The sequence below is a fragment of the Phaenicophaeus curvirostris genome, chromosome Z (assembly GCF_032191515.1).
Source record: "Phaenicophaeus curvirostris isolate KB17595 chromosome Z, BPBGC_Pcur_1.0, whole genome shotgun sequence".
In the NCBI taxonomy this organism is placed as follows: Eukaryota; Metazoa; Chordata; class Aves; order Cuculiformes; family Cuculidae; genus Phaenicophaeus; species Phaenicophaeus curvirostris.
This window is the reverse complement of record NC_091431.1, coordinates 71,749,134-72,236,720: the sequence shown is the minus strand read 5'-3', so window position 1 is coordinate 72,236,720 and position 487,587 is coordinate 71,749,134. Positions and strand designations below refer to the sequence as shown.

Genomic DNA, 487,587 nt, shown 5'->3' with positions numbered 1-487,587 from the left:
GAAAATGAAAACAGATCTTTTGCTCTTGCAAACTGCTTCAATGCACTTGAAATGGATAGTGCTTATCTGCATAAGATGAGAATGTGGGCCAATAAGGTTGTTTTGTGTTACACAGAAAGTCAGTTGTCATAATGAAATGACTTATTCTAACCTCTTAGGCACCAACATTCTGTTGAACTCCTTTTTACAAGTCCTGTGGTGCTTTCACACCCGTTATTCCTGCCACTTGTAGCAAAAAAACTTCACTGTGATTTCAGTACTTTCTGTTAGCTCTGAAACCTTTGTGTTAGCGCAATGATGTGGTTCATTAATTGCTCATACAGGGCCAAACAGGTTGAATCTATGCTTCCCTTTGCTTTCTAGAGTTTGCCAGATGGTATGTACTGAAGGGCTCTGAGTAGTGCCCTGGCACTGATCCCCTCAAAATCACTTGAAAATTTTTCTACTTAGTCAGTAACAGTAGAATTGTTCTAAAATTATGAGCATGGTTTGTGTCACAGAACAGCAATAATGTTATCATGAACTCACACAGCCCGTAAATGGTACCATGGGGGAGAGAAAGGCTGAGGCTGAGGTTTGTCTCTGCCAGCTGAGGATGAGTTAAGGTCACTGCAGTCAGACTTCATGTCCCAGAGGACATTAACAACCTCCACTATCAAAACTGAATGAAGATCATTGTTTGACCCAAGGGATAGTACTCATGGAATCATAGAATAGTTTGGGTTGGAAGGAACCTTAAAGATCATCCAGTTCCAACCACCTTCCCATAGGCAGGGACACCTCCCACTGGATCTGGTTGCTCAAAGTCTCATCTTTGATGGGAACGGTTGGACTCGATGATCTGGTGGGTCTCTTCCAACCTGCTTATTCTGTGATCTCACCAGGCCTTGAACACTCCAGGGATGGGGCATCCACAGCTTCTCTGGGCAACCTGTGCCAGCGCCTCACCACTCTCACAAGAAACCATTTCTTCCTAAGATTTCATCTCAGTCTCCCCTTTTCCAGCTTAAAATTGTTGCCCGTCATCTTATCCCTGCACTCCCTGATCAAGAGCCCCTCTCCAGCTTTCCTGAATCCTCCCTGTAAGTACTGAAAGGCTGCTACAAGTATTCCCCAGAGCTTTCTCTTCTTCAGGATGGATAAGACGAGTTCTCACCCTGTTCTCTTAAGGAGGGTTCTCCAGTCCTCAGGTCATCTTTATGGCCTCTGGACTCACTCCAACAGATCCATGTCCTTCCTCTGCTGATGGCTCCAGAACTGAATGCAGCACTCCAGGTGAAGTCTCATGAGAGCAGAGTAGAGGGGCAGAATTACCTCCCTTGATATGACATCACACTTCTTTTGATGTAGCCCAAGATACAGTTGGTTTCTGGGCTGCAAGCACATTGCTGGCTTATGTTGAGCTTCCCATCCACCAGCACCCCCAAGTCCTTCACTTCAGGCTTACTCTTAATCCATTTTGCCCAGCCTGTAATTGTGCTAGGGATTGCCCTGACCCAGGTGCACGACCTTGCACTTGGCCTTGTTGAATTTCATGAGATTAGCACAGGTCCAATTCTCAAATTTGTCATAGTCCCTCATCTCCTTATCCACGCCTTGAGGATGGAGTGCAAAATTACCTCCTAAAGTGGAAGTCCAATTATATGAAGGATGACCAAAGAAAGTTTGAATTGAGCTTCACTACTTCTAGAAGAAAATATACTCAGAAAAAAAGAAAGATAACCAGAAACAAACATTATTTCTGATGATAGTTATTTTGCACACATTTGCTGTTTTCATTATTTTTAATTATTACAGGGCAGAGATTAAGAATGAAAACATTCTAAATAAATTTGAAAAACACTGAACTCATATAAAATGAGAGAACATTATCACATTAAAAAAGAGATCTAAAAAACCGTTACAACCTGCTAGGCATTGTGCATTTCCTAAACCTTATTTCTAAGACTTTCAAAGAGTTTTCTCAGAATTGGTTTAATCCATAGGAATAGACATTGCTGGCACAGTTACCAGGGGTGAAAGTCACAGGTTGATCCTAGCAAGTACCTGACTTTACCCTGTGAAAGCATATGGGGATGCTGATCAAAGGCTTCTCCCTGTCCAGAAGACGACTGGTGGGGAGTATGATGCTCTGACACTGTACATGGTTGTCAATGGTTTGCTGAAAAAGAGATCAGAGGCAAAAAAGCAGGAAAACATCAGGGAGGGAGCCTCCCTCATCAACCCTGTCCCCAAATGACAGAAACCCAACATCCTCAACTCTTGTTCTAATGATGACTGCTCTCCGAGACTTGGTCCATCATGCCTGTAAGGCGACATCACAAAAGTACAGTAGAGCTCAATGACAGTGGGAGCTCATAGAAAATCACTGGCAGGAGGGGAGATCAGTCCTGAGATACGAAACTTGACAGTTCAAAGACACTTCTAAGGGAGTCTTAATGCAGGCCTTTTAGGAAAATGTGGTCAGGGTTGGAGACCAGTGGCTTATACATCACAGAGCCCAGTAAAAACAGTGAGCAAAGATGTTAGCACTTTTGCAAGCTGTTGTCAAAAGCTGGGGCTATGCATATGTTAAAGAAAGAAAGAGGAGAAAGAATAAAGTCTCATTACATTTGAGATCTTTGGAGCAGCTCTACTCCAGCAACATAAGGCAATAGCTATAAAAACAGTAGTCAGAGGGGTCATCTTTGTGGTTGTATGAGTCAGTTCTACTAAGCCAGACCATCCCACAAAGCTTTAGAAGGGAAGAATATGAGAAGACGTTGTCTGTCTCGCCTGAGCATCACTGCCTTGCCCAGGAAACAAGATTTAATTTCCATACGAAGGTAGCTAAGCCGTTGAGGAAGGCGATGGATCCTGTTTGAGGTGGAGAAAAAAGATGGAATCTGATGTCGCTGCAGAGGAACTTGTGGATGTTGAAGCTGGCTGTGTAATGGCAGCTGACCACGCTCAGCAGTAACTTGGAAGAGAAACTTAAACCCATACTACGAACACTTCCAAGTCCCATTGTCACAGCATGAGATTTTGCAAAATAGAAAATATCCCCTGGCCTACAGCCCTTCATCTCTGATACTCAGCAAGCACAGGGTTGGCTCATGCCACCCTATCATCCATAACCCAGCTCCTGGGACCCCCTGTTTTCTGCAGGGATAGTGGAGAAAGACGCTTCACTGGCTTTGGAATTAGGAATCCCACCTGGGTGGGAAGTACTACTGTACTGGTGCCTGGGGAGATGATTTGGACCAGAGATGTTTATGTTCTTTTGGTGATATGCACAGCCTCAAAGTGTGAATCCCCTCTTTGTCCATGGGGCCCTTGGCACAGTCCATTTCTGACTTTTAAGGATATTCTGGGAAAATAAGGAAAAAAAAGAAAAAAGAACAGAACCAAAGCATGTTTTTCTCCATTACCATAAAGAGGGCTTGCGAATGCATGGTATTAGCATCCCAAAAGCTATTAAACTCCTTAGTGATGGGAAACAGATGGAAAATAAGACAAAAGAATTCACAACTCATGTTAGACTGAATTGAATTCCTTTAATTTCACACAATGAATAACATATGAATAGGATTAACTTTTTTTTTCTTTTTTTTTTTTTAGTTAAGTGCTCTATACTGTGCTAACCTGATTTGGTAGCGAAAAGACTGAGCTTTGTTTTAGAAAAAAATGTTTAAAAACCAACATCTAAGATCATGAAGGAGCATGACATTAAAGCATGCCAGATGTATCTAAGCCTCAAAGAACATCAAGTCCATATCCATTTTTAAATGTACAAAAATGCTTCATGAATAAAAACTGTTACAAAAAGAACATTTCAAACAATGTACAAGTTTTTTTCTTGCCTCTATATTCAATAAAATACAAATACATTTTTTTGCTCTAAAATATGTTTACATACAATCAAAGTAGAACATGCAAATTACACTTTAAAAAAGGCTTTTAAAAACCACTTATGAATAGAAACTAAAAATTAGCCAGCACGACTTATAGAACAATCTTGTGCCCCATTCGTTTGATTTTTTTAATTTTTTTGAAATACAGTATATACATATTTAACACTTCATGTGCATTTATTATTTAAGAAATAGCTTAAAAAAATAAAGAAAAAGAAAAGTAAAACAAATCAACATGGGATTGAACTTCTTCCCCATGTTGTCCAATTGGCAGCTCTTTTCATGTTTCCAAATTTTTTTTCTTTTTCTTTTTCTTATACGTAGTGTTTTATATAACCTAGGCAGGCATCTTAAGGAGATCTCAAATATGTGTCTTGTCTTGAAATGTGCTTCTAATTATCTCAGAAGTGCTGCACCCCAGTTTTTGGATGATATGGAAAGAAGAGGCACTGCAAGGGCATGATGTATGTTTTCTCAATTCAGCAAACCATCTTTTCACTTTTTTTCTTTCTTGTCTTATTTTCCTTGTTCTTTTACTCTTCAGGATACTACATAAATGTGCTTAAGTGCAGTCCTGAATTAGGGCCTGTGAAAATAAGACTTGGGGAAATCCTTTTGTATGGAACAGTGACTCCTGTTTATTTTTCATATTGCTGTAGCACTCAGAAGCCCCAATGACAAACCAGTAACTCATGGTACCAGATAGTGCTAAACAAATACAACAACACAAATGGAATATTCTTCATGAATGGCCCAAAGCATTGCTGTCAAGTGAAGAGTCATGGGCTGTGCTGTAGGATGCCCTAGCAGCTGATGACTATTATAACTTACTATTTTTTTCTCATTTTTGTGGTTTTTCTTTTTGACAATTACCCAAAAACATGCAAGGTGCTTCACAGAAAATTTAATATTGATGGGCTTAAGAAACTAGGAGTATGAAGCTCTTAGAGACACAAGTTCTTTTATTTTTTTTTTTCTCCCTCTCACCCTACGCGCTTATGCCCGTTCCTGGTTTTATTCCGGATTGAGGAGTACAAGACCCCTGGAAAGGATGCAAACCTTTGGCCTCATTTCACATGGCTTGCAGCCATGTGATTTTGTTTCACATTTTTATAGAAGCATATTAAGATGTGTGTTAATCTGTGACACAGTGGAGGTGTTTGAAAGGCCTTTATGTTCTTAATAAGCAAAAGGGCTTTTCCCCCAGTTTTATACATTTCTTGGTAAAGTGTGGGGAGAATTTAGAGAGTTCCTCAGTAAATCTTCCTAGTGGTAGGGGGAAAAAAATTCAAAAAGCTCATTACCGGAATATTGTTGGGTAATAAACTGCAGGAGTGGGATTTTAGCCTTAAGCCCTAAAACTAAATCCTTTATGATCTGCATGTAGTACATCGCCTTATAATATTATTCTGTCAGCAACTTGCTTATCATATTTATAGACTATGCAACATGCAGAACACAAATTCTGAGTGCCATCTAACAATATTTTCAGCCTGCCTTCATACAAATTAACAAGCTAATCTTGCTGCCAGCCAGGACTGCCTTCACTAGGCAGTTGCCTGGACAAACAACCAAAGCTGTACTGCAGTACCATGTTCTACCAGCACCTTCTTGCCATGAAAATAAATCTTGGGTATCTGAAGTAAAGCCCATGTTACAATGACAGCTTGCATTTACCAAGTCTTGAGTATTTTCCTTGCTTTCCCTAGGACCAAGAGGGTCTCATAATTTTTTTCTTGCCCTGTGTGAAATGCTCAGTGAAGGGAATACAGGGTTGTGTCTTCTGAGCAGATGCTCTCCTTAAGCACTGTGCCTGTAGCAGCATTTTGGGTAATACTTTTTGGAAGAACAGGAGCACTTTTTTCTCCAAAAGTCAGGTGCGTGGGAGGCAGCAGCCATTCAGTGATATAGGGGGGCTGCATCCCAGCGCATCCAGAATGGAACAGCTCAAATCCAGCCCTTATTGGCACTCTGCAAGGTCTGACGTGTCTTGAAGCCGCAATGGACATTCAATGACAGAATTTGGTCCTTTCAGGCCTTTGCTCCAGTTGCTACACATCGAAATGTCCTTCAATGCTAGGAGATCACCGAAGATAAAACTAAGGATAAGCTTGTGTCTGGCTTAGTTTCATCTTATAGGCTACATGGAATACCAAACAGTTTTTCTTGCATTTTAAGCAAGACTATCACGTACTTTCAGGCCTAAAGGAAAGATGGAAAAACAGGATTTCTGAATCAACCAAACCTCAGTCCAATGCCTATTAAAGAATAAGGGAGGAGCTCAAGGTGGCTTAAGTGCTTTTTTTTCTGCAGGCCTAGAATTTCAGTAAATAACACTGTGCTAATTTAAGAGAACCGAAAAGCAAATTTTGTTGTAACACAATGAGCAACCAGCCAGTTTATTTCTAAGCTGCATTAATTGGAAAACAAAAAAAAATAACAAACACAAAGAGTAAATGAGTATGATGAAAGATACAAAACAATATGGAAACAAAATTCTGTGATCCCCTTTATCAGTTTTAAGGAGATAGGATCTCAAAATTTGTTTAAACTTTAAAAAAAAAAGAAAATATCCCCTGTTCCAGTCTCCCAGCCCCTATCCAAACCCCAAATGCATTCACTTTTAATAAGCTAAGGTGCTATCACAGAAGAAAAATCAGTCTTTAAAAATAATGAGCTGCATGTTTACAGTGTCCCTTTAACACTATAGTCTTGGTATGATTTTTGTAAATAAATAATAGAATAGAAACACAATATTTTTTGTGGGGACTTTTTTCGTTGAGTTTGTTAGGTTTTTTGGTGTTCTTTTTTCTTTTTTTTTTTAGTGTCATGCTATTTGATGTTTCCTTGGCAATAAGCCAGTTCAAAGATTTCTCAAAAAAGGGAATAGCAGTTGGCTTGTGAATCATTAATTCCAGTCCTCACTTCCTTGCTGGAATTTTCCCTCCCCCCTCCCATTTTAATATCCATCTTGCCATGCCAGGTGTTGACTGTACTGAAGTACTTTAAAAATAAATGAAATAAATTTGGAAGTATCTATTCAGATTTCAACAACTAACTTTTTTTTTTTTTTTTTTTCCTAAAAGCATTGCTACTGCAATGGAACAGCTTCATGTTCAGTCTTTGTTTTAGTTAAACATTTTAATTGGTCTGTGGAAATGGAGCTTGGGTATTTAACCCAAGTAAAATCAATGGCTAACGTACAACTTGAATGAGAAATGTACAATTTGAACTGACCATTTAAAGAGACGATTTGTCACACACAGTTTGCATTCATGCAGACTGAGAGCTTTATAATTACATTATGTACAAAAAAGAAAATTTTTTTTAGTTTATTAAGGCAACCACAACTTGGAGAACATGTCCAAAGTGGCATTAATACAATTGCAGTGGTGATACCCTTTGAACATGTTTATTTTTATTTTCAGATAAGAACACTTATTCCTTTTCTTTTTTAAGAAATAATTGCCAAGAAAGAACCTATTTTCCATAGGGTTTTGTTATCTATTTTTTAAAAACAATCTACTTTGTCTGTTTTCTTTAAAAGAACATATCAAGGCATTGCTACCCAATGCAAATTATTCCGATCCTGGGTTTCCCATCAATTTCACTGGGAATTGCAAGTGGTAAGAACTGGTTGGTTTGGGCCTTTTCTTTTTACTTTATTTTTTCAGCATTATATTTTTTTCTTTTATATTTTTTGTATTCTTTTTTTGGTGATTTTGTCCATGTTTACTATAACTCTATTCCCCAGAAGTGCCTTGCTGTCCTCTACTCATATGTACCAAGCACCAAAACAACTTGGTTGATGGATGACCCCTTTTTCACATGCTATTGAAAATGCCAAGTTGCTTCATTGAAACGTGCTATTATAACCGTGTACAACTTATTTAAATGTTGTGATATTCTGTTGTTTCTTGGGATACCATTCAGAATGAGTGTGCACGTGGCTCTACTTTTCTATTGCCTATATTGCAGTTAGTTGTAACTAGGCATGTAAATGAGAAAGTAATACATAGTTCTAGTAGGAGTCAGGCATTTTGGGTTATGCTGCCCCAAAGCCTATTAGGTATATAAAACTGGAAAAAAAAAAAATCAAACAGATTATAACCAAGATCACAGTTGAGAAAATTACACTATTTTTTTGTTCTTTTTTACTTTTGTTTCTTTTTTTTTTTTCTTTTTAACAGTGATTTCTACTATGGTATGGTTACACTTAGTTTCACCTGGCCTGCCAAACAGAATCAGAGTTGAGCATGCAGCCCTGAACGACAAAGCTCAGCTCTCTGCGAGGATGACCTCCCGTCTCCGGGTATGGTATGAGAACAGCAATGCTGAGATGCTAATTAGTTTTGGAAACACTGCAAAGTAGATGCTATCCCCAACAAAGTCACACCCCCCTCCCCCCATATCCCCATAATTCCAGCACCCTTTCCCCCTTTTTCTTGGGGGTCTGGGGCCAAAGTGATGAAGAGGAAGATGTGAAACCCGTCTGGCACAGTTCTCCATGGCAGGCTTCAGCCGCCGAAGAGACAAGTAAGTCTGGTACTGCCACAGGGGCGAAGTAGACTGCGTGCCTCCAGTCTCTTAGTCCTGGCATGCCCCGCTACTGGCACTTGACATCCAACAGTGTGTGCCAGCCTTAGGGAAGGCCATCGCTTTCGCTTCCTCTTCCTTTCCGGTGCCGCTTCACTTTCACATCCTCCTCTTCCTCTTGCAGGGACTTGCTTTTCCTTTTTCCAACCCGGGGCATCCGGGGTGGAGGAAGAGGAGGTGGAGGAGGAGGAGGAGGAAGAGGAGGTGGTGGAGGTGGCGTCTCTCGAGCCATGTGTATGACAGCTTCAATGGTGGCCATGATTGTATCTTGACTGTCTGCTTGCTCCAATATCAAAGGGTTGAGTGTCGGTCTCTGACCTCTTTTACTGGGAAGGTCAATGCATTTTTCCAGAACGGGCATTTGGTCTCTGGAGTCTTCATCGAAGGAGAGCGGTTGCTTTCGAGGACGCCCCCTCCGCTTCTTGACAAAGTTATTGCCTGTCTTTGATTGTCTCTGCAGCCGCTTGGCTTTCAGGATCTTGTTCACATGATCCAGGTTCTTCTTTGTGGACAGGATCTTGGTGTAGTTGCACATCTTTCGCACCTCACACTGGATTGCTTCAATTTCTCGGCGCTTGAACCTTTTTTTCAGTGGTGGGCCGGCTGTCGGGAGACAAGGACAGAAACAGCAGCGGTTTAAACAACTATGAATGGAAAACCTCCTTTGCCTGATTTCAGTGTCACAAAGTCTGGTTGCTTTCAAGCCCAGTAAGCAGAATATGACTGCTGAAAATGCAACGGATATGAGAAAGGGCTCTGCATAGGAAAGCAGCAAAAATAAAGTTAAAAGTTCATTTATTACAATCCCAGAGGAATTGCTATTACTTCCTTTTCACTGTCCTAGACTAAAACACAACTTTAGCTATTAAGCAGTCCTTAGAGACTTCTCTAGAGCTCTCCCATTTTCAAAAGAAATAAAGCTTTTCCACAGCAGTGTTTTACTGTGAATTTGCTTCATTCTCATTTCTAAATCCCTAGTGGGAGGGAAAGAAGGACTGTTTAGGACAGGTGTTGTATTCAACTTCTATAACTATTAAACATTCTGTGTCGCAAACGTGTACTCCTGATGTCTTTATCCTGGCCTTTAATATTTGCCAAGTGTGACAGTTAGCATGAGAAGTATTTTTTTACTGAAACTGGGGTGCACAGAAAAGGTGGGTGCATGACTTTACCTGTGGCAAATTCACTAATCTGGCCCTGAGTTTCATTACTATCATTTCCACAGATTCTAGCTGAAACTACTCAATCATATAATTGAATTTAATGACCACCAAAATAAGCTTACTCCTGGTTCAGATCACTTACTTAAGATCTGAATGAAGTCCAAAGCAGTGAAGTCTCTTGCCAAAGTCACGTTGTGAGTCACTGTCAGAGCTGGAAAAAGTACCCAGCCTTTATTGGCTTCTGGTCCTTTGCTTAGGACATGAGACCTTGCTCATTTTTCTTAAAATGTCTTGTTGTCCATTACTACATGTGGCAATTATTCAGAGTTCAGGATTTGCACATGGATTATAAATAACTACCCCTTTGTGAGACAAATGAAATATATTAATTCTGCTATTGGAATAACTGGTGTTTCCTTTCACTCCTAACATATCTATTCTGCACTGCTCAAAAAGAAATGATGGAGTTCGGAATATCATTTCAGTAAAGAATAAAACATCCCACTAAATTAACCTCAGCCCACACCTACTTGCAAACTTAATTTACACCTGACTGTCAAGCAGTCATTTGGGTTTAAAATCCTTGAAGTTTCCAGAGCAGCCGAGATTTTGAGAAAGGTTCATTTGGGGGTTATCACTCCTTTCCTGGCTAACAGGCTAATCTCCTAGTAGTAGTTTAAATGAAGTTGCTATTGCAGCATTTTCTGTAGATAACCAGGAGCTGTCAAGTGGTAGAATCTCCTCTTGCTCTCTATGGGCTATGACAGATTCAACATACAAACCTCACTCACTTTCTTCCTCTCTTGGAGAACATAAATTATTGGCTCTTATACCCCCATGTTGCTTGGATTCAGCAAAGAGCTTGCGTAAACAAACCCCAAGTTCCAATGCAAGAAGTAGGAGTGAGTCATAAACAAAACACAGACATATGCTCTCTTATAAATAAAGACCTGGATGGCCAACTTCCCAAAGTCTGGTTTTCATTAATTACAAAACAAAATACATTTTCCATATGTAACCCACTCCTTATACTAAAAAGAAAAATAAAATCTATTTGCAGTTTGTGATTCACAGAGGACAAACGAAAAGGAAAATGTAGTCATTTTGGTACAAAAAAAAAAGAGAAAGGAAATTAAATATCCAAATTGAATAGAGGAAGATAATTAGTTGGACAACATTCCTCTCAAGTAAGTCACCCCTAACAAGCATGGATGCAAAACCCCTAAGGGCAAGTAGCAGTGAACTATTTCTCAGTTATCTGATCAGAAAAAGGTTAGACCCCTGACACACAAAATGATTACCCTCATCTGGTCTCACTGGGTATTGACATATATAGTCCCGCTATTTCTAACCCTAAGCATTCGACTCCCTTGAGTCCTTCCCAGATCCTGGGAGCTGCTTCAGGTTAGAAGATTTAAGAAGATTTTTCCACACTCTTTGTATTCACTGTCCAACTTTTGCTTTTTCTTCTTGTTGTGAGAACACATTTTCAAGACTCCTTTTATACATTCCTATATTCAGGTTGCAATTATCTTTTTAGAAATACAGCTGAAATATTTCAGTTGATGAAATAAAGCTTGGAGATGGAAATTTTAGCAAAAATACAGGAAAAAATGCAAAGTTCAAGGTGAAATCAGGAGATTTGACAATACTCTCACCTTTCATTGAAAAAAGAGACTCAAAGGACAGGAAATAAACTTGAAATAAAAAATTAGTCAAGTATCTGCAAAGATTTTATGTCTTTACTATGATCTATCAGCTGTCAGTTTTTTCTGCAGCTCAGTATTACCACTTCATTGCAGTCAATGGATATCTGGTCCATACAGTCAGTAGAAGATGACCTCTGTTTCTAAAATGGAAACTCAATGCCATTTTAGGTGAGCATGGACACCCTTCTGACATCTTGATTAGGGAAAAGGAAGCTGCAGGTCTTTTGTCAATCTGACAAAATCCAATAGGTGTCTTAGGAACCCAAGAGGTCCAGGACATCGAGGCTTAGAAATCTGAGTGGAGTCAGATGGTGAGCAGACAGTGTCTGTGTGCAGTGAAGGTAAGTTTCTGCCGAACTGCCTGATACGCAGACACCCACATGTAAATCTGAAATCTGATCTAAAGTTATATATGAATCTATGAGCTCTTTCTTTTCATGTTGTTTAGACACTGTTTTGCGCTCCTGAAACTTTGCAAGCTGACAGTCCATTTCCTTTTGGATTAAAACTCATTTTCTCATATAGAAAAAAGCCCCAAACATATATATGCTGCTCTGTGCTGGCTTACTGCACTGATTTTTCTTTCATATATGCTTTAGGGAGTTTATAACTTTCTCAGGAAGCTTGTTAGAAGCTACTAATAATGCTTTTACTTTTCTCCTAAGCAAGACTCTAAACTTGCAAGCTTTAGAAAGTATTTGAGTTGCGTTACATTGTCCGCCAATAGTTGGAATGCATATATTGAATAAGTAATATGCTTTCAAGTCAAGCTTTTTTAAGGAGATCTTAGGAAACCCAATGTTATTTTGACTATTGAGAGTCAGGGACATCTGATTCTACATTTGGAGTATGGAGACTGCACAAAAGGGTCTGATGGGTCTGCAGGGGGAAGATTTGATGAGGTGTGCATATGACAAAATAGGAGGGAGATCTGCCAAAATAAACCACTACTGAAACAAGAACCATTAGGAGTTATCAACTCATCTGGAAGCTCTTCGTGAGCAATCTTTGATACAAAATATTTCTTTATATTGCCATGTGATATACTACTCTGCTGAAAACCAAAGCTAAGTACTAATCTTTTCCATTTTATCCAGACAGATCCTGCCCAACCTTGGACCCAAGTTGTTCTGCATTGATTTTAGGCTTTGTAGTTCTCTTCCTGCACATACTTTGCTGTTTCTACATGGAAATCTTGCTTTGGGTGGAATATTTGCATCCTGCTTTATCTGGTGGAATTAATCTAAACAGGGCTGAAAAGCATGTGGGGAATAACAACACCCTGTCTGCATGCAGGCATATAAGAAGGGGAATATGCATCCTACAGAGATGATAAAGCATGGTGGCAGCCACTAGGTGCTGCAGATGCAGGCAGGGAAACTTTGCTGCCTGTGGACAGTTATATCCCTACACCTCCCTAGGCTGCATGGCCACAAGCTGCCTGCACGAAAGCCTGAAGCTGTTTGGCACAATCCAGTCTAAAGTGAAAATAAGCAAGAAATACTTGAAGTAGCACAGGCTTTTGCACTTTTCTTCCAACCTTTTCTCACTCCGCAAACCTCACCTATTTGCCTCAAACAATCAAGGGCCAATGTTAGTCTTAAAAATCATCTGTGTACATTTAAAATAAGGCACACAGAGAGCCAGTGTTTCTCCCCTCTCAGCAGTACACAGATGCAGCGAGGCTCTGTCTCACAGACAGAGACAAATTGAAATGGCTGCTGGCCATGCCAGGAAGTCAGGGAGGATTGATATAACACTGGAAATAGCTTCCAAGGCAAAGCAAGAATTCTGTACCAAAACCATACATTTCCGAGGGCAGCTAAAAACACCTGGAGGGTCCACTCCAGCACAGCATTGTTGAACGAGGCAGTGAGCACAGGTAGGTGAGACCCCTTAGAAGTTCTCCATCGCTCCCCTAACTTTATTCTGGATGGCTTTGTTATGTCTGCAGTACTAAAGATCCTTCTTACTGCCTGTCATTCTCTATTCCTTTGTAGTTGCCTGAAACTGCTTGCAAGACCCTAGCACACAGCCGACTGTTTGCTCAACAGCTGGGCTCAGTTTGTTGATTTGGTTTGAATGAAGGAATTTTCAAAGGGCTCCCTATTAATTACGGAAAACCCATAGCACTGTCCTGCTTTCCCATTAATTCAGTTTCTTTCAGTTTTCACTAAATTATTTCAACATCTGGGCTACAGATAAACCAACAATTTAATTAGACTTCTGAAAATGGAAAGAATGAACTATGCAGTCAAGCATACACTTTCATCTTAAAACTGATCATAAAATATTTGTGTGCTTTCATTCTCTGCTGCATTAAAATTCTGTCCTTAGTTTATATTTAGGAGAGTATTAAGGACTGAACAGAGAATCCCGATTTTTTAATATTAAAGTTCAACATTGCAGAGGCTATTTTATAGCACGAATCTCTTGTTTTTACTATTTATTCATGAAATGAGAGTAAAATCAGATGAAGTGCACTGAAACAGAAATTTCAATTGCATAATTAATCATTTCATAACTCAGTGATACAAATACATTTTTTGTGAATGTGGAATCAAATATTTGACAAGACTATGAAACTCCTAATGGCTGAATATAGAGCAATGTACAGTAGTTTCCCTATTCACTGGAAATTAAGACACAATGCAAGATTAACTTCTCTACCCATGCCCAAGAAAAGGCATGCTGATGCCTGAATGGCTTGGCTCAATTTCTGACTTATGAAGCTATCACCTTTCCAATCTGATTCAAAATAGAAGTACAAAATATAAATTGATTGAAAAACATACTATTCTGACTTATTTATTCTGATGTGTTTTAAATCGCTGTTCATTGCCCCAGACAATTTTGCATTTGCAAGACAGAATATTATGCTAAAATCACTGAAGTATGCAGACAGAAATTTCAGCTGCTCCTTAGCTATTCACTGTGTATTTGGCATGTTCGTGTTGCAGTGATGGGAACATTCAAATAAACGAACAACGAAGATGAGAAAGGAACCCAAGAGTCTTGCTTCAGAGTCCCCTGCTAGGCCATACGGGCTGGTGCTACTTGTGTCCTCCTTATTGCAGAAGTGATGGTATGTGAATAAAAGAGATTGGATATGCCAAGATATGATCATGATAAGAAAGCGTTAGACAAATTACAGTCTGATTATCATATTAGATATGCATATTTGCAGCTACTTCTCCAATCACGAAGAGAAATACAAGCACATACTGTTCAGTGCAGTGTCAGAAGGAAGCAGACAGGGAAGAAATAGAGGGTGTGGAAGAAAACATTACCTGCTTCAGACATTGCTGATGATGAAGGTAGGAGAGATAATACTGGAGTCGGCATTGCAACACTGTCAACAGCTGCTGGTTTCCTTCTGGTCATCATGTTACAGGCAGAACTTTCCATTTTACCATGAAGTGAAGTCTGGTCTGCTTTTAAGTGGGGACCTGCAATTCCTGGGGATGAAAACAAAATTTGGATGAATACTGATAAAGCAACTAGTCTGGGAAATGCCTGCAAAAAAAGTAGCCAGTTGCTGACCTTGCTACCCTAGTATGTTTCCATATTTTCCTGTGTATGTGCCTGTAATATGGTATTTATACTATCAAAGATCATGATTGTTATTATGTTTTTTAATAATTTTGATTCAGGATGTACCATTACTTATCTCTATAAACAATGGTAAACTAACATAATAATTTCACATTGCTACTTTTTATTCTCCAAGGAATCCCACACTTTTGAATGCGTATCAAGACAGATAAGCTTCTTATCTGTATTTAGCTGGATTTTATATTTGTCATTCTCTGTATAGTGTATTCTCCACTCGCACACCTCTCTTCTGTAATAAGTTGGTCCGTGGGTGTTGCATTTGAGTAAGGAGCAGGCATCAGAAACCGTATCAGTCCATAATTCCCTGCCTAAAGCACATTACACACACTTATTTTTCAGGAAACCCCTTCCTAATGAAAATTTACCTTATGACTCATTAAAGAGGTAGTAGTTTAAAAGAAAGAACAATTTGTTATACATTTTTCTATCTAGAGATTACAAAACAGAACAAATGAGTGGTAGAAATAAGCCAAAGAGGTCAGATATTCCAGAATTTACGCACTCAGGACTGCTAGGTTCCTCCCTAAATGATGTTTCTCAAACTCTCTTATGATCTGAACTCATTTTATTTTCTCGTAAATCTGTCAGGTTTAAAATTCTGGGATTGAAATTTTACATATTTGATATCTGCCTAAAAAAACCTGAATCTGTACCCACCCATTTATCTGTAATATTTCTGTGAGTTCATGTGCCTGTATAAACACTGTATCTAGATATAAAATTTACCAAGCAGAAAGACCACTAAAATTCCTCGGTTACTTTTTACAATAAGACTGGGTGTTTTTTTCCCCATTTTGGAAAAATCCTCATGGTTATTGTTTTGTAGAAGCCAGGAGCCCCACTCTCCTGAGACTGGAGGAAAAGTTTGCTAGGATGAGAACATTGTGTTTTGTTTTTAACAAAACAGTGATTCTTTTTTACAGGTAATCCTTTATAAATTCCTTCTCTTTCCAAATCTCAGCCTGCACATGGGCTTCAAACAAAATGCATGAGATTTTGGCAAATAAATTGCATGAAGATTAAAAAATCACAGAACAGCTTAAAGATCAGAAGGTTCTTCTTGAGATCATTTAGTTCACCCACCCTGCTTAAGCTAAAAGAGGTTGCCTTGGACTATGTCTAGCCAGGTTTTGAATATCTCCAAGAAGGAAGACTCCATATCTCTCGAGGAAACTTTGTTCTCATGTTCAATCACTCACACAGTAAAAATGTGGTTTGTGATGTCTAGGTAAAACCTTCTGTGTTTTATTTTGTGCCCAGTGACTCTTGTCCTGTCACTGGACACCACTGACAAGAGTCCAGATCTGTCTTCTTTATTCCTCCCTATCAGACATTTATACACATAGATAAGAACCCCCTTAAACACTTTCTTCTCCTGAAAGAACAGGTCTGAACAGATTGTCTTAGCGTTTCCTCATAGAAGAGCTGCTCCAGACCCTCAGTCATCATTGCGGCCCTTCGTTGGACTATCTCCCACCTGTCTCTGCCTCCAGAACTGGGCACTGCTCTCCAGGTGTGACCTCACCAGAGCTGAATATATAGGAGAGATCATCCTTCTTTGATCAGCAGGCAGCACTTACAATGCAACCCAGGAAGGTGTTGGCCTTCTTTGATGCAAGAGCACATTGCTCGATCATGGTCAACATGGTGTCTATCAGGATCCCAAGGCCTTTTCTGCCAAGCTGCTTTCCAGCTGATCAGCCACCAGCAGGTACTGATGCATAGGCTTATTCCTCTCCAGGCACAGGACTTTGCACTTCTTGTTGAACTTCATGAGGTTCCTCTCAGCCCATTTCTCCAGCCTGTCAAAGTTCCTCTGGAAGGCCACCTGTCATATCAACCACTCCTCTCAGTCTTGTAAACTCTCCAAATTTTCTGAAGATAATCTTTACCCCATCACCTGGCTCATTATTTAACATGTTAAATAGTTTTGGCCTGAGTATCAACACCTTGGGTACACCATCAGTGACTGGCTTCTAGTTGGACTTCATGCCACTGATCCCTACCCTGTAAGCCCAGCAGTTCAGCCAGTTTTCTGTTCATCTCATCAACCATTTATCTAGTCTGCATTTCATCAGCTTATCCATAAGAAGATTATAAGAGACTGTTAAAAGTCTTGCAGAAGTTGAGGTAAGAAACATCAGGATGATAAGGCATAATTTTCCTTTCATAAATCTAAGCTGACTACTGCTGGTCACTTTCTTGTCCTTCATACGTTTGGAAAAGCTTTCCAGGCTTATTTGCTCCAACACTTTCCCAGGGTTTAGGACGAGACTGGTGAGCATATAGCTTTTTGGGTCTTCTCCTTATTGGAATATCATTTTCTTTCTTCTAGTCCTCAGGATCCTCTCCCATTCACAATGACCTTTCAAGAATAAATGAGGGTGGTCTCATAATGACATCAGACAGCACCCTCAGCACTTTTGGGTGCATCCTTTCAACTCCCATGGATTTATGAATGTTCTGTTTAACTGTTCCCTAACCAGATCCTCCTCCACACAGAGAAAGTTTCCTTTCCTCACCAGACTCAGGGGCCTGGGATTTCTAAAAGCCAGTATTACCAGTAAAGATATAGGCAAAGCAGACAATGGTCTTCTGATGCTCTTTTGCCACTAGGGCCACTGCTCCATTCAGTAAGGGCCCATATTTTCTCTAGGCCTCTTTTTTTATATACATGCAGTAATATTTCTTGTTGCCCTTCTGCCCTTGCTAGATTCACTTCCAGATGGGTTTTGGCTTCCTAAGCCCAACCCTGCATGCTTGGACAATGTATCCATCACTCTCTGGGTTATCTAGTCCTGCTTTCACTTCTTTTTTACTTCCTTTATGTCTGACATTACCCAGGAGCTTCTTAGTCAGTCGTGTAGATGTCCTACCACCTTTGCTTGATTTGCCACTCAGATTTGGATTGGTATGTCTCCACTATTTCCCTGATTCAAGTCCCAGGCCTTTGTCCCCTGTAGCAGTAAGGCTCTACTGCTCTCTCTGACTACCCCTGGATAGCACCTGGTAACTCCTCAAAAGTTCCCACAGGTAGCCTAATACCTCTTTCAGAAGATCAAGAAGATCTTAGAACAGAGACAGAAACTGCTCTTCTGACCCTCTCCAGACACCAATCAACAATTCCTTGTATTTTCATCTTACAGCTGCTATGAACAGTCCCTACATTTGCTCCTTGCACATGAAATATGAAGTATCAGGAGCCCTATGAGTTGTCTCAGAAACTGTGGAAGAGATCTACAGAACACTCAAGCACAGAAGAACTGCACCAGTGAGAAGAGTCTGAAAGATGGGGCTACAGATTGAGCCACCTGGAAATATGAGTCCTGATGGACTGGTGACCTAATATCAGCCTGGGACTTAACAGAGGAGAATGGATCTGAATGTAAAACTAATCAGGAGTGGGACAGAACTCCAGGTCACAGCTTGGTGGAGATATGAAGAGGAGTTTCTACCTATTAGACCACACATCCTTCCAGAGACTCAAATCAAGTATTAAGCATCTCAAATTGTATTTATTCAACTTCAGTCTCTCTCAGCTTCTCTATTGCAAATGAGAACAATAATACACCCCTTATCTCAAGAGCAGGGTTGTGAAAATAAAATTATCAACATTCATGAAACATTCATCTATTCATACCAAGGCTTAGAAATGTAGTATAAATGAGACATGATGTCACACATTGAATAGCAATAGGAAAATTCAGCTACCAGATAGCTGTTCATTAGGCGAGTGTAATACACCAAATGAAGTGGTGTCCCATAGAATAATAAGGATATTTAACAAGGCAATTACACCTATGGGATCACAGCATTATGGAACTGTGGATATGCAAAACTAGGGTTTCGCCACTCCATAGTGCTTGTTTGAGCCTTAGCATCATTTATTCATGAATGAAGTCTGTGCACATGATATGTGGAGATGCGGGTGTATGTATCAATACATACACATATATGGATGTGCATATGGTACATAGTAATGCTAACAACCTCATAAATTCAACATCTGCTTCTAATTAAACTGAAGGGCCTATATAAAGAGCTGTGTGAAAACATGCAGCTGTAACCTGTTGACCTCTATTGATAAAAAAAAGTCTCTGTGAAGCTGTGCTTCAACATATCAAGGGACAGTCATTCATTTTTTCAAAGGTAATCCCTCACAAACCACTTATCCTCTCAAATCTCTACCTGCACACAGTGTTTGCATTAGGGACCTTGATTTATGGATTCCCACTCCTTGGATGGAGAGGCCGACTTCCTGTTGCCGTGGTTACTTGGATCTTGGTTCAAGGTTAAACTACTCCCAAATCAAAATCAGTGGCAGGCACAGCATCTAACAGCCAGGTTATTGACTGCCCTAGGATGCTTAAAGGTCAAAGACCAAAGTGCTGCTTACTGCCTTTGGGGTGAGTCAATATTTTCAATATTTTTATTCTGTTTCTTCTGAAGAAGTAGTTGCTGCTCAATTACCACCTATCTGGGCTTAGCAAGGTCATACAAATCACTGAGGAAAACCCTCCCCCTACAGAAGAGAAACAAATGTAATGAATTACTTCAAAGTCTACATGGCCCAATTGCAGCGCATCACTGGTGGATCATGGGTTCAGCCATCTGTCTTGTGTTTTAGGCACTTGGTTTCTTCAGCTTGTATCACTCACCTCACTCAAATTCTCATCTAAATTGAGGAGCAGGAGTAATTTATGGATCTGGAGCCGCCAAAAAGGAAGACCGTCAGGTTTCTTTTACAGATACCCAAATGCAAACAGAGACTCAGAGGTATTGTTGGAAACCAACAGAGGTGCAGTGATTCTCTCACAAGGCTGTGATTCACACTGCAGTAGTGAGAGGTCTGTCCCTTGAGCAGATGGACCTGCTGTTACGGTGTCACCACCTTTTGCTGGACTTTTCATTTGGAATGCTCTGTTCAGAAGGCTTTACATAAGACAACCCAATTCAACCCATCTTTAAATCGGCTGAAAGGAAGTAATCTGCAACATCATCACAGGGAACTCAGAACTTAAAATTCACATGTGCACCTCCATTATTCTAGTGTATTTTGTCCTCTGCTGCTCCTTTAGAGAGAGATGATCTATTCTGGTGGGCCTGATCCGGACTTTATTTATTGCCTGTCTGTTGATCTTTGTACATTTGTTCCAAATTAGAGCCTGCTTCACCCAATGAAAGACCCACACCTTAATTGTCCTGAGTTCTACTAACAGGCCAGACAACACATGCAAGTGAGCAATGGGGAGAAAAGTAGGGATGAAAATAATTATTATTTGTTTAATGAGAAAAGACAGAAAGAAAGGACAGCTTCAAAAGCAAGGGCAGAAATGAAGATTATCAAGACCCTAAAACAATGATGGCATGATTGTAAATAAATAATCATAATGACCATAAATAAAAGGATAAACCAGCAGAAGCAGTATTCTAGGTCAGGGCAGACTGGCAGAAACAGTCTGAGGGAACAAAATACTGATGTAAAACTGGCCTTTATCTTAAAGATTTATGAGTCCTCTAATACTTTGGATAAAAATCTGGCATTCTTCATTCACTGGCTAAGAAACTTATGAGCTCTGACTGCTAATTAATAAATTAATTTTAAAGACCTACTCATTATTGTTGTTGTTATTAAGTACTTACATTGTGAATAATGTGGTCTAGCTCCATTGTGCTAGTCTCTGTACAAATGGATTAATTAACTGTGCTTGCTTTACTATTAAATCCTGTTCACTCTGCTTATTGCATTCATCTGTTTTCTCTCATCTTGTACTTATATGGAAAGGTTTTTGGACAACATCCACATTTTCTTCTTTAATTTACGTACAGAATCTAGCACAATGTGCACCCAGGCTGGAACTCTTAAGTGCTAGTTCAAAAGAGATAATAAATGTTAATATGTTATTGGAAAACAGAGAAAATCAGCTGATAAAAATTGATTTTAGTGAAGCTTCTGCTAGGGAAGATTTTTCTTTAGAGAGTTCATTGGATTGGATTTTGTACTCCCCACAGATTTCTGGATGTCCACAACCGTACTTAAATAGTTTCTACATCTGACCATTGTTATCAGGAAACTCTTACAGACAATTTTTCTCCCAGTTTCTTTCCGTAATGTAGTTATGCAATGCAGCTGTACAGGAATGCACATCTAAACATTAAGTTAGTCATAGTATTTGCATTTTGATAACTTCTCCACTTTGAATAAAGAACCAGAAGCAGCCTCATATCTGGGTGAATCTTTTCTTAAGGCTGGTTTTAAATGAATCAGTCAAAAGTTTGGCATTGCATCATATTCCTGAAGAGAGAACTGAATTACTATGTGATAAATGTAGTTAAGGAAAGTAATTATTCTTCTTAAAGTAATATTATTACCTTTTTAACTTATGGAATTCATTTCCCTGGCTTCTATTTGACGTGTATTATAATTTAAAAATAACTGTACTTTCAACGTACAACACTACTTTATGGCTTTAGGTCTTCTATCCTTTTCCATCACCACATTAGAATCTTCAAATTCCACCTATTCTATACGGGATTTTCTATTCTGCAGGATGTGTGCCCCTTGATAAAACCAAGTTTCTGTGGAATAACAAAAAAAAAAAAAATTACTTTTGTTGCCAACAGGCAAAATTTAAGGCATGGACACTGCTTTATTTCAGTCCAGACATTTTCCTAGTTTATTTATTTATTTTTAAATCAGGATATCTTTAGAGAAAGAAAGAAGGAGACTGAGAAAGCCATCATTAGATAGATCTTCTGATCTTTATCTGCAGTAGCACAGTCAGAAGAGCTAATGCTATGATGATAGCTTTGAAATCTCTTAGGAATTGGATAAAGAGAAGCGATAGTGATGAACTCCCAGCTAATAAACAGAGAGTGCTTATTTCTGCAGAATGATCAATTTCCAGATGTCCTGAGGCTTGTCTGATACAGTTGATTTACTCATTCTCCCTCACTTCACTAATAAAGCTCAAGTCCAACATCAGATTAGAGAAAAGCCAGATTTCTTAAAGGGGCAGGAGGAGGGCCAACATTATAGCACACAAATGCTGGGAGACAAACTAATCCCTTCTGCCTCCCTCTAACCACCAAGCTGTCTTAAACAGCTACCTTCCTCTGCTGAAATCATACACTTCATGCGCATTGGGTTAGTACAGTAATACAGACAATTAATTTGTTATCTTGTTAGTGGAAATTTAATGCAATGATCTAAAAGAAGTCTTACATATTGTGATAAACTTTAGTGCCTCCAGGGCACTTCTCTTCCATAGGACTCATTTCACATCCCATCCATTATGTAAATGAGATGTGGAAATAGTTTAGTTCCCCTAATGTATCTGTACACTGATGGATTGCACAAAGTCAGCCCTACTGAAACTAATGAGGTTAAATGCATCTTGCCATTCCTTTCTACTTGAGTGAATCTCTGTGCCCGAGTTCAAGAAATGTGGCGCAAGTCTTCCTCTTCACTTCTTTATGAAGATAATTGTGTTTCTTGATGGGGAGCACAGTGGCAAATGCTGAATACCTGAAGCTTCACAAGGCGTTACTTAAGCAAGCACAGCAGGCGCTGCTGCTTTGTACAGATGTGGAAGTGTCTGTAGAGGCTTCAGATCATCTTCCACTTTTGGGAGGCGGGTCCCAGGACTGCATGGAGCTAGGTGCAGGCTGCAGGAATCTGCAGCCCACGATGATATGAAATGTTTGTCAATGACATAGCTGTTAATGTTATCAATGAAAAAAATCCTAAACCCAAGGAAGAAAGGGTAAGGATGCCTTATTTTGCATATCATCCAGATGAGCCCCAAGCCCCCATTGCCCCCCTAGCTAAGAGGATGATTAACTGTAATTTACAATGTGACAAACTCCTGCCTGTTTTAAGCCTGTACTGCAGTGAATTAGACTTCCTAGGAGATGGAATATGGAGTTTTGCCTTTTTTGCTTTGGAATTGCTTTTTTCCTATATTGGTACACAAAGAATCATGAATCTTGCAACTCATTCCCTTATCTCCTCTTTTGCATATTCCCAGCATGAAAACAGATGGGGGCCAAGTCAAGAAATTGAGGAATAAAGCATGTACTGCTTTGGTCATGAGAGATAGTGATGTGTGTCTACAAGTGCAGTCTTTCGTGTACCCAACGAGAAAATTTAACGGAGTTGGAGCAAGTAGTTTATATTCCAGGGCAGTGTGAGACAGTAACCCAAGGGAGCTGTAAGTGTGCTCACACCCAGCCTCCTCCAGCTCCCCTGTGTGCACTTCCCAGTCCCCCAGCCCTTCTAATAGATTGGAACTGGGATTTGCAAATGTCCAAACCACCACATTTTATCTTGCCAGGGAGTGACAAACATGAAATAAGGATTTCCAGTAGAAGTTGGATCAAATTAGAAGAACATATTAGTTATATGCAAGTGGCAGCAAACAATAAATTTAATGAGAGAAATACCCAAGGGTTTGTAAGGCTAATTCACTGTCACACCTCCAGTACCTCAGGCCTTGTGAACATGGATTTAAGCTACAGGGGCTTGCTATCTTGCCCAGAAACTTTTAGTTGAGCAGAGTTAGTTTACAGTTGCTGGAATTGACAGAATCAAGAGAGACAAAGACTAATAACGCTGGAGAAATGAAATTTGCCATGAAATATGTCAGTAAATGAATCATTTAACACATGGTGATGAAGACCTAAATTCTCTCACAGAGGGGGAAGGAGAAAAATTTAAATCTCTGAAAGAACTGATATGAAAAAAGTGAGAGAGGATTGTTAGGTGGAAGAGCGTGTTAACAAGCTCTTTTTTAAAGGCATGAAAAGATACTAGGTATGCTAAGGGGCAGAAATAAAAAGACCTGCATCTAGAAGCAAGGAACTAACTAGAGATAAGTAGCCACACTGAGATGAGCTGTCATAGCGGATGAGGATATGTTCACGGGGGAGGAAGGAAATGGAAGGTAGTATTTCTTTTTCAAGAATACAGCTGAGGAAAGACAGATGGGGAAATTTCAGTCTGTAAGTAATGAGAAGAGTCAAGGGTGGTGTTTTGAATTGTTGTTTTTCTTAACAACAGGGATGATAACTTTAAAATGTGGCAGATAGAGCTGATATCCCCTAGGCAAATGGAGTTGGGAGGACTTCTTATTTATCACAGATTAAATGAGACACTGACAGCTTTGGTAGGAAAGTGCTGGCATGAAGCATGGGCAGAAGAGTCAAGTTGCTAGTGGGAGGAGGACAGATGAGGCACGGGGACTCAGTTGGTGTAATGATGGAGCAATTTTTCAGGCACACCCAGTGTAGAAAAAGTGATGGAATCTAAGAGAAGTTAGCAAAATAATTATCAAGAATCTTACTGAACAACTTCAACTAAGAGACCTCCACAGAGAAAAAGCAGTGCAGCAGCACCTCCAGAAATGATAAAAGGAAATATCTATACAATGCACGAGTTTAGTTAATATTTTTTCTTTCTAACTGAAATGTTACATTTGCATTACACCAATCAATTTAAGTAGTTGTGTCTGTGTTAGAAAAGTAAACAGTACCAGGGACGTTGCTCAAACCCAGCTGTCCATTTTACACAAATGGAAAACAAAAGAGTCATGTGGGCACCTCCACCATCTAACTTAGTCCAGTAATATCTGAACTGCTCCCTGGAGAGGTTCCCACCTTCCTACTCACTGCAGCTGCAAGTGAGGGTGGGCAAGCTATAGTGGTTGGCACGTAGGGAAAGGTGAGATGAGGATGGGCTGAAAGTCAAAGAGCTGATAAGAGCATCCAAAGCTGCTGACTTCTAAGTTAGTGTTGTCCCTACTGGGCAGACTAGTCATTTCATTTTTCTTTATCTGTAATAAGCTGTGCCCCAGTTCATACAATAAGAAATACTCTATGACTTGCATTTGAAGTAAAAACTCAGCACTTAATAGAAGTCCTCATATACGCTGCAATCTAGGAAACTATAACAGAGGAGTTTTTATTTTTAGAAGGTTTCGTGCTGGCTTTGTTTTAATATCTGAGTCAATTCATCCCACTTTAATGATGATTTATCACTAAAATGAGTGCTTGCTTTATCTGCACCTGGAGTGAAAAATAATACATACCAGGAGTGCATGTATCATTCTTCTTCTTTCTCCTTTTCTGTACTTCAGATCAATAGATATGGGGTATTTTTTAATTTTAATTCTCAAAACCACAATAATTGACTGAAATATGAAAAGATCTGTTTAAACAGATGCATAGGTAAGATCATAAGTGTTACTGTCAATTAACCTCAGCAAAAAAAGTAGTTTAACAATTTGCTAGCATTATAGTATGTAAAATTTTAATTGTTGCCCTACTTTAATGGCATTCTAAATAAAATCCCTAAAATATTTAAAAATGATCCAATTTTATTTCAACAGCTGATGGTTACAGTGAGTGGAGGGGAAAAAATAAAAAAGACAGATCTAGAAATCAGAATTTTTCCTGAAGTTCATCCTTTTCCTTGTATCCTATTAAAAACCTCAGTGATACTCTATTGCTTTGATATGAACTTTGTAAAATCTTCAGATTTTATCTTTTTTTTTTTAAAGGAAAATTCTGAAGGAAATGCTTTATTGAGAGTGGTTTTCATTAAAATTCTTTTTGGAGACTGCTTCCTATAGCAGTATAAGAAGAATGGCAGGGAGACCACATGTAATAAGGTCAGAAACTACCTTCATGAAGAATAGATGTGAGAAGGGATCTGAGTGATGAAGAAGAAGTTAAAGAGGTGAAAAGTGCAAAGCAGAATAATATAGGGAAATAGATGGAAATGGGAGACAAAGGATATATTGGAAAGAAGCTGGAGGAGGAAATTGCTTCTTACAGATGTGTGAAAAGCAGATTGACAAGAACCAGAATAAAGAGCATACTGGGAAAACCCTAAATGCTCTTAACTGCTGACATTTGGAGTTATGCTATCAACTTGAATGTTGCACATCTATGCCTGAGCCACGCTGGATTTCCAGAGTGGTTTTCTGTACAGTTTTTATGCAAGACTTTCTTCAGTTTTCACATCTACTGGAGCCAAAACAGGATATTTTAGGTTCTTCAATGAATGAAATTCTCTACCCATGGCCTTATATGCTTATTTTATAGCATGAGGTAGAAAAAGTAAAGAAAGGTGTATCAGGGTAGGACTATGTTCCCTTTCAGCATCTACTCTGAGAGCATCAAGAAAGAGCAACACAGAACTTTTCTTTAGTTCTGATATTTTCCTGGGGTGGCAGAATTTTACTATTACAATGGGAAGATTTAAACACTGGCTGAATCTGCTGAAATTCTGTCCCTGACTGAGATATTCGTCAGGCCATCAAGCTATGGGAAAAACAATGAACTTAAGTAAACTGCCAAACACAGGCTCTCCAATCTTTGTTTGAAATAAAGCTGGTACTTTATTTACTTAGCACTCCAGGTCCCTGTACAGATTTACCTAAGGATAGGTCCCAGTTTCAGCCAAATGTTTGCAAAAGCTGACCTTGGAAGTTTTGCACAAAAAACCTCCTGAGGATTCTGGGAGGAATAAGTCTAACATGGACTTTATTTAGTAGTCTGGGTGCAAAAAAGACACTTGGGCCTTGTTTTCTCCTACAGGGGTAACTACTCAGTAAAGCAGCTCAACCAAACTAAAGATTTTGAATTTTGTCATGTAAAAGAAATGTATAGGCTTTCACCTACACCCTACTGATTTTTTTCTTTCAATAACTAAGGGACTAGGGCGTTCATCTCTTCGAACTTTTGGCAGATGCTACACGAGAACATTGTGTCTAAGCTTTTGCAACAGTCAGCAGAGATCCAATTAATACAGTCAGAAAAGGTGAATGAGTTATTCATCTCAAAAAGTGGGTATCTACGTTAGTCCAAGATTAATTGCTTTCCAGGCTCTGTTGGCTAAACTTTCACTGACTATAATGAAAGCTAAGAAACCTAACTCACACAGTGATTTTGTGCTGTAAACTCCTCAGATTTGGGAAGGAGGATCCATCCTCCTGCTGAAACTCTGTGGCCAAATCACGTTTCAGGTTTAAATCCCTCCTACTAAAATGGAGAGGCTCAAATGTCTATGGTGCATCCCTGGGACAGGAGTTTAAGCTCTATATAGACACCTGGTTGTATTTGAAATGCTGTAAGGTATTCGAAACATCCAAGGGAGGCTGGCAGATATGATAAAGGGCTTCAGGCAAGACCTTTGCCCCTCTGCAGGAGCAGTTGGGGCCAGGCAGGATATCCTAGGCATCTCAAATGACAGCTGAGAACTACATGTAAGGCAAATGAATAGAGCCCTGAGCCTTCATTTTTTCTTGTCCCGAAGTCTGTTGTAGGTAGGGAAATATCTCATCACTGTAAATATCCTCTTGTCACCAGTGAGGGAACAGCACAAACATGCCCTGTCAATTCTTCCCTGAATGGGAAGCAAAACGGCTGCTATGCAAGGCATCAAAGTATAACAGTAGTAAATTTAAAACTGTGGAAATTTCCCGTGATACTTTAGGATGGATTTGTTACCCAAGGAGAAAATTAGAAATACTGTTTTCTGTCTCATGACAGGGTTTGTGTTTTCTTTTATTGACATTATAAAGAAGCGAGTACATTTTTTTGCTTCTTCTAGTAAATAAAACACTAAGATACATAATAACACCCCTCCACCCCCCAGAAACCCAGCAATTCAATATTGTAGGTGAGAGAAAACCACAGGAACTTAAGAGACATAGCTCTATAATTGCTAGTATGTAAGAAGGATTCAATGAAATAAATACAGTCTATCCAATAGATGCAAGAACAAGACATCCCCAGTGCGCCATTTGCTTTATCTACATTTGAAGCTAAGCAAAAAGGGCAAAATGTCTCAGAATGATTAGACAACCAAGTAAGCTTAACATTTCCTCTCCCATCTTGTTTATCCATTCTTCATTTTTTACTTGGTGATGGGAAAAAAGCTCTGGAAGCAAAACTGTCATGATGGTTTACACACATGATGGTTTACACACATGATGGTTTACACTTAAATCCAGCTTAACCTCTCAAAAAAGCCTCTAAAGGCATGCTAAGTTATGGTTAGGTCTTAAGCTGGTTTTCTCCACAGGAATTTCTCTCCTTCCCACAAACATAAGAGACTTTTCATCTAAAGATGGGACTCCTCAGAGATGGAAAAAAGCCCACAAAACACCAAAGACACATCAGTAAAATATCTTCATTGATGAAGATTAACTGTTTCAATGAAGAAAAAAATTGTTTTGCAACTGCTGGGTGTTTTCAGGGCTTCCTGTGCTATTTCTGTATAGCTGTGTGGCTGTTTCTCATTCCGGGAGCTAGAGGGGAAAAAAGAGTCTTCTGGTTTTCTAAATTATCTGGAACCACTTTGCATGTGACTTCTGAAGTGTTTAGCACAGTCTTACAAAAACAGCATGAAAATTTATCAGCCTAGGCCCCAGATCTACTTGCCTGCCTTGTATCATCAGTCATCACGCTAATGAAAATACTAATGACATTTCAATTGTGTTGCAAGAGAAATGAAGCTGCTTCAACTGAACTGAAATTAGAAAAAAAAATTAAATTTCTGTACAAAGACTGTATCACTCTCCCTTTTTATTCTTATTAATTAGATGAAGCGTTTGACTTCAATGAATTCTGGGGTCCCAGTCTACAAGTTAAAGTAGAAATAAAAAGTGTGAAAAGGGTCACATCACTAAACAGAGAAAGGAAACAACAAAAGTAAAACCCAGAAAATGGAATGGGAAACAGAAACATCAAAAATCTGTAAAGACATTCAATGAAGTCTAAGCTAAGTTATTTTAGGACTTTAGATGGTCAACAGAGAGAAGCAGACATCTCCAGTGGACAAGTCCTCCTGTCTGGGCTAGATGCCTGTGCTTGGGTACAGTTAACTCATCCTGAGTGTGCCTAGACTGGCTAGATTAGACACAGACATCGGACTCCCGTAAGTCAGGGTACAGCCACATGAATGGCAGGCAGAGAACCCTCTTGCCACCACACAATAAGTTAGAAGGATGTGGCTTGATGCTCCTGGTGCCCAGTTTCCTATCATAGCTGCTGCCCGTGGGTTATTGCTAGGACAGGCACAAGCATCTGTGGAGAATGGGGGGCTGGAGAGACTAATGGCTGAGCTCTTCAGGTGGTAGCACATATCCTGGCCTTGTATTGCCAGAGAGGAGCAGGACAGAGGACCTCAGCAGACGAAGGTGTCAGCAGGTGGTGCTGATGACCAAGAGGTGCAAGCCCTGGCTCCACTGCAGCAGTGCCCTTCAATCAAGTGCAGTAGCTCTTGCCTCCTGCAGCTCACATTTTTCCTAGAGATCATGCACATTCATTATGCTCTCTTCACAGACTGATAATTTCTAGTGCAAGTTTTGCCTTTTACATCTTTCAGCTACTGTGTTTATCTCAACCCACAAGTGTTTTTATCATGATTTCCTGCTTTGTCCTGTTGAAGAGCAGAGTGAGAAAGCAGCTGGGAGGGTGGTGGGGCAGCTTGCTAAGGTCAGACCACCACAGTAGGGGACAGGGAGCGTGTTCCTTTAGGGCATCTTGTGATGGTGCCACAGCCTTACAAAGAAGATGTTGTGGCAAGAGTCTGGGGCTGGTTTGGGACAGCAAGGAGGAACACTTGCTTCCAGGCACAGTCCTGCTGTGTAGCTTGGGAAACTACCAGGACTGACATAGCTGCCTGCACCAGTTGGTGCACATATTTGACAACCCAGGGAATGCTTGCCAGGTCTGATCCTAAATAAAACACTATATGTTTTGGGAATTCTGGAAACTTTCAAGCAAAAAGATGAAGAGGGGATGCAATGCCTTTTCCTAAAGATATTAAAAAAAAATAAAACCAAAAAAGTAACCCTGGAAAGCTGCGGCAGCCCCATGTTCCAATCTACTCTGCTGTGAAACCAGAACAAATAGGCTGCAGCATGGTTTTAAGAGTCGATTATAAAACACCCCATCAGAACATAAACATCCCACATCAACAAAGTAATCTCTGTGGATCTCAGTGGGCTTGACCTGCTGCTGCCCTCTTCCTTGTATAGTCATGAATACAAATGCAAGGTGAATGCCGACTGCCTTCTGATCTGGTGACATTTTACACCCATATTACCGATGTCAACAACTGCATGAGGGAGCAGAGAATCAAACTCAGGATAACCACTTGCAAAAAAAAAGAAGAGCAAGCTGAAGGCACGTTTCCAAGGAGTCTAGGTATTTCAGATTTGAAGCATACATGGCAAAGTCGATTCCTCCTGCACTCCCACATTTACTTAGGGAAAAGCCTTGTACTTTACATTGAACTAGAATTCATCATTTGAACAGACATGGCCCTATCTTGACAGGAAAGCCATCCTGCCATCTCACTTTGTGAGTATGAAATCAGTGAAGAGAAGTAACTCCCCAACACGACTATTCAGAAATCTTTGGAGATCAAAGCCCGCAACTTCTGTCTCCAATATGCAGTGGGAGAAAAATTATGACTTCTGTCACATTCTGTTCAAATGGTCTTTTCTCTTTTTAGGCAAACAAACAAATAAACAGCAAATGCCCTATTCCCACCTGGCCTTAGTGCAATGTTATGTTTGAGGCTTTAAAAGCGTAAAAGTCAAACCATTCAAAATGATGGGTCCCATAGCAAATGTAACATGGTCCCAAGGGTACTCACATAGTATATGGTATTGCTGCACACGGTATTAACTTTTATGCCTTCATCTATATATGCAGTGTGGCTCATTTATAGTTGCTCTGGGAACCACTATGTTTACATAAATTTTAATTTCCTGTCTTTTGTTTGCTCTCTTTATCATTTTTCTAAAACAAAATTTTCCTTGTGAATTTTAGTGCTTAACCAATTATCTGCAGATGGAGGCACAGGAGAACTAACATCCCCTGATTTTTCCGTGTGGCCCTGGCAATACGCCTCCAGTTTGGTTTGGACCCATCAGAAACAGCAGAGCTTCAGCGGTGGCACTGTATTTCTACCAGAGCTGGCCTGTTCCCACAGGTCATGGTGATTTTAGTCTGCTACGTCCTGGGATCTGGCCAAAACCTGCCTACTGAGTTGACATGGGATATATTACTATAGCATAATTCATTTTCCTGTTTTTATTTTTCTTTTAAACGCATACACCTTGTGAATGGGATTAATCTGGTGATCTACTTCATATAGCCATGTTTGAGATCTATGCCTTCAGATTTTGGTGCGAAAGTGCTTTTCCACCTGCTCTGATATCTAAAGCAAGGTGTTTTCAGCTGCTTGAAATACATTGTTTGCTCAAGCTTGCAAAACTAGTGCCTCGCTCAGAAGAGAACTGATGACATCTTGTTAGAAAACATTACTATAAAAGATTGAAACCTTAGAGTTGTGACTTGCACAGAAAAAAAATAATGAATCCACGATGGTCCAGCTACAGATTAATGCACTGATCTTCTTGAACTGTTAATTAAAATTCAGTGTTGACAGGACCAAGACTTGCTTTCACTTTTCAGGGAAACAAAGAATAACAGATAAAGCCAAATTACAATAGGTTGGTGCAGCAAATCCAAGAAAAATATGGCAGTTCTCAGCAGCTGTGATAGGAATCCTTCCTCTTCTTGAATAATAAAGGCTTTTGCTAATTTTAACCAGAGCTGAATCTGAAAAACCTGCAGTCGTGTGTGACTCAGAGAGCCCCAAGGGAATGGTAGGTGGGGGGAAGATATGTGTGTGTGTGTGTATGTCTGTGTGTATAATCTAACAGTGCCCAGAGCTTTTAAGATCCTGGACCACTTCAATCTCACAGGCCAGATTCATTAAAAAGCCTGGCTACATTCCAGCAGTTAAAATTGAAGCAGCATATTTATTGCATTTTGCTCAAATAAATCTGAAAATGCGTGAATCATATCCCTCGGAGAGCAGGAGGATGAAGTAAACAGTCTCGGGCTCACACTTAGAAGTGGGGAACGACGAAGAACAAAGATGCAGGAGGGTCAGCGTCGCAGGGCACCGCAAGATGCTTGTCAGAGGTTTTGGGAGGCTGAGGGCTCTGCCGCCATTTTCCCCAGTGCTGCTATTCTGGCCTCAGATCCTCTGTTTAGTTTTCCTATTTTATTTATACTCATGCGCGCACACACATGCATCTATATTTTAAAGAGCTTCTCAGCTTATGCAACTCCACTCTGCGGTTCTCTGTGGTTTTCCAGATGCTGTTCATGATGCTGGCACCTCACCCCAATTGCAGCTGCATTCAGCTGGGATTCAATTACAGGCTGTCTCGCAAAGGCAGATTGGTTTTTCAAAGATAACATATTTTGGGGAGGGATTTTATTTTTTTTTCATCCCTAAAAGCATTTTTTATTAAGAAAGGAGAGGAATGAATTGCAGCCTGCTCTTGCCAGGTGCTGACTGCCTCCAGACAGGTCCTTAGCACCCTTGATATTGTTTTACTTCAGCACTTTTTACAGAGCACACAGCACCCTGCAGGGCTCAATTCTGTAAGATTAAAGTGCTGGCAGAGCAGGCTCCAAGCCAGCTGCTCCTGTGGGGAAACTATCAGAAACAGTATGTCGATAACCAGTTTCTCATGACTGATTTTGCAAACAGTAATCAGCTTAAAATTAGCAAACCTAATCGCTGATTTTTTTTTTTTTTTGACAGATCCCTCTTTTTTCACCAGAAAATATTGGGAAAAGAGGGTAGATAGATGTTGCAAAGACAGGATGTGATTGAATACTGTTCCCACGGCTTTCACACATAGTACCTTCTTCTTCCTCAGGTCACGTGTAATTCTCCCTAAGGTGATGCTCTACTGAGATGAGTCCCATGACTTGGGTAGGCTGGATGCAAGAAGTCTAGGAGGTGAAAGGGGGGCTGCCACTGACCCTCAGCCACTCGCTGAGGCTGCACTATGGGAAGGATGGGAGGGAAGAGACAGATTTTCAGGACCACCAAGGACTCTGAGAGACTCGTGTTGGGATTAAGAGCAAAATCCATGAGCATAAGGGCTGAAGGAGTGGAGGGATGACAGGTTTCCAGCTTCCAGTCCTTGTTTTCCCTCAACCACATTTTTCTATTCAATTATCAGTTGTGCTAATGAACTCAAATCAACAATGTTATTGCTGCCTTCTGGCTTTGGATGAGGCTTACAGAGGTTGGACATAGTAGTGGGACTTGGGGCACAGACACCACTGCTTCTAAAGCATCTTGAGAAATCAAACAGAGCAATCATACATCGTCTGTTCCTGATAACGAAACAAGCAGCATGAATTTCGGGCATGCCAGTTGCCCGTGGTGTATGGTGAAAACCTCAGGAGCAGCAAATACCAGGGACTCTGGCAACCCAGGTGATAAAACGTGAAGTTTTGATGACTAATGTTGTATAGCCACTTTGGCAAGTGCTGGCCTACATTCTCCTGCCTCAGTTTCCCCTATCTGTAATAGGAGCAGAACAGTTCATATTTCAGCTGTGAACCTGGTAAAAATAGTAAGCAATATAAGGGTGGAAAAAAAAATTGCTTGTAAGGAAGAAGCTGCTTATTTAATAAAAGCATGCCAAAGCTGTTTGCTCTTTTTGGATTGAACAGGGAGACAATAACAGACAATAACAGCCTTATTTATTACTTGTGTACAGCTACAGCTTTCCTCAGCCCTTCTATATGTGATTTATTTGCATCCTATTAAATTCAACTGCTGTCTTCAGAGACTTACTGAAGTCTGTTAGTTGCAGGGGAAGTAGCTTCAGCACAAAGGAAGAGAGCAGACCTGAGAAATAGAATGGCATGGCTTTGATGGAGGAAGTTTTTTGAATTAATAAAGACCATAAAGGTAAGGCAGGCAGAGCAGCAAGGAGAGCAGTGCAGGCATGATGCAGCAGCAGAGAGCATCAGTATGTTTCCTCCTTGTGCCACTGAAGGGCTGACAGAGCACTGTGCTTTTACAGGTCTCTCACTGCCTTTTTGAAGTATTTAGTTGCAGTGGGAAAGCTTGCTTGGGCCGAGTAGACTGCGCTGCATTAAAGAGACACAGGAGTGGCTTACAGTTGAAAGAAGCTCAGTATATCTTCCCCAAGCCTGGTCAGAGAGTCTCTTTTGCCGAGGGGGTCTGTGGTCCTGGCCACAGGTAGTAAGATGAGAGATTGGGGATGGGTTTTGCTTTGCAAAACTCCACTGCTCGGGATTTGACTTTGGAAAACAGCATCCAGTTATGGTTCAGATGAAGCTCTCTTTTAATCTGAATTCAAGAGTTTAGAAATAGCTTCTCACATGTCTCATAGTGTCTTTTGCCTGAGCATTGCAAAACATTTTTATAGAAATTAACAAATGTGGTTACCCAGGACTCCCAAGGTGAGAAACATGATCCTTATTTCTAGTGAAACTAACCAATCCCCATTGATTTTTTTATCATTTCTCTTGAGTTTTAGTGGGAAGGCATACACTGTATCGAAAACCACTTTCTGTATTATACTAGGAGTTACTGTATAGGCATTTGAGATAGAGACACAGTGTTTAATTTCCCAAATAATCTTTCCTTTTCTAATTGGTGAATCTGAAAGCACAAAGAATGCTTCCTAGGGAAGCATCGCCATCATAGCAGGGGGATGCTGACGTAAGTTGGTGGCACAGGGAGCAGGGAATCAATGAGGGATTTGATCCAAAGAGGAGGACCACACTGCAGACCTTCACCCATTCTATGTTTAGATAGATAGATATATGTTTACATATCTCTATGTAGCAATTATTTAAATGGCCTGATCCTCAAATACACTAACTAAAATACAGTGCAAAATACTGAAAAGAAAGATATCCACCCTTCCTGTACTAGATACATAATGTAGGTGTGCAACTGACCTTGAAGAGTCCGTGTGTCTCTGTTGCTTCTAGCTGTATAATTCTTCCTACATATTGCTGATTACACAGTAGATGGCCAAAACTGTCTTGATTGTTGCAATGGATTTGACATCAGAACATTTACCTGGTCAGTTTTGTTATGTAAAAATAATTTTAATGACAACCAAAAGAAAAACCAAAACCCTGAAACAAACCACAAGTCCCTACTTGTGTTGACAGGGAGGTATTTAGGGTAGGTAAGGAAAACTAAAAAGTATATAAATATGTCTAAATATTGGCCCATCTGACTTCTGGAATTTTTTTAATAAAGACATTTTTCATGATGGCATCATCCAGTGTCTACTATAGCCTTGACTGGATTCCTCCTGACTTCAGCATGCTTTGGATTGGGCTATGTATTAATAAAACAAAATAAAATAAACATCTACTTCATCAGCTTGATACATGTATATTTAGTTGAAAGATTTCCACTAAGTGGAAGGAGAGTTATGAAGCTCAATCTTCAGGCATGACATCAAAAATTTGGCTAGAGAAACATTTGTTAGGGCTAAGATGGACTGTAGTGAATACAGTTTAAAAATAAAAGCATGGGTCTTGAAATTCAGTGGCAGCTCTCTGCTAATTCCCTCCTCCCTTATCACATACATTTTCCTTTAAGGAAAAACAACAGCTTGCAAACCACTTGTGTGGCATGCTATTTGCTGCCTGCAAATCGAAACAGGCATGTTATAGACCTCTGGAAAATGCAGATTGTAACTGTAAGACCAACTGACTCTCAACTGCAGTGACACTTTGTGCACCCCACATGCAAACAATCACCTATTGATTCCCAAGGCCTTCAGCTTCAAAATCATTCTTGTTTTCAAGAAGCTTCCAGTTGCAGGCAAGACCCTATGCTTGCTAATTCTCCCTGCCTGGAGGCTGTTTGGCATTTCTGTTGCTTTCTTCAAGTGTTATCAAAATAATGACGGCTTGCAAAGCAGAATTATTGAATGTTAGGTTTTCATTGTTTTGGAGTAGCAGCAATGAACTCCTAGTCATACAAATGGGCTTTTATTACTGCTCTCTTTGCACATCTGCCAGAGAGAATACTGAGGAATATGATGTGGGGAATATACAGAATCAAGAGGAAGGATGAAGTGGATCAGCCACCAATGTTTCCTAGGGTAAATTTCAGTGAATCAAAGGCCATCAAGGAAAGCTACTTAAGACTCCGTGCTCTCAATCAGCATATTACTATATACCCACCTCAAATAATTCTGCTTTACAGACTACAGGGAAGACAGAAAAAAATCCTGCAGAAGGAGACTTGGAAAAAGAAATGCTCTCAAAACGTCTCAGATCTAGAGCATGACAGCAAAAATTTATATTTTTACTTTCCTCTTCATTTCAAATGAAGTTTAGTTGGAAATACATGGATAACTTTGGTATACCATGAAAGCATCAGTGTGAATTGCACAACAGTTGTGCAGCACACACAGTTTCACTATGATAGCAGTTTGGGATGGGCTGCAATTGTAATATATTGGCTTGGAGAAGGTGACCTAGGCAGCAACTAATCTATTCCAAGCAGAAAGGATTTGTGCTTTTGCTAGTATATTTGGGCAATTTAATACTGAAAGGCCTTGAATGTTAGATGGGGACAGTCAGAGCTTGTGACTCAGGGTTTGGTGATATCTCAGGACAGAGATTCCATTGACTCCTCTCCATGTTCTGTAACTACTGACCTACCCACTCGTCATTAACCTCTTTCATCCCAAAGGAAACAGTCTTTTAGCTCCACTACTGAATGAGACCTGGATGGAAAATAACGCATTACTCCTAGTGTGAGTCACTGCAGTAACCTAGAACATTGGCTTGACGCAAACTTTGTGTCTTCCCTGCTTAGGGAACTTCCTAACTGCTTGGTGTCTCCCAACAGACACAATGAATGTTGTGGCAGAAAATGGCATCCCCTACTTTCCCCTCGAAGCAGAATCCAACAAAATCAAAGAACAACTAATAACACAGTCTAAAGCAGAGAAGCTGCGGTTTGGGTGAATGTTACTGTATTAAGCACCAAAGACTGCAAGGAAACTAAGGATGATAATCCGAGCATCTTATCATGACCAGCATGCAGATAGATGCTGGAAAAAGAAGCCTCCCAAACTAATGCTGCCAGCTACTGCAGTTTAAACATCTTGTAAATGTATTGTACTACAATTTTCTTAAAAGTGGCAACTGCCCAGATTGGTTGATAAGAGCTTATTAGATGTCTTTAAACAAACTAAATAGGTTACATTGTGCTGGAGATGAGAAAAAAAAAAAAAAGCAGTTACTGAATCTTGGAAACACATGAAACAACAAGTTAAATACAAGGGTAACTACCTTCTTTATACTGGTAAATACTGAAGAAAAAAAAAATAGTATTTCCCTAAATTGCTGATGCCTGAGAATATTTAGAAGCATTTGGGATGTTAAGGCTTTCTTTCGGCATTGGGATCAATGTCTTCAAGTGGTAGTTCATGAGAAGGAGGAAGCTTCAGTGAAGTATTTTACCAGGAGACTGTGGAAGAAATCATCTCTTCCTGCAGTAACATTGAAGGTTGATTTTTATGGGGTTCCAACAGTCCCTAGAGCTAGCTATAGAGGGGAACAGCCCAACCAAGCCTGCATTAAAGATCATCATCCTTACACGTCCAGTGTACTATGGGTATCAAGTGTGTCAGCAAGAGCCACGAAGAAAAGTCCTGTACTTCGGCACTCAGGAAAAAACAGAGAGCTTGGGAAGTATCAGTGTCAATAGTGCTGATGTAAAGAGATATTGTTGATTGCCCTTATAAATAAACACAATAAACACACTCCTAAAAATCAGCTTGCAAAGATTAGAAAGCTGGAAAAACTGACAGCACCGGTGACCTTAGCTAGACAAAATGGAAGTTGGGCTATTTAAGATATAAGGCCTTATAGAAAAGACACATATGTATCAATTTTTGAGCTCAGCTGCTCAAAGAGTTTTCACAGATTTTGGGTTATGTATAGGGTAGTCTTCTCCAACATGACAGGTACTTGAAATAAAATGTGGTTAAAAAACTCTTTGGTCAACAACATATTACTTTTGCCCAAAGACTTTTCAGAGACTATCCTTATACTCCAGCCTGGTTATTTTTTTCCCTTAAAATAAAATCACACTCTAGAAATTACCTGGTCTGTGCTCATCTTGAAAGGGAGAAATTACTGAAGCTTTCAGTTAATTTCCCACGTTTCACACGACCTTGCTATTCTGCTCTGTAGGACACGAAGCAGAGAAAGGAGGCTGCAACCAGTGTCACACATTGTTAAGGATAAATCTGTCTACAGAAACATTACTTTCCCCTAAGAACAGCTTTCTCACTCTGTATATTTCTCTAACATTAGCTGACTTGTGTTGAAGGGTTATTATGCCAAACCTCTGGCATTAGATCTCTGCTTAAGATGCAGGTTTTGATGGGAAGATGTCAATGTAATTTGTTGCTGGGTAATCCTAAAGAATTTTTTTTTTCTTTCTCAAAGGATCCCATCTCATCCTTGAAATTAACCTGACACAACTTGTGTAGCTTGTTTATTCTCAAGGCCCAGCTTTCAGAAGGGATGATGAAACTATTGCAACAGAGATTCCCCAAAGAATTTGGGTTAAAGAAACTGAATGCAAAAAGAAAATAAATGTAAATATATGAACTTAAGCTTAGAATTATTCACATACTCAAAAATTATCTTGAAAAGTAACTAATACTTTATTTACTTAGACTCTACAGACCATGGTAAGCGGGAGGTAAAAAACCAAGTTATGCCTGAAAATTAATATCTGTGTTTCCACCTCAAATTTCATTTTTGATGCTTTGAGTGGTATTCATCACTTACTTAAAACCTTTACCATAACAAGACATACATTGATCTTCCAGCCCTTTTCTCCTATACTCTCGTCTTTTATTTCTTTAACTGTTTCTCAAACAAGATGACATCAGTTCAGAAATACGAGGCCTGAGTCCTTGCTACTTTTGGAGAAGAAAGTGCCTTTGCACAGAGTTGGAGAGGAAAGAAGACAAAAAGCCACAACTGAATGTCCAGGGATCCTGTGGTTATGACTTGTCTGCCTATTAAAAACGCTGTTCCTCATTTTCTAGTGTGTTCCTTGAAAGCATATCTGCCTGCGTTGGTGGGTCTCAACAGTCCAAGTTTAGGTCAAATAATGGAAAAGCCATATTAGCTCATCTAGACCATCCATCTAGCCATCCCAGAATAGGTCAACGCATTTAGCCTTAAATGACTGGGCTTCCCCGGCTTCCCTGGAGGACACTATTTCAAAGTCTGATAGGTTTTCCTTGTACAAGCCTCTCCTGATGTTATATTAATTTAGTTTCAGTTACTGAAGGGAAGAGCTCAAAAACCGTCTTCTGATATGGGAAGGACGGATCTTCTGGTGCTTCATTTGAAAGAATAGATTTTCTCAAGCTGCCATTCATCTGCAGAAATGGGTTTTTAAAGGACCCTCAACTAAGTAAGAAAGGCACTAGGCACTTTTGAAAGGTTGTGTATATGTATATGTATATAAAAAATACAGATTATTAAAGCTGAAAAGAACTGAACCTGAAATGCTTGCCTCAAATGTCTCTGATGAATCATCTCCCCAGTCATTTTGCCACAGACTTGTCACTGCTTACAGGGGCAGATATACAAGTTCCCTAAGTAGGACTGAACATGACACTTTGCTGTAAGTAGATATGTTACATAGTCTTTTTTATGCTCTTTAACACTGTACAATAAGACTTAGCTGTGGAAAGAGCTCTCTACAGCTATGATAAGCACCCTTTCAGGCTCTACATACATGATGACCTAGATTATCTAACTACTGGCTGTGTATGAGAATAATAGCTTTAATTATAATGGCACAAAAACCTCTCCTCAAGCTGTGCAGCCTCTGCTGCAATGACAGCAGACTTGCTTCTGTGACTGGGAAGGTGCTGGAGGAATCTGGTGGAATGGACTGGCTCTAGCATTGCCCCAATTAGAGTGGCAGCCTTTTAGGAAGGTTTGTCGTGAAAACACTTCAGCAGTGTTGCCGTTTAGCCCTATTACCACTGCTGTTTATCTTCCTCTGCAGGCACTTGATGCCATTATTCCCTTGTCCTGGCTCCAATACACATTACTCACTGACCTCTTCTCAGTTTCTGTGGCTCTCTTCACCAATGCAAACTCTTCTGGCTTTAAGAAAACTGGCCCAATTTCCCCTACAGGCCATAACAAAGGAACTGGCAGCAGCTGAGCTCAATTTTTTAGCTGACCTTGATCTGATGTGGTACCTTCTCTCCAGAAATTTGCCCATTGCTACCCGCTTATTACATGGTTAATTTCTGCTGGGGATACAGTAATATTTAAAATTTAAAAAGTACTACAGCGCCCAAACAAATGTTACCTTCCTTTGATAGAGATAGATTAAAGGAGGTGGGTATAAATATTATGCCAGTAAGGTTTAAATAAAGACATCTGGGCTACAAGTAGGCTGAGAGGGAAGAGACTAAAGAGACAACAAATGCACAGCACCCTGACATATTTCATGGGTCTGAGGGCCAGAGCCCATAATTCATCCAGTGCAGCATGGCAAATGGGTCTACCAGCTGACCTGGTCAAGAAATATTTGCCAGAGGTGATGGGCACATGTTTGGAGATGGCTGCATTGGCATCATTCTGATAGCACTTGTTCAATAGAAGCCTTAAGATATGTAAGGACGACTAGTGCATCTTCCCTTTGACAAAGTGAGGGGCTTTCTTCTGTCAGATTTTCTTGACAGTCTTTTTTTCATCCTCTTGTCTTCAAAAGTTTGCATAATTTTAATAAAGGTCTGCATGAACTACATAAGACAGGCAGGAGGGAAATATTGCCCTTGGCCCCTGTGTAGCAGGGAAAAAAGTAGGTTTTAAGGAGCAACTTAGGTGCTGTTGTGTCCCCTTTTTATCCCTTGGGGATTCACTGAGGAATGAGTCAAGTAAGAGAAAGCATTCACCTCCCTGCAATGGGAGGCCAAAGCAAGGGCAAGTAGCATCTTCATCTAAATGAGCAGGTTTTGAGCTCCTGGAGTCGTGGAGCACTGAGTTTTCTCCTCTCTTCTAGCAAATGCAGATATAACTCCATTGAGCTGACAATAATGTGACATAGCCTGTGGCTGTGATATTATTGCAATTTATATACATCAAAAATAGACTGCCATGACTGCTGTGAACAGACAATGTGATAGATGTGGATGTGAGAACAGACAGGTGGATAAATGGGCAGAGAGACAGAGCAACAAATAATATCCTCTAATCCCAAACTGAAAATGAAAAGCCCCGAGGGTGGCTTTGCTCTCTCTTTGAGCTCTTCTCTCTTCCTGAAGTTCATCCAGAGGAAGTCATCAGGTTTCTCATTTCCCAGCACCAATGCAAGGGAAATCTGCAATGCTGTGCGCTTAGGCACTTGGCAATGTTATTCCTTGGAATCTATAAATGCTGAAACCTTTTTTTTCTCAGCCATATGATTTCTGTCAACCAGAGACCTACAAAGAAGTAGGCCAGTGCCAGAAGAAAGCCCAAGGCTGCTGCAGATGGCTAGGTCCCTCAAGATCACCCATAAACTGAAAACCAGACTAACAAACAGACTGTGGCACTCCAAAAAGTTCACAGCATCTCCATATCCTGAACCATACTGGTCTTAATATCAACCCTATCTCATCAGAAATACTCTCAGTACCTCAGGAATAGTTTAAATCCAACTATACACAGCTCTCTGTGTGATGTCTCCACAAACAAGTGTTAAAATTATATTAAGACCTCATGTGTTCAGCAGATTCCCTATTTGTGTGGATGAACAAAACCTGAAGCTGTTAATTTTACAGATGCTGCTAAACTAGGACCTGGGTTATGAGAATCTCTAGACCTTAACACAGCTGCATGCTTTTTGCCCAGTCTTTGCACATACTTCCTCTCTTTTTAATGGACTAGAAGATGGTTCAGAGCCCAAACTCAAGTCAGGAATCTCCGCAGGATTCCAGACTATTTTGTGTGTGAAGGACTTAAATGATACAATATGGATTTTTATTTTTTTTTTCTCTCACATAATTTCTTTCCAGCCTACATCCTCTGGTCTGGGTGGCACACAGATTTTCCCAGACAAGTTTGCTCTTACTTGAGAATTTACTTACATGTGTTTAGAATATACTACTAGATTTTGAGACAGAAAATGTAATCAAAACCAAGTATAACCCATGGCAGCAAAAATCAAGTGTCTCTAGCTTAAATATTTGCTTCCCCAGAAAAGCTGGAAAAAAACAGGTCTTGCACTTTCAAGTCACTGATGGAGAATTTCCACCTACTACAGCACAGGGAAAGAGTCATAACATATCTAATATATTATCCCCAGTCCAGCACATTAGGTCTAATTAGTTGGAACATAAACAGCTGAAGTTAAAATGCCAGAGACAGACTTGGACTGCATATCTGTGAGTTCAAACCACATTGCAATGTTTCAAAGAGCTTTGAAGCAATAAGGATTGAAGCAACACAAACATTTTGTTGCCCTACAGAGGAAGGGAGGGAAAAGAAAATGACCCAAGATTACAACCTTGCAGTAGACTTGTCAGAATTTTTAACATTTCAGGAAACCTCTTGATTTCAGTAAAGTTCTGCTCATTAAAGGATCAACAGATACATCAAAAGTGTGAGCCACTGGTTCATTAAACAGAAATTGAGTTCATCCAGACCTGTGTTTCAAAGGTAAGCTGTTTTCTCTCTGCTTAACAGCAAGGAGAGACTCCTTTATATGGAGAGACTAACAACTTTATGATAGCACTAAACAGATACCACTAGCATCTTATCTTATAGAAAAAGGGTGCCTGTTGAAATAACTACATTACTGGGTAGCTACTGTGTTTCCACAGAGCAGTAAACTCAAAGTCGATAGTAGTCATATGTGAACACAGATAATCAGGAGAGCAGGCAGTTATATAACACTAAACCTTTATGGCCTTCTTTGTTCAAATACAGCAGAAACTGTAATGATTACAAGGAATCAGACTAACTGCTAGTAAAAAGAATGGGAAGTCTCTAACTACTCCGGGGGTTTTGATACTGATCTGAAGTATTCCTGTAGTAAATTGATCTGTCCCTGTGCCTCAGTTTCCTTCCTGCAGTGAAGTTCTCCAAGTACAATGTTCTAGCGATGCTTGGCTCTTCCTGTAAAACTCTCCCTCGGGAGAAAACCTGAGGAAGGGTCAGAAAAACCATATCAACACAATGATGCTGATCCCATTACCCAGGGATGCTGAGTGGGATGCTCCCAGACCGGCTGATCACTTTGTGTTACCTGGCTAGATGCAGAGAAAAGCATTTCTAAAGTGCAGTCCCCTGATCCCAGTCAGTCAGGAGAAAATGGGTAACAAAAATGTCCATCTGGACTCAAACACATCCTCTTGCACCTTCATCCATCTCAAAACCTCTTTGGCACTGACACCAGCAGTGCCCATTTCTCTAGTTGATGTGGGGAAGCACCCTGATGGTGCATTACAGCATTTACCTAGAAAAATGGGAAATGTAAGTTTAACCTGTCCTCAGTCTCAGGGGGAAATAAACCTACCACCTCGGGACAGTGTCCAGCATGAAATGAGTTTTCTCTATGCTATGCCAGCACTCAGTGGCAGGCAGAGGGGGACCTTTAAAAGCTGTACTGGGGTGAGCTGCTTTTAGGGAATCCTACCAATGTTTATCACCCAGGCAGGACAAACCTGCCTTGAAAGCATCTCTTGTTGCCTCCTTCCCAGAAAATAGAATGGGGCTCGTCAGAATGACCATGGCTCCTTACCAAATGGAAAACAGTGATTCCAGAGGGGCAATGTGTATAAACTGGAGAGGGGCAGATTTAGACCAGACATAAGGAAGAATTTCTTCACTATGAGGGTGGTGAGGCACTGGAGCAGGTGGCCCAGGGAAGCTGTGGCTGCCCCATCCCTGGAGGTGTTCAAGGCCAGCTTGGATGGGGCTTTGGGCAGCCTGATCGACTGGGACGTCTCCCTGCCATGGGCAGGGGAGTTGGAACTGGATGATGTTTAAGGCCCCTTCACACCCAGACTGTTTTATGAGCCTATGATTCTATGATTTTATGATTCCATGTTTCTATGAGCTGGTCCTTCATAAGTAGCAGAAACCAATCATTACAATCAATAGAATTTAAGGGGCAACTGATTCCAACAGAAAATAGAGGCTTTTGGATGTATGACACCTGGATGCACGCTTTCATTGACCAACCTGCACTGCCCCCTTCCTCATCCACATTTCTCATGCCATGCTGGGCTGGTTGGACCAGTGGTTCTGGGTCTGAGTCCACTCAAACAGCACAGTATTTATGAGGGCTGCATTTTAGGTGCTGGAACTGTCCATTGCTCATGTGTGCTGTCAGCAGAAACATGCAATGCAAATGAATTAGCCAGAATCTTACATCCTCTCTTTTGCAACACAGCCCTATTAAATGGTGCATACAACATCCCGCTTCTTCACATCTGTGCTGCTGCAAATTTATGGCACTCGGGGGAGAATGACACTGTCTCTATTATCCCCTTCCCTATGCCTGTTGCAACGTGCGGTATTTGCTTCATGCTCCCTGTATGCAGCAGAAAAGACAGCAGGGCTTGGGATATGCAGTGGCAGCCTACAAAAATGTCTTTCTGTTTTAAATGCCATTGGAGGATAATGAGAGTCTGATTCTCACCTTCACCGTGGCAGCATGAAACAGGAGTAGTTTCCTTGCAACCAGGGGGATGAGATGAAAATGAGTCTGGGAGACAGGGGCTGCCAGCTTGATTGATTTATTGCATCAAAATTTAAGCTTTCAAAGCTTTTTTGTTCTCCCTTCATTTTTGGTTTTACCCGCTAAAGGGTAGTCACTCCAGACTAAAATAATCATAATCATAATCATCATAAAAGGAGTCAAGCTTCTTATCCCCTAAATGAGTTCACTTTCTTGCATTCCTCTCTTTTAGTAGGAGGATTGAAGCAGGGCAGATAAAAGCTGGAGGCTGCGAACAGAGAGGGTAAAGCCACCCACACATTGTAATAACAACCAGTACTTTAAATCTGGCACTACCTTTGGAAACATTTACAGTCTTAAACCATAATTATAAAGATACGGGGGTGGGAGGGCGGTGGGAAGAAAGACACACACGCTGAAAAGAAGAAAAATGAGTGAAACAACTGTTTAATTTCTTGCTGTCATTAATACCAGAGTATTAAATAAAATCTCCCTGATGAATAAAATTACTCTGCTGAGACAAAAACAAAATTCCACTGGACTGGCCCTGTTTTTTGCACACAGCAATATGTGTATGCAAAGGAATTCCTTGTCCCTGGAAGTGTTTACAACTCCAAAATAATTGAAATCAGAAGCCAATATTTTCCACAAAAAGGGGCCTTTTTCTTTTTTTTCTTTCTTTCTTTCTTGTTCTCTCCCTCTCCATTTCTAATGGTGAGACCCCCTGTACTTTTAACCCTTTCCAGCTCAGATAAAAGCAAAATGCAGAATTGCCAGATTTTCCTCAAGTAATTTCAACAATAACAAACCTCTTCGTCTAGGTCAATAACAGAAAAAAAATGGTGGCAATTTACTTCATTTTGGTTATTTCGTGTTTTTCAAATAAAGATCTCACAACATGTTACAGATTTTAGTGAATCAAACCTCAAAGGGCATCTGAAAGAGAGGCAAGTACCAACATTGCCCATGCAGCTCAATACAGTTGTTATAACCACTTCTTTACAAATTATAATTAGAAATGATAGAAAGGTATATGGAAAAAAAATCCTATTAGAAAAAAAAATCCTGATGACCCCTGTTTTGCTTTATTTTCCACAATACAAGGATTATACTGTCACATTCCCCTAATTTTCCCTTCCCTTTCCTTGTGCACCATTAGTTAAGTTATCTCTGCAGATTAAAAAGTACATTCATTCCCTGACTCATTTGGTCTTCAAACTGTGATCAGAGTATGGCTGTAAGCTCCTGTGAGTTACATCACTGGTGGTGGCCTGTGTCTGTAGGGAATCCAAGAGCAGGTCTTTCCAGCTAATTCTTACTAGGGTGCACTGTTCTAAGTACACAGAATCTGGGCAGTCTCACTTGTGCATTTTTGGGTTGCTCAGACAATGCAATTGATATTTTATTTTTCATTAAATTACAGAATCACAGAATCTCCAGATTTGAAAACACCTCCAGAATCATCATCTCCAATCATTCCTATCAACCACTAAACCATGCCCTTCAGCGCCTCATCCACCTGTCTTTTAAATACCTCCAGGAATGGTGACCCAACCACCTCCCTGGGCAGCCTGTTACAGTGCCCAATGACCCTTTCTGTGAATTTTTTTTTTCTGATGTCCAGCCTAAGCCTCCCTTGGTGGAGCTTAAGGCCATTCCCTCTTGTCCTGTCCCCTGTCACTTGGGACAAGAGCCCAGCTCCCTCCTCGCCACAACCTCCTTTCATGTAGTTGTAGAGAGCAATGAGGTCTCCCCTCAGCCTCCTCTTCTCAAGACTAAACAACTCCAGCTCTCTCAGCCGTTCCTCATAAGGCCTGTTCTCCAGCCCCTTCACTGGCTTTGTTGCTCTTCTCTGGACTCGCTCCAGAGCCTCAACATCCTTCTTGTGGTGAGGGGCCCAGAACTGAACACAGTATTCAGGGAGTAGACCTAGGAGACATCTCCCACTGTGTTCCTTCTCCAACATCCAGGAAATTACCGAAGGTTTTTCTAAAGATAGACTCCTCAGAAGACTGTAAAGATTAGCTCCTCATAAAAGGAAGCTCTTCAATTCACTGATGAGGTCAGAGGAACACATCAGTATCTACAACCTGCTTGGATGTAACATGTAACTGGGCAATGAGATATTGGTACCACTTATTCAACTTCATGAAGAAGCACTCGAACAGTTCAGTACTCAAGGTATGATCACTTATGGGTTAGTTGTCCAGGTGAACAACTGCATCTATCATTACTGGTAGAAGTCTTATTTTCTCATAGAACAGATCCCTATGCCCTCTGACGTACTCACACTAAAAACCCACAGGCCATATATAGAATCATAGAATCATAGAATCAAGAGGTTGGAAGAGACCCACCAGATCATCAAGTTCAACCATTCCTATTGAACACTAAACCATGCCCCTCAGAGCCTCGTTCACCCATCCCTTAAACACCTCCAGGGAAGGTGACTCGATCACCTCCCTGGTCAGCCTCTGCCAGTGCCATATGTCACATGTGTTGGTCGTTTCATCCACAGTAAAGGAAAAAAAAAAACACCCTAATTTTTGGACTAATTTTGTTAATATGTTTGTTCTGTCCTTGGAGTTATCTCTCTAATTTGCATAAGGGCGCTTCTTGCTCTGCCTAAAATAGGACCCATCTCTCATTTCCAGTTACCACTGGACCCTAAGCCTTTACTGCCCTCTCTGTAAGCTGCCAAGATACGGTCTTCACAGGCAGGACAAAAGCATGAGTAGTACTTTGGGAGGGTGATTCTGTGTCTGTGCATGTCTTCTACATCAGACTCACAGTCTCAAGAAGAGCAACTGGGGGTTGGTGGTGGGGTAAGAGAACTCTGGCAACCTGCACACACACAACTGGGAAATAAAAAAAACATCCAACAATTGCAAAATATCCTGAATGTCAGAGTTTTTGCACCACATTTAGTGTATTTTTATTAATTGGGCAATTAATTTATGCTCTCAAAGCAATATTAGCTGGAAAGGGATAGTATGTAAGCACAAAGTAGACTGTGATTTGTTCTGATTCACTCTGGTTTCAGGGCATGTGAGATTTTCCAATAAGATCAGGTCATGCGTGTCTTTGTCCATGAATACTGAGAGTGGCAGTACAGCAGCAAGTCTTACAACAGCAGCCTGTTGTAAGATCAGTGTGTGGCTCTGTCTCTCAAGATTGAACTGAAAACTGCTTAAGATGAGGTGAATTTGTAGTGAGAAGACACAAAACTATATGTTTGTGGATTTGTTTCACCCACCTTGAACTGTATTCAGTACTTACTGACTGCCTACCTTTAAATTACTACATACAGCTAAATGAAGATGGCACATGCCATCATATATATTCTTAGCATCATTAAACATCATGTAGCAATTTCAGTCTGTTAAATAAGGTTGAGATCTGCAAAGATGCTGGCATCTAGATTACTGCTTACTTCTGAAAGTAAAATGGTGCTAAAGATACCCAAAACAGCAGTGGAAAATGTATCCTATTTTATGACACAGTCACAAATAGACAGAAATGACCTTCAGATGTAATGGCTGTATATTTAAGCACCTACATTTCCTCAAATGCTTGCTCCAAATAACAACACACATTATAACTTGGTTGAAATTTCAAAAGTACCATATTTAGCGTACAGTCTTAGGGCAGATAGGTGACATTTCAGCCATATCTGATAATGCCTGGCTCAAATCTCTGTGTAGCCCCTTAGATCTGCAAAAATCCCTATCTAATGTCCTCTAGGTAGCATTTGCTGATGTACAGTCTCTTACTGCCTCCAAAATGTGGTGCTAATTAACGTGAACCAAGTTACAATATGTGCTAAAGATTCCAGCTTTGTTACTTATTTAATGAGCTTCTTGGGATTTGAACATGAGGCTCAAAGTAGCAGGGGAAACCTCATAATTAGTTTCAATTAGAAGAAGTTCCTACGCATTACAACTATTTGATAAACTGCAGAGGGAAAAAGAACTACTGAACAGATACAAATCACTAGCTTTGTTTCATCTATTATTATACTTATTTTCTTCTTAATTAGTGCTGATTGGCTTATGATCCTAATTAATGCAAAGGAATTTGGAATGGTATACAATGGTATGGCTTAGAAGATGCCAGAGTGTACAACTGCTAAATTATTGCTAATTGTTATTTACATGAGGACAGGAAGGCTAATCAATGTGCTGCCTAATTAGCATTAAAGATATGGTTTCCATTTCCAAATTAAATGAAGGGAAATGGGATAAAATCATTACGATTACCAAAAAAAATTCTCATCCTTCTCTCTGAAAGTCAATAGTTGCACTGCCAACAATTTCTTAAAAAGAAATGACCAAAACCAGCCAAGAAATAAAACACCTTCAAAAAAATGTAGACCCTTAATCCAAAGTGGACACTGTTAAAACCTTTTCAGCTGCCACTTCAAAATGTTTAATCCTATATCCATTACGGGGATATATTACTAACAGCAAACACTGTGCCAGTCTTAATTAAGGAAGACTGTAACGATTTTAGCAGTTAGTACAGGTGTGCCCAGCCTACAGAATTGCTTCGCTTCATTGGTTACAAAGAGCTTGTGTCTTCAGTTACTCCCTTCAGAGTTATGTGGGAAAGCTTCCAACCCTGAAATACCAGAAAACTTGGACAAAATTCCTGAATTTTTCCCTGGCTTGGCCACTGACTCACTGGCTGGCCTTCAGAGTCACTTCACCTCTGCTTCATCTTCCTTACAGACAAAGCAAGGTAGTAGTCTCTTTGATAAATCCATTGGCACTGATAAAATATTTGTCAGTACAGCAGATTTACATTCTCATTTCACAAGATCTCTAAAAGAATTACTTAATTCTTGGAAAACATAAAATGCTGTGTCAGTGTCATGGTAATTATCTCTCTTTTTATTTTTAATCACTCAACACTGGAAAAAAAGAAAAAATCTCAATATTAAGATTTATGGAAAACTTGTTATGTGAGAAAGGAAAAGCTCAAGGCATTTAAATAAAGCTCCAAATATTTTTTTCTTTCTGTATCTTGGTTTTGCTGGGTCTCAAACAACATAATATGCAGTAGCTATCACAGGACTTCTGTTTGCACTTTGATTTCTACAAAAATAGACATTTTATAGCTTTAATGCCTTTGTTTGTTTGTTCCTTTTCCTGTTTTCCTTTGCCTTGGTGCCAAAGAAATAGCCAGGATGATCTGTCAGGTCTTTTCTATCTCTAATTTCCATGATTCGATGAAAAACTATATTCTGCACACTTCTCAGCTCCATATACAAACATTATTCTTGGCCACTACTCTGTGTTTAAGGATGTCATTCACTTCTCAGGGTTTCTAAAGGTTACATTTTTATACATACATAAGCATGCATATATTCAGTCAGACTCTTTCTATGTCAATTTACTTTTTTGAAATAATTCAAAATGAAAAAAAAATCAACCCAATGTATCTTAAAGTCAGGGAGACTGTAGATATTGGATGTTTTCTGTATACTTGTATACACATCTATGTTATAAATATACACATGTATAGAACAGGACACTGCCTGTGCTTGTCTGAGTTGCCTTGTTCTAATTTGCTTCAGGGCTCAGCGAGTTCGTGCTTTACTGCCAGCAAGGGGCCTTTCATTTACCAGATCAATGCAGATAACTCAGCACAGCCCTGCAGTATTGCTGAATGAAGATGCAGGCTTGTGCATGAAAGATACATAGTTTTCCTGGAGAAAAACAAGCACTGAAATCTGAGCAACAGACATTTCTGTGACCAGCCTGCACTTAGGGCAGCAGCAGAGACTGAGTCCACTTGGATTTTGTTCTCATTTACTTGTAGTCCCCTTTTAAATTACAAAAGAGGTATTTTCCCCCATCAGGGTTTTAGCTTGCCAAACCCACCAAAACAGGATTTGCTGGATATGTGAATTCAGCCTGCCTTTACTGATTGCACTTACATGCCTGAAGTTGAGTTTGTGCTTAAGTTGCTCACTAAAGGCCTTTAAAATATTTCATATTTGTCTTGAATGGTGTTCACAGTCTTTCATCCTCACTGTAATTCACCCAATGCTTCCTACCCACATATGGTTCCTTCCTTATATGTGATCCACTCTTCCTCCTGAGCCACCTCCTCACCCTTTCACAGCCAGCATGGTGGCTGCATGTCATCCCAGACACAGCCACAGTGGCACTGCAGTGTTGGCTGAAACCAGGATCATGGATGTAGCTGAGGATCCATTCAGAAAGATGGCAGTATATTGCCTGCTGTACCTCTCCCTGGGATATCATCTCCCATTTCAATCACACTTTCTTCAGGAGAACCATTCCAATGTACTGCAAAACTGCACCGTGTCATAGAATCATAGAATCATAGAATCACCAGGTTGGAAGAGACCCACCAGATCATTGAGTAGAACCATTTCTATCAAATACTAAACCATGTCCTTCAGTGCCTCGTCCACCCATCCCTTAAACACCTCCAGAGAAGGTGACTCAACCACCTCCCTGGGCAGCCTCTGCCAGTGCCCAAGACCCTTTCTGTGAAAAATTTCTTCCTAATGTTCAGCCTGAGCCTCCTTTGGTGGAGCTTGAGGCCATTCCCTCTTGTCCTGTCCCCTGGCACTTGGGAGAAGAGCCCAGCTCCCTCCTCTCCACAACGTCCTTTCAGGTAGTTGTAGAGAGCAATGAGGTCTCCCCTCAGCCTCCTCTTCTCCAGGCTAAACAACCCCAGCTCTCTCAGCCGTTCCTCCAGCTTTCAGGGTTGGCTGCCTTCTACATATTCTCTCTGACTCATTTCTCCACTGGCATGCTCATATTTTTTAACCTTATTTACCTCTGGGTCCCTCCACATGCAACAGCTTCTGTTCTACATGTTGCAAGCACTACCTCAGAAACCTTCTTCAGCTGTTTTGTTGTGTACTCCCAGCCAGGCTCTGTTCTGCTATGAAAATTCACCAGTTTTCAGCTCCCACCTTGCACAATCTTGTGCTTCAACAGATCTCCATGCCTCCACCAAAGCCTCAAGGTCTTGCAAGAAAAGCAATGAGAGAGACATGCAAACATACAAAACCAGATTTGTCAGCTAAGCTAAACTCCAGCCCACCACAACAATGTTGGGGAAGGGGGAACAAGATTGGGCATGCCTGGACCCCAGTTGAAGCAGGGTGTCCCCAGCAATGAGCTTTCCAGCTTGGGTTTTTGGCACACAGAACCTCGCATTCTGGCTGTGCCTTGACACGGTCCCACATCTTGTCTCCTTCAGGAAACCATGGCAAAGGCGCAGCAGGAGGCAGCAGCAGGTCTCCACTTGCCAACGCCATATGTGAGATCCAGCACATTTTCAATTCCCATTTAATTGTCATTTTGGCCTGGCTACTGAAGAAAAAGGTTTTTTTTCATTTTTTTTCTCAATGGATTTTGGCAAGTTAGAATTTTTTTTGCTGTCTGGTTAGAAACATAATCTGGCTCTGCATAAAATTAATGGTTGTTGTATTTTTCATTTCACCTGGAGCAAGAATCAGTTTATAATTATATTTACTCAGGACCTGATACTAGCACTTACACAGAAGCAACTGAGAGGTATTGGAGTCCTATGCTTGTTATCTTTGGTTCAGACAATTGACTGGCATTCAGTAGAAAAAACACTCTATGGTCCTCATTCACTGGCTGGGAGAGAAAAAAAAGCCTCAGGAACAATGTGAATAAAAGGAGACATTCAAATTTGGAGAGCATTTCCTGAGCATTATAAGAAATTTAGATAAGGTCACATTCAAGGACTCCTTGAATATATATCTTTCAAATAATTTGTATCTCTCCACTGACACACTGACAACATTAATAAAAATCAGAGGCTGTGAACTAAAATCAGAGTCTGCCTCAAACTTAAAAATTTTCAATTCACAGAGCACTGCATGCTGATAGCTCTCTGGACTCAATGCCTTAAGCTAAAAATCAACTTCACAGTCCCCTTTCCAGGCTGCTGCAGTTATCATAAAGTTGTTTGCATCCAATGGCTACAAAGCAGCCTCTGGAAAATGAGAATATTGCCACTGCTGTTGCTAGTGGAGATGATCCTGTTACAAGAATAGCATGAAAGAGTCACTAATTCTTTGAACTCCTTTCTCAGACCTTGAAGTAAGGGTCTAGGCAGGCTGGCTGCAGAACAGTGTGGGTGCTTGCTCTGCTGTGCATTAACTGTCCTTGCTGAAGACAAAAAAAACCAACTTACTTTATTGAGAATATTGCATCCAGTGCTTCTCTTCTCATCATCAAGTTCAATTACCTTCTTACTAAACACACAGGAAAGACTTTTAGGGAGCTTCTTGAATTTACACTTAGGAATTTACCATGCATAGACTTGTAAATAAACTAAACCACTACATATTTTATCAAACACTGTGATTTTAAAAACAGGCATTATCAAAGTACTCAGTTTCCCCCTGTTTTTTATCAGAATTTGTTAACCTTGTGTGTGTAGCAAGGCTTGAGGACTCACTTCACCACTGTCAAAGTGTGGAACTGACTAAGCACAGTTTACTTTCCCGGTAAATAAAGCAAATATCTAAATTCAAGATTCTGGACCTGCTCAGCACATGCAACCTTGTTTCTCACATTATCAACTCTGATAAAGGCCAGCAAGTCTTGGCAAAGGATAGAGGCAGAAGAGGAGCATATGCAACAAGAGGCAAATTTCTGATAGTGAAGATTTACTGCAAGAACGGTAAATCCTTCACAGCCTGGTATTTTTGTCCCTTCCTAGACTCAATACCATGTTAAGAGGGTTCATTTAAACAGTAACCAAGAGTCACCCTTTCCAGTGCTTCAGTGTTTGGGTAGTGGGTTGGGTTTGTACTTTGCAGAAAGGTCATCACAGATGATCCTAACAACCAGATGCCCTGAGGAGAGTCCCAGCAGTAAATACTCAGCTTGATGACTCCTTATAAATAACATCAAAGCTAACTGAAGTTACATGTGTGAACAGTGAAACAGAAACCAAACACTGACATAAACAGCAAGTTCTTGATCAACAGTAATTATTAATTGTACCTACTGTCTGATAGGGATCTGGACCAGCTGTGACCAAGTCTGTATAGAAAGACCTTTCTGCCTCTCAGAAAACACAGTAAAACTCATAGTGGAAAAGCACAAGATAAGAACAGATTGTCTGGAAATTATCTTATTGCAAGATAAGATAATGATCTCTGTATATCCATTGACTAGACAAAACCTCACCATATCCTCAGAGAAAGTATCTCTGATAAAAACATTAGCCATCATATGAGCAAAAAGAATGTACTAACTTGGTCCCAGTACCTGATTAGAAGCAATAAGGCATGTAGGAATAAGGCTGTGGCAATGAAATAATATCTGCAATATACACAAAAAAGTGATACATGTAAGAGACACAGAAAAAAATCATGTAGAAATATGTAGAATGCATGCTACCCTTGACTCATAATGCACAAGGGCCTTGAGATCTTTGGAAGAAAAGTGCTACAGCAGAACAAAGTCTTGTTGTATTATCAAAATTATTGATCTAATGAGCGGGCTTTTTAAAGCAGCACTTGGATATTTTCCTCATATTTTTCTGGTTACCAAATCGCCCTCCTCCCTCCTACCCTCACTGTTCTGTTATTTGCTTTAAATTAAGTCAGCAAAACGATGGCATTTTTTTTGCAGTCTAACTGGTTAAATGCTGAAGCATAAGATGAACGGTGTCAAATCATATCCTCAAAGCTGATTAAAAGTAATCCTGCAGATGCTAAATATGGATTACCACAGCAATTACTGAAAATTCATAACCTTGCTAAAAAGGCATTCTAATGGAGTTCTGCACCATGCTGTAGTTAAGGGCTGTTTACTTTTTAAAAACAATTTGCAGTATAATGTGTGGAAATGTGGCCTTAAACAAGCTTCATCCAGTTCTGACTACAAAATTGTTTGTGGCTGTTGAGAGCTCTCTCCTGGTGTCTGACACCACCACAAACAATTGGCTCTATCTATCTGCTATTGGACCAAATCTGACTCACATTATGTCCTCATTATATCTCTTCTACAATCTAAAAATGTTTGAAATCTATTTAATTTCTAATTTTCAATCATTTCATACTACATGTCACTCTAGAGCAAAGGCATTGCATTGAAGCCTGTATGTTCAAGCCTGTCACTCCACAGGCTTTATTATAGCACTGTTACACCCTATCACAGGTGATAATCTAATGAGCAAGAATCTGGCTGTTTTAACACACAGCCACTAAATAATATATGTGAACACAGTAATTATGAAAAGCTTTTAATAAGCCCTCTTTACTATAGACTCAGCATTGTTTTCAGTGATGGTTAAATCTATGCTGAGCTTCAGCAAATTCTCGTACTGGCAATTCTGCTACAGCTATTGTTCTGACCGAACATCAATGGTTAAAGCTGTCTTTTCCATGGTTGAGCTCAGATGGAAAGAGAACATCATCTCACAGCTTCAATAAATCCAAAACAAAACCCCAAAACCACCAAAACAGAAGGGGAATGGATAAGTACTCCTCTTTAATTGCTGATGTTTTTCGCAATGAAACTCTGCTTACCACAGCAGAGAACTATGAATGTAACTACAGTTGACTCTTGCCATCTTACTGAAGTTCATTTTTTCTAGACTGAAGGTTTATGGGGTATTTTTCTGATAATAAATAACAGGGACTTCATTTTATTTGTTTAAGTGCATAAAGTTCTTAAAGACTTTTCTCAATACATGAGATGTTATAGCTGTGGACTTTTTTCTTTTTGACACTTAACATGGAGAAGCAGGAAAAATGAAAAAGAATAATTCATCCCTGAAAAAAAAACAGTGCTTCCATTCACCTTACAGTGTTTCTAAGTAAGGGCACTAGAGGATGGAGGGAGAGGGATTGGATAATTTGATCTAAAGTTTGGTTAAGATTAGCACATTTTAATACTCCTCCTACTACTGATTTGAAGGCGAATGGGATACGTTTTCAAGTTTTGAAATCAGATGTCTCGATTACTTTTCCATTCCTTGATAAGGGAAATGTTACTCTACATGTGGGGGAAACTGATTGCGAAGGTACAAATACTTTGACCTTATCTAACATCAGGCCATGGATGTCATACTGAAACGTGATCCCTCTATACAAGTCCGATAATATCAAAGCAAATAAGAAAGAAATATGTTTCAGCGGATAAAACTATCCTTCCTGTAACAAAAAATGAATTTCATGAATCATATACTTAAAAAAAAAAAAAAAAGAGAGCAAGGCTAAGTTTTCCTTTTCTCACTTGCTGCACTCTCCTATTGCCCACTGGCTGCAATTATGTGCTCCCAATGGACCAAGTTGTTGGTCCCAGTCACACAAGCAACCATGATGAAAAATAAGCTCTTTGCTTGCTTCCACCAGCTCAGTTTCCCAAGGAGATCTGTCACTAATGAGAGCTTGAAATACAGAATCTAGAGAGGGAAGACTCAAAACTGCCCTCCTTTAGCAATATCTGTGCTTCTTTCTACACTCTTCTAAAGGCAATAATCAGTTTGAGACCTGAGGACTTATTGTTGCCTCCTACCCTTTCAGCCTGTGCACAGTCTCCACTAAACAGAAGATGCAAAGCTAATGAAGTTAAAAAGTTAAGTCAGATTTTTTCCAGCCTGCTGATATATTGACTCAAAAGAGTTGTCTTTTGTGCATGTGCCTATTGAAGGAAGAGGAAAGGCTTTTAATTATAATTGAAAAGGATTATCCCCATCTCTGCAGAAGAGCTCTTGACGTTTCTTGAAGACTGGGCATCTTCTGTTGCACTGGCAATGGAGCGCGTATGACAGAACAGAGTGTGTTGCCTTTCCTAGTTGGTAAAATGACCCGTGCTGCTAATGGCAAAGCCCTCAAAATTTTCTGTTTAGAAGGATCCTACACAAATACAGATCAATAGCTTCAATTTCATTCTCACCAGTCCATCTGTAAAAACTGTATCATTCATATGTCTGCTGTCAACACAATTGCTCTCTCTGATCCAAACATTTTGTTGTTTGTTCCTATTCATTCAGAAAAAAACCCAACCCTCTGAACATTCAGATTAATCTGAAAAAGCTACTCTTTTTAAAAGTACTCTGTGCTTCATGACACTTTTGCCCTATGTTCTGTGTATTAGAGAGCAGTTATCACACAACACAGCTATTCACACTTCCAAGCATTTCTCACACATCTGTAAAACCAGGAAACAGTACTTCTCTTGCTAGTTCATTGTTAGTAAAACCTCAGAATGTCCTTGGCTGAATATAACTGAGGTGCAAACTATCAAGTCACTGTATCATGTCAGTTCACAGAATCAGAATCATAGAATGGTTTGGATTGGAAGGGACCATAAAGGTCACCTAGTTCCAAACCCCCCTGCCATGGGCAGGGACACCTCGTACTGGATCAGGCTGCTCAAAGCCCACTCCAACCTGGCCTTGAACACCTTCAGGAATGGGGCATCCACAACTTCCTTTGGCAACCTGTTCCAGTGTCTCACCACTCTCACAGTGAAGAATTTCTTCCTAATGTCTAGTCTAAATCTGACCCTCTCCAGTTTATATGTATGGGCCCTAGTCCTGTCACTACAAACCTTTGTAAACAGTCCCTCCCCATCTTTCTTGCAGGCCCCTTTCAGGTACTGGAAGGTCGCTATCAGATCTCCTCGTAGCCTTCTCTTCTCCAGGCTGAACAACCCCAACTCGCTCAGCCTGTCCTCATATGGGAGGTAGTCCCTTGGATCATCTTTGTAGCCCTCCTCTGGGGCTGTTACAACAGTTCCATATCCTTCTTATGTTGAGGACTCCAGACCTGGATGCAGGATTCCAGCTGAGGTCTCACAAGAGAGGAATAGAGGGCCAGAATCACTTCCCTCACCCTGCTGGCCACGCTCCTTTTGATGCAGCCCAGGGTATGGTTGGCCTTCTGGGCTGTGAGCACAAATTGCTGGTTCATGTCAGGCTTCTCACTAACCAGCACCCAGAGTCATTCTCTGCAGGGCAGTTCTCAATAACATTATCCTCCATCCATTACCTAAACCGGGGGTTGCCATGACCCAGATATAGGACTTCGCACTTGGCCCTGTTGAACCTCATGAGGTTCTCACAGTCCCACTTCTCCAGCCTGTCCAGATCCTTCTCGATGACATCCCATCCTTCCACTGTGGCAACTGCATCACTCAGCTTGGTGTCATCTGCAGACTTGCTGAGGGTGCACTCAATCTCGCTGTCAATATAATTGATGAAGATATTAAATAGCACCAGTCCCAGTACAGACCTCTGAAGGACACCAGTAGTCATGGATCTCCATCTGGACTTTGAGCCATTGACTACTACTCTCTGAATGTGACTATCCAACCTGTTTCTTATCCACCGTGTCGTCCACCCATCAAATCCATATCTCTCCAATTTAGAGAGAAGGATGTTGTGGGGGACTGTGTCAAAGGCCTTATAGAAGTGTAGATAGACCACATCTGTCAGTTTACCTGTGTCCACTGCTGCAACATCTTGTTGTCTTATGACCCAGGAGGGGTGAGGAGAGCAGTTATCAGTGAAGATTGAGGCAAAAAAGTTAAGTACCTCAGCCTTCTCTTCATCTGTTGATATGAGGTCAACATTTTCAACCATCAGTGGGGGTACATTCTCTTTGACCTTCCTCTTCTGATTTACATGCCTGTAGAAGCCCTTGTTGTTAGTCTTTACTTCACTTGCCACGTTCAGCTCCAGCTGTGCCTTGGCCTTCCTCACCTCATCCCTACACAAATAGGCAGCGTCCCTATACACGTCCCAGGTTACCCGTCCCTGCTTGCACTGCCTGTGCAGTTCCCTCTTCTTCTTGAGTTTGACCAGCAGGTCTCAACTCAGCCATGCTGGTCTCTTCCCTTCCCTGCCTGATTTCCCATATATGGGGACTAAGCACTCTTGTGCCTCATGGAAAGCATCCTTGAATAGTTGCCAGCTCTATTCCGCTCCCTTGTCTCCAAGGACCAGAGCCCAGCCGGTCCTACTGAATAACTCCTCAAAGCTTTCCTGAAATTTAGTGTCATGACTATATTCTTCACCTGTCCCACATCCCTCAGGACCTTGAATTCCACCAGTGCGTGATCACTGTAGCTCAAGCTACCTCCAATCCTGATATCACTGATGAGTTTGCTTGTATTGGAGACCATCAGGTCCAGTATTGCATCTCTTTGCACATGAGACTCTATTAGCTGGACTAAGAAATTCACAGTTCCATTTACTCCCAGGCATTTTGTCATTTTTCCTGGACCTTTAGCCAAGAAATAAACTGGAGATAGAGGTCTCTGTACAATTACCTTGTTCTAGAATTGTCTTGAAAACATCTCTTTAACAGACAGTTTCGTTTTGATAACTTTAAAAGCAAGAAGTAAAGTTAAAATTTGAAATAAAACAATTAATTGAATTCTTCTCAGAAGGAAATGAATAAAATACCACAAATGGATTTAAAATTTGACTTTGAGTTCCTTCTTTAAGATTAAATTATATGAAATCACTGCTTAAACATGTAATCCACGCACCTAAATCCCAGGACTTGGCTTTTGACATATAACTTTCCAATTCATATATATATATGAATTCATATAAGAATAAAATTGCATCCCTAAGTATGCTCCTTGACTTTGAAAATACCACTTTGTGTTTGAAAACCTAGCACATAAGAGATTGAAACCGTTTAGTCATAACTGTAAATTTAGAATAAATTACGTATATATTAAAGATTTGGGGAACAACTTTTGAAACATCTCCTACTATGTCTTCATATATAGCAATGAATATATATTAGGGGAGGAGGGTGAGTTGATCTCACCTTCAAATCAAAGAAATAAATATCCTGTTGCCATAATTTCCACCTGCAGTTTATTTTGCCAGCACTTAGCTTTGGGGGTGCGGCAGTAGTTACGTTACTTTCTGTAAATCACATGTTTTGTCTTTTTGAAATAATGAGAATAGTCCTCATGTCTGGAAAATGATGCTACAGTGGAAGGAGAATGGAATATATGATCTAATAAGTCCTGTGATTCTTTACTTGTGATCTAATTGCCAGCAAAATATAAATCCTTCTTTAAAATCAAATCAATTTACTTTTCATTACACCAAAAAATTGCTTGAAATGTGTTTCTTCAAGAGGAACAAAGTTTTATTTTTGCACTTCATTGATGCAGCCTCTGCCTGAGCACTGTTCTTGCAATAAATACACATAGCATTCCTGTTCAAAGGTTCTGAGGTTCTGTTATTGTCAAGGAGATGAATTATAAAACAACTTTATATTGTGCAATCTGCAGGTTTTATTGACAAAAGTGACAGGAGCAGAAGAAACGGGAGTCTCTCTGCTTGTCATTGGATAAATAAGAGGATCTTCAGAGCTCTTAGATTCATTCAGTTTGTTTAGATACAAGTTGACTGTAAGCATGGATTCGATGCGAGACCGGTTATGGATTTTTAGGTAGGTACATATACAGCGGGGAACAATAGACGGCTCTAAAGTGAGTACAAGGCTGCAATTCACTTGGGAGGCTGTGAAAATCATGCAAGTCCAGCTGTATAAGGATTCTGGATTAAGGCCAGATGGGTCTGATACTCCAACAGAAGTATTTTCTCATCCCACTCCAGCAACAAAATATTGCTTGATCTCTTCTCGCATTGGGTAACATCATGACAGGTCATATTTGTGTGATAGAGGGCCTCCATTCATGGCATGTCATTATTTAAAGCTTATTTTCTCACTCATACCCAGCAAAATCTAAGCTGCCAAGTCATGGAATCACAAAATACCAGCTAATTTACTGGATAAGACAGGCCTGAGCATAAGGCTAACACAACATTTTGCTCTTTAACTATCTGGTTTCTGCTACAACACAATGCTTTTTCCTCATTCATACGCCACCTAGCCAGTTTGCCATTTCCCCTGACACACCATCTTTTTCTTCATTTCTGCCTAAAAAGTGGAAGGCGTGCATCAAAGCTGGTGTAATTAATGGGAATGTCCAAGTGACAAACATGATCCTAAGCTCTCATCTCACATTATCATGATTAAACCTAGTCCTCAGTTGTCTTCCTTCCTTCAGGCAGAAACACCCTGGAGAGTAATCTCATTGGAAGCACAAACCCTGAGTGGGTATTCCTAGAAAAGTGAAAGTCAACATGAAAGCCAGTGGGAATACATTATTAGAATGGTGCATAAATGAGAAGATCAAACTCTAAACAATGATTCCACATCTTTTGCCCAGATAATAATGTTTTAGCAACAGTGGAAGCTTCCCCTACACTTACCTGCCAACTGAGCTTATAAAGTACTTCTTCTGGGTACTTCTAATGGTACTGACACAAAGATGGATGGGGCTCAGTGCAGAAGATGAGGATAGATGTAAAAGAGGGTGGGATTTATCTCACATTCCAGCCACCTAGAAGTTAAATATCTAATCTTAACCAGTCATCTAGTCTGCTGCTACAAAGGCAGGAAACTGTCATGTTGATTCAAATCTTTGGTCATATGTCCACGAGGATCTTAACTGCAACCAACCCATTTCAGTCTGAAAATCCATTACATTACAGTTTTCACTGAGTATCAAGCTGGATGGGATTTGGTCTGAAATCTCTGAAGGAAAGAATTGTTTCCTTAGCCTTCTGAGCTATGTAGGCACTACGAATTATATCAGTTATCAGGCTTTGACATTTCATAACCCATGCAAGATAGTTCAACTTATCCTTTGTTGCTCTGCATGCTGCTGAAGTAATTACATATGAAAAATGGTCTAAAGCCTTTTACGGGTAGTAATACTTAAAACATAGAAGTCTTCTTCATCTTTGTTAAAAGTCTTTGTATTTGCACTAGTATAAATTGCTTGTTTGGCATCAGTGGAATTTTTGGCTTGATATAGCACTGGAAAGAGAACAGTGTATTTAGGATGATTTTTTTTTTTTTCCCATAAAGATGGGAAAAGTTGCAAGATCTTTAACTAATTCTGTTTATTTTTCAATTCCCAGGTATGGTGAGAAACCTGTAATGTTTTGATCTTTCAAACATTCTTCCCAAAATTCTCCAAGGTCTTTATCTACAGATAAGTCTTTTCTTCCTTTTTATTATTTGTTCAGGCAGTTATTCCAAACTAAGAATTCAGAAACTGTGTTTATCACCACCTCTCTCAATAAAAGCTAGAACAGAAAAAGAATTAAAACTTATATGATCCACTGAATATAATTTCACTGGCTGTTTTCAAGTATTCTGACAATTTTCCAACATCATCCGGTATCAAAATAACAGATCATTAAAACAAAGCCATAAGAATGTTATCAGCTGATTGCTAAAGAATAAGGAATTAGGTGATCTGGCTCTTGCTGATAGATATAATCCAGGTTTGGGAAAGTCACTTCATGTTTTTGAATCTTGCCAGTATTTCATAGAAGGATGTTGAAGAACTCCAGGCTGTACCAGTGCCCACTTTCCAGCATCAGCAGCACTGAGTCACTGATGTCGGAAATGCTCATGGTCTACACACAGCAGATGGAAATACAGGACAGCAATAAATCATAATACAGAAATGGTCAGATTTTAAGGATGAGAATTGCATTTCCCTCAGTATCATTTTATCAAGCCAAGTTATTTGTCTGTGAATACATGCTAGAAGGCATTCAGTCTTGATCTGAAATCTTTAAGACCTAGAGTGCCTAGAGTGTGGTAATTGCCGTCATACCTCCCTTAGCACCTTGGCTTTCCTTTGCATTCCTCCCAAACTGCTCTTTAATCCCTCTGCCCACATTTAGGTGTCTGAATCTGGAGCTGAATCCCAGCTCTTTTCTTCGTATTGGAAATCCTTTTGCATTCCATCAGCAGGATAACATCTATCATTCTCTACATAAATGGTAGCTACTGTCAGCACACCATTTTCCATTGGCTTTGAATATATTTCTCATATTAATCACTTCTGTACTGTCTCCTGTGGCATTTTTTATACTCCTGTGAAGCTTCCCCTAATCACCCACAGAACTATATCAATGTTTGCCTTCCAACTCTCCTTTTCTGTGATATATACAAACCCCTACATGTGTCCTTCCTATCAAATTGAACAATACAATCTCATTGCTCATCCACCTGTACACTCTACCTTTCCTTTTATAATTAGATTACAAAGAGATCTGATCCCTGACTAGCCCTCCTTATTGCAAGGTAATAATGATAATAAACCCCACAGCTTACGCATGCAAGTTTTTGTGCTCACAAGTCTTTCCCATATCTTCATGGTGCTCTGCTCACCTTGCTTACAAACCACACATTGGGCTGTTTTTGCAAGGCAACCATGAGCAGTCAAGGCCAGGCTAGCACAGCCTTCCTATTGCAGCCACTGTTTGCTGGAGAGGGATACTAGGTGCCTGGGACAACCAACAAATCGAATGTACAAGAGGTGACCAGCACTCACTCATAAACAGAGAGTGTGCATTCAGGGTGGTAGCCTGGCCACTGGTACAGGAACTCCAGCAACAACATCTTGAGGCTTTCATTGCAAAAAAACCTCACAGTGTCTTTCAGTTGCAGTAATAGCACTAATACAGCTCTTCCAAGATACTGCACATCACTGGAGAGCTTCATTCTCTCTTCTTCTCTCACTTTTCTTTCACAGTAAGGAACTTAAAGTGTATTTGTAAGAAGAAAGGATTCATTTGGTTAAGGTCATATATTTAGTAAACTCCTCCCCTTATGAAAATACCCTATGTTTTCAACAACCATTAAAACACCAAAGATTCTGATTTCTTAGGATTTAACTCAAAGGACTTGTTCTGTCTTTAGTACATGGCCAAGTAGATCTGCATTAACTTGGTAATGATGCTGCCGACATTTGAAATTGTAGCTAGACTGATCTGAGGCATATGGCTTAAGCTGTTAAGCCATTGCCTGCTGTCTCTGTTTTTCGTTTGACTTGGTAGCTTCCTGAGGTCCTGAATTCATCCTTGAGCATAATGCAAAGTTTTCCTGGCAGTGAGTGAGCTGTCACGACTTGCCTATGTGACATTTAAGTAGGGTAAAGAAGGATTACTCTAAATGCCTGACTTAACCCAACTAAAATTTGACCCGACACATTATATTTCAGTGTCATTTTCGTGTGTGTGGTTCAGTTATTTACACTTTGCAGTCTGTTTTCTTTGGAAAGTTTCAGATATTGAACAAGGGCCAAGCTTTAGCCCAAGGTTAACATAAACAGCAAACAAGGATGTTCCCAGTACCTGTCTAGAGGTAGTTTACTGACATGCCCTGTTTCTGACAATAATTTTATAGGCTTTTGAAAAAATGAATTTAAGAAAGTGTTAACATGAGAAATGCCAAAATGCAGCCTTTTTACATACACAGACTGTCATATGACTCTTTAAAATAATCAGTCGAAATCAACTGCACTAAACTGGTGCAAAGGACAGGAAAAGTGTGTCTGGGCTTTGCCAAAATGGCTGACAGCAAATATAAAATACACTTTTCCTAAGAAGGAAGAAAGTAAAATGTAAGCCTGCTTTCAGCTCTGACATCCAAGTTTTTCCTTCTAGGCAGTGACACAATATTCCCAGTGGGCAAATGGTACTTGAGTCACAGGGTTGCAGCCTGCTGGCTGCACTGTCTTTTGGCATCACTTCAAGTTCCATGGGATGGAGAAGCAGCACCTTGAATCTTTCTTTCATGAACAGAGATGTTACTGAACTCGACAGAGGCTTGTGCAGAGCACCACAAAGATACGCTGTCAATCAGGGATTGCGGTTTCTTATGCATCCTTTCAAACTCCTCCATCTCTCTGGCACACTGTCCCTCTTCTGGTCAACCTCTGAGGCAGCCACTGGAGTGGATCAGTGCTTCCAATGCACTCATTTTCAGAGCTCATCACACTAGTGATAATTTCAGTAGAGATGCACCATTAATCACACCCCAGCGTCATGGCTGTAAATGAGGTACTCCTGCCCATGGTACTCCTTCATTTTCCCAGGAAAGGCACAGCATGATTCTCTCTCACATGCTGCAAAGCCTCCCTCTGGCAAAACAGTTCTAATCAATGCTGCTTAGCATGTGATGGTAGTCACTTAAGTTAAACTTAAGGAGTTATACATGGGACATGCTCATGGAAACAATGTTTGCTGAATATTGGGAGACAACGCCAACCAGACACTTGGCATCGAAACCCAATCTGGGAGATGAGGAGTTTTCTAGACTCATTCCTAACATTCATTATTTTTGTATTTAATCAGAACATTGACACAACACATTAGGAAGAATGGTCAGTCAGCTAGCATGGAAACTATTATTGCAGAAAAATTGATAGCCTGGCAGTTAGATGTCTGCAAAGCCCACACAGTCCTTGGAAGCAACTTAGAACCAGGGTTATTCATCTGAATTTATCTCATGGTCCCTGGCATTAACAGTGGCTGAAAGTAGCTGAAACACTTTGCACTGCTTGTTGCTGGATCTGGATACTCTGTGGTAAAGAGTGAGTGTTTTTAAGGCAGAGTTGTCCCAGGTCATAAAATCCAGCAGGCAGAGACCTGAAATTTTTCAGAAACACTTGTGTGATACCAGGGATTTTCCTAATGATGACTTCAAAGGGGATCTGTAGCGTGATAGGATTTAAAAAATCATTTAAGTGTAGTGGGTCCGGGAAATCTCTTTGTAAATACTGATTTTCACTGTCACTGTCAGTCACTCCCTAGCACCAGTACAGGCAAAGGGTGTCTTTAAAATTTTCTTGATAAGAAATGTCTCATTAACAGCAGCTTGTTTCTTGGGTTGCTGTCTGCACTTGACTCCCAGTTTAAGACAATGCAAATAAAAATTTCAAGTTCATCTTTCATTATCTTGCATTGCTTTCTTCACTGCTTACGCATCTTTGACTACACCAGTAAACAAAATGGGCCAGCATCTATATTCCAACCCTGAATAAAAGTGGATGGTATGGCTTGTACTGTGAGGGCTATGTTTCCTGCCCAGAACAAGGTAGTTTTATTTGTGTCATATTGACTGAAAACCATCTCTAGCTCACAATGCCCACTGAGTCACACTCAGGTGTTATTTGGAGAGATCTTAAAATGCACCAGAGAACAGGCAAACAGCAGCTCAGGAGAATCATCTCATGTCTCCATTCAATTCACCAGCACAGACATTGCCTTTGGGTCTGCAGCTCAGTTCATCAATTCAACACCATTAAGACAGTGGATATTGAAGCGATCTGAACTCATGTATGCAAAAATAATATTTCCTCCAACTCTTACCATAGGATACAATGAACCACCCTCTCAAATTTGCTTCCTCCCTCTAATGATTACAGGAGGAGCTCAAATGACTAGTTTCTACAGGCTGATAACTTTTTACGAGCTAAATTTAGATAAAAATCCAATGACAAAGGATTAAGGACTTCCTCCATTTTTAAATCTGAATGGTATTAAAACCAATCATGATTTTGCAGGGAATGAAGAAGTCCCACTTAGAACATATGCAGTTCAGTTCTTTCCTGTGAAGTTGCCATATGGCAGGGGAGTGATGGGAAGAAGAAAAATATTGACAGTGATGATATATCTTATTACAGAGCATACGGACCAAATTTTCCTCTCAGTTAACACTAGTGAAAATCTGGAGTGAACAGCCCTGTCTTGATAGGAAAATCAGATCAGTCAGTGGATATACAAAGCCAATTATGAGAGTGAAACAAAAGCAAACTTGAGAAACAGTATGGTATATTAAGGAAGACATGCGATAGGGTGCCAGAAGACAGGAAGTCATTGGACCCAGCACACTTACTCTTCCTTTGAAAAAATCATTCAAACTACAGTAACCACAAGTGGTCAGGATCTTTTCCATTCCTGAACTTGGCAAACTGATTGAAAGCTGCCCAAAACCATTTGTTCTGCATTCCAAGCTTACACAGCCCTTTGTTAGAGTACTAAAGATGGCATCACACCAACAGAAAGGAAGCATTGTAGAAGAAAGCAGTATAAGGATGCTAGTGGGCCAAGAAGTCAATGATTGACACAAGACCTGCAATGTTTTATGTACCAATAAATTCCATTTATTCCTTACTGAACCTTCAGCTGATCAAAACTTTACATTAAATTTGACTGATAAAACCAGCAAGTGCTTCAAGGAGAGAGTACATTCATACTTCTACACTATTTAGAAATGCACTATAGACAGCAGCAAAAGCTACAACCATGGCACTACCTGTCTAATATCTTGCAAGGACATAAAGGCAAACATGGAGCTCAGAACACTTGTGGAAATATGATGGTAAGTAGATTTACTCAATAATATCTGATTATGGTTTATTTGAAACTTACTCTTGCAACCAGCCAGCAAAGGACTACTGTCTATGCAGGATCCTTTTCAGTCCATGTAAGATAAACAGAAATGTACAGGTTTTTTTCACCTATATGTCAGGACTATGCCATTCATGTAAAATGGAAGAAGTAAAGAGCGGCAGAGAAATGAAACAACTGAAAAACCCAAATAGAATTACCCATCAGCTATTCTGCACACAAAACTGTTAAACTTCAACTTAATAAATAAACTATGTATATTTTTTTTCTTGGAGGCCTATAAAGACTGAGGTTTTTCAGATGAGTTCAAAGACAAACTATAGCCAACCCAGTGTCCACAGTTTCTTTGGAAGCAGCATGGAACATTTGGCCAGAAGAAATGGTGCCAAATATCCACTGTAAAGCCTATACTTTAATTTTGAAAAGCAAAAAGCTGTGATTTATACCTCTGAAAGGAAGAAGTTAAAAAAAAAAAAAGAAATCTAACAGTGCATTCTGTGTAGGTTTATTATTTTGCCAACAGCATGTGGGTTGGATGATGAGGTACGTTCCTGAAGATTAGACATCATCAGCAGGAAAAATCAAAATTCTCCTAAAGCAGAAGCAGTCCTTACAAAAGTTCAGAGCTGTTGTGGCTCCCTCTTAGCTCCTTGTTTTAAAACAGAAAATTCATCAACCAGTACTGTTAATCAGCTTTGGCTAACAGACGGCTTCTTTGCTCCCAGTTGAGCACAATTAGAGGCACAGTGTCAACTGGTCATTTATTAGATTGTGTAAAGCTCTGTGCGTGCACATTATTTTTAGGACGTGAAAAAAAACTCACGAAAAAATATGCTGTTAAATACAATATCTCTGGTTTCTTCCCCTTTTAAACGCAACAGATTCACTAGTTCCATAGAAACTAGGAAGTGCTTTTGTGAATAAATGCACACTGAAAGTGAGTAGTGTAGTTCCAGTGACAAAATCAACTGATTACTGAATATCAAGCTGAGTAGATGGTGAGCTATTAATCTGTATGTTCAAGGACAGTATCCTTTGTGGTATAGCAAAGGGAATGGGGTCTTGATCTACTTAAATATTAAGTGATGAAATTTAAGAAGATGAAGATCTTTATAATTACTGTGACAATTTTGCCATCACAGAATTGTCCAACGTGAATTCTTCTGGCCTCCTAAACTCTCATAACCCCCTTAATAGTAGGAGATTCACAAATACGTTCATGATAGAGCCTCAGGAAATTATTCAAAATTTGGGCAGATGTTATGGTTTAAAATCAAATATTGTTTCCTGAAGAGGAATCTTTTTTATTGGCATGACTTCTAGACACCCAAGGCCTATACTAAGACGGCAAATTAAATTTAAAAATAAATATATGATCAAAAAAAAAGAAAAGAGTACATGAAACCATAGAGGATGAAACAATGATATTCTGTGCCCTGAAAAATATCATTCATTGCTGAAAAAAAGCACTTAGAGGTTACACATTGCAAGATGGTCCTTCAGGGTTTATTGCCAGTCAGTTCAAAAATATATGTCTTTAAACTTGCCTTTAAATGATCTTTTATAATTCTAGTTGAAACAAGTAAAATTTAGGTAACAATAAACCACATTTAAGGCAATTCCAAGTACCTGCTGTGATGCTACTCACAGTCTTCAAATCCCTAAAATGCACCTAAATATCAGCACATCGCTGCACAGGTCTCACTGTCCTTCTTAAAGGTACTGTCCATTAATGGATAAATGAATTTTCTTTGTAAACTTCATCTCCTTAGACATTACCCAGGGCAGAAAGCATTCAGGCAGTGTAAAGAGATTTTTTTCCAGGTCCTACCTAGCATAAATCAGGATGTATCCTTATTGAAATCTCAGCCCTGCCCATAGTTTCTCTCCACTGAGCCTCATATTTTGTGAATCATTGCTATTACTCTGGAGCTGGTTTCCACAAGGGCTCTTATCTTTAATATTTTGTTCCTAATAGACTGGTCACATTTCAACTTTTGCTTCCTGTAGCAGGATTTATAGAAAGTATTATGAAGACAAAAACACCCCATGAGTTTCCAAAGTGTAGGTAGTAAGAGTATTTACTATTACTCCGGGAGAGAAATAGAAGGAATATATAAAGTGATTCATAAGGTCAAAAGCCAATTTGTTAATCAGGGGAAGGAGGAAAAGATGCCTTCCAGAGACACATCATGCCATTTTCTTCTTCTACGTGTCCTCTCTCTTGTATTCTTTGGGTGGCATACTGGATGTAGAAGATGTAGTACAGCAAGTATTACGTTATTCCAAAATGTGATAATGGAATAAAACATGGAAGTGCAGTACATCAACATGACACATGGTTATAGAAGTACATGTGGCTGTCTTCACAGTGACTAGATTTTTCTTATTAGTGTAAATTTCACAAACTGCATCTTCCTCCTCCTTTTATTTTATTCTTTCTTTCTTTTCTTTTTTTTTTCCTTTCCTGTTCAATTTTGTATTACTTTCCTAGGACAGTTTAAACCAAGATTATGCCCCACTGGCAAATCTCCGTATAGAAAAGTGATAGTCGTCAGGAGAACAATATCATTTGGATGAAATAAGACTCCCTAAGGAACACCTGAGGAGATGGAAAATCTATAAAGTTCTTACTGAAAGGTAAACCAACTTGTGATTTTGTCTTTTAAAGTAAAATGTTAGGGATATTCTACAGATTTGGAGCATTTCTCGTTATGGGAAAGAGAAGATCAATGGTTTCTTAGGCTATCAATACATATTTGTAATGCAGCAATAATTCTTTCAGTGATTTTCATGTTCCCATTGAAATGTCATTACTTGTTTTAAACAAAGCAAGAATTACAAAGTAATACTATGCTGACAAGATCTAAAAATAAAGTTGTTTGGCAATTGTGTTAAAATAAGCACTGCTGCTAGCTTCTATGTAAATAGAAGGGAAAGTATATCCTAAAAACGTCTTCCATTGCCTCTGGGCATAGTCACCCAGGTGGAGAAATGGCACCTGCTCTTCTTTAAGTCATTAATCAGTTCTGAGGAAAAAAAGAAATCTCTGGAGAGCACATCCTTATCAGTAGAGAAGAGGTCAGTACTGCTCTATTTCTGTCTTTGGTATCTCTGCATAGCTTTGTGGTTGATGCTGCAATAAGAATTTCTGACACACAGAATGATGCATTTAAGTCTGTTGCAATTAGCTGTTTCTTGCTCTGACACCAACCTTTTGGCATTAGACCTGCACGTTGGTTTACCCACCCGTGAAATGAGAGTAAAGATACTGACCTCTCTCGTAAAACCAGTCTGAGATTTACTGCTGAAAAGCACTTTGTGTAAATTAGGTACAAAACTTCATACCTGCTAGCATGTGCAAAAAGAGCCCAAACTCCACTGGCTTGTCAACTCTCACCAAGAGAGACAGACGTGTGACATTCTGTCTGAACTTGACTCAAAGTGGCCAGTGAGACTTCATTGACCACTGGATAGTTTATGTCAGCAAAATTTTACCTGGTCTTACAGGCATCTCTTTTGCTCTCAATTAAGAATTATCCCTAATGACAAACATACGTCTTTGATGAGGGCATAAGACATAAGGATGATAATAACAGAAGGGATGACATTTTCTAGTTTCAGTAAGAGGTTGGAAAAACTCATGTTCTTCTGTGGCAGAGGTCAATACAAAAAGATCATTCTTTCAATCCAATTTAGTGGGCTGAACATTACCGGGACAGTCCATGAGGGCTGTGGAGGGAATGGCCTCAAGCTCCGCCACGGGACGTTTAGGCTGAAAATTAGGAAAAAAAATTTCACAGAAAGGGTCATTGGACACTGGCAGAGGCTGCCCACGGAGGTGGTTGAGTCACCTTCCCTGGAGGTGTTTAAAGGACAGGTGGACAAGGTGCTGAGGGATATGGTTTAGTGCTTTATAGGAATGGTTGGACTCGATGATCCGGTGGGTCTTTTCCAACCTGGTGATTCTATGATTCTATGATCTACTCGGCCATCCAGCCACCTGCTCCTGAGGCCATCTCTTCCTGGTGACTTGCTGAATGGGCTTGGGTGTTCAGTGTCACCACCCAAACTTACGCTGTTTAGTGGCAGATGCTCCCCCTCTCTCCTGTGTTTACCCTGTTACATTTGCCTGTGTTTCACACAGCAGTGAAGGCAAAGTGCTTAGTTAGGGAGTTTACAGCATTCTTCATTAAGAATTCACATATAGAGAAAATTAAACCTGACTAGGAACCTAATGAGCTATTTTGTAATTTGATGAAACAGTGTGACCTGCCAAGGGACTTAGTCCAAGGAGTTTTGTGTGCTAATGTGATGCTAAGCACAAGAAGGACTTCAGGGACACCAACTTCTCTTCAGTGCCTTGATCACTATTGAAACTATGTGGAAATAATTAACACAAATCATACTAGAGAAATGGAAGACCAAAAGCTATCTGGGGGACTACAGTGCTCAGGATGAGAACCTGCAGTGTCCAACACTGTCACTGGCAACTGATTAGGTCTTTTGCAAATCTTAGTAGGATTCTCACAACTCCAGCTATCTTCCGGCACATCTTGCTTAAACACTAAGCACTGGGTGACTGACAAACACTGTATAGATGGGATAATACTGAGAAACAGGAAAAAAACAAGAGAAGGAGCTGGCAGAACTTTGGCTAGCATTTTTGGAATACAAAGCAATGTCTCTCCCCTGGAACTTTTTAACTAAGGCAAATATATTAGTACTATCCACATTTTAAGTGGATAGATTTCTTCATGATTCACTATTAATCAGAAGATGTAGTTGCCCTGTTCTCTTATCAGGTATGGTGTGAAAGTGAACTAGAAAGTGCCATCAAGTCATAATAGTATGCTTCATTTACAGATGTCTTTTCATTCCCAATGTTTCAAAGCCTTGCCAGTATGAATTAATTAAAATCGTGCAACAGCTATTTGAGTTGGGCAAGGACTATTATATTATCTTATCTGTCGGTAAACATGGAGAACCTGAAGGCTAAATTGAGACTGCCTGCTTTAGGCACTCAATTTATTTGTTGCAACATCTCAAAAAATTAGGTGCTTGGCTCCAGCAGAATGATTCAGATCACTTAAAGCAGGTGCCTACGCAAACTAGACAAGTAATGCAGAGACAGATGCCTCTGAAGTAGCACCCAAGTGATGTTTGCACGTTTCTCCATTATCTGAACGGTGAGCTGTGAGCCCTTCATGGGATGATTTAGTGTAGTTGCATACAGCTACTCCGGCGTAGGCACTAGGAAATATTATTCTCAGGAGTGTGACTGGATAGGTGCTTGATTCAAGGCTCAGCAGTGTGCAATCTTGCTTACACGGCACTCAAATTGCAAATTTCCCTCTGAAGGGCAAGCACTTGTATTGTGGATAAGTGGGAGGAGAAAGCACAAGATATTAATAGTTTGAGCACTTATCCAGAAAAACTAGAAAACTGGAAATCTAGGCTGTCCAGCTGGAGGGCGTCTGACTTCAGCATTTCCACTTGTCTGGACTATACCAGGCTACAGGTGAGGCTGGAGTGGAAGCTCATCTGCTCAAAAAACCAGAAGTGCAAGATGCAGAAGACAGAGAGTTTCAGCCCAGTGGAAGAGGAGGTCTTTTGTTTGTAAATTTTCTGGTTTAGAGCTCTCTATCAGATAAATGGCATGCATTGAGTTAGGCCAGGGAACAGGCATTCCCTCATGCCCCAGGCTTAGCTGGCACTTAGGAATTCCGAGGTGTTTTCACACTGCCAGACTGACTTGCCCCTCCCCTGCATCCTGGTATCCAGGTCCTCCACACTCTGCACTTATCAGGGAGCCATTTGTTCTGTCCAAGAGGAAAACTGGGCATGGCCAAGATGACAGTCTGTTCCAGGCTTTGCTCCAGGCATACTCTGGGCATGTACCACACAACTCTGGCTCTTTACCTGACGCGATATTGCCATGGTAGTCTGAAGCCCTCAAAATGCAGTATCCTTCCTGACACTTTACTTACCAGAGCACACAGGAAGCAGATGGCTGCAGAAAAGCCCCTATTTTGACATCTGTATTGGGAAAAATACTCATAAATAATTATAAGTGTACTCCAGGGCTATAGGGAGATGTTGCCCAGTGGAGATCAGGATCAAGGGCTCTGCAGTGTGGATCCATCTGTCTACTTCAGAAACTCCCAGCTCTCAGCTGTGTGAACACAAGCCAGCCTGTAACAAGCAGTCCAGAGACACAGGCTCTTCTTCTGGTTTGGCCCACAAAACCAGTATAAACATGCCCCAAATGTCTCTTCCTGAGGTGTTTCATGCTAGCTCAACATTGCCTAAAACCGGTGGATTTGGTCAGAATGTGACTTAACGGAATGGGACCTTTTCAATACCTGGGGAAACTTTAGCAGCTCCTCACGCACTTGTGAATCATGATGGACTGCCAGGAGCTGTCAGTCACTGAACACATGTGAAAACACATGCTTATGTGTTTAAGTTACTCTTAATTTCAACCTTCCAATGTAGGTTCTTCTTCAGATTAAATGGACTGAGTCATTCTCTGGGACTTAGACACATCTAGTTTGTTCTCACGGAGACTTAAGTTGACTCATGGGCAGCCTAAATCACATGCACTTATTTCTTCAGACTATGCAGTATCTCCGAAACAGAGTTGAGAAAAAGACTCAGAAGTCTTGGGCTTGAGGCTGATTTATTATATTTTTTTACCTGCTAGGGTTTTGCGTTTTTGTTTGATCTCACCAAGACTCTCTTCAGATTAACAATAGAGAAAAAGAATGTGGGTTAACACATCCTGCTCTACCCCACTCCTTAACATGAGTGGCTCCTATTAGCATTTTAGCAATCTGTCCTTTTATGCACGAACTTGTACAACTGACTTGGCTAAACTTCTAATGGGTATGCTTCTAGTGTGGGAGGAAATGTTAAAACGTGGCTTATTGCTTCTTAGAATTACACACCCAAATGCCATACTTCCATCCATAGTTCCCAGGCATCTAACATCTCTGCTATCTACCACACCACACTATATCACGAATAAGATCTTCCTTACTGCCTAAAGTAATGCCATGATGCACTGTAGGAGCCAAAAATGCTGGGTGTGCAGAACGCAAGCATTGCTTCAGATTGCAATGTATTCATTTAAGAGGAGATCAGGCAAAAACCATTAACTTTCGTGCAACAGATTTCTCTGCTCTTTTTATTTACGGAGATACTGTCTCACAAGATCAAATAAATGAAATTACGACAGATCACCCAGTATACTGAAAACAGCCAGTATCTGCCTAGCATCTTGGAAAAGCCTCCCTTCATCAAATGCCTCCACTTTCTGTCTGCCACATCTCTACCGTTCAGTCTGTTCTGCTGGAAATAGAAAAGTTAAAGTTTTCCAATGTACTTGGCTCATTCAGAAGCTCTCTTGGGCAGTCATGCACAGGCGCACGTATTAACTGTCCTGCTAGTCATAAATTTGGCACCACGATGCCAAAGGAGATGTGCCATTGTCCTTGGGTGCACTTCTGGAGGCCACGTGTGGGGCATAGACAACTCCACCCTCAGCTGAGGTGGGAAACTTGTTCTAAGTGGTTTTGAGGTTTTGTTAAGAAGCAAAACAGGAAATATGTATGAATCTGGAGTTTAACCATTATTTAAACTTCTTGCTCTCTCAGGGCTGTTGTTTTTGTTTTCTTTCAAAATCGAAAACAAGTAAATATCAGAATGACTGACAATTCTGCAACTGACCACGTCCCAGTTGTGGGATAAGTCCAAGGTTTTCTGGTTTAGACTAAACTTCAAGCAGCAAAGAGAACTTGGAGTAGTTCAGGGATTTATTTTTTTTTTTTATTTTTAAAGCAGACCAAGCAGCTCAAAGGCTGTGTCAACTCACTTAAGCGTTCTTTATGCCAGCTAATTGTAGCTGGCACAGGAAACAATGCTGAGTATTGCTCCCTTCCTTGCCTGCACTGGAGGCAGAGGAAGGACCACTGAGTTCCTCCTAAAAATCAGTGAAAATTAAAGTATACATGTCAGTGGGATGAGGACCATTGGCACAAGCACACCTGTCCAAACATGCTGACCCCCATGCTTAGTGCCACTATCACTGCCGAGGGTATCGAGTGCCCTTTTGTCACCAACCTTCCCTCTGGAGACCGTGAAAACCACAAAAGCTGGGTTTATAGCCTTAGTAATGAGAGCTCTCCCCAGCTCTGAGAAAGATATAGAGAAACCATCAAGTCATCTCTGGAGCATGGGAATAGGAAAACTGTCACTACTGGCCTAAATATAGGACCTAACAGCAAAATCTGCCATCACCAGAACAGCACACTGCTGTGTTTTGTGGTACATTGCTGATTCACATTACATGACACTGCTGAGCAACCTCTGCGAGATGTCTCCACGACTCTCCTTCTAGTGCTATATAACGCTGGGTTTGGGACAGATTCTGTGATGAGATATGTTGATGTCACACACACAAAAAAAAATGCCCTAAGAGAAGTGAGATACTGATAGGTATAATATAAGCAGGCTGAGCTATATCTTGCAAATGGGATCAATCAGACAAGTTTCGCACAGTTTGCTTGTGGTTTATTTATGCTGCCTGTGTGTGCTGCATAAAGTACCAGAAACGTTCTTCCTGCTGCTCCAGCATCACTCTGATGTCAGTACTTTGATTTGATTTTCTGTCACTGTACTTGCAGATTAAATTTCAGCCACTGACCCACAGCTTGATAGCTCATTAGCAAATCCCTCTGAGCCATCTAGTCCTGCCCTTGCTTGACAGTTAACTCTGCACTGCATGTACCCCCAGAGCCTCCTGAAATCAGCACCGCCCCATGTGAAAGCTTGGCCAGACTCAGTCCTGCTGCAAGCACCTATGGGGATCCATGCCCAGCTTCATCACTAATGATTCCTATTATGAGTCCTTGGGTCTTTTCAAATCTTTGAGGTTGTGTTAAAACTCCTCTGTAGACATTCAAAGCTTGCCTTTCCCACCCCTCCCTTCAGCCCTTGATCTATAGGGGAATTACTCTGACTTCCTTCTTCATGAAACCTTGAAACAGGGCATTCTTATTCCTTTTGTTGTTCAGCATCATTATTGCAATCAGGCAGACTAAGGCAGCTGGGATTATGCTCTGTCAGCTTTCTTTTGCTTGAGTACATGAATATAAACCTGTTGGTAGGCAGTGGAAATGGACAGGCTGCCTCAGATCATACTCTGCAGGTCACAGACCTCGACACTCACTTTTGCAGTTGGGTAGGATGGGACACAGGTTGCCCTGAGTGCTTTACAATCTCACTGGCAGATATCTTGAGCTCAGCTCTTCGTATTCCCAACTCTGAGTCTCAGTGACAAGCAGGTTAATATTGATTAATACAGCCATTGCTTTATTTTTTTTCTTCCATGCATGTGAGCAGATCTCTTGCCTTGTATCTAGATTATCAATGTTTTGAGCAAGAAATTATATTGTGTATAGTCCAGAGCTATAGCACACACTCTTCTTAAACTGCCACTTACACAAGTATCCAAGCTTGCACTGTCAAAATCTTCATCCACCCCTCTTCCTCCAAGCTAAAGAAATCTCTACAAATGCTGAACCAAGACTGCATTCAGCACCCAACAGGTAAAGCAAAGATGCAAGGATTCTGTTTCTGGTGCACTCTCACTAAAGCCATGGATGGGACTTCCCAGCCCCACAATCTCTTTTCGACTTAACAAAAACTTCACTCCAGAAGTCAACCTCACTGATTTTAATGTGAAGACACTTGATTTACACCAGGTGAAGATGAGAATCTGGCCATGATTCTTTACTGCCTTTTAAAGCCAAGAGCCCAGGAGAAGCCAATTGCCTCTGATGCAAAGCTGCTGCACACCCAATGTGCAATCTGCAGAACTCCATAAACCAGCAGTGGTCTAAATAAAAACTTCAAACAAGACATTCTGGTATTGGCCAGAGAGAGTGAAGATAAATAGCTCAGAGCCGCCAAGTTGTGAAGGAAGAACTGCTTGACTGTTGGACAGAGAGCAAAGTAAGAGGCAGAAATTAGGCAGGGTGCCGGGAGGCTTGTAACACTCCCAAACAGAAAAAGGGTCGCAGCATTTAATTTGATTAATTCATCACTGGTCCAAGAGACTTTGTATTGAGCCTCAGGCAGCACAATAAACATACAATCATTACGAAGGGAAGTACAAGATCGGTTGGGTGGTAAATACTCTAGCTCCCTCTCCTATTACAGCTTCCTTCTTGTTTCTTCTATCCTTGGTCAGTGCTAACACTGGAAATAACACAGGAGGTAAGTGGTAGCATTAAAGCAACAAAAGCCACTGTATTTCAAATGCCTTGGTCAAAACACTTTCAAGGAAAGCTTTAACTTGCTTTCCCCGTCATTTTTGTTTTCCCTTAACCATCCATTCCTCTAGAAAATGCTGTGGGCAGAATGGACTAGCAGTCATGCTAGCTTGGCCTCCTCTTCCCAAGAGTGGTGGAATACTTAGTGGAAAACAACAACAAGGACGTTTATTTTAAGGGGGCCAAATGCTGATTTTGGAGGTCATTACAGTAGTTTTGGTTGTACTCATCAGCATGGAGAGGCCTAAACAGCTGTTTTGATTAAATTAATTGTATTTACAAATAATGGTATTTTGTAAAGCTCTGGTGCTAACTTTTATGGGCCAGATGGTACAAACACTCACACCATAACTGTACAGTGCCTGTCCCTCATCACGGGACACAGGGGAATGGCAAAATTCCCAGACAAATATTGAGGCTTACTGAAATTTAGACACTTTTCTGCATTCACATGAGAAAACTATGAGAAGGAGGATTGGTCTCCAATCCCTGGACCACACATCAGCCTGTGCCTGCATCTGCACACACAATACCATATGACATCTAGGTCCTGTTGAGTGAAATGCCACTAACGAAGAATTCAAGTTGACTTATACGAGTATTTGAATTGATATCTAATGAACTTCATTTATTGCCTCATTGTCATTTCTCCTCCCTTGTATGCAAAGGTGCATCTGCAAGTATGTAGCCAACACCCAGTCAATACAGACAGTCATTTTATCTCTAAGCTGGTCAGATAAGAAAATGTTCATTGAATATAGAGTTGGACGACTGTTACTGTACCCTGTTACTGAAAGAATGAACAATGAATCAACTCTGTGATTCTGGAGCTGTAAATATCTATCTACCTACCTACCTACCTACCTACCTATCTATCTATCTATCTATCTATCTATCTATCTATCTATCTATCTATCTATCTATCTATGTGTGTGTGTATTAAGTACTATTATACTGAAATCAGAAAAAAATGATTAATAAGGCTGTCAGCAAACCTTATTTTCCTGCATTTTCAGTATACATTCAGAAGAACAAATATGCTTACCCACTACCAAAACACAAATCCAGCCTTGGTGTAAAACTTGTGGCTGACTAAAGGCTTTATGGTCATAGTCCAGAACTACATATGCTGTTTCTTTAGAAAAAAACAACTAAACAACACTCCCCTCAAACCAAAACAAAATTCATGGTGGATTTGCCAATATTCTAACATGTTTGGTTTTGCTTATAGTGAGTCCTGTTTTAAATCACAGTAATGTATTTGACTTCTGAGAGAGGACGAACCAGGGATTTATTCAGTGCTGTGTGGCAATGGACCATTCTGGCAGGAAACTAAGCCACGGAGGGGAGTTTTTTCAGGGAAGAACTCTCATCTGGATAAATGGCACTTCTCAGCAGATCATGTTTACTTATATGTGTGTTTGTACTGACATCAAATGAATGCTGTTCATTAACTTTGTTGTCACTTCTCCTCCCTTCCTCCAGTATTGCTCCTACTCTTCCTTTGGAAGGTTTAATCACCCAATGTAAGGCTTTTTAAAAGGAACGATGGCACTTTTAAGATAAAGACATTAGAAAATAGCTTTAAATAAATACAATATACAGTTGTGAATTCAATAAGCATGGTTTATATATGAATGCATGCACAGCATGGCCCCTTTTCTCTCCATTAAGCAAGAAAGTCATAGACACAAACACCACTCACTGTGTGATGCTCATCCTCTATCTAAAGCTGCTACTGATTCCATTAGAGTTAAACCAGCACCATACAGACTAGCTGAGGAGGAAAGCTTGAATCAGAAGAAATTCAGCTTGTAACACTGCTGGACATTGAGGGAGGAAGGCATGGAGGGGCTTGTAGGTAAGTTAAGCATTAATTTGTAAAGCATGTTTGTCATGCTAACTATCTAGCATTTGGAGACTGATGATTACTACCTTCTTAATAGCTGCATATGATTAACTTTCTATTCCTGTAAATTTACTGTGCAGGGTGTCTGTGTTATATCTGATGAAACCCATGTACTTATTAGCTGTTTTTTAAGCCATGATGTCCAATAAGTAAGCAAGGCAATCTGTGTATAATCATAGCTTTAAAAAATAGAAGCAGAAATACAGTGAGCATAAAGTAGCATAGACCTTGATTAGTCTCACTATAAAGAAAAATGGAAATACAGTCCTGCATACAGCGACTTTTAACCTCAGCTAAGTCCTGGCCTCAAATGATTGTAGCTGGGACATAATCAGGCAGGCTGTATACATAAATTGTCATCTTATCAATATACCTTAAAATGCTAAATGTGCTTTTTCTTATTCACCCACCTAAGGATACAGGGAAGAGGTAACTGTCCCTGCTCTTTTCCAAGGCATAAGCTATGACATTGAGACTGCTTATCAGCAATGGAAATCTCTTCTTCAGTATGGCTTACGAAAGAAAAGGAAGCAGCCACGTGGAGATGTGGAGCCTGCTATGAGGACTTCTTTAAAATGCAGCCCTGCTCTCAGTGTCCCCAGCCCAGCTGTGGCACCAATCTGTGGCCTCTCCTTGGGTCCCTCATTCGTGGCTTTAGTAACTACTGGGAAGCAGATGAAAGGATCAGCCACCCAGATATGCACAATGCCTCAGGTCACAGAGTGCCACAGGAGCACCAACAATGCTTTGCAAATGCATGAGATGCACCTTTGACTGTGGGGAGTGAAAGAAGGGAGTCAACTGAGTCAATGATTGGTGCACACAGCTTGAAAGCTCTGCTTAGGATGTGCTCAAGTGACAATGTGGCTGTGGCAAAGCAGGATTTGAAACTCTTCCTGTTGTATCTTTGCCTATAGGTCAAACTAATGTCACTGGACTAGTCATCTGCATTAGCCAAAGAGGAAAGTAGGTTTTAATCAGTTTTTATTAATTAATCTTGAGCCAGGACTGCAATCAACTTGTTCAGAAAGTAAGGACGATAACTCTTCTCTTGAAATCCTATTTTCCCATAGTTGTAAAATAATACTTAGACTTTAATGTTATATGGCAGGACTGTCTTCTACATGCATGGCCACTACATAGCACCAGGGAGCACTGGTCTTTACAGAAGCGGCTAATTGCTGCTGTTACAACACAGATGATAATAACAAAAATGACAAAAGCAAAGTGGTGCCTGCACCACCACACTACACTGAAGCAAACTGCAGTGCCTGAATGCCAAGGAGCACTAAACGGTTCTCTCATCACTCTCTTCAGAGATATCTCTACCGAGTGTGGGTGGGTTTTGCTCAGTATTTCATCTGCAGCAACATACATGAGGCTGTAAATGGCATTACTGAGCATGCCAAAGTGCCCATGCAGTAAAGATAACACTGAAACTGTGATATAAATCTATTTTCAGATTTCAGCTGAATATTCAGGATGCTTCCTCTTATTCCTGTTATGTGTTATATTTATATTGAGAAAAAACACAAATACCAAATAGCAAGAACAATCAGGCTATGGAAACTGCCTCCTGGGACAGAGCTATATGTTCTCACAGTGTTTTGTTTTTTTCTTTTGTCTTTTATTTTTATGATTAGTCAATCACTGTTTGGTCACCTCAGGGAAATGCAAGGTGAATTAGAAGAAAGCAGGTCAAGGTTATCATGGAAAAGTTTAATCCCTCCTCGGTGTGAACCAGTTAATATCTATGCCTAGACACAAGTATGGACCTCTGTTGGGAATCCCAGTGAAGGTCAAAGGCAGAGAGGAAAAAAAAAAAGCTGCACTGAGATATTAGACAGTCATAAGCAGACAGATGTTTCTAGGCTTTAATGAGCAGTCTTGGCTCCAGGCTTTTCTTGGCAGAGCTGTTTAGTTTTAGTATTTTTCCTTGTAGTGCAAGGTATGGCTCTGCTTAGCTGGCTCTGCTTAGCTAACCGCTGATGACTTTTCCATCTAAATAATAGCTTGACAATGAAGAAACCATCTCATAATCTGTGGCTTGATGGATTAGGTCATGGGGAATGATGTGCAGTTGCAATCATGAAAAATAAAAATAAATAAAAATAATGATTTTAGTTTAAATGAGAACCAGTTTCAAAAGTTTAAACAGCAAAGCTTATGGAGCGCCTGATGCAAGTTTTATCACTACATCTTATGTTTTTATTGTCAAGGACAAAAACCAAAGGGAAAATAACACAAAAAGGACTTTTTATTTACAGTTCCTTTTCCAAGTCAGCCTGGTGGGTATCATGCCCCTCCTTTAGAAATTCATTTGGGTTCAGTTGTCCTGAGAAATTTCTCTTGACAATTTGCTATGCCTAAGTGAAAAATATTAAATAGGAAACTACAGGTTTAGCAAACATCTGTTCAGAAAGCAAAAAGGCTACAAATCCAATGGTTATCAAACTGTGAAATCAGTAACTTCCAATAAAAATACCCTGAGAAACAGCCTTGTTAATAATTTTGAAGACTTTTAACCCTTATCGGCTAGGACAATAGTTACTGCAACCTCTGGGGGAGGCCAATTTTCTTCTTTGTCAGGCATGTAGTAAGCCTAATAAAACCAGTGACTGAATTCAGTCTCTTTTCCAGTGTTTCTGGGCGTCTCATTTCTGGGTGTCACAATTGACATGATATAATGCAATACAATGAGTAGGAATGTTTTCATGGGATAACGTCTCATTTTCAATTGCTTTTCATTGCTGTACTCCAGATTCAGTCGCAGTGAAAGAAATGGAAATATCTAGATGACTTAAACTTGAGCAGGCTTTGGATCTCAATCAATTACAAGTCAATAAAAAACTTAAAAGCCCTACATTGGCAGGTTATACAAATTCTCTCATCCCTCTGTGTCCTCAGCTGATGCTTTTTTCATTTTAGAGACTATGGATTATGTTTCTTTGAAGCTCTTATTTAGCATGTCAGATTCTCATCCACCACTGGCTGTTTCAGTAAAGACCATCCTTTTCCCAAACCAAGAGTGGAATCTGCTTCGTGATAAATATCTGATTCTGTAGGACCTCTGGGCTGACTCCCAAGATAAATACATTTATACTGCAGCAAAACACCTGCCTCTGTGTCACCACAAAAGCAGCTCCCTATTGTAAAGTACAATTCAGTCTCTTAGATGAGATTCAGATTCCTTTTTTTTTTCCCTTCTGCTAGAGAGGAACAGATGTACTTAGCAGCCAAAAGGAACTTCCTCCCTCCTCATCTACCCAGCTTGTACTTCCAAGTCATGAGTCCTAAAACTCTTCAGAGTCAATTGGCTAGGCTTTATTGTTTCTGTGACACCAATCCCTTCCCACAGTCACTCAATGCTTAGACTAATTACTTTACATGACACCTGCTGACTGCAAGTGACAGATTTACATTAGGATTGTACCCTGGGTCTCCATACATTCAGCCCAGCTATCACCATGATGGGTCCCTCTGGACCAGCAGTACACCACACAAGTAATAGGACACTGACCCAGCTCCACATCATCCCATGTGTTTGGTCTATCCCATCAAGAAATTGCTTTTGTATATTTTGTGGGCCAGTGAAGAGACTCTCTGCTGAGTATTGTGGCTGTTCTCCCAGAGGATGAGCAATGACTACCACCTCAAGACATTAAACACCAATAAGAGGTATGCCTACTTGCCAACGGGCATTATATTGCTGCTGAAGAATGCAATGATGAGATTTTTTGGAGGAAGCACAACAAGAGATAAGCAAAGACAGAACAAATGTTTATATACATGCTGTGTAAGAACTCAAATATTTTTAAAGGTTTTGCCTTAATCTGTGGCTGACTTTCTTGTTGATGTCTCCAACATTTGGATGGAGAGTGGAAGCTGATTACAAAAAGCCAGAAACTCATTAACCTATTTGCAGTAAATGTCAAGTCCGTCTTTCTTCAGCATTAAAATTTAAATGCAGTTAGGTAAAATAGGTTAAAGGAGAGCTTACCTGAAGAGACTGAAGAATCATAAGTACTTCTATCTTTCCTACTTGTCCTGAAGGGCTGAATGTCCTTTTCCCTGTAAGTTCCAAACCCTTCAAAGCTTCTTCTTTTATTTCCACTTGCATCACTGTCCCGCTTCTCACTTGAGGAATTTATTTCACCGAACATGTCCAAGGACTCTGACCTTCCATTACTCTCAGTATTACCAGAATATCTCTTTGCGCAAGAGTCAATGGGATCATTGCTTGAATCACTTTTATCCTTACTCTGTGTCCACTGCTGGGCATCAGAAAGTGATAACGTAGACAGTGTATCCACTTCAAAGTTACTCTTTGAGCCTTTGTGTCCGGTTTCACAATGCTGGTGCTTCTGCTTCTCCTTATGCTTGCTTTTCTCATTGAGCAAGGAAAGGTCTTTATCTGAGCTGCTTAGCCTTTCATTGATCGCATGGCTGGAGAAGCTAGCGGACTTGCTAGCAAAGAGACCACTCAGATCTTCATGTGTCCCCAATATCCGCTCATCCTTATGCTTGTGCTTATGTTTGTGTTTCCTCTTGTGAAGTCGGCCACTTGAAAGGCTTGTTCCTCCAACCTTTGGAGGAGCCAAAGAGGACTGTATGTCTCCAAGGCCCATTCCCACAGGTGTTTGTAGGTGCACTCCATGTTTTGCTTTATGCTTGGCAGTGGTGGACATCTTCATATGGGAGCTTGCATGGAACTGGGGCGGGGGCACGGTAGGTCTCATAAATGGGGAAGCCGCTCCGAGCGTGTGAGACAGGTACAAAGGAGCTGGATACTGACCATAGTAACCCAGATTCATCATAGGCATTGAAGTGTAAGGCATTCCATAGGGTGCATAGTAACTCCCACTGGGAATAGGGTAACCAAACCCTTGTAAAAAAGGCACCTTTGTCATGGTGTCATTGGTTTTGGCAGGTCTACCACGCTTCTTCTTAGACTTCATGTCAGAGGTCCTACGAAGATAGAGCAATGGGTCGTACTGGATATATGGCACAGGGTAGTAGTGATCAAAATTAATCCTGAAGATGCTGGGATATGGATTTTCATGATAAAATGTGTAACTTCTATGTGAAATCCTGAACACTTGAAACTTACTGATGAGTTCCTCAAGGTCTGCCAGAAACTGGAGGTCATCTCTGTTCTGCAGGCTTTTCCTTTTCCTCTTGTGCTTTGGCTTTTTAATACTCTCATGAGAGAGAAAGTTATCCACAATGAGATGCTTCTGCCGGTGACCATGCCTGTTCTTTGTGCTGGTGTCAGATGGGATAGCCTCTGGATTGTCCAGGGTGCAGAAATCAAAGGAGTATCTCCGGCGGGATTCTGAGCTTTTCTCGGCTTGGTCAGAAGTGCTGTTGTTATCTGTACCTATCCCACTGTCACTTGGTATGGTTTCCTCGCTGTGAGACTCACTTACTGGCGACAGAGTGACCTCTTTCAGAGAACCTATTTCACAGAGGTGGGAAGGTGAATTAGCCATTAACCTGGGTGGGGACAGCTTCCAAGTTCCACTGTGCATTCCTTTCTGGGTTTTTGTAGGAAGAGCACTGATAGGTTGAAGATTTGGCATAGTCTTTAACTCTGAAAAATTGGTTTCAGTGCTTGCAGGGCTAAGGTTGCCATTAATCCCCACTAACTGTGTCGAAAGCGAATGAATAGCTGCTGGTGACGATGCCACAAGTGACTGCAGGTTGGAAGGCACTGCTGGGTTTTCTGGCTGGCTGGAAACAGGCCTTGAGTGCTTGATGGCTGTCTTAGGTTCTTCTGGCTGAGGCTGCAGCTCTGCTCTTGGCTTTCTGCCTCGTTTTTTACCAATGTAGATAGTCCCCCTTTTGCTGACATTGATCTGCTTCCCTAGTCTGGCATCAATGGTGGTTGGCCCAGCATTAGACGGTGGCTGAACTTTTGTTTTCAGAGCTATGCTGCTGGAGCAGGAGGACAAGATCTGATTTAGAATATTCTTCCTCTTGAGGGTCTTCATTTTATTAATGGTCTTGATGGTCTTCTTATCCAAGACCCCAAGCTTCCCGACCTTTTTGTGAAACTTGAGTTCACTGATGGACTTGTCCTCTCCTGGGACCAGCTGGGCCAGCTTGGCCAGATTCCGTCTCCTCTTCCTTTTCTTTGTTCCTGGAAATTCACGACTGATTGGACTCACTGGGCTAGTGGAGGTTCCCTCATGAATGGTTTCAACAGTGAGCAAAGGCTGTTTCTTTGGTCGTCCTCTTTTTTTCTTGACAGGTGTAATCACAGTAAGACTGTCTGTATTGGTATACAGAGGGCTGGATGGTGTGATAGGATAGGCTGAAGGGGGCTCCACCATCAGCTTCTCAGATGTTGTCATGGAGGTCTCCCGAAGAATAGACTTAGGTTTGCTGCAGGTCCATCGCCGCTTAGCTGCGTGTTTGGGGTGCTGGACCTCAGATATTTTGCCAACTGCAGGAAGATCAGTGGGTAGGAGAGTGGGAGTCACAGCTACAGGTTTTCTGAGTCTGGTGGCACTGTTGGAGGAAGCTTTGTCAGTGAGCACACCACTGTCGATAGCTACTAAGGGGCACTCATTTTCAATAAGTTTCCCTGGCTTTGTGGCTCGAAGATCTTTTCTACACCCGTCTGGCTGAGAGCCAGTCCTATTTGCTACTTCACTGCTCATAGCAAGTCCAGAAGGCAAGCTTTTCTCCTGGATAGTTTTCTCTATGGAAGATTTTGTGGATTGCCTTTTTTTCCTTTTGTGGCCAGATGGATCTGTTGTCGGTGACTTTATTGGAATAGTAATTCGTACATGACTGGTGTCGCTTTCACAACTGCTAGCAGAGGTGGGATTCTGTTTTGAGGGTGATATATCCAACACACTGTCCATCGAGTAGGACTCCTTTTTCCCTTCCATGTTGTCATGTGATTTGCTGTCAAATGCTTTCTGAGCACTCTTCACCCACTCAATGTCTGCAGTTTGCATGGTTTGACTTATCAAATCCTTTTTGCTGGACTTCTTCTTCGTACTCCCAGCAAGCTGATCAGGACCCTCTAGCTGCATTCCTCCTTCTTGGTCACCAAGAGGCAAAAGCCCATTGCACTCAGAGACACTGCTCGGCTGTGCGGCTGTGCTGATGTTGTTGGGTGACGAGACTGCACTGCAAATGGCAAGCTCTTTACTACTGGCAGACAGTTGCCCCCATGTGCTGCTGGCACAGGACTTCTTTGCTTGGGATTTGCTGAAGGAAACTCCTGGATCTGGAGAGGAGACCTTGTTGGCACTAACTGTTTCTCGACTGGGTTCTGTGTTGATGAAGCAACTTTGAGAAGCAGATCCAGTATCGGAGCTTGCTGACCAGTCAAGATGATGCTGGGTGCTACTTTTCTGCTGGTGCTTTGATTTTAAGGTGTCGCCGGTGAAGTCTTGCTGGAGGCCTGTATCGTAGTGCAGAGCAGAATGTTTTTGTGGCCTGTCATAAACCTGGGAAGTAGCAGAAAATAAACAGAAAAAAAAAAATTAGTTTGTCAATGCATTCATAACCCTTTGTTGCAGCTTTCTGTTTGTACTGTGAATGACTCTTAACCAATGTCCTTTGTTAAGGACAATGTAAGGGTTAGGAGACGTTATAAGCCTTCATCTCTTGGAGCCAAATTTGCATTTAGCTTCATGCACTGTAAACAAGCTTTGTTTTGTTTTCCTACTCTAAAAACAATGGAAATATTTCTATAAATTCTTAATTGCTAAGGAAACATATTCTATTGATTTTTAATTCAAAACATAAGTAAAATATTCCCTCTCAATGGACGAATGGTGCAAGTCAGCCTCCTGGTGAGAATCCCTTTTTCCTGAAAAATAATCCCTCACAGAACTTGATGTGCAACAACAGCAATTAGGCTCATTGTTGTAAACAAGAAAAGCGCAAAATTATCTCGGAAGTTGTAACAAATGAGGAAAACCCATGAGTCCAGTTCATTGTGAAGCCATAATCTGCAAAGATTTACTTGCTTAAATTTCCACATAGAAGTCATTTCCACAAACTTAGTGCTTAAAGTCATATGCATAGCATCAAGCGTGTGAGGCACACTTGGCAGGTTCAAGATTTGCATTACTCCCTCTCCATTTTAATAATCTGCTATTTGCAATGTTAGTAAGAGATATTTTCAATATGATTTCTAATCTGACAGCAGCTCTTCAAGCTGCAGAGGTTAGAGTAAGGGCAGAATTATGCTGAAGACTGCTACAGAGCAGAGGAAAGTCTGCTTTTTTTTTCTTGGTGGGTCTTCTTCAGCTAAAGAAATTACATTTGCTGCAGCTGTAACCTTTTGAAAAGTCTCTTAAAGCAAAAGAAAAAAAGTTGGGTTTTTTCTTACTTTCATTAACTCTCCTCTTCTAGCCATTCATTTTATTCTATTACATTTAACATGGTTTTGGTTTTTTTTAAAGCTCTGGATCAAACCGTGCAACTGATTTTGTACCCCTACTACTGCAAACAACTGTTCTTAGCAAACTGTAATGACACCATTCCAAATGCCAAATAAATGATGAGAGTCTTAAAATAAATGTGTAACCAAGGAAAGAACAATAGGAAACAACTGCTAACTGTCTCATGTTTCTGCAAACACCCTGTTACAATTTAGTTTCTATCAATCAGTAGCGATACGTTATATTCCCATTTGGGGTGTTTGCAACAGAAGATTTGGGACAAGGAGGCTGTCAGCATAAAAGGGTTTTGAGCTGGGAAACAAAGCATCCTCAATCCTAAGCAACCTCAGAGGGATTTGAAAAGTGCTAAACATACCTAAGCCCACGATGCGTTATTTAGTGACCAGTAAACATACACGATATTGGGAAATTGATGTTGATATATCATTCATGGGCTCATAAAAATGAGCATGTGGCTTTTCTGGAAAAGGCAATAATGATGAAGCTGTTCTGGTCCATTGTCTGAGAAGCAATTAGGGACTCTTAAATCGTATGGATAGTTCAGCTGTTGTGCACATGAACGAGCCATGCTCAGGGAAAGCAGAGACTTCCAGGAATTGTGGAGTGAGAAAATGAAAGCATGCAGCTGTGGTGGAGCTGCAGATGTCGTGGGTGAGCGACGCCCAGCTTCTTCAGCCTGAGAAAAGAGCTGAAAGCATAAACAGACCTCGGGGAATGAATAAGTTCCTCCTTCTCCACCTCCTAGCGACCTCCCATGCAAAAGCCACATGCTGTGCAGCAGCCAAGACCCAAGATCCATGCTATTGATACTGTCCTTTGGAAAATGGAGCCTATTTGCATTTATGTCCTTGGGATGAGGCAGAAAATCAGCAGTACTCTTTGTTTTTATTATTTTTTTTTAAAAAAACCTGATTACAAAACTCCCGAGCTTCACATTGCCTTAGTTGTTTGGGGCTTCTCCTGTCCCTAGGCTGCCAGGCAAGGAGGGCTGTCAGCTGGGCATGAAGAGGTGTGTGGGAGGTGAGGAACCAGTGGGCTGGAGGTGGGTGCCCTCCACCCAAGCCTTACATGAAATATCATCCTCCCAAGGTACTGTGATTTGTGACTTGGAAAAGCTCTGGAAATGAGGACCTCCCCTGGACCCTGGGACTCATGCTTAGACAGCACCAGACTGCTTCTGCATAGATCCTGGCTTTATGGCTGCAGTCAAAGCAACACCTTACACTCACTTATTTCTGAAATGCAGAGCTGTGAAACTAAATTACTTGAAAAATTTCATTTGGAGATAAAAAAAGAAAAAAAAATAAAAAAAAAGGGTTACAGCAGTGAGTGAAAACACATGGGGTAACACCCTGGTCCCTTCAAGTCCACTCTAGACACAGAGATTTCTAGTTTAAAAGGAGCAATAATCTCCAATATATATTTTAGGGCTCCTAATAAGGACCCAGAACTGAGAGGTCAGCTATATGTCAGAGATGAATGTGGATACATTGCTTGGCTTCTCCAGCCTCGTTTGTTTGGCCTGCACTTTATAAACTGATGATGCAACTTCCAACATGTCCCTAATGATAGCCTTGTCACTTTTCCAGTGCTGCAGGCCACCAAAATATCTATCTCACAATTTATGAGAAAAATATGGCTATGTCATCAAAGTTGCCAATTCTGGAGGCATTTAAGCAGATGGATAAGCGGTCTGATTTCAACTGGCTTTCAAAAAAGGACCAGTCTGCAGGATGAGGGGACCCCATTTCCTAAGCGGGATGTCAGAACTATGTATATGCCCAAGCATGTAACAGTCCACTAGGTTTCCTCATGCAACTTTGTCCAACATAACATTTACTACTCACTCTCCCTTGCCAGGCACATTCATATCACCCCAAAATAATTCTTCTGTGGCACAGCTACCAGATAACATTTGGCTGTAAAAGAATGGATTTCACTAGGGACTGTTTGCCTAAAAGCATTGCTAAATCAGCTGAAGGTAATGCAGCCAACTGTATTTTACTACCTGTGTATCCATCTGGGTTGTCTGATCCCATTGCTCCTAATGTCTGGGTTTCAATTTTCCCTGCAGGGTGAGCATCACTCTAAGAAGCCAACAAGCCCCAGCAGAGCTAACTTGAGCCTCTGCTGTGCTAGCTGAGGACTCCAGAGCTGTCAGTAGGGAGAGGGGAAATGGGGCATTTCAGAAATGAATATCTTGATGCCTTTCACAGAAATTAATTACTTTATTCATCAGCAAACATGTAATATACTGCAGCTCCATAGGTCTTGGCAAGGACCAGCTGACTTGAAGGGAGTTCCTATGGCAGCACAGCCAAGACTGGCATCAAGAATAGTAGGCTTTTTCATGAAAACGGAAAGATTTACCTTTATTTACTTTTCGCTTTATGAGACCCTAAAAATACTTCAAACCTCAGCGCCTGCCTCTGTTTGTAGTTTACCGTTTCATTAAATGGGGTTTTCTTCAGCAGTTACCTATTCCACACTGGGAGTCTGCTTCTTCTTCTTTTGCAAAAGTAGAAGCATATTTTAACCCACGCATTTTTGTCATATCTCATTGAACTTGGTCAATACTTCTGTTGATACTAGGTTTACTGGATGTGCTTAGGGGGTGATAATCTCATGTTTCCCTTAAAGAAAAAAAATGCACGTTAAGAAGCTAATAGTTTTCATAATTGCTAAGAGGCTTGAGCAAAGTGATCTAGAATATCCTAAAACTTAGACTAAAAAAAATAATGAAGTTTTAAACTCCTTATTAGTAGTAATACGATTTTAGTGCCAAACGGTTGAGTTTCAGTTCTCATCTTTGGCAATCAGGTAGGACTATGAGCAGGATACATCTCACACACTGGTAAGAACACCAGCCAGAAAGCAGAGGAGGTGAGACTACGTGTTTATATCTGCCTTGCCAGAGCTGTGCAACCCTGCACCTGCACAGGTGATTACTCCTCTTAATCATTTTATTCTGGCATGCAGCCCTTGTAGCTAAGAGAACAAGACTGTATCAGTCCCATGATGAGCAGCACCCTACTCTGCAAGCAGCACTCAGCAGTAGAATCCATCCCTCTGGGAGTCTTTTCATTTGTCCACTGGCTATCTCTCTGCCTCCTGAATTCCTGCCTAAGCTTCTCTCTAAATCCACAGACTGCTTCCAGTTCCAAAGCAAAAAAATGGGAGGAGATGCCAGCAACCAAATCAAGAGCTTAGTCAAATAATAATTTAAAAAAAATCCAAATAAAACCAAATATAACTAAAAGTAACAATAATTATAAAATTCACAATTAGAGAAACCTATCATCTGAAAAAAATCTGATTGCTTACAGGAGACGATACCCCTCTGCTCCAAACACACCTTTTTGTGGAGGTAACACACATACAGCTTGTCAAAATCTGGCTTGCAAATCAAAGTTAATACTACAACGCCCCCTCTTTAAATCATTCGTAGATCCATCTGTGTAATGGCTCCTCAAGTGTAATTCCCTATTAAGAGGCTTTATCTGGAGAGATAAGCAGCTGGTTCCCATGTCACTAATTGCAGTCTGCTGTGATTTTAAAACATCTGCACAATTGTGCTCTTCATTTTCATATTCTAATCACCCTGAAACTTGAAAAAGGTAGATCATTGATTGTTTCTGTGGGTTAATTAGTACACAGTCTCCTTGTAGAGACAATTTAAAGGCAGTCAGAACCTCAATCAGCAAGTTTGTTTTAAAAATTAATAACATCAGGAGTGTCTGTGGGGATTGGCATACACAGTGACACATCAGAATCTGCTCTGGGGACATACCATCCTTTGTTATCTTCTTCATAGGCTGGAAATAAAATTTAAAGAAAAAAATAAGAATATAAAAGAAAAGAAAAAGCAGAAAGGCTTTCCTAAATGAATAATGTCACTTAGAATCAGAGTCTTAGGAAATGCTTGCCTTTATCTCAGGGCCACCCCTGCCTCTCCAGCAAAAACAAACCTCATCAAAACACTGTATAATACCTCTGTGTGGTCTAGGAACTTTCAAGCCATTTCTAGCAGCAATTTTGTCAACTGGGAACTCTTTGGAAATCCATGGGGTGAAGCTGTGACTGCTTGAAAGTGTGCGTGCATTTCCTCTGCTTACTATCAGGGCTGGCTAGATGCTTGGTCGCCAGGTGTTGTCTCCAAGCCATGAAATGAAGGATAGTTCAGGCAGAGCACTCGGCTACAGCAGCAATAGTGCATGCACACTGGAACCTTGTGAGCCAGCTCAGAGCAAAGTCAAGCCTGTATTCATACTCACTTTAACTCAAGCTTACACTTGAAAGTACTCCAGACAATGCTGATAACAGACCTTTGGTGCCTAGTGAAAGGTCAGCCTGAGATTTTGATACTGAATGAATATATCTAGTGGCAGTGAGATTAAGTGGAAAATGCAATGGGCATCCGCATTCTGAAAAATCAGACTCTCCTTCACAAGGAGCTCTTAAAAACTGGAAAAGATCCAGGTGATTTGTTCCTCTTGAAAAAGCTTTCTCTTCAGTTTCTGCTTCCTCAACATGCATGAAAACATGTTACTGGAGAAGAAAACCCTTCAAGAGGAAGAAAAAGCTGAGATTTCCATCTCCAACACATGAATAAATAATCCTGGCTCAGCTCATACTTTCACTCAGAATTGAGCATTTCCTCTTGGGTCCCAGTGGGACAGCTGCAAACTGCTCACTTGAAGGCTCTAATCAGAACTACAGGTTGAAGATATTTCATCTGTTTTGTTAAGTACATTGTGTCTTTCTGGGGTAGCATTGTTCTGTAAACAGAAGATGCCAAGAAAAGGAGACACCACTGTCAGAGGAACTTAACTGATGACTTACAGGTTGAGCAGTCATTGACATGAAATGGGATCAGATTATAAGAGGAGCCTCTGATCAAGTCAGGCTAGCTCATCACAGCATGTGTCTGAAATAGTTTCAGGAAGTCCTTTAGATCCTCAGTGGCTCTAACCAGGGAGGAGGGATCACAAACTGGCATATGACACTTCCTGAAATTTTGAACAGCAATAAGGTCTTCCGAGAAACCCCACTGAATCTGGTTCACAACTGATGCAGGTGCTTTAATTCCTATTAAAATACTAATGAAAAACATGCCAGCAGGCACTAAGATAAAATTCATCATTATCTTCCCAAACAAGGGTGATTTTCCAGAGCAGTTTGTCAAATCTATCACCCCTGGAATTTACTCCTTCACCAGCTCCCTGAGACTTCAATAGCACAGAGCCCAAACACCACCACACAGGAGCAAGGATCATTTGTTAGACATTGAAAGGAGCCAGGAATTAACACAAAGCTGCAGGGGGACTACTTGAGAGCAAGACACAGCATGGGGTGGGAGTGGGTTAATTAAAAGCAAAACATCATCTGTTTGTGTCCATTCACTGAGCGCAAACATCACAGACTCTAGTGCAAGTCTAGTGCAAATCAGGAAGATCTTCACTGAAGCTGCTAAAGGTCCTTCCAGATTTGCAGTCACATTACTATGTGCCTCTATCTTCCTGACATATTTGTGTAATCGTGTCAATACTGAGATACTGAAGTTCAAGCTTTTGCACTGTAATAGTTTTGAGAATACCTGTATAAAGCACATAGTCTTAAGTAAAATACAAAAAAATGCACAGACATTAACTAAAGGGTCCAAAGATGCTCACGTAGTTGCAAATCATAATTTTTCAGGCATTCCTGTTAAAGCATCATGATTTGCTGAACAATTAAGAAATTCCAAAGTTATTCAAAACAAATCTTCCTACTAGCTTTAAAGTAGGTGACTTGCACACTATTTCAGCCTTCTTCTATATTTCAGACATTGCCATCCTCCAGACATAGGAACTGGGGATTTTATTTGGGCAAATTGCAACAACACTGCCAGTTTATAAAGGTAGGATTTGATGCTGTGGCCTGATCTTCACCTTACTATTGGGACAGACCCATCTCTGCATGTCTTTCCTTTATGAAGTGTTTGAACAATCCTGCTCTTTTCAGGGCTTTGTATTAAACACTGAGTCCAGGAAAAGTCTAAACTATGGGATTTTTCTGTCATCTTCAACAAAGAGCCCATCACCATTGACATAACAATGCAATTTAAATATCGTGTTTAAGCATAACTTAGTTTGCCACCTTAGTTTAGATGGCAGGGAGAGAAAAATTGAGCACTAGCTAAGGTGGACTATAGTGAGAATCATACACTTCTATCCATTCATTTGGTGAGAAAACCCTGATTCGCTCCTTTTTTTGACTTCAAGCTATTTAAAAGATTTTTTTAAGCAAACATTTTAGACATTGTGTCTGTGAACCAGGGCTCATAGAGCAAGACTCCTTTTTTAAGTTCCATTCTTTCATTTGTCCAAAAGCCTTGTTTATGAGTCTAATAACAGCAGTGATATTACAACTTTATCATTCATATATAAAACATACTTCCTTCAGAAAGAGTACAGCCCCATGGAGCTCAACCTCCTCTTCCCACTGTATAACTATGATGTTACTTGTCCAGGTTTCTATCTCTTCTTGCTCTTCACTTTTGCTCTGTAATTTCACATTGCAGGGGGCAATATATACGTTTATATAGTGACTTGGCCAAAATCAAACAGCAGAGGATCCCAAGATGGACTGGGACATGCAGAAATGGAAGCAATACGGGATATTAATCTCTGGAAGGTCTGTAGTGTTGTCCATGGCATTTATGCTTCAGCACGTCTCAGATTACTAAATTGGATATAAGGATGTGAGCAGCTGTGCACTGTTTCTGCTATAATTTTTAAAAGCCTGCAGTGCTTAATTTGCATTGAAAGATTTCTTTTATCCTTCATTTAGTACAGGAATTGCAATGTTACCCTGAATACTCTATTTTTCCAAGGGGTGGGGGAAATATAAATGATTCTTTCCACTAGAGTTAAATAATTTGATTATAAATTGAGTCTTTAAATGTCAAGGAGATGCTGAATTCACCTGAAAACAGGCATTTAGAGAAGCTCATAAAAGCTGTGAGCTCCAGTCAGTTAGCTCATCATTCTTTTAGCATGCACTTCATTTAGCAGTTACTGACCGCCAGATTAATTCTTTCAAAGCACCCTGATTGCAGTCAAGGTCTTGCATGAAGTATTGCACGTGCAACAGCATTAGCAAAAAGTCCAGAAATCTGCTGGAACGTCTATTAGTCACAGCTGTGTTAAAGCTCATGAAAATTTCCAGGAGAGGTCAGATAACCAGCACCTTTCCACCTCCTTTCATTAAGATTTGAGCCCTGTATGATGAATTCAGAGAGAACATTGCTTGTGGCCTCAGCAAATTCACCCCAAAAAGATGAACATCAATGACCTGCAGCAAAATATGGGAGGCCTGTTCCCTTTGGAAAATCTGTGAAAAGAGGTTGCATGTAATGAAATTCTGTCTCCCGTGGTGATGTACTAAAAAGTCACTGCATTTTGTGCAAAGCTAGCAAACAGTGTGGGGTGTACCACCCAGAGATGGAACATGTTCTGGAGTCTCTCAAACTGCTGGTGCCAGATCAGACTCCCAAGTAGGATTCTTCTTTGTTTTTGCCAGTAAAATAATTATCTCCTAATGGAAGGGAGTAGGATCATGCTTATCTTTCCTTGCACTTCATGCAGTCCTTCTAACTGTCCAAGCAGACATGCAATGAAACTTGCTTCATTTGCAAAAGGCATGAGTAGAGTTTCAGATTTATCCTCCCACTTTACCTATAACCTGTACCTACTTTTTACCATGGGTTGGCAGATAGAAAGTGATCCATCCCTCTTCCCTTTTCCCTAGAACCAATTTTCCCTAGAGGACAATTCACTGCGTGTGTTGAAGACATCCAAAGCATGGCAAACATCTCTAGTTTTGGACTGGAATTGATGCCCCTGTGACATAGTTGTTGAGGATTTTGGTCCTTAGTTGGATAATTTTAGTTTGTACCCCTAAGGAAGGCAGGTTTGAAGAAAGACATCCAGCACTACATCAGGACACCTGAAGCATGGACATGTGCTATAAGGATGCTAATGCCTACCTGTAAGTCCTCTTTCAAGACTGCAACAGTGGTGATTTTATGTACCAGCACTCTGGTTAAACTTCAGTGCTCTCCTGTAAGAACCAATTTTACCATCCCCTGGATTTGGCTCCCTATGGATACCTCTTCCACCTAGGTGCTTCCTCAGGCTCATCACCACACTTATGCCAAAGGCTTTGCCAGTGTTGGAAAATGAACTAGGCTAGTAATAATGTTTCAGAGCAACAACACAACAACAATAAGTGATATAAAATATTTCTGTGGTGATGCTAGGAAGGTGATAATGAGTGACAACACATTTTTGGGGCCTTGGTGTGCTTTTCTGAACGACACACATCTCAGCTTTGATGTTCATCACTCATCTCTCCTTCCTAGCAATAGCATAATCACCTTTACTAATAAACCTCCAGCTCAAATAGCAGATTTTATTTAGTGTGCTATAAAAACAGTCATTTCTCAGATCATAAAAGGGGCTCAACTGGACTGCATCATTTTGCTGAAGTGAGTTTTCTGGCCAAGCAATTCTCTCTTTTAAATGCCACAGTCCCCCCTACCAATATTTATGTACCAAAATAAAATGCAATTTTCTGTATTTTATTAAGTGTGAATCTCCAGCGGAAACCCATTTGGGAGCTGAACCCAAGATTTAATTGTCCCTTGATTTTATACTTTCAAGACTTTCTCAACCATTTTCACAACAACACCAGGCTAACTACAGTTCTATTAAAGTACAGCAGCATTACTTAGAGGCCCTGACCAAGTTTAGGTTTGGCTTCTACACACATAAATCAACAGCAGCACAGATCGGAAAAAGGGAGAACAGGTGAACAGTGGTCTAGAAAAGAGAGTTGCAAAGCACCCTAAGCACAGCCTTGTGCTTAAATGACCTCCCAAACATCTCTAGCTTCTCACCTGAGAAAACAGAAATAAAATTCAGCTGAGTCCCTAGTCTTTCACCCATGAAGTTGAATAGACATGTGGTAAGCTTTTTAATATAAGTTGAGGCCTAGGATCAGCTCCCAAAACAGCAAAGTTTGTAGTACTCCTGACTCAGAATTTGGCTTATCCGGTGTGGAAATTCTGGTCTTGAGAAATCCTTGAATTCTTGATCTTGGGCAGAAATTCAGTTATTCCTATGTACATGCTTCCCTTAGGAGAGGAGATAACAAGACCAGAGAGAGTGATGCTATGGTTACTGCCAGCGCTTTAGAACATTGACCTTTTAATTCACTGTGTTCTAGCACTCACCAAAGTATATTTCTTTGCTCTACACTTGTTGACAAAGCAAATCCATTCCCAGTCCTGTTATTGCTTCCTCTTAAGTGCTGACTGTGTGCTTGAGTTGAGTAACTCTATAAAAATACTGACACCAAAGATACAGTCCCCCAACCAGGCAGCTTGGCACACCAGGTAAATCAGAAGCAGGCAGTACATATTTCAGACATCCAAACGTATTTGCCCATCACTAAGGGAGCAAAGTTACATCTCTTTCTTTTCAAAATGTAACTTGTGCTGAAGGACTGGCATTGGAAGACTTGGCAAAAGATAAATATTTCCAAAAGCTACTTAAGAAGAGAGAGAGGGAGATCAGCAAAAGCGCAGGTGAACCTGGTGTTACAAGCACCTGAGATACACATCAAAGGGACTAAAAATACACAGGGATGAGAGTGCCCCAGAACATCCTCCAAGTTAGCAGCAATACAGGTTTTGAAGCCAAAGCTAGAAAAACTGAGATGAGAAAAAAGGTCCACATTTTAAAGAGGGGGATAAATAATAATGACAACAGATTCTCTATCATTTCATTTTAATCGGGGCTAGGTGTTTATCTTATCTGATATGCATTAATGCACGACAGCTATTGGACTTGTAACAGGAATACATTTAGGCAAATCCCCTGGTATGAGTCATGCAGAAGGTTTGACTAAGTGATCACTATGGCTCTTTCTAGCTTCAAAAATCTGTGACTATATATTCTCCATGTATCCTCCAGTGTTTTGTCCAATCCGGTGTTAAGCAATTCCAGCCATGTGTCTTCAACCCCTTCCTCTGGGAGGCTAGATCCCACTGTAATAAATCTCACTATTCAGAGTCTCTTCCCTCTTCCCCTGGAATCATTTTCATCCCTAGACATACCTCAGTTCTGGATTCATCCCAAAATACGCTCCTCATCCTTGGCAGCAAAAAGAACATTTCCCATTATTTAACATTTCATTTCACTTGTCATATTCCCCTCTGCTGTAAAGTGATGTATCCCACTAGTTGATTTACTAGGAAGGGCTTTGCTACCTTGCTCCCTTGACAAGCCTGGAGAGATTTGGTTCCCACCAGAACAAAGGTGGGCAGTGTTGTACCACACATGGTTCTTCGAGTGCGAGCAAAGCCAGATGCCATTGACTCAACGCATTCAAGCTACCAACCTGGCAGAGGAGAAACTACTGCTATTCCTGTTGCTACTGCTCTGTGCTGGTTAAGTGTGGACTATAGAGAGGCAAATGTATGTAAAATACTCCTCCAGATTAACTCTGACCTCACCAAATACCAAGATTTGTCCCTGAACTATAGAAAGGGCACTAAGTACGATGCCCAATCCAGTTTTAAGTCCTACAGACATCTGTAAATCAGCATTAAATCAAAACATCCTGGATCCGAAGACATGAGGAACCCTGGGGTCAGTTTGAGTCATTGGCTGCTTTTTTTTTTATCTTGTTTAATCTTTCAAATATAGACAAATGTATTGATTTGGTCTTTTCTGGTTTACATTTCTCTGCTGTTCTGTATGCTGCCTCACAGTCTCAAAATAAGAATTCAGGTGCAACCCCCTGAACTGCTGGAGGCCTCTGAATCCAAATGTCACACTAGGTGTTCAGAAGGGGTTTGGGGATTTTGGGTGGGTCAGGAGGAAAGAAAAGAGCAAAAGCTGAATCTGAAACCACTGTACAAAAAGGTAGCATACGTTACAGTCACTGGTGCAGAGACTATTCAGTATCTGTTTAAAACATACTTCAAATAAGGAAAAAAAAATCAATTGCACTCCAGGTAAAATATTTACTTATTATTTCTTTTTTTTGTGTTTTTTTTTCCCTACCCTTTGTTCTGTTTTCTGCTAGACAATGCACACACTTCTGCACAGGCCCCCTTTAAGGATTTCTCTCAAGGATACACGCATATCTATTTTCTGCAACCAGACAGAAAAACCTTCTGAATCAGTGCAGATTCATCACCCACCCTGCACACGACCTTATCAGCAGTTGCGACGGGAGGCCCCCATGGAATACTATGGAAAGGGCAAAGCTGAAAATGTGCACTTTAAAGTGCCAGAGACTTTAGTTTAGTGTGCAGCACTTGTAATTCCTGCTGCTGCAAATGTTCAGCTTACTATGGATATCTTAGAATTTGGGCTTTCCTTGACTAGAGGTCATGAGATTTATTATAGTAATTTTTTTTTTGCAACTTTTTTTTCTCTTGTGGTAGGTGAGGCATAATTGAGAATACCAGATACCTGCGTGTATAACATCTCCAGAGATGAAGAGAGAAATAAAGCTTCCTGGCACTCTTTTTCCCCACATGTAACATATTTTGCATTTACTTTTACCATTGAGGGGAATATTTAAAGAGAAGCTAATGCTGTGCACAAAGGCTAGGATTCAGTATAAGACACATGATAAAATAATTGACTTAAATTTTTCCTGCCCCACGTAAGAAGACTTTTAGGTTTGTTAAACTTACAAGGATTCAGGTATCAAAAATTAAGTTTTCAGTCTTATCAACATTCATGATTCCATCTGGTGTCATCTCCTTGTAAACATGTCCAGAACAGGCAATTTTTGCTATCAGATTGCATGCCCTTCTGCACCAGAAGCCATGAACTTACATTTTGTATAAATACTGCTTCAGCGGGTAAAAACTGTATGTTTGTGTGTTTATGTGTGGCAGGGGGACATAAACCAATGAACAAACAATTAAAAAAGTTAACTAAACACATTTTCTGTCATGGTCTTCAGAATTGCATTTACCACACCATTCTCACAAAACAAAAAGTCCTTGCTGGTATCTAAAGCCTATCTTCAATAAATCTCACAGCATTCATGAAAGAAGTAGGAGTCATTATTCCTCACACTACAGATGGAAATACTAAGGCTCAGTGATCTGTCCAAAGCCTTTCCACATTTCTTCATCAGTGCCAGTAGAAGCCTTTAGGTTTTCTCACTCTCGTTTTTGCCAGTGCTTGTGGAAGTTCCCATGCTCAAAGTTGCAATTCAGTCTACACGAACATGATTTCAAATAAATGAACATCTGGCTGAAATGCTATCTTTTGCTGTATCAGTCTGCAGTGGTCACAGGTATCAGAGACGCATATGGAATTTCTGCTTGTCAAAGGAGGACAAACACGGGTCTGTGCCTCAGTGTAACAGGCACCTTTTGCAGCCAGCCAGCAGGGATTTGGAGAACTCTCAGACATACAGTACTATTATTCCTATGCTGCAAATCCACAAGCATGTGGTTTTAAAGACCTTTAGCTTCATGGTGATATTAAAGTGGACTATCTATGCAAACACAGTCACAGCACACCTGCAGTGCTCTACCTGCCCCTCTGAGTGCATGCATCTGTGTGTGAGCATGCTGCTGGGCATTTAAATTTAAAGACTGGCTTTGCTTTTTCTCACAGAAAGAAAACCTAGACTGTGGGGATGAGAATAAAGCAAGGCCTTTGCAATTTCAGCCTCTGTCATCCAGAAGCTGAGTCTTTAGTTAGGAACCACAGAAAGTAAATTCTAGGCAGATGTAAAAAAAAAAAAAAATCAACTCAGGATTCAAATCCAAGTTTCCTCTGCAGGACTGAGCTGTTTGTTACTAAGGGTATAGCACGGAGAAACCTGGTCAGGTATGAGATTAGGTTTGAAATGACACCTATTGAAATATTGCAGGAATTGGTCCTCCAGCTCCATCTGCAGAAAAGCTTGGTGGAGCTCACCAGGTGGAGCAGAGCATTCATAGAGCATGGCCGTGGCCACCAAACTCTGACAAACACCTTATTTAGGAACCTGGCTTTCCTATAGAATCCATAAGGCCTCCAGAGGAAATACCAGATCATGCTAAATCACTCTGCTGACTATACTGGGCACTTGGGCAGCTAATTCAAGCACATAAATTAGGCACCTAAAGGAAGGCAGGAGAAATATATCCCAATTTACATAGGTGTTCTGTAATACACATTCAGCCCCTTTCCTACTGCCCCATATCAGACTAGAAAGGACTGAAATGTACCCTCCAAAAATTCTTTCAGAAGCATTTCCTAACCAACACAATGTACAGAGGCCAAACATGTTCCTGACAAGCTTTCAAAATTTCTACTTTTTTTTTAAAAAAAAAAGAGAGAATCTTACAGTTATTTGAAAACACACTTTGAATACATAAAATGGTGAACATTTGAGGCTTGCGTAATGCCATTCCTCCTGCCCGAAGTGTAGCATTTTCCATTCCACACAATCAGAATCTTAACTTGAATTGTTCTTGAATGAAACACTTCTCTTTCGTCTTTGAGGATAAACTACAGAAGAGTAAAGAGATAATCTCAGATACAACACAGTCTCGATGCTTTTTCTTCACTATTCCCAGACAAATAAAAATATTTTGGAAACAGAATTGCACGCAATTCAAATGTAAAGCCAGGTTGTTGGTTTTTTTTGTAAATTAACAGAGGCTAAAGTTTCCTGATACTTTCCCTGAAAATGCCTCATTATACAAATGGACATTTGATAACTGAGAAAATCTGTTCACAGGCTGTTCACATGACCACACTTCTAGCTTCTTGTTCAAACTTTGATTTGGTCTTTTGAGGTTTGCTCAAAATCAGTAAAATCTTGAGTTATGGATTTTGTCTTAACCACAGGGTACAGCAGCTGACCACACCAAGAATGCGATTGAGACAGCTGCCTGCTGCTCAGAGAGAAGCCCCATCACATAGCTCTGGGAGTCCTTTGCTCCTGCTTCTTCTACAGGTTATTCTCCAACAAGACCATCTCTTCTCCATTTGTGGTGCTTCCAGAGAAGCTTTGTCTCATCATGACACCTTTAAAGGATGTTCTGGGGGATCATGTCAAAGGCTTTACAGAAATCTAGATAGATCACACCCGTTGGTTCACTCATGTCCACTGTTATGGTTACTCCATCATTGAAAGCCACTAAATTGGTCATAAAGGATTTGACCCTCATGAAGCCACGCTGGGTGCCATTAATCACTTCCATGTCCTCCATGTGCTTTAGCACAGCTTCTAGGAGGTTCTGTTCAATGATTTGGCAGAGGCTTCTAACAAATATTATTCTATAAATTGTTATCTTAGTAAAGTAGATGCTTCAGAACTTTTTCCAGTTCTAGGAGAGATTCTGCTGAAGTGAGCATGTCTGCACTATTTCCTAAATGGAATATGGGATGAAAACATTAATCTAAAAGAAAAAAAAAAAAAACAAAAACAAAACCCAAAAAAACAGTGGATGAGACTTTTTGACTGTCTCAGCTCATCACATTCTCTGAAGGCTCTGTCCCATCACAAAACTTGATGAGAATGTCTTTCTGAGAAAATAGGGAGAATGCATCATTTGGTCCAAACTCCAGCATTCTAGTTTCCATTCGCGCTAAGGCAGAAACACCAAAACCCCAACAAGATATCTTTCCCCACTGGCAGGTGGGTTTGCCTGACAGTGGCAACCCTGGCCAGTCGACAGACTGTGAAGTTTAGCTGAGGAGTGTGCTATGCCTGTTTGGTTGTTGGAAAAACAAGAGCTAATGTAGCAGTGCTTTTAATCGGTAAACTGGAAAAAAAAAATCTAAAATTTCTCCCTTTCAACCAAGGTATATTGATGGGGAGGAATTTAAATGTTTTATCTTTCAGGACAGGAAGGCTTAAAGCAGGAGTAAGTGAGGGGACCTAAGAAGCATCAGGGACTCACAAAACCTCTTCTGAGGGATGCAACAGGGGTCATAGATACCTGTTTAAACTTTCTGCCCACGCTACAGTAACACAGGCAGCAAAAAAAGCCAGGCTGCTGTCTAACAATCTTGTCTCAGAACCAGTGATGGTTTGGGGAAAATAACTGCAAAGCCACGGTGCAAGTCAAATGAAAACATGAAGGTTACTAGGGATACAGAGAAACTCATAGAGCAATTAAATAACCAACAGACACCCCCACACACACACAGAGCCCTCATTTACTCAAAACTCTGACAGTTGTTTATTGAGAAGTAGGTGTTGACGGTTCACTTGTCTTGGATGGATTTCTACTGGAATAAACACCAGTGCTTTCAAAATTCCTGATCCCATTTTCTTGCAGAAGAAAAAAAATAAAAAAAACACAGAGACACTATATACAGAGCGGGTATCATTACTGCTGTGTGCTGTGGAGAGGGGACTCCATGTATGGGAAAGATTAAGCTACAAGAGTGTTTTGGAAAATGAAGAGTTATTTCGCAATAGGTCATGACATCTCCCTTGGAGAAAACTTGTCCAGATTCTGCAGATTACTTTGCAGATGGAAAAGGGACAATGTCTGATTGCAATATGCTCTCAGATAAAATTTGACTTGATCTAGAAACTTTCCCTTCCCAGGAGGCCAACACTGAACTTTTAAGGCATCTGTCCTTCTTTAAGATAATCATTATATTAAAGAACAGGTGTAATTAATAACATCGGTGCAGCCTTCATTGTAAGACAGGACCCATTGAATGCCAAAAGGCTGAGTAAAACTCCCTTTCTACATCCTGACACTGTGCTATCAACAGTTGAAGAGATGGCTAGCTTTTCACAGCACAAATAGGAGGAAAGGGATGAAAGGAAAGGAAATTCAGGCTTAATATTAGAATGTGCTGATGGTGAAATATATCAAGTTATAGAACAGGCTAAAAATGCCACAGAAAGATCATTTTTTTAATATGTAGGGCTAGAAAAAAATAATAGGAAATAGAGAAAATGGTGGAACAATCATGCAATGACAGGATGTTGAGACCATCTTTTTATATCTTTCCCATTGTTCCTCTCAATATTTCTGTAGTAATTCTGGAGTTTCTGCTGTTCGGAGATGTTATCGCACATATAATTGCAAGGTTACTCTGACACCAGCCTGACCAATCTCTGATGGTCAGAGGGTCAAAACTAAGGATGTATAACATTGAACAAAGGTGGATTTCACTAACTACATCAAGCTGCTGGACCAGTGTGCATATAAGCCCATATTTATAAGTCCCTAAAAGAGGTAAGCTCCTTTCAGGTACCCCACTCCTGACTTTTCTGGCATTAGAAATGTAGGCATGTAAACCCTGCTCATGGTTTATGTTTGTGTCATCAAAACCTTCAGCAAGAATCAAACCTAGACAGCATATAACTTGTCAGCAACACTCTAAAATCCTGTGATCCTTCTCTCCTTCTTTTGCTTGGCTTAAAATGCTTTTAAAGCCACTTGTATCCATACATAATTTTCAGGAGTCATGCATTAGCAAACCTTACATATAGTAAAATTTTATTTTTGCACTGCTGGAACAACAGAGACTTAGAGAATTTATTAGCTGATATGAAAGACACAAAATTCATTCCAGCCTCCTACACTAAGGATAACCTATGTTTCTTTTGGTTTGCACATCAGGAAAAGCATCAGACTTTAACCGATTTGACCAAGACAAGTAATCAAATCTTCCTTACCACACAGCGACTAGGAATCCAAGCCTTAAATTCTATATTTTTTTTAAATAATTCAAACAAATAATTGTAATTAAATTTATTCGCAGAATCACATAGTTTGGAAGGGATACCCATAGCACATCTTTTCCAACTTCCTTTCCCAAGCAGGTCCACCTAGAGCAGTTTGCCCATTATTTGCACTATGATTACATGAACTTTCAAAATGCTTCATTGTAACTGTTGTACAAACCAAACATATCAAAAAATCTGACCCAAAGCCATTCCATTCAAGTCTTAAAGGAAGAATGGAGAAAAAGGGAGATGAAGAAACAAATGAGAAAGGCCAAAATACCACCACAACTTCTGATTTTCAGACTGGGTCTGAAACCATTTTGCCAGGATGCTTCTAGGTTTGCCACACTCTCTGACTTCACTTACCAAAGCAATCAGGCAAATAACCCATTTCACATGTTTTTATAGCAGTCCTTACACACTTGCTGTGTGCACGCCCCAGGGCACCTTTAGATGCTGTGTGTACACAGTGCAGTGTGGGCTTTCAGTGGTGTGAAATTCAATGGTTACTGCCACAGAAAAAGTTCCAAACACAGAAAATATTGCAGGATGCATAAATAATTAAACAACGTTCATTTTAAACATGAGCCATTAAAGGTAGCCTTTGTGACGAGAAAGAAAACAACTGTAGACTGCAAGTTAATCTTTCATAAAGGCAAACCTTCAGACGGTTGCTTCTTCATGGACACTTCACAGTGTTCTGTTCCCTTTTGAACCAAGCGTTAGTACAAAAAAGCATTTTGACAATCCCACTAGGATGCTTATCCTCTGTGTTCAGAGAGAGATTTATAAAGATCACAAAGCAGGATTGTGAATATAATGATCCCAGGGATTAGCCTTTCTTCTGAGTATGGTAGGGCAGTCCTTTGGACCTATCTGGAATCAGGGAGGGGGCTCTTGACTGTGGGACAGTGTACATCTTTCTTCTCACTACCATGACCCGTTCCCCACCTTCTCTCAAGTGCTTGCAATACCTTAAATACTTTAAAGTTTAAAGCAGCAGTATGTTAGCTATCACCCTCCCTGTCAAGGGAAAATGAAGGGATTTCCATTAAGAGTCGGTGAACTGTTACTCCCAGCCAGAGTGGATCTACTGTTAAAGTATTGATATGGAGCATATTTAAATCTACTGGAAAATCGAGTCCAAGGTGAAAGAAACAGCTTATTCAGAGGGAAGAAGGTTTTGTGATTAAGACACTGGATAGGTATTTGAAAGACCTTTATTTCCTTTTATTCTCTCATCCCTCTTTGACTTTGAGCAAGGAACTTGATTGTTACGAGCCAAAACACCAGAAGAGGTAAGCTCCTATTTAGGCATTTAGGATTGGATTTAACAGGAGCTGGACTCACTCTCTAGTTGAGATACCTGTTTTAGGAACATAGGCTGTCACCCAGAGGCATTTCTGTGGTCTGTCCAAGTGGTGCTTGGGCCAATGAAAAACCTAATTTGTGCTGTAGAGGACCCTGGGCTCTGTCTGGAGTCTAAAAATTAAAACAGCATTCTCGTAAGATTTTGAGACTTTGCAAAATATTGTCCCAAATGCTGTGGCTTTCTGTGCAAACAAAATGAGAGAAACAATAATCCTTCCCTCCTCTTGCCACATACCCTTGTTTTGGCTTTAGCCTATAAGCTCCAAGGCACAGAATCCATCTCTCACAGTGCCTATCACAACAGGGGTCTGGTTTAGTTCAGGTCTTCTCAGGCTATCTGAATAAAGACACACACATTTCACTGGATTAGATGCTTAAACCCTTTCCACCTGAGGTCTAAAATAAAGAGCCATGACATCTTAAAGTAGCTGAAATAGTATTACCCACGCAAGAAGGAAACTAGCATGCATAAGGAACTATGTACTACCTGTCAAGGTCTCCACAATTTTTTATATGTGTTAATTTTTAAGTAATTACACTGGTTTGTATAAGCTATATAATAAGTATATATAGAAAATGAGATAAAAGCTTGTCATAAAAACAAGATCTCATGACTGAATGAGTTCGTGAGTGTGACCTCAATTCAGTCCACTTCTGCAAACTCATTAATGGTACAGACTTTAATTACATGGTCACATACTATTCTTTTATGCAGGTCCCGTGTTTTACCAAGGGCCTTTGAGAGCTTTGCATTCCTGTAACTTTATAGCACATTAATCAGGGGTGATGAGACCATGAATCAGTTATGCAAGTCATCCCAAATACACACTGACGAAATCTGTAAACCACTACCCAGCACCCACATTCAGATTATCCACCTGTGTTACAGATGAACTATTTTTGGATTGTTTTAAACAGCTCTGAGGACATTTAGTGCTTTTTCAGTAGCACAGAGATACCTGACCCACCATCCCTATAACACCATGTGCCTCAGTAACCATGTTGTCATTTATGAAGGGCTCACTAAGGAAAAATATGGTAGTCAAATATTTAACGCCTTCAGTGGTGACCTAAGGAAACCTTCTGCATGGAAAGAAACTACTGTAGTATCTTTAAACACAAGCTTTATGGAACTAAGAAATGTAGATAAGTCTTTCTGTGGTGTTACAAAGTCTCTAAATTTGTGATCTATTTAAAAAACATAAGTGCTGTGACTGTTCAGTATGTTTTAAAAAATCTCATTTTTACAAGGCAGAAAATTGTTCACATTGCAATTTTAGATCTGTGTGTATACAAACAGGGTGGTAAAGATTTGGAGGGCATTTAAAAAAAAAGAAAATATTTGGTGCTTGGTAGGTAAAAGAAACTCTTTCCAGAAACATCAGATGAAGTCATAAAAATGCAAAGATAAGTAAATTTTCTGTATTTCATTCCTATTCATCATAGAGAGAGGTATACAGATCGTTGCAGCTATCAGTGTTATCCTTACTTTTTAATGTCTTGAAATCCACCATTCACTGAGTCATAAACTGAATATTTGGAAGGACATTTTAGGCCATTCTTGCAATAGGTACAACAATCCCTACTGAAAATTCACAAGCACAATTCAGCATTGGCATCAGAATGGTCATTTGCCATCTAATTACCATGGAAATAATGCAATGGACCACCAGTTCTTCACCACAACATGTATATTACTTTCCAGTATACTCCAATATATACAAACATAAACAGTACTTGCCTATTTAGCTCACTGTTAAAATATTTCCAGCCATCAGTATGTTGTCAAATGATCCCACTGCTGTCCTAAAATCTCAAACAGGAAACCTCTTCTATGCTGTATAGTCTAATTTGAAAATGCATGAAGAACTAAGAGCAGCTTTTCTTTGAAGAGTACTCATAGTTAAAATAATTTTCTTTCAAAAATTCTGCTTTACTAAGGTTTTAGAAGGGAAGGAAATAAGAAACAATGGCTTTCAAATAATTCATCTTAGAGAAAGAAATTAGATCAGGGTTCATATTTTACTGTGATTTACATCTTGTGCAACCCCATTACATTTAATGGGACTACTGAAGGTCTGTGTCAACATGGAATGTGACTCTTCCGGCTTAAGTGCTATGATTCATGGACTGGGTTACAGTGGTCACTGTTTTAGGATAAGACTCTATCTCCTGGGACTACTAATTGAGACTTCAGTTTTATTTCTTACAGATTTTGTTTTCCCTTTGTTTGCTTCTTTAGGGATATTCAAGGGGATTAGCCACTCTATCAGCTGCCCATTTCTTAAATCTTTGGCTGTCGTAGTCATTCTAAAGGGAATACATGGACTCTTGGCACGTACACTGTCACAGATTTTGATGGCAAACCACCTTATTATTGTTCACATAGAATATGTTGGACTTAGGAGTAAGCACTACCTGCAAGTGATAACTAAAGGCCAAGGACAAGAAAGGCAGTATTTTATAAATACATAGGGTGATATTCCTCTTTGTAACTTCTATTTCCTTCCCTGCCTTTTTTTCTTCATCATCCTAAAAGGACCTGAAATGAATATATGTGGGATTATATTTTTTTTCCTCTATAATAATAAATTGCTATCATGGATGAACTGGAGTTGTCACGTAGTCTTTGACATAGTTGAAACGAAATGATGCATGCATATATTTGAGATGTTATTGAATGAAATGTTTTGGTGCATTTTGCCATCTCTCCTGAGTGTTGTGAGAGAGTAATGTATATTTAACATTTCTATTCTTTTTTTTATTAGATTTTGCAGCACCTTATAAACTACAAGAAGCACTTACTGCTTTGTCCCACATATACTTTTCTTGGCTAGAACTGTAAACTGCTAGACACCATTTAGAAAATATTTTAAAAAGGGAAAGATACTCCAGCAAAATTACTTCAGATTACTAAACTACTCAAAAATATATGAATAATTCTGAGAAATATTTTGTAACTGCAGTTTCAAGGAGGACTACGAGCATGTTTCTCACCTGAAATGCAATACAGCTCCTTTCATCCAGATTTTCCATTTAGAAGGAAAAAGAAAGTCTATAAAGTCACTTCTGTTGTGTGCAGAAACTCATGTTTGTGCAAGAAATGGATATTTAACTCTCTCATCTGTTTATTCTGTTAGGGATGGTGAGTGTATAGTGGAATATTCCAAAGGAAACTATGGTCAGGTCACACCAGTGCAGAAGCAGTTTCTATTTGATACTATCCTGGCATCTGTTGCAAGTGCCATGTCCTTTCTCTAGGTGCAGTGACTACATGGGAGTGGGATGAAATCTGATCTGCAATACTCTAAATTAAGGCAGGCCTAAATTTTGTGCTTAGGCTAGGCTTTTAAATTCAGTTTTGCCTAATTCTGACTGGTATCATACAAAATCTTATATTATGAAAGCTTATTTGTACTTTGAATTTACAATTCCTTGCCCAGAAGAGGATATAAATACACATGTACATTTTTGGGGTAGCCCTGAGAAAGCCTCTGAAGTGGTACCCAAGAACTCGTTGCCTTTCACAACAAAAGGTAAGATATTACAGGCACGATGGAAAAGCTATTTTTCTCCCCCAAACTGGATGTCAGCTAATTAAAATCAGGGCAAAAGAAATCCCAAAACCGCCACAGAGGCCTGAAGCACTACTATGCACCTTCCCATTTCAAATGGAAAGTGGGTATTTTGGATTCTGTTGCAGCATTTATCCACTAGCTTCCTAAATGCACATAAAAAGATCTTCAAGGTTTAGCTTGAATCTCCTCCCCTCTGTCAGGGTGTAGAGCTAGAGTCTACTACTTTGCTATTTGCTTCACTCATCCTTTATTAATGGTTTACCTTTCTCTCTCCTGATACCACACATTGTGAACACAGAAACCCCAGCAGCTATTTGACCTTTGCAAAGGCAAGGAGGAGAAAAAGAAGAGAGTTTAGAGGTGGGTTTGATCTACTCTGCAAACACTGACCACACAGTGAAACAAACAGCTGCAAGAAAAGACAAAGAAGGTCTGAGAACGGAAACCAATACATTCTGAAAGCTGGGAGTGGTTAAACGTGATGAAGAGGCACAGCAGCTGACAGGGACGGAGATGGGAGAGGGAGGAGGGAGAGCTCTGTCACATGCATTAAGCATATTCTCATTTTTCAATACTCACATTAAGAACAACCAAACCACAAAGTTGCATAACTTGTCATTTAGCTTAAGGGAGCAAGAAGAAGATTAAAAAAAAAAAAAAAAAGAAAAAGAAAAAGAAGGTTAAGAGAGGAATAATAAAAACATCTCTGAACCACAGAGAACTGCAAAGTGACCTTCAAACAGAACCTGGGGTGAGCAACCCACTTCTGGTCTTCAGATGTCATTCATTTCCTAGCTTGCTCTCTGCAAAGGAAGGACGAAAGACAGTTTCTTGAGTCAGCTGCAGGAAGATGAACAGAACAAGGACTTCTGTTTGTACTTCTGTATTCCTCTGTTTAGAATAATAACAGTGAAAAGTATGATCAGAAGTGACTGCCTGGGGTATTTTTTCTTTCTGTTTCTAGTGCACTTCTGTGCCTGTTGAGTGAGGGATCCATGCAGACAAGCAGAGGGTTTGCACTGAAGAGACTGCATGAAGAGAACAGCCAAATTAATTGCACACCCATCAGTTTGCACACAAGAACTGCCAAGTGCCTTGAGTACACAATCCAAAAAAGCAAACAGCACATTGTGTTCTCTTGAACTTGTTTAACTTCTCACTATCTTAGGCACACGCTGTAATAATTGCTCAAATTTGATGCAAGTCTGATTTTTCATTTAACTTTCCTCTGCTCTTCCGTCACAGTATTAGTTCATAGATCACAGGAATCTCACGAGTGTCAAGAACTTGCATAGCATTTAGGTGGGGAAATGAAAGTACAGATAGTTGGGGAAAAGCAGGTACAGAAAGATGATGTAATTTGGGCTGTGTCTCTCATCTCATCAAGGGATAATCCTGCAATCTCATTCATACCTCCTGAATTCCAATCCTATCTTTTGCAAATTGCTGTCACTTTAAAATATGTATATGTAATAAGATATCATCTGCCATGTCTCAGGATATTAGCCAAACATCAAGCAGGGGCAGTGAAACAGAAGCTATTTTTCTCATGAGCAAATTTTAACTACTACTATTGCCTACTACGTGGTTTCTTGCATGCTCCTTTGAAGCATCTGGTGTTGGCTACAGGCAGTAATTGGAAGTTCATAATAAGGCAATAATAAGACTTTGACTGGAGTAACAGTTCCTGTGTTCCAATGTTTAATAAAAGTCAAGAGTTAAAACACAACAACTCCCTTACTCAGTATTAGTATCTAGGAAGCTTTCCTGACTGAATATAGGCTGACTTTTGCTGAATTCAAGCTTTCATTAACAATAACAGAAAAGGATTTAGATCCTTATATCTTCATTATAAATGTTATCTTTCTGAATGTAAAATTAATCATTTAGTGATGAAACAAAATCTTTCTCGGTTCGCTGCCACAGTTCCCATCTATGTCCTCCAGGTTCAGCAGAGGCTCTGGATTTAAGGCACTCAGCTGAGAATTATAAGACAGTGTTAAGTTCCTCCTGGATTATGGAAAATGCTTTGCATCTCCCAAGATGGGATTAGCTCCTCACTGGACATATGCACTATCACAGGATAAAAGCTATTATTATCTCTTAGTAAATATTTCCCACAGTACAGTGCCAATGATGCACTGGAGTAAGAAAAGCAGTAAACAATGAGAGTCTTGTGTCATAAAGAAGTCTGAATGGTGGTGTGTATCTCCATGAAAACGTTAGTATCTCAATTTGGTTGATGATTGAATCTCACTAACTTTTTTTCGAATTTTCTCTTTTTTGGAAGTAAGGTCCAATCTCAGTGACTAAAAACATGAACAAAACAAAATTAAAAAGTTTTCAGAAGGAAAAGAAATAATAACAGCAACAATAAAAAATGATTTTAGGATTGCAGATATAGAGAGATTTCTGCACTTCTCACAATCTATCAGACCACTGTGAGCTCTTGCAAAGTGGGAAAATCAAATGTCATTCAAATTCAAGGTTTCACAGGTCACCCTAAAAGCTTCAGCTGTTAATTTCCTGCTGGAGAGAGCCCTTAGGCATTTTCTGTCCCTGTTCTGGAAGTGAAGCTTCTGTTGACGTCAGTAGAGTGTGTTACACAGGACAGAAAAATGCATTATAAGGTCTCTGCTTAATGGGACAGTGAATTTTTACAAGTGGAAAGCACGTGTAATCCCCAAAAGTGCAAAATTTCATCTGTATCCACCGTACAGGTCAGTGTGCAGTGATTTTTCCCCAGACAGCCTTTTCATGGGATGCTCTGTCACAGCAAGATTTGTGCCTCTAAGGGAAGCAGCAGGTTAACGCTCACCTCAACAACCCATGGGCATCCTGGGAGGAACTGCTACTGACAGAAAATTCACCACTGGTTGAGGCAATGCACATATCATCATGTCAGAAACAGCTGGATGTGGCAAGAATATCATGTCCCCCATAATTGGAGAGGATCAGATTTCTCTGCAGCAGCCAGTGGGAACTGAGGAATGGCTAAACAGCCTGTGGTACAGTATCACAGGAGCCTGCAAACTGCATAGGCAAAGAACCAGAAAGAGCCACACAGTAATGACAATCCCATTCCTTCCCGCGCCATCTGGTTGCACCATTACTACTACACACATCAGGCTGCACATGAATAGTGATGTAGGCAACATATTGCTGCCTTCAGGATCAGTGGTGCAGAGACCCAGCCTGGGCATGGTGTCTGCAGCAACACATGTTTACTCAGCCCCTCTACTTCACTGAGCTTCTGAAATTCACATTTATCCAAACAAGTGAAATATGCCAGGATTGCTCTGCCGTTATTTAGGTGGACGGCAGCAGCTGTTGGACACTCAAGAGTAACTGCCCAGGAAGATGACAGACCAGGAGAATGTAGCTTGATAACGGGTAACTGGCAGGGACCTAGTCTTGCCGTATGGCCATACTCAACTTCTCTGCAATTATATAAAGAGTGATAAACTCACTTTGACTCGAGAATCCTCCAGTCACTGATGTACAAGCTACCACATGGTCCGATGTCAACCAACACTGCCAATCCAACCACCTTGCACTGTGAACATGACTGGGGCATCTAGGCCACATCTCCCTCCCTGAGGCCCATAGAAAGACAACAACAGACTTTCCTGTGCCGAGGAACCTGCAAGAGGCACACATTCCTTCTCTTGACAAGAGAGGGCATTTAAGGTGATAAAGCCCATATGTTGATTACTATAGCTGCCCTCTTCAGATGCGGATTAAGCATTGCTCCAGTCTGGCTAGAAGCACACCTCTAGTGCGATGGCAGGCTCATCATCTTGAGCAACAGGGCTAGACCCAAGGAATTCGGAGTTGTTACATAGAAGTCTGCTATTAACAGGATACGCAAGAGGCACAGGTCTAAACCAACACCAAGTGATGAAGTGAATTTGGAGTAGAGCCAGGAAGATCACAGGACAGGAAGAAATGAAAGACAGAAGTGTTTTGAACACTGTCTCCACATGCTCAATAAGGATTTTCTCAGGAGTCTTTGCTTTATAAATGTTCTGTGATGTATAGTGTTTTATCCAGACATGCCCTTCATCTGGAAGGGTACCACAAAATGCTTCACCAATATGCAGATACAACGTAAGCACTAACTGACTCATAAATGATGCAAAGGAAGAACTACCATGAAACAAGTCTCTGCCCTACAAATTGAGGGCTACTGTCCCATATCTCCTAGGTGTCCCACAGAGGAATGTGTTTTCCTTGGGCATCTAAAAATGAAACATTTGAATGTGAATGGGTTGCTGTAGGATTCCTTGATAGTCAATGGAGAGGAACAGGTACCCCAGAGGACAATTAGCTTCATACTAAAACAGGCATCTGAGGCACATCAAATGAATTGCTCCCTGGAGATGTCTGTTTCTTGCTGCTGACTAAAAGGGGAGCCTAGAATGACCAGTTCAGCCTTAGGCATCTAACTTTAGACATCTGAAGTTGTGTGAAATGAATCACACCTGTAGAAGGGCTAGTAGATCATCTATCATTTATGTGTCATAGAGCTTGAATTTGTACCCTGTTACTCTTTTGTTGAACCTAATAACTTCCTCCAGAGAGATCGTCAGTCTTAAAGACATCAAAAGATGAAGAATTCATCACTTTCCTTGGCCCCTTGTTTTAATGATTCAACACTATCAATGTGTAAAACACTGCTGGCTCCAATTTGCCCTTGGCTAATACTACGTTTTCCTCTGCTATTTTGAAGACATTGCTGTATTTCCTCTCTGGAAGCGCCGATGCAATTTCAGGTCACAAGGTCTGAAGACCAAGTGATCTAGCTTTTCTTCTCTTTCAAAAAAGAAACCTTTGTACAAACTTCTAACCACCTAGCAGAGAATCTGCTTAATTTTTCTTTTGAACTGGGACATTCTTCAATAAGACTGATGTCTTTTTCATACCCCAGCTTCCCAGGAACCTGAAAGAATGCTAGAAATATAAATAAATTATGTCTCTGTGTCTTTTTAAGTAAATATTGCTGCACACAACAGAGAAACTAGAGGACAGAGAGTACAAGTAACTGACTCAGCTCTAGAGCAGAGATGGGAGCAAATATCTTCTTTCCTGATTTATAACACTGCCATTTAAACATTGGATTTCAATTAGCACTATGCAACCTTTAGTCAAAACTCAGACTTTTTCTACTGAGAGATTTTATTTTTAGTGCTTCATTTCCAATAACCAAGGAGAAACTTTTTATTCTCTTTACACCAACTCCAAAAGAAAAGGTTTCTAGTTTGAGTTGGGCTCCACAGCTTTACAATATGTGTGTGTGGCAATAGTCAACAAGTTACAATCATCATCCATGATAAATTTTGATGGGCTTCACTTATTTTAACCTCTGCATCAGCAACCACACCAAATCTCAAATAGATATCTGAGTTTGATTAAATAGTCATTTGCAGATAGAAACTGGACAGGGAGGAAGGCATTTACCCAAACCAACAGCAAAAATGCAAATGGTGGTGTGAATACCAAGTGTGTGAGAAATGGCCCTTCATCATAAGTGTCTGTGATCTTCTTAATTGCCATTATTTATATTATCGTAGATGAGGATCTTATTGAACCTTGAACTGCACAATCAAATAACAGAAGTTCTATTCCAGGTTTATGTTTTCACAGGACTCCATCTACTACAGCCAAAGTGAGAGACTATCCTTGAAAATATCTCCATACAAAAAAAACCCACAGCTATATATAGATGTCAGATGGAGTTGATCATATCACACAGGTAACATGTTCCTATGATCAGCTTCCAGATACACCTAGTAAAAACACACTTCCTGCCAATTTTATGCCTTGCAAGCTATTTCATAACGGACATGAACAGGAGACCTTTTTAAGTATAAACACCTCTCCTGGTTTTAGGTTATCTTATATTTGTTTTACAGTACTCTCTCCACCTGATATTTATTGCAACTATGTGCTTTGGTTTTTCTACTTCAAATTGAATACTCCTCTTGAAAGAAGGACTCAGCAACTGTAACTTATCTTGTTATCACTACGTATGTCTAGAGCAGAATATGCTCTTATGAGCCGTCCCCACCTTCAGTTTGGATGATACATTGACCTCAGAACTCTGTGATCAGAATTAGCATAAGAAGATATTGTTGCATGTGCACATGTACATATACATACACACTTCCAAGTACTACTACTACTTCTACTTATTATTCTTACTGGATTTTTCCATAAATGTTCTTTAGCACATTTAGCATTTGAGGAACTGGCTTTGCAAGACAGATCTGGAACCTAGTTGAGTTTTGCATTTATACCAACCATGCCAAAGCTTGTCCATCACACCCACTGCAAATTACCTTACCAAATTGTGCAACCAAAACAGATTCAGAAACATCCACGTATCTTCCTAGAGTGTTTAGCATGCTTTAGATGAAGGTCATAATAAAAGTACTAGTTTTATTACTCCACAGTTTCAGCAGATGGTCTGAACTATTAAAAATCAATTTGAGCCTATTAAGAATGTCATCTATTCTATTTCCAGACAATATCACAGCAGTTCAACCTCATTACTTATCTGTCACTATGAAAAGTAGCTAAACCTTCATCCATCGCATGCAGCTACTTTTGGCGTACAATTCTCGACCTGTTTTTCCCATATTTTTTTTTCCTGCACAATTATTCCTCTTTGAATTCTGCAGTAACATGGGCAACCACGCCTTATTCTAACCAGCAAAGAAAACAAAAACAAACCCCAAAATCCCTATACTACATCTAGTCTTCATGTAGCATATCTTCTGAAGAATCTCAAAGAACATCACAAAGGACAGATAAAGCACTACACCAACTACTCAGATGAGATATCTAGGTTATGTGGTCATTTTTCTACACAAGTTAACAGATTTTGTGCTCTGAAGGTAAACAAAGAAATCAATGCTGACACAGCACAAGATTTATTTTAAAATCATACAGGCTCCTAAAATTTCCAGGACTACTGTCAGCTCTTTTTTTTCCAGTTGGTGCTCTAGCTTCTTAAGCCAATATTTTTTTCAAATTATTTCCAAATAACTGTTTCCAAATTTTGCTTTGGCTCAAAGCTATTTTTCCTTGGAAAATATGAATAGTATTTCTGCAACTACTGTTAACTGACTTTTAAGATCTACATGAGTAAATCTTTAGAGTATATATTTTATTTTGTTCAAGGAATGAGTGGTGCTTCACACTTCATCCTAATTATCAAAGTCGTTAGTAACTTATTCCTAAATTTTGAAAAAAACCCATCCAGTTTGATCTTTGGGAGCAGTGTTTTGGATGATTGAGATTTAGACCCATATTGCATAATCACATCTTTAATTTCTCTGTAAATATAGCTGCAAACTAAGTAGTTGCCATTTCACTATGAACAGGATTTAAGCTTCAAGGACTATCCAGATAATTCATTTTATCAGTCATGTTTATATGATGCTTAACGACATCTATTAAAACAAGACAATCACCAACATCCATGACTATTATAGCTATTTGACTCGATGATCTAAGAGGTCTTTTCCAACCTAGCGATTCTATGATTCTGCTTATGCTTATGGACAGACAAGATGCAATCACTAAAGGTACAGTCTTCCAATACGTCTTCATGTGACAGCAGCTGTGATATATGAGGTCCAACACAAACACCCCAAGATTGTGCCTGTAATTCTTTTAATTTGGTAAAGTAAGAAAAACAGCTATGATCACCTTCAAAATAGTTCTCTTCTTAACTGACACACAGCTGCATACAGTGCTTCCAACATTTAAAGCAATTCCATGGATCATTTTTTGAAAGGTTGCTGAGTATGTCCATAATTTTTGCTTGCACATCTACCATCAACAAAAAATGAGTTCCTCTGAGCACTGTCTTGATCTGTGGGATGTCTTCACCATAAGCTTCAGTCAATAATAGAAAAGTTTCCATTGCGGATTTCTTCAGTTTCACAAGAAACTTGATGTTGACTTATTGTTCACACTTGCACATTTATGTTTTCTGACCAGGGTTAAGGAAACATCTATATTTGAACACATCCACTAGCATTGAGTGAAGTGATCTAGTTGAGTCTTATCTTATTGTAACAGGTTAGAACATGTTCTACACCTGTTTCTTTGTCTCTTCGTTCCTACTTTTCATTCCCAAGCTACACGGTGAGTCTCAGGGGGTTTTTTGTGTCAGAATTCATACTTTATCGCATGAATTCAGAGGGGGAAAGGGAAATTTGCAATAACTCGACCAGATGAGGAGAGAAAAAAATCTAATATGTATCATCTATCTATTTTTATATGACAACATAGAAAGAGCCACTTAAAAAAAATGATGCTTTGAATTCACTAAAGAAATGTATTTACTGATATAACTGTCACTTTAGGAGAATATGTCTTTTTTTTCCATCACAGAGAATATCTGGAAACATGAGAAACATCAATCAATACTTCCAGTTGCTTGAGAGATTGAATTAAACAAGAGAAGACTGCTTCCTTTTCTGCTGTGTTCTACTGTGAGAGTCTACATAGAAGACCTATGTTCCAAGTAAAGCAATTAATAATTAATGCAAAGCAGACACAACTTGTTTAGAGAAAGCAGGAAGCCCGCAAAACTGATCACTGCATGATGGCTTTGTTAAAAAGAAAAAGGCTGACCATCATATTGGGTGAAAAGGAGGGAATCTGAAGCCTTTTCTTACACTCTCGAACTTTCATCCGGCAGGCTGCTGAGCTGTTTTCCTATGGTGTTTTATGGACCACATAGGAAGACAGACCTTCATCAGGTAGAGACTAGTCCTAGAATTGTCAGGTTATGGTGTTCCGTGCTTCTTCTCATCTCTGAGTCACCTGCGTGGGAGGTGACTTTGGACTCGATCATTTAATCCTCTCCTTGATGCTGCAGTTGCAGCCAGTCTCACCATTAGCATCCTTGACATACTGTGGCTGCTCTATATCATGCACTGAAGGAGATATCTCCCAACTTACCAGCTGCTTCTACTGCTTGTAAGATCTTAAGAGTTGTAAATGTTTAACTAATATTTACTCTATTTGAGCTTATGGGCTGGATTTTGTCTTTTGTAGCCAGCTGGAGGGGCAGTGCAGCAGTGGAAAACACAGGAGAAATTTGGGCTGGATTGGCCAGAATCCTGTCTGGGATCCCCTGAGGAGAAGATGTTGCCATGGCAGCTTTGCTGTTCTTTCAACTGGTGCAATAGCTGCTGTTGCTACATTAAGCCAGCTCTGCTGGTCTGTGAAGGTGAGCAGCCTTCTCCGGGTAATCAGAAAATCTCCTGCTTTCCTGTGTGCTTCTGTTACTCATCCCTCCATCTGCCTAAGATACACAAAGATTTTGTTATCCTTTCTGCAGGAGGTGACCTGCCACAGCTGTCATGCTGTTCATGCCTCAAGACTATAACAGCCAGCTCTGGCACATAATGGGCTGCAGCTTTTTCTGAGGGACTCAAGCTGGCCCAGTAAGGTACATCCTAGAAATGACAGAGTACTTTCATTTGAGATCTGAGCTCCACAGTGGCATTTATCCATTCCTAGGGACTTTGTGCTTTATCTAGCACCTATGTCATAAACATATACTACCAAAAATCCCTGATGAAGGGCTGAATCACTCAGGATTGACCCAGTTGAGATCTACAGCCTCAGATCTTCATCTAGTAAGATGATCTCAATCTTTTATTTGAAGAACTGGGTGAGGTTGTCCTCTTTGCAAACACAGCCAAAGTGCTAACACCCTTCTACCTCTTACACAAGGCCTGCTGGCTGGATCACACAGAGAGCCAGAGTAGAAGCTCTTTGTCTCTCAAATCCACATCTCATACCTCACTGGAGAAAACCCTAAGGCCACTGGTGACTCTGAGCAGCAAACATTCACCCGTCTAGCCTGCTGAAACTGTGCCAGATGAAATCAATGGGATCATAAGCATTTAAAAAGTAATTACTACTGCTCCACCAGCTAAAAATGTCCTTTATCATACACAGCCTCAGTCCCATCCCTTCACTTCAGCTATAAACAAAGTGCATCAAACTGGAGGTGGTATAAATTTATGTGCAGGTTGCAGCCTTTGCTCCTTTTCTTCTCGAGGTAACAATCATTACAGAATAAAGAAGGAAGAAGTATGGTCTGTTGCATACTGATTTTGCAGTCCTCAAAAAGATACAACCCGTCTTACAGGGTAGGACTGAAAAATGAACACATTATTATGAGCTTTGAGATTTCTGTGTTAAGAAGAGACATAGCGATGTTGCTGTGATTTAATTCATGCATGCATGCACTTCAACCCAGACTAATTCCCTGGGGTTAAAATGAAATACAGTTTAAATCTAACAAGGATAGAAACTCGTAACCAATTCCTAGGCTTCTCAAAGAGAATATCAAATGATGTGAAATCCTTAATTGCCCTGAATGAGACACAGACCTCTGAAATGGAGTTGTCTCTTATAGAAAAAAAAAAAAAAAAAAAAAGTTGATCCTTTACCTTCTTTTTACCACCCCTAAAAAAATAAAACTTGTTCAAGCATAAAAGTAGACTAAGCTTTACTAAAAGCAAGTGCAGATTTTAAGTGCCTACTTTAAAAGGACAAGTTGTTTGCACAACTGATATGATATTATGAAACTTTAGACATATCTTTCACAACTGACAAGGAACTGAATACATTAGACAGGCCTGTTTCACATCAGAAGCCACAAAGTCTCCCAAGTCAGTATTCCTCTGGATTTTTCTCTGAACTCCATTGTTTGTGGTTTAAAAACCCAAAAGAGTCTGACCCATTTTAAAAGAAGGAAATAATATTTCTTAGGCTGCAAATGATAGTCACTGCTAGCAGAAAAACAACTGGAGCTGAATCCTCCTGAAGAAAGGAAATGTCCCATGTCAAAGTCAAAACACATAATTCCCCACAGAAAGCAGGCAAAATATAAAATACACCAGGTCCAGGCTGGTGGTGCAGAACCACATAGCACTAGCAAAGGTTACAAATTGTTCTGTCAAACACAGCTGACTTCCATCTAACAACTAAAGAAGTGAGATATTTTTCATGAAAGGTTAGCACTGGGTTTTGGCAAAGCAGAATTGTACCTTTATTCTGAAGCATCGCTTCATGGTGGAAAGAGTTACACACAGTAATAAAAAACAATAATCTATCTTCAAAATCCTTTCAAAAGTTCTAGCTCATTCCAATTCCTCAGGGCAAGACAAAGCTAAGTGAAATTGTTTCCATTTCACAGATGGGAAAGATGAGGCAACAAAGCAAAGGATTAAATTGGGAAAGGGATGGAGTGATTGAGTTTTTGGATGTTCAGATTGCAGTCTCAGGCAACCTGTCTTTTTGCATTTGACTCCAGGGTAAACATTTCTGTGCTTTTTACCAATGTAGAATATGAGAACCCTACATCTGCAATTCATTGTGCAACATGAGTGCACCAATTGGCCTGAACATCAGGGAAGTAAGCCCACAAGTTTGGATGAATCTCTGGCTTTTTGCCAAGCATGCAGAGATCTTGTTACTTAGAATAATTACTAATTACTGAGTTAACCTCTTTGCAGGGAAAAGAGGAAATTACAGGAGCCAATTTTTTTTTGCCAAGCCTTAGCACAAGAACTCTGGACATCCTGGGTGTCTCTCCTGCTCAGATCACTGGGTTTCCTCTGTGTTCCAGCATTTCCCAATGCAAATGGATTTAGCAACAAGGAGGACACATATTCAAGCAGGGAGTTTGCTCCCCTTGAAGTAAAGAGAGACAAAGCCTCTTAGTATAACTACAGACAATCTAGTATTGAACTTGTGGACTGCTCATTTTCCCTTGGAAACTCAAGTTAATCACTTTCCCTTTTCCTGGCAGTCCGCAATGAGTTGCTCTCTAAGGCTCTGACCCTGTTACTGCTGACTACCAGGCCTAACACCTATAATCATGATAAGTCTCATTGGCTAATGCAGCCTTCTCTTAACGATTTTCACATACACTTTACAGCCTGGCATAATTCAACACTGCCTCATCTCAATACAATAGAACAGTGAAATCCTGACATCTTATTTGCATAATACGTGTGTATTTTCTGTAGCATCAATACTTCCAAGATGTAGGACCATGCCTGTTAGGATCCTAGTTTGTATTGGTCACACTGAAGATGAGAGGTTACTGAAATAAGTCTCTCCATTGATCAAAGATCAGAAGTAAACAAGATAGATTTTATCCAGTCTCACCACCTGCATATTACAGACCACGTAATTATGCTGTTTAGTGTTTGCATCATGTCCACTACAGTTTAACTAAATCACAGATTCTGCAAAAATCTCCTGTCATGTTACAAGGCAGCATATCTCCAGGAACCAACTTGGTTTATTCTGTTAAACATTCGCACCTTTACTGTAACTGGTACTCGTCTGGTTTCAACTTCTGGCCATGGGTTTTGTTCTGTTTTTCTCATTGTGATGGGTACTTTCCACGGGTAATTTCATTGTATACAGAACTCTGTGACTTGCATTTAATTGTATGACACTCTGAGTTGCCTGGCAAGTCAGTCTGTTTCAGTGTCTGCCATCATGAAAAAGCAATCTGTCTAGGAGAAGAAATTACAAAGAGGATGTGAAATCATGACAGCCAAGGTAATTTCCTTTCCAACTATAACCCTGTTGACATTAACTACAACACTAGCAGCTATGAATTACGTTTGTCATGTACACTCAACACAGAGAAAAAAACAAATGGAAAAGTTAAATATTTACTTTCTGACAGCTTATTTTTCTGCAAGTGTATTTTTTAACTAAAGAAGTTCTCCAAAACCATCCTAAACCATTTTGCCAAGGGAACTGCTGTTTGCACGATCAGGAGACTGTGTTTGCTTAAGCATGCCTATGGAACCAAAAGAAAATACAAAGAAAATAAATAATTTCTTTAAAAATCTTCTTTCACCCATTCCTCACCCATTGTTTTATTAACCACAATTGCAAGGTTAGGAAAATATCTACTCCATTAACCTCCAAGACATCAGACACAGGATTTCAAAGCTCATTTTGTACTTACTTCTGCTAACTTTCAGTGTTTACTGATGTCGCATGGCACCATGCAAAGTAGACCGGACTGTGATTTTCTTAAATGGCGAGTTGGTCAAATCATGCATTCAGTTATTAACAAATACCCTACCTCAGGGTCAGTTCAAACTTTCCACTACATGCTTGAGGTGACTGAATGATAAACAAATGATCAGTGGGAAATTTTGATGCTGGCATATGCCATCTGGTTAGCTTTAAGAAGGAGGAAGTGAGAAGATGTATGGTTGATTTGCCAAAGTAGTTTAAAGAAAAGAGAAATATTTTTGAAAAAGAAAAAAAGTACAGTCCTTCCATTTTCACTTTCTTATGCAGATACCTATAATCAGACTGTTACTTGTACAGAGAGGTGCCAAAATAAACAGTACTTACTCTCCGAGCATCCATTAACTTCAATTTGGGTACTCAGTGTGCTAAAGCTCTCTGTAAGAAAGTTTACTTCTAAGTGCCTAAAAAGGATTGAAATGGCTGGCTAGGAAACAGCCATCCTGATTTGGACATTTCTGGCAAGGCAAAAGTATGAGGATAATGGGATGTCTGAAATGGATTCATTTCCTGGCTAGATCAAATTCCAGACTGATTTAATATAAGTGGTGAAAGCATAGAGAAAGGAACTCATGTAGCACTGTTTGCTGTGGGTAGCAGAAGAAATAATGTAATTAAACTGGGGTGAAGGAAATATAGATGAGACATTAAAAGAAGCAAGTAAATGATAAGGATAGTTGCATGTCAGTGCAGATCACTTGAAGGATTCGCCATCACTGGATGCGCATAGGAGCAAATTAAATGAATGTGTGTTGAATAGTTTGAAGTAGAGTTGGTCCTGTTTTGAAAAGGATGTGTATGTTGATCTTTTGCTCTTTTAAGCCATCTGTCATGCATAGCTCTAGAGAGAAAGCATCCTCTAAACATGACAGGCAACATCACCAGACTGATATTTCACTCCTCAGATGGCCTTACCTTAGGAACTACTGTGACCAGGCTAGACAGGAGTGAGCCTGGACGTGGGGCAATGGTGATTGGGAGAGGGTGTGCTGGAGAGGACCACCAGTACATCACCACACAGAAAGTGGGGGAGAACACACCTCGGGGTGCTAAGGGAGATATGGTCACTCTGGCGCTAGCTACTCCAGTTACCAGGCAATTGGGAACGAACTCTGTTCCCTCTAAGAGGGCTGAAGGCTCAGCAGCTCAGCTGAAGTGCATTTACACCAATGCACACAGCATGGGGAATAAGAAGGAAGAGCTGGAAGCTGTCGTAGGGCAAGGAGCCTATGATGTCGTTGCCATCACGGAAACGTGGTGGGACGACTCATATAACTGGAGTGCAGCTATGGTGGGGTACAAACTCTTCAGGCGGGACAGGAAGGGTAGGAGGGGAGGCAAGGTAGCCCTCTTTGTAAGGGAGGACTTGGACACCGTTGAGATGGATTGTGGCGATGAGGAGATTGAGTGCCTGTGGGTTAAAATCAGAGGAGCCCACCACAAGGTAGATTTTGTGATGGGAGTCTGTTACAGACCACCCAACCAAGGAGAAGCAGCTGATGAGCTCTTCTATAAACAGCTGGGGTTAATCTCTAGATCAATGCCTCTTGTTCTTGTGGGAGACTTCAATCTTCCTGATATCTGCTGGAAGTAGAATAGAGCAGAAAGGAAGCAGTCTAGGAGGTTCCTGGAGTGCGTGGAAGACAACTTCCTTGCACAGCTGGTGAATGAACCAACAAGGGAGGGTGCCCTCCTGGACCTGCTGTTTGTGAACAGAGAAGGCCTTGTGGGGGATGTGGCAGAAGGGGGATGCCTAGGACAAAGTGATCATGAGATGACAGGGTTTTCTGTTCTAGGTGAAGTGAAGAGGGTGGTTAGCAGGACAGTAGCACTTAATTTCCAGAGGGCAGACTTTGAACTCTTCAGAAGGCTGGTTGGCAAAGTCTCATGGGAGACAGTCCTTAAGGGCAAGGGAGCCCATGAGGGCTGGGAGCTCTTCAAAAAGAAAATTGTAGCAGCTCAGGAGAAAGCCATCCCCATGTTCCAGAAAAAAAAGCTGGCAGGGGAGAAAACCAGCTTGGTTGAACAGAGAGATCTCAAGTGATATCAAGAAGAGAAATGTTTATGGGCTCTGGAAGAGAGGACAGGCCTCTTGGGTGGACTACAGGAGGGAAATGAAATTGTGTAGAGAAAAAATCAGAAGGGCTAAGGCTCAACTAGAAATCTGTCAGTCTCTGGCCTGGACAGGCGCACACTCTCCTGGGTGGAAAACTGGTTGGCTGGCCGGGCCCAGAGAGTGGTGGGAAATGGTGTGAAATCCAGCTGGAGACCAGTGACAAGTGGGGTTCCCCAGGGCTCAGTGCTGGGTCCAGCCCTGTTCAATGTCTTTATCAATGACCTGGATGAAGGCATCGAGTGCACCCTTAGTAAGTTTGTGGATGACACTAAGCTGGGTGGAAGTGTCGATCTGCTGGAGGATCGGGAGGCTCCAAAGGGATCTGAACAGGCTGGACCGCTGGGCTGAGACCAATGGCATGAAGCTTAACAAGGCCAAATGCCAGGTCCTGCACTTGGGGCACAACAACCCTGGGCAGCTACAGACTAGGAGAAGTCTGGCTGGAAACTGCCTGGAGGAGAGGGACCTGGGGATGTTGGTTAACAGCGACTGAACATGAGCCAGCAGTGGCCCAGGTGGCCAAGAAGGCCAATGGCATCTTGGCTTGGATCAGAAACAGTGTGACCAGCAGGTCCAGGGAGGTTATTCTCCCTCTGTACTCGGCACTGGTGAGACCGCTCCTCGAATACTGTGTTCAGTTCTGGGCCCCTCACCACAAGAAGGATGTTGAGGCTCTGGAGCGAGTCCAGAGAAGAGCAGCAAAGCTGGTGAGGGGGCTGGAGAACAGGCCTTATGAGGAACGGCTGAGAGAGCTGGGGGTGTTTAGCCTGGAGAAGAGGAGGCTGAGGGGAGACCTCATTGCTCTCTACAACTACCTGAAAGGAAGTTGTAGAGAGGAGGGTGCTGGCCTCTTGTCCCAAGTGACAGGGGACAGGACAAGGGGCAATGGCCTCAAGCTCTACCAGGGGAGATTTAGGCTGAACATTAGGAAAAAAATTCTTCACAGAAAGGGTCATTGGACACTGGCAGAGGCTGCCCAGAGAGGTGGTTGATTCACCTTCCCTGGAGGGGTTTAAGAGACGGGTGGACGAGGTGCTGAGGGGCATGGTTTAGTGTTTGATAGGAACGGTTGGACTCGATCCGGTGGGTCTCTTCCAACCTGGTTATTCTATGATTCTATTTTTAGTAAGGGAGGACAGGTAATGTTCTCCTTCAACTTTTTGAGAATGTCTTTATAAAAAGCAAATAATAGAGGAAGAAATATCATCTTTCTTTGTGCAGTTATATGGCAGTTTTCATATGAAGATCTCAAAGCACTTTTCAGCCATTAATTAAACGCAGGAACGGAGGGGATGTCATTAATCTGCTTATTTGTAAAATGCAAAGGAAGCTTATAGGGTGATGTGTGGCCCATAGGCTGTATGGCAGAGTAGGAGTAAAGATGGAGACATAATTTTGGGGCCAGGTTTTGCCTAAGGTCAGGAGGTTTCCTCCTCCATGACAACTGAAAACAGGATGTTAATGCGGAGAAATTGAATTCTCAGGAGTTTGATGCATAATGGCAAAAAAAATCCCATAGCCTCATGGTCTTCAAATACCATATAGGTCTCTTTCTCCACTAGACCATGCTGCTTATGTCCACTGTCAGCACTGAAACACACAAAGGAAAAGCCAAAATAAAGCAAAGACGTCTGGGTTGAGCAAACTTCCTGTCACATACATGGGCAAATACTCACAGGGCATGGAGGTGGTCATGGTGCCATGTAATGAACTGCAGAACACATTGGCTATTCTAGACACCAGGTGTCTAGGACATTATGACTTCTTAATTAACGTCTAAATAATGACCACTCACAATTAAGCTGTCAGAAGAGAGAGGAAAGAATAATGGTAAGCACGACTCCCTGTTTACAGTAGGAATCTCTCTCATTTCATAACCCCTGGTTCTGTTCTTAAACACCTTTCTTGTCTACAGGTTTTCCCTCTCCTATTTTGCTTGGATAAAGGAAAGAGAAACATAATTTGTCTCAAAGATGCCTTCCTCAGGAAATTTTGAGCATCTCTGTCTGCATTCAGGTTGGGGGGCAGAAAAAGAAGAAAAGCCTGCCTGGAACTTTAACAATTGGTGTGAAATACCCACATAGGAACTCCATACCCTTGGTTTTTCAGCTGTAGTAAAGCTTCCCTGCTGGGAAACCCTTGGGCCTGTCCATCTGCCGTACAGTACGGTGAATACTACCACAATGGCACGTTAACAATAAATGTGCTCTTTTCAACCTCCCCATTCAAGTCTCCCCATTGATTACGGAGAAGAATGCAGACTCTTGTGTTATTTGATCGGCACGTATACTCTGAGCATTTAATCCCCTCAAATATTTTTCAATAACTTCCTTTAATTACAAGGAAAACACATCGAGTGATACATGCATTGAAGAGCTTCCCCTCATGTCTCTCTTTTTTTTCCTGTTTAATGAAGAATTTGAATCACTTTTCAGCTTCTTAATCCTATAATCCTGGAAGGAATTTGTTCTCTTCCAACCCAGGGGGTGGTAGGCTTATGCTTAGTACAGTACACCCTGGAGATCTTTCAGTAGGGTCTTTCCAGAGGAGTCCCATATACCTTCATTCCTCAGCTGTGTGGCCAGCGTGTAACGCAGCCTCACTGAAAACACCTTGCTTAAGTGACTCAAGGAATGACTTCTCCATGGGATTTGGGGGGATAACAAAACACAGTAGCCACAAAGTGCTCAAAGGACAAAGCTTTGCCAGGAGGAATGGGTGCATGGCACCAAGCAGGACAATTTTACCTACACATTTAGTACATTCAATGAATCCATTCTTCTGGAGGAAAGAGAAAGGCAGGGAAAGGGTCACCTTGCTGATGCTGCATCTATACAATGTACTGCCTCCCATTCCCTGAGGAAGACAGAGGAATGACAGACAAGTCTGTACAACTGCTTTTGTTGGAAAGGTTGGCCTGAACCTGTTGGCTGTACAGTCTCTGCCTTAAAGGGACCTGGATGCATTCACAGCATGCGACGCTCTCGTCTGTGAACACAGTGTGCAACTTCAGACTTGCCTGATTTTGTTCAAAGAAGAACCTTTGTTGTGGCAATAGGACAGCTCTTTTTGTACTGAAACCAATGTTCATGATTTTCCTCCTCCTGGTTTTCATTTAGTATCAAGGAATTGCAATGATACATGAAGAAAAAAATTCCCCCTTTATCTTTCCAGGCTGTTGTTTCTCAAGGGGTAGCCTGTGGATCTTTAGGGATCCATAAATTGTCAAAAAATGGTGTATGGAACAACTGCAAATGAGTAAAACCACAGTAATAACCCCAAGACTTCCCTCATAATTCCATCCATGCCAGAAAAAGACGGGGGGGAAAAAGCTGTAAAAACACTTTCAAAGTTTTGCAGCACTTTTAGCACTGAGGGACAACTAGGAAACCTGAACAGCTCTAAGGGTATCTCTGTCTTGCTGAGACAAGGTGTCATCACAGGGCTCAGATGAAATATGGCTGGATAAGGAGAAGCACACGGAACATGTTGATGTTAATGTAGACACAGCATGGAAAGAGTAAGTACATGTGGGGCATGAGGTGTTGCTTGCACGTCAACTTCATCTGGTTGAGGGAACTGAAATTTAAAGGCCAATATTTCAGTGCTGGATCAGCCTGAAATCCTGGTCTGTTTCCAAAAGTTTCCACATCTTAGTGCAACTATGATGATCAGTTTTATGATCTGACAATTGACAAACTTGCTAACACCTTAATCATAGCTCAGCTGGCACAAGATGATGAAAAATTATGTCATACTGTGATGTTTCACTGCCACTTTCCATTGCTGTGGTAGACTCCAGTACCTATTTCAAATCCAAGTAGTCCATCTCATGCAGCTCCTTCTACAGCAGCAATGACTTCTTTGCTTGCTTGGCTGAAACACTTTATAATAAGCAGCAGTAAAAATTAAAGGTCTATTATTGATGCAAAGTAATCGTCTTATATTTCCCAAAATTCTTCACCTACTTTGCCATAAACATGCATTAAGTTTCATTATCAACAGAAAAGGACTCAAATAAAACTGACTGAAGGAATGAACGTCTAGGAATATTTTGCAGCGTATATGGCAAGCCTTGTAAATATGACAGTAGTGGATGGGATACATACTGATGTCCTCTCTAGAAGAAAAAAATCTCATTAGAGCAGACAGGACTGACAGTTGCTATCCAGTCTCTGCACATTCATAGTGCTGCTCTCACCTTGAGTTTGGAAGGTAGCTGGCCAAGTTTAATGAATGAAGCCCATTAAAAACACCACGTTTGCAGAAGGGTGAACCAAGTCACAAGGAAGTTGTCATTTGCTGCAGGTCACACATCAATTCAGGTAGTGACAGAAGCTAGGAAAGGAGCTTAAGGAGCAATGTATTTTTTTGGAAAAAAATCTATATAAGATAGCTCAGGAAGTGTGTTTTCTCATATTCTGGGTAAAAGAAAAGTCCATTTCTTTTTACTATCTCATTTAGGTTTCCTCTTTTTCATCCTTCCTCCCCTCTCCATTTTTGTCAATATAAAGTATGTCTTTCCAAAAGAAAATCTAAAATATTTCCATGGAAAGCAGCAGCACTTAATGTTTTTCCAGAGTTTCTATCTCCATTTTTGAGCAAAAATTATTGGGCGAATATAGTACCAATATATGAACCTTCTATTTGGACAGCACTATGGGTTTTTTTTTCACAAATTTTCTGGTAAAAACACAAAAAACTAAGAAATAACCACTAGTCCTCACTAGGAAACCACATACTCATGCCTTTCTCTTTCTTCTGCACTTACTGCCTTTGTCCTTGTAATAGTTGTACTGTCAGTGGTGACCCCAATGCTTACAAGGCACTTCAAAGCTACTTAAGCACTATTATTCCCTCTCAAAAAGTAGATGAAAGTGAAATTTACTGCACAGAGGAATTGGTGAGCTTGCGGTAGGACAAAATAAATGCTCTGGAAAGGCAGCTCTGGGTAGATGGTTCACCTGCAGCAGCACAGATCTAGGGCTTTTCTGTAGCAAGAGGAGGGTTTTTTTGCTTAAGGAGCCACTGGGATGAACTAGAGCCTTCAGCTCAAGGATTTGTTGCTCCTGGAGGGTGTTTGAAGATGCACAGATGTGTTCCCTCTAACATGGCTCTATTTGGAGCTAGTACTGTGCATGGGAGCACAGTGGTGAAGGGGTGAGGGATGACCCACACCACATCTCTGCTGTCTGCAGCACACAGACGGGTGATTTAATAAGAAGAAATGCGTCCAGCTGCCTAAAATGTCCTTCTCCATGCTTCTCATGGTTTTCATTAAAAGACTCCCTATTTATAAGAGTCCAGGTGTGAATATAATAAGAAAAATAAAATCCTAACCATCCTCATAAACACAGATTATCCCCCTATTTTTTTTAATCTAAGACAACAGCCAGGGACTACCCTGCCCACAGCAATCCCTCCTGTCAGCCCTGACTTCCCTCCAGGGACAGCAGGGCCACTGAGCAAGGGAGAAGGAGCAAAGCCTGAGGGCGATGGCAGGGCACAGCAGTCAGTGTGTCACTGTACTAATCTGCTTAAAGGAGAAGGCCAGGGCATAATTAAATATCCTGGCCTGAAGTCCTAATAGAGCAGCTGCAAGATCTGAATGGTTTCCCCATAATAAATTGTAGCTCATTTATTATTGCTTTGCATATGTATCTAGAAATTAGTTCAGCCCCAAGCCCTGACTCTCTCCATTCTCTGTCACCAGAGATACAGACCACTTCTTCTCAAATTATTGTTGCAATTGTAACACCTACTTTTACCTATATCTGAGAAGCCACAAAACTAAGCAAGCAGATTTTGTCACACATTTCCTCTAGTGGCCACAAAACCACATGTGGCAATATCTTCTTACAAAATAATTGTAAATTTGTAAAAAAACAGAGCTGGCCTTTTAGAGCACACATTTCTATGATTTTATGTTCACAGTATCAAAAGGATGCTTGAGCTTCCAAATATCCTTTTGCAATTCATGAGGATGAGGAGCAGCCAACTGGAAGTCACACAGCAGCTGGCCACTAGGCTCCTTAAAAGAGAAAAAAACCCAAAAACCAAAACTACCTTGGTTTGTATGAGTCGAACAAGACAGAGATGATGCACTTGCTGTGTACTGATACATAAGATATTTAATAAAACGGAGGTAAGGAAGCTACTTCAGTGAATTTGTACACTGTTGGCATTTGAGAAGAATATATGAATACTTTTGGGGTATTGAATGAAAGAAGCAGTGGGGACAACTAACCAAAGGAAGGTTAACACAGAAGTTAATAAATTTGTGTTGAGGGGATTACAGGACACATGAAATGCACTCACTGTGAGCCAGGTATGAGAGCCCAAGAGACTCTATCTGGCTTTACACTGACCTGATACAACCCTGTTCCATAAACATAGTTCAGATAGTGTAGAGATGACAGCAATAATGGAGGTTACAATACTGAGTGTGCATGGCTCTCTTCACTGCCCAGAACCCTGGGATCCTGGAAATCCAAGGAGGACTAGATATTCACCTTCCTAAGCCATTTAATGGTAGGATGATAGCTGCACTCTTCATCATTATGTTTCCTCCTCCATACGCTTTCTCATAGTGGCTTTCCTCATCCTCTGGCATGAGCTATTTTTGGTTTTTCCAGAAGTTGAAATCAAATTTTCAGCTGATATAGAGCATGATAACTCCACTTTCACCATGCAGTTAACACGAGTGTAAAACTGGCAGGAGATCAATCAGGCCTTCAGATACCACAGACATTAACAGCTGAAGTTCATTCAAATAATGTAGCTTCCACTTAGATTATCTCAATCTTTTGTCAGGTTAATCAAAATGGCCTGGCTGCCTTATCCCTGATGCTCAAAGAACATACTACAAGCTCTGACCTTTTGCAATGTGCAAGAAGTCAGTATTTCACATGCCAACTATTCATCAATAAGAATGGATAAGCCTAATGGCTTCCTGCAAGAATGCTATTTTTATAGAGATAAAGAGAAAAACAATCTAATAAAAACACTGTGTAAGAGAGTAGCCATCATTGCCTTCTAACAAAAAGTTAATTTTTGCTGGTGAGACGAATCACGTCAGCTGCACATACCTTTTATATTTTTTTTTTCCTTTCCAACTGAACAAAAGTAGCTGCAAGATAAATAAAGTGCTAATTGTCCATGGGCTGGAATTTGGGAAGGAGCAGACATTTTTCAGGACTCATTCTTGAGCAGAGGTAGTGGCATGCACCTTTAACGTTTGGATGCCAAGCTGTCAGCAAGTGACTTCCACACTGCCTTTATCTCTCCTCGTTTCTATTTATACATTACACAAAGCTATTTTTTCCTGAGTTTAATTGCACATCAAAGGACCAACTGAATGGATCGCTTTGGAAGGTTGCTGATAGCAACACTGGGGAATCCTGCAAATGCAGGTCTAAAATTTCAGATCTTTCCAGTGGTATATTAGCTAATATGGGGAGAGACAGTGAAACACTTAGCAAGCAAAAGCACCCTGGCTGTGCTTCTATTATCTGCAAGTTCAAGCAGGACATAGAGAAGATTAAATAACTATTTATTATGTTAACTCCTTCCTTCTAACAACACATTTCCTACCAAAAGAGACACCAATGACAATGCTCATTTCAGTCTTTCAGAGAGATACTGTCTGCTCTTTAAAGACATTCAGGTTTCTCAAAGTTCATGAGCATGTCCTTAAAGTGGAGTATAGCCTCCCATTAATTCAGGGATGCACAAAAGGAATCTCCTAGTTACCTTTACGCCAAATATATTTGTCTTGGCAAATATAGATTTTGAAGGACTGTCTCAGGATTACAAAAACAGGTAAATCACAGCAATAAAATTATATTGGACACAGGTATCAGGCTGAGTGGTTCACTAACTTGATAAGTGAATAGATATGCCTACACCTCAATATTCCCACTGCAACAGAGATGTGACTACCACAAATTACCTCAGCTGCCTTAAAACCATTTTCCTAGCACTGAGGCCATCTCCTCTGACATTTTATACACAAGAAAGGTAAACAAGCACAACTCCAGTCTTAGTTGCATAGCCTTTTTGGAACCATTGACATGATTATTTTTGTCTACATCCTCAAGCTTTCCAGCTCGTACTGGCTTAGCTCTCTCTCAGATGAAACCTCTGGCAAAGCTGCTGGTGTTCCAAGATCCTTAAAACTCACTCCTCTAAATGTCCTACTGTCAATTTTTGTTTATTTATGAAAGGAAAGGAAAAGCAAAACACATCGACCCAGACTCAGGAAATAATGAAGAGACAGAGTCCCACATTCATAAATAAAATAATATACTTCCTATAGCCCTCACAAAGGGTTGTTTTGTTTTAAAAAGTGCCATTTTAGTAGGTCTTTTTATGCTACTACTGTTAATTTAAGTGGGAGAGGGGTTTGACAAGTGAATCTTCAGTAATGACAAGTGCAGCTTTTATTTACTTTTCTGAAAATATTGATCTAACTCAGAATTACTGAGCTCAACAGCACTTGTAAGCATAAACTAAAACCAATATGTGACTGGTACACATTGCATGAGAATTTATTCAATGTTAAACCCAAGAGAAGCTGATGACCAAACCTAAAGACATTTAGATGCTGTTGGAAAATGTTTTCCCTCCCCGGATTGGACATAATCCATGTTTGGGCTTTCTTCCATTGCACACACACAAATATAATTTACCATAATAATTTGTAATGCTGCATAAAACTATAATAGAGCTGCTGCTTAAGTTCACTTGCAGAGGCGTGAGTTTCTGAAGACCACAGCCATACATGCAGATGGGCACAGGTTTGAGGTGAGGTAGAAAAGCTGGAGGATGGCTCAGCCCTGATTGTCGGTGCTTCCTCATGCCACAGAGCTCTGCATGGGCCAGTCCCATAAGGAATGCCTCCAAATATCTTGAGAGAACATATCTGTTTTGCAGATATAGCAAACTAATTACAAGGAGCCAAATCTCAATGGAAATAATAATAATAAAAATTAGAATGTTCCAAACAGTACTCATCTGGGAAACTCAATTAGCTACACAAACAGTAATTAATTTAGCTTCTTAACTCTCTGCAAGATAGAGAATTATTAATGTTCCCATTTTATGGATAGGGATATGCACATGCAGAAATGTCTACAAGACAGTAGCTGAAGTTAGACAGCATGTCTTCTCATGGCCTCTTCTCTGCCTTATGCTGTCTCCTATCATATCAGCTCACATTCTCCCATTTTTTTTGTAATGCATAACTCTATTATGCTGTTTTGGACTAAAAAAGAAAGTTCTCCAAAGTCTCCTAGGGTTTAACATAACCAAAGTCTGAAGTACTCAGAATAAGATGTGCATTAAATACTGTTGCTCAGCTTCCCCTGTGCTGTGATAGAAAACATGTCCAGACAGGAATCTATTAGATTTAACTTAGTAAGCCAATAGTGAAGTTTCCCTAATGAGGCCTATGATAAACCTGTCTTTATTTATTTGCTGAATACAGTTATTACCCAGCACATGATCCTACCAAAAAAAAAAAAAAAAAGTAAAATTAGACACCAGGAGAGAGACCTGCCTCCCTTTGACCTTAGATGCAGGACATGAAGCGTCAGGGCTCTGATGGCAGTGCTCCAACGTGTTGAGATAGTAGGACCTTCCCTAAAATAAACACCAAGCCAGTCATACCAACAAAGCCTCCTCTAGCTTTATAATCCTTTTGCCATTTTAAATCTCAATATGAGATATTATACTGCAACACACACACAATTGGCATGTCATGAACCCTCAATAGTACTCAGTAAATATATAAAGGATGGGGAGGAATAAAGAAAAGACTAATGGCCTTTATACCAGGCTTACCTGAACTCCATTTACTTACTTTCTGAAAAGGAAAAAGTTTGGGCATTCTCAAAATACTAAAGATGTTTGTTTGAGTTGAGGATTAACTGAACATAGAATGGACTTAGTGACTGCCAAATTACTAGCTGTTCTACAAATACTCATAAGCAAAAAATCCTTGAATATGAGATTGTCCTGCAGGTAAGTCAGGAGGTAGGATATGTTCGCATCTATTTTTAACTTGATTACAAAGTAAGTTTGTGACTTGGAAAAATATTTCTCTTTGTGTCTCAGTTTCCCTCAAAGAAAATAAGGTTTGCAGCTGATGCCTATGGCAGCTGTGCTGCAGTGAATACGAAGTGGATGAAAAATGTTACTACTGGACTGTGAAAGGGGACATTTCAGAACCACTCGCATTTTGTAGGATTTTGGAGGATGACACAGAATGCCAGGCCAAGGCGGAATAAGGTCCATTGCAGTGACACTCCTGGAAAAAGGAAACACATCCTGATGTGCTCCTCTCCTGAATCCAACCTCTGCTTTAATTTTCCCAATTTAGGGTTACTAGACAATTCCCCTGCAAATTGCCTTTGTCACATTTCTCTGACGTGAGAAAACAGCTCGTCTGCTCTGTGTCTATTTGTGGCCTGTATGAACTGTGAGGGCTGGAAACATGTCCAGAGGATCTTTTAAAATTCCTGGTGATGATGATGGCTGCGAGCAGCAAAGTGTGTCACTTATATATTTGTCAGCTGCAAAGCTGAAACCGATAGCAGGGTATGAATAGAGAGCTGATAGCTTCGCTTCTAGCTGATACTTCATGTGGCAGATCATGTGTCTGGGGGCTCCTTTGCTTGCCTCATGGATAGCTAGAAACAAGACCTGCTGCATCCCGGTGAGGGTGTCCACGTGTTATCATACCAGCTGCCTGGGACCAAAAGGTCAGGGTAAACCAGGTACAGAAAAAAGCCCTGCATGAATTATCTGCTGTTTGTTGGTGTTTAAATACAGTCCTGTGGTGGTCAGTTGGTACTATTATGGCTTTGCTATTTCCCCTGCTTGTGGTGTACTCCAGGCACCTGAGCCCAGGAGCTGACTGTGAAGACGTGCCAGGAGACAAAGAACAGCACAGGCCACCAGAACCACAGAAGGCAGCAAGGTTGGTACATGCAAATTGCACCATCATGAAGGAGCTAAAGATGACAGTGACTGCTAAAAGAGGATAAAAATTGGAAAGGAAGTGGTTATGCACCTCGGAGATTAAGCTCCCCCTTGTTGTCTCAAGTAGAAGAACAGAGGAAGAAATGTCAACCAACCCTCCCCAGCACAGACCTGAGCAGCAAGGGAAACGGTATTCAATCAGCTTCTAAAATCTTTGGAAGCTGTCACAATGATTTGCATTGAAGTTATCAGATAGGCAGATGCACTCTAAATGCCCATGATTAGCTTTCTTCCTCAATGCCTTAGAGAAGAATCACAATTCTTGTGCAAAGTGGCTACGGAGACACCCATTAGTTTCCGTGGACTTGAATGTACATAGAACAGACAAGCTGCTACTAACTTTCCAGGGAAACTCCCTTTGAGTGCGCATGTGTCCTCATGTGCCTTTGCCATCTGGAGAGACACAAGGTCCCTCTTTCTCACCCTGAGACGAAGGCTTCAGTGAGCCACCACCCCAGGAGATCCCATCTTCCCATTCCTTGACAAGCTGCTTGACTTTTTGGGTAGATTCTTTATTTTTTAAACTCAGTGGCAGAAAGGGAAAGGAAGAATCATCTTTGTATTCACAGAGCAGTTGGGAACAACAACAGCATATTTTGCTCCCAAGAAATTTGGGAAACACTGTCTAGAATAGAGCACAACAAGAGTGCCTATGAATTGAGCTCAGGAAAAAGAGAAAGCATGAGACAAAAACAGAGAGCGAAGCTCTGCAAATGAACAGTCAGCATAAACAAAGACTATCAGCCCAGGCAAGAGGCTGAAGCACTCCTGCACTAAACAAATCACAGTGGAATCAGCAATTGGCAAAGTAATTGGCGTGATTACAGCTGATGGAAAATTTCTGATGCCGCCCTTGTTCGCTTTCGAAACACTACTGAGGCATTTAATTGGCTTGGTTCTCATGTAGCTGATTGCTCCTTTTTTCCTTCTGGAGTGTATCAGGCCTGTATGTACAGACAGAAACTTTCAGATGTGCTTCCCTGGCACTGTCTACTGGCCATGAGACTTGAGAGCGATGCTTTGCACAAACTAAACAATGTGGAGAACAGTGGAAGTAAAAAGTTCTGACTGGGGAAGTAGAATCATTTCAGTCTCTGTGTTGCCCCAGTTCTTTGTGAGTTCAACTCTAGCATTACCAAACACCCTTATGACTGCAGCATCTAAAATACTGTGAGTTAAATACAGGGATGAAAATTGTGCCTGATGTTGTCATCAAAGAGTGGTTTGGGTGCTTTAGCCTCCATGCACATAAAATTGCTGCCTCTCTCACAGAAGAGCTCATGTGAGCACCCTCTGGCATATTTCTCACAGTATTTGATAAAAAATTAATAATGGCTGAGTGACTGTGCTCAGGAAATCCTGTTCCTTCAACTTACTAGACACCCCAGCCAAAGCATCCTCATCCTCTGATTTGAGCCTTCGTGTAGGAAATCAGCTGTTCCCCGTAGGTCGGGTCTGCATGGACAGGGAAATTTCAGCCAGAGGCTTCAAAATCTTTCCCCAGGGCTTTTTTTATAGCCTCATTGACCTCTTGGGAGCACCCAGGTTCTTGAGGTAGATGAAAGAGGAGAATGGTGCTTTTTCAAGCAGTTTGGCGTGGTGCTGGGACACAGGTTCTGCTCTGTTTTTACCTCTGCTCCACTCCCTAGTTCTAGTCTTTGCCTATTGATCTACCCTTTAGATAGCATCCAGGTATAGCAAGAAAAAGCTCTCTGCTTGGCCAGATGACTTGTCTGTAGGGCAGAAAAGCAGCGGAGGAAGAAAGCTATTGCCCACTTCCATCTTCCACTCCTTCAGGCTGCCTTAATGAGAAATGCCGTGGTGGCAGTACCTCTGCAGCCGTGTGGAGGGATGGTCCCTCCCTTACCACAGAGTCAGTTTTTTGAGTATGTCTTCTCACTGGAAGCAGCAAGAAGATTTCTTAACCCACCTGATTGATTCATTCATTGGCTGATTTCACTGGGATATGATCCATCTAGATTTAGAGCTCATTTCCAAGGAAGAGGGAGCACAGAGAGTCTCCTCTGTCATACCCTCTGCCGTTGAAAAGCAAAGGCATCTCTAATGCCATGAGACTCAAAATGTTGAAGGGAGAAGGCATTTGGCAGCGTGGCTCCCACAGATTTCTAGAATTACTGGACACCAACCACCTTATTTTCCATTAAAAAAGAACCCTAATTCTCTGCAAAATGATCTGGCACATTATGGCAAAGGGCACACCAAAGGATCAGAAGAGACAGAGTGGCCCTTCAACAGTTAGCATTGCGTTGCTGGAATGAATGATGACTCCTTAATGCTTGGAGAAAGGCTGGCCAGTATGGCCATCTGTAACACAGAAAAGCCATTCCAGGACTTTTAGGAGGACCCAGAAACACAGGGATGGTTAATAGGATCTTTTTGAACAAGCAAGCACCTTTCCACAACTGGCTTACTATGGGTAACCAGTGTGGGTAACCAGTGCCAGTTTGTTTCTTTGTTTTGTTTTTTTTTAAGGGAGTTGCTGCTACTGCAAGACAGCAGCACAGGACCGGCTGAGTCCTACAGAGCTCCAGAAGAAGACTGAACACAAGCTGCCTTCAAAGGAAATTTGAGACCTGAAGAAAACAAACAGGTAAGTTCAACACAGGCAAGGTCAGGTCTTCCCCTCTCCATGCCAAACGGGGTTTACAGAACAAGCCACTGGAAAGAGTTAACAAGCTATGGCCAGTGATAAAAATAGAAGGAAGACATAGACAGCCTCATGCTCTTTGTTTTATCTACCTGAATACTTTTCCTTCCAGTTACCACTTCTGAGTGCTTGACTGTGTCAGAAAACAGCAATCCAGTACCCCAAGAATCAAAAAGGGAGATGCCCTCTCCTTTCACCCCAGTCTGGTGCAAGCCTTTGATTCACACTCCATATGGGCCTGTCTACAAAGGAGTAAAGCTTTCTGTTGGAGATACACTCAGTTCCCACAATGGGATATAAGAAGATCGAGGTGTGCACCTAGCAGTGCTGCTCTGTGGCCACAATCGAATCATCACACTTAGTGGTTTTTTTCTGTTCTGTGAAACAGGAACAGCATCTTGCCCTGCTTTTTGAGATGCTGAGATTTATGCATGAAAAGCATGACATAAAAATTAAGTATTGTCACATAAAGCAAGATGAAGCCATAAAAAGAGCCAAGGTAATGTGGGTGTCATTAAAATCCTGACACTGAGAGCTAGAAGTGGCTTGAATTTCCTGCAGTACTCCTGCTGTTCCCTTTTATTAAGCACAGGGAAATACTGCCTTAAGATAAACATTGTGATGTGGTAAATGTCCAGAATTTAATGAAGTCCATTATAATTGATGAAAATATAGCTTTCATTAGTTTATGAATGCCTTATTCATACATTTTTTTTCGAAAACCCAGAAAGAATGTTTTCCTTAAGCAAATGCCAAGTAAGAGAGTAAACAACTTCTGTTAATACACCTTCATCTCTTCTCCAAGGCTGTTTCTCTTGCAAAGGAAAGGCTCTTGTTATGTACTCACAAGCCCTGTCCACAGCCCTCTTACAAACCTCTCCCAGCACAATGCACCCATTCCCAGTAACAGCTGGCCACAGCTGGGTATGTCGATAGGCACTGGGAAGCCTTTTCCCATTGCTGCCTGCCTGCTTCTGCCAACCCTTTGACTGTTGTCTTCATCTTTTGATGTCATATAGTCTTTAGAGTAAGAACAATAATATAGTTGCTTTATGATGCTCCAAACGCTGCAGAGATTTTTATAGACTGCCACAATATCATTTTCTTAACTGTGGACACACTGCTGGATAAAGGGGTCACACTGGCAGCAAAGGAATCTATAATGTCTTTATTTGTCCACAGGAAGGATACACCGGCAGTTCAAGTTTCTCTCCAGCCTCCATCTCTTGGTGCTTTGATCCTGACCACCTTTGAGAATAAAGGGGGAATTTAGCTCTTAAATGTGATTTGGTCACTGGTGTCTCGGTTAACACCATCCATAAAAGGATCAGTTTCTTTGTTACACAGGACAAGGCTGAAACCACAGAGCTGAAATAGGAGTAGCATGAAAAAAATGTATCTTTTTGTTAGCTAAAAAGACTGATCATTAACCATGTAAATAACTGAGTGGCTATTCAGTTTTAATAACACACTATTCTGCTGCTCATTCATGAAGACAGGTGAGGAGAAAATGTTTTGAGGCTTCAAAAAGATTTCTTCTCTGAATTAAAGAATTACACATTGTGGTATTTCAGTGCCACAAACACCTGCTGGCAGTATGATTGCAAAACAGGACATTCTTGGGGCTGCAAAAAAAATGGGCACAAAAAAGAGAAACCTGTTATCGAGTAAAATATCTGAAGACTGTGGTCAAGCATGTGTTTTTCCTCTGACTTTTAAAAGCGTCACATCCTCAAATTCAAACAAGCAGATGGCTGCCAGAAACACTCTGAAACTAGCAAGCTGCTTGTGTTGGACACATCACTTTCGTGTCTTGGCCTCTTGACTTTCACATTGATTTTTATTACATTTGGTTTTGATCCAAGGCAATTGGAGAGGATTTTAAAGTCACCAGTGACCTCTACACTTCAATGATGGCATTTTGGGGCACTTTATCTAAAAGAGGAGATAAAGGCAGAACTGGCCATTCACTCATGATCCAATGGAAAAAAAAAATACTGACATTATTTGTGGTTTCAGTTGAAGCAGCTGAAGTAAGCTGCTGAGGCTACAAAAAGAAGAGTTGATGCTGCCAGAGGGAGAAATGCTTTGAAGAGGGTTCAACCATGGCATCACCTCCTTTTGTTGATAATACACAGCCACAACTGATGACAACTTCAGCTATAACTCCATGTTCTTACAATGTAGTAAACTTACATTATAACTCACACCTGCTCCTGGCTGAGTATTCGAGATTTTGTCTCTCCCCTCTGAAAGAGTGCAGAACTATAATCTTTGATATGAAGTTGGATTTTACGAAATGCCAGTAGATCCAGGAATTTGCATTGAATCTCCCTGTAACTCAGACTGCTCTGAACATGTCAAACTTGACCTTGATTCCTCCCATTAAGAAATAATACATGTCTCTTTTTCCTCACATAGACTTCCCAAGACATTGTCTTGAGCTTCATCTCCCAGGTGCTAAATGGCATGCCATGCAGGAGATAAGCTGAAGCTCTCCAACGAAGGGTAAGGCTGATGGATTTGCTCCTTGGGAGGCAGGAGACCTTTCATGATGTGGGTAAAGGTCACCTACAAGAAAGAACTAAGCTGGTAACATCATAAAAAAGTATCCTGAGCTAGACACCCTGCAGCACGCGTCTGCTACTGAAGGGAGGACCCTTGTCATCATTAGTCATGGTCCTCCATATGCTGTAGGAAGTTTATCAGGGATTATGTGACTGTGTAAGCAGAGTGAGTCATCTAGGATTCAGATGGCTCACTGTCAGGAGCCACATAGGCTGAGGTACTGTTCCTCCTCCTGTCACAAAGCAAAGAAGGCTCCTATGGCAGGAGTTACCTGAAGTAAAAGGAGCTTCCAGATGTCTTCCAGATAATTTCAGTGGGCTTGGTTCAAAGTGCACTTTGTTACTACCAGTCTGCTCCACTTATACCTGTTCAAAACACAGTTGTTACCCTTCTACCTGATATTGTCTGCGAGCACAGTGGGTCCTGAATCAGAGATGAGGCCACCTTCCCATGGAGAAAACCCTCTGACACACTGCAGAGGGTACCATTTCTCCTGATTCCCTCTTCCTAAGACATGTAAGGAGAGATGTTTTTCTCTCCCACTTTGCTAGAGGTTTTTTTTAACTCCTTCCAGACATCTGAGGCTCCTACTTTTACCCTTCCATCACCATCCCAAATGCCTGCATCTCCTCACTTATACTCACAGTGAGACTATGCTCTGCTCACATCCAGGTTACTTTCTACTGAGCAGTCTTACTATTGAAAGAGAGCCACTTATTAAAGAAACCTTGTCAGTGATGGTATCATCCTATAGAATCATAGCATCATAGAATAACCAGGTTGGAAGAGACCCACCGGATCATCGAGTCCAACCATTCCTGTCAAACGCTAAATCATGCCCCTTAGCACCTCGTCCACCCGTCCCTTAAACACCTCCAGGGAAGGTGAATCAACCATTTCCCTGGGCAGCCTGTTCCAGTGCCCAATGACCCTTTCTGTGAAGAATTTTTTTCCTAATGTCCAGCCTAAATCTCCCCTGGCGGAGCTTGAGGCCATTCCCTCTTGTCCTGGCCCCTGACACTTGGGAAAAGAGCCCAGCTCCCTCCTCTCTACAACCTCCTTTCAGGTAGTTATAGAGAGCAGTGAGGTCTCCCCTCAGCCTCCTCTTCTCCAGGCTAAACAACCCCAGCTCCCTCAGCCGTTCCTCATAAGGCCTGTTCTCCAGCCCCTTCACCAGCTTTGTTGCTCTTCTCTGGACTCACTCCAGAGCCTCAACATCCTTCTTGTGGTGAGGGGCCCAGAACTGAACACAGGATTCGAGAAGCGGTCTCCCCAGTGCCGAGTACAGAGGGAGAATAACCTCCCTGGACCTGCTGGTCACGCTGTTTCTGATCCAAGCCAAGATGCCATTGGCCTTCTTGGCCACCTGGGCCACTGCTGGCTCATATTCAGTCGGGCTGTCAACCAACAACCAACATCCTATAGGGGAAATGCTAGTCACATACAAGAGATCAGAATGATATATTGCTATATGAAGAGCATTGTGCCAACTAATTTTGGTGGCACATAGATAAAATACTGATTTAAATTTTCTGGATCTAGTGAAACCTGAAAGGAGCTTACACTAAATCTTGCCTATATCTTAGCTAATGAAATTCTAGGCTACTTCTAGGAAGACTGAAAATTTTAAGATCAATCTTCCAAACTTCCATTCACAGCTTCATTGTGAAGCCATTACGGATACAGCAAAGACCACCAAACTCACAGGGTTGTGTGTGAATACACAAGTGGGAATAGGGAGAACCACATTTACTATCTCCCAAGGCAACCTGGCAGCCTGGGGAAACAAGATAGAAAAGAACGGATGCTTTTGAGGCTGCCAACATGCCTCAGTGTTGAAGGATGTGTCCCCCTCCCCAGCCAATAGCTTGAGCCTGAAAGTCATCTCTGCAAGAAAATTACACAAGCCTTCACTAACAATGTTACCATGCTTGGAGAAGGCTGCCAGAGATCTCAGGCTACCCATCCACAGCCCATCACACTCTTCCCATGAAAAAGAAAACACTGGACATTGATTAGTTTGACCAGCCAAGCTACTCCGCTGCACCATTGAAGGCAGATCCCAGAGCAGATGCAGCTTGGTTTTACTGGCACTCTTTGCAGCTGGTTTGCTGCACGCAGAAACCACAGAAGGCTGAAATGAAACTATATGCACCATATCTGCAGGTCGCGTGTGCACTGATACTCTTGTGTTTGTGCTTGTGATCTTTACAATACACAAGAGCAGGGTGTGCAGAAAACATTGGTCCCTGTACCTGTAGCAATTTTCAAGCTGGTTGCTCAGCAAGTAAAAGCCAGGGTGCAAGTAATTCCTGCAAAGTTTGATGCCTTGATTTCTGCTGTGTGGATCAATATTAACAGTAATATAGTATTTCCAGGGCATACTCTACTGACAGAACTATTGATTATTTGGTATGTAGCAGTGCATTGATACTTGATAGCAAACTGGGACACTGAAACAATAAATGTGAAGTTGTTAACAAGCAACACAGGGCATTGAGTTTCAGTGACACAACTGGGATATTGTTTTCTTTGTCAAAAATGGAATATCTTTAAAATGTCAAAAATATCATTTACTTAACTGGCTTAACCTTGGAAAATACCTTCATCACTGAAATCCTACAGATTAAGGTCATGTTTCCAAATATGTACCAAATTACATCAATGATTTCATCCCCACTGTGACCAAACACCTGAGTTATTCTTGAAGGGAAAATATTTTCTTTGATATGTTTAAACATACGCTATATCAGAGCACCTTGTGCATGAACAGATTTCAGCGAAAAAAAGATAATGAAGCACTTCACTTTGGTTGCAGTAGTTGAGCCAAAGTTATTCTTTCATCTAGGTTTTTGATTCAGTGTGAAAAAGGAGGTGTGTGTCTGTATATACATATATAGACAGGGTGACCTCAAAATTTTCCTTTTTATTTTTTAATAATATTATTTTTCGTATTTATTTTTTACTTACATTTGGAAGACATAACGCTATATCCTTCTAAAAGTTGTTTTATTCTACAGTTGCCTATAATTCTACAATTGCCTCTTATGTATGTATTTCATTATCAACCACCATATCACTAAAAGGGAATTATACAGAACATTAGCTTTTGGATGGAACCTATTGAAAAAAGGAATGTCTGTATAGTGAGGGACTAAAAAATAGTTTCTTTTAAGGAAAATAATGTGTGGCACTCACTGCTACAGGAAAGAACACTTCAGTGACTTGATACTTTTTATATCTGAGCTCAAAGAGGCAGGGCAGGTGACAAGTAAATATAAAGGAAATATGCCTGGACTACACACAGCCTTTTTATGGGATAGTATAGCCTTTTCTATGCTATCAATGTGTTGAACCCGGTAGGCTCAGATATGTTAGACACCATGCACAATTTGGAGAGGTCAGGACCAAGGGAGTCAGGATCAGGCTGCCATGGTGGCCCACCTCTTTCCTACTGCTGACAAATAGAGTTTGTCCACTAGTAAATTAAATGGGTGCAGAAATATTCCCAGGTATTGAGGCCAACTGGCACCGAATGGTTTATACGTCGGCTTACAAACATGTCTTAGCTTCTCTAATGCAACAGCTAAATGCAAACAGATCACTGGGATGAGCACTAATCCATGCTTACGAATGATTTAGGAGTTTGCTAGTTGTCATGGACCAAAAGCGTGCCAAGGACTCATCTAGATCATACCCAGCCACACTCCTGTGCTAAGCAACATTCCCAGACACTACTTAACTTGCTTAAGACAGATGCAGCCTAAGATAATTTTGACATATGTCCTTCTTTCCCTTTTCCTGCCCAACACAATTTCTTTCCAGTGAGGAGCAGGGAAGTGTATGGCTCTAAGTCTGGTTATAACAACAATCTTTTGCTGTTTTATGATATCACACTTAATCAGTGAGAAACTGGAGATTATTGCTCTCTGCAATCCTAGAACAATTGCAAGGGTGTTACGTATTTAAAACAATAAAGATATTATATGTGGGAAGCTTAACTTTGTAACCAAACCACTGTCCTTTCTTCCCATCCCAAAACACTGCCATCTGCCTGATACACATCTTCAATATTTAACATTTTAAATTGCATACCCCAAACTGCATACCCTCAAAAAGCATCCCACTATCCCATGCTCTAATCATGCTAAACCAGAGAAAGACAAGAACGTCTGTGCTGAGCTGCTCAAGGCACAGGTCCCTCTGAGCTACAAGAAGCTGAACGTAAGCTCCTTACTTTGAGAAGAATTGGCTGTATCAGAGCAGGGACATTCTGGCAGAAGGCATCTTGTTATGATGTCAACCAAACCCAGACACCTTCTTAAATCACGCAGGGATTCAAGCACTACCAGGCAGTGGAGGGGGGGCAGAAGAAACATTTTGTGCCTACATCCCATTTACCACACACATCACAAAGCTTTCTTAGTGGAAAGGTTTCAAAGCTGTCATCAGAAGCCGTTACTCTCAGACGGGAGTTCTTCAGAGGAACCCACCTCTTTGAGTAGTTTCACTCATGATGCTTGCAGTGTTCATCCATGGGCATCATCCATGCAGTAACCACTTCGTGGGTTGCAGATGGAGCATGGGAAGAAGCACCTTATCACAGTTTGCTAGCAGCACTTTTTGGTGAACAGACAGCACCAAGGCTGCCGCCCACCCTTTGCAGTGCCTGCTTTTCCCAAAGAAAAGGTGGCGAAGACTTGTGTAAGGCAGCTGATGCCTCCTCCCAGCTCCTACTTTGACACCTCTGTGGTCCTGGCAGCTGCAGCTACAATCACCATGTGGCTCACTGCCTTGACATTTCACAGCAGCTCCCTGAGTCCAGGAGCTATAATGCCAGGACGATGGCAGTTGACTTCATGCCAGTGGAGTCTAATACCTTATGATCCTACGATCTAGTGCAAAAGGCAGGAGGAGTGGGAAGCCCAGCAGGCACCTGATTGAAAAGGCTGGGGGAGATAACAGGAGACAGTGTCCTGCTGTGCATTTCCTCCACCTCCATAACCTTCTCATTTTCAAAGAGCTTCCACAGGGCTGTGGCAGCTATTGTTCTCCAAACCTGATGCATCAGCATTCTCACTGCACTGATACCAGTTTGGGATTCACATACTGCTAGCTCTTCTCCCTCTTCCCATCAGGAAAATGAGCAGCTCATTTGGCTTCAAGAGAAAACAAAATGTCTGCAACTCAAATTAACTTCTGTACATGTTAATGTGCACAGGACTATGCCACATATTCCACAACCAGCACAGGCTGCCTGGGCATGTACTTATGCTCAGACAGGCCTAAATGCATTTAGAGCAGACTTCACAAACACATGTCTGTCCTTCCTTCCTTCAAAAGTGGTCATAGCAGCCAGATTAAACTTTGGCACAACCATTACTGATGCACAGAGCCAGAAATGAATAAGAATTCCTTTAAGTTCAATTATCAAGAAGGCTGCAGATTCACACAGATAAAAAGGCTAATTTAAACCTCCAGCAAAGTTTAAGGAGTAATCCTGCACAGGCAGGCAAGTAAGATAAATGTAATAGTTGTTCTTGCTTCTGTCTGGCTCTGTGCAAAAGAAAAATACTATCAGGGCTAAGCATTTTATAAAACATGCATTTATTCCCCATAAAAAGGGTCAAAATAGGTTTAAGCATCACTGTTATTATCTCAAAAATGACACCCAGACATTTCCATGCAAATGTTTCCCTTCTCAGTCATATATCTGTATTTCCCATGTGTATACATTCAATTTGGGGGCTGCAGCTCCCCTGTGGTCCAAGCACTCAGGGTCAATTTTCTGTATTTCTTTCTGACAAAATGGGGTTATTAGTGATTGGAAATATTGCAAGGTCCACCAAAACATTGATAAAAACAAGAGGGTAGGAGAATATTAGGGAGAAACTGTAAACTGTAATATTCAGTGGTAGTTGGCAAAATTGAAAATATTTGGATTGTCCATAGCAGTTTTTCACATCATTGTTTTCAAGTGATTGTCTTCGCTCTAGTGATTAGACACCCGACTACATCGAAGAAGGATATTCACAGGAAGGATCTCATGATAAAAGTCTATTCCTAGCCCTCTTTCCATCACATCATAATCTGCCCACTAATATGGCTTGAGATCTCAGCTGATCAAAAGGTCATAAGATGCTGCCGCTACGTATCACTCTGTCTGCTCATCCAAAGGTTTTTTCATTCTATGTAGCAGGCTGAGGAATGCAACAGCAAAGCCTTCAAATGAAATTTTGCTACATGGCATTTATCTTCCTGTAGGGAGTGACACCTGATAAATAAATCTCTAGTTCCCAGTGAATTTAAATAAAATAAAGACAAATCATATCCCTGCCATCCTAAAATTTTACTAAAATCAAAGGACTTAAATCTCTGAGAAAAGCATGGTGGTAATATAGGAGGGACTGATTTACACTAATGAAATGTTAAAATTTACCGGGTTTTGGTTAGCAAAAATCAAAGAAAGAGGGCTTATTAGCATACCAGTAAGAATAACTAAGTGAAAATGGAGTGTGGACAACTGTCAAATAGCCAGCAATGGCTGAAACACCACTACACCCCACCCAACACCATCATATTGTCCAGTTGGCCACCACTATACTACGATGTGCTGATGGCAGTGGGATCATTAGTCCGGCACTATGCCCATGCCTGAATGCCAGCCATGACTTCACCACTGACCGCAGACACTTCTCTGACCATCCTGCATCCAAGCAGGAGCAAAAACAGACTGCTGCCCAAAACAGCAGGGAGAGAGGGTACTACTGCCAAAAACCACCTGCCACCTGAAGCCATTGTCTAGCAGGTCTGCAGAGATAGATTCTGTGACTGTTACTGTTGGAAAAAAGCACTGGTTTACATCTCCTGCACACCTGGAGAATTGTAAAAAACAGATTAGCTCCTCAGCATTTCCCAGACTATCCACTCACTCCCTGGTTCTCCAGATGCAGAGCTCTACACCAGAACCAACGGACAGTTTCTTTAACTGCAACTGGCAGTCATTTTGCTCCTCTCCATGCTTTAAAAGCTGAGAGCTATCATAGATTAGCAAAAAAAATCATGACTATTTTTCCCTAAGCAGCAGCACTGGTAATAGGCTTCAGGAAAAATCCTCCTAAATGCAAGTGATAAGCGTAGACTGTGTGAAGGCTGACACGTCTGATTATAATTATCACTGCGAAGGGACCAGCACTAACCTCCCTTCTGGAAGGCATTGACAATTCCTGGAAGGGAACATGCAAGTGAATTATAATAAACAAAATCATTGGAATAGTCTCTCACTGAGAAACTAAATAAGGCCCTGGTTTTTTTTTGTTGGGGGGAAGAACCCAAACCTTAAGCATTCATTAAATTTCACTGCTGGAAAATGGTACTCAATCATATGTTTTAAGTTTTGCTGACTTTGAGGTAAAGGGAGTAAAAGAATAAAGCAGGACACCTGAAGCATGGGATGGAGTCATGTATGCCTGGGACTAAAGGATATTTTCTCAAACCATATTTAAAGAACATGCTCTGTGATGTAGCCTGATCAGATAGCTCCAGAGAGTCCAAGGGAGACTGAGTTAAATATTCAAAAGTAAGCAAAAACTCAGGCAGCCTTGTACCAACTTTTCACCTTTCCTCCATACTAGCGGGAAGAAAGCCCAACAGAACCAACATAGTTCTCTTCAAATCGCATCTATACATTGACTGAAATACCACAACATTGCTTTTTAGTGGGGTTTTGAGGTAGATATGGTACATAGCATTCCTTCAAGATCATCCTATCCTAACCTTCTTTGTGCTTGCTCTGAAAGCACTAAATTTTTCTTTGGCTGCAGGTTGTTTTGGCATTTCTTGTTCTATTTCCATTGGAAAATCAGAAATAGAGAAACTTAAGCAACCTGGTGTAAGGGCAGTAGTACAGTAGTTTTTTCTTTCTGAACAAAGAGAAATAGATATTGTCATCTTAATAGCAGGCTCTAACTGCAGAGGAGATAAAGAGGAGAGCCTCAGAGTCAAAGGCAGTTCTAGGAGTTTCATTCTCATTATATCTCAATGGAGTGAAGCAAATAAATTGCACAAGGAGACATATGGAAGCTCACTACGCAAATGGCCTATTTAAGACTCTTACTTCCTAATTAGGTCCTGGTGTCAGGAGGTTGGTAACAATTATTCATACATATATCATTTGGATACAATACAAAGTGTTCTAAAACCCAAACCATAATAATGGCATGCATTAAAAAGGAGTCCTATTTAGCTTAATCTTTGCAGATTCTTTCACTTAGCTCTTGGAGTATCAGTTTCTGTGCGATGTACATCTTACATTTCATGTCTAACAGCGCAAGAAAGGATTTGGAAGGCAAAAAGAAAGAAACGAAAACTTGTCGTAACCTCTTATTCTTACCTTGTTCACAGATTTTGTCACTGGACTCTGCACAGGGAATCCACACTCTCTTCCCAGACTCTTCAGCTGACTCTGTGGTGTTTCCCAGAGCAAAAAGAAAAGAGAAAAACTTGATCGTGGGACTGTGCAAAAAAAGGTTACAAGCATTCAGTTTTTCTCTGCCCTTCTCCCTTTCAGTACACTGTTCTCCCTGGACAACAGCATCTACCAGCTAGAGCTTTCTGAGGTGAACCTGGTGGTAGGGTTCACCTTTGCCTCCACTCAGTTTTAAAAGGTACCCCAGGCTTCTCCCTAACCCATGCAAAAACACAGATTTCTCCTCCCAAGTAGCCCTGGAAAGCATGGCAGCACCATGAGGCCGTCACACCTTTCCCCAGGAGCTGTGGGGCACGCAATGAGCCATCATTGCAGAGAGTGGTGCCGTGGATTCCTATGACACCCCGCAGCAGAAAGGCTTGGGAAGAGTAGAAATGTGTTACAGGATGCCAGCCCTCCTGCTTTGTTTAAGGCTGCTGTGGTCTGAGCTACATTAGAGTCAGTTTTGTGACTAATTCAGTTGCTCTAAGTAACTTCATTCTCTGAAAGTTAACTGCATGGTTTTGAGACAGTGTTCTTCTGCTGTTGTTTAGCCTGGAGAAGAGGAGGCTGAAGGGAGACGTCATTGCTCTCTACAACTACCTGAAAGGAGGTTGTAGAGAGGAGGGTGCTGGCCTCTTCTCCCAAGTGACAGGCGACAGGACAAGAGGGAATGGCCTCAAGCTCCACCAGGGGAGGTTTAGGCTGGACGTTAGGAAAAGGTTTTTCATGGAAAGGGTCATTGGGCACTGGAACAGGCTGCCCAGGGAGGTAGTTGAGTCACCTTCCCTGGAGGTGTTTAAGGCACGGGTGGACGAGGTGCTAAGGGGAATGGTTTAGTGTTTGATAGGAATGGTTGGACTTGATAATCCCGTGAGTCTTTTCCAATCTGGTGGTGGTTCTATGATTCTGTGATTCTAAAAGTGATAACACAGGTCATCGGGATGCAAAAAGGCCAATGCTTATACTGAGACCTATAGCAACCAAGGCCATCACTGAGCTGATGGAAAAGGGCACCATGTATGAGGAGGGGTGGACAGGACAGGTAACCCTAAATTGATAAACAGACTCTTTCATCCCATATGGATCATACTTCGTATAAATTGAGAGATTATGAGGGTCTTGCCCTCTCCTCCCATGGCCAACACCCCATAAAGATGTCATTTGCTATTCCTCCTGATCCCAAATCCATGCATTCCTGAATCCAGTTCCTGAGGTCAGCTCCCTTCTAGACATGGATCCCTTCCCTTGTGTCTGCTCTAGCATATTTGCGGTGATGCAGTCATTGAAGGGTGGGGGCACGATCTCATATATTTGTATATATTTTATTGCATTATTATTATTGTTGTTCTTGTTGTTCTTGTTGTTGTTGTTAAAGCTGTAATTTTTGTTTCTAAACTGGCAAGTCTTTTTCCTCTCATTTCCCCTTCCTCTTTCCCTGGCAGTGGGGAGAAGGGATGTAGGAGCTAACTGCACAATTTTAGCTGCCAAAATTTAGCCAGGCCAGGGCTAAACCATGATAAATACTTAGAGCAGGGAGCTGAAGCCAATTACTACACTGCAAAACCATTTAGAACAGGGTAAGTGCTTTTGATTCAACATCGTGACTGAGGCAAACCTGTTCAGCCCTGTGCTTCTGCAGTTATGGTATGAAAATGAGATCTTCCTCTTCCCTTTTTCCCCTCCTGCCTCCTCTCCACTCTTTGTCCGCCTCTCAAGCCCTTCACACAAAGGTGAAATATTTTACATTTTCACCTGTGGTGATGGAGATCACAGAGTGTTTTCTTTGTTTTGCTTTTCACTGATTTTGCCCAAGGCATCCTTTTAAGCAGCAGCTTGTGCAAAGATAATAGGTGGCACGATTCTCTGTAACTGGAATCAGCAACAAATCAGCCATCTGCCACTCCAGGGGTCTGAGATTAACCCAGCTACTGGACCGTGACTGCAAAGCATTTGCACATTTAGATTACAGAAATGTGAGGTTACCAGTCCAAAAAAAATGAAAGACTGAGAGTAGGGAAGGAGTGAGGAGAAGGGGTGGAATATAGCCTTACTCTGGATTAACCCTTCTAGGCACAGGTCGTCTCCTAACAACTCCAAGCACACAATATTTCTCATTACAAAGAGTTAAAAGGATGAGGGATTTGAAGGAAGCAACTTGAGATTCATGAGACCTCCTGTTTCAGTGATACACATGCAAAGACATTTCTTTGATACAGGGAGAGATAAAAACAAAAGCATTCAGCTGCCTTATCAATGCCTTGCAATACTCTTTGGGAAGTATGACCAAGCTGCCCAGATGGCTTACTTGGACCACCTGGAAAGTATAAGGCTAACATTTTTGTCCCAAGATGGGCAAGTTCCCTTACTCCAGAGCATTGCCAAGATACTGAGGAACAGAAAGAGGTCTGCATTTTGAAATATAAAGGCTTAGGAATGGCTCTTCATTTGCTGTCCTCAGTTTACCTTCCTGAACAACAAACACCACATTACTGCTTTGCACACATGGATACTGTTGATCCACATCAATATTTGTCATCATCTCTATAAATCTGTTGGGAATTGTCATTTGGTAGCTGAAGTATTAGAAGGTTTAAGTCAGTTGTACGCATAAAATGGCTCCACATCTAAAAGTGTGAGCCATGCTCTGTGCAGGTGCATCGCTGTTCCTGACATTTGCTTTTGTAGGTTGGCATCCCATTGTTAGGGATCTCAGGTTAAAGAAAGGAGGTTGTAGCCAGAGGAAGAGTTGCAGCTGCAGTCAAAACGGTCAGCAAGGACTGGTGGGAAATTCATGCATGGCATGTGCCCTCGGTGAGGATGGTAGCTTAAATACACAGTTCACCTCATTGGTTGAAGGAGGCAACTGAAAAGCGAACAGCAAGCACATGTGTACATGCATACCCATGTATTTTTATGTATATATTTTATTAATGAAGAATAGATAGGATCTGGTGGAATATACAGTGGTGCACATCTTACTCCAAGTTACTTGGCCAACCCTCTTTCTTCATGCTGTTCAAGGTTTCCTGAGCCAAGCGCTACCTGCCCCTCTCTTGTGATAAAGAGAAAAGTGCAAGAAGAGACAGCAGCATCTCTTCTGTGAAATCTCAAGTTGAGCTACAGGAACTACACGGTCCAAGAAACAGCTCAGAGGAGGAGGAGTGAGAGATCATTTGCTGCAGACATCCTACTCAACACACCTGGTATCATCACATCAGGAATGAATGTACCTCCTATTACCACTAATTAGGACTGATCTTTTGATCATCTGCAAGGGAAAGACCATGTATCTGTGAGAAGCTGTGAGAAGAAGCGAGGAGAGCAGGCTGAAAACATATTTAAGTGTCCCTAAATTCCCCACTGTTTATGACAGTATTTCCAAAAGGTGTTGCTTGAGCAGAATTAAGTGTTCCAAAAGAAGCCCCACGTGTCTGAAATCAAAGCTGAGATTTGAAGTGGTTTGGATATATATACTAGGGCATGTTTTTCAGGTGAAAGACAGGTCACAGGGATCATCCCATGCCTGAGACTACAAACTGGGCTGAGCTAACAACCCAGCCACCCACAAGCTTCTGAGATGCAGCACGTTAATGAGCCTCTGCATGTGCTTTGGAAAGATATCCTTGAACTTGACCTGCTGGCTGGGTGAGTGCTAAAACGGCTGTTAAAACAGGATCTGGACTTGTTCTCAAACACAAAGGCAGGGGTTTTCTCTTTCTCCAATCTCAAATTTCTGTAAAGAAACTCAAAAAACAAATTTCTGCAAAGAAACCTAAAACTCCACATCCAAATGTGCACATGATCGAGGGAGAAGTATGTGTGTGTGATGATTGAATATCACAAGTATTGGACTACCATAAGAATGTTTGTGCTGGTAAAAAAATTTTCAAAGATTTTTTTAAAAAAATCAAACCCCCACATATATATTAAAAAAACCCACTTTCATGTACCTTCTCCTGATCTGTGAATGGAGGGATAAGGGGACCAACACAGTGAAAACCTTTTATTTCGGATAAAAATCAGAGCAAAACTCGAGCCCACCCCTTGCAAATTAATAAGCCTGAAAAATTGCTGTCAAAGTTTTAGCCCTACATGATTTTTTCTGTTTGTTTGTTTTATCCAGAGAGGCTTTACAGGAAGAGGCTTTTGCAACGGAAGCACTGACACTGCATTAACCAGCTCAGCTGAGCTGTGGAGCTGCCTGGAAGTTGCCTCATCCCCCAGCAAATGAGAAGCGAAGGGGAACACTGATGCAGGCAACACTGCACCTTGCAGAGATTTGTGTGTCCTACAAGTAACCTTGCATCAGGATATAGAGCAACGAGAGCAGACTTATGGGTACAGAGAGAGGGAGGAGGACAGCAAGGAGGAGGGGAAGGAGTGGCAAGATGAAAACAATCAGAAAACTCCCTAGGAATCGAGTCTTCTCTTCCTCCCTAGGAAAAAAAAAAAATCAAAATCCCTCCCCAATACGGAGATGGCAGGAGGGGACAAACACACTCACTTCTTCTGTGCTTGTAGTTTTTTCTGGTGACCGTTGTAACACACACAAATGGGCTAGAGACTGGCTTAGAAGCAAAGCCTTTCTGCCAGGACCTTGTCACAGTGCACCAGCCCTGGGCTTTAAGAAGCTGCCCTCCCTCTGTCCCCTTTCTGCCCCAGCTCCCCAGCAAGAGTTCCCCTCGTCTTTCTCAGAACCCCTAAATATCGCTGAGGGTGGATGGGGGAGAAAAGGACCACAGCTAAAAGGCAGAAGGGAAGCGGGGAGGCAGGAGAACACCCCCGAACCCGTCCAGTGGCCCCATGGCTGAGACATTCTCATTCTTGGCACGTTTCACTGCTCTCCAGCGCAGCTCAGATTCGAAATATTAGTGTGGCGCAGAGTGCCATTTTCGAGTCACTGCAGCTCCTTTTTGGCACCGTTTCAGCTTTTTGTCTTCCTTTCTCCTCCAAGCACCCAGCGGAGGGAGGAGGATAGAGAGGAAGAAAATAAAGCCCCACCGCTTCACTGCCGGGGCCATCAGACTCCAAACAGCATCCTCCGCCTCATCTGTGTCACCCTGCATCCTCCCAACCTGCTCCCATCTCTGAACCCACTCAGCAAACATAAATCTCTTCCCACCTCCACTGCAGACAGTTCACAGCCTCCCTTCCCCCTCCTGGCACCCCTTTTCATCACTCACTCCTTTGTACTCCTCGAAATTTTTCCAGCCAACCGTTACAACCTTCCACCTCCAGCCCCCCTTTCTCCTCCATCCCCAGCCTTCCCACCTCCTCCCCTCACATCAGCAAAACAAAATCACGCCGTGGTTGCCAATGCACTGGTATCTCCTCCAAGCAGAGAGCCGCTGCGCCCACAATATGCCTACCCAGTCTAACCCAGGTCGCAGCTGTCCAAGTGCAGGTGAGCTTTAGTACTCATGGGAGCACAGGCATATGCACTCACACACGCAAACACCTCTACACAAGGGTAGGACATACTCTGTCTGCATCCCTTGGCATTGCTACAAATACAAACTTCATGCAAGCCTGCATTTGGCAACCAAATTCCTCCTCCCGCTTGTGAGGCTGGGAGAAAAACAGAGGCTGAATAATGAGGGAGGGTGTATTTTTTTAAGCAACCCAAACATGGCACTAAGCGCTTCCACCAACAACTTCTCAGCCTGCTGTGCTGGCAACCAGCTGCCGGTTCCAGCCTGGCACCAGCTTTGATTTGTTTTTCTCTCCTTTTAAATGCCCTCCTTCCAAATATTTATTCCTTTTTTTTTTCTTTTTAGTTTTTAATTCCCTTTTTCCCTCTTAGATTGTCTGTAGAGGGGCTCCCTCTCTCACATGCATAAATCCAAAGCTGTATGTGCAGAAGGAGCACCAAAGGAAGCAAAACATGGTATGACACTCAGTGGATCAATAAAAGGGGAAAAAAACCCAAACAAGTACACACAACACATGTATGCCTTTCTCTGGGGAAGAAGGAGAGAGTGAAAGATGCCCTAAAAGCAGGCAACATGACCCTTGTTCATGCCAAGATGTGCAAGCCCCAATACCATCCACAAAGGAGGGAGGATGCAGGTTTTGTTAGGAGGAAGAGAAAAGATGAGGCAAAATACATGTTCTCTATTGAAAGGACCCAAGAGAGCTAACTTTCAGCCAGTGACTTCTCTCCAATTAAACTGGAGTTTGAAACACTGGCATATGCATGACGGAGATAAAGTGGTTTAAAATGCACCTCGACTGGTGCCTAGAGGAAAGAGATTTGGAGAAAAAAAGTAATCTTGATGCTGAAAATGGTATGAGAGAGGCATGGTTGCAGAACAGAAGATGCATTAAGGATTTTAGCACAGTGGCACAAAGGTATTAAGATGCAAGTCAAGTTGGAGACCCAGAGCAGGGAGTAGCCCCATAAGCAGCAGCTCCTCATGTCCATGGGGCTTCTTATAAGCCTGTTTGGACCCCTTTTTACCACTAAGACACATCAGGAGGGACTGCTGGGAAGCCATGGGAGTTAGAAAGTGGTGAAACAGATAGGCACTCACTGCGTCTCAGGTTCGATGCCACTGGTCCCTGCAGCGAGTCCCTCGAGAACCCTGGCAAAAGTGCCAGGAAGAGGCTGGTTCTTGCCAAACACACTCTGGCCACCGCAGAGAATAGCAAAGCAACCAGCTTGAAGCAGGGTTGCTGAGACAGATGAGGAGACAGACAAACAGCCAGCATGCTCGGGGTGGTACAGACAAAAAAGCAGTGTCCTGAGCAGCTGCCTGATATGTATCTTGGCAAAATCTCGTCTGGCTGTGGATGAAGCAGAAATCATAGGCTGGAATTGTGAACCCATCAGTTCATCTGACTTTTGCTTCCCTGGCCTGCAGATACAACACAGGATGGAAGTAGAGGGCTCAATGACCCTCTCTAGCTGCCAGGAGCCACATGGAGGAGCTGGTCCTTTGGCTGCCGCCAGCTGCTGCATGTGGAGCAGCTGATGAACAGGCGCTGAAGTGGACTTAAAATAAGCAGATGCCTTGCAGTGACTGCACTCATTAAGGGTTGTGTGCATTTGCATACTTAATCCGAGCCCCGGGACTGTGCCTTTAGGAGAACCTCTGTCACTGGGGATGTGTTCCGTGCACAAGGTCCATGTTGTTGATTTCTCCAGGCCCCTGCACCATGGCTGGGGATGGCTGAGTTGGATGAAACCTCCAGATCCCTTCTTCTGAGTTTTGGCTTCACTGTCCCAGGCCCTTTGCATAACAATGTCATCCAGCGCTGGCAATGATTCTTTCCAACCTCTGCTTTCAAAATCAGCTGGTGTCCATCTGAATCTTCTCTCCCAGCTGGTTTAAACATCTGTTTTCTCTCCTTGCTGTTTCTTAGGTTTAAGGTGGGTTTCTGTCTTTCCCTAAAGACATTAGGATCAAGTGCAAACTTGGCAAGACAGACTGGGTCCTTCACATGTGTCCATGGCAAAGCAGACCCTGAAACCTTGGTCAGAGGCTCCCACAGACAGCCATCCCCACCCAGAAGTATCATTGAATTAACTCGCAGATAGAAGCACTTTCAGAAACTTTCAGTCAAAAAGTGCTATAAATAAAAGATATTACAGACTAACAAGTTTTCAGTTGCAAACTGGAGTGGGAAAGAATATTTTAGCATCCTCTTTCTAAGGACAATAACTCTTGACAGACGTGATTGTTAGGTCATCAGAGCTGCAAACTTTACACACTAAGCAGCATATTGAGTCCACATGCTCCATCTCCAGTTTCAACAGCTCTAAAATCCACACTGGCCCAATGAGATATCCATCCAGTTGAGCTAGCATCTAAATATTATGTTGTCTTGAGGATTACAACAGAAAATACATACTCCACATTGATCTTTCCCAGGAAAAAAAACCCTCAAGACTTGGCCACTGTAACCTCACAATAGATGGTCCCTAAAGATTTTTATCAACTGGCTTCTGATTCTTCCCTTCCTGGAGTGAGCAAGCACTTTGTATCAATCTGTCTTGCTTTAGTGCAGTGACCCAGCTCTATTCTCTGCTGCTGAAAGCTCACATCCCAGCTGTGGGGTTAAACTTTTGCTGACGCTGTGCTGATTTCTGTCTCTGTCACTGCCAGGGAGGGCAGGGGGATGTTGTTTTTTTCCAGGGTGGAAAAAAAAGGAAACAATCATGAAGAACACAGAAGAGATGTGGCAAAGAAGAAGAGGGAGTAATGCCATCCTGAGGTGTGTGTTGAGGTTAAGGAGAGAAAATCCTTTGGGTATCATGGCACACTTCTCCATGTTCTTCCTTTCCTTCACAGAGGAGAAAATCTTGCTCAGGAGGAGATTAAGATGTTACAGGCAAGAAAAGCTTTTAGGATGCCTTAAAGATCTCGTTTGTGTGCACAAGTGCACAGGGAGAGATGCAGAGGAGGAAATCACTGTTAGGGTGAACTGCAAAAGGTTGGGTGTTTTGTTTTGGATAAAGATCCTTGCATGCAGATACTTATCTAAAGCCCTCAGCCTTTCAGCAGGGCTGGAAATGTCTTAAGAACATCCTCTTCTTGCATGATTTCCAGTATCTCTCAGAGCAGTCTCCCATGCCAAAACCACTATGAAAACAGCTTTTTCTTTTTTCTTCTTCTTCTTCTTCTATGCAGTGTCTTGGCTCTTCTGCTTCTGGTTCCAAACAAAACCTAAAACTGCAAAGTCTTTGACTTGAATTTTGAACTGTGCCTATTTAACTTCAGCACGCTCTGGTTCTCATGACTACATACATGTGAGGGATATCGGGAAAAATGAAGCTGTAATTCTATGGAAAACTTTAAAAGAAATGAAAATTCCCCAGAAATTGACAGAAAAAACAAGCTGGCTTCCCTAAGAGAGGTCTACAAGTCTTGATTTCTCACACGCTAAGCCAACTACTTATCTGAAATCTTACTTATAGATAATATGTAAGATAACAGCATGTCCTGTTCAAATGAGCCTGTTAGCCTTGGAGGTTCTTAGTGAAGAGTATTTAATCAATAAATGAAATCGGGACTTCTAAGAGAGTCTTGTTCCCTCACCCAATCTTGAAACTCAACAGATCTCCAGGAGCCTTAACTTGACAGAGAAGAAAGAAAGAAAACAGATTTAATATGACCCATTGCCTTCAAGGTTTTTTTTAAATCAGAGTGTAATTGAGGTAAAATAGCTTAGGGATAGTGATGTTGGGATGAAAGTAGTATGTTTAAGTGTACGCCACTCTTGTGAGACCTCATCTGGAGTACTGCACTCAGTTCTGGAGCCCTCAGTACACGAAGGACGTGGATCTGTAGGAGCAGGTCCAGAGGAGACTACAAAGATGATCTGAGGACTGGGGCAGCTCCCATATGAGGACAGGCTGACAGAGTTGGACTTGTCCAGCCTGAAGAAGAGAGGGCTCTGGGGAGATCTTATAGCAGCGTTCCAGTACTTATTGGGGACCTACAGGAAAGACAAAAAAGGGACTTTTGATCACGGAGTTTCCAGCAGTCCTGGCTGACTGGGGAAGTTCAACTGGACTGGAGGCTGATGTTGTGCCCATCTACAATAAGGGCCACAAGGAGGATCCAAGGAAAAACAGACCTGTCAGTCTGACCTCAGTGCCAGGGAAAGTCATGGAGCAGGTGATCTTGAGTGCTGTCATGAAGCACATGCAAGAGAACCGGGTGATCAGGCCCAGTCAACATGGGTTCACAAAAGGCAGGTCTTGCCAGACTAACCTGATCGCCTTCTATGACAAAGTGACTCGGCTGCTGGATGAGGGGAAGGCTGTGGATGTATCTTCTTGAACTTCAGTAAAGCCTTTGACACAGTTTCTCACAGCATTCTGCTTCGGAAACTGTCAGCCTCTGGCCTGGACAGGCGCACACTCTCCTGGGTGGAAAACTGGTTGGCTGGAGGGCCCAGAGAGTGGTGGGAAATAGTGTGAAATCCAGCTGGAGGCCAGTGACAAGTGAGGTTCCCCAGGGCTCGGTGCTGGGTCCAGCCCTGTTCAATGTCTTTATATATGACCTGGATAAAGGCATTGAGGGCACCCTTAGTAAGTTTGCAGATGACACTAAACTGAGTGGAAGCGTCGATGTGCTGGAGGGTAGGGAGGCTCTGCAAAGGGATCTGAACAGGCTGGATCCATGGGCTGAGACCAATGGCAGGAGGTTTACAAGGCCAAATGCCGGGTCCTGCACTTGGGGCACAACAACCCTATGCAGTGCTACAGACTAGGAGAAGTCTGCCTGGAGGAGAGGGACCTGGGGGTGTTGGTTAACAGCGACTGAACATGAGCCAGCAGTGGCCCAGGTGGCCAAGAAGGCCAATGGCATCTTGGCTTGGATCAGAAACGGCGTGGCCAGCAGGTCCAGGGAGGTTATTTTCTCTCTGTACTCGGCACTGGTGAGACCGCTCCTCGAATCCTGTGTTCAGTTCTGGGCCCCTCACCACAAGAAGGATGTTGAGGCTCTGGAGCGAGTCCAGAGAAGAGCAACAAAGCTGGTGAAGGGGCTGGAGAACAGGCCTTATGAGGAACGGCTGAGAGAGCTGGGGTTGTTTAGCGTAGAGAAGAGGAGGCTGAGGGGAGACCTCATTGCTCTCTATAACTACCTGAAAGGAGGTTGTAGAGAGGAGGGTGCTGGCCTCTTGTCCCAAGTGTCAGGGGACAGGACAAGAGGGAATGGCCTCAAGCTCCACCAGTGGTGGTTCAGGCTGGATATCAAAAAAAAAATTCTTCACAGAAAGGGTCATTGGGCACTGGCAGAGGCTGCCCAGGGAGGTGGTTGAGTTATCATCCCTGGAGGTGTTTAAAAGATGGGTGGATGAGTTGCTGAGGGACATGGTTTAGTGGCTGATAGGAACGGTTGGACTCGATGATCCTGGGGGTCTTTTCCAACCCAGTGATTCTGTGATTCTGAGTGTAGGTATAGGATGAGGGGCAATAGTTTTAAGAAGAAAGAGGGGAGATTTAGATCAGACATTCGGAAGAAATATTTTCATGAGGATGATGAGGCACTGGAACAAGATGCCCAGAGAAGTCTTGGAAGCCTCATTGCTGGAGGTGTTTTAGACCATGCTGGATAAGCAACCTGATCCAGTGAGAGGTGTCTTTGCCCATGGCAGAGGTGTTGGAACTGGATGATCTTTAAGGTCTCTTCCAAACGAAAGCCTTCTACGATTCAGTGGTCCTCTGAAAAACAAGGTGGCTGTAGGGCTAGTTTTGATCTCTGGCTATATTTACACCACGTTATCTCAAGTAACTTTGTGTAAGTGTGTAAGACAGATCAGAATCAGGCCAGTGTGTTTTTAAGAATGTTGCCAGGTAACCTATGTCCCTGAAATACCTTGTGAAAGTTAAAGCACATACATTCACTTAACGTGTATTGTAGTAAAGATTGAATATTTTGCTGTTAAAGATTGGATGATCTTAGAAAATTTCTAGTGGTAATTTTTTTGTGCCTTTCCTATAACTTATCAATTACACAAGCAATGACCTTCTAGTCATTCAAGAGGTTTGGAGCCCAAGATTCAGGTCTTTAGCTGGTACAAGTCAGAATAACTCAAACCACGTCAACAAAAAACAATGGAAAAAGAGAGTGGAAAAGATGTGAACTGTGAGTTTATAGTAAAAGGTTTCCAAAACAAAGGCACAGCATTCTATACAGCATAGTACATGCTGTCTAAGTAATTTCTCACTGAAGCTGATGGCACTTTGTGTGGGTGACCAATACAGGTACAGGAGGCCTAAGTCCATTTGCATCCTCATGTGTGGGTCAGGGGTAGCTCCATTACACCTGTCACATGCTGTGCTCTTTGCAAAATTTGTTCATTGTGTCCTGCTAAATGGTGCAGGAAGCTGATAATTTTTGTCAAAACTTGGCTCTTGTGCAGCTTCTTAGTTTAGATAATGGGAGGGAGGCACGACTTTAAGTTTTGGCTTGAAAGAAAGTAAAAAATCTGGACCCTTTCACAAGTACTGAATGGTTGAGAAATCTGGCTCTGAGCTTTTTTGAAAAAGTGACTCAATCTATCTAGTTATTTCACCATTCTCTGCTTATAACTAACATATGGATTGATATTTATTTGCAGGAAATGCTGGCGAGAAATGAGGGTTCCCATTCACTCGTATTGTTTACCGCTCCCCTGAGATCACAGGCTTCAGTGACAATGGAGCAGAACACTTCACAGGTGCACAGTTTAGAAGCCAAAACGGGTTGTAAATCAGAGCAGAGGAATAAAGAACTGGAACAATGCTTGTTTCTAGAAGCGACCATTGGAAAGGGATGTTGACCAAGTTCATTTCACAGGTCCAATCTCCTAACTATAAGCTTGCTTACGCTGTAAGGTCTCAAAGATAGTTTTCAGGTTGGAAATCCAAGGATCATATCAATAGTTTGCCAGAAATTGCACAGGGGGTGAACTTGTTCCTGGTATACATTATCAGTTCAAAACCAGGAATTCTGATACCCTTTCGGACAGATGGCTAGTCCTGTTACTTCTTATGTTAGATTTCCCATTGAGCCTGAAAGCAAATCCACATTCAAGCTGAAAGTAAACAACCTGCGAATTCAAAAGGCATTAACTCAAACTGCCAAATCGTTTGCTGTGTATGCTGCAGATGTCAAACAGACAGTTTCCCACAGCCCTGAGCCTAGACACATAACTAAGTTACACAGCAAAATCTTCCACTCAGACCAAAAATACATCCTGTGCAAAACTCACTCTTGTCGCTGGTGTTTCAAGGGCTGGAGCCTCAGCTGGAGTGAATTAATTTAGTTTCTCCAATTTGAATAGGGCTACATCAAGGATTGCACCCTTTGGAGGCCAAGTGAGAAATGGATAGCCACTACTCTTATAACAGTGTGGTCTGAGAAAAAAATAAAATGTGGCATATTTTGAAGACTGAAAGAGCACTAAGTAACTTTCTATTTCTATGATTAATTTCTGAAGAAACATATTAGAGAGATAGGTCCTAGACAATCAGGCTATGCAAAAGAATGCATGTAAACAATACAACTTATAAATCAAACAGCACAAGTTACCTGATTTATTTCAATTCCTGATACCTTTCCAAATTCCAGCAAGAAGTTAACTAGGAATCCAAGCACAGAATCACTGTGGTATTGCAGAAAGTTCAGAGAGGAAAAAGGACTGAATAAACCAGTCTGTTTTTCTCCAGCCAAGGCTGAATGAAGAGGACAAATCCCAAGAAACTAAACCATACAAACAAAAAAACCCACCCATACACTTTGAAATGCTCTGAATATTAATACCATGGTGTGCTCCTTGGCTGGAAAGATGTGCAAGACTTTTTTTCTAATATATTTTGATGTAAATAATACAGCATCAGTGAAGTCATATTCTGTAAATCAGGATTCATTCAACCTAAAGTAACGTAAATGCAAGGTATATATTCAGGAATGATTACACTAATTAAGTCTATGATTTATTCTTTTGTACAGGAGGCCCAGCTCACAGACTTGGACATGACTTGATTTTCCCCAAAGCAGACTGGAGCTAGATATTGTACAAATACAAAAGACTGGAGATTTTTAAGATAGCAATAGGAAATCAAATCAATAAACTGTTTCACTTAAAGCCACTAGACTAATGCAACATTAGAAAATTCACCTCCTTTCTTCTCCAGCTATCCTTATTTTCACTTTATAATACAGTGTAAGCTGACAATTAGTAATACTTTTTCTGTTTATAGAGTCTTCCATCTGAGGATCTAGAAACACTTTGTAAACACTAATGAATTAAGCTTCTTAACACCTCCTGTGAGACAGATACTACTATCTCATTTGCACAGCTCAAAGAAGAGGTGCAGGTTTGCTGATGGTCAGAGCCAGCCAGCAGCAGAACTGGGAAGGAAGCCTAGACTCTGAACCTCACCTTCAGCTCAATAACACAAGGCTTTCAATGAATGTGGAGGTGTGCCTGGTAACTTCTGAACCTTACAATTGTCTCTCAGGACTGTCAGTGTGCCCTGTTGCCTGACAGGCTGAAAACAGAGGGTTGAAATTCCACCCACAGAGAGAACTTAAGTCCCACTTACTGCTGGACAGAAACACCATGGATTTGCCATCCATCCCCACCTGAAACAACCACTCACAACTATGATTCTTTGACACTGCAAACAGGAGACAGAACTAAGAATCTAGTAGTCCTTACTCGGTTTTCAATAATAACATCAACTCTGGACAAAACAATGCAAATGTCCTGGAGGGATTTTTTGTTTGTTTGTTTTCTTTACATCTTTAATTGCCCTTATTTTTTTTCTCAAATAGAGGAAAGCTATAATATTCAAGCCTGCTTGCAAGCCAGGATGACAAGAGCAACTTAAAGGATCTTTAAAGAAAGCCTAAAGGTTTTGCTTCCAACACTATCAGGAATGCTTAGATCCTAGGCAAGCCTTAGAACAAGATAGGCTTTGACAAGACAAGTATTTTTTTTCCAAAGCACAGCCTTGTTGATTTAAGAGCAACTAATGTCTGGTACCTATTTGAAGCATTTTTCCACGTATCCCTTCTCCAAATGCATGGCAATCGGACAATTTCCATGATGACTCTTCTGTCTAAAAATACATGCCTCCCCCTCTTTCCAATTTATCACCAAGCCAGTCAGCCTGTTTATTGCTGAAGTTTTGCCCATTTAATAGTGCACTTAGGAAAGCTTAATACAAACATCGAACAATTCATCGCTGTCACAGAAATAAAAGCCTTAGAAATCATTCATCTAAGCAGGAGTCAAGAGCAAGAGTCTCTTATTTAGAGATCAGTCAATAAGAAGCAGTGTTATGGAAGCTATTCTAAACAGACCAGATTTTTAAATCTTTCTTTTTAAACACCTCTTTGGTTCCATGGATTGAAACTGAGGAGAATTGCAAACAAAATATTTGGTTTTGCTTTCAAAATTTCTTGGTGACCTTAAATCCCAGAAAATGGGCACTACAGAACAGACAGACATTTGACATATTCAGCGTGTTGATTTGTGAACTATTAGCAGATTGCTGTTTGCCTAAAAATATGTATTTGAAATTCTTTTCTGAAGACTCTTCTTGATCTCTTCCCAGTTCATAAGCTGTTAAATATCTGTACGACACAGTGATGTTTGTCTCCTGAACAGAAGGACATTACGATCCCTAGAAGCAGGTTTCCAGCGGGAATATTAAAGGCACTATTCAGGAATATTCTCCAGTATTTGAAACCTTCACAAGCACTCCCGTTTGCAAACATGTTTGCTGGAATATTTGTCAAGAGCAAATAAGATGGGATGGTGGGGGAAAGTGTACAAAGTCTAACCGAGCATATAAAAGCCCAACAGCTAATGAATACTTGTGGAAAATGGTATTTCCTCAGCTACAGATGCTAATTAGGTAAGCCTATAAAGCTAAAACTCTTTGCTGCCTACCTCCTCATGTAGACCAGAATTTAACACCACTTCTATGGCTCTTTTTATCATGTTCATCCCCATTACATCTGCTGGATCCAGAAACAGTTTTTAAAAAATTCTCTGTGTGTTTCAAATAAGTGAGGTTATGAACAACTTGACAGAGGCCCAGAAAAACACTTCATATAAGCAGCTTTATGGCTAACACCTTTCTACTGTCTCTGGTTATAAAAGACATAAAACAGACATGAATATATGTGCAGATTGGTTAATATATTTTATTGTTCAATACTGAATCATCATAGTATTACATAGTACTATGGAACCTCTCTCCTCCTTTTTCAGTGATAGAAGAGCTTTTGGATTGGGTCTTTTTCTATCAACAAGGCCAGCAGGTACCCAAAGAAACACAGCAAGCTCATGTTGCTGCAGGACATTGGCTCAAGAGCATATGGCCACGGAAGGGAGGAGAGGAGTTGCAAGGAAAGCCAGTGGACATCCTCAGTTCTACATGTCTGGGTGACTGAGGGTGGTGAATTAAGGATGCTGAGCCAAAGCAAAGGCACGCAGGTGAGTAGGGGTTCATGGTCGAGAAAATCAGCTCTTACTAAGTGCAAACTAAGGCATTGAAAGCCAACATTTTCAGTTAAAAACAACCAAAGGGACCATTTTCAGTGCACAGCAGCTGGACACAGCACGAGGTTAACATGACCTTGTCCACTGAAAAACCCATGTGGGGTGATAGTTTGTTTTTCTTCTCCAATGAGCTGTATTTTACACACTCTGGATTAAATTTCAGTCCTAAAGAGAAACTCTATTCTAAATGGGACTGCTCTGAACCTCCTTTGCTACACTATTGATGATAATTACAAGACAGGTTAGTCTGTGGTCAGAGCCAAGCTGAACCTGGACTCCTCAAAATGTTGTTGTAATGTCAAGGCTCACCATAGAATCACAGAATCATAGAACAGTCAGGGTGTGAAGGGATCTTAAAGATCATCTAGCTCCAACCCCCCTGCCACGGGCAGGAACCTCCTACTAGATCAGGCTGCCCAAGGCCCCATCCCACCTGGCCTTGAACACCTCTTGTAACTCACCACTGTATCTGTTCTCCATTGTCACCTGACTAACACTGAGCCTCTCCACATATTTTCTGAGCCGAACTTTACTGTACATTATCTTTGCTCTGCTCTGCATGCAGCAAGCTCACTCAGTAATGAAAAAGACTTGTTCTCTTTTCTTTAAACCTGCAAAACCTAGTTCACTACAAATAGCTTTTTATTTCACAAATTCTGATATTAACTGAATGTATCATTCCTTTAGTTTCTTTCTCCTGGAAGTTAAGGGAGAGCTATGGACCATCTTGAATTTTTACAGACTGTCCACCCTGGTCATGCATTGCTAAACTTGGTACTGTATAATGCATGACTTACCTGCAAAGACATTGCAGGAGTAATGAAATAAGCAGATGCTCCATCAGCAGGCTTTTAAAACATTGGTATTGCAATCTGAGATGCAGTCAGCCATTACATGCATATGCCCCTTATTTATGGAGCTGATAAAGGCTCTATGTCAGGAGCAGTCAAGCTGCTTTTTTATTTTCTGCCTTTCTTCACATTAAAGAAAGTTGCCGTTTGGTTATTTTATTCTCATGCAAGCTCCAGATTTGAGAGGAACAGCAGGGTTTACCTCCCGGCTCATTTATTAAAAATTAAAGTCTAGAAAAAAAACAGACAACTACATCCAAACAAATCACCAAGGAGTCCCTGTAGTGATTCCTCTCCTCCTAATACAGATGATGTCTGAAATAGGTGGATGTCACTGGGGTTACCTATCTCTCTTCACTAGAAATAGGGAGAAATGCTAGAAAGGGATTCCAGGACAACTAGCCCAGCTGCAGATGAGAAGACCACTCATGCCCACACCACCAGAGTCACACACATTCAGTCACACACAGTTTCAATTTTGTATACTTTTCTGTCATCGGTGTTGTTCTAGGTAATTTCATGACAGCAACGAGCACACTTTCCCCCGAACTCCATTCCAAGCACCAGTGGTAGATAAGAAAACATGGGAAGGCTGGTGTGGATCAAAGGGAAGAATGGTGTTAACAGCCACCATATGAGGAGCATTTTGCACTGTACATACAATAGCGTTGCTCAGCTGCATGAGCAGTGAAGCTCTGAAGTCACTGGCTCTGGCTCAGCGGAGGATTTTGGTTCACACTCAACTCTGTGTTTAATCATTAGTACACCACCCAAAGGTTCACAGCAAAACAGATGATGGGACATAGAGAAGCTCTTCTTCTTAATGCTGAAAAAGAAAACTGCTGCTTGCTGACTGACAGCTCCCCAGCCAGCTTATGTGCATCTAATTACAGAGCCACAACCCAAATCAAAATGCCCTGTTGCAGCTGGTGTCTCGCTTAATCCATTCATAACACGAGCTAATTAGCATTGATGTTTTTGGGCTAGTTTATTCTGAATGCGGTCAAGTCCCAGGCTTTCAGCTTAGTTGCTAGGACCCATTGAGGATCCTGGGAGAGGCTGTTTTTCTGCCTAGAAGGCATTTTCTGGCCTGCTGATGGCTCAGGAGTGAGTTCAGGGTAAGATTGCATGCTGGACTAAAAGGAACACAGGCATATAAGCAGTGCTGCTAAGCTGTACTTGCTACTATACCCTACCTCCATGCAAAAGAGTTTGTAGCAAAATAAAGGTATTTCATAGTTTTTTTCCTGTCTGAATTAAAATTCAGATGGGGAAGGGAGGTGGAAGAAGGAAAAAAAGAATAAGTAAAGAGGAAAAAAAACAAACATGAGAACAGAGAGAAGTCAAGGAATGATTCTGTACTTTATGTTATTCTTTGTGAGCAGAACTGAGAAAACAGGGCAGTTACAAGGGCTTTGAATTTCCTTTTCAACCTATGGGATTAGAGGATGAGAGCAAGTGCTAATAGGAATTTTGCCCATGGCAGAAAATCAGGATCCTAAATCTTCATTGCTGGAAATCACAAGAATCCCTAGCAATGATCTCTAACCGCTGCACTTGGAAATTGGTGATATAAGGAATTGCCACTTGGCAGCAAACCTACTTTCCACTCCTTCAGTGCACCACAATTTTGGTTTAATTTGTAACAGGATGCAAGGGTAAATGAACTGACAACAGAGCTATCAGCTATTCTGTTGGTAACACTTGGAGCAATAGTTTCGATTTGACTAGACACAGCTGTCCACTGCACGGAACGACCTTTAGCCCCATCCTTGGTGAAATTCAATTCTCTCCATGTCTGAGTCTGTCCACAGGGACTTGAGTAGTGGAGCTGCCAGAATAATCAGTGCATTGCTTAATGACAAGCACTTCAATGAGCAACGTGGTTGTGCATTGTCAGAAATGGAGCTCACAGCTCCAGAGAAAGGTGGGAGAGCCTCCTTGTTATTCAAAAGGAAATAAAGCGGTTGTATAGGAGCAAATGAGGATGCATGCCGCCACCTTTGCTTGATGAGCATCACCAATGTGTTTGGCACTGTGTGCGTGTATGTAAACACGGAGTTCTCTCATGTGTTTGTCAGCAAATATGCATTTTTATTAGATTTGCCTCTCAAAAAAAAGCCTGGGATTTTGCTGTTGCTCTGCATTATACCACTGTGAAATATAATTTCTGTTTATATGTCTGAATGTACATACATACCATATGGTGATGCTTATACAGCCATCCAGATGTATATCATCTAACATATGTATACATATGTATAGATATACACACTTTTGGTGTGTTTATTATATTGGCCACTGCAATAAGAAAGATGTTTGGACTGCAAGCGTCAAAAAAAATAGGAACTCAATTTTACAGCTATTTGTGCAAATGTATTTCTGTTTGAATGGATGTCTCTCTAGCAGCATGACCAAAGCACTCTCTTACACATGATAGGAAAGGCACATCACCACGTATCAGCACATATGTGCCCTAGCTCACATTATGGCTGGACCCACAGCGACGAACCCAATAATTTCTAAATCTTCCTCTGGTTGATTCAGCAACCAGAACACATAAAACAGAAATTATGTTGGGTCCAAAAGTGGATTAATTCTTTTCTTAATCAAGGATTATGGGAGATATGCACTGCTTTGACTAGTAAGACTTCCTACAACCACTGCTAGTAGGGGACTGCAAGGAGTAAGACACCAGCTCCACCTGCCCCACAAGTCCCCAAGGATTTGTCTCTTTGCTATTTCTGCTTTGACAAACAGTGGCTTCAGCTTTGTGGAAGATTCGTGTTCAGTTATTATTCTGACCTGCTGCCAACATTTTCCTGAGAAACACAAGCGAGAAATGGGGAATGGCAATCTTGCACAGCTAATAACTCAGCCAGAACAGAGGGGAGTTTCATGGGAGAAGGGAGAGGCATGTCTTCGGACACAAAGCTTTTGTCTCTGCCAAAATTCAAAGTGTCTCTTTCAAGCAAGAGAGATATTAAAGCTTCTTTTTAAAATAAATAAATAAGCAACAAGAACCTTTGATAACAGAAAACATTAGAAGTGTAAAACCATTGGTCTTCACAGATGAGAAAACAAGGTGGTCTCCAAAACTTGGTGAAATTATGCTACAGTGGAGCACAATAAATAACCCAAGTCAGTGCCACCAGCCCCTTCAGTTGCCCTTAATGGTAAGGTCCTCCCTTGCACTTGCCCTGTGCTGATGGGTTCACTGTCTTCATTGCTGACATCCATACTCCACTTGCTTTTCCTTCACTCTGTTTTTCATTTTTTAACCTGTAACTTCTGTTGGCTCCGTGTACTCACAGAAATATGCCCAGCTAACACATATTTTTTTTTTTTACTCTCTCCCATCTCTCCAAATACCTGAATAATTCAGAAGCCAATATTTAGGATGGCTGCATAGTAGCAACAGTAGGATAGTATCACCTCTTCAGCTAGTTCAGAAGAATACAGCACCTTGCTGGGAACTTGGATGAAGTTGTATGAAGGAGCTCAGTGTAGATTTTCTGGATGCTTGGCAGAAATGTTATTCCAGTTCTTAAGCATGTACTGCTTTATTTTAACATAAATCCAAGTATTGTTGGTTCAAAGTCCTCAGTTAGTAATGCAAAAATAAGACAAATTGAAACATCCATAAGAAATACACCCTCATTTGCAGCAAGAAGACAACAGGTACTCAACTCAAAATATATGGGTTTTTTTCCATATATAAGCAAAATTTTAATTTCCTTATTCCATTATCACTATTTTCCCTCTTTAGCTAAACCCAAAGAGGCAAAGTAGAAAATACAAAAATCTGAAAAATAACTGTCAGAGGTACATAAACCAAACTCCTCATGAACCACTTGTGTTTTTGTGCTCTGCTATCAAATCCATTTATGAAGCTTGAAATATTGTATTTCTGCAGATCCTGCTAAAACAACACATAACAGAATAAATAGAAAGTCCCTCAGTAATACAGAAAAAAAATCTTTTCTGCAGCACTGAGAACTAGAACATTAAACTGATCCCTAGATAAACAAGGCCTTCCTGGAACAGGCCATTGGAAAAAGCAAAGTAGTACTAAAACTGGAAGGTATTTACCATCACACCAAGATGGAAGGGCATTCCCCAAGTCTCCTGCCATTCTCAGTGGTCTAAAATTCTTCCTAGCAAGTCCACAATGTGCAACTGTACAGAGTGCCATGTCTGTATACCAGAAAAGTTTTACCAACAATGTAAAACATAGGAGACTCCAGAAAAATGGGTTAAGTAGGCAGGCATTGTTGTCTCTGTCACTACTGCAGAGGTAGCAAGAAAGGAAAAATAATGCTATTTAGATAGATGGATGGATAGATAGATGGATAGATAGATAGATAGACAGACAGAGAAAAAGACAGATAGCAGGGAAAAGATTAAACACGATTGCAGTGACAGCAGAGAAAGAACATGATGACAAGACATCAGCAACTCTGTTCCTCTCTAGACGCTCAAATCCAATAGGGCTGGTCTCTACCATCATCCAGTTCCTTAAACTCTGGCTCAAACTCAACAGTCATGGAAAGAATTCAAGGCCATGGTGACAGTCATGCTGCTTGGGGGGAAGCACTACTCTACTTTCCAGCTCATCACATTCACCAAAAGCCCACAACTCCAGCTAAACAATAGCTAAAGTTTTTCAGAAATGACTCTACCATTCTTGAGAGCTAGAAACCTGCACTCATTTACTCACAAGCAGGGAACTCTGCCAGCAGCCTCACAACCTGCAGATTTTGATTGCATTAATTTGTTCCGAAGTGGGTTTTCCTCTTGAGCCTGGAGTAGAAGGCAATTAATTAAGACCCATTTCTTCCCCCTTATTGGATTAAAACAAATTAGATGGCAGCAGTAGGACAATCTTGCCTGGGATAGGGATTCTTGGAGGAGCAGGGCTTTCTCTCTCCACTGCATGGGAAACTGATCCTATTACTTTATTCAGCTGAGCTTGGATTTTCTCTAAAAGAGACCATATGTGTTAGTCCACAAGCCTGGGAAGTCCCACTGCCATTTCCCAGGTGCAGAAGACCCACCGCAAACCGGTGTGAAGAAACACACCTTCTGCTCAGCCGCTTCCACTACAGCTAATGAACATTGTGCTGGGAATCAACTGAAAACAGCCTCACGTACAGAAAACTCATCCTCAGTCTGTGTTTGACTGCCACATTAAGTCATCAAAAGCAAGCAGCATTCGTTCAAAACCAATACCCTTCTCATCAGTGAAGAAGGGAAGACAGGGTATTATAGGACAGTCCTTTGGGATGCCACATCCTCCTCAAAATACCCCCAATATGTGGTCCCTGGCCCAGCGAGAAAGAGCCACAGCTTAGCAAATAAATGTTGAGAAATTTATAAGAAATTAGAGCTAGGCAAATCAATCAGTTAAGTAAGAACACCAATGTAAATTGAATTTGATCCACTCTTCAGAAGGATTAGAAGAAAGAAAAGGAGTTGTACATATTTCAGCCCCTCTGACAACATATTCTACTGTATTCTCATATTTCCCAGCTAGAAAGCAAACCAAAGACCTTCCAACTCATCTAGGTTCCTAATTCTGCCCAGATTATTACTTAATTAAAATAATACTTTAACCCAAATGCATTACACAGCTTCCAAACACCTTATGCATAATCTGGAAGTTCGGCTCTGTCCCCTCAGCAGCAATTTAACCTGCTTAAGGAAGAAACCAGAGGAAATCCTCTGCCAATGCCTACTACTTGCAGAGGTAACACACTAAGCTAGAGAACCATGTTCAAGATCAACCCATCAGTGCAAAGAGAGCCTTTACCCTGGCAGTGTCACAAATGCCTTTGCTGTAGAAGACTCTACCCTGGGGGAAACAGCTAAGACGGTGAAACGCTGCTCATCTGTTTAAAAGTGATGTATAGAAAAGTGAAAACAACAACAACAACAAAAATATCCTCCTTCTAATTGAAAACAGTACTAGTTAATGGTTTTTAAGGTAAGCGTGTGTATTTTTCTTAGGGAAGGGGAAGAAATGGATCACTGTAACCAACAACACCCCAAAGGACTATAAATCAAACAGCATCCAGCTGTTGGTATCAAATATAACTCCTTTTGTACTACATCAAAAAGCTTTAATTAACAATTAATTTATTCAAGTGAAAAAAAAAATTCCCTTGCACCAAATAATTGTATTATAACTTGGGGACTAGGCTGTATATTTCCCCACTCTCTAAAGCATGACAGGAGAGGAAATTGAGCCTTTAGAGAACAGCTAAGTAGAAAAATGGATCAAAGATTCAGAGGGCTTGTTGATTGGCTTTTTGAGTCAGCAGAGACCAAACCAACCCATTTAATGGAAAAAGCCACACTGCAAAGTCTGTTTGCTCTAGGATCTACTTTTAATAAGAATGCTTATAAAGATAAATGGCATCAGCTTGCACCAGGCATGGTGCAGACAGGTGTTGCACAAGCCTCCCTGTGTGGATGTGTCAATTCTGCTCCACACCTCTGCTTTGTCAGCCTTGGACAAGTCCTGCAGAGCAGATTGCCAAGTGAGGTTTCAGCCGCCCAGGGCTTATGGCAGAGCAGCCAGGTATATGCAAGGCAGCCAACAGCAACCTCTGAATATGCTTGATTGGGACCTAAACCACACTTGAACCCCAAATGGTTAGGCTGGTAAATCAATTCCTTCCTTCCCCTTGTGCTGAGAAGCGTGTACTGGAGCAGCACAGAGCTTGCATGCACCCAACATTACTATTCTTCCACAATGCAAGAGCCCAAACACAAGCATCCCAATACTCCAGAAATAGGATGGCGACTGAAGCCACATGGCACAACCTGAGTCCTGTCCTCAGCTGCTGCCAGCCTTACTAAGGCAGGAATTTGAGAAAGAGATGTTTCTTTTTTTTTTTTTTCCCCTTCCATAACTTTGTGCTAGCAATGACTAACTAATCTCTGGTGGGGCAAGGTAAGTGCCATTATCCTGCTTTAATGGCTAATGAAGCTGAGGCAGAGTAAGTAGTTTACTGGTTGTCTCGTCTTCAGGGCCCCATCACGCATGTTTTACTGTTCCTCCGAGTGCAGTGAAGTTTCCCATTAATGCTGCCATTGATTACAGTGTACAATCTTCGGGGCAGGGACTGTGATTTTCTTTTCATTTGCTTAATGAAAAGCACACTGCCTTTTAATTCCTCTGGATTCAGTTGCCTAGGTATTAGGCGGAAGCCCTGATGTGAACACAGAGGGGGACAGCCATGTAGTAGTGCCATGTGATGTGCATGAACCAGCTGAGACCAATGCAGAAGACCCAAGCTGCAGCTTCAGAGTCTTTCTCTGTATGAAACCCTGCCTCTGAATCTGAGCCTGGGTGATGCTGGTCCACCATCATGCCCAATGCTATCCTTAGAAGTCTTTAAGTATATGTAAAGCCTTTTTGGGTTGTGAAATTGATGATTTTTGGTAATAAAATTGTTTAAAGATCTCATTGGGCTTGCTGCTGGAAACATCAAATTTATCTGACAGAGCAACATAAACACTCTCCAAACAAGAGGGCAAAGATAACGGCAAACTGATGAATTGATTAGTTTACATATAAAATTAAATAATTTGGTGCGCCATTCTGTCTGCACATATCTGGCATCTAACGATATATTGCACTATGGGAATGATTTGAAAGGCAGGCAAGATCTATTTTGGCTTTATGATAACTTTATCCTGTTAGATCTCAGATATTAATAGTAATGTTCAAAAAACTAGTCACTATAAAGAACATTTCAAACAGCTATAAAAGGGCTTAAAAACTGATCAGTTTAAACCTCTTTGCTATATCCCATGCCTAAATGTGTCTGCTGTACAGATTTCAGAGGTAACTTTCACAAATGACATTGTTCAAACTTTTAAATCATGATCTAAAGCTTTCACATGTGTAAAACTCTGAATAGCTGTATTAGTGCTACAGGTAGATGTTGTTAAAGTCTCTGGTCAGTTTGGTACCCCACAGTCCTGAACATCAGACCCATAAGCCAGATAGAGCTACACACAATGTGAAGTATTCTTGTCGTCACCTCCCTGCAATAAATAATGATGCTGTTAAATATGAACACGTTGGGTAAGTTTCCCATCCACCAAAACCAGGTTCCAGTCATTCCTATTGACCTGCACTGGTTGTGGAAGAGAAAGGAAAACAGGAGAACAGGAGGAGTCACAGCTGCAGGAGGTAAACTCATTAGTGACCTGACGATCAAGAAATCCACCTAGGCTCAGATCCTGACTCTACTAGTGACTACAAAGATGAAAAATATGTCATTTCTTGAGTCTTCATTTATTAAAAGAAGATACTAATCTCTGTGTGAAATGCCATGGGCCACGATTCCTAGGTTCCTTTGGGCATTACAAATTATGAAACCACTATAATTCTCCAAGAACTATCTTTCTGCTTGCTTCCATCAACACAAAATCACAGAATGACTTGAGTTGGAAGTGACCCACAAGGATCATCGAGTCCAACTCCAGTTCCTGCATAGGACAACATCATCTGTCTGGGGGTGTTGGACAAATGCTTCTGGAATATTGTCAGGTTTGGTGCCGTGACTGCTTCTCTGAGAAGCCTGTTCCAGCGCTCTACCACCCTCTGAGTGAAGAACCTTTTCCTAATTTCCAACCTAAACCTTGCCTGGCACATCTTCCTGCCATTCCCTCAGATCCTATCATGGGTCACCAGAGAGAGAGATCAGCATCTGCCTCTCCATCTTCCCTTGTGAGGAAGCAGTAAACTCTGTTGAGGTCTCCCCTCAGTCTCCTCTTTTCCAGGCTGAACAGACCAACCCACTCCTCATACAGCTTCCCCTCTAAACCCTCCACCAACTTTGTGGCCTCCTCTGGACGCTCTCCAGTAGCTGATATCCTTTTTATACTGCAGCACCCAAACTTCACACAATTTTTGAGGTGGGGCTGCACCAGTGCGGAGTAGAGCGGGACCATCCCCTCCCTCGACTGGCTGGCGATGCCATGCTGGATGTACCCAAGGACGTGGTTGCCCTCTTGGCTGCCAGGGCTCACTGTGGCTCATTTTCAACTTGCCATCAGCCAGAATCCCCAGATTCCTTCCACAGGGCTGCTCTCCAGCCTGTAGCTCCCCAGTCTGTATGGACATCCACAGCTGTCATGTTCCAGGTGCAAAACCTGACACTTGCCCTTGTTAAACTTCATGTCTCTGGCAATTGCCCAGCTCCCCAGTTTGTCCAGATCCCGCAGCAGGGCCTCTTTGCCCTCAAGAGTGCTCAAGTGCTCCCCCCACTTTTGTGTCATCAACAAACTTGATTTACTAACTAAATTTTATTATTATTATTATTATTTTGGTTAGTAAACCGAGATTTTGTTTTGTTTTGTTTTGGTTGCTTATACACATTTTCAATTATTTTCATTGATGATCAATTTGAGTCTGGTACATAAAATCTGACAAGTCTATACTAGGCTTAAAGTGTTTTTTATCGTTGACCATAAATTGTCTACCTCCTTATAAATCTAGTTACAGAATATAAATACACTTGTGAAATGTCTTCTTGAAACTAAGTGAAAAATACAGTGCAAAATAGAAAGACCCAAGCTAACAGAAAACCTGATAGCATATGGAAACTTTTTTTTAAATTATTATTACTATGGAAAAAAAGTGCTAAATTTGTGGTTTCCCCAATCTGGACAATCCACTCCCCCGGCATGCTGACCTTCACGAGACAAGCAGAGCTTCACCTCACCCTGTGCCCAGGAGGAGACATGGAGAGGAGAGGGCATCACAGGTGTTTCAGACTAGCGATGCTCTAAGCACAGCAGCATCCTTCATCTCTCAAGGGCCCTTTTGCATTTCACACACACCTTCCATTTCCTGTTTTCTCTCACTCCTTCCCATTCTTACCCCCCAAACAATAAAAGCTCAATGGGAATGCAAATGTAGCTCTCCGTTTAAAATCCCAGCCAAGAAGGCAGTGTGTCACCCATATTTATGAGCTCTAAGTGGCTTTTATCAAAGTAAGGTCGCAGTAAATCACCCCCAAGCTGTCATAAATACAAATGACTCGACATAGTCTGCAACAAGCCTTCGGGGGAAAATTATATGATCTGCTGTTGCAGTTATGCTATATCACACAGCGAGCTCATATATTTCCACTGGCAAGGTAACCTGATCCTTCAAAGGACACTAATCAGTGAAAGGGGGAGGAGAGAAATAGTGAATCAAGTGCTGTGTGCCTGCATGTGTGCGTGCATGTACATGCATGCACCTCTGAGCTAAAACCCAGTCTCATCTCCCAAATGGAAGACGAGATTTTTGTGGATTGGTGTATGAGGTTTCTTTAGCTGTCTCAATGGAGCAGGGAAGCTGCCAGCCAAAAGAGAAAGATCCAGGGGCTCACCAGGGTATTTCCCATTTTAAAAATTCATGTGCAGGCATGAAAATTATTAAGATATGAACCAGAGCTATCCAGACTCCAAAGACTGGACCACTTCCAAGCAAATTAAAGGAGTCATTCCTCCATCTCAGCTGGCGATGCTCAGGATTACAGCAACATTTACCACAGGATAAAGAGGAAATCCTTATAAAGGAGGGATGAACTGGGCAGTGCAAAAAACCAGCATGAGTTCCCGAGATAACAGACACTAATTATTTTTTTTTCATTAACCTCTTTTCTCTCTATTAATAGCTGTTTATATGTGCATAAACATAAAACACACACATATATAAAGAAGAAGGAATTCCAATCAGATACCATCTAATCCACAGACAGTGGCAGTAATCTGGGGGAGCCTCCAGCAGTGGAGTTTCAGACACCTTATTGAGCACTACCCCTACCTGGCTCGTTGCAAAGAGCCTTGTAGGATTTGATGTGACAGTGTGGAGGCTTGCATTCAACAGCTCTTTCTACGGTCACACTATGCTGTTGCATCAGTTTACATATAAAATAAGTCAACTCCAGTGAGTGCTAGCTCATTTTTTCGTATCTGGGATGAAGACAGTGCCTCTGTCTGCTTGGCAAATTGTTACAATGATAAGCCAGTTTGGGTTTGCTATCTCTAATGCAATAGAGGCAATATGCCAATTTCAGTAATCCATGTTGGATGTGGGCATTTATAATGGCACCCTTCTCAGAGAATGAGGTCTCTAACATTAAATTATGTATCTTAATTAAAAGCTGAACTTACTGAGCTTGAGCTACTAAATTTGATTTTCAACTGCTGTGAGACTAGTGGAAAGCCAGTAGGCAGTGCTGCCATTTTCTGTTGCTGAACTTCTCACAGTCACTCCACTCAGAAAATCTGCTCACTTTGGTGTTGAAAAGACAGCCCACCAAAATGCACATTTGAACTTTTACTAAAAGCGCACCAAAGAGGATGATAGGAGCAAAGCTAACTGAAATCCTATACTGAATTCCTCCTGCATCGTACTGCTTCCCTCAGGTGGATCATCTTCTGCAAGTATCAGTGGACAGGCAGTCTTGCCTGGAACTGGGAGAGGAGAATTAAGAGCTTTGCCCTGCCTGCTGAAAAGCCTGCATTGACAAATGGGGATATTCTAAGGAGTAAGCAAGCTAAACACCCTGCCCGAACCAGCTCATTGTGCTTCAGGAAGAACTTCTCCAGCTTCTGCAGCTGGTGTCTTGGCACGAGCTAGCTCTGCTTGGCTTCACAGGCAGGGAAGCAAAAGAGACACAAGGTGTTCTTGCAAAACAATGAGGTGGTGGCAGGCTGACCTGTGTCAGCGGGTCAAGCAGCAATGCTCAGCATCTGAGAAACAGCACCTGGAAGCTGTCCAGTCATCTGTCTGATGTGATTAAAAGTAAAATATGAAATTCTTTTTTCAGAAGAAGAAATAGGATCACAGGTCTGTTGCATAATATCATACATTTGTGTAATCGGTCTAAACAGAGAGCGTGAGTCAACCAGATGTTTTTCATCTCAGTGTACAGCACTGCAGAGAAAATCAGAACCCTACAATTGCCAAATGCAATGGCAGCTTTGCCAGCACTGTTGTAATGAGAGCTTGAGAAAGGCCATTGTTAACCCCAGTCTCTGAGCAGGCAGGTCAACCTCCTGGTTAAAGAAACCAGTCTGTTCTTTATGCCAAATACCTATACCTAAGCCAAATATCAGTAGTAGCTGATAAACTGAGTCAGACATCACCAGAAAAAGTGCCAGCAAGCACTGATATGCGTATGGTTTGACCCATTCTAGGAGTAGGCCAGAATGTAATACACTTTTATTTAGATAGAGTCGGATACTGACTTTGTGATACAAAACCAGGCCATATGAAATCATGGAGGAAAAATGAATGTACATCCTCATCCATGATTATGGTACCACTCATATCTACTTAAGGGCCAATATTATTCCATCTTCCTGGACAGAGGAGGTGTATTGTTTGAGTCAATTCTCTGATGAAGTGACCAACTTCTCTATGCTAGGGGCCACTTTCAGACACTGGCCAGATGTCAATAGGTAGTATTTAAAAAGGCCAAAAATAGAACCTAAGCTTTTAAATGCTGAAAACTGGAGAAACTGTAGAAAAAGTTTTTTTCTGTTTACAGGAAGGACACTTAAGTCTAGTCCAGTCCAAAGGCTGGACTAGAAAACCTGGTAGAAGTGTGAGTCAAAGAAATGAGCAAAACACTTAAGTGAAGCCTTTGTATGAAAGCTGGGACTTAAGAAGGTTGCAATTTGAACTGTTGCTCCAAGGCAAATCAATTTTCCGTTTCTCACAGTGGTCATAGGGGAGTTTTTAGGAGCATTGCTTTCACTTTCATAAAGGTTATGAAAACTGTTCTGTTAGAATTTGCAGGTTTTATTATTTTTGCGGGTAAAATCAGGTTGGTGAAGGAAAGTTGGTATTAGAACATGGAAACTTGCTGTTGTGGTTGGAGTTAAAGCAGGATCAGTTTCTGACTAAGTCAGTCGCTCTAAGTAACTTCATTCTCTGCAAGCTAACTGGATGTTTTTGAGACAGCAGTTCTCTGTAGGAGTGATAACACAGGACATTGGTAGGCAAAAAGGCCAAAAATGCTTATACTTAGCCCTATAGCGACCAAAACCATCTTGAGCTGGAGAATAAAGGTTGCACCTGCAAGAAGGGGTGGACAGGGCAGGTGACCCTAAACTGACCAGGAGTATTCCATCCCGTATACACTGTACTTGGTATAAAACTGAGAGATCACAAGGGTCTCAATCTCTCCTGCAATGACCAACAGAGTGAGGACCTCATTGGTTTGATTGTTCCTGATTCCAGATCTGTGCATTCCTGAATCCAGTTCCTGAATCCAGCTCCTTCCTAGCCATGGACTCCTTCCCTTATGTCTCTTCTACAGTATTTGTAGAGATGTACAGTCATCGAGGAGTGAGGTGAGAGCACAATCTCATATATTTGCAAATATTCTATTACTTTCTAATTAATTTCATCATTATTATCATTATCGTTACGCTTCCATTAAAACTGTAGTTTTAGTTTCCAACCTGCAAGTCTTCCTCTTCTCTTGGGGCTGGGGGAACATATATGGGACTTTAATTGCACAGTTTTAGCTGCCAGAATTAGCCTGGTCAGAGCTAAACAATGACAGTTTCTTTTTGCTAAAATCTCAGAAGAAGAAAATTTCTCCCTCAAGCAGCCTTGTAGTAGTCTACTGCCTCATGGAACAACAACATGAAACTTTCAGTCAAGCCTTAGAAGCAGATGACTGGAGCACTTTTTTGGACCAAAAGAGAGCAGACAGCACCATGAACATAGAGGTGATAAAATATATCATAGCATATCAAACTTGTGTTTGCGATCTGGCCAAAATCAGCTACCAAGTAATCTGGATTTACAGTGAGTTAATTAGTCAGTGCATTCACTGAAGACTTATCATTGAAGAAATCTGGGTATTGCACTGCCATGAATGCCATTGCTATTGTGTGAAAGTAGAGTGATGTTAGAGAGAATATAGTTAGACTACTATACTGAAAAATCTGTGTAACCCAGGTGACTCCCCCAGGTCTACTCAGTAAGCCTGAACTTTTCATGTCTGGAGGGTTTCATCTACTGTTGCATAATTACATGTTGTGATGGCTAAGTGACCTTGCTCAAATCTGAAACTACAGCAGATGAAAAGAATACAGCTTTATGCGTGCAGGCTGTGAACAGACACAGGTTTTATCTTCAGGTACCTTGTTTAGCCCTAGCAATTCAAGCTCTGGGTAAGATTTGATAACACTAGGGACCTCTTAAAGTTTAAAAAAAAATCATACATTCATCAAAGCAACAAAATAGAGTGGTGGTACTACCAGAACAAGATATATCCTTCAGGTGTACAAAACTGTGATTGCGTCTCAGGTAGCGTTCAAGGAACAGGGCTCATAACCACAGACATTGGGTTTAGAAGGACATTCACAGAGGTAACTTGTGGCAATTTACCTGGGGTACACAAGATGCTATGCAGACTCCTTAGCAAATTCAGAGCAATTTACTGATTCGTATCCCTTAAGGCCAGCAGAGACCTAAGAGGAGGTCAGACAAACCTTCTGGCTGAAGGAGATACAAAGAAGGAGTTACAGCTGCCAATCCATGTCAGGCTGGCTCTTGTGGACAGGGATTGCTGTGCCTCTGTTTGGCTGGCTGGCTTGTCATCTGAATTGGTCCTAACACTCATCTGTACTCCAACAGGGCTAGAGATCTTTTGTATGAACAGCTAAACTGAGAGAGTCGAATGAGTGATATCCTGAACGCAAGAGGACTGAAAAGGTACAGGAACGAGCTGTCCAGAGTGTGACCTACGCATCCCAGGTCTGCTGCAGACAGAAAAAAATATCTGGCCTTTTGTCCAGGTTATCCAAGCTAACCACACAATTTTGCCCATCTACACACTGAATTAGACTCAGAAAATACCTGGCTCAATGAATCTTTTGGAAGGTCATGCAGCCTTGCCTGGAGACATCAAGAGATGGAGACACTCTACAAAAATTTTTGATCAAACAGTTGTATTGCCCTCACTGTTTATTAGCCCTGATGCAGCCTGTCTGGTTATAACTTCCATTTGCTCATGTACCTGTCTCTTCCAGGCAATACAGAAGATTCAAGAGACAACAAGCTGTGCAGCAGAGAGGTCTTACTGCTATGGCAATGCCATACAAGGAACAAATGTTTGAACTATCCATCAGGAAAAAGAAAAGGGAAAAAAAAGGATGCACACAGGCACACACACACACACACATGTTGTTGTTTTGGTCTCCTCCCACAGACCACCTTTTTCCCCATAGCTGCCATCGCCTCTCATAGCCCATACTCCCCTCTGTCCTCCCAACCCCTCCTCTCCCTCCATTCATTCTTCCAGAATTTATCCTGCTTCTTTAACTCGGCATGTGTCTGGGCAGATGTCCAAAAACACTCCCTTCAGTAACCAGGGGGGAGGAAATTCCTCCAATTCAGCCCAGGCTCTTTCCCCTCAGCCTGCTCCCCGCCTTCACTCTCCCTCTTTTTCTTGTTCCTTCTCTTAACATGCTGAATGATTGATAATGCTCGCCTTGACTCACTGCTGCCTGTTTGAGTTTTTTCTGCCTGGCATCTGCAGCCCTGTAGGGAAACCACCTCTTCTAGGCGATGGGATGTTGGGGACCCCCTTTGGTTCTTTTCACAAACTAAGTAAATAAAAGGAAAATGGAGAGAAACACAAGGGTGTCTGGAAAGTTTTGCAGTGTGGAGAGGAAGAAAGCAGCTCGGAAAAGCCCTTGATTAGGACAGGTCCAAAGCAAACAAACAAATTAAATACAACCCCTCTGCATGTCCCTGATTCTCTGTTTGCCATAAAGAAGTGTGTGAAAAGCTTTGTTCTACTGATTTGCATTTTGAGGCACAAGAAGTATGTTTGTGTAGAACTTCTAGCTTCTCCTGATGCTTTCATTATGAATAAGTTTGTTGTCTTAAATTCACACCTTCTGGGGCCATTCATTCATTTGAAAATCTTGGCCTCCATTTAAAAATAAATAAAACTATGTTTGTCTTTCCAACAGTGGAAAGAGGCTGGACAACATGAGTCTTAACACCTTAGGCTCAGGATCAAAAACCAAATCTAATTCTATGTGTCATGCCCTTGTGTATTATGTTTGTACATGTATTTAAATATCCTGCTTTCATATTTCTCAAAGTATCCACATGCTAAAGTCTGGATTCTGATTTGACTTTCACATTCACTTTATAATCTGGGTTTCAGGTATGAAACTCCTTAAGACTGATCTTCAGGTTAAGTTATTTTAGCAGTGTATATAGTACATTTCTACTATATATGTGTGATACACACATCCTATGCATAACAAACTTCCTTTACATAGTGACTCAAAACTTGATTGCCATTACAATTATCATCTCAGATACAAGTAGGACCTCATGGCCTCTTCCAAGATCACAGCATCATTACACTGGGCAGCATGTGCTGAGACAGAGGAGCCCTGTGAAATTTCCAGCACTGTGGGTAAAAAGGAAAGATTTTTACTCCCATTTGACAGAGGGAGTCTGGAGAAATACCAGATTATGAAGAGATGGGTTCATTTTAGCTAGTTTAGCCATCAAAGTCTCTATTATTTCCAAACTCTGTCAATAACCAACAAATCAGCATCTCCAGAGCTCTCTAAGAAAGACCTTTAGTGACTGTCTTGGATACGTTACGACTTCAGGATATACGAAGTTATGTTGTTTTAATCCAATCACCACCACTCAGAAAGTTTCTGAGGGAGTTCAGATTTCTGTTCATGTATCTCATTCCCTAGTCCAATGCTTTGGCAAAGAGAAAGTAAAAAAAACCAAACCCTATTTTTCATAGCTACCTGTCTTTTCGGTAACAGAAAAATTGCTCTTTCAAACCCAAAGAAACAGATAATATAAACTGTTCATATTTTATTAATCAAGATACTGAGGTTTGAGGTTCTGTTTGAAAAGCAAAGGTAGGTTTCCATGACATGATAATTCAAAGTAAAATAAGCATGTTACTGGCATTTACTATAGGTTACATTTAAACCTCAATAAGATGAAAAGAAAACCTAATATTCAGCAAGCTGATTTTTTTTCTCCCTTTTTTAAATTAAAGCAAAAGACCAATGTGTCAATAACACTGGAAAAACTCTGTATTGAATATTTATTCCTTGTTAGCTTGTAAACTCTCAGCAGCTTTGCAGTAAGTGATCTTCCTCTCCTGGGCCTGGAGGATACTTGTCATTTCTGTATAGGTAGCAATCTATCTATCCACTGCAAGCTGCTGACTACCTCATCAGTACCCAGGGAAGATAAGTCCTCATTTATTTACTTGAAACAACTATGAAGTGCTGTTGGGAGATCTCAAATGTATTTCCTTGTCAGATGTGTCCACACTAAAGGTCTCTTAATGCAAAGCTGGTAATTACCAGAGGTGAAATATTCAACACAAACATCTAGCCTACAAATACAGCACTCACCCCGCATCACCAAGTGACATGTCCCATGGAAATAATAGCAATAATAAACCGTTTTCCAAAGAAATTTCTTGACAGAAGGCTTGCTTCCCTTGGAGGCAAGCATTAATGTTGTCCCACAAATCCAACATGACCTTCACAAATAATTCATTGTTTCTGAAGCCTGATCATGTAAAGACTGGCAAATTCAATTGTTTTCAGAGAATATAGTAAGCTCTTGATTTGAGCTCCCCAGAGATCACTCAGGTACCTGAGGTGAAGGAATTATCATCAAGCTCCTCAAAATGTCCCTAACACATAACTGCTCATGTCCTGTTTTCAAACACTGGGTGCTCTCAGCTGCCAATTAATTTCGTAATTTTTTGCCCTACCTAACACTACATTTATAATACGGCCTTTTCAGTTCAAATATTGCAAAATGCCAGGTAAGAAAATGAAATGCAACCCTTTCCTGCCCCACAACCTGATGAAGCCTGCCTGGTGACGGTTGTCAGCTTTTGAACTTGGAAACATGCCCCGGAGCTGGCAGTTGCTCATCCCCGTTCAAGCAACCCCTCAGTGGGCAACCTGACACTTCGGGTTGAGAGGGAAGAAACCTCTTGGATCTGCTGGTGGTAGCAATGCTTATCTGGCATCTTCTTTACAGACCTCTCATTGCTTTTGATTGTGAGGCCACTACAAATGTTTTCAAGTCACATACTTGGAAACAGTATGGTTTCATAGTTTCCACAGATGTCTTTTTTTGTTGTTGTTGTCTTGTTTTACTCAAACACGATTTAAGTATCTGTTAAAGTACTCTTGTTCTCTTGCAGACAGGCACTGTTTTAGGGACTGAGCCTAGCTCTGCAATGAAGCCCAATCAATTCAATGTTTTCTTGAATGAAAGAGATATGACCTAAGCCTTACGAACCGTGTTAGGAGAGACGCCCACTTTGTCTTTATCCAAGCTTAAAGGTAAGTCCCCATCTTTGCCTTAGATTCTGGTATAAATTCAGCCAAAGAACCACTGGAGATTGGCCCCATACCTCTGATGTCATTTCCCCTGTGCACAGCATCCTTGTCCCATTAGAAGGACTTTAAGGGTCACCCGAAATCCCATTGCTATTGCTCTGCTCCACCCATCCATGGCAGAAGGAGCTAACCCAAGTCAGTAGTCAGTGGGCTGGGGGATGGTCTACAAGAAGAGCTGGGGAGGGTTGAAAGCAGTATATGGTCATATTAGCATCTGGTTGTGCTAAACTAATGGACACCACTTCTTTGATCAACTTAGGTTCTGTTCTGTGAAGATGTAGCCAATAGGGAATTAGGAGGCTCTCTAAACAGTATATACGTAAATGTTCCTCTGTGCTAGTGTTGGATGAAAGTGAAGTGACTGTAAACCATTGGTGTCAGCTCTCCTTCCTCTCCTCACAGTCATCTTACAGACCATTCTTCTTTACATCTGTGAGCTAATATTTCTGATTTTTTTTACCTGTGGAATCGTTGGAATCTCCCCCAGGAAAGAAAAAAAAATAGGCTTAATTTATCAAAATATATGAACACAGAAACAACTATAGGCTTTGCTCTGCATAGATCCAGTGGGTTTTAAATAATTTTGTAACCTCTGGTAGCTAAGGACCTATAACGCCAATCTCATTTGTCATCAGTGCAGGGGGAACAAATGCCCATTACAAATGATTCCACAAAGAATGAAATCGAGGATGAACAAAAATAATGGAGGGGAAAGTGGGAGGTATTAGTGTCTTCCCATTTATTGAATAGTTTGAGATACTTGGTTTCTAACAAAGTGTAATCATAGAATCATAGAATAATTTGGGTTCGAAAGGATTTTAAAGATCATGTAGTTCCAACCCCCCTGCCATGGGCAGGGACATCCCACTAGATCAGGGTGCCCAACTGAACATTGGTAGGTAGCAATGGAGCTATAAGGCAAAGGGAAGGCAAAATAGTGGTTGGTTGGAGGGGTTTACATAAGGAGAACATGATGGGGCAAAAGAGGGACTATAAGAAACATGGAAGGAAGAAAATCTTATTAATAATTAGTAACATGGCATCGTGTAGGCTTTGCTCTGACATGACAATAAAATTGGACTCCAAGATCTATGAACCTCGTGCCTCTGGCTTGTGGTTATACCTATGGTATGGGACACATTAAAATGAATAGAAATGTGCGTAACTTTACCTGCATTTATATATGTATCTATAACTATAGCTATATTTGCACCTATACATATACATATACCCATTTTTCTCTATCTCTAAATCTATCTCTCTATCTATCTTTACATCTGTAAACCATGATTTTCATTTAAAAGTTTAGAGAAGGCAAACAGAAAATGGCTGCCTGAAGAACGGTACAGAAATTTAGAGGGGATAAAATGTGAAGAAAAGAGACAAATGAAAGATTATGTAACCCTGCATTGTCCTTTTCAAACCCAGCTTTTAAATTATTGTTTATGACCAAAGTTGGTCAGCATTCCACTGCCCCTGAGTTTAGTGAAAGCTCCTGGTTTTCCCTATGTAATGTACGAATTTAACCTAAAGGACAACATTACCATTTGACCTGTGAGAGTGTAAGCCCCAAAGATCATCAATTCGCTTAAACTGGTGGCCCAGCCACTTATTTAACGCCTCCCCGTCAGCTCAAAATAAGACTTACAGTTTGACAGGTCAAAGTGAGAAGGGGAGGAAAAGAGGGGGGAAGGGAAATTAAAAAAAAATAAATAAAAAGACAGACTGATTGCCACAGCAATAAAATTAAAAAAAAAATTAAAAAAGAAACACTCTTCAGTGAAAGCATTGTCAAAAAAAAATATATATAGGGGGAGGAATAATTTTACAGCCACATGTAACTCACTGGTCCTGAAGCATTGCTTTTCAGTATCTACCCAGGAAAAGGCCTCTGAGAGGTTGCAAAAACACCATCTATTATTCTCAGAGACCAAGGAGTCATCTGGAGGGGTTCTCCTACACCAAGAGGCTTTGCTTTTGTTGCAGCATCTCACGCAGGTGGATGCCCGTGTGTGATGCTCATGCCAAGGTGAGGTGAGTGGGTCGGAGGAGAGTCCTTATCTGCCTCCAGCTTCTGCCCTAGGCTCCCTGCAGAGCCCTCCAGCACTTGCAGGGTACTGGCAGGGTGCTTTGTGGATGCAGCTGCAGGAGTCTCACAGGGATGCAGGGAAGATGAAAGCAAATTATGCATTTGGATGTAGAGCACCTTGGTCTCTCCTTCACCTCCTCTTGAGTCCATTGCCTTTACCAGAATATTTTGTCTTTGTTCCACATGCCTGACTGCTCTTTAGTCACTTTTTCTCCCCATTTCTAGTGAGTCCTCACCAGTCATTCCTCCTTGGAGATGGGGGGACCACAGCCATAGGATCTCAGCTGAAAAATGGGGGCCCAGAAGATGCCCCTGGCTCACCCTGGCTTTTCAGAAGTAGGATAGCAACAGATGGCATTTGCAATTTGTTTTGCTTTCTGCTTGCGTTGAGGTGTCTCCTGCAGCGCTGGTGTCCTCAGTTCCCTGGTTCCTGAGGAGGATTATGCCAGCTGGACCCACACCTTGGGGCAGAGGTCAGGAAAGAGAGAGGGAGCTGGCCCCCTACAAGCCCTGTTTACATGGTAATGAACACCTCAGCCATATCTATTGTAATAAGTACCACATTATCAAATGGAGCCTCAGCACTCTACCAGGTGCTCAAGTGTGACTAAGCAACCAGCCTCTTGCTACAGGAGATGGGTTAAATTTATATCCTGTCCTCCCCAGCCACAGAGAGAGCCTTTGGAGAAAAAGGCAGCTGTTCCTCCCTGGAGCACAAGGCACCTGCTATTTTCTCCCCTGATCAATGGCCAGAGATTCCTAGGCAGAACAAAGCCCAGCACAGTCCCCCGACCAGCACGCCAGCCACACAGCACCTATTCAACCACAGGTCCTACACTGAGTAAAGGGAGAGATAGGGAAAGGAGCGTGGGAGATGGAGGCTGCCAAGGGCCCCACTGATGGAGAGCAGCATCCCTCTGGCTCTTCCCTGCACTCCTTTTCAGTGACAGATTTGTTGTCACTTGTCAAGGTGGGCAGCAAAAGGATGCAGAATAAAAACCACCTCTGAACTCATGCTTTTTCCAAAGTGCCAGTGATCTGCAATAAGGTGCATGAACCACATGGCAGGATCACTTCCCCTTTTCCTTTTCACTGGAGAAGCACAGCAAATGCAACAGCCCCATCCAGCCCAGGGCTAGAGCAGATGAACTGATGCCCTTCCCTTCTCTTTATGATACATCCATTAAGATGCTGTATCTCACACATCCTGCAAAGTGCTCAATATACACCTCTGGCAACTTCATTTTCTTTGCTCTTCACAAAGGCTGTGTTCAGCATGAAATTATTTCAACACAGTTCCTTAATTTATTTGCATAGGCAACAACTTTTGTCTTTGTTATCTGAGAAGCACAACATTATCCAGCACTTTTCCAGTGCCATATAATCCTAACTTTCTTTTCCACCATTAATCCTAAATTTGAGCTGCACCACATGCCATAAAATCTATTGAAACAGATTTCTAAAGTTTGGTCAAATAATCAATTTCTCAATACATTCAGTACCTTTAATACTCAAGAAGGATATAATTATAGCAGCCAACTAGCTACTTGTGATCCACCTGGTTTGATTCTGATTTTCAACAAAAAAATATCATGTAAAACCACCAAGAGAGCTTTTTCCTGAAGCTCTTTGTATACAAACCAGTATCTACTGCCAGTCAAAGCATCATAACCTACATATGTTCACTAGCAGACTCCCCTTAACATACAAACATAAGAACAGCCATTTCATCATATTCACCTCTACAAAATCATAGAATCATAGAACCATAGAATAGTTAGCATTGGGAGGGACCATAAAGATCATCCAGTTCCTACCCCCCTGCCATAGGCAGGGACATGTCCCACTAGATCAGGTTGCCCAAAGCCCCATCCAATCTGGCCTTGAACACCTCCAGGGATGGGGCATCCACAATATCCCTTCGCAACCTGTTCCACTGTCTCACCCCTCTCATGGTGAGGAAATTCTTCCTGATGTCTAGTCTAAATCTGCCCCTCTCCAGTTTATACCCATTCCACTTCGTCCTATCACCACAAGCCTTTATGAATAGTCCCTCTCCAGCTTTCTTGTAGGCCCCTTTCAGGTACTGGAAGGTCACTATAAGGTCTCCTCAGATCCTTCTCTTCTCCAGGCTGAACAACCTCAACTTTCTCAGCCTGTCCTCATATGGAAAGTGCTCCAGCCCTCTGATCATCCCCATAGCCTCCTCTGGTCCCATTCCAACAGCTCCATATCCTTCTTATGTTGAGCATTCCAGAACTGGACACAGGACTCCAGATGAGGTCTCACAAGAGAGGAATAGAGTGGCAAAATCACCTCCCTCAACCTGCTGGCCATGCTTCTTTTGCTGCAGCCCAGGATATGGTTGGCCTTCTGGGCTGCGAGTGCAAAATACTCAATTCTAAAATTCTCGGTTAGAACCCATTTCAAAACCAGTAAATGATAATTACTGCATTAAAATTCAGGTTTCATTAGTACATCTGAAAATCCTTCTTTCTCCAGCTCCTATCTAGTCCAGATCTACAAGGTGATGGTGACCGGGAGCCATTCCCAGAAACTAAAATAAATCAAATGAAGAAAAACAAACAAGAAGATGACCTGGGACACTGAAACATAAGATAATTTATCTCAAGGAACTCTTTCTGTTCCCTAAAATAATTAAATCTCAAGGCACAGAAGTCCTTTCCACTTTAATTTTCCAGCTTGAACCACAGTGAATGAAGCATGGGGAAGCAATCAAAAGAATAATAGAGCATGCTAAGTATACAAGTTTAAGAATCTACCCTCGCGTCCCAGAAGAAAAAAATAGAAAAAAGAAACCCCATCGAAAGAAACTCTAAATGTCTAAGAGAATGAAAAAGCTAGAAATCTATAGGCCAAATGACATACCTGTGGAGCCAACTGCATGCACGACTCCCATATCTGAAGACAAAAGCACTATCTACTAGTAAAATCCATCTGCTTACTGATATACATTGCATTGTCCAGCCGTTTCTTGATTGTCCAATTATTAAGCAGTTCTATAAAGCACTCTTACGTTTTCACTCCACCCAGTAGCTTTCTCTGTAATTCATATTCATAAAAACGTAGCATGCACTGAAATATCCAAGTAAATCTTTTTACTCTGTATAGTCATATGGAATACTTTGGATGTGATCCTGCACTGAGAAGAGAAACAACACAGGATATCTGATAGCACAGAGAGACAATATGACTGTGCTATTATTATATGTAGTGTTCATTTCCTTTCTTATCTTTGACAAGTTCATGAAATCATTAGTTTGTTTATGGACACTGTCATTGGTTTGGTTCTAGCATATCAGATATGACCCCAACAGTCCAAACAATACCACACAAAGAGGAACCACAGATCTTGATTTAAGGAAATACCTTCCAGCTTGGGCCCATCTCAGATACTTCTGTGTCCAATTAGGCATCTCTGATATACAATGGCAGGTCTGCCAGCACCGTCACCAGGCCTAGGATTACTTTCCACTACAGCAGCAGTCTCTTTCTTCTGATGAAACTCACCTAAGTGTTGGGCACCTAGCATCAGAGTTGCCCCAGGCAAGCACAGCTTTCAGGAAAGCAAGAATTGGTGAACGCTATGAAGAGAAGGATCAGAGCCTGAATCATCAAACCTATTGATTCTGGAGACCTGTCTTTTCTCAGAGTGGATGTGACTCCAGGCAGGCAACTCACACAACCAAGATCATACCAGTCAATATTGCCCCATTAATGAGGAAGGCAGCAGGGCTAGTTTTAGATATTCACCTAAAAGATGATTTTGCAGGAGCAACTTTGCTTCAGAGAAACCATTTGCCTTCCAACAGTGTGCCAAGTAAAACACTTTCCGAGCTGGGCAGCCACTATATATGATCATTCACCTCCCTTTTTAGCTAATGGGGTGATACACAGCCTCCAGTGCCTACCAGAGGGCATTCAGCTTAGAAAACACTAATGCGTAAAAACGTCTGCAGACCGACTACGTGAATAGCAATATACATTTTTAATTTGAATAATATGTGGTGTTTACCATAATTAGACAGTGCATTAACATGATTAAAGCAGCACCGTGGATCAGAATGGCAAGGCACCCAACTCAAGTCTGAAGCCTTTATTGCCAGGAGAAGCGTGTTGTGCTTGTCCATTGAATGAATGCTTGCCCTGCCCTTTTGCAGCGTGAGTTTGAAGCTGTCATTGCAGGGGGCAAAATTTTCCTTGACAAGCAAACAAATCCATTAACATGTTAACAGGTTTTGCATGTACGTGTGGAAAATATTAAGCACGCCAACACAACATCATGGTTAGGAGGGTAATATTTGTTCTAAGACAACAAAATGCTCAAGTTTTACAATGGAAGAGCGGGCAATTTATTTTTACCTATCCTGAAAGGCAGGAAAGGAATTGATTTTCAACACTGGTCAAAACAAAAGAACTCAGAATCAGCAGAAAATACTGCTATTTATATCTGGTAGCTTGTTGATCTGTAACTTTAGCATCCATCCAATGGCCACAATTATATTGCTATGTATGATTGCTTTGTGTGTATCCTCCAAGTACTCCAAATCACAGGCTGCTCTCCTACTTGTCACTGGGAGCTTTGCCATTGATTTTAATCAGGCCAGAACTTCACCCTTGTTTCAGCCAGCAGAAATCTTGGCACCAGACCTTTTCACTGGTGCAAGCCAAATGTGATGGAAAATGGAAATGATAGAAAATGGACACAAAGGCTGCCCACACATTAAAAGTGAGAACACCCAGTTGTGGAGCTTTGGTGGGGTAGGGGGTAGCCTGCTGTGTTTATTGAATGCTGAGTGTAAGCATGGATTTCTTTAGAAAGATAGGAACTGGGCACATAGGAAAGAAAAAGTAATAATCAAACATTAAGTGAAAGTGCATGGTGATTCACCATCCTTTCATATTCATGCTTTCACTTGCAATATTTGGTTTTCCCCCATACATCAGATAAACATCCTTGTTTTTATTGATGAAGGAATCCAGCAACAAGAGCTATTCCAAAACACAACAGCTGCAGAACATTAAGGGTGCTCTAACCATTAAGGGGCATCTGGAACATCTCAAAATTAGTATTGCATGAGGCCACAGGCCACAGATATTTCCATACAATGGGCACACTTCAATTCATTCCAGCTTTAGATATGTTTCAGCACTATGCCCAGTGTTTAAGACTGGGAAAGCCCCTGCGAGCTGCACCAGTTTCATGATTGTCAGGGAATGATTTTCAGCATATAATCTGCAAAGCAAAGTGGGGCAACCCACAACACAGCAATGAGATCATATCTTAATTTTTACAAATGCTTTGCTTATGAAATAGATGCCTAAAGTCAATAAAATGTCCCTTTGAACACAGGGCAATAAAACTTCTAGGGTGTCTTAAGTGTGTGGGCTCTGAGTGTCTAAAGCAGACACGAGGTAGGACTGATATGCAATATATAAGTAGGACCAACACTGCAACAGCTGTAGATATTGGGTTATTCCCTGACGTCTTGTTTCCATTCAACTCAGTTTAACAGTGGGGTCATCTGAGGAGGGAACTACTGGGAAGAGAAGACAAAGACAGAAGAAGGCAATGGAGGACAGCACCAAACCACAGAAGTGTCCTTGTGATGCCCAGGGGTTCCTGCTCAAGCCACTTTCTTGTCCTAGTTCTTCTAGTGCAGCATCTATAACCAAATCATCCCTCTCTTTTTCTTTCCAAAAGAACATTTGGCCTGGGGCTGAGGAAGCCAGCCTGAATGGGTATAGGAGAGGAAAAGAAAAAGAGTGAGTATGTGTTGTTTGGTGTAACTACAAGGTTATACACAGTCATTGTTGTGGTGAAGGGTGTTAATGCAAGTTAAAAATCCTCTATTAGATAATCTTGCCCAAGGGTTAGGTTTTGAAGTAGAAAGACAGGAGCAGGATATTCAGCAGTGTCCTGCATTTTCCTGCTCCCACTGCCAGGGAACACTGGAGCTTCACCGAATTCATCAGCAGTGACAGACAATGCTAAGCCCTTCTGAAATCTCACTCTATGTATACAGAAAAAAACCTTAGAAGACCAGAAAAAAGAAACCCCTAGGGGTTTATTTCTGTCTTAAACCCTCTCCAGCATTCCTAGAAACCCAATTGTAACCCTTCCACTGAATTTCAAGGGGATACGAGCGCTGAGCTCTGCTGGTCTCTTTTGAAGTCCTTTGATAACGGAATGATAACAGCAACATAAGAGAGATGGGAAAAGAAATATAGATCACAGTATAAGCACAACTTCTGCAAGCAAAGGACTCTTTGTAATACTTTCTTGTGTCTCAGGACACCTGACAAGAGCAAGCAGAAAATTGCTCTGTATCTAGTAATACATCCAAACTTTCCATCTCTGGTTTTCTCCGATTCTATATCTAGCTAGTGTTTTCCTTGTTCAAGGAAGAAAAAAAAAAAATCAGTCCTGAGGCTGTCAGGGTTCTCCCACAATATACTGGGCTGAGACATGCAAGGGTCAGTCCTGGGGGAGCTTGTTTCTCACAAGGGATGGATGACTTCAGTAGGAACTGAAGACGCTCTTGATACCATGTGTTCAACGTGGTGAATGCTTTCAGGACTCAGAGGACTTGCTCATGGACCACAGAACTTGAAGGGTTCTCCCCGGTAGGGTACAGGGCTTGCTCACCCCTGGCAGTCTGACTGTAGAGTCACAGCAGGGTTTCCCCAAGTCTGACTTCAGCACTTGGATGAGGAGGAAAGGTGGAATTTTGCCTCTGAACTGAATGGCTCCAGCTCTAATTTTGTTGGTTCAAAGCGTGCCTCATTGTAGCTGACTGCGCAGATATGAAAAAAACTGGGTTAAGGAGTGAAGGCTTCACTTGTGAGGCTCAGCTGGGGGTCCAGCCTCTACGGTGGAGCTGGCAGCAACACTCTGCTGAGGCCACAGTGGAGTACGACGCAGCATCTCACATGGATGAAGCTCCTACTCCCACTTCGTGGCACTGAAATCTCATTAACTGATAGTAACACTGCTGGAGGAGGCTCACACAGAATCAAGCAAGTCTCCTTATTCTTGTAAAACTCATTAGAGAGAGGGAAGATATCCCTGATGGGATCAGCAGTGCCCCTGGGACTTGAAACCATCAATCCTCACTGTCAGCACAGTATCAGCTTCCAAGAGATGCTGCCCTTCCCCTTCATGCTCTCCCTACTCCATGGTGCAATGCTATTGCTTCATGGCTGGCTAAGACCAGCACACCATTCATAGTCCAGAGTGGCTCAAGACATACTAGGATATATACTCCAGGTTTGTCCCCCAAGGGTCCTGAAGTATAGATCACTTCTAGAGTAGCTAAGGGTTGTGACCTATCTCCTGGACTATAAATCTAAGAGGACAACGTATTCCCTCTGTTTCAGTCCTCATGCTCTAAACCAAAATATGATTGTCCAAAGAGCAAATGGGAATGGAACATGCATTTTTTATCTATGAACAATGAGAAGTGAGTATCAAAAATGTATGATCTGGAATGCTCAGAGGGGCTGTAACTAGAATTTACCTAATAGAATAACATGTGCAGTCCTTTTCCACAAAGAAAGTTTTTGCTTGGCTGTGTGCATACTCAGTGAATGTGGAAGGACTAGAGATAAGACAAAAAAGTGAAAAAACAATGTTCTAGATCTCTTACAGATGATAAAAGAGAAAGCAAATAGAGTCCTAGAAGCCAGACCATTCCTTGTCATGGGTTGCTACGGGCTTCATTATGACCCCAAAGTTTTAAAATCTTTTTTCATTAAAAATATTGGTTTGTGTTAACCACTGTATGTATGACTAGATAAGTCTCTGTAACTTGTGTGCTGGAGAAAGCACAGAGGATGAAAAGCCTGGCCTTAATGGTTTGCGCATCCATAAATCATTTGGGATACCACAAATGTCATGTCTGTGCACATTAGCTAGATTTAAATCTGCAGGAGCACACAGAGACAAGGGGAGGTGCACACTCCTTTCTCCCAAAGAATCACAAATCTGGTGCATTTGGATTATCATGCCTGCTTCACTTCAAAACTGTCACTCCCTATGATATAAGAACCTTGGGTTTTCCTTCCCAGGAATGAAAATAAAAAAAGCTGTCTGAACTTGGGGAACCTTCGGCATTGCCTTCAGCATGCTCGTGGCTTGCCAAGTCTTCAGAGCTCCTTAACGCCTGAGATGCTGAGATGAGCTGTAACCCCGTGATGATCCTCCATAGAGCCTGTCAGGATGAACACATCCCTTTCAACACCAGTACACTCCCAGCATAAAAATTGTAGTCAAGGATGGGAAGGAGAAAGCAAAAAAAAAATTTATCAAATCTAATTACTTTGAAACGCTTCACCCTCATTCACAGTAAGAGAAAGAACAGGCTCCTGTCTAGATTTTTCAGCCTCAAAGAATCAAGATAACATCTCAGAGGCAATCGTTTCTTCTCTGTCAAGCTGAGCAGGGGGACAGACCCTCCTGTTGAGGGCACAGTTATGGCACATATGGACCATCTTCTTTTGGTTCAAGCTGGGAAATGGCTTTGGAAAATGCTGCTGGAAATGCAGGTTTTGTCTTCAAAAGCACAACAGGGCGGTGGAAGCAGAACATAAGAAAGTGCAACTGGGAACGAGTGAAGGAGGCAGGGCAGGGGGTGGCAACAGAGGAACGTTGGGGCAACATATCTAAAGCACAACTATCCCTTGCAGTTTTGACTATAAACTCCTGGGATCAACCTTTCCCCAGGTATAAATCCATACGACACCACTGACACTGGGTAGCTGTGCCAACCGGCATCATCAGGAAATCTGTGTCCAGACCAGCCTGGTGTCTCCTCCTGGGGCCAGATGCACAGCCTCAGGCTGGCAGCAGGATGCCCACGGGGGAAGCAGCACCAGGTTAAAAGGACTGGGAGACCTCTCCAACCTCAAAGGAGAATCTGCGCAGGAACAACATCCACCCGTCTGTCCGTTGAGCAGCACATTCTGTCCTGGCTGCCAGACACAGCCCTATGTACGTTGCTGCCTGATCTATATTTAGCCCCTGATGTAACTAAAGTCAATAGTATTCCATTAGGGCAGCTGCTCCCAACTCCTGAATAGGCTTTCCTATGCTGGCTCCACCTATACATGTCAAAAATCTTGACATATACAGCTACAAAACCTTCCGTGTTTATGTACACAGCAGCACAGTTTTGAATAGAAAATATACGACTCTTAGCATAGTTTAACAGTCTGCTACATAACAGCAGCAGCACTTTTTAAAAAAGAGATATTGACTGCTCTTGTCCGGGGGTGAGTTTAAAGGGCTTAAGCTTCACTGCAAGTCAATATTGGTCTTTCCCTTTTTAGGGTATGTTTTCACATTGGAGCATTCCTTATCTCTACTGCCAATGACAGGTTCTCTGGAGGGTTTCGCAGCATTTTCCGTGAGGGAAGATGTACATACTAAAAAGAAGAATCACACTGCAAATCTCACACTTAAGCCTGCCTGTAAGAAGTTCACATACGGTGTTTTGTATTACTTCAATAAGGGCTTGCACCATTCATTGTGTATGAATATTTCTGTATGATTGCTTTTCCAAAGTAAAATTTCAATTTAAATTTTGGGTTTCCTTTCAGTTTTGCTATAAAATGGTACAGAAGGCATTGCAATGCAAAACACTAGAGAATTATAGTTCCCTACCACAGCCCAGGGAAGTGCAGGAACTAAAGTGATTACCAAGATAAATTTAAAGGCATAAGCCTGCAATCATGAATGGGGAGGGGGAGGAAATGTCATATAATTTATCTTCTCAAAAGATTCATCCATGCCTCTACATAATGATGTACATAGTGAAAATATGCACAATAGATTAAAAGTAACAAATAAATAGAGTTCTCTAAAAGAAACACACTTCAAGAAGTATTCAAGAAGTATGACAGGCTTATATTTGAAGTTAATTTTGCATGTATTCAGTCCACTGACCTCCAATATGAGTGCTAGAAGGGCACAGAGAACTTCTGTTGGCATTTCTGAGTAAGTATAAACATTTCTTCCACTAACAAGGTACATTTGGAAATACAAAATGATGTCTCAGGAGTCAGCAGACCTTGCCATTTAGATCAGTGATTAAAGTCAAGCCAGCCAGTTACTAAGAAAGCCTACTCCTAACCAACAGCTATCTAAAGTTTTTTAAGGAATGAACAGATGCTTCATAATTTCTAAATATAAAAAATTAAATTGAACACAATAAAGGATACAAATTAATGAGGATTTGGTACATTCAGAGAGATCAGTGGTTTAATGGCAAAGTTTCCTTAACCACACAACTTAGAACACAAAAAAATATCTCTGGTCATGCCAGGGGACACAGTGAAGTGACACTCCAAAGGGCACCCAGACACTCACATGTACCCCCTGCAGCCATGTGCTGCGGCGCCACAGGTCACCCATGGTTTTGAATGCCACTTGTGAACCACAGAAACAGTCCTATCTCTGCAGACCCAGATCTCAGCTGAAGCTGGAGCTGGAGAAGCAGCACCCTCCCTCTAAAAGTCAGGTTGAAACTAACCACTATCTGAATGAACATCACAGATCCCAGCAAAAAGCCTCCAAATTCACCTCCTATAGGTTGTGGTTGTTTTTCACAAAGACATAAAGACCGAGGACTTGAAAGCACCACTGTTTTAGATTTGTTTGAGACTTGCACCGACGATGGGAGACACCAGAGAAGCCTCAGGTGGGTCACGAAGAAATAAGTAAAAAAGTAAAAACATTTCAAGAATATTGCCTAAGTAACACCCCAGTGAAATCTGAGTACAACCTGAAGTCTTTGATTTCTTTTCAAACACCTAGACATAGAGAACTCTTTCTAAAGCATTGCAATTTTCTATCCTCCCATGGTCATCAGAGGTTACCTGTGGAGATGGATACCTGGCAGTGTCTCTCCATACTTGGCATCAGCGATGCCTTAGTCTACCAGGGAACAGCATGTAATCATATCCCCTTTTCTTAAGAGCCATGCCACTAACAAGCTGGCCAATGGACTTGAATCCTGGGGATGTGGAGTAATTCAAAATTACCTACCTGAGGGCTTGAAGTATGGGGCAATGCTAGGAACTGTTGGCATGAAACAGCAAGCCAAAGATTATCTCAGTCAGATCAGTTCAAATAGACAAATCAGTTTGTATTTCTCAAAATGATTTCTTTAGAAATTCATTAGCATGGAGAAAACAAAAAACCCCTCATGATAAGGATAGTCTCCGGAGGAGGAGAACAGCATTAAAATATGAGAAGCCTGTAATTTTTCTGGCAGATTGTTCACTGGCTTTTCAAAAAAGGATGTTTGGAGATGTGCAAATTCTGGGAAATATATCTCACTGCATAATGACACTGCCTAAAGTTGTGAGGAGAAAAAGAGTATGTTTTCTAATCCTTTCAGAGCTGCAAAATTTCCGTGTTTAAAAAATCAAGGTCAAAGCAGGTGTTTATGGTGACGCTTGCAGTAGAAGAACAATAGACCCAAACAGAAGAGAAACTCTATTTTCTTTATTCAGGTAAGAGCCTCATTAAAAATCAATAGGCCTAATTTATCCCTGATAACATTCTATTAAGTCTGTACATTTACCCTAGGGATTACTTTAGCCTAATGGGTCTTCATGCACAAACAACTGAGGCAAGGTTTGATTCTTGGAACATACAGCATAGAAACACGACTACAAGACCTGATCCTCCCACTTGTGAAGACAAATTGGGTTGAAATATCTGATAGGCTCAAAGCCCTTGAATGATGTCCAGATACATCCAGTGGTGAATAAATGTTTTACTGCCAATCACAAGTCACTGTGAATCAACTTTTTTTATTGATGGTCCTAATCATAAAATGAAAGAATTGAGATCAATTTATATATTTCAAAGTGAAAAAAAAGAGATGTGTGATCTTCCATCCCTTGTGGACACTGGCAGAAGTGAGTCATCCTGACCTACCATGATCCTTGCAAGATATTTTTCTCCAGTCCTAGAACATTAACATTTGACTTGCAAGGCTCTGCTCTTGCAAAAAAAAAAAAAACAAAAAAAAAAACAACTAAAAAAACCAAACCAAACCAAAAAAAACAGAAAGAAAAAATATGAACACTAAAGAGCTTGGTTTTCCCGAGAACATGTGACAGTGAATTAGTGGCCCTCAGGTGTCGGTATACAGGCCAGCGAATTAAATTAAGCTCTTTGCTTCTGTTCTAATGTAGCAGAACTAATGCAGTCACGGCTCAGCACTACAGCTTCTTAAATGTAGGCACTGCTGCTGCCATAGGGAAGGGAACCTGGTTTCTGTCCCCCAGGGAGGCCGGCTGGAGTCAGCGAGCAACCCTGGGAGCTGTGACATAACGTCTGAAGACACTGGCAGAAGAAGGACCAGGCAGCAAAGGCAGCTCCAGCTCCAGTCTTAATGCCATTAGAAGGGAAATCAAGCACAGTGCCTTTTAAGCATGATCTGAGGAAGCATCACACTAGGAGACTGAAAAAATCCCCAACAACAAAATCCCAACAGGGCAGGAGTAACGCTTCCTCAGGCAGCAAAAGGAGGTCCAGAAAGAACCGTTTCTGTAATGCTGAGGCTGTCACAATGAAAACTAAGGAGCATTGGGCTTAGGAAAATCAGGACAAACCCTACAGAACCACTGATGGTAGTACCACATAAACATCCACCTTGAAGAAAAAAGGAAAAATAAAAAAATAAGAGATAGACTGTTTCTAGAGACTTGGTGTTCCCATACATTTTGTGCTTTCTTGACTGTATGCTTCACCTCCCTGATCCTGCCCCTCCCATCAGCCCTGCTGCACAGTAGCAAGCTGGGTAAACATTAACCATGATAGGAAATGATTAATGAATTATCAATTGCAATCAAATTGCATAGGGCAAACAGTCAGAGGGTAAGGAAAAATACTGGCTGCTGTGTCTTTATTATTACATTGGAGAGAAGGAGGCGGCAGAAAGTAAGTTAGAAGGCTGCTGTCCCCTATAGAACATATCCTATATGCTGGCTACGGTGGGTTACTCTTTGGAAAGCAGGGCATAAAAACTCATGCAAAACTGTGTCCTTGATCGTCATGTATATAGTTATTAAGATGATGCATATAAAACACCATCTTTACCCATGCAAATGAAAGGATAGAAGTGCTGCCAGCAGCTGCTCATGCAAAGCCAGGCTGTAAAGGCACATGCCTTAAGAGTAGGAGTGTGGCGGCTTGGTCAGGAGGCTTTTGCTATATCCACTTTCAGCAGCAGTATTTCCAGCAGGTTAATCAACAAATAAACACTCTGAAAGTCTCTCAAAAGGTAGTCAAGATATTTTTCCCGGTACCAGTCAAGCCTCATGATGTAAAGAGCTATTCTAACAAGTTCCTCCAAGAATAAACTGAAAGAAAAAAAGTGGTGATAAGGTCAATATTTTCAAATGGGGTTGGCTAAAATATACAGCAAGGTCAACAATAATCAAGACAACCACTAATTTGGATTACTTCATTGGGGTGTAACTACACAACGTGAAACTTTCATGTTTGAAAACATTGGTCTTAACCATTTGCTAGTGGTTAAATAGTGGTAAGGAGTAGACCTGTGCTGGTTTTTGGAACTAACCACTAAAAATAAGGGATGAAAAAGGCTGGAAAATCAGCGTGGGCACAAAGTCTTGCCAAGTATCTCCTTGAGAGAGGTCTGCTCACTGGCAAGGGGCTGGGTTAGATGTTAAAGATAATCACAGGAGCATGGAAACCCATCTGTGGTTGAGGTGTTCCCAGTTGGCCCTGGAAAAGGGATCTGCACTACCTGGCCCTTCTCGCTCTGTCTGGAAACATAAGGTCCAGCAGCTCAGCCGCTGAAGTCTTTTGCATTCAGACATGGATGACATTGAGTGGCGTATCTTTAACAGCTCTTGCTTTTCTAGTTAAGCATTAATGTTTAACGAGATCAGCCTGCAATTGCTCGTTTGTGTGCAGTACTCCAGCTAATTAATACATCACCAGGAGAGCTGGCCCTGGAAAGGAGAGTGAGCTACTGCATTCCTAAGGCATTTCTCAGCCTTCAGAAAAAAAAAAAAAAACAAAACAAACAGGGTGATATGGGCAAAGAGTTCTTCAGAGTCGAGAAAAAAAGATTTGAGTCCTTTGAATGTTTATGCAGCAAGGCTCAGCTGACTTTCTATGAAGAGTCTGTCTCTCACCACACCAGCATCCTCCTGATAAAAGATGAGTATGTAGCCCACAAGGAGTGGTGCCGGAGAGGCAGCTCAGTTGTCACAAAAACACATCAGCCATGACAGCCACACACATTTTCAAGCAAGCAGAAACAAACAAACCATCTTCTCCCCCCATGTTCCTGTTAATTCCTCTTGCCAGCTCACCCTCTGCAACAAGGGTCATGAGAGATCAGGGAAGTCTTGTCAGCACCTGGCTTGAGTCTGCTCCATTGCATTTGGCAGAGCTAGTTCCTGCTCAACAGGCAGGATTTTTTTTTTAGAAATAATATGCATTACTGCAATTTGCACAAAGGCAGTGCAATTCCTGTGAATTTTCAACTTATTGCACCTACAGTCCTATTGCCTGCAACATATGATATCTTGTCAGACTTGCTGCTGAGGATCAGAACTTGAAAATGCTACTCCAGTGTTTTCTGGCATTTTAGCATCTAGTAAGGAAGATAAAAAAACATTTTGTAGTTACCTCACTTTAAATTTCAGACAGATTTTTAAACCAGGGAAGCACTTTTGGAGCTACTGCATTAAAAAAAAAAAAAATTAAAAACTGGGGTTACTTCTGTTGTAAATAGTGTCTTAAAGCCCAGTGTTCATTTTTTTAACAGCTATTTTAGAATGGAAAATGAAAAATAAATGTGCTTCTTTCTACATGTAAAATGAAAGAATAGTCAGGGTCATCAGAACCACTAAGCATAAAAATCCATAATTTAGTTTTTAGAGGTTCAGTGTCGGAAATGTTGAAGCAGAGAGTTGGGCCAATATACCTATCACAGATTTATGAAGAGGACTCATCTTTTACAAGAGAAGTGTGCTGCAGATGTCCACATGGATGCGATATTTATTTGGCAGGGAATTGTATTTGGTTTAGGATTAAAGATCATACCTATATGAGAGCCACTACCAGCAGCATTATAATTGGAGTTGCTGATACTGCTAAAATCAAAATGTTTGAAGACTGTGGACCAGGGTCTTTAAAAACACTGAATTAACTTTAAAATAATACAAATTAGATCCTATTTATGTGCCTTCTGAGTTTCAGGAGCTTTATAATTCAAGCCTCATCACTCAGTGATGCCACCACAGATGTTTAAAACAAAACAAAACAAACAACAAAAAATGAAACAGAGAAAAAAACAGAATACTGAAAAGCTCACATCACAACATTCTCCAAAATGACAAGAGCAGCACTGCACATCCCAAATAAATTTTGCCCCTGCAAACCAGCCACCTTTCTATTCCTGTGACCAGCTGAGTGCTAAGTGGATAACGTAGGCAGGAGGTAAAGATTCAAATGTTGATTCTTGAGCAAACTGAAATGAATCGGCAAAGTTAGGAACTTTGGCACGGCAAGAATGAAAGCTTTTCATTGCTGCATACAGAGTCTGCAGAGACTAAATGGAAACTGTGCTCCAACGCCTTTTTCATTACTGGGTAAATGACAGCTGATATAGAAGGACAATTTGCTACTATTGCTGGAGATGGACTGAAGGAGGGAAGTGAGAGAGGAAGAGAAGTGCATAGTACAATAGGGAACAGCTGAGAACAAAGCTTAGTGGTAAATGGGACTCTCCAGTATGAGATACAATCTTTACTTAAGCTATGCTGTGAGCGTCTCTTCCATAGCAGTAAATTCTAACACTTATGAGACAATCCAAGAGCAACTACATTATTTAAGGGAAAGATCTAAACTGATTTACTTTTAGTCTAAAATCTTATAGCCATAATCATTTATTTTAGTGCGTATGTCCATACATAGATGCAAACTTTATTTTCAACAGCTATATAGCCTGCATTATTGGAATAACTGGAATCTGTTATCGTGATCACTAATGTATTTCTCTTGGCACCAGTCTCGGAGATTAAGAAGTTTTGCTACTCCTGTTATCAGACAAGAGAACTCAGTGAGAAGCAAGTTCCAGGGTGAACCAGCGAGGCTGGAGATTGAATAGAGTTCAAACTGCGGGGGAAGTTTCAGCCTCAACAGTGCACGTTGCCACAGCCCAACCAACCAAACTAGGGACTTATCATGGGAAGTGACTGGCAACCTCAACTATAAGCAAGGTCATCAGTCCATCTAAACACTTTCTTTGAAATATATCTGCAGGGGAATAAAAACAGGATGGCAAATGATTCAAGACAAAATACTCTGACATATCCTGCAATACCCTTTGCACTTTCTTTTTGACTCCAGGAAAAGCCAGGAAGCTGAGTAGCAGCTCCACTTCCGTTCCCTTTTCACCTCCCCTCACGAAGAGCGACTTTTAACCTTATTATTTATATTACCCTCACATCTGCAATTAGCCACCACACAAACACGCGATCAGAAGGAAGTACCTGCCCGAGGGAGCCCACAGATGGGGAGAGGCAGGGGAAGCTCTAGACCAGGACATAAGCTGTCTTGGTCCATATCACAAGGGAGATCTGGGTGTATGGGCAGTCTCTCAGCTTGGTGACACTAAACCCCTCCCAGCGTGTCACAGAGAAGCCACGCGCCCATCTCCATACTGCCAGTAGCATCTGCCTGTGGCAGCAATTGCCCATCTGGCTTCCCAGCCAAGGGAGGTCAAGCACGGAGCAGGTGAGCACATCCCCTGGCTGCGTCCCTTTCTGCTGGGTTGGATGCAATTAGCTGGGCTTGACAGAGCTGCCTTCACGCCTTCATTAGAGATGCCACCCCTCCTGCGGATGGGGGGGGCACTCTGCTCCATCAGGGTCTTATCGAGGCCAGCTGGCTCAATGGGGACTTGGTAAAATAAAACCAAATTCAACTTGAGCAGTAGCATTAAGGTTATTTTTTTTTAAGCTCCAGCCTTTTTCATTTCTCCTCCAATTTCTCCCTTTGTAAGCATCTATAGTGTCCTGGCAGGGCCCACAGGCTGAAAACTTTCTCATCTTCTGCAGCCAGAAAAGAGAGATGTTTATTTTCTTCCTTTTCTCTCAGACTTAATAAAAGCTTTTAAACAGAAATGTTTGGAAATTCACACCTCCCATCCAGAGGATATCTGAATTCACTAAAAGCTCTTAGGTTTCCCATCACCTAGTGAACATAAACAAAGTCCACAAACAACCACACCTCCCTTCAGAAGCTATGAAAAAAATAACAAAGAGCTAAAACCAGCAATGAAGACCTTTGGCTGACAGGTTGAATAACAAACACACTCGTGCACACATGCACGCACACACCTACCTTGCTCACAAGTCAGTCCTTGCACTGGAATGTGTAATACAAGCACAGCAGCTGCCTCGACCACTAATCTAAAGAAAAGGTCAATGAAAGGTATGTATCCAGCATTTGCTTTGAAATACTCTATATGGGGAATGTGGTTTTTTTAACCTTTCCGTTGTTTTTCTCATACTTCTCCATAATGCTTTCACATTCATGCCACCATGAGAAGCAAATACAGTTGCCTCTGATATTAAAGATTACTTATATAGTCCTTTGAACTGGGTTGGGGTGGTTCTGTTTGAAGAACTGAGAAGGAAGGAAGGTATGATTTGCTCTGGAAAGGGAGTTGCTTCAATATTATATTAAGCAGTGAAATAAAGTTGCAGTTACTTGGTAAGGATAGTGGTGATCTTGAGAGAGGGAGAGACAAACATTTTGATATTATCAGGACAAAAGCAAAATACTAATGGAACTGGATAACAGGAAAAAATTAGAAATCTTAAAATTGCATTCAAGGAAAAAAAATCTAGATAAGTGCTGTGCAGTGTAGTCATCTTTACAGACGCTGCCTCCCTCTTTGAGAAAGTGTTCATCAAAAAACAGGAGCATGCTCTAAAGGACACATTTCTCCAGCAACAATGTTTGAATGTGGCTTTTCCCTTTCTTTTTTTTTTTTTGTTTGAAAGTTAAATTGTAATGAAAATATCAGCCTTTGTAATTCATGTATTGATAGCAAAGTATTTAACTTATCAACCCTGAGAAGAAATTAGTAAATTTACAGGAATTACTCTGAGTTTGCCTCAAAAGGATTCCCTCTCCACCCCTACTTATTATTATTTTTGGTTGTAGATTATTTTTCTAATAGGATTATCATTACCCTCTTGGCTTTTGTGTAAATGGGTGAGTTCACCTTGCCATAAGCTGTTTCAGCTCGAAGAGAGAAAAGAGATTTCTCAAATCCTTGAAGTTAAAAAAGGAAAAAAAAAAGAGTTTCCTGATAGAATATTCTTCCTATAAATAAAGACACTCATATTGGCATCCTCCATGATGGAAACATTCTTGATAAAGGCTGTCTCAGATCCAACCAGTTAAACTTTAAGTAAAAGGTCTTGGAAGAACTTAATGGGCCACGAAGTTCTTGCTTTGGTATATGTATAAAAAAAAGAAAAGCGCACTTGAGGCTCAGCACTGCCAAAAACTGCTCAGATGGGCTGGCTGGGCACCCCCATTCAGCCTTCCCTTTGTCATTTCTGCATAACAAATCTGCCCCCCTTCTTTTCTCTCCTGTCCTATTGTTGGGGGTGATGCTTTTTAGTGACCTAGCTCTATCAGAAAAAAAAAAAAAGCTTCATTTCAGTGCTGTGAGAAATGTAGAAGAGTCCTTCAGGAAGAAAGGTAAGATAAGAAAAGCTACTTATTACATCCAGCTAAAGTACAGCTCTTCCAGGGGAGGCAGGCCATTTGCATGCCATTGGGTTCACTGGGAGAGATGCCTCTATTCTTTTCCCATCTCTGCCTCGCACTCTGTGAGCAACTGTGAGGCTGAAGAGGACAGTCTAAATTACACTCCAGAGGCACTCCTGCTCCCCGCGCATTGCTATGGGCCATCAGAATAAACCTGACAGCACTTTGAAGTCTGTAAACTGATTCCTAGGTAACTGCTTGGAGTTTCTCCCCTCCCCATGCCCCAAACAGGTTTTCATTTGATGTTCTGGCACAGAGCTAATCTGAGAAAGGATCAGAAACTCGAAGCTATTGACAGTAGTGACAAGGAGTGTCTCAGTGTGACAGCTGATTGAGCCCATCTCGAATTTCACTGACAAACTCAATTGCTCCAGTAAATCGACTGAAAGTCAATACCAGTACCTCTTCCTTGGGCCTTGGGTGCATCCCCCCTTCTTGAGACCTCCTGAGGGCCCCTCTTGTAGGACCCAACTGGGAGCCCCATCCCTGCATGTGATGGAGAAATGGACCCGCAGCTCAGACAGGCTTTGAGTGGAGCAATGCAGCATTCATCCTGCTGAGATAAAGCTTGGTTTATCTTCTCCCCCTTCACTATTTTCCTTTTTTTTTCCTTAATAGAGATATCTTCTGGAAAATCCTAAAACCTCAGCCCAGGTTTATAGCATAACAGCCAGGCAGCATTGGAGGTGTGGGGGTATGGTGTCTGCACGGCCACCTGTCCCCAAGAAATGCCCAGGTGGCAGTGTACGCTGGGGATAAGAAAAGGAAATACACGTCTATCTCTCCTGGCTTCCTCTTGTGTAAATCAGCAAGAAAAAACAATTGCAAGAAAAAAAAAATCATATAGAGGTGAAAGGGTGGGAGAAGAGGCTCAAGCCCGCTGGAGATGGCAACCTTGTGTAGGCGGTGAGTAACCAGGCAATCAAGCCAGTGATTTAACAGGCTTTTTCCATACCTTAATTGTGGAGCAGGGGTGTTTGTGGCTCAGAGAAAGCAAACCACAAAGCAGACTAAACACCAGGCACAGGGAACCTGAATTTGCACAGAAAACAGCACAGGGGAAAGGGATTCATGGTGAGGAACATATGCAGGCTACTGTTTGCAAATGGAAATCAAATAGGTTGCCATTACCAATAATGAAGTGTGAGGTTGGCGTATCTCAGATTTCAGCACAGTTTATTTTTATAGAGGCAGCTTCCTCGTGCAAAGTGTTGGCAAACAGTCTGCTGGCAGGGAGGTGGGGAGTGGGGAGGATAGGGCTGCTTAGAGAGGCCACAGCAGCCTTTCCTACCTGCTGCAATGGACCAGTGAGTCACAGAGAAGGAGCTCCAGGAGAGAAAAGTGAAATTTCATACAGACATATGATCAAGGTATTAATCTTACAGATGAGAGGAAGATGCAGAAGTAGGGGTAGGGAGAAAGTAAAATGGTGCTGAGCAGGTATCAGACATTAAGAGGACTAAAGACTACAAGCTGAAAGATAGGGACTTGCAAACAAAGTAATAGAATTTCTACTGCATGAAGTTACATGAAGAGTAACCTACAGACACCCCTACATAAATACACTGCCCCAGATCCTTAGAGCACATCAAGCTTTGCCTCCACTTACACTGCCCAGCAAACAGCCAAGGATACAAAAGCTGCACTGTTCTTCCTGCCTTTAAAGAAATCAACTTAAACATTACAACACCTCCACCCTAGCGTTATGCCCTGATGCCAGGATCAACACATAGATGGGCTGCCTGCCCTGCTCCTACTGCTGCTCCCTGGCAGCTCAACACCTCAAAGCTGAAGGACCCTGCAGTCTTCCCTCTCTTCCAGCTCTGCGTGGACACGTGTGCTCCAACCAAATGACCTCATCTGGACCAGATTGAGCCTTCCAAGTCAAAATAAATACAGCACATTGGAACTGGCAGCAATTTTCAAAGGTTTAAGTTGAGCCCCTCTCAGTTTTCACTCAGCACTTTATACATTTTGTCTGCTACAAAATGGGATCATTTTATATTCCCAGCCCCAATACATATTTTATGAACCTTCAGAAAAGCTGCCTCCTATGCAGTTAATGTTTTGGTTCCAAAGTTAACTTGTTAAAATACATATTACTAGATTGGCCATGGAAAAAAAAAATATAAGAAGAAGGAAAAAAAGAAACAGGTGAGAGTTGCTGGGGTAAGAAAAATAGCAGCAATGTTTGGAATGGGTCTGCGGCCAAGGCAGCAAACCTGTTCATTTTAATGGGACCACCCAAGTGAACAAGACTTTAAGCTCTTACTCATGTGCGCTATGTTCACTGCAGTGCAATTCAAAGTCCAGAGGGGAGTTAGAAAAAGTAGTAGTGGGGTTTAATTATGGCTTAGCAGATGAGAGAAAGTGCTGGGTTCCCACCAAAGTTCATTCCCAAACTTGCCAGCAGAATATCATGTGATCTCAGGCCTCGTTCAGTCAGCACAGGAGCAGGGAGACGGTGCTCCTGGAACAAGCTGTCACTGCCTGGACTTGCCAGAAGTCAACCATTGTTCATCAGTTTCTCTGAGCTGTTATGGGATTTTTCTAGAGGTGAGTAACACTACCTCCTCTAAACACATTCCTGACTTCCAACCCCCCCCGCGAAAAAACTCCGGGCAAAAAACCCCCTCTTTTTTGAAGGCCACTTAACGAAACAACATTTAAGCTTTTAGTATTTTCTCAAGAAAGTAGCCTATACATGAAGGCTTCCTAATTGTAAAGTCATTACCTAATTCAACACCTATCAGCTATGTGTTATGAGTAGTTCAATTGGGTTGGCTGACTCAGGTCTAAGGTTAATTTCCAGGTCATAATTAAAAGTATTTCTGGTGAGGAAATTGCATTTATGATGCTATAAGCACCAAGATAAAACAAACTAAGAAGTAATAAAGTAAACAGAAGTTTAGAAAGTCACCTAAAACGGGAGAAGTGGATAGAGATTCAACAGATCACCCAACAATGGGAAAGCTGAGCTCTTAGATTACTGTCACTATTACTTTCTCCAGTCTAGCTGAAACACTCCCATCAGCAAAAGCCTATCATTAGATTTAGTGATGGCAACTCAGAGGACAGAAAAACAGTCATGTGCAGGATTGGCTGTATCAATATCCTTTCTCTCTGGGATTACACTGTTTGTATCCTAGCCCGTAGGAAAGCAGATGATTGACGTTTAACAGCAGAGGAGAGAGGAGAGGGACAAATGGGAGGGGTAGAAGTAAAATCTGGTACCAAACATGAAATATTTAAGCCCTAAACCTCTATGGGGATATGATCCTACCCTGCAGTGTTGATATTTTTTTTTGGCCACAGAAATAAAAAGAAGGGCTTTGCCCGGTGTCACTGCAGGCCACAGAGGATAAATCCAAATGACAGGGCTTAAGTTATGAATATGGGGAATTAGAGATGAGAAGTAAAGCAGCTTATAATGGTTCTCCCATTTGCTCTTTGGAATACAAGCTTCCGTATTGATTTTGAAATGTCCTATCTTCATCCTAGCTGCTTCTTGAAAATGAAGCTTGAGAGTTTCTTCACCTTGCAGCCTCTTCAGAGTGATTTGATAATGATAAAAAGAGAATATAAAAGCTTTTGCAGGCTGTTATACATCAGGAATCATTCCCTTGTTTTCTAAGTATAACCGCTGACCTCTAGGGGGGATGCTGGGAGAGATATTTCTATTGACATGAAGATAGTTGTGGTTCAACTTAAAGCCCTTGTTTTTGAGACATTCAGTGGAGGCAAGTATGGATGCCTCAACACACATTAGTCAATTACCTAAAGTCAAACCACAGAAGTGTCCTGCAAAAAGAACAGTTCCAACTTGCAGCATCAGAAAACACAGAGTTTCCTCTTTATGTTCATACTCAGGCAACCTCTGGATATTTACCTAGGTCTTGGCCTATAGCATTATAGACAACCCAAGTATCTATATCCAAATGGAATCTACTGTGCCACCTTATCAACATGTGTTTTTCCATGCCTACAATATGGCAAGGTAAAAGACTAGGCAGCTGAGAAGGACATAGGGTTGAGAAAGTTAATTTTATCATCATTTCTGACCCCAGTTCAGGGTAAGGTGATCACATTTCCCACTCAGTTGCAAAATATTTGAGCTCTTTTTAAAGAGTTTGACGTCAACTACCTAATTAGAATCATAGAATGGTTTGGGTTGGAAGGTACCTTAAAGATCATCCAGTTCCAACTCCCCTGCCATGGTCAAGGACACCTCCCATGGGATCAAGTTGCTCAAAGCCCCATCCAACCTGGACTTGAACACCTCCAGGGATGAGGCTGCCACAACTTCTCTGAGCAACCTAGGCCAGGGCCTCCCTGCCCTCATTTCTTCCTAAGGTCTAATCTAAATCTTCCCCCTTCCAATTCAAAGCTATTCCCCCTTGTCCTATCACTGCAGGCCTTTGTAAAAATTCTCTCCACAGCTTTCTTGTAGGCTCCCTGCAGGTACTGGAAGGCCGCTATAAGGTCTTTCCAGAGCCTTCTCTTCTCCAAGCTGAATAACCCCAGCTCTTTCAGCCTGTCCTTATAGCAGAGGTGCTCCAGCCTTCAGATAATCTTTGTAAACCTCCTCTGAACCCATCCTTCTTATGCTGGAGATTCCAGAACTGGACACTGGACTCCCGGTGGGGTCTCATGAGAAAGAAGCAGAAGCATAAAATCACCTCTTTCAACCTGCTGGCCACACTTCTTTTGATGCAGCCCAGGATACAATGGTCCTTCTGGGCTGTGAGAGCTCATTGATAGCTCTTGCCGAGCTTCTCACCAATCAGCACCCAAAGTCCTTCTCTGCAGGGCTGCTCTCAATCATGTCACACACACCCTCATCCCCACCCCCATCCTGTATTGAAGCCATGGATTCCCCCGGCCCAAGTACAGGACCTTGCATTTAGCCTTGTTGAACCTTCTGAGGTTCACACAGGCCCCCTTTTCCAGCTTGTCCTGGTCTTTCTGGATGACATCCTGTCCTTCCGGTGTGAAAACTGCATCACTCGGCTTGGTGTCATCTGCAAACTTGCTGAGGGTGCACTCAATCTCACTGTCTATATCACTGATAAAGATATTAAATAACACTGGTCCCAGTGTGGACCCCTGAGGGACGTTGCTTGTCACAGGTCTCCATCTGGACATTGAGCTGTTGACTGCTGCTCTCTGAACATGACCATCCAACCAATTCCTTATCCACTGAACAGTCCAGCCATCAAATACATCCCTCCAGTTTAGAGAGAAGGATGTTGTGGGGGACCATGTCAAAGGCTTTATGTAAGTCCAGACAGATTACATCCATTGCTTTTCTTGTGCCCACTGATGTGGTTACCTCATCATACAAAACCATTAGGTTGGTCAGGCAGCACTTGCCCTTGGTGAAGCCAAGATGTCTCTCTCTCACCTCCAGATCCTTCATGTACTCTAGCATGATGGGCATCTTTGGTAGGAAAAACCACAGGGCCTCATCCCTCATAGCTTTCCCTATTCACTGAGTCTTGAAGTTGTGCAGGTAGAGTCTAACCTGTTCCAACACCAAACTTGAATTAGTACTCTGTCAGATAACTCACATCCTTGAAGAGATAAGGCTAATAATCAAAACAAAGCTGAAATAACATGAAGTTTGTAGAACAGATTAGGTTGGAGAATGAAAGTCGATCTCCCTGTCACCTACACCAACATTCAGCTGCTAGGTTGATCCTGCTGCCCTCCAAAAATGAATTTCACTACCTGGGGAAGGACAGTGAGGTTTCCTGTGGCTTTTAATTTTCCTCTCTATATTTTTTCTCAGCAAAAGAAAAGCCATTAATATTCAATCATTTCTGAACAACAGATGCAGTTGCAAAGATGGTTTTGCACTTAAAAGCCTCCAGTTGTAGACTAAATTGATGACACTTCAAATGTGCCCATGAGCCACAGCGGAATGACCTCATTAAAGCAGTGCCTTAGTAATGTTGTGCTAGTTAAGGTTATGTTGTCTGGTTGTGAATAGCTGTGAATACATTCTCCAAGCTGGAACCAGTTGCAGAGAGGATTTGGTTCTGCATCATACAACTTTTTAGTTTTTTTTTTTTCCTACTTTAGATCAGATTTTTTGTTTCATTGTTTTTAAGATATTACATTAAAAAAAGAATAAAACCTTCTTCTCTTGTATGTAGCTGGACCCATGTTATATCTCAAACCAGTGTTAACCTACCACAGGCATGGTCTACACCACACTAATATCCAAATACACTGGATATTTGTGCTGCTTTCACTACTTTATAGAGAGACCTGAAGTCTTATGGGAAATAAATTACATGTCTGGTTGTGTAGGAAATCTGCAGCAGACTGAGGCACTGAACCAGCATCTCTGAAGGGTGAGCTGACTCCACAGACACTGAACCACTTTTTTCCTACCTGCTTTAAAGACTTTCAAACTATAGCTTGTAGGATTTCTCCCCTATGCAGAGGATTTCTTTTTCTTCTAAAAGACAATGTTTGTTACAGTTTTATTTGACAGAGCTTTTGAGTGATTTCCAGGAGGTAATGTTTTAAAAACTGATTTTGACCTATATAAGGAAACATTAAACCCAAACTCCACATGCATCTTAGGCTGCAACTATCCCTGGCCAAACCAGACTTGTATGCACAAACAAGAAACTCATGAAGTGGGATATAACAAACAGCAAAAAGATATAAGGCACAAAAGATGGTTTAAACAGAGCAATGCAAAAGTGTTCTTGTCAGCATGAATAACATAACATCAGAACAGGCTCCCACGAGAAAGTCAGGAAAAGTCATTGCCTGAGCTGCTGGAAAATTCAGCTGAATATGTTTTCCATGAATAACCAATGTAATGACTGAATATTTGCTGCATGCAGAACAACCATATTGGGTACAGTTCCAGACAGATGACCTGCTGAGATTTAGAAGCTGAATTTCATCTCGTCTTGCCATCAACTGTAATACAATGGGAATGAATTGAGGGTGCAAACTGCCACGATTCTGCTTGGGGAGCATTTTGCACCCTCGCCAAGATAGGCGTGAAGTGCTCCACAAAGTTGCAAGCACAACACTCCAACCAACAAGGACGTCCTGCTCTCCATCTGCCACCTTCCACAGAGCCTTTGCACTTCCCTTGCACCTCACAGTTCTCAGCAGCTCTGAGCAGGCCGTTCAGTTTGCGTGAAACTCAGAGTAGATGGGATTCACGAGGCATCTGTCATCCAAAAGGTGGTTGACTGATATTGACCCTGCCATGATGTCCTCACACACTGACAACTGCTAAGGGGAAATGGGAATAAGGCAGAGTGGGTAAGGCAGCAAATAAAGCCAGAGTGCCAGAGACCAATGGGGAAAGATGGTCCTTATTATATCATAATCAATGGGCAAACCCAAATCTTCACCTATGCCTTCTCCTCTGCATGCTGACCTTGCACTGGCTGAATATTCTTGCAGCAGGTAAGCTGCCGACACAGAGGGCTTGGGGACCACCTGGAGTGGCTCAGCAGTGCAGTCTTTCCATCTCCACTCATGTAGAGAGATCAGTGAAAAAAACAAAATAGTTATTAATGCTCCCTGGGATTTTAGCAGCAGAAATGGCATGAGACAGCATTTTCTTTGGCTGCTTTAGTTCTATTTTAGCATGCTGCTGCATGTTTGCCTTTGAGGAGTATAAATGACCCTTTCAAATTCAGGATTTGAGGCTGATGATGACAACTGATAACACTAATTTTTTCATGTGTGAAGCACTTTCCATTCAGAGAGCTCTCAAATTGCTTTTCAAAACCATACAGCTTCCCTTCATCCACCACCAAAATAAACCTACCTCTGAGGTGGAACAAAGGACCCATCAATGCAAGGTAGCAGTTCACAGTAATTTAGGGCAGGAAATGAAGAATAATGTGTCCCACTGAAGGCACCAGGTCAAGTTAAGCTGGCAGAATACATTTCCTGAATGACAGACTGGACAAAACATCATTGCAAAAACTTGTATGTTCCCACTCAGGAGGGCAAGTGCCATGGGATCATCACTTACTAGTAAAGGTTCTGAGCCCTAAGTAAGTTTTACATTTTGAACAGCAGGTTGCTGTGTTAGAGCGTGCATTCAGAATGACCTCAAAAGGAAAACAAAACCAAACAAAAAACCCCCCAACAATTTGTTGACTGCCATTTCTGAAGCCTTTTCTGCTAAAGAAGGCAGGATGAGTTTTTTGATCACCGTCTTCCTGTAGAAAGGGTAGGCTCTATTGAACTTCAGTCTGGATTATGCTACACTTTACAGGAAGCCTAACCTGGTTTGTAATGAATATGAACTATAGTGGGAACCACAAGGTGGGAATCTCTTGAAGTAAGAATGAAATTATTCACAAAATGAATGAGAAAAGAAAACATGTGATTATAAAAGTCATTAGGAACGTCAGTTTACCAACGTCACTGTTTAAAGGGAGGTGTGACCTGCTACAATGCAAGCCTGTTGTGGTTGGACTTGCAAAGGACACCCATAACCTCATTCTGTTTTGTTTGGAGGCTTACATTTAGGAAATTTCTTTCATACTATCCCTCCAAAATTTACATAAATCCAGAGAACGGGAGCTTATCCACCCAACTTCCATTTCACAACTACTTCAATTCCACATAACAGATGAGTGAAACCAAAAAAAACTTCCCAAACACCAGGAACACAGATGCTTAGTATAAGATTCAGCAGCCAGCAAAGCACAGCTGCTCTCTGAATTTGGGAAGTCCAGAGAAAATCTGTCTGGTGAAAGCCTCATTCAAATAGGTCTTTTCCCCAATTACATATCAAGAGGAAGAGACTTCCAGTTTTTTAAACAAATTTTCTTAGATTAAATTTTCCACAGCATTTTGGTTCACCAGATGGAAACTTTCCCCCCGCTACAGCTCCATCAGCAGCAAGAAAATTGCAGTGAGTGAATAGAAAAGCAAAGATGGTCCACCTTGCTGAGACCAACATTCATATCATGGAAGTGGGGACAGAGGGGAAATACTATGATCTGGCAGCAGGAACAAGACAAAAAATATTATACCCATGAGTTTTTTTGGAATGTAAAAGATGAATTCATAGAATAAACATAATGATAGAGTTACAAGGTTTGCTTTTAATAAGTATCAGTGTCAAAAGGGACATGTTTATCAGTGGTGCTCTATGTAACAGGTGCCTAATATCTCAAAGGACTGGATGATCTACAACCATTTCCTATGGTCCCATGTTCCTTGTGTGATCACCTAGTCTACTTCATTCGACAAACAAAATATTTTTAAGCTTGCTTTACTGCCCCAACACCTCAGACATCTAGACCCACTCTCTTTGTATTTAATTCTTGGTTTAGATTTTATAACCTGTGCAGAATTCAATGATTTTTCAAGCAGAGATTAAAACTCTGCCATCAATTTGGAGGAGTAGGTAGTGGACAGCATACTGTCATCCCATAGTTTTCTCCTTTTGCTTTCTTCCATTCATGTATTTCCAAGTTAGCCAATGTTTTCATTTATTTTTATTATGCTTATTTCTTTTAATGGACAGAAATATTAACTGTGCAGGTATGATCCAGGCTTGTTCAGATGGAGTGTGGGAGCCTTTGCACTCCCTCATTTCGTGCTTCAGTGCATTTCTTGCTGACAAGTGGAAGAATGCAAAGGAGAGCCAGTGAAGCCAAGACATATTCTGCGAAACTTGGTGTCAGCCCTCTGCTATACCTTCAACAGATATTGCAGCACCAGCTGCCAGAGGAACCTAGATCCAACACAGTTCAGGCCAGGCCAGTTAGCTATTTAAAGAAATGGTTTTATTTATATACCTTTTACTCTCCTCTCTTCCAAACTCCCCTCTGTTTTTTTAAGACAGGAAATCACCAGTAGCCATGAGCACGTAAAATTTGACAGCGGTTTACCAGATAATTTGTATTGTGCCCTTTGTCTTCATTGGTACTTTTATTCTTCAATAAATTCCTTCAACCATTAAACAATGTTACTCCCACAACAGCTTTGATAGAGATCAAAAGAGTGTGGCAGGTTTGCTCCAAGTTTCTACTGCTACCCTCCAGGTATTGAAGGGCTAGATGAAGACAAAAGACATTTCTCTTTCCTTTACTTTCTTCTAAAGGGTTTTATCCCAGATGAAAACATGTTAAAAAGTAATTAAGGTGGACTTTGCGGGGGTGGGGAGATAGGTCTCAACCCAAAACTTAAGACATTGTGCTTTTGCTGAAATAATGACAACCATTGATAGTATTGCCTCACATTCTTGAAAAGAAACTGCAGTGCTAGGAAAAAAAAGAGAATAATCATGAATTAAAGTGCTTTCTACTCACAGGAGATCTCTGGTGACACAAGTAGCAAGGAGATAGATACCCATCCACATATATATATAAATATATATATATGCATACCCGAGTCCAGTGGCCTGGAAAGAGAAGCTGAACTCCTTGTAACTTTGTGCATGAGGTGAGCAGTACTACACACCTCGCCTCAGTAGCACAATGTAATCCAGAAAACCTCGAAAAAGGTGGCTGGTTTGTTTACTTAGTACAACTGGAGTCCTAGAGAGCTGAGGTCATCTGCAGTCTTGTCAGTTATTGAAACTTGCTACAACCACTACGACAGAGCTTAAAATCTTATCTTTGCAAGGGCTGCATGTGCACTAGGTTACACCAGGATCTACTTAAGTTTAAAAGAGAAAATAAAGCACACAAATAAAAAGCATCAGAGAGATTATTTCTTTCTCAACACTGAATTCAACCTCTTGAAAGAGGTAAACTCTCAAGAGGCTTCAGGGGAAAGGAGGACACTCGGGTAAGGCTGAAGAAGCCCACAAGGGAAGCTGCCTACTTCATTTCTGGAACATGGACCATGTGTGCCTATTTTTAATTTTGAACCGAATTCCTCTACTTTCTGCCAGAATTCTTGAGCCCTGTGCCAGTGCAATGAGAGCAGTGGCCCAGCCATCCCCTAATAGCTATTACTTCTTAATAAAGAGCAGCACTTAGGCAAGGGATGAGGTTACTGTCAGAGGGGTCATGATTAATAATGATTAATCTGATCCTTGCCAACATGAACTGGATCCACCTTTCACTAAATAATTACTCTGCAGCATGGATACCATTTCCAGAGAAGGCATACATTTGTCATATTAAAACCAAAACCAAACACATGGAAGGATAGGAGGATCTGACTTCTGAAAAACACTTGAGCTAGAAAAGTTATGCAAAGTGAAAAAAACAAAACTATCAACGGGTAGGATCAGTTAAACATTGATGACCCATCTACCTTTTGGACAAAGCAGCTGAAAACAAATAAAACTATACTCTGAGAAGGCAGAGCTGCATGTGTCAAGCATATGAAGTGTTCCACTACTTATGATTCTCAACTTTATGCATACCTCTAATATGCATATTATTTGTTCACCCACACATTTTTCCTCTGTTTTTAAATGACATTTTTCTTTCCTCAGAAAGTACACAAATGAAATCACTCCCTAGGAACCACCTTTCCAGCTTTATGTTAATATACTACTTAGCACAAGGAAATCCTAGCCCAGGATTGACATTCTTATGCAACAATGCACCTCAAACAATAAGCAACAGTATAATAATTTATGGGGAGGCACAAATTACTGGGAAACTAATAACCACTCTGAAGAACATATATGAACCTTGCAATTATGGTAGGATGTTTGTGGTACAGAGATTCTGTTCTGGGCCTTGGAGCATGGGTGAATTTCATTCCCACAAAGCACGCAAACAACTGGCAATGATGCCAGTGGCAGCCAAGGACACAAGGCTTCTGCTGCCAAGAGATAGCCCTATTTTGGGACTCCTCTGAGTCACCCTGCTTCACTGACCCAAAACTTCATCGAGAACATCCATGGAGGATGGGACTCTAGTTCTTCAGTGCACTCAGGTGTATTTCCTTCAATATTTTCAATGCTTCTGTGGGATTTATATTACACTGTTTAGTCTTCTGCCTCGTCTTGTAAGGTTTTATTTGGACTGAGACACCACGCAACATAAACCACCAGTCCCTCTCCTATTCTGGTGCAAACCCAGCATGAAAGTTGAGTTTTTTGTGACTGTTTTGAAATCCCAGCCCCACGTGAGCCTATGTGGACTTCTGCCCTTGACAGTGGGATCTACACATTGATGACTTGCACCACGGAAAATATCATGCAGAGAGCTGCATTTGGATGCCAGACTCAAGGAAGAAGAGCTCAGGTCTTGGAGACTAAGGTGCCTTCTCTTCTAGAGCCACACTGGAGAAATGCCAGTGAATTAAATCCTCAACAATGGCATAACAACTTGGTTCATTTGGGGATTTTCACTGGCGGAACAGTGTGTCTGGGACCTTTTGCAAGTTTCCAAATTGACTTGAAAGAACGAAAAAAAAACCTTCAAATCTTAGCAAAGTATCACCTTTCCCAAAATTCAGTCAAAATGTAGCTGCTGAGTTCCAAACATTTAAATAGTTTATGATTTAAAAAACAAATACCTATTTATGTGTAATGTCAGGAAAATGAAACTAAGTTGTATTTTCATGCAACTTTACAGAGGCATCAGAGGAAAACACAGAAAGACCAAAAAACAAGAAAGAAAAAGCCCCTGACAACAATTATGAAGGTAAATCTTCAAAATCATTGACAGGGCAGGAACTGGGAGGAGGGGGTAAAGCTCAGCAAGCAAGACTATGTCCAGTGTAGTGCTTTTCCCCTTCATAAAGTGAAACAAGCTGTTCCTAAAATAAAGCTTCCTCGGTTTTCTGACCATTAGTGTCCTGAAGGATTAGCCTACAATCGTTGGCAAGTGTTTGCAGTTCCCAGCTGATGTCACCATAGAAGTCTGTGTTTATCTACAAGGCCCACAGGATTTATAAGCTGAGCTGAGGTCCTGCATTCAGATACACATGTTCCATGCTGCCACCCACCCTCCTGTACTAGTTTCCTTCCCAAACACCTCCTGTCCCCGATATACTGATGGGACCCTGCCAGGGGCACAAGGAATGAGCTTCACAGCCTCTGGGGCAAGCACTTGTCCAATAGTTTATGCTGGTAAAGCAAAAAATATTTAGTGAGACCGTCAATGTCACCACTAGACTAGAAAAATTACATTTCAGAAAGAAACTGAATGAAAAAGAATAATTTAACACTGTCCTAGAAAATGTAAAAGAGAATAGGATTTTTTTCCCTCCCAAAACTACCGCCTGCCGTATAATTAAAGTATTTTCATCAATGAGTTTAGGTTCGAAACCCAGGGTTTGTTAAGAGATTGTTTTTTTGTAAAACTCCTCTGCAATCAAGATGTTCGCATTTAATTTTTAGTCTCTTCTACAAATGGTCTGTTCCTGTTCTAGTCCCAATGTAAATCAAGAGTGATTCAGCCAAAGTACATCAACATACAAAAGACTAACATTGGCAAAGGTGTTTCATTTCTAAATTAATTTTCTCCTGATATGTTAGAAACTCAACACAAGAAAATTAAGCTTGTATTTGAAAGAATGGGAAGTTAATCTTTAAAAAAAAGAAATATGAATCCTTGTCTTGATGGTGAACTTACAGTACAGATCATGACAAAGAATTTGTTATTTTGAAAATAATAATTAAAGAAAAAAAAAAGCCAGTATCAATGAAAGACCTAATCCTATAAAGCATTTATAAGTGTGACCAACACTCCTTACAACAGAGCCCACCGCAGGATAGATAGATATGTTCTCAGATCTCCTCAGACATTAACAAAACAAGGCTCATAGACACCGTTAATTATTAGGGTTGATTAACATGCACACTGCAAATGAAAAAGATTTTTCCTCTGGAGAATTCATCTCTTCACATTAGTAAATTATGGAGAGTTCCTGGAGCTTTGTGAATACTATGTGAATCTGCTTCAGATCTATATCTGGTCACAGGTTGTTCACAAGGTACATTAGAGAGCAAAGTTATTTGATATTTGAGAACAATTGCTTCAGTCTACCACATTTAACATTGGATGACCCAGAATTGAAAAAATATTCCCACTCAAATAATTATTTTTTTTTTTCATCTTTGGAAGGAATGATCTCTATCAAAATTTCTCTTTAGCTACAAAGCTGGAAGACCACAATAACTGGAAATTTTGACAGGGACAAACTTAGCTGATCTAAATGACTGCAAAATGATAACATGTAGGGATAGACAACCAGTTGGTTATCCACATCTCTTGCAGTTATAGAACCCTACAAGTAGACCAACTTACATGAGTTTGACCATAATAATTTGAATAACGGACATTCATTCTAAGTAAAGAGTATTGAAACCTGGCTATTAGTTTTTGAACAAGTTTTAATATATCTGTCATGAGGAACCTCAATAAAAAATGTTCCTCGATGGTGTCGTCAGAAAAAAAGCACTCAATGAATGCCTTGTTTCTCTGTAAATATTGCCTCTCCAGCCATACAGTACAAGACGAAAGGTTGTGTGCACTTAGCTAGCAACGGCATGATATATTCTTTAAGAAAGACATTGCCTGGAGTGGGTTTTTATAAAGAAACAGAATTCATGAATAAATAAACCAGATGGGAATAAGTCAGGCTAGGGCATTAACAGCTCCTAGTGCAATGAATCCCTGGCCTAGCTTGAGGGTTTTTCTACAAGTAACAAATACAAAAACATTTATGTCAACATGATTGTCAGTCATGCCAAGGACTCTGTGTCCAGGAACCCTGACACGCAACGGTACGGTTCAAATCAGCGAGATATTAAAACTTTTTTTTTTTTATTTCTACCCATTAAGGTACATATTAACTGACCTGATCCAAGTCTTTCACTTGAGCAGTTTTCCCTTTTCTGCAACCACAACTCATTAGCAGTTTTGCATCTCCAATGACTTTTCCCTGTAAGAGACAAGACAAGAAAAACATGAGCACAGTCTGAACCACTGAAGACCAAAAGGCTTGTAGTTGTGACCAGAAGCAGAGGAAGAAAGGGTATTCAGGAAGCCTGTGGACTCATCCTGCATTGCTAAGAGATAACCTTCCACAAAGGAGTAGCTCCCAAGCTGCCAATGAGACTTCCCCAAAGGCAGATAGCACAGCATCGATCGTGTCACATAGACAGGGGCAGAAGGAAAGCAAGGTATGTAGGAAAATGCAGTGGGAATATAGGCAAGCCAAGCTGAAAAAGGACAGGTTGTTTTAACCCAGTGTTTTGATACACATGCATGAACAGGAACAAATCTATCATGCTCAGAGAGCAGAATTACCAACTGGAGTGACTTGTGGTAAAGCATCATAAATCAGCATTTCTGTTCACCTTTACAAACTTAGTGCTTACTTGCTCCTAGCGTAGCTAGATTTGGTGAAATGAAATCTACACGTGTCACTTGCCCTTGTTAGGACAACTGGTCCATATAACCACAGGCAAGTCCTTGCCAGGACTTCAACAGCCCACTCTCTACCTGACACTGCTGGCACAGAGCCCACAACATCGATAACACACCAGCATCAATGAAGATTTACAAAGAAACAGGGACCCTTCATCCTCCCTTTGCCTACAACCAATACTTTGGGAAACAAGCTGAGTTCAAACACCTTTTCACTGACAACCCATTAAACTGACTGAGTGTGATTGAGTAGCAAGGTCCCTCATATTGATGTCATTCTCTTCTGGCATTTATTTGAGTTGCTTTAGGTCTTCACTGAAGAGGTTTTGGAGCTTATCAAACCTGGATGTCTTGATAAATCACCATGGCAGAAAGGAGCGGATTCTAGGTTTGGTCAAAATGCTTTCTGAGCTCAAATACTAACACAGCCAATTGAATCCTCACAAACCCATTGCAATGACTTGCTTTCCCAAAGACACACACACAAATATATAGCCTTTTTTTCAGACTTTTGCTGTCTGCAGCTGAAAAAATAAACACTCTCAGCATCTGCTGGACAACCGAGGGAGAATCTGCTTTCATGAGATTTCAGCTGGATTAAATTATATGGAAAAGACGACCTCAACATTAAAGCAGTTAATGAGTTTAGCCAAGTGGAAGCGCTCTGCCCTAAATGATGAGGAAGGGAAAGGGCATGATTAAAAGGAATTGCAGCCATTGCTCAATGTCAGGGCACAGCAGAGAGATGACCTTTGATGGCAGGAATTACAAACAGGCAGATAAACTTCTGGTCACCTCGGGAGAGCCTGCAACCTGCCAGGTGTGGTGAGATCTCTTAGTTGGTGACCCCAGGATCTCACAAATCCCAGCAAGGTCAGATGAAGTGCAAAAATTATCTTTTCTCCACATTCCAAAAGAGATGCTGGGAAAAAAAATAAAGAGACACTGAAAAGGCTGTACTTACACCTGATACCTAACCAAAATGCCCAGTGTTTGAGTTGCTGATTACAGCCTGTCAGACTTCAAGGTTTTCAGGAGACTACTTCCAACTGATAGCCTCTGCTTGCAACTCCCATTTATCAAAGTTATTTTGCCCTTGCCTGATTATTAGAATCCTTCAACAATTAGACTGTAGTCTCTTAAACTTGAAAAGCATTTCCCAGAAAGAAGTGATTCAACTAAAATTTAAAACTACTGTATATAATTATTATGTTAGAGATAGGAAACTGAGGCACAGGAATAGAGTTGTCTGTTTCACCAAAGGAGACTTTCTAGGCACCCCACAGTATATGAAGTGAGGTAGAGACAAAAAAGAACTTAAGGGGGACCCACACACTTCCTAACAGGCAGCTGATGAACAGCCAGGATACCTTAGGGTACCTATAGCAGCAACACACAACTGTGTTTAGGAAACTAGGTCCACACATGACTTGCTGATCCCAGGATCCACTGCATAGTCATTATGTTGAAAAAGATACTCCAGCCATTTTACACTGCAAACCAAGGAAAAACCTCCCATTTTTGGACCCTTCTCTGGCTCCAAGGATTTACTGTCATGCAATCTGAGCTCATGTCAACCCAAGGACACATTGTTCTGTCCAGGTCAAAGTACCACCAGCTTAATTTAGCAGAGAAGAATTGCAAGATGTTACCCATAATAATCTGGAAATTCAAGAGCAGAGGGGGATTATGAACCCAAAACTTGATAGGTTTTTTTTCTTTTTCCCTAATGGTACAAGAATGCTAGGGTTTTCTCCATCTCCCAAAAAAGCAAACAAAACCAATGCACTGGATGAATAGTCCCATCTCCTTTTCCAAATGCAGATGCATCTCTCCTAAGGCACATTGCCTGAATTAGCTACTACCTTACCCTTTTCTTAGAGAGGCTTATTATGAGCAGATGCTTAATTTGGGGATAGGTGTCTAACATTAGGCAGCTAAGTTGAAAGGCAAAAAAAAAAAAGCATATGGACAACATTTGCAGCCAGTCGCAACTGCGTTCAAGAGCAGATGGAAGCCTTGTCATTCAGGGGTTTCCTCGCATACACCAAGCAGTTCAGTGGGGATAGGGAAGGGGGCTTCTGTTTGGATGCTTCTGTCTGGAATCAGATAAGAAGAAAACATGCTTTTCCAAAAGCACACGCCTTGTGTTACATTAAACATGCATATGCAACTTCAGCTTTTATTCAGTGATCTGAAACAGAGCCATCCAGGGTGCTAAGGGTCAGTGACTTTTTGTTTGTTTATCTGTATGTTATTTTACAGTTTCCAGTGCTTAAGGACTTTGTCAAGAAATTAAAACACCTCACTGGGTCTATCCTGCTGTGGTTGTTTCCTCCTAATATATCCGTCCTTCCTTCACCCAGCAGCACCTGACGTTTACAGGGGAGGGAGAGGAGAACCCCACAAAGAGAGGACCCCTCATTTCACTGGGTACTATAGATATTCAGTCCTAATTTATGGAGCATAATTTCCATGTTTCATGGCTTTTTAGTAATAGAACTACAGAGGACCACAGTGATCTTGAAAGCTCAGAGATGTATTTTACCAAGCAAATTTGTGCTGCTGGCTATTGACGTGATGCTCTGGTTTAGAAACAGGCAAGCACAAGGATTTCCAATGGAGGAGCTCACTTTGCCTTTTGCTGGCTCTCACCCATTGTCAAACATCCCCCTTCCCAAGGTAAAGAGCAAGAAGTCTCCTTGGCGAGCACTGAAGAGCAAAGAACATATGTCGCATTATCCCAGCTATTACAGGGAGCCTTTCTGGCCTCACCCTCCTCCTTGCACCATGGACTCCAGGAGCTGGCCAAAGTTTGCAGAAAAAAGAAGAAAAATAATAACAGGCTTAATTATCTCAGCTGCACACATGACAGGAGCTGAGCAGTTGCCAGTTTTAACAGCCTGTGGTCGAGAAACACCAGGCTGCATCCTCCAGAAGTCAAATGAGGGCTGGTCACAACTCACTTCATGACAGTGGCTCCAAGGGAAGGCGTGGGTGTGTACACAAATCACTGCCACCGGGGCAGCCCTTGAGGCTGCAGCGAGCACAGATGTTGCTGATGTTGCCGTGTTGCCCAGGGTGGTTCTGCTTAGAGCTTCCAGCCTCATTCAAAGGACTCAGACGCAACACAAATGGTACCAGCGTGCCTCCGTGGGACCTGCCAGGCTCTGTGCTCTGGAGGAGCTGGCTAGGATTAACTGGAGGATGCCATCTTCCTCCCGCTCTCTCATGTTTGTGGCTGGAAAGATCAGCTAGAGAGGTGGGCTCTGCTTGGCCGTACTGTGCCGTGCACCCTGCAGCTGCTGGTGCGTCCAGCTGGGCTCTGACCTGCTTATTTCCCACCAGTCTTCCTCAGTTTTGAGCAACAGCCATCGAAAATACTGGCAGTAGCTTCACCCCCAAGAAGCTGTCACAACCCATCTCCACTTGTGCCCTGGAAGGTCTCACTGGCCAAACCTGTCCCTGGCTTTCAGCTTTTTGTGCCCTCTCCAACTCACCTGACTTGTGATACCCCCAAAAATGTCCCCAACCAACAGATGAAAACATGAGGCACAGAAAGAATAACTGAGCCTTGGCCTTTGGCGATGTAGGGAAGAACACAGCTTCCAGTGTGGCCTTTCTGAGGCTTTTATCAGCATTTCAGTTGCTGAGGGAGCCTGGCTTTTCACAGAGAAGTACTTTTCTGAAAAAGCTTTGTGAAACTGAGCTGAGAAGTGCTTCACAGCCTCTTCCCTTTTCTTCTTCTCCAGCATGATATCCACATAAACAGAGTGGTGATACCTGCTTGTGAATTACAAGTATATAGAGAGGTGATGCCATCCTTCTTTGACTCCTTCTCCATACATACAAATATCCCATAATTTCCAGAAATGGAGGACACATATGCAGACAACTCCTGACATTCTGCACCAGGCAGGCTGTGCAATTCAGTCTGCTGTCCTGCCACCAAGTTAAATAGTTATTTTTAAATAAAATTATTATTGTTTTACTCTATGGGCTACTTAGTAAGAAGCCAAGAGGAACATGGTGATTTGAATACATATTTTTTTACCCTGGGGCCATAGTTCATTCTCTTATCAAGAAGAAAATGCATATAGCACTGCAACAGTGAACTCTAAATAAAATCCTCACAGGTGCATAAATGACATTGGGAAGAATAAAGTATTCAGTGTTTATGTTTTGAAGCTGTTCTGTCAGGGTGATCTATGCATCTTGCAGAACCGGTGCCCAAGTGCCGACAGTGGTAGAATGGGAGAGGAGAAGGGGGGAAATGAAGGGAAATGAGAACTGAATCCAAGGTGGAGGCAAGCGGCAGTACAACAGACAGCTGGTGTTTGGGTGGTGGTAAATCACCCTGAAATGAGCCTCTTCCCTCAGCTCAATGAGGCCTAAACAACAAAGGAAGGCACAGCTTGCAGCCGGACAGCCTGCTAGCCAACCACAGACACACATGACAGCTTCATTCAGGAGCCCAGAGTCAATACAAAAGCTTCGAAATCAATCCGACATCCTGCGACCTCAAACAATGCGCCAAATCTTCTCAGAATTGGAGCCCCAAATGAAGGGGAGCAGCATTCAAGGGAGATCAAACCACAGGGCTGGCATTGAAAGGGACTAAAAAGGAGAAGAATGTTCCCAGTTTATTAATGGCGAGGTCTGGCCGGCTGCATCCCAGCCACCATAGGTTACGTTCATTAAAGAGCAGCGCTTTGCACGTATTATGCAGAGCACCCGGAGAGTATGTGTGTGTGCATGTGTGCGTGAGCGTGCCCCTCACTCGCTAGAGATCAGGATGTGTCTTTCTGCTTAGCACTGTTGTCTCCATCAGAAATTCCTCCTGTGTGAACTGCAAACAGGGTTTTTTCCCACTTGAGTGACTGTATGGGCACAGACGTGTGCACGCCCTCGCACATACACACGCTCTCTCATCCCAGAGTCTGAAAAGCATAAAGGATCTCAAACAGGCTCTTTCCAAGCGGGGAAAAAAACCAAAAAAAACCCCAAAACATCCCTTTCCCTCCTAGCCATACTTTCAGCTCACACACACACAATATCTATTACAAAAGGCTCAAGCATTATGCGATTATAGCCACTGCTGATGGAGTTGATTGCTCCATAAACCCTTCCTCACTCCTACAAGCCATAAAGGAGCTTGTTGCACAGCACAACAAACCCACAAAGAGGAGCAAAAGAAAAAGAAGGGCTTTGGTCCCAGGAGTTGCCCTCTCTGGATGGTATTGTCCCTACTGGGGTAGTTTCACCTACAGCATCTCTCTTGTAGCACCACACACAAATGGCACCCTTCCCCCCTACAGTGACAAAAAGGTCAAGTAAATCCTTTTTATCAGCTTCCCTTTGAAGGCAGGTGGAGAAGTAGAACACAGACATACACATACACCAAAAAAAAGAGGACAAATACCATTTGCAAAAGTACTGTTTGGATTCGCCTGTCCTAATGATCTTTTTTTCAGCTGTCACATCTTTGAAAGTCAGACCTTGCAAGTTTTCTCCTCCTCAGCTGCACAGCCCAAGGAGGAGTGCTCACTTGAGGAGACGAAACTTGAAAAATGCTTCTTTTTTGTGCTAACATGAGAGTAGATGAAGAGAAAAGACTAAATTTTTCAGTGTCATTTATGTATTTTGATGTAAGTTCCCCATGCATTTTCACTGAAGATGTGTCAAAGTCCAATGAGCTTTGCTTTTAAAATGCCATGTTGATCTTATGTTCAGAACAGACGTGGCTCTGAGAACTAGTAAACTCTCTCAAATTTGGAGATACTCAGGAGTGCAGAAACTGAAAACAACAATTAATGTTCCTAAGGACACAGCAATTTCAACACATTTTGTTTGGGGAATATAGCACTAAAGTTCCACAAAAAGACTTTATGCTTTACTCTCCCTTTACTTCATTAGTCTACACTATTGATGCCACAACTCTGGAGCCCTGAGAGACTACGAGCATGATCCCTATCTGATCCTCTGAGAATAAAGCTCTATTTTCATGATCATGTTATCCAGATGTCAGAGGGAAACTGGACAAAGGCAAGTAGAACAGATTCAACAAGATATTTCTCCAGCACAAGGTAGGATAGAAGATCAACTCCACATGTAAGACAAGATGAAGTGATATTCAAAACCGAGGGAAGACAGGAAAAGTCCCCAAGCAGCTTATCAATAGTAACAAAAATCCTCTCAACTACAATTTGTAGAAAGACGAAAACTGCATCCAGGGTGGGAGAGTGCCCAGAGATATGGTAGATGAGTAGTAGGAAATGAGGGAGGGGTTGTAACAATGCAAATAAAACAGAATCTGAGGGATGAAATGTAGAAAGATTCAAGGTTAAATTTGTTAGGAGGATAATAAGATTGAAATCTTTCATTTTAAAATATGTTTTTCTTTGCACTTGAAATCACACTTTTTGTTTCAAATCTTTAGGGAGTCCAAATGTAAATTTTTCAAATTCAGGAAAACTCTGCTCTTATTTGGATGAGCTGGGTTTGGCTGGGTTTTTTTTTCGCTTGTTTGTTTGTTTGCCCATTTTAAACTCTGCTATTTGAATAATTGGACAATCTATCTTAAATATTCCACCAATAAATCACAGACTTGTGTTTCTTTTTCATGTTAAAACTAATCAGTGGAGAAAAGCCCGAGCTGGAAGTTAAAATTCTGTCCATCAAGCCAGTGATGCATAATCATTTCTCCACAGAATCACTGGTGAATGAAAACTTCTCTGAAGAATTACTGTCATATAAATAGTTCTTTGTTCAGGTGTAGAGTGCAACCACAGTCTAGGATCATCTGCAACCTGCCAACAGGGCTCAAGGTTTCCAGAGTTAACTGGTTTGTAGAGTTTTCCCACCTCACCAAAAAAGAGTTTACAGCTGAATCCCATCTGTGGGTGCATTGAGCCAGAGCCCCAGTCTGCCAGTCAGGATGCTGATTCCATTTGTAGAGCTTTGAATGGTCCATACAGATGATGATAATATTAGGATTCCATACTTCCATTCCCCATCAAAGACGAGTAAACAGAAAAAAAAAATAGATGTTTTTGGCCAAAATAAGGGATTTTTAAAGATGCCTCTTGGGTGGAGGAGGTGAGAGCCCTTGTACCAAGGAACCCCAAATCTCATTAAGCATCAACAGGAATTATCTTTCTCCTTCTCAGATTCTCAGATTATATAGGCATTTTTAACAAGATCTCAATGAAGTTCTGATGCAAAATCAACACACTTCTAAAAACTAAGAAACCTGACCTCACTACATACACTGTCTCCCAGAGTCCCTATTCATCAAAATGAAACCAGCAAACCTCATATATAGTTTAGTGACATTAACTCTAATTTTGTCCCTAAATCATGAGACACATTCAAGGCAAGACCCACTTTGATCTCAGTAAGCAAACTGTAAAATGCATAAACCATGTGAATAGACAGCGAGGAGTTGATAGCTGATATATTGAATCCAAAAAGCAAAACAGAAGACAGAAAAATTAATGCCAAAAGGGAAGGAAGGGGGAACAGCTGTAAACTACATAGTTACTAAGCTGCCTTTCATTTTGTTTTGTGTTTTTACTTAGGTACATGACAAAACGTAAGAAGTCTTCTTTTGTTTCAAAGAAGTTTACAGTGGATGATGCTGCATTGATATCCATACTAAGGTATGGGCAAAACATACACAATCGTATGCACAGATAAAAATCATCTTAGGCAACATGATTCTCCTGCAGCCAAGTGTCTCTGCATCCCAGCTCCTGAAGCTGGCTGGAGCGTGCTTGGGCGAGAGTGGATGACCTGGAAATCGGAGCCATCTCCTCCTCCTCCTTGTTTGAGGACAGACAGACATCTCCATCTTTCCTCCCCGTGTGCAGTTGACAAGACTTCCTACACAAACTGACACCGAAACAGCTAATTTACTGCTTTGTGTAAGGAATGCAGCCAGGGCTTTGGTCTCCTGCATCCCAGACTCTCTCGCCTGAGCTGCTTCATCCCAGAAAGGATCTTCCCTTCCTCCAGCCCCCTCTCACCCGACACAAACTCCTCCTCCTCTTCTGCCTTTGTAGCTTATCTCCCTGCAAGCTACTTCCCAACAGGAGTCAAAATTAAACAGGCTGCCCATATGCCATGGCTCACTTGTTGTCTGTTCCCCTTACTGCCATCTGCTCAGCCAAAGGGTGGGGGGAAATTAGGAAAAAAAAAAAAAAAAGAAAAAGGAAAAGGTGGGGGGAGAGAAGAAGAAGAAGAAGGATAAAGCCAGACACAATGAGGACAAGGAGGGAGGTGATGATGCTGTCTCTCACATCTGCTCCTTGGCCAGGCTCCCAGATAGATCAGTAATGGAGAGGAGCAGAACCAGTGACAATTACCCCAAACACAGTCCTGTTTATTTAACCTGTTCAGAGAGATCAGCTCGTGTGCTGCTCCCCCAGCAAGAAGGCACGGTGCTCCAGCAAAGAGCTTCCCTCTGAGAAATCTCCCACCAGAACAGAGGCAAAGGGAGATCCTCAGCTCCTGAAACAGGCTGAAGGAAACCTGCCCAGACTTTTCAGAGTACGACAGCTGTGCTGCTGGGATTGGGTTTTCCTTAACTTTCCAAATCACTTTATTCTTTATAGCAGAACAGGCTAAGGAGAAAGGAGATATGTGACTGGGTGTGGAGGGAGTTACAGGTTTTCATGTGCATTAATTTCTAAAGTTTCTGACCTGCAAATCCAGAAGAAAGAAAAGGAAAAATAAATAAATAAAAAGCAGCCACTGAAAGAAAAACCAAAAACAAAAAAAAAACCTATGAGAGAAGATTATAAATACCTTGGTGCTTTCATGCTGCTTCTCTAAACAGAAAAGTTTTCAGTCCTGCAAAATACTGAGTGCAGAGATTTTTTTTCTTTTTTTAAAGGAATAAGAAAAGGATGTAGCTCAAGAAACTGCATGGCTCACCATCATTATGCATTTGTGACAGGCTGGGGAGAAAGTCTGGGAGTGGAACTGTGGGAATAACAGAAGTTGTGTTTGTTTTTCAAGATGAAATGAAAACCTCAAGTTTAGGAAAAAAAATAGATTAACTTGAAAAAAATTCTGAAAAGGACAATTACTACACCTGCTACTCAGTAGAATGAAAAGCAGGTAAAAAACCTGCTTTTTCAACACTTTTTTTTTGCTTTTTCTTTCTTTCTTTCTTCCAGTTTGTAGTGAGACATTGCATACACATGCAAGGGCTGGTGCATGTGGTGATAAGGAATGCTAATTGTGTTCCAGTCCTTTTACCTACTTTTGAATGAATTTACCTCTGAGAAATGGGAGCAGAATTCACTCTGTATTTGTTTCCAGGCAAACTGCAGGTAGTATAGAAGCGTGTGTGAAAACACGTGCTTTGCATTGAGATAGGTATCAAAAGCCATACAGTTGATTCGTCTCAAGGCCAACACTCCTGAACCATGAGAGGATGAGAATTACCATTAGAGTTCCATGAGATCATGGTGGGGAAGACCCTGTAGGGAGAGGTGGCTGTGGAGGAGGAGCAGCAGACCTCTTCTTTCTGAGGCAGCAGTGGTTGTGTGTGGGCACACAGAAGCCCCAGGCACTTCCCAGAGGGAAAGGTGTTGTTGAACATTAGAGAAAGAGGTCTTCAATTAGCCTTTCATGTGCCTAAAACTTGAGAGCTTCACAAACACAGGGGAGAAGACACGATCCTGCCTGAAGATAGTTTCTTGATTCATGTTTTTATGTCTTTCCGCTGCAGCCTGACTCTACAGCAGAGCAAAACTGAGCCCATTGAAAGTTTTCATGCATAATCATTTCTTTGCTTGCAACCGTTAAGCAAAAAGGGCCTTGTCTGTCTCAGGCTCCCCATTTTTCTACAACTGCATCTGCACATGTACATGGGTAACATGCACGGTGTGGTAACAAGTATCTCAAGCATGGGCTGCATTGATTTTTGCAGCAGCTGGGACTGTGGTCCTTACTAATAGAGAAAAACTCCTTCCATATCCAAGCAGCCCACTTGCAGCCTTTGGAAAGGGAGAAACGTTTTGTGAATGCAAAATACTTCGTGACAGTGGAAACGGAAACCAGAAATTCACCTAAAACTGAAATAAAGCTGTGGTTCTGACCTTAATTTTGCTGCAGTCACCCTGCAGAGGGGCCCTCAACTTTGGGAACTGTTAAGAGCAGCAGTAACAACAACAACAGCTAAGAGAGAAGTCCTCTGTGAGGAAAAAAAAATTCAACATAGGTTTTGGCTGACATCACCAGCCCATCCACGCTGCACTCTTGTGGTTTATGATCTCACCACAAAGCACCTCCATGGTGTCATTTCCTCCTACCTTACTGCAGCCCATCCATTATCCTCTACCTAATTGCTTCTACAGCATCCCTGCAACAGAGATATTTCCTACAGCTGAACATTTGCGTTCCCAAGAGTTGGCACCTGCCAGGTCAAGTTCCCCAGTCTTTACATTTGATGTCTCTACAATGAGAAGATGTTTCAGTGAACAGAAAAGCATACGGAGCCAGCAATCAATCAGATTCCCCCATTCAGATTTTCTTTTAAACAAAAGGGGGACTTGCCAAAGATCATCTTACATTGTGCTGTGGAATCTGAATGAAAGGAAAGGGGAATGGTGTCAAGAACAATCTGTCCAATACAACATTAAATCTGAATTCCCCAGTTAGGTATAACAATGAACAACAATAAAGTCAGTGGGAAGGAGGTGCAGTATGGAGAAATGGGAAGGGGTGGGTATATGTTTTTGTTTTGAGATATGTGAACTGGGAGCTACCAACGCTGAGGTAATGGCATTAAATCTGACTCCTGAACACTGTGTTTCCTGGGGTCTCAGCTTGCACAAGACCAATCAATTTTTCCTCAGAAGAGAATGAGGATGCTCCCCATTTTGTAGCTAGCAGTGAAAGCCCCAGGAGATCCCCTGCCATGCCCCTGCCATGCCTACTCTCAGAATGGCATCTGCAGCAGGTCATGGACCAACAAGTACCGTGTTTCATACCTCTGATTGGAGCTTTTAAACACCAAACCACTCCAGAAACACGTGATTTCACATTTCCCTTCTTTGTGCTGAGGCTCCAAAATACTTTGCATCTGCATGTTGGGCTAAGAGAAGAAGCTGTCCTCTCATGACTACAGTATTAGTGTGACACTGAGGAATTTTTGGGGTCCTAGATTTGCTTTCCTTCTCCAAGTTCTTTTGTATTTGGAAAGTCCCTTTAATTCTTTTCGATTCTTTCCTTCCTCCCTTGTTTAAGGTAAGGAATTTTTTCATTATAGGACTTCTCCAATAAGCCCAAGAGAAGTTTTTCAAGCCAATTTTAGGATCATCTCCAATCTAGCCTACCCAATGTATTCAACTGTGGCTCCTTGATTTGTGGCAACAGAATCTTCAAAATCTCTTTAATAGTAACAATAATAAAAATAAGGTCTTCAAAATCTCTCCATCCAAATATTGGACTAATCTAGGCATATTGAAGCTGTCAAGATCATTCAGCCTCCAACAGGATTTGTTACAAAAATCACTAGTAGTGAAATTCAGGGGTTTCTGTTTGCCCATCTTGGTCTTGTTGACTAAAAGCATTTTGTCACCTTTAAAGAGGAACTTCCCCGGTGTTGTATCATGCCTAACCATGCTGGGAGGAGGGAGAATGCACTCAGTAAAAATTACTGAGGGATATCGCTGCTTGTTGGCCATGTGTAAGCCCAACCACACCATTAGCAGGAATCATCAAAGATGTGAAAACAACCTGAAGATCTAAGTCCCTCCTCACAAAGAGTCCCATGTCTCCCAGCCAGCAGAAGGTTGTTGGTGTGCAGCTGCCATCCTCATCTTTGCTACTGGTTCTCATTTTACCCTCTTAGGGCATTTAGGCCATTTGTCTTCCCCAACTGCCCATATCAGGTGTTTCAGCACCCAGTCTGGAAATTCCAACAAAACCAAGGCTTTGGTCATAGTTAGCTGCAAATCCACTTTTTAAGACTGGATCTAAGCCCACATACCAGCAGCAAGAGAAAGGACAGAAAAGCCCTGGGGTTTTTGATTTGTTTTATACCATTGCAAGAGTCTAAAACTACAAGAACCAGAATGGTAACAGACAAGGCAACAACGAGCACAAGGATGTAGCCAGCAGCCTGATTTGTGAGGAGGGAGACAAAGCATCACCAAAAGCCTCTTAATTCCTAGTGGAGGCCAAGGCAATCCAGACTGAGAAGCAGGGCCAGGGCAGCACCACAGCGGCTGTGGCTCCTGCCCATCAGAGCCAGTCTCCTCCCTGGCCTGCCTGGAGTTTCAAAGTCCTAAATCAAACCAGCAGGAGGAAATTGAGTCCTTATAAATCTTCAGTTTGGAAGTTTGGACTTGGTTTAATAATGGTGTCAGTTTCAATAAAAGAAAAAAAAAGCCAATGCTCTATCCTATTCAGCCAAATGTGGCCCAAATCTCATGCTTATTTTCATTTAAATTCCCCAAAAGCATTGTAGATTTTACTATGTCTAAAGCCTGAATGTCCAATTTAGAATGTCCAGAGCCTGAAAAATGCTCCAGTTTCTTTTTTTGATCAAAGACTTATACTTTTGGGTAAGGAAAGGACAAGTCTTTTTGTTCAAAGTCAGAGGGAGATCTTTCCAACCAAACTTATCAAACCTCACCAAGCTTTTCCTTTTCTTCGACTCCTGCCCAGAGTAGTTCACCACCTTTATTATATTTGATGTTCAGTTTCACCTGCACTTGTGCAGATGTAATAGGAGAAGCAAAGGAGGAAGAAGGAAGTTTACCACTAATTCCTAAAATATTGCAAATGAGTAAAATATCCAGTAGGAAACTGGAATGAACCAAGGCATTATTCTGGTCACAAAATGCTTCAGCAATGGGGCAGGCTACTGAATTAATAATATGATGATGTTGATAGCCCTTACTGTAAAACATAATTCATCTTTTCAGTCCCAGATGCTGGGAACTGCAGTGCTTTTAACTATTATCACCCATCCCTCCCACCCACTCATTTGTGAAGACAAAAATCAAGCTCTGAGCTGCTGAGTTAGATTACTAACACCCAAACAAGACCTTTGCCCAGACTTGGTTTTGGTCACTTCGTCACTGAAACTCTGTCACAGATCTGGCAGGAGGCTATTTAACCTCTTCCAGAAAACGAGCTGCTGAGAATAAGAAACCACATTCATAAATAGATTTGCTTTGTGTACAGGGCAAATTTCTAAACTTCTAGTCAGAAACTTGTTCTCCTCAATATAAAATTCTGAGAAACTGAGGAAATGAACCTGGAGAAACATTATGGCCTGGACAACAAAGCATGAGGCTAGAAACTGTGAAATTTAAGCTTTCTCTAAAAATGATGTCATCTACAAAGAACCTGTGGCAACTTAAGTCACACCTGTGACTCTCAGTTTCCCCTGAAAATTTATTTCCAAAGCAGTCTGGCTCTCCTCACAGGAAAAGTTTTACTGCAAAGGCCAGTAATATGAGTATTATTTTAGAAATTAAATCTTTGAGATGACCAGACTTACCAGTTCCCTGAGGGAAGCTCTTGTCTTTTGTTATGAGAAAAGGTACGATTTCCCACTCCAGAGTAAGCTCAGCCTTCATATCATTACAGCTGAAGACACCACAGCAAAGCTCAGAGTTTCCATTTCTATTGGGCTTCTTCAAGCCTCTTTTTTAGTTTCATTTTATATTTCCTGTCTCACTCCCTGTCCCATTTCATTTTTGGGGCTTCAAACAGAAACCAAAAGCATCAGTGACTTAAGATATTTTTGTTTCTCTCGTTTTGACTAGAAACCACAGCACGTCAAATAAAATGAAAGTATGCTTAGATAACACTTTGGGATTCAAAATGCTTTGTACACCTTAGGAACTACCTACTTTATCACAGAGGGTGGTGTGTGCTGTCATATCCCTTATTTGCAGAGAGGAAGATTAAAACAGAGGAAGTTTAAGGAATTTGTATTTTAATTTTAAGCACAAAACCCTTGTTTGCATTTCCTGGGCTTGGATACTGAATGTGACCGAGTTTTGAGGTCCAAACCTCGTTGGAGTTTAAGCCCCAAACCTTCACATAAACGTGATGCAGCACACATGCTGAAAACACTCATGATTAAATAAAACAAAACCTCTCTTGCTGAATACAGAAGAGAGAAACTTCCCTTTTGGAGGTGAACAGGGGTTCGCTGCTGAGACCGTGGTTTTTCCTGAAAGACACAGTTTGGTTTTGTCTCAGATTAGCTGGCCTCTCGACATCCCCAAGTCAAATAAACAATGGGGAGTTTTTAACTGATTTTGATTGACTTCTCATCCTCTTACTCAGTTTTTTTCTGGCAGCGTTGCAAATGAAGGGTCAGCTTTTTAGTGACCGCAACTAGAGCCATTAAAAATCCCTGCTCCCTGCCCTGTGAGGAACAGAAGATGAGTGCTTACATCTTTCTCCTAATTTCAGCACCTGGGAATTATTCTCCTATATCCTGTGATTTTGACCTCCTCTCCTTTCATTGCCACTTGCACTCAGAAATAAAAATCCAGTCCCAGGGGAATATAGGGGATGTTTTACATCCCAGGACAACACTTTCAGCACTTTGTTTTGGGGCTGAAAAAGGAGGCAAGACAATCACCTGCTTGAGTGAGCTCTTTGGACGAGGCAAACAAGTGTCACTTTGTTCTCACTTGTGCAACCCGGGCAGCAATTGAGAGGGGTACGGGAAGGTCAAGACAGACACATTATTTAAAGGCAGGAGGATGGTTTGGTAACTGAATGAACCAGGGCTTTGCTTTCAGTTGCTGCTGATACAGAGCATTATGCAGAGGGAGGCAAGTTAGTGCCTCAGTTTCCTCACTGTAAGGTGGTGAACATGCTGCCTACTCCCATCATTATGGCTCCTAATAAATCACTCCCAAATCAAGGAATGAATCTGCAGCACCAAGCAACAAACATACCCACCACAACCTGGACATACAGCTGGAAAAGAGTCATCTCTTTTCTTATTCTGAGGGCAGGAGTATTGCCCCAAGCCCACCACCCACATTCCGGGGCCAGCTGTAAAGCAAGACCAGTAGAAGAGAACCTTGGCAGATCTCCGTTTGCCCCACTTGAAGATGATCCACAAATCAAGGCAAAGTCCTTTCCCTTTGCTCAACCACAGAGAAGTTTTGGGCTTGGTGATGAACACTGAACCTTTAACCAAGCCTATAATAACTATTAAAAACACTCCTGAATACCTCTTGGGTATCTTTAAGGAGCACATAAGCCTCTGAGGGCTCATACACAACACAAGATTCTGGCCACAAATAGGATATACCCCTGCCAAAACTCTCCTCTGCTACAGCTATGGCATTCTCCAGAAAACATTCTATAAGCCGGTCTCCAAGTTTTATGATGTGAGCATATAGCAGCAAATGTAAGCTCCACTGACCCTCTTGCTGCTTGTTGGCTCGAGGAACTGCTTCTTTTTGCATCTTTTTTCCCCTTATCCTTAGGTCCTTAACTAAGCACAGATTTCTAAGTAAGAAGGAAATTACGTTAATTGAAACCTTCTCGGTATATTGTCAGCTTTAATGGCAGCGTATGGGGAAGGGGAAGGAGAAGGCTTAGGGCAGAGGGGATGTGCAGAATTAAATCACCCCCTGGAGGAAGATATTAGGGTGTGAAAGGCCATCTAACTGCTTTTGGTCACATCAGGCTGAAATTTACTTCTCTAAAGAGCCTTCCTCCCATGTACAAGAGCAAGCAAGGGATGCTGGAGGTCTGGGTCAAGGCAGGACTTGGTGCAGCTGATCTGTAATGTAATAAATACAATTGCTCTCCCTTTGCTTTCACAATGACTGCAACAGCCCTGCCCAGACATGCGGGCACCGTGCATCAGTCAAGCTTGAAATGCAGCTGAGTATTATGCGTGATACAGGTGGACGTACTCAAGGGCTAAGTAGTCATGTCTTATCGACACACCATCAGATCTCATCCACATTGTATACTGAAACAGGTCATTCAGTTATTGACCAGCAGATGATAGCTGGATCCTTGCAACACTCAGATTTTTTCCTGATAACTTCTTCATGCAAAAAGTTAGATTTGCAAAACAAGACTTATGTGGCCACAAAAGACATCAGGAACAAGTCAAATTCTGCTTGGGAGACATTTTAAGTGCAGAGGGGAAGTGTTTTGATGCTGCACTTGCATGGGAAAAAATAACTGAGCAAAACGTAAGCACCAGGCTCCAGAGGTTTTCATGAGTGTAAGTGCAAAGTTTTTGGGAACAGGTTTGGTGGGAATGGTGTTCCCAACGAAGCCCTTCGCTCCTTCCCTTCCCCAGCTGGCTGACTTTTCCAGAGTCTCGATTTGCAGCCTGCCTGAATACTACTCAAAACATTTTCTCAATTAGAGGAGAAAACAGGAATTTGCCACTTGTCTGCCTCTATTCTGCTGCCTGTCAGCATTCAGCAAATATTTCAATCGTAGCCCTTTGCATGCTGCTAGCCCTGCTCATTTAACCTTTGGCCCTTCCCTAGGCTAATCCATCGGCCTTTACCTTCAAATCTTTACAGCTAGGGGCTGACTGAGGGTCCGGCTGGCAGGGAGCATGAAAGGGGTTGGGGGGGGGAAACTTGTGTCACACTCCAATATTGCAGTTTTGGAGAGAAGCAGAGAGGGTGCAAATCTCTGGCCCATGCCCCTCGAAGAATTTGGTGTACAAGCAGCTGGGATTTGTGCTTCCACGTTTTGAAGACAAAGGGGTGATTTTTTTCTTTTTCCAAAAAGAGAGAAGGAAATACTCCATCATCTCAGCTCTCCTCCACATAGCTGGTGGCTTCCTGAAGGCAGGTACCTAATTGCCCGCAGAGCTTTTTGCTCTTCTTCTCCCACCTCGGCCATTCTTGTCCCCACGTTGCATGTCACCAAGATTAGTAGCTAACAGTTCTGCTGTCAAAAGCGCATGTGATGAAAATAATGCCCAGAGCACAGCCTGTCAGCCTCAGAAACGCCTGTTTGATGGCGGAGGACTCTGAAAGCCCATGCCTGCCCAGCCTCCCCCCGAGCTGGCCGCTTGGCCAAGCATCCACTGCGGCTCTCCTGGGGCCATGCCCAGCCACCCGCTGTATGAGAAATCGCTGACCCTTTTGTCACGTGGACACTTTAATTGTTCACATCGGTATTTTGTTTCTCTCTACCGTAGACAGTTTGCTGTCTGTTATCTGTCCTTCATATGTAATTAATTGTGCTGTCTCCCAGCTCATTAGAAACATGCCCCTCTCTTCCCCTTCCCCTTCCCCCTCTTCCCCGGCCAAGTCACAGTGTGTATTATTTAGGCTAAATCATGTTTAAGTAACTACATAAATAGTAGGTCGAGTTTGCCTTTTGTCTAGGCTGAGACTGCTGCTTGGCTCCTTTCTCAGCATGCCAGATCAGGAAAACCCTTATTGCTGAAAGCTCTCAAAGGGAAATCCTCTCTGGGCATAGCAGCCATACCCGCCCCAGGCACAGGGGAAGGTCCTCCGAGCAGAAGGCTCGTCCACTAGGTAATAAGAATGAGCTGCCAAACTTTAATAAGGCAGGCGTAAAAGTCAGAGCTGCAGAACAAAAATCCTGCCAAGAAGACATTCATCATCTAGCAATAGGTAACAGCAAGAGGAAGGTAAGGTTTGAGAGGTCTTCCCCACCCCCACCAACAGCTTATTCTAGCCAGTGAAATTTACTTCAAGTGACAGCACTTCACACATCCTGGGTCTCCCGCTATCATCTGAGCAGACCATTCTTGGATCAGTTGCATTGAAACACAGGTGCTCCAATGCAACTGAAAGACTTCTGAGCTTTCATTCAATTAAGAACAAAATGAGAGTTTCTGAAGTGGGTTCCCTCAGTGCACTGGTTAAAAAAGTAATAATTGAGGATGTGGCTATATAGGCTTACACAATCCAAAACCCAACATGAATCATCACCTCAAATTCAAACAAAACCTGCACCAAACTTGCTTAAAGGTTTAGGGTAGTTAAACTAAAGCCTGTAAAGTTCATTTGTTCACTTTGCTGAGCCAAAACTTAATGTTCTCTTAGGCCATTTTCCTTTGCTAAAACACCTCTAATATCAGCTGACATAAAGATCTGATTATTTAAATATCTGCTTCTATCTGGGAATAACCACTAACAGAATGAGCATGGAAAAGCTTGTTTCCTCAAGATTTCCAGCTTAGTTTAAGAGATTTCATCACTTGGATGATCCTTGGGTGAATCACCTCAACTTCTGGATACCTGCTCTGGCCAAGACTTTCCATCTTCGTTGTGTGTGTGCATCCTTGCTAATAGACCTGGGCTGGCCAAGTGCTTTAACTGATTGGACTGGGTTCAGCTTTTCTGGATTACCTGCACAAAGGTTGTGAAAGGCTTTGGTGAAGACTTCCACATGCACTACAGACATTTCCAATGCTATTATATGAAGCTAAATTACTGCTTGGGAAAACTACCTCTAACAAGAATGCAAGGCAATGAAATTCTCTCTTCCCAGCACAATCTGGATGCAGATGATGGCAGAACAAAAGCCTTCGAGGCTGCCTGAGACCAATGAATCTCACCAGTGACATGGGAAGACCACCACGAAGAGCCAGGGCATAGTTCAGTTTTCCAGTCTATCTACAGCTAGCCCTCTCCACCACAAGGGCTTAAAAAAGACGAAGGTCACGAATACATGTCATTCAAGTCACTAGAGTGGTTTTATCAGAGACCTTCAATCTAAACTCACTGCCTGGGCTTAATACAGCTGATGATCTGCTGAGAAAATGTGCTGCTATTGAGCTGGACTCACCAAAATGGCAGTTTGGCTTCCAATCCCTACCCAACTTGACCTCCTAACACTGCTTGTACCACTTCAGGAGGAGACAGTCCCCTCTGCAAATTTTTCCAGATCTAGACAGACAAAAATAAAATGTCCACAGCTTGGTTCATTAGAAACACACGCAGCTTTCAGGTCATGTTGTACTATCAATAATATATGCTGTCAAAAAAAGTTCTCAAGAAGGAAAGGGAAAAGGAAGGAAGAAAGAAAAACATACAGGAGTGGGGGAAGAGGGGAAAAAGGACAACAATCTGAGACTTTCAATGGGAATGTCCAAAAATAACACAAACAGGATCTCCCTGCCATCTGCTCCGCTCCTCTCTGAATGGCTTTCAAAGCAAAAAGCCTTGCCAAAACCTGACAAACAAAGCACCAAGCATCAGATTTAAGGGAATACCAATACTGCGTTCCCCCTTCCCTCCTTTTTGCTACAAATACACACACCTTCCACACCCCTCCAGCTGCCAAATAAATGACACTGTGCAAAAAAATTTGCTTCGGTTACGAAGCTGAATAAACAAGGAATAATTTTGCAAGTGCTCCCATATGTCTCTGCTTCTCTGCCTACAATGGACACTAATAAGATTTGCCATAACTAATTCATTCTTTCACACCGTTACTCTATTATCTACCTTAAAAAAAAAAAAATTAGTCTGCCCATCCACGTGCATTTTTCCACAACTTTCACACAGTTGAAACACAACGTTTTTAATAGCAAAGCCCATTGCAATGCAGATACTTTGCACTCACTTCAGGCCCTTCAATGACATTTAAAGTTGAATTTTACTAAACTTGAAGGAACAGAAAAATGTGCATTACTTTTTTCTTTGATTTTTCCATTCCCATTTTAAGAAAAGCAAGACGTCTAAAGGGAATCATGGGGAGCAGGGACACATCGGAGAGCTGTGATCTAGACACCAAAGGCAATGAGTTTGTGCACATAAAGTACAAAAGTTTCAACTCCAAAGGCAACGCGCTAGCGCATATAAAGCAGAAAGCAAAATTCATTAGCTGTAAAACCCAGCAGCTCTCCTGTGTTTCACTTCAGTCCAGCTAAGCCGAGCAGACACAAAGCAAACACCCAGCAGCAACACCCAGGAATCAATGCAGACTTCAGCTTGTGCTGTTCTTTTAGTCTTTCACAACTAAAGACAGGGCAGGGATGCAGGGATGTCTGTGAAGCTCAGAAAAAGATTTTACCTTGGTGGGTTTTTTTGGTATTTTGGGGTTTTTTTCTAATGATTTACATCTCTCCTAATAAACCTGAGAAACAAAATTGAAATGTTTAAATTCACACTTCTCTGTTGTGCTTTGTTCCCTCTGCTATTTAGATATTTCTGAGTGGCAGGAACACACCTTTACCAGCACTGACGAAGCTTTTTTTTTTCTTTTTTCTTTTTATATGTCTGATGCCTAAATTACTTGAACAAACAATAGAGTTTTCCCCCTCTCTCGCCCCTGCTACCAACCTCCCCCTCTGCTGGATCTGCCCCTCCTCCTCTGGCACACAAATGGCCTCACACCAGACAGGATGGAGGGAGGGCTCCCAATTACGCCTCTTTATTAACAAGGGGCCATGGCAAGGAAAGGACTGGAGGTGGGGAAGAGACAGTGGTAGCTGCCTTCTTCCCACCACCCAAAACAGGGAGCGGAGGTCACGGGTAATCTGCCAGGGAGGAACCCACGCACACAAGCTTTGGGACACCTGCCAGTCCATCCCATGCCATGTGATGCCACCACCACTACAGCTTGGAGAAGGCGGCAGGAAGGACCCACAGGGCCCCTGGTTGTTTCTTGCAGCCCACCCATGGGGAGAGGTGGGTGGTGACAGGAGTCTGATAGATGCACCAAGCCACAGGGGTGGGCGCAGGGATATTTGCTGCAGTTGGAGCAGCGGAAGGTAGGATGCCTCCCCTGGTGGTCCTGCGTCAGACACCTCTGTCTGCTTGGTTTTCCACTTGCAAACTGAGAAGGACCTTAGGAAAGTGTTTTGCTCTTTGGCACTGCCTTCAATTTTCTGTCCATACTGTCCATCATCTAAGTTCTTTCTCTGTATCTCTGTGGTGATTCATTTTCTTGCTCCACTAGGAAAGATAGGAGGGTATTTTTGAGGAAAAAAAAGACACATGGTCAATATCAAAAATCTTCCCTTCTCTCCCCTTTCAGCCTCAGGCCACTCTTTATATTCACTCTTCTACGTTATGGCATCACACCTGATGATAAACTTCGAGTGCCTCAGGCTTCTGATTTACCCATCAGACCCTCTCCAGCACTGCCTGCATGGCTGCCTCCATCTGGCAGAGCTCAAATCCTCCTTTCTCTGTACCTCGCTGTTTAAATTCCTCTCTCACTGGGCTGACAGCTTTTCCTTGGGAACAAAGCACAGCCCCTGTAAGCAAACATTTCTACCCATCTGTGTCCTGCAGCCACAACAAAAACAGCTTTCCTTACTTGCAAGCCCTCCATAATTTTTTGCCAGACCTCACAACACACTTGACATCCTTTCTAACTCCTTCTCCACTCTCAAAAAGTAGATTGGGTCACTTTGTCCAGCCTTTGGATATATTTATCGATAGACCTTTATCATACCTGTGCTCCATCTGGAGGCTGTTTGGGGTCAACCTCTATCTGTGTTTTCACACAAGGGCCAAGGACTACGGGCAGGCAAAGTTGCAGGCAAGCAGAAGCAAAGGAGACTAAGGGGAACATAAAGCATTTTGACTTTTTCTAACCAGGGATTAACACATGGGTTTTAAACAAGGGGACTCCCTTCCCAGCTGACAGCAGCAGCTGCAGCTTCTGACTTGCTCACAGAGTGGCAGGGAATCGAATCAAAGAGAAAAGAAGAAAGAGGACAACCCTTCCTTGGGGAGCAGGAAACACAATACGAGCTATTCTAAAACCCCTGCAAATACTGGCTTGGTTTTAGGTCAGGCTCTCCTTCCCCCTTCTGTCCCAATCTCCCCCCTCCCTGCCTTCTTGCAACAAAGGGAAATTGGTATTTTTCAAAATTCTTCTGAAAGGCAACCCGGCAGATGGTTCTTTCCATGCCGGGGAGGGAACAAAAAGAAAAACCTGCCAGGATACACATCACCGAGATGTGACAAAGATGGGCATGGTGGCTGGCCTCTGACCCAGGGATTTCACAGAGGCCTATTAAACCATGTGGCCAAGATGGACTGAGTCGACTCATATCTCCAGCATGCAGCTGTTGTACCTCACAGGCTCACATTATGTTTTATTAGCTCACATCAGGTCAGAGAGACTGAAAAATGACAGGATTTCTCTATGTTTCCATCCTACGTTTTCAGCACCTTAAATGCTAATGTCTTAACAGGTGGAAGTGAAGTTCAGTGGCCAAATTCACAGAGTAATAAAAAAAGGCTTGTTTAGACAGTAACTAGCAACTGTTCTACTTTACCAAAGTCTTATGTACACATAAGTAATATGAACTCTTGCAGATACAGAAAGCCAAAAGCAATCACTGTCAGTCCTTTCTATCACACTCAAACGCTTCAGGTTAAGCTTCTGACTATAGCACAAGCTGCCCTTGCTTATTTTTAAATCCTCCTTTTCCCTCTACATGACATCAACCGTCAAATTCCTACACTTTTCAAGGGTGTCCCGATTAGACCTAAGGGCTCCATGTACCAAGCACCCACGTTGCCTCCAAGGATGAAGAATGACTTGGTTATGTGCCACATCTGTCAATCACACCAAAAGGAACACCAAAGGATCTGCTGCCCTCCCACAGAACTGCCCCATGCTTCACTATTTCCCATGAAGCACTTTGCTATCCCTGAGCAGCTAAAAGCCGCTCCTGCCCAAGCCCCAAGTCAATGACCTAAAGACAAATCTATCCCTCCCCATCACACTCATCCCAATTCCTTTCATGATCACTGTGTGAAGCCAAAGAAGGAAAGAGGCTTCCTCCTAACCCCTCCTTCAAATCAGGAATATAATTACAAGTAATGCAGTGGAATTAAGACAAGAGAGAGAAGAAGGCTGGAGGGAATTCGTCCTAATGATTACATAAATTATTGAAGAAAAGTATCCCATGGAAAGTGAGAGGCTGTCTTTGGGAAGAACACTCAGCTGAGCTCTGGTGAACACAACATCAGAAAATAACACGACAAATTAATTATCTCCATCTAATGTGCAGATACATGAGGTATAAGAAGTGAAACATGTTGTCAATCCAGTACCATCAGTCCCTTGTGGGGACGCAACAAAGCAAATGATTTCTATCTCCCCACAAACACACTTTAGACAGGATGCTGACATAGGGTCTGTACCTGCAGCTGAAAAGACTGTGGTGGGAGACAAAAATGAGGGCTGATCAAGCCCCTGTTAGTGCTGCTGCTCCCCAATGGAAAAAAAAAAAAATGCTGCATCAGGTCTGTTTTTCTCAGACTGAAGCATGAGTTTTCAACAGGTTACGCCTGCACCTACAGGAGGTAAAATTTCAGTGAAGCTACCCCGGCCACCACAATATTTTTAAAATACACTGGGGTGTGTGGGAGAATACTGAAAAAACATGCCCACTTAGAAATTACAGCATAGGCTCTACCTTGAAGGTATGAGGAAAGTATTTCCTATATATCCTCCTGTGAAACGCTTGTCAAGTGCATTGCAGAAGTGCCTTCCCACAGAAGCACCAGGTGGGAAACCAGCAACATCGTCCCACAATGAGGCAATGGTATGATTGGTGGTGATACATTCAAATGTCCACTGCTCAGCTCTCTCCTCCTCAGACAGAGCCTTCAGCAGAGAGAGTAAGGCCATGGCCTCTGGCTCATTTGCTTGTGCCACCACATTCCTCCTGAGAGCGTTGGGCAAGGCAAAATTACCCGAAAACCCCCTCTGGGCTGATTCTCATCTTTCAGCCATGTGGATAGACAGCAGCTCACACGAAGCTAAGACGCTGTGAAGTGCTGAAATTCCTCAATGAACCACCCAAGTTTATAGTGGCAGAGTTGTTGTAACACCAATGTCAATAAAAGATACCATCTCTCTCTACAAATCTTGCCACCCAGATCAGAGTATGCCATGAGAAACTTATGAGAAGATAATGAGTCCTCCAGTAAATAGTCTTCATTTGACTCTTACCACATTTTAAGGTTTACAGACCAGAAGCAACTATTAAGGGCATCTAGATCAACTGATTGCACACCAGTCCCAGAACTCCACCCCTCTCATTCCTGCATCAAGCTCTAATTCTTCTTTCAGATAAATTTTATTTTTAAGCTACCAGTGATGATGCAGAGAGTTAGTAATTTTTAAACAAATTCACCAGTTTCAATGGCAAGAAAAAGAGGGCTGGTTTCTAGAAGGGCTGTACACCCAGTGCTTGAAGATCAAGCCACCACCTAAGAGTCTCAGTTGTGTCATGATTAAGTAATCACAGTGCAATGAAAAATGCCCACATGCTACCTTGACCTGCAACAGATTCCTTGAGTGAGTCACTTAATCTCAATACTCTGTTTCACATATTGTATTAAGAGTCAAGGTGGTTTCATTTCTCCTCCTTTTATTTCTACAGAGCTTGTGATCTTCTTGCAGGAGGAATGGCTCTCATGATAACTTCGTACAGAACCCATCACAGTAGACAGCAACGTGCAATCAGAACACGAGACACATCTTAAAACGATCCTGGTAGAGGCACACTTAGTTCTGCAAACACAGCTGCAATTGACTGTCCATCTTGAATCACTGTGTCCTTATCTTTAGCAATGCTATCTTCTGCAGTGACCACAGTCCAAGCCACATCTTAAATACATAACCTCATTTCCTAAGTAAGACACCTTAGCCCTTTCACTGCTTGATCCCAGCCTGGAAAAGCAGAATGTCTTCCAAGCTGACCATCCCACTTGGAAGCAGTGTCCTGCTACTGGTGCACACGCTGTAGCTTGAGAATTCCTCTCCCAATAGCAACCATCTGCAGCCTGGAGTCCAAATATAATCATGATGCAGAAATAGCACTTTGTGTCCTGAAATGAAAGAACCAAGTGCCACCGATCTACTCCACAGCAGAGGTCATGGCAAGAAATGGAAAATAATGCTCTTAACGAAAACACAAGTTAACTGGACTTGTCCTCAAGGGTCAAGTAGCAAATGGAATCATTTTAAGGTTCAAGAGCTGGAAAAGCCTCAGTGTTAAAAAACAAAAAAATGCATGTTTACTCTGGATATTTTTAGTCTAGTTTCCTAAGGAAACAAGGCTGATGTGATCACACTGTATCTGTGCATGCAAAAGCACACACAAAGTCTTTGCTCACCTGCATGTCCCTCTCCTCAAAATTTTTGGAATATTTTGACCAATTTTGATCAGATTTTATGGAGGAATATAAACCTTTTAGATTTCACATTTAAAAATGTTTTCTTCAAATGGTTCATCAGTGGAAGAAAGGGACCTCTGACGTTATCCCAAAGAGGTTTCAGCCACCGAGTTAACTCGTCGTTAGAAATCAGAGAAGCCACATAAGAGAAAGTGGTCAGAAACCAACTTTCACAAGTTTCAGTGCTCACAGAAAAGTATAAGAAAAAAAAACAAACCAACAAGCTGAGGGCAGCAAATGAAGCCTCCCTTTCCATTCAAATGAACTCAAGAATAGTCCACCATACAGTCCCACTGACTATACAGGGGAATGTGAGCAGCGATAAGCCTGGCTGGGAATGAAGCACGTGAAGGATTAGACCTGATCCGAGGGGGCTAGCTGGGGTATGTTTGTATGTGAAAAAGAGATTGAAGATGAAAAAGCTGGAGCTACATCAGAAGGTATCTGTAGTCAAGCATGCCTGGAAGGAGAGGAGAGGGAGTGCTACATGCAAAAATTGATACTGGAGGAACGTAAGCATGTGTGTGAAAGACTGATTCCCCTGTGCATCGCAAAACCTCTGCAAATAAAGACACAACCAGTGCAGAGGTTTGCAGCTCTGGATGCACATGCCAGCGTGTCATGTCTCCAGCACATCTCTGTTAGCCTGGAGGCCATGATGCTTTTGAAACACAACAAGCATGCACTGACTTGGCCAAGCCTTTATGGGGCTGCTGGGAGCTGCATCCGTCCCGTCTTGCAGTTCAGTCATAGGGATTACAGGACCTCCAGCTGGATCACCAGCCTCCCTGCACTGACCTGAGTTGCTTCCCCACTAAAGCCCTGCAGCACCTCCTCAACCCCAAAACTGGCACTGGAGACATTTTGTCATGGTTTGAAAAGAAAAGCACAGCCCAGGCAAACAAGGAAATGTCACAGAAGGCCATCGAAACTTGGCTGTGGGAGTGACTGCTGCAAAACAAAACCTGTCCTCAACACAGACGGCCTCCCCAAGTCCTGGTCATATGGCAGCTAATCAAATACAGCAATTCTTCCTCATTTGGCACAACATGTAAAAGTAAAAGCCTGCTTAGATTTCCCCAGCCCATCCCTTCACTGCCAGATGTTTGCTTCTTTAAGAAATACTTGACTACATGCAAAAAGAAAGAGTGACACTTCTATGGGAACAGACATTCAGCGCGGGAGGGACAGAGCACTGAGTTGAAAAAGAAACTCTCCTTTATTCCTGTCACAAGACAACCATGACATGATGCAAGGCAGACACTGTTCCAGCAGGATTTAGAGGAGGAAGAATAAAACCTGGAATCCAGTCCTTCAGGAGGGTTCAGGACTAGGGACCCAAGAAGACTCAGCTTCCTATCTGGGTACCACAGGTGACTTCAAGGACCATGATAAACCTGGATCTGAGGGATTCTCAGCTTGTAGTGACAGGTCTCCCAAGATCTGAAATTTTTCGAAAATTAATTTCTACTCTCTTCTTGGGGATTGTGGTACAAGGTCACCAAACTGCAGCTGTTTCATCTGTCTTCAACAATGGGGCAGAAATAAAAGCTAGCTAAAAAGAAACCTGGAATCAATACCAAAGAGGTGAATTTGTGTAGCCTTGTACCCCTATATTTGCATAGAATGATTGTAAAAATGCCAGGAGCCTTGCACCTGTTAGGCAGTTCTGAGTTGGTCTTTCAGCTGCTAGAAAGCCAGTTTCACTCTACATGCAACTAAAAAACTCCTCACTATGCCAGCATTTCTGGGGCTTTACTGATATTCCTTAACCTGGACAGAGGATGAGGTCTACACAGATGACGTGAGCCTCAGGCACCTGCCACCAGCATCATTTATATCAGCTTCAAGGCAAGAGAGGAGACCAAATCAGCACAAAAATAGGTCCAGGCTGAAGGGGCTATGAGTGCTCAGTCCTTTGGAGAGAAGAAAAAAGAAAAGCAGCTGTAAATCAAAGGCTGCCACTTCAAGCAGGTACCACCACAAATGCTTAAGTGCCCTCTCCTCCTTGATAAGCCATATGCAGCACAGGGAGCATGCACTTAACAGCAAGTCACTGAGCCACATTTGCGATCGCAAAAGGAAGAGCTGAGTCAGAGGACATCTCACACGGGGATGCCCTTAGCAAAGAGGAATAAGCATGCACTATGAGCAATTGGATGATCATGCAACACAAATCACTGGGGAGAGGAGTCCAGCACAAGCATAATCCAACAAGAGCTGTGGATGCACATGAGAACCTGAAGGGAAAGTGCAATGTGCAGTCAGCGATGAAAAGAAGGGGGAAGGAAGGGGGAGCAGGGGGGGAAGCATTCATGATCTTCTAGAAGAAGGAGGTGTGCAAAAAAGAAAAGGGCATGAATGAGAGTCCTCAAGGAAAGGTGAACTGCAGGAGAAAGTTGCCTGTGTGGTGCAGAGGAGAGGAAGATGATGAATTGAATTTCAAGGGTAAAAATTTTAGAACCGCTTCCTGCAGAGAAATGGCAAACAGATACAGGAACTCAAAGGGGAAAAAAGTGTGCAAGAAAATCCAAGGACAGTTTCATCTGATTGCACACAAGGAAGCTTTACTTCCAATTGACTCACTGCTGCTTTTCTCTCAGTGATAAAATGCACCCACCCATCCTAAGCTCTCAAAAAACTCCAGTGCAATAATAATTTAAAAAAAAGAAAGAGTTTTACATCCCCTAAAGCAGGACGCTATGCGTATGATGTAAGCTACAAAGCAACATTGTCAGGCTGTGCTTAAAGAAAGAAGTGGAGGGAATGAAGTGTTTGCAGACACAAGGAAATAGACAGGGCAGAAAATGCAAGGAGGGGGGTGGGAACTGGAAATAAAGCAAAACCAGGGAAATACTGCTCATCTGGGGCTTATTAAATACTATATGACAGGCAGGGAATGCTGATGGATTGCTTTGTTACATTTAGTGCCATGCTTTCAGTCCTGTTCCAGACTGACAGTATGTTTCCTTATCCAAAGGAGAAGGCACCATTAGTGATGCTGAGGATGCTAGACTTCAGCAGCCCTGCTGCAGGTGGGAGAGCAGCAGCTGTTGGGCTTGCCAACATGCCAGCAGGACATTCTTTGGACTCCTGGCCTTTTTCTTCCCTCCCTTTCTAATCACACTAAATGAAATGAAGCCATCTGTAGGGTTAGAAGAAATGAGGGATCAGCCCCCTCCACCCCCAGGCACTGAAGGGTTGAACTAAGAGCAAATGCTTACAGAATGTTTGTGCACTTCCCAACTGCTGTACAGAGAGCCCGAGTTACAATTTACCTTCTGAGCAGCCATGGGAAAGGGATTAGGAAACTACCTTCACTCTTACTTTTATGAAGTGGAAACTGATGTAAAACTTGGCACGGTCATGACTTAGAAGAAACCCTCAAAGCTGTCCGGTTGCAGCCAAGCATTGGAGCTGGTAGAATACTGGCTCCCAATGCTGATGCTGTCTTACTACCTGCCTCCCTCCTGGCTCCAGGGCATCAACAACCACACCCAGTGAGATCCTCTCCCGGATTCCCTCCCCTCCCATTAATGATCACAAAACATCCCTGAGGTAATCGCTCACATGGAAAAGTAACACGAAGGAAGTATTTAATGTATGTTGACAACTTTTAATCTAGTGTAGCAGCTGGAATCAATAGCAAAAAGAAAAAAGAAAACCAAAAAACAAAACATAGGCCTCAGCACACGAGTAGCATGGCTCTCCACAGAGCCTCCTTCTAATCACTGCTGCTGCCTGGACCACAGCTTTAGAAATCAAGCACTAGCCCCTATTGCCTAATTAGCAGAGCAATGGAAAGCTTAGGAACAGGCATGTCTTCTTCCTCCCTAAGTGGCCACTGAATAAATGCACTATTCCAGGTTCACAGCCCCTTTTTACATTGCTGGCATTACCAGTCCTTTGTGTACCCACATGCTGTTACTTAAATTGCTTCCATGTTTTCATTACTTGCCCTCTGTGCTGTGTGTATTGAAACTACTGCAAGAATGCTGAAGTGGTATTTCAAAGAACTGGGGACTACTGAAGATGTGGCTGAAATTATTATGCAACAAAACTAAGTGATTTTTCAAGTCCTGATAGAGTTTGCTCCTCCTCAGGTGGAAAATCAAATTCAAGTCCATGAGGTGCAGGGCAGCCCATTCCACACACTGGAGACAAATGCATGGCATTTGCAGCTCAGGTTATGCTCAGCTTTCCATCCCTACATACAGGTCTGTGGCGCCCAAATATATGCCCTGTACCCATAAGCAAGGTGGTTAACTCAAATAATGGTGATGTTTCCATCTGTGAGGGATATGTGTACATTGAGCCAAAGTCTCCTGGCAAAAATCTGTGGAGAACAGCAGAGCGATGCCAGCTGAAGATGTGCCCCACAGGTTTAAATGTGTTGCTCCCTGATGCTGCTGCCAATAGCTTCTTTCCTGAAGTTTGTAATGATGAAAGCAACAGGCAATCAAACAGCCTAACTCTAAAATAACAAAACTACCAGAATCTTTTAAATGTGACAATCACTTTTTTATTTTTACTTCTACAGCAGCTCTCGTCAGTTCTGCAAGTAGGTGCAGAAACTTGTGTGCTTCTCTCTGCCAGGGAAACCCACAGGCAAACTAGACAATTTCAGCTCCATTCGAGCTTCAGCGTGTTGTTTCCTTCTATCTTCCCTCAGAAAAACTTCTGTAACTGCCCTAAGACACAGGCACAGGCCGTGAAAGCAATCTTGCTGCCAGCACTGGAACCCTTCTCCCACTGATTTCTGACCCGCCTCTCCTGTAGTGGCTTTCATCACCCCTTGATACGAAATGTTAGAGATCCTGCAGCCCACAAGCTAAAGAGGCAATTGCGTGCAAAATCCCTTCGGCTTCAGGGACGCAGGGTATTTATCATCCTGCTGATGCAGTCTGCAGGTCTCCAGGCATCAAGCCCCTTGAGATCACAGCACCAGGGTCCTCCGGATCCCTGCTGGAGACTCCTCTGCCACAGCCCCAGCTCAGCAGCTGCCATGCGGCAGCCGTTGGGTGTTATGCTAATGGATGCGCCGGTGCAGCAGCCCTCTCTCCATCTGCTGCTCAGAGCATCCACCTGCTGGGTTTCTTTTTGTTTTGTTTTGTTTTAATGGCCAGATTAGACCAGTCCTGTCCCAAAGCACTTCCATGCTGGGGTGTGAACACAGCTCAGACCTCATAGCCCAAGTGCAAGCTGGATGCAGCTACGTTTGGGCCATGATCCACGTCCTTCAGTCTCTCTGTCTTGCTACAATTAAAGTCTCACCCTGAGCATAACCACACTACAAAATGCTTTTTGTTGCTGTTGTTGGGGTTGGGCTTTTTTTGTGTCTAGTTTCCTTATAGTTATCTTTATTTATTTAACCTTTTTGGATGGCCATATGGAGGAATGATCATACCTTTCATACCCATCTGTCTGCATGATAAACAAAAATGAAAGATCCACTTTCTAAGCAGTCATATTCTCTATGGTCCATGCACAGTAGGCAGTGGTTTGTAAGTCTTTTTTTCTCCCTGCATGACCATAGAGGGATTGTTTATGACACCTTTGCTGTCACTGAGCATGGTCTCACATAACTGCTAGTCCCTCTGAGCCATCTGCAAGTATTTAGGGAAGAAGAAGAGTGGAAATAAAGCATTGCTTAGTGCTAAGAAGACAGCCCATCCTTCTCAATAGGTGAGGAAAAACTCTTCTCAGTGTTTTACCAGGCCAAATCTCTACTGTGCTAAATGACCTATTTTTTTCATGCACCTAGAGTATACCATTTAGCATGATTCTAAGATAAAAGTCCCCTTGATTTTGTTTGTTTAGTTGGTTGGGTTTGTGTTTGGTTTTTTTTTTTCCAAGTTCAGCTTGTGAGATGTAAGGGAAGTGTGAGCAATGTTAATCTCCCTGGGCTCTGCCTTGAGTCAATGGGAAATATTGATACTTCAAGAAGTGATTTGGAAATATCAGACTTTTGGTTTAAGTCAATCTGCCAAGAAGACTGTTTCCAGGGAGAGCCCTTGGCAATTACCTCCCTCAGGGTTTAAAGAACCCCTATGAGCATCCATCAAGTGTAGAGAAGTAGGGACCTTCTGCACAGCAAGGGGCCCAGGCTACACCAGCAGGAAAGCCAAGTCATCACCTCAACCTCTAATCACTGGGTGCCTACATCCTAGATGAATTTTACAAGCTTTGGAGATACTCATCAGTCTTTCATCCAATCTAGGTTCCTGTTTGAACTCATCATAATGCCCATGTGTTACTAGAGGAGGCAGAGTTGAAGTATTTGTACTGTGATAAAGCCTCAACCTGACCGAAGCTCCTTTGTCAAACACTTAAGACAGAAAACACCACTACACCCAAAATAACATGAGTATTCTCCAGATGTCCCTCCTCCCACCAGTACTGCTTAAAACACTTGAAATAAATTTGTTTTTAAGACAAAGTGTAGGGCACATTACTGAAAAATCAAGCCAACAGCAAAAAAAAAAAAGGGTGCTCCTGAAAACAGCTCATGCAAACAAAGAATTTTCTTTCTTTCTTCACCCCCCCTTCTTCTTCACTAAATAGAAAAAAAAAAGAGATATCAAATTTTACCCAAACTCAAAAGTTCCAAAATTTTCTCTACTGAAGGATATTTCAAGAAAATGATACGCATCTGGAAGAAAATGAGACTTGTAATGGAAGTATTTTCTGAAGCATAACTACAGTGTTGCTAGCACAATGCTGTAATCAAGAATAATGGAGCCCTTTGCTCAGTATATAGGAATGGATTCAATTGTTCACGGTGCACATACCTGTATTTTAAAAATGTAGTCGAAAGCTTTAACTGCCAAAAGGCTCGAGCATTAGTGCTCAGACACAAAGCAGTTTAGAAGTGGTCTCCTTCATTTATCACTCATGTAATGATTAATATTAACTCTCAATTAGCCACAAAAATACAAGAGGCCCAGCTAAACTTTCCAAATTGGTTCATCTGAAGGATAGTTCAAGATCAATCCCAAAGCATATGTGGCAGTGCAGGATGACACCCACTCTGTATTACAACCTCTATGGCCACGTGGGGCTTCACAAAACCTGAAACGTTTATGCCTCAGATGCAAACTGTTCAGACAGGTTTAAACCTACCCTCTCCCTGTGCTTTCAGGAGAAACGGTAAATATGGAAAGAATGGGTCTTACCTTCTTTTTGGAGTGTGATCTATCCTCCTCTTTAGCTGCTTTGCTATTTTTCCCAGCTCTGGCAAGCTTCTGCTCCCCAGACTGCTTGATGGTGATTTTGATCTCGGGAGGGCAAATATAGTTCTCCAAGTTCTTTGGGGGCTTCTTAGCTCTCTTGGTGGTCTGAATCTTTAGTTTTAAACTCCCCTCCGTGAAGTTAGCCTCCTTGATGGAAAACTCCTGCTCTTCCAGGCCATCTCCTGCTACCCATTTCTCACTGTCTGCATTGGAAGTGGAATCCACATCTCTCCCAGAACCCAACTCATCCTCTTCCTCAGGTTCCATTCTCTCACCACTCACTGGGATCCCTTTCCCCGAGCCTGATGCAGGCAGCATTGTCTCCCCTGCACAGCCAGAGGTGGGTGGAGGTTTTGCAGAGGTGACAGTGGCTGGCAGAAAGTCTGCCTCACCCCCTCTTTGCCGGGAGCTGCCCAAAGTCTCTCTGGGCTCCATAGCAATATTACAACTCCCTGGAGTTTAATCTGAGGGAATGGGAATGTGGAAGGAGATGAAGAGAGCAAGGGCAAGTATGATCCCCAGGAATGAATGGTAACTGTCCACTGAATTCAACGTCCTGATTGCCCAGAGGCTGCAAAGAGCTCAGAAGAGACCAAAACTGCCACTGTCAAAAGAAAGGAGAAGAAAAAAAGGAAGTTAGTACACATACACATGTTGAACATCAGTGTGGAGATGACTGAAACGGGGCACATTTGGGCTTCCCCAGCAGCATTTCAAGGGGAAGAACCTCAAAGCAAAATGGGGATCAAGGCTGGACAGCATTCCTGAGGGCTGGATCTGGTATAACAATGCGAGAAACTACAGCCATGTGTACTGCCAGACTGATGAAAGTGGATATATAAAAACCCCAATAAAAAGAGTGCATAAATACAAACACTTTCAACTCAGGACTTTGGAAAAAAATGAGGGGGCAACCAGCTCTCCACATTCATGGACCTACTCATTATTTCAAAGTGCTTACTGGCACAGGAGTTTTTAAAGGGGGAAAAAAGATAAGAGGCAGATGCTTGCCTCAGGTTAAACAATAACCCAGTGATCAAAGCATAGAAAACATGTTGTTGCCCTGTGAATGAGGCAGAAGTTTCAAACTCCCTATTGCCCCACTCCCCAAGCAAGAGAGATTCCTTGTCTGGTGGCTATTCTCACTGTGCTTTGGACAAGTTATTCAGTACATACTGGGCCAAGCACACACTGCCTCCAGCCCAAGATGCTCCCTGGGATGCTGGAAATACAGGATGATCCAGCTCGGTCTTTTGCAAGACCACGTGAAGGACCCAAGTATTGATGTTGATGGGGGAAACAAAATCTCAATGTTTTCCAGAGTTCCTCATTCCCTTGGGTACTAGGCCCACTCTGCAGAAAAGGCTTCAGCTGACTGAAGTAATGACTGTGCTCTCATCCTTTCAAACGTGGGCTTTCTTTGAAACATCACAGACTGAGCACTTCAGGATGGAGGTACCCGTAGTCAGTACCTTAGAAAGTCTTGGTCAAAGTTAGCGGGAGAAGCTATGAATGGTCAGCTGGGGCAAAAGATTTATCACTCAATGATATAGAATGACTAAGCATTTGGGAAAAAAAAAAAACACAACAAAAAAAACACACCAAAAAAAAACCCCAACAAACACCACCCCAAATGAAAAAAACACAACCATGTCATGTATGGTGTTTTAAAAGGTGTTTATGTTCTTTTACACACCTCCCCTAAAACCAACCTCCCATACTGACATCCCCTCTCTGTGGTAAACCAGTTTAGGCTACAAAATTAACAGAAGAGTATCTCAGAGAGAAGCAAAGATATTTTCTGCTACTTTAGCAGAAACAGCTCCCTGGTGGGTCAGAGGAGTATCACTCCTGGCATACAGAGAAGGAAACAAGAAGGGCACTGCCAAGAGTAGGAGCTGGGTGTGCAGACCTACTCTCTCAGTAGCAGCTCCTTGCTAGATTAGCTCTGCTACACTGCCAAACTCCACCCTTCAACCAACTGCAAGCAAGATCTGAGTACAGCCAGGGATTTCCTAGACCAGTCTTAGTAGCAATGAACTTTGAAGGAGAAACAAAGAAGATGTTACTACCTACCAACAAGTCTTAATAGTGTTGTCAGCATGAACTATTCTATGTTAAAGCACAGCTCATCATGGAAAATCACATGCACTTATACCACAGCTTTGTTTCTGCTTTATAAAAATACCTGGTGTCAGCTTAAAATTCAAAAAGAAAAAAAAAGAAGGGAAAACAAGCATCCTTTATTAGTAATAGAACCACATTTCCACTGGAGTTTGGCCATGGGTCACTTGGCTGACCCTGGCACATATGGCTACTAATGGAAAATCCTAAGCATCCTAGAGCTCCAGGAAATCACTGGGTGACCTCCATCCAGGTCCCAGGCAATGCAAATACCACAAGGTGACAGCCCAAGAAATAAAAAAAAAAAAAAAAGAACTACCATGAAGCCTTAGTAATGATAGAATTACTAATGCAATTAGTACGTTAAAGCCACCCAGTTGCAAGGAGGCGCTCCACCTAATTGATCAACCTTGCCCTTTGTCTCTCCTTTGTGCCTACGGAGGTGATGGGAGTCAGGGTTACCTTCCTCTTCTAACTAGTTCAATCAAAAAAAGGCTGTCCTATTTATATGTGATTTCTTATTGTTAATCTCCTTGGAGAGGGATGCAATGTACACATACTCCTGGCCTGCAACACAAACACAAGGTGGTAAAAGCTTGGTGGTGCAGCATTCCAGGGAGTTACTGCTCTGGTATGCATGCATGTACAATGGGCACTCTGTGCTGGCCTCCGCCTACAGGCTTTTAACCTCTCTTGCTGCTGGTAAAAAAGAGCAAGCTTCTGGCAGACAGCATCTAGCTCAGCAGGCAAGGCAGCAGGATGAGTCCGCAGCCACCAGGGGTGCAGGAAAGGTACCACAGCCAGCAGCATAATATACCAATACCCTTGGGACATTTTATCAAATGGCAGCTGAAGTAAAGTCCTATCTCTGAGCTGGGAAGGGTCTTTAAGGGTTTGAATCACTGGATAATGTTTTACTGAGGATGAATAAAAAGTCAGCTGTCTGCTCCAAAATCTGGTTGTGGGTCTTAGACCCAGATTCTGGGGCATGATGCCCAAACACTCATCTCTGCTTGGCACTGTGCCTTCAGGTCAGTGCAAACAAGCAACAGATGAATAAAGTCATTGCATTACACCAGTGCCGGGTGAGTTCACACTAAATCCACCTTAAAACCCATTTAAAAATATTAGCCTCCTGTTCTCCTGAGAGCCTGCAGATGATGATATCACCAGGCCCACAGGTAGCAACAAATAACTCTGCAGTCAAACACCAAGCAGAATTAACTGGGTCATTGTTTTAGGTATCTCCTTACTCTCCTCCAGGGTTAATATTTAAATGACTTGGGTGCAGGGACATTATACTCGTCTTTCTTGTTTGGGCAGGCTACCTGTGCTTCAACTAATTAGGAAACCTCACTTCAGGCTTCTGAACATGTAACCTTTTTTTGGAAACCTTTCCATCTTCCCTCTCCAGGCTGCCTGTGAGCAGAAGCACTGAAGGGACAATGATGAACACCTGTCCTCCAGCAGCTTTTCTGTTTCAGCTGGTAATATGGAGATCTGGAAATCTAGGGAGGAAGTGGATTTTCCAAGAGATTCCTAGGTCTATTTTAAACACTTGAGAAATGGGAGCTGTCTAGATTTTTAAGTGCTCAGCCAAGCTGCCCTTCCAGACCTCTGAGGCTCACCAGCATCGGATGCCATTCAATAAGCAGATACAGAGGAGTTTTACCATCTGAATTAAGCTCCCAAAGGGAAGCATTACTACTAGCAGGTTTCCTGCAGTCGAGTTGAATTTGAGGAGGATAATTCACAGGTGAATGACAACAAATTTCACAGAAGTTGGCATTCGCTCTTAATTCAGGAGAGATTCATGCTTCCTCTGATAAGTACTGAGAAGAAATCAAATGCCTGCCTGCTCAGCCTTGCTATGGTTGCTCACACGTCTCTTATCAGCTCCTCTGAGCACCTCAAACTCACTTCTGGAGGGCAAGACCTGAAGTACAAGACCCCCCTTTGGGTCATACTAAATGCCTCCCATTAAGGGCTCTAAATATGCTCCTTTCTCCAGCCTCAGGCAGCTACTCAAGTAGTCAGATGCCATGGCTATAAAGTGATTAAAGTGAAAATTTGCTGTGAACAAAAACAAAGGAGAGACCTCAAAGCAGAGGGGAGAAATGCACCTGTTTAGGATTCTCCATGAAGCGAAAGTGGGCATAATGCTTGCCATTGCTTTTGCCCTAAGCTTAGGAACAACCACATTAGTAACAGGCAAACCCTGACTAGACAAATGCAAAAAAGCCACGTTCAGCTGCCAACTGTATGCAGTGCTGCTTTGATTTGCTCGAGCACCAGGAGCGCCAGAAGACAGCTCGCAGTAACATTATGCGATACTGCCCAATTCCCACAGTACACTATTACCAGCCACGGCTGTAGCTGGTGAGACGGCTTTTGTTTTACCCATAGAATCCAAAATACCTTAAAATGAAGAAGGGAAAAAAAAAAAAAAAGTAATCTATTGGGCAGCTTCAAGTAAAGGGAAACTTCAACTTCCCCTTCAAGTAAGGGGAAAATGAGCATGAAGTGGAGCCCACATCTTCTTGAACCCCACCATCTATCATGTTGCTTTTGGATCTCACATTCTGTCATATGACATAAAGTTAAGTCTCTAATCTCTGGAAAACATCAGAAATCCTGGAAGCCTTTTTTTACACTCCATCGTTTTAAAACCATTCACCACAAAGCACTGGAGACTATACAGCAATATCACCTTTCACTCCAAAGAGTCCCAGGTTGTTTCCTCGATTATATATGCCACCACTGAAATGCATCTGCCTCTGGGGCAGAGGCCAATAGACAACCCACATTATACCCTAGGGGAAAGTTCTGGTCAGAAACCTGCTTTTATGAGAAGTGTCAGTGAAACTTCAGGATCCATCATGGGACATAACCACCCAATGGCCTGGCATGCAGCAAGCTGCACTGAACTCACTTAATCCACATTACAAATAAAAAAAAACCCCAAACAAACAAACAACCCCCAACCCAAACTATATCTTCATTATTTCTTTAACAAAAAAACCCTAGGAATTTCAAGTGTGGTTGCAGTCCTGATCCATGCAATGCCAGATCACCAGCAGCAAACTTGTGTTTGATGCAGATCAGGAATAGGCATCCAATCACACTTCTATTGAATGGACCAAAGCACACAAGCCTTTCTTCATGCCAACATAAAAGCAGCTCCATAGGATGGGTAAAATCTGTGTGATACAAACAAAAGCCATAGTATAACACAGTACCAAGTTTACTGGGATAAAATTAAGTCACTGCATTTTTTTTTAACAAATTTGAACCATGAGAATGGGTTTATACTGGTTCAGTATCATGCACCAGTAGCATATTTAGTCTGCCACTCAGACCCCTGGAGCTAGATTCATTGTGTCTTTGGACCACAACATCAGTTACTTCCTATGGCCATGACACTCTGAAAGAACAACTCTCCTTTGGCAGGGAGATGGAAAAATGGCTGTTACAGCTATTTTCTATCCACACGATAGATCTCATAGGAAACATCCTCTCCCTTCCACCTGCCTTGTGTCAACTAGGACAGAAACGTGGCAGAAGGACTTCCCCTTCAAGCAAAGCAAATTAAAGTCATCTCTTAATAAAGAACCAGAGACGGCCTGGTGACATCCAAATTCTAACCAGATACATCCCTGAACATCCTGCCTTAGGTGATCCTGCACTGAGCAGCATGATGGACAATCTCCAGAGATCCTTCTAACCCCAGACAGTCTGTGCTACTGCGGTGTTGGCTTTTTTGGTCTCCATGTCCAGTGCTGGGAACACTGGTCTCTCTGCTGCATGACAGTTTAAGTACTCCGCTAAAATTCCCACCTATAATATATACCCAGACACAATCACATATAAAATGAATCTGAGTATGCAACAGGTACAGTATGAGATCCTCAACTGATAAGAACAGTTGTGAGTGGGACTGCCATATGTGAATTCCTGCAATCCACACATTATCTATTAACTAAGTAATTAACTAACTATGTTAGTTAACTAACTAACTATGTTAGTTAATGTTAGATTCTTTGATAGGGTGAGTTAGAAGCACTGGGGGTTACACAGAAGAGAGGTGGTTCCTCTCTGTATGGTCCTCTTGCCTCCAACACCTCTTGTGTTCCAGTCCTTCCATCTCTGTGCTGATTTTGCATGGATTGTGTAAGGACTTTCTCTGAAAGGAAGGGATACAAGCTTTGCTGGGTGTGGTCTATTCACACGAAAAAAAGGAGCAAGAATTAATGGCAGTTTCCAGAACAACAGCAGAACATACTCTTTACTCATTTGCATCGCATTGCCCTGAATCTAAGTGTTACCAGGCCTCTGCACCTCCATCAGCATGGCTGAGTAATACTGAGATATGGCTCTGCCTTGGCATATCCAACCCTGGCAAAGGGAGCCAGGAAAAGCCACACCAGAGGGTAAAAGGCAAGATAACCTGAAGATCTCTCACGGCCAGATGAGACTGCAAGCATTCCCCCAAGATAAAGAGACAGAAATAAATGACAGCACAAGCATATCCATAATTACAGAGACATGTAAGTGTGCCCAATACACACGTGTGTATCCATCTTCTCAACACAGACACATTAAGAGTAGATTATGGAATTATATTTGACTCCATAATTAGGTTTGAGACTCCGTAATTAGATCAGATAGCCACCTTTCTATGTAAGTAACTAACTATCTTACAGCGCTGAAGGGAGGGCCAACTGAATGATTAAACAACTGACACAGCCATAAATCACAAGGCCCATCAAAGCAATACTGCCCAAGGTACAGCTGCGGCAACAGCCAGCATAGCAAAGCACCCATCTGTGGTAGGAGGAGAGATGCCCATTATATTGCCCACAGACTTTTACAAGCTTCTGCCTGAGAACTGTGCCAGGGTGTTATAAATCCTCTCGCTCACAACCTAAAGCTGTACCTGGGTGTCAGGGAAGGACGTAAGAGCTTCAGACCTGTAAACACCTCCTCCTGCTGACTTCTGGTCTCTAAAGGATGAGGTTCATTCCACTTCTGGCCTCTGAGACAAATGCCACTGCAGGACTGTTCTAAAGCTGGGCTCGGTTCAACGGATTTACATTTCTGAATCAAAGAGTAGTGTTTGAGACCAATGACATCACATGTGTCATTTTTCCCCACCAACCTTGTGAAGACTAGGCCCCCAGGACACTAGAAAAGAGAATGAGATTTCAGGTGTCTTCCAGCCCATTATAATACAAAGACCTGAGCCAGGATATTTGCCTATGTCAAGTCAACATCATATTGCTAAGCTCCCAAACCAAGCATCATCACTTTCGGCATGATATATAGCGAAAGGTGGCTCTTGAGATGATCCAAGAGAATTCCCTGGACACTCTGCTTGGTGCAGCAGGGTATGCCACTGCAAGGGTAGAAGTTATTCCATTAACAACAGCCATAAAGCTTTGAGGAAAATTGTAAACAGGCATGAGAAGGGGATTTCAAATGCTTACTCTGTTCTAGCCAGCTCCTTCCAAGTGCACCACCCTGGAAGTAGCCACTCCAGGCTACAAAAGGAAAGTTTTATAGGTATTTAGGGAAAGGTTATTGGCACAGAGACCAGCCACAGAAAGCAAAAGCCACCACAATTCCATCATCTGTGTCACCAAACTTTCCTAGATCAACTCTGCTCTTGGAGAGCTGCCATCAGTCACAGTAGCCTCCTTCTAACACTGTCATAGTAGGGCAATAATCTCTCCTCCCTCTGATCAAACATTTCCCCCTGCACCCTGAAATGTGTGGAAAATGATTTCTCCACATAAATCATTAACGAGAGGGCGAGAGGGTTGTTTTTATTTACTGCTGCTGCCATGGGACTCCTTCATCCTTTTTTTTCCCCCTCTTCCATTACTTCATTTTTGCTTGCATTAGTGCCAAATACAGCAGTTTTCCCTCCTTTTGGAAAAAAAACAAAACAAAAAAAACCCCAACCAAATAAATAAATAAACTAAAACAACACATCTGATAAGGAATACACTCGATCTGGGCTCAGCATCATTCCTCAGAGCTGTAAGTGATGGCACAATGAGGACAAAAAAGGATTCGGTCCAGGATCTATCTCATGCCTAGTCTAGAGGCCATACAATCATCCCATATTACACAATTCTGCATGCTTCAAATGGGATTAGGAATAAAAAAGGTTGGATTTTGTCCATGCAGGGTTGCTCTATGTGTTTCCACGCTGAGTAAGCAACAGTGTCTTGTTTGGTGCTGTATAATGTACCAAGCATCCCCAGCATCCAGAGAGGACTGTGGGAAAACAGGGCATACAAAGGGCAAGCAAGAAGAAGCGCAATAATTTGGGCTATTTAGAGAAGGACATTGAGACTGCTTTGCCTTGCAGAATGCATCAGTTCTTCAGCTTTGAGGATAGACTCCAGGCCAGCAAAACAAGAGTCTCATGGATTGTAGAGAGTCTCATCCCTTAAAGTCTCATGGATTGTAGAACAAAAAGCAGGAGGAAAAACTTATGCAGGACACAAGTGGGTGTGGCTGGATATGCACAAGGCAAAGAGCAGCCCACGATGCCAGGACAGTGGCATGAAGAGGCATAAATGCTAGTTGTGAGCATGCCTGTGGGAAGACCAGAGGCCAGGTAACTGACAGCTGCTATGGGCAAAAAAAATTATTAGCTTCACCTCTAACAATGGTTGAAGAGGAGCAGAAGCACATGGAGAAGTTGAGTCAGATGGAAGATAAGAGCCTGTTGAGTGCCTGCACAACCAAAAGGTCTCTCCAGCTGAACTATTCCATTGTGCATTTCATGCAGCATTGCACATATTGGAGACTCTCTGAGGCAGCAAACACCAGATTCACAATTCAAATCTATTCAAGCAGGACTAGGACTTCGGGTTGTTATTGCCTTGCAATGCCACTGACTTCAAGAAGATATTAAATGTTGGGATGGGGTCAGAATTTGGAGGAATCCAAGGTCAAGTCAGTCATGGGTGCCTCTCTCTTCAGTGATGGTCTATGGGTCTCTGTCTCCTAATCTGCGTCCTTCACCTACGTCTCAATGAAGCCAAATCTGGTCTGCAGGCTCTGATGTGTCAAGAGATCCCTGAACAGAGTCAAACCACACCACTGGCCCCTGTCTGAAGATGGAAGCAGGTTTGAATAGGCCCCTAGTTTCTACCTAGGGTGACACTGCACCTTATTTTTTATTTCTTATTCCTTACACTATTTTTTTCCAGAAGCTTTTCCTTAAGGGCCCTGGAAAATCTGTTCACTGAACTAAGCCAGAAGAATACTCTGGCCTGAAAGCTGCACTTAAAAAATAGTGTGTTTTCAGAGCAAATGTATCTTCAACTCTAATAAAAGCATGGAGAAACAGATCTATTTTTCTGTGACTACCTCCTATGATACAGAACTAGAATCTAATGTAACCAACACCAGTAGCAAATGCCACTTATGTCAGTTATCCATCACAATCTGTAGGGACAGCACCTCTCTCTTTAAGTCAACAGACTAAACCACCTCCATTGACTTTGGGATGCTTACAATGACACTTAAAATTTGTCATGGCACCAGAAACCATGACCTCCATTTTTTTGTCTCATTCACATGCCAAAAGAAGACAGAGGCCTTCAGCAAGCCCACTGTTTATACCCATTTATCAGCTCAAAGTCCAGCAGGTTAGAGTGCTGCCCCGTTTAAAAGCCTGTGGTTAGAATAATTTAAAAGGGAAAAGTGTTTCCTCTTCTTCTACCAGAAAAAAAAAAAAATGGAACAACTGACAGCTGGAGAGAATTGACTTAACCTTTCAGGAAGAAAATTGTTATCAAGCAAATAGAAAGCATGACATTTTTCAACCCATTAGGTGAAGGTTTATGGAAGTTACAAGGAAGTGAATATACGGGTTAATATTTTAAACTGGTTAGAAATCTTAGGAACAATGGGCATGTATAATAACACTTTGCCCAGATGCCTGCTACAATACTTAACATGCATATAGTCCTGTTCGAACACTTACTAAACTCCCCCAGTTAAGCTTCATGTCTCTGATCCCTTCTGAAAAAGAACTGAAGAATTCAGCAAAGAATTATTCCCCTGTGCAGAACTCTATTGAATCTCCACTACAGAGCTCCATAGGAAGGCTCTAGAGAGAAAAGGCAAAGAAAAAAGAAAGAAACAAAAAGAAAAAGGAAAAAATTACAGGAAGGTTTTCCTCGTCTAGTAAACTAATATGATTTCAGAGGAATTTTGATGGAAACCCCACTGCATTCTCCAAAGCCAAAAAAATTAGCAAGCCTCAAGGAGAGATAGGCATGGATCACAGCACCACTCCAGAATACACCAAGTTTGAAAAAACACAGGGAAGTTAGGCCAGTGTCCAAGTCTTAGAAATCACATCAGTAGGATATTCGGGATATGTGGCTTCATATGGAGGAAAGACATTCTTGTAACGCCTTGCAGTTTGACCTCTGGTTTGAGTACCATCATTTTCTCCCAGTCATCTCAAAACCAACTTCTCCATCTTCTAAAACACCAGGATAGAAACAGAATGATTCACTGTATACATATATATCTCTCAGTTTTAAAGGTTAAGTAAAACAAAAATTTCAAAGTAACATAAAACCTCAGGCTTCCGATCTTCAACCCATCTCTAATTTTGAGGTATTTAAGTGAGTCCTGGGTTACCCCATGCTTGCCTACCACACATTCTTCTGAACAGCTTTCCAAAGCACGGTTACAGGAGACACCGTATTACAGTAGAAGAAACTTTGCTCTCATAGCTGCCAAATTCATAGAGCCCTTAACTGCTCAGGACTGCACAGCAACCCTTACAGAAATGGGAATTCACTCCTTCATGGGCAGTGAGTAGCTAAATAAGTCACCCAGGAACAGCATTTAGGCACAACCCCAGCACCTCACTCTTCCAGGCATTTGCATCCCAATTTATCTCACTGCAAAACCAAGCCTTGGGCCACACGGTGCTCTGATATTCAACAGGGTATATCAGAGTCTTGCCACTACATTCTAACCACATGTTTGCATGGAAATTGCTCTCCTTTTGCATGGCTTTTCCACACATTGAGTTTGCTTTTGAAGAAGTCTCTCAGCCCTGCAAGAGGAAGTTAATCCAGACCATCCTCATAATCTGCACAATCCTTTTTTTCCCTGCAAAACCCCTGGGCTTGATGGACACATATACAACCCCCGTCACCATCTCCATTCATAAGCAAGAGAAAATGTAACCCTGGGATCTGTGAGCAACACATATTTCCAGAATATTTCTACCTTCCTGTTTTGTCACTTGTTCTTCAGCCCATTCACTTTCCCTTTCATGTCCAAAGCCAACAGAGCCATCGTCATAGAGTGGCAATGGCATATGGACTTGGTGGGCAGGCAGCTGGGGCAGCATCATAGAGATACAGATGCCTTCGACATTGCAAAGATCACCAGCTAAACTTGGAAGCAAACTACAGCCATAAAGATAATAATCAAGCCTGGACAAAATCTTCCCAATCTTTGAGGTGTTTGAGGTCCACAGTTTCAATTAGGCCTTTTAGAGAGAGAGGTGAAAAACCTGAGGACCCTTTGAAAATTTCTATTTCATAAAAGACAACAAAAGCCTAAATGAAATAATGTCGGAAGATTGCTTTTCATATCCAGCCACCCCACAGCTTACAGTAAAAGCTCATCATTGTGTTTGGACAATTTGTGCTGCAAAGTAAATCCAACTCCAAAAGAGCAAAATAGCCCCTAACTCTTCTCCCTCTCAAGAGCTGATAAACAGAAATTACCACCCCCTACTTCCTTCAGACATTTCCTCAGCTCTGAAAGACAAGTTGCATTATTCTCTGACTGCTTTTATTCTATTTAAGAAATGATTTTTCCTTTTTTATTTTTTTTTTACCCCTGCCTATTTATCCCCTGTCTCTTTGCTATCTCTATGACGAGTTAAATGTGAACAGCAGAATCCAGGCGCCTGATGGGGAGCTGCACTTGTTCCTAGCATCCAGAAAATCAAATCTCTAAGTAGGTCCAAATATGCAATAAACTTATGAAGACACATCAAGAGAAATCTTCACATTGGGATACAAAAAAAGAAACCATCTCTGAGGGTTTGAGTGCACCTCAGAAGCAACTATGCTAACAACGTGTGCTTGCAATCTGATTTAGTGCCTGTATCAGAATGAAAAGCAGTCCCAATCTCAAAACTTTTGAAAGCATTTTCAGTTCTGACAGTCCCTCTAGGCTAAAACCTGGAGTTGAGGGGTTTTAAAGCCCATCTTTAATCAAGATGACAATTTCCTAATAGGATAAGTCATTTTATTTCCTCAACAATAATAGCAGGAAAGGGAACTGTTTTTCTTTTTTATCAAGTTGGAAAGAGAAAGTAAGGAGAACAGAACCTATAATAGCAGTAAAACCAGTCCCAGTAGAAACCATAAGCCCTGCAGCAAAATGCTAGGAACCTTCTCTGCTGAAGTTCTCCCACAGACTCTTGTTGCCTTTCTTCCTAGGCTTTGGGCTGGCTCTAACCAATTGATCACTGCTGCCCTAAAAGTGTCTGGACTTCTCAACAGCAAGGTTAGATTTTGCCATGGGTTTCATCTGGCCACCAAATTTTTATTTTTTTTTGTTTTATTTTTTTTTTTTTGTGCACAGATTTCATGCCCTTCTCACATCATCAAATGCATGCTTAATGACAGCACTTAACACTCAAAACTCTGCATGCCTGCATGTTATGGTAGGCAAAAATGATATGCTAAGTTTTCTGAACATTGTCTAAATTCTACTCAATTTGCCTTACCATAAGCTCTGTCTCATGGAACGCATTTTGGCAGTTATTAATGCTGCCTCTCAACGTCATCACAGACCCACAGATCACAGATACACCAAAGATGGGTATTTAACGGGGAGCAAGAAAGAATGCCTAGGCATATGGTTAAACAAATCAGTCATCAATTCACTGGGAAAGCTTTCATTTCCATCACAGCAATCTGCTAGATCCCAGAACTGTTTTTACGTGGTTCATTAGACGAGAGTCTTTCTTGCTACTAGTTGGGTCAAGAGTCAAAATTGCTGTGTAATTGCAAGCCTCCAAGCACAAGGCCAGACTTTTCCAGTCCTGGAGGGTGTTGTCCAAAGGGGAAAGAAAACAGAAGGGAAAGATTATGTGTGAGCAATTGAGCCCTACTGAGAGGGCAAAAAAAGTCACTGAAACTGGGATTAGCCAAATCTTGTAATGGAAAACAAGAGTCCTGTTGGTAAGCTGGCACTTACACGCAAGTGATGTGTGTCCTGGGGAAAAGTAGCTCAAAGGATGGGTCAAAACAGACCAGAAGAGAAGATTAAGCAGCATCTGAGCCAAAAAATGATGGCTGGACCTTTCAAAGCATTTAACTCCTTGAGTTAATTAAGCACGTGGCAATAGCAGTTATTAAAAAATGACCAGTTCCCAGCTTAATCAAAGCACATTATTGGAAATGATACTGAGGAATGTCTGTAGAGAAATCCTGTAAATATCAACTCAAGATAAATAGCTCTGTTATGATTATTATTAATAATAAATCATGGCCACTGTTTCTTTTGTTTGCCAACAACCAGCATAGTTTATGGCTCTGCTCAAACCTAGCACACCATTTTATTACTTTTCAGAGAGTGCATCCTCCTAAAATGATAATGTGTTAATAATCTATGCTGGGCTTTTTGGCAGGAACCAAGAAGCTCAAACAACTTGAAATAACATCAGCAAAAAATTATTTATTCCCCATCCCTAGCTGCAGAGAAAACAGAGGTTTTCTTGGCTCAGTTACTTCTCAATAGATTTCTGGTTTCAATTAAAACTTTGAGTCTGAGAAGTTAAAAAAAAAAAGCCAATAAGAGTTGGAAGAGAAGTCTCCATTCACTGAGTGTTTCTGCTTGCTTTTTTTTTTTTTTTCCTTACCCCCTGCTTCTACATAACCCTTCCAAACCAAGAGCAGAGATTAAAGTACAACTATATTGTTTGGAGGGTTTTTTTTTTCTCCTTTCAGTTAAAAACCAAATGGAGATGAAAAAAAGTTTCTCCTTTGAGTGGAAGTAGGTGCAAGACTGAGAGAAGTAACCTCAGTGAGAGCAGAGGAAGCGCAAGAAGGTGTGCCTGAAGCAGCCACTTGCACATTTTCTGTGATAGGCATTTTTTTTTTCCGCACATCTACGATAAAAGGTCCTAGACACTTGTTTCCTCAGGTCTGTCCTAATGTTAGGTGGGAAATTATAGCATCACTGCAGCCTGCACCGAGTTAGCCCTGGATGCAGGGGCTGTTGGATCAATAACTGCTCCCGTTTAGGGTCCATAATATTCCATGAGGTGTTAGATTTCATAGAATAACCATAGAATAACCAGGTTGGAAGAGACCCACCGGATCATCGAGTCCAACCATTCCTGCTGTCAATACTAGAGGGATCCCATTGCTCTCCCTGACAGCACAGGACTAGCAGGCTCCGCGCTCCGCGCATCCTCCGCGGGCAGACAGACGGACATATAAGGCAAGACGGAGGGACCCCCCACACCCTCCCAGAGCCCTGGCAGAGCCCCGCGGCTAATGAAACACCTCGGCTGAGGCGGGGAGAAGCCCTGCCCGGCTCCCACCTCCCACCTCCCCGCTGCTTTCGCAGGCGGCGGACTCCTCCCAGCGCCCGGATCGGATGCGGAGCCCTCTCCCCGGGCGCCCCCCGCCTTCATCCTCCTCCTCCTCCTCCTCCTCCTCCGCAGGGAAGCCCCCCGCATCTCCCCTCCTCACACCGCCCCGGGGAGGAGGGGGTCCAGCTTAGAGTCCCCCCCCGTCCCCCCCTAAGCCCCGGGTCCGTCTCCCCGCGGCGAAACGCGCTTTGAGCATCAGGCTGGAGATTATCAGCGCCGTTTATTTGAAGCGGAAACGAATCGGAAATCCTTCTCTCAACTGCCCTTTCAGGCACATAAATACCGGCGGGCAGCGCGGGGGGCCGGCGGCTCCCGGGGGGATGCGCGCACCGGGAATCGAGGGATGGAGGGATGGAGGGATGGAGGGAGAAGGGACGCGGCGTCCCCGTCGGGAAGGACCCACCGGGAGGAATCGGTGTGAGGGGGTGTGTGTGGAGCGAGCAAGGAGGTGCGAGACCGGGGCTGGAGTTGACAATAGCCGCCCGAGGCTTCAAGGCTGCCTCTTGCTCACCATCCCCCCCGCCCCCCATTCCATACACCAATATCCCCCCCTCTCCCACAATATCGGAGATATTCCAACGGCCTAAAGCGTGAAACTCGCTTTTCCACGCGGGTGGGGATGGAGAGGGGGGCGGTGATCACCGGATTATTAATAATCATTAATAACGCGCCTCACTTCGCCGCTGAACGGGGCGGGGGGGGGGGGGAGCGGGGAGGGTTGGGGGGTGGGGGGGATGTCCCGCATTGCTAATCACTCCCCACCTTCCTTCCACCGCCCCAACACTTCTCCCCTCCCGCAAATCGCCTCTTTTCGGGGCTGTGTGTCCTTTTCAATGTCAAAAGAAGAGCGGGGGCCGCCCCGGGGCAATAAAATAAAGGTGCCCCCCCCCCCCCATCTTCTACCCCCTCTTTCTCCCCCATCTCCCAGCACCGCTGAGACACCCCCCCACCCCCCCACCCCCGCCTCCTCCGGGCACGCACACACACACACAGACACACTCTCACACACACACAGAGACACAAAAATCCCCATAAGGTTACGATGTTGCTCTCTAGCTCCACTTAACCTGCAATTTACGAAGCGGGAGGGGGGTGTCTCTTTTCCCCCCCCCCCATCTCTTTTCCACACACACACATGCCATCTACTCCCCGGCACCAAGGAGGGGAACATACAGGCTACCAAAAAGGGATGGGGGGAGTAAATACGTTATGCAAAGTCCTAAAAAATATTTGCAAACCCCTTCCCAGCAGCACGGTTTTACACACACACACATGACCCCCACACCCCCCCCGAAAACACACGCATATACCCCCCCCTCCACCAGCCACAAAGCTTGGGGTGGGAAGAGGTCGGAGGGGGGGAGAGGACGACTCGCATGCATTGCACTGCAGAGAAATATTTCCCCCCACCTCCCCGATAAATAAAGCCCTTTCCGCGCCAATGCAAAGTCACAACAGGAAAAAAAAAAATTTAAAAAAAAAAAGAAAAAAAAAGAAAGAAAAAAAAAGAAAGAAAAAAGAAAGAAAAAAAAAAGAAAGAAAAAAGAAAGAAAAAAAAAGAAGACGTTAACTTTTGCATGCAAAGGTGAAAAGGGTTGGGGGGGGGGGGGAGAAAAAGAGAGACGATAAGACCCTCCCGCAGCCCGGATCATCAAGACAGACCTTTCCTCGATGGCTCAGGTTTTTTTTGTTGCCTTTTTTTTTTTCTTTTTTTTTTTTTTACTAACCCATATCCCCAGATCGGCAGCGGGGTCTCCTTCGAAGCTTCCTCTTCTTCTTCTTCTTCTTCTCCTTCTTCTTTCTTCCTCCTTCTCCCTCGGATTCCAGCCCCCCCCACCCCCGTTCTGGTCCGTTCTCTTTTTTAGATCCCGGTTTCAATCCCTCGCCACAGCCCCCAAAGGTGCTTTTGCTTGTGTTGCGGCAAACCCATGGCGGTGTTCATCTGTCAGATTAGGGGAGCGCACGGCCGCGCAGCACACGCAGAGCGGAGAGGGAGGAGGGCTGGGGGGCGGAGGGAAGGCGCCCGGGGAGAGGGAGACGGACAGACAGACGGACGGATGGATGGCTCGACAGATAGATGATAGATAGATAGATAGATAAATAGAGCGAGATAGAGCGAGAAAGGGGGGAAAATGGCGTCTTGGAAGCCGGAATCCCGGAGTAAATCAAATTAACACGCAACACCCGGAGCGGTCCCGGCTAATTTTAGCAGGATCCGAAATAAAAATGAAAAGGAAAAAAAGGGGGGGTGGGAAGGAGGAGAAGAAGGAGAGGGGGTGAAAGGAAGGAGGAGGGGGGGAAGGAGAAAGGATAAAAAGGGGGGGGCGAGAGAAAAAAAAAAAAAGACAAAAAAAAAAATCAATGCACTGAATAAAATCCTGGATTTGAAATCGATGGAGCTTGTCTCTCTCTCTCTCTGGCTCGCTCGCTTTTTCTTTTCTTTTCCTTCTTTTTTTTTTTCTTTTGGATGGGGTTTTTTTTTTTTTCTTTCTGTTTGTTGTTGGTTGTTTGGGGGCCTTTTGGGGGGGGGCGAGGAGGAGAAGCCTTTTCGGTTTTGCTTTTTCCCGGCGAGGAGTTTTTTTGGGTTGCCTTTTTTTTTTTTTTTTCGGGGGGAAAAAAAAAAAAGAAAAGAAAAAAAAAAGAAAAGAAAAAAAAAAAAAAAGAAAGAGCAAAACCCCGCGAGGAGAAAAGGGCTAGTTTGTCGGCGAGGAAGCTGTTCCCTTTATTCCGTCTGGTGCCGGAGCTCCGGCGGGATGCGGGGCTGCAGCCGCCCGCTCCCCCCGCCGGGAGGGAGGGCAGAGAGGGGGCGGGGGGGTGCGGGGAACACCCCCTTCCCTCCCGGGCGCAGGGTCGATGCTCGCACAGCCACCCCTCCTCACTGACAGCGCAGGGAGGGCGTCCAGGGGTTGCCTTTTTTGCTCCCCGATGGATTTTCCTTTCTCTGTCTTTTGCTCTGGTTCTCTCCCCCCCCCCCCCGCCCCAACCCCAGGACCCCCTCCCCCTATCTCCCTGCGAGGGGCGGTGATTTGTGTTTAAGCAGAGCTGGGGTGGGGGGGGGGGGGGTGATGGCTCCATCTCTCTCTTTTTTTCATCTGTTTCTCCCTCTCGTTCCCGGACTCCTGCAGCCCTGGGGCGGGGAGAGGGGTAAGAGGGGTGTGTGTGTGGGGGGGGGTGTGTGTGTCGGGGAGGAGGGGGGTGTCAATAAATGGTAATGATCAGGCGCACACACACAGACACACACACTCGGTGTGGCTGCAAAGCTTAGCCCTGGGTTAATGGACTCAACAGTGCCACTACCTGACACAACAGCAGCAGTGATGGGGGCGAGGGAGAAACGGCAGAGAAAGGTGAGGCTCAGGTTAGGGCTGTTTATCCCACTCCAATTCCTCCCTCTCCCCCACCCTGTCGTTTTGACAGCACAGCCTCGCATGGGTCATTTTTAGGGTCCGGTGACCCTGTTCAGACCTGAGATGAGCATCCCCTTTGTGGGGCTGGAGGGGACGAGGTTGTAGTGAGGTGGGTGTTGGTCTGTTCTTCCAAGTAACAAGTGATAGGATGAGAAGAAATGGCCCCAAGTTGTACCAGGGGGCGTTTAGGCTACATACTAGGAATATTACTTCGCTGGAAGCGTTGTCAAGCACTGGCACAGGCTGCCCGGGAAAGTGATGGAGTCACCATCCCTGGAGGGGTTTAAAAGATGTGTAGATGTGGTGCTCAGAGACATAGTTTAGTGGTGGACTTGGCAGTGTTGAGTTTACAGTTGGACTTGATGATGTTAAAGGTCTTTTCCAACCTAAGTAGCTCTGTGATTCTCTGGTTCTGAGACAAGCAAGGACTCCCAATATCTTTTTAAAGGATTAAAGCTTCCCTCTGCCCCCACTTTCAGTGTTAATCAGTAATGGTGCCAGTTTGGCAGACTGTTACTCATAAGAGTAAATTATTGGCTTGTCTGAATAATCACACAAGTGATGAGGAGGAACCCTCAGAAAAGGGATGAAGTCGTAGAAGCGTACTTTGCAAGTGAAGGTACCGTTGAGAGGGAGTTGGGAATACCTCCCCAAGTACCTCTGCAGGTCTAACCCCTCGCAGCAGTGGTGCCAACAGGGATCCTAGTCCCAGACCACTGCAGGAGACTCAAAGTACATGCAGATTCTCCCCTTTGTTCTGAAACAAGTCATAACTGCAGGTTATCATTCAAATGACCTGAAATCAGGGTTCAACCAGTGCAAGTACTACCTGGGTTAACCCTCACCAGCCACGGAGGGTAATTTGTATGCCACAGTCCCTCAAATGTGTAGCAACAGGTCCGTTGCACAGGTCCGAGTCTGCTGCCATCTGGGTAGGAGAGCTCCATGTAGCCCGCAAGATACCTCACTGCCCCTCAGCAGACTCAGCTACATGGGTGAGTGTATTCCCTCAGCCCCACTGTGCTTCCACGTGCTTCCTGGGAAAAGCTCCTGGATAAAAGTCACACTGAGCCACCAGTTCCCTTTGGATCTCTCTATAGGGCTGAACTCTGCTGTGGTGCCTACAAATCTCGAACCGGTTATTTTGAGCAGAGGTGAGAGCTTGTGCTTCTCTCACAGTCCTTTCTTCCTGCTTATCTCCACCAACAGAGAAAAAAAAATAGATCAATAAAACACACAAAAATACGATGACCAACAGATCAAACCCACCTCCATCCCAAACAAATATGCAACTCCAAAACTTTTGAATCAGAAATGTCACACTGAAAATGTTGACATTTCTGACTGAAGCCAAACAATTGTCATTTTGAATCGGCACTTTGACATTGAAGGGAGGCTTGTTTGTTTAGTTTAAATCACCCAACTGGAGTTACATTTTGTCATTTTGTATCCGAATGAAATAAAAAGAAATAGTTTCAACGTTTCTTGGCAGAGCTGCCAGTGACATTTTCCTGTGAAGAATTTTGGGTTTGAAATCTTTTTGTAGGTAAATCCTGTGCACTGGACAGCCCCACTGACTGTCACCTTCTTCCTTGGAATAAGCCAGCTCATGGTTATGAAATAATTGTCTTGACTGGACTGATTAAGACAAAAAACCAAATTATGGACCAAAACACAAAAAAAAAAAAAAAAAAAGAGAGGAAAAATCACTATATCACTTTGATTATGATTTCCTAGAAAAATAGTATTTTATTTGTATCTAATAAGCGTGGGATAAACAGTATTTCATTACCTTTTAATCTTTTTTATCTAGTTTTTCTTTTCTTATGGAGAGCATACATATACATAGAATCATAGAATCATAGAATCATAGAATCATAGAATCATAGAATAACCAGGTTGGAAGAGACCCACTGGACCATCGAGTCCAACCATTCCTATCAAACACTATATATCAAACATATACAAACATATATAAGCAACCTCACTTAAATAATTTCAAGCTAAGAATTCAATTTGGGAGGCAATTGAGACAACAACATATTTAATGCTCACTTACTTTGAAAACATGGAGGAGTCTGATTTTTTTTTCTTTAAAAAGAACTTTACAACTAGTAAAGGGAGTTTTTGTTTGACCCAAAGTTATTTTTAGGACTATCTGAGGTATAACTGGCTAGCTGTAGAACTCAAACTCTGAAAAGACATGTCAGGATAAATTTCATAAGCAGAAAAAGACCCATTCCTTTGTATGGTCACCTTGTAGGATGTGTGTGCATAAATCATGGTGGATCAGGGTTGACATCAAAGGTTTTCTTACCTATGGCTTTGTCTTCTATATCTAGAACATTTTTCTGTTTTTAAAAAAAATCTCCTCAGTTTGACTCTGCTGTGCATCAGGGAATTCGTACCATTAAAGTGGATAATCTAAAAAAGGAAATTTTCTTCTCTTTGTTCTTTTCACTTAAAAATACCGTGGCATTCATAAAGTTTGTTTGGTCCCTGCAGCAGACATGAGAGGAGTTTCTTATTTGTGCCTGACAGTCTGTACGTAACCTTGACTGCATGAGACAGGCAGATGTTCTTTAATGAAGGCCATGAGCCTGTTATATTTATATAAATAGCATTTTGTGTTAAATACATATATAAGTCTTTCAAGGTTCAAGGTATGAGTGTTATGCAGAATTATTGGGTGATTTCTAAGTTAATGTGAAAGAAAAAATGTATCTTGCAAGGCCTCTAGTAAAACACTGGTAACACTTTTTATGATTCAAAAATACAAACAAATCATAAAAACAACAATTTGCAATTGTATAATTGCTTAAATCAGACCAGTTACCATACCTGTGTTAGCTTCTCAGCTGTCTAGCACACTTCAACCTTCACATAGATGTCTGTCTACCTGTCTGTCTTTCTATCTATGTATTTACTATAGACACACACACAAACTTCCATACATGAGATAGTTAGCGATTCATTGTATCCTACTACAGCATAAGAGATGAGTGATTATATTTGAAGACAAATGAAAACAGAGGGAAATGCAAATGTATTTCAGTTCTCCTTTTTTTTTTTTCTTAAGAATTGGAAATCCAACTGTTTGCACAATCGGCCCCAAAATAGAAATAACAGTGATTTTAAAAATTATCCTTTTATTTTGTAAATCCCTCAGACACATGGTATTAAGTTTCAACATTGTTGTGTGAACAATGACAGGCAAGGATCAAAATCCAGGGCCAAGGAACTGGAAACCAAGTGCAAAATTAATTTTAGAAGCCATAAATCCCCTCTTTCCATTGATTCTCCATGGGTTTAGTGTATTTATACACCCAGCATTCCCAAATCCTTTCTCTTTTATGTTATTTTGATAAATGAGTGTTACTATCCCTATCTCAGCATCTTCTCGATGCTGACAAAGGCTGTGCCATGCTCACTACTGTCCAAAAACAAAAGAAAAAGATTTTAGCTCCGATTTCTCAACCATGACAATTAGGAAAAGAATTGGTAGCCTAGTGACATCATAATACTGTGTGGGAGATGATCGCATAGGAGGCTCAGCTTTAAGGCCAGACTTTCTTATCTATCAGATCTTTCTGCAGCCTTCTTCCTGCTACAGAGCTGGTGACTAAACATTTCTTCATAATCAGGTAGCAGACAGAAGTCGTACAGCTCAATGATGCAGCACTTGCTGACATGCCAGCAGAAGCCTAGGACTTGCCCTTTGCTCAGGCTGCTCAGACATGTGAGTCCTTTTGAAAACCTTTGAATATTTGCCTCCTGTAGCTCTTTCAACATCCATCAGTTTGTTTCTGCTCTTACAGTTGTGGTTATATTTCACAGTCTTTCCTGAGCAAACAAGCAACTCTGATCTTATAATCACACAAAATTCTTTCCCTCATAAATAACTTCAAAGAAACTAATTACTCATAAGCATCAAAACCTATCTTGGATTCTTACGTGCATTGTTGATCTGTGGTGCTGTGGATTTCAATCACAGTTTTCATACTGATTAGAATTTTGCATATATGTATGTATATATAGCCTTGAATATATGCAGTTATCTCTATTTAAAGCTTTATAAAATAATATACAAGCAATAACATGAATTAGAAGCACAACACTTTAGCAGAAATGTAATACCAGTCAGTGAAGTGCAGGACCAGCAGAAGGTAATTTAAACCTACATAATTTAGGATGGGGGGTGAATGGAAGTATTGGATCTTCTTGGGAATTCCAGGTATAAAGAATTGTTTAATCTAGCTAGGAGAGTCATAAAAGGAATTGATAGCTAGAAGTTGAATGCAGAGAAAAGATCACATTGCGATGAAGACATACATGGTTCATAGTGATTAATCATTCCAGAAACTTAATAGGAGGATTGTTAAAAATCACCATCTCATGACATTTTCAGGTTGGTGACTGGATGACTTCCTAGAAAGGATGCTTTAGCCAAGCAAAAGTAATTGGGTTCAGGACAAGAGCAGACATGAAATGAGTTAAGAACTGTCTAACTGACAGGTAATTGTCAATGCAGAATTATTGTTGAAGAGGAGTGTTACTAGACTTTTCCCTTGCGCTATTCATCAGTGATCTGGAAGTAAATATACAACTACTCCTGATGACATTTGTGGATGTCATTATGGCTGGTGAAACAGCAAAGAACAAAAGTCCAGGGCAGGCTGATATAAAAAACTGGAACACCTGGCTTGGACAAACAAAATGCATTTTAACGCAATAAGATGCTAGTTTTGCTTCTTGCAAACACAAACAAAACGTCTATAACATGAGGGACTGCAGCCTGGATGTGCACTGCAGTGTGGGCTTTGAGTTGGACCCTAAAATCTAAAAGCACTGATGTGATCCTTGGCTCTGCACCCGGGTGACTTGTGGTGTATGGCACCAATAAAGTTGAATTCGAGAGGCTGTTTATGGGCCTGAAAGCCACATTTTAAAACATATAGTGACAAAATTGGAGAGGGTACAGAAAAGAGCTACAAAAAGAAATGATTGAGGGCTGGAGAAAATGATTTGCAGGGCAAGTATTGAAGAATTATGTTAAGCTATCAGAAATAGATTTGATTTAAGGGGTAAATGCCTTGTAGGCTAGAAAATTGCATGGTTTCAAGCGATTGGAGTTAGGTTCCTAATTTCGCAAAGGATCAAGGCTGGGACCATTCCTCCTTTCAACATTTCCTGCATGACAGTTTCAGTTAACCTTGTCCATTTTAATACCAACTAATTTCTAACTCTGTCCACATATTGTAATGGAAAGACCTCACTTAAAGCTTTGGGGTTCACTCTGAGGCTGGATGTTGTGTTGCCCTCATGCAATTCTGGATTTGGCCTTGATTTCCTTTCTAGAAACAAAGTTTAACTGAAAAAACTAGAACTATTCTTTAGCCTAAGCCAAGCTGAAACAGTGATGACCCTAGCAGGCTGGAGACAGACTAGATGTTCCATTCTGACTTGCTAGTCTTTGAAAATAAATTTGCAAAAGAATCATTAAATGTTTCTTGAGCTTTAACTGACAACAGAGTATACCCAGTGCAGTTCTGATGAAAGGTGCAGTGTAGTACCAGGCAAAATCTTACTACTTCTGGCTGAAAGTATCAGCCATCCAATGACTGAAGAAACACTACGAAGATGAGGACAAATCGTGACTTTTCCTACGAAACTCTTGAATCACTGAAACTGGAGGTTTTTTTTTTTGCCTTGACTGGGTTTGGCTCAGAAGATTTCTCCAGCCCCAAACTGACTTCTTAACATAGGAAAGGTCAGAGCCTTGCCTTCATGGTAAGATCTCACTGGTGAGGTGCAATATCAAGACTTACATTCTAACTCTGTCCAAATCAGAGCAGATACATGAACATCATTTTCCAGATGCTTCAAATATGACACAGTTCTTGGATGGCTCTGTCATTCTCTTTTATTGGGCTGCTCTATAAGGCACAAATAACATTAATTAGGTCAGATGTACTTGGATTTCTTTTGTCCAAATATGTTCTCAGTCCTATGGAGAAGATAATTTAATTTTTTTCTTGAAAAAAACAGAGAATAGACTTGTATTTATTAACATTTGAAATATGCTTGCCACCTTAGCAAAACAAAACCTCAAGCCCATGCCAACAATCTTCAGAGAATATGAAACAACTTCCTCCTTTGCTGCATATGATTCCATTGGACCAATCCTACAGTAAGAAACAGAGACCATGAGATGTCAGCAGTCAGAGGGTGCATTTCACTGGTGAGAAGAAATTGGACTCAGAAATTATTTGGAGGGAAAAAATGAGCATGCTCACATGCTATTAACAATGTGTAAAATCCCTCAGATGGTAATGGATAATATCCATATGGATATCCATCTATGGATAATATCCATATGGAGAATACCCAGTTCTCAGTATCTAAGCTGCTTCTTTATCTAAAGCATAAGTCACCTTAGCTGTTCCTTTTCTCCCAGGGCTTTGCAAAACTTGACACATGGATGCTTTATATGTTTTAATTATTTAGCATTGTTGTGGGACACCTGAAACTTTTGAAGATGGAAACATGAGGAACAAGGTGTATTGCATTTCAGTGTGAAACCCTATCTGAAAAACAGTTTGCAAACATACGTAATACTTTGGGATGTTTGGCATCGTGTGCATGACTGAAACTCTGCCAGGCCACGCACAGTGAGAATGGGAGTCCACAAGGATGAGATGCAATATTTAGCATGAATCTCTGCTGGTATTAAGACCCTGTCATCTATATTAGGTGTCATCTAAGGGGTAGCACCTTTCCCAACGAGGCAGCTGATGGCATCCTGATGGACAATGTGCTTGTGGGACACAGGACCATAGCAAGCAGTAGCACACCCAGCAGAGTCTCAGGATACCTAATTCTGCCTTTTCTCCCTTTTCCCTGTCCATTTTGATTCCCTGACAACCCTGTGGAGATAGCCAGCCTTGTCTTCAGACAGTATGTGGATCCTGGGAGCCACAGGGAGCGGCATCAGGAGTCAGCACAGGCGATCCTTGCTTGGAGAAAAACAGGCAAGAAACACCTGGTCTGCAAAAGTGATGGTTGATTGATTCCCTGTCCTCCAGGGAATGCTCAGCACAACTTTTTAATTCACACCTCAGCCGTTTATCACTGCTTTCTTATCACAGAGTTTCTTTATCAGTGGGAAAACCCAAAACTACATGAGTGCATGAGACGCACATGGGTGGGTTCTGCTGCACAGCTATAGGACTGTTACCTCTTGCACTACAGCATCTTTTTTTTTTTTTTTTTTTAAATTCCCCACCGACCTCTGGAATGGTTGCTGTTTTCTGTGGGATTGGGAAAAGAGCCATAAAGCACTGCCCCCTGCCGGCACCGACCTCCAGCAAGGGAAGGGGGGAGCCGTGTTCTCTGCCTGCAACGCTCGGGTTTGCATTTCGATATCCTGATTTTGGAAAAAAAAAAAAAAAAAAAAAAACAAAAACGAGGGAGAGGAAAGTCAGAAAGGAATCATCAGCACCAAAAACATTGCTTGCGTCCATAGAATTTGATACACAAACGTAGTTTTATGGTTTATTTCCTCCCCCCTTTTTTTATTGTGCTTTAAAATATTAACTGATGAAGCGTTTCTTGCTCCAGCTGCGCGACTCTGTGCTCATGCAGCAGCACGTGTGATCGAGAGAGACTCGAGCAGCCTCATTGTTTATTAGGAGTGAAATGCAGACTTAAGAGTATGGGTGGTAAAAAGTCACCGACAATTCAGTATTGTTTGAAAACCGGACGAGTCTACCTTAGGTGTTAATTTGGCCCTTGATTATAGCAGGATCTGAGCAGCAAATAGTCTCATAGTAAAACATTTGCATTCACAATCTGCAGGACTTGAGGGGACTGCAGTGCTCCTATCTTGCAGGCAAGAACATGAGCATAAAAAAAATTTAAGTTATTTACATTGGGTTGCAAAGGCAGCCTTGAGGAGGAGGGCTTGAATTCATATTTTTCACACCCCAAACTCTCCTTGCTCAGCTTGCAGATGAATTTTCCTCACTCTGTAATTTGCACCAACTCTGTCCAGCTATACTGAGAGGAGTTTAGGTAGCAGGATACATTTTTAACATTTTTCACTTTGATGAAACTCTGCATCTCAAATAAATTATATAATATAAAGCAAAAAACTTCTAGTGAGAGCAAGCTAAAAATATAAGATTTTTTCTTTTTTTTTTCTCTCCATCACAGCTCCTGTTCCCAAATTACACTTGCCTTGCTCTGAGTCTTAGAAAGCTGACACAGAACAAATTGTCCTATGTAAATTACAAGTTTCCCATCTGATTGACAGCAATCCACAAAGATGGACTAATTCCAGAGGAAGTCAAGCAAAGACTGTGTCGTAACTATTAACCCAATTTTAAAGATGTTCCAAACTGCTGCTGAGTTGCCAGCACGTTCTTTGTATAACTGCACATGTAAATCCAAAGTACAGGAGCAAGACAGAGTACACATGAGGGGGTTTTAGTGGGCTACAGGTTGTATATGTGCAGTTTTGCTGCTCTGACTACTGCAGCCTGTGATGGAGAGGGACAACCACATACTCCTGACTCCTTCCTGGAGACTTTGACCTTAAAGATGTACAGTGGGCAGTCAAGCATATGACCAGTTACATTCTTTCTGCTTGTTTTGGTTGCTGTTGTCCTTAAAGCAAAACAAGTCATTAGGGAAGCAAGGACAATTAATTTTTGAAATTTGTGTAAGGGAAAGAGAGAGGGAAATATGGGCTGCTGTAAAATTGGTTTTGTCACACAGCTGATTTGACTATGCCACTCCTTACCTCAGAGCCGTGACTGAGTTTATCGAGGTCTCCCTTTGCAAGTGATAATAAACCTAATAGCTGCCCGCAGCTTAATATTTTTTCTTACACTACATATGTTCACTTTTGGTCTTTGGATTATTTTTTTTTTTCCAGTCTCCATCTGTTCTTTTGCCTTTGAGGTACTTTTGTTACCATGGAAATGGCAACATCATCTGGATGGGTGGAGCTTCATGCAGGGTAAAGCCGGTTTCCTATATAAAGTGGTTTGCAAGGTATGGCTGACAAATATACAATATTTTATGTGATAGTTCTTCATATTTCATGTGTGCAACAGAAAAATACCTTTATGAGTTCACAAGGCACGATGTGCCTGTTCCAGGAGGGGGCACATGTTTCCTTCTTGCTCTGCCAGATGAAATCTTTCACTTGAGTCTTTTATATCTGGTTCCTGACAACCTCAAATTGCAAGTCTGTTGAGAAGGCCCTATCATAAGACACTTTCTGAGTCCTGTGGTTATCAGACGGGTGAGGCAAGGTGGGGAGCTTGTTTCCTGGAGATCTGTGACTTCTGTCATCATTGCCATGAAAAAAGATTGAGAGGAGTTAAAATAGTGGGAGGTGGTTACGTGGGCTTTGTTGTCTCTTTATGTCTGTAGCATTGCCCCCGTGGTCTCCTAGAGGTGTCTTGTGCCTTCAACAACTTCACATGGCAAATGATCCATGAGCAACACAATCCACAGTTCATTCAAAACAATTGCACACAAATACCACACTTTTCATCTCAACAAACCTGGCAAATCCAGGGCAAACCCCCTTGTCTATATCAAATCACACCTTATTGCAGTAGTGACCCTATGAACTTTAACAGTCCCAGAAGTTATCATCCACTATTAGACACTGTAGCACCTGGCAATATTGGTTTTACAGCCTCGTGGAAATGAAAGTGAATAATTATTTTTGGCAAAGATATTAAAAGAAGGGCCAGACACATCAAAAAGATGAGAACTTGGCTTATGAAACTTAATATGAAAGCCAAAATGTTTTTAGGTTAGTTCATATAGTCAGTAGATGTCTTTTAAAACACTTTAAGAGCTCAAACCAGGAGATACGTCACAGAAAAGGTTTTAATGCAGTTCCCACAGAGACTATAGGAACAGGAAAGTGCTAATTCGTCAAAGCATATGTAAGCATGGTCCATGATGGCAAGACTCTGGAACACAGGCATATCTAGCTGGCTGGGACAGTATTTAGTCCTTTCAAAGTTTGGTAGAGAGAGGGTGAGGATCCCACAAAACAATGGAGACTTCTGTACAAAATCCATGGGGATGACATGAGTCTGCTTAGATTTTGCCAGACAGAGGGGTCTGAGGTCAAATCCTTGAACTTTTTATCCTGAGCTAATTTTGTGACGTAGCTAGAGTGATAGTATTTATTTATTTCTATTATAGTTATTTTTAGGTGCTCTAACTCCAGCTGTAACTATTTCTTACTGCAACAGTCCTTTCAAGAAAAGTCCTCCCCAGTGACACTGGAAATCTTTCCTGTGGAAGAAAAAAAACAAACTAACAAAAGAACCAAACAAACCCAGCAGCCAGCAGTAGAGATCCTTCTTAAAGACGCATTCCAGCAAAAAATAAACTTGTGATTCTCAGAAAGCTAAGTAACTGGTGAGGTGCTGAGTTTTTTTTCAAGAATCCAGGGAAATCTATCTGTTGGTCCAGCACAGAGGGCAACTCCAGGGCTAGGGACCTCTCAGCAGTCTCCCTGGATTTCTTTTCTGTGCCTTGGCTGCAGAAAGCTAGAGCATTCACATGTCAGGCACCATCCTGGCTAAAACACAAGCAATTGCACCAGTGAACTCCAGAGCGAAGAGCATGACCTGCTATAATCGGTGCCAAGAGCTTTTAGCTGGGCAGCGACAGACTTGCAGTCGGTGTGAAGTGAGCACAGAAGGAGCGCTCAATAGACAGACTCATCAGGAGCAAGAGAGGGCCTGGGGGGAAAAAAAAGGCTAGTTTCAGTCCTTTTAGAGATGGGGATGTCTGAAGCGACATGTCCACAAAGGCTGCCGGCAGCTGGGGTTGCCTCCAGCATTGCGGTGTCACGCTATTGGCGTGACAAACTGCTTAATAAGCTGGCAGCTGCTCCCAGCATCAGTTCATCTCCAGAGCAGTTCCCATTTGAGTGCTGTGTGGATTATGTTGGAGTCACAGAAAAATAGGACTCAGAGGGACGAGAAGGGGTCATTGCTGTCACCTCCACCACCCACTGACAGAACATGTGCAGCAAGCACCAGATTTGAGAGGGTAGCTTTGAAACCTCCTGGTCAGACACAGGGAAGAGAAAAAATACAAAACAAAAGCCCTTTTCTGCTATAATATAGTCAGCTACGAGCAAGTGAGGATTTAGCAGTGGATGGTCTCTTCGCATCTCAGTTCTTCTTGCTGCTTGGCTTTGTTTCTGCTCAAACGTAAAGCTGAATTTGATAGAGTTGTGTCAAACATCCTCAATCTTCTTTCCTAGGAGTCAGTTTTCCCAAAGCCCTTTTAGCAGGTCACAGAATCTGCTTTCAGATCCTTTTTCAGGATGGTTGGCCACCCTGAGTGACCTGTAGCAATGATCCTCTGAAGGCCACAAGAATACGTGACCTTCCAGGGGAAAGGAGGAGATATCAGGCAGGACTTCTGTAATCCAGGACAATGTACACAAGATCCACATCCAAAGAGTTGTCAGGTATGAGATGGCATGGACTAGTCATAGATGTACAACTGTGACTTTTCTTTCAATAAATATAAGGTTGTTAAAGCTTAAATTCCATTTGTCTCTTTTCCTTGAACTGATTCACAATCGAAATCCAGAGTAACTGAACTTAGTCCAAGTGTAGATTCCAAAACCAAGGGTCTTTGTACTGATCTGCTCTTGAGTCAAAGTCACAATGGCGTAAGCAGAGCCTTGATTTTATAATAGCTCTTCACTTCACACTTTATAAGAGGCATTTAACAGCTCAGATGTAGCAAGGAGAAAAGTAGGACTTGATTTTTTTTCTCTGATCTAGACGTCTATAGGAAGGTCTAACTCCAAAAAAGATAAAACCTGTGAGTTTCTCATTGAAGTATTTGTTTTTAATGAACTGTCTGTGTTCTGTGTTGGGATTACAGCTTTGTGAGCAATCACCTACTTGGTCTGCTAGCCAAACCTCTCAAAATAATATGAATGTTTTTCTCTGAGGTTATTCAGTTATTAATTTTTTTTCTTCCTCTTTTTTTTCCCCCACCAAAATGGTAAACATGGGTTGAGGGGGAGGGCAGGAAAATTAGGTTAAATTTATTGTGTTTCTTTTTGTTATTATTTCTCAATTTTAGATATGCTGGGGAGTTTGTGAATGTGGATGTAAGAGATTTTGACTTAAAGAGATCAGCCTTTTTTGACCAAAACAATCAAAGTAGTTAAACAAAGGAAATGTGGACTCACACATAGTTTCAATATATATAAAATACAGGGGACTGGTTTTTTTTATATGAATTGCATACTAGATTGCAAAATGTCACCAGGATTTAATTAGGATCAAGATGTTAAGCTGGTATTGAAAAACAGAGCAGAAGGCCAGGTATGTGGACTTCATGTACTTAGGGTTGCTTCACCACTGCAGGAAGTGGGGAGAAGTGGTTTGCACCAGCTGCACCCTGTGCATTGTTTCCTCATTCGTCACCAAATGCCAGGACTTACAGTAATCCATCCTGGAAGTGACAAACTTATGATACCATGTGGCCTGATCCTGTGGGAGGAAGGGTGGAATTTCCTATGGGTGCAGATGCCTCAAGAAGAAGGACCTTTCTTAAGTCTGGAGTCTCTTTTTTCTGTCCCAGGTTTGAGATCAATGGACTATGATTTCAAGGTTTTGCACCATTTCATTACTCTTCACCAGAGTGATTTTATGATTTTTATTGAGATTATTTCTCTGTTGGCTGCAGAGAAACCATTGTGGATTTGGACTGCAGTAGGAATCATTCCCACATATGAAAATCCAGGGTTTTTTTATCCATAATTTAACAATTAGGTATTCACTGCAGCTGTTACACATAACCTTGTTTCTCACAATCCTCTGCCTGTTACAATACACGCTAACCTTTAGCCACAGAAAAAAATAATCCTATAAAAGGATTTACAATGAAAATGTGTACTCATCTGATGAAAGCCGTTGGAATTGCAGCCATCTTCTTAAGGGCAGGATTAAGATTACAAAGGCAGAAGGAACGTTATTATTTCCTGATCTGGTGCATGTTGGACAGTTCAGCCTCCAAGTTATCTCACATCCTATATGATATCCATAACTGTGAATCAAACGTAAAAACTTGTTTTGCTGGAGTAAACAGATGTTCATAGCCCAGAGACGTTGATTGATTTCTATACCTTGTGCCAATGTCTCCTCTCCTTCCTCATCTTCCTTTCCAACATCCAGATCTGAGACATTTGGAGCAAAACGAAAGCCATACCCATCACCTCTGAGATCCTGCTTGTGAACACAGCTATGAAAAATAGGGTAGCGGTGGATTTGTTACTGTGCACCCATACATAGTTGCATGCAGTTACACTGGTACATGGGTTTTTAATGATGTGCTATCTCTAAATACACATCTGGGGAAAACCCTGTTGAAATTGGGTTTGACCCCTCTGTGTTGTTTGTGATATTAAAAGGCCTTGGCTGCTTGTTACACTGTGTCTGTGCAATCTATGATTCAGCTGGCCCTGTATCGCCTCCAGAGGTTTAGCTGATGTGCTTTGGGCATAATTTTTCAACCATGGATAATGCCAAGGCTATTTTGATGGAGACAGAAAGTGTCTCCTTCATAAAACAGAAAAGTATTTCACGTAGACTATTGCCAACTCATTAAACTGCTGCATCACCAGCTCATCCTCTTTCAGGACAGACACTGCTGCTGGTCACAGGAGCATTTACCCCAGCCCTTAACTTCATGAGAAGCAGAGAAGTACAGTACCAGCTGCAAAGATTTACAAAGCTTGACCTTTACGTCACTCTGGGGACTGGTTCCCCATGAGCACTCCATACTTAGTTTGCATTCTGGATACTGTTTCTGGCTTATCTTTTCTCCAGGTGCCTTGCATTGAATATCTAGTGTTCCCTTATTCGCTCATCCTCTTTTAAACTTACTCCTGCTCTCACAGGAGCATCTGTGCTATATAAAAAAACCCAACAAAAACACTTAATCTACTCTGACATTTTTGCTCTGGAATTTTGGTTGTTTTTCTTGAGGTAAGTACCTTATTTCCTATATTCATCAGTAGCATTATACTCAATAGAACTGATAAGAAATCATGTATCTTGTCCAGGAAAAAATAACATTGTTTTTTTGGGTTTTTGTTTTCAAATTTGTTCTGATTCAAAATTGAGCTTACAGAAAAAAAGTATTGTCATAATTTCCCATGGAATGAAAATTCTGGTTAAAACCCTCACTGACCACACATTAAAAAGCCCCAGACAATGAAAGGATTTGCATAGATGGAGTTCAGATTGTACATTTAGTATTGTAAAAGCAGTATGACTATGATCCTATTTCCATTACCCAAACATGGATTTCTAATACTCTTTGGTATAAGAGTCTGGGGAATCTCCAGAGGCCTCAAAGATGTGGCACAAGACTTTTGTCCTTCTGGAACAGCCCATAAAAACCTGGTGGAATACTCCAGGACATCTCAGATGCCAAAAGAGTAACGTATATAATGAGCATGAAACTGAGCTCTTAAATTGTACACGCCTTATTCTGAGGGGCTGTGAGCTCAGTCCTATCTCTGCTTCTTTGCTGAAGTTCTGTCTAACGAATCTCAGTACTGGCACGGTGCTGATTTCAACATGTGTGCCCATGTCTGAGACAATATCTACTAAGTCTGCTGCATGCCAGTGCTCTCAAACCAGGGTGTAGACCTGTAAAACTTGCCTGAGTGCTGAATGCAAATCTTGGAGTGTATGTCTGAGACTGGACTTTGACTTAAATTTGACATATAAACCCTATAACACTGCTAATACTGCCAGCTCTTGTTTTATGCCAGAAAAATTCAATTTACACTGTTTTCCTCAAAAGTTTGCAAAGCGTGAGCCAGACAGACATCCTCAATGCCAGATATACACACCTTAGTATTAGCCCAAATAGCTAGGGAAAAAAGAAGCATATAAATAAAAAAAAAGAAAAGCAGACTCAAGTAAACTGAGTTACAAATGCTGGACTCACTTTTATTCAGTGTCCGGCTCATCACTAGTACTGCCCTTCCCCTTTTTGACTTTCAGTTTTAGACCAAGCCTGTGACCTTGGGTAATCCAGCTCACTTTACACCTAGGCATGATTACAGCCAGAGGAATAGTGGATGACATGATAACCTTCCACATCTTTATTATAGGTGGAAACAAGCAGAGTAATCATTTAGGGTGGATGAAGTACGTAAGGTTGGGAATAGTGAATCAGAAAGTTTAGATTGAATATCAAGATAAAATTACCCACAATACATTCCTTTAGGCAAGGGGATTTATTAAGCCTCAATTAGTGGCAGTATCATCTAACAGCACCACAACTACTGACAGCATTATGGTCCCTTGGCCTATTAAACCATCTTTCAGATAAACCAATGGAAGATTGAACTGGACAAACTACTAGTAACTGTGCTATAAGGACTAATCTCTTGATGAAGCCAGAGTAGAATAAACAGGTGATTTCCATGTCACTCATGAGAAGATATTGTGCCAGCTAATGATATCCTCCAAGCTGTGTCTGTGCAAAGATCCTTGACAGCATTTTGAAAACTGCTTAAGTGACTCAGGAATCCTAATCCTTTTCTTGAAAAACAGTATGGTAATTTAGGTATCTAAAACCTATGGTATCACCCAGTAAGAATGAGATTTCTGAAGCTCCCTCTCTTGAGATTGTTTGGGTTTGGGATGCCCATCTAGACACATAGATTGATACTTATATGGAGTACTGCATGCAGACGTTGTCTTGCTCTGTCTGTTCTGTACAGTGAAGGACTCACAGGAGGCTTGGTACAGGAAAAATTAGTCCTAAATGCATTATCTTTTGGCACATACCAGGGATTTACCTGCAATTTGTGGTGCAAGCAAACTCTAAACCATGATGAAACTGTGATGAAGTCTTCCAAAGTGGCATTTTGTGGGGTGTTTCTTTCTTAATGTGTATTCTGATGACGTGTATTGCATTAATCAATGTATGTCATCAGCAAATGTGATACATCTTCAGTGCAGAAACAAGCTAGTGGCAGATGAACATCCAACTCTGAATCTTCATGTCACTGCCACAAGTCTGAATGCTATAGAAATCCAGAGCATCAAGGGTATTATTGTGATTTGCATAAGTAGAAAATACAGTGATTAAAAGTTATCAAAGAAAGCTATCGCTCAGTTGTCAACTCCACAAACAGATTCCAGTGATGCCTTTCCAGCTCCTTCATAATAATCTCCATAAGTTCTTTCTAAAAGCTGCATTGAAGTAACCTGTCATTTACCCTGTCTTTCACCAATTCAGCTCAAAGAGATGTGCCAGCTGTGATCACTTGGAGTCAAAGCTTCTGTGTTGCAAAGCATCGCTACAGCTGCAGGCAAAATATACAATTCAGAGATCTGCCGAACCAAAATGTCATGGAAAAAGCAGAGCTGTACCACCTATAACAACCAGTGCCGCCCTGGAAGAGGAAAACTGAAGTCTCTGGCACTGTGACAAACAGGGTTGCTGTAGGAATGCATTCCTTGTCTGGGTGGTGTCTTCTCTTTTCCTGGTTTCAGCTGGCCTCTGGTGTGGAAGCAGGGCGAGAAAAAGGCTGTGGAACACGTCACAGGTCACATTCCTAGGTGAATCTGGAATACTTGATGTTTTGTTGATGGTGGGTAAGTCTTCATCTGATTGTTTTCCCTGTGTGTGCTGCTGAGTGCCACAAAAGCAAGGAGGTGTTACAAAGCTCCCTCAGGCGAGATGATGTCATTTCCAGCCTACATATGATTTGGAAGGATAGAAAACTTCATTATTAGTCAAACATGACCTTTCAAGGTAGAAAATGAGATTGAAACAGTATCCTCTTTCCATGGCTATGTTTTTCTACCCCAGAAGGCATGTCCCAATACAAATGCTCTCAGGTGGCTTGACTTCTGTCTCCCATGCTCAAGTTTTCTCTCCTATTTTTTTTTCTCCTTCTTTTCACTAGTCTCTGAGTACAAGTATTTGACATGGACTAGTTTAGCACAACTGTAAGTTGCTGCACTTTTACTGAAATTTCCAAGACTGACACCAGTCTTGCATCTCTTGTTCTGCCAAGCAAAGCCAGCTCTCCTGCTGACATTCAGGAGACGGGCAGCCAGAAAAGTTCTGTGAGCTGTGAATCCTGCTGTTGTGCTTCACTCAGAGTTTTTTCCCCCACTCTGCATTTCATTACCCTTCATCTAATGACTGATGTCTCTGGGTGTAAAACACATACACCTCTGTGACAAGGTTGTCTCAAACATTTAGTCTTCCTGGAAGCTTCAGCCTATCAACAGCTAGTGGGGCTAAGTGTGTTAATTCCATTTTCTTCTGTGGACCCAACTAGAAGTTGATAACATTATCACAATTATCTGATTAAACTTTTGGTCCCTGTTCTTTAGAATTACTTTCAGTCCCCTTCAGACACTAAAAAACATGAGGCTGTGAGACAAACAATGCCAAGAGCTTCCTTGATGCTGTCATTGCCAGGAGACTGAGTGCCAAATAGTTCAAGTATTATTCAGCTACAAAATTTGGATTAGTATGGAACCACAGAGGTATAGAAAAAAAGGAAAGGGGCAGGCCAAATAAAAAAAAACAAAAACAAAACCTCAAGGACTATTCTCTAGTGTCATGGTTCCTGGATGGTGGTCCAGGTTTACGTTTGAAACCACATTTATCATGGCACATCAAAGTGAACCCTCATCCTCAGGACAGTCTGATTAGGCTAAGGATATGTCTCAGTATAGTTAGCATCCTAAACTTGATTTAATTTGTTATATTGCTGATCTCTAAGCCTATTACATCCAGAAGCATCTAAGATTTAATATACTAACAGAATTGTGAGAGAAAAACTGCAAAGGAAGGAGGAAAGAATCAAATAAAAAGGAAATTCCAAGGTACTAAAGCATGCTTCTGGGAGCCAGAGGTACGTGAGATCTCTTGCCGTAAATTAATCTGAGTGGTTTTCTCCATGTAACTGTGATGTGACTTAAGTCTCTTGAAGTTTGGAAAAACATGTGGTTAGACTTGCATCCAGATCTTGGAGCCTGAGGGACCTGTCTGGGCTCAGTGATGGCAATACCTGAGCACCTAAGCTCTTACATTTAAACAGATGCAAGTAACTGTATTATTTCCAGATGAAACATGGAGGCACAGAGAGCTAGGCAATCTCTGCTGGATTTATTCATATCCAACAGCAAAGCTGTGACAGAGGCAGAACTTAAGGCTCAGTCCTACCTGGCCCACAGAGACTTTCTTCTTATCTGTAATTCATCTTTTTCCTCTCACTCCAGTATTTTGGATATTTAAGCAATGCATGCAAAAAAACTTCCTCTCTTTCTAATGAACAAAACTCTGTTGCCCCAACATCTTTCAGAGCAAATCTAAAACTCCGTGGTTCCTTTAGCCCTGTTTTTCAGTGCCTTTTCTTCTGGGTTGAAGCTTCAAGGCTGAACAAGCTTCAAAATTCATCTGTGCTGCACACAAAGCAGCATCATGTGAACTGCACACCAGCCCAGCATAAGACCCTGATGGGCTCCCCAGTGAATCTGGCCCATAGCCCCCTGGTTGGGTTTGAACCTGGCTTCTGATCACTTTCTCAGCTGCTTCCCACGCCTCCCCTGTTTGCTCTGGCAACAGGTACCTTCAGTGCCCAATTCTTGTAAAACCTAAAGGTGGTCCCAAACCACATCACTTAGTTTTGGATCAAGATTTGCATTTTCAAGCATGTCTGAGCCCGGGATTTCTATTATTTGGCCTGTCATAGACATGAAGTCACTCCAGAAATTTGCATCTGGAAAACATACAATTTCCAGTCATTCAATATAGGTTTTGGTTTCATGGCTGCATCGTTGCTGCATCTAGCACACACACTGGCATTTCAATATTTCACTAATGCCTGGAGTATTACCTGAGTGCTAGTAGGAATAAGGGCCCTTTTGCTCTGAGTTAAGATACATTGTTCAACCCCCAAAAATTTAAAAAATGGTCCTATATTAGAGGCAGGTTTACTACCATTTTCAGAGTTATGAGGCAATCTGTTAGAAACTGTAACAGCAGGATCTGTAAATCCAATGTTTCATTAAGAAGGTGGAATATGTTAATAGAATAGAGGATATTGTACGTTGGAAATGCTATGAATCATTTTATTTTATTCCTAGGTCCATGCTTATGTGAAATTGGGCTAACTTTCCTCTCTGTCAGATATAGTATATATGGTTCTGGCAACATTTGTTTAGTTTCACTTGCTAGAGCTGTGGGACTCCAGACTCAATAGGCTCTTTCCAATTCAAAGAATAAAAGCTCCCAGGAAAGCTAGCCAGAAGCCCCTGTTTTTACAATAGATTGCTTGGCTTGTTGCAATCCATTCAGCCAAACATTTTTATTTTTTTTTTACAGAGTTTGAGAGCACTGGGTGAATACCAACTATAGGAATTGTGATTAGCGGCTTCCTTTGGAAGTCTCCTTCTAGGAACTCCTATTTGATTTGATCTTGATTCAGGTAAATAAAAGGAACAAAGTGGAAATGGCCTTTGACACACTGATTAATTACTTGCTTCTCTTAAGTATTCCTCCATCAATGTTAGTAAGTGGTAGGATCCAAGGATAAATAGTCAACTGTGTAAAGAGGCTTACGTGCCATCTGTCCTTACCTGGTAAGGTTCTTTTGCCCTTAGGAGTTTATCCCTTGGTTTTATTGTCATCCCCCACCCCCCGGCCTCCTTCTTTTTTTTTTTTTTTTTAAATCTTAGGAAGATATTTGCCTGTAATGTGATTAAAATACACAGCTGGCCAATTCAGCCCTAGCTCCATGGATATTTGAAGGCACTCACTGAATTTAAGCAAGTGTGGTTACAGATGTCCTGCTTATCTCTCAGTGATCAGAGTGAGGAAGACAGCAATTGCTGCCACATGCAGAGCAACGCTGATTAGCAATAGTTAATGTGTGTGTTGAATATTAGCAAGGAAGTATTTAGTCATATGGCCCTGATGAGGACTTGCAATGAATGATAGAGACTCCTTCCAAGAGTAAGCCTGGAAGATCACTATCTGACAGCATTTTTTCTCTCAGACCAGTTAGAAGTACAGCTTCAAGTCTTATTCATTGCCCCCTTCTTATGACACACATTTCATCCTATGCAAGCAATCAGATGGGGTTTCCACCTAGATGTTGTTTAAGTGGAAGGAAACGACACAGGAAGACACGTTTCATTGATCTGACTCTGGGATGTGGGTGAATTCCTTCTGCAGATGATTGAAAGAATGGAGAATTTAGCCACTGATGTTTAAAAATGCTTGTGCAAAATGATCATACCCTCATTCATACATCTAATCGCATCTTACTTCCTTAATAGGGCTCTTTAATAATATGTGTTTTTCTGTGCCTGGTTGTGTGCAAGACTGCACAACATAAATCTCAGAGTTCAGAGAGCCCTCTAGGACTTCTTCATATTTTGTGATTCTCACAATATCATCTTCACAAAAGAGCAGGGTTGAGCAAGATACTGACAATCTTCATGTCTACTGATGGAGGCAGTTCTGGCACTCAGTTTTCAGGATTATGGACCCTTATCTTTGGAGGAAAATCTTGGGCCCACATATTGTGGGATTCCAATGTAGTCATCAATGTTCTTAATGATTTTAATAGCCTCTGGGCTGGATTTATTGTTGAAAGATCAATACTGTTCAGCCAAAATCCTTGCAAAAAATACAGTCATTGCTTCTTTGCCATAATCTGTCCATGAATGTGGGTAGGCTGTTTGGAATCTGCATACTTACATTGCAGAAGCAAGAAGTAGTAGGACTGGTGGAATTTCATGGATAAGTGATAAGGCCCTTGAATAAAAATGGCTGAGTCAGTGGAGTTTTACTAACATAACTGAGGTTGCAGCCAGGCTACCAAGGCAGGGCTCTTCCCTCTACCTTGATGCATCAGAGAGCAGAACCTGGCCGAGAGCCTGTAATCAGTTTGAACAATCTGTCAGGTGCTTTGGGATTTGGAGGTGAAAGGTGCTATGTAAATGTCACTCATCATTTTCTGGAGCGCTACATCCAGGCTGAGAAGTGCAGCCTGCCAGAGACACTTCAACAGCGTGTTAGGAGTGATCTTCTTGTGAAACATATTGCACTAGATGTATGTGTGTTTGTTGAGCAGAATCATATAATTCTGGTTGCTATAAATCACCTGACATATTTTCCTTTATCTTCCTATTTTATCTAATTTCCTCACAAGTTTTCTTTAATATTTAAATAAATCAAACTAAGTAGCCATGTACTAAGATACTTATTTATACAACAGAGGTGTGATCACAGCTCTTTAAAGCTTTCTAATAGAAAATAGCAGAGGAGAGTGAACCATTTAAGGTGGAGAGTTTATTTGGTTGTAGGTTGCTCTTTTTGGTTCGTTAAATGTTTATAAGCCAATCACAACATTCTCACTTGCATTCATTATTGAAAACAACCTGTGAAGTACTGAATAGCTCACACAGGGGCTGGGGAGGACATTCATTGCCAAGATTTCAAAACACACATTGCATCTATTGCTTACACTAGTGACCCGGTTGTCTTGCTGCTTCCTGATTACCTTACTTCATTAATTAACCGACAGAGTGTGAATTTTGAGTGTTGCATCCACGTGTGTGGCTTAATCCTTGCACTTGGGGATATTCAGTGCCACACACAACTTGAAGTTGGGCCCAGATAAACAAATAGGTTCCAGGAGAGGAGATAGGCCATTAATAGTCTTCTATACGCATGTGATTTTTCCTTCAGTGAGTATTTGTGACTTTATGTTCCAGGTTGGCTTTTCAACAGGATAAAGCTTCCTAAATCTAGGTGCAAAAACAAAGAAGGGACTATCCTCCTATTTAGGTCTTTTCTGTAATACCTGTGTAATATTTGTCATGCCATATAGCATCATTGAAGGGATTCTCCTTCTCTGAGAGGAGAATTAGTAGAAGAGGGAGTTGTTGGGTGGCTGTGCAGAAAGAGGGCAGCAAGCCTCAGGAGGAGTAAGAAGGAGCTTTTAAATTTCAGCTCACAAGACGTGGGGAGACGATGGGGAAAGCAAATGTAGATCAGGTGAGGCTGCTCCCCCAGGCTCTCTGTGCACACTGTGCTTGATACAGCTCCCCTCAGAAGACAATTCAGAGCTCTCTTGGTGGTGACTTTAGGAGAGATCTAGGAAAACCAGGTTCAAGACAGCCTCTATGGAGACTTTCTCACCTCTCACTGTTTCTGCTTCTGCATTCTATCCAGTTCTTGATTGCCATTTTCCCTTTAGTTTCTACTTTATCACAGCAAAATCATGTTAGGAGCTGCTTGTGCTTTTCACTTCAGTTTTGGAAGTGGAACATGCAAAATCTTTTCACCTCTGACAAACAAATCCAATTTTTCCTTAGCTAGTAGCATGTTCTTAGTATAATGTAATTTCATTATCTCCAAAGTGATGAGCTCTATTCCTCCTCTATATATTTACAGGTTTGTACGTGGAAACAGCGTCTAGTACCTAAGAATAACAGAGGTACAGTTTTTGGCAAAATCATCTGGGAATAGATCAGTCTGTGAGGATCACTCTGAATTTTATACATTTTTTGTTTTATGCATGTTTGCATGCTGATGGAACATGGTTGCCTTTTACAACCAAAGCAAATTAAAAAAACAACCATGTAAGGAGGCTGACAGGATAGAAAAAAGGAGATTCAGGAAATAGCAGCTATTTCTGGAGTGGTCTTTTTTGGAGCAGTTGTTTTGATTTCATCTGTTAAATAGGAAGGTCAAGAAAGACAAGAGAAAATATAAGACAGTTGTGTTGTTGGAATTGTAATACTAAAAAGTTATCACTAAAAAAGAGCTTCTTCATTTTTCCATGTATCATTGTTTTTAGAAAGCTAGTTTTCCAGCTGAGAGCTGAAGAAAAATAGCAGGCACCAATAATTTTACACTCCACACCCATCAACCTTGGAATCAAGATTCAACTTTTCAACTTTGTGAAATGGGCTGAGAAGGTTTTAAGTCTTTTTAAATGAAAAATACCTAAAAATAATTAAAATATTTAGGTTAAATATAATAGTTAAAATAGAGGCATATTCTTTAAAAATTGTGGACATGAGAGAATCATTTAAAAATTAGGGGAAGATATGAGACATCCCTTCATTCACTTTGAGCATTTATTATATACTGGTGAGTTTTAAGGGTGAACCTGGCAGCAGAGACCTTCATGCAATGATGGTGATATTTAAGAGATATGCTTGTGGCCTCAGCTCTTTTGAGTAAGGAAAAAGGCATTGGCTTTTCTTGGGGTGCCTGCTTGTCACAATCTCAACTGAGAACTTAGCACTAAGCCTGAACAATTTTCCCTCATCAGCAGGCTTAAGTCTCCTTAGAATATGTTGAGAAGAGTGATCATTTTTTGGAGAGAAAAAAAAAAAGTAAGTTGTAGCTTTTAATAAGTACAATGTAAATTAATCAAAGAGTATGCTTAAAGAAAATCGGTCATAAATTCTTAAGTATTTTTGAAGTTTGGATGAAGCCATATGTTAGCAAAGAGAGTGCAAAATAAAGTCCGACTTTGGAAATGTCTTAAAAGTTCCCTTTTCACACAAACATGAACTCATAAATTAACCATGGATTTAGCTGAATATCTCGCCTACATCAGTATGATTTTGTGTCACAACTAAGTGGTGTAAATTTGTATTATTCATATTAGAAAGATGAAGCTAAATGCCAGCTTCAAGTGAAAAGTATTCACCAATAGATCTTAATATAAAATACACAAAGCACAGTGTTTTAAGCAAGATGTCAGTGATGGGTATTGGGAATGACACTGGAAAGGTAGGGGATAGAAACTGGGCTGAATTCCTGCAAGTTCATGTAGTTTTTACAAGCTCATGTAAGTATGCATATGAAACTTATGATTTTATTTCTATGGGATAGTGCTTTTTCGAAGCAGAACACTAAGGGTTGTTGGGCACTGGAACAGGCTGCCCAGGGAGGTGGTTGAGTCACCATCCCTGGACATATTTAAAAGATGGACGGATGAGGTGCTGAGAGGCATGGCTTAGTGATTGATAGGAATAGTTGGGCTCAATGATCCGGTGGGTCTCTTCCAACCTGGTTATTCGATGATTCTCTGAACCTTCTCTCTCATCAGAAGCTGGGGAGAGTGGCACAGTGAATACGTCAAAGGCACCACAATACTGACAGACCAATGCAATGTCCCCTTTACCTCCCTCTGTGGTTTACTGTAGTTAAATTTGTGCCCACTTTGGTTGCAGGCTCTGCCCCTTCCACCATGGAAGAGGCTACTGGGAGGTTTACAGCAATGCTTTTGTCCCTGCTGCTGCCTCCTAAAGGAAAAGATAATTCATCATGAGAGTAGTGCGACACTGGAACACATTACCACTGGAGGTTGTAGATGCCCCATCCCTGGAGGTGTTTAAGGCCAGGTTAGATGGGGCCTTGGGTAGCCTGATCCAGTGGGATGTCCTGCCCAAGGCAGGGGGGTTGAAACTAGATGATCTTTAAGGTCCCTTCCAACCCAAACTATTCTATGATTCTATGATAATAAGGCTTCTAGTTTCAGCCATATGATTATCTTGTGCTAATGTCGCCCACTTCCCTTGGAGTGCAGAACTTGTAACTATTACGTGACTTTCATTTTTACATATGTAAGGAAAAAGCCTTGATTCCCACAAGCTGTCAGTTAATGTTACAATGCTTTAACTGAGAGGCTGCAAGCATCACCCACTCCTTAAAATGCTAATGATCTGCCTCAGATGTGTGATCACAGAAGACCATGAATTGGGCTATTTTGTAGTCCCTTTGTATTTTTAGCTTATAGCAATAATCTTGTGCTGTGTACTGCTGGTTTTGTAGTTGGTTTGGGGGTTTTGTTTGTTTTTTGGGTTCTTCCATCCCCCCTGCCTCCTTTTGGTTTTAAGTCTCCTGTGTGTTTGATAGACTAGGAACAAAAAAAAAGGTGGGAGCGCTGGGTGGGGAGGGGAATATCACCTCTAAATATATCTGAGTAATAAATAGAAAGAAAGGCAGGAATAAAACATAACAGGAAAACCAGAATGGGATATGCTGCACAGGTAGAGATATGATACATCAGCTGAAATCTTCTGTTTGCAGTCTCTAGCCCCATGAAGTGCTGAGATCAGTATTGGAAAAATCTGTCTTGCTGTGTCTTTGAGAGTCAATAAATCTGGATTGCTCTTGGAATTTCCAGATTCTGTTTCTGTGATTGAAGCTCATCATGCAGCACATAGGATCATGTTTACTCTTTGTATGGGAATTTTAGTTTGGTGATCAGGCTGACGTTGCAAAACAAAACATGTACACCCCATCTCTTTTTCTCCAGATCTTCCTTCCTTGTAGATAAGTGTCTCTGTAAATATGAGATATCTGATAGTTGCCTTGGTAAGGGCTATGTGCTAAGCAGCAAAGACCCTTAGAGACTTTCAGGAACTCAACGAAAATTAGTTTCAATACAAGACTCGGTACATCTGCAACCCAGACTAAGATCAGTATTTGGATGCCTATTTAAGGAAGGTGAAAAGTCAAGTAAAAAGTTGACTTGCTTGTTCGGTAAAAGGTAATAATAACTGAATCAATAATCATGCTGCTTGTGGATTTTCAATGGCATTTGTATCATCCTTCAGATAAGTTGTACTAACTAAGCACAACACAGGTTGCTGTACCTATCAGACCTTTTATTTATTAGGGAGTGTTATGGTGCTGTTGACACTTTAATTTTAAATCCAAAAACCGAAAATAAAAATATTATTCCGTGCATAGTGGTAATATTATTTTGAGATTGATATCTTTCTCTCTTCCCAATGACTGACTTAACTGGTCCAATTAGCCATCTATCCCACTCTCTCTATAGAAGTGAATATTTTTTAATATATTTATCATATTTCTTTTTCTCATGGCTACGTGGCTACAAAGAAAAGGAGACCAGAAGTTTCAGAGCCTCTCCAGGTCTGAACTTTAGTTTAAGGTTCAGGACAGACTGTCCCCTTGATGAAATGCATTCAAGAAGACTTCCATGAAAAACCCTGCCAGGGTAGTGTTGAATAGTGTTGTGATCTTGATGGTTTGAGATGTGAACCCCTGTGGAAACCTGGCTAAAGTTTCAGCTGCTTCTTTGAAGGCTTTGGAATGACTTCTGCATAGGGAATTGGAACCCCTTCTTTTGGGCCTTGTTATTAGATTAGAAAATGGTGTTCAGGCTGTCTCTCTTTCCTGGGGCAAGTAATTGAACACCCAGTGTATTTCACCTTTATTGGTTAGGAAAAGAGGTGATAAAAGAATGTAGTCTATTCCTTAGGATTTTATGGTGTCGTTTCAATGAAGTTAGATGTTAACTACTTGCATGAAATAGTCTTTAATGGAACACACTTTTGCCAGATGGGAGAAGATATGCTGCTTGCTGCTATTTTATTTTCCTGCATTTCCCTCAAGATCCATCTATATTACAGCCATAATCTAATCCCAAAACCCAATCACCACAAGGCTGGCATCTTATCCTGCTGCAGAATGCTTAATGGTTGTAGAGCTAAAGGGGTCTAACCAGTTTCTGAAATAAGATAGGATGACAGGTACCTTACTGGACTTGCAGCTCAAAGATTCAGCGATATCAGAAGGAATTTGTTAGTGCCTCATCAGTCCTGATTTAGTCACATTGAACCATGTTTTCTTGCTGAGGTTAGTTGTGTATTAATCCAGGTTTTAGGTTCACATCTCTCAGTGTGCAGCTGTGTGAGCAATCATATTCAAGTGAATGCAGTTCTTCATGACACTAAATGCTTCAGATCAAGGGCCCAGCAATAATACTTGTTCTCGTCACTTTTTCCCTTCACAGGAGACAAAGTGGACCTGTTGGCCCAACCTATAAAAAACCCTGAGCAGCTCCAGACTTTGACAAACTTGACAGAATGTGGATTAATGTGATTTTTCCCTCTGGGCAACAGAACAAACTGAGACCAGGCAGTTCTCTGCCTCAAATTGGGTCATCAATCCAGGATACAGGAAACGTTTAATCAGGGGGTCAGGTATTTAATACTGTATTTTCAACCTGGTTTTGGCTGCAGCTTGCTGTGCCATCCGGACTATGGTTGCAAAGACTCAGTCCAGGACTTGACTCTCAGTAGGTATGAGCATGCACTGCTTCCTGCAGTTAAACCTGCAGAAATATATCCTGAATGCTTAGGTGTGTGAGGACTAAAAGGATTTTACTTTTCCTAGATTTTCATTGCCCAGGGCAACACAATTGCCTAGAAATAGTTAATGGTGCTCCTTGAAAAGTCCCATTCTCCTTTTAAGGGTCATCATTATCTCCATTTTAAGGCTGAACTGAGATTTAAATTTAACTTCATGTTATTGAGATGCAAATCACCCTGGTCTCATAAGTATTATATGTCTAAACCATATTTTTCATCATGAGACTCTCTCGCTTTTTTTGAAAGTATTTCCCTTTAAGTACATTTTTCCATTAAACTAAATATATGTTTAATTTTTTTCTCCTCCAAAGGCAAGGTCCTTTCAACTCATGCCAGTGTTATTATTTCTCAAAACGAGTTTCATCTTGATCCATAAACATTTTATGCCAAGTATAATACCGTTTTAAAGACAATAGTGCCTATTTCTGCCTGCGGCCATCGGAAACCCTGTTAAGGAGGCAGTAAGAATTAAAGGCACTTAATCATATTTCCCCCTTTTTAACTGTTATTTTTTTACACTCTGAAGCAGTTTTTCTATCCTTGCTGAGTCCTATTGAATGCCATAAATCTTAATTAAAGATGTAATTTTTTTTCTTTATGAAATCTGAGCTGGAAAGAACATTTCTTATTTTTAAGACCAGCACTGCGTGCAGGCTCATAAAACAAACAAGTCTTCTACACTCGCAGGGTTTCAAAACCAGTTATTGCTGCCATCATGTTGAATTGGTTCCATAATTATTATTATTGTTGGGTTTCTTTTTTATGATTATTATTAATGCCTAAGCTTTACATTTCCTATGCACAAGGCATCATGGGGAAAATAATAAGTTACACAAAGTGCGTATCTATACGGAAAATGGAGGAGGGCTTATAGAAATATACCATCAGCACAGAGATTTGTTTTTAATATATTCATTATAAGGTGTTGTGATTTTTCTTGGATTTTTTTTTTTTGGTGCAGGAGCTGTTTCAGTTTGGTAGAATTAAATAACAGAGCTTATGTATTGTAAACTTGCATCAGTTTTTTGAAGCCAAGAGAATTACTTTGTTTTACACTGGGAGAAGTGCCATCTCCAATAATGTAATTTCCACACAGTTCTACACACTTTTCCTTTTGAGAGGAAGGAGGAAAGCAAAGTTGCACTGTCTTATCTGTATTGGTGAGGAGAAATAGGTACTTCACACCTCTCAAGATGAGACTTGGCAGTATCTTCCTTTAGCTAAAATGGAAAACACTGCAGTAAGGTTTTGATCTGGAGCCCATTAAATTCAATGGGAATATTTGTGTAGTTTCTTGGTAAGGAGTAGTATTAATGGAATCTGCTGGACTATATCATTTGACAGCCTTGTTCTGAGTGCTAAGGCATTTTAACAACCTGCTTCAAAGTCAAGGAAAATAAACACGAATTTTCACAATAATTTTACCACCTTTTTTTTGAGTGAGCTTCTTATTGACTAATTGAGGTAGATAACATCACAGTGAACTTCTCTTGCAACACGGATAGTTGGAAGCACTGGCTACTAGGTTATGATGACTTTCCAAGCACTTCTCACCACAGCAATAAACCGATGCCATCAAAAAGGAAGCCATTAAACTTAACAAATTACTAAGCATTCCTGGTGCAGAGGAAGTAGCAGTACAGGCATATCCATAACTGTAGTCCATCTATTCACAGCTTCCAGCCTGGCAGATGCTTAGGGAGACCATTAACTTTCCATTTCAGGCTTCTTGTTAAGATTAGTTATATATTTACACACCAACACACTCGCAGTCCTGCTGGTTAGTAATGATACATCCATTTAAATTTGGCTCTTGTACATGGAGATTTTCCAGTTAATACTGGTAGGTTACTGCATTTTGGAAAATAAAATAAAATAAAAGAAAGGCTATAAGTATTGCACGCTGAAGAGCAAGCTGTTGCATAAAGGTGTGAGCTAGCACATGAAAATATGATTCTTCATCCATTAAGCACATGAAAAATGTTTCTCCAGTGAGTAATGCTGCTTAGTCAATGATGAAACATTCATGCAAATAAAACTACCTATGGCTAAGTCCTTGTGAGGATGCAACCTCATGTTCTGACCTTCTGCTGCAAGGTCACTGTGTTTCCACGGCTGCCAAGTCAACCAATGAGACACCAGTGGCTTTTATTAGATACAGTTACTGTTCCTTTACATAACATGACCTTCCTCAATGAAGCCTGAATCAAAAGGTCATTGATTTACTAGCTGTGAAGTGATGTTTCCTCACTGGCATCTAATAACTTATTTATAACATGGTTTTGCCAGGAAAATCACTCATTATTTTAGATCCACATTTCTGCTTTCAAAGGCATTTTGGAAGAAAGGGAAAACGGAAAGAGATTATGTTTCCCATCACTGACTAAGCAAGAATACCAGTTGCAGACTTTATTTTGTGTAAGTTTCATGCTTGCAGCTACAGTATCTCACTTCTACATGGGTATTGAATTTGGGATAAAAGCAAGAAGCACTTACTCTGTATCACAAATCAGTTGCTGTATTTGGTAGTTCCCATTTCATACATGGTAATTATGTTGTGCAGCTATTCTGAAGCTTCCAAGTGAAAGACCATAATTTTCATGCTTGCTTTGTTTTATAAAGTGTAGAAGGACTACAGTGGGGGAAAAAACCAATTGGTAGCTTTTTTTTTCTTCCAAGGTCTTATAATTCAGGGGCCAGGGATTGTAAAAGATGAAACTTTCTTCTGAGGATCCTCTTACAAGTGATAGTCAAAGAAAAGACCAGAAGTATTTGGGAGCCATGGATGATTGGGAGAAAAGGTGGTTCTGGGTGTGATCATGTAATTAGGGAAGCTGGTTTGAGGACAGGATAGATCAATTCCTCTCAAACTTTAAAAATAGCAGTCCATATACTTACAGACTGAGAAGCACAGGAAAGGAGAATTTCTTCAGTCTCAAGGCAGCTTTATTGACTATAAGGCTGTGATCCTGCAAGCTCTTGGGTGTACAAGTAATTTAATGCAGGTGAACAGGGAACTGACATAGGTCATTTTGGGTTATTTTAGCTTAATTTAATTTTTCAGTTCATGATCTATCTTGTTGAGAGCAGATTAACTGTGTTTTTGATTGACCATTATACCATTATTTTTAAAAAAAAATGATGATAAGAACTCATCCAAATCAAAATAATAACAAAATCTCCTTCTACTGCCTCTGAAAAATGCTATTGGAATTTGTTCATTTTTTTCAGCCATCAGCTATTTTTTTGTTTTATCAACTATATGCACACACATATAAACATAGACATACCCACATAAATACACATATACATAAACACACACGCATATGCATATATAAAGATCTTGTTTTTTCAAGTCCTGAAGATAAGTGGTAGATACTGAGGTAGAGTGTTGTTAAAGTGATGTTTTCAGGGGAGCTTAAAGCTTGTTTTTCTCACAGACTGAAGGGGTTTGAATTTGACTTCTGGAGTGGTTTGGATGTTTACCTTATTCTGAGCCACTGATGCAGTAATACCATTGACACCAGATTTCTTTCAATGTCAGCAAAATGGTCAAATGTTTCTGATGAGTGTCTGCAGAAATAGATAGTTCTATTGTTAGAACAGTAGAACTGATAGTTCTACTGGTCATCTGGTGAGGAAATCAGTTGGTGGTTTTTGTTTGTTTTTTTTTTTTATATAAACTTTTGGTTTTATGGATTTTTTTAGTTTCTTTTTTATCCTTTTTTTTTTTTCTCCTGTAAAGACTCTGTTCTCTTCCAGAGAACCCAGTACTACAAACTAAACTTGAAGAGAATATTGTTGTTTTCAACAGGGCCTAGAATAAGCCTCAAAATTGAGGTACTAGATGGAGTACCTTACCTTATTGCCTTGCACTTATTCTACAACTTAAAAGAAATTTTTCATTTAGGATTCAAATTATTTACTAAATTCACTGCCACTGTATAAAAGATGCTGTCATTCAAGGACTACTTCATACCTTGAAACACCATCAGGGCTTTTCTAAGTATTAGAGTTAGTTATTAGAATATAAAATCTCCTTCCTGTTGTGACCTCAGAAATTCAGATGAATGTACAATGCTGGACCTGGATCTATTGTGGCTTGAATTATAAAAATCTTTACAGATGATGGGATTCAGAACTGCCCTGATTGCTTAGGTTTATGGTTTATGTCCATCCTTATATTATCATTATGTTCAGTTTAAAAAAGGCTTCTCAGGAACTTACTAGAAAAATTATAGCAAATAATTACCATTCCCTCTATCAATCTTTTTTTCAGTGGGTTTAAACAATGCAGTACATTAATTACATGATTATTTATGCAATAACATCTTTGTCAGAGTTAGTGTTTTAATAAATAAACAAGGCTTTTCTGATAATTAAATAACTATTGAATAATATTGTGCTGTTATCCTGAAAAATGGCTGGTCTGCCTTCAACAGAAACAAGACACATTTTCACAAGCCTGTGAGCTCTTTGTCTGCTCTTCAGAACATAAGAAGCTCTGCCTCTGAATGATTCAAAGGACACCACTATCTCCTGCTGAAGGCAATGGAGGGAATTGTTGGCACCAGTGAGTAAGGGGTCGTGGTGTACAGCCAGGGAGGTGAACAGTCCCCAGCTGCACAAACAGCCAGCCAGGTCTGCGCATGTATCAGAAATGAACCTGATCTGAGTCAGGTCCAGGAAAGAGCTGTGCATCTGAAGCTCTAGACTGCTAAATAAAATAAAAAGAGAAGAAAAAAAAAAAAAAGAGAAAAAAAAAAAAGACAAGACTGTATACACATATATGATTCTACCTAAGTGAATAGGAGGAAATTGCGTAGAAAAAGCCTCTATTCCAATAAAAATAGAGATGTTCATCTTTCATGATTTCACCCTTTTCTTTCATGAGTGTGTTCCTGCCACCTAGTTTGTCAGCTCTCAGTGAATGCTATAATTAAACACGTAGTATCTTCTGAAAAATACAATTTCATAATAAGTGAAAAAAGTATTCCAGGGGCTTGCTTAAAGTCCAAGAATTTTCAGCAGTTAAAGGTGAAAAGCATCAATTGAAGTTGTTGCCATCAGGTAATATTTTTCATGTCAAGAAGATAAAAATATTTTTCTCTAACTTTTCTTTTTTCCTTAAAAACCACCTTTTTTTGGTAGTGGAATGTAATGTCAATAGCAGGTCACATAGAGTACATACATAGGTTGTCTTCTTATCTTCTGTATGTAAAAGCCAAATACAGTATTTTTCTTCTTAAGAAAAGAATCATATTGTAACTACAATATTTTGGAAGCCTTGTTCATGTAAGTTTTTACAGTTTTATCATGATTCAGACAAGAGAAAAGAAAAAGATTTTTAAAATATTGGGGCTAGACACATATTACTTGTATCTCCAAATTCTCTCCCTTTCCTTGTGCCTTAGCTTCTTACTAACGTTGATGATGCCCCTGCAGCTGCCTGGCACAGGAGAAGGGACCTGAACAGAGGGCTGGAAGCTCTTGTTCTCCTGGTTCTGCTACAGCTGGACTTTGCACCATGAGACCCAGCTCTTCTGCAAGAACCATGCCCTGGTTAGAGGGTATAAACTAGGCTGTAGCCTCTGGAAACTAGAAAGACAAAAGTGGAGCTCAAGCAGTGTGGAAAACAAATATGATCTCTCTCCAGAGCAGCGTGATACCACGCATGATCCCTTTGGGGACTGCAGATGTGACAGGAACTGTTGCATTGGGGTTTTATTTTTCAAGCTGTAAGAACTAAAATATTTATCTGTTTTGTGTTATTGTCAATGTGGGTGGGTCCTTCCTTCTGGTTAGTTGGGATGCAGTGCAGTTGGGTGAATCGGGCTCATCTGATTAGGGTGATGTGCAAGACAGTTACAAGTAAAGTGAGAAAGTGTGACTGAAGAAGTGTGACTTGTGGTGGTTGGTCCAGCTCAGGGTTGATGTGTTGTCCCTGAGCATGAGATCTCAGCTTTTGGAAATGAAGCTTCAGGCATTGACCTGGGGGAGGTGCTGAACCCAGAAACATTTAATATATATTTTCTTAAGCTACACTCACTGCATAAACCGCAGAAAACACAGATGTTAGCCTACCAGCTGTAACCATTCATGTCATACAGTGTTGCACGTCGTATTTTGAAGGCAATAAGGCCTTACACTCATTACAGGAAATTATTGCAGGTGTAATTATATGTAAGGTATGGTTAAATTCCAGTGCAATATATATTACTACCCATCAGTTACAATAATCACTGTACAGATACAATCTGTTTCCTGATAAAATGCAGAGGTTTGTAACACACTATTCATTGCACTCACAGAGAAAACCCTAACTGTGACTCAAAGCCCTTTATCTGCTTTAATTGTAGCTGTGCGGTACCTGGGGGATAATTAGTCTTATACTGTATGTTCTGAAATGGCAGAAGCTTTTCAGGCAGCTGCATTTGTAAAATAAGAACTAATGATGTGAATGGGGGATGAGATTGTCCACTCCTGGTCTGGTTGAAAAGTCATCTGTGAATTGGGTCACAGAATAATTCAGATTGGAAGAAACTGCTGAGGATTGTCTACTCCAGCCTGTCTTCTTATGTGGGGTTAGCCCATCCCAGAGCATAGACTCACCTTCAGGAAGTTTCTGCCAGTCCAATTTCTCCAGGACATTAAAGTACCTCTGAATAAGAGCTTTGTCCTACAGCATATCAACTTGTTATAATCCATGAGCTTGCTGGGGGGACACCCCATCCTCTTGTCCAGGTTGTTAATAAAGAGGTTGAAGAGTATTTTTCCCTGTAACGATCCCTAAGGTGTGCCAGTGGCAGCTGGCCACAGATTGCACTTTGTACCACTGTCCACCACCCTGTAAGCCTTGAGATCCAGCTTATCTTCCACACTCAGAATATTTATTTAAGCAGAGAATGTTTATCCAAACACAGAATGTTTATTCAGCTTATATCTTTGTAACACATATATTCTGGGAAACTATATGAAAATCTTTGCTCAAGCCAAGGTGTTTAAAGCCCAATGCTCTTCCCCTGCCCTTAAATTAAAGATACAAAGTAATGATTTCAGACACGAAATATCACACTAATTTTTCAGAGTGGGAAGTTGAGGCATAGATAACTGAATTTCTCAGTGAATAGGATCACAAATGAAGGATATTAAGAAGGTAGATACAGCGTTCTCAAGGGCTTTGAAACGTTTGTTTCTTTCCCAGGGTTAAGGTCTGCAGATAACACCAAGCTGAGATGTGTAGTTGTCACACCTGAAGGACATGATGTCATCCAGAGGGACTTGGACGTGCAGGAGAATAGGGCCTGTATGAGCATCATGAGGTTCTACAAGACCAAATGAAAGATTCTACACCTTGGTCGGGGCAATTCACAGTTTCAATACAGGCTGGGGAATAATGGGATTGAGAGCAGCCCTGCTGAGAAGGACTTGGCGGCACTCAATGACGAGAAGCTCAACATGAGCTGACAATGTGTGCTTGCAGCCCATAAAGCCAACTGTGTCCTGGGCTACATCAAAAGAAGGGTGGCCAGCAGGGTAAAGGAGGGGATTCTGCCCCTTGACTTCACTCTTTCGAGACTCCACCTGAAGTATTGTGTCCAGTCTTGGAATTCTCAATATAAGAAGGATATGGAGCTGTTGGAACAGGTCTAGAGAATCATAGAATCATAGAATAACCAGGTTGGAAGAGACCCACTGGATGATCTACAGGTCTACAAGGATGATCTGAGGGCTGGAGCACCTTTCATACAAGACAGGCTGGGACAGTTGGGCTTGTTCAGCCTGGAGAAGAGAAGGCTCCAGGGAGACCTTACAGTGACTTTCCAATAGCTGCAGGGAACCTACAAGAAAGCTGGGGAGGGATTTTTACGAAGGCACATAGTGACAGGATGAGGGGAATGGCTAAAAATTGGAGAGGAGATGGATGAAACCTTGGGCGGCTTGGTCCAGTGGGAGGTGTCCCGGCTCATCGCAGAGCGGTTGGAACTGGGTGATCTTTAAGGTCCCTTCCAACACAAAACATCCTATGATTCTGTGATTATTTTCTGCATGGTGGTGAGACTATACACAATGCAGCTGGATCCCAACAGCATGCCACTGATTTACTTATACGTGCGATGCACCATGTTAAATACCTTGCATTTTCTGTCTTTATGAACACTCTTTCCATTTTTTGAAAACTGGCTTTGGTATGTCAGCCCAATCCCTTGGCAGAGGTCAACTAGAAGTGTTACTCTAATTTAACTAAACCAAGGGCATACCATATTTTTTAGTTAAACAAAGGGAAGTCAGCCTTCAGATCATCTTTCTTCTTCCAGCTGCTGCCCCTTGCCTGGTGTGTAAATTAAGAGCTCTTGTGCTAACCATCGATTTTCCTCCATAGTACTAGGATCCCAAGGGGACACATCTTGCTGGGTTTATTCTTGAGGAAGCCCATTCCACTGCTGCACAAAGCTGACATTGTCAGGAAGATTTAGCTCCTGATGATAAAACATCTTTCATTTTGAATTCTTCTCATCATAAGAAGCTTACAAATCCTAAATCACAGTGGGGCCACCTCTTCTTTTGCTCTCAGCGCACTGTCGTAACTCTTCCACCTTTAGTATCAGAGGAATGCTGTCTATGTATCTTATCATGCCTGGGTCAAAGGTGAATATCTGAGCTTCTAGGTCATGATGATATGAAGTGCTGTGAAATATGGTAGTAACAATCCTTCAGGAATCTCTAAGGCTGTTCTGTAAATGCATAAGCAAGCCCCATGAAACTCTGTTTTTTGTCTTCCACTGCAGACATAGTGCTACCTTCAAAGTGGAGGTTAAAAAAATTCCTGAAAGCAGCTTTGGGGTGATGATGGTGGAAGGCTGGGTGTTAGCCATTGATAGCATTGGAGAACAGCCGGGAGCAGAGTTTACATAGCTGTCTCAGGTCTGAAGTAGAGCTCACAAGCTTTACAATCTTGATGCAGATCACTAGTATAAATAGGTGCTGATTACTCTTGGAATAATTCAGTAACCTTTCAGCACTCCTCCTCCTTAAAATAAAGAGTTCTTTATTCATGGGAGGAAACAAAATAATGAAAAAAAAAGTCATCTGTGAGCTAAAAACTTCTTGTAATTATCAATTATCCTTCCCTGAGATGATTTTTTTTTTTCCCTTCCTGCTCCACTTTTGGCTTCCAGTTCAGTCCCTAGAAGTTTTCTTTAAAAAAAGGAAAAAGGAAAGTGGCTTATAAAAAGGTTAACTAACCACCACAGGGCCCAACAGAGTACTGTGTCTTTGGGGAGTGCTTTCAGTCTTTCTGGAGCCTGAGCAAATCTTGGGTGTGGGGTGTCAAGGTAAGTGACAAAAAGAAATAGAGGAACTTCCATGGGCCTTCAGCAGGCAACAGGGAAAGTCTGGAGGATCTGTTAAGCAAAATGCTCTTTATTCTGTGGAGCATGGGGAGAAGTGTGTGTGCATGGTAATTGGAGAAGGAAGGCCAGCCACTACTGGTGTGTTCTGAACCCATAATCATCATAATAGAAATAAAAAACACCACAAGATGGAGCATCATTTCCTATCACTGGATGTGCAGAGAGAGCACGGAGTCTTGCTTGCCTCGTACTGCAGAGAAAAGGAGGCACAAAGGAGGCTTTTCCTCTGTGGGTTAAGGTAATGGGCAGAATCTAAAGATGTCCTGTTGCTGTAGATAGCCCTGCTGACGTACATGCAGGTCACTCCTTAAGAAATTTGCATTTCCTTAACCCTAAAAGGAATTAAAATAAAGACATGCTTTGAGTCGTGTAACAAACGTGCTGTGATACTGTGATATTAAATTTAGCATTCACTTATGCAGCAGATAGAGGTCCTACCATCATGCTATGCTCATAACCCTTTTGGTGTCTCCTGTTCCCCTTGGCCCTTGTGCTCTCCTTCTCCCACTGATTGCTCCTCCCTGACATGCTCAATATCCAGAAACTTGTTCTTTAATTTCTGTGGTTATGATTTGCAACCTGCCCAGTGGTGCCGGGAAGTGGAACATAACCTTTTCAGGTGTGGAGGTATCAAACTGATTCCAGTCAAAACAGAGAGATCTTTTTCCAGCTAATTCAGTGGTTTGGTGGTGACAAGCCTCATAGAGCACAGATGGTCTGCTGTTGAGTGTGCAACAAAGTCAGGAACTCACCCTATGAGAAGGGAAAAGGGCTTTTTCTTTTTTTTCTTTTCTCCTTTGTACTCAACTTATATGATCACACATACAAAGGAAAAAAATAGAAGAAAGGGGAGGTTGTCCCTGGACAATTTGAAAGCCTGTTTTCAATCAAACTGGTTTTTTTTTCCCCCCAAGGTCAGTGTTCATCTTGCTTCTCCAGCCCTCGTCCCTCCTCCCCTTTTCTGAGCTCTAGCATCAAGTTATTTTTTTAAGGCTTGTGACAAGAAACTTTTCAGACTTCAGATTTTTGATGTCTTAAAGTGCAATTGGATATATAAGAAATATGAGGACTAGAGGAAAATAAAGGTCTCATGCCTGGGTGCTCTTGTAGCATTTTCAACTCAATAATAATTCTAACAGTTACAACAACAATAATATTAAATAATTCTGCGCTAACAAAGAATAATAGCAAAATGTAAGAGATTTATTACACTATACAGGAAAAAAAAATAGGTTCTGCATTAATTGAATAGTGAAGAAAATGTGAAAATTAATCCAAGTTTTCATTAACAGCTCTGACAGAACCAGAAAATAACAGATTTTAAGACCAGAAACAGACCTTAAACTACCTGCTTTTTCAATCTCCTGTGTAACAAATATTGAAAATATCATCTAACTTTTTCAAAGGGTAAGAAATAATTATTTAATTTCTCCTTTCTCCTTGTTATGTTTTAAAAATTTGATGGGAAAAGCAAAAGCATGAAAAAATTGATGCGAATTTTCCCCCAAACCTGGAATTTACAGGTGGAAAACCTTGGATCATATTCATATACATATAACCACTAGGAACTGTTCTTTATCATGCAGCCCCAAAATGTAGTAGCTGAGAAGATCTATTACATTTAATTGTCAGGAGGTCACTCACAAGCCCTTGGCCTAATCAAAGCAAATTGTGCGCTTGTGGAAAGGGGCTCCCATTTGCTTCTGTACTTGACATCAAAGGAAAAACTTGAGTCCTACTTTTTGTTCAGATGTATTTACTGCTCTTGCAGAGCCAAAACAATGTTTATACATAATGCAAATACTGTGACTGAATGACCTCAAATCAACTTGTGTAAGGAGCAAGTCAAATGCTTGTAATGATGGTAACATAACTTTGAGTGTCCCCCATGTACTCGATGTGTAATTATGAGATATCTATATGTGAAGATAGTTTTTTCTTTGTGCTAATAATACTGAAACAATTGTACAAGAGGGATAATGATATGTGTTCCTATGCTTGCTGTGAATCTTGTCTGGTTGTTATCAATGAAATCTTGGGGGATGTTCTGAAAAAAAAAAGTTCCCTAGATATTGAAGCAGTTACTGCAGAGACTATGAATATTTTTCATTTTTAATTAGCTCGTTCAATTGATTTAAGTAACATACTGCTGCATTTAATTTGCAATCACAAGTTATGGACAAAATTATCTTGTAAAGAAAACAAATATCTTTTCAAATTCAAGAGTAATAATATGTGCTTTAGAAAGCTGTCTTTCATGCTTCAGAGGAAAAAAAGGGTACTTTTGAGGTCCTTAACCTAATTAATAAAAGTAATAATAATTGTGTATGATAACTGTAATCCTTTTCTAGAACTTGTCTTTTAGAACAAGCAAAAATTTCAAAAGCACACGTTCAATGAGAGGTTGGAATCACAGGACAACAGTTTGGAGGAACCTCTGGAAGTCAAATCTTCAACTCAAAGGAACACCTAATCAGATCAGATAGCTCAAATCTCTGCTTAGGCGATGAAAAAATCTGTAAGACTTTATTTCTTGGAGTACCTTAATTTGCACATCATTCCTGAGTTGGAATCTAACACTACTAGGTGTTACTGAGGTCTATTATGTTCCACTGCTGAAACTGCCTCCTTTATAGTCAGCAGAGTAGAGGCAGAAGTGGATGTCTGCATAGACAGAAGAACTGCCTAAATTTATGCTGGTTGGATCTCCACTGAGAAGAAAGTGAGACCATGTTAAATGTAGATGTGTGAAATTAAGTGATTAATTCCCTTTTCAATGCCTGCATTTGGTCAGATATATTCAAAACTATACATCTGAAACCTTGCTGAAATCTGGGCAAGATTTTCTTATAGGCTGACTCAGACAAAGTATCTTTTAAATATTCAAGCTTGAACTTTGCAACCAAGGCATCTTAGTAAAAATGCTTAATAGCCCTAATTAGGAAAACAGTATTTGAGCTGCATATCTTGTTCAGGCATACTTTGCAATGTTTTTGTAAAGAAGTGAGCCTGTCAGAGATTGAACTAAGTCCCAAGAAAACAGTAGGAAGTCCTTATAGAAAAAACAGAATGTGGCTGAGGTGGAAAACGGCCCACTGTAACTTCTCTCAGTTGTCATGTTTTTTCAGTTTCAATTCACAACAGATTACCATTGCTTCCACTGACTGGAATATTTAGATATAATTCAATTAACTGTAGAAGGAATTATTCTCTCATTCTTGCTAAAATCATAGAATCACTAAACGGTCTGGGACCTTTAAACATCCCATCTAGTCCAACCCCTCTGAAGAGAGCAGAGGTATCTCCAACTGCATCAGGTTACTCGGAACCCTGTTCAATCTGACCTTGAATGTTTCCAGGGATAGGACTTCTACTGCCTCTCTGGGCAACCTGTAGCAGTGTTTCATGACCCATATTGTAAAAAATTTCTCCCTTCTACCTAGTCTGAATCTTCCCTGTGGTAGCTTAAAACTATTACCCGTTGTCCTATCTCTACAGGCCCTACTAATTAGTCTGTCCCCATATTTCTTATAAGCCCTCTTTAAATACTGAAAAGCTGCAATAAGGTCTCCCTGGAGACTTTTCTTCTCCAGGCTGGACAAGAACAACTCCCTCAGTCTTTACCCATAGGAGAGGTTTTCCATCCCTTTGACCTTTTTGTGACTGTCTTCTGGACTCGCTCCAACAAGTCTATGTCTTTCCTGTGCTGAGATCTCTAGAAAGGAACACCATATTCCATGTGGAGTCTCACCAGAGCAGAACAGAGGGGCAGAATCACCTCCCTTAACTTGCTGGCCATCTTTGATGCAGCCCAGAACAGAGTTGGCTCACATCCAATTTTTCATCCACCAATACCACCAAGTCCTTCTCCACAGGGGTGCTTGCAATCACTTCATCCCCCAGCCTGTGTGGGTACTGTGGGATGCCCCAATGCAGGTGCAGGGCCTTGCACTTGGCTTGTTGAACCTCATGAAATTCACATTGACCCATTTTGTCAGCATGCCTAGGTCTCTGTGGACAGCATCCCATTCCTCACGTGTGTCATCCATAGCACTCAGCTTGGTGTGACCAGCGATCTTGCTGAGGGTGCACCCAATCCCATTGTATATGCCGTTGCTGAAGATATGAAACAGTACTGGTCCCAATAAGGATGCTTAAGGGACTTCACTTGTCCCCAGTCTTCACTGGGATTTTAAGCCATTGACCACTACCCTTTGGATGCAATATCCTACTAATTCCTTATCCACTGAAGAGTCTACCCATTAAATCCATATCTCTCCAATCTAGAGAGAAGGATGATGGGGGGACAATGTCAAAACCCTTACAGATGTCCAGATACATAACATCTATAGCTCTTCCCTTGTCCATTAATACAGACACTCCATCATAGAAGACAAGTTGTTTAGTCAGGCAAGATTTGTCTTTCATGAAGCAATTATGGCTGTCTTGAGGAACTTCCCTGTCCTCCATGTCCTTTAGCATAGCTTCAAGGAGGATCTATTCCATGATCTTCCCAGCCACACAGGTGCGGCTGACAGGTCAGTAATTCCAAGGGTTCTCCTTCCTACCTTTTTTGAAAATGGTGCAATGTTTCCCTTTTTCCTGTCACTGAGGACTTCTTCTGACTGTCGCTTTTAAATACCAACTTTTTAAATATCGTGCAAAGTAGGTTGGCAACTACATCAGCCAATTCCCTCAGGACTCTGGGGTGCGTCTTGTCAGGTCTCATAGACTTATGTAGTTCAGGTTCTTCAGGTGGATCTTGATTTTCTCTTACAGTGAGAGGGACTCTGCTCACCCAGCCCATGACTTGTGATCCATCCACTTGAGAGGTTTGAGAAGAGACGTTACCAGTGAAAACTGAGGTGAAAGAGTTGTTGAACACCATAGCCCTCTCCCTGCCTTTTCGTACCAGTTTGCGTATCTTGCTCGTTAGGACAGTTCACTTTCTTTGACCTTCCTTTTCTGGCTGATATACCTGTGGAATCCCTTGTCATTATTCTTTACACTCATTGTCAAATTAATCTCCAGCTACTCCTTGCCCTTCCTGACCCCATGCCTACATAATTGGGCAGCATTCCCATACTCTTACCAGGATTCCTGTCCCTGCTTGAACTGCCTGTCCATTTCTTCATTTTCTCAAGAAATATAAAGAACTCTCAAGAACACAGGGATGACTTCTCACAGAATATTGTCTTCAAGAGTGACTGAAGTCACATGTATTTCAAAGAAAAGGAGAAAATTATACACGCATGAAGTAGTTCTGGAAGCAGTAGCCCTGAAGAGTACTTCCTCCTCAAATCCAAATACTTAAAATACTAATTTAAGCCAGGAATCGGGAAGGATTGTTTTGGTATAGTAATATGAAGAACTGCGCAGCATTCCCTTATGAATATGTTGGGTTTGAATGTGGAAAAAGGAATTTCAGGTTAAAACAAAGGGAAATAAAGAAACACCTTAATAAAGCTGAAGAAGTGAGATTCTGGCCCTCAAACCATCCCACAAATTACATTTATTTTAAATAGAGTATTGTAAGATGCTGCCAAATTTCAGTTCCTGGTGAAAGAAAAGTAAAGCTGAAGCTGAATCATCCCTCTAAAATAGAAGTCGGATTGTATTTTTATTTTATAAAAGTAATTTTCTCAGCAATTTCTTCCTCCTAAGCTCAGTCACCTTAATTTATGACTGCAACATTACCCATGAAAACAAAACCCCAAACCCACATCAGCACAAGACTGTTATTTAAGGGAAGATGTTTAAGATGTTGAACTATTTCTTAGGAATCTGAATGACTTCTATGTTAACAGGTAGGCATCTGTTTTATTGGAATTTCACTGAGCAGCTTAATTAGCTCTTTATGCTACTTAATGTTATGATAAATGACTTACCAGAAGTTACTAATTTAATTATTAAATTCTTATTATTTGTTAGTAGTAGGGCATATGGGAAGAGTGAAAGGAATAGGACTTCATTATTAACAAATTTCAGGGAACAGTGAGTAAATTGGATAAACAGAGGAAATGTACATCTGGCTGCTTCCATTTGTTGTATAAATCATTTGATAGTTTATACTTGTTGCAGAACTCTTGTAGATACTCATGCATGTCCAAATACTTTAAACAACTAGTACTGTTGGCTGATGGTTAAAATAAATCTTTCTGTAGCCAACTTAAGGAAATCAAGGTTTTCTCAGATGGAGGCTCCTCAGTGTTCATCTGTCTGTGTTAGCCACACTTTAAACCTACTGTGTGAATGGTCATGTCATTCTGACATAATTTTAATAGTGGAGATTGCAAGTGATTTTTTTGTTACTGGACTAGTTAAATGCTATTTGTCATCGTGACAGAAGGAGAGGAATCCTCTCTGATCAAGCCTTTCTCTGTTACACCTTTATGAGGTGAAGGCATGAACTTCTCACATTTCCATCAACTGCTGGTCTTCAAAAATCCCATGTTTATGCAGGACCACAGACCGTGTTTGGAGACCAGGTTTGCAGATTCTCTCATCTGTCTTGAAGTGTCTATGGTGCATGTGTGTGTGTAAGTTAGTTTTCTAGGTTTCTATTACCTGGTCACAGTCTAGGCACAATATGAAATTGAGGATGCTATTCATCTCATCAGGAATTACACCTAAATGCGGCCAGAGGAATTTGCCCCTGAATGCTATTGATAACTGTTAGATTTCATTCACCTATAATGGGAAATGAGACAAGTTAAACAGATATAACCAGATAACTTATATAAATAGATACTGATACCACTGATATCTTCAGTCAGGAGAGAGGAATCTCACCATTGTTTTTATTGTCTGATGTTTTCCTGTGGTGATCAAACAGATCTTTGCAATGTAAATGAATGTCTATGAACTTTGGAAGAAGGGACAGGAGTCTTGAGTGGACTACAGGGAGAAATGAGACTGTGCAGAGAAAAAGATCAGGAGGCCTAAAGCCCAGCTAGTAGTCAGATTGGCCAAGTTGGTGAAATATAACAAAAAATCTTTCTATAAATACATTAACAATAAAAGGAGGACTAGGGAGAATATACAGTCCCTATTGGATGAAAATGGAACAACAGTGACAAAGGATGAGGAAAAGGCTGAGGTACTTAACGCCTTCTTTGCCTCAGTCTTTAATAGTAAGGAAAGTTGTTCCCTGTGTGTACATACCCAGGAGTTAGAGGAGCAGAGTATTTAATAAGATCCCTCTTAACCTTCTGTCCTTTTTTTTCAGATGATTTATGTATTGCCATCATCTCATCTTTTATGAGTCGTTTCTCATTCAAAGCTATGTCTATGGATGATGCTCAGAAAGCATTTTCTTATTGCTCTGAGAAGTCAGAAGCTATTTGGGTTACTTACAGAAACAGAGCTTGTCTATGGGCCCAGTGAGTGGATTAGAACTTCCACCTGAATTTCAAGTCAGTCATGCAAAGCGGAGTGGTGGAGACAGACTCCCTCAGATGCCTGATGGTAACTCCTGTTTTAATGAAATGTGTGAGTTTGATCTCCAGTGGGTACCTCAATTTATTTGCATTGCTAAATGCAAACAAAAGATACAGAAAATCTGAGATCTCAGACTTCTGCTGAGGTTCACGAGAGGTCTCAAATAGACTTTGAAAATTGTTCTTAATGAATAACAATCATAAGCACTTAATTGAAAGGATCATCACAGAAATTTGTCTTTGTCCAAGAGAGAGAGAGGCAGTGTTTTGTTGCTGTTTCTACAATGAGATGAAAAGGAGAATTCTGGATCCTATTGGATGTTTCCTCCCCACTACAATGTTATAATGAACTTTGGAAAAAAAGCTAGCAAGATCAGTAACAGCTTGAAAGCACTGACATTTGAAAACCTCTTTGGGTTTATAATTTGTCTAATTATGTATCATGTCAGCTAAGACAAGGAGTAATGCTGTGATCAGCTGTGGTAATATTTTTGGTCACTGAGAAGTATTTTGGCTACCTCTCCTCCCCACAATCAGAAAGTGTCACGCACCAAGCTGAACCCCTCTGTTTGTTGATAAATTCCAAATTTATGCATGTGGTGGAAAAAAGTGTGAACTGTGAAAGCACAAAGATTACTTAGTACTCAGGATAAAGATCTTTAAGTCAGTGTTGAACATTATTGACAACATCATCATGTGTTCAAAAGACATTAAAAAAGTCAATAAAACACTAGAAATTACTAGGAAAAAAGAAGAAAGAAATACTAGTTATTCTATAGGTCCATGGACTGTCTGTATTTGAAATAAATCTCAGAAAGCATATTAGAGAATAGTACCAAAGATAAAGTGGTGCAAATTGACTTCCAGTTGAAGAGATAATAGATTGTGATTTTAACAGCTTCAAATTAAGAAAACAGTGGATGATGTGTTGTGTTTGATGTCTATAAGACCATGAATACTCTATGGGAAAAGTACATACTAAATAATAATTACTATTTTCACAGTTAAAAAAATAACTATTAGAAGGCATTGAAGGAAATTTTCAGGCAGTAGGATTAAAGCAAATTTGATGATGAATTACTTTGTAATAAAATATGTGGTTAAAAAATTAACTCATTGTCAGAACATATTGTGGGTATCAAATATTAATCTTTGAGAAACAAGCTGCTGCTTGGAAAGTTCTTAAGATGGTAGGAAAGTGAGATTACACCAAGAGGAAGGTGCTATCCTACTGTCCTGTTGTTCAGATATAACTTATTTTCCTAGGCATCTGCTATTAATGCTAGTACAGGTAAGATAATGAGCTGGATAAACCTTTGGCTTTGCATCTTATTCTTACATTCCACGTTCTATTTTTATGTCTTGACAGGCAGATCTAGACTTCCACCCTGGGTAAGAATAGCAAAGAGTGTGGATATCCCAGACCTGACTATGTGCATATACCAAGCCATAGGAACCTGTGTTACATAGCAGGATGATGTGGTAGAATCTACTTGTCAGATCATTGCAAAGGAATGAGTGTAATACAGGGATAAAAGTGACCAAAATGTATTTCATTGAGGACGAGAGTCAGTAGGAGCACCTTGAGCAAATAAAAGGGAAACTAATATTTCTCTCAGAAGTTATTTTCACTACTTTTACATGTTTTAATGTCCACAGTCAATGTTTTTTCCTTTCAAATTTAGCCCTGAAATAATTAATCCATCTTAGAAGGTACGCTACTTCTCAGGAAATATTTTGAATAAATGTGTCCGCCTTCTTTGCATGGGTATCAGTCCCAAAGCATTTGTTGGTGTTTTTCTTGAGTACTCAAAGGTTCTAGCTAGGGATTTTAAGTAACGTCATCTTCCCTGACAAGTCAAGACTTAATTAGAACAGTTGAACAATTAAATATCTGGCCTATTCTCATTAGGTTACACTATACTTTTTTTATGCAACAGTTAAAAATATTTTATCCCTGCATCTTTTGATTGTAATTATTAACTTAGCTTCTTTTCATCTTCCTGTTGTGCAAGTGCAGACAGGAATAGCCATGTGAAAAAGCATTTCAGTGCAGGCAGAGCAGAAAAGCACAAACAATTTTGTTGTTAGAGTGCCAGAAAACATTGAGTAGTTCTAAACTCTATCAGAGAGGTGGGTTTACTGACAGAATACACTGTTGGCTCAGGAAATGGTGAATCTTAAGACTGTAGTAAACCTAAGGGAATACACAATAATAAAACCCCCACGTCTATTAAAGAATATTCATCAGGGTGTTCAAAGAAAAATCTTGCTGGGGTTCTTTTCTGGTAGATCTTGTAAGGAAAAGTGGGAGTGAAAAAAAGCCATCTATGATCAGGAAAGAACAATGAACTTAAAAATTCAACAAGATGGATGACACCTAGAATGTCAAGTTCCAGAAACAGTTTTATTATTATCTTACAGATTTTGAAAAAGTTCCCTAAACATAGAACTTGTTTATTTTTGAATTTGTGTTTAGGTGACCATTGTCTTAAAGATATCATCACTAAGGTACTGCTAATCCTTGTGCAGGACTGGAATCATAGAATCATAGAATCATAGAATCATAGAATCATAGAATCATGCAATCATGCAATCATGCAATCATGCAATCATAGAATAGTTTGGGTTGGAAGGGACCTTAAAGATCATCTAGTTCCAACCCACCTGCCATGGGCAGGGACACCTCCCGTCAGAAAAGGCTACCCTAGGCCCCATCCAACCTGGTCTTCAACACCTCCAGGGATGGGGCACCCACAGCTTCCCTGGGCAACCTGGGCCAATGCCTCACTGCTCTCATTGTGAAGTAATTTCTCCTTATGTCTCGTCTAAATCTGCCCTTTTTCAGTTTATAGCCATTACCCCTAGTCTTATCACTACAAGCCTTTGTAAACAATCCCTCCCCAGCTTTCTTGTAGGCCCCCTTCAGGTACTGGACTGGAAGATATGAAAGGAATTAAATTTTGCACGTGTGCACATGCTACGCATTAGATAGTGATAATATTTTAGAATCATAGAATCATAGAATCACCAGGTTGGAAGAGATCCACCGGATCATCGAGTCCAACCATTCCTATCAAACACTAAACCATGCCCCTCAGCACCTCGTCCACCCGTGCCTTAAACACCTCCAGGAAAGGTGAATCAACCACCTCCCTGGGTAGCCTATTCCAGTGCCCAATGACCTTTTCTGTGAAGAATTTTTTCCTAATGTCCAGCCTAAATCTCCCCTGTTGGAGCTTGAGGCCATTTCCTCTCGTCCTGTCCCCTGTCACTTGGGAGAAGAGGCCAGCACCCTCCTCTCTACAACCTCCTTTCAGGTAGTTGTAGAGAGCAATGAGGTCTCCCCTCAGCCTCCTCTTCTCCAGGCTAAACAACCCCAACTCTCTCAGCTGTTCCTCGTAAGACCTGTTCTCCAGCCCCCTCACCAGCTTCGTTGCTCCAATAAATATATCAACATTTTTCATCCTCAAGTTTCTCAAAGGACTTCACAGAGTAACTGTATGTGTATATTTGGAAATCTTTCCGCGTGCATCCATTTCCCTGCATTTCCCTGTATTCTGTTAAGGTGGCATGAAAATGGTTCATATTGCACAAATCCTGAGCAAAATACACGCTTATGTAAAGGTGAGATTATGACTGAGATGTGGAGACCTTACCTGAAAATATAAGCTCTTAATGTCCATGGCTTTTCTGCCCACTAGGCGCCATCCCCTTAGCAGAAACAGTGGACTATGAGTATCCCCACCGCTCAGCAAATCAGAAAAATGGTAGAGAACAAACATGTTTTATCAATGCCTCCAATAAGAAATCATGAATCCTTTGCTCTTTCATTATGAAGATGCCAAACCACACCACTTATTTGGCTACCAGGAAGAGGATTTTCTTCTTCACTCCTCAGTTCTCTTCTGGGTTTCACTAATAATGTGTCATTATCTGTAAAGACTGGAAAAAGTGGAACTATATTTGACATCCCATTAGCCTTTCATCCAATATAAATTCCTTCATTTTCATCTAGCCTCCCCGATGTATGAGGCACATGCTAGTGGATGGTGGAGGCTGTTTTCCTAAAAGCTGAGATGAATCCCGGAAAAGGTACAAGTACTGTAGATTCTAGATGACTGTGTAGTCTGAATTGGAGTGGAGTGTCCTTGTTACCCACGCTAAGGGATGTGATTTCAGTCCAAAAGTGGTGTAAAAGAGGGCTTCAGGACTAGCAAAGGGAATGGAGGAGGTCTCTGAAAGAGGAACTACTGAACAAGCAGAGATTAAATCTCATGGGATTGCTCAGCCCAGTGAAAACAAAGGTGGCAGGGAAATGACTGTAGTCTCTAAGGAGCAAAGAAGGAGAACTGAAAGGACAACAGTTACACAGGAAATGTGTATGAGCTGACCACTTATAAATTTTGGCTGGAAAAAACAGGTAAAGAAAAGGAATACAGTTCAGGAATACACTTTAATGGGAGGATGGACAGAAAATATTTTTAAGTGGGATCTTCAAACCCTTAGAATGGAATTGCTGAGGTGATTACTGGCTATATGAAAATCATGGTCTTTGTGGCCAAGAATATCTGATTTGATTTTCTGATCTACAGAGGAAAACTATCACTTCAGCAATGTGGGCACTGTGCATCTATTATACTTAAACTGGTTTCACCGTGGGCATCTCTTCCTCTTCAATCTCTTTAAATGTCTTTTACAGCTTGTGCAGGTCTTTGGAATTGAGACTGTTCCCTTAGATCCTTAGCCAGCTCCAGTTACTTTTGCTTTAAGTCATCGAATCACTAATCACTAATCATAGAATCACTAGTTTGGAACAGACCTCTTAGATCATCGAGTCCAACCATTCCGGTCCTACCTTAAAAGACTACTGTTAATAATGTAATAGTCATTATGCTAAACTTAGTAGAGAACCAGAATTTAAGTTTCCTTGTGACCCTAATTCTAAGCTCCTGTGAAAATGACTTGTATGCTTTGAATTATAAGTCATAATTTTATTATTTTTTTTTAAAAAATTCACTGAAAGAGTGAGTTGCTGTGTTTTACACATGGATTTTCAGAGGCATATAATCATGTTTCCTTTCTGGAAAACTTTGGAAAACTTGGTTTTCTGCATAGAGCTGGAAGTCATATCTTCTTTTCTCTGTGTTTACAGTTGTTTTCAAATAAAATACTTGAGCAGCTCGCAAGGCGAGCCCTCCAGTCTCTTTCAAGGAGACTTACAACCTTGCTGCAGAATCTTCTGTCTGGTTTAGGTGACAGTAGGGCAGAGAGAACCACAAGGCAGTTTCTCTGGACAAATACTCACTACTCGTGTGCCAGCTGTCACAGAGAAAATTTCATTGACCATAAGCATTATAGCTTGTAACACCCAGGAGATTCCTTGGGGAATATATGTCTGCCTCAGGAGGTACTCCTCCACCCTCTCTTAACTCACAGGTGTTTGTACTCACTCTGAGCTGCTGCTAAGACTGTAATTGAATGAGAGCACAAAAGTTATTTAGTTCCCCTCAAAATTGGATCATATGACAAAATGTGTATGGAAATAGGTCTATAAACAATATGCAATTCTAAGCAGCCAGCCATAAAAAGTAATTAAAGAGGTAGTCTAAATCATAACAAAGTACACAGAATTTTAAATAGCCTGTCTATGTGTGTTTCTATCCTTTAGCTAAGTCATTTGCAATTGCCTGTTGCTTCTTTTAGCTACATATTACAACTTGCCTCTTCTACAGAGTAGGCATTGATATGAACAGGAAGATAACATTTTTTCCCTCAAAACTTTTCACATTACATTGGGAAAAGACTGCAAATAATTGAGATGCAGCTTGGCTTTCTGTACTACCAAAGCTATCACCAGATGCTGAATCTTCAGGAACCACAGGGGAGGAGGATAGTAATACCCTTTTTTTAAAAGAGTAGCTTCTGAAACCATCTCCATCTCCAATTACTCCAGACTCTGCCTCCCATCCATCTCCTGCTCATACAGGTGTTATGCAGATAACCTGTGGGCTTAGTAATGAAGACAGCCAGTGGTGGATTAAACTTCTTGATGTGTGTGGGCACTACTCGCTGGGGGTTTTCTGATAACAGTGAAAGTGAGTCTTACCTTGAGAATTGCCACAGGGTCATGTGGAGATTGTAGCCACACTATCAACAGGTGAACTTTCAAACAATCAAATTCCTTTTGACTTACAAGGCCATGCTGTCCCATACCCTCTTATGAGTAGTTAACTCATGGGTTGGATTAAGCTACAAAGCAGCTAAGTCTGTGAGTAACTGTAGCCTCTTTGAGCATCCATAGCTCCTAAAGATTCCAAGAAGACAAGGTTCTGCCAGTCCACCTCCTTCATGTGTTTTCCTTTGCTTTGCTTTTTGTTTACATTTTTGGCTAAGCTGTTCTCCTGCTTTCAGTTTCAAAATATTTTGGTTTAACTCCCTCTGTGTCTTTTATCTGCATGTAGACACCACTATAACTTAGAGATGCACGCCTTCCTCTGGCCACTTTGGGGTTAATCTGCAATGTTCTGGCCAGACAGTAATTGCCACAAAGCCTTCCCCAAACTTTGCAGACACGGAACTGATATTTATACAACTAGTGCTGAGTCTCTGTTGATTGTAATCCACAGCAATGCACCTGGATGCAATTGCGCTTGGATAACTAAACCTGACTGATGTGCTTCACTTAGTGGGGACTCCACTTGTTTCATCGTAAAGATTAGAGAGTGATTCAGCATTCATGAGAAAATGTGGCAACAAAAGGTTAGTTGAACAGTGGTAGGAGTGGAGCCATATTGGGAGCAATTGAAGGAGGAAATGGTCTGGATTTATTGTCTGCATTAAAGATATTGTGGGTCCCATGGATACCAGGAGTGTCATGGAGACACAGCTAATAGGATTTTTATTGGATTATTGTTGGGCTGTTGCACCTGCTTCTGAAAGGGACAGTGCAGTAGGTTTTCTGGCAAAATCCTAGAACAAGAAAGCAGAAAGGAGCTGGGGGAGCTGGAAGTTCTACTATTAATCTTTAAGGAAATGTTTACAACTGCCTCAAGCCATTTCAAGCAAACTACCAGTCAGTGAGTACCCCTTCTGTCCCTTTACATAATAGTCATACACAGAAAATATATTGTTGAAATGAGTAAAGACACCAAGGACTTAATTTACAAGCCTTTACTCTTTGCAGTCCAGATATAAGTTAGGTTTTATTTGAATTAACTGGAAGAAAGGATTCTCTTTTTTGCCTTTTAAATTGAAATTTTGATTACTGCCATATATCTGTTTTTTCATGGTAACATTTAGCAATCTATTTTGTCTCTCATTTCCCCTGTTTTTTGGTGTATAAAATAACAATGCTTTCCTCCTCTGCAGCCTGCTTCAAAGCTCCTTCACCTGCATCTCTAAGCATTACAAGATTTTGATAAAAGTTCAAGACAAGTGCCCTTTATGGTCATTTCAAAACCTGCAGGTGTCACACACAATTTGTGTCTAAGTTGCACATTCAGTAAACAATTTCCCAGCTCCCTTTTGCCTTTTTACTTATTCAAAGCAATCAGAGCACATTTTATACCACAGAGAAATAAGCTGATGGGGGGAAAAAGGGGAGTTTCCTTCACCAGTTTATTTTCATTTTCACCCCTGGTTTCTAATGAAGCTGAACACTACAGAAACTTGGAAGCCATCTAGATTCAGAACACAAGCTAAATACATCTAGTGTAATTAAAGGGTGTCTTATTATATTTTAAGTAGGTTTGGATGAATAATTTCTAATAAGTGCTCTTATTTATTTTCTCTCATTTCTTTTTTTCAGGAGTTACTTGCAAAGAGAGTAAAATTATTCCATACAGGTCCTAATCCAAAGCTCTCTGCAGTTAACGGAAGGAAATCAATGCGTTCTGGATTAAGACATAAAATATATTTTATTGAATACTGTTGATCATGTAATTTATTCACAAGAACCATCCCTAATATCATCCAGTCTCAGAGAAGTTTTTTTTAATGTGTGTCTGTAATACCGGTTGTGTTTTTGTCCCCACAGGTCAGAATGTGGTGACTTTTTTGACTACATTTCCTTTATAAAGTCAACACCTCTTGGAATTTTCTGCTAGAGCCTTGTGAATGTTTTACAGATTCTACTTTAAAGGTACGATTTTAGAAAGTTTTTTTTTGACAGTTAACAGTTACAGGTAGAAGCCTGAGACTGTGAATAGCTGAAGTCAGCAAATTTAACCTCCAAATGATTAATGCCATTTTATTTTCAGTTAATATTATCATTATGGATTACTGTGAGTGGCTTCTATACATCTTTTTTTTTCTCCCTCTTTCTTTATTTACTCTTTTCACTCAGTGATGTTTTATTTACTTGCCTATATACTAGTCTCTTCTTCCAACAACTCAACTAACTCTAAAGATGTTTGTATCTAATTCTAGTGATATTTAATCACTTTGAATTTCTTAATCTTATCTTTCTCGTTGAGTTACTTTCTCAACTTTCTCATTTTTTTTAACTTTTTTCTCTGTCATAAGAGAAAAAAATAGTAGTAATCAGTTCTTCAGTTCCCATATTTTTGATCCTTTGTTTCCTTTCATTTAATGCATTATTTGACAATGGGCAACATAACATAGTAGTTTAAAGCATGTTTTGTACTGAAAGAGAAATCACTTCAATTCCTGACTTTACTTTGAAGGTTGTACCATGTCTTTGTGATTAGGTCCTCATCCAAGAAGTATATCACTAAGAATAAATATTATGTTGGAGTTATAATATAAGAATTTCAATTGATAGTGAAAAAATATAAAAATGACTTAACTAGGCAAGAAATTTCTTCCAAAATCCTTCTTGAGTTTTAAGTTTGCTTTCTCATTTATATACTGCTGCTAATTTAGGATAAATTGAGTCACTATTGAAATACGTACTGACACACTGCTAGAATTTTCCTTAAAGTGATATTGGCCATTGGCAAATAACTGTCTCAACCACTTCCTTCTGAAGAATTTGTGAATTGAAATATTATGGGGCAATTCTTAATTTTTCTAGTGTCTTGAAATTTGGAGGGCAAAATACCTTAACGATAGGTATGCAAGCTCTTCACCACATCCTCCCTCCTTGCGAAAGTTTTGTTCTGAGTGTTCTTAACTTTCTAGTACAGGTAAATCCTAAAATACTTATTCTTTTGTCATCATTTCTTCTGCAGGTGCCTTCATGCAAGCACTTGTCTTTCTCCACATCTTCCACAAAGCACCTAACAACATTTCTGTTCTTTGTAATGACTAATACTGTAGTAATGATAATAAAATCTAAAAATATGTCACCTACTTTCTATCTTGGTTTGCCTTAATCCTAGTGGATTAAGCTACACCCTTTTTAAGATAAATTTCAGGAGTATCCTTCTGTACCCAGAGGACAATAATGGGTAAAATTTAACAGAAAGGCTTTAGTTACGGAAGTGTCTACATTGAAATACTGCCAAAGAACATAAACTACCATTTCATTTGCACACTTGCTTTGATGACATTTTCAGCTACTCGAGGTATAGCTCTGTATCTATGCTCTGACAATAACAGATTTTAATAATAAAAGTGAGGGTAGACAATTCATGTCACCCTAAGGTAGGTTGAATAATTGTCTCTGCAGCTGATTTATGCATATGAAGATGTCCTAATATTACTAGCTCTGGGATCTAAGTCTGAGAGTTTAGAGCTAGGTAAGTCAAATCCTAACCTTAACATTTTTCTATCTCAGTTTTTCCACTAGGAAAATGTAGAGAATCTGAAATACACACTCATTATCTTACGAACATGCACATAATAGTTAAGAGGTAAACTTGAGGATATGATGGGAGAAGACAGTTTAGAGCTAATTAACCAAGCAAGAAATCTGTTCCCAACTCACTAAAGGAAAAGAGAAGGTTCACTAGACAAAAGGAAGAGGGCAAAACTGATTTATCCTGCAAATAGCCTGCCTGTTTGGGCTATGAGATGATTAGGATATGGATTGTATCTTTTAATGTGCCATCTGACTCATGCAAGGTGGAACAAACTCAGAGGTTGGCAGCAGTTAATTTTGAGATGTTAAAATATATCTGTAATCACTCATTTAGACCGTTCTGGGACAAACTCAATGAGCTCCTTTACTCCCAAGGATGTTTTTGCTCAGGTTGACACTGCTGTGGATATTTCTGTAATTTACCCCATCACTTAGTGTACATACACCCTCTGTGCCTCCAGACACTCTCTCAAGGTACGTAGTACTAGAAAAAGCTGCAAAGGGGAGGAGAGGGGTGTCATAGAATCACAGAATCATAGAATCATAAAATCACAGAATCATAGAATGATAGAATGGGTTGAGTTGGAAGAGACCTTAAATATCATCCAGTTCTAACCCCTCTACCATGACCAGGGACACCTCCCACTAGACCAGGTTGCTCAAGACCCCATCCAACCTGGTTTTGAATACTCCCAAGGAGCAGGCATCCACAACTTCCCTGGGCAACCTGTTCCTGAGTATGTATCACAATAGTAGAAACTCAGCTCAAAGGATTTGAAGACAAAAGAGGAATTGCTGGTACACCATACAGTGACCTAACTCTTATTGTGTCTGAAGTCAGTGCCTGTAAAATCTGCCACTTTAATATATCTAGTGAATTGTTAGTTTTATTTATTGGGCATTCTGGAATCTCCTACAAAAAAAAGCATTAATATAGAGCCAATGTATCAGCTTCGGTGAGGGACAAAATATCACAGATCAAAAATGCATTATTAGTGACACTCATTGTGTACAACACATCAACTTGTATTGATATGAATGTGATTAAAAAGAAAAGTTTATTTTCGGTAACAACTTTCCCCCAGATCTCTGTTTTCTTAGATGAAGTTTAGAGTTTTGACCATTCCACTTCTGTAATTCCAAATATAAATAATAAGGCTGCTACTAGAAAACATTGACTCATAATACTCACTAATATTGTTCCTGAGAGAATAGTAGGGTCATTAACAAAACACAATCATCACATATATGGTCCTGTATGGCATCAACCCAAGCTTTGTAAAAGTGTGTTCCTCCCACAGGGGTTGTGAGCTCATTCAGATTTCTGCCAGTTTCCAGGATCAAACCCATGGCTTCAAAGGATTTGTCTTGACAATCAGCTGCTGATACCAGTACTGTTGTTCCTAGGTAAGAATGGCCAAACATCTCACTGCTCTCGGATGTGATGTAGGGTGTGCTTCCAGAAGCAATACTAGTGCCTCATAAAAGACAGAAATGCAAGAAGAAGTATCCCTATACATACCTGACATTGATTTATTTCACCCACTCATTAGACATCTAAAAGAAACACATTTATAGAGCAGTTTATGACATCCCAGCAAGAAGTCTGTGAAACTTTGGATGTGCTTTTTCTACAGGCATGACAGAGGGATCCTAGATGTTAAACTCTGAATTAGACAACTGGACACTGAATCCAAAGTTAGGTGAGATGAACCTCAGCCTCTAAGAAATACTTCATACAGCTTCTGAGGTGGAAGAAAAAATTGGTCCCACATATGTTTATATATTTTTTACTTATTTGTTTTGCAAAGCACTGGGATTTAGATGTTTAGCTACTATACAAAACAACATGACAGATGTTATTGACGATCAGCATAAAATAATACACATATCACATAATGGATCCAAAACTCTAAATTTGCTAAAAAAATGTAGTCTGCCCAAGCAGATGAAACTTTGCCATCCTTTTGGTGACCACCGAGGCATTTTCTTATCTTAAGACAATCATGATGAACTGCTAATGAAAGACACAAGATCATGAACTGCTATAAGTCGCAGCCACTTCATATTCATCTGGGCTAGTGAAGTAAATACATTATAGGTATGACATGGATTTTAACTGATATTTTGAAAAAAGAACATTTCTTCTTACCTTTTTCATCATCAGCTGGGAAGATTCAGTTGACAACATAAGACTTTTCTTAGAAAATAAAAATTATATTAAGAAATCTAATGGTAAGGTTAGATTTCCTGAAAAATTCCAAAATGTTCATGAACACTTCAACAAATATAGGCATGCTATTTACAAGAGTTTGGCCCAAATTTCAAGGCAGATTGTGCCATCTCTTTTGAGAACAAAGGCCATAGATATGTATAATGTGGGCTGACACAGAGATATATGTTGCAAAAAAATTTCATTCTTCCCCATCTTTTTTTTTTCATGAGGAACTCACAACTATGCTTTTAATAACTTTAATTCTAGTATTATTAGAATGGTTCACACCTGATTTTTAGATGGCATGTCTGACTCATAGATCGTATGAAAGAGACTCAATTGAAATCAGATAAAAAATACATGGATATGACATCATGAGGATTAAAGCTCAAACTGTCCTATATATTAGGTCTGAGAAAACCTCTGAACATTCAGTCAGACAAAACTGTTCAGCACTTTATGAGATTTATTTATTCTTTGTCCATGATTTGAAAAAAATATCTATGTAACTATGCACATTATTAAAATGTTATCATGGATCCAATGTACAGTCTTAAATATGAGAATCTCTCAGTACACTTAGTGACAGTTTATTGAATTATTGTTAAAGTACAATAAAAAAAAATCAGCTATCTGATTTTGGCCTGTAGAGTGAAAATTCCACAATTTGTTTATAACAGAAGAAAAAGGAATTGCCTGATTCAAGGAAACAGGCCTGATTATGAAATTTTTCTATTTCTGAAATTGTGCCTCAAATTATCTGAATTCATAAAAAGCCAGTAACATATTCTTTTTCCACTGAATGCATAAAATCTTGGTCTTCAAATAAGAACATTCTTGTTAAAAAGTGTTGCTTCAGCTGCAGAGCAATACCTGTGATATGTTATATTGATCAATATTACTAAATCTGTGTAATTTACTGAATACTTCATGAGATCATCTGTTGACGAAATCCCTCAAATTGTGTTGGTTGATGTAAAGTCAGTGAGAACATGAACTGAATTTCAAGTTTAGAAAGGTTTTTGTTGACTCATCCTTCCTCCTCACCTCACCATTATTTTTCTCTTCACTCTGCTTCTCAGTTTTTGTAAAGAGCAAAAATACATGCACAAATAAACTTTGTAAAAGCCTTTCAAAGCCAGTATTTTCTTAGAATACATAGGACTTTCAGTCCTATTTTGAAAAAACTAAAAGCTTAGCCAGATGATAAATTTCCTTCATATTATCCTTTTGCCAGACACATTCATTTGTTCTCCTATGTCCTGCTTTTGCGTTCAAGGAACTATCCACAGGGTTATTTTCTCTCTCCACATACTAATTTCTGCTCAGATGATCTTTCTTTCCACCCGCAATTAGAAGCAGTGTATATGAGCTTAGCTCTGCAGGCATGTGTTTATAAGCGCATGTGAGTTTACATGCACTCATTGCAAAATGTGCTTTGACAGCCCCCTGCTAAGGCTTTTCCCAGATTAAGGAATCGTAAGCAGCTTTGGACTGCTTGACCCTGCTGGTTCATCATTTATGATGTTCAAAACATGTTCATGGCCAATTTGAGTTTATCTAAACACTTAAGAAGAAACTCTTCAATTAAAGATCATACTAAGTGACACTGACAGTAACTCTCTTATGAATTTGGTGTTGCTAAATCATCGTCAGATGCGGGGAGGAGTGCACTTCCCTTCACAAAACAAATCATAGGGCATTGTGTCTGGAGCAGTTCCTTCATAAAACTCATTTTTTGTAACCTTGAAAGGAAAAAGTGGTTTAAAATCAAATGTTCCAGTAAGATTTCACTGCAGAGTTTTGCTTGGGATGTAATTTCCAAATGCCTCAGTTTCAATGGAAAGAAAAATATATTTCTGAATAAAAAGGAATGATACCATGTTTCTTTTTCAGCATCAATCACTCAGAACACTTTATCATTTTAGTAAAAGATGCTGTATAATCTTTGTGTCTCATCAAACACCAAAACAATAAATTCACTGGGGGATATTTACATGAGTATCCAGGCTGAATTGAGATGTCTTCTAGTCCTTTTTCTAAATAGTCACATTTACTGCCTGCTGTACAAAGGGGAAGCCACCAATTGATTTCTAATTCTGCAAACCCCAGGGTGTAAATGTGATTAGCGGTAATTGGAGAAGTTCAGCAACTGTTAATTTCTCTTCTCTTTGTTGTTTTTCCTATTTAAAATATTAACGAAATGCGTATGTAGGCCAAAACTGACTCCGATGCAGCTGAACAAAGGATACATATTTAATCAGAGCTGTGGGACCCCGATGCGGTTGTCTGAAACAAATGTGACATGTGCTTCCTCTCAAAAAAAGTCAGGCAGCTAATAAACAGCATCAGTATTTTGTTGTAATGTTCATTGTCTACATGATGTCGAGTTTAATGGCATTACACTATGTAAAAAAGCCAGAAGTACATTGCTAAATTTGTCTTTCCCAGTTGGCTGTCCCTGAGGAGATTATAATGCAAGCGGTGGCTTTGTTTATTGCATGCATAAGTGTGCACATGTTCCTAAGTTTCAAGTTGTAAAGGAAGGTGGCAAGAAGAGACATTAACCCCTGCATCGCTGAGCATCTCCTTAGAAATAAGCAGTTTTTACTGGAACATCAAGTAATTATGAAAAAATAGATCTTGCTCTCTAAGGGCATAGTATCTCACTTGTTTTTTTCTAGGCAAGAATCTCCTCCATCCGTAGGTATAAAGGTTTACTAATACCTTTTATCAAAGGAATAGCTAATTTCTCAGCCTTAGAAAGGAGCCTATATATTTTTATTCCCTAGAATTAAAAATTTTTCTTTAGTAAACTAGAACCAAGAAGGTCGTGTGCACAACAGTGTGCAATACCACTCAAAATGGTTTGAAAATCAGGGAGTCAACTGGAAGCCTTGGATGACTTTGCATGGATACCTCAGTCTTAGATGGATAAAGCTAAGTTAGATGAATCTCATCTCTAAACATTTTGAAGCAAGAATATTATCTGGAAATGCCTGAAAAAGAGTTCAATGACTTAACACAGATGTTGGTTGATAGAGACAGAACAATGCTCTGTGGGAATAATTCTTCACAGAAATACCCTGAGGACATTTTTCCACTGGGTAACCATGAGGCTTACAATTTGGAAACCTAAAGACCACAGTGGTGGCAGATGCTTAATTCCACATTTGAAAGGCTAGATGATTGCCCCAGGTGGGTGCATACATGGCTGGAATTTATCCATTTATAATAACCATCCAGAAAGATCACAGGTATCCAAACATATCCCTTGGAAAGATATGAACACGTTGGAAACAGGAGCCTCACCAGAGTCATCTATCCCTGAGCTACTGAGCTCACCCTGGAATCACCATGCTCTCTACCAGACAGAGAGCCCCAGAATTTCAATTTACTCATCACAAAGTAGATCAGTAGTAAACTAAATCCCTTTGTGATGTTCCAAAGATTGTTCCTTAGCAGGTTTTACTCCTTTATGAGAGAAGGGAACCAGAAAGCTTTGTATAACTCATCACTTACATTATCTGATGCTTTAAGAGATTCAGAAACAAGAATTCTAGGTGTTCAAATAGAGAAGTATTGATCTCATAGAGAAAATTCCAGTTTGGGAATATCTTTCCCTGCTGGACTGACCCAATAATAAACAACTTTATAAACAGAGTAAAGCCCTACAACTTCAAACGTGCATGATACTTTTTACTGCTCTGTTGAATGCTAAGGAAGTTTGCAAGACAGAGTCTAGGTGCCACCCTGAGCTCAGACACGGTGGCCACAGCAATATGAATATTCAGCTGACACATGAAAGGGCACAGAAAGTAGATCTGCATCACATCATGAGACGAAGAAGATATCTCTAGACTACAGTTCTACCACTTCTTGGTAATATATAAATTTAATTTGTCATTTGTTCTGTATTTCTTTCACTGGAAAACACAACTTCGACATCTTTTGCAAAGAAAGGTCAAGAAACATATTTTCTTTTAGCTCACTTGACTGTAATTAAAACCATAAGGATCCCGAGTGTTAAAAGGAGAATATATCTTCTGTTTTTCAGTATTTTGTGTTTTGTTTGGCATTGATGGTGTATTTTCTTTTTGCAATCCAACTTTGACATTAAAATAGGCAGCAATTGCTGAAACATTTCTAATATATTATGAGACTTATTATTATATTATTATTATTACATAAAATAATATAGCATGTAGTGCCATCATTATGTATGCAGTATGCATTTATGTAGATCATTAGTTTTAAAACATAAATTATTTATACACAGACATATACAAGCACACATGCACACGTACACATTTGCAACGTTTTCCACAGAACAGATACTGATCTTGGGAACTAAATGATTACAGGTGGGACTACTTTTTATTTTCTAGTAAAACCCAATTCTTTCTGCTATTTGTTTAAATATTAATATTTCTTATACACATTTTTAAGTGAAATAGAAGACCTTTTTTGCCTTCTGTTTTCTCTGGGTTGCATCCCAGATGCAGAGAGGGACAATCATACTGAAAGTCAGAAAATAGAAACATTCCCTCTTATTGTTTAGTTATCTGTTATGAAATAAGATGGAGTTCCCTGAGAGATTTCTTTCCTTTTCTGGATGCTGTTAAAAACAGTTTTTGGATGGGTTGTGACATGCTACACAACCCTACTCTGCACGTTGCACACCTAAACTTGGGCTTCAGGGGAGTATTTTAGGAAATGCTGGACACTTTTTTCCTGATGTACACCTTTTCTTAAGCCACCAAATGCTTGCACCATGCACAAACCCACCTGTGGCCTGAGCTACGTTTCAGAAATATTTGTATCTAGCTCTTGACAAGTAGAATGGATGCATTTAGTTGACAGAGATAAATACACTCTTAATCTCCCTCTGAAAAAATCTACTGCAGATTTCCTCCCAGAAATACCTTCTGAATGAACTGACATGATTCACCTCGTTAAAGAATATCTCCAAAGGCTGGAGAATAGTCAGTCCAGGACCTCCCTACATGAAACAAAAAGAGACAAACATTTCCAGAGTATGAGCCAAATTATAGGACTCCAAATATCTTTCCCACTCCTCCCTGATTCATGAGGTATGCCTAAGAAAAGGAGGGGTTGGAATCGGTTGTCTTAGCTTCTTAGCTTCAGATACTTAAGTCACTTTTAGATATTTATATCTAGGCTTGTTTGTCCTAGGTTGCACCAATATTTGGGAGATGGCTTGACATTATTTGTCTCATGGAAGACATACAAAACTCTGATCACATGAAGGACACCACATGCTCTGTTGACTGAAAGAACTACATCTCTAGGGCAAAAGACTTGGATAATAGCACTGTAGACACCTGAGGTGGGAGAGAGGAAACTGGCTAAAAGCTCATATATTCCAAACACAATTTTTTACGAAGTAGAACACATTGTCATGAATTTTGTTTAAACTCCATTTCCCTAAGTAAAATTTAAAATAAAAAAAAAAGAAGGAAAACAAACCCATTCAGTTTTCATATTTATCCTCATTTCCTGATTTAGTAGAATGAGAAAAAGGGGAAGACGGAGTAAAAGGGAAGAGTTTTTCACAGACGAGCTTGAAAGAAACAACATTAAGCTCCTTCTTTGATCAGGAGAAAAGTATAGTTCTTCGTTGGACCCTGTAGCAATGAAGTAAATGAAGTTTAATGAGGTGAAATTATAATAAATCCCACTCTTTGTAGAATAGTATCCAGATGGAAAATATATAGACATGCTGCATGAAATGTTGGCCTTGTTACATTTCCAAGAAAAACCCATTGCTAAATAGTTTCTGGAGTGAGAGATTTGCATTTTTCTGCTGTCTCCTTTTATGTATCCCTCTCTTCTCATTTTGATCTCTGACCTTAGCCATTATATCCCTCCACTCAGTTCTCTGCCTCCTTCTATTATGTCTCCTTTCAGGGAGTGCTCTTACTAAGCCATTTTTTCATGCTAACCTTCAGCTTGTTTTGCGATCTGTCATAGAAACTCATTTTTCTTGGTATTGAAAAGGCAGTTCTAAACAGAAAGCATGCAAGAACTGCAAGAAAATGTAGTTAATAGAGATGCTTAGAGGTATTCATACCTGAGTGAATCATTGATATGATTCTGAACAAAAGAAGTCAAGAGCCAATTTCTGGCCCATGGGTTATGTGACTCTGAGTGGCTTATATTCACATTGCTGCTTGGAGACCTGGGTTTTGCAGAAGTATCTTGGAGAGTGTTCAGTGCTGTGGTCCAAAGCTGAGCCAAAGGAGACCTATCAGTTAGGTGGCTTTAGATCTTATGTTTTCTTTTTTATTTATTTCATGGTAAATGTGAACCCTGTGTCTCTTTTTCAAGCCATTCAAAAGCTATGAAAAATACTGTGTATTTTCAAATACAGTTTATAGACAGATGAAAAAGACCTGATTATAATGCTGTCCATTGATCACCATAAGTCTGAAAACAACCCTTTCACCTGTGTCACTGATATGCTGTTATTTCTACTTTTAGAATGCTGTTTAGATACTGCTCAGGTAGGTACTATGTAGGTTTGTATGCAAATAATTTTAGAAAATCTGCACTTCTGCAAACATTTGGCTCATATTTTTGGTCTAAGTGTTCACAAAATGTTGGGCTTCAAAGCTTGTTGAAAAAAATTGTTCAGACACAGAGGACGTCTTGGTGAAAAGCAATGTTGTGCCTTTTATAAAAGATTAGTGAGATGAGAGGGAACTTTTACTTTAGAGCTCTTCAGCTTGTGTTACAAGTAGTCTGTGTCTTTATTTCTCAATTTGCTTATTTTCTCTCTTCTTACAGCCTGCTCCACCCAAATTTTCTCCCTAGAACAACCGTAAAATTGCTTTTACAGCTAATTTGCTATGCTCAGAAACACAATTCAGATGCTTTAAGTGAGGCTGCCTCTTTCTAAAAAGAAAGGTCTCTTTCTCCTTCTTTTTTTTTTACCTGGCATACATCTAACCCTCCTCCTCCAGAGCAGCAAGTATGACAAATGTGTCAAAAAAATTCACATCAAAAACATGTGATACGAGTTGTCATTTTGATTCCTGTTGACACCTCCTGCTCTCTTTAACCCAGATGTTTCCATGAAGTAGCACAAAACTTTCTCTTTCTTTCTTTCTTTTTTTTTTTCCTGAGAGCAGAAACAGGCATTTTTATTTCTAGCGAAAATGGAAGTCTTTCCTTCCTCTATTACTCTGCGTGTGAGGATGCTTTTATGCAGGTGTATATTGCTTTACTAGAACTGTCTTCAAGAACCGGGGAAGCTTTCTGTCCAAATATATCTTTGATACACAATGTGCTGGCTGTACATTTTCAGTTCATGCAAACCCTACGTGCATATGTTTATCTTGAACAGATTGTTCCCCAACAAAAGAGATAAGATTACCACAAGATAAAAAGTCAACATTTTGTAGGCCAGAAGCTGCAATTTTCATAGTATCATAGAATAGTTTGGGTTGAAATGGACCTTAAAGTTCATCTAATTCCAACCCCCCTGCCATGGGCAGGGACACCTCCAACTAGATCAGACTGCCCAATTCCCCATCCAATGTGGTCTTGAAATTTTGATGACTTTTAAGTCACAGAGTACTAAAGGTGTCTAGACACCTAACTGCTCTTGAAGTAATTGGCTTTTAAGTACCTGCAAAAGAATAGTTCTAGTGATTATTGACCTAAAAGTTCAAAAGTACAACATTTATCCAAGGCCCTGTGCCCTGTGGGACATTCAGCCATGACATAGAAGCTAAGGATCCTGCTATCAGGTACTATAGAAAGAGATGCCCATGAAAGGTGCTGTGGCCACCAGCAAGGACCTACCTAAACTAGCCACAATGAATGCCCAGGAGAGAAGTTAGGATGGGTGATCAACAAAGCACATAAATATGTATCTGAAAGCAAAGTCTATTTTTTTTCAACATATCTTACTATGACCCTTGGATGAAGTCTGAGTACCAGCCTGGCTACCAGAACAAAGGTACCCTTAAATCCAATATATTGAACATGGCTGAGAATGACCTGAAGCAAAGACTTGAATCTTGATGGTCTTCAAATCAATGAAGTGCTCTGCCCATGAATTTACTGAAATTTTGGGTCATACCCACCTTTCTTCTTCACACCCCATATATTCCCCGCAGTCTGCAAAAAAAGTGTGTCCAAAAGTGTATCTTGTAAAAATTTTCATAGCATTAAGACCAAGGGAGAACATTATAACAATCTAGGTAAAACAGAATATTTTACCCAGTGCTTCCTGTGTTAAAACCAATACCTTGGAGCAATCATGCTTAGAAGGAAAGATGGACTGGATTTAAAGTCTTCCATAATAGTAAATCCGCCACATCCATTGGCAAAGCTGTTCCAGTGATTAATTGCCCTCACTGTTTAAAAAATTACATCTTGCTTCCTGTTTGGATTTTCCAGTGCTACTTCAATTGTTTCAGTCACAAGTTTCTTAACTTCTAGGTTCTGGCCACAACAGGAAACAGAAGTGCCAAAATACCATGAAAAAAATATTTTGTTTTTCCTCCCTCAGAAGGAGAAGGAAGAAATGAAACTAGTGAAAAAGAAACTAGAGATTTGCTCAGTCTGGACACAGCTTCACTTCTAATCACAGCTTGCAGAGGCGTTATTTAAGCTAATCTCTGGTTACCAAATCAGTCTCAAGTAGTTTTTTTCCAAAGATTCTGAATCTAAGATATCCACTAGGGAAAACAGCTCATCCTTGCTGAATCACCGAGGCTGGGATTCAAACAGCAGTAACAACTGTACAAAGGCTTATGTGCTTTTCCACTTCTTCTGAAAAATCTGGCAAGTCTCACAAGGCTGGAATTAATCAGAATTCCAGAACTTTTTTGATTTGCGTCTAACAGATGCACCTTGTTGCCTAAAAGCATTTAACTATTAATTCACTTACTTTCTCCCCATCTAATTGTAGGAAAGCTATCACTGCTCTGGGCATATTTTTCTGTGGTTTCTGACTTTCTGCTTGTGTGTTTCTCTGCAGCAGCTGTCAGGAAAACATGCAGCAAGGGCACTTAGTGCACCCAGGGAGAGCAGAGCATCTGTTTACATCTCTTCCTGAGCCAGGGTCAGAGCGGAGGTACTGAACTAGATTGTTAGTTTTATTCTGTCTTCTTAACATCAGGATCTGAGTTTAGCTTCTCTTTCAGGAAGTGTTTTAGTGTCAGCTTGGATTCAAGGGTAGGATTCTAGTCATATATAACATCATCCACAACATTTGAATTCTTCGTAAGATGAAAAACCTTGAGGTTTCTTAAGACTCTCTTTCCTCATTCCTTTCCTTTTAATACGCTGCTTCAATAGCAGGACAAAAGCGTTTCATGCATTTCAGTTTACACATGGTACTACCATTAAGCACCTGGATTTGAAGTAATTTCTTCCCTGAGGATTTAAATAAATGCATTACTCCAATTTCAGGATCCAGGTTACTATGAGTTAGCCAGGTGCTACAAGAATATTAGCTCAGAGAACCCTGTAGTTGTTTGTATTACGAATTCACCTCTCTTGCTGACCATAATAAAATAAATCAGCTTGTATTTCTTTAATGACAAAGCCTTCCTGTGTATTAATTTGGTTCCACATGACAATACATCTTGTTAGAGTAGCCCAACAAATGTGAAAACATACACTAAGAGAATTGTCAGTGAAAATAATTTATGTTAGGAGGTTGGCTATGTTTTGCTGTGTGTTGTATGCCTTTGATTCTGTTTAGAAGGAAAGCACAGAAAGGCTTCCTGGAAATGAATACAATTATAAAATCTTTTCTTTTTCTTTTCAAAATAAGTTCTAAAATAAACACAGATTTCCAGTATAATTTAAAAAATATAATCTATTACTCATATTGTATACTGTGATATTAATATATAGACCTTGATTCCCAGGCCAAATACCTGTTTGCATCTTTGTCTAAATTCATTGTATCACAGAGATGAGATGTGTACTATGAGGTGCTGTGTTCCTTAAAGTAATATGAAATGGCTCTTTCTTAGTAATCCACAAATGTTGTGATAGTCTAGCAGAGAAAGAAAGGTATGGTTAATGGGATACAAAATTATGGCAGCATCAAATTGGAAGTAAAATGGAAATACAAAATGGAATTTGGACTTAAAACTGACATTCAGTTTGGAATGGAGTTTAGTTTGAACTATTGAAACAGTGTAATTTGCCAAGAATTAATTCATGCCCAGTCATTTTACCCTATAAAATCAAAACTGATTCTTTTAAGTAATATATGCCATACTGACAAGTTACTGACTTTTTTTGTTTCACAGGTGGGAATGATTTATCTTGTCTAATCCAGGAATCTCTGGGTAATATTAGGTAGCTGGATAAGTTTATGCTGCAGATGAATATTGATTATTATAATAGCCATTTCTGACCTGAAAATCTACATATTTCATAAGCTATTATTTTAGTTCACATTAAATAAGAAGTGTTACAACATATTCCTTGAAAAAGCTTGTGCACATAGGAAAATGTGTAGCAAGTGAACTGCCAACTACATTGCTGCTGAAAACACTTTTAACATCTCATTCCTCTGAATGGGGATGAATCATCAGGAATCACTGGCAAATCTTTGGGATACCTTTGTGCAAGAGAAGGCAAACAGAAGTCCAGAGTCCTAGTGCTTGTCAGCTTGATACTTATGAGTGTTTCTATTCTGAGGACGGGGTTTGGGAAAGAAAAGGAAAAAAAGAAAGAAAAAGCCCTGAGCATTGCAATAAGGAGTTTGATTTCAAATGTGAGCTCCAGAAAAGACTGGAGTGAAAGGTGGTACCATCCCAATAGCAGATTAGCTACACAGGCAACTTTTCCATCACTAAATTTCTCAGAGGGCAAGGTTCAGGTAATGTGGCTTGATGGATCCAGCCACTGCTCTCCATATAGTCCATTGCACCAGCTGTCAGAGTTGCAGCAATCAAAATATTAGTCCCATGTGGTGTTTAGTTTCAAATTCCTCACTGTGTAAATTTGTGCATGGACTGAAATCCTTCAAAGGAGCATGGCTTAGATAGGCATGTCCATGCCAAGAAATCCTGCCCGTGGTTTGTATTGGTAACTGATGGTCTCTTGATGTTTAGAGGTGACTTCACATTGGAGGCTGAGATTTCATCTCAGTTGCTAACATATTGATTTGGCTTTAAAAACAGCAATAAAACAAACACCAGAAACATACAGCCAAAGAGGAACATCCGAAAGAGAAGAGAGTCCCTTTCATTCCCTTCCCAGCCCTCAGGCACTGGAGAAGCTTATGGTTTCCCAGCAGCCCAGTCTCTGTCAGCAATTCCATCACTGTACTCTGACTGTCAGAGCTCACTTGTGGGAAATTTTCAGTCTGTGCTTGTTTGGTTTTCCTCTTCCTGTTTGACTTGTATCTTTAAATAATGTGGTTACTTCACAACAGCTTCTTTTTGACTGGGGCACAGGGCATATTTTTCTAGCAGATAAAAAAACTTCCCACAATTTGCCTTGTGTTATTTCCCTTTTTGAAGGGAAAGCTGATAAATTCAGGGTAATATGTAATAGATGCTTTCCTGTTTTTACTTATTGCTCTGTCAGGCTTGTCAGCTAGAAATTTATTAGCTCATTTTGTGGGTCTAATATTTAAAAAAGAGAGAGTAAGGAGTACATTTACCCTGAAGTGTGAATAACAGTGCTCATCTTATTCCATGGACTGGCATTGGAGAGGGACAGTAGATCTTTTCCACTCCAAGTCTTTACCCACACACCTATGTTCATTTTTTAGTGTTTATTTTCTCTTTTCTCTTCTGTGCTATTCTTACCTTTTGAGAAACTGGGAAGCCAAAGGAGGGAGGGCAGTAGGTATCAGTCTTAATTTCATCCACTTAAAAGTGAGTTGACCTGTCTAAGAAATGTAAACTATGGAGTGAAGAGGTCTACCACATTCCTTTCTAGATAAGGTAGATTACCCTCTAGATCATCTTGTATCTTCATTGCATATAGGGAAAGCCTAACTAATTAAATAACCACAACTGAAGTGGCATTTTCAAGGAGGTGAATTTCTCACTCCATGAGGTGGCCATGGAGGGAAGAAGAGTCTCAGGAAAGTCCAGGAACCAAGGCTACATCTGCCAAGTTACCCTACTAGTGGTCCTGACACTCACACATCCTCCCGTCACCTCTCCCTGCTTATTTTACTGTTCACAACAGTATATGACAGATATATTACCCTTGCCTGATAGAGACTGACCTCATTTGAGGAATCAGCACTGTGGTCCCTCTGCTATCTAATTAAGACTGCATTTACCCAAAGTGAACAACTCGGATCTAGCGAGGCATTGGTGTTTGGTTGTTTTGCTTGTTCATTTGTCTGGAACCAAAGTCCTTTTATTAGAGGGAGGGTGAGAGTGAGTATTTCTTCAGTTGGAAATTGATATGATAATGGACTGGGGACAAGGGAAGCAACAAGCTTTTGTGGCACAAAGGGAACGTGCTGCACAAAATGATGAGAGGAGAGTAAAAGGACTATAGATCTCTTCACTCTGCAGCAAATCAGCTTCTGAATGCTCTCAGCATCTAAAGGGGAGTTAGAGAGTTGACTGAAGGTGGCACAGAATCTGCCTTGCTGAGCTGAGTCATTAACAGTCTTGCAGGAGTCAGAAGCAATTGAGTTGAAATTTCCCCTTTTAATCAAACATGGGAAAAAATATTAGTGTCCCCTTGCATTTCACAGCAGTCATCAAAATTCTTCTTATCTTAGTCATTTCAGACTGCTGCACACAGCAGGCAGAAGGAAGCACTGGTCCTGCAGAGCATCTGTGCAGATGGTGCTGATATGCTGTCAGACTCATACCTGCTGGAGCAGTGTCAGTGGAAACACAAACCTTGCCAGGAAAATGGTGTTGTGAGCTGGTTGGGGACTAAGGAGGCAATGAGTTGGGCACTTTCTGTGATTCTTTTTTCTGTGTTATGCAAATAACACCCACTGGGGGCCTCAAAGCTTGCACAATGCATGGGAATCAACGTTCTTTTACAGATTTTGCAGCCCAGTATTTTGCCTAACTAATGTAAATTATCAAACACATATCTTCTTCCAGCCTATAGATCAGTAGAACAGAGTCACACACCATAAATCGTGCTGCACACAAGAATTTTGTGGCACTTGTGACACAAGAGGGGATAAAGGGAAAGAAAAATCATAGTAGCTACTCTGAGTCAAGCCAAAGATCTCTTGTCCTTACTTCAACATTGGGTGATAGCAAATGCAAAGGAAAAGTGTAAAAAGCCACATAACCCTGGTGTATGTCTAAAATGATCTTTCCTAGGTGTATCCAAGACCTTATTTTTAATCAGATAAATCAGTATCAGACTCCAACAGTTGTGGTAGGAACTGGGCAAAAGATATTACCCGGAAGACTGTTCTGAATTGAAAATATGTATTATTGCCCTCAACACAAATATCTGCCTGTCCACAGCAACACAGCCTTTTGGAAAAGAAGGCCTTTTTGAGTGAGTGTATCCAGACTGAAGGTTATTTTGTTCAGCAGCTATTGCTGTTCTGCTAATTTAGGCAGTTTACTACTTCTACTTTGTTGACTGCATATCCTGATAATATTAGCCCTTTGTGAAACAACGAAAGTTGTCCAAACATTTGCCCTCTTTCCAAGAACTTCTTGGAAGTTCATATGTTGTCATTAGGCTCACCATTTTCCAAAGTAATTGGCTACTATTGTCCCTATGACATTACTATACTAAGGGACTATCCAGGCAGTAGTTTCTGTCTGATTTTCTCTAGTAGGAAATTCCAGCTCTGAAAAAGAAATAATCTATAGGCTATTTTATAATCCAAATAGATACTTGTAGGAAAAATGAACATCACTTTTCCCTGGAAGGGTAAAAGGAAAAGGAAGCACAGTTTTGCAGTTCTAGAGGAGGAGAGACCTCTGCAGTGCTACTAGAATTAACTTCAAAGTACATTTGAATTTACTTTCCATACCTTTACCCAGACACAAATTCTATACATTCTGTCATTATACACATAAAATAAAAATACTTTCCAATCCAAAGCAGTAAAGGGTTTTGCTCCTTGTTCAGTAATTCAGAGACTCAGTTATGGAAACATCATGCATTCTTCATTTTGAGAAGAACCAAGTTCCTCATGGTGCCTGAAGTTATTAAATTCAGGTTAAAAGGACAAGGCTTACAGAAATATTGAAGTCATACTTAGGAATGAAATAGTACCATGATCCAGTTCTATCAAATGTGGCATTTTCCAAATTACATCTCTTCACAGTTGTAGATTGCAAGATGTATTATTTTATTTAGCTAACAGAAATTAACTTCTATCAATTTTCCACCAGCAGTTCCTAAATCAGGATAAACATAGAGCTTACCTAGAATGTCATGAATACATAGTTTTTTAGTTTAGTGGACAATAGAAAAACAGCCAAGCAAACACTGTCTTTTGGTCTGCATTAAATGTTTCACATGACCCAAACTATACCGTTTTCTTTTCTTTTTCATCTGTTTACTGATAATATGCCATTTTTTCAATAAAAGTATCAAAATATTTTGCTTAGAAACAATTAAATGCTTTATACAGAAGTAAACCACTTTCTACACTGAACTACTAATTCCAAAACCACAGAAGAATTTATCAAGATAGACTCAAGGTCTTCAAGGGGATGGAATATATGGATACAAGGCAATGACCACAAAATAAACAGGTAAGGTTCTGAATTGGTACAAATAAAATATTTCTCAGCAGAAAGACAGTGAAGCATTGGAAAACGTTTCCCAAAGAGTTTATGTAATCTTGATCCTTGGAGATTTTGAAGACCAAACTAGACAAAGCCCGAGGAACTGCGCTGAATCAAATTTTGCCCTCTCTATGAGCAGCAGGTTGGACTAGAGGTCTTCCGAGGTTCTTTGCAACATAAAATACCCTATGAGTTTATGAATTTGGCAGATACAAATAGTTTTGATTAACCAAAGCCTGTCTTGCTCAGGAAATAAACCTACTCAATCCAGGACATGTCATTTAAAGCCACACACCTATGACTTTAACCTGAAGTATAACAAAGAACATTATAATGAATTTGCTGGCTGGCAACAGCACAGCAGGAGATAGAATGTCACAGTTGTTAGGACTGAATTTGCTACTCTAATTTCCCTTTTGTTCCAGAATTCATTTCTTAAGGAGTCTTCAGTGATATTTAGGTGAGAGGTGGTCACAGATGCTATGGGCTCATGTTCTTTTTTCAGGAAAGGGATGTTATTTTTAGGTTGTTGCATTGGAATATACTACAGCTTTAACAGTGAATAGTCTTTTCTTGCATGTGGGTAAAACTGACTAAAGCAACAAAATGTAGATTGTTTTTCTTTGGTTTTTTTTAATAAGAACATTGTACTCAATTTTTTTGTTCTCAACAACAATTTTTCTTATACTTATTGCAATTATGATTATAATTGTTCTGAAGAACATTTTTTGAAGCATTGTTCTTCCTTCACCAATTACTAATAAAAAAAACTGGTGAACATTTGTTTTGTTTTAGTGCACAGAAATGGAGATGTCTAAATGTGATTTTGTAATAATCACTGTCTACATAGTAGCTTTTGTTACTGAATTAGAAAATTAAATTACACAGCTAATATTCAATGGAGAATATTCCCCAGTCAAAGCATGTAACAGTGGGGGCCTCAGCTTCTCACACGGATGACTCTTCAGTGGTACCAGCAGGTTCTGGACTGATCTTGTCACAGAATGAGGCAAACTATGTCCTGAAGGTTTTCTTCTTCTTGCAATTGTTTAGCAAATTATAATGCATTCAAGAATTTTATTCCAGTAAGATTTTTTGCTTACTGGAATTATTAATTTTAAAGAATTATTTCCATGCTTTTGACCAACAGCAGTTAGATTGCTGGCAAACTCTGGAAGAAATAGGCCAGCAGCTGCAATCGAGATGTCTACTCACAGTTTGACTCTCTACTCTCCCACAAGGCAGATCCTTCCTCAGAGATCCCTAAGCCTTATTCAGTGATCTCAAGACGACACTGACTGAACTAGCAGCCTTGGCCATGGTTGTGCTATGATGTTTCATGCATAGCTAAGATGAGACTTTGCCCAATGGTGCACGAACTTAGCTGGAGAGTTTATAGGGCTCTTGTGGCACTTTTTGACGGTACATGGATCTTAGATGCTGTGGCTCTGATCAGAACTGATTTGGGAACACGTTCCACCATGGCAAGCTGATGTCCTCTCATTAAACTCTAAGCACCGTAGAGTGAGCCGGAACTTTTTGTCCATCCCCCTTGTGTTTTGTGTACTGAGTTGTTTCTTATTGTGTGCTTAGTCCATAATGGTTCACTGGGGAGGGACGTGTGGTTGTTACTTATCTACTCACATGGGAATGGGCATTTCTGATTACTTTGGTGCAAATAAACCAGAGTAAGAACTTAATGAAGTTCAGGCTGGAGTCTCTAGGCCAAGGAGGTGGGGAAAACTTGTAGCCACAGTGATGTTACAGGAGTAGGGAATTACTTTGCATTATTCTGATGTTTTTTTGATACTTCCTGCAGTGTGATATGACTGGATGAGTCATCACAGCAGCAGGGACTAAATTTAGGACATCTTTGAAATAATGACCCTGCACTGCCTATGTTAAATGGCCTCTCTTCTCTAACTGGAAGACTGCTGATTCCAACTGTGTAAGGATGGGGACTTTAACTGTTGGCCTAATACAGGGTCATCAGGTTGAGATCACAATGGTTAGGAGAAAACCATCTACCAGTGCTGTTCAGCCGTGAATAAAACAAGAGTTATGATTTTCTTCTGTCTTCTGAGACAAATGTAGTAACAGTCACACTTCCTAATGTATTCCTGTAACTGTAAGCTAATTATTATGGACAATAATTGCAGTGATAGGGTCAGTTACAGTTCTCATCACTGCATTTTCATTAGCTAGCACGCATTCGTTAATGATGCTAGCCATTAGCATAGCATATACCAGCTATTGGAGACCTCAGGGGGATAATATACACATAAATCACTTTTACACTCTCCATCTTCATCCTCATGCACCCACTTTTGTGATGAGGGAGCCCAAAGTTATAATTTCAATGATGGGGATTTATACCTGACAACCAAGTAACTTTTGAGCTGGAAAGACCAGAAAAAAGCTGTCAAGGAAAGCTGGTGTTTGGCAAATGATGTCAGCCACTAAGAATCTTACAAGGCATACGATCAGAGTTCCCTGACTATGCGCCAGTGACTCCTGAAAAAGACCAGCTGTCAGCCATGAAAAGCAGAATGGCTTCTGGAATAGTGTCTGAGAGCTAAAAACTGCAGCAATCCAGGGAGATGCAGACCTTGGAGCTTTGTATTTACTCAAGCACCTGCAGAATATCATCAAAGAGAAAGAAAAAAAAAAAGGAGGAAAAGGAGGAAATAAAAAAGAAAGAATATTAGAAAAGGTTGTTAGTACTTGCCTGGGGCTTGGGGAGCGTGAAATATCTTCCAGAATGGATCACTCTGATAATGAAACCTTAGAACCCGATTAAAGCTCACAGCAGTGGGGAGAGGCAGCTCTATCAGATCACAGCTGCGTCCGAGCCTGGGAAGAAAGAAAGCCTTAAAATCCACCCAGGGAGAACGCAATGCAGGGAACATCTGGCACACCAGAGGGATTAAAAAGATTGGCTAAAGTGGGAAGTAGGGGAATGCACCTGGCAAGGTCCAAGTGTGAATTGGGTCAGAGTGTCGTGCAGCATATACCCAAATAAAAGGAATGTCCAGTGCCCTTCAGACTGGGAACACACAGCGCAGCAAAAGAAGGAAAAAGGATTTTCATGTGCGTGTCTTGGGGAGAACAGAGAAATCTGAAACCAGGCAACATTTTTGTAAAAAGTAGTTCACAGGAAATATTAAACAAGAAGTCCACAGAGTAAAATTCTAACCATGTTAAAGCAAAATACACTTTCAGGAAAATAATAAGAAGAAAACTTGGAAAGTGAAGATAGCCTGCATTTCCTGAGGAAAACAAAAGTTTATGCCCCTTTGCAAAGGGAGTGTGGCAGGATAAAAGAATTCCTGAGAGAAAGGACTCTTGTTCTTTTCTTTCTCTCTTTTTTTTTGTTGTTTTTGGGTTTTGGGTTTTTTGGTTTTTTTTTTTTTTTTTTTGTCTTTCTTTGGTTTTCCTCTTAACATACCAGAATCCTTGCAAGAATCCTGCCCTTCTAAGAAAGGACACAAAGCAGAACTATAGGTAATATGGCATGCTTGTGGGGATTTATAAGGCACTATTCAAAGGAAAGAATATTCAGAAAACTGCAGATCTAGAGATAGATGTCATTCTGTCCTTCTTGAATCCGGCATTCTCATACTGATTAGGGTCTCCATGTGTAAAGGCAATTCTGAATAAAGGACAAGCACAGTGTGGTGACCATGACTATCCATTCTGACAAATAGCATCTCTAAGTATTTACCAGTATGTACCAGTTTGGCTCAGAGTGGTTAGAATGACAGTGGACATAATTAGTACCTTCCAGTATCTGAAGGAGCTACAAGAAAGCTGAAGAGGGACTTTTTACAAAGCCATGGAGTAATAGGATGAGGGGGGATGTCTATAAATTTGAGGGACAGAGATTTAGACTAGACATTAGCAAGAAATTATTCATGATGTGGGTGGTGAGGCACTGGCACAGGCTGCCTAGGGAAGCTGTGGCTGCCCCATCCCTGGAGATGTTCAAGGCCAGGTTGGATGGGGATTTGAGTAACCTGATCCAGTGGGAGGTGTCCCTGCCCACGGCAGGGGGGTTGGAACTGGATGATCTTTATGGTCCCTTCCAAACCAAAGCCTTCCACAATTCAGTGTTTCTACGATTCTGCGATTAGGTCTCATAAAATCCATAGGCTGGATAACCAAAGATAGCCTCTGATATTTGAAGATTCAGGATTCAGCTTCCTTTGTGGTAGGTAAAGAAAGCTAAATCCTAAAGCAAGAGATTCAGGAAAAACTTAGGATTGTTTTCAATGTCTCTTTTTTTTTTGAATAATTAGAAAGCTGGAGAACCCCCAAAGGCAGCTGTCAGAGAATTTAGCTCATTTGGAGCAAAGCTCAATTGGTCCAGAGAGGAAATGTCTATGAAGTTTGGAAAAAACCTATTTTCCTCTTCTGTGCCATAAAAATAGTCCAATGCTGGCTGGTGGCAGGGGCAAACTTTTGGGAAAGGCAATTTCCCTTGAAAAAAAACTTCCCCCAGACTGCTGTAGACACTTGGACTCTGAGACCTCCATTTTCCTCCCTGCAGCCTACCTAGGAACACTATACAGTTCAAAAGTAATATAAACAATCGGAGCGAGATTTGGCTGAGAATGCTGAGAGCTAGCAATGACCTGCTCCCTCCCTAATTGCAGTGGTTTATGATCATTAAAACTAGTCACCCTAGGGAAAAGAAAAAAAAAAAAGGACAAAAAGTGGAAGTGGATGATTCATACATTCCAAGCAGTAAAAACACAAAATTATACAAGTTAGACTGTATGATTTTCCTGTCCCTCCCCCACTTCGCCTCCGTACCGTGACTTAAAATAGAGGGAAGAAAGCTGCAAAGAAGTGAGGCCAGGGATAAAGTGTGTCAAGAACGGAATCAGAGGAGATGCTCTGAGCTCTGCAGGCAGAGCAAACAACGAGCAGCAAAAGAAATAACTATAGCCGCATGGGTGGTGGGGGACACAACAGATTACAAAAGTCACAATGGATTTCTCTAAATGTATTTAGAATCCCTTATTCAGTTCTGTGTATCAGTCCTTGAAGCGACATTAAGATCTCATACGTGCATTCTGAAAGAGAATCCTCCACCTTACAGTCTAAACAGGGAAAACAGGGCAAGGTAGAGGGGAAAAAGTCAAACAGTAATGACATTTGTGGCCTATCACTGTTCAAGGGGCAGAACAGCTGGGAGTCCTAGAAGGGATAACAGTTCAGTTTTGAGAATACAGTGACTAGTTATACCATAGATTGTTGTATTGACCAGTCCAGTCCCAAACACAGTTGTTCTAACTTCTCACAGATACACATCAAAAAGAAAAAATGCACAAACTTATCTATTTTCACATCTTCCGTCCTAGACCTGTGTTATTCTGATTTTTGTATCAGTCAGTCAGCATTAAAATTGAATTAAACCCTAACAGTAAGAGCAATCAGAGGGGTGTATTTTAGCTTTGTTTAAACAATTTGTCATCTTGGTTTTTGGAGAATGTTTTTGCTGCAGCTGATGACATTTAGGTCTGAAAGTCTTTGTGAAATGAAACAAAACCACAAACAGCCAGCACAAAAAGGGCAAGCAGTGTTTTGCTCATTTTGCTTTCAACATTTTCTTTTTCCTATTTGGAAAAAAATCTGCACACCAAACACAGTGAAATCCTATCTTCTGTTGGCACAACCGTGACAGCTTCACTGAAATGAATGGAGATTGTACTTGCTGTGGTTCTAGATCGATGAACAGAAACATATGAAACCTTACACCAACTAGGAAAGTGGGCAAAGTAGTGGAGCATTATTGTCAAGTTCTTCTCCCGGTGTGTGCACTGTTTTAGAGGTAAGTGACATGAGCTTCCCCTAGAGGAAAAAGAAGAGGTTTGACCAAGCAACTCTGATGAAGAATGCTGAGAAACTGCCAAAGCTGGAAAGAAGATGTGAAGTAGTTGTCAAAATGTTAATGATGGTTCTTTAGAAACAAATCCATTGGAAAAGACAAATTTTAGATATTCCGTGTTGTATTGCTGCTTGCAGAACTCAGCTTAATTCCCCATGTTCTTTAACAGAGAGTTTTCATTCAGTTAGAGGGTTGATGATATTATTATCAGCTCTTGACTTCATTAAATCAAAATGCCTGTGGAAGCTGATTTTGATTAAACTCCTAGGTCAGAAATTCCAATTACGGAGCCTGACGAAGGGAAAATTTTAGAGTCAGAACAGACTAATAAATGAAAATGCATTTGAGTCCAGAGACTTGCTGCTAGCCCTAGTACTGGTCTTCTGCATGATCTTTAGATAGCCCCCTCACCTTTCTATGCCCTACTTCTGTGCTTCCACCTTCTATAACTGTTCTCCCTTCCAAAGAAATTAAATGTCTAACTAAAAGCAAAAAGCAAAACAGTTTTGCTTGTTCCTGCTCAAGAACTTTGAGATTTTAGATAAAAAAAAAGTGATTCAGAATGAAATTTATAGCCTAAAACCTAATCTTAGGGTAGCCGAGCTACCCTGACTTTTTTACATTAACACTTCAAATTATCCATTTAATAATAATTTGCCCGGGGAGTTTTCTTGAAAGAACTATACTTTTTAATTTTCTAGAATCATAGAATCATAGAATAACCAGGTTGGAAGAGACCCACCAGATCATCGAGTCCAACCATTCCTATCAAACACTAAACCATGTCCCTCAGCACCTCATCCACATGCCTTAACATGTCCAGGGAAGGTGAATCAACCACCTCCCTGGGCAGCCTCTGACAGTGCCCAATGACCCTTTCTGTGAAGAATTTTTTCCTAATGTCCAGCCTAAATCTCCCCTGGTGGAGTTTGAGGCCATTCCCTCTTGTCCTGTCCCCCATCACTTGGGACAAGAGGCCAGCATCCTCCTCTCCAATACCTCCTTTCAGGTAGTTGTAGAGAGCAATGAGGTCTCCTCTCCGCCTCCTCTTCTCCAGGATAAACAACCCCAGCTCTCTCAGCTGCTCCTCGTAAGTCTTGTTCTCCAGCCCCCTCACCAGCTTTGTTGCTCTTCTCTGGACTCGCTCCAGAGCCTCAACATCCTTCTTGTGGAGAGGGACCCAGAACTGAACACAGGATTCGAGGAGCGGTCTCACCAGTGCCGAGTCCAGAGGGAGAATAACCTCCCTGGACCTGCTGGCCACGCTGTTTCTGATACAAGCCAAGACGCCATTGGCCTTCTTGGCCACCTGGGCCACTGCTGGCTCATGTTCAGTCTCTGTCAACCAACACGCCCAGGTCCCTCTCCTCCAGGCAGCTTTCCAGCCAGACTTCTCCTAGTCTGTAACACTGCACAGGGTTGTTGTGCCCCAAGTGCAGGACCCGGCATTTGGCCTTGTTAAACCTCCTGCCATTGGACTCAGCCCAGCGGTCCAGCCTGTTCAGATCCCTTTGCAGAGCCTCCCGACCCTCCAGCAGATCGACACTTCCACCCAGCTTAGTGTCGTCCGCAAACTTGCTAAGGGTGCACTCGATGCCTTCATCCAGGTCATTGATAAAGACATTGAACAGGGCTGGACCCAGCACTGAGCCCTCAGGAACCCCACTTGTCACTGGCCTCCAGCTGGAGTTAACTCCATTTCCCACCACTCTCTGGGCCCGCCCAGCCAACCAGTTTTCCACCCAGGAGAGTGTGCGCCTGTCCAGGCCAGAGGTGACAGTTTCTCAAGCAGAACGCTGTGAGAAACTGTGTCAAAGGCTTTACTGAAGTTCAGGAAGATACATCCACAGCCTTTCCCTCATCCAGCAGCCGAGTCACTTTGTCATAGAAGGCGATCAGGTTAGTCTGGCAAGACCTGCCTTTTGTGAACCCATGTTGACTGGGCCTGATCACCCGGATCTCTTGCATGGGCTTCATGATAGCACTCAAGATCACCTGCTCCATGACTTTCCCTGGCACTGAGGTCAGACTGACAGGCCTGTAGTTCCCTGGGTCCTCCCTGCAGCCCTTCTTATTGATGGGCACAACATCAGCCAGCCTCCAGTCCAGTGGGACTTTCCCAGTCTTCCAGGACTGTTGGAAGATGATGGAAAGGGGTTTGGCCAGCACATCCGCCAGCTCCTTCAGTACCCTAGGGTGAATCCCATCCGGCCCCACAGACTTGTGGGTGGGTTTTAAATGCAGAACAGAATGTCATAGGAGCAATTTGGGTTAAATGTAAACAAGAGATATCTATACCCAGAACAACAGCCAGCTTCCGAAACATTAGGACAAACTCAAGGTTCATCTTCCAGACCTGGATGCAAGAAATCATAAAAGTTCAGGGGTACATCCCAAAATATGATGACAGCCTCCAGGTCAACTGCTTTCAACACCTGGGATTTGGGATCTCACTTGATTCACAGCACAAATTATAACTGATGCTAGTTTTGACTGGATACTGATAAGAAATATTGGTCTATATTCCATGATGATGAATGTCTTTTAATAGTTCTTTGTGAGAATCTGAGAACCTCTGGGAAGGTGAGGCCACACGTGCAAGAATACATCCTTGACGAAAAATGGGAATATGATTGCAACAGGCAGAAATATTTTTGTCCCTATGTCAGGGCTCTCATTTTGGCACCCCCTGAATGACTCTTTTCCTGTCAGGTCCCATCTCCCTCTTCATTGCAATGATCAGAATCAGGACAACAGTGAGGGTCGTGAAACGTCGTAAGGATGGGCAGCAGTAAGTTGTGTTGATCAGAGCAGGGGAAAACAGAGGGGAGAAGCTTGTGTGCAATACCTAGGAGAGCTCAGTTGGATGGAGAAGAAGGGAGGGCACAAAACGGAAAAGAAAAAGATCATACAAGAATAAATATAGGTAGCATGACTAAAGCTTAAATCAGCATTTTGTTTCTCCCTCAGATATTCTACTGTAACTGCTGAAACTATCAGCCTCACTTGATCTGCTGTCAGCAGTAAGTGCTGATGGGAGAATGAGGCAAAGATCCCAGTCACATTTTTGTTGAGCAGAGTGCACCTGTGTGACACAGCTTGGGCAAACCTATCAGCAGGGATGTAATGTGCAGACCTGTGTAGCACTTCTGTTCTTGCAGCATTGCTTTGCTTTACAAATCTACACCACGTGGGGAAAATAAAAAATTAGCCAGAATTAGAAAGACTGATTTCTGATTCAGGCAATACATCAAAACATCAGTAATTCTTGCCTTTTAAAACCAAATTGGTTATGCTTCTTTGATCAGAGGCTAGTCAGAATAGTGCTGTGTATCTGCATATCTTTTTCTGACAAACAATTTCCTGTGTCACTATTATAAACCTCTGATATGCACATTAAATCTAAATTAGTGTATTAAATGTGTTAAGCTGCATGCAACTGTCAGCTAATCTGACATTTATCTCACGTACCTGATATACTACCACCCACATCTTTGTCAGAATCTCAGTTGTGTTACACTTTTAGTATGGCAAATAAATGCTACATATATATAACTGGATTTGAGGTGAATATACCATGGATGCTGTCATTATACTCAGGATGATCAGATGAGATTAGTTGGGATTCTGATGTGGATCAACACTTTCTGCCTGTGTCTAAACTATGTACTCCAGTCTCAGGACAAATTGCTTGATGGGAAAGTTCATAGCTACAGAAAACTCCACTAATCAGAGACCTGACTTAACAGCGGGAAACCTAAAGAGTCCCTGCCTAACGTAGCAAAGAGATATCATTGTATGCAACTATACTTCCAAAACTGCACAGCTTAATTAATGGATATTTGAACACAGCCATCATTTTGAGTGCCAGGAATTTATTCGAAGTAGCACTAAACTAAAATGACAACTCACAGCCAAGGAAAAACTAAGTTCTGTAACTGGATTCTTTTGATTTAAACTATGCCAAATCTTAGTTTGACAAAACCATAGGGAAGTATTAGGCAGGTAAAGCATGGACATCGTGCTGCAGATTGGAATCAATATTTAGCTGGTGAGAAGCATGTGGCCTGAGGGCAAGAACAGACAACTTGTGATATTGCCATTATCCTGTATCATTACTTTGAGCAGCTCACCATGCATTTTTACCCCAGCTTCCCGAAATATATTGAGGTCTCTTATGCTATCATTTTTTCTAAATTATTTACAAATAAATTTTTTAAATATGCTGTAAAAAATTGGATTAAAATTAATATAGGTTTTGTGGAATACAGATGATGTGAATACCAGCTGAACATAGGTCTCTCTGTAGACCTAAGGACAATAGCTCTTCAGGATTTTTCTATCTACTCTGAGTTGTCTGTGTCAAGTGGTAGTTCAGTGGAACTACACTCACAAAAGGAAAGCTGTCCATGTATGAGCAACATCATCCTTTCAGAGAGGCACCATTTTTTAGAGATATTATTCCACCACTCATGAGAGACCCAAGTTGATCAATGGCAACCACGAGCTACTCTTACTGGGACACAGAAGAGAAGGCATGATACTTACAGCAAGGTTGCAAGAGTTACTTTTACAAGTTAATATTACAGTAAAGTACACATCTTGCACACAACAGACAAAACCATTCAATTATTTTGGATCCAAACTAAGAAGTGTTAGGGAAGGCCTAGCAACTTTCCAGAGTACCAGGAGAAAATGTCTGTCTTTCACAGGTCAGATGGAAAGGAAGATACTTTTGCTTAATGAAAACATCACCTCCCAAGCTCTGTGAGTCTCAGTATCAGAGGAATTACTCATGGATGTAAGAGTGTGAATGTCCCTTTACTAAGACTGTATATGTAACACTGATTTACCATTGTTCATATGTTAGAGAGCATGGCAGAGGTCAAACTTTTATCCAAATTCATATGGAAATTTTCACTATTCCTTCTTTCAATCAAAAAATGTAATTTATCATAGCCTAACTGAAAAGGTCATCTGAATTTTCCAGACTTTTTTCCTCTAGTAGCAAAGGAATTGGAATCACGACTGCTGAATGAGTAGTGGGAAGACATGTTCACTGGGATGGTGCCAGTGGATAGTCTCAGCCTGTCTCTGTTGACAATCAGGGCACAGACAATTTCTGAGTACTCCCTTCCCTAGAAGAAAAAATGAGCGTTTTGAGAGTAGAGGAGTGCTGAAAAGACTTTGAAGAAGTGGCACAGCTCTTCTCTCACTCTCTTTCTCTCTCTGCTCCAAAAAGGATCTTGGTGACACATTCCTCCTCAGCTCTTTCAAAGGAACTCCCTTCCAGTGTGAAAGCTGCTGCTATGCTAAGGGTAAAACTACAGTCTAGCTGACACGTTCATTTGCATGATTTATGGACAGTGCAATTTACTATTGCTCAGCTCTTCCCACAGCCTTCATCTGTATTTGAGGAATTCCTCTGAGGATACTGGAAGTTGCAGAGGTCACTGTCACATCACTGAAGCCTCCTGTTGGGTTTGGGCATTGGGAAGGCTCAGATGAGGAAGTAATCAAAACCAACACTTCTGCCTGTGAAATGTCATCTTTCCATTTCATAGCATTCATATCAATATTTCAGAGCACTCCTCCATGAATATCACTTTTCAGAGGCCCAGTTAATCACTGATTGATGGAGGTGAGAACCAGAGCTGTGTAAATTTCATACTATTCCTCACACAAAAGCAGTTAAGAGAAAAAATCCAGACAACAAAAGAGTCTAAACTCAATTTCTCCATGCAGTGATCTAAAGAGTTCTAAAGTGTTTTCCAAATGACAACAATGCACAATATGCCATTAATCACAGCTGACATGTTCTCCAGAACAGCCCCTGATTGATCCTGATGTTGTCAAACTTTCTTTTTCTTTTGACGTCTCTCTGATTGGCATCTCTCTTTAGTGCTTTTGTGACCTTTCTGCTGTATTGATCCACACAAATCACAGGGAAGTGAGCAGTTTCATGAGGGGGCAAAGTTGATGAGAACAGGTCAAATGGTTACCAGGACCTCCACACACCACTACATTAATGATTGATTAGTGAAAGTGTGGAGGAAGAGCCAAGGACATAAAAATTAGGAAATTATAAAGTCTCAACAGAATGGTTCTTACAGTATCTTTTATGGCTCCCATCTAAGTCCCTTATTTTTTTGGACTGCTTAGTAAAGTGCATACATTTTTAACAACAGGCTTATTGAAAGTTCTAGTGGTTACATGCAGTGAGTTTGCTCATGCCTGTTCTGCTGAGGCAGGTCTCAACATCAGAAACTGCCCTTCCTTCAATACAGCCTTCATATGTTGGGTGACCCCAAGAGGTTAGAATTTCCACTGGAGAGAAAGCTGAATGCTCTGTAGTTCTGGGGTCAGGACTGTGAGTGGTTGCACACCTCCTGGGTTTCTCACAGCATGCTGCAGCAGAGTTTCTAGGTGAGGAATTTCCAGTACAAAACTTCCTAAGAACCAGACATGGACAAACACATAGTAAAATAGCAAAATCTTCAGACAAACTGATAATGTCCACCACAAACACCGCATTGGAATGTGGGAGTGCATTAGCAGACTGAGACAGGAAGAGGGCTGACTGAAGCTGAGTGCACAAAATCCCCAAGGAAAAGGAAATATTCCACAGAGTTAGCTGTCACAGCGCAGAAAGTCTTTATTCCATATTCCTCCTTTTCTCCTCATGCATCACTCCAGAAGATGTGCTGTTCAGTGGAATATATTAAGCAGGGGGAACAGACTATGTGAGAAATAATTTGTAGGCTGAGTATCTGAATACTTAATTTTTAATCATTCTTTCTTTTCAAACCCATGTGCTTTTAATATGGAGAATACATATGTAAGCATGCATTTGAATGTATCCCTTTTCTGAAAAGCAAAGTACTTTAGAAGTATATTTTATTAGAAATGGCTGGGACTATTAGTTTCTGTGATAAATCTGTTTCAGATTTTGAGCATTTTTAATTCTCTTGCTGAGCTACCAATTTAGTTTTGTAATATGCATAACTATGGGTTCAGTGCAAGAATACATTCACAGCACTAAGAAAAGAAATTATAGTCCTTCAAAATGGGAAGAACAGATTTTCTTTAATCTATCTGTAACCCTGCTTAGTGTCTAACACTGATCAATACCGTTTAGAGTGTAGTAATGCTCCATATTTAGATATCAAACAACTTAGCTGGACTACATTTTGTACTGAGATAGCTGGTTCTTAAATTCACGTATTTTCTTCTCATTGCACAATATCAATAAATAAACCAAAATATTATTTCACGGGAAGCCCTGAAAATTCTGAGAGACACAATAATCAAGAATTCTGAAAAGAAACATTTTGTTCGTGTCATATTTTCTTCCCCAGTTGTGCTTCTTCCTGTCAGATGAAAATACTTTTCTTAAATTATGTTACTAAATTCTAATCAAAACACAATAAAATATCCTCCAATCTTTCTCCTTCATATGAATTTAATTGAAATCATCGGAGTTTTGCAGAATAGTTGCATTTACTCAGAAAAGATTTTCAGTAAGAAGTATGCTGATGCTTTTCAGAACAGGTCTCAAGGTTGATTTTTGGGAGGTAAATTTGTGTCAGGAGTGTTACAAGGTTGGTAACACTAAACTTTAACATTCCCAGTGTAATGGCAGGAGAGCCCATCCTTCCTTTTGTTCCTACAACAGTACCTTAAGCAGATATTGCCTCTACTTCCTTTCTTGTACAGATACAAGACCTGTTATTATCACTCTCACACTATGGGGAACGTGGTGAAATCATTACTCAACATACTGTGTGTAAACTCAGACTATGAATTTATTTGACTCTGTTTTGGGTCTTTTGGGTGCTCAGTGGATCAATGCAATATGAGATGACAATTTCAACTCAATCCAATGTCCTAGGGCAGAACAAGTCCAGAGTAAGAGGAATGCAATTGCTCACTTAAGATTTACAGGCTGAGTTTTCAAGAGTAATAAAAAGGAATGTAAAATTTGGAGGCACTTTGAAGCCTGGAAGAAAATCTACCCTGATGTCTGTTCTACTAATCCTAATTATGTTCTGCTAAAAAGTAATGCAACTATAAATTGTACTATAGATAAAAGAGTTTGAGTTGGTATTTTTTTCCCTATTTCCTTTCACTTAATCTTCTGGTTTACCGATCCTATTGACAACAAAAAAAAAAATTCTCTTACTTCAGAACTTGAGCAACACATGGTACAAAGAAAATTCAAGCACCACCTTTTGGGGCAGCAGCAGAAGTGAAAGGCAACGTCAGTGATCTGAAAAACCAGGTACACATCTGATTATCTCAGGTGTAATGCATTGTTAACTTAGGTGGATTGCTTCCAGTTATGTTTTGGCAGTGGGATCCACTCACTCAAGTATTTGCATTTCACTGCCATTTTAGGGCAACAAGGACCTTTAAATGTTTTTCTGCCTAACTACACTGAGGAGCCTGTTTCAGTGCTAATCATTTAAATGCACCATGCAAGACTTCTGCAACTGCAGATTTGATTTTCTTTTGAAGTGATGTGTTAACACCTAAATGTTGCAGCTCTATACTCATAGAAAACGCACTACAATATGTGGTGTTCAGAAAGGCTTGTTAACTATTTTTTTCCTTAACTTGTAAATGTACCAGTTCATATTAAAAACAAATATAATTTTTAATGAGTAGCAGAGTAAACAAACTTTTCACTGCCTTCCCCCCATCTTGTTGACCTGTGCTGTGCACTCGTCATTTCAGCTCTTTGCAATCAGATCCTTATTTTCCTCTTTTGATAAGAATTAATTTATGTTCAAAACAAAGAGACAAAGAGTGAGATGTACATTATTATTTGTATTATAGAAAGCAAGATTTTGAACTATACATGGTTCTGATAACATATTAAAATGAAACCATATTATCCCAAAAATCTTCCAGCTTAGGATTTTCAGGTTTTGGAATGAAAAAAATGGTCAGGTTGCATAGAAATGAAAAAGATAGTAATCACTGAACCTGAAGGAGGCTGCTTCTATGTTAGCTTTAAAAAAGGCTTGAGTGCCTACAAACTGGCTCACTTTTTCTTGACTACATAAATTACTCCAACTAAAATATTTCTTCCTGCCTTACTTCTGCTTTTGTGCACACTGACATTAGTCAGATTTCTGCTGAAAGTCTAAGTAGTCTGAAATCAAAAGTGTTTCTAAATCCTTTGAAATTGTTACATGTCAGTGTGCACATGATTTCTGCCATTCATCATTCATATTTCCAAAAGATTTCCAATTTAGATTTTGATTATGCGATTACAGGTAAACACTTTTTAGAAAAGTTAGATTAAAATATTTCAACCAACTTAGATTCCATAAAATACTCAACTTTTACAAATAAATGAATAAAAGATACATTTTTTTAATCAACCTGAAAATGTCAGTACTTTAATATGGCATAACTTCACAGAAGAAAATCTGACCATTCAAGGTGAAGCAATTTCTTACAAAGGTAAGATAAAAATGTTAGACTTGGAGAGGGTCATGTACTACGTAATTAGAGAACTGGACAGAACCTAAGCTTTCAAATATAAAGGACTCTATCCTATGTGATATGAGATTTGTATTGGTTTGGCATTTTGCATGAAATATATTGTGTGCACTCTTTATTGACTCTATCTTTGTTCCAGATATCATCACAGCACAGTTTGTAGAGCTGAGGAAGAAGGTGATAGACAAAGGGATGGAAACACCAGATACACAAAGGGATGGAAATACCCGAAGAAGATCAAGAATATATATAAGAAAAGAATGTAATTTCTCTTTAGTTCTCATCAGGAAGGGTTTTATTCTGGGACTGGTTCTTCCATCACAATGTGTGCAGAGTGAGATCCCAAAAAAGGCAAAGGCTTAAGTGGCTGACAGCCTTGCCTGCCTTCTGATGTTTTCCTGTTGTGTTTCTCCACTGTTTTCCATTTCTTCCTCATTCATTTGTAGTTTTCTTAAATTTCCTCTTTTGGCTCTTTTTCAGCTTTTCAAGCCTTCTCATGGCCAATAGAAAACAATCCTATTAAAACTACCTGCAATCCATGTTTCTGGCTTTCTCCGCATACCCATACCTATCTTTTGTCCATCCTCACCTATAGGCATCCTTCAGTCTCAAGAAGTAAGAGCAGTGACAGGGTAGGCCATCTTCTGATCAGGAGGAGCGTCAGAATAACCTTATTCCAGGCCACTAACTATGTTGGGCAATAGCAGGAGCTCCCTGATCCATCATTTATGTATCCTTCATGACAAGATGTGACGATCACAGGATCGCAGGGAGCGAGGATCCAAGCTCATTTTAGCTGTTATCTTAACTGTAACACCACCTGAGTCTGGTTCTGGCTCTATCCTTCTCATCTTATGTGTTGTCCTTGAAAATGCTCTATATAACCAAGGAGTTTTCTCCTCTGTATGTGCTTGGTAGATCCTACATTAGGATTACAGTGAGCCTTCAGATCTATTATATGGAAATTTCCATTAAAAGTGACTTTAAATGTACTAAAAATTCAATGATTAAGACTTTCCTTGGTGGTGCAGATCAGGAGAAAAACAGGCAACAGGCACAAGCTGAAGAAAGAGAGGTTCAGGCTGGATATATGAATTTATGTACCTTTTCTTTCATATGTAGCTACTTACCTGCTATGGAACTTCTCAGTGTTATTTGACTTCTACTTCCCCAAAACTTTCTCTACATAAAATAAGCATAATTATGGACCAAATTTCCTTTGGAGTGCTTCAGAGATCTGTGAGTAAAGTAAATCATGTATACAACTCCATGCAATGAAAGGAAGAGACAAGGCAGAAAATCACAGCTGTACTTTCTATGGAAGTGTCAAAACATGTCGTTGGTTTTAGACTTCTTTTTCTTCTGTTTCTGCTTCCCATCAGAAAATTTTTTCCTTTTGGGCTGTCAGAGCTATGTGATGATTTACAGTTTGTTAGGAAAGCTTTGTCTGAACCTTTGCAAGGCTTACATTACATGCTCTTGTGCCTCTCAAATTCTAACTTGTGTAAACACTGAAATAAAGCTGAAGTTAAAACATACTGAATTTGAAATTAGGTATGAGACACACACACGTTTGTACATACCTCCCTACAGACTGAAAGACAGGCCTCTTTATGTTTGAATGGCTTCAAATGCAGAAGAATGTCTTAACCAAATACACTTAATTGGGTTCTTCAATGTATGAAGAAGTATATAATTTTGTGGCATGTATTGTACATGTCTGAGGGGTTTAACAGTTAGTTTCCCTCTTAAAATTGTATGATTTTTGCCCATTATGGGGCAGAAGTTTGGAACTGCTGTGTTTCACCAAACTCAAAATGTTATCAATTTTGCCTTGGTAAAATATCCAGACCAGGTCAGCAAAAGGCAATGAAATATCACCATACCTATCCCCAGAGTGGTACCAGTCATAAAAAAAATAAAAATAAATGGTATTTTAACCTTGCTTCTTGTCTTTGTGAAGGAGAGAGGAGACTGATCCCAGCTCACCAGTGAAGGGAAAGTTCCTAGGGAAGCTCTAGTTGCTCTGGGAAAGTTGTCTATTTTTTACTAAGGAATGATTAGATAAGAAGGTGAAATAAGAAACAGAGAGCTGGAAATACTACCAGTAGTTTAGTCAACAATTTCTGCTTTAGCTGGGTTTTTAAATAAGATTTTCTGGATTGTTATGAGTAGGTTGAAGAACAATGAATATCAAATGTTTTCAAGTAAGGAAGATGCAGAGGAGACACAAAGTGGAAGATTTTAAGCTCTGGATGGTGAAACATTGGCATACATTAGCTAAGGTTCCTGTTAAATCTTCATCACTGATGATCCTGAAGAGCAGCTAAGCAAGAATCCATCAGGTCTGTCTCATCAGCAGGGCAATAGTCTGTAGGAAGGATCTTGTTTTCTTTTAGTTCTGTATATAGTTGTGTTGTAACACACATTTGGGAAAACAAATGAGCTTTGCATTTTACTTTCTTAAAGAATCTTGCTGGCTGGAATGATTTTAGACAGCAGGACTTCTGCCATGAGCTTATAAACCAATGCGTAAAATTATGTTGTGCTTATTAAGCAAGCCGTTTAATGCATTGATGTAGTTAAATTAGACTGTATTATAAACCAGGTTGCTTTAAAACTTATATATTTACATTGCCTATAACACATAATCATATTTAGAGTAAAATGTGAAAACGTTGCTGAAGGTGGTGTGATGGGAGGTGTGGCTGAACATATTAGTGTATCTTGTGAGTCAAGATAAACCTTGCACTGGGTAGTGGAGTGGATAGGAACTGCCCAGGCTTTACTCCCTCTGTTGCCTTCTGAGTTCTTAACTGTTTACAGCCAAGGTTAATGGAAGCACTCAGGATCTGCAGAAATAGTATCAGTTGACTAAGGCATATTTAAGACTCAGATCTCTAAAAGGTCCCTGAATTTGTGTTTTTCATCTTAGGAATATTGGCTAAAACCAGGCTGCTGACTTTAAGCTCTCCTGCATGTCTTCTATATACTGTAAAACTTCAGAAGATTCAGTAGCCAATCCTCTCATAACCTTTCTGTGCAAATCAACCCTCTATCCTATGTTTGGAGAAAAGAATCAATCTTCAGACTAACACATTTTCCCCGGCACAATTATACAATTTTGCTCATCTTCCATACATACAAATTTGTTTTTTCCTGATTACACGGGAAAGTTTCTTGAAGTTATTTAAACTTGGTACAACAATATGACAATTCCACGCCTCTCTGCCATCAAAACAGGAATGAAGATGTTAGTTTGGGGAGCAATAAGACAATCTAAATTATTCATATCTGAAAGTTTTAAACTGGAACAGTTTTTCAAATTCATTTGTATCTGGATCACAACAGGCTCAACCCACGTCAGTCTAATGAAGCTCCTGCTGAAAGTCTCAGCTGGAAATTCAGGGAATCAAGTCTATCCATCATCTCAAAGTCATGACTATTTCATAAGCAACACTCAGTGTTCAGTCAAGTCTTTAACTCATCATTACCGTAGCTTAACCATACAGGCATGTTTTGGAAGAACTCATGCTGAACATTACTTGATGAAGCTAAATTCCATTAGCAGAACAAACGGAACAAAAGTCTGTGTCCTGACACCACAACAAAGTGTACTTAGACATTCACAAAGAACACAGGTGCAGATCTCTCATCACATACTGGAGCACATCCAAAGCCTCTAGGAAGAATATTAATAACTCCTTCTCCAGCATTTCTGTTGGAGGAATAGCTCAATTAGTTTCAGTCTGCTGTCTTTCCCTTATCTATTATACATTCGAGTGGTTATACTTTGTTTCTGAAAGTGCACATGGAAAGATATGCATTAAGAAAGTAACAGTACACAGGGGAGCATATCGGCAACCTATATCACACTTCTTGAGGTGATGAAGGCCTCCATCCACTTGTATGTGTATGTACATTTTTTACTTTTCTGTGCTTTCCGTAATTGCTTTGCATTTTGAGAACTGTCAAGTGAAACTTGTTTGGAAAACACAGTCCTCCAGCTACAGCCATCCCAGTTAGCTTTATGTGGCATATGCCACAGGTGGAATGAAATGCAAACACATCACAAAGAAAGATAAAAAGAGTTAAAGGGGGGTGAGACCTGAAATAGAGAGATGGAGAGATGAGATGCTGATGAGGAACATAACCAATCTGTGATACTGCAGCTGCAGGAAACAAAACAGAAATGGGAAGGGAGAAACAGTTAAATGTGACAGAAAACACAGAGAAAGGCCACTTCCTTTTGATATATGACCTGAAGATTTTTATATATTGTAATATATCTGAGAGGTTGTAAAAGAATTAGTTGTCTGTTAGCCTTTTGCCTTTTGATTTCCACTTCTACTGAGTCATGAAGGAGACTTGGATGATTAACGACATAGAATAATAATTTGTGGTATATACACGTTCCCAAACACCTTCTAGAGTTCAGTGAATAGGTCAATTAATAACACCTATCAGCCCTTAAAAGTGGGTTAATCATCTACGGGGGATAGTACCGTACATATTTCAAACTGTAATTACTTAATGTGATGCTCCAACAAGGTTCATCTTCTATCATGCCATCGACCATAAATGTTTCCCATGTGATATATATAACACGATTTGACTTTTGAAAATCTTATAGATTACCATTATCTCCTAGGATACATATAAAAAAAGAGACTAGAACACATGTAAAAAATATCAAAAAAAGTCATTTAAGCTGTCCAGATTAATTCAGTTAATAAATGATGGCTTAAGTTAAAAAATAATCATAATAGCTCTCAGAAAAGGTTTATAGAGTTCTACATTAATATAGTATAGAATTTCCTAGGCAAAAAAAAATATAGATTCCATTCAGCTTGGAAAAGCAATTCTTCACCACTTTGTGGTTCACAGAAATAACACTACAGAACTCTTTCTCCAAAACACGAGACTATTCAACTGAGGCTACAGATAAAATTGCCACCATCTGTTATCAGTATAGAGCATATAACACAACCAAGGAATTCTGTTTCTAGGCAGACGGAACAGTACCATGTACTGCAATAACATAATCACTATGCTCCCTGGGAATGAATATTCTAAATATCCTAAATATTCTGTTTGAGGTAGCTCTGGTATGAGGGTAGGGATGTGCCTTGAGTCATCTCTTATTCCTGTTAAGCGAACACATTGCTAGGGAGAAAAACAGGCTGAAATGCTGCTGAGACTGCCTGCACAGGGGATTGAGTCTTATTTGTGCTCTATTCTAGCAATTTCTCAGTCAGAGCACTGACCTGACTTTGTGAATATATGATTTATGATTCAGCGTGGCTTGGCTTTATGTTTGTGTTTCTCGTCAGAACAGAATTGAGCAGGAATATCACCATCACTATTGGAGTACTCTTTTACCCTGGCTCTCCTTTGTTAGGGACAGATGCAAGTCTCTCAATTCATAATTTAGAGCTCTTCTAGCTAAATCATCCTTTTTTTTTCCTAGCAAGTGTATTTTTCCATTTTAAAGTGTTTTATGAATTGCAATAGTACAAAAATCTTGGAGAGCTAACATTCAAATGTGTCTCTTTATCCCATGACTGCTGTATGTGAAACGCTAACTTTTTTTGAAACATGACCCAGAAACCTCTTCTTTTTTTTTCCCCTCACAGGAGAATGCTGTAACTTTTAGGGTCCTGTAGGCTCAGAATTTCTTTTCTGAAGCATGTAAAATGTCTTTGCTCAAAACAATTAGCTGTTGTCAGGGACATGTATCTCCAAGAACAGGGTAGACGTGGACAGAAGCAGAGACTGGGTCTAGGATTCCTCCTTCTCATTTTGAGAGTCTCTAACACACGAGCTGTTCTGTTCCCTTCTCCCTGACATGCTTTGAAAGAGAGATGAGTATCTTGTTCAATTGTTTGAAGGAAAGATCAGAGGCATCTACTTGCTGAAGAAAGCTCTGAACTGTGGCTTCCCTGCGAACAGAAGCGTCTCCTTCAAATACAGAGAAAAGCTTCCAAGAGGGAGAATCTGAGACTTCTTACCTGCTCAGTATGTAGAAACACCATTGGGAAGTTCTTGGCTACTTTTTGCTCAGCTAACTGGGTGATTGAAAGCTCCTTCTAAAGTGTCGTAACTCTCTTCCTCTCCTTCTCCCTTGTCCATTTAACACTGGGACCTTACTTTAGGATATAAATGCCACTGCAGAAAATTAAATCAGACACTGTGATAATTGAGGTAGTGTGAGGGGATATAGGGAGGAGGAGGACAGAAAACAATAGAAAGGGAACTTTTCATCCTTATCATCTAACACTTCCTAATGTCCCAGAGGTGTAAGGAAAGGAACAGAGAAGCATGTCCTGTATTACTCTAATAGCAACCATGTAAGTACTCACAATTTATAGGGAAGCTTATCTTAAAAACACAAAATAAACTGTGCAGGGAGATGGGAGGAGGGTTGCAACCTTTGTGTTGCTGCTATGGAAAGGTTACAGAAAAGGTTAGTTCCCTTGAACCTATTTATATCCACCAAACCCATGGAAACATCTTGGGCAGAAGTTTTAAGACATTTGAAACAGTTCTGGACAAATGAGGCAAACAAGTTGAGCTTCAGGTCTCCACTGTCAGTAATGGCACCCACCTCTTACCTTACATGTGATATTTAAACACATGATATGGACATGGATGCAAACTCGACTGACTTCCCCAAGTCAACAGAGAAAATGTATGGCACAAGAGGAGCTAAGCTCTGTTGATTCATCAGACTGTGCAGAGTGTGAGGAAGGTTCCTTCTTTGCGAGCACTGTCTACCCCTAGCAAAAATGAGTTGTGCTTAAATTAATGAATCATATGGTTTTATTGGCTGATGATAAAGCTGTAATGAAGAAGGCAGTTAATGAAGATGTTAGTATTACAACAATGAAGTATGGTGGATGACATCACTAAAATTCAAAGACGAATACTTAGTGGGTGCCAGGCTCTTCTCCAAGTAGCAAGTAATAGGATGAGGGGAAATTGCCTCCAGTTGTGTCACAGGAGGTTTAGATTGGGTATTAGAAAATATTTCTTTACTGAAAGAGTTATGAAACATTGGAACAAGCTGCTTAGGGAAGTGGGGGAATCACCGTTCTTGGAGGTGTTCAAAAAAACATGTAGAAGCGTTTCTTCAGAACATGACTTAGCAGGTGTGATGGTCTTGTGTTGATGGTTGGATTTAATAATCATAGAGGTATTTTCCAACATTAATGATTTTATGTTTGCTTTGTAGTAATTCAAAATTCAAAATTTAAATGGCATAGTAATTTATTTGATTAGTCTGCTATGCAAGTAGATTCTTATTTCTAAAAAAAACAACATAATGCCTGATTTTACTATAGTGTTGTAATGGAGCAATATCACCTTTGGTGTGTGTCTTGTTGGGGTTTAATATTCAAGAAAATATTTATGCTATGAGTTCCCAAAAATTAAACATAACTATTCACACAATGAACTTGAATATTCTTGTACTAGATCAGGGCCTGAACCCCTTTGGATTAAACATGACAACAAAATAAGAAAGACTTTGCCTTTTCTATGCTAGAGAATACAGTGGTTTCCATAATAATTGAACTCCCACTTAGTAGAAGTGGCAATAATTACTTGAAAAAGCTGGTGTGGGAATCAAAATAAGACATATCGAGAAGCATAGCATCTTAATCTGGCAGAATCACACTTAACACTGAGTGTTTTGGTGTTATCTTTAGTGTAACAATCAAATGAATTACACACCTGCACTACCAGACTGGTAACATTTTAAGTTGAGGCCAGCGTTAAGTGCAGAGCAAACACCCACCCTGCAAGCGATCCTTAGAGGTAAACAGACTGGATCAAGTAGGCTGAATCCAAGCTGCTGAACAGCTTGCTTTGACATGCAGGGTCCTTCACTGTGAAAGGAAGATTCTTATTGAAATTGTTGACAGCTTTCAAGTATCTCTAGTACCTCTCTGCCTAGGGAGGGGACTTAACCTTTGCATTTCTGTGACACCTTGAGAAGAAAGGGTCTGAAACTGGAAGGAGAGATCAGAGCAGAGATTAAGCCACTTATGTTGGTAAAAATGGCTGAATAGAAGAGAGGGGAAAATTGTGCTCTTTGGGGTAAAACAAAACAAAACAAAAAGAATGTGAGCATATGGCTCCAAATCTGTGAGTATGCACATATTCCTATCTCTGCACTAGCAAATGGTCTTATTAGCACCCAAGGATGCTGCTAGTACACAGCACCTTTGCAGATCTGGGTCTAGTTTGTAATGTTATTATATGCCTTAGGCCAAAGCCCATGAGCCATCTGGATGAGCTGATAAAATGTGTCTCAATTTCCTTTTTATTATCAACAAAGAGATTTCAACTGTCCTAGATTTTGCTTGCAGTATCTTTACTATCTTATTCAGGGTGGAAAACTAAATCTTTGAGTCATAGAATCATAGTTAGGTTTGGAAGGGGCCATAAAAATCATCTAGTTCCAATGCCCCTGCCATGGGCAGGGACATCGCACTAGATCAGGTTACCCAAGGCCACATCCAACCTGCACTTACACACTTCCAGGGATGGTGCATCCACAACTTCCCTTGGCAACCTGTTCCAGTGCCTCACCACTCTTGCGGTGATTAAATTCTTCCTTATGTCTAGTCTAAATCTGCCCTTCTCCAGTTTATACTCATTCCCCCTTGTCCTATCACAAGCCTTTATGAATAGTCCCTCTCCAGCTTTCTTGTAGACTCCTTTAAGGTACTAGAAAGTCACTATAAGATCTCCTCAGAGCCTTCTCTTCTCCAGGCTGAAAATGCCCAACATTCTCAGCCTGTCCTCGTATGGAAGGTGTTCCAGCCCTCAGACCATCTTTGCTCTCTTCTGAACCCATTCCAACAGTTCCATATCCTTCTTACGTTGAGGATTCCTGAACTGGGCACAGTACTCCAGGTGAGGTCTCACAGGAGAGGAGTAGAGGGGCAGAATCACCTCCCTCCACCTGCTGGCCATGCTTCTTCTGCTGCAGCCCAGGACACAGTTGGCCTTCTGGGCTGTGAGTGCACACTGATGGCACATGTCGATCTTCTCATCCACCAGAACTCCCAAGTCCTTTTCTCCAGGGCAGCTCTGAATCACGTCATCCTCCATTGGGTACTGAATTCGGAGATTGCCCCAACCCAGATGCAGGATTTTGCAGCTGGCCTTGTTGAACCTCATGAGGTTCGCACAGCCCCACTTGACCAGCCTGTCCAGGTCACTCTGGATGACATCCCATCCTTCTGGTGTGGCAACTAACCATTCAGCTTGGTGTCATCTGCAAACTTGCTGAAGGTGCACTCAATCTCGTTGTCAGTATCATTGATGAATGCACCCCAGCAGGTCTTGATTCAGCCATGTCAGTCTCTTCCCTTTTCTACCTGATTTTCTACATATAAGGACTGAGCACTCTTGTGCTCTATGGAAAGCATCCTTGAATATTTTCCAGCTCTGTTCCACTCCTTTGCCTTGGAGGACCTCGTCCCAGGGGTTCCTACTGAGTAGTTTTTTGAAGAGCTATAAATCTGCTTTCCTGAAATTGAGTGTCCTGACTATATCCTCACATGTCTCATATCCTTCTGGACCTTGAATATCACCAGTGCATGGTCACTGCAGCCCAGGCTGCCTCCAATACTAATATTACTGATCAGTTTGCTTGTATTGGTGACCATCAGGTCCAGTATTGCATCTCCTCAGGTGGAGGTCTCCACCAGCTGGACTCAGAAGTTTTCTTCAGTGCACTCCAGGACTCACTTGGATTGCCTGCAGCTTGCCGTGCTACATTTTCAGCATATGTCAGGGTGGTTGAAGTCCCCAAGTAGGATGAGAGCTTGTAAGCGTGAAGCCTCCTGTAGCTGGAGGAAGAAGACTTCATCTGTTGGCTCTCCTTGATCAGGTGGTCTGTAGTATAACCAACCACAAGGTTCCCATTGGTTCCTCTGTCCTTAATTTCGACCCACAAGCTCTCAACCTGTTTGTAGATACTCTTTAACAACAGCTCTTCACATTCTATCCCTTTCCTGAGGTAGAGGGCAATTCCTTCACCCCTCCTTCCCAGTCTGTCCCTTCTTAACAGCCTGCAGCCATTGATAGCCACACTGCAGTCATGGGATTTGCCCCACCATGTTTCAGTGACGGCAACTAGATCATAGCTTTCTAGTAGTACAGTAGCTTCCCCGCTCTGCCTGCTTATTACCCATGCATTGTGCGATAGTGTAAAGGCACTTGAGCTGGGCTGCTGGTTGCATCTCCTACCCAGTGGACCTTTTATTACCTACAAAGAGTTTTAGAGAAGTATCCTCCCTGATACCTGATCCCTGACACCTGTCCTCCCACTGCTTTTTACAGGCTAGCTTAATGTTATGCCCCTTTCATATCTATTTTAAGTCCTATCTACAAGCCCTGCAAGCTCCTGGGCAAAGACCCTCCTCCCATCTGGTGGCTCCCATCTGAAGCCTGTAATGTCAGTGCCATGTAGGCCATCCCAGTATCAAAACCCCAAAAATTATTGTGGTGATACAAGCCACAGAGCCATGTATTAATTGTCTGGAATTTGTGATTTGAAATATCTGTTCATTTTACCTGACATATTTTTCTTTGTCCATTTATTCTTCCCCTAAGCAATAAATTCCGAGTATTCTTCCTGAGATTTCTTTCCCACTTTGATAAGAAAATCTGATGGTTTTCTATTGGTAGGTGTCATATATGAAAAAAAATGGCTTAAATTGTATATATGGTTGACAGACAATTTGGTTTGTGTATATATATCATAGAATCATAGGATCACCAAGTTGGAAAAGACCTCTTGGATCATTGAGTAGAACCATTCCTATCTGCCACTAAACCATGTTGCTGAGCACCTTGTCTACCTGTCTTAAACACCTCCAGGGAAGGTGAATCAACCACCTCCCTGGGCAGCCTGTTCCAGTGCTCAGTTCCCCTTTCTGTGAAAATTTTTTTCCTGATGTCCAGCCTGAGCCTCCCTGGTGGAGCTTGAGGCCATTCCCTATTATCCTGTCCCCTGTCACTTGGGAGAAGAGGCCAGCACCCTCCTCTCTACAACCTCCTTTCAGAGAGTTGTAGAGAGCAATGAGGTCTCCTCTCAGCCTCCTCTTCTCCAGGATAAACAACCCCAGCTCTCTCAGCCACTCGTCACAAGACTTGTTCTCCATCTCTCTCAACAGCTTTGTTGCTCTTCTCTGGACTCGCTCCAGAGCCTCAACATCCTTCTTGTGCTGAGGGGCCCAGAACTGAACACAGGATTCGAGGAGCGGTCTCACCAGTGCCAAGTACAGAGAGAGAATAACCTCCTTGGACCTGTTGGTCATGCCGTTTCTGATCCAAGCCAAGATGCCATTGGCCTTCTTGGCCACCTGGGCCACTACTGGCTCATGTTCAGTCTCTGCCAACCAACACCCCCAGGTCCTTCTCCTCCAGGCAGCTTTCCAGCCAGACTTCTCCTAGTCTGTAACACTGCACAGGGTTGTTTTGTCCCAAGTGCAGGACCCAGTATTTGGCCTTGTTAAACCTCCTGCCATTGGTCTCACCCCATGGATCCAGCCTGTTCAGATCCCTTTGCAGAGCCTCCCGACCCTCCAGCAGATCCACACTTCAACCAAGCTTAGTGTCATCCACAGACTTGCTAAGGGTGCACTCAATGCCTTCATCCAGGTCATTAATAAAGACATTGAACAGGGCTGGACCCAGCACTGAGCCCTGGGGAACCCCACTTGTCACTGGCCTCCAGCTGGATTTCACACCATTTCCCACCACTCTCTGGACCCTCCAGCCAACCAGTTTTCCACCCAGGAGAGTGTGCGCCTGTCCAGGCCAGAGGCTGACAGTTTCCTGAGCAGAATGCTGTGAGAAACTGTGTCAGAGGCTTTACTGAAGTCCAGGAATATACATCCACAGCCATTCCCTCAACCAGTAGAAGAGTCACTTTGTCAGGGAAATGCATGTGGATGGATGCTGGGTGATGCCCAGGGGCCTTGCTGGGGTCATTTGAGATATAATTGGTTCAACAGCATGGATCAGCATGGCTTTCTGTCTGACCTTACTGAGCCAGTGGCCACCTCTGGTGGGGGAAGAGGAGTTGGGACCTGGAGATTTCATAGAACCATAAAACCTTAAGGATCATAGAATCATAGTATCATAGAATAACCAGGTTGGAAGAGACCCACCGGATGATCGAGTCCAACCATTCCTAGCAAAAACTAGATCATCTAGTTCCTGATCCCCTGCCATGAACAGGGACATATTCCACTGATCATGCTGCTCAAGGCCACATCCAATATGGCCTTGAACTCTTCCAGGGACAGGACAATCCAAACTTCCCTAGGCAACCTGCCTCATCACTCTTGTGGTGAAGAAATTCTTCCTAAGGTCTAATTAAAATCTTCCCCATTCCAATTTAAAGCCATTCCTCCCCATGCTATCACTACAGGTCCTTGCAAAATGTCCCTCCATAGCTTTCTTGTAGACCCCTTTCAAGTACTGGAAGGCTGCTATAAGGTCTCCCTGTAACCTTCTCTTATCCAAGCTGAACAAGCCCAACTCTCAGCCTGTCCTCACAGCAGAGGTGCTCCAGCTGATCATCTTTTGTAGCCCTCCTCTGGACCTGTTCCAAGAGTTCCATATCCTTCTTATGTCAAGGATTCCAGAACTGGACACAGTACACCAGATGAGGTCTCACAAGAGAGGAATAGAGGGGCAGAATCACCTCCCTCGACTGGCTGGCCACACTTCTTTTGATGCAGCCCAGGACACAGTTGGCCTTCTGGACTGCAAGTACACATTGCTGGCTCATGTCAAGCTTCTCATCAATCAGCAGCTGCAAGTCCTTCTCTGCTGGCCTGCTCTCAATCCCCCATCCTGTACTGAAACCGCAGATTGCCCCAGCCCGGGCATAGAACCTTGCACTTAGCCTTGTTGAATCTCCTGATGTTTACCCTGACCCACTTCTTCAGCTTGTCTGGGTCCCTCTGCATGATATCCCATCCTGGTGTGATTTGGTGTCATCTACAAATTTTCATTGATGTCAGAGGATCAAACAAGTGAAGGTGTGAAATAAGCATAAAATCATAGAATGGTTTGGACCTAAAAGATTACGTCAGACTCATATCTCACTTTTTTTTTTACATAAACACTAGTGGCCAGATGCCTACAGACTATTGCTCACTCCATATCACCCATGACAGAAGGGAGATCTTGATCCCAGCTCTGATTCCATAATATCAGAGGAAAACAAGTCTTACCAAAGCACTGCTTAACAACTGTGGGTTTCACAAAAATGACACAGCTGGGGAATTAATGAGCCAGTGGAAAGAATGAAAAGATCGTATAACAGGAGAACCCTCAACCTCTTAAATTAGTAGTCACGGAGGTCAGGGCATGTGTAATATGCATAACTAAAGGGGGATTCAGGGCTAGCCTTCTGCTGTACTTTCATAATGTAAATATTTGATGAAGGAAAGGGGCAGTGACTCTGGACAGCTCTCCTCCACGCTCGCCAGGCCTATCGCCATCCTAAATTTCCATAGAAGCTGAATATAGCTTGAGTTCTAGACATGTATCCCCCTGCTAGATTTTACTAACCACAAAGTTAGCGACTAGTATTTTCTACAGCTGATGGTGATGTAGGACAAAATGACCATCACAGGACTTCTCGCCCTGTCTGCAGATGGTACAAAGCAAACAGCTTGAGGGAGACATCTGATGAAAAGCAGGTACAGTCCATACTGGCTTCATGAATGGCCTTTGATAAATATGAGAAGTTTGTTGACTTGTAAAAAAGAAACAGCAATAGCCCATGAGGTCCAGTAAGTCGACAGGCAAGCAGATGGGTGAAAGTTAGGCCAGATCCATGGCTAGCACTGCCTCTTGAAAAGTGGAAAAAAATACTGCCATTTTATATCTACAATTGGTTATTTATGTGATATCCACCACACGTTTCCACATGTTTGCACAGAATTATTTGTCTTTTCCTTGTAATTAGAGACTCCCTTTACTTCTTTGTTCCTCAGTGTTTAATGTGACACCATATTGATTAAGTTTCCAGAACATACCTCTCCAGACATGTTTATATGGCTATTTCAAATGATTTACAATAACAATGTAACAGAAATATCATTTTGGAAATATAATACCAGTCAATAGCAGTAAAGGTTCTGCTAATGGTCAGAACTCCTTGTACCATGGGAATAAGTTGCACTAACAAAGTATCACCTGAAAACCCTATCTTAAAGTTGATGTAAACTGGCATAGAACCAAATTTCAGTGCTGCTTAGAGCTCTGAAGATTTATCTCAGCTGAGAGTCTTATCTGTTCTAATTACGCTGATGGTAAAGCTGGATAAAGCACAAACAAGTTCCTTGCAAAAGAGCAAATTAGTCTGAAGTCCGTCATGGTGCAGGGAACCAAAGTTCCTGCTTTCCATCTTTCTGGAGGATTCTCCTCCATTGCAGCAATAGTTTGGATCTACAAATACTGATTAATCTCTCTGAAACATTGACCCTCCAACAGGAGAGGAGATTGGTTTGATTTTAAACCAATATAAAAATACATTTTCTAGAAAGCTTTGAAATTTTCTAAGAAGGCTAATACTTCTATTAGTATTAGCCATCTGTATTCTTGCATTACCTAGAGACAGAACCAAAAGTAATGATTTTAGCCTTGCAGAAGACTTATCAAAAGAAAAACATACAGATTTGGGATTATCTAAGGATGATAAGGGATTTCATACCAGAATGTGGAATGACATAAATCTTCAATGCTTTTCCCAAGAAATTAATTCTCATTGTAAGGTTATCAGCATTACTCAGAAAAAAAGTAATTACAGAATTTAATTGTTAAGGTCTTACCTATGAAACCAACATGACATGTTGTTAATACCTGAGCACTGGCTCATTTGTAAATATCAAGACAGCAATGTTTCTTTACATAAAACTACAATATCTTGTTTGTAAAATTCACAAGAATGGATGAAATCTAAATGAAGTCTACAGTCTGTCAGAAAAGCAAGTGATCAAAGCTTTGCTTTGTAGGCTGATGGTTTTATTAATAAATGAAAGAAATTCCAAACAACCCCTCAGCACTGCTAGAACAAAGCTAATTTATCTCCAGATCTATTTGTAGGTCTTTTTGCAGCCTCTCACGCATACTGTAAACGTTGTAGAAAGGACAGTTTTACAAGCTGAGGACAGTCTCTGCTTTATGTAAGGGCTTTGGGTTACCTACAAGATTTTTGAACATGAGAAAAAACCTCTCAAAACCAAAGTCTGAATTGTTTGCAGGGTTTCAAAGAGGCAAGAGGCAGATTGTTTACTCCACAAAAGGAACATGTAAATGCTATGGAGAGATTTAAGAAAAATCTCAAGTTTCTGAAGAACAACTGCATCGAGAGTAAAATCTTCAGATCTGCATAAAGCAATAACATTCAGAAACCTGACCTTTCAGAAAAGTTGTAGTTTTCTTATCATAAACTCTTTACTTCAGAACGAATTAACCTGGTTGATTATAGACATCAAGAACTATAAAATCTAGTTTGAAATTCCAAGTGCATTTTTTGCTGTCACTGGGCTAGAGGATCGGATGCATTTAGTAGCTTTTAACTAGATGCTGAAGACAAAAAAGATACCTGAGTGTGTTAAACACATTCGAAGAATACTGTCTTTCTTGAAAAGGTCGGAAATTTGGAAGGGCCATTTTCTTATAAGAATGTAAGAACTGAAGGAAATTTTGAGATTTGCAATATATCCAGGATAGTTAAATAAACTATGCAACTCTTAAGGGTTTGTGAAATCCCTGGTCCCTAATTTATGATCATATTTTAGATCAGATGCCCAAAAGGAAGAAAATATATCTTCTGTTTCTGATTTAAATATTTAAAGAAATCTATTTCAATAGATGTATAGCATAGCCAGAACAAATACAAATTTTTTTAGGGAAACACAGACTCATAGATATACATGCAGGCAAACTAAATGCAAATTACTCACAGATAAATCTTCAAAAATGCAAATAAAATTCAAGCAATGTGCAACACCAAATACAGAGTGGAATCAAATATATCAAAGCAGTGCTTTGTTTTTAGACAGAGCTTCATTTATTTGTAAAGCATATCCATAGCAGAAAAGTACTAGAAAAACTAGAGTGTGCACACACACTGACACACACATGCATATTGAAAAATGTGGATTTCAGAAGGAATATACATGAAGCATTTGAGAAGAGCAGTACCAGTCCCAAAAGAGGTTATACCATATCTGTTCTTCAAGAGAGCTACATAAAGTGACCAAATTACTCCCTCAACCACTAGTGAATATCTTATGACTTTTAGGTTGAGCATTCAAACACAAATAATAATGGGATAAAATTATTTTGATTTTTTAATGTTTACTCACAGACAAAAGCATGATGATATTGAACACATGCAGAAAGCAGCATATAGAAAATATAATTCATGAATAAGAATATGATATGATGAACTTTCAGGCAGAAAAAAGCTATAATGAAATAGATATGATGATACACAGAAAAAAATGTAAGCTAAAACCAAAGCTAAAGGATGTGCAGATGAAACAAGTCACTAAATCAAATTTTCATCAAAAAGAACAATATTATGAAGGAAGCTGGGAAAGAAAAAAAAATTTCTGACATTGAAAGATTAAATGTATTTGCAAAATTACATCTATAGTCCATAGCTGGCATAGATTAGTTTGTATAGGCTGAAAACTATTACATACATATTCTGGATTTTGTTTTTAATAAAATATTTAATATTTTTATATTACCCAGAAATAATTCAGTGTTAGAGAATACAGTTGAATGTGTAATCTCAGTTATAAAATCTATATTAGCTATCAAGCATGGTGATGATAAATAACAGACCACAATTTCCTTGCTATGAGCTTAGGAGTTTTGCAAGAAGATATAGTAGGTGGATGCCTAGGACAAAGTGATCATGAGATGATAGGGTTTTCTGTTCTAGGTGAAGTGAAGAGGGTGGTTAGTAGGACAGTAGCATTAAATTTCCAGAGGGCAGACTCTGAACTCTTCAGAAGGCTGGTTGGCAAAGTCTCATGGGAGACAGTACTTAAGGGCAAGGGAGCCCAGGAGGGCTGGGAGCTCTTCAAATAGGAAATCCTAGCAGCTCAGGAGAAAGCTATCCCCATGTTCCGGAAAAAAAGCTGGCAGGGGAGAAAACCAGCTTGGTTGAACAGAGAGATCTTGAGAGATATCAAGAAGAAGAGAAATGTTTATGAGCTCTGGAAGAGGGGACAGGCCTCTTGGGTGGACTGCAGGAGGGAAGTGAGATTGTGCAGAGAAAAAACCAGAAGGACTAAGGCTCAACTAGAAATCAGATTGGCAAAGTCTGTGAAAGATAACAAAAAATCCTTCTATAAATATATAAATAATAAAAGGAGGACTAGGGAGACCATACAGTCCCTATTGGATGCAGAAGGAACAACAGTGACAGAGGATGAGGAAAAGGCTGAGGTACTTAATGCCTTCTTTGCCTCAGTCTTTAATTGTAAAGGAAGTTGTTCCATCTGTGTACAAACCCAGGAGTTAGAGGAGCAAAATGAGGCTCCCATGATCCGAGAGGAGGTGGTCAGAACCTTGCTAGCCCAACTAGACAGCCACAAGTCTATGGGGCCGGATGGGATTCACCCAAGAGTATTGAAGGAGCTGGCGGATGTGCTGGCCAAACCCCTTTCCATCATCTTCCAACAGTCCTGGAAGACTGGGGAAGTCCCACTGGACTGGAGGCTGGCTGAGATTGTGCCCATCTACAAGAAGGGTCGCAGGGAGGACCCAGGGAACTCCAGGCCTGTCAGTCTGACCTCAGTGCCAGGGAAAGTCATGGAGCAGGTGATCTTGAGTGTTATCATGAAACACATGCAAGAGAACCGAGTGATCAGGCCCAGTCAACACAGGTTCACAAAAGGCAGGTCTTGCCAAACTAACCTGATCGCCTTCTATGACAAAGTGACTCGGCTGCTGGATGAGGGAAAGGCTGTGGATGTATCTTCCTGGACTTCAGTAAAGCCTTTGACACAGTTTCTCACAGCATTCTGCTCAGGAAACTGTCAGCCTCTGGCCTGGACAGGCGCACACTCTCCTGGGTGGAAAACTGGTTGGCTGGGCGGGCCCAGAGAGTGGTGGGAAAGGGTGTGAAATTCAGCTGGAGGCCAGTGACAAGTGGGGTTCCCCAGGGCTCAGTGCTGGGTCCAGCCCTGTTCAATGTCTTTATCAATGACCGCTGGGCTGAGACCAATGGCATGAGGTTTAACAAGGCCAAGTGCCGGGTCCTGCACTTGGGGCACAACAACCCTGTGCAGTGTTACAGACTAGGAGAAGTCTGTCTAGAAAGCTGCCTGGAGGAGAGGGACCTGGGGGTGTTGGTTGGCAGAGACTGAACATGAACCAGCAATGGCCCAGGTGGCCAAGAAGGCCAATGGCATCTTGGCTTGTATCAGAAACGGCGTGGCCAGCAGGTCCAGGGAGGTTATCCTCCCTCTGTACTCGGCACTGGTGAGACTGCTCCTCAAATCCTGTGTTCAGTTCTGGGCCCCTCACCACAAGAAGGATGTTGAGGCTCTGGAGCGAGTCCAGAGAAGAGCAACAAAGCCAGTGAAGGGGCTGGAGAGCAAGTCTTACGAGGAACAGCTGAGAGAGCTGGGGTTGTTTATCCTGGAGAAGAGGAGGCTGAAAGGAGACCTTATTGCTCTCTACAACTACCTGAAAGGAGGTTGTAGAGAGGAGGGTGCTGGCCTCTTGTCCCAAGTGATGGGGGACAGGACAAGAGGGAATGGCCTCAAGCTCCACCAGGGTAGATTTAAGCTGAACATTAGGAAAAAATTCTTCACAGAAAGGGTCATTGGGCACTGGAACAGGCTGCCCAGGGAGGTGGTTGATTCACCTTCCCTGGAGATGTTTAAGGGACAGGTGGACGAGGTGCTAAGGGGCATGGTTTAGTGTTTGATAGGAATGGTTGGACTCGATGATCTGGTGGGTCTCTTCCAACCTGGTTATTCTATGATTCTATGATTCTATATTATTAAACCCTACTTGGAATCTTAGCCATAGTATAAGAATAATATGAAAAATATATTTAAAAGATGTTAAAATTATTCTTTAAAAGGTTTAGAAGTGACGTTCCAATATGTATTTGATACCATTAATTTACAAGTCAGCATCTCAGAAGTGTCTTTGACATAAAATATTGTTTAAGAGAAAGATTGGGCTTGGGCTTCTCTGTCATGAGATCATTATTTTAAAAATAAGGAAGTGATACACGCTTGTAAAAATCAAACAAATAGAGGATCATATGAATAAAAACTGTAGGACTGCAGATTTGATTTGATGAAGTGTAGAAAACAAGAGATTATAAAAGAAACAGAGCACATTTTCAATTTACGGGACAAGGAAATTAAAAGAGTTTCCAAACTACAACATAGAAGAGACGTTGGAGATAGCAGAGGATCAGGCATTATCAAGGGAAAAGGCAATGCAGCGCATTGCAATTTCTAAAATCTTTTCGAGAGGAAGACTATTAGCTCAGGGAATGGTTGAGAAATATTGACGTATGCTTTTATTACCAACAGGTATTTCTTCATTAGAGAATAGCAATAAGAGAGGATAGGGGACTTTGAAGAGGATTAATTTACAATATACCAGCCCCTAAAATTCATGGGTCTATATCCAGGTTAACTGTTAAAATGAGTTTTCATTAGAAACCTGGAAACCTACTGGTATGAAAGAAACACGATCAGACACACAGACCCTTTCATCTATCTTACAGGGCTTTTGTTGTCACTCTCCCTTACAAAGACCACAAGTACCTTTAATGTCATCTCTATGAAAAATTCTTATATACTTTTAATACACAATAAATTCTGTTGAACTCTTGATTTTACATGTAAAATTACACTGACTATTTGTGAATTTCTTCATTCATATCCACAAATTTTATACCCACGCTGTTAGTGTACTCATATCAGCCACAGTTGCTTGGAGATATTAGGAAATGGAATGAAGTTGAACAAGTCCAACAAATGTTGATAAATACTAATACACACAATAAATATATTTTTCTGTGAAAATGGAAATGTAATCCTGAAGTCACACTTCAAACTGTGCTCCAAAAAAATCATAGTTGTAGGAATTATTAGGAGGGATTTTGGAGTCAGCGAGACTAGATTAATTATTTTAAGAATAAAAAAATTCAAGATTAAGAAAAAGGTCGAGAGGAAAGTTAGAGATTTAAAATTTGGTTCAACATTTTTCTTAAAGAAGGGAAGAATTACCTCCAAATTATAGAATTTTCTTAACAGATACCTCATGCTATATACAGAAACAGACTTTTCTTTTACACTGAAGTGCCCGATCACCTACAAAAGAGAAATATTCTTGAAAAGTTTTCAAATGATGCATAGAAAATGAAGTAGCAGGATGTTTCACATTTCAAGTAATCTTGCAATTTCCAATAGGAATACATTTCAATCTAGATAATTTAACTTAAGCAAGACTTCTCCCCTACAATCCCCTCACCCAAAAAAAAAAAAAAAAAAAGGGTAAGCTCATTCAACAGCTACTGAGATACTTGGAATCTTCTTACTCATCTCAGCATGTTTTCTATTAGACCTCTAAAGGTTCAGTACAAATTCTTAGACTTATAAGTACAGTTTGCATATAAAGAAATTAAATATTATTAGGACAGTTTAACTTAGTAAGAAAGGGCCACAGCAGAGCTCATTATCAAATCAATGGCATAGGAGAAGTTAATCACTTCCTTTAATTGTTTTCCTAATGTAAGAGAAGAAAGAACTGCTGAGAATGGCTTTTGTCAAACACAATGCACAGTTCACTTGCACCTTACACAATTAAGTTCTTGCAGATGTAAACAGAAATATTACCTAGTTCTTACAGAGTGCTTTTCACCCAGATATATCAAAAGTACTTAAAAATGATGTAGCATCATCTGTTCCACTGCTAGAAATACAGACATGGAGAAGTAAAGTGATTCACAACTCACAGAAGCCCTGCATGAAAATCAAGACTTCCTTTTATTCCAGTTTGTGTTCAATCCTGCAGGCTGAACCACTTCTTAGAGCCAACATGTGACATTTCTTAAGAAATCAGGAGGAAAAGGTAATGGGAAGTTAAGTATGACTACAATAAATGTACTAAGCAGACACTGTAGCTGTTTGCAAAGCAACCATTAAAATGTTGTTTCCATATCTAAAGGGCCAGTTTCCAGTAAGGATCATGGGAAAACCTAGCACTGCAGCGAAGCATAAGCTTTCCTATGGAGAGTAAATCTTTTCTGGGGAGTACAGGTGCCCAGAACATTATTTCAGTTTATACCGGGGCATTACATTAAAGGTTACACTTGAAAGGGTCTTAGACAGTTTAATGCCCACTTTAACCCCTGGGCTTAGTCAGAGGGGAATACAGGCACGTCTGAGAATTTAAATGTTTAATTAATGTCCCTGATTTAGGAGTCTCTCATACTCCATCAGAATAAACCAACAGATATAGTGATGTATCTGGAGGTTAACTTGAATATGTCTTTGTGTCTTTATTGATCTTCCCCAAAAAGACTAATGTACAGATCTTGTCTTCAGGGAGAGGCTGATTCTAATCCTGAGTAGCTCAACCAAAAGGTTATTACCTGGTCCTTCATAGCTGTCAGGCTCAGGTTCAAGCTGAGCATAAAACCGTGCATAGAACTGGTATAATTATGCATGCAAATACCTTGTTAGTGCTCCAACTGATTATTTGCCTGTGTAATTCCTGCAGTAAAGAAGAACATATTATACCCAAGCATTTTTATACGTGTAGTTCTAAAAGGCTGAAGCTCATCTAGCAAACAATTTCTTCTCCAAGGACAATAAAACTGAAGAACAGCAGAAGCAGCAGCTGTATGATCATCCAGTGGGGGCCAGAGCCACCTGCTCTGAAAGGCCAGAGGCCTTGCAATTAAGGTAAAATCTGCTCAGAGGGCAAGGAAAGTTTCTTCTTGATTCTCAGTAGTTAAAAGTTGATGCACGCCAAGGAGCATGAGAGGCTCAACCCTTCAAGAACTCAGAATATTTTATCTAAATACATGCCAGAATCTTTGCAAACCTCTGAAAATCTTGGCTTTAATAGAAGGCTAGGGAATTATTGCCACCAATTTCAGAGCACTGTATGCAAATACGCTTTCTTTAATGTATTTTAGATTCTAAGGCCACATTTGGTGGATACACCCTTAATCTCATGTCAAAGAGGAAAGGAGAGTGGAAATGCAGGCAACGTCCTGATCTGTCTCTATTTATATATTTTTTTTCAGAATGCTCAAGGATGCAGCCTTGACCCTAATTCAGCTTTGACGTTTTAATTATCAGTTCATACCTCTGATTATCTTTACAATCTAGAAAAGAAGTAGATGGAAGTAAATGTGGGGTACAGAGCCCCAGTTCCAGCATGGTTTCCTACAGATTGTTTTAAAGAATATTACAAGGTTTAAATACCTTTAATTATTTCTCACACTGATATTTACTGAAGTTCAGAGATGGAGGCTGCTTTGTATTCATTGTCTTCATAAATAGGGAAATAATCAACAATAAAAACACAAACAATAAAATGCTTCTTTGTCTCAGTGGTTGCATTGTTTATCACAGCTGGCTTTTTCAACTTGTACACAGCAGGTATCAATAATTCATGTCTGAGTGAAAGCACTTCTGTAAAAGTTTACATACCTCATATCATTAGCAATAGATCACTTTTAAGCATCTTTAGAGTCTCCCTTTCTATTTCATGATCTTGGTAGTTATCTTCATTTCAATAAAAAAGATTTATTTTCTGAAAAAGCAACACATCTTAGACATCTCAAAAGGCACAGCTCATGAAAGAGAATGTAATTCAACTGTAAATATCTTGCCAATATTTGTTAATAGATCTCACGTATAAACCAAAAGCCAAAGCCAACATTTTCAAGAGCTTTGAGATGTTCTAGAAGCCTAATTCCCATTTCGTAGAACTGGAGACTTGGTGCTATGCAAACCTCATATTTCAGCCACAGGCAGACTGGAGAAAAGTTCAAAACCTAGAATTAGACCTGTGTGCCTACCATACACACAGATTTACTGGAAGGAGGGGTTCAATATCCAGACTGTAAATCAACATGAACAGCATCCTGCAACCTGATCCTAACTACACAGAGTATTTACATCATGTCCATGAGTTGTCTATATGTTGTCTGGCAGATTTATGTCCTTCAGTTCAATGACTGTGTGCAGGGGAAGGACAACAGTCTCTCCTTGGTGCCAGTGCTTGGTCACAAGCAAGTTGCAAATTTCTGTCTCAGGCTTGCATGTGAGTATCTCCCTCTGCCTGGGTTCAAGGCTAAGGCTTATTCTTGAAGATGGGTGCTTGTACCTCTTGTGAAGACCTGAGTGTCATAGAATCATAGAATCACTAGGTTGGAAAAGACCCATTGAATCATCGAGTCCAACCATTCCTATCAATCTCTAAACCATGCCCCTCAGCACCTCATCTACCCATGTCTTAAACACCTCCATGGATGGGGACTCATCCACCTCTCTGGGCAGCCTGTTCCAGTGCCCAATGACCCTTTCCATGAAAATTTTTTTCCTAATGTCGATAGGGCTTTTCTTTTAAAATACACTTTCTTGAAAATGTGGTGCAAACAGCACTTCTCTATACTAACGTCAAAGATCCCCAGGAGAGGGTATCACAGTTTTGTGTCTGTGAGTTGGAAGAAAGCCAGACTGTCAGCTGCTTTTAGCCCAGAAGCCTTAACAAAAAGGCTATGGTACTGGCTAGATGGGGGACAACCACCAACCCCTCGCTGATACTGCACAACAAGGGAGGATGATGGGAGTCATTGAGCTACAGGCAGATGAGGAAATTAGGCTTAAGTAAGTGCATTGAGGAAAGTTTGCTAATCTCAGCCATACACCTCATTTTCTACCGTGTTCTTGGAAGCAAGAATGTGTGCAAAAGAAAATGCAGAAAGATAGAGAAATTGCACCCCCAAAAGGAACCCAGTGTTTAGGAGAAGATGGATTTCTGCCTGGAAGTGAAAGCAGGGTAGATATATCTGTTGCAGAATGTACCAGTGGACTAGAAATTGCTACTGAGATCTTTCTTCTAGGAAAAGTTGGGAAGTATCATCTATGCAAATATGCAAATACCATAAGAAATTCTAATATGCTGAAAAGCTGTAGGAAACAAATTATGTCTATTTGGAGCAAGTGTATGTTTGAAGCAGGTGATGTTATTATTTAAAAATGAGCAGGTTCAGAAGTTTTAAGATTTTTTTAAGCTATTATTTTCCAGCTAGTAGTACTCTAGATAATTTTACTTGGAATCAGAAAAAAAAAAATGCTAGCAAGTATAATACTCAATAGAGCTACTGTTTTCTCCTGAGGGTGATAGTTCAAATGCAGTATAGTGATTACTGTAAAAGTGATGCATTGCTTTAGGGAGCAGAATGGCCTAAATTGATAGTAGAGATTTGGACATAAGAAATTTGAACGTATATTTTGCTTTTATTTCTGTAGTGCATTGCTGCAATAACAATGATCGAATTCCTCCTACAGTTGCCACATAAACAACATGGGTTACTCCAAATGACTTAGAGATTATATTTATAAAAGCCAGATGTTAAAATTAATATTGCCTGTTTGTAATATGGGGAAACTGAGGCACTGTGAGAGTTAATTCTTCACCAACAAGCTGAAAGGCTACGTTTAGCAAAGATGGAAACAGGATATTTTGCATGTCTAAGCCTAATACCATTATATTTACTCTCCTCCATGTTAACTTCTAAGCATATTATCAAAAATAAATGCCTGGGTTTTGATTTGTTTTAGACATTCTTTGATAGAAGCTGTACTCAAATTCATTTTGTTTAAGCCCACCTACAGTATAATGGTTTTATGTTTGCCATTCTATTTAATCAATTTGTTGGTATACTCCAGGGAGAGTCTAGACTTCTTAGAAATTAATTGGTGCATGTTTTTAAATGGACTTTCACTTTTTGTTTTATCTCTATTTTGTTTGAATGTTTTGAGCCTTTTCTGGCAGACTTACTGTCTATTGGATTGTTCTTTACTTCCCGTGGAAACTTCATGTAGTTTGTTTTGGTTCCTTTCACTTCTTGCTTTTAAAAAAAAGATGTCTGAATAGCTCAGTGAGACTTTCCCAGGCCTAATTTTTATGTCACATATGAAATTGCAATTGTGTCTTACCAAAGTAATTAAGTGTTGACTAGTCACTGCTACAGGTCTACATAGTAATTAACCCACATACGCACACATTTTTGGACCATGCCTTCCTGGTACCTATTAGCAGTTGTATATAAGAGACATTACAGTCCCTTGTCTCTACACATGCACTATGAACAACGTCTATCATGTTCCCTGTGCACACAGGACTGATGAGGACCCAACACTCAGGTTTGTTGAAGGGGAATAAGCCAAATAGTCTATAATTTGTGGCTGAGGCTGCCAATTTTACATACAGATCAAGAAATAAATGTCCAATCTTCTGCGCTGAAGACAAGCAGAAAATAGATGCAAATCCATTTTTGACTATGATACAAAAACTAATTCTCAAAAAACACTTGAGCATCTTTTGCCTTATCACATCTATATGAATATGAAGAAGGCAGCAAAGTTAGTTTCTGGTCAGACTTTTAAAGCCTGCACTGGTAGACTGCGCCCAAAATATCTGACTATTAGTGTAATACATTTATACATGTTGAAGGCAAGAGATATGTTGATGCCTCACAAAAAAGTATGCCTTTCATTTAGAAAGAATGTGCTGTTTTTTCTGAGTTAAGAAGAATTAATACCAGAGCAGAGTTTTTACATGTGCTTTTTAGGCAATCTTATTATTTGTGGCTTAAAGCAGATAAGATAATAGCCTGTCTCAAAGGCACACATACAATTTTAGTCTACATGAAGAAGATAAACCAGCTTAAAAATGCAATACTTTCCCTGCCTTTAAAGAGTTCAACATTTCCACCTCTTTGACACTTAGGACTTGCTTTAAATTTCTAGCCCCTGTTCTTGCTCTGGCTCATGGTCTAGGACCAGCCTGTCCTCCATATCCACAACCATGACATGATTTCCACATCAGTGTAACACCATTTTATTAGGCTGTCTGAACTGATGTGTATTTCAGTAGTGTGAAAATTTCAAAGGCTACTATACTGAAGAGCAATAGGTTCTAGAAGGTGTAAATCATGTTATGTTTCTCTGCACATATAATCCATGGTATATTTCCAGGGTATATTTCCCTTAAGTGAGACTTGAAAAGTTTTAGGGAAAGAGTGAAAACAAAACAAAAAAATAGCTGGTCATATTTCTTCTTCTTTTCTGATTTGAAGAAAGTACTTTAATTCCACTGTGAATTACTACTGTGGAGTGTAGTCATATAGAAGCCCTTTTGAACATACAACAGGAAGGTTTCCTGTGGAAGAAAAAAGTTATTTGTACATGCAGCTGCTTTATTTTGCTAAGGAAAATAAAATATAGAGATTTGGTGAGGTTCAAATGATCTGAAGAATTTCTCCTGAAGACACTCCTTTATGAAAAGTTTCTTCCTTTATTCAATAAAACATTTTTCATGACAGCAGAGCCATATCCATTCCCTAAACAAGTCCTCTTCTGCGGTCACAGCATTTAAAAAAGGAAAAAAAAAACCCAAAATCTTAGGAAAGACTGACTTATACTAGATCCCTGTGTGATTCAACTCTCATGACAAATTCATTCCACCACAGTTGTAATGGGTTTTGCTTTTTTAGAGCTTTGCCTCAACACTCTTGCCTGTCAAAATCTTTGCAAAACACAGCATATACTTCTTTGGGACATTCAGACAGTCGAAAATCCTTCATTTCTCCTCATAAAGTACATGCAAACAATTAAAACATTCTAGTTCCTAGAGAAAAAGAGAAAAAGAAGAAGAGAAGAAGGATGAGGAAGACACGATTAATATCTAGAATTTTTCAGAAAAGTGTCAAGACTGTTTTCAAAAATTATTGACAGGACCAAGGAAAGCTAATTAGATACAGACTGAGCAGAAACAAACCAATGAGAAGTTTCCATAAAGATTACTCAAAGTTCATATTACTATAATGTTGCAGTTATTTCCTGCTGGGAAAGGCTTCTTATGCTGAGAGAAATTCAGATAATTGTTTTTAAGAGTTTTGTCAGGTACAACTATTTTATCAGGTAACTAGCAGTTCTAGCATCCTTCATAGCATCATGACATGACATACCAATAGTCATAGTCCACAAACTGACGTACCACAGCATACAGTGAAAGAATATGAACCAGAAACACTTCTATTAACTTCCTTGTTGTTGACTGAAGATCTCATTTTTCCACATCAAAAAATCCCTATTGTTTGTGTAGGAATTAAAGTATGAGATTTAGAACAAGAAAATGGATATGCAGCTTGTGTGGCAAGTAGGAAAGTAAGGAAAAGAAAAGCGTACTTGATTGATGGAGAAGCACTGAAAAGGCCTTGGCAGATAAAAGCTGAGCATCTTTGGTATACAGAACTCTAAATTATATGATTGCTCCTCCTGCAGCTCATGAGAAGGTCTTGGAGCCATTCCACTGTTCAGAAAACAATATTACAGTTCTCTCACTGCACGTGGGGTAAATGGACTTTTCATATTTTGTAATCGTTAATGTCTCATACATTCAATATTCATGTGATAAAATGAGAGAAGTATTCTTGAAAGAGTCATTTGTCCCTGGAGCCTCCCTGAGTGATATCCCTCTGTGGCACCTGGGACTCAGTGAATTTTGTGCTTTCCACTGTGCAGAAGATTGCAGGAGAGCCAGAGTTCACCTACTATAACCATGACTTAAGAAGCTTTAGTGTAAAGTGGTGTCAGCATGTCTGAATCTGGTAGGGGAGTTGGGATATGAATGCTGTAATCCTTGCCTACAATACACATAAAGAACTGTGCCACCTCCTTTTCAAAGCAAAGTGGCCATAATTCAGTGTCCAGGGCTCTGGTATGTCAGTTAACACTGATTTGAGAAAGCTACTGTATCCTGTTGCATGGTGTTGTAGGGGAAGGGAAGGTCTAACACCTTGGCATCATTGTGGGCTGTAAGGATCATAAAGGCAAGGAGTTAGTCAGATAGAGAAGGCACAAGCTCACTGGAGAATTATTTGAATTGTTATTGAATTTAAATGTCACCTAAATTCTTTGTATTGTAACTTCTTTTTTTCTTGGCTCATCTTGCAGAAATCTTAGTATTTTGAGTTCAAACCAGAAACAACCCAAAACAAGTAGAAATTCTGTAGTACCCCTGTTCATCAATAAAATTAAGACACCCTGCTCCCATTCAACATCTAGTTGTGGGTTTGCAGGGTCTTATTTTTCTGGAGAAGTAGGAAAACAACAACTATAACTCTATGTGGTCTTTTCCATCTCCATTTTCATTTGTCGCTGTATACAATGTTATGTTTAGCATATAAGGCTGGAGGTAGCTGGCCAGCTGGATAGAGACAACTGCTTGGGAACAGGTTGGGCATCAGTCGGTTGGTAGTGAGTAACTGTTTCTCATTTGCATCACTTTTCTTTCTTGGATTTTACTTCTCTGTCTCTTCCTATTATTTTCCTTTTAATTACAATTTCTAAATAATGTTGCTGTTGTCGTTCTTCTTGTTGTTGTTGTTATTACTATTTGAATCATTAAACTATTCCTATCTGAACCCTGGAGTTTTCCATGAGTTTCATCACTTTTACCCTTCCAATTCTCTCACATATCCTACCGAGGGTGGGAAATGAGCAAGTGGCTGTGTGGTGCTTAGTTGCTGACAGTGGTTAAACCACTACACCCTCTGAAGGTGGAAGCTCACAAAGGGTCAGTTGTGTGAGTCTCTTGCTGCATGGATAGGATTTGACCATTCTGGGAAAGGCCACAGCTGACATTTTGTAGTTGGAATTGGGATTTCAGCTGACATTTTCTATAGCTGTGCTTTCTGTTCTTACTGATACACTAAGGACCCTATCTCTTTTTTCCCTCTGTTGTGCTTTTTAAGGACTTCAAGGGAACAATTCCCCAGCCTGCTAAAATAAACAAGTATGTCTCCTGGATTGTAAAAATGCTGAAACTATTACTGAAACTGTCTGAAAATCTTAAATGGATCTTTTAAAATATATTGCCAGTTCTGTTCAGGAAGAAGTAAGGGAAAGCAAATTTTTACTTGCAGTTAGCCCAGTGAGAAAATGCCTTCCCATACAAATCCTCCCATCTCTGCCTCCCTCCCTTTCCCTCTCTCTCTCTCCAACAGTGACACATTGTAGGAACTAACAACCTGAAAAGCCATAAACTATGGCGGTAACTTCCACCCACACACCTCATTAGGCCTTTAACACATTTTCCTTTGCCTTTCTCCGGCACTACTAAGTGGCACAACTGTGAAGTTGCCCTTTCACATTATAATTGGAAGCAGTCAGTGGGTTTTATGCTCTGCAATTCAGTAATTATATGGTCTGTCACTCTACTGGACATGGGTCTGTCTGGTCATTTTGAATTTTGCGTCTGTCCAGTAATCATTAATCATCAAGAAGTCCTCAACAGCTCATATGCCTCCTCTGTCCGCAGGATCCCTTTCTTTCTGCAGACTTTTTTTTTTCCCTTACATTTCCTTAGTTTTTAGGTTTGAATGGAGAAACTATGACTTATTCAGTGGAAACATCAATGTCCCATCCCGTCATGAACTCAGAAGACCTGATTTACTCCAGGTTTATGCCACTGAAGCCCTGCAACTACCCTGTTGATGTTATCCTAAATTTGCCTCTGTTGCGTGTCCAAGTTATCTGATATGTTACTGTTTACAAGGTGGTTCTGGGGAATATTTACAAACAATTAAATGAGAGCTAGCAACGTGATTCCATTGAATTTTACTAACATTTGAGCGCTGACTTGTCCTTTCAATGTCCTGCACTTTCCTAACTACTCATTAACTCCAGTCATTCTGGGCTATGTTCTTATTTCATGGTACTAATTCACTTTGCACAAATTTTCCTAAAGAATGGTCTCACAGGCTAAGCAAAGACTTTGCAGTCACATTTTCCAAATTTTCATGGCATTTTAATTTAACTGTGAAGTAGGATACATCATTAACCTATTCCTCGCAAAGTATAATACTTTCTTAGTTTACTAGTGAGATGAGGTTTAGCTGGTAGTGATTTTAATGACGAATACAATGAAAATTACATGCATAACATTAGGAACCTAAGAAGATGAAGGAGTTAAGGAGATAAACATTTATGGAGTTAAATACTGAAGGAGTTAAACAATACAGTTGAAGGTGATTGTGCCAAGTATTTAATAAATACTAGACTTAGGAAAATGTAAATTAAACAACAAGAAAATATTGATACGATTAAAATCAGTGAAACACTCACAAGGAAACGTGGTGTGATAGTGCTAATTTTTTGTTCTTGCAGCTAGAACTATAGGTGTGACAGTTAGGTAGCGGTTATTGCATAAATAACAACAGTAAGAGTATTGAGAATATACACATATATTTATGTATTTTCAAGAGATAAAGTAGATTTTTTTTAAAAGACAGACATGTTTTGTATTTTCTAGAAAAAAATGAAAACACAGAAGGATCAAGACGCAAGGACTAACTTACCAGTATGGAGTGTAGGAGAGTACAGTTCCCTTATGTAACATTTTACTCCGTTAACAAGATGAGATAGATTAATCTGCTGAATTTCTCTTTCTGCAGATGGAACAAGTTAAGTGTGGCTTAAAACTAATTCTTACAGTGAAGAAACATAAGCCTTCCTTGTAAATCTAGTCCCAGTTTTCTTCATGCAACTGTTCCCTGCCTCTTGTACAGGGCAAATATTGTTGAGGTTTTCTCCAAGGCATTTTGAAGGCAAAGATACAGGTGCTGCCTGAAAGACTACTTGTTTTGTGAGTGTGAGAGTCCCAATTGATTTCAGGTCTAATCAGGAAAGCAGAACATATGTTCTGGTAAGAAAGGTGGACGAGGTGCTAAGGGGAATGGTTTAGCGTTTGATAGGAATGGTTGGACTCGATGATCCGGTAGATCTCTTCCAACCTGGTTATTCTATGATTCTATAAAGTAAAAAACCACCAAAGATACCTTATTGCATTGTCTAGTTATATGCCTAATTCAACCGTATAACTAGGATGCAGATTCTGATGTTTGCGGAAGTCAGATGCAATGCTGTTGGGTTTTGCACTGCTGTTTGCTTCAAGGATTTCTTTGTTTCAGACCAGAAAACCCATTGGTTCTACTTCAAACGTCAAGCATAAGAGATCTTAACACTTCTCCATTCACCTTCCTGCCTCTTCTTTTAGTGTTTTGTTAAGAAACTGATGATCAGATATTAAAATAATAAGGAAGCATCTGATTTTCTTAAAATCTTGGTTGGATTATATAGATACCAATGCTGAAGACTTATTTCATTTTCTGCAAGATAGAGTAATTAATACCTGTCTGTAGTTTTTTTGCAAGCTGCGGAATTGAGGTTTGGCTCTCATGCTGCTCAAGTATAATTGAACTAGGTGGAGTTTCTTAAATTGTAAACATATTTAGAAACTCCAAAACCTCCGTCTACTTGCAATGCTTTTACTTCATAGCAATAAAACAAACCTTCAGTGCTTGCAGACTGTTACAGCAACCTCTACAGAGTTTAGGAAGGAACAGGGGGTGTGGGAGGGCAGATCCTCAAGGAAGTGTCAAGAAATCAGACTATTTGCACATGACCAGAATGTCGCTGTAGTTCCAGCTTGTTAACTGGTTCTGGCAAAGCACAACACTGGTGCAATTAAATTTTCTGTAGTGGACGAGGAAATCTTTAAACCTCATAAATACTGTTCCATGCAACTCCTAAAGGTATTCAGTTATTACAACAGAGTTTTATAGCTAACAATGGCAAGTGAAATATAGAGGTCTGAAAGTTACAACAGGGAAATCAAGTACTGATAGATGAGTTATATGGCTTAGAGCAATCCGCAGTTTACAGAGTATGAGCATCTACTGGCTTCAGTGAGATTTAGTCTTCTTGTGCTCTTCAGTGGATTTTGAATCAAAACCTATGAAGGAAAGGGGACAAATTTGGCACAAGTAAAGAATGCTTCAGGACTATTTCCTTCTAATGTAAGAGTGGGATTACTTTGATCAAGGTAGAAGGCAATAAAACTGAAAAGAAAAAGAAGGCAAAACATATTTGTTATGTTCTTTATTAAGTTCTAAACCTAAGCGCAACAAACTATCCAGACATGCCGGAAGGTAAATAGGGACAATCAGAGGGCAAACAGAGCTTTTGAAGGGAATGACAGACAGAGGGAAGCCACTGACAGAATATATTAGTAATTTGTAATTATCTTGTGTGGATTCTCTTAATTACAGAATCATAGAATAACCAGGTTGGAAGAGACCCACCGGATCATTGAGTCAAACCATAGCTATCAAACACTAAACCATGTCCCTTAACACCTCATCCACACGTGCCTTAAACACCTCCAGGGAAGGTGAATCAACCACCTCCCTGGGCAGCCTGTGCCAGTGCCCAATGACCCTTTCTGTGAAGAATTTTTTTCCTAATGTCCAGCCTAAATCTCCCCTGGCAGAGCTTGAGGCCATTCCCTCTTGTCCTGTCCCCCATCACTTGGGACAAGAGGCCAGCACCCTCCTCTCCAATACCTCCATTCAGGTAGTTGTAGAGAGCAATGAGGTCTCCCCTCAGCCTCCTCTTCTCCAGGCTAAACAACCCCAGCTCTCTCAGCCGTTCCTCATAAGGCCTGTTCTCCAGCCCCTTCACCAGCTTTGTTGCTCTTCTCTGGACTCGCTCCAGAGCCTCAACATCCTTCTTGTGCTGAGAGGCCCAGAACTGAACACAGGATTCGAGGAGCGGTCTCACCAGTGCCGAGTCCAGAGGGAGAATAACCTCCCTGGACCTGCTGGCCATACTGTTTCTGATCCAAGCCAAGATGCCATTGGCCTTCTTGGCCACCTGGGCCACTGCTGGCTCATGGTCAGTTGCTGTCAACCAACACCCCCAGGTCCCTCTCCTCCAGGCAGCTTTCTAGACAGACTTCTCCCAGTCTGTAGCACTGCATAGGGTTGTTGTGCCCCAAGTGCAGGACCCGGCATTTGGCCTTGTTAAACCTCATGCCATTGGACTCAGCCCAGTGGTCCAGCCTGTTCAGTTCCTATGGAGCCTCCCGACCCTCCAGCAGATCAACACTTCCACCCAGCTTAGTGTCATTCGCAAACTTGCTAAGGGTGCACTCGATGCCTTCATCCAGGTCATTGATAAAGACATTGAACAGGGCTGGACCCAGCACTGAGCCCTGGGGACACCACTTGTAAGTGGCCTCCAGCTGGATTTCACACCATTTCCCACCACTCTCTGGGCCCTCCAGCCAACCAGTTTTCCACCCAGGAGAGTGCGCGCCTGTCCAGGCCAGAGGTGACAGTTTCTCAAGCAGAATGCTGGGAGAAACTGTGTCAGAGGCTTTACTGAAGTCCAGGAAGATACATCCACAGCCTTTCCCTCATCCAGCAGCCGAGTCACTTTGTCATAGAAGGCGATCAGGTTAGTTTGGCAAGACCTGCCTTTTGTGAACCCATGTTGACTGGGCCTGATCACCCGGTTCTCTTGCATGTGCTTCATGATAACACTCAAGATCACCTGCTCCATGACTTTCCCTGGCACTGAGGTCAGACTGACAGGCCTGGAGTTTCCTGGGTCCTCCCTGCAACCCTTCTTGTAGGTGGGCACAACATCAGCCAGCCTCCAGTCCAGTGGGACTTCCCCAGTCTTCCAGGACTGTTGGAAGATGATGGAAAGGGGTTTGGCCAGCACATCCGCCAGCTCCCTCAATACCCTTGGATGAATCCCATCTGGCCCCATAGACTTGTAGGTGTCTAGTCAGGTTAGCAAGGCTCTGACCACCTCCTCTCGGATCATGGGAGCCTCATTTTGCTCCTCTAGCTCCTGGGTTTGTACACAGGGGGAACAACTTTCTTTACAATTAAAGACTGAGGCAAAGAAGGCATTAAGTACCTCAGCTTTTTCCTCATCCTCTGTCACTGTTGTTCCTTCTGAGCTCCTTCTGAGCTGCTAGGACTTCCTTTTTGAAGAGCTCCCAGCCCTCCTGGGCTCCCTTGCCCTTAAGGACTGTCTCCCATGAGACTTTGCCAACCAGCCTTCTGAAGAGTTCAAAGTCTGCCCTCTGGAAATTAAGTGCTACTGTCCTGCTAACCACCCTCTTCACTTCACCTAGAACAGAAAACCCTATCATCTCATGATTGCTTTGTCCTCAGCGTCCTCCTACTGCCACATCCCCCACAAGGCCTTCTCTGTTCACAAACAGCAGGTCCAGGAGGGCACCCTCCCTTGTTGGTTCATTCACCAGCTGTGCAAGGAAGTTGTCTTCCATGCACTCCAGGAACCTCCTAGACTGCTTCCTTTCTGCTCTATTGTACTTCCAGCAGATATCAGGAAGATTGAAGTCTCCCACAAGAACAAGAGGCATTGATCTAGATACTAACCCCAGCTGTTTATAGAAGAGCTCATCAGCTGCTTCTCCTTGGCTGGGTGCTCTGTAACAGACTCCCATCACAAAATCTACCTTCTGGTGGGCTCCTCTGATTTTAACCCACAGGCACTCAATCTCCTCATCACCACAATCCATATCAATGGTGTCCAAGTCCTCCCTTACAAAGAGGGCTACCCCACCTCCTCTCCTACCCTTCCTATCCCGCCTGAAGAATTTGTGCCCCACCATAGCTGCACTCCAGTTATATGAGTCATCCCACCACGTTTCCGTGATGGCAATGACATCATAGGCTCCTTGCCCTATGACAGCTTCCAGCTCTTCCTTCTTATTCCCCATGCTGTGTGCATTGGTGTAGATGCACTTCAGCTGAGCCTTCAGCCCTCTTAGAGGGAACAGAGTTCGTTCCCAATTGCCTGGTAACTGGAGTAGCTAGCTTCAGAGTGCCCGTATCTCCCTTAGCACCCTCAGATGTGTTCTCCCCCACTTTTTGTATGGTGAGGTACTGGTGGTCCTCTCCAGCACACCCTCTCCCAATCACCAGTGCCCCACGTCCAGGCTTGTTCCTGTCTAGCCTGGTCTCAACCTCGTCCCCCTTCACATCTAGTTGAAAGCTTGATTTATGAGCTTAGCTAGGTTTTTAGCAAGGGCTTTATCCCCTGCAGGAGACTCATGTGTCCCATCCTTAGCAAGAAAGCCTGGGGGTGCGTGAGCCACCCCATGATCAAAGAAGCCAAAGCCCCTCTCCTCGCACCAGGCTTGTAGCCAGGCATTAATTGAATTCTTCTTCCTGACTTCCCACTCCTCTCTATTTAGCCTTGGGATGGAGCAGAATACTATTTGTGCCCCAGAACCCTCCATCATTTTCCCAATGGGCCTGAAGTCATTCTTGATGGCTTTGGCCTTTTTGTTTGTTAGGTCGTCATTACCAGTTTGGACTACTATCAGAGGATAGTAGTCTGTCTCATGGACCAGGGAAGGAAGTTTTCTAGCTACCTCCTTCACTGATGCCCCCAGTAAGCAGCAGACCTCTCTGTGGAGCGGGTCCGGTCTGCAAATGGGTCTCTCCATTCCTTTCAGGAGGGAGTCCCCTACAACAATCACCCTCCTCTTCTTCTTAATGGAGGATGTTTTTATCTTTTTCTGAGAATGGTGCAGCCTAGGGAAGGACTCTAGGCTGTGGGAGCCATCATTCTCCTCCTCAGGGTTGGATTCCACCTGCAGCACCTGGTACTTGTTCACCAGGAGCATCTGGGGTTTTGGTGTCTGGGTGAGGGAAGCAGGTTTCTTTCATCTGGCAGGAACTTGCTGCCATTCCCCTGGCCCTTGACAATGTCAGAGAAAACTTAACGAAGAGGGAAAGACCATCTGGACTTCAAGCCATTGACCACTACTTTCTGAATATGACCATCTAACCAGTTTCTTATCCACCATACTGTCCATCCATCAAATCCATATCTCTCCAATTTAGAGAGAAGGATGTTGGGGGGACTGTGTCAAAGTCTTTACAGAAGTCTAGATAGATCACGTCTATCAGTTTACCGGTGTCCACTGCTGCAGTTACCCCATCACAGAAAGTCACTAGGTTGGTCATACAGGATTTGCCCCTGGTGAAGCCGTGCTGGCTGCCACTAATCACCTCTATGCCCTCCATGTGATTTAGCAGAGCTTCTAGGAGGATCTGTTCCAAGATCTTCCCAGGCACAGAGGTGAGGCTGGCAGCTGGGAATCCTGCTAAATTCAGCAGAAACCTCCCTGGTGTGGAAGTAGTTGGCAGGACAAAGAAAACTTGACAGGTTCAGGACAAATAAACTGATAACATGCTGACATTCCAGGAAAACAGGATTCAGCCACAACTGTTCTGGCCACAGATGTTCTCCTTACCTAAAATGAGCTTCTCTACAAGAGCTTCTGTGCACAAAATCCCCCAGACAGACCAGATCCTCAATGCAGCCACCTGGTTGACACCAGGCTCTGTGATGTGGGTCACTTTTGAAGGAAAAATTGTCTGTTGTTGAAACTTCTGGGAATACTTTAGTGCATGATGTACTCATAACACTTCACATAATACATTTATAAGTACGTACAGAGGTAAGTGGTCATGAGTATTTATTTTATTCACTAGTCTTAATTCTGTCATAACTTGTAATATATTTATTTTACCCTTGTAATACATACACTTGCTTTCCTAGTAGTAATTTTGTATTGGCTTATAGTATGATATAAACAAACACATGTGTATTTACCTATACATGTATGTATTTGGTCTTATTAATTGTAGTTTTGTAGTGGATTGTACTAAAGATATTCTCAGAAATGCAGCCTCTATGTCCTTGTGCATTTCTTGTAGAATCTCAAGAACTTCATTGTCACGAGCTCTACCCACTCATGGGTTAGGTAAACCTTATAGGCATCACTAGAGAAGACAAACCACACCAGGAAGGGCTCCAGGCTGCTTTTCCTTGGTCTTCTGTCACAGTCCAGTCAATGTTTTTGTTCCCAGTCATGCCAACCATGTCACTGCTTGCTTAATTTAAGGAATTTGAGAGAAACTGAGCTGTTGAGCTCAGATCCCAGTTATACCTGAACAAAAATAAAGATATCAGGGTATAGAATTTAATAACCAAAAAGGGTTCACTGAAAATATATGTAGCACACAAGCAGGAGAACATGGTTATTTCTATGTAATAAGTTACATGATGCTGGCTGTGAGGGAAACTGAAGCACACAGCTGTCATGGGTTGTTGGGAGAAACAGCAATAACAACACTTGCATCCTCCAACATGTCAGAATCACAGATCTTTTCAAGACCACTGCCAGGTGGTACTGGCAGGTGGATTCAATTTGGTTTTAAGCCCATTCAGTTCTGGCGTAGGTTTCACAAATAATTTGAATAATTGCTCCTATTAAATTCTGATGTGGGGAAAAATAAGGGTTTTAATTGGTTTTCACTTTTGGTTTTGCATTCAGTATGTTTGCTGCCTTGGTGTCCTATTTGGGCATTTTACTGGTTGAGGACAAGATGAGACAACTCAGGTTTGTGTTGGAGGTGAGATTCTGATTCTGCTGGCCTTTGAGGAGCACCAGATGAGATAGAATATGATAGTGCTTTGAGACAAGTGCATGTGCACATCCTGAGTTGCTATTAGCTGCACTGAGAGGTTCTTGGTGTCTGGTAGCCAGAAGCATAGACTAAGGAAAATGGGACAGAAGCTTATCTGCACCTCATTTCTCCTTCTGGACTGAGCCCTCCTTGAGTTTGTGAGACAGCATTGAAAGGTGTCTTTCTCCCACGGATTATATAGTGAAATCATTGAGAAAACTAGGCATGGAAACTAAAACACTCGACACTGAGCCCATTCAGTAGGATTTCTGACAGTTTGTTGTGAGTCTATTCCCATGCTGCTGCTTGACGCAAGCTGGTTAAGGAGGAAAGGCCTTTCTTGCCACAGCTGAGTGCCATGCCAGCACCTTATCCGGCTGCTCCCGGCCAAGTGTGTTAACTGTGTGGCATCTCTGTCTCTGCTTCTGTTCGGTGCCTTCCTGCATCCTTCAACTTTTGATTTCCAACTTCTATGGCATTGTTTACTGCACTGCCAATGCCAAATAGGATTAAACCTGATAAAGAGAAGCAGATGCATTACATCTGGCAGAAAGCGAAAGATCAGCGTTTGGCACAAGGGTTTATTGTTTGTGACAAGGCTTTGGAATGTAATTAATTTTGCAAAGCCATACCAGTGAATGCCATTCAAACTCACCAGATGTGCCAGGGAGGGAGATGCCAACATTTTTTCCAAGAGGACTGCTTGATGCCTGCTGACTCTCATTTGTGCAGCTCCATGGGTGTCAAATAAAATAATGTCTCTTTGGATGGCAACAAAGAACAGGATATTCTCTGCAGAGCTACAACATATGCAATGACAAAAGGGACTTTTCTCCTGGCGATGGTGTATGTTTTCTGGGTGAACGTGTTTTTATTTATTTATTTATATATTTATTTATTGTAGAGTCTTTGTCTACAACTAAATTCTGTGTAAAACCAGCACTGGTCTGAAGTCACAAGCAGTCAAACACACAGGCACATGCAAACTATAGAAACCATACATCCACAGAAGTAATTGCTCATGCAGAATGAGAAAAGTGAGATAAAATGTAATTTCCTCATAATAGGGCTTTATATCCAATTTTTGCTCATTGGGAAAAGTTCTCCAGATGCACATCTTGCTTCTGGCAAAGGGGAAAGTGTGAGTTTTTTTTTTTCTTTCCCCAGTAAAATTCACTACAGCACAGATGGAATAATACAGGACACAATACGCAATAACAGGCAGCTGTTAGTGTTTCATTTTACTGGGATTTAAAGTTTCTGTAAAGCTGACAGCAGAGATGATAGGCTTTTGAGGGGGCAGGTAGTTTATGCCTGCCAACTGGAGGCTGTTGTTAACACAAAGCCCATCTTATGCACTTCACTCCCGGTGTCTGCAGGAGAAAGCTAGGGTAACAGGTCAAGGTGATGCTGAGTAGGTGAAAAAGGCATGCACACCAAGAAAGCTGAAGAATCCAAGAAACTCATTCCTGTGTAACATGAAGAATTTATTTCCAAATAAACTCAAATTTAGCACATTAGGATAATTTTTATAGCACAGCTGATGCTTCTGTCGTGCCAGTCTTCTGCCTCCTGCAAACGCCTCCTGCAAACACCTCCTGCCTTACACTCCTGGACAGCAACTGTGAGCTTCTGCCAAAGGGATGTTTGGAATGAGAAGAGCTGAGGAGGCAGCAGGGATGGCAAAACAGCTCTCTCCTTGCTACCCCTCAAGACTCCTGTGCATTTCCAGGTGTATAGCCAGTTACAGGACCAGCATTACTGAACATCAGCAAGTGGCACTGCATATAGATCTATAAGCTTCTTCCTGTCCTTCAGCTTTCCATATACAAGAGATAAGAAAGATGTCCTTTCCCACGGGCAGGAGTTGTAGTAAGTTTAGAGGATGTTTAGCACAGAGAAATATCTTCAGGAAAGCTAACTGGCTAACTGGAAAACTGGTTGGCTGGCCTGGCCCAGAGAGTGGTGGGAAATGGAGTTAACTCCAGCTGGAGGCCAGTTACAAGTGGTGTCCCCAGGGCTCAGTGCTGGGTCCAGCCCTGTTCAATGTCTTTATCAATGACCTGGATGAAGGCATTGAGTGCACCCTTAGCAACTTTGTGGATGACACTAATCTGGGTGGAAGTGTGGATCTGCTGGAGGGTAGGGAGGCTTCAAAGGGATCTGAACAGGCTGGACCGCTGGGCAGAGTCCAATGGCATGAGGTTTAACAAGGCCAAATGCCGGGTCCTGCATTTGGGGCACAACAACCCTATGCAGTGCTACAGACTAGGAGAAGTCTGTCTAGAAAGCTGCCTGGAGGAGAGGGACCTGGGTGTGTTGGTTGACAGAGACTGAACATGAGCCAGCAGTGGCCCAGGTGGCCAAGAAGGCCAATGGCATCTTGGCTTGGATCAGAAACAGTGTGACCAGCAGGTCCAGGGAGGTTCTTCTCCCTCTGTACTTGGCACTGGTGAGACCGCTCCTCGAATCCTGTGTTCAGTTCTGGGTCCCTCACCACAAGAAGGATGTTGAGGCTCTGGAGTGAGTGCAGAGAAGAGCAACAAAGCTGGAGAGGGGGCTGGAGAACAAGTCTTACGAGGAGCGGCTGAGAGAGCTGGGGTTGTTTACCTGGGGAAGAGGAGGCTGAGGGGAGACCTCATTGCTCTCTACAACTGCCTGAAAGGAGGTTGTGGAAAGGAGGGAGCTGGGCTCTTCTCCCAAGTGACGGGGGACAGGACAAGAGGGAATGGCCTCAAGCTCTGCCAGGGGAGGTTCAGGCTTGACATCAGAAAAAAAATTCATGGAACGGGTCATTGGGTACTGGAACAGGCTGCCCAGGGAGGTGGTTGATTCACCTTCCCTGGAGGTGTTTAAGGCACGGGTGGATGAGGTGTTGAGGGGCATGTTTTCATGGTTGATAGGAGTGGTTTGACTCGATGATCCTGGAGGTCTTTTCTAACCTAATGATTCTGTGGTTCTGTGATTCTGTAGCATTGTGTATGAGGAGAGGCAAAACAGTCACAGGTCTGGAAAAATCTCCAGATGATGATGACATGTCCAGTGCTGAGTAAATGAATTTATAGCTATGTGACCTTCCTACATAACTGCCTTGCATCACAGCCCTATCCCAGACTCATACTTGCAGTAGGAGGTACATGATTCTACCTCATTGTTTGGAACCAGTTCTAAGTCCACCAGTTATTAGTTTAGATACACAGATTGCAGTTTAGGCCACACTAATATTATATGGTAAATTTTTCCTGCTCTAGAGATGTCTAGAGACGCAGTGGCCACAACTTACAAGACAGAAGAGACAGGAAGCCAAGCTATCTTCCATCATCAAATGTATGCAAAACGAGCCAAAAATTTTTCTGCCTTCTAGGTATGACATCAGAGGCCAGGTCTTCAATGTCTTTTTGTTTGCCCATGATGACATTTTGATAATTAAAGATATTTTCTTTCCTTAGGCACTTTTTCAATCAACAGCACTGGTTGTAGCAGCGTGATTCTGCTCCCAGTGTCCCATTGGCCCTGTACAGGCTCTTTCCAGTCCCTGCAAATCCTATTTCAGCCTCCAGTCAAAACTTGGCAGGTCTGTATTCTACAAGATGAGTTTCCCCCAGATAAGTTTTAGACAGGCTTTAACAACTTTAATTAAAATGCTGCCATCTCTGTAGATGTTTATTGCTTAGAATACATGTAAACTGCAAAATTTGATTTCCCTTTGCAACATGAAAGTGCAAAGTGAAATCTGATGTCCTGTGATGAAGTTACTAGTAAGATACATAATGTCTGATAATTTCTTTAATGTTTTAGAGTTGATTTCTTTCATCTGTTTATTGTTTATATGGGGTCTCGTCTCTCAAAGTATTAGCATGAGTTGATTTTCTGAAGGGAGGAGTCCCAGAGAAATTAGCGGCACAATCAGAACTTTTCAATAAAAACCCGAGTATCATACCCAAACATGCAAACAACAGTATGCTGCTTTTATATGATATGAGCCTTCAGCCATGCTACTGTCATGATTTTGTGGCCTTGGACTTCAAGAGTAAAACCAGATCAACAGGAAAAAATCAAGAACAGAGCTATAGGAATTGCCTGAGGTGGAAACCACAGACTATCAGAAAAGACTGATGTACGTGAAGATTCAGAGAGAATCTTCATGTTCAGAGAGAAAATTACAGGAAAGAATATTTAAATGTAAAAAAAAGAATTTGCAAAGAAGACAGCAATTGGCAATTTTCCATGTCTTCTGAGGATAGGAGAATCAGTCTCATCTTAAATTTTAGGAAAGGAGATATAGCTCAGAGCTGAGGGAAATATTTACAGCTGTTAGGGCAATGAATGTCAGGGAGACTGTGGGCCTCTGTTGCTGAAGGTTGTTAGAAACTGGTTAGACAAATAGCTGCCATGAATAGTTTAGAAATAATTGGACCTAACTGACCTCTTGAGACTTCTTCCAGACCATGGTTTTCCCCTGGATCCACATTCCTTCTCAACCCCATCAGAAGAAGGTGGTAGGAAACAAGACTGCTTGTGTGAACGTACTTCATGTCATGGAAATATTTATTTATTGCACAAGGACATAACCATTAGGCCAGACCAAAACTTATTTTAGCCCAGTATCCTGCATCTGACAGTGATCAGCAACAGATGTTTTAGTAAAGAGTATAAGAAACAGAACAAGTGCTGAGTGGTTGCTTGACTGGTATATCCTCCCAGCTCTCAGCAGTCCGCAGCTTAGGGATTTCTGGAAATAAGGGAAGTACCCAGAGTTTAAAACCTGTGCTTGGTACCATGTGTTACAAATCATCTGATGTGTTCAGCACAAAACAATGCAATAATGACAATTGATATAATAGAATTAATAAGACATCTTTCCCCAAGAGACTATTTTAAGATATCTCTAGCTTCTTCTCCTACAAAAGCAACTAAGGTTTTAAATACATTCCCACTCTGAGACACTCTTCAGGAGCCAGCTGGAACACAGTAAATTGACAATAGAAGAGTAAAAATGTTGATGAGAGCTGGGAAAGTGGTACTCAATATTTAGAAATTCAAAATTATGACTTTCCAACTATATTTCTTCCACACAGTTCTGAATTTTGATAAAGCATTCTGGAAGACATAGCTCAGACATTTCAACCAGTCAATTTAGAGCTTTTAATGCTTTTCATATCAGGAAATCTTGATGACAGAGGCAACAGTCACTTAATGTGAAATGCTGGAGAAGAAAGAGAAGCTTGATTCATAGATACCTAATCATTTTGGTTTACATTCTAGTTGTCCTCCCATGGTCATACTAGAAGGGTGAAGACTTCCCATAATTTCTGCATCATATCTGTGAACTCTGCAAAGATGTTCTGAACTGTCTACTTTATCTCAAGAGGCATAACAGAACTAATTTGTGGGCAGATAAATTAAGTCCAGAGTAAATGTCTCTTCCATACTTATGTGTAATGATCTTCTTGCCTCTGTGATCAAGGGATTGTCTGTCAGAACAAAGAATTTCTGAATACAGTTGTTAGCATTCATTCTAATTTTTTGTAAAGAATCCTTCCTATATATATATCATATAACTTCGTAAGAGACATTAGTTTCTACTTTAGGAAATTTAAACTGGTGACTTTGATGACATTACTTGATGGCTGTATGTTGCTGTCCCTAAGGTCAAAATAAAAACCTTATAGCATAGATATTTTCTTAACTTTAACCATTCGTAGTGCAGGGACTTAGTAATGCTGTTATGGCTCTCAGTACCTGAACTCACAGTTGCATTAGATGCTGTCCGAGGTAAGAGGCATACAGAGCTAATGTCAACCAGGGTCACAAAACATATTTGAGGCAGAACTGAAGATTCAAGCAAAGCCTTTTTCTTCTTAGTCCCTTTAGGCCATGGGCCATACTGCCTCTCTGCAGGTAACAGTTTTTCCATTAAACCGTCATTGAAATTATTGAGGAAAGCAATTTTCATGCGCAGTATTTCTTTGTTGCAAGAAGAGAAAGGAAATGGGAAGAAAAAAAGTACCCTCAAAACAATCCTCACCTTCCAGCTAATCTTTACAATGCCATTTTAGCATTTTATAGTGTATAAACAACACCTTGATGTTATTGCTCTGCCAGAAGGCTGATTACAACAGCAGGCAATAATGGGCCACACATGTGCCAAAGTCCAACTGCTACTTCAGGCTTGGTTTTTATAGAAGGACACATTTTCACATTCTTCTTTATTGACTCCCCCTGCACCCCTCCCTCTATGCGCTTTTAAAGAAATGCCAACATAAAACTGGCTAAAAATAAAGCCAGTTGGGGCATATTTTGTATGTTATTGTAGGATAAATAAAGCTGTCTAAAGAAAGTATGCTATTAACCATGAATCATGGGGGAAGCATGGCTCTTACTTGACTAGTGTGGAAGGTATAAAACATTCTTTAAAAACAACAACTCTTTCCCTATTTTAGGAACTGTATATATATAGGATTTTATTTTCAAGTACTTCTAGAAAAATAATAAATACAATATAAAAGAAAATTGATGTTAGACCCTGGGTTTAGAGTTTTGGAAAAAAAAATCTTAAGTTTTTATAGACTGTTTTCTGAGTCTCTATCTGTCTCCTTTTGTCACTCCTGTCTTTTCCTTTCTTTCTTCTCATTAATAACATGACCTTGCTACTGGAACTTGAAGCATCCACCCAGCTTCATATATGCAGGTAAGAAGTAACAATTCACATATACTGAATTGCAGAAAAAGGGTGAGAGAAAAATGTAGGTACATAAATTCAAATATGAAGGAGCTGTACATCTGATATCTCTACCCCCACCTTTTATTAACCTCAAAAAGAACCCCTGGCTTATTTTGTCACACTAAGCATTAATCAGACCACAGCAAATGTAGCAGTCTTGCTTTCCAAACTTGTCCAGATTCAGGAGCTACTTAGCTGCCTTCACAGTGTTGAGTTACTAAGTCATGGGAGGATGAGCTCGTTAGTGTTCTCACCAGGTGAAGAATCCAGGAGGAACCGTAGAAACTCATGAGGAAGTCTTCAACATCAGAATTATGAAACTAAATTTAGATGACTGAAATTTAGTGCCATTAATTAGATGACTGAGCACTCAGAGTCAATGGAGATCTAAACAATAAAATCAATACAGGTTAGAGAACAAGTTGGATGATGCTGGACACTAATGCTTAGGTATCAGTCTTGTCCCTAGTGGCTAATTGATAACCCAGTGGGCTGCTCAAATCTCCAGGGATCGTCTCAGTCGCTCATGAAAGCAGGACTCTTGTACTATTTCAGAAGCTCCAGGATGTCTTGCCTGAACTCCAAATACAATTCTAGGAGTGAATGGTTGTATGAATGTGATTCAAATTATCTACTTTACAGATACCTAGCATACAATGACACATCTCAAATAGCCCCTGAAACCTGTATTTAATCAACTGAATCATGGAATGGTTTGGGTTGGAAAGGATCTTAAAGCCAATCCAGTTCTAACCCCCCTGCCATGGGCAGGGACAATTCCCACTGGACCAGGCTGCTTAAGGCCCCATCCATCCTGGCCTTGAATGCTTCCAGGAAGGGGGAATCCATGACTTCCCTGGGAAATCTGTTCCAGAGCCACACCACCATAATTGTGCAGAATTTCTTCCTAATATGTAAACTAAATCTTCTCCCCTCTTCAATTTAAAGCCATTCCCCCTCATCCTATCACTACATGACCTTGTAAAAAGTCCCTCTTTATCTCTCCAGAGCCTTCTCTTCTTTGGGCTGAACAAGCCCAGCTCTCAGCCAGTCCTCATAGAAGAGGTTCTACAGCTCTCAGATCATCTTTATAGCCCTTCTCTGGACCCACTCCAACAGTTCCATATCCTACTTATGCTGTGGATTCCAGAAATGGACACAAAACTCCAGGTGGCATTTCATGAGAACTGCTGGCTACACGTTTTCTAATGCAGCTCAGGATGCAGTTGACCTTCTGGGCTGTAAGCACACATGGCTGGCTCATGTCAAGCTTCTCATCAATCAGCACCCTAAGTCCTTCTCCACAGGGCTACTCAGTCGCATTGCCCCCCATTTTGTATTGAAACCGCAGATTGCCCCAGCCCAGGTGCAGGACTTTGCACTTGGCCTTGTTTAACCTCATGAGGCTCTCACAGGCCCACTTCTCCAGCCTGTCCAGGTCCCTCTGGACGACATCCTATCTTTCTGATATGATAACTGTACCACTCAGCTTGCTGTCCTCTGCAAACTTGCTGAGAGTGTACACAATCTCACTCTCTATATTATCAATGAAACAATTAAGCATCACTGGTCCCAGTATAGAACATCACTTGTCACAGATCTCCATCTGGACATAGAGCCACTGGCCAATACTCTCTGAATGTGACCATCTAACGAAATCCTTATCCATAGAACAGTCCACCCATCAAATCCATCTCTCTCCAATTAACAGAAGAGGATGTTGTGGGAGATTGTGGCAAAGGCTTTACAGAATTCCAGATAAATTACATCCATTATTTTTCCTGTGTCTGTTGATGCGGTCCCCCCATCATAGAAGGACATTCTGTTGGGGTCAGTATTGGGACCAGTGTTTCACATCTTTGTTGGAGACATGGACAGCAGGATTGGGGGCACTCTTAGCAAGTTTGCTGACAACACCTCACAGGGTGGTGTGGTGAGTATGTTGGAGGGAACGGATGACATCCAGAGGCATCTGGAAAGGCTTGAGACATGAGCCTGTATGAACCTTATGAAATTCAGCAAAGTAAAGTGCAAGATCATGCACTTGGGTCAGGGCAATCTCAAGAACCAGTGTAAGCCAGGCAGAGGATGGATTGAGGTTAGCCCTGAGGAGAAGGACTGGGGTTCCTCATGGGCTAAAATCTTAACATTAGCTGATAATGAGTGCTTGCAACCCAGAAACCTACCATATCCTGGGCTGCATCCAAAGCAGTGCTACCAGTGGGTTGAGAGAGGTGATTCTCCCCCTCTACTTTGCTCTCGTGAGACCTGATTTGCAGCTCTGCATTCAGTTCTGGAATCCTCTGCACAGGAAGGACACAGATCTGTTAGAGTGAGTCCATGGAGATGATCAGAGGGCTGTAGTACCTCCCGTACAAGGACAGGATAACAGAGTTCAGCTTTTATAGCCTAGAGAAGAGAAGGCTCTGGGGAGACCATATAGTGGCCTTGCAGTACTTGAAGGGGACTACGAGAAAGATGGGGAGGGGATCTTTATGAGGGATTGCAGTGGTAGGATGAGGGGTAATGGTTTTAAGCCAAAAGAGGGAAGACTCAGTTTAGATATTAGGAAGAAATGTTTTCCTGTAAGGATGGTGAGACCATGGCCCAGGTTGTCCAGGGCAGTCGTGGCTGCCGCATCCCTGGAGATGTTCAAGGCCAGGTTGGATGGGGCTTTAAGCAGCTTGACACAGTGGGAGGTGTCCCTGCCTATGGCAGGAGGGTGGAACTTGATGGGCTTTAATGTTCCTTCCAGCTCAAACCCTTCTACGATTCTATGGTTTGTTGCCTTCCAACATAATGTTTGTAAGGCTTTAACCCTGCCTAAGGCTGAGACCCATCATACATCTTTACTTCTTCAGATCAAGACCATGATACCAGTATAAGCATCCATTAGTGGTAGTTGCCTTGAAACAGTACTTGATTCTTACTGCAGTTTGAGAACTTTCAGAACAGAAGCTCCTAAAAACTGAAACAACAGAAGTATGTTTGAACTGATTTTAGGAATGATTATAATTGTTCTCTCATTAAGTAAAATTTTAATCCATGATTTTATTCTTGTAGAATAATACAGAGAAATAAATAGTCCCTCCGAATAAGGTGCTTTATTCAAAATCTGACAGACTGCTTCAGCATAATTCTTTAACTGTCTTTGGTTTGTCTGCTTAGAAAGTTGCCTTTTTTGTGTGCCTTTTTAATTACTTTTTTTTGTTTAAAATGTTATTACTTTGTAAAAGTATTGCTCAGATTTTCTTGACAGGCATCCCAAAATACATGCATGTGATCTGAGAGATGAAGAGGCAGTGAAAATGTTGTGCTTCTAGAGTACTCATAGTTATACTAAAACACAATAATCATATTCTTAAAAGAAAAATTTCTGATTATTAGATGCAATATAGCAATCAGAATAACTAAGTAAACACTGACTGTGTCTTTATTAATCTTTATTATTTCTTAATGTCTTTAGGCATTGGAGCAACCCTTCTTTTAGCAAAACTCTGCTGTTTTTTGTTTGTTTGTTTGTTTGTTTGTTTTCATTAAGCTCACCTTCTTCCTGGAAAATCTCCTTTTGTATGTAAAATTCTTGATTCTTTGTTGTTTTGTATACTGACATACAAACATAAAATAAGTACAAGTGATGAGGAAGTGCATGCTTGAGGTGAATATTTTTCTTATTGAAAATTTGTACCATTTTGCTGAGTATCATATGAAATGCAAAATTTTTTGTTTACTTTTTTTTTTTTTCAGTCGTGAGTTTTTTTTTAGAAAGTCATCTACAAGAATGTAATTTTAAAAGAAAATTATAGCCATTCATATTATTGGCTGTGGAACGCAAAAATAGGATCTCTAACAGTCCTTAAACAAACCAGCACTGAAATAAAAATCCAAGTTTTAAACCTTGTGATTTTTGAAAACTATGGCTGTTAATAACTTCAGAATTTGTCCACAGTAAAAAAATTCTCAGGTGAGAGCAACATTTTTTAGTGTGAGGTTAATCCAGTCTGGCTGCTGTGGTTGCTTAACTTAGACACTGATGGTCTATCTACATTGGTAGGGTATTCCTTACCTAAATTTTATTGTCTGAGTATTAGAAATGCAAGTCTGAGCCAGTCACTCCAGGCTCTGCTTGAAGTGAATAAAGAGAAATTGACACACCCAGCGGGTGACTCATGCTTCATCTTATGTGATGCAATGAATTGGCTTCTGAACATACCTGCTTTCCCCTACTGAATGTAAATGGACATGAGGGGTCTGCTCACCGACTCTGAATGCTTTACTTGTAACAGCCTAAGTAAAAGCAGACAAATCTGGCCTGTTATATCTGAATTCAAGATGGTGATGAACAGTACAGGCTGCCTCCTCCTCAGCCCTGCCAAAACCTTGCTGTGTATAGAGCTAACAGAGAAGCAGTTTCCTCATCTAAGTTGATACTGGAAGTGGAATTTTACTGCCCTTACTTCCCAGCATCGTCTTGCTAAGTCTATGAGGTGTTGGTGAAATTTTTTTAAGGAATCTGATTGAAGTTCTCAATATTCCATCTGTGAAGTGATAGGAAAATATTTTGTTTCTATTCATTTTCATACATTTTTATATGTGTGTTCTGTATGTCTGTTCCTAAATCACAACAACTGAAGGGAATTAAAGTGTTGGAACTAGATGATCTTTAAGGTCCTTTCTCACCCAAACTATTCTATGATTCATCCTATGAAATATTTGAAATTATTTTACCTGAGGTGTGCAGTGGTATGGATAGATTGTGTCTTTCTTCTTTTCCATGGCAGCAATTCTTGAAACACATAAAGATAGTGCATTAGCGGAGCCTCATAACACAACATGGAAATTACTGTTAGGCTGCCAAGACCACTGTGAAATCAGGAAGAAAAGGATTAAAAAAATTGAAATTCTTCATAAGACACTATGTTGAGACATCACCCAGATGCACTCTCCTCACAGACAGCCAAAAGTTATTAGCTTGGTATTTCCACAGCTTTTTTTGGTACTTTTTTCTGCAAGAATGTCATCAGCTGGAGTTTCAATCATGACAAATAACAACATTGATGAAAGGATAACTTGATAAAAGAAGCTCTGTCAATGCAGATAAAGATGGAGGTGAAGTAAAAGTACTTCAAAGCGTCCAACAAAATTGATATAAAGGATAAGTCTGAAATAGGAACAACTATTAGACCTTTCTAAATTCTTTTCATGAGGCAGCACCATCCCCCTGCATATGGCTGTCATACATAAGGCTTCCTCTGAAGCTTTAGGCAGCCCTAGCCAGAAAGAGGAGCATCACACAGGCACTGCCAGACAAACAGGCCTGGTAAGAATGACTGTTATAAGCAAGTCTCTGTTTAAGTATAGAGCTAGAAGTAGAGAAAATAGTAATCTCAAAATCAGTAAAGACAATGTAATATGTGCAACTACCTTTTTCTAATAGAAGAAAACTACATATTTTGCTTTATATCCCAGTTCATACTGGGATTATTAGGTAATTGAAACCATTGTCGGTTGAGGAACAAGGGAAAAAAATATTACAATAACAGGATGTGAAAACTTAATTATGAGTTCTTTTCTTTTTCTTCTCTTTTATTTCTTTTTTTTCATTTATAATGAAATTCGTCTCCTTTTGTGTTAGCCATTTAACTGTTAAATACCTAGTATAACTTCATCTGTTCCTTTCCATCATCAATACAGATTGACAGGTGTACAAAAAGAATTCTAGATCTCTGGATGTGTCTGTTCCTCTACCTTGATCAGAGAGGTAAGCTGACATGTAAATAGCTTAGGCTAGGTTCCAAATGTTTAGATGATTAGCAGGTATACCTATACTAAAACAGGCTCAGTTAAACAACCTTATGAGGAACGGCTGAGAGAGCTGGGGTTGTTTAGCCTGGAGAAGGGGAGGCTGAGGGGAGACCTCATTGCTCTCTACAACTACATGAAAGGAGGTTGTAGAGAGGAGGGAGCTGGGCTCTTCTCCCAAGTGACAGGGGACAGGACAAGAGGGAATGGCCTCAAGCTCTGCCAGGGGAGGTTTAGGCTGGACATTAGGAAAAAAATTTTCACAGAAAGGGTCATTGGACACTGGAACAGGTTATCCAGGAGGGGTAGATTCACCTTCCCTGGAGGTGTTTAAGGCATGGGTGGACGAGGTGCTAAGGGGCATGGTTTAGTGTTTGGTAGGAATGGTTGGACTCGATGATCTGGTGGATGTCTTCCAACCTGGCGATTCCATGATTCTATGATTCTAAGTTTGAGATTCTTATTAACACATGGAAATGGTTCTCACTCTGTCCTCTGACTGTGTTACTCACCATATGATTGTTGTATACTGTTATGGTACAAGTGAGAGAATTTATGCTCCAATTAGATCTGGAAGATCCTCAAAACAATCATCTATTTAAGGACTGATGCCAAGGGTTTGGGGGAGTTTTTTGACTAAGAAGCAGATGCATACCTGTGTTGCAAATAGTAAACTGAAGTTCTTGGGCAAGACAAAGGACTTTTGCAGGGGCGTTTTGTGTGAACCAGACAAAACTCAAAGTAAAACCCTTTTTCTTGACAGTATTTCAGCAAGTAGTCCTCATTTCACAGAGGCAAATAATAAATTAAGTAGTTTTTAGACCTGAGGACTTTAGGTCTATGGTCAAAACAAAGTTTCACCTTTAGCACACCTGAAATACTTTTCTCAGTTCTTTTATTTTTTTTTTTTTTCTCCAGGGATGGACACTAAGAAACAGTTCAACACCTCACTAGCTATAACAGTTAAATAGTAAGGTGGTGACAGGGCTTTTATCAGATTAATCTCAACTTTTTTTTGCCTATAACAGCAGCAGATTAGCTGCATAGCCTGCAAACAATACCTCCTTTCTTTTATAACCTGAAGCTCTATTATAATTACTGTTTATTACAAAAATACAGAAAATTAAATGTTTTCATGCACTTGTGCACAAGTTGCACAAAATACTCTGATCAGAGTCTTATTTCTTAGATTGAAGTATAGACTAAATAGGGCAAACTACCTTTTTTGAAGTAACACAAATCCATCAGGGAGGGAATTCCAGAGAAAATGAAGGCACAACTTTGGAAGCCTACAAATAATTTTATGGATAGTAACTAATGATACTGTTGACTATTCACTCAAAATGATGAGTCATACTGAGCAGGTCATGGTCTTGACAATTCCCTAAGAAAATTATAAACAGAACTGTCAGATAATGGAGAATATTCCAGTATCTTCTTTCTGGTAAATTTCTTTATGTATTTATCACTGACTGCTGTTCACAACTGGTTTCTGACTAAGAGGTATTTTTTGATGGTTGAACAAGGATCTTGTCTTTTTCATTTTTGGTATATTTTTTATGGTAGAACAACTGTATTATTCTTCTTCCACAGAAAATATCTATTAACTGAGGATCTAGCCACATTTCTTCTGGTTTGCCATCAGAAATTTTTTTTAAGGGGTTGTCCACTTATAAATGTAGGCCCACAAGCCTATATGAAATATGAAATTGTGACATGTGTTATTCAGAAATTGCATATCAGCCTTACTTTAGTCAGCTGAAATGTAAAAATGTCTACAGGAAAAACAGTAAGATACTCTTTGGCTGTCGGTGTTAAAACATGTGAGTACTGGAGGTCTTTCTAAAACCAGATTCTGAGGTGATTTCACAATTTTTATGAATATAATTGACTTTTAGAGAATTTTTTTACTACAGTCTTATTACAGTATGGTTAATATGAAAAATCCACTGGGTCATGTTAACTTTGGATCAAGCCCAGAATATAAATGGATCTAAAGAGGGATGAGACCAAACATCTTCCCATAAGATGTCAAGGAGAGACCACACAAACAGAAATACAATGTGTTCTTGATAGAAGCAAGGTGGTTTGCTCTACTTCTAGACTAGACATCCATGACACACATCAGTCTTCCTTAAGCAAATAACTGGGCTTAACAGAGAATTAATATTTTGTTCAAGTGTCCTTCCTTCCTTCATCTTTGTTGGTCCTTAACGTGCCTATTAGTGCAGAATCTCTCACAAACAGCAGATTTGAACTGAGTCTTAGTATTTATTCTTTTCTGATACACAGATATTTCAAGATAGGAGTAAAGTTTAGGTGTGTTTGAAGAATAACTCAGCATACCTAGAGATAGCGGGAACCAAGCAGAATAATTAAAGTTACATTCTTAACTTTTATAAGTTTTAAATCCAGTGTGATTACTTCCATCCAAGCACTATGTTTTCAGATGCAGATTTGGTTTACAGTTTTGTGTAAGCATATAGCCTACTAGCTTTTTACAGAGATGGGTCCTTAGAGAGGTACTGGATAGTACATTTTGTTGTGTGACAGCGCAATTCATGTCACGGCTCCATTCTGAGACTTTTCTCAAAAACATGTATTTTAGACACACTACCCTTTTAACTGGAATCTGAGACTTCCACTGGGTTTGCAACCATTTATGAAATTCATGAATGGAGAGAGGTTATTTAGCGAATTTCTGTTGGAGGAACATTAATGATTGTGTTGGAAAGGGGTGCAGGCTAGATTGAGAGATGAATGAACTTTTCAGATTTAGTAAATTTTGCAGAGTATCAAGGGAAAATTTTAGAGTGTAATTAACTTGCCTTTGGCTTTTTAGTGATATACACTACGATGAGATGTATCATACCATTAATATATTTATTTCTGCTTTGCCAAGAGGTGATTAGCCCAACTATAAAGTTACACTGTAAAAGTCTGAAGTTAGGTGAATATTTCTCTTAGTGATTTAAAGCAATATCATTTGCTATTTCAACAATGTCAAATTTCACAATTAATGTTCTTTCCTATTTCCCTTCTAAACAAGTACAAATTTTCCTTTAAGCAATATATAAGAGGTAAATTCTGTTCTAGAAAAAATTATAAAACAGATTCAATATTCCAGAGTTTTTCTTTATAAATACTCAATCTGAAGGAGCTGCCAAGTGGTAATAGTGAGGCAGCTGGGACACAGGGTTAAGTTACTACTAAATCTGTTAAACGACTACTCAGTATCAGACACTGTAGTTCACTGTACATATTATCCTCAAATAAATTACATTGATTTAAAGAAAGTTTTAGCTTAGTTGCAGAGTCAGACTCTGAATTCAATCCCAGGGCCTAGAGGAGCTGAAAAGATGAGTGGGGTATAAGTGAATCTGCACAGAGCCCCCAGTTCATTGTCTGTCCACAGGCTAGTAACAGCTAATATGAAACTATGCTTTTGATCTAAGCTATGCATGTTGGGAAAAATCAATCCATCTCCCCTGGCAAGAAGAGATGCCTGTTGGTAAGTTTAAAAGGGGAGTAAGATCACCAAGTTGATGTTTCAGGCAAGGCAACCAAAAAGCATGTGAAGTTTCTAATACCCAAAGCAGAAGAGGGTAAACTTCCGTTATCTGAGTATAAGCACAGTTTCAGTACATTCTTTTTAAACAAAGAACATTAACATTAGTTTATTAACATCAGCCTTTTGCATAAGCATGCATATGCTTCACATAAACCTTATATCTGTGGAGGGCTCATGGTGTCTAGTTAAAGGAACCATCCCAGAGATCACGTTTATCACAGTCAGCTGTGAGAAGTATGGGAGGTCACCATTTCCTCTCCCTCATTTGGAGGGTTGCCACACCCTTGCATTCTTGAACATGCAGTAAGGAGGGGCTCTCCCTTCATGACCAGCCCCTGGAATTTCATGTGTTACCTGTCTCACATGATTACTTGATTTTAAGTCTCTAGGACACACACTTGCAATATCGATCTTAGTTTTCCAGATCCCAGCTAGATATACAGCAAGGAAAATAATTTTGTTGAGCTCGGCTGGATGGAGGCAAAAGTACAGCAAAATGAAAGCAAGGAATTATCCAGCCTGAGTTGACCCCCTCGGGCTATTGCTCACTAACTCTGTACTGTAAAGGAACAAAACAATTCCCTTGTTCATCTTGGAAACTGGTTTTATATTCTCATAACAAACTACTTTTCCAACAATCCAAACACTCTCCTACAGGGAAACATTATCATCTAAACCAAATTTTGTTCCATGCCTGTGAGTCCAGCCTTCAAAGCTTTTCATGGGTGACCCTGAAATAGGGTGAAAAAAAAGCTGACGGAGTAAGCAAGAAAGTACTCAACTTCCAGATGAACAATACACAAAAGGCATATAAAAGAGGCAGTAACTAAAGACAAAACTAACAAACACAGAACAACTTATTCTCAACAGCCAGAGTTATTTTCAGGTGTTGTCTATACTAGACAAATCAGTTGACTACAATGTCCTTCCACTATTGTTAAGTGCTCTCAAATCCAAACACATTTGCTACAATCAACTTTTCAGTGGCTATAACTAGTAGTTCTCCAGAATTTGTGTCTGGAAGAGTTCACTTTACTACTAAGGTTGAAACACAACCCTCTGATTTAACATCTGCAGCAACAGAGCTAACATCTCTCATCTATTCTCTTTACCTGACCTGAAGCCATTTAACCGCTGTCATGGAATCATGTGTCTTATAGAACTTACCTTGGGAGTTATTTTCTTTTCTTCAATAAGCAGTTTCTGGTACAGAATTGCCTTTTTTTTTCTTTTAAGAAACCATCTAGTTTCCTTCCAGCTGTCCCTTTCTTTATCTCCAAGGGATGAGGAGCTTTGCCAATTCCTTGAGTGTATGGTACCTCAGCTGTGCTTGGGAATATTGACATTTTTTTCCCCAATGATTAGGAATCAAAGTTGGGAGAAAGGAAAGGTCTGGAGACAAAGCCACGTACTTCTGAAAGCTTAGGGAAGTTATAATGAAAAAGGTATAATATCAGAGTGAGACCATCTGTCCTCAATCCTTCCCTGAAAATTCAAGCCTGCTTGAAATCACACCACTAGTTCAACAAGCAGGCTGCTTGCGATAACTGAAATGCAAGATTGAGAAGTTTGCATGTAACAAGACCATTTCTATTAACACTGCTTTTTTTTTTTTTTTCTTTTTTAATCCTTTTTCAAGCTGCCTCTGTGCATCCAGTCTGGAAATTCACAGAATAAGCTCTTCAAGAAATGTTTCTTATCCTGCCTCTCATATAAGGTACAAATACAGACTTACATCTCTTCCTCAATTCTATGGTTTTACAGATGTTAGAAAATGGACCAGAACACAATATACTATACTGATTCTTCAGCTGTGCTTAATTAGATTTTAATAGGTGAGCTGTAGCATGAGTAAGACTTAACAGGATTTTTTAACTGTCATCTAAGATGACTGAAATGTACTGAAAGAAGACAAAAACTTGTTATTTTGATTATTTAAGTCTATTAAATGAAGATCTGATTATATTTTCATAATAATTAAGTGAGGCACGTAGTCATGTCCGTGTATGTTATAAAATGGCAGGAAACTGAGAAGTGTTTTATTTCAGGCTATTTTTTTATTGCTTAATAAGACCTTTGCTGATGCTAACATCATTAAACTCAGATGTGTCTCTAGGGTACTCCCATGCTGGATGGAAGATATTGTCCCAAAACATAATCTTGGCACAGAATCCTTTCTTTAAATGCCGTCACTGAATCTTTGTAGTACTTCCCGTGTAGTTTCAGTAGTCAAGATGTGTCTCAGAGCAATTCAAGTATATAATTTTTTCCAGGAGTGGAAAGTGGGAACTACACCTTAGTTTACCTTCACCACTGTCATCAACAACATTTGAAAAACCTCTTTAAGCCTTGGCAGGCATTTATAATTATTGCTTGAGTTTTCTTAAAAAGGGGACCAACATGACATCTAAACATCAGCTGAAGCCATGTTCCACAAAATCTTGATAGACTGGGATTGAGCAAGTCCAAACATAAAATGGGGAAGTTTTCCTGTAGTTATTCCTAATTTTAGCTTCTACTGGCAGCCAGGAAGGTGAACAGAAAGTTGTAACTCATGGAGTTCAATTGTAATCTGTGCTTCAACAATACTCAGTAGCTAGTGTGTTGTAAATTCATACACTAATCTAACTTCCCCTTGTAGACAAGCTGTGAAAGCAGAGCCTACTAGGAAAGTGTATGTGCATATGGCCACATTGAAATGAGGCCAAACTGGCTGCTTAGCTTTTCAGAAAATAGAGCACTTAAAAAATGTTAAGGCAGAGTACATCAAAAACATTATACATACGCAGACAGTTCCCCACTTAATACTATGGATACCTGCACCTGACAGTAAGAGACACTAAGGAACAGCACAGTGGTTAAATCTGGAGCTTCATAGTAGTGAAAGAGGAATTGACCAGTTTTGATTTTGATCCAGAACAAGTTTCTGTGATGTTAAAAAGATACTTCTGTGCTGAAGTAATAAAGTTATAAGACAGACTCAATTAAAAAAAGAATGATTTGTGTTATGCTTTGGCTTCTTTGATGTTGCTCCAATAGTATGAGTACTCCATAGAGATGGTGCAGGCTCTCTGTACGAGTAATTAATTCACCATACTCCTAATACAGAATAGCTGTTATATCTGAAATGTTGTGGTCTTCTCCTGTTCCATGACTTTGGGCTTCCTGTGTAAGAGAAAACTTGTTATAAGCATCCATGGTCAGCAAGGCTTCAGGTACTTCTCTGCACAAAAAAAAAAAAAAAAAAAAAACACCAAGAAAATATTATGTTTATCTAGTATGGATTTCAAAGAGGGCTTGAACCTACACATTTCAGCATCAAGCAGTTTTCTAAAATCTGGAGGGACCAAACAGATTCAACATCAGTTATTCTTATTGGGAAGGGTTGAATTTCAACAGCATCAAAATCACAGTGATATTTATGGGGGGAAAAAAAGAAAAAGTAATCTTCCAGATACACACAGTCGCTTTTGTTCAGTCTTAGATACCCCCACTCAGTGGGACAGCAATTCCATCGACATGCAATGCATACCATTTCTCAGCGTTACAGTTACTCAAGAAAAAATTTTCAGGAATGCAGGAGGAAAAATTTAAGCAATGTCTGCCATAAGATCAAAGGTTTTCTGTTTCCCCTCTAATGATGACCATGGGTCAGAACTCTTTCGTGTTCAGGCAGAAAATCAGACCCTGGTAAATGGTCAGTCTTGTTTCCCTTATTTTAAAAAATCTATCCATGACTTTGCTGTGTAAAATGCTATACAGTGGTTTTGTTCAGAGTGGTTACTGAAGGAGAGCACAAGGACAACCAACTTGTCCTTACTAATAGAATGGCTCATGAAAAACAGTATTTCACCTTCTGCTGCTCCACCTTTTTTCTTTACCATTTGTCATTGCTACTGAAGAATTTCAGCTGAAGAAATTCATAAATCATCTCTGCCAGTGAAATCAAAAGGCCAGATAGCACAAATCAGCCTTTTCTTTTCTGTTCAGGGGAACCAAACCTACCTACATAGTCTGTGAACCTGTCCCAGAGTCTGAGTCAGTAACACAGTATTCATTTGCACCCACAGAGTCATGCATGTCTTCTAGAATTCTTGCAAGATAGCTGTTAAACAGCAGGAGTACATTCAGTTTGTTGAAGCATACGCTCACACTCCAAATCCTGATCACCAAAAATTTCTTTTCTACTCATCTTTCCCAGTTTCTTAGACACTAAATTTATATTTATTCACTTGAATGCCATCAGGAGATACTCATTTCCATGGGCTTTGGATCAAAAAAGTATTGGTCTGTGTGTTTTGCTTATACAAATGAAGTCTCCAGAAATCTTGTGAGAGGTGTAAGGGAAGGTTCTGTGATACCAGGTGTATTCAGAAAAGATCAAGCATGCAAAATGCAGAGAGAGGAGTTACTTCCAAGGTAATAACAAGTGGCGGTAAGCAGACCCACTCCAACTTGATATTGCTGAACAAGGATATAAAAAATTTATAAGACTGATTTTTCCCCTTGAAACTGGAGAGAAGTAAAATGCAAGTTGTCCAGTGCTCTTTGTTATTATAGAAAGCATTGGCAGCAGATAAGAGTGACTGAAGAAAGTGAGCTCCTTCCCTATTGCAAAAATTTTGGCTCACTGTTAGGGTTAATAGAGCTTACAGTAAAAGAAACAAACTTAATGTCTAGAGATTTAAAAGTAACAGGTGAAACCCTGGCTCAGGTGAAATCACAGTGTATTTTGTTACTGAGTAGGGAGACAGAATTTTTCCCATTCTTTCATATAGTGGTGACTGTTTTGCCTTGATGGGCTGGAAACATCCTTTTAAATGTGGTGTGTAAAGGAATGGAGAACAAGGAAAGTAGCCTGATATCAGCCCAGCATTGCCAAGTTACGCATGTGATGATTAAACAGTTTAAATTTGTGAGTAAGAGTTAGCACTCAGTTCATTGTTCATATAACGTGTCCAGCTAATAAGTGCTGCAATTTCCATTATTAAAGGCTTTTCCTTCATCCAGTATTAAATGTAAAAGCTTTGAGACTGTTCTCACACATTCAATTAAAATGGAATTGTTTCTAAAATGAGCTGAGGAGCTCAGCTAAGATTGCAGTCATGAGGTGTCATTTGTCCATATTGCAGCTCTTCAATTTCATCACAACAGCCATCCTTATTAGCAGGTCCAGTATCTAACCACAGGGTGATTCATGTCACTTTTCACAAAGGTTAGCAGAGAAGGGAGTGGAAGGAGAAAGGAAATGAAGTAGTTTTGAGCCACTGGGTTTGCTCCTTCAAACAGGATTTGTTTTGAGAAAAAATAGTGCTGTTGGCAAAATCCTCTTGCCTGAATGTAATTCAGCATAAATAGATGCCAGCCTATAACCTCATGGGAGATGGATAATTTTGGTTATTAATGGGTTTTATCCTCAGACTTGTACTTTTCTGGCTCTAATTAAGCAGTGTAAATAAGTGCCTACCTGAAGACAGACATAGTGTGGGTAGGGATCCTAAGTCCCCCAGTGTTTGAGATGTTCAGCTGCTGATATGCAACTGCCATTGCTTGGACAGATGAAATCCAGCATTAAAACTACAAGGAGTGAATCATTTCATTTCCTATGTTATTTCTAAGAAGTTTTCATCCCAGGAAACTTTTTAATATTTCAAATGTCTATTCAGTTCAAGATAAAAACACTGCAGTTCTAGCCCTTTAGTCACTGTGTTTGTGAGCCAAATATACCTCACAGATATTTCTCATAAAGTTTGAGGAATTTATATTGGGTCTAGTGGAATTTCTCCAGATTTCAACTGACGTAAATGAAGGCAAGTTTTGGCCCAATAGTCAGACATATGACCATATATAAACAATTAAACATACTTACCATGTGAAAGGACACAGATCATTATCAGTGATGCCTGATACTATTTACATTTGACATGAAAGATCTCTTACCAGGAATGACCAAAGCCAGCAAAACAAATCTCGTATTTGTTTTCCTACCTTTAACAATGGAACAATCCTCTTCCTTCTCTACCTGGGCAGTAACAGGTCCTTGACAGCTCCAATGACCTCTCAGTTCACACCAGTCATGTAACACAAACTCCCTCAGTGAGCCAAATATTAAATGCTTCTTGGAGCTCACCAGTTGCCTCACCTTTCCCAAGAGTTGTCACGTCCTTTACTCCAGCATTGTTCATAGTAAACAAAGCAAGGCTAGCTCTCAGGAGCCTTGCTGCAGCATTTCTTGCTGTCTTCCTCTCATTCTGGCACTGTGGTGCATCACCCCTACCCCCATGCCTGTAGTTATTGTTTTGCAGCTGGGTTGAGCTATTGTTTCAGGCCCTGGAGAATCAAATTAAATCCCTTAAGTATTTTCTAGGTGGTAGGTTTTACATTTCAGGACTACGTGACATCCCTTGCACTCTGTGCAAAGCTGTGGGACAACCTCTTTGGGTCACTGGCAAGTTCAAGATTCAGAAATTCTGGTTGACATGAAGGAATTTCAAAGGGTTCTCATGGCTTGAAGAAACAACTGACACAAAATGAAAACATCCAGCTTTCTCTCAACAGGAAATTGTTTAAAAGCTCGATGGCTGAATTGAATATGTGTTGTTACTTGTGTCAGGACACGGGAAGAGCTGGGAAGTTATGAGACAAACGTAAGCCAGTGCTGGCAGTGCTCTCACTGACAAGGGAGTGTTATGGATTCCCATCATGACAAGCAGAAATGGGCACCACTGACAGGGTCTGTCAACAGCCCTGGATGTGATGAGGGGATGAATTATGTCAAGGGTTCAGTCAAGGAGTGCAGTCAGGAGCAGAGGAGAAGGGCCTGTATTCCAGGATGGAGGAAAGACACAGTGTATGTCTGAGGGGTCCATACAGGAGATAAGCCAGTTAGCTACAGTGCAGGTCTGAGGTCTATCAAGGAAGAGGAGTTGGAGGCCAGGGTTAAGCAGGGATCCCTTGGGAGACTGGTCAGGACAAATAAGGCCTGTTAGTACTCACAGGTTCCTGAGAACTTGTATCAAGAAGTGGTCATAAAACTACAAGATTGATTTTCCTGATATATAGGGAGAACAGGCCTAGCAACACACCTTTCCTAGGTTATTGCACTCAAATGAGTTCAGCAACATGCACTAACCATGCCTACCATCAGAAATGCAGTATCTCTTTTACATATTTTTCAAACGCTTCAAGAGACCTGACAAAGAATTTGGAGTGAGAGAGAACACTCTTCCACAAATCTAAAGGGCCTAGAGTTGGCTAAAGGCTTTACTCAAATGGATGCTACTAGCATATAGGTTACTAATATATGCTTATAATATATAATATTATAATATATAATATTATATATATGCTTATGTAATATGCTTATATGCTTATATAATATGCTTATATGCTACTAGCATATAAGCTTGAGTAAGCAGTCATATTTTAGTGTTTGGAGGAGACAAGAGAATGGCTATGAAAGACCTAAGAAACTTGGAGCATATAGGGATCTACAGTAAGGAAAGTCTGAAGCCATAAATCTGAGGCAGCTATAGAATATTTTGCCCAGGTGATATTATAGTGTCTCATCTGACATAAATCAGTTTAATCCTGTTGACTTGAAATATTCAGACAGATGCTCAGGTGAAGTAAAGAAGCACATTTGCATTGTAGTCAATTCAGGCACTCTAGCTGTGGGATTTACCCAGAGACTACAGTTACCCTGACTGATTTACAGCAGAGTGCACTGTCCATAAAATGTAGAGTGAAATCTAAGCAGGACTACAGAGATCAAAGATCTCTCTTAGAAGATGCAGACAAAAAAAACAAGGAAAAGCCAAAATTTCAGAAGAGCTGAGCATTCTTTCCAGCAAAGATAGACTGCTTAACTGTGCAAAATGGAAGAAATAGCAGTTCCATGAAGGGAAAAAAGTCTGGTCGATAGGCAAAAATTCACTTGCTATCGACTGGCAGAAGAAAAAGCCCAGTCAGAAACATGGAAGAGGTTACTATAACATGTCTAAATAGTATTGTTGACCTCTACATAGAATTTTAATCTGCTGAATACACCATCTCTCTACAGATTTGGCACTTTGTGTCACCAGTTATCAAGTTGATCCTTGCAGCTGTGACTTGTCATCCTAATTTGAGAGTTTCAGAATATATGTTGAACGGTAGAGTCTCAGCCAGTATCATTGCTCTGTGCTGTACATTGATTCACTGCTTTCTAAGGAGACACAGGATGGTTCCTGACATATCTTCTCAACACAACTAAACACAGTTTAAGGAGCAAAGGAAATTGAACCTGTTGTGGTGAAATTCAGAATTAGGGTTTTGATTGTAAAATTGGAAACTAGGTTAGAAAAACAGAATAGGAGAATTTCTCCTAAAAACCTGTCTCTGTCCTTTGTCATTGCTGTTAAGAGCCTCACCCTGCCATTCCCATAATCCCCAAAATTCACCCTTCTCCACAACTGAGCTGACTTGTGGGATTTTTTTAAGTGCTGAGAATGTATTTCATGAAACAACGTCCTCTTCCCTGATCTGGCTTGTAATGCAGAAGCTGCTGCTAACTTTGCAGTGTGTTTGTAGAAGTTACCAGTTTTTTTGAGAGCATGGAATCTATTAACAACTTAGACTTTGCTTCTTGCTTACCTCTAAACTTTAGGAAATATTGAACAGCATAATCCAGCGGGGAGGAGAATAACATACTGTACCTTAGCAGACAGATGACTACTTCAGTGAACCATAAAGAAATCTAGAAAATTCCTACACCTAAATAAAAGCTATTTTGTCTAAGTGTCTCTCATTGGATTGACACAGCTTGTGCATTCGCAGCTTGTGGATTATTCTGTAGCTGATCATGCAGCTACTTGTAATACAAATTTAGTGAGTTTCTCAAAATTTTGTTTTTTTTTTTTTTATTTAGGCCAGAGAACATAATAGACCTCAAGAAGTCATTTGGTGAACTAATCAAAAAAAAAAGAAATTGTTATTTAAGATACAAATGTGAATGAGTCTCCTGTGGTGGAATTTATGAACCACATGATGGAAAATGCAGTAATTATATTCATGACTAAGCAATGTTTAGTCTATCGCCCATGATAAAGGACACTAATGGTAAAAGTACTGCAAAATATGCTACAGAGAACACTCTACTAGCAAAACAATGAAGAAGATGAATACTAGCGTATTTTTCTCATTTTTATTAATAGGAAGGACGATAAAAAAACCCAGTGCACAAAACTGCCATCTGAGAGAACAGTTGGGATAATAAAAGATCAGACAATAATCAGGGGGAAAATTTGAGGGAGTACAACTCATGAGTACAGGCTACAACAAAATTTTGTACTGCAGTCTAAACCACCTTATATTATCATATTATTTTAAACAAATCCAGTGATGCTACTTATTTTGTGCAAGACATTGTCTGTTGTAGAAGACGAAAATCATCAATATACTAATACAACTGAAAATATAACAGGATTGATAACAGTACCCAATTATCCATCTCAGCAAAGAAATCCAAATGAGATAGGCAGCTCATGAGGAACAAGAGGCACCTGTTTAAGCCAAGACTAGAAATCATTGATTCAAGAGCACAATAAGAAACTGTTCATCAGAAGTTTACAGTCAAAATGGAAGGGCAAAGGGAATGGAGTTCTCTTCTGATAATCCTAATATTAATGAGTATGGAGGAATAAAATATGACTTATCCGTTATTAAATTAGAGACAGATGGGAAAATCTTACAGTGTTTTCGTGTTAATAAATGTTACTCAAAATGACCTGGATATGTTAAGAAAATATTTTGAAAAATAAATAAATTGAAATTCAGTGGAGACAGTGCGAGGTGGTTTATTTTGGGAGGCATACTCAGATAAAAATTTTGAGATGGAAATAAAAGGCATGATAGAAGTTCTGTAGGACAGTATGAGAAGTTCATTATGGACCACAAGATGAACACAAGCCAATGATTTTGTGCAGATATGGAGGCAGAAGTCATATGAAGATATGTAACAAGGCATATAAACTGTTTTCCTGCCTTTCTTTTCAACATTAAGTTGCCTTTTTCATATGTAAACCACGAAAAGACAACTGAAAAGAACTATTTTTGAAGATCTGCACAGGATCACATTTCACCAAAAAGTGTATCGTATTAAAATCTGATAAATTAAAGCATGGACTTTAACATCAGTTCTGGTAAGAGAAAGCAAGCAGATGTGGATTTATCCACATGATCATAAGTGAATCCAGGGGACAAATGTGAGATGTGATCAGGTTAGAAAGAGCATACTAGAGGCAAAGGAAAGGGGTTCTACATAGTGAATGTTGCTAAGGAACTGAATTTTCATCCCTGCATCAGGATACCTAACTCACATATTCCTGTTTTATGTGTTACATCTGAAACAATTTCTCATAGATAGATCTCAAAGATAAAACCATGAAGAACATCTGAATTACTTGTTGTGACCCAAAGATGCCTTAGCTTTTTTAATTTTCCTTCCCTCTCAACCTTCTTCTTTGTCCTCTCAGTCTTTCTTTTTTTGAGATTTTTTTTCTTGGTTGTTTTGAGTTTTTGTTTTGTTTTGTTTTAATAAGATAGAAACCTTCGCTTGAGCATTTTTGACATGTAAAAAATGTCAGTGTATGATCGAAGAATCCATGGGAGAGTCGTATCCTATGAGTACTTTCTCTTATTGCCAACTTTTATGTAGGACATAGTGTTGAAATAAAAATGTAACAGCTCTCCTGTTGAAGCTCACACTGGTAACCATAGCCTGTTAAAGAAGCCAAGCAGCCATCAGATAAATATCTAAGTCTTTATGGGCAAAGGGTTGAAAGCACTAAGACTGCACTTCATGGAGTGTTTTTGTCAGTTGGTTGATGATTTTCCTACACATGAAAGGAGAAATAAATATTCTTGGTCGAAAACAGTTTGGAAAGTTGAGTCAGCATTTTAAAGGAGTTACTTAAATTTGTGGCTTGGCTTACAACTAGGAACTTCAATTTTCAGTGTTCAGAGCAACACAACTGTTGTCAGGGAACCAAAGAATTTGTCAAATGGGTATTATAAGCAATGCTGTGTAAATTTTATACATAATATAATTGTGCTTCTGGTTCAATAGGTAGAAGCTGTGATTCTAGCTCATATCTTACAACTTTTAATGTGTATGATAGTTGTTTTCTCAGCTCTGAAAAAAATTATCACTTATTTAGAGGTAGTTTTTCAGTTATGCGTAATAAAAAAATCATGAGTCCTCAGAAGTCAGGAGTTTGCTCAAAAAATATGAATCTTCTTCTATGTGGATTTGGGATTAAAAATTAAGCTCATTTATGATATCTTCTCAAGCATCTTTCCACAAATGTGAACCCCCGTTGCCTTGCCTTTCTACCCACCTCCATGCCCTTTTCCCTCATGCAGAACCTCTCACACCATCCCATAGTTCCTGGAAGTCAGGCATAAACTATCAATAACTCTGAAACTCAGTCATGGCAGTTGACATCACCAGGCTCTGCCTAGGTGTTAATGTAACACACATGATAATTCAGCGCAGTTTGCATCCTCAGTTCAGAGGTTTCCAGATCAGTCACCATGACTTCTTTATTGGTCACAAGAAAAAATATTTAGAAAGCATATGCTTAATTCTATGTGAGGTAAGTAATTTATAGCCACCATATCCAAATCTGGAAGAAAAGTCATATTTCCACATGTGCACAATTCCTTACTTATGTTTTTTTTTTTTTCTGTGTGAATATTATTACATAGAAATATATGGTAGAATATTATTTGCAGTTCTGTATTCTGGACTCTATGCACAGGTATCTCAGGGCACATTTCCATTATAGAAAATTAGAATGGAATATTTCCATGTTCCTGAGATCTTTGACATGTAATAATCAAGTGAATCAAGATTTAGGCTGCTGTTTTCTGTTAACATGTACAGTGAGAGAAATAAAAGGATCCTTGTGCATGATTCCTTTGTATAAACTCCTTGTAGCTATTATTGAACCAACAATCGGTTCTCCAATCTTCTATTAAAATATCAATAGTATTTTTCAGAGCTTAAATTGAGCAGTGATTTTATTTAAGGTTGCACCTAGACACCACTTTTCTTCGAAAAATCTCTTGTTGCTAAAAACGAAAGCCATTCAAACGAGTGTGATTGAAACAGGGACAGGGAAAGGGAAAAAAATCAATAGAACATTTTCCAGGGTACTATCTCTGCTTTTGAAAAGAGACCATTAATAACGTGCTTACAGTAAAAGCAGCTGCTTGTTCAAAGTGCATTCAAGGGTGAGCTGAAAGGATGGCTCCCTCTACACAGCCTCCCTGGAGAGAGAGTTTGTAAAGATTTCAAAACCTGACCTCAGACTATGGACAAAAGACTTTCCTGGGCTTTTAAATATTCTTATCTAATATTGGATTGTGAAGCTGGGACTGACATGTCTTCTAATATTCTGCTTCTTGTGAAAGGCAATGTGGGTCAGCATATTTGGTCTGAAACCTGCTTTACAGACAAAACACTGCAGGTTGTATTCATACTGGTATCTCTAAGGATATTAGGTGCCATGCTAATGCAAATTGCTACAGCCCTCAACGGTGATGACAGTGATGCATATACTGCAGTACCTGCTGAAACAGAGGGCTGGATCCAGCTGTTCTGAAAATTATGGTATCTTAAGACAAATTCAGGTTAAGGATTGGTGTAGGAGTGAATATTGGATTGTTACCTAACTTGCTTCTAGTATTACTATGTGTGCTGAAAGTTATGAAATGCTTTAGAATACACAGAAGACCAACAATACAGTTAATACGTAAGACAACTTTTTTCAGAAAGTTTAGCACTCCTGGGTGTAATTTTGTAGTCTCTTTTACTCGCTTTATTTAGATAGCGGAAGGAGATATATAGGTTTTCAGGAACATCAGGATAAAATATAAGACATATCTGTAACAACAAGCATACCATGGGTGGCCAAGAAGCTGAGCTCATACTTATTATAACCTACTAATTATAAACTTCTATGCTTTTAACTGTCTTCTCTATGGAAATAATACAGGCAGTTGAAGTTCCTATAACCTTCCAATGTGTGAATGTTATCTTTATTATACTGCTGATTAATCTGTCTCTGTCTAACCCTTGCCATCCTGGTTTGAGAGCTTGGTAGCTGGAGAAGTTTTAGTATCTCTAGTATCAGTGCCTAAGGGCCAGATTAATCTTATCTCACCTCATTAAGTCCTCTGATAGCCATTGTTAATTAAGATCCTATTTGTCCTTGGTCTCTTCCAGAGTCACTGAAGACTGCAGGAGCCTACAGAGAACAAGTTTGATCTTGGGCTGATTGAGAACAGACCAAATTCTACATCCTGTAGGGTTTTGATCACTAAGGAGCTACAGATGTTACTTTCTGCCTTTGACTGCTTGTTCCCACACTGACATTGCAGGAAGAAACTGCTCTGGGTTAAACCCCTTGATATTATTAACAAGAATAGCATAACAGAAAGACGTTCCCTTACAGAACCAGAGGGAGAAAGCTCAGTTTCCTTATCCCTATCACACAAAGATACTGTCAAGAATTGGCATGCATCAAGGGAGGAAAAAGCAGTTTGGAAACAATATGGTTACTTCTGGCCCTGATTTGTCTGTTAAACCTCCTGCATTATGAAATGACAGAATAAAACTAGCAGGAAATACCAAAACATACTCTATAATGACATGTATTACTCTAAAAATAGAGACCATAACTGAAATATTCAGTCGGTCCTTAATGCCTTTCTTCCTGGTCTCAGCCTTTCTGACTACAATTCCATAGATTTTGTACAGGAGTAACAATTTGGCATCCTTTATAGCAATGGATTCGTGTGGGCACTCAGGTTGCCAGATCTCATTGATTATTATATCTCTGAGTTTCTATTCTAAGGAGATGCTGCTCATATAATCTGCTGGGTTGATAGATGAGGAGATGGCATTATTGCAACGGGCTGTCTGCACTCCCTTTTCATCATAGTTATAGCTATGGACTAGCAGGAGCCGTTCTGGAAATGAATGTTGGAAATCATAATGGCACTTTGCATGGTGCAATTTTATTTAGGGAAATACTATTCAAGACATAAAATAAGGAGCTCCTGTAAAAAGAAATAAACAACTGGAAACTTTAATATGGTGGTTTCAATAAGGATCCTTATTGTTCTCAATAAGATTTCTGATGACCCTTTTATATTCTAGATTTTACCTTCATTTGCTTCAATTTTGTCCAAAGATTAATATCAGATGCTCATTTCAAAGAGAGAGATTGCCACGGTGATTAAAATCTCTTTTGTTATATGTAAGCAGAAGAAGCCGTTATTAATACTGAGAAGTATATTACACATCTCCCCTGTGCTCTGATTTCTCGTGAAAGCCACTCCTATCAAAAACATAGGCTTTTCTGGAATACCATTGTGATTTATTTCTATTTTTTTACCACTATCTTTGAGAATCATTTGTTGTGTAAGTTATTCCTGGTGGTCATTTTGTGCAAAGAAACAGTATTCTGTTCAAACAAGCAGATAGGAAAATAATCACAAAGGAAGTGCTACTATCCCTACTGCACAATGGGAAACCGAAACATTGAATTATCTAGTGCTTATTCAAGGATGAGAGGGAGTCTCTAACATTACACTAAAACTTCCTTTCCCAGCTGCTCACTAAATGCTCCCCACCCTGTCTGATTGTCAAGTGAATGGAGGCACTGAGGAATCTTGAAAATGTTGTCACCTTTTTTTCTGGTGAATGAACAGGATATTAATTCGATAAAAAAAAAAACCCCACCCTGCTGACATCTCGTAGAGTTTGGTTTTCATTCATGTCAGAGGTTTTTCAGTTCAGCCCTTAAGTTACACCCACTAACCACTCAGTTGCCGTTGTCGATGGTGACTGCACACATCAACCATATGGGCAAAATAACCTTTTTGTGCATGTTATCCAGGTCATGTTAAATGAGTGTACACCAGAGCTGGCAAGACTTCTATTCTCAGGAAAATTTTGACAGTTTGGAGTTTGAGCATGACACAAATTGAGTTTTAGATACTGAAGTTTCTTGATGAGGACTGCCCAAAACTTGGGACCTCAGTGGGTTTACTTATTTGATTGACTCAATCTCATGATGAGTGTTTCTAAAATGGCTTTGTTTAGTCAAAAACTGTCCATTTGGCTCCATTCATTTCCAACATTTAATGAGAGGATGGGAAAACAGTGACTGAAATTGCAGTCTGAGGTACTTGGACTGAGATGCTATAATATTCATTATCTGAGCAACTTCTTGACTGTAAAAATACTGTTTGTTTATCATCAGACCAGTCATTCTGCAGCAGAAAAAGCAAATTAAGAAGACAGGGAGTGGGACTGTGAACAAGGTCAGGATATGGAGTGGAAGCAGCAGCTGCTGGGTCAGAATTTGAAGAAAGAATTTGAAGATTTGGGGACATACTTTAGGAAAAATGTTAGTTTGGCAGAATATTGTAGGAGGAAGAGAAACTGATTACTTTTGAGCACAAGAAAAAGTAAGAAAATTTGATGATGGAAATGTAGGAAAGGTTTTAGAGAGAAGAAGAAAGAAGAGCATGAGAGAAGAAGGTGGAAAGAAAGATAAAAGAGAGGAAGACACCTCTTTTTCTCAATTTTTCTCTCTTATTGTGAGGCATGGGCATATTGTAGCAGCTGTAATGGGTCTTTGCCAGTAACCACAAATGGATATGTATGCCATCTATATCACATCTGAATGAAGCTAAGCTGCTCCACTGATGATGCCTCCAGACAACTTTTCTTGAATGAAAAAGTGTAATGTGAGTTCCACATGTGTATTACACAAACTATACAGGTTTTTTTATCGCTTGATTGAGTTTTGATTGTTTCAGTTGCTGCCTGCTGGATTGAATACATCATATTCATCTTAACATCACTCTATCTCACAAAGTTAATAAAGGAAGATAAAACTTCAGTGCCCAGCAACCGGTGTGCATATGATAACATTCATCAAGTTAGTCTCATTTAATTACTCCAGTGCTTTTTTAAAGCAGGATTCGGTTATTTCTATGCACATAAAAAAAATTAAAACAATAACAAGAGTAACTGAAATCCCCAATGATGAAAACTCCACATGAAAATTAATTGGGTTTATATAATTGCCATATATATCTTCTCTAGTCTCAGTTCCCTTAGGAGAATATTGGAGGAATGTTGCTGCCTGCTTCAGATAAGTTCTTTAAAGTTTTCTCAGTTTAACACATCTGTGTGTATGCTTGTATGTATGCATAATCCTAAATAGTAAGATTGTTCAGAAGCAGTCATTCAAGAAGCAGGAGGTCTTTGTCCTTTACCAGATTTCTGTGGCTTTAATATTACAGAACAAAAAGCTGATGTCTAAATGAACCATAGGTCTGAATAGGAGAACAAACAAAGGGCCTAGAAAAGTTTAGATACTAGAAGAATTCTTCAGGGACACAGCAAAAAAGTCACATGATATGAATTTCACTTACTTTGTTACCATGTTGAACTGTGTTTTACTAATGTAAACAACCCAGGTTAGCTTGATCTTTTCTCTCTGTATATACCTCTTTCCAATAAAACTCCTGTTTCTGCACTTCATATTCTACTGAATTTATTTTTGCTCTCCATTAATATGATGCTTGCATTAGAATACCACCAGATGCATGGTATTGTCAAATACTGACTTTGCAAGCAGCTTAAAAAATGGACCTAATTTCATTAATGTCTCATAAGAACTCTTGGCACTAAAACACTTTCATTACCTAGTACGAAGATTTTGTACCTAACATCTATTGAATTTGCATGGTTAATTGCTTAGATTATTCCATTACAGGGACTATGTGATATTTTTCTTGTATGTCCAAGAAATCAACATTCTTCTGCCTTACAAAACAGCTTACAATCATTTAGCTAGACTTTTAGAGAGACTTTTATTTTAAAATCCTTAGTAGAAAGGTGTGTAAATCAGAAGTTTGTATCAACATGACAATCCGTCAGCTACAGTCAACTCCAAATTTCCATGTATGATATTTGCTCAGCACAGTAGTTTTCCTGTGGTCTACTTGTAGGCATCTAGCTTTCCAAAATTCCTAAAACAGAAAACCTGAAGGTTTCACCTGCAGCTGGGGCAGGAATTGAAGTGTTAGAAGTTGCAAGCCTGAGTCATACAAACCTAAGTGGGAATTAACTTCCTCCAAATGTAGTTGTCTGGAGATAGTTGGAGCTGAGCTTCTAGACTCCTCTGAGGAGCAGGGGACAGATGCAGGTGTATCCAAAGGAATATATCCAAAGTGGTACACCTGAATCTGAGAACAAGCCACCTTATCTTTCTCTCCATTGACTGCAGAGGGAGTTTAGGTGAACCACTTTCAGGCAGCATAACCTAGACATAAAATGTGATCATAGTAATAAACATCCACAAACTATGTTCTCCAGGCAAATTAAGTGGATGAGCTAGATAAGGTTAGATGACCACCTCAGTCAAGAAAATCCAGGCATAAGAAAAAACTGTATTTAAAACATACTAAGAGTCAAACAACAGGTTGGACAGAGTTAGAATAACTAACCACTGAAATAAACCATCAAGAGCTGGATGTTGATTTGTTTTTTTTTTTCTGTAAAATCAGATAAAGGATACTGAGTTATTCGTAAGTTGATAATTTAAGATGTGAATTATACAGAGTCAGGCTAAAAAATGCATCAGTCTTTGCTGGAGTGAGTGAGTCTGGTAATTATACTATCTGAAGTAAGATAACTTATGCAAATACTTATGACAATGGATCCCAAATACATCTTCAATGACTTCTCTGCTGTTTCCTTTAAATATATTCCTATTAGAAAGCTGGTTTACAAAATGCCTTTTAAAATTAAATTCAATGGCAAAATTCACTGACTGGCAAATAAATCTAAATATACAAATTCATGAGAAAAATTACTTAAAACTGGAGCTATAATAAAATAAAAGCAAAATTACGTAAATGGTCAGAACATTTTTGAGAATTTTTTTTTTTCTAATCATTCAGTTCCTCGTGTAACACTGAAGCAGCCTGTAAACAAATCCACTCCTAGATTGGTGTGATTCAAAAGAAAAATTTGCAACAGCTGTTGTGTGAATAGCACCGTTCTGAGATTTGAGTTCCTAAGCTGATTACAGTCGAACATCTGGAAAATTGAATTGAATCCAAATCTACTAAAAATTACTGTGTCTGTTAGTTTGTTGTCTTCACTTCAGGAAATGAGCAATTTTATCATAATTTAAGGAATTTCATTGCACAGTTGGTGGCATATGCATTGAAAGAATGAAGTAATCTCTATTTCTTTGCTATGGAGAAAACAACCTTTACAAAAGGGGAAAATGTCCCCCATACCTCTCCAGACATCACTGTGAGATCCTTGTCATGGAGTATGGACTGCCAAAAGAAACCTCATGCGTCTTCTTACTGAAACATGTACTTATTTATGTACCCAGATACAGAGGCATTTGGGCATTTAACCTGTGAACTGAATCCTGCCTCTGAAGTTGAGCTGAGCTGAAGCCTGCTCAATGTACATGGGACTGATTGATACTCAAATGTGAGCACAGTTTTTTCACATCATAAGTGAAGGGAAAAACAAAACAAAATATTGTTTTTAAATAAAATCAAGGAGCTTTGTTTTGATCTTGAGGTTTTTTGTATTTTAGATTTAGAAATATGTAAGTGTTGAACCCAGAAGTTCCTTTCAACCCTTGGAAAGCAAGCACAAAATGGCCTATCCAGGACTGCTTGAAAAAAAACCCAAACCAAACCCAAATAAGCCTATAAAATCATCAGGCATTAATAATACTCGTCAGAGTCACCTTAAAAAAGAAAAAAAGAAAGGAAAAAGCACTGATGCAGCAAATGCCACCCAGGTCTAGTTACTACAATAATTAGCTGTAATCAGGCTCGTGGGTAAAGAATTAAGTATTTATTAGTTCACCTATTCATATTTTCTTGATAACCTTATAAATCATTTCTTGACGCTTCCAAATTAAATACTAGAGAAGACTTAACACGGGGGGAACCTGCCAGGATTGTGATTTAAGAACTTTGATTTATTTCTCAGTGAAAATTTGGAAGATTAAACTCAGGATATATTAATAGTAAATAAAAAGTCACAATCTTTTTTCTATTTTTCATCTTGTATTTGAACCCACTGGCCTCATAAAAGCTTTTAAATAGTCAGAAAATGTATGAGTCTCCTGGTGTTGGAAAATCTTATTCTGAAATAATGCTTTGCCCCTTGTCCCATTTAACGTGAGGAGATGGGTGGTAGGAGGGAGAGAGAGAGGGAAAGAGAAGGAAAGGAAAGGGAAGGAAAGGAAAGGGAAGGAAAGGAAAGGGAAAAGCATGAAGGAAGAAAGACAAAGTCAGCCCTTGCTGATAGGGCTTCAGCTTAGATGACAGAAATAAAATACTGGCCTGAAGATCTGTATGGAGTCATTGAAACAGCTTAATAGCACAGGGGATAAATCACTGTTATTATTATGAAACAGCAGACAGAGTTCTTGGGACCTGGAACCGTGCAGCTCAGCTCCAACTGCTGTTCAACATTCAGAACTACCAAATTCATTTCCTCCTAGCACATAATAAATAACACATCTATCCAACATAAAAGCATTTTTATAATAGCAGTAAAGGAACTGCAGAGAGTGTGATTACCATGAACTAATAACACTCCATAGAAGATATGCAGCACAGATTGGAGATGACCTGAAAATGAGACTATCGTTCACATGACTGGTGCTGTACCTGACCAGACATTGTGTTGTTTTGACCGTGCTACCCCCAAGTACTACCACATTTTAATATTCTCTCCCCCTGCCACAGCAATTTACACAGAGGGAGCCCATTTATCATTGTGGGTTTCCTCTTTATGTGATGGCTTCTAGCACAAGAGCTAAAATAAATGCCACGTTTTAATTCATGGCACTGTTAGCTCCATTTATGCACCAGCTCACACTGCCTGAAGTATTTTCACAGCATCACACATCTCGAGGAAACAGAAGGAAAGCTCAGCTGGTCTCTTTTTAGTGCCTTTAGTGATACTCCAGCTATGCAGAGGTGGTGACTGTACCCTTTAATGGAAAAGAAGGGGTCGCTTTGTGGTTAAAATACACAGCTGACTACTGGCCAAAGGGGTTTTGTTCCATATATTTGCATAGACTTATATGACCAGTAAATTCATGCATCACTTGTGCTGCTTGTGAAGTGAATCTTGTCTCACTCTTGTCTTGCATGTAACTTTGTTCTCAAAAGTGTTTCACAATGGATCTCAGCACGTTTCAATCCTGATGCATGAAAATACCTGTGCAAGGAGAAATTTCTCTCAGCACATGTTCCATGAGATGCTTATTGAAGGAGGAATGTCTCACTGGAAGCAGTTGCACATGCTCTGAAGCAATGAAAAATTAACGCGACAGCCCCATATCTGCTGTCATTGGGAAGAAATGAATGGGAAAACATAAACAATGACTCTATAAAAGAATAAAAGTTCATCCTTCAATTATTGTCTCACATAATATACCTCAGACAAATTTTAACAGTGTGTGAAAGTCACATGAAGTACATAATCTTCTCATATCAGGAAAGAAGCCAAAGAATTTGTATTCTTATGGTTAAGTGCCCTTTAATTGTACTATAAATACCTTTATCTCTTTTATGATGGGAGTTTGATGACAAGAATATAGCTGCAGTGATCCAGAAGAGTCTTCTGCAGCAGGACCTTTTAATCTTGAGTTGAGTGTTGGTATTTCTACTGCTAGTGAATCCCTCCTGATAAAGCACAAAAGAGTAGACAGGTCTGGCTAATCTTGGAGTTTATGCCTGAAATTCATCCTTTTGTAGAATTTCATCCTTTTGTAGAATTTCATTAGATTATGGGGAAAGCTTTTATAATTTGGGATTACAGGTTTGAAATGATGCTGAACAGAAGACAGCAGGCATAAAGACCAGCCCCGACTTGATGAAAATATGATGTATCTGCCCTCTGCTCCTCCTCAGCCATCTACAGACAATGAAGAAGAGACCAATAATGTTCTGTTTGTTGGTAAAAATCTTGGTAGAGTTCTGTGACAAAGAGTTAGGGCAAGCTTTAATATATATCAGAAAGATAAAAGATTCTTAATCCTTTTTGTTGGTGACATTACACATTTTAGGAGCTATTCAAATTTCTATCAAACAGGAACAGTGAGTTTTCTTGGAAAGAGTGAAGAAACATCAGGGAAGGTAGAGCTATGGTAAAGCAGAGACTCTGTTCACCCTCTAAAGACTATCTATAAAGATATAATGTGATAAATAAATAAGAGGTGGAGGGAAGTGATATTATATAATTCAGAGTGAGGCTTAAACTAATTCCAAACTCACTGCATTGGGAACAGATTGTCAGACCCTGAGGGAAGGAAGCAAAGGAAGCAACTGTATGCAAATGAGTGTGATCATGTATGCAAATTCCATTTAGAATTGGTCATAGGATTTTTTTTTGTGGGCCCATATCATTTCTGTGAGAAGTGAAAGAGCAGGATCTGGGCTACATTAATAAACTACTCTAGTCAAACTTTTTTATTCCCCCTAATACAGAGATGTAAGATACTGGATCATGACAAACATTTATGAGGATATTGTTTCCAATAGTAGCTACAGTGGATGCCCAGAAGTGTGTTAGAACAGAGTAGGGGTGTAAGAAAAGAGCTTCATCATTCCCTGAAACAACTTTCTGCTTTCCAGCAGTAATGAGTATAGGGACTGCTGAGCTAGTGACCGCAGATGGGCTATTGCATTTAATATCTTCTGCATCTGAAGACTCCTGTGGATGTCTAATCTCTTTGAATTCATGTATAATTTTTGAATGTTGGAAAACTGTATGGCAGAGCTTCACAGCTCAATGTGCAGCATAGGAAAAAATAAACTCAAAACCAAGCAAAACAAAAAAAAACCTTCTAAATTTCCTGTCTGATCATTTCCTTGGGTGTCTTGGAGACTTTATACTGTGAAAAAGTGAATTATTTCCCCTCCTCAGCTTCTTCACACCATTCCTGTTTCCATAGATCCTCTGTTATATACACCATAACCAGTCTTTTTCATTTTCTAGAGGGTGTTTTATGCCTTTGATCATCTTTCTTGCCTTCTCTCAACCTCTTTCAGTTCTAATATGTCCTTTCTGAGACAGTATGATCAGAATTGAACACACTATTCAGAATAAATGAATGAAATATGGTAATACAAAGTTTGTTTGGAGACATTTTCTAAATATGTATGGTTAGGGCTATTTTTCCACACATGCATTACTTTGCATTTGTAGAAATTTGTTTTTCTCAGTCATTTTATTACTCAGTCAGACAGCACTGCAAGATAATCCCATGACTCTTTGCAGTCCTCATTACATTTGACTACCCTGAATAATTTTTAACACCTGCAAATATTGTTCCCTTTTCAGATTATATGTGGATACTGTGAAGAACAGTGGTCACAGTGTGGTTCCTGGGGAAACAATCTGCTAAATTACCACCGCTGAAAAAATACAGTGTGTGCTCCCACTACATGTTTCTTTATCTCTTAAACAACTTTAAGATGAGAACTTCTCTGTACCAGGCAGATCATGACAAAATGCTTCTTATAGGAGTAGCTTTTATATCCACTAGGAAATGACTCTATTGCTCTGTGGTGTAACGTATTTCTTCACTGCATAGTCCTGCCTGGGGAGAGCACCACGTGGCCCTGATACAAGGAGAGCTGAGGTCTCCACTAGTACCTGCTGCCCACCACTGCCCACTCTGCCCACATCAGTCTATTGTGTGGAGTGCTCATGTGTGGAAATTTCTCCCTTTTCATGGCAGCTGCCAGTCCACTTGCAATGGAGATAGGATGGCCCATCCTCCAAGAAGAGGTCAGCAAAGAGGCTGGTGTAAATACATAAAAATTGTGAAGGAAAAAGGGACAGTTTGCATCATCCACCATTAGGTCTGCATGTTAGGACAGGTTGCCTCTGTATTAGGATGCTTTGTAGAAAGGTTGACTGAGTTGGCCAACAGATGTCTTTTCTTCCAGTAGCCTTACCACGAGTTGTATAATAGCTAAAGCACGGGAGATAAGAATCAGAGAATCATGGATTCATAAAGTGGTTTAGGTTGGGTGAGACCCTAAAGATCACCTAGTTCCAGACCCCTCCTATGGGCAGGGACAATTCCCACCAGACTGGGCTGCTCAAAGCCCCATCCAACCTGGCCTTGAACACTTCAGGGAGGAGGCATCCACAGCTACCCTTGGCAACCTGTCAGGGCCTGACCACCTTCAACGTAAAGAATTTCTTCCTAATGTCTAATCTAAGTCTTCCCTCTTCCAGTTTAAAGCCACTCCCCCTCATACAATCACTACGCACACTTGTAACAAGTCCCTCCCCAGATTTCCTGTAGTTCTTTCAAGTACTGGAAGGCTGCTGTAAGGTCTCCCCAAAGCCTTCTCTTCTCCAGGCTAAATAACCCCAATTCTTGCAGCCTGTCAAGAAGACCTTGCTCACATAACTGCAAATGAATGTTGAAATTGGACAAAAATTATTTGCCTCTGAAAAGTTTCTAAACCTGTGCAGTCTTCTATCTGAGAAAGGTTAGGCTGGACTTGATACTTTGACATGAAATCAGGTAAGTGAGAATGAATTTCAAGCTTCAGGTTTTTCACGTTTTCCAAGCCAGAAGACAGAATTTCATGTATTATGACAGTATGTAGAAGTGTTTAATATCGTACTGACTCCATACCATAACTGCAGACTCCTGTCAGTTGTCTGTGAGTGCTTTATCTGAGCTGCAGGATGCAGGCACTTGAATTGGCTACAAGCAGATGCCACTGATTAGCCCACTTGCAGGAGGTCCAGAAAGCACAGTCAGCTCTAATTGGCTTTCAGCTCAAAAGTCTCCTTCTTAGTCCCAGTGTAAGATAACCCCATAGCTGCAATCAATAGCAGGTATCTTGGTATCTTGGGTATCTCATTGATACCCAAGAATTGCTTTCCTAGATTCTGAATTCCTAAATCAGCATCTGCCCGCTTTGTTTCTCACAATAGTTTCACATTACTGTGGTTACGTAAATGATGCACCACATGTGTCTGATTCTTCCTTATTTTCATCTAGAGGAGCATTGCTACTCATAAATCGAATAGTTCTCTTATGTCATCAGTCACACTCCTCTGTAAGAGCAAGAAAAGCAAGGCCAACACATTGGTTGCATTTTGCTTTCCCAGGAGGAAGACTGTATTAGATCTTTACCACATGATGGACAGAGCAATGGCACTGTCTTGACTGAAGCTACTCCTGTTTTACACCAGGGATGAGAGCAAACAGCTGCTTGCAAAGCTGGCAAGCAGAAAGCAAAATGCAAAACATTTGGAGCTGACAACAGCAGTGCTTTGGTTTTGGTCAGCAAAATCAGATAGGAACTGCTTCAGGGCTCTGTTCTTCCCTTTTGAATAAGACACATAGCATCAATGAACTGCAACAGATCCCATCAGGGTAAACAAAGCAGCAGCAGATCCTCTGATTTCTCGCTTTGGTATTTGCTGATCCATGAATGCTGATCTTACTCTGGGTTAATTATGTCCATATTCAAGCCTCTGCCAGAATGTTTAATGTATTCTCTAAAGTTATCTGTGCACCTCTTTTTGTGGTCTGTTCTGGTCACTGTTTTATAATATATTCTAGATTTTTCTGCCTGTATTACCTCAAGGACCAGGTGAGTGAGACCCCCTGTGTAGGTTTTTCAGTGCAAAACTTTTGCCAAACACACATAATGTACTGCAGCAGGGATATTTAGACATACTGCTGAGCCCAAAATAATTGGTAAATGTTTGTTGAAAACACTTACCAGTGTGAAGTAGTTTTGACTAAAATGAGTGATACGAACTGTAGACAAAATATGCCTATTTTGGGGTAACATTTTCTTTGTTTAGATAAAAAAAATTCTATTTTGGGGAAACTTTTAAAAAGATCAGAGGTGATTTGTGGTGGTTTTATTCTTTTTTTTTTCTTTTTCCTCTGTTAAAACAACAAAAAAAATCTATTTATTGATCTCCCACAAGACCAATGACAGATTATGGGCAGAAATATATGCAATAGAACAGGGTTTCTCAGTCCTGTAGAACTTCTTAAATCATGTGACTGAGACTTTTTCTGTCCTTTGTGCAGTAACAGGTGGAGGAGGAAACTTGCCTCGTCTCCTCTTCTCCCCTAAAGCCCTGGCAGGTGCCTGTCTACTTCTTTTCTTTGAGATATGAGGAAGGGGACTGTCACTGTCTCCTCTAGCTGGAAAATTATTAGAAGCATTACTCAAAAAACAGTGAGCCATGTGATGCCTGTCACTGAGATTAGAACAATGCTAAGGACAATAGTACTTCAAGACATTATTATGTTACTGTGTTAATTGAATATAAGATTTAGCATTGTGGTCTGTGGGTGATACTCACTTCTTGTCATCATAAAGCTTGGATTTAGAGCACTGGCTTCAAATAAATTCATGGTAGTGATGATGACATTTAAGCCTGGCTGGCCCATAGAAGTACTGGAGCAGCTGTTGTGTATATGTCAACAGCACAGCTTTGTCAAGAGTCCTTCAGAATGTTGAAGTTTGTGATAGAAGAATTCCACTCAATAAGAGCCACGGGAGAGGTTTTAACAAATCTAAAGAAAACCATCAAACCACAGTGCACTGCCAGCCATTGCATAAGGGAAAAGAAAGGAACTGTAAAAAGAGCTTTACTTCTCACTTGTGAGTGTCAGAAGTGCAAACTGGCTAAGATAGAGAAAGGATTTACTCAATTTCTTAATTTACTTGTTAATAATTCATTAGCTATGACAGTGGCAATTAAGACTCAGACTAGATTTTCCTGTCCTTTCATCTTCCAGCCTGCCAAGACAGACTTTGGTTAATCCATTCCTGGAGTTCTTCTGTCTAATTTTAATTTCTCTTCCCCCTTTTTATTCCTTGCAGTTTCATTCCTACTTCCAATTACATTCAATTCTTCACAGCTTCCTTTCCCATCCACATATTATTACTGCTCCTTTATTTTCCAGTATTATCCTTCTAGTGGCTTCCTGAAATTATCACCCATTTTGTTGCAAGAAAGTTTGTCCTTACTCCATTATACTCTTTTGACCTTCTCACACTGCTCTGCCCTGCTTGTACATAACTTCTATCTCCAGACCATTCTGCACTCGCAATCTCACATTATGCATTTCCCTTTATTCATTTGTTGTCTTCCTTAAAATATTACCATCCTAGAATCCTTGCTTTATGGCTTAATGAAGTACTATTCTATTAACCTCTCTTTTCAAGGAAAGGCTGTTTTTCTGAGTCTGCATGTGTAGATGGCATTCACTTCACCTTTCCTTTGCAGAGTTAAAAGAGGTCATAGTACAGTAATGAGGAGATGCATTAGAAATTGCTGTGCTCTAAGAGGTGGGGTTTGTAGACCTTATGTGATAATGAGTCCTTAGGTTTTATCCCATAACCAGTTAATTTAGCTATATACACACTATTCTCTCAGAAGAGGATAATGAAGAATATCACTGTAGCATGTTAAAAGCACTAGTAAAAGAAGGGAAAACATCAAGAGTGTTTCTGTGAAACTCAGAAAGAATACTTGGCTCTTTCACACTATTTCACTATTCTTCTCTGTTTTTGTTATTTCTGTGCAGACATTAAAGTTAATTTAAACTCTGCTGTGCTCTTTTTAAATCAATCTATAATAAAAAATACAAGCAACTTGTGGTTCTTCTCTTGGCTGGGTGACACAGACAAAGTCTTGGGTGGTATAGATGAAACTAGTGCCTGTGACAGAGAGATAAATTTATTTATACCAGTTGAGAGTTTGACAGCAGGCTTTCTTCTGCAAATGGGGAAAAAAATAACACTGACTTTCTCCTACCTCAAGTGAAACTGGACAATAACAGGTTCAGGAATTGCCTATTCTAATTTTCCAGGACAGGATCTTCCTGTCTGGGTATTTATACAGCAGCTACCACTGTGGTATCTAAACTCCCTATTGATTTATTAAAGTGCACTCATAAAGCTCTCTGTATTTTTTTCCTAGCTCTGTTATTTTATGTGGTGTTATTGTGGGAAAGCAAGGTCAATGGAAGAATGTTTTACATTTTGTTCTGAAAGTGCTGAGGTTTACAGTCATTCTGATGTATTCCAGAAGCAACTATCACAATTTGGGCCAGTAGCTAAGAAACCTGTGTCTCCTGCTCACGAGTTTCCTTCAAGCCATTGTTCATGAGGAATTGAGCTCCCTTGTGTGATCTCTTTGATAACACTGATAAATTGAGCTGAGATTCCTGGAAATGGACTAGCACACTTTTAACTTCATGTAAAAAGCAGAGGGATTGTTGTGGTCTCCATCAGCTAGAGAGCGTGTTCTGGTTTGGTTTGTTTTTTTAAGCTTGGCAGTCACTTGCCTATCTATAGTTTGATATAGACACCAAACCTGAGAGGTATGAGGTTGGGCAGGCAGATGTGTCACTCTTTGAAGCTCCATCCAGGGCTCACAGTACCTAGTTGGGTCTGAGACACACAAGACACATTGGGTGTCCACAGTGCTCACAAGGAGTATAATGAAGCACCTTTTCTTTTAGACATATGAATAATAGCAGCAGTCTTCAGTGGAGTAGGAATACCACTGGAAAGGAAACATTGCCTCCATTTTTCTGAACTCTGGTCAGAACAAGTTGTTCTTCATTTAACTGTGAAACCAAGACTGAATAGCTTGAATATATTCTGGGAATGGCAATATTTGAATGAAGTGATGTAGAGCAAAAACTTACTCTTATGTTTCTGGCATTCTTGTTCATGATATCTCAGAGCCTTTGCTTCTCAGAGAGGTTGGACAGGATGGAGATGAAAGCAGGTCCCAAATGGAAGTGCACACAGCTACAGTCCCAAAAAAGAAGGACAAACAGTCATTACAAGAAGTCATAAAGCATGGTGAGGTTGTGGCCTTCTACCATCTAAGGGAAGACAGTGGAATCTCAGCTCACCTGTGCCATGGAAGGATGCAAATAATGTCGGTATACACATCAAGTCCTTACAAGAACTAATGTCAAGCCTCATTCTTTTCAGCACAATTATTAGAAGCTAACATCACTAAGAGCTATGATGTCACTCCAAAGATTTTCAGTAAGTCCTCCTGGCCCCACACAGCTGTGCAATAACTGATTCCCACCCAGAACTTGCCCTAGGAAGAGACAAATATTTACCAATGATACATATAATTTCTGTAGACCTTCCTGTCTGTCCTCCAGACATGCCAGAGTCTTGACTGACCAGTAAATTTTTGGCCATGGTGGTGAGGCCAGGTTGGGGTGTATGTTTGGAAAGAGCTTCACTACAGAACAGAGCAGGTTAGTACAGCTTTGCAGACGATTTCTGAACTATGTACACACAGGCAAGATTGCATATGGGCCCTTTGTATGGGCAGGAGCAACAGGACTAGGTCATCTAAAATATTTCCTGAAACTTGCATACTTAATAAATAGGCAAACCACCACTATTAAAAATTCATAAATACTTTTGGATATTTTAAAACATATTGAACTTAAACTGGTATGTGCAAAACCCAAGATGTTGTAAATTAAAACCTTCATGAGAAAAAAATATGCCAGTGCTTATTTCTTTTGGAATTAATGTGTATTAACTGCAGCCAGCACTTGCTCATCACTGTGCTGTGCTGATACTGGAACTGACATAAATATAATCAAACCCAGACCTCTTTCTTTCTCTTTCCTTCTTTTCTGTTCTGACCAACGCTTTTTAATTTAGTCCATATGAATGAAGTTCAGCCATTAATTTTATATAACCTGATCTATGCCACAGAATAAATAATGCAGTATCTGTTGCCAAATTAGAACAGTCTAACTGAAATAGATATGTGCATTTAGTGAAGCCAAGGCATAATTTGCTTGAACCAATATTAGTATGGCAGCCAACATATGGGATTTTAAACCCAAAGTACATTTGTGTATTGGCTTTTATAATGCAAATGGATATAGTTTTTTTCCAAACCAATGTATATCAAATAAAACCCACCAGCTTCCTGAGTGTCAGCTGATACAGCAATGGATAATATACTGTCTTTCCTCCTTTCATTTTCATGTTTAATAAACATCTTTCTAAAATTGTTTGGTTTGATTTAATTTGTTTCTGGCAGAAACATCTTCAAAAGCAGGATTCTTCCCAGTGATTCTAAGCTCACTCTTCTATTTCCCATTAGCAGGCCAAAGTCATGACTTACTCTGGAAGAGAAGCCAAATTTCCAGTATATATTTGTAATTGTTTTGAAGTCTTCTCCATCCATGTGATCTGTGCATTTTGAAAGAACCATGGAATTGAACCACTCAAAGGAATAATTTTCAGGCAAGAGGCACTAAGCTAAACCTACCTCAGGTGGTCTAAACAGGATAACTTATTTTAAGCACTATTGTACATAAGCAAAAATGTTAATATCTTTGTTGAATATACTCATTCAAAAAAGTGCTTTTATTATTCCTATTTTAAACTGCCTTAAAAAAAAGTTCTTTTAGTGTACCCCTTGCAGATTTTGCTAGCAGGTGAAAAAACTTCAAGTTGAACTCTTTTAGAGCAGTTCAATAAAAGAAGAAATCTGTAGCTGATGGCAATTTTGGAGGAGGTGGGAACTGTTGTCTGTGACAATAAACTGTGTAATTGTATGGCTGCACAGAGAAATTTCTTTCCAGCTCCAGATGTTAGTGTTTGCCTTATGTTTCTAGTAAGAATAAGTAGGCTAACCTCCGCACAAGCATTACTGATTCTGTACCTTTTGCGCTTGAGGACACCTTTTGAGTTTCTGCTTCCTGGAAGTATCATATTGGGCCAAAATGAACGCAGAAAACTGATCACCAAAATCTTGGAATGTTTGTGCTGCAGGTCCTTCTCCAAAAGTTAAAAAAACCAAATGTGAAGCCTCTAATGATTCCAATAGGCCTTGGCTTTTCCCCCTAATTTTATCTCATATTACAGCAGAGGTGGCTTGTGTATAGAGAAGACTCAAACACAGTTCAGCATGCAGATGTGTATTACAAATGCTAACCTACATTATATTTTCCCCCCAAATTTGAATGTTATGGAGATTTAATTTCTAGGTCACAAAAACTGCTAATCCCTCTCATGACAATGTTTTGATAATGCTGAAGAGGATATTTAACTTTATCTTTAACATCATAAATTAAAATTTTTTTGTGAGTGATTTCGGTTGCAAGATTAGTGACTCAGAGCTTGCTTAAAGGTTAGTGCTACTTTGGCAGTAAATCAATCAGTACATCTATACAAACTCTAACACAAATCCCTTTATCTGTGTTCTTCAAGAATGTTATGGATGTGTTATTCCACCATATGAACTTTTTGCCTCCTAATCATCACGTTTACCCAAAATAGCTATGTACTTAGAATAATGAAAGTTTTACTCATAGTCATCAGAAGCTTAAACTGAGCCTGGAAAATGAAATAAAATAAAGGAATACAAGAGTATTCCTTTAGCCTTCACCTGTCCTACCTGGAAAACAGGCTGGTCTTCTGGCCATCAAAAGCATGTACACTTGTAATGATGCCCATTTTACATTTTTACATATTTACATATGCAGTTCAGAGATGTGTAGTCACTGGACTCTCGCCAAAGCAGATGATCTCATCCTAATTTAGGTCCTAATTTAGAATGAGATAAGCCATATTCTGTTGATCAGAATTGTTGGGTCAATTGCTTAAATATATGCCTCTAAAGACCACTGAGTCAACACCACAGGCTAGCAGGTACAAAATCTATGGGAGGCCCCTATGGTACAGGGGAACCAACTAGGCATCTCAAATGGCACTAGTTGTCCATGTTTGTACTAGGAATCTGTGCTTAGGCAATTTAATTAAGTGATTAGCTAAAACACTGAAAAGGATCAAAGTGAATTAGAATCATTCTAGAGCCTTAATTCTTTAATGAAAAGGCAGGCTAACTAGCATACTTGTTTGGAAAGATTAGGGTAAAATCCCAAGCTCATGGTAGCTTAAGGTGACATTCGTACTGACTTTAGTTCCCAGGAATTCTTTAGTTCTCAGAATATAACAGTTTTCTGACTGTTCTCACTCAACAGTGGTGAAATGACATTACTGAGACTGTGCGTGAGGATCTGGACCTAAATTACCATTGCATGGCATGAAGGCAAGTAGTAGTAGTACAGACTTACATTAAAGAAGGACGTTTGTTTCTTATGAAATCAGTTAACAGTCAAAAAATCCACCTGAAATTGAAAAAAAAAAAAATTGAAAGTAATGAGGAATTACCTGAAAATGTAGCACAAGTAGTTGAAATTAATTGGAGGTAATTGATAGTGAATATAATTAATAAGAAATGGAAGCAAATGTGGCTTAATTGAAATTTATTGAAATTGAATTAAACTCAATAACTCAAACCCTATTAAATTTAATAGAATCTAATTGATATTAATTCTATGCAATGTTTAATATTAACATAGCATCCTTAAAAGGGATTTTTAGTAGATGTTTTGTTTGTACAACACTATTTTAATGTAATATTAAGAATACATTTTAACTGGAAAAATATGATGCAAAACTTAGGAACTTCAGACTTCATTTGGAACAGTTATGTAGATGGCATGTGATACTCATAACAAAAGTTCCAGACAGGATTTAGTTAGATAAAAAAAGTTCTCATGGAGTTTATATCATTGTTGAGGCTTTTATTAGAGCTTAATGAGAATACTCTACCTGCTAAGATGTTGGCTTTGATTTGATAAATAACTCCTTGACCAAATATTGAATTCAGCATCTGTCTTCTTTATGAGCCTACTGTGAGAACCTTTATTTGCTGTCTTTAGCTATGAAGCATTTTAAGTCTTACGCGCTTCTTTACAGATATCTTTCTGGTTTATTACTAGTGAAATACTTTCTACTGAACTGTCTCTGAGATCCCATTATTTCAAGCATGTGAAAGATGAAGAAACTAGAAAAATCAGGAAGAAATTATAAACATAAAAAGAATTTTACTTCATTATTTCTCAAACTTAAACCAAACCAAACTATGGTATACATACAAGCTCTACTTCTAATTAAGCCCAAATGTGTAAGTGTATGTAGAAGGCAAAAACCGTTCAGAAAAGCTCAAAAAGCAGATGGTGCTTTTGAAAAAAACAAACCACCTTTATGTCCCTGCAATGACTGAAAAGGACATGATTTAAGCTAAACACAGTGTTTAACTTTTCTATTTTTTTTTTTCTTTTGCATATAAGTAGAGAGCTACTACTCAATGAAAACTTCATCATGGGGTAGATTTTTTGAAATGACTGATGGGTAAATATTTCGAATGCTTAACAAATGTCTGCAGGAATCAGTGTTGTCAAATGAATCTGGCTTTCCTATTCACGCATGTTCAAATTCCTATTGTTTGTACATTTTTTCCTAATCACAAGAAAAAAAAATAGGCTGAGGTAACAGAACTTAATTCCTTTACTTCACGCAACTTTTTTTTTTGTGTGTGTGTGTGACATATAGGACTGGTGAAGTTTAAACCTGGATTTAGGAAAGAAACAAGGTGGGATTCTACTTATAAACTAGGATACCAACATTTAGAAGACTGAATATAGCTTTTTACAAATGGGCAATTGACATCAATTCCCACTGTAGTCATTGGAAATCTAGTAAGTGCAGCCAACAGAGCCTCGACTCATTCATGTGAGTAAATGTAGGTGTCTTCTTTGGGTCAGGTTGAATAGGACTCTAAACTCCACTGAGTATCTTGGGGCTCGACTCTGTCTTACACAGGATGCTTATGTTAAAGGTACTGAATCATGCCCCTGACAGTAATGAGAACTTACACACTCAGGTCACACTTAGACATCTATATGCCAATGTCTTAAGTTATGTACTTTAACCAAGAGGTTGAATCTTACCACTGCTCAGACCCGGTAAATTAAATCACAGTAGAGGGTAATCTATGCAAGTCAGTAAAGTGATTTGCACTTAGCAATCTCTAAGTGGATTTTGCTGACATTTCTAAAAAGACTCTTGTTTTGTGGAAGATCTTTTATAGGAGAAAGTGTATGGATACTTTCTAACAAGGACAAAAAGGAAGAGGTTGAAGAAGGAAGGGAGAAAAGAAGTGGAATAAAAAAAAAAAAGGAGCAGAGGGAAAGAGGAGAAAGAAGAAGGAAAGAAAAAGGAATAGGTACTACACAAAAGCCCTTGTGGCCATACAAACACAGGTTTCATGTGTTCTCACACAAATCCTCAAGAGTTTGCTGTGGAACCGTTAACTGGTCATATATTATACTACAGCTCTGATGTCATGCAGGAGCCAGGCAAAACTGCATCCATGTTAAAGTGCAAATAGCTTTAGTTGCATTTGTCAGATAAGTTCTGAAGGGAAGCAAAGATCATTGTGAAGCTTTAGAGAGAACCATGAAATGCACCTCAGGAATGAAACCTGAAACTGAAATCCATTTATCCCCATCTACCATTGTGGGTAAGTTAATGGTCTGCTCTGCCTGATGCAGACAGGACTCTTTGATTTACTGATTAACCAGGTGATGTTTGAATGACGCACACTTCTAAGTAACACTAGCAATTCTACCTGCCCCTTCCAGTCTATTTTTCCCATACCTAGATTCCTGCTGAGACATGATTTCCTTTGATTAAGTGGTTAAATTTAATTGTAAAATGAAACAGAAACATAAGACACATAATCACTTTGAGCTGAGAGAAAATGCCAAGTGACTTTTGGGTGGGGAAAGGCAAAAAAATTGGTTTTGATGTTCTACGCTTCTAACTTCAGCCAGAAGTTTGTGGATGGTAGAGGAAGAAGACAGAGAAGGGAATCCTTGGAGAATTGCAATAGCACTGGGTAACCTCTTCCAGTGTTACACTGCCTTCCAGAAACACAACCTATTGCTATCTTAGCATCTGTTGCCTCTAGAAAGAAGAAATGTCATCATTTTTGTAATTCCATTTAATAAGGCTGCTGTTGGATCTCTTCTCAGCCTCTTCTTCCACAAATTAAACAAGTCCACCTCCTAAGTTGTTATAGGTCATGTAACATAGGACCCTGATCAACTTGCTAACTCCCCAGTGGACCTTCTCTAGTTTTTCAACATCTTTCTGTGGCTAAGGAACCCCAAACCATACATAATACGCTGATGGACAGGCTGAGGGAGTTGGGCTTGTTCAGCCTGGAGAAGAGAAGGCTCCGAGGAGATCTTATAGTGACTTTCCAGTACATGAAAGGAGCCTGCAAGAAAGCTGGAGTGGGACTATCCATAAAGGCTTGTAGTGATAGGACGAGAGGGAATGTGTATCAACTGAGAAAGGCAGATTTAGACTAGTCATTAGGAAGAATTTCTTCACCAGGAGAGTGGTGAGGCACTGGAACAGGTTGCCAAGGGAAGTTGTCACTGCCCCATCCCTGGAGGTGTTCAAGGCCAGGTTGGATGGGGCCTTGGTCAGCCTGATCTAGTGGAAGGTGTCCCTGTCCATGGCAGGGGGGTTGGAATTCGATGATCTTCAATGTCCCTTCCAACCCTGACTATTCTGTGATTCTATGATTCTATGATAATAGATGCCCATACCTCTGCCCATCAGATTAACTGCTGGGTTAATATTTTGAGGCCTTACATGAAATAAAAAACGTCTTAAAAATAAAGGGATGTAGGATAACTGAAGGGCCCTTTAAGTATAACAGACTCCAGAGATCTATTTAAACAGAGTTTGTACAAAAATAAGTCAATAAATCAGACACAAGTAGTATGTTAGATTCTGATGACAGAAAACTTCTTGTTCCCCACTGCTTTCTGGAAGGAAAAATTTATAAAAACTGTTACAGGTTTATCAGAAGCTTTGATTCCATTAATAGACCTAAAAGAACATTGGGGAGGAAGGGGAAACCTTGGAATAAGAATCATAAATGTGCTAAATCACCTAGAAATACATGCTGCAAAAGTTTCCAAAGCAATAAAAGCATCTTACAAAATTAATGCATTTTTCAGTCCAGTTTTATTTTTTTACAAACTGGCTTTGATTGGCCAAGAAGATTTCTGAGGAGATGGGTTAACTTCTGTGAATATATCTACTTATTCAAGACTGCTGTTTAGATATTCTAAACTGTCACATCATATCCTAACACGCAAGTACACTTTTGCCCTTTCTTATAAATCTTGAATTACATTATAACACAGCTCAAAATTATTCAGTATCAGCTTTTTCCTTCTTCTTCTTTTCATTGTATTTATTTATTTATATCCTGATAATAACATCCTTGGGGGCATTGTATAGGCAAGACATGCATCTTGGCCTCCTCCTTTCCCCTGGAGTGCAATTGCCTTGCGGTAATTATAAGATGTTGTATGTCATTATGAAGGTGTCTTATTGCTCAAACACATCAGGGATATCTGATAATGTAATTACTTCACCTTATAAAACTATTATAAATCATGCATGGACAACATTTTTTTCCATAGCAAGATTGTCTGAAGAATTATCACATTGCATGATATGGGAAAATCATGGTATAGCTAGCATTATGTTTCTTAAGCCCCCGGTAGGCAATGGGAGCATTAAAATAAAATATTTAACATGAATGATTAAAGAAAACACATTCAGAAAGCATGGCTCCTTTCTAAAGGTCTAGGAGAACAGATTATCATCTAAGTGAGTATATTCTACATTTGTGCCTTCTGAGACATGAAGAGCAGCTGCAGATTTGCTGTTTCTCTTATTTTTTCTTGACTTTCCTTCTTTCTCCTCCTCCCCCCTAGCTTTCCTGAGTGCTGTATAATTGTTATAAAATCAAATCAATAAGCACTTGAAACATTAGCCATTGTACAAAGAATTGTGCTTCTATTGGCCATCACTTTAATAACATCTAATGATTATTTCTCCCTCTTTCAGCCTCTGAGGTTTCCTGGCACTTTATTGATTAGAGCTTGTGACAGAGTTCTGATTATAATTAAAAATCATCAATAGCCAAACAGAAATCGGTTCTACTTAGCAATAAACTGAACGGATAATCACTAGGTTAGGTGATGTGACCACAAAATATTACCAATAGTACCAGAAATTGAAAGTCATTTTAAGAGTCACGCTTCAGTGGGACTTTACCGAAACACAGATAAAGCCTTTTGTGTCCTATGTAAATAGTTAGTATTATAGCTGTAAATCAAAGTTTTCCACACCTGGAGTTCCTGATTACCACAGTGGACCATTTTTTGAGAGTTTTGGCCTGAAGCTGGCAATGTACCCTCCAAGATTCACTCAAAAAAACCCGCAAGACTAGATCTAATAATGTAACAGGCAAGTGCATAGAACAGGAAAAAGAGGATGTTCTTTGGCTGTTCCTGGTAATGCACATGATTCTGAGGGCCAGTCCACCTATTAGCTTTGCCTAGCTTTGCATGTTATAGAAAGAGGAGCTAATTTCAAGAAGAGGCAATGTGAAACGGGTACTCCAGTGGAGATAGGATCAGGTAAGGTAGAAGCAGGAAAAATTACAAAGTTGTTGTTAGATAGAAAAGACAATGATAAACATCAGTCCAAGTCCTTGTATTTAGAACATGAACATCTCCAGAAAGCCTCTGACCAAATTCAGCAAAAAATTTAGTTGGTAAACTGAGATTTATACCATTAAGTAAATGGAATTTAATGAGAAGGACTGGATAAAGATTCTAGAGACTTGAACTCTTTTTGTCACACCTACTACTTTATGATCTGAGAGCTTCTTTCTCTACCCATTAACCTAAGTACTCACATTTGAGAAGATAAATTTTGAGTACCACAACTTGTACTAGATCTTTTATTCAAAGCAGTTACTTTTCTTTCATATATTTCAAAGGTTGCATTTTTAGAGCCGGAAGCTCTAAATATTCTCCACTCTTTCCTTCAGAGCTCTACACAAACTGATTTATAAGATGCACTGGGAATTACTAAATGACTTCAGCTTTGTCATAATACTCTAAAAAGCTCATCTGTATTCCTTCTGGTTGTTAAACTGGCATCAAGCTCAATTGTTAAACAAATATGAGGGAAGATGGTTCTTTTAATTTTATGGCCTGCTACAGTGCTATATGCCCTCTTCTTTTAGGAGGATGCTCTGTGTTAGTCTGTGGACCTGGGCTCAGTGAATCTCATTTTTCTCAAAATACATGCAAGCCATGTTGGGTGCATTCACCTGAATCAACCTGCAAACCAGTCACCTTGATATAGTTCAGCCGTGTGCTCCAGCTTAAAATCTTTATAAGATGATTTCTTAAGAAGAAGGATGATTGTCCTTCATTGTAAGAAAATAAAAAAAAAAAAGTGATACCTGTTATCAGTCTTCATATAACCTCTGTGAGCTTGCAAGAATTTTTCACAGTGTCATTTTCAGGCACATAAAAAGGAATCAGTAACCTACTTAATTTTCAGTTACATTTTCTTTGCTGTTTACCACGCATTGGATGGTATCAATAGTGTGGTATCCCTTATGCTTTCAACACCTTGCTTTCCTTCTACTCTTGGTGTATCCAACTCACTTGGAATACAACAGCCTTAACCCAGGAGCTACCATGTGCCATCAGCCCAGCAGATGAGCCTCCCTTATCTTTTAGGAGGCTTTTGGTGCTGAAAGTGTCAAAAGTTACTCGCCATCATTATCCTTCTCTTCCTCATCATAAACAAATTGATGGAATATTTTATGTAATGCAGAGCTACTCAGTAGGATACTTAGCACTTTTCATCATTATTTGTATACACAAAAGTGTAATCACTGTCTGTTTTCTGAGTTTCTGCATAATCAGCTGATAACTTTTTTTTCTGTTTTAGACTGCTTAACACATAATTAGGTATGAAGAGTGTTACATTTCTTTGCTATTGCAGCATTTTGGAAGTGCTTCACTAAGGAGTTTCTAGTCGTGGTAACTGGCATATGTGTGCATACGAGCTTGAAATCTGCCTCCAGGGGCCTCTTTGTCCAGGCAAGGGGTAGAAGGAGTAATGTGTAAGTGCTTCTTCTCAAATGGTTGCTGCACTCTGCTGGCCAGTCTTGACATGCCACAGAAACCTTGCATTTACTTGGAAGGCAAGACAGTAAGGATGTGTGAGCAAATGCACAGGCGAGAAGAGATGAAGAAGCACCAGTTCTTCCCCACGTACATTACTGGGAACACTTTAGTTTTAAGTAGAGTGAAAATTTTCTATGAAGGTGCAGGACTGAATCGGTGGATCCTTCTGAGAAGGCAGGTACTATGACTGATGCTGAGTTTTAGTGATAGCTGACAACAGTACTATCAATTAATATTTTCTGTGTTTATGGAAACCTACCGAGTTGAACATGTTGGCTGCTATGTACGCTGTGGAGCTGCTTTCCTCCAGTTATAATTTGCATTGAGAGGGTAAAGTATGAATACAATAAGTTAGTGGTTATTTCTCGACAGACCTCAAAATGCTAAGCAGGTGTAAGACTGTACCATTGAGCTCTTAATACCAATATTGTGTAGTCTTAGTGATACAAAACTTCTGTGGTCCACTACCTATACTGCTGACTCTTCTCGAGAAGACATTTTCACTTTTATCTGTTCTTCCTGTGCTCCAACTGGTTCAGGCATGATCTAGCCCCATCCAAAACTGATGAAGCTACACTAGTCCTGCAGTATATCCGAAGTAATAAAGACAGATAGAGAGACAAATGCCAAAGAGTGCAGTTCATTGCAGCTACCCTAGATCAATACCTTGGGACTATCTTTCTGTTGCTCTTTTATTCCAAAATTTCTGCTGTCCACATATCAGAACAGTGCTTTGGCTATTTCTTTTTTTTTTTTCCCCAGAAACAGTATTGTTAATATTCCAAACCAGAGGAGAGCATCTTTTTCGTGTTGGTTTTACTAGCTCTAAGATTTAGAATGATCTTTATTAGCCACAGTGCAAAAGTTACAATTGTAAAGTCATGGAAAATGTACAAAATATCACTGAATGCAAACACTGTCTATAGGGTTGATGATTGCCAGACAACTCAAGACATGCTTGCAATGTGTCTTTCTGTTCTCTACAGAGTTTTCACATGAGGACAAAACAAAGGGTGTCAGATCTTAGATGCTGTCTTTGATGTAAATGAGTTTTATTTACCCTTTCACCAATATATCAAATTTTCTTTGTATGTATGTGTTCACTGACAATGCAGAACTCTTCTGAAGTATGGTACTTGCTGCTTTATTCATAGAATCACAGAATCCTAGAAACATAGAATGGTTTGTGATGTAAGAGGCCTTTAAAGGTCACCTATTCCACCCCATCTTCCCTACAGTGAGCAGGGATATCCTCAACATTGTTTCTCATATATCATGGCCAGGCTTAGGTCAGATTGTTTACTCTTGAGTTGCTTCGTAAAAAACATTTTCCTTCCCAAATTATAGGCTTCATCAATTTGAAGGAATGAATATTTGCATCATTACTTCATTATTTAGCAAATACCTGGTAAGAGTGTCAATATACTGCAATAAAAAGTGAAGCAGTAACAGAAAGTCAAGTGTAGAAGCGTACACAAGAAAAGGAATCATGATTTCATCTCATATTGAACAAAATATGAGACTGATCTACTGGGAGTTGTCCCTGCCCATGGCAGAGGCAGTGGAATTAGATTACCTTTAAGGTCCTTTCCACCCCAAAACATTCTATGATTCTCTGAAAATGTTAGCACCCTGTCTAACCTGAAGTCAGCAGGACTCTACATGAAGCTATCTACATAAAAAATTGTACAGCATCAGGGACAAGAAACAAGGGTGACAAAAACATTCTGAACACACAGCTTGGTTAGGAAGGCTGCAGTGTACCTTCTTTGGAGTCTCTTTTTCTGTCTTATTTTGTGGATGGTGGAAAGTATTGAAAATCTACAACATAATTGCATGTCACTACAAATACCAGCTCTTCCTAAAAATGCATCTGACTCTGAACTCTCACGCTTGAACATCTAGGCTGTTATTTCTCACTAGCCCTGGCATGTCTAAATCTTAGTGCAAACTCAGTGAAGAATATAAAATAAATCTGAAGCCCAGGAATTATGCAACTGGAAACTAAGTGAACTGAAACTCAGGTGAGATTTGGGATATCCTATTTTCCTGCAGAAAGACAGATATTCAGCAAAGCTAAGCATATTTTCATTATTAAAGCAAGATAGTTTAGTCTACATGCCCATGTGTGTTATTCACTTGAAATTAAAGGTGTGTCAAATTACCCATAAATAAACTGGCTGGTCAGTAAATCACAGAGGCTGGCATTTCCCAGGTGCCATGAACATTTTCCCATTTATTTCACTTCCATTTTATTTAAAATAAACTTTTTGACATCTAAAATGACTGGGGTTATTGGAACTAGAAAAAAAATACACTGGAAGCATAAAGTTCTTTTCCCATTCTTGCTTCTCATAGCTGCTTGTAAAAGGACATGTTTTGATTGATGTAAACTATTATGACACACAGGAAGAAAAATATATTAGCAAGTGAACAAGGTGCATTGCTGCTGATTGTTCACCCATAGCTCTAATACATCAAGTGAATATATAGTCTTGATATTGCAATACAGTCTTACGCATTTAAGGCTGATGTAATCCTACTGAATCAGTATAAAACTTTCTGTTTCTGAAGGTGTTGAATCAGGCCCTAATGAAATTGTGAAAGCTCCCCATTTGTTTAAAATATGCTCAGAAGTAAGTCAAAGCAAGAGGTTTCCATAAACCCTTTTCAAAAGGCCTTCTGAGCAGCATAGATGAAGTCAAAACTGTGCACAGCCACTTCCCTTTGTGGTCTCTAATAATAATATATTTGTGAATAATCCATAATTAAATGAGAAGAGCATAACATTAATTATTTCACTAGATTGTTAATCAGCAGGGTATTCTATGCCCCCGTCTTCCTAGTAGCTAACCTGTCAGGGTCTAATAATTGTTGCCATGAATGGGGTTGGGTTAAGGTCCCCAAGGAATGCCAATTCTCTTGTTCCATTAGTGAGAGCACATATAGATCATTTTCAGTACTAATCTAGGGCTAAAATCAATTATGTCTCTTGTATTTAAAAATTAAATTGACTCACCATGGGAGTAGGATAAAGGGAAAAAATACATTCCTCTTATTATGTGTAATTACAATTGTAAAACATTTTCCTTCAAAATGTAATTGCTGCCTATAGAGACTGAAGCTGGAGAGCTTAAACTGTTTAGCTGACACATTCAGTTGTCTTTCAGGTTTTTCCTTTGGAGTATTTAATGTACTGAAACAGTCTTAGAGAATTCTTGACTTTTAAAAAGGGCTTCAGAAACAACTCAGGCTTTAGGAAAAACAAAAACGAAGTTTGGAAAATGAATAAATCCTGCAATCTTATTGAAAAGAGATTATGAAAATAGTTGATTTTAACAGATATTTTACTCTTTCAGGAAGAAAACTTATCAACTAACCATAATCTTAAAGTTTCAAATTTCCTAAAAACCCTGTAGCTTGCAGTCTATATCTCTCTTTCTTTTTCATTATTGGGTTCTTATGAGACCTTCTAGAGTAGTTAATCAATGCTGCACAATACAGATGTCCTGCCATTCAAGGAAGGGTTTTTCAAGGTCAACATAGAGTATAATATTGGTCCTTTCCTCTGCTAGGTAGGAATATGATGAAGATCTTATTTTTCTATGTGATACTCATGTAAGATATCAGTTAAATAACAACTTACTTGCTGTGCAGTCAGGCTGGGGTCAGGCTGCTGTGAGTCAGTCTGCAATCCTACAACACTCTTTGCTAGATAGTTTTGGTTCTCTGCAGTCTTTCATGTTGACCATTAATGCCAAGTCTGTGTATCAACCAATTACATATGCTAAAGAATAAGTTTCATATAACATAAGAAATTGCTGTTGAGGAATTTAGGACTCCTTACTTATATATATATGTGTATAAATATATTTATATATATATGAATTCTGAGTAGTAACAGTGTAAATATAAACTGTATCAGCTGTCATACTAATCACATACTAAGAAACTGCTTATATAGATTCGTAAATTATCAATATGTTCCATAAATAGTGGAAAAATAGGAATTTACTTTTGAGGAGAACTGTATCTTTACATTCATTAACAATTTTCTATGATTCTATGATAATTTTCAAGCTCTTGTTGCTCTTGCCAGCTTTAGAACCTCTTGAAGAACTGGGTGAACTGTTTGCAGAAACATACAAAATATTTTTTTCTGGTTTACATTTTGTTAATTATTGTATTGTTCGCCAAGTCTAATTATATACATATTATGGATATGAATGGTTATCTGGATTGTTGCAAGCACTTTCCAGGATGATGGTTTCTGGACAGCTTATTATTCATGTAGTTTATTTGCCGTGTTTAGAAATAACCTCTGACCTGTGGATTCTGTAATGATTGATTAGTCATTTATTAAGACATCTTAGAATCCATTATTCTTCCACCATAAATTATTTATAAATGTACTTCTAATTTGATGCATGACTGCTATATTTAAAGTACATAAATAAGTCAAGAAAGGCTAACTTCTGCAGTGTCCTAGCATTGATAAGGATTTTATCAATAACCAAATACAAATCTAATTAGAATTTTAGTTCAAATGAATACTTAATATTGAAACAATGACAAATTTCACCTCAGTCTTTGTGAGCAAGTCAGACAACTTATTTTAAGTGTTTTTTGAGTTATAGGAATCCATCATTTCTATCACACTGAGCAGAATGAAACACTAACCTTTAATCTGTGTGACATTATTTCTGTTTTCCAGGGAGTGGTATATGCAATTTCTTCGTAAATTTTCTACAGAGGCATTGCAAAGTATTTACATTTTTCATTGCTGTTGGAAAAGGTTGAACTGAATCACAAGCATGCTGCAAATCCATGGGTGGTTTTACTTCAGCCTGGCTTAATAAACTTAGGTTTTTGTGGCTCATGAAGGATTAATAGATGCAAGATAGAAATAGCTGTGCTGTTGGGAAGCCATCAAAATTCTCGGCATTCATCTGATTTTTGTTCTGTCCTGTCCTGTCTTATCTTATCCTATTCTGATTCATCATGTCATGCCTGAATCAGAAAATAAGTATTTACCCAAGTTATTTTCTCATCATATCAGACAAAATATATTTTTTGTTAATTTCTGTTTTATGTAAACTGATACCTGAATGAAGAGGTTGTGAAGTATTGACTGCAACTTATAGATAGTGAGGGTCAGACCATAAGACATCCCAAAGGTAAAGGTTAAAACATTGAACAGCATTGCATATTTCATGGCAAGCCCGCACAGGAAGTCTGGTGAACTAATAGTTTCTTAAATTCTGAATTAACTGGAATGAACCAAAAAAAAAAATGACATTGAAATAATTTACTTCAGCTGAGAAATAATTAACATTATAAACCATAGAAGTAATGACCCATATTTGTAAAAATAACAAAAGAATACAAGCAGACATGATCGTGAAGTAGTCTCAGCTTCTAAATTGGGGTGACTTTCACTGCGTATATGTATTTTTAAGTGACTGAGCTTAATAATATCCATTGCTATGTGAAAATATTTTCAAGGTATATACAGAAATTCCCTTTTTCTTTTGGGCAAAAACTAAGATTGGTCCTCTCCTTATTCCTTTCATCTGTGCCACATCAACATTCATGAGTGAGAGTCAGCATTGGGACTTTCACTAGCTCTGGGATCATCAAAAATTGTGTGATTAGTAATTTGAATATTTTCCCCTTTGTTATACTGTGCAAACTAAATAAAAGTAGTACGCTTACAGAACATAGTCTGGGTTATCATTCAAGGGCAAAAAAAATCTATGTTAGTGATGAAAAGAAAAAAATATTGTGGTGTCCATATCACAACAGAATGACATTTTCAAGGGAAAAAGTATTTTGATACAGCAGATATCAAACACCAACAATACTATTTTTGACAGACCACATGCCCAGCTCATTGAGTTATAAGAGAGTTGATGATTTTATCTGAAGACCTGCTCCAGTAAAAAAGTCACTTGCAACTATAAAACCTCGTCTCATATGGTGCTGTTCATTCCTCTGAAAATATTTTGTCTATAAAATTATCTGTTAGGAAGTGTTTCTGGGGCTGAAGTTCAGATGTTACTGAAAACAAGGATTATTCTGAATTTTCACCACTTCAGAATGATGTGTTGCAAAAGTTCAGTAGGAGTAAGAAAGCATTAAAAGCCACCTGGATGTAGTGCTTAGAGACCAGGTTTACTGGTGGAGTTGGCAGTGCTGGGTCTTTTCCAACCTAAAAGATTCTGTGGTTCTGTGACTATTGCTTGAAAATCCACATTTTACATGAGAAGGTACACCCTATAAGGCACAACAGAGCTGCATTTTGTGCTTCATTCTTTCCCTGACTGTGCCTCTTGAAGAGATCTAACTTGTTGAAAAATAAGGATGAATAAAGAACAGACTAAATGTAGAAAGGCAGTGAAAAGCGAGATACCTTTTTTTGCTTCACCCAGAGATGACCAGAGCATTTCAGGTCTGATCTACTTGGGCTTGCGAGACAACAGGGAATATTGTACTGCCTCTGCATCCTCTGCAGATAACTATCACTCTTATTTACTGTCAATATGCAGCTGCCAAAACACATATTCTGCAAACACAAGATCTAGAAATACAGGCAGACAGACAGTCAGAATATGACACTATTTGTCAGCAGTAAGCCATTTTAAAACTTGTAAGGTTTAAACAATTATTTTAAATCCCTTCTTGGTATAACCGATGTACAGAATAACAAAAGGGAAAGAGTGAGTGTACCTGCATGTTTTTCATGGATTATTTCATTTTGCTCACCCTCACCATAGAAACAAGAAGCATCGTGTCCTTGTGACATCTGACTCCCTTGCTGTCTTTAAATGTTTCCCTAGATAATACATTGTTACCTTTGTAACATCTTCCCTGGGCTTCAAAATCACTCTGGTTTGTTGACAAAACAAATGAGCCTGAGATGTTGCCACAAAGGACACTCTTCCCTGGAGTTTTCAGGTAGAAAGGGCCACTGCGTATCAATAAACATGCTGCTATAAGCAGAGGAAGAAGGAAGATAAGAAAGCTGGGCCATTTGGTCTGCTATACACAGGGACTTAGAATATTATTTGACTGAAAAATATCTGATTGACCTTGAATCTGAAACAACTTGTCAGGGGATCTGTTGGTTCAATTGCTCTGTCAGCTCTTTGACTAGCAGCACACTGCTTCTCCCTTCCAGATTTCATCTTCAAGAAAAGAGGCTAATGGCAGTGTGATAAGACTGGGTCAGGGTAAGGAGGACTGCACCTCCAGATAGAAGGGCAGTGTATTTACAAGAATTTTTTGCTTTCTCTTTTAAGTATAATTTAGTGACACCTACTGAATTGAAAGATATGCAAGGTCTAAAAATGAAGTTTAAAAAACCTCAAATGAAATGTTGTTCCAAAAGGTGGTCAGGCCTAAAGTGTGTGGGTTTGAATTCATAAACAACTAATATAAAAATATTTATCATTAAGGAACAATGCACAGAGCTAGACAGAGGTTTAGTCAGTTAATTGTGGGACAAATTACAAAGTGTCATTCAAAACATACAATGCATTACTGTATGACTAACCTTGATCTATATAAGATTATGACATTATGAAATTATGAGATTATTTAAGAATTAAAATACTTATCAGTTACATCATTTAGCCATTGAGTACCAGAAGTGGTGCTTTGCCTACCCACCAAAGTAAGATTATTTATGTATCATTCCTGTGGTCTGAATAGCCCTTCAAGATTTTTAGTACGGAAAACTCCAAAGTATCTAAGACAGTCTCTTCTCTGTTTTGGTATCTTCATTCATACAAATTTCCTTAACTCCCATTTTAACTTCTAACTGAATTAGCTCATGCTCTACCTGCCAGGAACATCAAGAACAAATTGATCTCTCTTCCTCAGCATCAGTCTGCTACAAATAAGTACTCTCTCATCAGCAGCACCCCTAGGCTATCTTCTCCAGATCTGAATTCATTCAATCTTTCTGCTTAGATCATTTTACTAGATGTTTTCTGACCTCCCTTCTAATTTGTCCTTTCTGTATTTGTTATACCCAGACCATACATTTTTTGAAGGGTTGTATCCAAAACAGGTCTCAGTACAATATTGCAAAGGTCTCTTAAAAGCCTGGAGAGAACAGAAAACATCCTATCACTAAGATATATTAAAAGTGTTTGATTTTTATCATTACAAACTACCCTTATTACATATAGAATTGATTAATCTACCTCAGAGAAAAGAAGTTATAAGATGTTGCACAAAGACCAAGTAAGCTGCACAATGGCAACCAGTTCTTTTGAAAGTATAAATTAGTTTACCACTGTTAATTTGAAATAAAAATTGAGTTCATCCATTAAGCAGTTCCTTCAAAATTATTTCATCTTTTAGCATGGTATAACCTCACAATAAAATGCCCAATTGCTATCACTAGGAGTGATAGTAAGGAGAATGTGGTGGATTTAGCCATCCTTTAAATGTTTGAAGATAGTCAAGATAAGATTTACTTTCAGTCACAGCTCTTCTGTTTTTCTAGTGGTGTTGCAGAGCAGAAGAAAATGTCTTGACACAGACTGTTGCTACTTCCATGCATTGCAAAAAATCTGCCTGCCTAATACCAGTCATCTGGTTTTCACTGTTACTTATTTCCTCCTCGATGTTTTTGATGGTTCATAGGAAACAGCTAAAATGTAACAGTAACCCAATTAGCAAATGAATTTTGGTATTAAAAGACCCAGCCTTAATGAAGGTTAGTGACAATAGCTTCCACTTACTAACACCATTACTGTTACATGCTCTTGTCTTAAATTCAGGTATTATCAGAAGGAATACTGTCATCTACTCTTTCCTTATTAATGAAAATCTTGGAGGCAAGTCAAGACATTATATCTGAAATCTAGCGCAGCTTTGTTGTATAAAGAGGGTGTCTGGTGACTTATCCTTCCATTACCTATTTTCAAACAGGAATGAGAAAGGGAATGCATGTTATCTGATGTAATGAGAAGGACTTCTTAAGAGAGACTCCACCTATAATAAAAAGGCGAAGCCTCTTTCTTCATCTGAAGGTAATTCAAGAGATTTACCTTGGGATGTCTAACCACCTTTCTGCAGATTTATTGATTCATGCTTTCCTCTTGAAAAGTCAGTTGGTCAGGAGCTGTCCAATAACATATGATTATATTTAAAACATGAAATTTGTCTAATGACTTTTCAGACTTTTAAAAATGTGTAGAAACAAGAGGGAAAAGCACTATTCTTATCCTGCTCTGCTCTAGTTAAACAAAGTATAGGACTAGAAAACACTTGCACTTGGAGAATATTCATTCTCTAAGAAATTCTTATGGGTAACATTAAATTTGTAGCATCTTACCTTGTTCATGAGCTACTGTGACTGCTATTTCAGCGCTGTATGTGATTTATAAGAAATAAGTAACCTGAGAATACCATTTCTAAAATATCTTCTTACAGCAAGGCCTTGCTGTGGCAGTACTGGCAGTAAAACAGTAGACAGATCAGAGCTAGCCACTGAGCAAATGTTGCTGTTGCAGTTACATGTAAGTTATGGGAATTAAACTTTCTTCTACAAGTGTGTGGCTTTTGAGGGTGTAGCTGCACTGCAAAGGGTACACTCTTTCTCTGGAAAACAGAGAGACAGGCTTCCAGGCAGGGCCTGCAGAGATTTCTGTGTGCAAATTACAGAAGAGATGGAGAAGTTATACACAGGGACTTGGAGACTTCAGAAATATAAGCAGGAAACAATGAAATGAGATTCAGTCTGGAACAGTGAAAGAAAAAAAATCATCTAATGCCTCTGGAGAGAGGTGCGCAAAGAGGTAATCTGAAACAGGCATTCAGTAAATGGAAGATGTGATATTTAGGTTGTAATAACAGTGAAGGAAACCTGTAGGGTGACAATGAAGTATTTCTCTGGTAGTAAAAGACAAGCACAGGTAGCAACAGAGAGAGTGAATGTGCTTTTGGGAAGCCCAGCAAGGAAATACGACATCATGGCCCAAGGAGAACACACAACCACAATGTCACTCAGCTACTCTGGAATAATAATTATCCAAAGACATTGTTGCAATGAAAAGAACAAAAAGAAGTGTTTCTTTTCCACAAAAATCCTTGAAAAGGACTAGGGAAGAATAGTCTGATGAGACAATCGAGAAGCAAGAGGTGAAATAATAATTGCTTGCACAGTATGGAAAGCTATTGATTCTGTGAAGGAAGGAGAATTATTAAGGATGGTCTAGGGGGATGAGGCAAGAGAAACAGAAAAAACTAAGCAGAGAAAAAGTTAGGCTGAGTTAAGTAATTAACAGTTCTTAATAAAGAAGTCTATTAGATGAAGAAATGTCCTCCTAAGAGACTTGGCTGTAAGTTCTTTAGTGCAGGCACCATGACTGTTTATATGCTTGCATTGCACCTAGCACAGTGGGGATCCTAATCCTGTGGGTTCTGCTGCAACAGAAATAACAAAAAACCAGTTAATACATACTGTAGCACAGCCATAGGGGATAAGCACAGAGGCTGACTTTTCCTCTTAGTTACACTCGGTTGAGGTCAATGGGATTACTTGGATACAGAATGGTGGGGTTGACAGGACAATTTTGCCTAGTTTATCTGCAAAAATAGAATATGTGTGGTTTCTCCTCTCTCAGCCTACTTACTATTTGTTGTAGAGCCATGCAGGATGAACATTCTCCAGCTGCAGGGAGGGAATGTTTCATGCTCAAAGAACTCATGTCATAAGGTAGACTGGTAGATGTGCAGAGCCAGGAATTGGAATATCAGTGGGTGTTTCTTCAGAGCAATTAAATTTGTTAGAAGCTGTAAAGTAGAAGTCTGCTCTTTCAGGACTGGTGTATCGGTTGTGAGTGCAGCCTTTTCTCCTCTATCATTTGCACTTCTAGCAAGTTCTCACTCAGTTTCTGATTCTTTCTCCAACAGACAGGTGTGATTTAGAGAGCGGATCTTAAGATAAATCATGTCAAAATAATGCAGAAATAAGAACTTTGGAGAACATGGAGACAGGAGCCCCTGGTGATGCTGTAGTTTGGGAGTGATGGGTTAAGGACATTTAATATATTAATATATATAATATATTTAATATATAATTTGCATGAAGAAAATAACATAGTACATTCCTGTCTAAAGGACTGTGGGATTGCCTTGTTTTGGTCAGAGGGGACCTCATTATTATTGCTGCTATTATTATTATTTTATAATCATCATCTTCATCATTATGGAGTTCAAGAGAGCCAAGTGCGAGGTTGTGCAGCTGGCTTGGGGCAATCCCAAGTAGTGATAGAGGCTGGGTGGAGACTGGATTGAGAGTGGCCCTGAAGAGAAGAATTTAAGGTTGCTGGTGGATGAGAAGCTCAGCATGAAAACATGGACTTGCAGCCCAGAAAGCCAACTGTATCCCAGGCTGCATCAGAAGTACGATCAGGCATTGTATAAAGGAGATTTTGCCTCTCTACTCTGCTCTTGTGAGACTTTACCTGGAGTCCTGCATTCAGTTCCAGAGCCCTCAGCACAGGAAGGATGTGGATCTATTAAAGTGAGTCCAGAGGAGGGTCACAAACATAATCAGAGGGCTGGAGTACCTCCCATATGAGGACAGGCTGAGAAAGTTTGGTTACCTCCACCTAAAGAAGAGAAGGCTCCAGGGAAATCTTACAGCAGCATTCAGGGGGACCTACAGGAAAGCTGGGGAGAGGATCTTCATCAGGGAGTGCCCAGATAGGACAAGGGGGAATGGTTTTAAAGTGAAAGATTTAGATTAGATAGTAGAAAGAAATATTTTCCTGAGAGTGGTGAGGCACTTGTAACCCAAAGAAGTCACAGCTGCCCCAGCCCTGGAGGTGTTTAAGGCCAGGCTGGATGAGGCTTTGAGCAACTTGATCCAGCAGAAGGTGTCTGTGCCCATGACAGGGAGTTGGAACTGGATGATCTTTAAGGTCCCTTCAATCTCAGACCATTCTATGACTCTAAGACTCTATGATTCTATGATTCACATTATTACTGTTTTAATGGTTGAAAGTTAAGAAGAATTTGGGCATCAAAATTGAACTACTTATGAGAAAAAAAATGATGACAGCAGTCCAATCCTAATAATTTCCTGTCTTGTTTTGCTGGTACTGGGGTGTACTTTAGCAAAATGACTGAAATAAATGATGCATGCATTTTCAGTCAGCTTTATCCCTGGCTCTTGTGCATCTGAGAGAGACCCAGCAGTGGGTTTGGCAGATAAAGTGGAAAGCAAGACAGGAACTACCATTATGAAATGTAAAAAGTCAATTTGAATGTCAACAGCAAAGGCAGGGGATGCAAGCTTTAAAGAGCTCCACTTTGAGAAAATGAGAGCACCACATTGTGTATCCCTGACTAACTGCTCATGTTTCAAGTTTTAGAAGAAAGCCACTTTTAGATGCTTTTTCATTGCAGATCGATTTTTCTTATTTTAGACCACAGGACTCCTCAAGCTTCTTGCGGAGGCTACAAAGGCCAGAAGAAAATACTGCCCAAAAACATGAAGTTTGTGAACATCCAAGTTTAATTGTATATATTTTCTCATTTGGACAAAACTGCACTTGGCCACAATTTAGGGAGGAGGTCCAGCTAAAGTATAATATTCTACAGAATGCAATAGATATCATCTAGAATATAGTATATAATACATATTTTATATATTATGTATATAAAATATTTATATAATATTTAGAATAACCTTCTCTAAAGGTTCTTTTAATAGGAATACTCTTTTTTTTAATAGGAAAGTAGAAATACTCTTTCAGTTTTTGAGGCTGTAAAATCAGTGAAGGGGGAGATAAAACAACTTGCCTAGCTTTGAGGAACCATGGGACACTGCAACCAGTGGGCTTCATAGTTTTTGATAAACTAGAAAAGAAAGAAAAAGAACAAAAAATGGGGCTTAGTTTATTCACTAAAGACTACAAAGTTTAGTGCTTTGCATTTAACTCAATTAATGTTGTGATAATAGGGAGGTCCAACCCACTTAGTCACCTACCCTGGGAGGAAGCAAATGCATACAATTCATTGATTAAACTCATTGGCTTTACCACTAATGCTGAAAACAAGACTAATTCTTGACCAGGATGTAATGCTCTGGCATTTGATTTTTCACAGAAAGGGTCATTGGGCACTGGCCGAGGCTGCCCAGGGAGGTGGTTGAGTCGCCTTCCCTGGAGGTGTTTAAGGGACGGGTGGATGAGGTGCTGAGGGGCATGGGTTAGAAATTGATAGGAATGGTTGGACTCAATGATCCTGTGGGTCTTTTCCAACCTGGTGATTCTATGATCCTATGATTCTCTCTCTATTTACCTGCATGTCCCACAGGGACCCTTTCTATGAAGTGCTACAACTCCAAAACTTTCCAGCTCTAATTTCATTCCTGACACTAGTCTTGTGTTTCCATTATTCCCTCTCACTTCCTGAGCAAAACAGATGCTGTAGAGGTATGATTCATCAGCGTTTGTGATGTCTGTTTTAGAATGAGGTGAGTCATGCTTGTTTCTTTCCTTTGACTATAAAGGGAGTCAAGGGTGAGTAATCAAGATGTAGGTGTCTGTAGCACAGACATGTAATGTTAAGTGACATGAATCCTACTCTCATAGGCATCCCAAGTCTGTCAGAAATGGTGACAGCCAGCTGGGTCCAGTGGAGTTTTGACACTGATACAGCATATCACTTCCAAGACTATTTCAAGACCAGATTAGACACCTTCTGATGGTGCTCATAGCCCAAGTTAATCAGCATGGAAGATACAAACTGACCTCATGCAGAACAGAAAATCTCTGGAGTCTGTGTTTAATTAAGTAGTTCTGCAGAGTGTGGTACAGAGGCAAGACATAGTAACTCAGGTTTACCATGATGCATTTTTATGACCATCTCACCACATATGAAGAAATACCATGGGTAATTCAGTTATTCACAGATAGCATACTACTTTCTTTATAAAGTCCTAGAAAACTTAAAGTAGACCCTTTTGGTTTGTAAGAAAACTAATGAGATTGTGTCATAACTGAGCAATAGTCATATTTTATCTCTTCTTAAAGTCCACAAAACTGCAAGCTGGACAAAACATCGCAAACATGTTGGAAGTGATCATAGACTTCTATTCCTGGTTATGTCATCAACGGGTTATTGACTTTGCTGTGGAAGATCACAGACATCTTGAGTGCTATGTCACAGCACATGCAAGACAACCAGGTGATAAGGCCCAGTCAGCATGGGTTTATGAAAGACAGGTCCTGACACACTAACCTGATTACCTTCTATGACAAGCTGGTGAAGGGTCTAGAGATCAAGACTTCTGAGGAGCGGCTGAGGGAACTGGGGTTGTTTAGCCTGGAGAAGAGAAAACTGAGGGGAGACCATATCACTGTCTAGAATTCCATGAAAGGAGCTCGTAGAGAGGTGGGCATTGGTCTCTTTGCCCAAGTAACAGGGGGCAGGACAAGAGGGAATGGCCTCCAGCTGCACCAGGGGAGGTTCAGAGTGGACATTAGTTAAAAATTCTTCACTGAAAGGAACGGTTCTTAGGCACCGGCAGAGGCTGCTCAAGGAGCTGCTTGAGTCACCATCCCTAAAGGTATTTAAAAGACAAGTAGAAGAAGTGCTTAGGGATATGATTTAATACTGTACAGGTATGGTTGGACTTGATGATCTCAAAGGTCTTTTCCAACCTAGGGATTCTAGGATTCTATGACTTATCTTACTCATACATCCTTTTATGCTGAAAATAGGCAAGTTGAACTCTCAGCAATGTCAGAACATCACTGAATTGTCCAAAGGCAAATCCTGCCTCAGGTTTTGGAGAACTTTATCTGATACCTGAAATTCTTTCTGCCATGACACACCCTCTCAATTAAACTTTTGAGGGAACTGCAAACCCTACAGGTAAAATTACAAAGAAAACTCTGAAACTTTACTAACCAATTCTAATTCATATGAAATATATACTCCTGTCCTCAGCAACAGTAAATCCCATTCCCCAACACTGACTCTGTGGAGGTTATATTTCTCCATACTTTCCAACACTGTTACTGCTCAAATGAATAATTTGCCCAGAATGGAACATTGAATTTTGAATAGGTGATAGAGCAAAAATCTCCCCAATGCACCTTTTTTTTTTGAAAATTCTTGACCATTAATTTTACCATAAGTACGAAAAAAAAGCCAAAATATAGCACAAATAATGTTTCACTTTTACTGACACTTTTCTATTAATCAGTTGTTGAAAAACCCTATCCTACAAAACTTAAGCTTCTTAGGTTTTTATCCACTGAACACTTTCAGAGAGGTCTGGTCAGCCAACATCTACCATTTCTCCTCCTCCCTTATTTGTTAAGTTTGTGAGCAAAACAGAGGGCAAATTTGCAAAGATGCATTTAGGAGACATTAAACAGGTGAAAGGTGCAGAATTTGGGGTCTGAATATGGAGCTCTTCCTTACGAAAAAACTGGCTTTTGAATTAAACTATCTGTTAGTGTAGTGTTTTCAAAAGGAAATAAAGGAAAAGCTGCTATATAGAATCATAGAATCATAGAATAACCAGGTTGGAAGACACCCACCAGATCATCGAGTCCAACCATTCCTATCAAACACTAAACCATGTCCCTTAGCACCTCGTTCACCCATCCGCATCTTCCCACTAACAAAATTACTGAACTTTACAATCCAGGAAACAGATTTCCTGCTGACAGACCAGTTATGAGGAGAGTTTCCAATAGCACTGGTTATGGTCAAGGAAAGAACTAAAACATAGGCTCAACTTCATCCATTCATCACAGAAACAGAACTGAATAACCCTTAGTTCGATAGTAAATTAGTACCTCCCAAGTTTTAATGTATTTATTCTCACTAAGATGAAAGTGTTATTTATTATTTGTGATTTACAGAAGGTAGCTTAAACACATTTGGAGTAAGTTTCTTAAACACATTTAGAACAGGTTTCTAATTCCCACTGAGTTCAGTTCTTTTAAGGATCTGGGGCTATAGATCTGTATGGTGCTATGAAGCATGGTACAGAGAGATCAGAATTACTACCAACTGAGCCTGCTTGTAATCACTGCTTATTAGAATGGATACAGCACCATCCTAGTGCTATGATGTTGCTTCCAGCCCCAAAACAGAGCTCCTGCATCATGTAGCATTGGGCTTTTTTTTTTTTTTCTTGGGCACACCAGCTCAGAATAATGCTGCTTGGAGAACACTGTGCTCCATTTAGCAGTACAGATTTAAATCCCTTTGCATTGCTCACCCATCGGCTCCCCTACATACAGGAAGACTGAATCCAACTTTATGACTCCAGCACTATTATCCTAATGGATGGACTATTTGCCTCCAAGGAGCTATATAGATAGATCCTTTGGCTTTATCAGGCTTATCTATATATTTGTTTAGAGATGATAAGCACATTCTCGGGTGCTTTCTAGAACTCTGCATAAGATATTATTACACATAGGTATTCCTAGGGAAAAAGGGAAAAAAAATGCTTGCTCTGTTTCTAGAAAAATGTCATTCTCAATGCCACTAAAAAAAAAAGAAAAAAAAGTACATTTTCTGTTCTTTTTTAGGGCTTGTGAATAACTCTAGACAGGGATCCTAGAAAACCATTTCAGCTGAGAACAAGACATTAGGCAGGAGTCAAACTTTACATTGTAGGCCTTAGTAATCAAAAACTGACTTGAGCATTAATGAACTAACTTTTCCATTAGGTACCATCCAATAGATTGCTGCAGTCTTATATTGTCTCTGTTCCAATGTCCTAGTTTCCTCCAACTGCTAATTTAAAATGCTTTTCACTGTTGCAAAGAGTGTAGTTAACTGCTAAAGAACAATTTTATTGCCCTAAAACAGTCATATATTTGCATTCATTACTATGAGTCTTAAAACCTATTACTGATATAAAAGAGAGGATAACAACATGAAGGGTTTGAAGGGCAGTAGATAATAGTCTGAAAAGGGCTCTGAAATGCCTGAAGTATCAGACATAAAATGGGAATGATAAACAAGTTCATTATTTGTTAGTGACGTTTATGCTGGAGGGAACATTTTTTTATATTATTTTTTTCCTTTTTAAACTTTTATGGAGAATATATTTCAGTCCTTAGCTGGGCATAAATTAAACATGTTTTACCCAGCTGTTCAGTTAAGAAATAGCAAGAACTAATGAGCTGTATAGTGGTAAAGCTGTTAAGCCAATGTGAAAGGACTCTATAGGGCAATCTATGAAGTATAAAAGGCAGAAAAGTCCCACTTTTGCAGCCGTTTGCCACTGCTTACACATTTGGGTTGAGCTCAGCTCTATACTACCTTAAGGTATATGTGATCAGCAGAGACAATTTTATCTTGACTGTTTGGCAGCCATAAAGGAAATATATTACTATAATATGAAAGGGCATAGAGATTCCTTAAATAAAAAGTACACTTTCAAATACTTCACTCTGACAGGTTTTAGAGCAGTGCCTGATTTTTTAGGTCCTGACCAGCTATTACTCTTAGAAGATTTGTTTAAAGGCAGAGCTTCTCCAGTTCCCCAGAAATCAAGCCAGTGAAGGCATGTGACCTGTTGAGAAGCTTGTGTTTAAAGAGAGTATTTCTATTGGAGCACATTAGCATGGACTAGTGGTTTTCAGGTCATGTTTGAAATTGAACATAGTCAGTCACAGATTCCACTTCCTTGCTTGGAAGTTTTCTTCCTCAAATATTGGTTGATTTCCTTGTCTTAGAAGTAATCACTCATGGAAGTTAGAGGTTTCCACACAATTTTAAATGTAAAAGAAAACACAAATAGTAGACTGAAGATACTTGCAGTGCAAAACAGAAATCTTCATTGTTTGCTTCCCTAATTCCAGTGTGAATGGTTGAATTCTACTACTTTTATTCTCTGTAGTGGTTGAGATTGAAAAATTCTCTGAACTGTTACCTAAAACTGTTCGATACTGTTGCTTCTCAAGTGGTTACTGCCTCTAAATCAATAGTTCATCCAATCCTTACATAATCCTAGGTTTTGAAACTGTAAACACTCAAGAAACCCTAGCATTTCAGCTCCTTTGGGGAGAAATGTTGAAAAGACAACTTTTCAAGAGCAGCTCTTCTTGAAGGATGCTCTGTAAAGAGGGACAGAGTTTTTATGATCAACTCATCTCGAGATCAGATACCAAGAGTATCTGATGTACAAAGATGTACTCCACTTTCTATTCCCATCTTTGAATATGAAAACTAAACACACATTTTAGTGTGTGTGGATTTTGCATATCTGATTTAACTTAGCATGTTTGATTAACCCCCAAAGTTCCTGTGATACCTAAGATAATGTGATCCAGTCTGCCTATGATTTTCATTATCACCGTCACCATTCCTATTATTATTGTTGCAGTTTTCATGGTTGTTAAAGCATCATCACTCCAAAACAGAAGAGCCATCAACCTAGAAATCTTAGTAAGAAAATATGAATAAGTGCTTATTTGGTGCCTGACCTAAATTTTAGACTCCCTTTACAGCTGATGAAGGAAATTCAGCTGATCTGGTTCATAAAAGGATTTCTGAATAAGATGAATCTTTCCCTAGCAAATCTGGAGGCAGAGGTCTCTGCTGTAGAGGCTTCTTATGGACAGTAGGAATCCTGGTCACCAACCACAAAAAACAAATAAAAGGAGAAAGAGGAAAAAGAAAAAAAAATAATATGTTGTATTTCCCACATAATTTTTATTTAGCTGTGCTAGAGCATCTGTGTCCATCAATCTGCACTGTATTTTGGACGTATGAAGAAATGTTTTAGCTTTATACAAATGTTGAGATTGTTCTCAAAAATTATTAACAGGACCTGAGGAATCTAATTCTATACAAATACAGTAAAACTAAGCTAATCTAAAGTTTCCATAAAGATAAAAGTTTGTATTACTATAATGTTGCAGTTGCTAGTGTGTTTTCATTTTCTTCAGACTTAGGCTTATTTCTTTTTATTTTATTTTATTTTTAACTGAAAATTAATTTTTTCATTACATAAGGTGAAAGAAGCAGCACTACAGTTGTGGCAGTAGTAAAGATGATGTGGTTCTTGCTAAATCATGACAGTCCTCAGATAAGCCTTTGGACATACTGTTTGTGTCAGCCTCCCTGTAACAATGATCAGGTTCAAATCATTATGTAATTCCTTTAAAAGGACAAAATACAGGATTCAATCATCTCTAAGAAATCAGTCTATGAAACCAAGGGCTAGAACGTGTGGGATGTGGTCATGCTATATAATGTGGTAGGACTGAGGTTAACACAGTCATAGATGGATCACCCAGCTTGCAAATGGTGATTCCTCATAAATCATTATGAAAAACAGTCTGACTGTGCCAGTTCATAAATTCAAAGCAAGTGTCTATTTCCATAAGTCCCAAGCAGACAGACAGCATTAGGGATGCAAACATGCCACCACCACATGCAGGAGTTAATGTGTTAGCATTTTAACAAATTGAGCCACTTCACTGGCCTATTTATCAGTTCAAGCTATTTAGAAATGTTGTTACCATATGTTGTCCATTGAAATGAATGCTAAACACTGCATTTATAAATGGTAATTTATGACTCATAAACATCTCTGCTATTAGAGTCATTCTGCCACTGTGAATAGAATTGATAACAGTTTCTGCACTTCATGTTTTGTTTTTTCACTCTCCTCATTTCAGGGATATTGTTGATATTAAAGCCTTAGTGCCTCACAGAGGATGTTATTTAAAAGACTGGGTGTATCAGAGAGAGGTTATTTCTGTGTGCTATCTACCCTGTAAATTGATTTCAGCTTCTGAGTAAACTTTTAGGACTAAATATCCAATGAGGACCTCTGGAGTATGCAAAGTGATCAAACAGTTTTTGTTTACAATAAAAGTGGCCTAAAAAATAAATAAGCAAACAAATGAGTTCCCTGTTTCCCTTCTGCTTCACCTCCCTGTAAAGCTTTTTGCCTATCTATATTTACCTTGGCACAGAAAAGATGAGCCTAAGGTTACGACTCTTTATACTCCTCTCATGACAAAACACATCCCAGGGAGATTTGCCTAAATAGTTTTGCTACTTCTTAGCCTTGGAATTTCAGTCAAAATTCTTGATTGAATCTTTTAAATATGCTTTATGACAATGTAACCTATATGTTTTCCTCTGAATGCTGCTTCCTAAGGGGAAAAGCCTCACAGTAGGTCTTGTTAAATACTCTGCATTTATCAGAAAGGGTTTTTATTTTTACCAAGTAGATTGATTGCAATTTCCAAGCTGGCTTTTAAGTGTAAATTTTCAAAGAGGGCCTTTGGAGTGCCATTTTTAAATGGAAATCACCTTTAAGTTTTAGGTAATTAAGAATTACTTAACCAATAGTGTAGTGAATGTAATTTCCCACCATGGAAAAGTCCTTGATAAGTCAGTTTGTCCTGTGTATCTCAGACAGATCTTCACATGACATGAGTTGCTTTCAAGAAGGGAATTCATTTAGACCAGATACTTGATTTTTAAGTAGCTCAAATTCGGTAGGTGGAATTTCAGCTTGGGAAAACACTCTTTCACGTGTTTAATGCACCTGTACAAATATCCAAAGGCATCCAAGGAAATTAGATTTGTGTCTAGAAAAGACTTCCTCAAAATGTATCATCTGTTTGCAAATATAATTCTGATACATTTGAACATGACTACACAGATCACCACTCATTCTGAAAACTTCCCTAAAGTATAGGAGTGATTTTTGTAGTCGCCTCTGTTACTTAAGCTGAGGAAAAATGTATCATCGTGAATATATCACCAATTAGTTTTGAGAGCTCCTTGCTGCTGGTATGCAACACTGCGTTGATATAAATAGGTTTGGTTTACTGCTGAAAAATATACTTTTATAGAACCTATCCCTCAGTTTAAAAGGGATTGTGCCTCTGACCAAGCAATATAAGTGCACAGTGTTCAAGCAGCATTTTGCAGCATTTTGCAGCTTTTTGCAGCATTATTTACACCTTGGCACTGAAACTGTTTTGGGAGTATAATCTGTAAAAAACCTTCTAAAAAGCTACTCAGGTAAATCTTCATTTCTTATTCTCCTGGTTACTGGGCAGGCTGAGCTATGTTAGATAACAACATATTTGGTCTTTTGTGTAATTTTTATGCAGATTTTGTGCTTTGAGTACTTTTTCAAATATTGCCTTTGTGACTACAGACAGGTAATTTGGTCCATCATATTTTATTCAGTTGTGGAATGTAATGACATACCTAAATACTATGATTGTGATGGCCAAGTAAAAGAATGGACAGAAATTCGTTAAACACACAATAATCACAATTTCAGGTCAAATATCCATCTCAGCAAAACACTAGCTCCCGATTTAAAGATTTTGATCAGGATTTGAAAACTTTATTCTAAACTGTTCCTTGTCTAGAATAATCCCTTCAAGTGGCCTCTATTATTTTAAAAAACTAAATAAATAAAAATAAAAAGATCAGACCTGCACTTAGGGGTTGCAAGTTAATAGGATGTTGAAAAACAGGCTTCATTAAAAACAGGATGTGTGGAACAGGTAACATGAAAACCAGCTATTAAAAGGATATGTTAGGAGTGGCAATAACACTAAGAAGTTATATTGAAATATTTGCAAGGAAATGTCTTTGAAATATCTTCTGCAAACATTAATTAGATGTAAAAATTAGAACGCCCCTGCAAACCACAAAATATTTTATCAGTAGAACATAAAGAAATGAAATTATTTTCTCACAAGCTGGCTTTCAAATGGCAAAATCCAAAACAGAATGTAAGGTGGGAACTCCCTCTTGCCCAGTCTGAACAAGCGTTGTGAGACGTTGTATGCCATGCTTCTGATTTGTGCTGTAACTCTTATGGTTTTTACAGCTGGCACAAAGTCCTGTGTCGTCAGCAGACAAGTGAGAGTGTTGTAGGAAATGGAGTTGGTATCATGCAGTTTTATTTCCTCTGTTTAAGTGTTCTTAATTGTTCTGTGAAAATACCAGTTTGGCATTGTTTCTTTAGTTTTCCAGGAAACATTTTCCACTTCATGCCCATTTAAAAATACATGGCTTTTTGAGTTTTTAACAGGAAAAAAAAAAAAAAAGAGTTGAGATTCCCACTGAGATGTTTCCCTTACAGTCTATGTTTTATTTATTTTTTTATTCAAAACAACATCTGTTTGTTTGTTTGGTTCAATGCTTATGAAATGCCAAAACAATTCATCTGTTTATTTTGCAAAGGCTAAATTAAATCCAGACTTGAGAGCCTGACTTTCAGAAGTGCAGGTCACTTACTGCTCTGGCTAAAGTAAAAACCACGTTCATGAACTCAGCACCTCTGATTCATGAAAATGTTTCTTAGAAATGTTTGACTTCGTTTTAATAAGTCCATTACAATACTCTGTTTGAATAAGTCCATTACAATATTTGCATGACAATGACTGAAAAAAGGTCACTTCTAATGGACTAGTTAGAAGCCTCATCTGTTTTGTACTGCCAAATTCAAGCACCAATTCTTCACAGCCAATGTAATTTTAATTCAAAATCAATAAAAATTAAAGCCAACACATGGCAGGTGTTAAAGAATATTTTCTGGCAAAGAAATTGTTTTCAACTGAACAGAAAAATTGGAGACCTTATTTATACTACTTCTCACTTCGGCCTGTTCTTAGAGAGTTTCTGTGCTGCAACTGCCTTCCTCTGTGGTTCTTTCCAATTCTGAACAATCCATGTGCCTGAGAAGAGAAAGACATTGTTGTATTGTCAAAATGTGATAAAATACTGAAGCATAATTCAAAAGCAATTTGGGATTTTTTTCTTTTCAGTGTTTTGTCTCCTTTCTTCCAGTGGCAATGCCACATAGGAGAGGATGAGATGAGCTGCATCCTAGCTTGCCTGTTCCTAAACTTACAGTAAAGGGAGCCTAAGGTGACTGACACAAGTATACAGATCTGGAGTTTAAACTTTTTTGCATTTTATAAGTAGATCGTAGAAAAAAAAGAAATGTTTCAGATCTTTGATGTTTCTTACAATAGCCATAAGTGGAGAAGCATCTAGGAGAAGATGGGGGAAAAAAGCCTTCCTTTTTTAGAATTCTGTTAAAATCCATGAAAGCTGAATCTGGCCTTAAAAATGAATAAATAAGTAAACAATAATAACAACAACAACAGCAACAACAAGAACAGCAAAAGCCAACAATGATAATTACGGAAATGTAAAAGAAAATAGCATGACTGGAATACAAACATCAATGATTTTTCCTTAGAATACGGCTCCTAAAAAATTACCTGGCTGTTTTAAATATTCATAAGTTTCATGGCATCTGCTGAGGAAGAGCTGTCCACTAAACTCATCATAGAAATGATACAGTTTCCTCAGAAAAGAACCCACTTGATCCTGTACCATAACAATTTCCAGAATGCTATTGCCAGCTCCACAGGGAACCTCTGCTGTGCTGAAAACTTTTATAATATGCACATGTGGATTTACAACTTTAATTTTAGGGATATATTTTTTCATCCCATATTTTGAATACCAGCAGGATGCTGATATAGTATTGACTTTGTTTCCACAACCAACAGAATGAAGTCCTTTTTTCGTCATTTATGTTAGCAATTGAGTATATAGTGATCTGTAAAAATTTTCCTCTATTAATGTTAATTTCCCAATACAATTGTTCACTGTAATAGTTTTATTAAATGGAAAGAAGCCATGGCAGCTAGAAAATGAAAGAGAACACAATGTTATAACTAGTTAAGTAAATATTTTCCACTCTTGTCTGTTTTTAAAATAACTGAAATTATCAGTGTTCAAAAGCTGAGGCTGCATTTCAAGGTTGTGTTAAATCTTTTAGTATGAAGGCAAAGATCTGTCCTGCATCAGCCTAATTTGCCTCTGAGGCAAACATTGTCCTTCTAGAAGCTTATTTTATTCTCTTTGAAGCACTTCTTGCTAGTCATATGAATAGTCATTCTAGTCCATCTGGCCATTGTCACTAACAATTGCTTGAAACCAGAAACCAAGGGTAGACTGTAAGAACAGGCAAGACCCTATTGAAACTTTCTTCAACGTATCAAACTCTCTAAGAATCTTTGAAACTTCGGCAGCTGGAATTCTTGAGCTAGATATTTGTATTCAAATTTATATTCTTTTTCCAGTACTTTGGGCAGACCAATCTCCCTCTGAGCCGATACCAGCTTGTAGAACCAAGAGTGCCCCATGCCACCTTAACTGCATGCTGGGCAAAGATGAAATTTCTCTTGTTCCTTCAAAACCTGCCTTCTGACAGCCTCCTTTGATACCCTTACTTCCTGCATTAGAAGATACAGTAGAAGCCTTTCCCCATTCAGCTTCTGTGTGCCACTCACAGCTTTATAGACTTCTGTGCTGGTTCCCCACAGCTACCACTTTTCAGGCCAAAGATTCCCAAACATGACACCATATACAAAATCCATTCCCCTTTTTCCAGGTGCCTGACCACTATTCTCTGACCCTCCTTGATTGAGACACTGAGAGTAATGAGATTTCGGGGCACAGAAGCAATGATTTTAATACAGCACAACAGTTCCTGGGAGTCTTGCTATTCCAGCAAATCCCTGCTGATTTATTCCTGACAGCTAACAGGATTTTCATTGCAGATGTTTTCAGTTTAGGGGTTGTTATTATATCCACTGGAAAACCATTTCATAGACAAATATGCCCCTGCATTAGAACTTTCTCACCATAGTTCTCTTAATTTAATTTCCTTTACTTTGGTAAGAAAATCTAAGAGAGAAAAATTAAACAAAACCTGTGAATAAAAATAAAAATTACCTTCTTAGTTATAGTCTAGTCTCTCCATCACTGGGAGAATGAGAGGTTGAACTGTTTCCTTCCACACAAAGATGTGAGCTCTTTCTTGGGGTTTGAGGCCATACCAGACAATCATATTTTTTTCCTCTGAGCCTTTTGTTCCTTCCTTGCTTGGCTAAGAAAAAATAGCTGCGTCTCAACCACAATAAGATATCTCTGTTTATAGTCTTGTTATGATACTTAGGTTTGACGGTCAAGTACAAAAAGAACCAGTAACAGAGAGGTCTAATACGGTATAGATGCATTGATATTATGAACCTATGTGCTGGCAGATGGTTAGGTAGTACAACAATAAATGTAGAGATAAAAAGGTAATTAATTTTGGCTTTGAAAGAAACTGCAACAGAGGAGGTCCCAAAAGCCACCCTTAAAAGCTGGAATTTAGACATAAAATAGATTTACATAGGAGCAATTTATTTTTTATGGTCTTATGTCTTTCTTTATAGTTGCAAAGACCATACACACTTATAGGGCACAAATCACAGATTCAGACATGTTGGAAGGGACTTCTGGAAGTCAGTATTCTAAACAATCACTCAAAGCACAGCCAATTAGACAAGGTCACTCAGTACATTGCCCAGTTGACCTTTGAATATATCCAGAAAAGGAGATCTCACCATCACTCTGAACAATCTGTTAAGTGTTTGGTCACCTTTATCACGACACAGAATTTTTTCCAAGTATATAAACACAATTTCCCACATCCAACTTGTACCTGTTAACCCCACTCCTACCGCAGTGCACCTTCAAGATGTCTGAATCCACTGTTCCCACACTTTCACAACATGTGGTTGCGGATGGCAGTAAAATATAGCTTAGGCTTCTCTTAAAGCTAAATAAACACAATTTCCCACCTTCTCCTTGCATCTTCTGAACTCTCCTCCCCTAATCATCTCCTGCTCACACAGTCCAGAGGTCAGCAGCCTGCTTTCACCATACAGGCACACTGGCGACTCCTGTTAAACCTCTTTACCATCAAAATTCTCAGGTTGTTTTTTTTATTTTGGTTTGGTTTTTGTTTTGTTTGGTTTTTTTTGCTAAACTACATTCTATTCAGTTAGCCTTCTTCCTGACAACTACATATATTAAAATAGATAGCTCCTATATTCAGTTTTTTTCCTCCATAAACTGTAGAGGGAATCTAGAGTGATTAGCTCAAGTGCAGCAACCTACGCTGAAGATGCCTAAACTTAGATAAGAGATGTGTATCTGTCACTTCTTCCAAATTTCTGGATTTGGTTGACAGAATGTTTAGTTCTCTGGAAGAGATGTTAATATTGTTAGGTTAAAGTTATAGAGAGATAGCATAGAGGGACATCAAGGAGAAAGAAAATATAAAAGTATCAGGAAAGATTGTTCTCCTTCTGGGGCTGTTGCTTAAATTTATATCTGAACATTAAATTGCTTCCTAGGAATTTAATGCAGGGCTAAGATTCCAAGTAGAATAGATTACCTTGCCTGATGTTTGACCGTTTCACGTTAGGCTTATAAATAAACCAAATTACACTTAGAATACACATAGATTCCTTATCACTGAGTTTATTCTTTTTCCTTTTAGAAGACCAACCAGTTTATTTGACACTTACACTAAAACTAAACTGTAAATTAGGGAGAAATAGAGAAACAACATTTTCATTTTCTATTAATTTTAATTCCCCTTCCCCATTTTCTTGAATCTGTTACAAACTTCTTTTTTTTTTCCCCAGTTTCTGGCTCGGAACCAAAGAGGAACATGCTGAGGAAAGGCAGCCCACTTCCTATTGAAAACAGCTGTTTTAAGAACAGTCAGACAATTTGCTATCATAAACATCCACCCAACCCTTTAGTGAAGTTTATTTTCTTTCGTTCAAAATCACTCTATAATTTCCTAATGGTTTAGTGATAATGGCAGAACAATAATCTTTTTACATATTCAGCAGGTTCCTACCTAGAAAAAACATCTTGCACATCAGTTAAAGTGATAGGCGTATATTTTCAGTGAAAGATTTTTCCTCCATCTGTTCAGATGGTGGATTTTCCAACTAAACTATCACCAAGTTTGGTAGCTTGGGAAAAAAAAAAAAAGATGTATCAAAAAAAAAAAATCAGCATCACTTTGTGACTTACTTCACTGGGGAACAGATGACTGCTTAACACAGGTTAACAGCTATGTTGGATATATCAGCTTTGCAACACAGTGGTCACTTTGGTTTGTATAAATGCACTCCTTGCTTCTCAGTGTGAAATGAGAACAGAAGTTATAGAGCTCACTCTTCGTCATGATGAAATTAAAGGCAATGGAAACTTTTACACAGTTTTGCTAGAGCAGCATGAGGAGTGAAGACAGAGTCGTGGAAACAAAGTCTTAGTGGAGTTCATGACTGTTTGCAAGTATGTTTCTACCACCAACACTAGACGTAGATGTGGAATTAGAGGTGCAGAGCAGTCCATCTAGGACTATGCAGGCCAGTTCAGGTCTGCAAGAATATTGTTGAACCTGCAAAAACAGCAAAACCAATCCTGGATACCAGTTGGTAGGGGTGTGATATTTACCAGACAGCTTTGCTGTTAGCTCAGAGGACATGGAGGTACACAGGAAAAGACGGATATGAGCAAGGAAAAGTAGAGCAAATCCCAAGACCTGGAAATATAATTAAATACTAGCAGCAACAGGATTCCAGAAGTTGGGCCTTCACTCTCTAGCAAAGGCATTGAGGGTTTGGTGTTCAAGGTTATTATCCAAAACTACTTCTATAATTAGTGGAAAAAAATATCTGCATAGGATAATTCATCTTGTTTAAGGGCAGATATCAAAGATGGGTCAAATAATACATCCTCTGTCATATTGAGTCTTCTCAGTTGGATATAAAGGGTCCAGCCCAGAAACTAGGTCTAGTTGAACTCATCTTGTGAATACTCAGTTGTTCTACAGTGGCCATAGTTTGGAATCCCATGAAGCTGCAAGAATATTCTTATAAACACTCTTGGTTTGCTTATTCTTATGAACACTTGGGTTTGCTCAGACTTTGAGAGGGAACCGGTTGATAAGGAATAGATCCTTGAGTATTTTGCAGAACTGCAGGTCCAAGATCAGTTACTGTTTGAAGAGCTTAACTGATTTGAATGATTTGATCATCAAAACATACCAGGAAGGAAGTAGTTGATCTCTTTTCATAAAATCAGTGGGAATCCAACCACTTAGAACATGCCACCTCATGGGGATCTGGACGTTGTATACCTATCAACATTAAAGTTGTATCTAGCATGTCTCATATCCACTTTAAGTCACTGATGGGAAACCAGTTAAGGTTGGGCAGGATGCTAACACTATGTACTCAGTGAATGCACGTTTTAATCTCAGTAAGAACTAGCTGTGCTGACAGAGTAATATCCCTTCTACACCTCAGCTAGTCCACTGGTGTAGGTACTATCACATGAATATGTGTTTTATTGTATGCCTCTAGGAGCCCAATCTGGTAAGAACCATTCTTGCATGTGTCCATGGCTGTCTACCTCTTGTTATCTAAATTCCTTTGGAAGCTTGGTCCTAATTGCTAGTCTAAATCACAGCCACTAACTCAGACAATACTTGATTCTCCAGTATTTCCAGCTACTTGCCTGGATTTTTTTTGCTCTGTGTTGACTAACAAAATAATATATTTTTGAATGAAGTGCCAAAACAACTACTTTAACTTTGCTTTTCACTGCATGGCAGATTTTGCTGTTCATTCAACCTTTACAATTCATTTGCCTCCTATAATCATACTTTGTATTTCAGCCATATCTCATACTTTTAATTTTCCTACTCGTCCCAGTAAATCCTGCACTGTCCTCCTATCCTGAAGGCTTCAAAGCTGAAAGGATAGCTTTAATTTCAAGTTTCATGGTTATCCTTTTATAATAATATACCACCCACAAACACAGGCAAACTTTTGACTTGATTTAAAGCCAGCTCTCTTATGTGTCTCCAACTTTGCTTTCTGACTTTCTGTCTGTGCAGATGTAAATTATTCAGTGAGGAGTATTGTAGACATGCCTCCTTCATTAACGTTAGCGGGACTTGTGAGGCTGAAGGAAAATATACCCTCCCCACAGGCATCTCATGTTGGAAATTTACACTTTATGGCTGTCTAGTAGGACTATATATCACCACACTCTTCATAACTGTTATTCATCCTCCGGAAGGAAAAGCAGAAAAAAAAAATAAAAGGAAAGCTCTGGTGTTCTTTGCATTATACAGATCCTTTGCCACATTAAAAAAAAAAAAAAAGAACATAAAAATAAAAAATGCTTCTGCTAGAGTTTACCACTCAATACTGTCAAAATGTGAGAGGCAAAGTAGTGCCCAAAAGTGGGTGTTATATTTGATGCTTTAATTAATCACACATAATCGCTTGCAGTCTGTGTAGTACCTACTAAGCAATTTTGTAAAACATGGTTAGTCTACAGATGTGATCCAGTTGGTGCTTTGTAGCCTTTCCTAGACTTCAATGCTGAATGTTAGTTAAGGCTTTGACAGTCCACCACCAATATATCATCATGTGATACATCCCAAAGCATTATTTGGCCCATGGGCAGTATAGTATCATCATTGTTGCAAAGCACAAAATAATAAGGCAGAGACATATACTAACAGTTTGGGATAGCCAGATTCCTCTGATTCATTTAATGAACAACTAGGCCAGAAAAGCTAACCCGACCATCTGTACTGCAAAGACACTGAATGCTGGAATTTTTTTCCCTTCATCGTCATATTGCTATATCAGCACATGTGCTAAATTCAAACCTTTCCCATAACACATGTGCTCCAATTGCAATCATTTGGATGCAATTTGGTTTATGCTTCCATTTCCCCCCTGTTGATATGTGGGGCGGTTGTTTTTGCCGTTGGAAATGCTTTGACATCTTTGTCTCAATTTCTCAGTGTTCTTCTATGTGACCTTGTCCAATCAAATCTAACAGGTACTGGCACACATGCTTCTGCCTTGATCTGAAAATACACACAATTATGCGCTAGTCGTTTGTGATCTGTAATTGATGGTGCTTAAAAATATGCATATACCTTCCTAACGAGGTAAACAAACAGGCCGTAGCCTATTGCAGAATATGAGGGTGCAGAAAGAGGCATCTTACATTGAATCATTGAATCTTAAACTACTAAACTTGAATTAATGCCAGGTGACCCCCCAAGCAAATAGAAACAAATAAAAAAGGTCTCGGTCACATAAAGAAACCAGTGACAGCTTTTTCAGTCTTTTTCACTTGGACTCATTTACCCCAATTTAGACTCTCAATTTATGTTCCCAGTTGTCCCAGGCTTCCTTTGCAGTCATGAAATGGGATGCACAAGTGACAAAATGGGTCACTTCAGCATTGTCAGGATATGCTTCATCCAAATCCTCACTCATCCTTTTTAAACAGGTTTCTTTCTTTCTCTCTCTATGTCTCCGCTGTCGTGGAAAGAACATGGGGCCATCAAGATCCACATTTAGTACCTCACTTAATACCTTTGTTTCTGCAAGATTAAGAAGAATTACTATGCAATCAAAAATGTAAGCACAAACATACAGCATCTAAAGGAAGCCCACAGAGCAGTCACTTCACTTGGCAGTATGGGCAGAGCAACTTTTGGAGTCAGAATGGATGTGGCCACACCAGTGAACCCTTCTATCTGATGGAAAACATTACTAATGAAGCTTCCCTGATTTAGGAGCATGAATAAGTACTTAAGTGTGCTTTTTCACTGGTCTGAGTGGATACATCAGCTCAATTGACACTAACTTGGGGATCTCTTCACTTGCTTTAGGCAGACATAACCCTATTATTAAAATTACTTTTGGGTTAAAATGAAGCACATGGAACTGTGCTGGATGCACTGATTAATGCTAATTGCAACAGCTCCATTTCTCTTTGTTGAGCCAGGGGCATTTGGAAGCTGATTTTTGTTCCTCTAACAAACAAGAATGTTATAGTGCTGCAGGGTGAAAGCATATTACAGGTGTTAAACAGATGGGCTGAGTGAATGCAAAATAGCATCAATAGTTGAATAATTTTGATTATTATCTTTTTCAGTAGAAGGTGACAGGGTGCAAAGACTACATGTGGGGATTACATGGTGGGAATAACAGGGAAGAGGAATCTTAACTATTGGACAAAATGTGGTCATGGTTAAAAATAAGGGTAAAATTATGACTTTGTGCTGCTGTGGTGAGAGGGTCAGTCTATAGCACATTCACATGGATATGGCAATGCTGTGTGAGAAGTCTTAGGGAACATCCATCATGTAGTGCATGTTTCCAGAAGTCTCTCCACACCTATTCTGACATGAATATTTGTGCTTACTACACCTTGCCTCAGAGTCTGTTAAATAAAGCAGGTATGTCTTCTGCATTTGTTGAACACCAGTTTTCGTCTCAGATGTTTTCTAGAGAAAAATCTTTTCCTTTATTTCTGTAAATTCTTTTACTTTGATGCCTCTGGAACTTTAGGTGTTAATTCTTGTTGGGTATTGTTTTAACAGAAAAGCAATATTAAAATTATTGTGGTTAACAGATGTTAAGGTTTAAAGAGTTTGTAGGAATTTTCTAATCTATCTTTCTGTGTGTCATCAGCCTGTTAAGAACTCTCTCTGTCCTGTCACATACTTTTGCATAACAGTATGCTTTTCAGAAACAGACACCTGAAATGAGGCATTCCAGGAAAACCTGTTATTTTCTTAGTTGGAGCCAGGTAAAACTTCAGGGGTAAACGTCCCACCAACACCCCAAAAATGGCATATTTGGATCAGCTGAAAAAAGGTAGCTGAGTAAAAAATTAGAATTCCCAAACAAATACATAGCATGTTGTTTTATTGAGAGAGTTGAAATGTTTCATTTCGTCACAACAGTTTAGATATCTCAAGATGGATGTCTAAATCCATTTAAGTCCTTTGGATTGTTTGACCCATCTACATGGCTCAGGAGCCACTGAAGCCCTGCACCTTTGCGAAGTTACAGCTGGAGGTCTGGTGGGGAAGCCCAGAGGGTGTAAAGGACAGGAGAGACACAAGGTGAGGCAGCACAGTCCCACCTAGAGTATCTTTTTGGGGTAGGATGGTCTGTATCAAGAAACAAACAGTGAAAAAAATTATCACATTTATGGTCACTGGGAAATTCTGCTTGACCTAAAGGTATTTTAGGGGTTCAGTGGGTAAAGTATTCCCATCTTTTTCTACATTCTAAACTGAAATAAAGCCAAAGCTTTACATTAATATTCTCCTACTCTAATATTTCCAGTTTATCCAAATACGAATCATCTAATTTCAACACAGTTATGATCAAAGAGCCCCAGTTAGAGCTGCTCATTTGTGCATGAATAAAAAGACAGCCTAGATGAAAAATTGTGGTCAGAACCCTAACATTCAGCCAGCTAAATTGAGGTGAGATGGAAAACAACCTTAAAGGCAGGTTTGCTTTCTAGTTCCAGGTTGCTTGTGGCAGGATTTTCTGAAGGGCACACACAGTTCAGGGCAAATGGGAGGAGCTGAGATCATCATTAATTTTATAGTTTGAGAGAAAATCACCTATGACCTTAAATGCTTTTTAATGAACTTGTGACAGAAATGACAAATTTACAGCAGAAGAATTCAGTTATTTAGCTGATTACGTGGCTGATAAAAATTAATGAAAATACCCCAATAAGGATTTATATAGTTACAATATTACTGGAAGTTTATAACCACTTGCTAATTGGCATCATTAATGAAAATTAATGTGGCTAGATGCACTTAAGTATTTCACCCTGTAATGAGGAAATGAACAGTGACATGAAATACTAGTAATAATTAATACTACATATATTTTCTTAGACAAATAGTATGTCCAAGGCTTTGCCAAGAGAAGGAAATATAATTATGCAGCGTATGTGTAACACTCAGTGGTAAGAAGTTAGCATTCCAGCTAGGGATGTTGAAAATAATGTTTACTTACGCAGATCCATCAAGAAGAGATCCCATTTCACAGAAAAGACTGTAACAGTACTGAACCTGAGGCAGAAATTTCTAATATGTCTCCTTTTGTCATGTTGGACAATCTAGTTGCTATCTCTCTACCTCAGATTCGAATTTACAAATGTAGTTTTTATCATTTCCCTTGCAACATGTTGTCAAAAAAAAAAAAAAAGATATGTACAAGAATGGGGCAGATTATCCTTCAATGGGGCTATATAACTGCAAAGGCAAGGGGTATGAAAGGACCTGCAGATGCAGGTAGACCCTGTAACAACAGTAAAAGTCATAATTGTTTGTCAGGTACCTGGGCTCCCTGCACAGTGCACTTGGATCAGCATCATGTCAAAATAATCCAACATGCTTGGTTGAGAACCATGTTTCAAGAAGCATGAAAGACAGAATATATTTTTCCAGATCTTACCCTTTTCTGAGTGTTAGACATTTTGCTCATTCTCTGGGATATAGCATAACACATTAAGATTTCAATCTCAAATCTCGCTGGAATGTATTGATTTATAACAGGGTTTATTCCCCCACAAATGAATGAGGTGCCTTTTTTTTTTTTTTTTTGGTGTTTATGTGAAGCTTTAGTGATTGGAACAAGCCTTAAAAAGTGGGTGGCCTGATTTTAATTTCTTCTTTTTCTTATAATGATTTGAATGCCACCTCCAGCTTCAAGGAAGACCTCACCAGTAAACAGGATAAACTTGAATCTTTTAATAGCAGGATTAGAGAGAGAATCAAAAGCAAGCACTAAAACATTAGAGTAGATTTCTAGCTGGTCATCCTAAGGCATATTCCTTTTTCTTGGGTTTAATTAATTAATTTTTAATTTCTTCCTGTAAAATTAAAATGGTTGCAAAACAGAGAATACTTCTACCCTGATCTCATAATGTAACAGATGCGATACTTTCCCATTATAAACTGAGGAGGGCAGGTATATATTCCTGGTGCCCTGTTGAAACTTTGTTATTTAGCACAAATAAATTTCAAGATTCTTCAGATGTAAGGAGGGAAAGAGACCAAATCCCTGTAGGGAGGAACAGAACAGAGCTTTCCCAGTCCTGCAGGGCTGCTATAACCACAAAGTTACTGTTATAAAGGCAGATTCTGTCATTACTTTTTCAATCTTGTTCTCTGGAGGGAAGCTAGATGAAAGACTTACAGAATATAACTTGGATTCACTGTATGTAGCCCTCTGAAATGCAGCTATGAAAGACAGGGATTTTATCTTGTTCTTATTTAGTTTGTTTTGGGCTGCGGGTCCACCCACAGATTAAATAGGTTTCACCAATTTTGTCTTGAGGTGACGTACTAAGAAATAATTGTTATTTGTTAATTACTATGTAATCTTTGATATGTGAGGTCTTTCATTGATGTAACTTGTTTGAGCGTTTTCAAGCATTGCATGGAGTAAACTGGAAGTTAACTCCCATGGGAGTTAATTTACCTTTCTACTATCCAACCTACCTTGCATTCAGAAAAGCGTCTAACCATGCACCACTTTTTATATGATTTCTACTCTTAAAATTTCCTGTGAATTTATGCACAGAATTGCTCAAGTTTCCTTAAAAGCCAGAGACAAATATTACATTAAAGCTTACCACAACGAAACCTGCATTTGTCATTCACTCCTCATTATTTCAGCTTCTTAACTCCATGCTTATTTAAAGAACAAGTTTAAAGCGTGGTTGCAGAGATGTACGACATCTTTTGACTTACCCTCATCATATAGAAGTAAATTAATGCCATTGAAGGAATTAAGGTACTCCAACTGCTACATGCCATCAAAGGACTAATTTTTTTAATCTGTCCTTCTCTGGGTTTGTGTTCTAAGTTTTGACCTTCTTCATGATGACTCATCCTGGCAGAATGTTTTTGCAAGGGGTGTTTGTCTAGTAGGTAAGTGATTTTATCTCAGATCTTAGCTAGAAAGTCACCTTCTCTTTTCATTGCTTGGGAGAGGTAGATTCCTCTCTACTGAAAAACCCTTTTCAGCACCCATTCCTTTATCTAGATTACCAAAATAAGCAGTGTAGCATTAATTACACATAATTTTGAACATCTAACTTGTAGATGTTTCTCACTGGGCTCCTACTATAAATTCTTTTCAAAGATGACAGGAAGAAATAGGCATTTTTGTAATGAAAGTAATATCATGTTGAATTAGACAGACTAATGTAGGACAGATCAGTCCTTTAAAGCATCTTTTTCTTTTCATAGACCATAAAGAGAGTCAGCATATCTCAGACAGAGGCATCTGTATTGCAACTGCCTGAAGTTAAGGAAGATGAATCCATCCAGAAATGCAAAGTAATGGTAACATATCTGAGACCACAAGAACATGTTTCCTCTCTCTGCTCCTCCAGTCGGGTGGAGCTGGCCACACGTCAGTGATAAGATACAAGGCACAGCAAAAGTGATCAGATTAGCACAAAGCCATATGTAGAATCACTCAAAGCTGCTGATAAATGATATTGAACTTTTAAAAAAATGCTGAAAATTTAAGCTTTTTAATTTTTTTTTTTTCAAGAATGGCAATGAGGAGATGCAGGAGACAGGATTCAGAGTTTGGGTGAGACAAGTGACACTCATTTAGAAAATTGCTCAGTGAGAAGGCAAGTGTAATCTCAGGCCTATAGCTCATCCCTTGAGGTTGTTAAGTGTTCTCTATTCAGCAGAATGGGAAAGGTTTATATCACTCTTCCAACAAAGCGATATTTTGGCTGCCTTCTCTCCAATCTACTTAACAACCTCATTTATATTCTACATTTCTGACTACTATTAAAACTGGGGTTCTATTCCGCAGTCCTGCTAAACACTGCCTATCTACAGTCTATCATTAAATTATAGCCTTTTCTTCTCCTTTTCCTCCTTCTCCCTTCCTTTCTTTTCTTCTCCATTCTGTATTTCCCAGAGGTATTTGCATTTGTGTGGCAAATACACTGATTCTTTTCGCATGGTTTGCTCCAGCTTGACATGAACTATTTAATTGTAAATTATTAAGTCATCTGTACTTTCCTGAAATGATTCACAGTGGAATGACAGGAAATTATTCCTAGTGGAATGACAGGATATGATATGATGAAATCATGATTCACATGTAAATTGGATGTCTACTGATAGAAATCCGAAGTCTATTGAGAATTCATGAGAAGAAAATGCTGCAAGGTTTATCCATTCAGTAGATTACTTATTAATGGATAGCCCCTGTATTAAGTCTGTCCACTCCTAGTTGTTAAAACCCTGGGGGGATTTCTTTCATTGTAGTTTTATGTGAAGGTTTTATACAAACAACAACATTTCTAGTCTTCCTATACATATTTCCCCCTCAACTATCTAATTTGTCAATCACATACATACATACATATATAAGGCCTGACCACTAGCTGGCATAATTCACTCTAGGTTTATTGCTTGAATGGAATTGTGCCAGTTTAGCCTCGCTGATGTTCTGTAGACCACAGATTAAAGTGTACACTGCTACATAGAAATCATCATGCTCCTTTATTTTTGTTCCTTCTACAAAGCTGTCTGCACAAATTATCTTGTTGGCTTCCTCTGATTTACTTTAAAAGTGTTATATTAATTTTAAATGCAAATTGCAATAATTAAATTTGACCTTATAAACTATCAGATGTGATGGGAATTTCCCTTCCTGATTTTTATCTGAAATTGGAAAGGAACCAGATCAAACAAGCAGGGAATTTCAAAGTCAAAACAAATACCATTCACGGCTAGGGACTCTGCTACAATAATAAAAAGAAAACATATGTATATATGTTGGTGCGTGTATGCGTGTCTATAATACAATGTTAACCACAAACTATTTAAAATCTTTAAATTTGTATGTAAAACTGTCAGTAGTTCATCTTTTGTTGTTAAGGAGGAAAAAAAAAGATAATCAAAGTGACCCACATAGACAGATATATATTTTTTCTTTCTTTAATAGTGGATACCTCCTAAGGTCCTATTCCTCCTGTCATGTTTAAAGGGTTTATTGTTTCCAGAAAAGCTTTTGCTGCTCCCTCTGGAGACTGAGCTGATCTAAGGTAATATTAATTCTGTGCCTCTCTCTTGTCGGAACTCGACTTCAAACAGAATAAATGAGATGAGAGCTGAAAGAGAGGTTATGCAAGCTGTCATCCTCCATTGTGTTGGAGGCATCAATGACTCTCAGAACAAATTAGGTGTCACTCTACTAAATCGCAGTCAGAAAGGCAAATCAGTTTATAGAAGACTTATTTGGTCTCATGGAAAGCTCTTGCATTCAGAGCACAGTTAATCTTCCTTTTCTTTTGGTAATTTTAAAAATCCTCATTTTTTATTTCCTTTTAAACAAAGATGAAGCAGAATTTCCTCCTGATGACTCATAATGTTCCCCACACAATTCAAGCTGATTAGTCAATTCTAATTTATATCCCTCTAAAAGTAAAGAAAAAAAGGGGTCCCACTGAGGTTTGTTTCACTCTTGAAAGAGAAAAGAGAAATTACTACATATGTTCTATTAGACTTCTTAATTTGGGGACTGTAGCTTGGGAAAGAGTTCTGTGACAAAAACTGTGAGAAAAAAAGAATATTTATGAAGTCTGTCAAGTATGAATCCTTCCAATTTTTCAAGTTTTTCTCATTCTATTCATTCTTTAATAAGTGAATGTTGACCTATAGAAGAGGAATTAGCATTAGTTTACTAGCTGGTTATAGTTCACCTCTTAACACTTTTTCTTTTTTCCTACAGTAAGGAGGCTAAATGGATTTATGTATTCTAGACTTCACAAGAAAATTTTCGTTTATGATTGAGGGATGCAAAATCAATTTCTTGTTGAGGAAGACATGCTCATCCACTTTTTCTTGAATTAAGAGCATTTCCAAAATTTAGTAGATTGGGCCAAAGTTATAATACAACTCACATAAATATAGGTACCTATTCTACTTCAATTTTATGTCATTATAAGCAAGGGATATAGGACAACAGGATTAGGTCTGCAGAGTGAAACAGCTGCTGTTGAGGGTCGTTTTACATTTAAAAGGGGCTTTTTTTTTTTTTTCCAGATTAGCTTTAGTCTAGACCTATGAACTAGGACCCAATAGGTGCTGCATCAAGAGCGCTTTTGAAGAACATCTT

General features: G+C 40.5%; 1 protein-coding gene and 1 long non-coding RNA gene across 4 annotated transcripts; one reads left to right on the top strand and one right to left on the bottom strand.

Annotated features, from left to right (window-relative positions):
- Window positions 1–7,963: 7,963 nt before the first annotated feature.
- SETBP1 (SET binding protein 1) lies at window positions 7,964–270,042 on the bottom strand. 3 transcript variants are annotated; one of them, XM_069880364.1, is made up of 7 exons: window positions 269,797–270,041; window positions 253,222–253,882; window positions 220,306–220,389; window positions 149,175–149,246; window positions 83,139–86,604; window positions 14,652–14,819; window positions 7,964–9,092 (listed from the first exon to the last, which is right to left on the bottom strand). In XM_069880364.1, the coding sequence occupies exons 2-7, from the start codon at window positions 253,711–253,713 to the stop codon at window positions 8,536–8,538; spliced, it is 4,839 nt and encodes a 1,612-aa protein (XP_069736465.1). In that variant the 5' UTR covers window positions 253,714–253,882; window positions 269,797–270,041; the 3' UTR covers window positions 7,964–8,535. The 3 variants fall into 3 exon arrangements, with proteins under 3 accessions (XP_069736465.1, XP_069736466.1, XP_069736467.1); XM_069880365.1 differs by lacking the exon at window positions 149,175–149,246 and having other exon boundaries at window positions 269,797–270,042; XM_069880366.1 differs by lacking the exon at window positions 220,306–220,389 and having other exon boundaries at window positions 269,797–270,042.
- On the top strand, window positions 118,160–118,760 carry LOC138733300 (uncharacterized). Its single transcript, XR_011339401.1, has 3 exons — window positions 118,160–118,283; window positions 118,362–118,536; window positions 118,648–118,760. It is a non-coding gene; the product is annotated as an uncharacterized lncRNA (long non-coding RNA).
- Window positions 270,043–487,587: the final 217,545 nt, after the last annotated feature.

What these genes read in the sequence shown, in the direction of transcription:
- SETBP1 (XM_069880364.1), bottom strand. Translation starts at nt 253,713, where the DNA reads ATGGAGCCCAGAGAGACTTTGGGCAGCTCCCGGCAAAGAGGGGGTGAG. An exon ending in GATCACACTCCAAAAAGAAG is followed by an intron (nt 220,390 to 253,221) that starts GTAAGACCCATT and finishes TGTCTCTTACAG; the next exon opens with GGAAAAGTCATTGGAGATGC. An exon ending in AAGTGAAAGACTTGGATCAG is followed by an intron (nt 149,247 to 220,305) that starts GTCAGTTAATAT and finishes GAAACACCACAG; the next exon opens with AGTCAGCTGAAGAGTCTGGG.